At 49.7% G+C, this 573388-nt stretch overlaps 5 protein-coding genes, 4 long non-coding RNA genes, 1 other non-coding gene and 1 pseudogene across 27 annotated transcripts; 6 read left to right on the top strand and 5 right to left on the bottom strand.

Annotated features, from left to right (window-relative positions):
* Positions 1-13276: 13276 nt before the first annotated feature.
* Positions 13277-99777, bottom strand: Rxra (retinoid X receptor alpha). Of its 5 annotated transcripts, XM_076928335.1 has the most exons (11): positions 98466-98552; positions 97901-97996; positions 39961-40226; positions 36179-36329; positions 35453-35632; positions 27968-28137; positions 24184-24313; positions 21852-21984; positions 19918-20009; positions 18306-18411; positions 13277-16617 (listed from the first exon to the last, which is right to left on the bottom strand). In XM_076928335.1, exons 1-11 carry the CDS (start codon positions 98491-98493, stop codon positions 16470-16472), a joined length of 1500 nt encoding a protein of 499 aa, XP_076784450.1. In that variant the 5' UTR covers positions 98494-98552; the 3' UTR covers positions 13277-16469. The 5 variants fall into 5 exon arrangements, with proteins under 5 accessions (XP_076784450.1, XP_076784451.1, XP_076784453.1 ...); XM_076928336.1 differs by lacking the exons at positions 97901-97996; positions 98466-98552 and adding an exon at positions 99651-99777; XM_076928338.1 differs by lacking the exons at positions 97901-97996; positions 98466-98552 and adding an exon at positions 99574-99698.
* Positions 51968-68726, bottom strand: LOC143441243 (uncharacterized). 2 transcript variants are annotated; one of them, XR_013108458.1, is made up of 3 exons: positions 57882-68726; positions 57051-57108; positions 51968-55892 (listed from the first exon to the last, which is right to left on the bottom strand). It is a non-coding gene; the product is annotated as an uncharacterized LOC143441243 (long non-coding RNA). The 2 variants fall into 2 exon arrangements; XR_013108459.1 differs by having other exon boundaries at positions 57051-57104.
* Positions 99778-189279: 89502 nt separating the features above from the next.
* Positions 189280-215704, bottom strand: LOC143441129 (uncharacterized). 2 transcript variants are annotated; one of them, XR_013108348.1, is made up of 3 exons: positions 215584-215704; positions 207105-207272; positions 189280-189591 (listed from the first exon to the last, which is right to left on the bottom strand). It is a non-coding gene; the product is annotated as an uncharacterized LOC143441129 (long non-coding RNA). The 2 variants fall into 2 exon arrangements; XR_013108347.1 differs by lacking the exon at positions 215584-215704 and adding an exon at positions 207390-207479.
* An 18499-nt stretch (positions 215705-234203) lies between these two features.
* Positions 234204-234329, top strand: LOC117704829 (U6atac minor spliceosomal RNA). The gene has a single exon (XR_004606347.1). It is a non-coding gene; the product is annotated as a U6atac minor spliceosomal RNA (small nuclear RNA).
* A 3471-nt stretch (positions 234330-237800) lies between these two features.
* Wdr5 (WD repeat domain 5) lies at positions 237801-256757 on the bottom strand. 2 transcript variants are annotated; one of them, XM_034495736.2, is made up of 14 exons: positions 256624-256757; positions 253235-253319; positions 252550-252658; positions 252190-252263; positions 251599-251688; positions 251354-251443; positions 251099-251182; positions 248168-248223; positions 244435-244481; positions 242064-242139; positions 241368-241401; positions 240978-241052; positions 240549-240636; positions 237801-239585 (listed from the first exon to the last, which is right to left on the bottom strand). In XM_034495736.2, the coding sequence occupies exons 2-14, from the start codon at positions 253313-253315 to the stop codon at positions 239485-239487; spliced, it is 1005 nt and encodes a 334-aa protein (XP_034351627.1). In that variant the 5' UTR covers positions 253316-253319; positions 256624-256757; the 3' UTR covers positions 237801-239484. The 2 variants fall into 2 exon arrangements, with proteins under 2 accessions (XP_034351627.1, XP_034351626.1); XM_034495735.2 differs by having other exon boundaries at positions 253235-253402; positions 256624-256753.
* A 240-nt stretch (positions 256758-256997) lies between these two features.
* Positions 256998-265653, top strand: LOC143441242 (uncharacterized). The gene is made up of 2 exons (XR_013108457.1): positions 256998-258118; positions 259238-265653. It is a non-coding gene; the product is annotated as an uncharacterized LOC143441242 (long non-coding RNA).
* Positions 265654-268493: 2840 nt separating this feature from the next.
* Positions 268494-321328, top strand: Brd3 (bromodomain containing 3). Of its 6 annotated transcripts, none has more exons than XM_076928332.1 (13): positions 268494-268679; positions 304226-304533; positions 305416-305553; positions 306262-306409; positions 307293-307507; positions 309228-309599; positions 312047-312175; positions 314657-314848; positions 315694-315744; positions 316091-316332; positions 318789-319081; positions 319731-319856; positions 320538-321328. In XM_076928332.1, exons 2-13 carry the CDS (start codon positions 304321-304323, stop codon positions 320651-320653), a joined length of 2235 nt encoding a protein of 744 aa, XP_076784447.1. In that variant the 5' UTR covers positions 268494-268679; positions 304226-304320; the 3' UTR covers positions 320654-321328. The 6 variants fall into 6 exon arrangements, with proteins under 6 accessions (XP_076784447.1, XP_076784449.1, XP_034352779.1 ...); XM_034496888.2 differs by lacking the exon at positions 268494-268679 and adding an exon at positions 293044-293284; XM_034496890.2 differs by lacking the exon at positions 268494-268679 and adding an exon at positions 293350-293729.
* A 3528-nt stretch (positions 321329-324856) lies between these two features.
* Positions 324857-326594, bottom strand: Brd3os (BRD3 opposite strand). The gene has a single exon (XM_034496893.2). It carries the CDS (start codon positions 325691-325693, stop codon positions 325439-325441), a length of 255 nt encoding a protein of 84 aa, XP_034352784.1. The 5' UTR covers positions 325694-326594; the 3' UTR covers positions 324857-325438.
* A 1671-nt stretch (positions 326595-328265) lies between these two features.
* LOC143441241 (uncharacterized) lies at positions 328266-336378 on the top strand. The gene is made up of 2 exons (XR_013108456.1): positions 328266-330091; positions 336103-336378. It is a non-coding gene; the product is annotated as an uncharacterized LOC143441241 (long non-coding RNA).
* A 6402-nt stretch (positions 336379-342780) lies between these two features.
* Vav2 (vav guanine nucleotide exchange factor 2) lies at positions 342781-511416 on the top strand. Of its 5 annotated transcripts, XM_076928331.1 has the most exons (29): positions 342781-343554; positions 382800-382916; positions 434961-435019; positions 453093-453161; positions 471485-471587; positions 474057-474155; positions 476223-476291; positions 477736-477836; positions 481170-481269; positions 482009-482104; positions 482514-482582; positions 485348-485434; positions 487495-487580; positions 488203-488335; positions 489121-489135; positions 490419-490528; positions 491895-491996; positions 492337-492425; positions 495106-495122; positions 495667-495688; positions 496466-496593; positions 498167-498241; positions 499511-499563; positions 501374-501490; positions 503407-503494; positions 504572-504695; positions 505354-505440; positions 506211-506365; positions 509317-511416. In XM_076928331.1, exons 1-29 carry the CDS (start codon positions 343351-343353, stop codon positions 509362-509364), a joined length of 2622 nt encoding a protein of 873 aa, XP_076784446.1. In that variant the 5' UTR covers positions 342781-343350; the 3' UTR covers positions 509365-511416. The 5 variants fall into 5 exon arrangements, with proteins under 5 accessions (XP_076784446.1, XP_034351691.1, XP_034351688.1 ...); XM_034495800.2 differs by lacking the exon at positions 489121-489135 and having other exon boundaries at positions 342782-343554; XM_034495797.2 differs by lacking the exon at positions 505354-505440 and having other exon boundaries at positions 342784-343554.
* A 12500-nt stretch (positions 511417-523916) lies between these two features.
* Positions 523917-531751, top strand: LOC117704221 (uncharacterized; annotated as a pseudogene). Its single transcript, XR_013108342.1, has 5 exons — positions 523917-524243; positions 524971-525130; positions 526060-526191; positions 526880-527066; positions 529649-531751. The product of XR_013108342.1 is annotated as an uncharacterized LOC117704221 (transcript).
* Positions 531752-573388: the final 41637 nt, after the last annotated feature.

The following is a 573388-nucleotide window of genomic DNA, read 5'->3' as shown; positions in this document are numbered from 1 at the left end:
GCTTGGGATGTAATTCATGTTCTGTGTCACCAAACCATGGAGAGTTTCATATTTTCCCACTGACGTCAGCGGCGTGGTCTGAAGCCGCTGCAAAAGCCTGGGCAGCATAATTGCAGCTGTCTCCGCAAAGCGAAGTCAGATGGTTTTTCCGACCTCCAGCCCCCGCTCCTCCCCCAGGCCTCTCTCCTTTTTATTATGTTCCTTGGGCCCCATCCAGATGTTCCCTGCAACAACAACCCTCCAAAAATTTACAAAAAGGGAGCGAGAGCGAGCAGCTTCCTGCCAGCTAGGGTGGAAGCGGCGACGTGGCAGTGTGGGGGCAGCCACGTCTGCAGGCCTGGCGGGCGGGGGAGCGGCCACATTCAAAGAATCAGGCACATCACACACCCTTTAAAGTCCATGTCTTCTTCACCCCATGCCTTGGGTCCTGGGGACATGGCTGAGGGGCCTTGGGGTTCACACTGCCTCTGGCTCAGATGGGGAGGCCTTAGCCAGGTTGTGGCTGAGCAGAGACCAAGGCACTGTGGTCCAGACCATGTACAGACTGACCTGGCATCATGCCAACTGCACATGTAGCTAGGGTCTCCATGCTGTGAAGGCTGTGGTTAGTGCTTAATTAAGATCAGTCTTCATCTGAGCTGGCACTGGGATCACCTCACCTGGATGAGAGCATCTGGAGATGAACACATCCCTGGCCAGGTAGATACTAGAGCAGAAGAGAGAAAGAGTGGACTCTACATCTTTAGGGGACAATCACCGGAGCCTCCAAGGCAAGCAAGGGCCACACAGGGCCACACAGGAACATGCAAGGGCAGGCGTTCCTTACAGAAGAGGTATGCCCAAAGCTCAGGGCTGGATCTGGAACTACTAAGCCACAGGCACTTTGGGAGAGCTGTCCACAGGGTCACACACTGTATTCCACCATTCCTGGGTGCCAGTGAAGCCTTTCTGGAAATAGTGGCCAGGCGCTACTGCCCCACAAAACAATAAGCCCCAGTGCTATCTTACGAGATGCTGGTCCTACCCAGTACATCCTGCCCTGCAGTGCTGACCCAAGTAGGCAGAGTAGAGAGAGGGAGCTGAGGCCAGCAAGGGGTCGGCAAGCTATGAAAGGGGTTAGCAAAGTAATACAAGGCCTATGAACCCCAGGCTATGACAGAATGACCCATGGCACCTCCCTGTCTCCTGCTTTCCAAATCAGTCACTGGAATGCTAGCCCTGAAGCTTAGGGACTCCAAGACCACCTCAGACCCAGGGCTATATTGAGGGCTTTGGAGCACCCAGCAATTCCCATAATGCTTGGGGCTTGCTTAGGAACAGGTTGTATGCAAGCACCAGCAGAGAGGACAACTTAGAGCTCAGGAGAGACCAGGCCTACAGTCACAGGTTCCCATACAGAGGAAACGTGCTGCCCACACTGATTCCTGTGTGTGAGTGAGCCAGGTCAGCCTATGCAGCCTCCATGTTGGGAGTGAGCTGCACTAACATGCCTGAGCACTGTATAGAAAATTGCCGTCTTGGCTCTGCTGAGATCAAGTGACCTAGCATGGCTCAAGGCCCCACCATAAATCACACTGTCAGCAAGGACCACTGAGGTGACCCGAGACCATCAGCAAACACAGACACTGTCAGGCCAGACTCTCCAAGTGGGTTGAGGTCAGAGGTCACCTACCAGGAGTTGGGTCAGAGCCATGCCTTTGGGAACTGTGCAGGGTGTGGCCAAACCAAGCCTGCCAAGTTAACCCTTGACTAGATAGTGTCCATAACCCCAGGGCAAGGTGGGAAGAGAGGCCATCGCACCTCATCTCCTGTGAGCCCTGTGGAGCAGCAGGAGAGTCAGATGGGAAAGCTAGAAGGAAATTCACAGTGCTATAGGAAGAAGTCAGGGTTGTCATGACAGAGGCTATGACATGTCCAGGGCCCAAGACCACCTATGACAGAACCTAGATCCAACTGGTCTCCCGCTCCTCCTACCCCCAGAAGTTTCTGGAGCAGGGAGCAGCTTCCAGAAACCAAGACTGGCATGGCTGTAATAGGTGTGGCCCCTCTTGAGAAAGACTGCAATTTCTTTCTTTCACTTAAGAAGGTCTTATACCTGAATATTAGTGTTGCCATATCTGTGGAGTCCCATGTGTTCCCTCCTGGGACCCTCAGGTAGGTGGGGATGGGCCATCTCAGCCCTGCAAGGAGCAGGCAGTGTTCCTCCCAGCTAAGGGAGCCCTATTATAAAGAAGGTACAGACACTTTCTTGCTTCCTGCTGGGAACCCAGGCCCACAAGAAGAGTGCATTGAACCAGCAGCAAGAGGGATTTCAGTTAGACCTGGAGAAGATTGTCAGAGCAGAAGCCTGCTTACAGATGGGTTCCAGGAATTCCCTCTGTGTCTGAACCGCATGGAAGAAGTTTCTGGAAGCTTCCCAGGCATATGAAAACAGCCTTGATGATCTCAGAAAATCCTTAGGAAACAGAAGCTGGACCCAGTTAGAGGAGCCACAGCTCCCTCCAAAGTGCAGAAAGGACTGGACCTGCTCTAACCACAGTGGCACCACCTGCAGGAGAAAGAATGAGTTTCTGTTCCACCCAGATGGCAGGGCACCGACAGAGGCAGCAAAGGCAGACCAGTGGGTCTCCCAGCAGCAGCCAGGAGAGGTGCTTGAACAGGGTCTCCTGGCTCCACATCATACAGTAGGGGCATAGAGCTCGGCTGTGGCAGAAGACTGCACGTCATGGTTTCTTCACAGCGCCTGGTGGGAGGGCCACTGAACATACCTGATGTCCCCCAACTGTTGGAAGACTGTCTGGAGACATAACCAGAAATGACATTGAAGGGTTTTTTTTTTTTTTTTTCACTGTTTTGTCCTTGAAGAACTCCTATTCATCCCTCAGTGCTGATTCAATTGCCACATCAACTGGGAAGACTTACCTTGCCCACTGGGATGGTCACTTCACTATAGTGGCCCACTCAAGTCTGTACCTGCAGCCAGGATGCAGCCTGGGAGAACACCCCAGACCCTAATCAGACAACAGAGTGGGTCTGGAGAGCTTGAACTATGTCAGGACCCAAGGGAGATGTGTTGGCGTGGTGAGGTAGGTAGACACCAGGTCTTGAGGGCTGCGTACCAACATTCAAGTTAAAAATGGCTTATTTAGGGCTCATATTGAATTCATGTGGAAATAGAAACCGTTCCACACACTGGGTTAAATAAAATATGAAATTCATTTCACCTGGTTTTAATGTGGCTAGCAGGAAGTTATCAATTTTCAGTTGCATATTTGGTTCATGTGAGTTTTCTGCTGCACAAAAGCTCTGCATTTCCCTGGAGTCACGCACATGATCTGGCCGCACGCCTCCAACGGCATTTTCTGATAAGTGGATGGGAGGATGAGCAGATGGAGGATGGGTCAGTGGAAGCATGGGTGGACAGGTAGATGGATGGAGGCTGGGTGGATATGTGAATGGGTGGGCGGGTCAATGGAATACCAACAGGAGGATAGCTAGATGGACAGATGGGTAGGTTGGTGAGATGGGTGAGTAGACAGATGGACAGATGGGGGACTTAAAGGATAAGTGGAGGGACATATATGTGGGTGGTAGATGAATAGATACAGATGCATGGATGGATGGAGGATGGATGGATGGATGTGTGGATGGATGGATGGATGGATGGATGGATGGATGGATGGATGGATGAATAGATGGATGCATGGATGGATGGATGCATGGATGCATGGATGGATGATGAATGGATGGATGGATGGATGGATGGATGATGGATGTGTGGGTGGATGGATGGATGCATGGATGAATGGATGGATGATGGATGGATGGATGATGGATGGATGTGTGGATGGATGGATAGATGGATGGATGGATGATTGATGGATGATGGATGGATGGATGGATGGACAGATGGGTGGATGAATGGGTGGATGATGGATGGATGGATGGATGATTGATGGATGATGGATGGATGGATGGATAGATGGGTGGATGGATGGATGATGGATGAATGGATGTGTGGATGGATGGATGGATGGATGGATGAATGAATGATGGATGCATGGATGTATGTATGTATGGATGGATGGATGAATGGATGGATGATGGATGGATGGATGGTGGATGGATGCATGGATGTATGGATGATGGATGGATGTGTTGATGGATGGATGGACAGATAGATGGATGTGTGGATGGATGGATGATGGATGTGTGGATGGATGGATGGATGGATGGATAGATGGATGGATGTGTGGATGGATGGATGGATGGATGTGTGGATGGATGGATGGATGGATGGATGGATGCATGGATGGATGCATGGATGGATGGATGGATGGATGCATGGATGGATGCATGGATGGATGGATGCATGGATGCATGGATGGATGATGAATGGATGGATGGATGATGGATGTGTGGATGGATGGATAGATGTGTGGATGAATGGATGGATGATGGATGGATGGATGATGGATGAATGGATGTGTGGATGGATGGATGTGTGGGTGGATGGATGGATGGATGAATGAATGATGGATGCATGTATGTATGTATGAATGGATGAATGGATGGATGATGGATGGATGATGGATGGATGGATGGTGGATGGATGCATGGATGCATGGATGATGGATGGATGCATGGATGGATGGATGGTGGATGGATGCATGGATGCATGGATGATGGATGGATGATGGATGGATGCATGGATGCATGGATGCATGGATGCATGGATGTGCGGATGGATGCATGGATGTGTGGATGGATGCATGGATGTGTGGATGGATGCATGGATGTGTGGATGGATGCATGGATGTGTGGATGGATGCATGGATGTGTGGATGGATGCATGGATGCATGGATGTGCGGATGGATGCATGGATGTGTGGATGGATGTGTGGATGGATGTGTGGATGGATGCATGGATGTGTGGATGGATGCATGGATGGATGGATGGATGGATGGATGAGTAGATGAGTAGATGGATGGACAGACTGGTGGACAGACAAATGGACAGATAGACAGCTGTTGAGTAGATTCATGGGCGGGTGGGTGGGCAGGTAGAGTTATGCATGGATACATAGCTGGGTAAACAGATGAATATGCGGAGAATCAGTGCCTGAAGACAAATGTCTCCCATTGCCTGAGGCCCTGGCTAACTGCTGCACAGTTCTGCTCTAGCCCAGCACAGACAGCTAGTCAAGCCCACAGAACCATAAGCTCCCTTCTCTGAGTCTGCACTCAACTAAGTCATCTGACTGTCCCCACTGGGGCCCTGGGGGCCTGGGACAGCAAGGGGCTGTCAATGTTTTCGAGCACACTTCCAACGGTGCTGAAGGACTGGTGTTCTAGGACACAGGGATGGAGGTCTGCTGATGCCTTCCTGCTGATGCTCAGCACCTGCACACCCTCAAGGAACAAGCAGGGGCTCTGCTATCCTCCAAGGCCGTTTCCAGGCAGGACCTTGGCCTCTGGGGCAGCATAGGTGAACTCAGCTGGGGCTTCAAAGCGGGAGGGTCTAGGAAATGGTTGCTAGGAGACCCGGGGGCCGGGGGCGGTATTGACCTGCACTTAGTGAGGTCATGCTGCCCTCTGGTGGTGGATATGGGTGCTGCCAGGTGATACATGGGTACCTCATGTACCCAGCCTGGTTCACAGGTACTACAGATACTCAATTCACAAGGGACTCTCTGGGACAGAAACAAAATAAAACAAGGTTGTGGTGAGTCTAGGGAGCATTCTGCCCCTAGTGACATCAAGGGGAAAAAATCTGGTTACAGGAATATAAAGAGTTTGTGAAGTCCCTCTTCCATTCAAAATGATTTCGATGCAACAATCCACAGAAGTCTCCCCTTTAAAGCAGTCTTCAGTCCAGTTTGAAGTGAGAGACAACATAGCCTGCTGTCAGCTCCAAGATTTGCACCCCAGCTTGACAGACTGTTAAACTTCTGCAGACGGAAAAGCCAGCCTCTGCCAGGAAAAGGGCAGACAGGGAGTGGGGGAGTTTCTAGAGTTTTCCAGGGGGGCTGATACCTGATCCCACCAACAGGAAGTGGCCACCAGAGCCAGGGTGGTGGCAGAGTCAGACCTGAAGCCTGGAATGCTTAGGCACTACTGATGGCTACGCTCCCGGCTGGACTCAGCCCTTCACAGGCAGCTGATGGTTGTTCTTCTATTGGCTGTCAGACACGCCCTCCACAGTTCTCATGCTGCAGCAGAGTAAGTCATCTGGCATTCATCTCCCGTGCCTAGGGCAGGGTCTCTGATCTTCCTTCCCAGCATGGTGGCCACTGCTGCCGGCTGGAGCAGTCAGCAGCTCAGAGTAGCCCCTGCCCCACAGTGCATTTGTCCATTGCTTGTTATTGTGCCACATCTTCCTTTGCTGTTTAGAATGGCATGTGAGTGGAATTCCAAGCTCACCTGGTTTGCATTTATTGTCAGATTCCTGAACTTTCCCACTGACTTGTCCCCACTCTGGCAAGTCACAGGCCTCCATGACAGCGTAGCCTTCAAACCTCTGAGAAGTCTCCGCCTGCTCACCCCAGGACCCTTTAGCCCCAGAGAGCCAACTTGCCCTCCATCCCCACACTGTGCTGTTCTGCTCGGAAGTCCAGTGTGTCCACACTGTGGATACCTCTAGCCCATTGCCACAGCGTGTTGATTCTTGACACCCTTAGATTTGTAATAGTTTTCTGTGTGCTAATCACGCACACAGAAAGCAGAGTTGTCAGGTGATGGGACAGCCCCCTGGTCACCTGCAAGGCAGCAGTCACTTTATAAAGCAGCTGCGTACCTGAGCACACCTGAGCAAGGGAGTCGTTTAGAAGTGGGGAGCAGAGAAGAGAACGGAGAGGAGGCATGAGCTATCCCAGGAGATGCTCTCTGCTCTGACCATACCACAGGATGCAAGCTTGCTCTGTTCTCTTCCTCCCCGTCTTCTGTCCACAGGCTGCTCCTGAGGAAATACACAGGCAGATTTCTCTAGAACTCACCATGTAGACAAGCTGGCTTCAGACCCACAGAGATCTGCCTGCCTCTGCCTCCAGAGTGCTGGGATTAAATGTGTGTGCCACCACACTTGGCTGTAACCTGTTATTATATAGGATTAATATATGCTAATAAAACATTAAACAAAAACACACCTGGCCTAGTTCCCGGAGGCTCCAACAGGGCCTGCATCAGGTGTTGCATAATGATCACACCCCATAATACATTTGTAAACCTTAAAATGGTTTTAGGTTTGCTGGAGACTTGCTGTCAACAGAGATTCCGCACGTTCCTAGTGTCTTCCTCCCTCCCTTCCTTCCTCCCTCTGTCTCCTCCCTTCATTCCTCCCACCTCTCCTCCTCCTGCCTCAGTCTCTCCCCGTGTCTCATCTTTATCACATTCCTTAACTGAGGTAGTATTGATAGTTTTGTGATTATGTCACTGTGTCACATTTACTCACCATATTTCCGTGGGTTTCTCAGGACGTCTCTTTTGATGACGTAAGGTGTCTGGAGTGCCCCCTGGTGGTTCGTCCATTTCTGCCAAGCCTCTGTATCCTGGAAGTACACTGCTGCCTTTCTGGTTCTACCGGGGCCTGTGCAGAGGGAGCCTTGGGCTGATTTTTTTTTTTTTTATTAAAGAAAGGCTCTTGGTATGTATAGCTCAGCCAGGCCTCAAAATTGAGACACAATGCTCCTGCTTTGGCCTCCTGAGTGAAGAACTTATGGGAGTATTCCACCATACCCAGTTTGTAGTAGGACCGCTTCAGACTTCTGGGACTCAGTAATAGACTTACATGAGCCTTTGAATGGAATGTTTTGGCTTTTCTATATCAAGCATAGCCCTAAAAGCTCAGGTGTTAAAGGTGTGGTCCTCAGATAGTGACACTTTCAAGGGGTGAGTGGAGACTGAAGCCACTAACTCTGTGATTGGATTAACCCACTAGATGGGAGCTGGTGGCTGGCTGTAGTACACAGGGGACCTGAATTGAAGGGTATGGCTTGCCCTGGACCCTCCCACTCTCCCCCTCGGCTTCCCAGTTGCCATGAGATATGCAGCTCTGCCTCACAGCAAGTTCTGCCCACCCGCCCCTCCCCCTGTGATAAGCCAAAAACAGCACAATGCTTGGACCGTGATTGGAAATGTCAAAGAGTGATTGATGATTAATCTTTCCTACTTGTTTCCCCTGTACTGGTCAAGTAAAAAAGGCTAATATCCATCGAGGTGATGGTGGATGTGCTGCTGTCACAGTGTGGCCCTGGGTGACAGTGTCACTTTTCTCTCCCTTGCACACCAGGCTCCTCTGGGGATGTCACCATGCAGGCCTCATACTCCCGCACAAACGGAAGCTTCCACTCCATATCTGCTGAGGGAGGCAAAGTTTGTTTGGAATTTCCCTTCCTCTTCCCCGCCCTTTGTGTTTATTTATTCAACCATTTATTTACACGAGCACAGCCTTGTGGATTTCAAACTTCCAGCTACAATCCAATTACTGCATTACCCTGCATAGCCCCCTGACCTCCGCTGGTTCACCCTCCCCTGCTGCCAAGCCACCAGGCAGCTGTCTTGCCTTTAGAGACGCTCTACTCCTATGACACAGGCTAACCATGTCCTCCACCTCCACCTTCATGGGAGCCTTGTCTCATGATGCCAGAAGGTGCTGACAAGTGCCCACTGACCCTGGATAGCCCAGAATAACTTTACTGATCTACGAAAGACTCCTGGCTTTCATCAACTCTGTCTTCCTCTCGGTAGAGCCCCAAGCACACTCAAAGAAGGGGTCTCCTTGATATTTCCATAATGTGAACCATTTGGGATGTTGCCGTGTGTCCAGGCTGCCCCCGACACCACCCATTTATTGCTGCGCATCATTGAATAGCACAGGGCCGGGGGGGGCGGGGGGCAGTCATCAAAGGATATCTTGGTTTCTTCTACCTTGAAGTTATTAGGGGAAAGGTGTTATCAGTGTTCCCTGGCAAGGTTTGGGGTAGATGTAAGTTTTCAAACCTGCAGTGTGCATGCCATGGATGGTGATTGTTGGGCCATCTTCAGCTTTTCAAAACCTGTTTGCCAAAGGCTGCCCTCAGGCCTGCTTCCAGTGGGACTATCGGAAGCCTCTGGCAGCAGCAGCCTCTCTTCTTTCTGAATCTTCAAGTGCATCTTGGGAATTTAGAGTGTGTAAGACACACACAGACACAGATACACAGACACACACACCAGGCCTGCAGCAACAGGAAGTTGGCTTCTGCAGCTGTGCTCCTTGCCCATCCTGAGGCCTCCTGCCCTCCTTCCCTCCATCTCCCTGTTTGACTCTAAGCAGATCCAGACTTGGGCTGCAGGCCCTGAGTGTGTGGCTCCATCCCCACAGCTGTGAAGTCCTTCAAGGCAGGCCTGGGCCTGCTTTCGTCCAGAGCACTGGCCTGGGAGCAGAGGCTTGACAGCTGACCCAGAGTAGTGACCCATTCTCCTGGACAATTTCTAGCCTGAGCTCTTGGCTAACTACCCTTGTGAGGTTGTTACCCTACTCTTTGGCAAAGGATCCTTGTGTGTTGCCCTCCTGAGCCTACAGAACACAATAACTATGGCAGGTCTGACACCACCCACAGATATGAGTCTGAAGCCAGGGAAATAACATTGTCTGCTTCCATGAGCTGGACTTGAGACCCAGGCCTGACTTCCTGACCCTCTCACCAGGGCATAGGGTACCACTGCCCCCAAGACAAGCTGGACCACACACTGACAGCTCTTGACAACAGGAAGACAGAAGGTGATACTCCAGCCAGCTGCTCCAGAGGACAGAATTCCCTCATCTTTCAGCATCTAGGACACTGGAGCTGGTTTCTTTCTCGGTGTGGGTTTCAGGGCATCAGTCACATCACACACACACACACACACACACACACACACACACACACACACACAGTGACAGGGACAGGAGGAAAGCAACCTAGAGTCTTAGGGATTCCTATCCTGGAGGAATAAAAGCTTGCTCAGGATGGAGCCTAAGCCTAGGAAATGTCCAGACAGAGAGACAATAGATGGGTAGATGGAAAGATGGATGGGCAGATGTACAGATGGTTGAGTAAATATATGGAAGAGTAGAAGAATAGATTGGTAGACAGTGAGTGAGCAGTTGGATAAACAGAAAGATAGATGGGTGGGGTGGCAGGAAGATTGCATAAATGAATGAAAGGAGAAAGACAGGAAAGGAGAGAGGAGGAAAGGGGGCGAGAGATAAAAGGAGGGACAGAAGTGAGGCACAGGGGAGGGGAAGAAGGAAGGGAGGGAAGGAAGGAGGGAGGGAGAGGAAGAGGGGGAAGGGGAGGGAGAGGGGAAGAGAGGGAAGAAAAATGGAGAGAGGGAATGAAGAGGAGAGGAGGGGGAGGAAAGGGGGAGGGAGAAATAAAAGGAAAAACAGAAGGGAGAGGGGAACAAGGGGAGAGAAAGAAAAGAGAGGGCGAGAAAAGAAAGGGAAGAAAGGAGAGAGGGAGGGAAGGAGAGAAGGGGAGGGAAAAGGGAGGGAGAGATAAAAGGAAGGATAGAAAGGAGGGGGAGAAGAGGGAGGGAGGGGAGAGAGGGAGAGGAAGGGAGCAATCAAGTTTCCTCACAGTCTCAAGCTTTCCCCCCTATTTGACCTCCTCAGGTAGGATCTCCAAGATTCACTGTTCCTCTTTGAGGGTGCCATGGTGCCTCATCTTCCTGACCCTTCTTCGAGTAGGCAAGGGAAATAGTGCCTTTTCCTGGGACCTGGGCCTTCAGCCCAGTCTTCTTCAAGGTGGGTCTCAAGGCTGGTATCTGAATCCACTTGCAGAAGAGCAAGTGGCACCTGAAGAATGTCTCCCAAGTGACTGGGACTCTTGTTACCAGGACCCTGGACGTGGGGATCTGTCCTTGTCAAAGATGGGGAAATAGACCCAAGGTTTGCCCCTCCTGCCAATCTAGCAGTGGTGATATGAACCTAGCCTTGCACATTCCCCCGGGTCCTGGTGAACAGATGCTACAATCCTGCCGAGCCCTGCTCTTGTCAGCATGGTGAACTGTTTGCCTTAGGACTAATCACAGGGGACAGAGCACACTGCAGAGCACAAGGCCCTGGAGGGAATCTCCAGCAGGGGGCAGTGCCACCTTACATTTGGGAACTGATTATGCTGCAGTCAATCCTAGGCCACCCAGGATATCTTCCATGGCCTCAGGCTTCTAATATGTATTGGCACAGCAATTCAGGAAGCCTCTACAAGGACTGGCAAGCTGGGCCTTCATTTTCCACCCCTCAGAGTGTCTCCTGCCATTTCTCTGGACCTTTGCATCAGCTGACCATTTCTTCACTCTCTGAGTCAGCCAGGATGCACTCCCCTCTGAATTGCCACCTCCCTTGACTACCTCAATGCTCTGACCCCTCCTTGCCCAACTTTTCTGACATATCTTGTATGGCACTGCTGTCCTCAGGCCTAGAGACAAGGCTAGCCCCATTTGCTCCAAGATGTGCCCACTACTACCACCATCATACACACTCATTTTACCACTATTGCTTGCTGAGTGGCAGGTCTGTTCTTTCCTGTCCCTTAGCTCCTGGTACTGGGCATAAGACCAGAGAAAGAAAATGGGGGCTTGGTGATATTCCACCAAGCTGTGTCTCCAGACCGGAGGCCTTACCCCCACCCTGGCTTCTCAGGTTACACAGGCCTAGAGGCTGGCTCAGCCTGCCACTGACTGATTCTGCTGCTGATAAACTTATCAAGCCCAGCATCTCTGGTCCAGAGGGACTGCCCTGAGCAGGCATTGCCATGGCAACCAGAGGCAGCAAGGAGGCCTTAGACCAGGTTGCCAAGTGATTCCAGCAGGCAGCCTGGGTCTGCTAAGTTGGTAGAGCATTCTGCAGTACTATGTCCCTGGCGGTGGTCAGTCTCATGTACCTGAGCTAGGAGACCCGAGCTAGGGCCAGCCCTGCCCCACCCAGACTTGCCTGCCACCATCCCTTCTCACCCCATTACCCATGGGTCACTAAAACCCAACACCAAGAACCCTAAGAACTGCCCTTTCTGCAGTTGTTCTCCAGTTGGTCACTTTGCTCTCTGTGAAACCTCTCACAGGGTCCGTTGTCCTTTCAGACTTCTGTAGAGGGGTTAGGGCCAATAGAGGACCAACCCAGCTTCTGATGCATGGTGAGGTCAGTACAGAGAGGATACAGAAGCCTAGATAAGTCACCACTCCTCTCAGAGGTGACCCTCTTTCCAGACCAGGCCAGCATGACCCTTGGGCATGAAGAAGTTTAATGACAGAGGGCCAGATGGGCTGGCAGAGGGCTGCACTCCCCCAGAGGCATCAGGTAGGCAGCTCAGTGATTCAGAGACCCTCCAGGTCCCCTACCTCCAGACTGCCAAAGATCCACATTGAACCTGAGGGATGGCACTGGCTCTAGCCAGGGGAAGACATGGCTCAGGACAAAGTCCCTCTTGGTAAAGAGAAGAAATTGCATCTTGCAAAGTCTCACTAACCAGGGACCTAGGGAAGGCTACTTCAGGAGACAGCAGCTTCTTGTTTTGGGGTTTCTTCCTTTTGTGAGCCCGAGGATGCGGGAATGGCAGTAGAAAGGTCCTGATTCCCAACAGTCTGGGCCCAGCTTCTCATTGCCCTCTGAAGCCAAGGGGGCAATATATAGGGTACTGCAGTGATTGCAGTTACATGTGTATGGAAGTGCGCTGTGTTGGAACGCTCCTACACAGGGATCTCAAGGAGCCCAGCGCTGCAGGCTGCTGGTCACAGCTACAAATGTCCAACATCACAAGGCCCTTCAGGTCCCACTGCTCCCAGCCTCAGACTGGTACCCAGTGTCTCCCAGGAGTGAACCCATCAGCACAGAGGGGCATGAGATGACAGGGCAGTGCCACCAAACTTGGGGTCAGATGCAGCCTAACCTGCAGACAGCACAGAGACAAAGGGCATTTATCACAGGAGATGGCACAGATGGGGCATAGTTAACCTGTAATTAATCGGGCAGTTAGATGACATCACGTATCTGGGCCCCTCCGTGTGAACCTCCTGCCCACTCTAGCTAGCACTGAAGTAGAAGCTGGGTGCAGGAAAGCCAGGGCTGGGCAGGTAGTAACACATGGACTGGGGATGGCTTTGTACAGGCCTCAAAGGGGCCCCAGAGGAGAGCGTCACAGCAGAGCAGACATGGAAGAGACGACCCTCACTGAGGAAGCTGGGACAACCACAGGACCTCCCATTCCCAACACCCCATAAGTCTGCAACTCCCCAGACAGGACTCCCCAGACAGGACAGATGAGAACTGAGTGGAGATATATTTTGAAACGCTCGTATTTGTCTCTCCTCTCACTTTTTGTTTCTTTTCTACAATCCTGAGACTGCTGTTCATCAACCCCCCGGCGTCACAATGTCCCAGAGAGCAGTTACACAGGGAAGTCAGTTCACAGTCAGAGGAGCTGCAGAGGCCGGCAGGCAGGCACCGAGGACAGAGCAAGGTTGTTCAAATCACCAAGAAGGGGAAGGAAACCCTGCCCGTTGTGGCCCTCCCTCCCACCAAAGGAAGTGTCTGTCTGTGCTGTTCTCACGAGCTTCAGCCTCCTGGTAAGGGCCTCCTCTGCCTTCTCGGTGGCGTCAGGGTGTCCCAACGCTTCTTGACACTCAAAGCAGAAACAAAACAGGTCCCCCGCCATGCCATCCAGTTTACATGAGGGATAAAATTACATTTGTACAAAAATAGATTCATTTACCCTTCCCGGTGCGTTAAACATTCCTCTATCTACTCCCTGCGGACGCGGCATCCTCCCCCACGGTGGCCGCACATCCCAGCTAAGGCATGGCTAGAGATCGGGGCACTCTAGCCCTGAAGCATCTGAAAATAGATGCATCCCCTGCCTCCAGAGAGTTGCCAGAGCCCGGCTTCCCCACAGGGGGACCTCGGGTCCTTGCTCACAAGAAGCAACTGTACAGGAAAATGGGAAAGTCTTGATTAAAAGGAACACAAAACATCAGCAACTGTGCTGCACAACTCCGGTCGCTGGTGGGCAGCCTCTGCAGTCTCTGTAAAGCACGTCCATGTTCACACCACACACCTGCGTGCATGGGGACCAGGTCACCCGCCCCAGTTCTAAGGTAGGGACAGCAGATGACTAGCCATTGGTTGCCTGCTTTGGCCGGGTATCCTGGGATGCCAGGGGAGGGGGCTCGAGGTCTCTTGGCACTGTCACCAAGTCACCCAGTATCCTTGGGGATGCTGTAGTTTGGGAAACTGAGGGCATGGGACCAAATTCCCCCAGTGACTGTGGTTTCAAGGTGACATGGGCTGGCAGCTGCCACAGGCCCTGTGGTCATCTTCACTTCTCTGTCACAGGAGCCCCAAATGAATCTCCAAGCAGGGTGGTGACACGGATGAGGAATATGGCCCAGAAGCTGCAGTGTGGAAGTCACGTGACCATTGGTAGCAGCTGTCATCCAACCAGGCTGAAGTGGGGATGGGCACAAGGTGGCTAATGAGCTGATGTTAGTGCTATCTTTAGAAAATTAAAGATTGTTTCACCAAAATAACAATAGTAATTACAATCACCTTAATTGAGCCAGATTGGTAACATGACTGACGGTCTGGTTAAATGAAGCCCCAATTTTCTCCTTAGTTCCACCACATCCACACCACCGCTGCAAACAAACAGCACTGCCTCCAATGGCAGCAACAGTGAGGCTAAAGGAGCGGAAAGCTCACCAGGGACTCTATAGTGACAAGCAGTGGCAGGTAAGGCTATGTGGGCCAGTGGGCTTGCAGTCAAAGCCTGACAGCCAGCCAAGGCCAGGCATGACTCGGCCCCAGGACTTTCTCTGCTGGAACGGCTGAGCATCCTCAGTGGCTCAGAGGGCAGAGCACAGTGTAGAGCAGGGCTGACATGAGCAGTGGAGAGAAGGTCTGCAGAAGGCACGGTGCTGGGGATGGACTGGGGAATCCGCTCCTCTGCCTGCTGCTACCAGCCCCAAAGGCTGTACAGATTTTCTAGGAAAGCCTGGTCCTGGGATCTGTGATGTCTCCCACAGACGTCCCCCATGCCACTACATGGAGAGAAGGGGTACAGGGAAGATGTTTCTGGAACCTGTTATAGGTGCCTCTGCTGGCAATGGTTTGAGATTTTGAAAGGTGAAAACTCAATGTGTCCTTCCCCACAGAGCCCAGGAAACTGGCTCCTCCCAGCCACCACTTCTAGGTCCAATCCCTTAGATGTTCTCTTTCATGAGGGCCCTCCCCTCCCGGCCCACAGACCAATGGGAGACCAGCTGTTGGGAAGGCAGTATGGACATGCCCACTAAGGCACCTACTCCTGACAAACCTGGGCCCCTGCAGTCTGAGACTAGATCATGAAGACTGGCACCCAAGGCGGCCCCACAGTGCAAACAAGGCTCGTCAACTGGAGAGGCACATGGGACAAGGCTGGCTGAAGCCCGAGTCTGCAGCCTGCCATCTTAGCAGGTGTGACAGAACCCTTGGGTAAGATTCTGAACAAACACTGCCCACAGACACCATCATACCAGAGGGAGTCCCAGAAAGTCCCTGTCAGGATTCTAACTGAAGTAGCCAGTCCAAGAAAGGGCCCATGCTAGAGTCCCACACAGAGCCTGCTGAGTCAGCCACACCAGGACAGTCACCTGCCATGTCTGCACAGTTCATCTCCAGGTCCCTCAGACCCCCTTTCCAGAAACCAGACAACAGCCCTCCTCTCTTCCCTGAGCCTCAGGATAGCCAGTGTCCCACAGGGCCACTGAGCCAGGGCAGCCCTCCAGGATGATCCATGGTGCCACCTTGCAGACCAGAAGGGAAGAACTGTGGCGGCAAAGCCAGGCTACTATAGTCGGCTAACCCTGGGTTGGTGACACATGACAGGGGACATGACAGAGGACCTCCAGCCCACGTGGCCTTGAGGTGGTCCCAAAATTCTGCTCCTCGGAGTGATATCTCAGGGTATCTTTGAAAACAGGCTTTCCGGGTTAGCTATGACCCAGGAGGATACAACCTGTCCCACCTGCTCCCTCTTGACCCCAGGTGGATTCCCATCCTAACTGGGTACCAGGACTCTGAACAGGTAAAGATGGAGCATTCCAAAGAGAGGTGCCACGTGGGCATGTCGAAAACCAGCGACAGCAAACAGCAACCAGAACAAGCCCTTCTCCCAGCTCTGGCAGCTCCAGGGGCTGAAGACCCCACAAAGTACCCCAAGGCTCTCAGGGCGACAGCAGCATAGCCTTAGAGCCTGATGTAGGGCAGGGGGCTGGCTAGGTGTCACACCAGCTCGGCCGCGGCCCTGGGCCAAAGGCAAGCATTAATAAGAATGCGACGATGGTGATGCATCTTTTGGGACCATAGGGACACTGCACCCCAAAGATCCACACGGGCCATCAGAAAGGGCAGGGACAGGGCTGGAGCTGAGCAGCTGTGTCCAGGCAGGGCGCGGGACTGGCACATGGGAGGCAGGGGCCTAGGTGGCTTGATGTGGGGCCTCCAGCATCTCCATGAGGAAGGTGTCGATGGGCGTGTCCCCGATGAGCTTGAAGAAGAACAGGTGCTCCAGGCACTTGAGCCCGATGGAACGCAGTGCAGGCAGGCGGAGCAGCAGCTTGGCAAACCTGCAGGACGGCAGACAGTAAGGACAGGCCAGGGAGTGCTCCCTGCTGCACTTGGTGACCTGTAGCTTCCCTGGGGACCAGCCGAGCCCAGTGCCTGAGACCCGAATCTGGTCTGCAGAGAAAGTTGCCTAAGCTGATCCTTTGGGAAGAAGTGGGAAACTAGAGAAAGGAGGCTCCTTGGAGACAAAGAGCATAAGGGCAGGGGTGGGGTGGGGTGGGGTGGGGGTGTGGCAGGGTGAGGTGCATCAAGATCCATGAAGCCCTGAAATGAAAGGAAGAGCCAATGGTAAGACTACTATTGGCCAGGACAGGCCCAACAGGGTTTGGGAGACCAGTTACAAGTGTGGGCTTGCTCCACGGCAATGGAGAGACATGACAGAAATGTCAGCAGGTAAGAGCATGAACGTGTTTTTGTGCATTGGAGGCCTCTGCAAGAGCAGCTGTCCTTCTGGAGGCCATGGGGCATGTCTTAGGAAGAGGCAACAGAAAGATCTGTGGGCAGCCTCACTGGTAGTGACACACATGGTACTCAGGGTGACTGACAAGCCACAGGGTGGAGACCCTCCAGGGAGGTGGAGCCAGCAGTGACTGGGGGATTCTGTGCTTCAGCAGGATCACCTCCCTGGGGAGGACAGGGGAGGCCTTTGGGTTCCTCTAACCCTGGAGTATCTCCTGGGCGAAAGACTGGCAGGCATGGGAAAGGAGTCTAAGAACTCAGGGAAGATGGACAGAAAAGAGAAGACAGTGTGGTATGGGGACAGGACCTGGGGTCCCACATGTGACCTCTGTATCTACTTGGGGCCTCCCTATATACTGGAGGGGGCTCTGGGCCTCATTAATTATTAACCATGCCTTTCATTTCAGGGAGGAAGCCCTGTGGCTGGCTGCCCCACAGTCCCAGTTTAAAGGCACAAGCGTAGCTTGGAGGCTGGAGAGGCGCCAGAGAACAGGCTGTTTTCTGCTGAGCTGGCGAGATGGGCTAAGGCAGGAAGCCAGGAAAAACAAGCCGCTGCCACCCTCCTGTCCTCCTCCGGGAAGTTTCACTTTAAACCAAACCAGATGAGGGCTAAACAGCAGTGTGGACAGTTAACCGTGTGTGTGCCAGCAGCAAGATGGGTTAGTGTGCCCATCTGCCCAGTCTCCCACTACCTGTCTCACACCTAGTCTGCAGACTGAGAGACTGCAAGGAGAAGAAGCAGAACTGAATCTTTGGAATGCACCATTTCTCCTGGACACCTACTGTGTGCTTAACAGTAGACCATGCACCCAGAACTGTGGACCTGAACATGACTAGGTGTCAGTCTTCCTTAGGCTAGCACACAGAATGTGTTCTCCAGCCTCAGTCACCTACTATGCACAACTGTAAGGCGCCTACATTGTGCTGGCATGTTAAGCGTCCAGGACTCTTAACAGGTGAAGAACAGAAGGCTTCATACTCGTGAATAGCAAGGACCTACTGTGCACTAGGAAATGGATCAATTCTCTCAACCAGGTAGAGGGGAAAGTGGGCTATCCTCAGAACTCATAAGCCCAAGGGCTGCCTAGCTCCTGCTCGAAGCCTACAAAGCATCCCATGCTGGTCTTGGGGAGGACACCATTGTTTGATGATATACAACGGGCTTTGGAGACGTGTAGCTGAGCCCAAGGGTGGAGGCAGGGGGCTGTTCGAGGATGGAGATGGAGCTCACCTGCCCGGCTGCTCGGGGTACTTGTGTTTGCAGTATGCCTCTAGTGATGCGTACACCTTCTCCCTCAGCGCCTCCACCTCAGCAGGGTTTGAGAGCCCCTTAGAATCTGTAGAGAAAAACAGCCTCAGGTCAGAGCCCCCAGACTATCTCCTACCCACGTGCTTGAGTCCCCAGACTGTCTCCTACCCACATGCAAGCACGGCAGAGAGTGTACATGCTACACAACTAGATACGGCTGCCCTGCAGACCCTTAGCTCCCAGACCAGGAGGACGGGGCTCTAGAGGCAAAGATGCCTCCACTCAGCCACTTGAAAGTCAAGTGACCTTGAACCAGTATCTTGTCGTTCAAGAACTTAGTTTCCCCATCTTTCTCCAGGTGGCCATGAGGGATAACCAATCCTTTCACTGCTCTTGGGCCCCGGACCCAATGACAGGGGACAGCTATAAGGCCTTCCCTGAGGCTCTCCCCACACCATGAGCCCAGGAGGCCCCTCCTCAGAGCCTAAACACTGGCTGCAATACAGGCTGCAGAAAAGCCACAAATACAGTCGCCAACACCATCAGGGCAGTGTGCCAGCAAGAATGCTGGGGGTACCTTAGGGTCTGGGGGCTCCTTAGAATACATAAAACACCTTCAACTGACCTAGTCCCTGACAGTTCCTCCCTATCCCTCATAGCCCCAGGCCCAGGCCTCCCTGGTTTGCCATGCCTCCAGCCAGACCACTCAGACCTAACCTGGAGAACTATCAGGCTGACTCAGGAATTACAGCCTGGTGAGCTATTTGGGGTGGAAGCCTATGTCCCTGTCCCCCCATATCTTCTACTCACCAGGGGCAGGGCTGGTAAACCCCATCGGCCAATCTTCCAACCCACATTCAACCCCTTCCCGAGCAGACAAGGATGAGCTTTCAAATACAGAAGCCCATGCATACCCTGCTGAAGCAAGTGCCCCAGCCTCAGTAGCTTCCTATGACCTAGTCAGAGCACCCACTAGCCCAGGGGCCATCCCCTGAATCCCTGAATTTCTTCCCAGCAAGAATCCCACCCTCTCAGCTGTGTGCTCCCATCACTGTGTGGACTGGCCACCAGTGGCATCTGCCACCAACCCAGTGCTGTGAGCACAGTCCTGGGCCACTCCTCACACTATAGCCTCCCATGCACAAAAGACCTTGTCTCAGCCTTTGTGACAACTACAGCTTGGAGGCCCTGAACACCTCAGCTCCAGAGCCACCAAAGGGACTTGCTGTCCTCAAGAGGTTACTTTGCCCTGATCCCAAACACCCTTGAAGCCAAGGTTTGAGACATGTTAGCTACCCTTGGGACACCTAACAAGACAGACCTTCCACCAACCCCATTCTGGGAGCTCACTGTAACAGAAGACCACTGTAGACAGTAGAACCCACAAGGCTCAGCTGGAGAGCACTGATGTCAAGTGCACACTCTGGTTGCATAGAGTGCCACTTGAGCCTCTCCACTGAATCTCCAGACAAGTGGAGGCAGGAGATTAGTGTCTGTTGTGATGGGGACACTGGGCCCCGAAAGTCAAAGCATGAGGCAGAGCAGATGGGAAGACTCGTGTGCCCTTGACCATGTGGAGGCAGGAGAGCCGTACCAGGATTGAACAGGACGATGGCTCGCAGGCAGCCCAGCTCCGTCTTGTCCATCTGCATGTCACGCATCTTAGACACCAGCTCTGTTAGTACCCTGAAGGAAAAAGCAGGTACCACGTTAAGACATGTTCTTACCAGGGCCCCATCAAGGAAGATCCACTGACTCGTGAAGCGCAGGGTAGACCAAGAATAGCTGGATGCACTGGGCCTGGTTAGGCCCATAGGAAGAAAGCATCCCATGAGCTCACAGTCCTGTGGAGGACGGGGTCCTCCACTCCCCAGCACAGTCTGGGAATCTGAGCCCAGAGGAAAAACCCCAAGATTGATTAGCCAAGGAGAGCTGAGACAAGATGTCCTGCTGTATGGCTAGTCAAGGCCGCCCTGAACACATAGCTGTTTCCTTTAGCTCCAGGTTAGACTTTCCCTGAGACAAAGCCTCTTGGTGGGAGTCACTTTTCATCAGCAGATATCACATAGCTTCCTCAGCAAGATAGGGACACCTCCAAAGGACCTTCAAGTGTCCTTAGCCCACTCAACATGTACAGAGTCTGAAAGAATCCTAGGCTCCACTCCCGTGTGTCAGTCACCCGAACCACAGCCTCTCTGACTTCAGCAGCAAGGAGCCCTGCCACCAAGGGTCAGACTTAACCGTCCACTCACTTTGACAGTGAGGATAAGCTAGGACCTCTCCAACCAGCGCTTGGCATCTCCAGAAGAGATAAGCATAAAGCTACCTCACTACCAAATCAGACCCCATAAGGCTAAGCCCCAAAACCTTCCCCGTGGAGCGGCCCCATATGTTAGCTTGTCAAAGTTTTGCACCACAGAGCTTGGCAGTAAGCTGAGACTAGCATTTATCTGCTTGTGTGCTCCAACTGGCCTTTCCCTGGGAAGAGCTCAGTCTGTGTACTGTCCTTGATATCCCAGAGTACTGGTGGGTGGTTCTGCTCACCTCCAATGTCAGGAGCTCAGGGACTCACCTGCTTCATGTCCCCCCACCCCACTTCTTCTTCGAGGCCTGCTCATCCCCACTCACCGCCCTATGCCCTACACCATCCCCAGCCGCCCAACTTCAGCTGGCAACAACTGACGTCCAAGTCCCCAGAACAATGAGGTCTGGCACAGGCCCTTAGCTTGTACACCAAGGCTGGGCATCCAGACAGAAGGGCAGGCAGTCACAGTCCCTCACCTGGTGGGCAAAAGAAAGGCAGGCACTACGGGGGCCAAGTGGCCTTTGCATGTGGCTGAACTCCAGGCAGCCAGCTCCATTGAGAATATTTCTAAAAAGCAGCTAAGGCACGTGTAGAGGTGCCTTCTAGACTCAGGTCCACTGGGGGCATGAGGAGCAGCAGATCAGAAACACCAGTCATTCAGTGATAGGTCAGGGCACAGGTTATTCTGGGACAATGACAGTGCTTATGGCTGAGATGTGCCAGATGTTAACACTCATAAAACCGTATCAGTGGCATAATCTGTTTTTGTTATACTTGGGGATACTCAGCTCACAAAGGAAGAGGGCTGTCTGTGGCCTCAACTCCCCTGACACTGGACTCCACAGACAGCAGTCCCCATACGTCTGGCCTGCATTTTTCACATTAATGTCTTTCCAACACAGAGGCTATGCCCAAGAAAGCAGGAAGAAACTAAGGGGCCTGTCTCCACCTGTCAAAGATAGTCTCCACCCTACACACCTATTCAAGATGGTCCACCTATTGAAAAGGACACTCACCCCACCTACCTGCTGAACACAATCCACACAGCCTACCAATCAAAGACAGTCCCCAATCCACATACCATCAAAGATGATGCCTCACTACTCATGTGTTGAAGATGGTACCCACTCTTCTCACCCGTTGAACATGGCATCCATTCTACCTACCTACCAAAGATGGGACCTATGCTGCCCATTTATCAAAGATGGTGCCACCCAGCCCACCTGTCAAAGATGGCGCCCACCCCGGCACTGTGAGCACTGTTCCGGTGCACGTGCAGGCCGGTGGCAAGGAGGATCCCGTCCTTCACAGCTATGGAGCGGTGCGAAAAGGAGGCGATCAGAAGCTCGTTCCAGCCTGGGGAGGGAGGAGGCATACGGTCACTCTGCTGTTTCTACGACCCCATCACTGTCCCTTCCCCTCACCCACAGCCAGATCTCCGGAAGCAGCATGTTCCAGATTCACGTCTTTCCACACTCAAGTCAGGGTTCCTAAAGTGGGACCCCAGTAAGTGTCCCTAGAGAAAGGCTCCTGAGCACCCAAGAAGTTCTTCCTTCTATCAAGTACACACTCTATCAATGTAGCAGCCTGGGAAGTTCTGCCCCAAGGACTCCCTCTAACACATGCAGGGCATGGAAGCTTCTTTCTGTATATGAAGAGGGCATGTACCTCAGAGTGGCTGGGAGACACTGCCCCCCAAGGATGTGCCCTGTGGTGACTATGAGATGGCTGCTGCCAGTCTGAATCATGCAGAATACCAGGAGAGGTGAGTGCTGAGAGGAAAGCCACATTGGAGCCACAGGCCCAGGGCCATGTGTCCCAGGCCCCAGCACCAACCAACCAGAGCTATTCCAGAAGCTTGGAAAAAAAGGGACCTTGAAGAGGAAGAGAAGAGAGGACTCTGAACAGACTGCTGGGGGCTCCTTGATGAGGTGGCACATGAACCTTCTAAACAGGTCTGGAAACTCCCTGTGTCCTGAGATCCCAGGCCTTGCGGTTCCCATATCATGGCTGCAAGCCTACTGACCCATTTTACAGAGGAAAGCAGCACTTGAGAGGTGGGGCCTGAGATGCTGCTTGCCACAGGGAGATCACCTCCAGAAATGTGACCTCGGGGATCCCACAAGGATATGTGGAGCCAGTTCTGCCTCATCTCATATCTAGGCACCTGAGCCCCTGTTGGGAGCCGCATGAGCATTCGCCATTCCAAGATGGTGCGGGCATCCTGTCCTCCCACTAGTAAACAACTGACTGCACAGGTGCAAAAGGCAAAAAGCGCGTCAAAGTCACTGCCCATCCTGGGGCGTATTATGGGTAATGAGTGAACAGCCAATCAGAAGTGAACACATCACTCTAGGGTGTATATAAGCAGTGCCTTTTCCAGTCTTTCCGTCTTTTCCACTTCTGCTTATACAAGAAGTAAAGCCTCGCTGTAGTAACCACCCGAACACTGCCTCACGTGTCTTTTTCACGGGCGAAGGGGACACGGAGGGGCCCAGAACAAGCCCCACACTGAGCAGGCCATCTGAGGCTCCACCCTAGGGCTGTCCCTTCCACATGAGTTGGCATGCCTCAGTGGCAAGGGCTCACTGAAACACCTGCATTGAACAGTTGGTTCAAGGCTAGAAGGCCAGATGGCTTTGCTGTTCTCATAGCCATGGCAGTAAAGACCCGGACAGTGGTAATCCTCCTGGACAGAATGCTTCCCATGCCTCAGACAAGTTCTGTGTTCACAAAGTGGGTCACACGCCTCAGCCCAATGGGTACAAGCCTACCTAGTCAGAGGCAAACATGGAAGGAGCCATCTTGTTCATCTCGGCAACCCATGTCTACCAAGAGGTCTTTCAAAGGGAAGGCAGGGAGGTCAGGGCCCGTGTGAGCCTCACCTCAACTAAGTAGCTTTCAAAATACTCCATGATGTACAGAGATCCATTTCTGCTTATGTTATCGCTGGGGTGGGCTGAGGCTGAGGCTGAGGCTGAGAGCTCTTGGTACAAGCAGAAAACTGAAGCAAGTCAGGGTGCCCAGGCCCCTCAAGACAGCGTGGTCTCCGGGGCCCTTCACTGGAGTGGGGCAGTGTCGTTTGTCACCACAGCTCAGCAGCGAGCAAGAGCTACAGATGCCATTCTCAATTCTCTCCCCAAGTTGGAGAGCTAAGGCTCCCAATCTTAGCACCCCTACTGGTGACTTGGTAGAATCTGAGCAACAGTCACCAAGCCCCAGTGCCCAGTTAATAAATAAGGATCAGGCAGCCTGCAGACCTAGCCCCATCCCAAGTTCCAAGGCTACACTCCTCCCCAACAGTCCCCTTGGCTATGAGACATGCTGCTACATTCCAGACACTCGTACCAAGAAGACCTCTGCTCAGAAAAAGACCTGAAGTTTCCAAGGTAACGTGGCTGCAGAGGTCACACAGACCTGGCGGGCAGCCTGAGAAGACCCTTTACTGACTTTCTTGGCTGGAAGGGGAAAGTAGCTCTAGAGAGCAGGAGGGGCAGGAGCCCACCGTACCACCAGCAGCCTCCCACTCCAGCCTCACTTGCCCGGGCTACTCACCTGCCCGTAGCAGGATGACCTGGTCGTCCAGGGGCAGCTCAGAGAAATGTGGGATCCTCTTGGCCCACTCCACAAGAGTGAAGAGCTGCTTGTCTGCTGCTTGACAGATGTTGGTAACAGGGTCATTTGGCTGGAGTAGAGAAGGACACTGATCAAGCCTTATACTGACAGAACAACCCTGACAGAACAACCTCACCCTACACAAAACACCCATGGGGTGGAGTCGCAGAAGCTGCATCCCAAACCCTGGCATCTGAGACCTGGCACAGTGATAGGCTCTGAAGAAGAGATCTACCATAGACCAGGGAAGGAGGGAATGACCCTGGCTTATTGGAGCTGGACTAGTATCATGGCAGGGGTCATCAGAAGAAGCAGGAGGCTCGAAGTCAGAAGAGATGTTATTGAGAAAAGCAGATTAGAGGACATGGCTGACCTGAAGCTGGCAGAAGTCAAGTCAGGGGGCTGGGAAACCTCCAAATGCAGGAAAGGCAGAAGAGAAGAGTCAGCACTGCCAACCCCCTGACTGGGGCCCACCAAGACAGATTAGGGTCACACAGCTCAGTAGCTGAAGAAAACAGAATCTGTATCGTGGAAGCCACTGGCAATGTGTGGAACAGACCATCAGGTCTTCTCTGCCTGAGAGGCAGGTACTGGGGGAAGAGAAAGGGGGGCCCATTTAACAGGCAGGCGAGGGAGCTGAGGTAGGGACAGACCCCATCTCTAAAGATAGCAGTAGACTACCCAGGAGAGAAGTCCTATCAAACGTGCAAGTACAAGCTTGGGGCTGGTCCTTCCTTGGTCCGGATTCCAAGTCACAGGTAGAGGTGATGTCACTAGAAACCTTCCAGAAAGTTCTGCCCAGAAGAGGAACACTTAGTCCTTGTCATAGGTGAGGAGACTCAGGTGGGCCTTATAGTAGGCTGGGAAGCCCATCCCGGTTCCTGGCAGGTGGGCCAGGGTCATGGCCCTCTGGTCTCAGGGTGTGGTGGGTAAGAGTACCCAAGAACAGGATACAGGACTCCTGGTTTTGAAAACAGACATGGCCGAGCATCTATCAGATAAGGAGAGAATGACCGGCTTTAGGGGCTTCAGCTGATAGAAACTATCTGCTCAGCAGTGACGTTCAGTCTAAACACCCAGCCCTGTGTGCGATGCCTATGAAGTGCTCGGTGAAAGGCACTGACAAATCAGCCTCACACCACTGGCCTGGCAGGACTGGCTGAAGGGGAAGCCCAGGGCCACAAGGACAGGTGATGCCAGCACATGATCCTCAGGACAGAGTCCACAGGAAGGGGTGACATCTCTCAGCTACAGGACCCTCAGCAAACCTAAGAGGCCAGCAGAGGCCCAGCACAACAGGTACTAGGGATTGACTCTGCTTAGCATGAAGGCTGTCCTCAGCCTGCTCTGGCTCTCAGTCACAAGGGGTTGCTCCATGGATGTCTTCCTTGCCTGCCATCTGCCAGGGAGCAGCCCCAAGACAGGAGACAGCAGCGAGGGCCATAAGGCAGCTGAGAGAATGCACGTAAGACAATAAGCCTCACAGCCAGGCTCTGTGATCTCAGCCTCACCCGCCCGAAACAGCCTCCCCCACCCCACCCCACCCCCGGCCACCCTCTTAAATCCACTGCCACAATGCTACTATGGTTGAGAAAAAGAGCTCAGAGTTATTCCCAGGCTGACTGTGACCTCTGTGACCACATGCACAGTGACATCTTCCAGGGCTGGACACAAGGCCTGAGCAGAGGGCCAGAGAAGGAAGGAAGGAGGGCCACACAGGTGTGAGGCCCAAGCCCAGCAGGCACTCACTGGAGGGCCGTCTGGAAGGGCGGGGCTGAGCATGCTCTGGCCCTGCCCTGTTCCATCCACTGTGTAGCTCCACTCCTCTCAGCAGACTCCACAGCAGACATTTAATAAACTACTGCCTGCCAGCTAGGCGTGGTCACAAGACCACCCAGGCAGGGCGCAGAGGAGCCAGCAGCCCATCTATGAGGCTAGGTGCTGCTGCCTATCCAGCCTCCTTAGCCTGCATATGAGGAAGACCACCAGGTCCACGTATGAAGCAGGTCAAAGCAGTCACAGGACACTGGGAGGACACTGACCTTCTACTGTGTAGCTCTGAAGACCTGAACCCTCATGGAAGAGCAGCAAAGGCCATGTCTGAGGCCATTCCCAACAATGGCCATACTTGACAAAGGAAAACCCCAGTCACCCTTCACACCCCAGCCAACCACCCTCAGATCCTATTCCACAAAGCAGAGTCCTGGTGCTGCTCTCCTCTCCCTTCCAGAACTGGAACAGGGAACAGACTCCAACCAGAGCACTGGGCAGGCTCGAGTAGGTAAGGTTTTTTGTGGGTCTCCCTCCATTGGGAGGTGTCGTAACACAGCCAGGATTGGGTCCACCAAGGAAGACTACCTGCAAGATATGCACTGTCCCCAGTAAGGCAGCTCTGGGATTAGACACAAGAATGCTGGGCAACTGGGTTGGAAGTACAAGGGGAAATCTCCACTCGATTACAGAGAAGAAGAGACATGTCTGAGCCCCTGGGTCAGGGTAAGCTTGCTGACCACACATAGTTCAGCTACCCTACTGACTCCTGGGATAGCTCACTATACCTCTGCCCTGTGCCTGGAGCTGAAAGAAAAGAATGGGTACTCCATGTCCACCACAGCCATAGGCTGAGACTAGGGCACTAAGATGCAAGAGAAGACCAGTGTAAGTCTGGGTCAGAGGGAGAAGCTGATAGGGCTTTCCTTGAGGTCTACCTGGACTGCATGTCCAACGGTTAATAGCAGGACTCTAGTCCCAGATCTGAGGCCCATACAGAGGTCCAGATGAGATAAAAACGTCAAGAAAAAGCACATATGGGGCAGACATAGCTGGACCATGAGCTTGAGACAACATGAGGCCTGTGGGTTCATGCAAGGCCCTGTTCTTGGATTTGCACAAGAAATATCCCAATCTGGGACATGGCTGTAGCCTTGCCACTGAGGCCTTGGGCAAGTGGAGTATCCCACCCGAACAGTCCACAATAGCCAATGGCCCCTGAAGCAGGAGCAGGGCAGGGAGGACTTGGGGGGAGAGTTCAGGTGAAAGTCCAGGAACAGGCATGGAAGCCAGAAAGATTTGAAACTAAGACCCTGCAACAGTTAGGAAGAGAGCCACTAGTGGGAACTGTGGCCCTTCTGGTTTTGTCTGGAGGCTACAGCAGCTATAGGTGGCAGGTAGTACAGGAAGACGGGAAGGTGGCTGTTTAGGCGTTCTTATAGGTGGCCAGTTTGAGGGTGACCAGCTGAAGAGCCGAGACACTATTGCTTCAACAGTAATCATACAGCTGCCATCTATAAGTCCCTCCCTGTTGGCTTCTCCACCTTCTCAGAGCAGTGGGAGGCTCCAGAAAGTCACCCTGTGACCACACACTGGTGAGAGAGCCAGCCTGGAGCCAGCAGCTGCTGCAGAGAGCTCTGCCCAGGCTCAGCTCCTCATAGCTTCTCTGAAGGATTCCCTGCACTGAGCTCAAGCCTCACCATGCATGAAAGCCAAGACCCCACAATGACAGTTGGGCCTGGCCCTGAGCCTGCTGAGTAGCTGGATGAGACAGACGAGCAAGACCAGCAGGAAGACTGGTATATCCCCCACTCACAGGGTCACCCTGCTGGACAGAGGTCCCACTGGTGGGGACAAAAGGCCACAGCAGCCAAAGGGCTTGGGTTTGTTAGCTGTTCAAGCAGGAGGGTAAGTACAGGGGGAAACTGAGGCAAGTGAGCATCTTGACACTCACTGAGCTGGGGTTCAGCCCCATGTTTGCCTCCACGTATGTCTCAGTCTTGGGCTCAACAGCGAGCTCCGCTTCCAGAATCTTCTCCACAGGCATGTCCTCGTTGGCGCTGCTGGTGGACTCCACCTCATTCTCATTCCGGTCCTTGCCTCGCTGCCGCTCCTCCTGCACAGCTGTAAACAGGAGACAGTCACCTGGGCTGGCCAGCCCTACAATTCCTAGGGTGTCCCCCACAGGCTCAGGGCCAGGCAGGGCTGGCTCCAAGCCAGTGCATCCACAACCCTGGAGTCCTCTCCAGGGCCAGCTAAGGGAGGCAGTCTGAGGCCAGCCTAATCCCTGCCACTGGGTGGCTGTATACCCTGAGTACACTCAGTTAATAATTTAAACACACCAGAGCCCATCTGGGGTCAAGGCAGATGGCCTTTCCTGGAGCTGATGAGTCACAGGAATACTAACATGGGTTTTCAAGACATTGGTGGTCTGAGGATGTGGGGAAACCCAAGAAGGCTTCCTGGAAGAAGTAGGAACGGGCCTGAGGGAGGGAGTAAAGTGAGGAGACTAATTCAATGGAAGAAACAACTTATAAAAATGCCCAGGAGAATGCAGGACCTGCTCCTGATCAGGAACAGGGGTGGTGACTGTGATAAACAGGTGACCAATGAGGTGATAAGCTAGAGCAAGGAACCATCACAGTCAGACACACACTGGGCAAGTGTGAAGGCACCCACTGGCCCATGCTCTCAATGGTTGCCTCTGCCAAAGAAGCATCCCCGCCTCACACACCCATAGCTCGCCCCCCTTCCTTCATGATGCCACAGACCTTGGGACTGCCCGCCCTGCTTCACACCCCTGTGAGCAGCCTGGCTCTCGGAGATGCTGAGGGGCAGCACGGAAGGAAAAGCTAGTGGGCTGGGCAAACTGACTCCCAGGCTGTGCCGCCTACAGCACCCCTGGAAAGCAGATCCAGCGGGGAAAGCCTCAGGTGGGAGCGACAGGGCCTGCTTTTTCCTCCTGCTCACCTCTGACAGCTCCTGTGAACCTGTTCTACTCTGTCCCTGCCCCGTTCAGACGTCAACAGGCCCCTCCCTCCATTCTGGGTTCCTGCAGCAGGCTAGGTGGAGACCCGGATGGCCTCTTCAGACCAGTGCCTCAGGAGGATGCTTTTCCAAGGGCCCAAGGGTGTGGCCCAAGGGCTTTTCCTGGTGCTGCTATCTCAGGACCTTGGTCAGAGCTCTCCTAACCCTTGAGTTCCCTAGGAGCCGAGCACAGCTCAGCAGCATCAGGATCTCAAGGGCAGGGCAGCACCAGCCTCCTCCTCTACAACCAGACCCACCTCCTGGCCCACAGCCTCTTAAATGGCTTACAAAGTAAGTTAACACAAGAGCCAACAGGAGGGCTGAAGGAGGAGGGCAGCCACCTCCCAAGGAGCAGCCTCCTCTCTGTTCCTAGGCTCCCACTGTGAGGCTCAGCCCAGTGGTTCCCTTCTTGGCGCAGCTCTGTGACCGGTCTCAGTGATTTTTTTAATCTTCTGGCTATTGCTCTTTGCTGGGCTCACCAACACCATTCAGTTGATGTTCTCCTATGTGGGGGCTAAGCTCCCCAAAACTCAATGGCCGGGTTGTAGCAGAGACTTCTACCTGTGAACAAGCCAAGGATGGGAGGCTGGTCTGATACCTGCAGAACACCAGCTGGGCTGAGGAGCTGAGCAGAGGCTGGTGCTTTGCAAGCTCCGCTCTTTTGGAAAATCTGACAGCAGATTGGGGCTGGTGTAGAGCTGAATGCCATGGGCAGATGGTGCCCAGTCTACGGGGGCTGCAAAAGGCTGCCAGGCTCCATCCCTCCCCAGCTGGGCTTCTACAGGCCCTCTATGTGGCTGCCAGCGCATCTGGGTTAGGGTCACTCTACAAGTCACTGAGGGCTCTGGCACAGGGCATGGAGACTCAGCTCCAATCCTAAGCGGCCCCACTGAGAGGCATCTGAACAGACCTAATTGTAGCCAGAGACAGGCAGCCCTCCACCTCCACCCCATCCCAAAGCCAGATGACAGAACTCTTCAGCCTCAGGCTAGGACAATGTCAACTCAACAGCCTCACCTTCCCAGACAGGAGAAACAGACTCAGAGAGCCTAGTGCCACAGCAAACGGCAGGCTCTGCAGCGAGAGGTATACCTTGAGCAGCTGCCATATTTTGGGCAACTCCTTCAGCATCTCTGTACCCCACTTCCTGTAAGATGTCAATGCAGAGCCTGCCCTCCAGGGGACCCTGAAGGAAGCACCTGAGCGGGCTGGGCCCCATCCTGCTGGCCCAGTTTCACTCCCCAGTAAGGGACTTCCTTGCTCTCAGAGATAGCCCTGGGATATGGGAAGCCCAGAAGGAGGCAGCCCAGTGAACAGGCCAAACAGGCCCTCAGCAGCCAGCTATCCCCGAGAGCACGGGGGCAGGCCGGTTGGGCGGGCGGGCGGGCGGGTGAGGGGCTCCTCACACCTGCCTCCTATGCGGGGGCAGCTGAGAATTAATTAGCAAATGTTTTGTGAAGCACTTTGAAACCTCCAAAGGCCCTAGCAGCTCAGGGCGGCATCGTTATAAATATTATCGTTTTATTTATAGACAGCGGAGGGGGCAGAGGGAGTGGGGGATTTATGTTTTGCCAGCTCAATCACCTTTTAGACACACTCATGTTTGACTTATGCTCCACTGGCGCCGGGAAGCCTCGGGCGGGAGGCGTCTGTAAATACAGAGCCTCGTTATCCTTCCAAGCCCGCGCAGGCCTTGCGGGGGAGGTGGCTGCCTCAGAGACTGAGGTTCCCTTAGCCTGCTGGTGGTGCCTGAAGCCTGAAGCCTGTGGTTCAGCCCTCCCAAGATCCAGATGCAGGCTGAGCGGAGACGACCCTCCTCCAGCACACCTGGCTCCCCACTTAGGACACACAGTCAAAGTGGAATGTTGGAGGGATTGCTCAGTCACTGGGCCCAAGCAGAACTGAGGGCCCTGAACAGGATGTTGAGGTAAACGGGTATCCCAGATCCTAATGCTTCCCAGGTTTGGGGCTCTGCCAGAAGCCGTGGCCTTCCTCTGCCCCTTAAAAGCCCAGAGCTGGGCCATGAAATAGAAAGAACCAGGTTTTACCAACATATGCTGCTGGCCATACTGTCCCTTCTTAATACCCAGGCAGTGTCGGACCAGAGCGAGTGGTTTCTTCCCAAGGTCCCAAGCTCAGGGTATGGTATTCCCTCCCTCAAGAACAAGTCTGGGACAAGTTGAAAGAAGAGTGGAGATACAGTCAGACGTCCATGCATACATGCACAAACACAGATACAGCACAAAAATACACTGTGGCCACCATGCTCCAACCTCACTACCAGCTGGGCTTGAGCTGTCTTCTGCTTGGTTCCACCAACAAGCTTCAGGGGACCTTACTGAAGCCCCATGTTCAGATGGAGACACTGGGCCCAGAGAGGTAAAGCCATGAGCCTAGAGAAACAACTAAAGCAGGGCCATTTCCCTACAGCAGAAATGGTGGGCTCACCCTTGTCTGTATACATGTGTGCGCGTGCGCGCGCATACACACACACACACATACATACATACACACACACACACACACACACACAAGAAACTGCCATTTCCGCACCCAAGTGCTCCCGAGCCAGAGGACAGGGTGCAGGAAGCTAAGAGAGTCAGGAAGGAAATGCAAAGAGGCCTCAGGGGAAGGGAGCTGAGGACGGGGTGGGTAGTGTGCAGCCTCTCCAGCCTGCAGATCATCACACCTGCAGGCCCCCAGCCCTACCACCACCTGCCCCAGCCAACAGGCCCAGGCTCAGCCTGAGAAGGGCACTGCCTACCCCTAGCTGGGGAATGCTGCCAAACAAGTCCCCGTGGCTGCTTGCACACGCAGGCCCTTGCTATTGCCCAACATAGATGCTATCAGCTTGCAGTATCCTTCATCAACCTGAAGACAGGAGCCTTTCCCAGGGCAGGGCCACCCCACAGAAACACACAGCCTTGCCGTGGTCAAGTCCCTCCTCACAATGCCTCTACACCAGCCCCCCATCTTTAGTGATCAAGCTTGAAACTGAAGCCTGGAAGACACATCATTAGATTCAAGCTCCGTGGCTTAATGACTGCCACAGCCTGGGCTGGGTACTTGGGGGCTGAGCTAACACGGGAGCTGATTGTGCATGTCCTGCACTCTCTGGGCCAAGGGCCCTGGGTTGGCAACTGGCCTCGCAGCTTCTCCAAAGGCTGTCAGACTATCCAGCTCATACAGCCAACAGTCCCACCCGCTACTCACAGAACTCTCCTTCTAGTGGTTAGCCCAGGAGAGCAGGAGGAATTGAATATAAATTCATTCTGCGGACTAGTCCAGATCTCAGGGGTGGGGCAGGGGCAGTGTCCAATACCTAAATGCAGGCAGAAGTGGGGACCAACCCTTGGGAATCTTCTCAGGTCCCTGCAGGGTGGGCTCCCCAGGCTGCTCTAGGGCCAACCATCTCAAGAGTGGGGCTGTGAACTATGGCCGCAGGTGCTGGGAAATATGACAGGTCTCGGGTAGCACGAAAATCTCCCTTCCCCCAGTCAAGGACCAGCCACGGAATGGCAGTGCCCATCAGGCCTGACATTTTATAGCTGCCCCACAAATACCTGGGCAGCCCAAGGGGCCAAGTTGCATGGCTTTTGTGTCTAGGGCAAGACAGTGCTTCACAGGGCTTATACTAAATACTCATAAACCTAGCTGGAACAAAGAGGCATGGGGTGGGGGTGGGTGCATCTCTCCAGGGGGATGGGTAAAGCATTTCTCAGGCGTCACAAACACGGTGTGGCCCAAGGAACAGTGCAGGCTGCAGTGGAGTCCTCTTCTCTGTACCCCACTTCCACTTCTGTGTAGGGTGGCACAAGCATGGGGGGGGGGCAAGCATTTTATGTACAAGGACTGGACAGGGGGTGTTCAGTGTCCCACCCACAGGAAGTACATATAGTAAAACCTAGATGATGTCAGCCTCCCTACCTCAAGATCAAACTGTTCCATTGGGATTAGGGGACATCATGTTCGATACCCATACCTCTGGAAGCCCAGGCAGCTGAAGTGTGAACACCAGCACCCAAGGGCAACCACAGCAGCAATGGAAGAAGGGGTCATAAGCTAGAGAGTCCCTCTCTGGGGTCAGAACTCTAGTGTCCACCACATGCCAGGTCTGCTGGTCGCCTTGGCTTTCATGGACACGACTCCCCTCAGCAGTACCTCGTCTGTCCATGCTCAGGCGTCAGCCTGGACACACAGCTCTACACAGAGTCATGCTCACCACCCAAGTCTGGGTCAGGTACCAGCTCCCAAGCTCATGATGACCCAAGCCAGGGTCGACCTGCTTATATGGTGGTCACTTTTGGGGGACAGGAGCTCATACCCAGAGATCATTAACAGTGCCCCTCACTAGGAGCAATAGCACCAAGACAGGGTGGTGCTCAGCTCCTGAGAGGCTCACACAGCCTGACTTCCACCTTCTGGCCAGACACACACCTGGCCATGGCCCACCCCAGGTCCACCACTCAAGCACCTGTCCTCCAGAGGGTGTGCTGTATTGACTACTCCCAGTAAGTGCTACCTTGAGGGCATGTCCCCAAGGACACACAGTGTACCCCCTCCATTGGTAGAGCACTTCCTCCCTCTGCCTTCTCACTACAGAAAAAAGTGGGGCCAGAAGCTGGGGTCTAGCTCAGTTAGACAGCTGTGTTAAGACTTGGCCCCTAAAACCCATGGAAACTTCTCAGCATAGTCGAGGTCAGATGTAAAATAACTCTACACTCTGAACATGTGCTCAGTCAAGGTACCCTGGCTGGAACCTGGAACATTTCTCTCTCTCTCTCTCTCTCTCTCTCTCTCTCTCTCTCTCTCTCTCTCTCTCACACACACACACACACACACACACACACACTCACACACACACACACACACACACACACACACACACACACACACACACACACACACTCACACACACACACACACACACACTTGCAGCTCCACAGCAGAACCTGGAACATTTCTTTCTCTCTCTCTCTCTCTCACACACACACACACACACACACACACACACACACACACACACACACACTTGCAGCTCCACAGCATACAGTTCTGTAAGTGCTGCCCCACCACCAGCACTGGGAATAAGGACCAGACTGCTGGAAGCCCCTGCTGACCTCACAGGATTCTTCCTGTGGAAGAATCCCACAGGAGTGTAGGGTTTTTCATGTACAAGAAGACCAGAATGTACCAAAAGAAGGGGTCACTGTGAAGAGAAAGCAACTCCAGCACTAGCCCTACTCAGGACGGTCCTGGACAGGCGCAATTGAAGAGCTGGTGGGAAAATGGAAGGACATGCAGGAGGCATTGGTCCCTATGCACAACCCAGACAGAGGAAGCTGGAGAAGCAGTGCTGGAGACAGAGTGGTAGAGACTGCCTCAGAAAGTGAGTGCCCAGCCCTGTGAGTCCTAGGTCTAAGACTGATGAAGGAACCCTACCCAGGCACCCAGACAGACAGACAGACAGACAGACAGATATACATACACACACCCATACAGACATATATACACACACCAAACCAGAGAACTAGTGTCCCACATGCAGGGCCAGGAGGACACAGTATAGCTCAGGAGGATTAGCTATACAGTGTGACAACTGGGACCTCTGGGGAGGTCCCTGGACTGTCACCTAGCCTCCCTACCTTTGACATATACACCTTGCTGATAAAACAGGCTCAGAATCCTGCTCCTTAGAGGATCTGCAGGCTGGTAGGTAACCCTACCTGGGATGAAACTGGAAGTGGCCTTGAGAAGAAGGGAAGCCCAGGATAACCCTCACATAAATTCAACAGGCTCTGAGAGATACTCTGGTGGTTTCCAGGGGCCCCTTCCCCCAACTCCAACCCAAATGTGGCTCATCCCATGGGCCTCCCTTCCCATCTCCTCCCTGGGCAGCCAGAGGCCATGCAGGCACTAAGCCTCTCTTCCCACCCTCCTTACCCCCACTTCCGCTCCCAGCCTCTTCTGCTGTGCCTCTGGTCCAGTGCTTGGTCTCCAGACCTCATCTCTCCCCAACACACGCTGGCTTACCTCAGCCATACCTCAAAAGTGGACTATTGGCTCAGTTCTTGTCCTAGGGGTCACGCTGCCAGTGGGACAGACCTGGTCTGTCTTGTCCATTCTAAAATCTCAAGACCTAGCCACATAGCAGGCATTCTGTGAAAATCTGGTTGGGGAAAGGGCCGGCACGAAGGCAAGCTATCCAGACAGCACAGGCCAGAGGCTCTCCTGAGCAGGAGGCACACAAAGAAACCTGACAGGCTATACCAGAGTCTGTCAAACTGCAAACTGCAGGCCTGGACTTTGTGTTCAAATCCCTCCACATGAAGATTGTTGAGGAAGGGGACAATGGAGGCCCCCTGGGTCTGATGAGAAGAGCATGCCAGGCAGGAGAATGTTCAAAGCCTACCTTCCCGCTTCATGCCCATGGCCAGGCACTTCTGGTAGCGGCAGTACTGACACCGGTTCCGCTGTCTCTTATCGATCAGGCAGTCCTTGTTGTCTCGGCAGGTATAGGTCAGGTCTTTGCGTACTGTCCTCTTGAAGAAGCCCTTGCAGCCCTCACAACTGTACACCCCATAGTGTTTGCCTGTAGGGTGGGGATAGAGGACGGGTGAACTTAATGACAAGGCCCTGGTCCATGTGTCATGCTGCAGGCCAGGGCTCTGCATCCAGGTTTTACAGTCCCTGTCTGGGTTCAGGCTGGACTCTGTCTGGTCCTCCCTGCTCATCGGAGAACAGATCTACCACACTCTACAGACTGGGGCTATGGGTCACCAGCCCTGAGGACCAGCGTCACCAACAGTGGTGGTCTTGTGAACTCTGTGCCTGAGATACTGTGCCCTGGAAGAGGTGGGTTCTGTTCTCGGCTCTCAGGCTTGACCCAGAGAGGAGGCCAGCCAACACTGCACCTCAGCCATCCATGCCTGCATTTTTCTCTTGGTAGGCCTCTAGACTACCCTTCCCATTCTAATGTCCACCTCATTTGAGGACAAAGCGAGACCCCTGGAGCTCCTAACCCACCCCTTATTCTATCAGGCACAGGGGGCTTAAACTGGGTTCTTGCTTCCCTACACCCAGCCCAGAGGAAAAAGGTAGAGAGACTTGGTGAGCTCTGCCCACCAGGTAGTCCTACCTGAGGAGCGGTCCCCACAGATAGCACAGATGTGCTTGGTAAAAGATGCCATATTTCCTGAGGGGTGGGCAGGAACCTTGAGGACGCCATTGAGGCCTAGTGGGGGCTTGATATCCTCACTGCTGTTCACGGGGTTCATGGGTGAGTTGAGCTGCAAGAGAATGAGTGGGGTAGGTTAGCCCTGGCAGGCTGGTGAGGGGCTCATGAGAGCTGGGTCTCCTACAAGGAAACACTCCCCTCTACAGAGCCTCACCCAGGTTAGAACAGCTAAGGGTCAGCAGGCCCACCTCTATGTCCAGCCCTCAGAGCACCCTCTCAGCAGACTCAGGTCGCTGCAGGGTGCCAAAGACCACATCTCAGGCCTCTCAGCACCATACAAGAGGCTCACTTACTCTCCACCACCCACCAAAGAACTACAGCTGTCATTTAGCACTTGCCATGGGCCCTGGACACATGAGAGCCAGGCACTCTGCACTCCCCCACCACCCAGGTGAGGACAAGAGGCCCAGGCTCAGGGCTGCCATCAGGCTGGGCTCCTCAGAGTTACACATATCCCCCACCACCCTGCATAACAGTGGTATCTGGGGGCAGGACAAGAGAGGAAAGCCAGTGGACACCCCAGACATCAAGCCGTAGGGCCCATGTGGCTATCTTGTCCTCGGCACACCCCTTGCCTCTCCCTGCCCGCTGGCCGCCAGGGGCAAGCGTGGGAAACTCACCCTGTCACCCAGGCAACAGCTGCAGCGTCGCAATGACACAGCAGTTTTGGTTCCGCAGCCTCCAGCCTAGCTCTGCAGTAAGCACAGGGCCCAGAGGCGCTTCCCTCTCAGCCTGCCTATCTGCCAGGGCGTCAGAGCCCAGCTGGGTAGTCCCCCCCACTTCTGAAAACCCCTGACAAAGGCAGAAAAAAAGCCAGCTGTACAGTCTGCACTGGCCTTGTATAGCCCCTGCTGCCCCCTGCAAGGGGAACCTTGCCTTCTTCCTCAGAGGCTCCTGCCCCATACCCCACCCCTTTCTCACAGGACAGGAAAAGAGCAGAGGCACCAGAAGCTTTCTATTAGGGGCCTGGCATGCAGAATGATTGTGCAGCCCTGGCTGGCCAGCACTGTGGGCAGACAGTAAGGTTCGGCAAGGATGCCTCAGCTGGCTAGCTTTAGGTAGGTTGCTGGGAAGCCTGCAGGCCCACATAGAGAACCCTGAGTGTGTCAGAGCCAGCTGTCAGGATGTGGAAGGCCTTGGTGGCAGGCAGGACATCTCACTTTAGAAGAGAGCAGTCCATGTGTTCACTGGTTAAAGGCCCTACGTGGGAATCCTGGGGCTGCAGGGAGACAGCCAGCTTTTGCTGGCAAGACTGCACGTCCCTCCACTCCACTCGCTGGATGGGAAGCCTAACCCTGCAAGTTTCTGGAGGTCTTAGCTCTGGGCAGAATAAAGAGCTCAGGGGCCCAGTGAAACCCTGATGTCAGGGCAGAGCAAAGGTTGGGACACCCCAGACATCAAGCTGTAGGGCCCACGTGGCTATACCGGCCTCAGCACACCCCTTGCCTCTTCCTGCCGGAACCCCCCTCTGGCCCTGGGATGTGCACACACACGCACGCACGCACGCACGCACGCACGCACAAGAGGTTCCTTGGAGTTCCACTAGTGGGCAACCCTGGAATCCCATGGCTTGAAGATACTTTTTTGCCCTTTCCAGATCTGAGCTGATGGACCAGGACAGTTTCTATTCTCCCCTTCCTCAATATCCCCCATGAACCACAGCCCCATCCTACTGGGACTTGTGTGCTCCATCTTTCAAGAGACCCAGGCCTGGGCAGACTTCTGCTGGAGCCCGAAGCCTCCCTGGGTGGGGGCCAGCCCATTTCCCCTTTCATATCCTTGGCATTTATTTCAGTTCTGCCTCATCACTACTGCACCTGGGTCCCCACCTACCTCTCAGGCTCCCCTCTTCCACTCCTACCTCATTCTGTCCTCTCAAGCCCAGGCTAGCCCTCAACTAGCTCCACTCGGATGAGATATCCAGAGCAGACCTGTTCTCGGGCTCTGCATGCTCCACAAAGCCTCGTTCCCCATCTGGCTGGCTACAGGCATCATAAAACACCCTGCTTACAAAGTCACTGTAGCTCCCACAGTTCGAGATCCTCCCCATACATCAGGAGGATCAGAGGAATCAGGGCCTTGCTCGCCCCACACTGAGGCAGTCAGGAGTGCTTCCCAGCTGTAAATCACCCAGGGAAGCCAGCATGGCCAGACAGTCAGGTTTGGGAAGTAGTGGGAAACATCCCCCTGGGGATAGAGAGTCCTAGTAGAGTCCCCAAAACAAATGAGACACGGAAGGCTTGGGCACTGGGTGTCCGTGGTCTCACAGAGCTATATCCAAACCCAGCAAGGAGCCTCACGGAGCTGAGAGCCAAGAGAAGGACACTACTGAAGCCAGGGAACTGTGGAGAGCAGTTCTTCGTCTACCCTCCATACTCACGGCTTCCAGAGCTAGCAAGGGTATAGAGAAGCTATGATAAAAAGAACATGGCCAAGCCAGGGGAGGTGGCTGCACACCGGCAGTCATGCCAGCAGCACCCCAGGCCTTCTGTCTGCTTCTGAAAAGCAGGTGGGGAATGGGGGACAGTGTAACAGACTGCTCATAAATTCTGCTCATAAACGGAAGCCTAGCTCTTCTGTGTTCAGGTGCTTGTGCTAGCATGTATGTACGCACACGCGCACACATACAAACTAGGGCAAAGGGGCTTAGATGGAATCGACCTAGAAAACCCAGCCAGATTGTCTGGAGGAGAAGCTTAAGAGGCTCAGAGCAGTCTCAACAGGCTACCTGGTGAGGTATGAGTGGTCTCCACACACCCCAGCACCAGGAAGGGGGCACAGGAGTGCCCAGGGCTCAGGGCACAAGACTTTGGAAATCTAAGGAACACATAAGTACTGTTGACCCTTTCTAGTTCTAGTGAGGTTCCAGTGAGGACGGTCCCAGGTGTGCCACTGGGAGGTGGCACAGCAAAGCTATTGGTGGGAGGAGAGAAATAGAACCCAACCTGAGAAGCTGGGAGCAGAAAGAGGATCCCTGACCTGTTTCAGAAAGGGTGAAAGAAACCCCAAGGAGCTGGCTCTCCAGATGCAGAGCTTCACGTACACTAAGGACAAAAATCCAGTTAGAAACTCACCAAGACCCTCAAGAAAATAGAAGCAGGGTGAGGCGCTATAAGGTGTCCAACAGGTGGGCCTTGGGAGGAAGAGGCTGAGCAAGACTCCTCAAGTGCCCACAGCAAGATGAGGGCCCTACCAGACCTACAGAAAAGGAAGTCACGCCTGCAGATAGCCACCATCCACAGAGCCACAGAAAGCCAGAGCCCATGCATAGGCTGCCACTAGGGGCCTCTGCAGAACCCAAGGACAGGCATCTGGGGCCAGGATGAGCTTCCCCTGACGGCCTAGGTACACTGAGTCCAGTGTCCTGGGAAGAGGAACCTATGAGCCCTGGAAGATGGTCCCAAGCTTAAGGAAGCAGGTACCCCAGAGTTCCACAGTCATGGGGACAGGCTCCAGGCTGAGTCAAGAAATTTCAACTGACAGAGCTATAGAAGGCAGTGCGGGTCAGCCAGAGTGGGGCTCAGCCCTACCACGACCAGCATGACTCTGAGGCTAGCTTTTGCTCTGTAGCCCACTCTCAGGAAGAAAAAGTAGAAATCTCAATTCTGACCTATTAGTTCATAGCCTACAGGTGAAGTTCCCACTTTCTGTCCCATGTCCCCAAAGTTCAGCCCAGCACTCACCTGGGGGCTACCAGTCCCGAAGCCCAATGTGGGTGTGGTGGGTACCGACATGGAGTGCGGGCCCATAGGGGAGCTGATGACAGAGAAGGGTGGACCCATGCCATTGATGGGAGAGCTCAGGGTGCTGATAGGCGAGTGCAGCTGCCCAGGGGAGCCCAGTGGAGAGCCGATTCCTGGACCCAGGGAGGGGTGCAGTGAGGGGGCAGCCATGGAGCCTCGGCCCGTTGGAGAGTTGAGGGATGAAGAGTTCACCTGGGTAGAGAAGTCTGCAAGACAAGAATCGGCAGGAAGGTCAGAGTATCCTCTAGGACCTGGGAACTGCCCACTCCCCTACTCATCAAGGCACAGGCAAACTTAGGGTGCTTAGGACTCCTCTGCCACACTCTAAAAGCCAGACCATCTTTGAGGACCCCAGGAGGTGCCACGGGTATCATCTTAGACTCTCTGGGGTTAGAGCCAGCACGGCAAGCTAAAGGCTCTAATGTCGGTGACCCTTCTCTCTGGACCACATGACCTGGACTTCTGGGTATCACAGCAGAGCAACTCAGACTGCAGGCCCTCACTCCATGCACTGGAGCCCATCTGACTCTGTGGGGCCTGGAAGGAGGAAGAGACCAGCGGAAAGGAAGGCACTGGCACTTCCCATGTAGGTGGGGAGCTTCCAGGTGACCTTGGTAGTGTGCCAAGCAGGAGACCGGCAACCCACCGAGCAAGCAGGGCTGGGACCTCCTCCCACATGCCAATCTTTCATGTAGGGTTTCAAACACGTGAAAAATCTCAATCAGGCCTCCCCAACTCCAGATACTGGGGAGGTCCCCAGGTGTCCAATCTAGTGCCCATGGGCCTGGCAGGCCATGGAGAAGACAGTGAGGAGCCTGCACAGGGCACAGGCACACACCATATTGGGAGTTACAGGCTCCTCCAAAGCTAGTGCTCTGAGAAAACCCCTTCTCCTTCCCTCCCCCTTTTCTTCTCAGTCTTGGCCTTTCCTGCCACCTGGCATGGTGCTTGCTCCTGGTGAGTGGAGAAAACTCCAGGCACATGAAATGAGTGACTGACCCGCCCTAGGTGGGGGCGCCCTGGGAAGACCTCGCTACTCTGAACCTAACTCATCCTGGCATGTGAGCAGAGCAGGGTGGTAAGCAGAGCAGATGCTGGAGGACACCACACCAGCCTTAAGACCACACTGGCACTGTGGCTATGCCTCAGAGCAGACTTGACTCTGGCCAAAGCTCATAAGCCCATTCTGACCCTGGTGGCCAGCACAGTACAGGGTGATCCAGTAGCTTCACCTGTGCCAATTCCAAGCCAGTAATGGTACAGCGGCCCTCACCAGGACTAGCCCTTCAAGAGAAACCTAACCAATTCCCATCCTCAAGACTCCTATGACTCCTCCCCACTTCCCCTCAGGAGGAGGATATAGTAAAGAGGACCCACTGTGACCAGGTCCACTATGGTGAGGCCAACTTGGCTTCTATGACTGCCCTGACTGGCAGAAGGGATCAATTCTGTCTGCAAATGAGCCTTACTTCACCTGCCAGAAACGCTTGCCATTCACAAAACTCAGAATAAACCAGCTTGTTGGAAAAAAAAAAAAAAGCCAATTTAAGAAATTCAGAACTAGCTGGGTGGTGTGGTACATGCCTTTAATCCAGAACTAGAGAGGCAGAGGCAGGAGGATCTCTGTGAGTTCAAAACCAGCCTAATTTACAAAGAGCAACCCTATCTCAAAACACAAAGGACAGGAGAGACGGCTCTGCGGTTAAGAACACACTGCCTGCCCTTCCACAGGATCAGGATTTGGTTCCCAGCACCCACGTGATGGCTCACAACTGTCTGTAACTCCAGTTCCAGAGGATCTGATACCTTCTTCTGTCCTCCATAGGGACTCTATGCACAGAGTACACTTACAAAACTTGCAGGTAAAACACCCAATACATAAGAAAAAAAAATTTAATACCAGAACCAAGTGGTGATGAGCACCCACTGGCCAAGACATCAACTATAAACAGCTCTATAGGCCATTAAACATCACATGGATCTGAGGAGAAGAGCCAGGGAGTGGAGGCTGTGTCTAAGAGGAACAAATACAAAGTCCAATTGCTTATATGAGCCCGGAATGTCTTTGTGCCTTTGACGTCAACTGAATTCTTGTGACCCAGTCAGAAGAGTCTCCACCTCCTACCTATGACAGAGGAAGGATCTGCGAAAAGTTCTGGATAAAGAACAGCCTAAAGGCAAACTTACTACATCTGCAGCTGCCCCAGGCCAGGCAACCACAACCGATTCCACACCACCGGGATCCTTGGGGGCCATTGGGCTGACCCATCACAGCCATGCCTCCCGTGTCCTGTCCTTCCCATCCCATGCTGTCCTGTCATTTGAAGTGTGCCACTGTGAGAGCCTGCGTAGCACCAGTCTAAGCCTTCACTGTATTCTGTAGCCCGGCTGAGGCACATTGTGCTGACTTTGAGCACCTTCTGCAGGCGTTCCAGAAGAAGGCAGGGTAATGCTATGGGTACCAAGAAGGGGCTGGGCTGGGCCCAGAGAAGGTCCACTCTTCTGGTCTTTGAGAACAAGATGAGGCATAACCAGAAGAGAAATCCCTCAGATTCCTCGGGCTCTTTGCACCCCCTGTTCATGGGACAACTTGGACACCAGAAGTGACACAGGGTCTAGGGCAGCTTGTCACATTAAGGGTGGCTCTCATTAGCTAGCTGTCCCCAAACACCAGGGGAAACTGTCGATGTTCACTGCATGAGAGTGTTTCTGCCCAAGGAGCCAAGGAGAAATCCTTGCAACCACAGGGAAAACCTGGGGTGGGATGTTCAGGCCACAACTTGGTCTGTGCAAAAAGCCACAAGCCAGAGCTGCTTTTCTGGCTCTGGGCTTTGCTATGGGAGAGGCAGGAGAAAGCTTCAGCAGGACAGAATGAAGGAAGGAGGTAGGGGTGCAGACTGTAAGGCTGCCAGCTACCTACCGGCTGTACCCCAAAACTCCTCTGGCCCTTCAAGACACCACCCATACCTGGCTAGAGTTGGAAACTGCTAAGGAGGAGAGCCAAACCAACGGAGGAGAAAAGAGGCCAAGGTGGCACAGGCAGAAACTTCAGGAAGAAAGGGAGACAGCAGGAACAAGAGCCAAGCCTCCAGTCTGGGAATGTGGCTGTCCCTGTGTGAAGGTGCCCCTAGATGCCCCTCCCCCAGCCCTCCACCCTGCCTGCAGCCTGGTGGTAGGCAGCCAAACGTCCTACAGTTGTTCCAAGCAGACTGTAAGTCCCTGGGGCTCCAACGTGGAGGGGCTGCCACCAGAGCAATGCCTACCTTGGCAGGTCCCCACAGCCCCAGGCCTCCACCCCAGGCTTTCCTGTTTACAGAGAATGTCCACTGTAGACACCTTCCCAGAGCCTGGGTGACAATGGACTGGGTGTGTTTTCTGGAACCTTTTGGAGGGAGAAACTTTCTAATCAGGAAGGGAATGAGCAAGAAATGCCTTTACATCCTTGCAAGGAAAGCCTCCTGGCTCATCCTGTATGTCTGCAAGCCATGTGCACGTGTGCCATGTATATGTGTGCGTGTGCTATGTGCATGCTCTGCTTCGCTGACACTTAGCTGTCACCACCCTGATAAGCCATGGTCCCCATAAGGCACAGTTTTGACAGCCACACTTTGGACTTGCAAGGGTGTCTCCACTGCTTAAGGAAAACCTGCATACCCCTCTCTATCAGGGCTTGTAGGATGGGGCCTAGGGCTGCAAAAGTGCCAGCATAGAGTACTCCCTTGGTACAAAACTGACCACACTGTGAATGCTTAGAGGTTTAAATAGCAAGCCAGCACAGAGCAGAGATGGACTGTCCCCAGCCCAGCACCCAGGGCTGTTCCCTAGACCTCAGAGGGTGGGTGACACTAATAAAACACCAAGATGCCAGGCACCAGTGAGGTCATATGCAAATAAGGAGCACCACCCCCACCAGTTCCTATGCTATACAGTGTCTGCAGAATGCCTGCCAGCAGCAGGACCCACAGCAGGAGGCCCAGGGAACCCCACCAACCCCCTTCCAGCCTCTGCCTGGCGGGAAGGATGCAGGAAATGCCAGCCCACTGCAGCTGGTGTGGGGAGAGCCTCACAGCCCATCCAAGGTAGCCGGGGGAACCCCAGCTCCTGTAGAGGGGAGCTCAACCATGCACAGCCCTTCGGCACAGCAGGATTTAAGCAGGCTGTGTGGCTGTGTGTCTGGGTGAACAGAAGTGGACCATGTAGCTGTTCCATCTAGAGCCTGGCAGGAAGCACATGGGAGATGGATGACCTAGGGCCACCAACGAGGGGCCTGAGGAGAGTACCTAGCATGCAGCCAGAGCCCACACAGTGAGCAGCACCAGGCTGACTGTCATGTTCTAAGCACAGTGCCCTGATCCTCGCTTGGGGACACCCCCCGGAACTGAAACTGTGCAGTGGGTAGCTCATGGGTCCTCAGAGCTTCCTGGGCTGCCCACCTCCAGCCTCCACCTTCCGGAAGTACTGCTTCTCCTGAAGCCCTGGGAGGGAGAAGTGGTGGCCCTGGAGAGCACCAATGGGAATGCGGCTGGAGGGAGCATGGTGCCAGGGCTTGAGGTAGGCCAAGGGTGGTCAGAGCAGGAGGGAAGAAGAAGGCAGGCCACAGGGACCCCTCAATATTGCTGAGTCTCAGTTTCCTTCTCTGTAAAATGGGCTGGGGCGTTTGTGCCAGCCCAGAAAACAGTCCCCAGTAGCCCTGTGTAGCCAACCCTACTACAAGCCTGACTTCCACTCTCTGAGGAGGGACTCCCCAGTGGTCACCTCCAGCTGTGAGCTGTCTCTTCTTTGAATATCAGCTTACTACTCTAGGGGCCGTCTGGGATCACCATGCCCTTCCCTCAAAAGCCCCACCCAATATCTCAGCCTCCTACCAGGAAGCCTCAAGGCCAGCTAGACCCCTCCTGAGTAGTCAGAGAAAGTGAGACTGATTCCAACCCAATTAGTACAGGCAGCCAACCACAAGGGACTCTCAAGCAGAGAGAACTGAACTGGTTAGAAACGAGCCAGTAAGTAATCTCATAGACCCAGACCCAGAAAGTCTGTCAGCACACAGAGACCAGAATGCAGCAGACCCTATCTCTGAGCTTGTGATGGCCCAGCCCACAAACCCTTAAGAGAAGCAGCAGGGAGAGGAAGACAAAGGCACAGTGAAGAAAAGTGGATTTCCTTCACCCCACCACCCATGGGTAACCACAGGAAGTGAACTTATGGTGGCAATCCCAGAAACCCATCTGGGCTTTATCCCTGCATGCCCCATGGAAAAGGGTTGACCAGTCCAAAGCTAACTTCCTGGCCCTGCCCCATCCAACCAACCTTTAGCATGGCAGAGATGCCACAGAGGCCCAGTGGGAGGGTCAGCCATGATCATCCCAAGAGATCAGCATTTGTCCCTGCAGCTAAGCACCAGGCCACTAGCAAAGAGGTAAGAATGAAGGGGGTTGGGGGGGCAGCACAGGAGGCTGATCTCAGAAAGAGATGGACGATTCCCTGACAGCCTGGGGCATGCAGTGAGGTCCACAGAGCTGGACCAGTCTGTAGTGTTGGCTACACTGCTCCTACAAGAGCCACTTCAACCCCGCAGGTCATCTGACCCAGGGGGCTCAGAGACTCTGAATGTCAAATCCACCCTTATGGTCAGTAGCCATAAAGGCACTCCGTCTTAGGAGCTGTCACCCACTGAGCTATCCTCCTTGATCTCACTTCCCACCCTCCTAGACCAGGAGGCCTTGATGGTGGAGGCTGCAGTCTCCCCAGTGAACTAGCTCAGGGTAGTGAGGAGGTCTGAGGTGAAGGTGAGGGGGCTCAGGGGTAACATTCAAGGCCTCTGATCACTGAGGGAGGATGATATCAAGTGCAGAGGACTGGCTGTGTAGCCTGTCATCAGGAACAGATGCAAGGACAAAAGGGTCTACAAGCCAGATCTGCAGGGGAACCATCAAGAGCCTCTATAAGGACCATCCCGTGACCTTCTCTGAACCTGAAACAGGGTATACAAACCCAAAGCCACACTGTCCTGGCCAAACTCTTAACTCCCAATGGTACCACAGAGATGGGATCACCAAGGGTGTAAGCATGGGAACAACACCCACTGTAAAGCTCACAATAGGAGGATGTCTGTGAGGGCCTCAAGAAGCACCAATGACTGCCACCTCGGGATCATCACCGTCATCAAAATTACCATCCCCACCATTAATGTAATCAACACTATCACCATCAACATCAATATTACAATCAGCATAATCCATCATCACCAATCATCTTCAACATCATCAATATGGTCACCACCATCATCACCACCATCATCAGAATCAGCATCACCACCGCCACCATAGCAATATCATCACGCTCTCCATCAGCATCAGCACCGTCACCACCATCACCTGAAGAACACCCTGCTCTACTCCACTGTGCAGATGGGGGCTGGAGTCCGGAGAAGCTGGTGAGCTCTGCAGGTGGCAAGGAGACGGTACTTTGGGCTCTCTTGATCGTACTCGGCGAGTCTGGGGCTGTCCAGGGAGGGGCAGGAGGGACAGGAAACAGTCCCTCGTCTAGCAGCTCCCTCCCATACAGCCATGAATGGTACTATGGCTGGGCCCGGTGGTGACAGGTGTGGCTAGAATCAAACCACAGTAAGAGAAGCAGGAGGCACAGCCAGGACAAAGGAGGTGCAGAGGAGGCCTCGTGCCCAGCCTGCGTCCGTGCCAGGCAGCATTCAGGTAAGAGTTGAGCAGTAAAGATACCGGCATATTCAGGTGTGAAGGCCAACCTGCTGACAGGTGGCTACTCACCATGCCAACCCTTCCTGAAGCTTACAGTCCACTCAGGCTGCTACACAAGGCCTCCCACCTCAACCCTGATACTTGACAGTATCATTACTCTCTGGACCAACCATAGTGGTCACCGTTTGGGACATCTAATTGCTGAGGTGCTCATGACCCAGGGCATTTCTGCCCAAACCACCAGGCCATCTCCATTCCCAAACTCTTCATGCTTTGAGATGCACCTGTATGCCATCCATGGATATATCTGTATCTATCTAGAGGGCACACTCTGGCCAGGAGTGATTTCCAGCTGGACGTCCTCTGGCTGTATGGCACATTTCCTTTGCTTGAATACAACTAGGGGGCAGCAGAGAGAAGTCTCCCAGCTGCTCACAGCCTCAGACTGGAACTTGGATCCTCTCAGACAGCCCTGAAGCATCTAACTGTACTCAAAAGCACCTTCTTCCTCTACTGCAGGTATGGCTCCAGGGCAGCAGTTGGTGGCTTCATTGCCCCAGCCATTGCTGAAAGTCAGGAGAGCAAGAGGAACAGGTACCACTCAACTCCAGGACTCTAGAAAGTCCTGTGAATTGGCTTCCAACCCCAAACAAGAGGCCCACGCACGGCCAGCCATTCCCTGGGCACAGCAGGCAGTCTATCCCAGCCTCCTGCCCTGTAGCCTGAGAGGGGCTGCCAGGGGCAGGGGCAGGAGCAGGCAAAGGGTGGGAGTCACACCCACTCATCCTAGGCTGCCTGAATGGGAGAAAAGCCACAGAGGGACATTACCAGAGGGACATGGCCACTGAGGAGCAGCCATGTGATGCCCTCCCCACTCTGTACCAGGCGAGACACTGATAACAGGAATCACTTCACACTCACACAGGGCAGGTGACTGTCAACACCTCAGAAAAAGACTGCAGAGTGATTAGACACATTTGGCGACAGTCGCTGCAGCTTGGATACCCATCCTGTGTCCTCTCTAAGCTGACATAGTACCATGTGGGCCAGCAGAAACACCACAGAACCTGAAGCAAGGCCTCAACTCTGAGAGAACAGGGACTTCCTGAGCCCAGAGGAGCTGCCAGGCAGCCTATGCTCAGTTTGCTGACAACCCTGTCTCTACCACTGCTCAGCCTTACAGAAACCACCCTAAGCTTGGGCCCTGAAAATTCCAGTCATGATGTCCCAGGCTTGGGGATAGGGGTGACCATCCCATCCTGGAAGCCTGGAAGGATGCTTACCTATCTAAGGCCAGGCAGGACATCTTTCTGGACACTTGAAGCCTCCCTTTCCAGGCTGTCCCCTTGAACTTTCTGCCTGTCCCCAACACTCTATGGTGCCTGGTCAGAGTTTGGAGGAGAGTAAGTAGGCGGGAGAGGAGGAGGGGGGACTTCAAGAAAAACCCCAATGGCAGTGGGGTGAGGGGCCCTGAGGCTACAGACTCTCGAATACAGTTTCTATTTAACAGGAAGAGAAATGATTGTTTCAATTTGAGCGGTGTTGCTCCTGGTGGCTCAGAGGTCCCACCACCCACCTGCCCGCAACTCTGTCGTGGAACCCACGGACCCCAGCAGGGCTTCCTGTTCTCCCTCACAATCCTCATCTTCATCTGCATTCCTGACTGGTTTTAAATCACACTTGGAGGGGATCTGGACCATACCCACCCAGGGCTCACCCACCTACCATGAAGTGAAGTGGCTTCATGGGGCATGGACACTGGGGTCTCTGGAACAGTCAGGACAGAGGGATACTCTCAGGCAGAGAGTGCCCCTGTGGGGACATCCCCAAATCCTCCCACGCCTGCTGAGCATCGATATTTTCCACACATGATGTGGTGTGGTAGATGGCGTTCAGAGCCACATGATAGAAACAGGGCTGAGCCTGGAAGGTGGAACATCTGTTGGCACCAGGGTTGGAAATCAAGCTCTTCCCAACCCCCACAGCCTCTGCAGAAGCCCCAGACCCAGCATGTGCACCTTCCCCTCAGCAGGGGCTCACCCATGCCCTTGTGACTCCTCACACCATGCCAGGACATTTATCTTCCCCTTGACAGGGGCTTGCCCATGCCCTCATGACTGGCCAGAGCATACAATGCAAGTACCCAACAAATACAGGGCCTGGCTGCCAGAGCCTCTTGCCAGTGGGACAGGATTTCATCTGTGAGCATGGGAATGGGACTTCCACAGCCCAGGTACCCTCACTGTCCCTACCTCCACAAGGACAGAGTCTGCACTGCAGACCATGGAAACCAACAGCTCACTATGTTCATCATAGGCTAACAGGGCCGTCTGCATGTGAGGTATGTGAACAGATACATGCCACTTACAGCCTGAGGCCCCAGGCTAAGCCCCAGAAACCTCCCTAGCCTCAGAGAACCTCATGTCTGGCTCAGCTAGGGCCTATAATGCCCATAAGGCTGAACCCCATCAAGAATGTCACCCAGTGTATGTCTGCACACAGGCTGCATGGCCAGGCTCTAGGTTTTCTCCTCATCCTCCAATGGAGACATTGCTGCCTAGGTGACAATAGCAAGTATGGGGACAGGATCTCCCACCTGGTTATCACTCACAACCTCCCTAAAGCTGAGAAAAGAGACCTTCCCAGCCTCCCACTCCAACCCTGCCCACTGCAACTCAGGGCTGCAGCAGCACGGGATGGACAGGAGACAGGCAGCAATGTGTGCTGCAGCCCAAGCCCCAGAACCTGAGAGGGGTGTGCAGTCAGCTACCAGCAGAGAAGGGCCTCAGGGACAGGGGAGAGAATAAGTGACAAGCTGCAGGAAAGCCTCTCAGCAGACTCTGGGGGCCAAAACCTCCATCCAGATGGCACTTAGATTAGCTTTCTACCCGTCTATACAGGTGAGAGGCAGCAACGGGCAAACACAGATCCAGCCCTAGCCAGGCTAAGCACACCTCCACTGCCTTTCCTTCCGCTGGTTACTAGGCAGGAGGTGACTGTCTACTCTGCTGCCACCAGAGCCACCCATGGTGCTCCACAAACCCCTAACACTAAAGCCTTGGTCCCTCTGAGAAAGGGGGCCTGAACCCACCTCATCTTCTCTGATGGCCCTGCCTAACCTCCTTCCTGGTGTGCTCCCCAAGGAACCCTTACGGTGACTGAGGCCAATGCCAGTGTCAGGGGAGGGGTACTAGAAAAAATGGCATTTCCATGGTGAAACATGGATACCATGCAATGAGAACCCAGAGGGAAAGGGAGGGGAACAGGCTGGACCATCCTTAATAGAGCCAGCCAGGGTACTGGCATGACACTCTCAAGGATGCGGCCATGCCAAGACAAATGGATGAGCAAGTGTCTCTCGGGGCTAAGCTCAATAGGAAAACCTAGTTTGTGGAATGGCAAGAGAGGTCCCAGCCACAACCCAGGAGCCAGAAGGCCAGGCTGGAAGCACCACCAGGCCCTACCTTGGGCAGAATAGGGAATTCCACTTTGGCACCTGACAGGAAGGAAAGGGGTCCTTTCTAGGCTTCTAAGACTAGACTTCTTAGACTTCTTAGACTGCCTTCTAAGGCTTCAAGCCCATTCATCCCCCAAACCCACATGGTCTGGAGCTCCACTCTGTCTGAGAAGATCACAGCCCACTCACCCCTAGGAAGCCCTCAGCATCATCTGGTGAGTGTGACAAAAGACAATAAGGTATACTCTTACTATGTCAGAGGTGAGAAGCTGGATCCTCTCACCTACCCAGAAGCACGAGAACAATGCAAATGAGTCAGAAATGCCAGACTCTGAGTGATTGCACACACTAGGCTTAATTAAGATACCTGGGCTCAGAGCCTATTGACTTCCCTGCATACACCACGTTAATGTGCCACATTGATCTTCCTAGAACAGCTGGGAAGAGGTAAGAACAAGCCAGAAAGACACACAAGGGCGGAGACAGCTCAGCAGTTAACATGCTTACTGCTCTATAGAGGACTCGGGTTTGGTTCCCAGCACTCACACAGGTGCCTCACACATGCCTATGACTTTAGCTTCAGGGGATCCCGTGCCTTCTTCTGGCCTCTGTGGGTACCTGCATGCTCATAATAACCCAGGTTTGGTTCCCACCACCCACATAGTGAGAAAACCATCTACAAATCCAGTTCCAGAGGAACTATCGGCCTCTTCTGGCTGCAGGCACTGGGCGTGTGCATAGTTATATACACTCAGGCAAAAACACTCATACACATAAAATTCAAAGAAGTCTTTTTTTTAAAGGCAGCAGGAAGTGATAAGAAAAAAAAAAAACAAAACACTAAAACTCAAATGTCCAGCAGGCCAGGGCACTCGGTGGAGGAATCCCAGGCTCTGGGCTCAACTCTGTATGCAGCCCACAGCATGTTGCTTAGCTCTCTCAGCTACACACTGCAAAGCACAAAGGAGATTCTGCAAAGGCCCAGAAAGACAACATGGTCCAGTGTGAACACTGGGGCCCATATCTGAGCCTCCCAGTGGCTCTGGAAAATTAACTTCCCCTCTCTGAGCCTCAGTTTCCCCTCAAATGTGGGCAGAAGAGTATGTCTTCAAGATATCTATAAAGACATGTGACCACAAAGTATGCCCCATGGCACACTATACAAATGATGTCATTGCTTATAGAGGAAAGAGCCAAAGCCAGTCAACCTGCCACCAAGACAGTAGCTATAGAGACTGAGGGCAGCCACTCTGCCCCTCAGAGCATCAAAAGGCTCCATTTCCACCAACTCAAGTGGCCACAGGTAGCCAGGCCAGCCATGTCTCACTCACAGCATCAGGCAGGCCAGAGCTCCAGTGCCCCCTCAAAGGTGTATCAACACCAGGCTCAGCAAGAGAGGCCTCATCCTCCACACCCCTCCAGCTAGACCAAACCCCAAGGTTCAGCCGTCCTTGGTGTCCGCACCTGTAAGAATGAGAATAAGCCAGACCCAGGAGAGAGAGGTCCTGCCTAGAGCCCCAAGATAAAAAGCAATCACCCAATAGCCTAAAGCCTGGACCTTTTTCCTAAAACCTTCCTGGCCCTGATACCCAAGTGAGGCCCAGATATGTGGGCACTCTTGGGGCAGGCCTGTGTGTTCACTGCAGGCTGAGCTGTGCGGGCTGGATTGGCCCAGCCAAAACAGGCTGCAGGTATATGCCATAAAAAGGTCTCCTGAACTCTCTTTCCCTGTGGTCCCCAGGCCCTCTCCCCCCACCCCAAACTCCTACACCCCGCAGCACAATCCCCTATACCACAACAAACCCTACCCTCACCTGCCAGCCACCTGTGGTCCCCTGCCCGCCAGGCCAGGCCCCCTCCTGAGAGAGAGGCAAGAAGGCGCAGCCTCATGGTGAGGGCAGATGAGAGGTCCCACCATGGCGGGGACCCCATCAGTCCCCAGCCTGCCAGCTCGGGGTCCCACAGCCTCAGGCGATACAGCTTGGTCAGTGAGCAGGAGCTTAGGAGGGAAAGGCAGCAAGCTGGGCGAGCTTCTGGAGGCAGCTGGGCTCTCAGGAACAAGTGTCGTTGGCACTGGCCCTATAGCCCAGTTCCCCTTTCCCAGGACCCGCCCGGCCCTCCACCCTCAGCCAGACACCTGTGACCACAGGCAGCTCCCAATGGCCGAAACCAAGGGCTTCTTAGAAGAAGACTGGGAACCAGCCTTGTTTCCTCAAACTAAAACAGACAGTGCTTGGTACAAACAGAACCCCACCTGATCAGGGCCCAGACACACTGACCCAAGTTCAAATGTACTGCCACCTCCAGCTAGATACCTGACTAGAAGCAGATCAGGTTACCTGGCTGGACCTGCTCCCCATCTGCATGCTGGTGAGACAACAGAACCCAGTGCCAGCTGGCACTCAAGTATGCTTCATGATCTGACAGTGTGCCTATCACCATCCTGGCCTGGGCCCTGGGGAGACCTCCTTGCCTATATCCTCACACAGCAAGCAGCACACTCAACAGCAAGCCAGGCAATCAAGTCCTAGGAAAGTCCTTCAGAGCAGAGACAAGGCTAGGCCTGGAAGCCTGGAAATGCCAGTGCAGGGAACTGGCGTGAGAAGCAGCACGGCCAACAGCAGGGAAGAACAGGCCTGAACAGCCATGTCTATGGAAGTACCATGAGGGTGCTTCAAGAACGTGGCAGGAAAGAGGCTTTTGTACCCCAATTCCCTTCTATCTATACAAGGGCTCATTCTTCAGGGTACAGGCTCCTTCTGTGGCCTTCCAGTCAAGGGCCAAACCCAGGCCCAGTGATGGGGGCTAAGCATGGGGACACAGCACACGGTCTTCCACCCGACCCCTAAAACAAGTCTAAGACTCAATAGGCTGTCACACTGGGCTTCTCCTGTTGTCAGGGGCAGCTCTGAGTAACAAGCACTTGTTGCCGGCACATACACTGTCCCCACCACAGCATCACTGGGAACAGGGAGACTACGAAGAAGTCATCAAGGCTGGAGGGGTGCCAGAAGTCATTCATGGCACACTGAGCTACATACATGCATCTGAAACTATTCTGATGGGGATCTGGGGCCGGAGGAGGGGCTAGCCAGGGACAGAAGGTGAGAACTGGCCAGGCCTGAACATATAAGAACCCCAGGAGAGTTCTCTTCTTCCTGGTCTGATGGCCAGCAGCAGTCCTGCCCTTGCCCATCCCCCAACACCCCCAACTAACCACTAAGACATCCCTCTCCTCTGGTCCCAGACCCAGCTACCTAGATCAGGAGCCCTATGCACACCAACTCAGGATGAGGCGGGAGACCATGAGAGACAGCCCCAGGGTTTGCACTTTGCAATACAGGGTTCCTGGGATCCTGGCTCTAAGTCAGAAAAAACACAGCATATTTTTGTGCTTTTATTTGGCTTGGGTTTTGTGTTCTTTTCATAATGACACAACATCCAGACAGATCCCAAGCTACTGCCCTTTTGTACGCTAGCCAGGACCACTTCTTCTATCTGCTTTGGAGGCTCCAGACCCTGTAAATTTAGTTCAGACAGGATTATACCCAGATCTGCCTACAGCCAACAGCCCAGGCAGTCCTGAATGGAGAGACTACCATAGCCTGTCTGATTCTTATCCTTCCCTGATCAAGGCTTTATCACAAGAGGTGAGCCATGCCACCATGGCGATGCCTGGTGGACAGTTATGACCCCCAAATCCACCTGCCTTGGGTCTGGTCTGTAAACAAGGCCTGTACCCCACCAAACCTCAGAAAGCTGAGTCTTGCCGTCTTAGCAGCCATGGATGGACATGCTCAGTGTCATCCTTTCTGCTTGTCCAGGGCTCAACCTTGGCCCCATAGGAAGTGGAATCCAGAACTGCAGGGCCACCTCTCAAAGCTAGCAGACTTGCTTTCAGCCTCAGTATGGTTCCTTGCTAAGCTCTGAACACATCTAAACCAGACTCCACACAGCCACACTCATTGTCTTCTGCACTGACAGAACTCATTGAGAAAGCAGAGACCATGCAGATGACTAGTCAGTCATAAGACGCCCACCGTTCACTCACTGAGGGTCCTCTTGTGAGGCATGGGCCTTACTACAGACCATCTGAGTGTGTCGAGTGCTGGAGAAGTCTCTAACAGGAATAGCTGCTAAGATGTGTTCTCACCTCTCTGACGAGCATAGCCATGTCTGTGTAGATCATACATGGCCTAAGACCTAACCAGTGCCTACACTCATGACATAGCCAGGGAGCCCAGCCCTACCAGGCCTCTTAGTCGGGGTCTTATCTGTCAGGTGCTGCCTGGGCCAAGCCCAGCCGTAGGTTCTCTGACACTGAGCAGAGTAGTACTGGAGTAGACCTGTGATCGCTATGACCACTCTGAGGAGGCAGAACAGTAGGACCAGTTCTTCTGCAGTCAGTTCTAACACGGTAACAGAACATCACACAGGTGGCTTTGGGTCAGCCATGGTGGTGTTCACACCAAGAGAACTAAAATGCACTGAAATGAGCACCTATCACCACCCAGGTAGGCCGCTACACACTGACGAACATAACACATCCCTCACAAGGGCGTAAATGTGTGACCTAAAGATCCTGTCTCTTACCCCTCAAGCAGAACCACACTGTTCCAGGGAAGTATGGGGGCCAACCTGAGCTCACCCTTGCCTCTCATTCTCTTCCTTTCAGTCCAAAAATTCAATCCCTTCCCCGGCTTCACTCCTCTGTGCCCAGTCAGGGCAAACACCCCCACCCAGACCTCAACTTCCGTCCTACACAGACAGCCAGGCTGAGAACAGTGGGCAGAGTGGTAGGAGGGATAGGAGACAGACCTAGCTCCTGTAGGCTAAATTTAGCCACGATGATGTGGTCATTGTCTTTCTTCCTCCACCTGACATACTGATAGATCTTCAGCACAGAGACCAAAGACTATCATAAGGCCTAGCCAGCCAACTAGTCTGGGCCTCAGGGAAGAGAGGAAAGGAAGACCTTGAGAGCACTAAGTACTACATCTGACATCAGACACCTTCTCTGGCTTCCCGGTAGACTTACCTCTTTCTGAACAGCACCTACCCAAGGGAGAGGTAGAGTCAATGTCCCTGTGGGCCCCACATACAGACGGCCACATGACCATCAGCCATCAGGGCCTATCTGGTTCTGCCTGCTTGATCCTGCATGGTCATTCTCTCTGGGTTTTACCTCCTCCAGGAAGCCCTCCCTGCTCCTCTTAGAAGACCCAGCTAGCCTTGAGATTAAAGACCATTTGGCAAACTGGACCCAGTTATCAGTGGCCACCAAAGTCTAGCACCATGAACACTGCCCCCAAAGAAGGCTCCTTACTTCCTGTGACCACAGAGCCCTGTCCAACCACATCTCAAACAGGCTCCTACCTGGCTCCATCAAGTAGCTACAGACAAGCCTTGGCCTGTCAGCCTGAGCCTCTCAGCTACAGCCAACCCTGCCACCCCCACTCCGGGATCCAAGTGACTCACAGGGCCAGTACAACACCTCCGACCCACACCGCAGGTATCCATGGAACACTCACCTGCCCAGGCTTGCTGCCGGTAGGCAGCAGTAGTGCCAAAGCCAAGCTTGGTCCACTGAGAGGCAAGACAGGAGATAGGAACCAGGGAATCCTGAACTCTACCAGGCCATCCAGTCACACAGACAGAGAGGGGCTTCAGAAAAGGATTCCTGAAGGTCATGCTCAAGTAGGCTGGAGGCGAGGGAGATAACACAACACAGACTACAGACTACACACAACACGACACTACACACCCATGGACAGACCAACAGAGGTGTAGTCCTGACTCTGAAACTGAACAGCCTATGAGAGCCGCAGACTGTAGTCCTGACTCTGAAACTGAACAGCCTATGAGAGCTGCAGACCTTCTTGTCCCCAGAGGAGATGGCCCTGAGGTCAGATGGAGTCTTCTCTGTATGCCTGTGGGCCTAGAGAAACCTCCAACCTAGATCAAGGGGGATGCCGCGCCTCCCCTGTGAGAGTCCTGCAAGGTTTGAGCCTGAGGAAGCTCGTACTGATTCCCACACTAAGGCAAGGCTGGTCTGAAGTCTAGCACAGGCCACAGGGAGGGAGAGCCCAGCGAGAATTCCTGGGTTTGACCAGTCAGGGCCTGATGTCCTTCCCTGAGAAACCAAGATGTCCTCTATATCTCCCAGGATTAAGGGAGGCTAGGGATACAGTGAGCCCTGCAACTGCCAGGAGCTATACAAGTAGCATCTGTAACCCAGAATCAGACACTGGCTCAGACCAACTCACTATCCTGTGTGGGCTCCCAACCTACAGGGCACAGACAGAGACCCCATAGATGGCAGAGTGCAACACACCCTCTCACAGTACCTCACAGTACCTCAGCTCTGGTCTGAGTACCCACTGAGCAACCTGCTTCCTCTCACACTGGTCACTGCCTGCAGTCCCATTTACCCTCCAATACCATGCTAAGGCGACTGTACTTTTGCCCAGAGCCATAAGTACAATTAAGGGGGTGGGCTCAGGTTTCTGCAACTCTGGGAATCTCCAGGAGATGGGACAGACTCCTGAGATGTGGGAGCAACTCTCACCCAATACCTATGAAGGAGCATAGGATGGGATCTGTAGGAGAAATCAAAGGGAAGGGGTCCGATGGGACCTAACCAAGCAAAGACAAGCAGGCCCAACAGGGGACAACATGACATCAGTCCTACTCTGCAGAGGTGTGGCCAAGGTGGAAGGGCCCTGGGGCTGGGCTGAGGAATCTGGATGGAAGCCACAGAACTAAGCCAGCAGGCAGGTGACCTGGCTGAATTGCATCTGCTAACCAGTGGACAGATGCAGAAGAGACAAATGAAGACAAACGAGAGACTCTGTCCTCACCTGGACACAAAGCAGGGCCTCTCCCTGGCCAGGACGTGGGTAGAACAGGACAATCTGACTTGAGGAAACAAAACAAAGTTACAGCCAGGATCCCTCCAGGCAGAAGGCCACAGCCAGGCTGGGAAAACTCTGGAGGCAGGGTGTAAGATGGCATCTTGGAGCCTGTGGCTTGTGGACACTTAATTATCAAATGTTGCATACAGTCGACGTCCCCTCTCTGTGCCCAGCCATCTACCGGACTTGGTGGCCTACCATCTGAAACCAACTATAATATTAAGGGCTGTTCCTGTGGTTCTTGTTACAAGACTGATCCACAGGGACAGTGAACCCGCTCCTTGGAAATGGGGGCCAAGGCCTGTGCTCTGGGCACATTGGAGTTTAGCTCTTAATAAGCTAGCAAGCACTTATGTCTCTAAAACCCACAGGGCCACAGGCCCAGGCCACTTCTCCCTGTTCCACTTCTGAACACAGGAAGTGTGGGTGGAGAATCCTGGAGCAGAGTCCTGCACATATCACACCACAGCTGTCTGGGCTTCCAGATGCTGGTCTCATGGGAAAGGATGTGCCACTCTCCCTGAGGTGACAAGTCCTCAGTGCTCCCTGGAATGGCCAGACACCCCAAGGGCTCAGGGCCTCACAAGCTCTCCTTCCTGGCCTGGCCTGGAACCAGTCTTCCTGCTGGGCTTGCTTCTAATCCCATCAAAGTCATTGAAAACCTGCTGCCCGCCCTCAGCCCCACCCTGGCCTGTGCAGCCACCTCTCCCGAGGGTAGCAGCTTACATAGGTCTAGCCTGCACCAATGCCAAGCTGCACACCAGGACTTCAGCCTACCTGGATGCCCAGGGCCACTTCCAGCTCAACTCAAACCAGCACCAGCCCCTTCTCCCATACAGAAGGCTCTCCACTGGAGAATCTCACAAAGCGAAGTACATCTGTGAAATACTCTGACACTTCACTGATAACCTCTGCCTTGCTCCGTCTGGGAGGGCAGGACAGGCTCTCGGGTGGAAGGACGGTCCAACCAATGGCAACATAGGGGCAAAGGTGGAGAGTCAGGCATGGATAGAGTTTCTGGATTCTCCTCACTCTCTAAAATCCAACAGTGTGTTGCCCAGGTCACAAAGACTTGCTGTTCAGTTTTCAGCAGCTAAGATCCTGGTCCTAGATCTAGAATTGGTGGTACCCACTGTATAGGACTTCATCAATGGGCACAGGAACATCCTGCCCAAGGGGTGTGACCTGTCGCCTCCAGGAAACACTGGTAGCAACTGGTAGTCATCATAGCATTGGTCCGGACGACTCATTGTCAACCGCGGCTGCACAGACCAGCAACTGGGCACATTCATACAAGAAACAAAGCAAGAATGAAGTTACATCTTGAACTTCAGCAGCTTCCCTTCCAGTCACAACGGGACTAAAACCCTACTGCAAGGAAGGATCCTAACGTCAGTGTGGGGAAGGGGGTACTGTGGGGGTTGATGGAGGAATTAGAGGAGCCTCTGGCAGCCTCACTGGGGAAAACTTCAAGCTGTGTAGGAAAGGTGTGTGCATCTCACAAGAACCAGGTGGTTCCTCCCATCAGGCTCCTTCTGGGCACAAATCAGCCGCAGACTTGCTCGACACCTTGCAGCCCCATCCACACTCACTTCACCCAGGACACCCCCTCAGATTCCACCTCTTGCTTCACCATGCACCAGACACGTGCTGCCCCAGTACCGCCTACTCTGATAAGTACCACTTATCAGGAGGGATGACAGGACTATCGGGGGATGGTGCTGTGAGATGTGGGGAAGGCACCCAGCTTAGCTGGTTCAACACAGCTGCCCTCAGTACTGCCCAGAGTTCCCTGAAGCAGAAGGTAAGGACTAACGAAGCCAAGGCTCACCCTGGTTACCTATCTCTGAAGCAAGGACACTGGAGCTCTGTCTCCCTGAAGGTGCCAACATCTGAGCCTCCTCCGGAGGCTGAGTAACCATCTGGAGTCTCTGCACCCCTGTAGCAGCCTTGAGGCCAGCCTAGGTAGGAGTCAGTCATAGCAGCAGAGAGCATGCCTGCACAGAGGGCATGGGGCCGGGACAAAGGAAGGCTGGATGACACACTGCACAGCCCTCCTCCTGGCCTGCCCACTTGGCCAGCTGCCCAGAGAAGTAAATGATGTTTCCTTCTCCAGACCCTGTGTTCACCTGGGCCACACCAGACTAGTTTTTTCAGATCCTACACTCCTCACTAGACTCAGCTACAAGGAGCCAGGAAGAAGCCCAACTCCTGGTATCCACAGGTGGACATGCCCAACACACACCTTCTACCTGTAGATAGTAACCAGAAAAGACTGTTGCCCACACACCATGATTATCCAGTACGCTCCATACACAACAGCTGACAACTGGGACCTCTCCGGCTCTCTCAAACCTCCAGCAAACCTGACTTCTTTTTGCAGGAAAGATGAAGAGACTCAGAAGTTAAGTGCAACCTGTCCAAGGCCATTCTGCTGGCCAGAGGTTAGCTGGTCAGGAGCCAAGGCTACCTAAGCACACAAGGCAAGGGGATCAGAGGGGGTGATAAGAAGGGAGGGGGGAGTAGGGACAGAACTGTAGAAGGGAGGGGGAGAGGAACCAGAGGTATACAGGAAAAGGGAGAGGTACTACAGGGGATGGAAGAAGGACAAAGGGAAGGGACAAGCAGCTGTGGAAAGGGCCCAGGCAGAGGAAATATAACCACGTCTGGACATCAGGGACACAGCAGAGCTAAGCCAGGAGCACTGGCAGGCCCTGCCCCCAGGGGAATGAATGAAAAATATAAAATACACTGGCCTCCTAGGGACCCAGAGCTTCTAGAAGCCCAACAAAGCAGGGGCATTGGGTGGGCAGCTATGTAGATACAGGACCCCCCAAATCAGAGGGTACCCATGTGGGACCCTCTGGGACCCCCTTCTTACTCTGTACCCAATACTGGTGGGTGCTGCCTCCCACAGAAGCTCCCAGCACTACTAGAAGCCGCACTGAGTTCCTCTAGTGTTCTAGCCCTGAGTATACCAGGCAAGCCACTGTCCACAGGCAGAGCCAAAGCCACCAAGTAGCTCTGCCCTGGGGCTGGCGGAAGAGGGCACATGGCGGGTCTGTTTCCCTCTGGCTTCTATGACAGTCCCAGGGTGGCTGGAGCTTGTTTTATTTTTCTGAACACAAACATCTGACACATACTCTTACTGGGGGAACCCTGGCTATCCTCAATCATTCTGAAGCTCCCCGGTCCCACAGACCTAGGATAGTGTCCCACCCACAGGGCCTACCCTAGGCATGCAAGCCTTACCCACCCCCAGTCTGGTTCAGCCCTAGGTCTAAAGCTGGGCCCATCACCATGGGATGAACTAACCATCCTCTGGACCAAGATCTGCCTAGAGCCAGCCTTCTTCAGTGTCATGCTCTCCCAACTGTGGGTCTGGAGCAAAGTTTCCCCAGGGGCAAGTCAACAGTGACCACCACACAGCAAGATAAATCCACCTCTGTATACACACAAACACAGAGCTCTGGTCATGTCATCAGGCCTGATTCAGAGAAGCTGCCAAATAGACATCTGTTGAAGGATGGGATACAAGTGAGGCACACTGGTCAGTGCCAGCTGCAGACCCATCAGAAGCTTAGGAGCCAGGCAAGCATATTCTAAAGTCCCAACTAAGGCCCCGACTGTAAGGCTGTGTGACCCGACACAGGCTGACCAAACAAATCCTCTGGGACTGATTTCCTCTTCTGCAGAGAGCTGCAGGCTAAGGAAGTGGCCTGACTGCAGTGTCTCTCTCCTCTGCCCCCATTTGCTGAGCTTCAGAGGCAGCTGCTCCGGCGCCATCCCCTCTGGACCTGCTCCGAAGGCTGAACGTGTGAGGCCAAAGGAAGCGAGGTGCACATCGCCAGACAGCAAGACTTTCTTCAGGCTCATGCTTAGGAGGACAGAACCCCTAGGGCCTGCCCACTCACAGGAGGGTAGCCTGCCAGTTACTTGCTCTCTGGTCAGTCGGGGGCCAGAGTCACTCTCTTGCAGACAGCCTGGAGCCACATTGGGGAAGTGGACTTGTGGCCACTACAAAGCTGGCTTTGCTGAATCTATCACACAAGTGCTGAGAACCAACTGGTAACCTACTTTTATCAAGGCACCTACCATCAGCAAGTCTAGGCTCAAGTTCTAACTGGGACAAGCACAGCTAACTAGAGTTGTGGGCATCTGACTCAACTCTCTGATCCCCAGAAACAGTATCACCAGGAATGTGCGCTCCACACAGATAGGCACTAGAGAGGACTTGGTACTAGGACATCTTCATCCTCAACTGCCCTGCCAGGAAGAAACAGAATGGCAAGACTGGCCCTGTCAGTGACTCCCATCCAGTTAGAGAGACAACCTTGTCTAGAGCCCCAACCCATCTAGGAGGGTGGTGGCCAGAAGCAGACAACAGAAAGGGCTTCCTGACAGAAGCATGGTTTATCTCCCTCCAGCTATAGTCCAGCAGGCTCCCACGTTCCCAAGCACAGCTGGCAGAGTGGGCAGGACAAACCTGCACTCGTGTCACTATGAAAAGCCACCCCAGCACAGTCCTAGGGCCAGCAGACAGATGTTAGGGGTCCCAGCAACAGGACACAGAAGGCCTCAGTCCAAGGCCAGAAAGTGATGTCACCTCTCTGGACTGTCATTCTCACTGGATGGGTGGCCAGAAAAGACCAGTATCACGGCTACAAGAGGTATGCACAGCTGACATACCACAGCACAAGGCTCAGATCCCAAACAGTATGTAATACATACAATAGGTTGTAACCCTGGAACTAACTGAGAAAGCTCTGTGATCACTGCTCTGCCCAGCTGTCACATCTGCCAACCGAACCACATGTACCCTCCTTCCCAGTGTTGAGCATCAAAAATTCCACTTTCCAGAAAGCAAGCCTCAGACTTCCGTCTACTGTAGCCCTGGTGATCCAGCTGCCATGCCCAGGCCCCTTGCCCTCTCAGAGCATCTGCTTCCTCATCTGCAGGGCCCCTCCCGACTGATGAGCACAGGGCAGGCACCACAGCTTGGGAAGGTTCAACCATGAGATTCCTAGAACCAAGGTTACACACAAACACACACCTGATGAAGTCACTGGGTCACACTGTGCCAGGTGGGAGGATGGTCTCGAGCCTTCCTGTACCCCACCCCTTCGCTCACAGAGCCAGAGAACAGTCAGTCCTCAACCCTGGCCAGATCAAATAAAAGCCATAGGCCTGGGGCCACAGAGCCCACCAGGGCAGGGCTAGCATCTGCCAAGGGTGTGTGAACCACCCCCAAATTAATGAGTAGACCTTCATGCCCCAGCCCATGGACATCTGGTCATCTGGTCACAGGGCTATGTGTACACTGGGATGGCCATAGGGCCTCCATGAGCTACTTTCTCTCTAAACATAGCACAGGAACCTCCTGTGAGGTGGGAAGACTTTCCAGGTCAAGGGCCTGCAACATAGTGATCAATGAGTTTTTCAGCCTGCCTGGCCCTGGCCACAGGATAGAGGAACACCACTGGGTGCTGCCAGAGACTCCTACATCCCACAACCTCCAGCATCCATTAACACAGAAGGGGGTCCACATGGCCAGTCCAGGCTTCCCTTAGGAGGGCACACACTGCTGAGTCTCTTGTCTCTTTGCCCTCACCTCTCCAGCCAGGCCACACGAGCACCATGCTCCTAAGACGCCCCCTCGTTCTGCCATCCACTTGCACAGGCTGCTGTGTGTGGGCACAGGCTCAAAGGTCTGATATCAAACCCCACCACTCTGCTTTTCCTCAGTTTCCTCCCTCCATAAAACTGAGCTGTTATTAGGATTTCTTGAGTTTGGAGTATTGTCACCCTGCCCTGATATCACAACCTTGACTGGCGTCTTCACCTCAGCAGTTGGGGAAGTGTGGCCTCTCCTCTCAGGAGAAAAATGAGGCCTGGGCACCCCATGGGGAAGACACAGACCAGGCCTGGCACCAGGCACCTGAAACCAGTCCTGTGACTGGCTGGCAGGATATTGGGAAACTCACAAGAACTTATTTCAACATCTTGGCCACGTCAGAGATGGGTTTCAACATGCACAGCACCCAGGAAGGACGGTGGCCATCTAGGCCTGTTTGCCTGCCCAACACGCAGGGACGACTGTGCTCCCTATGACTGTCCAGCAAAGGGACAGGCAGAGACATGAGAGGGCCATCTCCTACGGACAAAGCTGCACTCCCCTGCCCCCAGCACCCAGCTACAGGCCCCAGGCTCTCTGTCCTGCCCTATGCCTCAGATGCCCTATCCAGAAATGGGAACGAGATCCTGCAATCTGCCAAGGGTGAGGCTTCAGAAGATTACAATCTAGAAAGAACAACCCTTGTGGCCCCCAGCTTGAACACCCAGAGTACTCAATACCAAAGCCAGAGAGATCCTTCCCTATACATGCAGCAACTCTGGGCAGCCGGGAGGTCTTAGCTAAATTTTAAACAAAGTCACGGACCCCTGAAGACAGCAGGAGCCACTCAAGATCATCACATGAGTCCACATTACTACCCCATCAGACAACAAGGGAAACCGAGGCCCAGTGAGTTGGATGAACTTTTCCCAGGACACAAACCCGAGAGGAGCTGAGCCTGACATCAGAAGGAGGGAAGACTTTTAATGGGTTGGGAGTAGATGAGTGGCATTGGACCCAAGTCTCTTGCTAAAGAACTCTATAGTCTTGAGGCCCCAAGAATAGGGGCAGGGCCCCACAAACAACTGACACCCTGTGATAGCCAACCTCATCCATTTTCAACTCCAGAACGGACATCCCAGCCTGAAAATCTGACAGGTTTCTAGCCTAGCCACATTCCGATAGCCTGAGTTAGAGGTGGTATCTCTCCTACTGCCAAAACCCCAACCCAGGTGGCAACAGCACTCTGTAATGGGGCACCCAGAGCCTCTGTATCCACATTGCCACCCACCCAGTCTCTGAGGTCCAAATGTAGCTATGTCTATGGCTCAGTGACAGCATACTACCGTCTCTGCTTGGCCCAGGCCCTGAACTACAATAGGTTCTACATGCAAGCACTTCTATACAGGTGTCCTCCATTCCAGCATCCAACAAACACTCGGATAATTCTTAAGAGGTAATGAGGTAATCAGCTACCTGAGGGCCTTTGCACAGCCAGGCTATAAATACCAATCTCGCACAAGGACATGACCAGCCTCCCATCACATGTGGATCTGGAAGCATGGCAGAGACCTGGGAAGCCTCACATCTTGCCCTATGGAAGTGAAGTGCCACCAATAGAGAGAGAGAGAGAGAAAGAAAGAAAGAGAGGGAGGGAGGGAGGGAGGGAGGGAGGGACCAGCATGTGAGAAGAGAGCTGGGGACATGAGGATCAGAAAAGGAGGTTCGATCTGGACCCTGAGGCCAGAAAAGACTTGGCTGGGACCAAGAGAGTAAAGAACTGCCAATTTTCTCCTAGCTGCATGAAGACAACAGTTCTCTGTAGGTAGAGAATCTGTCCCAACCTCATGATGCTCTCCTCACCCAATATGACCCCAAGTCACAGAGCCAGTTGGAGGTGGAGTAGGAAAACATTGAAGCATAAGCTACCCCTGCAGACTGTGGCTGCCACCCTACATACCCCTCTGGATTCCTCCAGAACCTCTTTCCATGGAGACCACACCCTGCTGTGTCCCAAGAAATCATGCAAGCAGGTGCTCTCTCCATGCTCTGGGCCTTGCTCAGGCACCCTAGGGATCCCCACAATGGGGAAAAATACAGCCTCATGTTTGCTTGGTACACAGAGTCCTGGGAGTTCACTGCTCTGCGATGGGATCTGGTCAAGTTCTCACAGGTGAGTACGCATCCTCACATCACGACAGATAAAGGACATTCCTAACGCTTTGCGCTAAGTCAAGTCCTGAACCAGCATGTTCCCACCCAGCTGTTCCTCTTATACTTCCAAACCATGGCACAGAAAGTAGGGGAACCAGAAAGCTTTGGGGTAGATGTTCTGAGAAGGGTAGGACTATGTCTCCTGGTCACTTGGCTAGGGAAGAACCAGCTGCCCCTGGACTGGCCTGGAACCCAGAGAGACCATAAAATCTAGGTCCTTGATGATGGAGGAGACAGAAGGTTCAGGGTCCTGGGAAACTGAACAGAATGCTAGGTACAAGAGGCTCCCACAAGCAGAGGACCAACATGCACACAGTTACATGCTCACTTGCAACGTACATTTTGCATATATACACTCACACACACACACACAAACACACACACTCTCTCACATGCTCACATGCAAGACATATGTCATCTTGTGTACACACACTCTCACTCACATAAAACCACATGCCTGGTTTCTCAGAAAGAGCAAGGCAGAAGCATGGCTTCACCATGGTCCTGGAAGAGGACTACAGGCCCAGATAGCTGGCACTCCTCAAGGAAACCTGGTGGTAGCCACCAAGGAACCATTCATAGGGGATCAGGCAGACCTAACTTTCCTCACTGCAAGGCTGCTTCACAGGGAGAAGGGGGCGCATAACAGAGAATGCATAGCTAATGGGCCCCTCTGGAAACCTCATCCCATCAGAATTCATCTCAGGGGTAGCTAAGGAAAGTCCAGGGCCCCTTTGCAGGCAGCCCAAGCCAGCAGGCTTGGCTGTGCAGGCAGACTCCTTCAGACAGGAGCCTGTGCTTATCAGCTCTGTCTCCAGCAAAGCAGTAAGCACAGGCACACCCCTAGAGCTTTGGGAGCTGGCTTGGTGAGCATGATCTACAAGATCAGCAAACAGTTAGTCAAGCCAGCTTTAAGTACCAAAGGACCCCCGAGGGACTGCCAACAGCTCCTCCCTCCACGGGAAAACTAAAAACCTAAAGGTCTTGGGCACCTCTTGCCCAAAGGTGCTTGGCTGGTGACCTCTGAATTACCATCCACACAGCCTCCTATCTCCCAGTGTCTGCCATGTGGGACTCTGGTGGTCCCCTTCAACCACCTCAGCAGATGGAAAAGGAGGGGGTTCTGTGGGCAGCCTGTGAGGCCCTTCCTACCCCATACTGCCTTTACAGGACTAGCTCTGGAAACAGGAAGCCATCCAAAGGGATGGCTTCTGCAGCCCCATCCAGAGGAGCCCCAGAGCTTCCTCTGCCCCACCCCTCTGTACCCTGCCATGCTGGCCCTGCTAGCTGCTCACATGGGGCACAGCCCAAGGGGTGGCTTCTAGTGGTACTGAGCAAGGATGAGGGGGATTGGCCATGACAGGACCACTCTACAGCTAATACCCTATGTAACTCATTCCAGATGGGTTGGGGCAGGAGCAACAAGCACCCTTCTGAGGAAGCTTGGAAGAGCCAATCACATGCCATTCCTGAACCCATGCCAAGGCCCGACAGACCTCAGGGCAGGGGGCGTGGCAGCAAGCAGCAGCAATGGAGAACGTATCCCTCCCCCTCTTCTCCTCAGCAATACTATCTCCAGACACTACCTTTGGGCCCACAGCACACAAGCCTGGAGGGGCCCTGAAGCCTGTCTTCAGGAACTGTGATTCCCTAGGTCCGTGTTGCAGCACTGAGCTGGCCTCAGAGATGCTGATCAAATGCTGACCCTGACCCCCAAGAAGAGAGGGATGGGAGTGGTTGGCAGATTAACACCTATCCTCCCACACAGTTCTGAAACACAAGCACAGAGGGTCATGCCCTCTGAACCCTGACCCCTGACAGAACACCCAGTGGGCTGCCTTGCCTCTTGGGTTTGCACTTCAGCCTGCTCCTTCACCACAGCCTACCTTGGACAGTATACAGTAATCATCTCCAGCTTCAGTATCCTCACGTGGAATCCTCTTCCTGTATAGTGACCACTAAGCCAAGGCCAGAGCCAGGGTAGAGGCCAGGCCTAGCCTGGCCAGCAGGACTCTCCTCCTCCACCACCAAGATTGAGGGCCTATGCTGTTTGTTTCAACCTATAGCTGTTATTATACAGTGGGCCTGCCCTAGGTTGGAGTGAGCCACTAGGTCTGTTCCAAACCTCCAACAGGAAGGGATCCAGAGACTGCAGGAAATAGGGCCAAGCAGTCAAAGGAGCGCCCCAGTGAGGCCTCAGTTTCTGTAGCTGCAAAGGCACGGATGCTGTGCTTCAAGGGATTGCTCTGACATGCAGTAAGGTAGTCGACCAAGAAGGGGCTGCTGACATTACCTCACCAAAGACGCTAGCCAGGCCCTGCCTGAAGTCTGTCTCCTAGGCTTATCTGTCCCATCCTACAACAGAGCTCCCGTCAGGTGCCAGCATCCATGCTCCACAGAGCCCGCCATTCATCAGCATATACCAGCCATGGTCTTAGCCCTCTTCTGTATAGTCCACACACTAAGCCCTCGACTACTTGACTAAACAGTGAGCTACTTTAATTGTTCTAGCTATGTAGAGGAAAGACCAGCATCACTATAACTATAGAAGAATGGACAGAACAGAAAAACCCCACATGGATGTATGGTAAGCTCCTAGCCCTCATACCTTCAACAGCTTCCTTTTCCTTCTTGTTCCCTTTTCCAGTTTGATGCTCATAGGTGAGGATCTAAAAGCCCTAAAACTAAGAGAAGGAGCCCCAGGTTTTCATGAGTAGGCCCACAGGGCATTCACCAACCTAAGTGGTCTTCAGGGCTCCAAGCCTCAAAGCTGTGTAGGAAATCTTCTGGTCAGTGCTACCTGAAAACACAGCTCCTGGATGCTTGGGGGTGGGGTGGGCAGCTGCTGAAATTGGACCAGACACAGCAAACTCTGCACTTGGTGCCTAGTACATCATAGGGATGAGGGCACATGGTCATCCTTACCACCACCATGATCCCAGACTTCCACCATAGGCACTAGTGGGGGGCCCACTGAAGGACAGACTGGATAGACACCCAGTCACTAACTGGCCCACAGGAAGAGCTCAGGGTCTTGTGAGGCCAAGGAGGGCTGATACTCAGAGAAGAACCAGGCAGGGGTGAAAGGTGATTACCTAAACGGACACCTCTCCTGCAAAGGGAAGTCCTTCAGTAGGGAATGCACCTCAGAAGCCCTAAGCAGTCCTGTGGCCCACCAGTCTGGAAGGGAACAGAGAGTAACCTTTCCTGCTACTTACTGGCCCATGACCAGTACTCAGGTCACTCCCATTCCTAGGGTCGCAGTGGTCCCAGCAAGGTCCCCATCCTGCAGTGAAAGCAGTGACCGACAGAGTGCTCACCTCCATATCGCCAACCCCCTGTAGGTTAAGCCTACAGCTCCAGACTTGCCCCTAAGCCAGCCTGGAAGAGTAAGAAGGAAGACACCAGCTTTGCAGACCCTTCACATCCTCTAATGGACAGAGACAAGGCCATGCAAACGACAGAGTGTAGAGCATGGGACGGAGCCAGGATGACTCCTCTGAGAGGGTGCTATGGAGGAACGTTTGTAAGGAGGGAGGCTGCCACAGGCTCGGATGTGAGGCCTCTGCCTAAAAACCTGCCCTGCATTCACAGCAGCTAGAAGCCAGCCAGGAGCCAGGCATGGCAGGTGGGAATGGGAGGTGGGTATACAGAAAGGGGCTCTGCTACACCAGCAAGCAGCCCAGATCGAGCCAGGTGGCAGTGCCAAGCCAGAGAATGAGTTAAGAAAAACAGAGAGCCAAAGCTCTGAAGGGGAGAAAGCAGCCCTGCCCTTGTTCTACAAAAAAAAAAAAAAAAAAAAAAAAGACACTGGGGACAGGTGGGAGGGACCCCTTACCAAGTAAGAAGAGAAAACCAAAGCACTCACTCTAGGGTACTATTCTGGAAACTTCTACCTGTGCCTGGTCACTTGGGCAGACAGAAAGCAGCCTTAGAATCCACATCCTGCTCCCAAATAAGGAATCCCTCTGATTTTAATCAGAACCATTAGGCACTTGTTCGGTAATTAGGAGACACAAATTACAGTGTAAAAAAGCTCATTACCAACAAATGATGGGCGACAGCCACACAGAGGAGGACGTTACAGGCCCTGACAAATCCCCCAGACTGGAAGCATCTGGTCTCCAGAACTACACTTGGGCGACTGCCCACAGCCTCCTGTGTCACCTGTATCTCCTGCCATTGCTCTTGCTGTCCTGTCCCTGCTAGTCAAGGCACTAGCCAGGCCACTGGAGAAAGAAGGTGTGAACTCAGTGGGGGGTGGGCAAGTCCTCAGCAGACATGGGAGGGGAGGACATGGTGCATGGGGCACTCAGCAGGTCAGCAGACTGGGGAGGGAATGGGGATGGGAAGCAGAAGGAGAATGACATCTCCAGGGTCCAGAGAGAGATGACTCAGCAGTTAAGAGCACTGGCTGCTATTCCAGACAACCCAGGTTCAATTCCCAGCATCCACATGACAGCTCACAGCCATCTGTGACTCTATTCCCAGGGAACTCAGTACCCCATTCTGCCCCCCATGAGCATAAAACTTTGACACATAAAAGTTAAATTTTTTGATAAAAAAATATCCAATCCAAGCATGGGGGCACACACCTGTAATCCCAGTATTCCACAGGCTAAGGCAGGAGGATTACTTTGAGTTCAAGGCCAATACAGGCTAAAGTGAGACCCTGTTTCAGAAAACAAAACAAGAATAAGAAAATGTCTCCAAGGGCTTGGAGTGTGGGCCCAGAGGTAGACCATTTGCTTAGAGTAAGCCAGGTCCTGTGTATGTTCCATCCCCATAATTGGGGGGGGGGGGGGGGGTGATAGGATTGTAAATTTCCTTCTGGGTCTCAGGCCTAGAATGGGGCCCAGAGAAAGTTCTAAAACCAATTAGTAATTAGTAATTGGTAATATAGCCACCAGTTTAACTGTGAGTCAGATGGTACCATAAAAAAAGGTCCAGTCTGATGGCAAGGCAGGGCTGATGAGGCTACAATCACAGGGTACTGCCCCTTGTGGACTTCCTTATTACCCAGGGACTCCCAGACCTAAGCTACAGGGGAAACAGGAGCCTACCAAGGGACTGGGACTCACCAGGACTCCCCCCACCTTCATTAGGCTTCCCAACCCTACTGGCAAGCCTGCTCCACAGCCCAGAATCTGCAGGCCTAGCCTGACTACAGCCTACAGCCACCCTCCAGTCCACAAGCAGCCTAGCCTTGGAGTGAGCTGTATCGTCCTCAAGGTTCCAGCCAAGACTCCTTCCTCTGGTCTCGGATCCTATATTCACCTCTCAACAGTGTACCCCATGGCAGGCTCACATCAAGGGCCTCAAAGTCTGCCTTCACAAAAACACCCTTGAACCGAGTACAGCCAGTGGCCCAGCAGGGACAGCAATAGGACTGGAACTAGATATAGAACCACATGGCCAGCACTGGCTGCCCACTATTCTCCCAACACCAGAGGCTCAGAAAAGGGATCTGGAACTTGAAGATGGAGCAGGCCTTGAAGAAACAGAATTTAAACCTAGGGCTCCACTGGAGCCAATGCTTGGGAGGGTTGGGGTGCAGGCTGTTGTTGGACAGGGCAGCCAGACCCTGCCTCTATGGCCCAATCTCCCAACATGCAGCAGTGTGCATCCTGTCACCTGCTCATGCCAGTGCCCCAAGACCCGAGCCCAGAGCACCAAACAACAGACAGCTCTAATGCCCCTCCAAGAGACTCTAGGTCTCCCAAGGCAAGGCAACCTGAAAGCCGAGACTCAGATTAGGGCTTAGGAACTCCTGGGACAATGTGCCCATGCCAAGGCTTCCACCCAGCTCCAGAACCTCCCAGTGACCCCTCCTGAAGTGGCCATGCCTTACCACATCCACCATGGCTACACAAGACAAGAGCAGGGGCCCAGACCACAGGAAGGTGGATCGGGGCATGAGCTTGCAGGACCAGCCCAGCCCTTCTGAGATGGGTAGCCCAAGACCTGATACGCCCACACTTGCCCTGGCCAGAGTACACACACGCCATTTTATTCTGGTCTCCAGGATCACACATCTTTGATGTCAACTGCAAGGCCTCTGTGATGCCAGGGCTTGTTTAATTTATTGAGTAAAGTTAAAGTACTCCAGACCCACTAATGGAGGCAGACAGGTATCTTCGTGGGGTCTCTGTAGCCCAGCATCTATAGCCAGCCTGGAGAGAAAATGCCACAGTCAATATCCCTTGAGAGGCTAGGAGCCTGGAGATCAGTTAAGTGGATAATTTGTGGGCTCTATTTCCCACTGGGGTTTAGCAACACAGGACTACGTGGACCTGTTAAGGGATAAAAACTGAAAAGCCAGGCATAGTGGTACATCCTTCCAATCCCACACTTGGGAGACAGAGGCAGAAGGATCAGGAGTTTAAAATCATCCTGTACTGTATAATATCCAACAGTAGTCTGGGCCACATGAGGCCTGTCAAAGAAAGGGGGGAAAAAAAAAGAAGAGAGGAGAAGGGAGGGGAGGGAGTGGAGGGGAGAGGAGAGAGGGAAGGAACAAAGGAGTGAGAGAGGGAGGAAAGGAGGGAGGGAGAGAAGGGAAGGGAGGAAAGGAAAGAAGGGCAGGCCAATACAGGAGGGGGAGGAGGCTCAGGCCCTCTACTGCTTCAAGGGCTTGTGACAGCCCAAACACCCAGTGCCCAGCTCACACACATCAGCCAGGACAGCCACTTTATGGTGACCTGAGCAGGTAATTGCTCCTGGCCATTCCCCAGCAGGTGACATGCCCAGTGGCAGTCCTCTCACTCCGGAGGAAGTGTCAAGTAGGAAAGCCATTAGGGCCCGTGACCTGGGCTGCCACACCCCAAAGAACTGTCTCCACCCAGAATTCAATCCCTGCCACTTCCCTGTGTTCTTGGGGACACTGGAGGTATACAGTTGTATGTCCTCAGCCCTGCACCCCTGACCTCAGACAGAACTCTGTACCTCCTTCCCCATGACTTTTCCCTCTGCCAGGGTCGGCCACAAAGTGCACCCTTGGTCTACTCCAAGGATGAGACAGGTTAGGCTGCTATGGGCAAGGGATAAAGAGGCCCTTGATGCACACAATTTTCTAAGAACACAGACTCTGCCCTAAGGGGCCCTTTCTGCCCTGAAGGGCCCACTTCTGCTGTACACTATTGTTCTGGAAGACTCTGGCTAACAGAATCTGACTCCTTTTTAGGGAGGACATGCCATTTCCTACCTCAGTGCTGACCTTCCTGGTCAGAACAGCACTGGCAGTCTACAGCCTAGGAGTCTACACTGACACAGCCCCACAGCCCACTTCTTTGGAGACACCACATTAAGGAGAGTCCTTGTGAACACGAAAAACTCTGTTAACACAATGAACACTTCTGACGTCCATGTGGAGCAGATGAGAAAACTGAGGTCCAGAAAGGGCCTGATGACCCAGCCTGATACTCCCAGCCCTGTACCCCAAAGCTCCCTTTCCCAGGATCCAGAGCCGCCCGAGGCTGCAGCCGCCTGCACATTGCGCAGTGAACTCTGGCCAGGTTTCTCCCTGGCTCTGGAATGGCTCTCACCATAGGCAGGTACCAAACCTGTCCAACCGCCCCAACACCCAGCGGCTATCTGCTCATCGAATTTCTCAACCACAGAGCAGGAGATTGCCACAGGCCTGCAGACAGCAGATAAGGAGCTGCAGGAGCTGGTGAGGGCAGGGGGCTGGGGGTGTGCTCGGGTGTGGCTGGCTCAGCTCTGCTTTGTTTCTACTCTGGCTGTGCTTTCATACTTCCCTGCCCACTCGGGGCCTCAAGCTTCCTGGGGGTTCCATGCTCTGGGCAGATGGGTGAGAAGGCCTCGAGGAGATAGCCTATCAGAGCCATCAAGGGTGGTGGCTAAGTAGGACCCCAAGCAGGCTGAGACTGGGCAGGGCTGCCCCTACCTGGGAAAACCACCCTTTCCCAACCTCAAGGCCCACAGGGCTGGCCAGAAATGAGGCCAGTCAGATTCTCAGCCTCCCCTGTACGACATGGCAAGCACACCATCAGCACCCACTAACCAAGACCATCACTGGGAAAGGCACAGCTCTGGCAAGTCATGGGCTCTCCCATACTCCAGTGTCAAGATGCAGTGATAGATGGTTCTAAATATGTTGGCCCAGAGGCCCACACAAATGCAGCCCCACTGCAGAACCTGGCTAGCAATCTGAATGACTCCCACCCGAGCCACAGACACAGTTCCATATGTCTAAGATGTGAGCCAGTGGCCTTTCTTACAAAACCTAACTGGGTGGTAACTCTCTGCTTCCTATCTCACTACTGAGAGATGCTTCAAGCAGTAAGAACATTTGTCCAAGACCTCTGAGCTTCCTGTGCCACCTAAGAGTCTGACTGTCTCCTCCCATGCAGGTGTCGGGGCTAGGATACCAAGGAGGTGGAGTCGGAGGAAGCAGGGCTCAGGCTTCCTGGTTTTCCAGGTCACCAGGGCAGGGAGGCTGGACTGACCCAGGTTCCCATAAGGACAGCCCTGCAGCACAGCCTTGTATTCTACAGAAAGGGTTGGGGTCCTGCCACCATCCAAGAGCAAGAGCTACCCCACCCTTGCCTGGGAGCAGCCCCCAGCCTCCTATAAGCCTCTGCTCCACTGGAAGGTGGTGCCAGGATGGTTTCCAAAGAACGCAGACTCCAGGGCAGGGTGAGACTAGCCTGGGAGGAGCTCAGCTGCGAGTTGCAAAATGAGGGGGGCGGGCTACCTGACTCTCCAGCCCTGCTAGACTAGGGACTACCTTGGGAAAGGACCTTTCCGCTCTCAGCAGGGTCCCACAGTTCCACAGCTTCACAGCCTTTAGGCCTCAGAAATCTTTGGGCAACCACAGTGTCATCCATTTGGTCCCTGCTGTCCCTGTATTCTGGACGTAGGCAAGCCTTCCCCTTCCCACTTCAGTTCTGCAAAGTGGAGCCCAAAGGAGAAAAAACTGAACACAAGCAGCAGCAAGGCCAGGCTGGGCAGTCTCCAAGTGAGCACCATGTGGCTGTAAGTCATTCACCTCCCAGCTCTCAAGAGGACACAGAGCAGGCCAGGAACCTGGGGCTGGGAGTGGCCAGGGATCTGCCCCATACCTCCCGACCTGCTATGAGTAACTGACAGAGAGGTAACTGGGACTCAGTTCTACTATGGGAGGCCAGCCAGTGGGTGAGTTCACACACAAAAAGGATGTTCCAAGATAGCTGTGGCCCATAGGGCAATACTGGCAGATCCAGTACAGACTCTATACACTTGGGCCTCAAAACACGGGCCCTCTCCTGTCTTCCAGCATAGCCTGCTCTAAGTACCCAGAGGGTGCCTGTGAGGTGCAGAGGGATGTTGGGCTCCTGCCTGCAGGGATACAGTGGTTGACCTCTGCTCGGAATCTCAAAGTCTTGTCTATAATCTCAGCCCTGGGAACTAGAGCAGAGCTCTTTGAATTCCAGAATTCCAAGGCAGGACCCTTAATGCCAACAGAGGTTTCTGGCAGCCTCTCAGCTCCTCTGGCCCCCACATCCACCTTGAGCTGGAAGCCAAGGGGTTCTCCATCCAGGAAAAAGCTACGAATACATGCCTGAGGACAGCTGTGATCTGAGGAGTGTGAGGGAAAATCTGACCCAGACTTGGGCCCATGAGCAGCAATGGAGTAAGGTGAGCTCAGAGCTGAGCTCAGCACAGGGATGCCCCTGACTGTACAGCAAGGGTACCAGAAAGGGAGGATGGCCTGGTGCCAGGCCCTGCCCCAATACTACTGCCCATATAGACTGGGTACCAGAAGTCCAAAGCACCTTAAATAATGCTGAAGATGGAGAGGGCAGGAAGAGCTACTTAGCCAGACAAGCCATGCCACGGCCCTCGGGGCATAGTCACCATCCACTCAACACCGATGGCCTGTGAAGAGGCATCAACAAGAACTATAAACGTGATGAAGAAAAAGGGCTGCCGTCCCTGAAGTGGAAGGTCCAGGAGGTCTGCCAAGAGAGACTGCGGCCTGGGCCCTGCCTGCACAGCTCTTCCACAGCAAACATCACCAGTGCCGCCCTGCACAGCCACTGCTGAACCCAGTGGACAGGCACCTGCACCTGGTCACAGGTCTCCACAGCAGCACCTCTCACACGCCCCAGCCCCAATCCACAGCATCCCCAGGACATTCTCCGTAACTGTTCCCAGGGAGACTTGTATAGGTGTTCTGAGCTGTCTCCTGGATCCCATGTAGATGTAGCCTCAGACCCAACAATGAATCACATCTCAAAGGCACCACTGGGCCCCCACCCCCACCCCAGATACCTAGTAACCCTATGCTGAAACATTTTGGTCCTCCTGTCCTGGACAAGAGTAAACAGTGCAAATGAGTCTCAATATCATCTTCCCTACCTCAAAAAAGGGATGTTCTAAGTGGTCCTGTTGTACACATGGACACAGGGGTACCAAGCACCTCTTAGAAGCAACCAAGGGTCTCGAGTGAGGAGCACTTACGAATGGGCCACACAAGGCATAACGGTGCAGCATACACAGCCATACACAGCCCAAGCCACCGTGGTCTCCTCTCTCTGCCTCACTTGCCCAAGGGGCTCCCACAATCAAAGCCATCTGAAATTCAAATTCTACTTTGGGAAGATTTCTGAGCAGGCCCCAGCATCCAGCATCACTTCACATCTATTTAAGAAGATAAACACACATCTTCCCCAGCCACGCTGCTCAATGCTATCTGTTCTCATAGAACTTAAATACTGTCTTCTTCTTTGGGCCAGAAACCCCAGCCACCCCTGCCAGTCATATGAGTACCCTGTGCCCCAACTCTCCAGACACACAAAAGATCTAAGCTGCTTATCCTTCACCTGTGCTCCAGGAACCAGAGCAAAGAAGAACCTAAACTGGCATCAATGGCCTGCCATTCTGAGCAGGCACCAGAAGGGCTGAGTGTCACCAAGGGGAAAGTAAGACTGAGGGTTGGGCCTCCCCTTGCCAAACATGGTGGAAGGAAGAGCCAAGGTCTACAAAACATTGCTGGCTGATTCAGCTCAGAGGGAGATGAGAGTCCTTCATGTCTTCAAAGGGAGCCAGGCTTCTGAGTTCCCAGTTGACCACACAGAAGTATGGGTACAAACAGGGCCAGCCGGCAGCCACAAAGCCAAAGACACATTGTCTGCTGTGGGGCCTAGCCCTCACACCCTCCTTCTCTGTCAGTCCTGGCAGCTGCTTACTGTATCACCAGGGAGGCTGACTCCAGAGTCAAGCCCACGTCCTGGGAGCTGCAGGATGCAGCCAGGGTGAGCCTGGCCCCGCCAAAGCAAAACAAGCATGGGCCAGCACTAAGCACAGGCAGCAGGAGGCCCAGACACTTCCCTGCACAGCCTGCTGCCTTGGCAAGTGGCCACTCTGCTTGCTGCTGGACAGGGGCTAGGCAACAAATACAAGGCAGTCCAGCCAGGTCCTGTGCCACCATCTGGGGGCCTGGAGGGGAGCCCCTGCTCACAGTGCCTTACAGGCACCCAGGGGCCCCAATGCAGCCCTTTCCCATTCTTATCCTTCAGATTCTAAAAAGCCACCTAGGGGCCAACACCTCTCTGGCCCCTCTGTCACCTCCTACACACCTTCCCAAAGGGTTTTCCACAGACCTATCAAATTTAAGCTCCTAAGAGCCAGAGTCAGCTTGCCCTCCCCATTGGACTTACTAATATCAGTCTCAACAGCATTCTTTCAGACAGACAGACAGACAGACAGACAGACACACACACACACACACACACAGTAGTGCAGCCTGCACTAGGCCACCGCCTCCATCCATCACCAGGGCTCTTCACCCACTCTGACAAAGCCCTGCTCCACGTCATCACTCCTCATTCTGATGTTTAAAATTTCATTCACGGCAACAGATTGGTTATTCCATCTCGGCCTTAATTAAAGAGGGCCCCAGAACGACATTTTAAACAGCAATGTCATTTTCTAATTGACACGGCTCCATTACCAAGAAAAATACGCAAACCCGCCTGAGACACAGTGCAAGCCCTTCCCCCACCCTCCCAGAGGAGAGAGGGACGGCATAGCTTCAATTTTTAATCTGCTGATGAAATATTCAGGGGCCACACAAGGATTGTATTTCCCTGAGGCATGGGATCACTGCCCTCTCCAGACTCCCCATATTGATGAGATACCAAGTTAGGGTGATGGGGTCAGGTGGTCTGGAAGATGGGGAGCCCACACGGGCAGCAGCTGAAAACTGGCCTGCTCAGCTGCCACAACATACTTGTCTCCCACCCCATGCTACTGTCCCACTGTTAGCTCAGGTCTTTCTGTGCTCCCCAACAATGTCTGCTCTGTGCAAGTAGAAGACTTCAGCCCAGAGGGACTACATGCCCAGTGACACCCACCAGGTCTCCAAGCCCATCTTGATACCAATCTGAGCTTCATATGTTAAGTCCTACCTACAGCAACCAGGCTCCTAGCATGCTAATTTCCCAAGAAAAGTGCTGAGAGCCCAGGGCCTGGCCCACTAGTGCCAATACCACTCCATAGCTGGTCACTTACACCTCAAAGCTACATATTTGCACAAAGCCCTGCAAGGTGGCCTTTATAGGAAATGACCCTGAGACAGTGAAGAGAAAATCCCATCAGATACATATAGATAACATGCGGGTCCTGTCAGTGCCAGCCAAGCCAAGCCCATCCAAGCCTGGCTGGACGCTGGCTCCGACAGCCACCAGAGCCAAAGTGAGGAGAGGGCCACAACACTCACCAGGACAGGGACAGGCCCCAGCTCAACCCCTCAGCCTCTCCATTGCATCTCTTCATGCCAGGCACGGCTAGAAAAGCAGAGCCCACTCCCATCTGCTCCCACTTCTGCCTCTCAACCAAGAAAATGTCCTGATGGGACAGTTCTAGACCACACAGCCAGACTGCTCCCAGAAAAGGTAGTTACCTGGCCAGGGGGCTCCACTCAGCAGATGCCTTCACCCACCCCCATGATGGTTTACTAGTGTGCTCAGGTGGAGGAGCACACAGGATGCACCCCATCCTTCATGTGGCACCGGCTGGACCACTAGGTCCACTCAGGAAAAAACACTAGCAGAAACCACAGGAAGAACTCTGGCAGTCCCCACAGGACATAGCTACCAAAACACCACCAGGGTTGCTGTTGTCTGAGGTGTCAGACTCTAGGCTACCACCTTCAAATAGTCATTCTCCCCTTACAGAAGGGGAAACTGAGGCTCAAGGTGTTCAAAGGGTTGCCAATAGACACTGCTGAGGAGTTGGGGACAGGGAGTGAAGCCAATGCTGTAGGAGATGCATCACTGTGTAGCAGCAGCCCAAGGGCTCCCTGAGGCCGGATCTTCCATCCTCTGTGGTTTCCACACCCAGTGTAGAGTGGGGGCTGATGTTACCCAGCTGCCCAGCCAGCTCCAGACAGGCTGGTTAATCAAACACTCTCTAAAAGATGCAGCCTAATGCTGCTGGCCCAATGCGCCTGCCCAGCCATCTGGTAGACCAGCTTCCTCTGACCCTGGAGCTGATCAAGCTCTGAGCACAAGCCATGAGTAAGGGGTCCAGGGAAGGGAGAACAGGACAGGATGGGGACAGGAGCCATCAGGCCAAAAGGACAGGGAAGGACTGAAGGTACATTGAGTAGCCCTTATTGTCCACACCACTTCTACCCTAGAGTGGCCTCTATCCACTCTGCCCACCTCCCCAGCCAGCCAGGCTCTGTCCCTCCTCTGTTAAGCCTCCCAGAGGGACATCACATTGCAGACTCAGCACCAGAGAATTGAGACATAGAGCTACACTTCTAAGGAAAGGGAGCATGCACATCTCCAGGCAAGTTGGCAGGCATTCATAGGGCCCAGTCCAACGCTAGACATCACCTGCACAGGGGAACCACCAGTGGGAAATCACAACACCAAGGAAGCCCTGCCCCCAACCCCAAGATGATGGGCCCAAATCCACATGCAATTTCTGTACTAGCACTAGCAAGCATCTGGAGCCATCAACCTTGCCTGGCACCCTTGCAGAAACTAAGGTTTGCAACCAAAGATATGAGCCACTCAATTCCACAGAAAGGGGCGGTCAGCCTTGCCAGAAAAGCTAACGAGGATCACCAGCTGGGTCCTCTTCTTTCCCAACCTCCAGCCAGACTTCCCAACACCCAGTATCTCCCTGTCTATTTCCTCCAGGTATCTTTGGATGCCAGTTTTTCTTCTACCAACCCCTGCCAAGCCTTCCCAAAGCTATCCAAGGCTAGACCATTAACAACATGCAATGTCATGATAATGGCAAGGGCAGCTAAGGCATTGGGAGGCAGTGGTTCTAGGTCAGCTGGGAAACTGCTGTCTGCATGGCCAGCCAGATCTGCCCCAGGGAGAGGTTCCAGTGGGTGAGTGAAACAGGGGGACCCACGTCCCTTCCTGGGAAATTGAAAGATGCCCTGCTGGCCAATATCATCAGCAAGAACCAGCCTTCTCTACAACTAAGTGGCATCTGCTCCTTCCAGAGTTTCACAAAGAACTACAGCCCCTCCTCACATACTGTACGGCGAGGGTCCCGTGGAAGCCTACTGACTACGGGCTGGGAAAGGCTCCAGGGCCGGAGAGGCTGCAGGTTTAAGCTGTGCACTGAAACTCAGCTGTCCTTGGGACTATGACTTGGCCCAACAGCCCCAGTCTCAGCATCTAGCACATTAGGCAAGGACACCTAGTGGCATCCAACAGAAAGGTAAGCAGATGTAGCCGATTAAATCAGGCAGGAGCCAGAAAGCCACCTCAGTGGACAGTGAAGTGGCCACTTGGGTTCAGCTGAACACAGCTAAAACCTCACTTGTGTGTCACCCACTCATCTTCTCAGAGATCAGACCAACGTAAGAATGATGTCCTCAAATTGATAGCTGACACAAGTGGCCAATGTCAGTCTCCAGGGACCTTTCTAGGCAATTGTCCTGTGTTTGCTTAGAGTCAGCACCTAGCCACTTATCCAAGACTTATCATACTACAACAGCAGTGCCCACTTTAATCCCCTAGTTAGGTCATCAAAATGTCCCACCTGACCACAGACACCCAAGTTCCACCTCCTAGGAGGCCTTCACGTCTCCCTAAAACCTGTCAAAATGCACTGCTCTCCTGCCCAGAGCAGCCATGCTCCAACCCATACCCTTGACAATCTATGTTCCCACAAATGCACCATCATGGAGCCTCAACTGTGTGGCCATGTCAAGTCTACACTCCAAGCCTACAACCCCACACATCACTGCATTCCACCAGCCCCCAAAGACATAGCTGCCCCAGCCTCTGGGCTCACTCCCGCCATTGGGCTTGTTCTCAGCAGGACCCACCAGACTCTACAAACAGAACCCATTTGGCACCCTGTGACACCAAACCTGGCTCTACTGCCTATAAGCCTCTCATTGTCTGTTCTTTACCCCCAGAACCAGTGAGTCCCACCTCAGGGTCTTTGCACACACTACCTCTCAAGCTGGAAGGCACTTACTTCCTCTCCATCCCCACACACCTACTCCTTCTCACTCTATACTCTCTGCTCAAATGTCACCCTGAGGAAGGTCTTCCCTGGCTCCAGTGGCCAGTAACCTGTCTACGTACCAGGACCTGATCATCCTCAGTGCAGGCTCTAAGGCATCCTAGATTACCCATGAAACTCCAAAGGGTGAGGGATAGGTGACACAGAGGGTGGTCTGTCCCACCAGGCCACTCAGAGCTCCTCTGCAGCCCTCCTTGACAGATGCCCAGATTCCCATCTGCCCATCCGGCCAGGGAGGTGGAAGGAGGAATGTGTCTATCCCTCAGTGTCCAGCCTCCTGGACAGCAGGAAGTACGACCCACTGGGAGCGCAAAGACAAAGGCAGGCTGACCACTGAGCGCCCGCAATCCATCTTGGTCAACACTGTGGCTGTGCGGCCGTCCACCCAGTGATTTACATTTTTATTAAATCATACAGGGAAATTAGAGACGTTATTACTTGCCTAGGCTCCTTAACCCTTCCTCTGCCCATTCCCACTACTGCTGATGCTGGGGAAGATGCAGACTATAAATCCTCAAGAATCCACCTGGCAGCTCCATAATGGCTGAGTGTGCCCTCACTTGAGGCGATGAGCATAGCGTATGCCACACACCTCCTCCAGCTGCCCCTCTAGCCACTAGGCCAATCAGGCAAACAGGAAGGGTCAGGCAGAAGGGTCTTATCTAGGCCTACTGCCCCCTCTGCTGCCCTTACTCAGCTTCCCCGGGCTCCTGAGGCCTCCTCAGGAGAACCCTTCTCAGGAAGGTTCCACAAGCACCTGAGGATGAACACTGCCTACTACTGAGCCAACACCAGGGAGAGAGGCCAGGCAGCTTCCAGGTCAGTGGACCCAACCCACCAAACTCCATGGCCTTGTCCAGTTCCAGGCAGGCACAGAGCTAGACCCAAAGTGCAGGCAGCCAGTCAGATACATCACTGTCAGTCACCAAGGGGACATAAACCCTGTACAGCTGGGGTTTCAGTTACTGGCCACATCCCAGCTCAGGACCACTGAAGAACTGTCCCCCTAAGTCACTGCAATGTTTCTGGAGACCCATCTACTGGAGATGTCAGACTATGCCAGCATCTGCCAGCTGAGGACACTAAGGCCTCACTAAAGTCACAGCCACTGGGCACACCCACTCCACTGTCTTCTCAACCACCACTGGTCTAGAGCTCACCAGGAAGCAGTTCCAGAACAAGCCATCAGGCAGCTACCCAGGCAAGGCCTCAGAGATCCAACCCCATTTTTCTAGGCACCTCTGTCCTGCTGAAATGTAGCCACAAGGCAGACTCCTAGGTGGCACAGACCACAGTGGGAGTGTCATTTCCTCTGCCTCCAACTCCACATCCACTGTCTCTTGCAGTCAGGGCCCATACCAGCCCTTAGCCTAACACTGAGTCCCTAAAAACACAGGAGTCATGAGGAGGGTTGGAGGAACTTAACCCAGTAGGGCTGCTTGGTGGAGGCGGTGCACAAGTAATGCCTATGTCTTGTGCATTCCCACACAAGTAACACATCTGTCAGAAACAGAGAGGTTGGAGGGCACCAAAGAGAGCAGCAGAGTCTGGCAGGCATCCACAGAGACCCAGGAGGAGTCTAAAACCTAGGATTTAGCCCTACCCTGTTCTTCTAGGAACTGAGGACTCCACACCCACCTTCATAAGAGGAATCTCAGCTGTGGGAGGGTGCCTGGGTTGGGGTTAGACAAGAAACCTCCGGTTTCCCCCACCCTGTGGCTGCTGAGTCAGGCACATGGGGCGGACCCCAATCACAGCCCCTTCCGGTGGGTGGCGAGTATTGAGGCAGGAAACTGAACCCAAGAGAAAGCATGAGGCTTAGCTGGTACCAGTCCACACAGGCTGTAGAAACGAGCTACCCTCCCCCTATAAGCTCAGGATAGACACCCTCACACAGAAAGGGATAGGAAAAGAGAGGCCTGGAGAGGAGTATGGGAGTGGCTTTGTCCATATTTATGCTGCAGACTCCAGACAAGCTAGGTCCCCACTAACCCATATCTGATGAACTCATAAGGGCAAAGATGGGGTTCAGGCCACTCTATTCCCAAGATATTGAGTCTAAATCCCCAGGTATGAGAGCAAACAGCACCACGGTCAGGGAGGCCACCAACCAGGAGGAGGACATGAGCAAAGGCCCAGAGGTGGGAATGCACAGGACACAGGCATTTGGCTCAGCACCTACACCTAGCACAAAGTCAGTCCTATATCCTGCATGTCCTCCAGTGGTCAGGCATGGAGGCCAGAGAGCTTGAGGCAGCAGATCCATCTCGTCTGCTGAACATACTCCTCACTGCTGTCGGGGCGGAGGAAGCAGTCTTTCCCACAGTTACAAAAACACGTGCAGAGGAGGAACCAACCCAACGTTGAACACCCTGGCTGAAGGCGATAGTGAAGATGGGTCCCAAGGCATGGGGACCCTGCTGGATAAATGTGTCTCTCCAATGAGCCTGGGTCACTAGAAAGACCACTGGGGTTTGGACAATGACTTTACTCTCAAGTCCCTGTTGAAGCTACAACCAGTGAGTCTCCCCTCCTAGCCCTGGGAACCCCTGCACTCCAGGATGGTTTTAGAAGCAGCCATCCCAGATGCCCTCTCCAGAGAAACACTTCACCCCACAGCTCATTGCCCCCTCCAGTCCTATCCCAGGACTGACCCATGGGCAACTGCTCTCCTGCTGCCCCTGGGACAAAAACTCTACAGTTCTGAGAGGCCCTCAACCATCACTTCCTATTTCAGGCACAGAACCAAGAGATAAGCCCTACTTCAACAACTCCCAAAACCACTCTAGAAGTGAGAGCCCTGACCCCACACACAGAGATGAAAAAGCAAAGACTCAGAGAAGGAGATATGCTAGCCAGGTGCACGTGCTGTCCAAGGCACATATGCTGCCCAGGTTGGCTCCCCATGATCCCCAGGGTTAACACACCATCTAGGACATACGTGCTGCCTAGGGTAAATGCTGTGGCAGCCCCATGGCCCACTGATAACTTACACAGCTCTGAGGGAGGAGCACCCTCATCTCCATAGGCCAAATGCCTGAGCCCAGGGTATCCATGGGCAGCCACATGGAAATCTGTAAGCTGGCCTCTCCACGAAAGACTGCACACGCACATGCACACGCACACGCACGCACACACACACACACACACACACACACGCACACGCACACACGCTATGAGGTTCTGTTTCCTGGCCTCTAATCAAAGGAATACCTGAAAACCCCAGTGCCTGCTACTACCACCTGTACCAGTACCAAGCCTGCCCAAGCAGGAAGGACGAGGAGGGAAGCTGGAAAACATCTGTTCCTATTGGCCAAATGGGTGGCCTAGCGCAGAGACAGTAACTCCAGCTACCAGTACCCTGGCCACAAACTAAACAGCTTCAGGGCTCAGTGACACCTCTGTGAGCTTCCTCATTCCCCATCCCCCTCCCCCTCTGGTGAACAGGGCAACTCTCTCCACAGAACTCTTAAGAGGTGGAAAGGCTTAGCAGGCTAAATGGGGAGAACTTAGTGAACCCAGGTGTCCATGAAAACAGCCTTCCCTGGGCCTGAGAGTCAGGGGCCTCACTGCCCCTAGCCTGAGCACAGTTCAGGATCCCATATCTGGCAGTCACCAGCATAATCCTGGTTATGCTGACAGGTGAGAACCCCCACCCAGGATGAGCTTTGCAGGTCCCTAACAGCATAAACCATTGTGGATTGAGGCTGGGCCGGGGCCTGGGAAACAAAACCTACACAAGCCATAGTGCAGTGGAGTCCGACCCTCATCACACCCTCCTTAGCCAGGTCTCGGCTGCGCACACTGCCCGATACACAGTTTCCAAAGACTGTGCCCTACCCTGCCATGAGTATACACCTCCAGAAAGGACCAGAGAGGTGAGCAGAGAAACTTTGTCTGGCACTGAAGCACATGCCTGCCACCATCCACTGCCCAGAATATGAGAAGGGCAGGAGCCTCCCAACCCCAGCACCAGGTGTACTGTTGCCATGCCACACAAACATGCATTTGAGCTCCTATCCAGGGTTTGAGGCTTGGGCCAGGAAGCCGGGTGGAGATTGGAGGGTGGAGCCCATCTAACACAGAGTTTCTGAAAAGAGCCCACGAGGAAGTAAAAATAGGAAATAAAAATAAAATTGCTCTGACCAGCCCCAGTTGTTTGTGAAGGAAACAGGGTATCTCCTTGCCTAGCAAGGCAGGCTGGCTCCAGTACCTCCCAGATACAAGGTGTCTCCACCCCTGCTGACACCATGAGGCTAACCAGGTGCCGGGGACCCAACAGGAAGTGTTGAAAGGGGGAGTCCTGGGGTCCTGGATTCAAATTCTCACCAGTGGCAACTTCTCTGTGCCTCGGTGTGGCTTCAGGCAAGGGAGGGCAGAGTTAGTAAGCACTATAACCCACCATGCTGGAGCTTCCTATAACATCTCTTCTCTGTTCCCCATCTGTAAATATGCCTGCTTTGCCTAAAGTGGACAGTTGAGAGAAAGGCACCCGAGCACAGTCTTCCACTGACAGCCTAGCCCTGTCCCCCCACCCACACAGCCTGCCTGCAGCTCTCAGACCTAATTTCCTCACCACACAATGAGAGGAAGCCTTCCTTCCTACCCTTCCCTGCCGAGCCTGGCCAGCACTCACACCAGGCTCCTTTACACTAAAGTGTGCAACTGACCCTGGCTTTAGGTCCTACTAACTTCTTTCCCCCAGGGCACAGACCTCCTTTGGAGCTACAAAGTAGAGAAGGGCCATCTGACCTTAGCTGGTACATTTTCCTCTCCCCTACAGCATCAGGCACGGTCTGGCGATACTCAGAGACTGGCAGGGAGTGTCTAGGGTACCCAGGTGCTGAGGATGACTACTAATGACTATTATGGTCTAGGCCTGGGGCTAACAGAATTCAAAACAGGACAAGTCCCCATGCATGGACACAGGTGTGCACAGACACACAAGAACAATACATGAACCTCATGCATGAAGACATTTACATATAGATACACACACTCATGGCCATGCACACTCACATGTGGGCACTACACTACACACATGGACATGGGTATACACAGAGACACACTTATATAGGGTCACATACACAGGCAATACATGAACCTTATGCATAAGCACAGGTAGCATGACAAACACAGAGCCATGCATGCTCACACATGGCCAACAGATTGACCTTCATGTATGACAGGTATGCACATAGATACAAGCTTACATATGACCATGTACATTCCATATATAGGCAATATGCATAAACATGAGTGTGCTATATCTATGAGTGTGAGTACACTCATAGATATATAATAGACAAAGGCTCATGCACAGACATATGTACACATGCCATGAACTCTCACAGGTAAAATACAGAACACAGAGTACATGGACACATACATGGACACAGAGTATGCACAGACACAAGCTCACACACAGCCATGCACAGTTATATGTGGACAATACACAAACCCATATGCATGGACATATATATGAAGATATACATATATGTGGCTATGCACGCTTACATGTGGCTAATATACAGAACTTTATAGAAGAACACAAGAGTACATATAGATTCACATACGTAACCATGCACACTCACATATGGCTAGTATACAGAATTTCACATACAGACACATCATGTTCACTCACATATGGATGATGCACAGAACGCATTAATAGGCACAAGTACATACACAGACACACATGCATGGCCATATATACTCATATGTGGATGATACACAAAACCTCATATATGGACGTGAGTATCCATCAGACACACACACATAGACATGATACACAGACATGAAGCACAAAAAGACTCTCTCAGAACAGGACTCGGATGCACGCACAGAGGGTTGGACATGGACACAAGTACCATCTACACACAAAGAGTTCTGCACTCACACTTGCCTAGCACCCGGTCACACAAACAGCAGGAGGGTCCTGTGCTCACAGTAGTCTGGGCTCTAAAAGCCCAGGGGAAAGTCTGAGGTGGCCAGCACAGAGATAAGGCAAGAAGGCTAGAAGAGAGGACCACACACTGCAAACCAGGTCTAGGCTCTCTGCCAAGTGGGCTGCTGTCTGTAGACCCTACAAGCTGGCCAGGAGGCCGGTGAGGCTCAGGACCCCATGAACAAGATTACAAGTGGGGGCTGAGGACAAAGGAACAAAAGGACCTTCGCCCTTCTAGTTCCCCATGTGCCAACCCCACATACTGAATGTCAGCCCTGCTCGATACCCCGCAGCTGACAACCCAGATCCCTCAGTCCCCAGTTTCCCACACCAAGTGAGAAAGCCGCAGCAGAAGGAAAATGGGACAACAATCACAGTGTTGTTCTCAGAAAGGCAGCCAGGGAAACCTGGGGGTGGGGGGTAGAGGGGTGTCCGGGGAGAGGCCGTTTCAAGAATCCCGGTAGAACTTGAGCTCTGGGAGCGGAGAGGGGCCCCCGAAGACCGGCTCCCACACCACCTCACCTAGATGTCCCAGCAGGTGCAGGGTCCCCTAGGATCTCCACCATGCCAGGCTGGAATCATGGTCAAAGGTAAGGACTGCACAGCCCCCTCTGATAATGACATCACAGATTATCAGGCCTGTCCAGGGCCACATGGGCCCAATAGCCATCCTCTGCTCTGTCCCATGAATGACCATGTGTCCTGCTATCCAGCCCAGGAGACACAATAACTGTCCACAAGAAGATAAGTTCCCAAGCCATTGTGGGCAAATGAGACCATGACATCAGCAAGCCAAAACCAGCTTGCCAGCCACAGCTTCAAGAGCCAGATGCCCAAAGAGTACACACCAGCCACCATTGAGTTATCCAAGGGTGGCACAGTGACCTGTCCCATGACCCTATGAGATGTCAGCCTGGGTCAGAGGAACCAGACTGGACTCAAGTCTGATCCATGAGCCAGAGTGGTATTCATGTCCTGCAACCAGGTGGACAGAGGTTAGATCTGACACAAGAAGGTCCCGAAACACTACAAAAATTATCCCTTATAGACCACAACACATCAGTCACAGGGAGTCAGAATGAGCCAATCAGGTCAGATGTCTGGCTGTAGCTGAACCCCCAAACACCTGCCCAGAGAAGTCTTATAAATAACACTGCCAGGCCAGCCAGGGAAGCTGCCAGTGCCTACAGCTCTGCCTCCCAGACCAGAGTGGCATCATGGATACTCATGAGGCACAGAGCAGGACAACCCTCCCCACATGGGCCATCAGAGGAAGGAAGAACAGTTAAAGAGGACATCCTGAGTCACAAAGCTGTCTTTAGGACATATCATCACGTGCATGCCCCATCCGGGTCAGTCAAACTTCTCTTGCAGTCCAAAAACCACAGGCAGTGTTGTGAGGGAGAAGCAGCCAGAACCACAGGGGTCCAGTCACCCCTCAACACCATCACAAATCCAGAACCACGTCTCCTTTTACTCATGCCAGACCTGGGGGGGGGGGGGGCACCCTGCTAGAGATGGCTTAGCCTTGTGCTATACAGAGCCACCAAAACAAGAGTCCATGATGCCCAAAAGGCAGTAGAATTCTAGGATAGACAGGATAGGGTCTGCTCAAAATCTGACTCACAGGATCCTCGGGAGGGACCTTAGCCCTCCTCAGCCCTACCCCAGGCCTCCCCACTTCTTACCTAGTAAACCCCTCTCATTTGCTGCTACCTGCCTTGACAACTGCCCCTTGTATAGGAGCGGAGTCTTTACCACACGTCCCCTCCACAGGCTCTACCTAAGAGATTCAGAGCATTTGGATCCCAGTGCCCTCTGACCTACCCTCCAGCCCTCTGTCCTCAGCCACTCAGAACGGACTCCACACTCTCCCTGGCCAACGCTCCTACTCAAGTCTGTAACCACACAGCTTGCCACTGGTCTCTCTAAAGCTCCTCCTGAGCACATGGTCTCTTACTCTGCATCACTATATCCTGCTGGAATCCCAGGCTGCCATGTGCCTGCTCCTACATGTCTCCGGTAGTCTGTGTACCCCAGAATGGTCCTCTATGGCTGAGTACTAATGGCCCTTCCTAGCTCCCTAACCCCTTAAAAGATTGCCACTCAGCAGGCCAAGCTACAAGAAACCAGTCCATCTGAATTCTCCTTGGAATTGAAGGTCTGAAACTGACCCACTCGGGCCGTGGTCAGGAACACAACTGCTGGAGGCCAGAGCTAAGGGACACCCAGAAGTCTTACAGCTGACCGCCACAGGGGACGCTGTGCCAGACTTAGGAATGGCAACATCCAAATACTCTGCCCCAGAAGCCAGGGAAGACACCACACTAATTCTGGGGTAGGGGCTCTGCAGAGGGCATTAACTCATTCTATAATGCCCTGCAGTATTTGTGGCACACGACACTGGGGATTCTGCAGCAAACAGCCCTGGAGCCACCTGCCCTGAAGGACGGTACATGCAGAGCCAGCATACCCAGAAAGACTCGGGTAGTGGGTCCTGAGAAAAGGGCCCACTTCTGCCGTAAACTGCCATAGATCCTGGAGGACACTACAAGCATGTACTCCCACCTCTGCCAAAACTGGGTGTCCATCCTTCCTGCCAAGGAAACCAACTGAGGAAGAGACTTACACACCCTGATTCAGAAAGTACATGCAGCCGAGAGCAAGGGATAGGAGCCCCTAAGAAGCCACTGGGCCTGGAGACCACCATCACCCAGCCTTTCTAGGCCAGGTCCCCAACCTCAAGTGGTAGCATGCCCAGAAATCATGCCCAGGGAGCCCAAGAGGAAAGGAAGCTCTGCTCCTGGTATGATGACTAAGTCCCCACTTCTCAACCCTTCTCAACCTTGATCCTGGGCAGAAAGTCCAGGGCAGGATGGGTGGGAGTGGCTCTGCCACCTCCCCTGGACTCTGGTCTCAATCAGAGCTGTCCTCCAACCGGCAAGGAGGAACAGGGCCAATACTTCTTATAGTCTTCTGGGCAGATGACACCAAAAATGCCCATGGGAACAGAAATGGGGATGGACCAGAGATGTGGAGATGGGCTGGCTGTAGGGGCAACCCTACTGTCCCTTCCAGAATAGGCCTGAGTTCCAAAGCTAGCACCCTCCAGTGGGCAATGACCTGTAGTGGGCCAGAAGGGACATAGTCCATACCCAGGAAGTCTTGAGAACCAGGAGAGGAGACGGTCATCAGGGGAACAGCTCAGAGGGACTTGCAACCACCACATCTCCACCAGGCTCCACCTCAGCACCACATAGAGTTAATCATTCCTACATGAGCCAAACACATCCTACATGAGCCAAACACACACAAACACACACACACACACACACACACACACACACACACAGTCTCCACAGCACATACACCCGTGACCCAGCTAGCAAGAGGCAGGCCAGAGAAGCCTGGATAGGCAGATGGATCCTTCTGGAGCCCTTGAGGGAAGACCTATGCTCATGCCCACCTGGGCAACTCATCACCAGACCCTCAGCTGGAGGGGGGGGGGGACATAACTCCCTGGAAAAGGCCTGCTTTAATTCATAGCTTGCCTAGCAGACTTGTGAATTGTAATTCAAAACCTAACTGCAACACCTCCATCAAGTGCCCCGATCTCCCAAGCACCATATAGGTGAAGCAACTGAAGAAGGCCAAGGAGATGATTTTGCCAGTGGTGGCCCACATTGTACTAGACTAAGAGATAGCACTCGCTCACCACACAGGGTAGTCTAGTCACCAGTAAATATTAAACATGAAGAAGCTGGGTGAGAGAGAAGAGGATGGGAGGTACCTGGTGGGTCAGGAGAGGCTACAGAGCCACCTGCCCCCAAGTGTAGGGGGCACTTACTGCAGTGAATGTGGAGCAATCAGTGGAGAGGTCAGAGCCTAAAGACAGAGCTGGTCCCAACTCAGACAGACAAGGGGGTGAACTGCTCATCTCTAGGGCTCATGCCCCTTCCCTTCACCTCCTCTTTCTTAAGAGACACAGTATCTGCAATGCATGCTCAACCTCAAAGTGTCTTCTCTAATGTCTCCAGTTGAAATCCAGAGCCACGTCCAGCCCCATCACCAATGACTAACTAAGTGTCCATGGCTTCCTAGGCCTTGGGGACATCTCAGTCTGATTCCTGTCCTCCTCAGCTAAGAGAGGAAACACAGTAACTCCTAAGGACCTGGACACCAGCTGTAGTATGTGACTGAATGTCTACCAATCCAGAACAAAGCCAAGGTGCCACAGCACAGGGCAAAGACAGAGGCCTCCAACTGCCAAGAGTCCTAGGGAGGCCCAGGCCCAGAGGGGGAAAAGGAGCTGCTTAGGAACCCATAGACAGCTGGGCAGAGAGTGCCTTGGCAAGGCAGAATCAGGAGTTGGGGGAGCCACCCAAACCAAGAGCAGTTCCAACACCTCTAAAAAGGCCATTCTGTATAGCTACACACCAAGAGGGTATGCAACAGACACCAGGAGTCTGACGGAAAAACGCTCTACCGAGGCCCCTGAAGGAGACCTTCCGTGCGGGGCTCCACCTCGTTTCTCACCTCATGGCCCACCCACAGGGATACTGAGCTGAAGGAATGGCTTATGTTTTTGCTGACACATGCTGCATGGTGCCCAGTGCTGTCTGGGGAGCACCTGTCTGGTGAAGCATCTGGACACCAGGCCTTGACTTTCCAAAGAATGAGGTTCCATGGCCCTGCCAGCCCCTCTCCAGAGCTCTGGACATCTTCTAGCCCCAGCAAAGCCAGAGGCCAATTCCATTCGTTCAAGCTGGGTAACACATGTTTGGCCCTGCCCTTGGAACGTCTCGGAAAGAGATACAGAATCGAAGCTGGCCTCTCAGAAGCCACACGGGCTAAGCAGGTCGTTCAGCCAAAGGCCTGGATCCCATCCCACAGCCCCTGGAGGGGGCAGGACAACAGGCAGAGAAGCAACTGGTTGGAAGACAAAACTGAAACCCAGACGGATGCTACCCTTTGCAAGACCTAAGGCAAAAACATAGAGGACAGTCCGTAGCCAGTGTGGGAAGCCAGCTAGCCGGCAGACAATGGCAAGGGTGGCCACCAAGCCCCTGAGGCGTAGAGCTTCACTTCAGAGGGCCTAGACAAATGAAGCACCTTCTGGGCCTGTAAGCAGCTACTCCAGCCACCTGGACTGTCACCGCCTGACCTCTGCCCGGGGCCAGCACGGACACTTAAGCTAAATTGGTCAATTATGGGATACTTAGATCCCTCACGGGGCTTCCTAACCTCCCTGCACTCTGGGCTGCAGCACCAGGAAGCCAGTTGAATCAGTAACCTCATTATAGCCAGCGCACACCCAGTGGCTTTGAACTCCGCAGGGCTTATCCACAGGCACTGCAGGATTTACACACACACATACATACACACACACACACACAAAGAGAGAGAGACAGAGACAGAGAGAGACAGACAGACACAGGACCTAGCCTAAACCCACCCTACCATGTTCCCCTCCCCTCCCCTCCCGCTCAGGATGCTATAGCCTCTGCTGACAGCCATCAGCACCAGCCCTGGGTTCCAGGATGCTGTCTGAGAAAGTTGTGTCTAGCCAATGGGCCAGCAGAGGTCCAGGGAAGCTAGGGTACAGTCTCGTCTCCATGGAAGATAAGACACTGAACCTATGCCCCCTGAGTCCCTAGCCCATCTGAGAGAACTTGCCTCTGGAATAGGGTATCATAAAGGACAGATTTGAACTTGGGCAAAGAAGACCCTTAGCTACACACATCTAGAGCCTCAGTACTGACTCCTCCCCCAAGGGATCCCAGAGTCCCAGTGCCAAGCCCAGAAGCCTTCTCTTCACCCTCAGGGGCTCGACTCTGATCCCACAGACAAGGCTCCATCAAGGCCAACCTGGTCCCTAGCACCATCCAATCCACTGGGCCTGTCTGTCCTCCCAGACCAGGACATAAATTTGTGACCACTAAACTGTTCCCTCACCTTTCTGGGAGACATCACAAGCCTGAGGCATGTATCAGCCAGGGTGTTAAGGGACTTTCCCAAGAAAAGGCTCAAAGGCACGAGTGCAAGACAGAGTCAACTGCAAGGAACAGGAAGAAAGCAATCCCCTCCTCCACAGCAGCGCCCCTAACCAAGAAAGGAGGAGACTCTACAGACCAGTCCAGGACAGCCTAGAACTCCAGGGTCTGTGGGAGCCGCCTCCCCAGCCTAAATACTGTGAGGATGGGCCCAACCAGGGCCTCCATAGCCAGCAGAAGACACTTCCTCCTTAGCCCCATGCACTGCCTCTAACCTACCTCTGTATACTCAGGGGACCTGAGACAGCTCCACCTAGCACTCTCATCGTCCAGGCCTGCCTCATGGCCTCTGGTCTGGCTATGTTTGTAACGCACACCCCCTCCTCTGGCAACTTTGCCATGGGCTGAAGGACAAGGTGGCTGTGCCAAGCAGTTGCACCCTAATTACATGGGGATGGAGGCCACCAGCAGGCCTGGAGTCCCCTTAGGAAGAACTTAGTTAGCACAATGCTGCTAGATTCCCAAAGGCCATGCCACAGTGCACTTGTGTGCATGCATACACATGTAACATGTTCTGGACAGGGACGGCAGATATAACCAAGTCTGTGCCCTGCCCTGGGATTATGTGGGGCTGCCTTCCTCTGGTCCCCTGCCACAGGCCCCTAAGGATCTTACTACAGACAGCTTGGTCCTGGCAGGGTGAGGCAGAGTAGCCAAGCCAATGGGTCTTCTGGGAGAAAATACCACTTGCTGTCCCCACTCCCAACCTTCTATAGCCCAGTGGAGCCTTATAACGTTTCCCAGCATCCCCAAAAGCTCTCAGCTTGACAATCAAGAAGTCTCCACTCTCCAGTGACTTTTGAAGAAGGAGGGCAAACCTCCCAGGGTCAAGAGTCCAGAGCCTTCACAGTGAGACCTCACATCTTCCAGTCAAAAGACAAAATAGCCACTAAGCTTAGGAATGGACGCAGCTCAGGGCTCCTGGGGAACTGGACTGGGCATGGACCCCACTCTTATAAGCAGCTTCTTGAGGTGCTGACAGAACAGGACCTGAGCAAGTTCAAGAACAAGTTTTGGCCCAGCTGAAGATCAGGGCTGGGCCTGTCTGGGAAATCAATTTGCAGAGCAGAGAACCACACAGAGACACGATACTGAAGTGCCAAGGCAAACAGACCCTACCACAGGGTTTCCCATCACTAATCAAGACTGCCCTGGGTCAGCCATAAGGTCCTGAATTAAGTGCCAGTTACACAGCAGGCACCCAGTGGATCCGTATCAGCACCCTCTCCAAGTGGGCAGATCCTGAATCGGTAGGTAGAGATGGAAAAGAACAGTGGTTGTGAGAAGCAGCCAGCCTCACAGATCCACGTGAAGTTTAGGAGGCCCTGGGAGGGCCACAGCACTGGCCTGCTGCCTCACGGTGGGGTGGAAGGCAGCACCAGGTAAGCGTTGGGGGTGTTTGTGTCTGTGCACACCCAGGCCGCTCCCCACACATCCTGGGCCAATTTTATTCAGCCGCTTTCTGCTCCGTTTCACGCTCATTCAGCTGCTGAGCTAGACAATCGCTTTGTAACTCTAGGGTGCAATTTCCCTGTCTGTGAGGCGCTGGGGCACGACTGCTCAGAACATCTCGCACCAGGCTCTGGTGGGTGTGCTCACACGAAGTCCTTCGCTCCACCAGACTCACTGAGCCTTGGGGAGAGTCGTGCAGCAGCTGGGGTCTGTCCGGGGAGCCTAGCAGAGAAGGGGAAACCTGGGCAGGGACACCCAGCCAACGGGTTGCAGCTGTGTTGTCTTGATGCCCAGTCTTCACCTCCGTTCCATACCCAATGGCATAGGGGATTTTCAGGATGGTTTTGGCTCAACACTGGTTACCCACCCCTATCCTGAGGCAGAGGCCCAGAAAGGACCTGGATACAGGCCTCACCTTGGGAAAGAGAAAATCACACCCCACAAAAAGAACTCTATGAATTCCCAACCAGCCTAGGACAAAACAGGCTGCATGTTCAACCGCCTTTAAAAACAACGAATAATTAAAATAATAAGTAAAAAAATCTGTCCATTTTACAGATGCAGATGGCAGATATCAATTGTCCAGCTGCATCTGTCCTTCAGAGTCCTCTGTGACTGTGAGGGAGAATATGACCATGGAAATGAGTCTGAATTAAAAAAAAAAAACAAAAAAACAGAGAAGGAACAATATACCTTATAACCAGGACATGCTGCAGACCCATGGGCAAGGGGACAGTCCATCTCCCCCCACCCTTCCCCAGCATGGAAACAGCCTATTTAAAAAAAAAGAAAAGAAAAGAACAACAACACTGGGTCTGATGAGGTGGGTAAAGTACTTGCTATCAAGGACTGAGTTCAATCCCTGAATTGTACGTGATGATGAAAAGAAAGAAGCAACTCCCAAAAGTTGTCCCCTAGCCTCCATACAAATGCTGTGGCACATGTGCCTGCACGCACACAAAACGTAATTTGTTTTTAAATAGCACTGGGACAAAGGTTTCGGAGGTGATCCCCCAAACGGACACACTCCCAGCCACAATCCAGATACCTATACTCTTGAGAACTGGGGCTCCTGCTTCATCCCTGGCCCGCCTGATAGTAGTTCCCATGAAAATCCAGCAGCCAATCTAATACCTCAAGGCCCTGCCCAGCCCACAAGCTTTAGGCCTAAGGTGCAGGGAAGGAAGGCAGGTCTTGGCTCGTCCTGGCCCTAGGCCATCTGCAAGGTTCCAGGCCTATGTCTTAAGACAGCTGAGCCAGGTCTACCATTCCCTGCAAAGCCATGCCTCACTCACCATGGAGACCTGGCCTGAATATGCACATAGCAAGACCCCATTCCCTGGAAATAGGAAGCTCCAGGCAGCCTCACCCAGTGCTGGGCCCAAGATTCTCTCATACCACCTTCTATGCAATTTGAGTCTGTCCACACATGGGATAAAAGAGTTCCTTTGGTATGCGTGGTCAGCTCTTGAGAAACACAGGCCTGAGAGCTCTACATTGTCCAGATTGACAACCCCTCTGGAACACTCCCTTTCCAAGGAGAAGGCAGAAGGATGGGGTAAGGGTCCCCACTCTTACACTCAACCTCCAGAACAGTTGCGGCATGGGCAGTACAAAAAGCCACTAGCAAGGAAATCAGAGGGGCCTCCCTGAGGAGGTACACCTAGCCCCAGACCTGAAGGACATGCACAGCCGGAAGAGCTGCCCCGGCCCTAGCAGACCTGGGAGCCAGCACACAGCAGCTGCCCCATGTGATCAGGCTGCAGGATCGACTCTGTACCCCACACACCCCACAGACTCTGAGCAGTGCAGACCTCGGCTGTATATAGAGCTCCCCACCCTCAGTGATTCCTTCCTGTGGGCCTAGCTCTCTGCCACATCTGAGACAAATGCTTGTGCCCAACACAATAGTCAGTGGCAGCCAGGAGAAGAATACAAGCAGGCAAGGCCACCACCACAGTCAGACCACCATCAGGGGGTCGCTTTTTCTCACCCTAACACTTCCTCAGTCAACAACAGAGTCTCCTCCAGAGTTTCCCAAAAGAAATGCCCAAATCAGTAGGCAGCCGGGGGCCTAAACATGAACTGCCTAGTCAGGCCCAAGCTGGACTCCAAGCCCAGCCTCCTGAGAGTCATGTGACCCTGTTATTTCGGGACTCCCGGAATGTGCTCTATTTTGGGTCACAAGGGCTCAGATGTTACTAAAAGCCCCCTTGGGCAGGCCCCAAGCTCACCAGGTCCCCAAGTACCACACAAGAGGGTGGTTAGAGGTCTAGAGCCCTACTTCTGGAAACCTGTTACCCTCACAAGCAAATGGGCCACTAACAGCTGAGAGGGTCAGTGCAGGCTTGAGACCTTTGGACTTTGCAGGCTCAGCCCTCCAGTCCCACCATCCAGGCTGAAGCCAGCCCTTACCCCAAGTCCCCAACTAGCATGGAGGAAGACCAGCCCTGGGCAGCAGGGCCAGGAAACAGGGGCTGCCTGAGGCAAATTCCCCAACCTCCCTTTCTTCCCAGATCCATCCAGTACAGATCAGCTCAACTGACAGAAGCGTGGAGGCTACCAAACCCACACAGTGCATACTGAAAAAAAGCCCTCAGGCCTGGACCCCCAAAGCCAAAAGGTAGTGAAAAAGGGATAGTCAAACTTTCCTAGAAACTTCAAGTGGGGACCCTGGATGAGGCAGATTCTCTGACACTCAGCCCCCAGGAGGGATTAGGCTGTGTTGACAAAAGGGCTTAAGCAAGTAGCCGCTTAAATGGACCTTCAACTGCACTGGACTTCAGAGCTGGTCACAAGCTTAGCAAAAAATAAAACGTAATCAGAGCCCAGGACTCAGCCCTCAGCCCTGGGGCATAGGCTGCCTGGGAAGCCACAAGCTGGTCTTGAGATCCATCACTCTGTGAAGCCAAGACATCAGCTCAGAGACATGACTCCTCTTCATGGAGACTCCAGCCCAGCCACCCTGCAACCCTGTTCCCAGTTCAGTATTCCTCAACTTTGAGAATGGGTTCTATCTCTCCTGTGGTGTTGTTCCCACCTCAAGACAAGACCTAGCCAAAGTATTACTAGGCCCAAGCCGTGTCCCAGGCCAGACTGAGCAAAGCACTCCTGTGTGCACGTGAAGGCTTTGGTGGAGGAGAAAGATATGTCTCAGGAGCCCCCCCACAACCCCACACCAGGCCCCATAGCAACAAGCCACAGTAACAAAGCTTTCTTATCAGCCGATTTTGGCAGGGGGTTCCAATGCCAAATCCACCATTTGTAGCTTCTACATGAGGCCGTTCCCAGTCAGTTTCTCAACTGTAACATGGGCAGGAGTTTACAGCCTGGGAGCTAGACCCCCCAGCTCAGGTGTGCCTCCATGCCTCTATCACTACTCATAAGGATGTAGAGTCTGAAGCTTTGACAGACTTGTAACACTACCCCAGTCACTCAGCAGCAGACCTGTCTGTGAGAAAGCTGGGGGTTAAGGAGGTGCCACCTCCCCAAATCATCAAAAGTCCTGGGAGCCATGCTGAGTTTTGATCACCCTTCCGGGTAGCCAAAATGCACTCCAAATCTCATATGGGGTGGGCAGGCAAAGAGGCAATGACCATCGTGGAGCTTCGTCCATAATCAGCTGTCCTGATTTCCATTCAGCACAAATTCTTCACCAGCCTGACAGCCTGGCTGCTGTCCTCACCACCAAATTAATATCTTTCCCGGAGCTCATTTATAAAGTCTCCCTACCCTGCTTTTTCCCTCTGGCTCCCAAAACCCCAGGGAGAGCAATGGGGGGGGGGGGGGGGGCTCTGACCCTGCTTGGTTCTACTCCTGGAGTTGGCAGACTGTTTGGGGCTGGGTGCTGCTGGCGGGAGGGTTGCAGGACAAGAAAACGATCCTTCTGCCGATGGGTTGTGTCCCCCTAAATACAGAGAAGAACAACTAGGGGTGCCAGACCGCAGGGCCCCAGTTTTGGGTTTAATGCTCCTGATCAGAGATTCCCCTGAGTGACCGTGCCCACCTATGTTTGGTCTGCTGTCGGGGAACGGCAAGATCACAGACTCCGTCCTGGGCAAAGAGACAGCCAGGGGCCAGCGGCCTTCTCCAAGCGGCAGCCCTACGAGCCGGGAAGAGCAGTGGCCTCCTGGAACCCAGCGCGTCGTCCCCATCCCAATGCCAGGGAGGCCCGGAGCCCTCCAGCGAGCGCAGAAGTTGCTCCTCCGGCGTGGCCGGGTTCCCGGGCAGCTGGGGCCAGGCGCCCCGGGGGTCCGCGGAAGCGCTATGCGCAGCGTGAGGGACCCTCTCCACGTCCCGAGCGAACCTGCGCTCGCGCCAGCCCCGCCGCCCACTCCCGCTTCTCGGCAAGTCAGAGGCCCGGCGTCCTCGCCCTCTCCCGCCGCGCGCCCGGGCCCGGGAAAAGTTGCCCTGTGCCCACTCGCCTCCCAGGGCCCGGCGCGCTAACTCTCGGTACCGCCACGGCGCAGGGCCAATGGGCCCGGCCGGACCCCCGCGCGCGCTGCGCACGCGCCCCCGCCCCGCCGGCCCCGGCCCCCTCCCTCGCCCGCGCCGCTGCGGCCGGCACTCACCGAGCGGCAGGAAATGTTTGGTGTCCATGTCTGCGACTAACTCATGCCCAGCCGGCGGCGGAGCAGCGGGGCGGCAGCGCGGCGGCCCCCGGCGCGGCCCGCCCGGGGCCCGGGCGGCGGGGAGCCGGCGGCGGCGGCGGCGGCGGCGGCGCGCGGAGGCCGCGGCGCGGCGAGTTGTTGCAAAAGTCGCCCAACAATGTAAACTACTTGTGCCTGCGCGCGCCCCGCGCGCGCACACGCCGCCCGCGCCTCCGCCGCGCGCCCGCGACCCGCTCCGGCCCGGCCTGCAGCGGGGGGAGCGGCGGGGGGCCCGCGACGGGCGCGGACTCGGCGCAGCGCCGCCGCCGCCGCCACTCGCCCCGCCCGCAACCGGTGCGCGCCCCGCCCGCCGCCGCCGCCGCCGCCGCTGCCGCTGCCACCGCCACCCCGCGCTCGCAGCCTGGCCCCGAGTTGTGAGCGCCCTGCAAACTTGCAAGTTTGCGTCTGCCAAGGGTTCCCGGGAGCCGTGGGGCGGCGGCGCGGGAGGAGGGTGGGGCGGCGGGGCGAAGCAGCCTTCCCTCCCAGGCTGCCCCAAAACCCGGCGGCCCGCGGTGGTGGAGGAGGAGGAGAGCCGGGCCGGGAGGAGAGCCCCGCGGCCGGGCCATTGTCTGCGCGGACACACAAAGAGGCCGGCCGTGGCCGCGCGAGGACCCTGGTCCTGCAGGGCTCCCTGCAGGAGAGCCCAGGCCCTGCGCACCCCGGTGGACACACGGGGAAACTGAGGCCGAGGAGGGGCGGTGAGCCTGAGGCAATCAGCTGGACAGGGAGATGCTGCCCTTTGGACGCCCCAATCCCCTCCCACCTAACACGCGAGAGGCCCATAGAGGACCCTGGTGTCTGACCGCAGGCCAGACAGGCAGAGGGGAGTTGGGGGGTGCTGCTCGGGGTACTGTGTACCCACGTTAACCCGACGGCTCCCACCCTTCTCCGAGGCGCAGGGCTCGAGAGGCGCTGCTACTCGCTTCGGACATCGTCCGTGGCCCCAGGCTATTTTTATACTTTGGGCAGCTCTCTGCCCTGACTTAAATTCATGATTTGTTTGTTTAAAAACGAAAGGAAGCACTCCTACCCAGGGAGAGCCTGGGCCTCCTCCGCAACCCGCCCGCCGACTTGGGCAGCTGGAATTCGGATTTGGGTGTGAGCTACCTGAGCAGAGCCAAGCCAGCCTCCCTAAGCGCAATGTTCCCCCTGTGCCAAGCCAGGCAACCGGCAGTCCCGCCTCTCTCCACTCCCAGCTGGTGTCTGCCAGACCAAAAATCCAGCGTGGAGGCCCTGGCAGAGGGTATACCAAAGTCCACATGCTGCACAGAGTGGGTACTGCCCAAAGAGAGCACCTCCCCTCAAGACAAAAAAGAAAAGCCCTGCGTGGGTGCACTGCCGCCACCCTCCAGGGCTGCACTTTTTCTCAGTAAAGAGAAACAGTTGTGGGACTGTCTTAAAGACGCTTCTTAGCAGCATCCCAAAAAACAGACCTGTCTCGGAGGAAGGCCGTCTCTGGTCCTCCTATGGCGTCTGGGAAACAAAATGGGGGTGCTAATGCCCTCCCTGGGTTGTACTACAAACCAGGCCCCTTTTCTAGAGCTGCCCCATCACCTGAGCAGCTTCCTAAGTGTGGCACACAACTTGGGGTGCCTCTGGTAGTGCCTGCATCAGACAGCACAGCTCCATTGGACCCACTGGCCAGGGAGGAAAGCCCCCAGATTTCTTCCTTGACAGGGCCATTTTGAGAATCCTCTGGCAGGCAGTGAGTGGGTAAGAACTAACTCCCTGTGTCAACAGCAAGGCCAGAAAGCAGGTAGTATGAGCCTTACCTTAGGGAGGTGTTATCACAGTAGAGCTAAGACCTGTTCTTCAAACTCCTGGGCCACCCTCGCCAGGACCACATGTGGTGGCCACCAATAAAGTACCACCTTTCTACCCTGGCCAGTGAAATCTGTGGGCTGCAGACAGCCAGCCCACACTAAGTTTCAGAACAGAAAGGATGAGGAAAGGTCTGTGGGGGTGGATTAGAGAAACATCAGTGATCCCTGTTCTCCAGTATTGTGGGCCATGCACTCTATCAACAAACACCAGCAGAATCTAATGAAGACTTGACCCTGGGTTCTCACAGAGGGTGTGGTCAAGACGGGCAGGGCAAGGGCGCACCCCAGTTCTGTCTCCCAACTATTTAGTGGCCGAGCCAGGCCACTCTGCTCTTGCCCTCAGTTCTCTGAACTGTAAAGTGCAGACAATCCCATCCTCCGTGCTGGGTCATTGAAATGACTAACCAGGCAATATAGAGATTGTTTGGCCAGGAGGAGGCTTGCTAGGCGGTAGCTATTTTGTCACAAGATAGGGAAGACTCTGAGGCAAGAGTGGCTACACTATGGGTGCAGAAGCCACAGTTCAGGGTAGAGCAACGCAAGCCGGCCAAAGCACCAACAACAGGGACAGGAGGGAAGGCCCAGCCAGCCAGGGACTCTGGTGACTTCCTCATGGCTGGTCCTTAAGCTGTGCCATGAAGAAAGGGCATGCTTGTCCCTTTGAGTCAGGATGACACACCCAGGTGGAAAGGCTGGCATGGCAGTGGCCTGGAGGTGGGAAGAAGCAGTAAGCCAGCCTGGCCATCACCAAAGCTGGCAATGGCATGTGAGGTTACCTCAGACGGTGGACAGCCTGATTTGCTGGTACTCTGCACCCTCCCCATCAAAGCCCCACCCCCACCTTACCGCTTGCTGTGGAAAGCTGTAAGTGCTGGGAGACAGAGAGGCCTAGGCAGGCAGGTTTCCATGTGGGGACTTTAGTTGGGGACAAAGACAGTGGCAGTTTCCAGAGGTAGTGCCTGCTTCTAAGAAGCCTGTCCTCTGCAGGATGTAAGTGGGCAGTGGCAAACACAACAGTCCAGACCCTGCTAATCCAGATCAGTCTCCCATTCAGCTTCAGCAGCCAGAGACTGAGCATCTCTGAGCCTTGTCCCTAATACAGGACAGGATCACAGGTACCCAGGAAAGGGCAGGTAGTGTGCTGAAGGGGGCCCTACCTCAAGCCCCCAGTTTGGGGATGGAAACATGACTGGGCTGCTTGTTATTTCCGCAGACACTATATTTGATCTTCCCTCATTTTGTGCTCTCTGCTGTAAGTGAACTACACAAAACTGCCCGCAGCAGGGGCTGTCCCAGAGCAGTCAGGCCCAAGCTGACCATGGGAAAACCACCTGGCCTTTGTACCATGTGCTCAAGCAGCCAAAACCTCTATGCTGATACCCTCTGCTCAGGCCCACAGTGTGAGAGCCGTTTGTTTTGTTTGGGTTTACTTTTTCTTTTGTTGTTTTCTTTTTTTAACTCCCTGAAGGACACTTTTTAAGGTACTTTGGCCCCTTTCTCATACCGCCCCGCTCAGCCTTGTAAACAGCATAAGGATCACCTAGTGAATGAGGTTTTTAAAGGCCAGTGTTGCTAGGCACCCTGAGGCTACATCAGACAGATAGCTGGGACCCAGCTCATCCTAGAACTCAAGAGGGTGTGGTCTGTCCCCATTCCATTCTCAGTGGAATATTCTTGATCAGGAAGTTGAGATCCTGCCGGGCAGTGGTGGCGCACGCCTTTAATCCAGCACTTGGGAGGCAGAGGCAGGCGGATTTCTGAGTTCAAGGCCAGCCTGGTCTACAGAGTGAGTTCCAGGACAGTCAGGGCTACACAGAGAAACCCTGTCTCAAAAAAACAAACAAACAAAAAAAAAACAAAACAAAACAAAAAAAAAAACCAAAAAACAAAAAGGAAGTTGAGATCCTGAAGGTAGCCAGGATGGAGCTGGAGTACTAAGCCCTCCACAGGGTAAACTGGAGCATCTGCCAGCCTCCTTCTGAACTCCTGTACCCTAACCCTTGGTCACCTTCCCTGTTTCTCAGCTTGGAGTGACAGTGAGCCAAGCTAGATGATGGTAGACAAAGGTCAGAGAGGCAAGGTTACATGGAGTTGTGACTAGCACAAGTGTCCAGACTCATCCCCCTCGCCATGCCTGTCTCTCTAGAGGATAAGGGAGAAGGAACACTGTTTGGCCCGTTGGACTCCCAAAGGACAGTGGTACCTCTGGGTCGGGGCCTTGGGGAGGGGGGATGTTTGAAGTCCTAGAGGGATCCTTGTGTCTAGCATCAGTGGTAGGGAAGCAGAGGGAGAGACAGATAAGGAAGGCTTACAGTCAGGACCTCATGGAGAGGGACCAGGATCAGTGGGGAAGGGACAGCTCTGAGCAAACCCTGTGAGTCACAGGAGCCTCCAGAAAATCCAAACCCAAGGCCAAGTTAAGCAGCTCCAGGGGTGCTGAGGAAGAATGGAGGTAAAAGAGCAAATCAGATGAAGAGGCTGCTTGTATCTCCAGATGCAGGTCTGCAGCCCACTTCTTCAGTGCCATCTCAGTAGAGTAAGACCCTCCTCCCTAGCCCATTAGTAGAGCATTGACTGAGGCGGAGGCAGATGGAGCCCAGCACCGTGGGTACTAGCCAGTGGTCAGGTCTCCCACAAAGTCCCCCAGAAGACTGCCAGCCTCACACACCTACATCCAGGGAGACACAGCACCTGCCTTCCCACCAGGTGTGGGTCAGACAGACAGGGCAGGAGATGGTAGGTAAAACTGGAGACCAGAGAGAAAGGACAGCTAACAGAATTGGAAAGCAGGGCCGTGGGAGAGGTACCAGGAGCAGGAGGCGCCCAAACCACTAATTCTACTGTTGCCCTTCGACAAAGGGCCTCTGTGAACTTGGTTCTCTTCCTCTGGAAGACAGGACAGCATCAGTGGATCACAGAGGACATTTTAGCTGGAAATGAGATGATGACCGTGGGCAGTGGATGAACACATCCCAGGAGCTTAGAAGACCCCGAGAGACTCTCAGCCTGGGACAGGGTCCCAGCCTCACCTGTGTGTAGGCAGCACACTCTCCGCACTGCCTGCACCCTGCCCCTCGCCACACGTAGCCCATCAAGCGAGGAGATAATGTGTTTTATCGGGGCATTTATTATCGACAATTGCTCCATAAATTTCCTGTTCACATACATATACATATGAACTAGATAAATATTCAGAGAAAGCCTCCCTACCCAATCCCCTGATGTCACCCACTTGCCCCCATAAAGATAACGGGAAATGATTCATAATATTTATTTGACAGACATGATATGAACTGTAATAGTCTGTTGGGATTAAAAATATCCGTCTGTCTCTGTCATCCACCAATGTGGTTTAAATATTATGTATGTGGCCACTGCGGCAGCAGGAGAGGCAAGCGGTTATTGATAGCTCCATAAAGAGGCGTCACTTTTGCATTGAAGAATGGGTGAAGTAACCCTGGAGTTTGCTGGGTGCTCCTCCTCCGGGCTTGCAGCAGGAGAAACTGTACTTAGTGTGGCTCTCCCTTGCCGGGCCCTCCAGACAACGAATGAGGCAAAGACACACCCCAGCACACATCATCCAGCCAGAGCTGGCTCACATGGCCCAGGAGAGGAGTCCTGGCCAGGCTCCAGGCTGCAGCTCAGCTTGGGGAGGTTGCCATCCCCTCTGGAGGTCTGGGACCAGCTGCCGGCCTTGGGAATAAAGACACCCAAAGGCCCACACTTTACCTCGTACTGGTCAGGTTGTTGCCAACCTCTGCCGGCACAGAGCAAGCTGTACTCCTGCCCCCACACAGCTTCCCCTGCTTTATCCCCTTTTCCAGTTCCCTTTGCCCTGGGGATGAAGTCCAGTCTCCTAGCAAAACTCACCAGGCCTGCCCTCTCCCTCCCTCCCTGAGTCAGCTTCCTCCTGCACACCAGCCCTACCCACAGCCACCCCTCCTCGGGTTAGCTGAAGAAGGATGGCTACCCCACACCTAGGCTACACTGACCACTCCACACGTTTTACCTGAAGGTCCATGTGGCACTGACAACAGTCTGCGGGGCCCTGCCCATTTGCCTGCATCTGTACACACACACACACACACACACACACAGAGAGAGAGAGAGAGAGAGAGAGAGAGAGAGAGAGAGAGAGAGAGAGAGAGAGAGAGAGAGAGAAATAGAGGCTTCTTTTCCATGTCCCTACCGGACAACATCCCAGCACTCAGAAGGTTCATGGAGGGACACAGGGGCATTGTTTTGAAGGGGCCTGGGGCAGGCATTTACAATTCCTATTTATATCACAGCCCTCCTCCACTTAGACCCCAACCCCCAAAAAAAGACTTTCCACCCTAGAACCTCATTTTATCAGTACAGTAGTGCACACCCCCACCCACCCACCTACACACACACACACACACACACACACACACACACACACACACCCTGCCTCAAGATCTAGGTCCCTCTGAGACAAAGGCTCATTTACCCGTGAGAACTTTAGGGGTTTGCTTTGGAGAGCAGCCAATGGTCTGCAACTGAGACAGTTTCTGAGAGGGGATGGTTTTACCCCCATCCTACCTCACCCTGGGCCCCCAGTCCAGCCCCCCATCTTGAGTTCCAGAAGACAAGACAGCCACAATCCCTGGAGGAGCCCAGTTCCTAAGCTGATGAATTACTAGCTCATGGTGACAATTGGCCTTTGTTTATCCCTCTAATAAGGGTCTGCTTCCCCCAAAAGAGCCTCTTCTGAACTGAGACACATGGAGGGGCTGTCCTGGAAATGAGGTCACCCAGAGGAACCTAGACAGATGCCTGCAACCAGTAGGCCTGAGGGCTTAGCCTCAGGCCTTACAGCCACCCTGAAACAAGGGAAACCATGACGCCTCTATACCCTAAGAGGCCTGCACCGCCCACAGCATCACCAGGAAGCTGAAGGTCAGCATTGGTCTTAAGCCAAATGTGTTGCCCTTTGTTACATCCTACTTGGTTGGGTCTGATCACCTAGGGTACCTCGACTCCTACTTTGAAGCAGTCACATGGAAGGAGGGCTTCCCATGAGGTCCCTATACTCAACAAATACTCAAAACCTGAAGGTTTCTGTTGTCCTAAACTGGGGCTTCCCTTGGACAGGACACCTGTAGGCTTCAGGAACTCTTCTTCTTCCTCCACAGTCTGTCAGAACCCTGCCTCCCAGGGTGATGGAAACGCAGAAAGGGAAAAGCAGGATATAGGAAGGAAACCACCTTGGATCTGCAGGCTGTGCAGGGGCTCAGAAACTAACCCTTTTTATGAATGTCCTTAGTATGGAAAGCAGGAATTAGGTAGAAAGGTCACACTCTGGTTGAAGCTGCCTGGAGAGCTCAGACCTTGGCTAGTATATGCTCATCTCTGAGCCATCTGATAGACACCCTGGTTGTAACAGATCTAGACAGAATCCTAACATACCAGCTTCTTGTCCTATGGCTGTAACGTCCAGAAGTCTACGGGCATTCAAGAAGGGAAGCCACAGCTCCAGTTGTGTCTTCCACAACAGCAGAAAGAGCCCAGCTCTGCCTGTTCTGCACATCCTGACAGTCAGCTCTCTTTGCCCAGCCGTGCACTGTTGTTTGGGAGTTTGTAATTATTGAAGGCTGTTTAGCTTTTGAGACAGTATGGATACTGAGGTTTGTTGTCATTGTTGTTGGTGTTGCTGTTTTCCAAGTGTCCGTGTCACTGTTCTATTGCTGTGAAGAGACACCATGGCCAAAGACAGCATTCAATTGGGGAATTGCATACAGCTTCAGACAGTTAGTTTATTATTATCATGTAGGAGGCATGGCAGGAACTTGGTGGCTCTCATGGCACTGGAGCAGTAGCTAAGAGTTCCATCCTGATCTGAAGGCAGAGAGTGAGAGATGGAGGGAGAGGGAGAGGACATACTTCATACTTCCACATCTACTCCGACAAAGCCACGCCTCCTAATCCTTCTCAAATTGTACCACTCCCTAGTGACTAAGCATTTAAATATATGAGCCAATAGGGACCACTCTTATTCAAACCACCACAGCAAGTAAATCACGTGCTAGATCCAAACACAGTGGAGAAAATCAGAATCCCAGCTTTATGGGGCTCAGGGTCAGACCTATCTGAGCATGTACCCCTCTTCTCCTGGCCAGTCAGGTTTCAGGCATCAGTGCCCATCTCGGAAAGGACTGACCATGTAGCACTCTTCCCACCGAATGACATAATGTCTCTGAACCTGTCCTAAGCAATATGTTCCACACATGGTATGGGCAGCAGGGTCCTGACCAGGATGGGGAAATTTTTATATGGTTCAAGGGCTGGCAGTTTCCTGAAAGGAAACCTTTGCTGGAGCTGGGCCACATCTAAATTACATGTCTGGAAGCTTCAGGATCACTCTAGTGATGATACTCTTGCTCCAAACTTCAAGGCACCATGGCAGCAAGGGACAATGCAGGTCCATGTGAGCTGAGTCTATCCAAGGATGTAGCCTTTCAGGGCAGTGCCAGGGGGCCTCTCCATAGCTTGTTTGACCGCTGATCTCAACATTTAAGAAGTGCTGTACTTGAAAAGCCAAGGGGGACCCAAGTGCCTCCTTGCAGGTCTGGGGAACCACTGAGAGATGCTGAATGACTAGGAAAAGCTCAGGCTCCTGCTGTTGGGTAGCCAGAAGGACAATTGCAGAAAGGTAAACTCTGCTTTGCCACACAGGTTCACAGCTCAGCTGAGAAATGGGTGGGAACACCTGAGACAGCTGGCTGTCTATTGCTGCCCCTGTGATCAGCAGCGCAGAGGATCTGGCCAGCCACAGGGTGCCCGGTTTCCTCACATGAGCCTCTGCTAGAATTCCTGCACTGTAGCGCAAGGGAGAGTGACAGGTATATTAGATGCATAGATAGTGGGATCCCCAATTCCCAGTGCACATGGCGAAGTCTGGAAAGAAATGCACCCACCCGGCTCACAGAGAGCCTGAGCTTGCACAGCCTCCTTTGCGCTTTTTTTCATCTTCCTTCCCCAACGGATTTTATTACTTTCATATTCAGATATAGTCTTAGCCACCACCCCCAAGTCCAGTATGAGATACAGCAGGACAGCACCCTACCCCACTTTAGCTGTGTTGCCCTTGCCCATGTCACCCATGTAACATCCAGAAGCAATGTTCGATCACACACACACACACAAACACACAAACACACACACACACATGACCTGTTCCTCTCTTGAAAAGCACCCCCAGCCCTGAACAGTCCTCCCCAGGAGTCAGCTCCCCTCCATCAGGAGCCCATAGAAACCAGTGTCTTCCTCATATGATAAGAAAGTGTTCCTCCTTTCCTCTCTGCACCTCGAGGAGATTTATCTGATCTGCCTACCCTGTCACTGGGCCAGGCAAGATTAATAATGCACTTAATTTCACAAGCACAGAAGGTTGCATCTAAATGGCCAAAATATTTGGACCACAGCATGACAAGTGAGCTCATTTCAGTGGTTTTAAAAGCTGACGCAGACATGGCTTGGCTTGGTTCATAGTTGTCTCGTGCCAGCGCAAGTGAATAGCTGGCACCTCCAGGACTAGAGCACCCTGGACCCCAGCACTCCAGACTCCAGCAGTGCAACCCTCAATACAAGCATACCAGACCCAAAGACTCCATACTCTAACACCTCAAATCTGAGTAACCTAGACTTTAGTACCCCCAAGCTAGCACTTTAACCCCAACATGTTGGTCCCAAGAACTCCAGATACCAGCACCTCTTACCACAGTACCCTAGACCTTAAAACTCCCAATCCCACAATCCTAGACTCAGGCAGTATGAACCCCAGTACTTCAGATGTCAGCCCCCTAGACTCAGTACTCCCAAGCCCAGCACTCCACAAACACTTCCCAGGAGACTGGAGAGTCAAGGGTGCATGCAACAAGGAATGGCCACTGTATGACATACCCCAGCTGACACACTGGTATTGGACACATGTTCTGTGGGCCAAGTCCTGTCAAGGAGAGATAAGGAACCCAAAGCACAAAGAGATGAGGGGAAAGTAACACTCAAGGAGAACTCCAGGCCCTCCTAATCAAGAAAGACTTAAGACATCCCACAAGCTCCCGGGCCCTTGGAGATCTGTTCGTTCTCACCCTCCAACTTTAAACATAGAGACTGAGGCCCAAAGGATAAGAGTCTCCCGAGGCTGTCCAGGGAGTAGGCCCTGGCCCCGTACAGCCCCACTGAGCCCAGCTGCCACCCCTCCCCTGGGCCGCCCTGTCTTGTTGCTGCCTCCAGGAAGTCTTGGAGCTGCTTTGTCTGAAGCCACTGGATGTGTGCCCTCTAGAGACAAAGCACTAACAGGATTTGTGGCTTTGCCATTTCTGTGATTATCCTTCTGAGGCTGAGGAGGAATTAGCACTGACCCCAGCCCTGTGCTACTCATGGGCATTTTTCTGTCTCAGTGAGGCTTCCTCCAGACTAGGCTGCACACCCAGCATAAGCTAAGGCTCTAGCTGTTTGTCAGCTCCCTGGTGAGCTCCAGCCCTCTGTCCCATTACCAGAGTCCAGTCTGGCAAGGACAGAGAGAGCTGGGCTTTCCTGATGCTCTGTGGTTAAATCCCAAATCCTGTGGCTGCAAGACCAAGGCACCATCTTGGGGCTCAGACCCTTCCATCCATCATACAGCAGATTACAGAGCCTTTTGTGAAGGTTGTCAAGCCCCTGGAGAGGCAGTCTCAGAGAGGGTCAAAGGTTCTGGGGAGTGTGGAGAGCCCTTTGGGCACACTCCCAGATAGGGGGTACTTCAGAGAATAACTGAGTCTAACAGCTCATATAAATGAACTTCTTATGGACAACACTGGCTTTTCTTAGTCTCCTTATAAAATATACCCACAGTGTTATAACTGTCCTCTGGACTCATCTGGGGATTCTGAAAAGTCTGAGGCAGGTGTCTAGGTTGTCACTATTTCAAGGGCTTTCTGGTTGGCCCCAGTTGATTCCTATGGCTGGATCCCCACCCCAGGAAAGATCGACACTCATAGTAGTGAGGGGCTTGTGGCTCAGCCTGTGAGGACCAATGAGCCAGGATTCTGCCACCTCTTGCCTGAATGTCCTGAAGCATAACCTCAATTTCCTCTCTGGTGAGGTAGACTTAATAATAGACAAGATACATAGCACAGTGTCTATTATGAGCAAATAATATATAGTTTGGGTAATATTTTATTTTGTTTCTGCAGTGCCTGGCATTGAACCTAGTGTTTCATGCTTGCTGGGCAAACCTCTACTGATGAGCTGAATCCCCAAACACAAACAGTTTTACTTTAAAAAAGAATATAGAGCCAGGCAATGGTGGCGCACGCCTTTAATCCCTGCACTTGGGAGGCAGAGGCAGGCAGATTTCTGAGTTTGAGGCCAGCCTGGTCTACAGAGTGAGTTCCAGGACAGCCTGGGCTACACAGAGAAACCCTGTCCCCCCAAAAAAAAAAACAACCAACCAACCAAACAAACAAACCCAATATAGAGTCTGACTGAGAGAAGGAAAGGAAACACTCTGAAACGTGGAAAGTGGCGACACACCCCATCCTGATGGGTGGCCTCCCTGGCCCCCAGCTTTAGGGTCTTATAAGTAAGTAATGCCCCTTTGATAGAAGAGGGGACGGCTGTGTCCCCTCCCCAGCTGGGACCTCCAGCTGGAGCAAGAGGCTATATCTACATCCATATCAGTCAGAATATGATGCAGATAACCGGAAAGAGCCATCCAGGGTACTGAGAAAGGCCACACCTCTCCCAGCAGGGAGGCCTGTGCTGTGTTGGCCTCTGAGCTCCAAGCCTGGGCAAGAGTCACAGTGCCTCTCCATTCTTTCTGTTCTCTATCCAGTTGGGGCAATAAAGTCTATGTAGAGGCTGGAGTAGGAAGAAAGCAGCAGCATGTGTGGTTCCTGCTGGATTATGGTTATCAGGCCTCAACCCAGAGCAGAGGCAAGATAAAGGCTGTGCACAGAATGAGATAGTGGCACCCAGACAGCAGCTTACATCTGAGGAAGCCAACGTCTCTAAAGAACACAGGCTGACACGTGATGGGTTGGATCAGAGGCCTGCAGCATTGGCATAGGAGTTCAGCAGGATGGAGCTAGTGGCACAGAGAGTGGCTAGACATGGCTTCTGGCTATAGTTCAGGGACGTAGCTTCCTAAGAGGAGAAAGATATGGGGTCTGAGATGGAATGGGGTGTGTTGTACCAGTGTGGGATCCTCGTAATTCCTGTTCCTTCTACAACCACCAGCACTGCAAGAATCCATCCAACCAGGGGCCTACTTCTGACCTAGTGCTTTGAAATTAAAATCACCCACATGATCCTGAAATCCAGACTGCCCTCTCCAGCTATCGGGATAAAGTTGTGATACCAAATGACAATGTTGAAGATGTGTCCAAAGCTGTGCTTCGAGGACAGCATGAACATTTCAAAGCTCATAACAGAGAAGTCCTAAAACCAATAACCTAAGGTTCATTTTAGTAAAAGTTTATTTTTAATTCTTGTGTGTGCATCCATGCACACAGTGCACAAGTGTGTGAGATCTTGGAGATCCGAAGAGGGCATCAGATGCCTCTAAAGTGGAATGACAGGCACTTGTGAGCCATGCATCAGTTACAGGATCCAAACTCTGGTCCTCCAGCAAAGCAGCAAATGCTCTTAGATATCTCTCTGGCCCCACTAAAGCTAATCTTGAGATAATTTTTTAAAAGGATAAACTAAAATAAACCCAAAGTAAGAAAAGGGAAGCTTTGAAATAGTCAAGATCTGAGCAAAAGTCAAGGCAACAGGGGCAGGTCACAGAAAAATGGAAAGGTAAAACATTCTTTGAAAACATCAACAGAACTGACAACCCTCAGACTAACCAACAGAAAAGGACTGAGCCCAGAAGCATACAGAGCCAAGGATGAGAGCATCATTGCAGACTAGAAACATACTGTGAAAATCCCAGGGAGGATTAAATTCTCAGCCCCGGTACTGGCGAGAACACACAGTGGTTAACAGCATGCTCTGATCTTGCAGAGGACCTGAGTTCTGATCCCAGCACCAGCGTCAGGTGGCTCACAGACACTGAAACCCCAGCACTTAGAGATCCAATGCCTTCTTCTGGATTCTGGGCACCTACACTCACCTGCACACATCCCTTCACACATATACACATAATTTTAAAAAGAAAACTTTAAGAAAACAACCCTTCAACATTGACATATGGCAATCAGGCCATGGCTCAGTGAAAGAGAACATTTACTACTCAGGTCTAATGACTTAAGTTCGATCCCTGGAGCACACACACACACACACACACACACACACACACACAGAGAGAGAGAGAGAGAGAGAGAGAGAGAGAGAGAGAGAGAGAGAGAGAGAGTAAAGGAGAGAATCAATGCCGTGAAGTTGTCCTCTGGCCTTTCCATGGCACTTGCCTCTGTGAACATACATTATACATACACATGGAAACACTAAATTAATTTTTAATATGTAACAATGCTTGAAGAAGAACGTGCTTCTTGAACAGTACAACATGCTAAAATGAACACGTTGTAAAGGAGCCAAAATCCAATCAGCCCTATAACTATTAGAGACCAAATTCATCATGAAACTCCCCAACGGATGACCCAAACCTCAGTGGCTTCACTGGTAAACTGATCAGTCATTCGAGTTTTTCACCAAAGCTTTAAGAAGAAATATTTTCAAAAAGTTTCGCAAAATCTTTACTGGAATAACAAATCAAACAGTGTGTAACAAGAGGAATGCCACACAACCAAAGGAGATTGTCACAGGGAGACAGTGACATTTGGAAAACAATCAGTAGACCTCGATGTATCAACAAACTGAGGCAGAGCCGGGCGGTGGTGGTGCACGCCTTTAATCCCAGCACTTGGGAGGCAGAGGCAGGTGGATTTCTGAGTTCGAGGCCAGCCTGGTCTACAGAGTGAGTTCCAGGACAGCCAGGGCTACACAGAAACCCTGTCTCAAAAAAACAAAACAAAACAAAAAAAGAAAACCTGATGATGATGATGATGATGATGATGATGATGATGATGATGATGATGATGATGAGATAACAACAAAAACAATAATCTATTAGATGTGGTGGCACCAGCCTATAATCCCAGCACTCGGGACAGAAGCAGATAGATCTCTATGAGTTCGAGGCCAGCTTGGTCTACATAATAAGACCCTATTTCAAAAAAAGAAAAGTTACTAAGGAAGGGGAAAGGGCTGTGTGGTGTTTTGAGTATGCCTAGCCCAGGGAGTAGTACTATTTGGAGATGTGAATGTCGGCTTTAAGACCCTCATCCTAACTGCCTAGAAGTAAATCACCTCATAGCAGCCATCAGATGAAGATGTAGAATCCTCAACTGCACCTGCCCTATGCCTGCCTGGATGCACCATGCTCCCACGTTAATAATGATGGTGAACTGAACCTCTGAATCTGTTAAGCCAGCCCAATTAAATGTTGTCCTTTATAAGACTTGACTTGGTCATAATGTCTGGTTACAGCAGTAAAACCCTAAGACAGAAGTTAGTACCAGTGACTGGGATATTGCTGTGATAGGCCTGATCGTGCTTTTGTTTGGAAGAATGTGGATTTGGGGACTTTGGATTTGGAAAGCCAGGGAATGCTTTAAGTGGGGCTTAATGGTCCATCCTGGTAGGAATAAGGAAGATTTGTTGCTGAGGGTGATTTGAACTGTGGAATCCTAGTTCTAGAGGTTTCAGAGGAGAAGAATTTCAGCACGCGGCCAAGAGACAGTTCTTGTGGTATTTTGATGAAGAATGTGATTGCTTTTTGCCATTGTTCAAAGAATCTGCCTGAGGCTAAGGTGGAAAGACTCAGAGTAACTGCATTGACAAAGGAAGTCTCAGAGACGCCCATCATAGACTTTGTTCTCTGGTTTAGTCTCATGAAGAGCATTTTAAACAAGCATAGCAAGCTGAGAAAGGGAAAATATAAAATATGTGGTTTGAGTATTAAAGGGACACCAGGAAGTGAAATGGAGCTGAATCCTGTGTTCAAGGATATTAAATTGAATTAAGGGAGTAGTGACCTTGGGGCAAAATCTCACCCAGGTAAGTTTAGGTCCAGGCGTTGTAGTATAAGCCTTTAATCCCAAGAGGTAAAGACAAGCAGATCTCTGAGTTCAAGGACAGCCTAGAGCAGAGCAAGTTCTAGGTGAAGAAAAACTTAAATCCAGGTTTGATGGCCCACACCTTTAATCCCAGTCTTTAGGAGACAGGCATGCAGATCTCTGGTTCAAAGTCAGTCTACGGAGCAAGTTCCAGGACAGTGAAGGAGTTGGAAAGCAGAAAGCTGTCGATAATGTAATAGAACAAGGGGTCATGCTCCAGCCCCAGCAAGCAGCAGAACTCGGCAGCTTTGGCCATGTGGCTCTGGGTTTAGAGTCCAGAATAGAAGGGACTACTGGGACAACTGATACTGGTTAGCTGAAGCTAAGAAATTAGTGGTGATTAAGAAGAGACCAGCATCACTGAGGTGAAATCTTCTGGGGAGTGTTTTCTGAGAGCACAAAGAAGCTGTGTCCCAGAGATAGACAATGTTGTACCTCGTGCTGCAGCTGTACTTGGTAATGTGTAAGAGTCACCCAGGTGGTTCTGGTTTTGAAGGCATGAAGGGGTCATGAAGAACAGCTGGAGCTTGGCACTATGAGAGGCCATGGAAGGCCATTGGTGAAGGTGCAGCCTCAGTTGCAGTTGATGGCCCAGGACTGAAGGGGTCACACAAAGGAGCTGAGGCTTGGCACCATAAAGAGAGCCTATGAGAGACTATTGGTGAAGCCTAGTTGCAGCGGAAGACCCCAGTGTATTGGAGATGCCAGTACCATGGGATGATCACCAAGGACAGCAGCAGCAGTGGAGTGGACCAACCTGAGCTTAGAGTGCTACAGAGGGCAGAGCTGGAGAAGTGATGCCAGCCCTTTGGAGGAGCCCAGAAGAGCACGTGTGGATCCCAGACATTGAAACAAGAAGTTGTAACATTGAAGTTGCCTTGGAGACCCCAAGATGTTTTAAATGCCAGAACCTTGGGTTATCTGCTGAGGAAAGCTGCTAACAGGGAGTGGAACCAGCCCAGGAGAAAGAAGTTTGTTGCAGTCAACAAAGATGAAAAAAAGAATTGGAGACCTGAAGACCATGTTGGGATTAAGTATCAATCCCAACATCGGACACAGAGGTTAATTTGAACCACATTACAGAGAACTAAATGGGAAATTGACATTAAGAAGCCTCTAAAAAGAAGTAGATGAGGTCTTTGCAAACTTACGGTAGGGACTAGAACACAAAATCATGAACTCTTTTTAAAAAATAAACTGGACTTCATCAAAAGTAAAAGCCTTTGATCCCAGCACTCAGGGGACAGAGGCAGGCAGATCTCAGTGACTTACAGGACAGCCTGGTCTACAAAGAGAGCTCCAGGACAGCCAGGGCTATACACATAGAAATCCTGTCTCCAAAAACAAAACAAACAAAAATGTAGAAACCTTCATTCTGCAAAGCATGTCATTCAAAAAAGAAAATTCAAGACATATTGATAGAAAAGATATGCAAGTTATAGATCATAAAAATGTGTGTGCATATATGTATGTGTGTGCACCTGTGCACATGGGTGTGCATGTGTGTGAACATGTGCACAAGAGTGTGTGTGCATGTACATAGTGTGTGTGTAATATATAAAAAGACTTTGAATTCAATAGCAGAAGAAAAACCAATATATTAAGAAATGAGTGACTCACAGGCACATGAACCCACAGTCATGCACATGCACACATACATATTTTAAAAGTATAATAATCTTTTAAAAAGTGGGCAAGAGGGCACTAGAGAAACAGCTTAGTCATTAAAAGCACTGGCTGCTCTTCCTGAGAGAACCTGGGTTTAACTCCCAGCATCCACATGGAGACTCACAGTGTCTATAATGTCAGTTTCAGAGGCTCCAACACTCTCCTTTTGCCTCTCTGGGCACTTTGTGCATACAATGTACACACGTACATGCAGGCAAAGACTCTTACACATAAAATAAGAAAAATAAATCTTTAAAAATTTTAAAATTCAACAATGGTTTAAGAAAAACCTTTCTAAAGAAATGAGCAATATACTTAAATATACATCTCACAAAAGAATATGCACAAAAAGCCCAAACAAAATTACACCATCAGACTCGGCAGCTAAAGTTTCAAGAACTTTTCCTACCAGTGGCCAAGATGTAGAGCAAACAGAACTCTTTGGCCTTTGCAATGTGAATATAAAATAGGACAAATTCTCTGGGAGAGAAAATAGTATTCTTTTTAAAAGTTAAGTGTAAATAAAATATAGAAACATGGACCAACCACTCATCCTTAGAACATATACTCACCAAAAGACACATACGGAATGTTCTGCAGCCCTCTGCAGCACACATGGGCTCTCCTACCTGTGTCATTCAAACAAGAAAGCAGAGAAACTCGGAGGTAGTCATCGAGGTAGGAGGCCCTGGAGAGCCAATCCTGCTTCCGACACATATTAGCTGCATAACATCACACCAACAGCTCCATCTCCATGAGTGGCAGGCTCCCTGTGGGAGTAAGGGGTGTCGGCAACTGCCAACAGTGCAGGTCCTTATGTTCACGGTGTACATCCAAGGCAATACGGGCCCTGTGTGTGTCCATGGTGAACATAACCTAGTGTGGGTATGCACTCATGTACCTGCCCTTAGTGTGGTGTTAATTTGGGGGTACCATTAGCATCCACAGGGAGTGAAAACATGGCCAGTGGTGAGCAGACAGACATAGGGATGGGATAATTCCAAGTCACACCTACAAGGGTAAATATGTGTATCAGACCTCAAACCTCATAGGATATAGTGACTGCAGAAAGAACTGTCAGATGGAACATCTGAGGTAGACATCAGATACCCAGAGCTTAGCATAGTAGGAGTCCCCTGGCAGTGAAGGAGGATGTGTCAGAGCCACTTAGGGACTACGGTTATAGATGAGTTGATAAAGTGCTTGCCTAGCCAGCATTTACTCTTGAGTTCAGTTCCCAACACCACCTAAACCTGGTGTGGTGTGGTGGCCTGAGCCTGTAATCCCAGCAGTCTGGAGGTGGATGTGGGAGGATGATGTGGAGGATGTCAAGATCATCCTCTGCTACATAGTGAGTTCAAGGCTGACCTCTATAAAGCCCTGTCTCAAAAACAAAAAAAAGAAAAAGAGAAGTACTTAGGATCCCAGGCCTGGTGTCTGCATGACCCTCGATGTCCCCTAAGCCCTGGCTCCATATTGTACCCCATAGTATCTGAAGCCCTTAACGCAAGTGATACCCCATAGGTATAGAAATGATGGTCCTAACCTTGCTGAACACAGTAAGCAAAGAGCTTTCCCGTAGTCCTCATACCCACACGTTAGTATTTTACTGCATTCTCCCTCTAAGCCCCCAAATAAAATGTAAGGCTCTATTGCACTGGGTGTGTCCAATCAGAAAAGACTTTGAGCTTTACCCTGTTGGAAGGTGGTGTCCTCTGCAGGGGAGGAGCCTGTTTCGAGAAAAACGCGTTTCTCTAAGGAAGAGCTTTCAGAAAGGTGTCCCTCATCCTTATCTAAAGCTTACTAGATTTTTACACTACAGCCCCATGACATGGCAAAAGAACAGTCTTGGGGTTCCTACAGACCTCAGGTCAAATTCTATCCCTAGCATTGTGACTTCAGTCCCTGAAGCTCAAAGACCCCAAGTTCTCATTTGTGTCAAGAGAGTAAGTCCCTGCCCCCAGATGAGTTCTAAGGCTCTGAGAGCACAGGATGCCAAGGCAGAGCTGACACCCTTCCCTCTTGGCTAGTACAAAAGGAAGCAACACTGCTCCCCTACCCACTTAGGGCAGTTTTTGGTAACAAGCCAGAACCCCCAAGGGCTCCTTATCCTCAAGAACCAGCAGAGCAAAACTCTAGTCAGCATTCGGGCCCCGGAACTGTGTGGCACAGGGTGGCACACCTAGTCTGCTGCTATGAATCATAGGACCCCTACATTTAGGGGCTCACAAAGACAGTCTATTTTATTCCAAGATTGTGTGGGTCAAGAGTCCACAAGGTCCAGCTAGCAAGTCCTGATATGGTGTTCTGGATGCATGTTCACAGGGATTCAGATGGCAGCCAGCTCTATCTGACTCTGGCTTTCCCTCACAGAATGATCAGATGGCTCAGCTCAGTGGGTGCTGTCACCTGACACAGCCTTCTCAGTATCTTCTCAGGGAAAGTGGACTTGTGAGGTCTCAGCTCAGGACTCACCGAATGTCTTTAAAGGCCTAGGTGGGGAGCCTCAAGGCTTCCTCTTACCTAGCCTTGGAAGTCAGGAGGCATCATTTCCATTGTAGCTTATCAGCTCAGCAAGCTGCAGAGCCATCCAGAGTTAATGGGAAAGGTTAGACCCCAGCTCTAGCAGCGGAGCGATGTCTGTGGAAGAGCTCTGTACAAGGCTGTTTCCTTTGTTGGCTGTAGAGTGAACCAAAAGAAATGGCATTTTAGCTTATTACCATCAAAACGTCCTTTTCTTCAGCATCATCCCTACCACCCTTAGCGCCATCAACATCATTATCATATTACCATCCACACCTAAGCAGTATCTTCACCACCATCAACAATATCCCCGGCACCATCATCACGATCGATGGTGTCAGCACCATCAGCACCAGCACCATCAACAGCATCCACACTGTCTGTATCAACACTATCAGCATCCTCACCACTATCAAAAGCACTATGACACTACCATCCACATCTCATCAGCTCCAGCAATTACCATGAACACTTTCAGCAGCAGCCTGACCATCAACATCACTATCTACTCCTGAGCACTACCAACAATCACCGTCAGTTCCAGCAGCAACAGTAGTGGCATCACCATCATAACCTTCATCATTGTTGTCATCACCAATAGTACTACCATGATCATCAACATCATCATATCATCATCACCACCACCACCAACAACAACAACACCATCAGCATCAATAACAATAATACTACCACCACCACCACAAACACAGCCATCAATCATCCTTACCATTCTTGCCACCATCAGCCGCAACATCCCATCACTATTGTGGTGACTATTCTCCTTGTGCAATATCAGCCTGTCTTGTGTACTCTGGAATCATGAAAATACAAGCACGACGTTGCTGTATTTCATACCCACATGCTTCCCCACCTACAAGAAGTTCCTGGATGTAGGTTGGCCTACCCTGCCCCTCCTCAAGACCTCTTTCTTCATGCACCTGCACCTCTGGTCTCCTCAGAGTCTCCCACTATGGTTAGTTTATCATAGGCACAAGGTCTTTATCTCCAAACAATAATGGGAAGAACCAGGGCACAGAGAAGGGCAGGCTGGAGTTTCTGGAGGCCCAGCCTCTCGCTCTCAGTGTCCTCTCTACTAAGCAGCTGACAGAGCTTGTGAGGTGGAAGGCAAGGGGATACAGAGCAGACATTGCTGGTGCACTCCACACTAATCATGTTAATTGGATAATTGCCACTTCATGGTGTCTGGTATTAACACAACCTTGAACTTGGATTTCTTTCAAAAGCTTTTGTCTAGACCTCCAGAGCAGGCAGCTCTGTCTGGTAAAAAAGAGCCTCCTGGTCCCCCAAGCCAAGGACCCCAAGGTCTCCTTTCCCAGCTGGGAGGCACATGGTAGAGGAGAAAGGCTAATGGCCATCCGAGGTCACCAAGTGCCCCGTGGATGCGGTGACACAAGGAGCTGGGTGACTACCCGTTGCCTCAGGCTCTGACAAGTAAATCACCCCAAAGAGACCAGTGTGATTTCACTTCTCTTCTATCTGCAGGAGTGGGGGGTGGGCGGGGAATCAATGTTTGCTAAATGAAAAGGAAAAAGATCGGCAGGAGGAAAATACATTTTCAACTCTTAATAGGATATCATCGGCAGTGATGAGTGGAAGCAGAGTGGCAAGGCCTGATTGGCTGGGAGGGGAGGTGGTGGTGACAAGAGTAAGGGAAAGGACATGATCTCATGGGCTGGGGGACAATAAGAAGAAAGCATGGGCTGAAGTCAGCAGACACTGGAGTGCCTCGCTGGAGTGCCCAACACCTCTAAGCAGGTCCCAAATGACTGTTCCCACTGGATAGAAAGGGGACCAGGGGGCATCCATGAAAGAGTATAGAGAGAAAGCAGTAAAGACAGAAGCTCTTGGAGGAAGAAGGGCACATGACTCCAGGCTGGGGACCCCTGTGGCAAGAAGCTTGCATCTTCTTGTGCTCTCAGGACATTTCCAAGAATGCCCTAGCTGAATGATGTTGGGGGATGGTACTCTCCCTTCCTTGGGTGACCAAAGTGGAGCTCCTCCTAGCCTGGGTAAGTCATGGCTGATGGGTGTTTAATTCAACTTCTAATCTCTTTTTCCTTCCAGGAAAGATCCTGACTTTAGGGGTCAGGGTTGTGGGTCTGGGGTTTGACAAGGAAAGGGGGTCAATTCTGGACTACGTAGCCAGAAGAGGCCTCCTGAGGAAGGAGGCATCACGAGTTGGCCAAGGGAAAAGAAGGGGAAGTTGCCATCGGGGAGTCATAGACCTGAAGGCTGGGGGCAGAAAGCATCTAGGAAGATAGAATAAATAGGGCTTCCTTCAGACTCCTTCTGAGAGATAAGCAGGAACTGAGGGGTTCTGCGTGGACTTGACTGAGACCTGATAGCTGGCTTTCTCAACACATGGCAGCCCTACCTGTGCACACGCCTGCCTTCACCTCCTCACCAAATCTCTCTAAAGCCCTTGTTCTCACCTACATGCTCTAACCGTCTGGGTTACAATCACAGGACTTTATCTTACCATTGTTGTCCCTGGCATCTGAATACTCCGCTCCTCCTTGTTGACCTTATTGTGAGTGTGAGAATGTGTGTGTGTGTGTGTGTGTGTGTGTGTGTGTGTGTGTGTGTGTGCTTTCGAGCACGCGCTAAGATATGCACATCTACATATGTGTACACGTACATGAGGAACTCAACCTCAGGTGTCAATCCTTACTCACCATCCACTTTAGTTTTTGAGACAGGGTCCCTAACTGGCACCTGGGATTTGTACATTGGGGCTGACTGGTTGGGCAGCAAACTCCATCCCAGCACGGGGAGCTACAGACGTGCACCAACATGCTGGGCCTCTAGCTTGGGTCCTTGTGCTTGCATGGGAAGCTCTCTTCTTACTGAGCCTTCCCCTCAGCCTGTTGACCTCACCTTGATTTCTCCATCTTGATTCAACTTCTGTTTCCTTCCAGGAAAGGTTCTGACTTTCAGTGCTCAGCAATCAGCATCTGTTGGGGACTGGAAAGAGTTCCACTGTCTCCTTAGTCAGCTGTCACTCTGCTCAGAGGAGTTCAGGCCCTTAGAGGTGATGTCTCTCCTTGACCTGGTGTAGATAGCCCCTACAGAGACAGACCTCGAGAGAACAGCAGGTGGAGGATGAGCCTTGAGGAAGCACCTGACACAATTTGAGGGGAAGATCTGACCCTGGTGCCATGAAGGGCTTGTCCAGGCTCAGAGTAACCCTAAGCAGACAACAGATGCCCAAGTATCTCGAGCCTGTTCCTGTCTTTCCCACCAAAAGCTATAAAGTGTTGTGCATGGGCATGCTAGGGACTGTCAGCATGCTATTCCTTAAAAGAGGGACAACCAACCACAGTGCTTACAGAGAGGAGCTGGATAAATCAACTCTTTGAACATGCTTTGCTGGCTTCTCCTGATGTTGGATGGCAGGGAGCTTTCAGTTCCACCCTCAGGACCAGTCTCTGAAGAGTCTGGGCCCTAAGAAGATAGGAGAGAGATTCTCCAGGAGGCAGGGACATGTGCAGTGGTCAGCATTGTCGTTATAACTGTGGTGCTACCCACCTTGGAGCACCTTCAGCACAGCTCGTGTGAGCCATGTGCGGGGACGTTTCTGCCATCAGCATTCAGGCTTGTCAGGCTTCTGGCCTACTAAGCAGACAGTATTAGGCAGCTTTAAAAAAAAAAAAAAAAAAACCAAACATTGCCTCTGGTGCGGGGACGCTCCTGAGTTCAGTGCAGCATGGGTAATCATGGGGTATTACCGTCAATCTTTCCCAAAGTTCTAGCAACTGCAGTGTTAAGGCTTTGAAGATGCAGCACACATCAGCTCTGAAAGTCTGGCTTTCAGTGTCCACATCAAGAGTTCCTGCCTGGGTTAACTGCAGACCCCAGGTAGTCCCTGTTATGTTTACAACTAGAATGTTCCCCCAAAGACTCAAGTGTTGAAAGCTTAGTTCTGAGTTCAGCAGTGTTCAGGGGTGACTGGATGCTCTGACTTTATCTGTAGATGGGTTCCTAACTGAACAGACCAATGGGAGACAGGAGGAGGAGGGGCCTAGTTGGAAGAAGTGGGTCTCGAGACATGTGCCTTTGAAGGATGGGAATATGGCTTTCTCTTTTTCAGTGTTTGCTCCAGAGAACATGGGGTGCCATGGTACAAGGACACTGGAGCCCCCATGGGGAAGTGATGATCTAGAGGAGCAGAGGCCCACAGCCCATTCCAGCCACTTAGCCATGTGAGTGAGCCCTAGAAAGAGGGTCTTCCATCTGTCAAGCCATGGAGGCCCAGATGACGTGTCCAGTCCCACTGCTCCCAGACTCTTGACCCACAGAAACTCGGAAACGATGACGAGTCACTGCTGTTTGGAGCCACTCTGACAAAAGGAATCATTTCTACACCAGCTAGCTGCATAGATAGCTGCCATAAGATATAACCACAAAGTTTGAGACCAAGGGTCAAAGTCCAGATTCTGGGTATTAGGGTGAACCCATTTGAAGCACCCAGCTCAGCACTGCCCTGGAAGCTTCTATGATACAACACCCCAGAATAAAGTCAATCGAGGGTGAGACGTTTACAACTCTCCACAGGAGCTGAGACAGTCAAGCCTCCATAGTGAAGATCCATGCTTGAGAGAATGAATTTAGTCCCAGGAGACCTGCCCCACCCCAATGAGAAGTTATTAGTTCCTACTGAGGCAGAACTCCAATGATTGCTTGAGCCCACTTCCTGATGGTCCCACACCTCTTAAAAGCCTTACAGTACTGACCACACTTCCAACATACAAGTCTTTGGGTGGTAAACACCCAAACCATGCCCCCTTCCTTCACATTTTTGTTGTGTTCAAGCCCTGGGATTGCATGATGTTACACCGTGTGAGTGGTCATTGGTTTACCCTGTCTCCATCCAAATGCTAATCTCATCCAGAAATGATGAGCCCCCGAGCCCCCGAGCCCCCGAGCCTCAGGCTGGCTGCTTCTCTGTTCCTGCTGGGTAAATGGACAATCTTTAGTCCAGCTGAACAGACATGTAAAAATGGTAATGGAATCCCACTTAACACATTTTAAAGAAATGGAGATATAACATGGGGGTGTGCAGGAGAGAGAGAGAGAGAGAGAGAGAGAGAGAGAGAGAGAGAGAGAGAGAGAATGAGAATGAATGAGAAATCATCATTCAAAGTGCAACTCAGGGCAGGGGTGTCCAGAATATTCACAGAATTACACACCCATGCCCACTACCTAGTTCAAGAACAGTTTCACCATGCCCAAAAGAAGAAAAGAAGTCCCCACATCTGGTCACCACTCCCATTCCACCTTGCCTCTGGGTCTATTACTCTACACTATGGACTCACTTGTTCTGAACACTTTCTAATAACAGGGTGACATTCTGTGCAGGCTTGAGCTGTATGTCCCTTTAATGGCTAAACACTACCCTCCAGGCCACATGTCGGCCGTCGGTTATTGTGACTAGAGGTATCCCACCCACAGGGTTACAGAAGCTGCAAAACCACAGTCCAGGCAAGACACTATGGACCTAAATTTATATTTTGATCAAGTTTAACCTGGGAGCTGTGCCCAGGAGGGGAGGGGAGCCCTTTGGAAGTTTAAAAGCACTTGTTTTATTGAATAAAAGACAGGATGGGCTAAGAGGCCTGAGCCTGTTTCTTCATGGTAAATCCCCCTGTTAGCCTGGGATGGAGTGACACCAAGAGGTCAGAGGTCAGGAAAGGCCCATGTCAAGACAAAGCTTCTCTTGACCTTAGCACTTGACCCAGTCACTGAGCCCCTGAGCCCCACAGCCCCAGGGACCAGGCTGGGTGCTTCCCTGCTCCTACCCAACAGAAGAGGCTCAGGGCTGTGATTCAGGCTCCTCACTCTCCTTATGGGCCAGCAGACATGGCTGCTTCACTTGAAGCTGCTGCTGGGGTGTGCGCAGTGACACTGGGGAGCTTCACTTTTGTGTCTTCAACACAGATGCAAATTAAAGGCCCACAAGGAATCTGGTGTAGACAAGCAAGTATGGGGTGCTAAGGGTTGCACATGCTAGATAAGCTTCCTACCACTGAGCTGTGGCCGAGGTCCCACGTAATATGTGATCAGGGAGGAAGACCAAAACCTCACTGAGTGTGTTCTGCCTGAGTAGGGGTTGGGCAGGTGCCTTCTCTGTGCCCCACCACCACACACACACACACACACACACACACACACACACACACACACACACAGAGGACTGGCTTCTCCAGACACGAATGGCCTTCTCCTGATGAAATAGGAGGAAACAGGAAACAGAGGGTCTTGGAATAACTGGGGTTATTCCCAGGTCCTAGGCAAGGAGTCCCCAGGAAACAAGCCAACAGGCACCCTGCCTTGGGGCCCTCATCCACTCGGTTCTGCAGAACACAGAGGAGCTCCAAGGCTGGGCTGTGTAGAGGCACGGCCTTTCCCATCCCAGCTCAGGCCATCTATCTTGGTCTGCTTCCATTAAAATACATAATAAAAGGAAGAAAAGGCTGGGCCAGAGGGTGAAGGGGAGAAAAATGATGTGGATGCTGGGCTTTTGTTTGTCCCTCCCCCTACCCAAGACCTCGTGCAGGGAAGGAAGGAGGAGAGAAGGGGCCCTAGGCGGCTGCAATCTGGGCAGGGAGGTGGAGCTCTGGACTGACCCTGTGGGGAGGAGAAGCTCCCACAGCATCTGCCTGGGCCTGCCCCATCCCCAGCAGCCTCAAACACCCAGCTGCCTGGATCCCCAGATGAGGCCGTGCTCCATCCCTCCACAAAAGCAGCTGCGCAGCCTCAAGCCAGCTGCTCTGCAGACCTGGGGCAAAGCCACAGGCTCTGATGGCCTCTGTGGGGCACAAAAACTATACACTGCTTTGATAAAAATGGCTCTGTAAATGTTTCTGCCCCAGGAGCTACATTCCAGCTCCCATACAAGGTCCTGAAGAGCCTATGGGTGACATCCTCAAACCTGCACGTCCTGCCACAAGACTTTAGGGGTTGGGGGTCTAGTTGGTGGAAATAGTTTACTAAGGGCAAGCCTTTGAAGGCTTGATACAGCTCACTTCCCATCTACTGTGAAGTGAGCTTGCTACAGGCCCCACCCACTAAACCACCATATCATATTATGCCTTTCATGCCTTGGTGGATGACATCTCTGAAAACAAAACAAAGCATTTCTCCTTTCAGTTCTTCAGCCAGGGAGAACAAAAGGAACAAACACAGCCCTCAGAGAAGAGGCGGTACAGCCCTCGCTGCCCAGGAGATACAGCACATGGCCTGTGGGAAAGCCAAGCCCCTGGGCAGACCGAGCTCTCCTTCAGCCCATGCCTGAAACAAACATCACCTCTCGGCCCCTCAAAACTATTGCTGCATTTTCAAGTGATCTGTCCAAGTCCTAAACCTAAGATCCCAGACTGACAATTACCAAGCAGTGGGATTATTATTGTAGGCTTAACTGGTTAAGATGAGGTGATATTGGTTAAGATGAATGGACTCAGACTGGAGAGATTGCTCAGCGGATAAAGTACTTGTCATGTAAGCATGAACACTGGAGTTCAGAGTTCAAATACCCAGCACCCATTAAAAGCCAGCTGGATATGATGTCTGCCTATAATTCCCAGCACAGGGACAGACAGGAGATGCCTAGAGTAAGCTGGCAGACTAGAATAACAGAATCGGTAAGCCCCAGGTTCAGCAAGAGACTCTGCCTCAATAAATAAACTGGTGAGTGATTGACACCCGATGTTGACTTCGGGCCTCCACACACATGTACACACATGAACCCACACATATATACCACACACACACATACACCTTAAAAAATTGAGTGGACTCCCAGTCCAGGGTTACCAGTATCCTTATAAGAAGATAGAGTGTGAGGAGAGAGAGGGAGAAGGAGAACACGCCCACACAGAATTAGAGACTGGAGTGAGGCAACTGTAAACCAAGTGACTCCAAGGTTTGTCGATCCTACCAGAAGCTGGGACAATCAGGAAGAACCCTGTGGTGCATGGCTTCTCACCTTCTGGTTTCTGGAACTGGGAGATGGAATGATTCTGCTATTTTGTTGTTGGTTATGTGTCTCTGTGTGCGCATGTATGTTCAGGGGTGTGTGTGTGTGTGTGTGTGTGAGAGAGAGAGAGAGAGAGAGAGAGAGAGAGAGAGAGAGAGAGGCACAGTGCAGTGGTTTAAATGAGAAAGGTCCCTCTAGGCTCATATGTTTAAATGCTTAGTCACTAGGGAGTGGAAGTGTTTGAGAAGGATTAGGAGGCGTGGCCTTGCTGGAGGCAGGTGGGCTTTGAGCTTATGAAAGCAGTGGTGGTGCACACCTTTAATTCTAGCACTTGAGAGGCAGGAATAGGTCTCTGAGTTTGAGGCCAACCTGGTCTACAGAGTGAGTTCCAGGACAGCCAGAGCTACACAAAGAAACCCTATTTCAAAAAATAAGACAAAACAAAAAAGTGTACATCAGGCCCGGTGTCTCTCTGTTTGCTGCCTGTGGGTCAGGATGTAAGGCTCTTAGTTACTGGTACAGTACCATGCCTATGTGCTTCCCACCATGATGGCTATGAACTGACCCTCTGAAACTGTAAGCAAGCCCTAATTAAACGTTTTCCTTTATAAGAGTTGCCTTGGCCTGGTTCTCAGCACTAGTACAGTGACTAAGACATCCAGTGTAGGTGAGTGCACAAGGCCAGAGGACAGCCTCAGATGTCCTCGGAGACAGTCTGTGTGAGCTGTCATTCACACAGAATGACAGGTTGAGGATCAGTGGAAGAGTAAGCACCTCTGTGATCCACTGGAGCTTATAAAGAATATGCAAATTGGTTCTCCCACTTATGGAGCTGGCTAGCCTTTGTGTAGTCAGAAGACTCTGGGCTGGTGGCTAGGCAGGTACATAAGGCCTTCCATCTGCCTCTTCTCCAGGAAAAGCCAATATTCTACCTGCTGATCCAAGACCATAGGCTTCAAACAGTCTTACCTCTGGATAGGACCAGCTGGAGAGCATGGGGAGGAGACAAAGCCCAGGTACAAGACTTGCAATGACGAGCCCTCCTTGACTAACACAACCATCTGATCAGCACTATGTCCAGGTTTTGGCCCTCCCTCTCTGAAGATGCAACCCCATGATTTTGAGACCAAGGTTTGCTACGGCATAAAGACCACAGTGACAAGCTACTTTGCCTCCTAAGATACCAACAAAGCCCCTTCTCCACTCTGTTGGCTGCATCTCCAAACTGTTGTCTCTGACTTGGGGTTGACATGGTTTGGCTGGCACACCAAAGCCTGCCAAGCTGACCGTCTCACCCCTGGGTGACACACCTACCTGGGAAGGTCAGGTCCTCAGGGATCAGGTGTCCATGAAAACTATCCTGGAGAATCATCTAGAAGTTCCATGTTGAGCAGGGTAGGTTTCCTGAGGTTGACTGGAGTTTGTTATTAATACCACGTATCAAATAAAACCCCATCTCACCCACCTCACCTCTTAGAGGTCAGGGCTTTCTGTGGAGCCTGCTTGTCTACTCAGCTCATTCCCACCACAAGCTCGCAGGAGTGAGCTCGGGCTGTGGAGAGAGAGAAAACGAGACAACCCAACCACTTTTGCAGAGTCCACCAGGAGACAGCCCTGCCCCCCTTTATGTTTGTAATGGTGTCACAATCCTGGGACCTGGTTTGGGAAGAAGTTTTCAGGGTGGTTAGACTATCAGTATAGGGATATAAGTGCCAGGACTTACCTGTCACCTGAGCCCATCAGCTCAGGTGAGACCTGAAATACACAGCAGTCACCAGGACACCATAAGACACATGGCTGCATCAGCACACTTCCAGCTCCCAGCCCACATAACTGACAGGGGTGCCATCGGAAGGAGTCACCTACACCCATGTCCTTAGCACCAGCTAACCTGGGAACCGGCTCACCAGACAGGGAAAAACCAAGGAAGCTGAGCTTCCACTGGATCCTGGAGCAGATGTGGCCTCAGCCTCTGTCAGAAATAAGATGAGACTAACAAGCCCAAGAGACTAGTGAGAACAGAACAGGTTTTAACATATGCTTTTGAAGAGTGGGACACCGGCATGGAGAAAAGGCAGGAATCTCAAGTGTTCTTAAGACATACTTATATCATATGTATATATGTTTTTCTGTGCATAGGTATGTTTAGTACATGTGTGGCAGGCGCCTTTGGAGGTCTGTTCTCCTGGAACTGGAATTACGGAGAGTTTCAGCTACCATGTGGGTGCTATGCAAAAGCAACAAGTGCTCTTAACCACTGAGCCATCTCTTTAATTCAAGACAGTGGTTTTTAAATTCCCCCACATCTTCAGAAATCCCTGTTCTTTCTTCCCACAGGCCTGGATTTGTCACCTTCCCAAATTCCCGGTCTCTTTATCCTAGGACACAGTCTTATCTAATGAATAATTTGGGCCTTGAGACGGCTGCCTTTTTCTGGTCATGGGCTCAGTCACACGGCATACTGCCTGTACCTTTCTAACTCTCAAGAGTTCTGAGACAAACAGGGGCCAGCTGCCGGCTGGGAGAGAGGAACATCCTCTGGCTTCTCTGTAACTTGGGCACACTTTAAGCACACCTCACACGGGAAAATGGACCACCATGATCTGCTTCTTACAGCTTCTGCCAGGAATAGTACCCATAACCACATCCAGGCCCCAGGGCAGCATGCAGACACCATCAAGAAGAGACCTTTCTTGGGCTGGGCCGACACTGCTGGTAAAATACTGCTACACAAGCATGAAACCCTGGATTCAGATCCTCAGTGCCACATAGAAGCCAGGCATGGCAATATGCCTGGAATCCCAGAGCTGGGGGCCAAGATAGGTGGTCCTTTGGGGCTTATTGGCCAGCCTGTCTAGCTGATCAGTGAGCTCTAGGTTCAGTGAGAAACCCTGTCTCAAAAAATAAGGTAGAGGTTGAGGAAGGCAATCATTATCAAACTCTGCCCCAACCTACACATGTACATGTATGTTGGTATGTGTATACACACACATATGCCACACATAGACAAGAGAAAGAAAAAAGCCCCTCCACTCCCCTGCATCATCACCAAGTTAAAAAGAATGCTTCCTCTATCCCCTCCCAGATTCCACCAAGAACCAGCCCTCTGGTGCTTGCCTGTCCCCTCCCTGGCTTGCCTGTGTTCTACTGTCTCCCAGCTGCACAACTCCCCAGGGCTTGCTAGAGTGCCAACTCCTTTGCTCGTTTGAAATGGAAATTCCCCTCCTCTTATGCTTATTGTCACTCATATTTTTCTCTCTAGAAGCAGGATGTGGACTTGATGGCAGTTCACAGTGGCTGGGCGCAGAGGAACTCACACAGCTGTTTCCACTTGGGTTGGGGGCGGCACAGAGTATGGGCTTCGGTCTGAGCTTATGAATCCTGAGTGGAGACTGGAGACGAGCCAGCAAGCAGAGCCCAGGTCAGGGCTCCCTGTCAGACAGTTGTACAAAGTCGGGCCGAAAGGGCCTCTGCCCCTTCCAGTGGCCTCAGAGACCACTGGGCTCCCTGTTCCTTTGTCCTGTGCACCCCATGCCCTGGAGTGAGCACCCTGTGTTCAGGGTCTACAGAACTCTGGCCCAAGAGTGCCCCAGCCCTCTAATTCCAAGTTGACTATATCTGCTCCAGAATCAGCACTGACCAGTGCTCACAGGGCTGGTGGCAACAGGGCTTGGGTTCTCAGGGATGAAAAAGGCCTGGAGTCACATGGCTTTGAATGACTTCCCTAGCCTGCTCTCTATTTGGCTGTGTCACCTCTTGGGCTAGATGAAATGGTCCTTCCCAAGAGCCTTCATACTCCCAGAAGGACAAAGCTGCCTTGTGTAGATGTGGCAGGAGTAAATCAAGTAGGCAATAGCATCCCGTTGGAGCCACAAGCCCTGAGTCCAACTCCAGGATCTCTACAGGATCATTTAGCCACAAAGAAGCTCAGGCCACCAGCAAACCTTCTCAGGACAGAGCAGGTATCACTCACAGAGACATCTAGAAGTCAGTAGACACATGATATGTGTGCATTAGGGCCCACATGTGGACAGGCCTTGCACACACAGCCCTGCATACAGGCATGAGCCTACAAGCACAATATACAAACATGCACTCCCAGCAGATCACAGTTGCTCACAAACATGCTCAAACATGTATGTGTAAGCATGCAGACCATGTAGTCGAATGCGCAACCATTTCCTAGGAAAACTGAGGAACTCCAACCTGCAAAGAGAAAGCTCACACAAGCAAATGCACATTTGTGCACAAGGCCTGGGGTGCCCAGACAGCAGGTTAAGCATTCTTTCTTCATGAGTGAGGGTGGGTCCTGAGGATGAGTCTACATAATGGCTCTGTAGACTATATGAAATCTACTACAGTGGGAGTTGACCTCATGAATCTACAGAGACTGGGAGATGGAACAAAAGGCTGAAAAAAAAAAAGTGGACCCACTCTCTCTGCCTGCCTGCTGGAGCTGGGATACGGTCCATTCCTGTCACTGGAACAGCATCGGCTCTCCTGAGTCTAGCATCTGCAGCTTCAACTCAGCTGAACTTCAGACTCCCCTGGAAGCCAGAGAAAATCCCGAGACTCAGGAGCTCCATTGTCCTGTGAGCCAGGACATATATAAAGTTCTATTGGCCCTGTCTCCCTTGAGAACCCTGGCCAAGATGCTACCCCAAAAAACAGCTTACAAGCCATGTCATATAGCAACCAGCCATACAGCATACAGGCTCTAATATATATAATATATATAAGATATATATATATATAATATATATATATATATATATAATATATATATATTATATATATATATATAATATATATATATATATAATATATATATATAATATATATATATAGATATATATATATATAATATATATAATATATATATATATATATATAATATATATAAGGGGGGGGGGCTCTGCCCACAACTTTCCCCTCCAACTCCACCTCAGCAAGCATGTGCCTCACTCAGCCTTCTTCCTGGCTTTCAGATGGAAAGATAGAAGTTCACTCTCCTAGCAGTAAAGGGTGGACATGGGCTCCCTGTCCAGTCCATCTTCCCATTCTCCCAGCCTATGCCACACATGCAAATCCTCTGACCTAGGGAGCCTGGAACGTCCTAAGGCCTAAGTATGCAGGCACAGGACTCAGAGTGCACCTCAAGACCTGTGCCAACTCAGTCCGTGGGGGAAGGCTGTAACAAGGCCAGTGTGCTCACAAACCCTTGCATGAACACTACATATGCTCACTTTGTGGCTGAATCATAGTTTTGCCCCACCCCCACATAACTGTCCAACTTCTGCCTGGCATGGGTAAGAGAGGAGGCCCTTCCTTGTCCCCAAAGCAATGACATCATCTTCTCTCCTCCCATTAGCTGAGCTGCTGGGTCACCCTAGCCCCCTGTTATGATTTAGCAACCACTGACCAGTCTATGAAACCACAGTCATCCTGCCAGGGCTGCAGGGTGGCCCCCAATACAGTCCGCTAAACATGCACCTGTGGCCACTCCCCAGTCTTTGAGAGTAGGTGAAGAGGATGCCCAAGCAGACCCCATTGTAGATCCTGAGTCTTTATCCAGAACCAGGCAGCCCCTATGTCAAAGCCCCTCTAAGCACCACAGTGTCTCCCAGAGTGAAGGACCCAAGTAGAACAGACCAATGCCAACAAAGGCCCAGCAAAAGTCAGGAGAGCCCCTGGACCTGACATAACCTGGAACTGTGAGGGTCACACCGCTCACCAAGGACCCAGGCCATTCTCACTGAAGCATTTATGGTTCATACATGGGAGAATAGGAAGCGAGCACCCCTTCACCCATTGTAGAGACACACCAGAATGTTAGATAGTGGAAGGGGACCAAATAAGGCCATTTTAAGCCAGGTAGTGGTGGCGCATGCCTTTAATTCCAGCACTCAGGAGGCAAAGGCAGGTAGATCCCTTAGTTGGAGGCGAGCCTCGTCTACAAAGAGAGTTCCAGGACAGCCAGGGCTACACAGAGAAACCCTGTCTCTGAAACACACACACACACACACACACACACACACAGAGAGAGAGAGAGAGAGAGAGAGAGAGAGAGAGAGAGAGAGAGAGACTAGAAATAAGTCAGTGGTTAAAAGTGCTGCCGCTCTTCCAGAGGCCCAGGGAATCTGATGCCCTCTTCCAGCTCTCACATGGGACACAGACACACAGGCAAAATACCACACCTACAAAATAAAACAAATACATTTTTTTTTTCAAGAAGAAAAGAGAGAGAGAGAGAGAGAGATGATTGTTAGACCTTTGTTCTCTGACAGGTCTGCTGTGCTGGAGGTGGGGAGGGTGTGCTGGAGTCGCTCACCCCACTTCCTGGTCTGCTGTACTCCACAGACCAACACAAAAAGGCCTTCTAGGTTCCAAACCCCTCTGAACCTGACACTGATGCCCCATGGCTGGCCATGCCAGGAAGTACACAGCTAGGGGAAAGAGAAGTTCCGTCTCTGGGAGTCCTGCCAAAGCAGTCTGCTGCTCTTGAGTTTCCTCCTGGGCCTGGACAGACCCATGTGACGGCTGCCCGGTCTGAAGATTCCATCCCCCTGTGGAGAGGCAGGCCCCTTTGTACCTCCACCTGGCAGAAGGGGAGGGCACAGCTTGGGTCCTGCTCTGGGCAGAGGCAGAAGAGGTCTCTGCTTTATAAATCCCCTGGGGTGGACTCCCCCATCCCGTCTGCCTAAGCCCAGCCTATCTCTGGCAGCCAGGGCCTCAATCCCAGGTGTGAGACTGTCACCAAGATAAAAGAGACGTAATTAAATTCCAATCAGCTGAGTGATTTGTTATCATAATGTAATATTTCCCTCCAGCCCCTGACTCCCACAGATCAGTCTCCGTCAGGCCTTGCAGGTGGGGGGTCCCTGCCTGTTACCCTGGGCCCAGCTGCTGGAGGAGCCCCCAGAGGGGGTGTCCACCCGCTCACTTCTCCCGGCCACACATATCCCTCCCCCAGTAGCAAGCCCTGAAGGTGATAATGAAGTCATTTTTCTGAGGAATAGTCACCTGGAAGACAGCCTTATCTGGCTAATCGAGCTGGGAAGGCAGGCCGAAGGGAGGTTCAGAGAGAAGGGAAAGGAGGCCTGCTTTCCCCGGGGACATAGTGGGCAAGACAGGTGAGGTCAGATGGCTTGATCCACTGCCAGCTGGCCCTGCGGCCACATGGGGTGACTAAGGCGGGAGCTTCAGAAGTGGCCCTGCCTGATGTAGCTGTGGGCAGGGATACTGCCCCAAGAAAAGACCAAATAGAAATGGGGGTGAAATGCTGTCTTTGGGACCATGATAACTTGCCGAACCACCATAGAAAGTCTCACGGGAGCACGTGGCTCCTGAAAGCATTCACTCGTGGATGCCCAGAAGGACCCTTGAGGAATACGCGCCTGCTAGGGTCCTTTATAGGTGTCAAGATTGATCCAGACCACATTTTCTTTGTATTTGTGTCTCACATACACAGAACTATGGGGCCACTGGACACCACAGGGCACAAATGCAAGGGACTCGGTAGTTTCTCAGCATGGAGACCCCTGCAGAGAGCTGGAGGGTGAGCTCCCCCATCATCCACATTCTCACTGATCTAGCACTTTGGTTTCCTCATGCCTGCCTAGATGGTTGGGGTCAGAGGTCATGGTATACTCTTTGCAAGCCTAGGCTACTGGGTCACCTCCCTGGGTCCTCAGTTTTCTCATCTATGAAATGACTGTCATCATCATAGGTTATCTGAGGACAGAGGCCCTGATGTGTCTGGTCTAGAGTCGGCACATCTCAGCACTCACTGATGGTGAACAGCAGCAGTGGGAAGGAAGGATCTGGAAGAGGCAGGGGTGGGAACGGGTAGCTTGTTTACACCTTTCGGCCTCTGTGGCTTCCACATTTGCTAAAACGGGTCTGTTGACTTTCAGGGGTGGGAGGCGCAGGCTGCGTGTGGCCACCTTGGCAGGCAAGAAGGGTGAGTGGGCAGCCACGAGGCAGTTGGCCCAGGCTCCCCTGTAGGCAAGTCTACTCAGGGCCTTGCACTCACACATGGAAGGAGGAGCTGATGGCAGAGGACAGCAAACCTGAGCCCATCCTGGACTGAACAAACGGTGCAGGATGGCCAGTTCCACCTCAAGCTTCCCTCTCAGAGTCAAACTGTCTCTACATGGAGGAGCACACGGATGAAGAGCCTGTGACTCCCCCAAACTCCAGGAAGGAAGGAAGGAGATCCCAAGAGGTGTGAGAAGTTTCTGAAATCACACAACTTTGAGGTCCAAGAGCTGAGACTCAGACACATTGTACCAGCCAGAGGGGTCTCTCATAATTAGGGGGCTTCTGTCTGGGCCAGGTCAAACCTCAGCACAAGTTGTCCAGCTGGTGCTGGTGCTGGGTTGTAGATTTTGGGGGCCAAGTCACTTCTGAGGAAAAAGAGGAAAAGATTCATATTTGAAGTCATGAAAGGGCACAGAAGGAACTTTTCCTCACCCCCACATCTTTTTTTTTTTTTTTTTTGAGACCCTAGGCTGGCCTCAAATTCACTATATAGCCAAGGGTTAGCTATATAGCCTTGAATTGATCCTCTTGTCCTGGATGGCAAGCATACACTGCCATAGCTGGTTTATTTGGTGCTGGGAATGAATCCAAAGCTTCCTGCATGCTTCTGAGTTGCATTCCCAGGCACAATGGAATCTCAGGATGGTAAGGCTTCCCCAAGGTGTAACTGAGACCCAACCACTAGACAGACAGCTGCCCAGAGGACTGGGCTGTGACATGCCTACTTTGGAACATATCTGAGAACCAATGAGGCTGTGACATCAGATAGGGACACCCACTACAGGTAGAAAGGCTTCTGAACTAGTACCTCTGTGGCCAGACCACCTCTCCAGGAGCTTCGTGCCTGTGAAGGGCAGAAAACGACCACCCAGCAAGCCATCCAGACCAGAGCACCCAGAGCTGTGCCTCTAGACCCCATGCTGGTAAAAAGTCAGCTGCAGGCCTGTGCGGGCCACTAGAAGAACCCAGGCATATTTGAGGGCTGCTGATACATATAACCCCAGTGTGAGACCCAGGTGTGATGGGCCTCAAAACAAGCCTAGAGAAACCTGGGTCTCCAATAATAACAGCTAGTATAATGCTGTAGTGCAGTTGACACACGCTACCTGCAATCTATTGCTCTTGGCTTACTGAGAGAGTTGGGAACCGGCCTCAGTGGTATCATGGCCCTGGTTGATTAATCGTGTCTGCACAAGTACAAGAAAGGGCTTGACAGTCAGAGAACTGTCTTGTGACTATCTCCCAACATTGCTTCTCCCTACCTGCATGGGTGTGGGCCCAAAGCATCTCTCCTTTCCCATTAGAAGTATCTATGTCTCTCTCTGAGGCTTCTGTGACATAGCCTGTCACTCCTAAGTCAGCCATATATCTGTTGGCCTACTTCTGCATCTGGCCATCCGTCTGTTCCTTTATCTGGCTTGGTCATTCAACAAGCTCTAGGAATGGTCTATTGGGTAAAGGTGCTAGATGGTGACAGTGGCCTCCAGGTGTGGCCTGCCCTTGAGGATACTCCGATCCTTGGCTGCAAACATGATTCTAGAGCTGGTGGAATAGACTGGATCCACAGAATGTCCCAGATAACCAGATGGCTTGGCTCTATGAGGACCCTGAGCCCTGGGTAGGAGCTTCAGTGGGGAGAGGTCTTCTTCCTTCCAGGGAGGAACATCAAGGAGACAGACTTACACATGAGATACATAGGAACAGTATGTGTGCAGATGGGCCCAGGCGATAGTCTTGGTATAGAACCCTGACCTCCAATCAGCCTGGCCTAAGTTCACCTCCTTCTTCCATCCCAGGACCACTGCTAAATATCTCTAGGCTTCATCTTCCTCATCTTAGAAATGGGGTATCATCCTTGCCTCGTGGAAGCAAAGAGGCACAGAGTGGGACACAGGCAGTAGAAGTTAGAGTCCCTGGCTTGGACAGTCTCATCATAGCAAAGACTAAAGCTGATACCTGGGTTGCTGCCAGCACTTCCCAAGACTTGTCCTGCTAACTCCTGTCTATAAATGAACGAGTCAGGAAAGGGCCCAAAGCCTCACAAGAGGGAAGGGACAAGCTGGAGAGAGGGAAGAAGCAGCTTGCTCCAAGATGCTTATAAAATCCCAGTTCATGCTGTGAAGAACTGGAAAGCACCCAGCCTCCCAACAATAGTGTGTGGGGTGTGGGGAGCCAGTGGTCACAGAGGCAACTGCAGGGACCCTGCGGGCACAAAGTGTTTGGCAGAATCTGCATCTGGGTGGGTGTTGGTAGGATGGATGGAGAAAGTGTAGGCCCACTATAGAGGGTTCTGGAGAGTACACCCGGGATGATGGTTTGGATCCCCGTGCCCTTGGCTGCAGTTCTGCAGGAGACCCTAAGACTTGCCACCTGCCCTACTCACAGTCTAGGGAAGAAACTTGGGTATCTGGTGGTTGAAGACCAACTCCAGCCTGTCATTACCAAAAGTGTTATCCCTCTGCCTTCCCCTTGCTGTGCCTCAGTTTTCTCCACTCCAAATTCAATGTCTGTGATTTCTCATAGCCTGGGGATAGGAGTATGGTTCCTGAGTATTCAGAAAGAATCAGCCACTGCTTCTTTGGATAGGACTTTCCAGAAGAGAGGGATTCTGTGGACCCGGATAAATTCAGCGCTGCTCTCCCCCACATCTCTACAGTGACATTCACTTGAGACTGAGATCTGCAGACACATTCCCCAGATGGGACCTGGATCAGCAGAGGACAGTGAATGAGAGGGAGGGGGTCTACACTTCCCCAGCCCCAGCAATGGTCAGAGCCTAGACCTAGGCATCATAGGACCTGGCTGGCTGTGTGGGGGCTCCCCCAGCAGAGGCACAAGTCAGTGAGCAGAGACAGGAGCTAAAGATGCAGACAGGGCTGGGACCACAGCAGTCATGTGGCCAGGGTGGAGAATAGCAGGGGTCTCTGCCCCAGCCTCACCACTGGGGCAGCCTTGGCCCTGGAGGAGCAGGCATGTGGAGGAACAGGAGCTTTGAGGAACCAAAGGAAAGCCTCCAGTGGCAGGAGAGGGGGGTCCTTAGCTCCTAGGGAGTCCAGGCGAGAGCTATGCATTTGGAATATAGACCTACATGGGGCTCAGCCGCTTTGTGGATCTTTCCTGGATCCTTCAAGGAATACCCAGATATGGCCAAGATACAGCCCTTTACAAAGGCTTTTCTTGTTACCATCTTATTTAGCTCATAGCTGTCACTATTATTTCGATTGTTATGTGTGATTTACTTAGTGTGTGCGCATGTGTGCACATGTGTAAGTGTGTGCGCAAGCATGCACGCATGTGTGTGCTCTGGCCTGCAAGAAGAGCTTAGAGGACAAGTTCTGGGAGTCAGTTCTCTCTTCCCACCGTGTAGATCCAGGAGACGGAACTCAGGCGGCCAGACTTAGCAGCAGGCACCTTTACCTGCTGAGACATCTCTCCAAACCTACCACCACCATTTTATAAATTAAGAATGCTGCCTCGGTGAATTCTCATACACGATGGCAGATTCAGAATTCAAACGCAGTCTCAGACTGACCTGCATTCTCTTTCATTAAACCATTTTGCTCCTGCCTTCCAATAGGGAAGGGCCACTGCCCTCTCTGTGTCTCTGTGCCTGCCGTCCTGCACAGGGACAGGACATCACACCCACAATCTCTGTGTCCTGCTATGGGGGGGGGGGGTGGGGGGCACAGCTGCCCTGTCTCTCCCTCTCTCCTCTGGCCTGGTGGCTGGACCTGGGGCGGCTCCTCGGGAAGCCACAGGGGAGCTGAGCGCGTACCAGCTATTTTCTCGGATGAGTTATAATTTTCCTTCATTTCCCCTTCAAAACACGCTAATTAAACGGACATTGTTGAAACAGCCGATTGAGATTCAAAAGCGCGTTCCTTTTCTAAAGCATGTCCTTTCCTAAAAAACATCCTCATTTCTGGGAGGCGATTGCATGCATTGTGTGAGCTGGGCAGGGACACACACGTGCACATACACGTGCACTTGTGTGCGCTTATACACACGCTCATGCTGTCTCTCTCTTTCTCTCTCCCTCTCTGTCTCTTTGTCTCTGTCTGTCTCTGTCTCTGTCTGTCTGTCTGTCTCTCTCTCTCTCTCTCTCTCTCTCTCTCTCTCTCTCTCTCTCTCTCTCTCATACACACACACACACACACACAGGAGCACATTCAAGCCTGACGCAGGTGCACTCAGACTCACCCCACATCCTGGGCCTTTTTTTATGTTTATTGATGTTGCTGGAGTATATGTGCCCCTCCCTCCTCCTCTTTCAACGCTTTATAGTAGGATGGCCTCAAATTGGCAGTCCTCCTGACTCATGGCTAGTGCTTCTAGAATGGTCTGCCTGTCTTTCTTTCTTCCTTCCCTTCCTCTCCCCTCCCTTCTTCCCTCCTTCTTTTCTTCTTATCTTTCTCCCTTCCCACCCTCGCCCACCATCATCCCCATCTGTCTCTAGGAGTCCTTGTATATTGTAAGCCTAGGGAACAGACAGGACTGCCCTCCACCAGTGGTCTCTCCAGTCGCTCCAATCATAAGCCTTCTCCTCTCAACTGCTGAAGACTTACTTGGTGGCCTCTTGTCCTTTCTTGGGGCTGGACTGGCAGGTGGTCCAGGAAGAGCCAGGCCAGCCTGATCCTTTAGCTCATCAGCAGCATGAGCAACAAGGCTGGTAGAGTTGACGTGACAACCCAGGGGCCATCGGAGGCTCTGTAATCTGGATCAACCTTGGTCAGAAGCCCCTCCTACCTCCAAGCCAAAGGTCATCCAGCTGAGTTCCCACGCCTCTGGAGATGGGCATCTCACTTCCATTGAGTCAGTGGGTGGTGGAGCTCCTCATTTGACCTGAGCAGGGCCTGGTGGTTCTACTTCTGCCTCCACAGGGCAGATCCTCAGCAAACCCAAGCAGAGCTGAGAGCACAGGTCTTAATTACCTGCTGGATTTGTATGTGGCTTATAGCCTACCAGACCTCACAGACAACTGTCCAGTTCCCAACCCTGGATGCTCAAGGGGCAAGAGCTGAAGAGCTGCAAGCCTGCTTTGGTGGCCCTGCCTAACCCACCTCCCTGCAGTCAAGTTAACAGCAGGGGGTGCTACACGGGCCAGTCTTGTAGCTCCTGTATCCCTGAGTCTGAGCAGTCACTCAGGGGTCTTTGCCAACACTCCAGGTCCTGTGGTGGGGTGGGAGAAGGTGAGGCAGGGAAAGGAAAAGATGCTGAGAGACAGAGTGAGAGGGACTGGGAGACAGAGAGTCAGACATTGCCCTCCTTAGCACCACTTAGCCCAACTGTTTAGAGATCAGAGGTGGCTAGGCTCAGGGGAAGCCATAAATCTCAATTAGCCATCAGCCCCACTTTGCTGGCCTCCCTGAGTCAACAGACAGAATTTCATTGGTTGGGCCCAGACTCCCAGAGGGCACACTGATAAAAAGCCACTTCTTCTAGTCCTGAAGCCCAGTTCCCCTGCTCCCCCCACCCCCACCCCCACACACACACTACCTGGGGTCAGGTTTCTAAGAGAGGCAGGGCCTGTGTGGAGCAACAAGGCACAACCCAAGAGGGCCTTCTGAGCCCAGGGGAAGGTCAACATCATGGCTGAGGACCCGCAAGTCACTCTGTGGCCCTTTTGCCCATGACCTGACACTCTGAGAGAGCCTGTATAGGTTCCCACCCTGCTGAGAGTCCCCTCCTTCCCTGAGAGTTCTCTGGAGAGCCCCTTGAGCCCTGTTCTGCTGCCGAGAACAATAGAGAGAAAATGTAGCCAAGGTAGATTGAGCACAGGGCTGAATTAGAGGAACCACACTCCACCACAAAGACCTCACTGTGGAAGTAGATGATGCTCACCCACCATCATCCCATCCCCCATCCCCCATGCAGTAAGTAGGAGCCACACACTGCACTTGGCCAAGTGTTCCTGCTTGTCCCTTGGGGACTCTGGGTCCAAATAGCCTTCGCCCTCCTTAACTCTCTGGTCTCCCCTGAAGTCCAACCAGCATAAAGGAAGGTCTTAGCAACTCCAGAGCAACTGGAGGCTTTTCCCAGGGAGGGTGGGGACTTCTATGCTCTCTCCAGCCTCTGTGCCCATTGAAGGATGACACTCTCAGTATCTCTACCCATTGCTTTGGTTTCCCCCAGCAGTGGCTGGAAGGACCTTTATAGCCCCTGAGCCCTCTCTTCCATATGCTGAGACCTGGTATCTCCTCTTCCGAGGAGCCTTTCCTAGCTGCCTTTCCCTTCAGCCGCCTTATACCCAGCTTCTTCTAAATCCCCTGGGGCCCATGCTATCCACTTCCTGCTGCCATGCAAGTTTCTGGGTCTCACTAGCCCAAGGCCCATCCCCTTCTGTCCAGCTGTTCACAGTGCCAGATACAAGCATCGCTTAGTGGTGAATCGGCTGGCAAAGGTGTGCACTCCATACCAAGGTTCCGGGGCAGCTGTCTGGGATGCGTTGTTGAGCGTTATCCTGATATATAGCCCAGTTGAGCAGGAAGCGCACAGAACCGGAGACCAGTAGTGTGCTTTTCCCACCTGTGGCCCCCACTCTGAAGGCATCAGCTCATTTGCATAAAACCACTCCAGTAACAAGTGGTTTAAAACAGGCTTGACACAGGTGGGCTTGTCGTATGCCTTTGTTCAGAGCTGTGTGTGGCGGTATGCAATCCAGAGAGACACAACCCTGCGGAGGTCTGCTTATGGTAGACAAGGCATAGCAGGATAAGCTCGGAACCTCAAGCTAAGTCCCATGCTTGATTCCCCTTCCTGCAGGCCAGGAGTCCAGGTATGGCTTGGCTGGGTCTTGCTTCTGTGTCTCCCATTACCCACAGGGTGGCTGAAGGCAGTGTGGTTAGCTACATCCTCAGCAGGAGACTCCCGTAGGGAGGAAACCTTCCGAGCTCCCTCAGGTAGGTAGGGAATCCTCTTCCTTATGATTGCAGAATTGATGGATGCTTGCTTCTTCAAAGTCCATGGGAAAGAGAATGAAGGGAAAGAAGGGGGTGGACAAGAAGGAAGTTGTGGGGAAGATGGGGGGAAGAAGGAAAGGGTGGGGAAGGGGAGACGAGGAGAAGAAAGAGAGGAAGAATGGGGAGGAGGTGAGGAAGTCTGCCACTGTTGAATATCTGATTCCTAGACTCTTTCCAAATGCTTACCTGATTGGCAGTGGCAGTGCACACCTTTAATCCTAGTACCCGGGACACTGAGACAAGCAGGTCTCCAAGTTTGAGACTAACCTGGTCTACAGAAGCAGGACAGCCATGGCTACAAAGAGAAACCCTGTCTCGACAAAAAGAAAAAAAAAGCTTGCCTGATTACAGGCTCACCTGCAATCTTCTTTTTGCTAATTTAAATTCAGTGCGTTAGAAAGAAACTTTATCTGTTAATCACAGATAAACCACCCTGGAAGAGAGATTCTATCCCGGAGGTCTGGTTTGTATACCCCCTGGTGTGGGAACAGTGTTTATGAATTTTTTTTTTCAATTCATTTCTTTTATGATAAAGATAGGGGCCTGAGAGTCTCATGTGGCTGTCCCCGATGACCTTCCAGTTTGGTTATCCTTCCCAACTCACCCTTCCCAGTCCCAGGAAGAGTCTTTGGATTCCTTCCATACCTGACACCCTTTTCTGCCCCAGGGCCTTTGCACAAATTGTTCTTGCCTTTTGGAACACACCCTCAGCCTCACCTTCTCTTCTTTCAGGACTCAGCTTGAAAGCCACTCTTCTGGTGATGACAGGCCTGGAAGACCAGGTGAGGGCTGTCCCCACCCGCTGCTATGGCTCCAGGCACCCCATCTTTGTGTGCACATATTCCTTTCTCCTAGAGAGCTTTCACACCAGCCCGTACAGGCTGTGTGATCTCTGTCTAGAGGGAATTTTCTATCCATCACCTCTGTAAAGTTCTGTGGCTGCTACACAGAGGGCAGGATTCTAAAGACACAGTCCACTCCATCCCCAAGAGGTAGACATCTGTGAGAAGCCAGACAGCCTCTCTAAACACACAGGGGTGAGTGGATGGGACACAGGGCCTCTAAACAGCTATCACTGAGCCAGCCTACGCTGAGAGCGCCACACAGTGTGATTTAGTGGGGTATGGGCAAAGCAAAGATGCCTTGGCATGACAGCCTCAGCCGTGGGCAGAAGGCCCACAAGGAGGGGCCGCTGAGTCACACTGAAGCAAAGATGTCTTGTCACCTTGTGCTGGGAAGTAGCTGCCTCCCAACCTGAGCATCTAGGTGAGAACCCAGCCCAGCCAACACCCCTGAGGCCACCTGATGGAACACCTGCGGAACCAGAGACTTCCAGGACTGAAGCGCTATCATTGTTTTGTTTATTTTTGTTTTCTTTATAGAGACAAGGTCTTACTCTGTAGCCTAAACTGGCCTGGAACTATGTAACCCAGGCTGGCCTCCAATTCACAGCCTCCTGCCTTTGCTTTTCAAAAGGAAGGATTACAGGTATGAGCCACCACACCCGGTGATGTGTTCTCTTAAGTCTCTGAATGTGTGGGAACTTGCAACCCAGCCCCACCCCCTCAACTCACCCTCACCCTGAGCTGGAATCCAATTCAGCTGAGTTAGGAATTTCCTCTTCACAAATAAGAAGTCAAGCTCAGAGACGTTGGTAAGCTGCCTATAGTCACACAGCCAGTAAGTACACGTGCCATATCCTCAGTAAGCGCTGATCTACCGTGCAGGTCACGCAGCATAAAAACTAATCTAAGAGCAAATAAGTTAACTTTATTATTTATTTATTTATTTATTTGGTTTTTTGAGACAGGGTTTCTCTGTATAGCCTTTGGCTGTCCTGGAACTCACTCGGTAGACCAGGCTGGCCTCGAACTCAGAAATCCACCTGCCTCTGCCTCCCAAGTGCTGGGATTAAAGGCATGCGCCACCACCGCCCGGCTTAACTTTATTTTTTAAAAAGCACACCTTTCATCCCTGTAGAGGCAGGCAGATCTCGATGACTTTGAGATTAGTCTGGCCTGCATATCTAGTTCAAGGCTAACCAAAGCTACCCAGTGAGATCCTAACTCAAAACAAACAAACAACAAAGATGGAGGTCGTGGGGTTTGAATAGGTTTGGCTCTCGTAGATTCATGTGTGTAAATGAATCCCTTGGCCACAGAAAGTGGCACTATTAGGACGTGTGGCCTTGTTGGAGGAAGTGCGTCACTGTGTAGGGCTTTGAGGCCCCCTGTGCTTAGGCTCCACCCAGTATGGAAGATTGCCTCCTTCCAGCTGCCTTTGGATCAAGATTTGGAACGCTCAGCTCCTTCTCCAGCACCATGTCTACCTGCACGCTGCCGTGCTTCCCTCCAGGATGATAATGCACTGAACCCCTGAAACTGCAAGCCAGCCCCGATCAAAGGTTCACCTTTAGAAGAGCTGCCTCGGTCGTGTTGACCCTTCACGGCAATGAGGATGCTTAGTGGGTACAGTCTTTTCACCTAGTGAGATAGTTCAGTCTCCAGGACCCACATGATGAAGGAGAGAACCAATTCCTGCAAGTTGTTTGACCTCCACACATGCACTATACCATATGTGCATACACACACAATAAATACATGTATATGTGGAGGCCTGTGGGACCTGATGTCTCAGGCTAGGGTACAGCAGGGCTGAGGCTGTGGCTGTGGCTGGCCCACGGGCCTCCTTCTGTCCCTGCAGACCTAAGCAAACTGTGCTGACTCAGGCCACCCCTCGAGTCCTGGATCTGAGGCCGGACCACGCTCAGGGGTCACATGGGATCACCAAGGTCTCAGCTCTACACAGCCTCAGTTCTAGAGGTGCTGTTCCTACCTGACTGCAATGAAGAGCCCCACAGCGCAGAGCCACCAACCTCCTTTACTTCCTGTCCTGCTTACCCACTGCCTCATTAGATCCTGATCCAAAACTCTGTCCCTACTGCTGTCTGGAGGGCAGAGTCACCAAGAGGCTAGCTGCCATCTTTGGTCATTCTCCACTTCTGTTATTAGACCAGGACCAGGGTGCCTCAAAGTTCCCTAAGCAGGACATCAACACTGACATCTGGCTAGACATCTGGAGCACCGTAAGAAACACTATTAGGGAATGACAAGGTGGCTCAGTGGATACAAGTGTCTCCTACCAAGCCTGACCATCTGAGTTAAATCCATCCCAGAGGTCCATGCGGTGAAGGGAGAGAACTGACTCTTACTTTCTGCTCATGCCCACATATATAAGCATACACATAGACACGAGGCACCCCACAACCTGCCCAGGGAGACTGTGCATGTGGGTCCCAGCTGTCTTCCTATGGGCCATACCACAGGGCAGGGAAGCCTTGGCATTTGTCTAGCCTGATGTCAGTTGGAGAGCCTAAAAGATATCTGCCCCCAGAGAAATGGCCACCAAGGGAGAGGAAGGTCCTGAAGCAAAGGACGGGATGTCCTGTAAGATTGACAGGGTGGCTCACATCTGGGAAGAACCACATGCCAGGCCTCCACGCAGTGCCTGCTACCCAGGCTTGGTGTACTCCTTCCTGGGCTGCAGGCTGCACTCCTGGTGGTCCGGACTCTCCACTTCTGGAAGTCTGCCTTCTTTAGGCCTCCAAAGTTCTACCAACAAAAACATAGATGCCTAAGTATGGAAGGCAGGCACACCAGAGAACTGCTCCCTCTAGCCTGGAGCCTGAGGGATGACTCAGGCTAGTTCTCTCTCATTCTCTCTCTCTCTCTCTCTCTCTCTCTCTCTCTCTCTCTCTCTCTCCTCTCTTTCTCCATCTTGTGTGTGTATGTTTGTGTATGTATGTGTGTATGTGTGTATGCGTGTCTTTCTCATGTGTTTGTGTGTGTGTCTGTATGTCTGCCTTTTGTATATGTCTATATGTGTATCTATGTATGTGTTTGTATGTGTCATCTGCGTGTGTGTGTGTTTCTATCTCTCATGTGTGTATATGTGTGCGTATACATATATGTATTTATGTGCATGAATACATATATGTGTATGTGTGTTATGTGTCTCTGTGTGTGTGTTTCATGTATGTGTCTGTATATCTAGTGTATATGTTTGTGTGTGTGCATGTGTGTATGTGTGTACATGTGTGCATGTGTGCGTCTCTCACATGTTTATATGTGTGTTTGTGTGTGTCTGTGTGTATGTGTCTGTGTGTATGTGTGTCTCTCTCATGTGTATGTGCATGTGTGTATGTATGTGTATGTACATGTATGTGTGCATGTGTGTATGTGGTATATGCATGTATATGTGTGTGTGTGTGTGTGTTTGTGTCTGGTGTGTGTGTATGTATGTGTGTTTCTCTTGTGTATGTGTATATGTATATGTTCATGCATACATGTGTGTACATGTGTGTATCTCTCATATGTGTGTATGTGCATGGGTACATGTGTGTACACACGCATGCTTGTGCATATGTATGTATATGTGAAAATGCATTTGTGAATATGTACGCATGTGTATGTATTTTTCCAGAACTCCTTAGAAAGGATTCTTAGAGCACCTCCAGGTCCTCCTGCATACTTGGTTTCAAAAACTGCACTCTGAGAAACTGTTACTCTTTGCAGTGAGGAGGACCTGTGGATCACAGTATCATGACCCCACCACCACCACCAGAGACTTGACCTCTGTGTAAGGTGATATGATATTTGTTCTAGATCAAATAGGACATTTCCTCCCTCAGAGAGACCCAGTGGCTCCTACTAAATGTCAGATCTAAGCTAAACTTATGAATTCACCCAGCTGCTCCCCCTGTCATCCATCATCTCTCTACCACCCAACCTCCCTCCCTCTGAACCATCCTTCCATGCATCCCTCCACCCACCTATCCATCTACCTACCCATCCAGCAAGTCATTTGTTATCTATCCATCTAACCCACTAGCCACTCACACACTTATCCATCTACCCATCCATCCTTCCATAGTCCATCCATGATCTCCCATCAACCCTTTCACTCATCTACCCATCTGCTCACCATTACCCACACACCCATCCATGTACCTATCCACCTGTCATCCATCCACCCATCCATCCACCTGTCCCCCTGTATTCTGTCCATCCATCCATCCATCCACCCATCCTCCATCCATCTATCCAGGTATTACCTAGTCACCCATCCACTTAACTCTCTGTCTCCCATCACCCCTTCAGGATTCACTCAGCACCTATCACACCTTGGCTAGTCTCAGAGTTCACAAACTCATCCACTGGTTACTGCACTTTGAGGACAGACATGAATACAAAGAAAAACATATGAAACATGTCTAGGCACATCTGTTGGGGTGCCCTGGATATGCACTGCTATGGTATCATCTCATCTGGGGATTCTTGTTGAGCCTTCCCAGCCTTCCCTGGGTCTAAGTTTTCTATGCTTAGGGAACATATGAGGTGATGGCAAGGCCTCTTTTCAGGGTTGCTGCCAGGGCCCTCCTAGGTCTCCAGCTATTTCTCTTGCCTGTGTAGATCTACTATGAGGCCTGGTACCTGCTTGTGGATGATTACTAGGCCTCATGCTGTCCTGAGACCACCAGGTCCTTACACATGGATGAGTGGTGCTCTTGGGAGAGGAGGCTTCCCACTCTGCCTCCAGGACTTAGAAGCTTTGGAAAGTCTCATCCAATCCTGTTCAACAGCCAAGGATACTTGAGAGTTTCTTCAAGACTAGTCCATTCCTGGACCTGTTGGAGCTTCTGGTTCCTTTCCTTTCTATGATAGTCACTTAGAAAGCCTATGTGCTAGAGAAGCCTTAGCCAAGGCTGAGGGCCACAGCCTTGACCATCAGCCCTGGCACAGGAGAACACATTTCCCAGCACATACTGCTTAATGTTTAACCTCCTGTGGGGCTTCCAACTGCTAATGACATGACATTAACTCTGCACAAATAAGACGGTTCAGAGGAGCCAACCCCAGTCCACAGGGCATAGGCCAAACACAATCTCCTCTGGCCTTCGAATTCCTCAAGCCAGGGCTGGGAACAGGGGTCTTAGTTTTACCATGTCATACTGTAGGGGTCTCTGGATGCAGTGGGAGTCTCAGGGCCTGCAGTGGAGGGCCTCAGGGGTTTCAGTGGAAGTCTCGGGGGACTTGGTGGGGGGTTTCAGGGAGATGCAGTGGGGAGGACTCAAGGGGATGCATTGGGGACCTCAGGCGGCCTCAAGGGGTTGCAGTGAACGTTTCAAGGAAACACAGTAGGGGGAGGACTCAGGGGCTGCAGTGGGAATCTCGGGAGATGCAGTAAGAATCTCAAGGGATGAAGTGGGAGCCTCAGGCAGATGTAGTGGGGACCTCAGGGGACATAGTGGAAATATCAGAGAGTTCTCTGTTCTCTTGGGGACTCTTAGGGGATACAATGAAGGTCTCAGGAGCAGCTTTCTCTCCGACTGTTGCTTCTAGTCTCTCACAAAGCTGCCTCTACCTCCACCTCTGCTGAAGTCAGCCAGAGGTGGGCCATGGCTAGTTTTCCTGTCTTTCCTGCCCTCTGGTGTGCCTAGGGAATAAACCATAACTGTCTCTCTTAGGCTGAACAAGGATTCAGTGCTGAGGTAATACCTGGAAACACATTGCTGGTGTAGGGAAAGGCTGGGAAAGGAAAAGAACCAGCGCTCTCCCGAGAGTGGGCTTCTGCTACAGCAGGGATAACACACTATCCTACATTGTCCCAGGAGCAGGGCAGGTCACCCTGAGGAGGGTTATCCCTGAGGCATTAGCTGCCCAGCCAATGAACTGCAGAAAGCCAAGGGGTACAGACAAGGCTTGGAGTGTCCTGAACCTCAAAGGAGCAGCATGAGACAGACTCCCCTCACCTCTAGAAGCTTCTTCCAGGTGTCTGTGGGTCTCCTGTTCCCAGCACTGTTAACACTCCCTCAGGGGAAGACTTCAGACCTCACCAGATCCAGAACTCATTCCAAATCTTGGTCCAGCTCAGCAGCTAATTCATCCCCTAGATAGCTCAAGGAGCAGAAAGATGGGGTACAAGAGCAAGAGCCCTTCAATTACCTCAGGCCCAGAGAGTCCCCTTTGAACTGCACCTTGGCCCAGTTTCTGTCTACATTTGCAGATGAAGGCAGTCGGGGGAACTAAGTGTGTGAAGAGTCGCAGGAAGGAGTAAGTTTGGGGCTGGACACCAAGCCTCGTGGGTATTTACAGTTTCTGTCCGGTGTGTGGTAGCAATCCCCTGTCAGCAGGAAGCCCCTCTCCTCTGTTCTCTTTAAGCAAGAGAACGACCTGGCTCACTGAGTTTGAGCAAACCATGCCCACTTGCCAGGATAGGGCTCTACCCCCAGCAGCTGTCTCGAATGTTAGTTAACCCACGCCAGCTCTTGAAGTCCTTTTAGATTCAAAGACCAACAGGGCTTGTTCTGAGGGACTTAGACTCCAGAGCTGCTGCTGGGAACTAAAACCTTAACCCCACACTTCCACAAAAAGTATTCTCAGAGTGGACAGCCTGCCCCACTCCCACCCCCACCCCCACCCCCACCCCCACCTCCAGTCCACAGAATTCCAGGAACCAAGTGTCAGGCCTCCAGCTACTTTGATGGTTGGGGCCTGGATGTGGCAGGGGGAGGCAGGTAAACATTTGGGGATAGTAAATAAACCCACAGGGCAGGTAAGGTGAGAGTCCCTTCACCTTTGGCCACCATTAGAGAAGTCTTATATTCTCTCTCTCTCTCTCTCTCTCTCTCTCTATCTATCTATCTATCTATCTATCTCTCCCTCCTCTGTCTGTTTGCTTAGGTAGGGACAGATGACAGCAGAGTAAACAAGGACCCAGTGGGTAGCTAGCCAAGGGGACACAGGCAAGGGACAGCCTTAGCAGAAGCCAAGCTGGGTTCCAGATCAGAATGGATCAACAGCAAACACTGAGCTGGCTGTGCCCAGAACCAAGGAGTTAACACTTATGCCCAGGCTAGCCCCAGACACTACAGTCCCCAGCGTTTATATCACAGATGTAACACGAGACAGAAAGACACTACCATGTGGCACCTCATGGCGCCAGTCAGAAGCACAGTCAGGGCCCAGCTTTAAGCCTCCTGTCCTCTGAGTCCTCAAAATGTGTTCAGGGGGCCCAAGATACGGGGTCCTAGAAAGCAGGGTTTCCTGCTGTCCTCTGTACCCCACCCACCTATTTTAGCCACACAGTTCAGGGTACAAGTTGTGTTTGTATGTAGGGTTCAGATCCACAGCCTATTGACTGTGAATTTTCTCCCTACCAAGCTTCCAGAATTTTCTGAGGAAGTGAGACCCAGGGCTGGCCCTCTGGTCATCATAGTGCATGAATGTCAGAGTAGGGAGACACAGGGCTCACAGACAACTCACTCACAGGACATGGCTATGGCTCGCAGTAGAAAGTATAAAGGCAAGTCTGTCCAAGACAGTCCTGGCGTCCCCCAGCAGTGAGCAGCAGCCCCCCCACAGTCCTCCCCATGGCCAGTGTGAGCCATGGTGTGTGAGGGGGGAAGACAGGAACAACCCAAGTCTGCCTGCCTGTCAGATGGTGTCTCCAACAGGATCAGAGCTGTCACCCCACATCTGTAGCCCACCTGCCAACTAAGCTGGGCATAGCTACTCACTGTCTCTTCTCTGCACTGCACCAGTCCTGCTCCCTGCCCGGCAGGAGCTCTGCTTTCTTAGCTAGGTTAAGAACCTGCCTGGGGACACATCCCAGCTCTGGTTCATCCTGAGTCCCCACCCTGCAGCACCCAAGTGAGGCTGTGGCCTCCACCTTTACCCCCATGATTTCTGGAGAACGTCAGAGGGAACAACCACACACATCCTCTGATGCATGAATTTATGTGACAGTGGTAGTCAGGGCACGTGATGCCTGGATTAGTAGGTCGGCCTGAGGATGTTATGGAAAGCAAGGTCCCACCCCTCAGAGCCTGCTTTGTGGGTGAACTCCAGACAGGATTCCCTGTCAAAAAAATATGCCTTTGCTTAGCCAGCTCTGTACTCGGCCAACTGCCTTGTAAACACAAGGCTGAACTTTAGCTGAGGACCTGCAAAGGAAACACACCCCCAACAGAAGACGCTCTTCTGTTTGTAAACAAAAATATAACAAATTAATTTGGGACGTTGACACCAGAAAAGTTAGTCCTCCTGAGGGTCCTGAGCTCTCCCATTTTGGGGCAAACTCCACAAAACCCGTGTTGTTCTCTTCCGTTCTTTTGTTGTTGTTTTTGTTTTTTTGTTTTTGGAGACAGGGTTTCTCTTTATAGCCCTGGCTGTCCTGAAACTCACTCTGTAGACCAGGCTGGCCTCGAACTCAGAAATCTGCCTGCCTCTGTCTCCCAAGTGCTGGGATTAAAGGCGTGCGCCACCACTGCCAGGCATTCTCTCCTTTCTTAAGTGATCATAATGATTAGTGGTCATTGTCAACCTGACAAAATCTGGAATCTCATGTGTTACCCATTTCTGGGAATGCCTGTAAGGGATCATCTTGATTGGGATAATTGAGGTGGGAAGATTACAGTAGCACCACTTCCTGGCTGGAGGACCTGTCCACCATGGGCGGCACCACTCCCTGGCTAGAGGATCTTTCCACCTGGGCAGCACCACTCCCTGGCTAGAGGATCTTTCCACCTGGGCAGCACCACTCCCTGGCTGGAGGACCTGTCCACCATGGGCGGCACCACTCCCTGGCTGGAGGACCTGTCCACCATGGGCGGCACCACTCCCTGGCTGGAGGACCTGTCCACCATGGGCGGCACCACTCCCTGGCTGGAGGACCTGTCCACCATGGGCGGCACCACTCCCTGGCTGGAGGACCTGTCCACCATGGGCGGCACCACTCCCTGGCTGGGATCCTAGACTGTGTAAGTGGAGAAAGGGAGCTGAGCAGCCACCTGCATTCATCTCTTTCTGCTTCCAGATTGTGGATGTGATGTGACCAGCTGCTTCAGGTGCTACCCTGAATTCCTCACTGTGATGGAATGTATCCTAGAACTATGGTTCAGGATAAGCCCTCCCTCCCTTAAATTGTTTTTTGTCAGAGTTTCATCACAGCAATGGGCAAAGAAATTAAGACAGTGACCAATGACAGACATCAACTCTGAAAACAACTGAGAAGGTCCGTCTCTGTTCCCCTCTGTCTACAGTAGTCCTTAACTTTTTCTTCCAGGTCCACGCTTCAGTTCTGTTTGGATATGCTTTTGGTTTTTGTTTTGAGACAAAGTCTGACTATGTAGCTCTGACGCTTTGGAACACACTATTCAGTATGGCCTTCAGTTTACACAGGTCTGCCTTTCCTCTATCTTCCTAGTTCTGGAATAAAGGAGTGCCTCGCTAAGTCAGGCTTTGATGTGTGTATTTTTTCAAACTGCCAGATATATCCAGGTGTCTAACTTTGTACCCATGCCTGTAACATTGCATAAGTGTTTCCAACTGGAAAGTCTGGTGTAGTAATGCATACCTCAAACCTAGTACTCAGGATATAAAGACAGGCGGATCTCTGTTAATTTGAGGCCAGCCTGATCTATATAATGATTTCCAGGCCAGCCAGAGCTATTCTCTAAGACCCAGTCTCAACAACAATTCTTACCTTGCCCCACCCCTACCCCTAGGCTTCTTCGTGGTGTTGAAGACAGAGCACAGGGCCTTAAGCTTGCTAACCAAGCACTTTACCACTTCACTGCCCTCCAGACCCCCCAACTTATCCTTAAAATGTTCTCTGGGAAAACACCTCGCCCTTCAATAAACCTTGTTCAGCTTTCTCTAGGCCCCTTGGGGTCTAAAGCATGGCTTTGGGTGCACAGTGAGCTGGGGAGCTGTGGGAGGCAGACAGGTCTTCAGGGCTCCCGGCTTAGTCTCCTAAATGCCTAGCCTGGGGAAAGCCCTGGCAATCTCTCCCCCACATCCTTCTGCCGTATTATACACCTGAAAAATTCCAATAAACCATTACTTGGGGGAAGACCCCTCCTCCCCCCCACCAGTGGAAAGATTTGCTACCCAGGCATCCTCTTTCTGCCTCTGGGCTCCTGTCCCCACAGATTCTGACAAAGCCCAGGCAACCCCCAACAGAGAGAGCCCTCCAAATCCTAGGCCAGACACAGAGTGTTGGGCAGAACCAGATGCCCACTTCCTGTAGGACAGCCAATCTCTGCTCAGTCCCTGTCCCTGCCCTGGTAGTTGCCCACATTTCCCCCTGGCCAAAGCCAACACTTTTAGACCTTGCTGGCCCAAGGGCATCACACCCTCCCTTCCAGGTACCTACGCTTGGGAGGCTGAGATTGCAAACCCAGAGCTATGGCTGATGCCAACACCCATGCGGGCATGACCTCTGCCATCTGTGAATCTAGGTGGGAAACCAGACCTTGGAATTCAAATAAATAGATAAACAAACTAATAAACAAGCTCACCCAAACAGGAGGAGAAAGCTGTGCAGGCACTTAGCCAGGTGAAACACCCAGTGTCTCTGCATGCCAGGTTGCAGGGTACAGCCCCTGCCCCCACTGCCCGCCAGTCTCAGAAACACTCCCTACCCAGCAACACAGAGCAATGTAGCAGGGTCATCAGTATTAATATTAGTTATTGCTATTGATTTCAGCTTTAGGAAATTGATTTTCAGTCCAGACTCTTTTCTCAGGCTCTCTTCAGAAGACACATGGACACGGTCCCTCTAGATTCTAGAGGCTAGAAGCTGCCTGTACACAGGCAGGGCCGCCACACTCACCCCAAGGGAAGTGTGGACCAGAGCATCACAAAAGGATGGCCGTTGCAGAACAAACCTCTCTGGCCCAGGTCAAGCCCCGTGCAGATCTCGGTCCACGGCAGTCCTCAGCAGCCTCCCTCCATCCCAGCGTGGGACAGACAGCTGGGCCCTGAAGGACAGGCCTCACCCTGACTTTCAGACCTCCCACACTTGGCCTTACCTCTCCTGAATGTCCCTGTGTCCCCACCTTCTTCCAAAGGCCTAGATTCAGTACAGCCCAGCCCTGGTCTCTGAGCCTCCCCACCGACAGCTCAGTCAATAAAGAGCTCACTGGCAATCACAAGAGCCAGAATTTGATCTTTAGAACTCACGTTTTTTAAAAAGCCAAGCGCGACAGTGAGCATCTATAATCCCAGTGGCAGGGAGGCAGAGACAGGAGGATTCACAGAGCTCACTGGCCACCAAGCCTAACCTAATCTAAAAACCCTAGCCCCGTGACAGACCTTGTCTCAGAAAACAAGGTAGTAGTGGTAGTGGTAGAAAGATGGCTCAGTGAGTGAAGGTGCTTGCTGCAGAACCTGAGGACCTGGTTTCAATTCCTGGGACCCACATGGTGGAAGCATAAACACACACACACACACACACACACACACAAATTGAATTTTTTAAAAAGTAGACAGCATCTGAAGAACAACACCCCAGGTTGTCCTCTGGCTTCCTCACATATTTATACACACGAACAGACACATATACACACGGTGAATACACACAGTTACCTCCCTATTCCAATCCCACCTTCCTGGATTCTACTTAATGAACCTGTCCAGCATTGGCCTCAGAGTAACAGAAAAGAATAAGGAGATGAAGAAGGAGGAGGAGGAGAAAGAGAAGAAGAAGAAGAAGAAGAAGAGGAAGAGGAAGAGGAAGAGGAAGAGGAAGAGGAAGAAGAAGAAGAAGAAGAAGAAGAAGAAGAAGAAGAAGAAGAAGAAGAAGAAGAAGAAGAAGAAGAAGAAGAAGAAGAAGAAGAAGAAGTTGTTGTTGTTCAGCCGCTCCAGCTTGGTCCTTCAGCCTTCTGAGTATCCTGCCGCATGCTTGCCGCCCTGATACAGTAAGGAACGGATGAACGTGCCCCTGCCTCCTGCAGATAAGGACAGTGAGTCCCCTGTTGCCTCCACTGCCCTAGACCCACTGGAAACCCCTGTACATCTGACAAAGCAAAGGGTTCAGGAGCTGAGGGTACCAACGGGCTGTAAAATGGGTCTTTCTAGAGTCACATCCTCGAGCCCCCCCTTAAAAGTGACATCAGACCAAATTACTTTAAATATCGTTTTAGCCAATTACACCCTACAAATTAATTGCTCACAGCATGCAGGAGGCAATGTAAGGGGGTGGCTAGGAGACTGCAAAGAAGTAATTACACACAGCAGAAGAGGTGGGGTTTACTCTTAAATTATAATTAAAGTTAGAGAAACTCCTTCCACCCAATGCACAAACATAATCCCCGTCAACTTCCCTAAGCGCTGCATTCTCATTGATGTGTTATTTGCCATGGAAGACTTGAAGCTGGGGCCCACAGCCTCACTGACTGTGACACAGCAGACATGGGAAGGACCCACAAGGACCCTGACAGCCGTCATCAACCCACTCTGTGGCTATTAAACCCGAAGACCCAGAATCTACGAGGAGAGACTGACAGAGAAGTGAAGAACAGTGGGCGTCCAAAACCCATAGTCAGAGGTCCCTGGGATAGGAAGCTAGAGTGAGAAACAGAACATCCCAGTGCAATGCTGGGGCTAATGGAGACTCCCTCCATCTCCCCAGCAGGTGACACTCTGGGCTGGGTGGCTCTGCAGGTGGTGTCCAGCCACTTGTGTCCCCCAGGAACTAGAATCTTCTACTTTAATTGCTCAGCTTATTTAAAAAGAAAGGATGCCAGGGAGCAGGGAAATGGCTCAGTGGTTAGGAGTACTTGTTGCTCTTGCTGTTCAATTCCCAGTCACCTACACAGAGGCTCACATCCATCTGTAACACAAGGGAATACAGTGCCCTCTTCCAACCCCATAGACACCAGGCATACACATGGTGTACATACATACATACATACATACATACATACATAGAAAACATTCATGCATATTAAAAAAAACTGAAACAAGACATTTAAATTCATTAATTAAGGAGAAGAGTAACTGAAGAAGGTGCTAAGGGTCCACTCCTGGCTCAGACATACACTAATGACTCTACAATGACAATCAGGGAGAGGCAAGAAGGGGTCACCTGCCCCCTGCTCCTTTCCTCAGAGATGCCTTTTACTCTCTCCCCCAAAGAGGTGGATTCTACAATAGTCTGTGAGATGGAAAGCTGAGCGAGCATCAGCTTCAGACCCTCCAACTGGACCGGGGCGCTGCTCACCAGCCCTCACCCCGAAGCCCAGCAACTCAGCCAGCCTTCCCCCACCCAGGTCAGTAGACAGAGCGAGTCCGAGGGCCAGCCTCTTCCATCAGCTGTCCACTTAGATGAGATTGGGTCTAAGGAGAGATATGCAGGGTTAGCACACGTGTGCTTGCTTGGGTGGCACTGACCGTCAGCCCACCGGGGTGAGGCAAACCCACCTGGTCACCCACAACAGTGGTCTGAGGGCCTTAGGCAGCTGCTTTCAGTTCCACATTTGTTCCACTGCAGCTAAGGAGACACTAAGGTGTCTCTGTCTCCTCTAGCAGCTTTAGGCCACAGCAATTCTGTCGTGTCTGTGTATTACTGGGCAATAGGAGAGCAGACCTCTGGGAACATGCATTTCCAACTTTATAAATAACACTAACCAGTTTTCCAAGGTGGCCAATCAGTCTTAGTGCACTCAGCATCCAAGCAGTGAGGCTGCCCTGTATCCTCAGGATGCTAAAAGCTGCCAAAGTCTGAAGCCTTCCCAGAGGAGTGGCGACGTGCCCCTGGGGCCCAAGTGGCAATGCCTTCACAGCGCCCTTGGCAGAGCAAATATGCCTATACTTACGTTAAAATCTCATTTGTAAAGTCCCCAGGTGAGGTGTCTGTTTGTTTCCTGTTGGTTACTTGTTACCAGTTTGCAGGTGGCCCTATACAGAGATGATCTTGGCAGATGTCCAGACAACAAAGACACCTCTAGGACTTCATCTCTCCTGACACCTCTTGTGCTGGGACAAGTGTTCCAACAGAGCTGACAAGTGTGACACAGATTCTCCACAATCCTACCTAGAATGCTCATGCTTCATGCATGGCCTTTCAACGCTGCCCAGGGACCATCCTCCTTCCTAGCTGGGCTCCTTTTCTAGCCTAGCGCCCTCCATTGGCCCAATCAACTTTCTGCCCGCCTCACACTGGGAGCTTTGAGTCTTTGAGTCGCTATGTACTTCCCTGGCTGTGGTTACTGCTTTGCCTTGTGGTGATCATCAGCTTGACAGGGTTTGGACTCATGTAAGAGTCACACACCTCTGGGCGTGTCTTTAGGGTGTTTCTAGAGAGCTTTAAGAGAGGAGGAAATTTTACCCTGGATTTCAGTGACACCATTCAATGGTCTGGAATCCCGAAATGAGTAAGGAAAAAACCAGCGGAGCCCCAGCTACAATGTATCCAACTGCATCCCACTGTGGCCACTGTGACCTACCACTGTGGTGAACTGAACTCTCAAACCTTGGGCCAAAATAAACTATTCCTCCTTATGTTGCTTTTGCTGGGTATTCGGTCCCAACAACAAGGAAAATAATACCACAGCTGACATCCCAGTGGGACAAGCACACAGCAAGAGATACCACGGACCACCTGGTATTAAAGCTAGTCTTTTTTACCCATCAGTGTGCCACTAGCCACTGGATGCCTTTGGATGAGGGCTCCTCCCAGCATGGCCACTTGGGCTGATGCTCAATGGGGCACTTGTGCTGTCCCCTGAAGTACATGCTCCCCTGTGGAGACCTGGTGCCTGGACCACAGAGCCGGGAGCTGTGAAGAATAAGATACAAATGTTCATTTCCTCCTCGGCTTCTGGGCTGAGGGCAGTGCCTACGGAGCACAGCAGTTCCTAATACTGTCCTAGGAAAGATGGCCCAGCTTTAAGCAGAGTTGCCATAGAATCATCAGCTGGGCCTCCTCCACAGGGCTGTCCTTTGCAAAGCCTGAAGCTTCTGGCCATGCACGTGAAATGACCATGACAGTGTCTTTGTTACAGGGTTAGCTTTTTTCTAGTTTCTTAAGGTAAGAAGTTAGATGATTGCTGTGTGTGTGTGTGCGTGTGTGCGTGTGTGCGTGTGTGCGTGTGTGCAGATAGGTGTGCCCACACACACACATGCAGAGGCCAGATACAAACATAACCTGTTCTGCTCTGTTACTCTCCACCCCATTCCCTTGAGACAGGGTCTCTCACTGAACCTGGAGCCAGGCTGGTAGCCAGCAAGCCCCAGCGATCCTCCTGTCTCCACACCCCACCTCATAGCACTAGGGTTACAGGAGTGTGCAGTCTCTACTGGCTTTTTACATGAGGGCTGAAGATTTGAACTTAGGTCCACATGGTTGCACAGCAAGCCTTTTTACCCACAAGGCTGGCCACCAGCTCCATCCTTCCTTCTCGGGGCTGAATGTGCATCCAATCACTGCCTTTTCTGCATCCCTTAATGTCTGGACGTCCTGCCATCATTTCCATTCTCCTCAAAGCATTTTCTTCTTCCCCATTGGTTGCTTGAGAGAGCTTTTCATTTCTGCAGATCAGTGAGTTTTCCAAATTCCCTAGGGCTATTAGCTTCTAAGCCAGCCACAGATATGTATATCCCATTATGATCAGAGAATGGACCAGTACAATTGTAGTCTTTTTGAAAGTATTGGGACATGGTCTACACCCTAACTTCTGTCTGTTCGGACACTATGCCAAGTACTGGAAAAGAATTCCAGACGGGCAGTGGTGGCGCACGCCTTTAATCCCAGCACTTGGGAGGCAGAGGCAGAGGCAGGTGGATTTCTGAGTTCGAGGCCAGCCTGGTCTACAGAGTGAGTTCCAGGACAGCCAGGACTACACAGAGAAACCCTGTCTCGAAACAAACAAACAAACAAACAAAAAGAATTCCAAGTACTGTGCACTTGCAGATGCAGCCATGTGCTAGTTAGTTTGTTGACTTGATACAAGATGGAGTCATCTGGGAAGGGAAGACCTCAACTGAGAAAACACCCCATCAGAATGACCTGTGGGAAAGTCTGTGGGCATCTTCTTAATGGTTGCTGTAGGAAAACCCACCCCACTGTGCACTGTGCCGCTCCTGCGCAGGTGCTCCTGGGTGCTCTAAGAAAGCAGGCTGAGCAGGCCAGCAAGCAGCCTCCTCTATGGTCTCTGATTCAGTTCCTATCCTGGTTTCCCTACTGATGGACTGTGTCAAGGAAGAATAAGCCAAAGAAACCCTTTTAGTTGCTTCCTTGGGCTTTTGGGCAGTGTTTTATCACAGCAATAGAGAGCAAACTAGAGCAGACCTCTGCTGGGCAGGCTGGATTGTGGGAATTATTTCCCTGTCAGGTTTCTTTTTCAGTTGTGGCACTTGTCCCATTATTGAAAATTGACATCTTAAGTTTCCCCTCCTCTAATTGCATTATCTCTTTCTTCTCTGTTTTTGCCTTATTATTTTAGGACTCCGTTATCAGGTGCATACATGTTTATGATAGCTATTCTGGGATCAATCCTCTTATTATTCCATATTTCCTTTCCTTGTCTATAATTACAACTTTTCTACTAAACACTATTTTAACTGATTTAATATTGTCACACTGTCTCTCTGTTGAATGTTTGCATTAACTATCCTTTAAAAAAAATTATGTATTTATTTGCACATTTGAGTGCCTGGGTATATGGATGTGGATCACAGGCATGCAGGAATCCGAGATCTGTCAGAGGCCCTGGAACTTGAATTACAGTTGGTTGTGAACCAACAGATGACTGCTAGCAACAAACCTAGCTCCTTTCCCGGAGCAGAGAGTCCTCTTAACCACGGACCCACCCCTCCCGTCCAAGAAATATCTGTCCTTTCCCCCATTTTGTTGTCAGGTAGTCTTCAGACTTGCTAGGTAGCCCAGGTTTGCCTGAAATGTGTGTTCCTCTTTCTCAGACTCCCAAATGCTGGGATTACAAGGATGCACCACCACAGCTGACAGAAATATATTTTTTCTTCTGTCACCTTCAACCTATTGGAGCGTGTGGCTGTAAATGAGTCGGTCTTATAGTCAGTGTATAGTTATGTTATGTCGTTTCCATTAGTCTTCTAGCGTCTGCCTTTTAATTGAAGGTTTGATCTGTTCACACTAATATAGTTACTCATTTTAAAAAGACAAACATCTATCACATTTTTAACATTTGTTTTCTGTAACTTTTGTTCCTCAGATCCTTCATGGCTGCACATTTTGCACAAGTAGGTACATTTAGTGAACTATTTGAGTTTCAGTGTAATTTCTCTTATCATATGTATTTTAGTTCTTTTCTTGTGGTGCTTTAGGGGTTACATTTTATATTTTGTAAACAATCTAATTGCAAATAACACTGACCTAATTTAAGTAGTATTCCCAGCCTCTGCAGGTATACCTTCCAACTTCTACCCTGCTCCTGCCTCCCAAATCACACTTTTATAAGCTGGAACCCCATCAACCTGGACTTGTAACTTGAACTTTATGGAAATGTCTTTTAAATAAGACGCACCAGAGAGAGAGAGAGAGAGAGAGAGAGAGAGAGAGAGAGAGAGAGAGAGACTAAAAAGGTATCTGTGCTGTATAGTGACTGTTCCCAGAGTTCTTTATCTACACACTGGAGCTGAGTTTCTGCCTCAGGTATTTACTTTCTAAAATATTTGTTTTCAGGGCAGGTCTGGTAACAAAAAATGTTTTCTTTTTTTTGTTTGTTTGTTTGTTTGTTTTGTTTTGTTTTGTTTTGTTTTTTCGAGACAGGGTTTCTCTGTGTAGCCTTGGCTGTCCTGGAACTCACTCTGTAGACCAGGCTGGTCTCGAACTCAGAAATCCGCCTGCCTCTGCCTCCCAAGTGCTGGGATTAAAGGCGTGCGCCACCACTGCCCGACCAGAAAATGTTTTCTTGATGGTGTGTGTGTGAGGGGGGAGGGGAAGGGAGAGGGAGAGGGAGAGAGGGAGAGAAAGAGAGAGGGAGAGAGGAAGAGAGGGAGAGAGGGAGGGAAGGAGGGAGGGAAGGAGGGAGAGAGAGAGAGAGAGACAGAGAGAGAGAGAGAGAGAGAGAGAGAGAGAGAGAGAGAGAGAGAACAGATGCATGTGGGTGTCTGGAGACTGAAGGAGAAAGATGGTGTCCTGCCTTCTTACTCTCTTATCTTCTGAGTCAGGTTTCACATTGACTTGAGCTAGATAGACCAGCAAGCCCCAGGGGACCTGGTGTCTCCTTCTCCACCACAGAACTGAGTTTCTAGGCACACTCAACTTCTCAGTGGATTCTGGGGGTGAACACAAGCTCTCTTACCTGCTGATCCCTCTATCCAACCCCTGTTTCTTTGCTTATCTAAGAAAATCTTTAACTTTTCATTTTTGTTTTGCTTTGTGTTTTGTTGCTGTGCTTTGTTTGTTTGCTGTTGGAAACTGGGTCTTACAATGTAGTCTAAGCTGGCCTAGCACTCACAAAGATCCACCACCACAACTGACCTTACATTCTGCATTTTTGAAGTACAGCTTTTGTTAGATACCAAGGTCTTGTTGGGCAGGCTTTGCCTTCAGCCTTTGATGATGTCAGCCACCCTGCTTCTACCACTGTTGACTGTTCTGAGGGTCCCTTGCATACGACTTACTGCTTCTCTCATCATTTAAAATAAATTTTTTTTTAAGCTAGAGAAATGTCTCAGTGGGATCCAAGTCTGGTTCCTAGCAGCCAGATAGGGCAGCTCACAGACAGACAGACAGACAGACACACACACACACACACACACACACACACACACACACACAGGAACACACAAGCAAATTCATTTTTGTTGCATTTTATATTGGGAGGTGGGCATATGCCACTGCACATCTGGGAACAAGCTATAGAGAACAAGCTATATATTCCCTCCTCCTACCCTGCAGACCCCGGGGCTTTAACTCAAGCTGCGAGGCCAACGACCAGCGCCTCACCCACTGAGCTATCTGCCAGCATCTCTCACACCGATTTCAAGACCTTTAGTTTTTCAGACAGGGTTTTTCTGCGTAGCCCTGGCTGTCCTGGAACTCACTCTGTAGACCAGGCTGGCCTCTAACTCAGAGATCTTTCTGTCTCGGCCTCTAGAGTGCTGCGATTAAAGGCGTGCGCCACCACAGCCTGGCCACTCTCAAGTTTCTTTGCTGTGGGGGCTAAAGAGATGGCTCAGCAGTTGAGAGTGGTTACTGTTTTATCAGAGGAACAGAGTTTAAGTCACAGAACCCACACAGGGCATAACTCCAAGGGACCAATGCTCATTTCTGGCTTCCCTGGGCAGCTGCTCACACATGTTCACACATGCTCACACATGTTCACACACACACCATAATGATTTTAAGTATGTCCTTTGTCTTTAGCTTGCTGATTTTGAGCACAGTGCGTCTCACTTGGGTCTGTTTGATACTTGGTCCCCATCCTCTGGTGACAGCAGTAGCCCTCCAATTCCTAGTCCTTACACTTGAACTTCTACCCAAACTCTAAAATACATAAGCAATTGTACCCATCATGGGTGTCTCTTCTAACAGTATGTGGTACCCATACATATGCGCAGGCAAAATACACATAAAATTAAAATAATAATAAAGAAACCATATTCTTAGAGTTGGGGAGATGGCTTAGAAAACCCAGCACCCAGCCGGGCAGTGGTGGCACATGCCTTTAATCCCAGCACTTGGGAGGCAGAGGCAGATGGATTTCTGAGTTCGAGGCCAGCCTGGTCTACAGAGTGAGTTCCAGGACAGCCAAGGCTAACAGAGAAACCCTGTCTCGAAAAACCAAAAAAAAAAAAAAAAAAAGAAAGAAAAGAAAAGAAAAGAAAAAGAAAAAGAAAAAGAAAACCCACACCCAAGAGACAGAGGTAGGGCGATCTCTGTAAGCTCAAGGCTATCCTTGTCTAAGTAGCACATCCAGACCAGCCAGGGCTAAATAGTAAAAGAAAATATTGAGCTTCTTGCCCACCCTTTCACTGTATCTTCCCTCATGACTGCAGCCCTTGCTGGCCATCGTGTTAATCCCTGGACTCCATCCCTCTCTGCACATCCCACCGGAGCTGCTGTGCAATAGCCCGTGGGGCTCCTCCCCGCGCTCGCTAAAATCTCCTCTAGCCGGCTATTCAGATCAGATCTCCATTTCAGTGTCCACACTTATCAACTCTCAACTTCCTACTTGTAGATTCCAGGCGTCTCCTGGAACTCTCTGCTAAGATGCGGATTCCCCAGCGTGGCTACTTTGCAGGTTTGTGTGGGAACTCCCACGGCAAGGCTGGTGGGTCTGTTTGCTGCTTCCCTTGGTCCTGGCCTTCCCCTTGCAATACTTTTTGAGGTTATAGCTGGACCTGTTTCCTGGTAAATCCCCTCAGGCATTCCAGCACAGAGCACAGCACAGAGCACAGTGAGTCCTAAACTATGATGGGGGGAGGGGGGGATGCTGCATTGTGCGACCTCAGGTAAAACAGTAGCTGTCTTAGGCTGGCCTAGCTTCCTGTTCAAGAGCAATGTTCACCTTCTTTGTCAGGATTTTTCATGTTCCCTTTGGACTACCCCAATAGATCTAAAACTCAGTTTTAACCTGTGTTAGTTACTCTCCTTGTTGCTTCAACAAAATACCTGAACGAAGCAAGTTAAAGAAGGAAGGAAGGTTTTACCCTGGCTCACAGTTCAAGGGGATCCAGTTACAGTAACCCATCAAGGCTCTGCCGAAGCCCATTAAGAAATGCTTTTGGATGTTCAGTTTATATCACTGAGAGACCTGCTCTTTTCTGAAGGGAAACAGAGGAGCAGTGGATAGGGAAAGGGGGGAGGTGGGAGGAGTGAAGGAAGGGGGCCTGTATTGTACGGGAGAAGAATAAATTTTAAATCTTTCAAAAAAGAAGAAAAGAAATGCTTTTGGTCAAGAGACTATTGTGGAGACCTAACATTCCAACTACCCAAAATAAAAGACTCAATCCAGTCGTGCTGGTCACTGCCTAGCAGAGAGTCATCCCACAGACAGTCAGAGTCACCTGACACCATGCAGAAGGGATGAGAAGGATAATGATCCTTTGACGAGGTAATGTGTGTTTCCTTAGAAGGTCCCCTGCTCTACAGTTGCTTCAGAACCACCATGGACACATGGTATCAGCAGTCAGAAGGCAGAGAATGCACAGGAAGTGAAGCCAGACTAGCAAACTTCAAGGCCCAACCCCAGTGACTCACTTTTTCCCGGAGGCTTCACCTCTTAAGATTCTATCTTTCCAAACAGCACCACTAACCAGGAACCAATGTCCAAACATACAACTGTGGGTGACTAGGGCGTGAGTGGTAGAATGAGATGTGGGGGGAGGGAGTGGAGGGGTTCGGAATGGGGGGGGTGAGAGTGGGGAGTGAGGGGTCAAGGTTGGTGGTGTGGGGGTGGGAAATAGGGAGACTGTGGGGGTGTGTTGGGGGATGTGGTGGGGGTAGGGGGTGGGAGTGGGGGTCAGGAGGTAGGGTGTGAAGGGTAAGGAGAGTGGGGGTATAGTGGTGGGTGTGGTGGGGGTAGGGGATGGGGATGGGGGATTGGAGATCTGGTGGGGGTGCGAATGGGGGTTCATGGGGTGAGGATGGGGATAAGGGGTGGGGGACAGGGTGGAAATGGGAGGATGTCATATTCAAACTGTGACACAGCCTCATGAAATTCATCCCAGGTGACATCTTGTTTGCTTGTTTGTTACAGAACTATATAGTTTCAGCTGTCTTGGAACTCGTAGATACCCCCCTGCCTCTGCATCCCAAGTGATAGAATTAAAGGCCTGAACCACCACATCTAGCCAGGTGACATCTTTCAGAACTCTATCTCTGGCTTGGATTGGTAGCTTCACATCTTGGGTCTGAAAGCTCCACATCACCACTGGGAGCGATGGTCACTGGCTGGTGTCATGTTACAGTTTATCTAGCATATCTTCTATTTTAGACTAGTATTTTTAATAACTTTTTTGAGATGGAGTTTCTCTGTGTAGCCCTGGTTGTCCTGGAACTTGCTCTGTAGATAGACCTCAGAACTCAGAGATCCACCTGCCAAGATTAAAGGTGTGTGTCACCACTGACTAATAAGTTTTTAAATTTTTGGGTTTTTTTTTTATATGTATAAGTGTTTGCCTGAATGTATCTCTATGTACCACATAAATATCTGGTGTACACAGAGGCCAGAAGAAGATGTCCAGTCCTCTGATTGGACACAGATTGATAGAGACAGTTGTGAGTTGTCATGTGGATGCTGGGAACCAAACCCACATTCTCTGCAAGCACAGCAGAAGCTCTCACCATTGACTCATCTCTCCAGATCCTGTTTTACTCTTAGGTTATGTGTATGGATGTGTGTGTGTGCGTGGGTGTGCGCATACAAGTACACTTCATTCAGAGTCCAGAAGAGGATGCTAGACACTGTGGAGTTGGAGTACAGGAGGCTGTGAACCAAATGGTGTAGGTGCTAAGGACCAGGCTCTGGTCCTCTGCAGGAGTAGTATGCACTTTTAACAGCTGAGCGTCTCTGCAGGCCCCACCCACACGTACTCTAAGTAAATCTCAGTCACACACAGTACCAAGACAGATGGGCACAGCGTGGCCACCAGGCTGTGCTGTTTAGGAAATGGCAACATGAAATCGAGTCTGTGCATGTTCCTGATTTGTGGCTATTTGAGTCCTCACTCCACCAATGCAGGGGAGTGGCTGTGTTCATCTGCCTATTTTTGCAGGAAGATCTGTGGCTTTCATTGGATCCTCAAAGAGGTCTATGACCAAAACAAACAGATTCTCCAGGCTAGAGGAGGCATGAGCACTAGGCTAAAATCTCAGGCCCCTCGCTAATCAAAGTGTGACTTAACTTTGATGTCGACCTCTATCGTAAGAGGGCTCGGTGGCGGAGCATGCCTGCATGGTCTCATATTTGTCTGTGCCCTTTTCCCACTCTGCTTGGATATCACGGGGTCCCCACTTCAGGTCCTGGATACATTCTGCCAGCACAAGGCCCTGGCCAGGGTGGAAGGTGGAGAGACTGAGGAAGCAGGTCTCGACCTAGCTTCCTGCTGTGATCTAGCTCCAGCAGATGGCTTTTATTCCCAGGGCACAGCAATACCACAAGCCCCTTGCCTGTGCCTCTCCTCACACTTAGGCACACACCAGGAAGACAAAGATGCCCTTCTTGGTTGCAAGCTTCCTCTAGAAGACAGAACTTCCAGGAAACAAGAGCCATGGCACTTTTGAGAATCAAGGGGAAGTGTCTTCATGGGATCCTCAGGGGCCCTCTCTCCTCCACTACCCTGGGCCAATGCAGACCTTTGTCTTCCTATGAGGGGCCCTTTCTGATTACAGAGGACAAGTGTGAAAGGAAGACCCAAACTGTGCCTGGGCACCTGTGCTAGTTCACTTTTATAACCCGATGATAAAACACACACGAGGCAACTGGAGGGTGGGAGGGTTTATTGTGACTCCATCATAGTGGGTGGGGTATAGCAGCAGAAGCCAGAAGCTGCCTGCTCTGCTTACATCTGGGCTTATCAGGAGGCAGGAGATGAATTGTGGCTCTTAGCTGGCTTTTGTAAGGATGCAATGTTAGAACCCAGCTACTCCGGCCACAATACGTGCAGCAGCCTTTCTCCTTTCACACCCAGAGACACCCTAGCCCACTGACTTCCTCAGGGTCTCTCACCTGGGAAGTGAGTTTACACCAAAAGGGTTATTGGTGGCCACCCATCCCGCTCCTCACCCCCTTGCCTGAGAATCTGGGAGCCAGGCTGCAGGCCTGGAAACCTCGCCATCCTCAGAGAGGTGGAAGAAGACCCTCTACTTCTGCCCCATGCCTCTGATTCCTCTCCTTGGAGCCCCCACCATTCTTTCTGTCCCCATTGCTGGGGCCTGACTCCTTGGAGCCCCCACCATGTTGCTGCCCCTGAGTCTGTCTGTCTGTGACATTGAGAACTCTTTAGAAATCTCCTTAGTCTCCAGGGGTCCTACTCAGAGCCCTTCTTGAAGTCCCAGTGCCACACCAAACCTTTCAGCTCTCTTCTTTTCCTTATGGCTTGTTTTTAGCTTTATTATGTGTCTTTGTATGTGTAAGCTCATGGGACCCTGGAGTGGAAGTTAGACAGAGCTGTGAGTCAACACATGGAGCTGGAAGCCGAACTGTGCTCCTCTAGGAGGGCAAGAAGCTCTCTTTACCTTTGCGCCATCTCAGCCTCCTAGATTTCTCCTTTTCCCACTTCCTTCATCCCAGGATTCCAGCGGCTGGGAAGGTCTCGCCCACACTTGGGGACAGCCTTCCCTTTTCAGCTAATCCAGTCTGGAAATGCTCACAGGTGTGTGCCCAGGTGTTCTCTCCCCTGAGTGTTTTCAATCCGATCTAGCTGATGATGAAACTTAATCATCACATCCTAGAAACCTCTTTCTACTCATAAACGTAATATCATTAAATTGTTTAAGATTATATCAAAATACAAAAAATACTACGGACAGATCCTCTTTTCCCAACGGCCTCCATCCAGAGTTGTGGTTCTCAACCTTCTTAGTGCTGGGTCCTTTAGTACAGTTCCTCATGTCGCGGTGACCCCCAACCATAGAATTGTTTCTGTTGCTCCTTCGTAACTGTAATTTTGCCGCTGATGTGAATTATAATGTGAATGTCTGATGTACGGGGTTTCTGGTGGGGCTGCAGCCCACAGGTTGGAAACCACTGATCCAGTCATTCTTGTGGCTCATCTGTCCCACTGACCCATCGGTGTGGTCAGGAGCTGAAGCCTGCACTAGATTCAGATGACACTGCTCTTCACAAGTGTCATTTCCCACCTTGGCACAGTTCGCTCTCCGATCCTGTGGGCTCCCCTTGGCTGGGGAGTTTCTCAGGCTTCCCATTGACAACGTTGACCATTTTTGAGCCAGATATTTGTAGAACTTTCTCAGTTGGGCTTCATTTGGCATGTCTCTGGCTAACCCAGAGTGATGGGCTCTTAGGAAGAGGACCAAAGAGGTGACACCTCCCTCTTGTCCCATCACATCAGGAGAGCACATCACTGTGCTGACCAGGGCCTTTCTAGGTAAGCGCCTCCTCTCCTCTCCAGAGAAGCCCAAAACCTGGGCATTTCCGAACCACCAACTCAGTTTATGCCAAGCACACAGTGAGTACCTAAACCATTTTTCTCCACATGGTATGACATAGATAACCTCTCTGAAGAGGGCACTGTGGGAATCAGACCCTGCTGCTTTGCCTCATTCAGTGACCACATTCTCCTGAGGAATTCCCTCCCTCTGCCCACTGACTCCTGGTTCTGCCCACCCTGAGGGAGCACACGGGAACCTGAGCTAATCCCCACCAATGACTTAACCCCCAAAGGAACCTTTGCAGCCTCGCCAAGCATCTGCTTCCAAACAGCACAGGAAAAAGCCACAGATACTTAAACAGACAGTGCTGTTGTGTTAAACCAGGCATATCCCAAAGCAAAAACAGGGTAACTGGGAGGAGTCCCCGTGAGGATCCAATAATGATGATGTCTCTGAAGCCAGAGATTTCAAAGCAGACCAATGATTCATTGCCTCAATGAACATTTGCAAGTGAAGATGTGTGGACAGAGGGATATCCTGGGGAACACACTGTGACATTGCACAGGTTCCATGATGAGATATTTTTCTGTGCTTTATTTGTGTGTGTGTGCGTGTGTGTGTGTGTGTGAGAGAGAGAGAGAGAGTGTGTGTGTGTGTGAGAGAGAGAGAGAGAGAGAGAGAGAGAGAGAGAGAGAGTGTGTGTTTTATTTTGAGGGAGTGGGAAAGTTGAAGGCCAAAGAACAGATACAAGGGGCAGGGAGATGAGAGGGACCGGAAGACATGATGTTAAACTCACAAAGAATCAATAAAAAGTTAAAAACAAGTAGACAGGGAGACAGACATGTCCATGGGGAAAGTTGCTGAGGCTCCAGGGCTCCACAAGCATGAATGGCTATACACCCCAATATAGGAAGGGACATTTAATTACTTTAGGTGATAGACAGTAGCCTGCCCCATGAAGGGGCCAGCTCTACACACAGGGTCTATTTTCTCTCCATTTTGTTTTAAGGCAACAGTTCTCAAACTGTGGGCCATGACCCCCTTGGAGGCCGCAAACAACTCTGTCACAGGAGTTGCATATCCAATATTTGCATTATGACTTATAACAGCAGCAAAATTACAGTTATGAAGTAGCCACATGGCTAGGGGTCTCCACAACATGAGGAACTGTATTAAAGGGTTCCAGCATTAGGGAGTTAGGAATCTCTGCTTTAGGGAAGGAAGTGAGAGAAGACATTGCTTAGGGCCCACGGCTGGGAAAGGACAGGGTTCTTCCTGTTCTGGTCCCTCTGATTCTCCTCTACCTCCAGGCTGTCTGCAAAGAAGAGAGCCAGAAGTGTCAGCATAGCTTTGACTACATACCTGAGGGTCAAAGCCATGGCAGACTGGCCTGCAAGTCCTGGAAGAGAGAGAACAGCCCAACACGCACCGATCCAGAGAAGGCTGAACCCCTCCCCGGGGGGCTATCTCATCAGGCCTGCCAAAAGCAGCTCTGCTGGCTGTGTGTCCCCAGCAATAGCTTTATTTAGCCAGTTCCCCCTAATCTGAGACAAGCAGAAGCAGAAGCCAGAGTGGGACTCCTGCTTACCATCTTAGAAATGGGTACAGCAGAAGTGCCTTGGTGTGAGTGCCCACCTCCTTCCAGTCTCGAGTTCAGGAGACCCTGGGGTGAATATAGTGGGAAAACTAAGGTCTGGGACGTTTCCTTGGCTTCTCCTGGCTTGGTGTTTGGCTTCCTGCCTTTTGGAAAGACTCAAGAGGCCCTTCAAGCCTGGAATGGTAGCCCATCATTGAGTTCTGTGATCAATTAGAAAGATACTGAAGAAGGCCGAGGATGTGTCTCAGTTGGGAGGGTGCTTGCCCAACATGCAAAAAGCCTAGGTTCTACCTCCAGTACCACATACATTGGATATAGTGATACAGGCCTGTAATCCCAGCACTTGGGATGTGGACCGAAGTCCCAGGGCATCCTTAGCTACATAGTGATAAGTCAGCCTGCAATCCCTGAGACTGTCTCAGAGAAGGAAGGGAAGAAAAGGGAAGGAAAGGGAAGAGAAAAGAAAGGGGAAGAAAGGGAGAAGGGAGGAGAAGGGAGGAGAGGGTAGGAGAAGGGAGGGGAGGGGAGGGGAGGAGAAGGGAGGGGAGGGGAGGAGAAGGGAGGGGAGGGGAGGGGAGAGGAGGGGAGGGGAGGGGAGAGGAGGGGAGGGGAGGAACACTTTCTGCTGCCATCTCTCATGGGTGTGAAAATTCAGGAGAAATGTGCTGAGGAAAAGGAACATAGGCGCCAACTCCAGTTCCCAGTCAGAGCTCTGAAGGGACTCCCCAGGCCCTGAGTATGTTCTGGACATCTGACAGCCTCTGGGCAAAGCCACAGCCAGGAACTGTGCAGCCAAGTTGGCCGAAGGTGCTGGAAAGTGACTCAGCCCCAGAGCCTGAGCCCTCTCCTGTGTCTGCTGGGGTATCAGATCTTGCCTCTGTCCTGCCTCCCTGGTCCTGCCTTACCTGCCTATCCAATGGCCACAATAACCTCATTACCCAAGGTCTAAAAATGAAACCAACCTCAAGGTTAGGAAACATTAAACTATTCAAAAGGTCACAAGGATCCCCTGTCCTTGACGGCCTCAACCCAATCACTACACACCCCAACTCCCCCATCACAGGGACCTGGTGCCTCAGAGGATAAATAAGCTGGAAGGTATCTCTGTTGGCACCAACAAGATGCCCCTAGACCTCCTGGCACCTATTCTCACATCTATTGCACCCCTGGTAGAGCCCAAGCCAGCTAGAAAGCTAACAGCCTTCTTTAGGCAGGCCAAGATGGCCGCCCAGTTATAGACTAGGATCACTGGTCCCACTACACTTCTTTACAAATTTTATGGGGGGATTCCAGAGCTTCAGAGAAGTGCCGTGTGTGTGTGTGTGTGTGTGTGTGTGAGAGAGAGAGAGAGAGAGAGAGAGAGAGAGAGAGAGAGAGAGAGAGATCTTAATTTTATTCATTTCTATTGCTGTGGTAAAATACCCTGTCAAACGCAACTTAAGGGAGAAAGGGTTTGCTTTAGCACACAATTCCAGATTACAGTCCATCACAGCAGAGAAGGCGCAGCCTCAGGAGCTTGAAAGAACTGGTCACATTACATCCAGAATGATCAAGAGCAGCAAACCATGAAATCCTGCATTCTCTAAGGAATGTTGCCACCCATGGTAGGCAGATCTTCCAACCTCAGTTAATTTAATTGAGATAATCCCCAACAGAAGCAACAGGTCAATCTGATCTGAAAAAATTTCCCTCACTGAGACTCACGTCCCAGTCGATTCTAGAGTATGTCAAGTTGACAGAACTCCCTTGGGGAAAGAGTACTTCCAGCGCCCTAGTCAAGTCTGGGTTCTGGATCTTGCTCTATGATGGAGCTTTAGCCAAGTGCTTGAAGGGGGCTTTCAGAAAGCAGGCAGGGGCAGCATGATGCTGGGGCGACCTGGGCTGTCAGCCAGGGTATGCAGATAAAGGAAAGAACAGTGCTTGCACTGTTTCCTTGGGGGAACTTAGGCAGCCCCTGACTCCAGCCCAAGCCTAGACACAAAAGAGGGTGGTGGAGCAATGAGACGAGGGCCCCAGAGAGGAAAGTTACAACTCAGGAGTGGGGAGCCAAGGCTGCCAGGGAGCACCCCACCCACAGTACTGCCATAGGAACGGAAACAAACAGGCCTGAAAAGGCCATTGAACAGGCCCTGCGTAATCCCCAGACACTGGAAAGATGGGCATCCCGTCCTGGCCACAGCACAGTCACAGTGCCAGGCATGACGACCAGCCCCAAGGGTTCTATGACCACAGACTTGCTAAGGCGCAGAGGCACAACAGAGGGGCAAATGCTGGGTTCCAAGCCTGTGCCTAGAGAAGGGAAGGCCACCTCTCTATAGATGGAACTGGGGGATTCTGGGCCACAACAGATGAGCTGCACCGTGTAGGGAAGGCAGAGTGGGCTAAGCAGGAAGAAAACAGGAGCGTGGGAGCAGGGCAGGCATAGAGCTGAGCATTACAGGGCTCAGGGTGTTGGTAACCAAGGTTTACCCGCAGCAAGTACGCCAGGGAAGAGGAATGAGGAGGGTGCCTGCAAAACATAGGAGCATCGAATTCCCCAGAGGTGTGGGGAGGGGAGGGGAGTAAGACGGGCCATTGCCTGTCCTCTGATGCTATAAGGTCATAGGGGGAGGCACTAGAAGAGGCAGAGCCAGGGGTGAGTAATCCAAGGAAGCTGAGAAGGGCAGGTTAGGTGTATGGGTTCTGTGAGGGAGTCAGTGTCTTTCTGCTGTCTCCTAGACCATCCTCCAGGTAGCCAGCACCTTGCCCTGTGGCCCTTGAGCGCTCTCAGGGCAAGCCAGACCTGGAAAGTCTATGAACAGCACCTTGTCTTGGTTGAAACCTCATTCCTCACAGGGCCAGTAGAACAGACTGGAATGCCCCTCCGTTCTCCCGTTTTCTCCAGGCTCTACAAGAAACTCGCTTCCTAAATCTGTACCTTGGCCTCTACTCAGGGCCTTGTGTCCTAGGAAGGCACCTGGACAGCTGTAGAAAGAGGCTTGGGTCAGGTGGCAACAAGAGGGCATCTGAGCAGTGCAGGAGTGAAGATCGTTGCGGGAGGAGTGGTCTGTATGAGCCAGCACTGTCCCATAAGCCCCACCCCACACAATCCCTACCCACTTCCTGTGCAAGCTCTTGTCCCTCCCAGGCTGCCAGGAGCCCAGCCTCTTCCCTTGGGGAAACAGAGGCAGACCCTGTCCTCTCGGGTGCACTTTGTATGTCCATCTCTCTCTCCCTCCTGTGGACAGAGAGACAGTCACTGGTTCCTCTATCCATAAATAAGAACCATAATGACAATTGTCAGTGGTGTCCTAGTATGCACATGTGACAGTCACCCTGGGAGCCTCTGTTTCCATTCTCATGGTACAAGAAAGAGGCCATCAGTGTAAGTTCACAAAGCTTGTAGCTGATCTGTGTCCACACTGTGCTGCGTCTATGGCCATGGCCAGATCAGCAGCCATCAGCAACAGGGCAGAAAAGGAGGGTATAGGTTGGTCCCCAAAGACACTCATGCCAGAATTACACCATAAAGTCAAATTTGCCTTTTTTTTTTTTGGAGGTAGGGTCTCCTGAAGCCCAGGCTGATCTCAAATTTGCTGTGTAACCAGGGGTGACGTTGAACTTAGTCTCATGTTCCTACCTCCCAAGAGCTGGGATTACAAACATGTTCCACCATTTGGTTTTATGTGGACATGGACATGAAACCCCAGGGTCTGGTATATATGGGGTAAGCACTCCTACCACATCCCCAGCTTCTACCACGAAGAGTGAGCATGGAAGGCTCCAAGAGGTTCAGGCATTGACCTGTTCTCAGGCTGGACAGGCAAGGTAGGGAGGCCAGAGAGAGCTGGTCCCTGCTGAAGGGCAGTGTGAGGCCAGGGAATGAGATAGAGCCTGGCAGGGTCATGTAAACCTACAGTAGCCCAGCTACAGCTAAGGAAGCAGAAGGGGGGTCTTGGATTGTCCAGAGCTTTTCTAGCCTGTAGGGGACCTGAGAGCTGTAACTGTCCTAAGAGGAGCCACGGGACCATGGGATAAAAGGAAGGCATAATGATGCTCTCTGTATGTAACCAGAGGGCAGATGATATGGGGGCCAAGACCAGCTTGGCCAGATGAATGACTCAGAACATCAGAGCTGAAAGTGCTAGAGAGAAGGGGGGGCAAGAAACACAGCTTTTTTGTGGTCCTGAGCCGCTGGATGGGAAGAGAAGGGTCTCTAGTCCCTAAGCCCATGGCCTGTATATCTATATGACATAAGGGGGCCACAAGGCTGGGGGCTTCAAGCAGGGCACACCAGGGCACACGCTATTCAACTGCCAGTGTGGACTGCAGTGTTATAGGCATGTAGGCATGGATTAGAGTTCAGAGGGCACCTCCAGAGCCTCCACTGTGATTTCCGGGGTCTTTTGTCCCAGAACAAAGAATTGGACTGGGCATGTGTGGATGGTGGCAGAAACAGAGACAGCTCATTACAAAGAGAATGACGTTCTCTGAGTGAAAGGGAGTGAAGAGCTGGGAGGAAACTCTAAGGCTCAAAAGCCCCAGGCCGCAAGAGCCCTGATCCTCCTTGGGTCATTTCAGCACCCATCTCTTCCAGCATTTGGAGAGTGCAGGCTCTTCTGGAGCATGCTCTGTCCATTACATGCAGCCCTCGTGAGGGGTTTCCTGTGATTTAGCCCACTGGCTTTTTCTATGTTTTGTCAGTCTTGATGATTCTGGAGCCTCCCTTTCAACTCACTGGGGCCTTCTGAGTGAGGTGGACGTGACCTCCCTGTTCCCACGTTTGGCCACAGGCCAGTCTGGTGTCTAGACCTAGCATCCAAGTAGAAACTGAGCAGAAGGATGTTAGAACACCAGCACCCACCAACTGCTTTGCATTCCTGTCAGAGGACCAAGTCTGCCTACAACCTGGTCAGGCCAGTCTGGCCTGTGGAGAGACTGTGGCAGTGGGTGAGGAGTTGAGGAAGGCTTTTAGATCAGGTAGTCCCCATTCTCAAGTGAGGCACCAAAGCACCTCCCACAGCCATGGATGTGAGGAACCCAGTCACCACCCCAATCCCAACAGACTTGGAAGAAGGGGTCCAACCAGTCTTCCCTAACTACATAACTTGTGACCCCACACTCTCTCCCCTGCCTTCTCAGAAGGGGACAGAGACTTAGAAGCACCTCCACAACCTGGAAGCAGGGCTGGGTAGGACCCAGGGGTCTATAATGAAGCAAGATCCTCCCCTTCCCAGTGACTGAGCAACCCAGACCCCCTGAAGTGCTGCTGGGTTGCCGGACTCTGGTACTGGTTCCACAGCCCCTGAGCAGTCCCTGCTCGCCTTTAGAGTGTGCATCTTGGGGGGATGGGTATTCAGGGTTCCCATAGTCCCCAGCAAAGCTGCAAGGACAGCTTCCATCTGCTCAAACATCCAGGTCCAAGCCCCTAAGATCATCCACAGCACAGCCCTGGGCTCTGAGGTTTCAGGGAGCTTAGCATCATCTGCCTCTGATCTGTCGCAGCCTCTAACCCTCGCTCTGCCACTGTGCTGCCCCACAGCCTTCTTCTCAGAACTGCAGGTCCTCAGCGGTCCCCTCACACGGATGCTTTAGGCAAGACTTTTAGCAGAAGCCTCAGTTGCATTTTCCCCTGCCCCTGCTAGCCTGGGTTCAAGGACCCTCTCTCACACAGCATAAAAGAGTTCTCTCACGAGGAAGAATCTCTCTTTGGTTACTTTTCCTTTACTATCCTGGGTACCAGGCTACTCATTACTACCAGGCACGTAGACAATGTGCATGTTTCCCTACTCGACCTTGACCTCTGGGGTTGGCTTTGCTTTTCCATCTTCCTTCTGTGTGCCTGGCATACTCCAAGCTCAGAGGAGTGGGGTGGTTCCACCCTTTGCTTATTTCATGTCCCGGGTCAGAGGCTGAGGCCATGAGCTAGGCAGGTGGCAGGCTAGGGAAAACTGAGAGTAGAGGGAAAAGAAAAGGTTGGGGACACTCATATTAGGCTGGCCACAGAGGGCACTGAAGATCCAAGAACAGTGCCTAAAATGGCTCAAACCTGGAGGAGCTGCTGGGCAGAGGGTGACCTCAGGAAGAGGTCAGAAACAAGGCAAAGACCACCGCCCAAAAATGCCAGCCAAAGGGAACTTCTAGGAGCACTCTGACTCTACTGAGTGGCTGGCCTTCCCAGCAAATCCAGAGCCCTGGACCTGGGCCGAAGTGCCAGGATGGCATGGCCAGAATACCACAGTATCTTCTATGATACTCTGTTTACCACCAACCCAAGGGGCTACAGGGTAGAACTGGCATACCTCCCTGGCACAGTCTATACCTCACATGAACTCTAACCTCTGACACTGTAATGATTCCCTTTATGGCCAGCGATTCCCTTTATAGCCCACTCTCATGAACATCTTCCAGGCGAGTTCCCAGGCTCTGGTCCTTTAATGCTTCATCTTACAAGGGACCTAGTGTGAGGAGCCAAGAGCCATTGGGATGGCAAGGGATGGCCAGATGGCCTCTGTCCAAGCCCCACTGTCTTTTTCTGAGGTGTGCCCAGCTGGCCCTTTAAGAGGCCAGGGGCACTATTGGCAAATGCACAGCTGGCCCAGTACTAGGCTGGGCACGTTTCTGCTCCTCATGGAAGGCCTATCTGGAGAGGAGACAAAATGTTCTTACACAGCTTGGTAAACAAGCCTGAAGTATTTTGAAAGCTGCCTATACAAAGGACTGGGCTGGAAATGCAAGAGTTGCAAAAGGAGACACTGGGCTGCAAGAGGGGGCTGTGCTGCAACGAAAGTGCCCTGGGCATATGTGTGTGCGGGCGCCAGACAGCTATGGCCTGTGTTGGAGAGGGGTGTGTATACAGTGGTGGGCTCTGCCTGGGTGGACCAAAGGGTGTGGGCACACCTGTGTGTAATTGTGCCATCTGCCCATGTAAGAGAAGGTGTGTATGTGTGTGTGTACATCAGCTGGCAAGGAAGTATGCGTACAGTTACCCTTGTGTGCGTACATACAATAAGTGAAAGCCTATGGCTGTATGTGAGTGCAGGCATGGTCATGCAAACATGAGCCTATAAACAAGAGTACAGCTCCACTCAGCTCTCCCTGGAATCTAGCTGTCTGAGTCAGGATCACTATTGCTGTGATGAAATACCATGACCAAAGCAACTTGGGGAGAAAGGGTTTATTTAGCTTACACGTCCACAAACGTTTTACCACTGGAGGACATCAGGACAGGAACTCAAGCAGGGCAGGAACCTGGAGGCAGGAGCTGACGCAGAGGCCGTGGAGGGGTGCTGCTTACTGGCTTGCTCTTCGGGGCTTGCTCAACCTGCTTTCTTATAGAAACCAGGACCACCAGTCCAAAGATGGCACCACCCGCAATGGCTGGGTCCTCACCCATCAATCACCAATTAAGAAAATCCCTTAAAGCTGTTATCTTATGAAGGCATGTTCTCAATTGAGGTTCCCTCCTCTCAGAAGACTCCAGCTTGGGTCAGGACGACATAAGACTAATCAGAGCACAGGCTAAGGTTGTCCTTGGCCCGAGCTCCAGGGCCCCTAGCCTAGGGTGGGAAGGGTGCCAGGAACCCTGCTCCCCTGACAGCTAATTAGAGTCAGGAGCACAATGACCTGGTGACTGAAGACAAGGAGTCTGAAGAGCCATGAAGCCAAAGAAGCCAGGTGAGCATCCCTCAGGGGCAAGTGCTTGTCACAGGGCCAGACTCAGCTCATCTGGGACCAATCTCAGTTGTAATGATGGTGCCAAGGGCTTTGGCACCCCACTTGGGGACTTGCCCTGAGCTAGCATATACCAGAGGCTGGCCTTAGCTACAAAGATCCACCCCCACACCAGCTCAGCCACCTGGACCATGTCAACCCCACAGCATGCCCTCCAAAGCTGCCTTGCTATGTGAAATGGGCAGACAGCCGTGTGCAGTTGGACTAGAGCCAGGCAAGGTGCCTGGCACTAGGAACCAATCCTCATGGCCCACCTCTGTGTCAGTGACAAGAGCTGTCCTCAGCTCGTCCTCTGCCTGTACCCATCCTGCAGGGGAAGCAAGGTTTTCTCTGAGTCCTCTTACATGGAGTCTGCAGTCACCACTGGGGCTCCTCTAGGCAACCACTTAAGGATATGGCTAGGCACTGGGGACATCAATGCAGGGCAGCCTCTGCCCTAGGACAGGCCAAAAGCAGCACCTCCTAGTGTGCCAGGCAGGGAGAGAGACACAGTAGAAGGAGCACAGGGAGGCATAGAACCAATCTAGAGAGGTTGTAAAGACAGGGACGGTTCTGTGGAGCGGAAGTGTAGCAAAGGTCTGAGAGAAGGAGGCTGCTGCCATCAAAGCAAGACTAGAACGGGACTGAGTCCACAGTAGTTACTCAGCCAATGCTTGTCCAGTAGGTGGCTGAACTCTATGAGACAGCACCCTAACACAGAGGGGACAGAAAATTATCAGAGCCCTGCCAGTCTGGTGCCAGCCTGACCTGAGCTCGGCCCCACCTGGCCTTGGCAGAGACAAGGTTGGTAGGTGGGTGTTCACAGTGGCCTATGCTTTCTTATGCAGCATGGATGCTTCTCAGAGCCAGGGGTAGACTCTGTCCTTAGAGTGGCTGGAGAGAGCCTGGTGGATGGAACAGCTGAGTTCCTGGTCCCCTGCCCAGTCCATTGGGGGCAGTCTTGGGAGGTACATCCACCTACTGGCTACTGCAGGAGACAGCACAGCCAGGAGAACCATTTGAGAAATGCATATCAGTAGAACTTGCAGCGGAGCCAGCCAGCCACTGGCAGGGCAGCCAGGGTGTCCACCCCTTTAGCTCCTACAGTGAGAATAGGGGTGGGGTCTCCTGACAGAGCTGATCCTTTGGCTATCTGTGAGCCAAAACCACTCAAATCACGTAAGCTGGGTGAATCCTCTCCTGAAGTATCCCAAGGGAGGGAGCAAGATAGGGATTGAGCAGCCCCTCCCCATTAGCAAAGCACGGTAAGGCAGCCATTAGAGAGTAGGGATGACATGTCTTGAGTTGCCCCCAAAATCCTCAGCCAGACAGACACACGGTAAGGACTTGTCTTGATGCCCTATGCTGGCCCTGGTCCTGTAAAGCCTGCTTAAGCCTGATTCCTTTCCCAGGAAAGCAGAGAAGCCCCAAGACCAGTGGGAGGAAGGGAAAGGCACAGGAGGCCACTGTGCCATCTGAGGCCAGGTCCATGGCCATCCTTCCATGGTCTGGGTGCTCAGCGTCTGTGTTGGGACCCTTATAGAAGCACCACCTTATCAGAGGAGGTCAGATGGAAGAGCTCAAGGTCACATTATCACAGGAAGAAAGCCCGTGTAAAAAGGCGGGAGAGAGACTCGGCTACCAAACCCTCTAGGTCCTAGGAGGATGAAAGGACAGGGACAGGAGTCTAGCCTGGAGGAATCAAGGCAGGGGGTGGAGCAGGATGACAGAAACTGCTTCCAAAGGCAGGCCCTCCCTCCCAGGAGGCCAGAGTTGTGAAAGTCAGTGAAGCTGGCATTGGACCGGAGGAAGTAGAGAGAAGGCAGCTGGGTCTGCCTCCAGTTCCTTCTGCCTCAAGTCCAGGCCCAGGATGCAAGGGTAGAGAATGGGGGTGGGTCTGTCTGGAGAAGTCTGGCTTAGTCTTTCAGCAACGCAGCGGAAACCACGTCCTATCCCTGCTCTCCAATGGTCCACATATGGGGGATCTTCTGTCTAGCCAAACCAGAAAAACTGGAATGCCCCCCACCGGATTAGGCTAGGGTTTCCCAGAGACCCCAGGGACACAGCAGCAGTAAAGGCTCATTTAGGAAATGGACCATTTCATGTGGTCAAGAAGATGGGATCTCTGACCTGGGTGGAGACTTAATGTTCTGGATTGATCTAGCTAAGGAACCACCTTAGCAAGTCAGTCTCCCCTTAAGCCATGCTGCAGAGCTAAGCAAAATAATTATCCCTTTAACGAGAGACTGTACTTTGCCTTCTCACCCTGGAGCATGGTGGCTTACAGGATGACAGCCCTGCAGCTTCATAAGGCTATCCACTTTTTTGAACTGCTCAGAAAAAAAAATTAATATTTCCTTCTAAAATTTCTTTGTTGGAAGCATGACTCGTCTTTAGGTGTCCTCAGTCTTTTCCTAAGGTTCCCTGCTCCCTGCCATGAGGAGTTCTCTGAGTCCATTCTTGAATTCCTTTATTAAAGAGACTAAGAACGCCAAGAAGGAACCCCAATTTTCATAATACCCCTGGAGAAGTCCCTGTTCCCTGTTACATAGTGAACTGGATCTGTAGAGTAGGAAAGACCCAGACACGGGGACCTGTTGCAAGGCAGTACTCAGAGACACACACACCCCAGGGAGCTATGGAGAGAAGGAGAAGATGGAGGCCACAAAGGGGGAGGTGCTAGTGACCAGAACAGAAGTGCCCAGGGATTCCCAGGCTACAAAAGCATAAGGCCTAGAAGGGACCCAGGTATGGAAGAGAGACCACAGCTGTCCAGAAGAGCTCTGCTGTTCTGGGCCAGGGCCACACCCTGATCCTAAGCATCATGTTCTGTGGGTTAGGCAAACTCCCGGTCTGCCTCACAAGATCACCATGAGAACATACATGGGCAGTCATCCTAAAGGAACCCCATGTTTCTCCAACTAACCAGCATCCCTTCTAAGACCCAGGCATGTGAGGGTAGCAGTACCTCTGCTCCCTAGTTTGCAGGCATAGGCTGGCTGCCCCAAGGCTGCATGAGGTTCTACCCACAGCCCAGTCCTGGCTTATTCACCTTTCCAGAGAGAACTGCACTGAGCAAGCTTTGGGGGCAGTGGGCACTAGCCAAGTTGAGAGGTCCCTCAGAAAAGATAGGTAGAACTTAGCTTCCAATATTTCCCACAGGACCCTCTGAGGTTCAATACCCTATGAACCTATCGCTCAGGATCTCTGGAAGGTTCTTGAACTCCCATCATCCAGAAATGGAGATTCTGAGGCTGCCTTCATCATCCACCCTGCACCCAACCCAGCGTGGCTCCCAAAACTGAGATTCCACCTCCTCCTCTTCCTCCTCTTCCTCCTCTTCCTCCTCTTCCTCCTCTTCCTCTTCCTCCTCCTCTTCCTCTTCCTCCTCTTCCTCCTCTCTTCCTCCTCTTCCTCCTCCTCTTCCTCCTCCTCCTCTTCCTCCTCCTCCTCTTCCTCCTCCTCCTCTTCCTCCTCCTCCTCTTCCTCCTCCTCCTCCTCTTCCTCCTCCTCCTCTTCCTCCTCTTCCTCCTCTTCCTCCTCTTCCTCTTTCTCCTCTTCCTCCTCTTCCTCTTCCTCTTCCTCCTCTTCCTCTTTCTCCTCTTCCTCCTCTTCCTCTACCTCCTCTTCCTCCTCTTCTTCCTCCTCCTCTTCCTCCTCTTCCTCCACTTCCTCCTCTTCCTCCTCTTCCTCTACCTCCTCTTCCTCTACCTCCTCTTCCTCTTCCTCCTCTTCCTCCTCTTCCTCCTCTTCTTCCTCTTCTTCTTCTTCTTCCTCTTCTTTTCTCCTCACCCACTTTCCCAGGGATCCCAGTATGCAGTCATCATACACATAAAAAGTTCATCTTCCTCTCTGCCCCCCTGCATCCCATATACCAGAAGGCCTAGGTGATTTGTCTCTAGCCTTGCACCTCTATTTAAATGGAGCTTTGAGGCAGCTCTTGCAGCCACAGGTGTGATGTTTCAGAGTGTAGACACATGCACACCATTGAGAGGGGACTGAGCTAAACTCAGCCCCCAAATTTATTTCCTAAATCAGTGTTCCAATTTCCTTTCTGTTAGTGTCACAAATACTTCGGCCAAAAGCAGCTTAGGGGAGGAAAGCGTTTATTTAAACGTACAGGTTATGCCTGTCATTGAGGGAAGCAGGGTAGGTTCCTGAAGCAGAAACCATGAAGAAAAGCTCCTAACTGGGTCACTCACGAACCCTTGTTCAGCTAGATTTCTTATAGAGGCCCTCCTGTCTAGAAATAGTGGTGCCTACAGCAGGCCTGGCCCTCCTGCATCAATTCACAGTCAAGACAATCTCCCCCCTACTTCCCCCACCCCCCGAAAACAAGCTCACAGGCCAATCCTTCATTTGAGACACCTTTCCCTGGTAGATCTGGGCTATGTCAAATTGACAGCCCCCCCCCCCCTTCTCAATAGTACATGGGTGACCTAGAGACAGGGCTGGGGTAGGAGCCAGTGATCTAGAATGAAGGCCAGACCCTCCTCTTTCTAAAGGCTGGGGTTGAGAAAGGGCCACCAACACCCTGAAGTGTCCTTTGGTTATCCAACCCTGGGGCAAAGAGGGGCCTGGGGGTGGATCACACAGCCTATAGCCAGGCAGACAGTCACACAGACTAACTGGCGTCTGACACACCAGTCCTCACACAGCAGGATGACACCCCAAGTGCCCCTCAAATCCAAACTGACCCGTCCCTGTAGGCACTGGGCAGCCTGGAGCCACACACTCAGGGGGGACAGTGTCCAGTGTGCTGTGGAAGCCAGCCAGGAGGACATACACGCTCCAGGACTTTGGGAGATTAAAGCCAGCCACATAAACATGACCAGGAAGTGTCCCCACTGCAGTTCTCCCGGCAGACAGCGTTCCCACAGGAATTGCCCAATGGTTCTGTTGCAATGGTTTTAAATTCCGGCGCCAGCCCTGCAGATACATGGTTGTCAGACCCAGGCCTCCCAGTCCCTGCCACCCCGGCTGCCTCAGCTACAAGCCAGAGCGCCTTGGGTTTAGGGGACAGGATGATTATGGAGCAGAGGCTGACAGCAGGGAGATTTATACTTGGGATTGGCTCCAATCTGGATCTGTCATCATTCCAGAGGAGTACTAGGGTGTCACTGGTCCGTCTCAAGGAAGGCAAAAGGTCCCAAATCTGTACCCACCTAGATGACTATGGGGGCCTGGCTACTCTTCGAGCGCAGGCTCCTGTGGGCAGTTGGACTCCTCAGTTCCTTTACATAAAAGCTGGTCCTAGGACAGGAGGGTCTGAACCTCTGCTCCAGGCCCAACTGGCTATCCTGGCCTCTCTCTTTGCTTTCTCCTCCCCCAGAAGACAAAAGCAGCCCCAGCCACTCCCTGTCATTGCCACCTCTCCCCACTGGTGGTCTTCTGTGATGTTCTCCCATCACACACTTCTTGGAACACAAACTACCCAGGACCTTAGCACACCTATGTCCTGGATCCCGCCTAGAAATGGGTCCTGTCACCCATTTCACAGGTGAGAAAACTTGGGTGAGATGCAGAGACCCAGCCAGGACCACACCCCAAGCCTCAGATGTGTTCCTAGTCATGTAAATCCTCCTTGGTCTGGACAAGAGCCAGACTATGCCCCCATGTCCCCCACTGTCCTGCAGGGTACCATCTCCTACCTCAGACCTGCTCTGACCTTCTCAGCCTAATCGTCCAGCTCCAGCCCCAGGGCCTTAAGTGTAGCCATAGTGGCTTGGACTTCCCCAGCCACTTCAGAAAGCTGGGACTCTAAATATGTCAGGAACCACCCTCTACAGGGGGTCTGCCACTCCTAAGAGCCCCTGTTGGACCATTCTCTGCTGAGTGTCCCACCTTAGGATGGCTTGACCCTATGCCTCAGAATGCCAACTCAGAACACTTCAAGTCGGCCAAGCACCTGCCTGGCCCAGATGGCACAGGGCAGCCCAGTCTGGATGGCCAGGCTCTTCTTAAACCTGCGCCTTGTCTGTGAACGTCAAAGACAATTTCACCCATCTCCAAAGGCAGCCAACCTCAGCTACAGAGAAGAGCACAACTACCTCCAGCTCAGGGTCTCCTTGGCCCACCTCTCAGAGCCAGCCCTGACTTTACCACACATATTCCACCTTCCTTTGGCCCTCAGGGCATGTGGACCTCTTGCCATGGTGCTGGTGGGCAGTGCTGGCCTGGGCTCCACACTCACCTCACTGCCCTGGAGCCACGATTGGAAGCAGAAGCCTTTACAAGGTTCAGAGGTGAGGCACTGTTCAGCCACAGTCAAACTCAAGGCTATGCGGAGACAGTGCCTTCTCATCGGCCACCAAAGCAGGTTCAAGGTTTCACTCCCGGGACCCGTTGGAGTGGAATGTGAACCTTCTCCCATGGAACCTGCTTTTCTTTCTGGGTGATCACAGACAGTCAGGTTTATATGTTAGAGGAGGTTTAGGAGTATTTAATAGCTCATAAAATTTTATTGTCCCAGCTAAAACCAGTGATAACTGACCTGCGAAGTGGCTGTCCCCTCCCCCAACACCCTACCCCATTTATTGAAGAGTGAACATTTTCTCTGCAGAGGAGGGGTGTCCTGGCCCTTCCCCCACTCCCTCATGTACATGCTTCTTTCCACTCCCAAGCATACATGCAGCACTGCCTTGCACCCTAACTGTGGACCCAGCTGCCTCCAAGCTCCATCATGGGATCCACTAGAATCTAGTGGGTGCTATATACGTCAAGATTGGATCATTTATATGGCACCTACTGTGTACCACATTGGAGCCACAAAGAATGAGGACACATGCCAGGCCAGGTATTTTTAATTTAATGTTTTATTAGCATGCATTCATTATACATAATACTGAGTTTCAGCCAGATGTGATAGCACACGCCTCTAATCCCAGCACTCAGGAATCAGACGCAGGCGGACTTCTGTAAGTTGAAGGCCAGTCTGGTCAACACAGGGAGTTCTGGGACAGCCAGGGCTATGTAGTAAGACATTGTCTCAACTAATAGCCACCAAAACAGGGGGTGGTAATATAGCATTTCATATTTTAAAATATATCCATGGGTCTGGAGAGATGGCTCAGCAGTTAAGAGTCTGCTCTTCCAGAGGACCCAAGTTCAATACCCACATAGCAGCTCACAACTGCCCGTCTCTAACTCCTGTTCTAGGGAATCTGACACCCTCACCCAGACATGCATGCATTCAAATCACCAATGCACGTAAAATAAAAATAAATAATTCTTAAAGGTTGCTGCTGCCTGTATAGTTTTTAAAATTTTATTTTTCTGTGTATCAGCATTTTGCCTGCATATATGCATGTATACCACATGTGTGCCTGGTACCCAGGGAGTCAGGAGAGGGCTGGAACTGGAGTTAAGGATAGCTGTGCATCAGTATGTGGATGCAAAAGCAGTAAGTACTCTTACCCATTGAGCCTCGACGCCCGCCCGCCAGCTCCATAACTTTTTCATACATGTACATAATGTGGTTTTGTTTGTACTTTAAAAAAAAAACAAAAAAAAAAAAACAAGCCGGGCAGTGGTGGCGCACACCTTTAATCCCAGCACTTGGGAGGCAGAGGCAGGCGGATTTCTGAGTTCGAGGCCAGCCTGGTCTACAGAGTGAATTCCAGGACAGCCAGGGCTAGTGAGTAGTGGCTCACACTTTTGACCCCAGCACTGGGGAGGCAGAGGCAAGCAGATCTCTGTGAGTTCAGTCTCAGACTGGGCATATACCATCACACCTGGCTTAAGCCCAGTATCTTCAAGGAGCTGGTACACAAGGCTGTGCCCAGCAAATGGTCCTCTAAAGACTTCTAGAAGAAAAGGAACAGGTTCTGGGGCCTCAGGGACAGACAGGATTGGTTTACTGTGAAACCATCACCAGCATGCTACCTGGCCTTAGAAAGCCTCCATTCCTTCAACCTTCAAACAGAAACCACATCAATACATGTATTTGTGGAGTCAGTGTGTGGATAAATGAGTAGAACATCCATCAATAGATGACAGACAGTGTAGTCCCACACACTGGAATATTACTCAGCCACAAAAAAATACTGTGGTGGTTTGAATAAAAATGACACCCATAGGTTCATAGATTTGAGTACTTGGTCACCAGAGAGTTACACTATTTGAAAGGATTAGTGGGTGTGGCCTTGTGGAGGAAGCGTGTCACTGGAGGTGGGCTCTGAAGTTGAAACCCAGGCCATGCCCAACAGCACTCTCTCTTCCTGCTGCCTGCTGTTCCAGATGTAGAACTCTCAGCTCCTTCTGTGGTACTGTGTCCACCTGTGATGGACTCTGAAACTTTAAGCAAGACCCAGTTAAATGCTTTCTTTTATTAGAGTTGCTGTGGTCATGCTGTCTCTTCACAGCCATAGAACACTGACTAAGACAAATCAGGGGTGACACACTAACATCTACCGCAGTGTGGGTAAACCTTCAAAATATGGTGCTTAGTGGTAGGAGCCAGACTCAAGAGGCCACTTAGTAAGTGGTTCCATTTGCATAAAAAACAAAACAAATAAGAATAAATAAATAAATAAAACAGAATAAGCCAGTCCACACAGACGGTGGGGTAGAGGGGCTCCAGGCACTGAGAGAAGACACAAGACACACAGGCATGACTGGATATGTGAGTAAGGCTTTCTTTCCCTCTCCCCCCTCTCCCCTCCCCCCCCTCATTTATATTGTTCTTGTTTTTCCTCTTGTTCCTTTATTGACAGGGTATCTTGTAGCCAGGCTAGCCTCAGACTTCCTATATAACTGAGGATGACCTCTTATGCTCTCCCTACCTCTCTCTCCCTCTGGAGTGCTGGGATTACAGTCACATGTTCAACTGATGTGATAATGGGGATGGGACCCATGGCTTTGTGCATGCTAGGAAGCACTCTGCCAAGCGAGCCATGCCTCTGCCCCAGGTGTAACTTCCTTTCCAGAGTGTTGAAAATGCACTAGAACTAGACAGAGGTGTTGGGCACACCACCCTGTGCACCTACTGTGCGCTGCTAAATACCATTGAACCACACACATGGAGACAGATCATTTTGCATGGCACAGAAAGTACATTCGGACAAACATGATCCAGGAGAAGCACCCAGCAGAGCCTGGTCCTTGTACCCTTCATGATGGCCAGGCACAATTAGATTTGAACTTAAGGCTCCAGAGTAAGTGAGTACAGCAGGTATGTGTGCTATAGGGTGGCAGCTTGGTACTCCGGGCAGTGGCTAGTGGATCTTCCCTCCTAGGTCAAGCTATGGTCAGCTTGAAGTTCAAGCTTTGGGGTATGCTGGCTGTGGGTACCAGAAGGTGACTTCTCCAACCCATGGTCTCGGGGTATAGATTAGGGAAACACACTTCCCTCCAGCCACTGTCCTGCCTTTCCTAGATACGCCTTGATTTCTAATTCCTCATCCCCACCTAGACAGAGGGAACTTGGGGCATATTGCTACCTTTTCAAAGGAAAGGTCTACACAGCCAGCAGCCACCACAAAGGTGACTGCCACACATGAGTTTGGTCCCTAGCTTTCTTTCTCAGTATTTCTCGTGCCCACTCCCAAGTTCCTGCTGACCAGCCATGTGCTGGCCTAGACTCTTGTTTGTTTGTTTGTTTGTTTTTTGAGACAGGGTTTCTCTGAGTAAGTTCCCTGCCTGTCCTGGAACTTACTCTGTAGACCAAGCTGGCCTCGAACTCAGAAATCCGCCTGCCTCTGCCTCCCAAGTGCTGGGACTAAAGGCGTGCACCACCACTGCCCAGCTTTGTATTCTTTTTTTTTTTTTTTTTTTTTTTTGATTTGTTTATTTAATGTATGTGAGTACACTGTAGCTGTCTTTGAACACACCAGAAGAGGGCATTGGATCCCATTACAGATGGTTGTGAGCCACCATGTGGTTGCTGGGAATTGAACTCAGGACCTCTGGAAGAACAGTCAGTGCTCTTAACCACTGAGCCATCTCTCCAGCTCTCTGTTTTGTATTTTAATGGATCTGTTTCTTGGTCCTTGGCAACACTGAAATGCCTGTGTACAGCAAGGGGCCAGCATTCCTGGGAACAAGTCAGGTCATGGACTCCTCATGTGTTTGACGAAGGTCAGGTGCTGGATAATGGCTACCTCACTGCTCAGGACCGTGGGAGCCACACTCCAGCTCCTGGCAGCCAGCTCTAAGCCACAGCTCAAACTGTGAAGCTGGGGTTGGTTTCATGCTGCCTGTCATTTCAGAAGCCAACGAGCAGAGACAGGTTAACTCTTAAACTGCTGTGTATTCAGAGAGAAGACAGCAAGATGGCTGAGCAGGTAAGAGTTTGTGGCCAAGCTTGACCACCTGAGTTCAGTGCATGAAACTCATACATGAGGAGAGAACCAACTTTCACAAGCTGACTTCTGATCACCATACAAGCACGTGCTGACAGATGCAGGTCCGCACAATCAAGAAGAAAAAGTTTTTTAAAAAAATCTGTCTTCCATCTTATCTTCAGTCAGCAGGCAAGGAGTTATGGGAGCGATCGTCACTGCAGCACTCACCCCAGCCCCGTGGATGAGGTGGTCAGCCACATTTCTACAACCCTGTGATGGCTTTGCCTCTCTCATCCCCTGCAGTCCGACTGTGGTTATCCAGGCTCAGGTACAGGTGATGCTTATTTGATGTTACTTTGTCTGGTTGGTTGGTTGGTTGTTGGTTGTTTTGTCTTACTGTTTATTTTAAGGCAGGGTCAGTCTCACTATGTAGCTCAGGCTGGCCTTCAACTCAGCCATGTAGACCAGGCTGGCCTCAAACTTACAGAGCTAGCTGGTCTCTGCTTCCCCAGTGCTGGGATTAAGGGCCTGTGCTGATACCAACCTTGGACTCCTCCAGGGTGTGTGGACTGGAAGGATTAACTCAGGACAAACTAACCATTACTTGCGTGTATGTACTAAACTGGGAATCAACTCCTTCATCCAAAAGAGAATGTAGGCGTGCCTTTAGAATATAGAATGTGACAGTGAGCCTATCCATCCCTCTGTCCCGGCCCAAGAGGTGCTGCCCTTGTGGAAACTCTAGAGACTGCAGAGCTATGCTTGTCCCTCACTATCCTCCTCAGTGCCACGAACTGCCCTCAGTAGGGTCCCCAGACCTCTTTCCTCAAAGCCCTTAGTAGCATTTAAGTGCTGAATTCTTTGATTTTTTTTTTTTTCTCTTTTTGTCTCTCCCCACCAGAGCTCTGTTCCAGGCCCCAACTTCTTGCTGCCTGCTGAGTCCCTGTGCCAAGTGTCTGTGGATGGTGCCCAGATGTTGCTTCGTAAACACACTTATGCTCAGGCCTGAGTGTGAGTCTCAGTCCTGTTCTTGAGTCGCCCATACCCTGCAGGCTAACTCAAGTCCTCCACACCTCCTCCCACCCTCACTACTCACCCACTAGAAAGCGAGGCCTAGGACACCCCACCCTGGGCCCTCTTGGGAGAGGTTCCAGTGTTGCACAAGTGCTTTGTAGGCTCCAAAAATAATCCAATTTCAGAAGAGGAGAAGGAAGAATAAGAGGGAGGAGAGAGAGGAAGTGACTGAATGCTTTCCTCAAGACAGCCATTTCATACTTATTTCTCTGTTTTATGTTCTAAGAGATCCCCAAAATAAAAGGTCTATTATTTTCTGCTTCATAGATATTACAGTTACAGCATGCCATAGCTAGGTGTGGAATGCATCAGATGTGTGGAGAACTCTGCAAGGCAGGCTCCTTCTCCCAGCAGCTGGGCTTTGGCCGAGGTCTCCTGCCATGCTGTTCTGGCCGCAGAGCCACAAGCGCCACTCTCCTCTGCCCTGATCTCTTGTTGCGCCCTTCCAACCCTCTTCCATCATGGTTAGGCACCACTCGACTTTTCATTTCCAAGTCTGGTTACCGCAGATGCAGAGTGAAAAATGATCCAATAACCCAGGAAATCTGAGCATCTTGGAGCAAAACACAATAACCACGGCTCCGGCTGCCAGTTTCAGCCAGATAGATTAGGCAAGCATCAGTGGCCCTGGGTGACTAGGAAAGGACACTGGAAGGGTCACCCTGTTGGGGAGACAGAGGGAGTCAGTAACCAACTGGAGTAAGTGCCGGAGACTGGGCTGCAGTCACCCCTCCAATCCTGGAAAGGACTGAGATGGGCCATGAATCTGTTCTGCCTCCTGGCCTGGGGTCTTGGGGGTCTGTGAAGCCAGGGAACCATAAGGACTGGCACAAGGAGCAGAGATAGATAGATAGATAGATAGATAGATAGATAGATAGATAGATAGACAGACACTTACAGGTTGTAGTCATGTTGAACTAGCTAGTGCAACAATAGAACTGTTGTTCTTTCTACTAATAGAAAGTCCAAGAGTTCAGCAGTTGTTCGGTTCATGAAGCTGAATAATGTCTCTCCTCGTCTTCAGCATACACCTGCATCCTGAAGTAGGCTCTAATACCAGTGAAGGAATGGATTTGCCAGCCAGATTAGGCAGGCAAAGAGCAAAAGCTTCCCCTTTCCATGTCCTTACATAGGCAAGGGCTGCCCAGATTGAAGGTACATCATCCTATCTTGAAAGATCTGAATTAAAGGTGGGTCTACCCACTTTGAATGATTTAATTTTAAAAAAAAATCCCTCACAGGTGTACCCAGCCTCTTGAGTTTCAGTTAATTCCAGATGTGGACAAGTTGACAACCAAGAATAGCCACCACACAGAGACTTCAGAGAGGCACTACCCAGCCCACAGAATCTGCGCAGGCATCTAGCTTGTGTTCATTTTAACTTAACTTTGCTTTTAAAAAGGATCACATTCAAATAACTCAAATATCATCTCTTGATTGTACACCCTTTGGGATCTGGGACATCTTGACTGAGCCAGGAGTCTTCCAAAGATGTGCCCCACCCTGCCCATTCCCCATGCCCATCTTCCAAGCACATGGCTAGCCATAAGCTTTATAAGCTTTACCCTATGGCCTACCAGGCTCACGCAGGTGGGGTTTTTTTTGTTTTGGTTTGGTTTGGTTTGGTTTGGTTTTGGTTTTCCGAGACAGGGTTTCTCTGTGCAGCCCTGGCTGTCCTAGAACCCATTCTGTAGACCAGGCTGGCCTCGAACTCAGAAATCCGCCTGCCTCTGCCTCCCAAGTGCTGGGATTAAAGGCGTGTGCCACCACTGTCCGGCCGAATTCTTCCCCCCCCCCCCCCCGCAGGTGGTTTCACTTCAGGTTCTGTTTGTCCTCTAGCGTGTGAGTTATTACCTATCTGAAAGAAATACCAGATAGTTCTACCCTAAGTGACTTCACTCCAGGGGAACATTTTGGGAATCAGAAAAGGCAGTTCTGCATGTTTCCTAATGACTGACAGCCCTGTAGATAGTGGCACCCAGCCCCACCCAAGTTTCAGGTGACTGGTGAGATGATCTGGTTATCTGAACTAGAACTCCACCAAACGACCAGGCTTCTTTTTATTTATTTTTTAATATTTATTTTTTATCTTTTAACTATGTGTGCGTGTCTTTGTTGTGGGTATGTGCACATGAGTGCAGTGTCCTTGAAGACCACAAGAGGGAGTATGATCTCATGGAATAGGAATTATAGGCAGTTATGAACCACTCAGCAAGGATCCTGGAACAGAATTCAGGGCCTCTGCAAGAGCAGCAAGTGCCTTTAAGCACTGGATCATCTCTCCAGCACTCCATATTCTTCAAGCTTCAGCTCCATCCACCATCAGAAGATTATAGAGAATCAATGGTCTGGACACACTCACAAGGTCCTGGGCTCCTGCAGGACACAGGTAAAGCATTTGCATGTTGAGACCCATATGAGTTTATCACCAGAGAACCCCTTTAATTCCTCCTTCCTGTTACAGTCAATATGTTGTACTGAGTTGTTTTCTTCAGAGTCTTGTGAGCTTCGAGGGTGGTCCACAGTTCCCATCCCAGACACTGAGGGAGCACTCAGCCTGGAGGCAAGAACCTCAGCTCAACCAGAAAGACTCCCTGATCATCACGGGGTCACAAAAGTCCAGTACCAGGCTATATCCAGAATACGTGTATGCCTGACCCAGGTGACCTGGGTGAGCTGGGTCAAGTGCCATGGTCAAAAGCCTCTAACAGGATATGACCAAGCCTGACTGGGTTGGTTGTAGAGATGAGATGTGCCTCAGTTTCCTCATCAGGACATCAAGAACTTTGACTTGGAGAGCCCAGGGGCCCATCTCCCTCAGGGAAAATATTGCAATTAAAGGCAGCCAATCTAACTTAAGTGGTAGGATGACACCTTGAAGACTTGGTCTATTTTAGAGTCATAGCAAGGCAAGGGATCTGGGAAAAGATAGAGAGCTACTCAAACACACACACATATACACACACACATATACACACACATACACACACACACACATATACACACACACACATATACACCCACACACATATACACACACATACACACATACACACATGTACACACATGTACACACACATACACACATGTACACACACATACACACACATACACATACACACATGTACACATACACACACATACACACATACATACACACATACATACACACATACATACACACATACACACATACACATACACACATACACACATACACACATGTACACACACATACACACACCTACACACATGTACACATACACACACATACATATACACACATACACACATACATACACACATACACATATACACACATGTACACATACACACATACACACACATGTACACACACACACCTACACACATGTACACATACACACACATATACACACACATACATACACACACACATACACACACATACACACACACATATATATACCCACATACACACATACACACATGTACACACACATACACATGTACACACACATACATACATGTACACACATACACACACATACACACATGTACATACACACACATATACACATGTACACACACATACACACACATACACACATGTACACACATACACACACATACACACATGTACATACACACACATATACACATGTACACACACATACACACATATACACATACATACACACATACACACATATACACATACACACACATATACACACATACACACATACACACACAAACATACACACATACACACATATACACACATACACACATACACACACACACATACACACATACACACATATACACACATACACACATACACACACATACACACACACATACACACACATACACACATGTACACATACACACACATACACACATACACACACATACACACACATATACACACACATACACACACATACACATACACATACACATACACATACACATACACACATACACACACATACACACACATACACACATACACACATGTACACATACACACACATATACACACATACACACATACACACACATATACACACACATGTACACATACACATATAAACACACATATACACACACATACACACACCAAAAAACAATCTCACTTCACACATGAACACAGACGACTTTCAGTAGCAAGAGAACGGGTATGTGGGTGCCACGCCTGCCTCCCAGCTTTCCTGAGGACTCCAGCACAACTGTAGTAGGACCTGGGACCCTATCCCTGGGGATCCTGGCTTCATCAGCCTTCTCCTTTGAACCTCGTGAGAAAAAAAGCCTGGGCAGGAGAGATGGCTCAGCAGTTAAGGCTGTTCTTAACCAAAAGGCCCTGGGTTCAATTCCCAACACCCTCATGGGAGCTCACAACTCTTTGTAATTCCAGTTCTAGGGGATCTGACAGCCCTCACACAGACATACATGCAGGCAGAATACCAGTGTACATAAATTTTTAAATAAATAATTTTTTCCTTTTATTAAAGTATTTTTTATTGGATATTTTATTTACATTTCAGACGTAATCTCCTTCCCCCCCCCACCCAGGAACCCACTATCCCATCCCCCCTCTTCCTGCTTCTTTGAGGATATGCCCCCACCCACCCTCCCACTCTCACCTCCCCACCCACGATTTCCCCACACTGGGGCATCCAGCCTTCACTGGACCAAGGACTTCCTCACCCACCTATGCCTGACACTGTCGTCTTCCCGTACATATACAGCTGGAGCAATGGGTCTCACCCTATGTGCTCCCAGGCTGGTGTTTTAGGCCCTGGGAGCTCTGGTTGGTTGGTATTGTTGCTCTCCTCGTGGGGCCGCAAACCCTTTCAGCTCCTTCAGTCTTCTCTCTAACTCCTCCATCGGGAACCTCGTGATTAGCTCAATGGTTAGCTGTGAGCTTTCGCCTCTGTATATTTCAGGCTCTGGCAGACCTCTAAGGAGACAGCTATAGCAGGCTCCTGTCAGCATGCACTTCCTGGCATCCACATCAGCGTCTACCTTTGGTGACTGCACAAGAGATGGATACCCAGGTGGAGCAGCCTCTGGACGGCCCCTCCTTCAGTTTCTGTCCCACGCTTTGTCTCCATATTTGCTCCCATGAGTATTTTGTTACCCCTTCTAAGAAGGGCCAAAGCACCCACACTTTGGTCTTCCTTGTTCATGAGCTTCATGTGGTAAATAAATAATTTTTTAAAAGAAATGAAGGAAAGAAGTCAGGCTGCTTGGCTCTGCAGTTCCAGTTCCAGCCCAAGCCGGTGTCCCCCACCACCATTCTCTCGTGGGTTTAATCCTGGTGTTAGTTTATTTACAGTGTAGTAGAAATCACAAGGGCACAGGAGGTGAGGGCAGTGCATCCCTAACAGAGTCCTGCCTCCCAGCTGGAATAGAAAGCCAACCCCTACAGGCTGCTTTCCCAAGCCAGAGAAAACTGGAAGGTGGCCCAGGTTAGTGAGGACCCCATGGTGCACATTGGTAGCCAAACATTTGGAAGGAGTCCCTACCCCAAGGACCCTGCCCTGGGCTTCAGGACCAGTAATAAATCCAGGCCTAGCAAAGGGCAAAGAAACACAGGGACAGTTGGCCTGAGGTCCCATTCTGGTTTATGGCAGTATCTCAGCCAGTGATCACCTGATTGTAATCTGTGCCCATTGCCCAAGTAGTCCTGTGGCATTGTCCCAGGCAGAAGTTGTCCCTAGCCATGTACAGTTCAGCGTTTGTAAACATACACTCCAGATAAGCACACTCATGGGTCCACCCCTATCGCCTCTGACGCCAGCACCTCACCCCATGAGCACTGTCTACCGAATCTCTACTTCAGCGCTGTGGTCCTGAGTATGACCACAGCCACTTCCAATTCAGTACCAGGAAGCTAGGGACTACAGTTCCCTTCTGCTGTTTGCTGAGGACTCTGTCCAGGGACGGGCCACAGCCTGTCTCTTCCTCCCCTAGTAGAGACATTTGCATTTTTGCCATTTTTGTTGAGATAGATCTTAATAAAAGGTTTCCCAGCACAGAGCCAGCGTCATGGCCTCCACATCCCTTGCAAATGGGCCATGTGTGACATGCAGACAAAAACTTCTAAGGAGTAAGGATCAGAAATCCAGAATGGCCAACTCACTCTTTTCCCTGGGCTATCTCACCCCAGCTCCCACCCTTGGCAGGTGGGAGGGGGGCTCACCATCCGGCTCAGCATCAGTCAGTATCCCAGGACCAAGGCTTTTCATAAACCCAAATGATGGGTGACAGAGGTCCGCTGCCTTGAGAATCCCTGAGGGTAGCTATTACCCCCAGCCCCAAGCTCGCATAACTCCTCACCCACCCATCAGCTAGAGCCCTTCCAGCCAGCCAGACTGATGGGCAATGGCTGGTGCTCCTGGCCAGCCAGCAGCTGAACTAAGCCTGAACTCTTACGGGGCAAGGGTGAAGCACAGGGAGACATCCCGCCAGCCATTTCTCAGCCAATGGTCTCAGCTGGTGCCTCCCTTTTGTTCCCAAGGGAGAGGATGGGTGGACTCAGAAGGTGGCCGAGTAGGGGAACAGCCAGCTTGCTGCCACAGCATCTCCACTGCCCGCCGGCAAGGAGATCACTCAAGCCCTGATACGATCACCTCAGGACAGGCGGAAATTGGAGTGTCCAGGGTGCTTGATCGAGGCAGCTAGCGAGCTGAGGCTGCAGGGACATTAGAGGCTGGTGTAATGGCCTCATTCTGCTCCCCTTGCAGCTCTGTGACCTTGGGTAACTCTGAGACTGCATGCTGCCTTGATGAAAAATCAGGAGTCTGGAAAACGGCCCTGGTGGAAGAGGGTAGGGCCGGCTGCTGAGGGTACGGGGAGCCCTGCATTCCCCTTTCCATCAACACTGGCTGCGGACCATTTGCCCCACCACAAGCCTCTTGCAGCAGGGCCTGGTGACCCCTGAAGACACACTCCCGGCTCCAAACGCTAATGAGAGGAGGAGGAAGACCTCAGAGAGGGCATTAGAGGAAAGGAGACCTGGGTAACAACTAAGGGAAAGAAGACTCACGGGAAGAACAAAACAATGCCCTGTCCAGAGCTATGTTGAGCACAGAGTAGGTGGCTGCATCCCTGGATAACAGGCCAGCTTGGGTACTCCTTCATGGGCCTCAGTTTCCCATCCTGGTCTCCTCCAGTAGGAACCAAGGACATCAATAGAACTTGTACTTTGTGGTATTCCTCCTCAGAGGGGCTGTTGTTTGGCCCGTTTGAGGCCTGTCTGCAGAGGGCTGGTCGGAAAGGTCCATGGCTATATAGAAGTCTCTTCCTGGCCCTGGCCAGCTCTTTCTTAAGGCTCTTTCTACAAGTAGCCTTGAATACCACCTCTCTAGCTTCCAGATTCACAAGCACCCTGTCAAGATTTTGTCCAGTTGTGTGTGATGGTACACACCTGTGACCATCACCTGCCAAGGGGCTGGGGTAGCTGGATAGCTAGGGGTGGGACAGGAGGTTCAAAACTCTAGTTCAAAACCAGGGCTGTCTCAAGAAAAGAAAAACAAAGGAAGGAAGGGAGGGAGGGAGGGAGGGAGGGAGGAAAACAAGTAATCCTATGCTCTTGCATATGCTCCTCTGTCTAATCAAGCAAAGACTCTTCCCCGAACTTCCCTTTTCTTTTCACTTCCCCTTTGCCAATCACATCAGATGTGAGATCAAGCTCCCACGAGTGGGAGAAGCACAGACATCACCTATATCAGGGCTAAAAGACTAGAGCCATGTTGGCCTACATGTTTTGCCAGCCCAGTCTGGGTTCTAGCTTGTAGAGGGTGGTACTACACACAGTACTAGCTCACCCTTTGTAAAAAGAATCTTCTTGAAAAGATGCTTTTCTGTTGTTTCTGTGTGGTCCCATGTGGGACACTGATATTATCTGATATTATCTCTAACACGAGCACCCCTCAAAATCTTCAGTGGATGGAGAAGAGGTCCAGCCATCAAAACCAAAGTCAAGGGCAAGTGCAACTCTCTGGGGGGGGGGGGGCCGGGGGGAGGAGGGTGTCCCAGGCTCCCATCCCTTCTGGGGCCTGGCTGGAAGGCTGGATGGGTTTCTATGGCCTGGTGAAAGACCTACCACACAGACCTTCCTTACACACAAGAAAGGTCAGCAGCCTTAAGCTAACCTTGTCCTTGAACCAGGCACCCATCCATCTCTGCCCTACCACAAACTGCCAGGCTCAAGTTAGGTGCATACCACTGGACAGGACCAGGGCAAGGCCTCCTCATGCCTCACCCCCCCACACACACACAGTACCCACCCACACAGGATCAATGCTAACACAAAACCTTGGGATGGGGAGGTGAGCTCTGGGGATCTCTGCAGACCTACCTCCACTCAGTACCTACACAAGCTTCCTTGGATAAGGCCTCTCCCTGGAGATTTCCTCCCCCTACCCCCCAGTAGAGATGTCCTCCTGAGTGGCTGGTGCTCGCTTCCTACAAGAAATCACCTCTAATGGCTGGCCACTGCTTTGTCCTCGGCTCCCTCCTCCTTGCCTTTCCTGGAGCTCTTCACCACACACTGGGACTGTCACCACGCCCACTTTCCATATCAGATCACAGAGGCACAGAGAAATGTATAACTTTCCCAAAGGTGCACAGCTACCAGTAAACAGAGCTCAGATGCGAACCAGAATGCAGACATTACAGAATCCAGGTCACATCCTAAGTTTCCTAGGACTCCCTTTAGAGCGCTACGAAAAGTTCCCTTCTTCCACTGGGGATACTGAGATGGGGGGGTGGTGTTCCAAGAACCTTCCTTGCTTCACTACTCTTTGAGCCTCACATCCATCCAGAGACCTCAAACAGCTTGATATGGCCCCCACTTGTTCAACCTCCACCTCCAAGAAGGCAGCCTGAGCCACTGTCTTTGGTTCCCTCTAGTCTCTCATGCCCAGCACACAGCGCCACAGACTGACTGCAGTTTAGAATGCCCCTGTTAGATCCCTTCTGAAGTCACAGCAAGACCACCTACCTACATTGGAGAAGCGACTTGGTGCACACAGTTTAATGGGGCCTGGAGGAGAGGAGCTGGGGAGACAAGGCATTGGTGTGAGCCACTGGCTCTGCTCTCCACTTGGGTTCCATCAGTCTGCCACACAGTTACAGATTAGAAGAGCAGGATTCTCCAGGGTAATTCCTTGGGGCAAAGTCATGTTTGAGCACAGGCAAAACTGAGTGTAAATGTAGGTCTTGACTGCCCTTCCTTGGCCTCAGTATACAAAGAGCAGATGTTTAGCAAACAGCCCAAAGGCGTTTAGATTGTTCCCACTGCCCAGAGATCGAGTCCTCCACCAACCTATGAGGAGCCTTCTCGCTCACTACTACCGAGGGTAGCTTGAAGCCCACTGGGGTTTTTAATAGCCCCACACTAGTGAGTGTCTCAGGGAGAGTTGAAAAATGGGTCTTGGATGTTGGTGTTTCTCTCCACTAAGTGAATCGGCTCTGAATGTTGACAGCATCATTGGGTTGTGCTGGGTCCCAAATGAATCAGCCTGCATGCTTCTCGACACTGGGAACCCACAACCACCACAGAAGCAACTATCACTATTACAGGATGAGGTATCACAGCCTCCCTGGGAAGACCTGAAGCACATCAGGGCTGAGGTCTTCAGGAGACAAAGGAAAGCCAAGCTTTTGTATTGGTTAGGGCAGTGGTCCCTAGGCACTAGCCAGCCCCCATCCCAAACCCAACCTACCAAACAGCTCACAGGTAGGAAGCCAAGGAGAGCTGAGCAAGGGAGAATGGATCTATATGAGGCAGCAGTTCCCCACTGTGTGCAGATCCTTCCCAGTCCAGGCCTAGAGGACAGGGACAGGAACCTTGTCTCTGGTCCACTTCCTGCTTTCTGTGTGCCCAGGTGAGGAGCGGACCCAGAGGCCGATTCTGTGAATGACCAGCTCTAGAGTCATGTCATCTCTCTGAGTCTCAGCATCTTGTCTCTGCAGTACCTGCCTGAAGTGGAAATTTAGGTTGTTTTTTTTTTTTTTAAAGTCAGTTGTGTCGAATGGTGTTTGTTGGGTCAGACACATGAAGGAATTATTTTCTGAATCAGACATAGGTGAGAGGATGTTTTGTTAAGACAGACTTGTGAAGGAATGTTTCACTGAATGGGACACAGGTGAAAGGATGTTTTTTTGTTTGTTTGTTTGTTTTGTTTTGTTTTTTTTAAGCAAACACATGAAGGGACACATGATGTTAAGAAGGACCCAACAGACGGTAGACAGTGCTGGCTGGTACTGGTACATCTTCATAGCTGGCTTTGCAACGCTTCATTGGTCTCACATCCTAGTCTTTGCTGGTCTGCACTTTGTTGAGAAAGGCACAGTAGAGAACTTCTCCTGGTGTCCCTGCTGGTCCTGGTCACGCCCACTGACTCATGCCCATGCAACTGAGGCCTGGCTGTCTCTGCTGGGTCATGCCACCGCTGCTGATTCGTGTTTGCTGTCCTCACACTACTGAACTAGACTGCTAGTATATAATCTGACAACACAGATTGAAGAAAAAAAAACTATTTTCAATACAATAAAAAACTATTTTCAATACTACAAAAAACTATTTCTAAACAGGTCCACTTCCCCCATATCCTAATAACCTTTCTTTTCCACTACCTCTGGTGGGTGGTGGGCTAGAAAGGAGTTAAAGCATTTAAGAACCATTATTAAAAATAGGTTTTGAAAAACTCAAAGCCTACACCTGCCTTTGCCGAAGAGCATGCCATGACTTTTGTAAGGAGAGACAGGCAGAGCAATAGGCCCAGGGCTGGCCAGCCAACATGTGCCACAACTATGCCCACTTAGGGCCTCAACCTTCACCAGCTATCTGCTTCTTCTCTCCAAGTCCCAGCTTACCACCTCTGGACACTGAACATGGAGCGCTCTTCCTGAACATGTTGTGTAAAGGGCTTTGTGTATGGTGTATGTATGTGCACGTGCACACATGTAGAGACCAAAGCAGGACACCAGATGTCTCAGTTAGGGTTTCCATTGCTGTGAAGAGACACCATGACCAAGGCAACTCTTATAAAGAACTACATTTAATTAGAGCTGGCTTACAGTGTCAGAAGTTCAGTCCATTATTACCCTGGGGGGGAAGCATGGCAGCATCCATACAGGCATGGCGCTGGATAAGGAACTGAGAGTTCTACATCCTGATCTGACTACAGCCGAGAGAGACTGTCTTGTGGACAACTAGGAGGATGGGCTCAAAGCCCACTCCCAAAGTGACGCACTTCCTCCAACAAGGCCACACCCGCTAGTAGTGCCGCTCCCTGGGTCAAGCATATTCAAACCACCACACTAGACATCATCTCTGTTGCTTCCTGCCTTATTGCCTTGAGTCAGGGTCTCTCGCTGAACTGGAAGTTCTCCTCTGTTAGGCTGACTGGTCACCAGGCTCTCAGGACCTTCCTATCTCCTCCTCAGCACCAGGGTTATAAGCATGCACAACCATGCCCAGCTTCTTACGTGACTGCCAGAAATTCAAGCGCAGCTCCTTATGCTCACAGAGCAAGCCCTCTTTACCACTGAGCCGTTTTCCCAACCCCAGTAGACAGTAGAACTTTTCAGGTGTTGTTTTTGTTGTTGTTTGTGGTTTTGGGGTTTTGTTTTGTTTTTTTTTTTCCAGAATCTCCTGTAGCCCAGGCTAGCCTCAAATTCAATATGTATTCAAAGCTGACTTGAACTCCTCCCACCTCCATCTCTTAGGAGCTGGTATGTGCTGCCATGCCTGGTTAGCATTCTAGAACTTTCCAGCTTTCTTTCTGTCTCCCAACCTGAATTTCAATGTCTCCCTTGGCCCTGGAGGCCTGCTAAGAACCATGTCCAGCAAGTTGTTATCATTCAACCATCCGGGCCTCAAAGACCTTGCTCTGTCAGTCCCAAGCAGCACCCAGCATAGCACACTGTAAGTCAGCCTCCATGGGCTATGGCCTAGTTGGCCACACACTGGCTATATGGTTGGGTTGGCTTGTGGCAGAAAGGAGGAGCATCCAGATTACAGAATAGACCTGCAACCCTTCAACAAATAGCAAAACTTGGCTCAGATGGGCTGGGCAGGGACCCCTAGCTGGCTAGAAGCAAAAACATGTATGTCAGGGGGGCCGGGCTGAGCAGCACTGGCAGGGGCTGCAAATCTGGGAGCTGAGACCGGGAGGATCTTTGCCCTGCTTACAGCCAGCATGTGCCAAGTTCTCCCTGCCAGAGCATTTCCCAAGCAGGTCTGGGAGCAGATTGGCACCATTCAGGCTTCACGCAAGGGAGAGGAAGTAAAGAGGAGAGTCAGCTTTCTCAGGCTTTGCTCTTAACCCCTTCAGAGCATTTCAGCCCCGTGGATGGAAACGAAAAGACTCAGAAACTGGGACTCAGTTTCCAATCCCAGCAGGTATTCTAGATCTGGCCAAAGGGAGAGCCGGCAGATTGTCACCACACACAGCCATGGGAAATCTGAAGCCAGGCAAGCCTATGCAGGTCCTTGTCCAGTATGGGACCTAGTATCTCCAGAGTTCCTGCCAGGGCCTCACGAGCCCCCATCCCCTGGCTGAGTGCAGTTGGTAAGGAGGCCTTTAGCTGATTTCCCATTGTTGTCCTTCTGGTGCATGAACGTCATGTCTGGTGAGATCCTGGCAGCACTAATGGGAGTTGACTATGAGCCTATATGTATACGGGGTGTGCAGCTCATGTAAGCCCCATGGCCCCCTCCATGCTCTCTGGCCAGCTCAGAACAGTGCTAGGACTGATGGGAACTTGGACCCACCAAGGCGGTGGGGCCAGAGGACTCTCTTTGCCAGAGGTACCCATGAGTCTTCTGCCTTGGAGTCAGTGGTGGCTGTTATCTGAGGCTCACTATAGTGTATACACACATACACAGTACACACACGTATACACACACATGTACACACACATACATACACACTTACACACACATACACAGTATACACACATATACACACTCACACACGTATACATGTACACACATACCCATACACATACATACACACACGTACACACATATATACTCACACATGTACACAGTACACACATGTACACACACTCATACACACACATACACACACTCCATGCCAGGGTATCCCTGCCCCTTGTGTCTTGTCCCCACTTTGCACTTTAACTCATCAGGCCCTTGGTCAAAATGTGAAGATATAACCCTAACCCGAGGTGCACAGTTGCTAGGCATTCCCAAGAGGCTAAGGCAGGAAGATTGCTTGAGCCCAGGAGTTGGATATCAACCTAGACAACTAAGGTTCTCTCCTGGGAAGGGGAGAGCAGGAAGGAGGAGGGGGGAGGAAAGGGAAGGGAAGGGAAGGGAAGGGAAGGGAAGGGAAGGGAAGGGAAGGGAAGGGAAGGGAAGGGAAGGGAAGGGAAGGGAAGGGAAGGGAAGAGAAGGGAAGAGAAGCTAGCATTTCGTGGTGGCGCACCTGCCTGCAGAGAGCTGGAGCCTGGTCTGCACCCCAAGCACTGCAGAAACAACCAGATAAAAGTGTAAACCTTATATGACCCTTATAACAAAGATCCCTGGGTCTGTGCAAGGCAAGTACATCATTCAGAGGGAGACAGGGCTTCTATCATCCCCAAAACCATATCCTCCTCAAAGCTTACCCCCTACAGGCCACTCTCTGAGGGACCTTGGGAACTCTCTACTCCCCCATCCCAAGCCTGCAGCCTTGGACCAGCCCCAGCCTGTAGTGAGAATTTTGGTTTCTTTAAAAACCTAATTATCTCATGTGGTTGTGTTTTCATTTTAATCCCAGGTGTGGGATGTGGGCCTGCTTCAGATTGTCCACAACGGCTAACTATGATTTGTCTTATGCTGTAGGAGGGGTGTGATTTCTGCCAGCTGCAGACAGTTTATGTTTGGAATTCTGGAGACTCCTGAGAGGGTATAAATGTGGTCAGCTCCAGGAGGCTCTGTGATGGTTGCTGCTGGCTCCTGCCGTTGCATTGGGTGCTTTTGCTATTGCTGGCTTGCTGCATTGCTGCATTGCTGCATTGCTGCATTGCTGATTGGAAATATCCTGACTACAAAGATTGGACTTGCCCCCAAGGAACTCAACTCCATAAGCAGCAGGAAGTAGTCTAAAGAGACCTCTGCCCCTTTCCCGTCCAACCTTCTTTCTCTCCTACCTAGTGTTGGTGGTTAGATGAGATTAGTGTGGAATGTGAGTGGAGAAGGGTGGTAGGAAAAGGAACCCAGTAAAGTAGCACAAAAAAAAAAGTGACCCGCCCCAGCCCCACATGGAGCCGACCATGGAGCCCACCTCAGCATCCTCACTGAAGCACACACTGACCATCCTCAACTTCCATGCTGGACTCTCAGCCTGAAGTCATAGTGCTCTTTTCCCTAAAGGGCATCCCAAATCAGGAAATTCCAGAGCCCCTCAGCCAGCCCTGTGGTGACTCTCACTGCCAGCTATGCCCCACAAATCTTCTTCATAGTGGGCAGCATCACACGTCTCAAAACAAACGCCAGTTCCTCGCATGCCTGTGTTTTTTCCTCTCTGGTTCCCTGGTGACCCTACACCAAGGAAAGAGTAGCACAGAGTTACACATGGCCTTGGGCTCTTGAAAAGAGAGAGCCATTGTCCCACTTTGACCTGAGGACAGTGTTGAGGAGATGTCCTAAAACCATCTGAGCGTCTACCTGTCACCAGCTCTACTGTGTGTTACTAAGCTGACAACCCCATGTTGAACTCAGACAAGGAGCTGGAACTTTCTACTTCTTCCGTGGGCTCCAAGGTAGTAATGGAACTCAGCAAACTGATAAGCAGAGGCCTCGGTTTCTGACATAAGAGACACGTCACACAGCAAATCAAGCTAGGAGTGGATGGAGCTGGGGGAGGCCAGACCCTGAGGATGGACACCAGAGCTGGCAGTCCAGAGAGTCAGAGAGTGAGTTGGTGGCGGGCTAGTGAACATCTGCAGAGGCTTCAGGGAGGGCTGAATGCAAAGGCTGTGGTGTAGGAATGAGCTGTATGGTCTGACAGATCGAACCCCAGAGAGGAGTTATTACAAGAGGATTACCCAGGATGGTGTCACAGGACTAGCAGGGCTGGGAAGAGAGTGATGGGGCCAGCTAAAGAAGGGACAGATGAGAGTCAACAAAAGACGATCATCCAGGCAACCTCTGGCCTCCCGACCTCCTTTCCTCTCTGCTCTAGCCTTTGATTGCCTCCCATAACATGATGCTCAGGACCACTCCTTGTGCTTTGCTTTAACACCTCATCCCTGACATCTCAGGTGAAGCCGGAGTCGGGTCCTGGTGATGCAGGACAGGGGACTTCCCTCAGCTCAGGCTATGTAGCTTCTCTGCAAGTGGCCCGTTCATTGGCAGGAAGAGGGTGGGCTTCTCTGACCAAGCTTTCAGAGCCTTGTCTACCTAGGCACACACCTTCCCGTGAGCACACATCAGTATGGAGCGCCCATCACACTCCTAGTGCGTCACACAGGTATTCCTAAACCTTTCCTCCTTGGCCCTCAGAGGCCGCCAGCCATTTATACCCATCACTCAGGGGAAAATAATGTCATTTCTGTTATACTAACCCTCTCCACAGAAGTGCTGTAACCATGCAGAGATGACATTGCAGGCAGCTCAACTTGTGTGAGTGATGTAATCTTGGGGTGTTGCCTAGCAACCCCAACAACGTTTGGGAGACTCTGATTCTTGAGTGGGGTAAAGTCACATTTACACGGCTCAGTTAATCAGCTTCCTGGCAACTCCGCCAAGATGATCTCATTTTATTCATGATCATTTTATGTGAAACGCGCTTTTAGCTCTAAGAGAACACAAAGATTTAATTCAACACCCGCTATTGCTCTATGTTTCCAGGGTGTCGTTAACACGGCGTCCATGCAGATAACCATGGCAACACATGGGTAATTAGTGTATATGACGGGAGGTATTAATACAGAGCCGGCAGGCTCCCAATCAGCCCGATTACCACGTGTCATTACTGCAGTAATTACCTGCACTAACACGCAAATTGAACTAAATGGTCAATTGAAGTAAAGTGAATGGCTTTTTATTCTAGTCCCTAAATAATGTGTCTGCTTGGCTGAGTAGCTCAAGGTAAATAAAACTCTTAAATTAATGGCCTCACCACCACCTCTCCCTGGGTGGGAGAACTAGACTCTGAGGGTCCCCAAGGGTCCTCACAGTTTTAGCAGAAGGTGATATGCCCCTCCCCCAGGCTCTGTGCCACCAACCCAGGAGAAGAGAACTGCCTCCGCTGTCCACGCAGAGCTCTGGTCCTCATTAACTATCATAAGCTATCCTGCAAGGGTATCTCAGTCACCCCCAGGGGAGGGCATGGAACTTTCCAGAATGAGGGTGGAGGGCAAATGCCAATGGCCTTCCTCCCAGGGATGTTTCCTTGCTCCCCTCGGGTAGGTGGGGCAGAAGTGAATCTCTGGCTTCCTGTTACAGGATGTTGGGGGGGGAAGGGTCAAAGGTCAGCCCGCCTTTATTAACAGAGCGTTTCTGAAATTCCATAAACTTAGAAGATCTTCAAACAGGAAGTCACACTGGACCTCTCAGAGAAGCACGCACATTCCAAGTCTGAACGCTGATCCCTTCAGAGGAGACAGAGAAGAGGGGGTGGGGATGTCAGCCTGGGCCCTGGTGGGGAGACAATGAAGTCAATCTTGTCCCTCTTGAGATGCCGCAGTGGTGTCTGAATATGGCAGTTTTAACGCAAAGCATGGAATCCTATGATCTACTTCAATGGGCCTGTCCCTGAGGCCACCTTCTGGGCTGGCCTCTAGGCCTGGGCTAAAGGACACCTTGAAGGCAAAAACAGGGTACAGGCCTCCCTGAGGGACCCTGCTTAAGCTGGAACAGGGAGGATAAGGGCAGATATGGAATAGAAGAGAGCAGGAGGAATGAGGTCTCTGTCAGGGGAGAGCAGCAAGCAGGTTGCTCATGAGTCTAAGATGACAGGAAATCCAGCCACATGGAGTGCACAGACTCCAACCCAGCCCTGTTTTTTCCCAGGGTTGCAGTATGGCCGTCCTGTAGGGGTAGGTGCTGTTTCTCTACAAAACATAGTAAGACCCTCAGCTCTTAGGCTGGAAGCCCATCTGCTACAACTGAGGTGACAGAGGACAGGAAGTGAAAGTCACTCCATTGCAAAGTGGATCTCCTGCCAATAAACAATCCTCACCTCATGGTCCCAATACAAGGCATGGTACACACACCCCCTAAGGATTATGGGGTACTGGCATCAGTACCATCCTTCCTACAGGCTCCAGGTTAAGGGCAGGTGAGGCTGGACCTAGAACATACCCTACAATCAGTGGGGCCTGTGACCAGATACACAGCACAGGCTTATGAAAGAAGAGAACAGAAAGCCAGGAGCTCTGGTTCTGCCTGTGATATCTGGGGACAGGCAGTCTGAATGGGTAGCCATGTAGAGGCAAACAAAGACTGACACCACCTTTGAGCAAGAGGCCTTCTGCCCATGGGACACAGTCTGCTCTGCACCAGGACCAGAGCTCTGCAGAACACAGCGGCTGCTGGCACTAAATGAGGGGCCCAGGACCTGGGCTGGTGCTATTGAGTATGAAACATTCCCCCACAGGCTAATGTGTTGAACTCTTGGTCCCTAGCTGGTGGCACTGTTTTGGCAGATTTGAGACTTCGGGAAGTGGGGCCTCTCTGGAGAAAGTGGGTCACTAGGGTATCCTGTCTCTGGCCCCTCCCTGTCTCTCTGCTTTCTGGCTGTGGTGAGCTAAACAGCTCTGCTTCACGTGTTCCCACTACCGCTGTGCCCTGCCCAACAGCATGGGACCAAGTGACTACGGACCAAATTCCCTCCAAACTGTCAGTCCAAATAAACCCTCCTTCCTTTGGTTGCTTCTAGCAGGAGTTTAGGTCACATGACCTGAAAGCCAATTAAGAACAGTCAGGAAACACCAAACTAGCCAGGGCAGGACAAATAGAGCAGGGGGAGCCAGCTCTAACTTTTCCAGATCAGAAACAGCAGGAGGGATTCTACTACTGGAGCAGAAATGCCAGGAGCTGGCGAGATGGCTCACTCGGTGAGGCATCTGCCACATAAGCATGCAGACTGAGTTTGGATCCCAGCATCCATGCAAAAGCTAGGAATGCTAGTGTGTGTGTGTGTGTGTGTGTGTGTGTGTGTGTGTGTGTAGCTCCAGTGCTGGGGCTAGAGACAGGCTGTTCCCTGCAGCTCACTGAGCAGCCAGCCTAGCCAAAGTGATGAGCTCTTAGTAAGTAAGGTGGATAGGGCTGGAGAGAGCTCAGTAGTTAAGGACACTGGCTACTCTGTTACAGAGGACCCTGGTTCATGGTGGCTCACCACCACCTTAACTCTAGTTCCAGGGGATCTAACACTATCTTCTGGTCTCTGTGAGCTCCTGCACATGCATGGCGGGCACACACATACACATAAAATCTTTAAAAATAAATCTTTTTTTTTTTTTTAAATAAAATAAGGGGAGCTACAGAGATGGCTCAGTATTTAGGAGCACTGGCTGCTCTTCCATAGGACTCAAGTTCAATTCCCAGCACCCACGTGGCAGGACACAACTGTTTGTGACTCCAGTTCCAGGGGATCTGACACCCTCTTCTGACCTCCTAAGACACTGACCATATGTGATACACACACACACATATATATGTATGTATATACATATATGCATGTATATGTGTACACACAGACACATATATATGCAAGTAGAACACAGAAAACAAAAAAGAGAGAGAAGAGAGTGCCTCCGTAACCCAGGACCCGAGGGCCACATCACTCCCCTGTAAACTCTACTCTTGCCCTGACTTTTCCAGAAGACAGAGCAGACATACTCTTTGTTTGTTTTGTGACATGATTTTAAAATTAAACTACAAATAAACGAGAAAGCTAAGGCTAGGAGGTAAGCAAGAGGCCAACAGCTCAATCGTTAAAGATGGCCAGGAACAGAGCAGAAGGCAGGGACTTTGTACCCCAGGGACTTTGTGTTTCTAGCCCTAGAAAAAGAGAATCTCACACACACGCATATGTGCAGCCAAAGATGAGAGCGGAATTCAGCAGGAGGAGGAGCTGTATACCAGAGAAACATATCTCCTTATTATCAGAGAGCAGTGTAAGCAGTGTAGGGAAGGAGCAGGAACCTATTTCAAAGGCACTGTGGCACATACCTTTGATTTCAGCACTCAGGAGGCAGGAGCAGGTAGATCTCTGTAAGTTCAAGGCCAGCCTGTTCTACACGCCCAGGACATCAAGGGCTACATAGTGAGACCCTGTTGTTGTTGTTGTTGTGTTGTTAAGTAAGATCTGGAGGGTAGGGAAGAGGGCTGAGAAATGCAGTCTTCTGACTAGGAACTCACTACAGCTCTGGTTATCTAGACCAGATCTTCAAAGAGACAAAGCCAAAAAGATCTGTCAACGTTCTAACAGGCGGCGCTGACTGGACTAAGTAGGAAAGAAAGACAAAGCAAAATAAGGAGAGGAAATGTCAAGGGAGTCCAGTTGTTTTGGAGTGAGGGGACTCAGGGTGGGAATAATTAATAACCACTGTTTACGCATAAAAAAAAAAAAAAAAACCCTCAGAGCTGGGAGATTGCTAAATAGTTAAGAACACTTGCTAGGCTCGGTCTTCATGTGGGAGCCGGGGCTATCCCAAAAGCTGTTGCCTGTATGTGGGATATGTTCTAGCTGGGCTGCCTTGTCTGGCCTCAGTGGGAGAGGATATACCTAGCCCTGCAGAGACTTGATGTGCCAGGGTGGGGGAATACCTAGCATCCCCCAACCCCCGCACCCAGAGGAGAAGGGGAGGGAGTGACCTGGAGGGGGCAGTGAGCAGGATGTAAAGTGAATTAAAAGAAGATTTCTTACCATGCTTTCAGAAGGCCTGGCTTTTGTTCTCAGCGCCTCAGGGCAGCTAACAACCATGTCCAGCTCCAGTTCCGCTTCTGGCTTCGCAGGCACTGGGCACTCGTGAGGTCCACTTAACATACACGCAGGCAAAACACGGATGCACACAAGTACATACTTTTTTAAATCCTTAAAGAATAAATAAAAGATATTCTATTTTAAAAGAAAGAAATTGGGAGAGGCAGTCTTTAATGGGGGGTGTTGAAAGTTTCCTTTTTAAGCCCAGAAGCGAGGTGAGTGTTTTACCTCCGACATATCTATCTCTTCAGCTTTGGAGGTGCAGCTGTGGCCAGTGTAATATGATAAGAAAAACAAATAAAAGATGGGAAGACTCCCAGAAAGGCAGGAACAAAGCTGTCGTTTTTTCACAGGTGACAAGATTGTACGCATAGATCTGAAGTGACGTACTGCGCAGTCATCAGCCCTTTTCACACCATCCCACCTCGTGTGGCATTAGGACCCCACCCAGCCTTCCTAGTTCTGAACATCTCTTAGCTACCAAAGGCCCAAAGAGAGAAACCTTCCACCTCTGTGGCTGTGTCCACTGGCCCACGGAAATGGTGGCGACAAGATAGAAAGCTTTCAATGTCCATCTGTGACCATGGGCTAGTCACCTGCACACCTTAACCAAGGTCACCCAGCCAGAAAGTTCCTGGGAGACGGTGAATGTGCAGGCCTCGTGTGCCTGGCTAACTCTCAGAGGCACATAGAGCTCAGGGCTGCTTGATAAAGGGTGAAGTGAAATGGGGGGGGGGTTGTTGGGGGGCAGAGGTGGGTGTGAGCTGTGGTTCTGGGCATAGCTCAGAACCACCACCCTGCATGCTCCCTACCCAGTTCCTTCTCATCTAGAACAAAGGTGGGGTTTGTGCTACTAAATCAAGATGCAAGGATGCTTTTAAGGAGAAATGTCAAGTCCTGATCCCCAACTTCATTCTATCACCTGCTGTGGACAGGCTGCCTCTGTCCTTTTGCTCCTCAGGGCTGGCTCCTATGCTGAGCTCACCCCAGGAGTCCCTGCTCCTCCTGACGCAAGGGAGGGAAGTATGGGCAGAATGCAAACATGGGGGGCTTAGGGCTCGCAGTGACCATGGACAGACAGACAGTCACTGCACTCAGCCTCTATGCAGGTGCGTTGCTTTTACCAAGCTGGGATGTTTGTCTTTCTCACAAATCTCCATGTGCTTCAGGTACCACCCCAGGGCCCTGGCTTCAGGAAGTAGCGGGCAAATCCCCAGTCCTTTCTACCCCCACACCAAGCTCCTTGTCCACTACTCTCTGGCCTCTCTTCTTGGTGCATCTGGGACAGGCCTTGTGCTGCCTCTTATTGTCTCCAAAATGCAAAATTACTGCTGGCATGTGTCATTGTACCAAATTAGCCACACTTAACTCAAGTGCCTGCCATCGGCAGCTACGGCGAGCCTGGGTGCCTGGGCGCACCTGAGCCACGGCACAGGTTGACTCAGTCCAAGCCACGTGAAATCCCAGGCAGCAGCACCCAGCCCTGGCCCTGCCCTGGCCCATCCACCTGAGCCCCAAGCCCTGCAATGTCTCATGGGGACAGTAGTGCAGATTAAAGGGTTCTAAAGGCATCTGCAGGGCGCTGGGACCTCCACCTCTAGCCTTTAAATGCCAAGTAACCTGGTATCCTAAAGAAAAACAGAATCCAAAGGAAGTGGTAGGCAAGTACCTAAACCCTCTCTTTGTCTAATGAGAGTGGTACTTCGAAGAGGAGCGACAGAAAGAGCCTTCCCTAGGGAGGGGCTGTGCTGGCCTCTGTGGCTCACTTCCTCAGACACTTGCTCCTGGTGACATGCTAAAGGGAAGGACAAGGGGACTCTCTCCAGGTGTGCCCAGAAAAGAAAAGCAGCAGCCTCATTCCTGCCTTGGCCATGAGGGCAATACCTTTGCCTCTCTGCAGCCTACCTGCATCCTGCCTCTAGGGCATCCAGGATCAGGCCTCTCTGGCTCCCCACCCATAGAGCCCCCACAATCTTTCCAAAGTCTATCTGACCAGAACACTCTCTGCTTCCCATCCTCCCAGGAACCTTTGGGTCTCTGTACTGGAGTCTATACTCTCTCCATCAGCAGGGCTACCTCCCCTGGAAGCATGTCTGGATGTCTGTGCTAGGTGGCACCTCTGTGTACCTCATCAGTTCTGCTAGGCCTCCCCCATTCAGTCACAGCTTTGTGGGTGTTCTCATTTCTTTGTCCCCTTGGCTCAGTACATGGCTGGTCAGTGAGGGTATTACAATGCTCCCCGTCCCCCACATTCCCTGTTCTGCGACAGCTGAACTACACAGCCCTGCTGAAGAGCCCAGGGATGTGGAGGCATCTAGAACATAGGACACATGCTGGGGAGGGAGCCAGGGTTTAGCCACATGCTCTGAAGAGTACTCTATGGAGAGGCACCCCTCCAGCTATATGCCAGGCCCTACATCTAGAAGAAAGGCAGGACCCTGACTACAAGCTCAGAAGTCATAAACCTGCTGGGCATGCCTAGCACCCAGCATACACTAAGTCCTTAGAAGTACTTGCTAAGGACCACATCCTGAGGGACTGGAGCCAGCTTTGGAAAGGATACTAGAGAAGCCCTGTGGGCTTCACCAAGACTCGGATGTAGGGTCATAAAGGGAGGATGTTGCAAGCGTCAAGGAGAGGCCCTGTAGCTTGACTTTGAGGGTACTGGGAGCAATGGAAGGTTTGAGGCATGGGAGGTAAGGGTCAGGCCAGACAGCTTCTGCAAACCCATATCCCACCATGTATCCATCCTCAACTCAGGAGCACCCTCACCTGGACAGTCCAGGTCCAGTTGTACTGACAGGTGGCTCTGATCCCAGACATTCCAGGAACTGGGTAAGACCACATCACATTTAGAACCAGCCTGTCCCTCAGGACCCAGCTCCACACGGGCTGCCCAACGTGAGTCAACAAAAGGACCCAGGATTCTGTCTAGAGCTGAGCTGGTAACAAAGATGATGATACTTTACTGTTGCCTTGGCCCAGGTCCAAGGTTAGTCCCTTGGAGTCTCCTGGCCTCTTTCCAGCTGGGGGTATAAGATAAAATGTATAAAGCTTGGAACTCGCTAGAACTGTGGGTTCTTCCTCCTCCTGGAGTCACCCATCCCAAGTGTGCCAGCACCTCAACTGTAAATCTCAGTTTCCTGTTGTGACAGGTATGTCATCAATCAGGTCCAAACAAATGCTGAACCTAGAGAGACCTGGGCTTTTACTGCAGAGACAAAACAGCCGCAGAGCCACACTGCCTGCCTTTCAGCCACAAGCACCAGCAGGGGGCAGCCATGTATTCACAGACTTGACAGGAACTCCCTGCCCAAGCTGGTTCCTCAGTGTCTCAGGCCAAGGTGGCTACCATGAGGAATTTAAGGTGCTAGAATTTTATTACTGACACCAGCCTCATCTATTTCTTTTTCGTTGCTTGGGAGACTTCTCAGCTATCAACAGTTCACATATCCTAGGCTGGGGCCTCCCGGTGAGGATTACTGTTACCTGTCAGCTTGTCTGGAATCTAGAATCACCAGGGTGATGGTCTCTGGGCCTGTGGGGGAATTATCTTGAATTACCTTGAATTACATTAATTGATATGGGAAGACTCATAGTAATTGTAGGTGGCACCATTCCCTAGACAGGGGTCCTGAGAAAGGGCACCAAGCTGCGGCATGTCTGGTACACACACACACACACACACACACACACACACACACACACCATGAACTGTACCTTGAACTGTGATCTGCAATAAACCCTTTCTCCCTTAAGTTGCTTCTGTCAGAGGATTTTAATATAGTGACAGGAAAAGAATTTTAAGAGGGTCCCCATGGATTAGGTAAGAAGTTTAGGGATATGAAGGCATCTGGCCTCGGGATAAGGAGACAGGGAGTCCTCAGGGACACATCTTAGAGCCACAAAGGCAAGCAGGGCAGGGTGTGATGTCAGAGAAAGCCTGACTCTGTTCTCAGGACCATGATTAGTCCCTGTGCCTCTACTTTGACATCAAACTATCCTGCTCCATTCCTCCTGGGCCCTGGGCCCATCAGGTGCCTGATCTGAGCCTTCTTGATCATACCTTGCTTTGTGCTGGAGAGGAAGAGAAGGGGACAAAGCAAAGGAGCCTCATGCAGCCTCAGGGCCAGAAGCCAAGCTACCCTGCAGCTGCTGCAGGACCAGTAGTGACACCTGCCCCTCTGCTGACACCCTCCAGACAGCCAGAGAAAATAAAGAACCAATTAGCACACATCTTCCAGAGATCCTGCTACAGATCAGCTGCGCTACAGTTCTGACTTTGCACAGCCCCTGGCTCTCCTCCACCTCTCTGTCCATCTGTCAGTCTTGGTGGGGACGTAGGGGGTGGAGAGACTGTACATATGCTTCCCTCCCTTCCTCAGCCCTCCCTCTCCCCGCCGCCCATCTAACGGCACCAGCTGAGAGGGCAGCCACAGTTCCTCCGAGTCACAAATCTTCCATGTTATTCCCGCTCCTTTATTTACACCGGGCGCACAGTAGCAATTCAATCTGAAAAAGCACCATGTTTTCAGAGGCGTGCAGCCCGAGAAATTGATGTTTGTGTTAATCAATCTTGTAGGAGCCTGCGGGGCTCAGAGAGGTGCCTCTTGAAAGATTTCCTCTATTGATTGATTGGAGCCCAAGTAGGGAGGGATGGGGAGAAATCAACACTCTCAGAGCCTGAGCTGGGGAGTGGAGTCAGAGTGCCCCAGGAGCTCTGCAGCACCCTAGGAGCCCCACAGTTTCTCCTCATCCAAAGTTTGGGCAGGCTGGGTGATGGGATTCTTGGCTCTAAGGTCTCTGTGTCACCTGTTTTCCATCTACGAGGCCTGAGGACATTCATCCCTTGTGTCATAATCCTCCCACTACCCCCCCTCAGGGGGCATCTATAGCCTCCAGAGGTTTTAGGGCTCAGTCCTGAAATAACCCTACAGCTGGGGCAGGTGGAGATTGGGCTGTGGACAGAACAGACATGGGGCCTCGGTTGGGCCCCTTCACCATGGAAAGTCCCTGGGCTCTCATGCAAGTGGGGGTGGCACACAGGCAGTGAAGTCAGCTGGTCAGCATGTACTAGCAGCAAACCCAAAGACCTACCCCTTTGTGGCTGGAGGCCTGGGCTGGGCTTAGGAGTTTCTAATGACTCCTGCCTGGGTCCTGGAAGGAGCAAGAGGACAAGAGAACAAGAGAGAAGTGACTGTGACCCACAGAAGGGACAGACCATGCACCCGTGGCAAATACTCTGCATTACAGGGGGCAGGGAGTGAGCTATGAGTGACCACAGAATGTAACAGTGCTCTATGATGCTCCCTGACTTATGAGGGGGGCACACTGTGCTCTCTAGGCCCATGTTAGGGAGAGGAATCCTGAGCTTCCATAGGTGGGCACTCAGCTACAGGACAGATCTAGGGCCAGCCTGTTTGTTTCCAAGGACTGGGTTGGTTCCCCCGGAACAAGCCTTGTCACCAAACAGGTGAACTAACTTTAGAGTGCATAGGAAACGGTCTGGATGGTTCTCAGACAGACAGCTGAACATTACATCTTGCAGGGGCCCAGAACCAGCTCCAGAGCTTACAAGCAGATCTGACTCCCTTGTTAGAGCATTTGCTCCATACACATCCCAACCCCAGGGACACTGTGACAATGTTCCATACACACCGTGACCCCAGGGACACTGACAATTACAGCACACAAATGAAGCCCTTTTCTACCATATCCTGGTCAGCACTGACTAAACACCTACTATGTTCCAGGGACTGAGTTCTCGGTAGCCAATATAATGTAGGAAACAAGGGCCATGTCCCAGGAGTAATGTCCTATCTCACAGGGCAAAAAGACCAGAAGGGCCGTGAATCCTCAGTGAGGAGCTATGTCCACAAAAGAAACACTATTGTCAGGACTCTGTCCCCAGAGTCTGGTAGCAGCCCTAGAACAGCTTTGTTTGCCTGTGAGGCTCTCCCAGCAGGAGAGGCTCTGACGGGATGATCTTGAGCCGTCAGCTCCAGTCTGTCTTGCTTCTCCACCTGAAATGCTGAGGCAAAAGATCACTTGGGCTTCAGGGGTTTGAGAGCAGCCTGGGCACAGACCCAGCTCAAAAACAAAAATCTACAGAGGTGACCCAGGGTCTTATTCCCTTGGATATCCGTGGGCTGCGTAAGCCAGTCCCTCACTCACACTGACTGCGGCCCCTCCTGATGGCCCTCATATGCCTCTGGGCCAAGCACTCAGCAAAGGCACTCTGCCAAATCACCAGACACAAGAGGAAATAGATTCTTAGGAATGATCAAAGGCTACAACGAGCCTACTAATTGGGTGACTTTTGCCCCACTTTCTCACACGCACACGCACACTGTCATATCTTGTTGATTTTCCAACAAACAAACACAATTTCTGATTCTGCAACAGAATGTTCTGTTTAGGTCCACAGGAGCCAAAAGGGTGACCCTGAACCATCCACCACAGGACGCAGTTCCAGGAAGAGTTCACTAGTCCCGGCAGAAGCCCCAAAACACAGAGCAGTCTCAAAGGGCAGCTGTACTCACGGCTGCGCAACAACTGTGCTTGCCCAGGTTTCTGCCTCCGATCAAGGCTACACAAAACACAACCACCAGGCAAGAAAGAAGGCTTGACTGTATATCTATTGAATATTGACATGTGGAGCTAGAAAGATGGTTGAGTGGTTAGCAGTGAGGGCTGCTCATACAGGTCATGAGAGAACACGTCTTTAACCTAGCACTGCAAAGGCAGAGGCAAGGTTCTGGGACAGGCTTGTCTACATAGTGAGTTTCAAGATAGCCAGGGCCACACAACATAGTGACACTTTATCTGGAAAAAAAAAAAAAAAAAGTGAGGACTGTTCTTGTTGAGGACCCAAGTTCAATTCCCAGACCCCACATGAGGCAGCTTCAATACTGGCTCTAACTCCAGGGTATCTAGTATCTAGTATCTAGTATCTAGTATCTAGTATCTAGTATCTAGTATATAGTATATAGTATATAGTATATAGTATATAGTATATAGTTTAGTCACCTATATTCAGGGCACATACAAGCACAGCATACACATAATTGAAAATAAATCTTTTAAAAACAAGCTTGACGTGTGGGGCTTGGAGGGTAGCTAAGAGAACTTGTTGTTCTTGCAGAGGACCTAGGTTCAATTCCCAGCACCCACACAGTGGCTCACAACCATCTGTAACTTCAGGAGCTTCACTGCTTCTCTAGGTACCTGGCACGCACATGGTTCACATACATACATACATACATACATACATACATACATACAGGCAAAATGCTCAAACACATAAAATACAATAAATCCTTTTTATTTTAATAATGGGGTGCTGGAGAGAGAGAGAGTTCAGCAGTAAAGACTAAGTACTACTCTTCCAGAGGACTCAAGGTTGGTTTCTATCACCCATGTCCGGCAGCAGGCAGCCGACAACTACCAGCAACTCCCGCTCTGGGGGATTCAATACACTTTTCTGGCCCCTAGGGGCACCTGCATGCACGTGTACATGCACACGAACACAGAATTTAAAAAATAATGAATCTTAAGATGTAAAATAAAATATTTAAAGTTGTCTCGGGCTAGAAACATAGCTCCATTGTAAAAGCGCCTGCTTTGCAAGCCTGAGATCTATGATTGATCCCCAGCTCCCACATAAAGAACTGGGCAGGATGGTGCACACTGCAATCCCTGGGGAGGGTGCTAGGGAGAGAAGGTCCTTGGAGCTTAGTGGCCAGCAAGCCTGGTCCAATGAGTGAGCCCCAGGCCCAAGTCAGAGACCCTGTCTCAGAGATCAAGGTAGGCAACTGCTGCAGAATGACACCTGAGACTGACTCCTGGCCTTCCCACGCACACACATGTACACACTGCTGCAGAGTGACACCTGAGACTGACTCCTGGCCTTCTCACGCACACACATGTACACACATGTACACACTGCTGCAGAGTGACCCTGAGACTGACTCCTGGCCTTCCCACGCACACACATGTACACACTGCTGCAGAATGACACCTGAGACTGACTCCTGGCCTTCCCACGCACACACATGTACACAATGCTGCAGAATGACACCTGAGACTGACTCCTGGCCTTCTCACGCACACACATGTACACATATGTACACACTGCTGCAGAGTGACCCTGAGACTGACTCCTGGCCTTCCCACGCACACACATGTACACACTGCTGCAGAATGACACCTGAGACTGACTCCTGGCCTTCCCACGCACACACATGTACACAAATGTGCCTACACTTACAGATACACACATAAAAATATTGACATGGAAAACAAAAAAATATAAATCAAGAAACTAAGCCAACAAAGGAAAGGCATACCAGGGGAAAGATTTAAAAAAAAGAAAAAGAAAGGCTTTCACTAGAGACAACTAAAAGAGATTTTATTGACATACCCAGAATTCCAACAAACACAGACAGGAGGAGCCTCTGCTGCCCAAGGGGAAGCTGCTCACAGGCATGGCCAACTGCAATGTGTTCCAAATAGTTAATGTCTCAAAGGGCAAAATTAAAAAAAAAAAAAAAAATGGAAGGACAAAGCAGGAGGCTGATGTAGGAGAATGACGGAGAGTTTGAGACCAGCCTGGGTAACACAGGAAAAACAAAAGCATGTTAAAGAGGCAGGTACTTTTTTATACCTGCCCAGCTGGCTGTGCCTTTCGTGCGTCTATAAAAGATGGAAGGAATGTTATCAAGTGGTATGTCTGTGGGTCTAAAGAAGGGAGAGGGCAGCTGTCACTGCTGCTCTTACCAAACACTTGACGAGAAGCAGTTTAAGGAAGGAAAGGTATATTCAGGCTGGAGCGTCGGGGCATCCCGTGCATCGCTGTGGTGAGGACATGGGGGCAGGAGGCTGCTTGCTCATGTTTTAGAGCAGGAAGCACAGAAAGGACATGCTAGCACATGGTGTCGTTGGTTGGTTGTTTTTCTCCCTTTTTTTTCAGTCTGGGACTCTAGCCCCATGGGATGGTGCTAGCCACATTTCTCTCTAGAAACACCCTCACAGTTACATCCAGAGGTATGTCTCCTAGGGGATCCTAAATTCTATCAGGTTGACAATGAAGATTAACCATCACAAGTTCATCCCTTGTCAAACTGACACTCAAATGTAACACTTGATAATACCAATCCAACCTTGGTTCCCCATCCAACACATCTTCAGTCCAACTTCAGAAGTCTCTATAGTCTTTGAACTGCTCAAGTGCAGTTTCTTCTGAGACTTGAGAAACTCTCAGAACTCAAATGAAAAATAAAATAATTGTTTAATTTTGTAATTTTATGAATGTTTTGTGTGCATGTATGTCTGCACACCTCACACGTCTGGTGCCCATGGAGGCCAGAAAAGGCACCATATTTTCTGGAACTGGAGTCAGAGCATACAGAGGTTGTGAGCCACCATGTCAGTGCTGGGAATCGGGCCCAGGTCCTCTGCAAGGCCAGCCAGTGCTCTAACCACTGAGCAATCTCTGCAGCCCCGCTTATTTCTTGTTATCTTACGGGTATGAATGTTTTACCTTCATGTATGTACGTGTGCTGTGTAAATGCCTGGTGTCCATGGAGGTCAGAAGAGGGTATCAGATTCTCTAGAACAGATGGTTGTGAGCCACCATATAGCACCATGTAGGTGCTAGGAATTCAACTTTGTCCTCTGCAGAAGCGCCAAGTACTCTACAACCCTAAATTAAAATTTTGAAAAACAAAATTTACAAAGTTTTTTACTTTTTGTTCTTTTCTTTTCTTTTTTAAAGGCATGAAGGAGCCGGGTGGTGGTGGCGCACGCCTTTAATCCCAGCACTTGGGAGGCAGAGGCAGGCGGATTTCTGAGTTCGAGGCCAGCCTGGTCTACCAAGTGAGTTCCAGGACAGCCAAAGGCTAAACCAAAAAAAAAAAAAAAAGCATGAAGGAAACATTTCTGATTCCAAAGAGGAAGAATGGAAAATAACAAGAAAAAAAAAAAAAAAAAAAAAAAAAAAAAAAAAAAAAAAAAAGATCAAAGATAGACCAAAACTCAGAGGGACAGCAAGTATCAAGTCCTGTGCTCTCCAGCATCTGAGACTAGTGGTGGCCCCACCCAGACTCCAACGGCTTTGACTAACCCCACGCCTCCAACTCTATCACCTGAAGCACATTTAGCCTCTCCTAGGTCACCTGTGCCTGATGCTTTCCTCAGTGGATACTCCATTGTCCGGCAATGTCCAGCATCCTGGGGTCTCTACTGCAACTGATACTCACCTTCAAGCCCCACACAGTGGTCCTCAGCCTCCTTGTAGGGACTCTGACCCTGCTTCGCAGTAACTTTCTGGAACTTTGTAAACACTTGGATTTTGCAAAACTGCCACCTCCAGGAGGATTTGAGTCATCCTTAGGCTGCTCTGACCCTAAGGCCACAGCAGTGTGTCCTGGGAGCTGAACTTAGGAAAACCGTCCCTAGGTGGTTGGGTTTTTGGTGGGGGAGAGGGGGAGGGAGGGGGAGGGGCTGGGGTGGGTGTTGCTAAGCAGCTTCCACCTTCCTAGCCCAGTGTGAGCTCTCTACACTACAGAGGAGGCCTGAGTCCAGGCTCTCCCAGTAGATCCTAAGTAGTGGCTTTGCCTCTTTAAGATGTTGTGTGTCAAAAAGCGGTTCCCCTGGTGCTCGGCTGCAGGAAGAGTTGGGAGAGCAAGCTGTCATATGCTTCCCCGCCTGAGGCATAGCTCTGGGCTGAGAAAGTTAGACCATTTCAACCTCCCTAGAAACCAATGTACAGTGGGCCTACAAAGAGTCCCTAGCCTGGAAATGGTGCTTTGTCCTCCGCACCTTCATTCCAAGTGCTAGCTCCTTGTGGGATAGCCCAGAAGTTCATGGGCAGCCCCCGTGCAAGCCCGGCTAGGTCTCCATCTGTTACCTTGGTTCCCAACTGCTACCACCCCTGCTCCAGTTGTGGTCCTGATGGTCCTTGGATCCTACATTTGCCAAGAGATCCCTGCAGTGCCTACTGGAGGACAATGGACAGAGAAATAGCCAGCCATGGGATGGCTGAGAGATCAGCCCAGAGGGCATCCTGGAAAGGGAGAGAACCAAGTTAGACATTCTAGCATGGAAAGAGGGGCAGGGTCCAGGATGGCTGTGCAGGGCTGGTGGCCTACCAGGCTAGGTACCTCAAAGCTCCACTTGGGTCAATGGGCAACTTACATATGAAACATGGAATGAACCCAGGTTACTCAGCCCAACAGTCATGTACTGTCACAGTTGTACTCTTCGAGGCTTCCTCCCAGACTGGAAAAGGCAAGTATCGCCTGCATTTCCCACACAGGGCCTGGTCACAGAGAACTAACACTGGGTCCTGACTTGTGGGAAGAAGCTGCTTCACCTGGAAGGCAGAGCCTATAGGAAGGGACGTAGAATTGTAGCTACATCACTGACTGCACCCCACTTTACAGAGGACACATGTGAAAATGGAGGTGTAGAGAGTAGTGGGCCGAATGTTGCCCCCCTCAAAGACATCCCTTGAAACTTATGGCTGCCCTTGTTTGGGAAAAGGGACTTTACAAATGTAAGACAGGATCATCAAAAGAGATGAGTAGATTGAAGGCCTTAAATCACTGACACGTGCCATTATAGGAGACACACAACACACAGGGAAGCAAGAAGAGGCCTTTTGAGATGGCAAAGGAAACTCACTGACATATTCTCAACCCCAGGAGTATCTGGGAGACAGGAGGGACCATCCCACTAGGAGCCTTGGGAAGGGTCAGTACTACCATACACACACCCCATCCCCCATGCCTTGCTATTGAACTCTGACCTCCAGAACAGGGAGATTTGTTTTGAACCACCCAGTTTCAGTTCGTGGAACTTCAGTGATGCAGTTTCAGGCTACTCAGAAACCCTTATCTGGTCCAAGTAAAACATGGACCCAGCCTGGACGTGGTGTCCTGAACATGGGCCTGGGCCCCGAGCTCCAGATTCCACTGTCTGGAGCTCACGGCTCAGGGAAGCTTAGGTGGGCAGAGCCGTGCCCACTTTGCCTTCACTTCAGGTTTCTGAGCACCAGTGTTCAGCTGTGGCTGGTGACAGTAGGTGTACTAGAACCTCGTGCAGCCTGTAGCACATACAGTCAGTCTGGTTGACTTTTCCCCTGTGGCTAAATGAGTGTGGTGCTGGCAGGGGGCAGACAAAAAAGCAGACCCTGGTTCACCAGAAATAGCAGAGGCTACCAGGAACCGCAGGACAATGTCAGTTGTCGCAGCCCGAGCAAAATGTTGAGGCCCGGGCTGCCCCAAGTTTGGGCAGCCTAAAATGTTGAGGCCTTCTCTACTCCACACTTGGTGGCCACTGTATCCCGGCCCAAGCTGCCACTCTGGTCCACGGGTTGGGTTCAGCGAGAGAGTGAGGACAGACTCGAAGAATGGAGACCAGACAGAGTGTGATTCAATCCAGTTTATTCTTCAGTCTCTCTTCCTAGTCCAAGTCCCAAGTCTTGAGTTCCTAGTTCCTAGTTGTACTCCCTGAAGTGTCTGATTCTCTCCGTCTGCCTCTGCCTTTTATATGTCTCACTTCTAAGCCATGCCTTTTGGTCACACCTTTAATCATGCCCTTAGGTCTTGTCTCTAAATCTGATCTCTAAGTCACACTCTTAAATTACACACCTTTAATTTCACACACCTTTAATCTCACACACCCAAGGAAAATCCTGGGTATCTAAACCAAGATTATCAGAGTGTGCTCAGCTGTTGTAGGCTATTGTAATCAAGTCTCATGTCAGGGTATATGGCTCAAGATGGCTGCAAAGTTGCTTTCTGCTAAAAGTCGGCCCCCAACAGTCAGTGTCCCCAGGTCAGGATCGGGGTACTCGGAAGAACCCAAAAAGAACAGGCTGGCTGAGGATACCTTTTGGAGATCTTCAGCAGAGCAGTGCATGTGCCTCTACATCAGTGATTCTCAACCTGTGGGTTGTGACCCGTTTGAGGGTCAAACCACCATTTCACAGGATCTTAGAGTCACCTAAGACCAACAGAAAACACAGATATTTACATAATAATTCATAACAGTAGCAAAATTAGTTATGAAGTAGAAATGAAAGTAATTTTATGGTTGGGGGTCACCACAACATGAGGAGCTGGTATGAAGGGTCACAGTATTAAAAGCTTGAGAACCACTGCTCTAGATGGATGCTAGAGAGTTGATCCCTGCCCTGGATCTCAGCCTTCTACCTCTCCAGGCCAGCTGGGCCTCCAGACTGAGAAGAAAGTTGTCTCCTTGTCTATCCCCAGCCAATAGCCACCGATTCCACAAAAACAACTGAATGAGAGAAACAGAGCAAGCACCCTCATCCAGGTTGCCTCTGGGTTCTGCAAACAGCACAGGACACCACACTTCAGGGTAACCCAAGAAGGTTCTGGAACAACCTGGAAAGCAGATGACTTTATCTGAGTCATGCCTGGTCTCAAGGGCCTGGGGCTCTGTCCCTTCCTCCTTCAGGCTCTTAGGACTCTCCCAGGGAGCTGGTAGTAGGTTATTTATATATTGGAGGAAGAACAGCTCCAGCTTGGACCATGCAGAACTTCCGGTCCTTCAGCCAAGGGACCAGAGCAGGATGGAAGCACTCCAGAGGCGGATGGGTCAGGCACGAAAGGTCTCTGGACCAACACCAACCCTGGGAATACTGTGTCCCCTCATTTGCCTGCACGTCCAGGGGTCCGGGGGTCAGTGGTTGTTTTATTAATAGAGGGCCCCAAGGAGAAGGCTCACGCCACTGGATGGTCATTCACCTCTCTGTATAAGCAGAAAAGCATTCAGGACAGGCTAAACTAGAAGCACAAGGGCATCCCCCAGAGGGAGACAGCCTTAGCCACTCATAGGGGCATCTCCCAGAGAGAGCTTGGCCTCAGTCATCCTCTACTGTGAGAAATAAAAAACTAATTTGTCAGATCTCTGGCTCCAGCAGACAGCAGCTACTTTAAAAATGACATCAGCCTCATTGAGACACAGAAAAAGCAACCCATAGTCCGAGCAATAGCCTATCTGAAAGACACTGGTATAGTCAGAGGTGTCCACCTGAGCCAGTAGTAGACACCAAAAATCTCTAGCCTAGCCCTTTGTCCCCTGCAGGGACTCAGCTGAGCCTTCAAAGCCACTGACTGGTTGGTTGTATCTTTCCAGGGCCATTCACAAAAACAAAACAAAACAAAAAACCCAGATGATCATGTTTACAGAAATACAAACTATGTCCCTCAGAGAATCTGGTGACTGGATTGGTGACTCCTCAGCTCACATTTCCATCTGGTTGGCATGAAGAAACCTACAGGGCATTTGTTATTTTCCTTGTTGCTATATGACAAAACCCCTAACAAAAGCAACTTAAAGAAGTAACCATTGCGGGGGCTCACAGTCATCAGACTGGAGAAGGTGTGGCTACAGGGCCTTGAAGCGACTAGTCACATGGTGTCCCTGCTGAGGAAGCAGAGAACCAAACGCCAGAGCTCAGCCCACTGTCTCCTTATTCAGGCTAGAACCCCAGCCCATGAGGTGGTGCTGACCAGTTTCAGGGTGGGTCTTCCTACCTGGATAAGCACAATCTAGAAAATTCCTCGAGTACATGCCTGGACGTTTGTCTAGTAAGTGACACTGGACCTGTCAACTTGACAGTCAACATTAATCACCACACGTGGGAATCACATATATGCACAATACATATGCAATGGGAGGTGATTGGTCCACCACAGCCCTTACTGGAGACCCAAAGCATAACTACATACCAAACCACAAGCCCAGGGCATTCCACAGCATCCCAGAGTCCTCTGGGGCTGTAGACTCCAGTTCAGTACGTGAATGTCAGCCAAGGTGCTAGAACAGGATCAAAACACTCCAAAATTGGCCGGTGTCACCTCCCCACCACCCTGTGAGCCTTCCAACTTTTAGTTTTTCCATCTGGAAATAGGACAGCCATAGCTGGGCCTCCTGAGCCTGCCCCAGAGCCAAGCCTGAGGCCCACATTATGTACTTCTCTGATCAGTCCCTTTGGGAAAAAAGAACTGAATGAAGCCCAGTCTTGGTGGGCAACTTGTCCAAGCCAAAGAGAAGTGGGAGTTAACTAGAGCAACCCTGTCCAAGGCCTGAGGCTCAGAGGTGGGGAGCAAAAACACCTTCGCTCGGGAACCAGGACCAGTTTGGCTCTTCCAGAGCCTCTGCACCCTAAGTGGTGCAAGCCCGCCTCCACGTGGAGACTGGTGGAATTTCCTCCAGATCAAGAGTAGAAATTGCATCTGAGATCTGGGAAACTCAGACTCCCAAAAGTATGGAGGTAAATGCTGGACAAGGCTGAAACAGCTTTCTTGCCTGAATGATGCTGACCCAATCTATATCTCGCATCCAATGCACCATTAAACGTGGCATAACTGCAGAGGAATCAAACTGGATAGGTTGGATTTGTTGGTTAATAATGCTAAGCAGATTCGAGACTCCATTTTGTAGAGTAGTTAGAGAAGCTCAGTTTAGCTGGTTGGCTAAAACATGGACCACAAGGTGAGCGGCACAAAACTAAAATCTACAACTGTTTCGGGGTCACAGAGGAAAGTGTCGACCCTCAGAGAGACTGAAACGTTACACTAGATTATTCCCGCGTGTTTGCTCATCTATGTGGGGGTGGTTGAGAACACTGCTCTTAGCATGACTGTGAGAAGCCATTTTTCCAGGGATCCCCAGCATCAGTGAGAAACACTGTGGTCTTGCCCCATATGTCAAGAACTACAAGTGTGAACCACAGCCATGCTGGGGCCCATAGCTGCAATGAGGGTAATTGTACATGGTCAATAACAATGTAACATGAGACCCAGTGGCAGAGGAATCTTGAGTTCCAGGCCAACCTGGTCCAGGATGGTCAGGGCTATACAAAGAAACCTCATCTCAGAAAACAAACAAACAAACAAACAAACAAACACGATATTACATGGGCTTGGTGATCATAAGGACACCGGAATCAAAGAGTAGAAAAATGAGCTAACTCTGGGAGAGTTGGGATGCTGACCAGCTGACAGAGGTATCCTCAGAGGGGAGACAGACAGACAGTCTACACTGTTACTGATTTTATGAGTAAAAGCTTTGAACTTAAGTGAACAGAGTCTAACTTGAACTGGCAAAGCAGAGTCTTGTAGCTTCTCAACTAATTGAACCAGCCTATAAACCAATAGGTCTCGCTTGCACTAATGTCTTAAATTCCTTTCACACTTTGCTTTTTGAGACAGGGTTCTCTGTGTAGCCCTGGCTGGCTTGGAACTTGTTCTTTAAACCAGGCTGGACTTGAGCTCACAGATCCGCCTGCCTCTGCCTCCCAAGTGCTGAGATTAAAGGTGTGCGCCACCACCACTCACACCTATTTTTTTTTAAAACAAATCTTCTTTAATGTTTTTTATGGGCTGGAGAGATGACTCTGTGGTTAAGAGCACTGGTTGCTCTTCCAGAGGGCCTGAGTTCAATTGCTACCAACCACATAGCAGCTCATAACCATCTGTATGGAATCTGATTCCCTCTTCTGGTGTGCATGAAAGCAAAATAATCATATACATAAAATAAATCATATACATAAAATAAATTTATAATATATATAAATATATTAATATATATATATATAAATTTATTTTATGTATATGATTATTTACATATATTTTATATATTTTACAACAGGCAGTTGTGACACACCAAACACCTTTAATCCCAGCACTTGGGAGGCAGAGGCAGGCAGATCTCTGAGTTCGAGGCCAGCCTGGTCTACAGAACAAGTGCCAGGACAGCCAGGACTACACAGAGAAACCCTGTCTCTAAATAAATAAATATTAAATTTATTTGTGGGGGGCGAGGAATGCTGTGACTTGCATTCATGTGAAAGTCGGATGACAACCTGTGAGAGTCAGTTCTCTCTTTACAACATGCTGGGCTCAGGGATCCAGCTCAGGCCATGGAGCTCAGAGGTGACATCCCTTACCCACTGAGCCATCTTTTTGTTTGTTTGTTTGTTTGTTTGTTTTTCGAGACAGGGTTTCTCTGTGTAGTCCTGGCTGTCCTGGAACTCACTCTGTAGACCAGGCTGGCCTCGAACTCAGAAATCCGCCTGCCTCTGCCTCCCAAGTGCTGGGATTAAAGGCGTGCACCACCACCGCCCGGCCCCACTGAGCCATCTTGCTGGATGTGATGGTTTGAATGAAAATGTCCCCATAGGCTCACAGATGAAAAAAAAAAAAAAAAGAAAGGAAGGAAGAAAGAAAGAAAAGAAGGAAAAAAGAAAGAAAGAAAGAAAGAAAGAAAGAAAGAAAGAAAGAAAGAAAAAGGGAAGACACGACCACTCCTAGGCATGGAGGAAGAAAAGGTTTACTGTAGACAACAGGAAGCAGGAACATCTGAGAGTCCAGAGTAGACTTTGACTGTACTGTGAACCCCAAGGTTGTGCTATTTACTGAAAAAAAACACAAACAAACAAACAAAACCTTACTTTTAGTTGTGGTGTGGCTCAGCCCTTAGCATACAGCTCTAATTCCTCTAGCTAGAATACAGACACACCCTTATTACTCACCTTTAATCCCAAACAATGAAGATTAAGTGAGTTTGTAGAAAGAAGTACCCATACTTGAAAGTGATGTCTAGGGTTGGAGAGATGGCTCAGCAGTTAAGAGCACTGACTGTTCTTCCAGAGGTCCTGAGTTCAGTTCCTGCAACCAACTGTAATGGGATCCAATGCCTTCTGTTGTGTCTGAAGACAGCTACAGTGTACTCATATACACAAAACAAATACATAAGTCTCTTAAAAATTTTTAGCCAGGCGGTGGTGGTGCACGCCTTTAATCCCAGCACTTGGGAGGCAGAGGCAGATGGATTTCTGAGTTTGAGGCCAGCCTGGTTTACAGAGTGAGTTCCAGAGAACAGAGTACAGAGAAACCCTGTCTCGAAAAAAAAAAAAAATTAAAAAGTGATGTCTAATTGAGTGGCAGACAAAGTGATAAACCAAAGAAAGATTTGACCCAACTCTCATGAGAAGAGAGAAAAAAGGAAGCTACTTAAGGGGCAGTGAAAAAGGAGGAGGCAGCCGGGCAGTGGTGGCGCACGCCTTTAATCCCAGCACTTGGGAGGCAGAGGCAGGTGGATTTCTGAGTTCTAGGCCAGCCTGGTCTACAGAGTGAGTTCCAGGACAGCCAGGGCTACACAGGGAAACCCTGTCTCGAAAAACCAAAAAAACGAAAAGAAAAAAAGAAAAGAAAAAGGAGGAGGCAGTTTTATTAGAGACTTTTACAGACACAGGTGAAGAGAGAACAAGCCAGAGAATGAGAAGGAACCAGATGATTAGAACAAATTGCCAGAGTTACTTTGAAGCCAAGCAGAGCCAAAAGTCAGAGGCCAAGAGTAAGAAGCCAGATTGAATCGTTCAGCTTGAAGAGGAGTTTGAGCCAGAACAGCTAAATTGAACCAGCCAGCCAGAGTTCAGAGAGAACAAGAAAGGGTGAGCTTATTCAGCATCAAGTCTCAGAGGCTGAAAACATTCTAAGCCTACAGTAGATTGTATGCAGGCTAGAAGCTTCCAAGACTAGGCCAAGGTTAGCAGACTGAAGCACTAAGCCTCAGAGACAACGATTAAATAGTGGAGAACAAAAGATACGTTTACAGGACATGACCAGTCTGAGCTGAGCCAGGAGGCGGGGTGGGGGGTGGAGGAGCAGAAGAACCAGGTGCAACAGCCAAGAGGGCAAAAGTACAAAAGGGGCAGGTAACTAAAATGGCTGGGTTATACAGGGAATAACAGTCCAGCCCTTTGGGTTGGTGGAGAATTTGGGGGTAGGGGGTGGGGTATGCCAGACAGGAGGACCCAGCAACAGGTAGGGACTGAGGGATACTGGAAGAATCTGGTGGCCAGGTTCACTTTGATATGTTAAAAAAGCATCTCAGACATTTGTTCTAGGGTTTGAGACTTATACAATAGGAAGTGGCACTATTTGAAAAGATTAGGAGGTGTGGCCTTGTTGGAGGAAGTGGTTGTGGGATTTGAGGTTTCAAAAGTCCAAGCCAGGCCCAGTGGCTTTCTTTCTCTTTCTGCTGTCTCCATATCCAGACATACAACTCTCAACTACTCCAGTACTGTGTCTGCCTGCATGCTTCCATGCTTCCCACCATGATAATAATGGACTAAACCGAAACTGTAAGCAAGCCCCAATTAAATGCTTTTCTTTATAGGCACACACCTTTAATCCTAACACATAGGAGGCTGAGGCAGATAAATCTGTTAGTTCAAGGTCAAGCCGGTCTACAGAGTGAGTTCCGGGAAAGCCAGGGATACACAGTGAAAAAAAAGAAATTGCTGTGGTCATGGTGTCTTTTTACAGCAATAGAACAGTGAGTAAGACAGTAGTACCAAGGAGAATATTGCTGTGACAGGCCTGACCATGCTTCTTGTTGGCAGAGTGTGAACTCTGAGGCTTTGGATTAGGGAAGCAATTGAATGCTTTAAGTGGGGCTTAATGGGTCATATTGCATATTATGATGGCCTGGCTCAAGAGGAGAAGAATATTATTTAATGGCCTAGAGACAGTTCTTGTGGTATTTTGACAAAGAGTGTGGCTGCTTTTCGCCCTTGTCCTAAAACTCTGGATGAAGCTAAACTGAAGAGTTCCAGATTAATGCTGTTGTTGTGAGAATAAATTGTAAAAATGAAATTTTAGATCTCAACATGAAAGATTCTTAGGTTCAGAGTTTCAATTAACACTCAAGTGTTAGCTGCCCCTGGGGTGTATCCCCGGGGACTTGAACTAACATCTCAAAAGAACAAAGGACCCAAGATAGAGGCAATAAAACACCTGGATAAACAGTCACTTAAAAGAATTCTCCCGGATATACAGATGTAAATTTGGGAGTGAGATACAGATGTAAATAAGGACAGAGACTGGGAAGGAACCAAGCTTGAGAACGGATGGATGTTAAAATCAGCCTTTGTAGTTACTGATTAAGAGGTAAAACTGCCTTTATGAGCCTTGTGAATATTAACATATAAACGACCTCAACTCTGATTCAAGACACTCTTTTGTCTACATACAAGAGAGTCCTGGTGCACCAGTATCAATAAACCTCATGTTATTACAACAAGTCCTGCCTGTGGGTTCTCTGTGGGAGCACGTCCCTTGATTTTAGATACTTTAGTCCAACATTGTCAGAGGAGATTTCAAGACAGCCTAGTACTGACCGGGTGGTGTGACTATTAGAATCACTTATGCAGATCTATAATGAAAAGGAGTAATCTGGATGAAGAGAAATACAAATTGTCCCCTGGGAGGAGAACTGAAGTACCGGAAGGTGTAATGGAGCTAAATCCTGTGCCCAAGGAGATAAAACATTTAAAGAAAAGTCTGAGGCTAAATGGAATAAAGGGAGTGGTGACCTCAGGGCAGGACCCCACCCAGCTAAGCTTCCAGTTTGTGAAAAGGAACTAAAGGACTGCTTAAACAATGGGGGAAACCCTTGAAAACAGAAAGCTGTTGCAGATGTAACTGAAGGAGGGGCCATGTTCCAGCCACAGGAAGCTGTAGAACTTGGCAGCTTCAGTCTCATGGTTCTGGCTTTAGAGTCGATAATACAAGAAAAGCGGTGGTGGTGGCGCATGCCTTTAACCCCAGCACTTGGGAGGCAGAGGCAGGCGGATTTCTGAATTCGAGGCCAGCCTGGTCTACAGAGTGAGTTCCAGGACAGCCAGGCTTACACAGAGAAACCCTGTATCTAAAAACATGAAAAAAACAAAAAACAAAAAAACAACAACAAAAAAAAAAAAAAAAACAAGAAAGAAGTTGTGGAATCTCCCTCTATTGCTAAGAAAAGTGACTGAGGCAAGGTATGTGTAAGGGGTGTCCTGCATAGAGGCCCAGAGAGCCCTGGATTTTTGTTGGAGATACAAGATTTGTGGGATACCTGCCAAGGAGAGCTACAGACTGTGTGTGGAACCAAGTCAAGTGGAAGAAGTGTGTTGTAGTCAACATAATGACAGGAGTTGGAGATCTGAAGAGCACTTTGACATCAGACATGAAGATGCAGAGTTTGGAGTTTGCCCTGTTGGTTTTCAGTCTTGCTTTGGTCCAGTATTTCCTCACTATGCCCCCTTTCCTCTGTTTTGAAATGGTCATGTATATTCTGTGGCATAGTATGCTGGCAATATGTAATCTGTTTTTTATTTTGATTTTACAGGGAGTCACAGTTAAGAGATTTCCTTGAGTCTCACTTTGGACTATGAAGCAGCCTTGAGACTAAATGATTAGAGGGCCTTTTAGACTGAATGTAGTTCTTCACATTATGATATGGCTACACGCCTGTGGAGGCCAGGGGAGTGGATGTGATAGTTGGCACCTTGCAGGCTTACAGATTTTAATGCACGGTCTTCAGGGAGTGGATCAAGAGGTGTGGCCTTCTTGGAGCAAGTGTGTCACTCAGGAGTGGGCTTTGAGGTTACAAGCCAGGGCTATAACTTTAATTTTTTCAAATTCTATTTTCAAAGATGGTTCTTAAACACTTTACCCTCCCTTGTAGCCCACCACCCACCAGAGGTAGTGGAAAAGAAAACAAACGGGGAAAGTGGACCTGTTTAGAAAGGTTCTTTGGAGCAACTCCCATCTGTGTTGTCTGGAAATCAGCAGTTCAGTTCACAGGTTAGCAGCGGCAGCTCAATCCACTCACAAACACTTCACAGATGCACCAGCAGTCCAGTTTGGTAGAGTCAGGTTAGCAACAGTGATGACAGGACCTAGCAGAGACAGCCAGGCCTCAGCCTCAGCTTGAGTCAGCAGGAGGGACCAACAGGGACACCAGAAGTTCTCAGCTGTGTCTCTTCAGAGAAATGAAGATCAGTGAAGACTCAAGCCCCACAAGTGTTACACAGCTAGGAGAACCAGCACGCCAAGCTCTGTCTCTATAACTCCATGGAATCCTATTTATACCCTCCAAATACCACTCCTCCATGTGCCTTGCATCAGCACGTGTCTTGCCTTGGCACCAGTCCATAGAAGCAGTAAGAAACTGCAGCAAACCACCAAAACTTTTATGGTGTGTTTTCTTTTACAAGTCCCAACAAATGCAACTCAACTATACAATGTAAGGCAGACCAACATACGTGTTGTCAGCACATAATCCTTCATCACGTGTCCTTACACGTGTTTGCTTTAGCAGAACATCCTCTCTCCTGTATCTTCTTCAGAGAAATGTTCCTTCAAGTGTTTGCCCCAGCAAAACACCATCCTACTGACTTTCCAAAGAACCCTTAAGTTTCCACTTCACAGGCCAATATCTTTTTTTTCCTGCTTCTGGTGGATCTGGATGTAGAACTCTCAGCTACTTCTCCAGAACCATGTCTTCCTGATGTGCTGCCATGCTTCTTGCTATGATGATAATGAACTAACCCTCTGAGAATGTAAGCCAACCCCATTTACATGTTTTCTATGATAAGAGTTGCCATGGTCACACAGTCTCTTGCTTCACTGTAAGAGAGCACTGACAATGAAGACCCCCCATACTCGGGAGACCCTTCCTCAAGCCTCCGGAAATCGCGACCACCCAAAAATCACAAGAAACCATACCTGGATGCAATCAGCAGAGGTTTATTAGGGGAGGAGCCGGCGGTCAAAAACGACAAGCTCTTTAGCTCCAAGAGCAGGGTTTTTGGCCCTGTGTGGTGGGTTAAAGGGTCTTTTATAGCATGGGGTGGGGGGAGGAAGGCATTTTCGCGCGCTTACACATGATTGGTTGTTTTACAAATTTTGAACATAGCACTGGGAAGACCAAGGGAGGGGTAACCAAGAACAGTGGAACATTTCAGAGAATCTAGCCCAAATGATCTAGAGTCATGTGAGATCACTCTGCACACTTATTCTTCTCAAAAATGTGGTTTTTACCATGCTATTGTGTCCTATCCTGCCATTTCAGATTACTATCTTTACTTTTTCCGGCTATAGGGCTATGGCCCCACCTAGGTGGTAGCATCTTTATCTGTAGTCAGGAATGCCTTCCTGCCTTGGGCGAGGCTTGGGGAATGTAATCCAGCAAGTGTCCTTCACCTGGAATGTGAAGGCCTGAAATCTTATTTTCAGTTCTGAGTTCTGTAAGGCCAAAAATCTACACATATTTCATAAAATGGCCTTTATAATTTTTCACTCTACAACTACACAGGTGGTTCCCACCTGAGACATTCTTCCACAGAAGAGGATGTAATGGAAATTACACATCTGGTGAAGAAATGCTGATTTTTTAAGCCTCTCAGAGGCTCATAAGCACGGACTTTGGCTTCTTGTCATTTGTTTCCCTTGAGAACTTCAGTTTAACAGAACCCTTACCATATTTGCTTTATTTAAAAAAAAGAAATTGCCAGGCAGTGGTGGCACACGCCTTTAATCCCAGCACTTGGGAGGCAGAGGCAGGTGGATTTCTGAGTTCAAGGCCAGCCTGGTCTACAGAGTGAGTTCCAGAGCAGCCAGGACTACACAGAGAAACCCTGTCTTGAAAAACAAAACAAAACAAAACAAAAAATCATGTGTGGCGCATGTATGTTTGCCTATGCATGTATATGTGCTGCCCAGTGGCTGACACTGAAGGCCGCCCTCAACCACGCTATACTTTCATTTCTTGAGACAGGCTCTCTCAGTGGACCTGGAGCTCACTACTTCAAGGTATCTTGCCAATGAGCTACAATGAACCTGTGTCCACTAGCAGCTCGTCACACTGTCTCCAGCACAGGGTTACAGACATGGGCCACAAGACCTAGTTTTTATGTGGGTGCTAAGGCTCCAAACTTGCGTCTTACACCTGCACAGCACTTTACCCACTGAGCTTTTGAGTTACCCTATTGGCCCCCTTTTTCTGTTGTTCTTTTTCTCATCTGCTCTCGATTGCTTTAGCACTTCACAACTCAACTTGTATGCTCACTGCGGTCACTGAGGTCCACAAGAGTCTCTTCTACCCGGTAAAGACCATGGTCATCAGGGCTCAGTAACGTTCTGAATTCACATCCTTCACAACACACCAGATGCAGACCCACTTTCCTTACTGTTTCCTCCATCAAGTTCTTCCCAAGAGCTCCAAGTTTTGGATCCCAGGAGGGGCTCTTCAGCACAGATATAATTGCATTCTCTTTCCTTCATGCCCCTGCACAAGCTGGACTTAGGTAGTGTCCTAATTTCATGTCTGTTGCTGTGATAAAATGCCCTGACCAGAATATATATATACCAATTACGAAGACTGGCTGCTCAGCAAAAGACTGGTTCAATAACCAGCATCCACATGGCAGCTCACAAGCACTGTAACTCCAGTTACACGTTCCTCTTCTGGTCTCTGCATGTACATCCCATACATACAAGCAAGCAAAATTCTCATAAACATATAATTTAAAAAAAAATAGTAAAATTAAAAAATAAAGGACATTCCCGTAAATGTGATTCTTGGGAAAACAGGTTAATTTTACTGAAATATGTCTTGTGAAATGTTTGGGACATACACTTAAAAATAATTCACTGTTTTATCTGGCATTGTAGTTTAGCTGTGTGTGTGTTCTATCTAGCAACTGGTTAGTGAAGTGACCTGAACGTTTTTGGCTTCTAGAACTTTCTCTATGTAGATCATGACGTACTTAGGAGCATTTAAGGACAGCCAACAGTTCAGAAGTGATTGTTCTACTTGTTTATCTTCATGCTCTAGACTCTAGGCACATGGGAAAAAGCCGCTCTACCTGTAGCCCAGCCAAGCTGCTGGCCTCAGCAAGTTCTCACTGTTTCTTAATCCCTGGAGTATCAGTAAGATTTGGCCTGGCATGGTTCATGGCAAGGACCTCAGTGAGGGAAGCCTATGCTGACCAGACATACTCAGTGAACACCTTGAGCCTTCCTGTGAGCAGGTGCCAGTGTGGTAGCTCAAGGCCCAGAGGCACCAGCAAAGCATCCTCAATTAATGAATGCAACAAAGAGCCTCCCTGTTTCCCACAGGTTCTGCAGGTTGTCCATGAAAGAACTGTGTCCTAGTAGGCTCTCTCAGCACGGTCCAGACCCTAAGACACTCCTCTAGTTGCCTTTCCTTACCCTGAGTCACTACAGCTTTATCTCTAAATGTGACAGTGACCCCCACCTGCACCAAATGCAAACCTAGGCAATTACGGTAGGAACCACAGAGGACCAGCGAGAGGATTCAGTGGGTAAAGGCATCCAGAGAATGGTGTGATGGTCTGAGTTTGATCCCAGGGACCCGCATGATAGAAGTGACTCTAAAAAGTTGTCAGGGGACAACATACCTTTGTTTTGTTTTTAAAGCTTAAGAGATCTGCTCTGGGGTTCCTATGGAAGCTGCTGCCCCCTCCTCCCACTTTTTGCGATGAACTTGTCAATCCACAAAAAGGATGTGGCCGTGCTGGTCCCAAACCAAAACTGCCAATTCATTCTCCCAGCTCCAGGCAACACAATGCCCTGCAAATTACCCAAGATACACAAAGTGTTACTCCCAACCCTGGGTACAGCTCCCACCTCCAGGATGCTGACCCAGACCCTGGCCCATGCTCTCTCATACGACCTGCGGGGTAACCTGTTCTTTCTTTCCATCTGCGAGCAATTTTCCATCTGCAGCCAACAAGCTTGTCCTAAAACTTCGAAGTAGAAAAACCTGACTCAATAATGCTAGCCTGTGGGATGTGGTGCCACAGGCCTTTAACCCAGCACTGAGAATGCACAGGCAAGCAGGTATCTGAGTCCAAAGCAAGTTCAAGTTACTATGGTCTACATAGCAACTTCCAGAACAATCAAGTATATATATATGTGTGTGTGTGTGTGTGTGTGTGTGTGTGTGTATACATATATATATATTTGATTATATATATATATATATATATATATATATATATATACTTGATTATGTATAGTTCTACAGACCTTCTCTACATAACTAATGCTAGTTTCCCAGATGTGCTATGCATGCCCACCCTATCCACAATACCTAGCTGAACAACCCTGGCACCACTTTGATGTTTGTTTGTTTGTTTGCTTGTTTCTAAGACACATCTCCTTCACCTAGACTGGGCTGGCCTTAGGACTCAATTTCCCTGCCTGCCTGCATTTCCCAGGTACTGAGAGTACAGGTATGCACCACATGCATGCAGGCATGCACCACATGCATGCCTGTAACCACATGCATGCCCAGCTAACTGTAAAACACAAGCAGCACGAAAAATACAAAGTAAACACAGCCGATACACACAGCTCCTTCACTGTTTGTTTGCGTATGTGCACATGTGTGCACTAGACCATGCATTTGTAAAAATGTGCATGACACTTGTGGAGGTGTGAGCATCCCTGTGCTTGTTTAGACACGTGTGCACTCTTAACACACCGTGGTTTTACCAAGGGAGCTGGTACCACCAGGCTGTTCTGGCTTGATGTCTTCAATAAAATGGACTTAACCGAAAATTCCCCGATATAGGTACAAAAGCTGGGATAGCCACCATGGTGTAGAAGCCATTCACTTCCTCGAATCCAGAGCGCCAGCTGACGTGTAGCCAGCCGTCGTCGCTGCGCATGCGAGGATAATGGTAGCGGGAGCCGAGGAGCATGCGCAGACTCCGTACACAGCTTTCCCCGCAACTTAAGCGCTTACAACCCGTCGCCCGGAAATCCATGTAGGATTAACAGACGCTCATCCTCTGAGTCGTCACCGCCCACTTCCACTTCCCGCCGTCCGCAAGCGTGTCCCGGTTGGATGTGCGCCCACCCTGTTTTGTTTCCGGGGAATCTGTTTTGCTCAAGAACGTTCACAACTTCCGGTGTTCCTTTCGGCCTGTGATTGGCTGGTTTTATGAATTAATTAAAGCATGGCACGGTTAAAATCGAATAAACCGTTTTTACTCTTAAATGACAGCGCTTAAATTATGAAACAACCAAATAAAATATAGTACTTTTCAGCAACATCTTTTGTGGCTAGTAAACAATATTCACCATTATCTAAAGAGGTTTCAGTTTTGGGGCTTTAAATATGTCGTGGGAGGCACAGTAAGCTGTGTTGTATGAAAGGAGAGAAGGTTAGCACTCCCCTTGACAAGGATGGAAGAGGCCCTTGGGCCTAACAACACACATACGGTTAAGGCATTGCCACCTACTTCGTGGCATCTAACCACTGTTTTTTTGTTTTTCCTGGAAGCTCAAGGATGCAATCTTGTACACATTTCTTGCTCGAGATTTCTATTCTGATCACTATCTCCAGCCCTCTTAACCAGTGTTAAGACAGATTTGGGACAGATGTAGATTACTTCAGTTTCATTCTGAGGCTCGGAGGGCTGTATGGTAAATAGCTCAACTTCCCACCTAATAAAAGCTATTTTCTCATCAACTCCATATATTGGGGTTTTCCTGACAGAATCGGGATTAATTAAGAATTAATGCTTAAACAGCAAATAGACCCTGAACACGACTCCAGACAAACAGGTAGCTGTGCCTGGGAGCTCATATGGGCTCTCCTAAAGCAGCTTGTACCAGGAGTTGGCATCCACACAGGTTTCCTTAAATTGACTGTGGCACCTAATCTGTGTCTTTAGTAGCAGAAACCCATGCAGTAGGTACATGTATGTGTGTACTGTGATGTGTTAAAGGATAGCCATTTGTGTGCATGTGCGTGTACACAAACACGTGTGCTGTATACGGCCTGTACTCATGTAAACAAGAGTACACATATGGTGTGGGCACACAACACAAAATTCTAAAAAGCATTAAGACAAAGAAAAACGAAAATCACATGCTTGCTTTAATCTCAAAAGCAGAATTGAGAAAGACCTGTGACATTTGAAGCAGGTAACAGGGATGGGGGAGGGGCTGTGCAACACACTGCTCTTTCCACATCTTATTTCTGCTAGGCAGGGTCAAATACAGTACAGGCTGAACTCACACTCCGCATCCTCCTGCCTTCTCCCAAATTCTGGGATTATGGGCATGACACACCACACCCAATGGGTAAATTTGCTTTAGTTGGGAGTGGGGAGTGAGGAAAGGTAAAAAAAACAGTATTTATCAAGATAAACACTACCACTGAACTACCTGCAGTCCTGTCTTTTTAAATAACAGTCTTATCAGAGCTGGAGAGATGGCTCAGCTATTAAGAGCACTGGCTGCTCTTCCAGAGATTTTGAATTCAACTCCCAGCAACCACATGGTGGCTTGCAACATCTGTAATGGGATCTGATGACCTCTTCTGGTGTGTCTGAAGATAATATGTACTAGTGTATTCACATACAGAGAGAGAGAGAGAGAGAAGAGAAGAGAGAGAGAGGAGAGAGGAGAGAGGAGAGAGGAGAGAGGAGAGAGGAGAGAGGAGAGAGGAGAGAGGAGAGAGGAGAGAGGAGAGAGGAGAGAGGAGAGAGGAGAGAGGAGAGAGGAGAGGAGAGGAGAGAGGAGAGAGGAGAGAAGAGAGACGAGAGGCTGTTTTCAGACTGGGTCTCAGCTAGTCTTGAACTCTCAATATCTACCAAATCTTTAAAAAATTCTGACTCAGTGACTGAGGCAGCTATATTTGTCCTTTGCTTGCATTTAAGAAATATACTTCAAAGCTAGGATTAAAGGCGTGTGCCACCACTGCCAGGCCTCTTCAAAGCATTTCTTAAGATGCTAGCTATGGAATGTCATCTCTGCATGCCTTACTTCGAAATTAACATAAATATGCAAACTTTGAGGTTATTTTAAAACACCCCCCCCCCAAAGAAAAACACCAAGGAGTTTCAAAGCTGATACACCCTAGGGGTGAATTGGCCCACTCACAAAGATGCCAGCACAGCAGCCCTGTTCAGAGGAGCCCATCATACCTGCTAGGGGTAGAACTGACAGGCAGACAAGTAGAAAGTCACTTGGCTGGAACCAAGGCTAGAAACACAGCTCTTCACCAAACGAAAGGTGAAAATCTTTAAGGCATTGGGCCATGGAGCAACATTCTCTTGTGGGGAGGAGGGAGGCTCATGAACTCCAAAAAGAAACTAGTTCCAATTAGCTGAAAGCTACAGGATTCATAAGACTCCTCCCTAAAATTGCGCAATTGCTAGGGAGAGGCCAGGAGAGATGGCTCAAGGTTCAAGAGCACTAGGGCTCTTCCAGAACCCATAAGGCCACTCACATCCATCTAGAATTCCTGTCGCAAAGGATCAGACACCCTCTCCTGGCCTCTGCAGCCAACAGACACACATATGGGAATCATACAAACACAAAGCACTAGCATATATAAAGCAAATATTTTGGCTTGTCTAACAACTGGCTCTCCCGGAACTAGCTCTTTAGACGAAGCTGGCCCTGAACTGATATCCATGGGTCCCACACCTGGGATTAAATGTGTGCTACCACCATGTGACATGTTTTTAAAATGTGAAGCAGAGACTCTCACTAGTGCCTCCCAGTACCTCTAGGTGGCTTGGGGAGCTCCAGGGCTGTCACTCAGGCTGGGTAGGCTTGTTTATGATACTATCATCAAGTTGGATTTGAATAGAATTGTTACTTTGGTCAGACCTTAGTTCTCTAGTCTTAGTAAGTAGACTTTGGTTCATATCTGCACAGAAAAGGCCATAGCCTGTGCACACAGGGCGCCCAGCAGAAATCCATATAAAGCCTTCAGTTAGGGCAGCACTGCACGCTTGTGCTCAGTTGGAAAGGCACTTACTCTAAGGCACAGGACCCATGGCAGTGCACTCCAGAGATCTACACTAAGTCCTTCATCACAGGTAAATTAAGCAGATTCGGGAGCAGACAAGGCAGCTGAGTGGATAATGCGTTTCACACAGACATGAGCAGCAGTGTGGATACCAGCACTTGTGTAAATGCAGGGCAGGAGCAGCAGCCTGCCCGCCCTCCTAGCACTTACAGACTAGCACGGCTCCCAGATGTTGCCTGGCTAGATTAGCCAGATTGGAAAGCTTTGGGTTCAAGTAAAAGAGCTACTGAGGTGAAGCTGCAAAGCATCTACACACTCATGAACCACCACACATACATACGTACATTACCAAAAAGAAACGTAAATGGGGGGGGGGGGGGGTTTGCACCTGGAGAGATGGCTCAGCAGTTAAGAGCACTGACAGCTCTCCAGAGGTCCTGAGTTCAATTCCCAGCAACCACATGGTGGCTCATAGCCATCTGTAATGGGGTCTGATGAACTCTTCTAACAGCTAGTGTACTCACATGCATTTAAAAAAAAAAAAAAAAAAAAGGCTGTTTATCAGACTGGGTCTCATTACATAGCCCAGGCTGGTCTCGAACTCTCGATATCTAGTGTTGGGATTATAGGCATGCATGCATCACTTTGACTGACTGAAAACTTATTAAAAGAAAAAATTTCCCCCTTTGGTTATTTGAAACACGGTTTGTGTAATCCTGGCACTAGCTCTGCAGACAGGGCTGGTCTTGAACTTAAGACTCTGCCTCTGCCTCCTGCGTGCTGGAACTAAAGGTGTGTTCCTCCACTGCCTGCTCTGCTGAAGAAATTCTTATTAAGTGCCTGTCAGCAATGTGGCTTAACCCTGGTGAACTGGGTCCTATCCCAGGACCCACAAGGTAGGAGGTGGGAATGAATGTGAGGTTGTCCACACAAAATGAATCCTTTAAAAAAAAGAACTTATATGGAACAAAATTACAAGACATGAAAATCTTTATTTTTTAAAAAGAGAATGTATTTTTACATAAATCTACAACAGAGTTCAACTGTAGAAAAAATAAACTATACTTGGGGATACTGTGCTCAACATGGCAAGCAAGCGCCCTCCCTCAGGAGGGGGCTGCACACCAGGCCACAGCTGGAAGGACCTCAACACCCCTCCAGGAACCCCAGCAACATGCCCACAACATTGACCAGAACCCTGGCACATCTATCCAACAGACGCTAGGGGCCCCAGAACCTTGTCAGTGTGACAAGCCACCCTCTTTCTTTAACAACGGCTTCTTCGATGTGACAGCTCATGTGCACATCACCTCCCTCAGGAAAGGACAATGTATGTGGGTTCCTTTTCCAACACCTTTGGATTCTTATTGTGCCATGATGGAGTGGAGGAGGGGCTATCAGGCCCACAGCTGGGGACAGGCCACAGCAAAGGCAGAGTAGAGCAGCTACTGACCAGGGTGACCTAGCTTCAATACATTATCAGTGTTGGCCTCATAAGCTGCTGCAACCAAAGCAAACCCAGAATGTCCTTTCCGCCCGTGCCTGTCCCCAGCAGCCTCACCCACCCACCTGGACTCAGAACCTCTGCACTCTGCTCCATGCTAGGCCACCCTGGGTTTGCCAGCAGCAGTTGTGAAGATGCTGTGGTGCGGCTCTGAGCTTGGCCATCACTTCTTTCCAGTCCTAGTCACCTGAGGATCCATTTGGGGAAGGGGCTAAGAGAGGTTTGGTGGGTTTAGAGGCCAAGGCAGGAGGCTGTACCTGCTGGGGCAAGCACCAAATTGAACTCCTCCGTCCTGCACAGGTGACCCTGAGCCTCACACAGAATAAAGAGGTCCAGAACCTCACTACATGGTGCCTTTCCTTCCACTCTCTCAACTGAGGTTCTTCCTCTGGCAACACATAGTACCCACAGCAGCCACTGGGAAGAAGGCACAGCAAGGATCCATCCTCCCAGAGACCTTTCCAACTCCTGCCAGGAGGGAGGAGCTTTCTAAAAGCCAGGTGTGGAAGAGCTCTGGTCAGAACTCAGGGCCACACCCAGCCCATACCCACCTTTTATTACAGTGTTTGTAGCTTACTGATACCAGTGAGACAAGGAGACACTGCAACCACTGAGGTCAGTGTTGACCTATGAACTCCAAAAAAAAAAAAAAAAAAAAACAAAAACAAAAAAACAAAAAAAACAAAGGGACCTGACACGGATACAACTTAGAACCTTTCTGTGTTTCCAGAGTCATGGAAGCACAGCGGGTACTAGTAGAAGCAGGGAACTTGAACAAGCAGGCCAGGGCTGGAGGCAGGGAATGGGAGGAGGGCTGTAGGTTCTGTTCCAGTGTGTACACTGGCCAATACAATACCAAAAACAACAAGTACAGAGAAAAACAACCCATGAGGAGTTGAACTCACTCCTGTAATAAAAAATTAAAACTTTGTTGCCTCTGAGCACAGAACAGACCAGGGACTTCCTCAGGCAGAGACAGAATTGGCAAGAAATATCACAGTGGCTATCAAGACTCGGTAGTGTGCACTCCCCTGACCCGACATTTTCAGAGAGTAGGTGCACCAGGCCTGTCAACCCAGCCTGGTCCCATGCCTCTGGCCCACGTGTTTCTTGCCAGTCCGGGTGGCATCCTGAAGTCTCCCGTGGAGTCACTCAGCAGTCACTCTTCCACAGCTTGATGGTCTTGTCATTCTCTAACGCTGCCGAGGCAATGATGTTCTCTGTCGGGTGACAAGCCGTGGAAATCACAACATCTGGAAGCAGAGTTACAGGGTGCTTGCTACTGCAGGGTAAACAGCAGCAACACAGGCCCCACTGCCCTCGGGAGCACAGGGAATGCCACGGGACTTAGGGGGAGTGCTCAGAATGCCAGGAATAGTAACAAGCACCTTAGCCTTGCTCCGTTGGGCACAAAACACTTGGTGAGGACCCCAGGAGGGTTCTCATTCCTGTCTACATGGCCTCCTTACTGGTCTCAGGGCTGACTACACCCACTTGCCTACTAGTCATGAGGTTGTTCTACCTGAACAAGAGGTAACCATACACCTGGGCAAGGATACTGGCATTAATGAGATGGCATGTGAGGTCCATTAACTCTGCCTGCTCCCTGGTGCTCAGGTTCAACAGCAAGTATGACCAAGCCACTCCCAGCTGAAGACAACTGCTCTTACAGAAAAAGAGCCCTCCGCTCCTTAGGGCTGCAAAGGAGTACATGATATCCCTGCCCCTGACCCCTCAGAAAGTGGACAGGCAAGAACTAGAATGAGGTTAACTCCACAGCTGGACTCACTGAAGGCTGAGCTTTGCCCGGGAGATGGAAAACCAGCATCCCTGAAAGAGGCTGAGCCTCCAGGAAATGTGGGCTAGACAATCTCCATATTCACAGAGTCCTAGCGCTAGCAGCTGGCGGGGCCCCAGATATCGATGCCTAGTTTCTCCAGTGAGGAAAACAAGCTATACTCCCAGGAGGCTTGAGTCTAACTTAAGATCCAAAAGCCAACCAGGCCCAGGACCCTAGATAAGAGCCCTTGATACTGCTTCCAAGGCTGATCATACGACTTCTCAGGCCTGCAGGGCTAGGATGGCAAGGAGAACAGAGTAGCGACACCTGCTTGTGTGTCCTTAAACCCCAGAGACAAGCAAGCACCTCAGGGAACTGAGGGGCTCCCCTGGGTAGCTCCACCCACCTGTGTGGCCCACCTGCAATGACTGCCCACCTGTGTGACCCTGCAACTTCTGCACAATCTCCTTGGTCTGCAGATTCCATATATATACTAGGTTATCTTCAGAACCAGACACGATCCACTGCAGCAGCAGGCAGGCAGCAAGGACAGGCAAGAAAGACACCAGGTTATATGCTGAGTAGGTAGGACAGGCAAGCTGGCTGGCATCACTCTAATACCTATTCCCCCAATTTGGGGACATGCTAAATACCTCCCATGCCACCCTCAGTCAGTGGATCTATCCAGTCACCACCTGCTCTTACATCTTCAACCATATCCAAGTGCAAGATACCACAGCTCCATCCAAAACAGCAAGTGTGGTGTTCCATAGGCTTAGGGATGCTTCATAGAGACATAAAGCCTCCTGGGATGGGTGCCATTTCAGAGAGCCAGCAGGGGAACAGCAGCTCAGTGGAAACTCACCTTGCCTCCTGTCACAGAGAAGTTGGCAAATATGCAGTACTTCTCATTCTTGTGGCCAGTGTATGTCTTCAGACACTGAAAGGGTGGGTATACATTGTTAGCACCTGTGGTTGGCTTTCATTCCAGAGGATTCCAAATTCTGAGTACACATACATCTGACCACTACATGAACATATTCTGAAAATATTCTAGACAAACACAATGCCCAGACTGTGACCTGCAGACTAGTCATTCATAAAACATGTTGTTAAAGGGAGATGTACCATACTTGCTCATCAAAAGAAGATGGCTGAGTCTCTCCTGCTGCAACTCATGGGTCAGCCACACCACCCTCAATCTGTTACCTGGGGCTGGCATGCAGGCTAGACCAGCCACATGCCTGAAGCTCACCTTCCCCTTGCTGTAGTCCCAGAGCTTCAGTGTGCTGAAAGACAGAGAGTGGGAGTGAGGGGCAGGCCATCTTTGACATGCCACCATATCCCAACAATCATGAGTGTCGGGACAGAGGATCCTCTAGTTCACCCAGCCACTCCATGACACACAAAAGCAAACACAAGGACCCTAGTACTTGTAGCTCAGAGACAGGCTGAAGAAACAGATTGCTGGCTGTCTTCCCAAAACTAGTGGTTAGCCAGAAGCAGAATTTGGAAAACCATGTTGGCTCCAAAAACACCCAGTACAGATGCCACAGGAAGAAACTCATGCAGACCTTGGGGGAGGAGTGCGAGGCTAACCATGATAATGCCAATCAGGCGGCTCAAGGGCTGACTGGGCAAGATTCCTTGGAGACTTGTACAGTGAGCACCTAAGAGGGGGTAATCATGCATGGCAGTGAGATTCTGCCACATGAAGATGCTCAGAGATTGGGAACTGGCAGGAACAGGCTAGGCCTCATCCTTCTCATGTTAAAGATAACTAGAGTGGACAGTCCTCTCTTGAGCCCCTCAGTCCACAACCAGGAACAAGCTCTAATGCAGATGTAAAAGCTCAACTGGACAACTGGGAGAAGAAACAACACAACCGACAGGAGAGGAATTCCGCCAATGAAGGCTGTGAGCTCAATTCTCAGGGAACCAAAGCACTCACTTGTCCAAAGTTGCAGCCAGGATGTATTTGCCATTTGGAGAGAACTTCACGAAAGACACTGGAGGATTGTCATCATCTACAGAGAAGAAAAAAAAAGCTGACCCTTGGCAGAATCAAGATGCAAGTCAGCTCCCAGTTACCCATGTCGACTGTGTGAAGCCCCTGTCACCATCACTCTTGAAGGACACCAGAGAGCTTTGACATCCCATCACCTTCCCTGGACACTCATGTTCTGAGTCTTCACCCAGTGCCCTGCCAGTACAGGCCTCCACCACACATAAAGGAGGCCCAAAGCTCTCCAGCAACGCTGAACAACTGATCCCCTGAGGAAAGCTGCCTGACCTAGGGTGGTCTTATAAAACACCCTCCCCTTCTTCAGTCAAGCAAGCTCTCCTTTCTTGATGGCTGTGCAACCTAAAGAGCAGGTTGCTGACTTTAGCCTCCGCATTTGGCAAGCAGGGTACTGCTGAGGAGCCAGGCCTCCAACAAGCTGCCCACATAAAAGCTGCTTTTGAGGGCATAGGAATGTCATATCCTTCTGCACAATGGACCCCTGAGGGCTCTGCCCCTCGCCTGGGATAGGAGATTGTGTCCTGAGGTGAGCCTGCCTGGCCAGCCAAGGAAGCATACCAGGCCTTAAAGTGTGCATACAAAAGGCTGGTGTATCCTGACACACACATTACCACAGGGGGTTTGCAGGGGGCTCCGTTTCTTGTGACTGGTCACAAACACTGAAAGGGACATAAGAGAGTAAGGCCAGCTAGGCCACATAAAATCAGCTGACATGGAGCAATACCTGTACACCTTCCCAGGCCATCTCTGAAACAGAGGCCTGCAGAAATCACTGACCTGTGCCACACCTTTAATCCCACCCAGCATTCTGGGGCGAGGAGGTGAATTGAAGCAGATCTCAAGAGTTTGAGGCCAGCGTGGTCTACAGAGTACCAGACAGACAGGAATATAAAGAAAAACTGTCTCAACAGTCCCCCATCCCCTGCAAAAGAATGTCTAAACCTGAAGATATGAGAGAAGAGAAATAGACCTTGAGCCAAATAGGCCTGTCTACCTCATCTAAGCCTTAACTGCCCAATACCTGCACAAATCCAAAACCTGGCCACTCACCTGGCTGCCTACCACAGATCAGTTTAGCCAACAATAGATATAAAACAAAGCATCTACAAGTTTCAAACCCCAGGGCTGTGGAGATGGCTGGCTCATGCACTCACTGCACAGACTCCTAAAAGCTTTCTCTGTCCTCCACACGTGTGTTGCGGCACAGGCAGAAACATACACAAGAGACTGCTCTGAAAAATCAGTAAGCCCCAAGAGTGGACACAAGCAAGAAAAGCTTAAAAGCCATTATTCCAGGGTGACTGTGTCCCCAAACTTATGAAGACTATATCCACAGCTGCACGTGGCTTTTTTGGAGAGAACATCACACAGGTGATGGTTGAAGGGGTGAGGGGTGAGCATGTCATTAAGAGTTGGGCACAGAGGGGTTGGGGATTTAGCTCAGTGGTAGAGCGCTTGCCTAGCAAGTGCAAGGCCCTAGGTTTGGTCCTCAGCTCTGGAAGAAAAAAAAAAAAAGAGTTGGGCACAGAGAAACACAAGGGTGTACATGCCATCTGTAGGCCAGAGTGACATCAGAAGTCACCATACCCACACCATGATGCTGGCCCTAAACTCCAATAGAGAATGAGCTCCTGGTTTCTCTGCTAACTCAGGTATTCTATCCTAGCAACCTGGCAGGCCAGAATAGCTACACTAGTTTCCCTAATAGTCTAAAGAGGTAGCAACTTACCACAAAGGCCTATCTACCCCCAAAAGCCAAACTGGTAAAGAAGCAGGTCCTGCCAACTCTTACATTGCTCACCTAAAGCTCTGAACTCCAGCTTGACAGTAACACCCTCCCCACACCCCATCAGCCCACTCACCCGTGCTCTCAGACCTGTCCTGGCTCCAACACCCTGCCCACCTTGCAGTACACCCTAGTAGTGAACATGTATCCCCAACTCTAGGAAAGAAGGGATCACTGGCAGGCTGAGGCAAATAAACACAGATAGAGGCTGTAGGGCCCCAAAGAGCTATGGACACTACAGGCCAGGCCCTGTACCATTCTTCCAAGTAAGGTAATCAGGCTCTCCTCCAATGTAAAATATGGCAAGGACCAACTCCACATGAGCATGAGAGACGCGGGACAAGTTCCATGGGTCGCATTATTAGTCAGGAAGTAAATTACCATGAGTCTTGTAGAGTAAGGGGACCCAGGACAGAAAGAAAAGATGACTTTCTGAAAACAAATACTCTAGAAGGACCAGCAGGACATGGCAGCCACCCACTTCCACAACCCCCTACCAGATAGAACACTCACCAATGAGCGTCTTCAGACATTGGCCAGAGGCAGTGTCCCAGATTCGGCTGTCAGAAGGTAACATATGAGAAAGTCAATTGCTGGTGATTGCTGTCACCTATCCCACTGCGTTCTAGGAGGGCATTTCTCCCAATTGCCATAGTACTGCACTGCAAACTCCACCCACAGCTTTAACAATTACTCTGTCTCTAAAGACTGAGTGAGAACAACATGTGCACAGATGGGTGGACTTCACCTGAAGACACCTGTCCTCCACCTAGGATTACAGAGACCCTGTCTCTAAAGATAAAAGCCAGGGCTGGAGAGATGGCTCAGCAGTTAAGAGCACTGGCAGCTTTACCAGAGGTCCTGAGTTCAATTCCCAGCAACCACATGGTGGCTCAGAACCATCTGTAAAGGAATCCAACTCCCTCTTCTGGTGTGTCTAAAGAGTGTACTCACATACATAAAACTTAAAAGAAAGATAAAGCTGGATGGTAAGGTGCACCACTTTAATCCCAGCACTTAAAAGACAGAAACAGCTGGGCGGTGGTGGCACACGCCTTTAATCCCAGCACTTGGGACGAAGAGGCAGGCGGATTTCTAAGTTAGAGGCCAGCCTGGTCTACAGAGTGAGTTCCAGGACAGCCAGGACTACACAGAAAAACCCTGTCTCAAAAAACCAAAAAACAAAAGACAGAAACAAACAAATTCAAGGCCAGTCTGGTCTACAGAGGAAGTTCAAGGACAGCAAGGGGACACAGAGAATCCCTGTGTATGTGGGTTTTGGGGTGGGTGGGGGCAGCATAGCAAACAGCAACAAAAAAGCTCAGCAGTAAGTACTGGCCACATCTTTAATCCTAGCATCAGGAGGCAGATTGCTGTAAATATGAGGCCGGCCCTGGTCTACAAAGTGAGTTTCAGGACAGAGCTATGTTACACAGAGAAACCATCTCAAACAAACAAACAAACAAACGGATGCCTGTCCGCTCTATACATTTAAGAGCCACCAACTGCCAGTATGTTGTTAGGAGGGCAAAACTGTTACAAAATGAAGATATCCATTTACTGGCTATCCCTGTAGGTTTATAAGGGAGCATGTTCAGAAACTACCACCCTGAGGACATGTCAGGCTTTGACATGGTTCCAGCTACATGGTCTGTGATTTTTGCTGGCCACCCACACCCTTCTTCAGCAGTCGGAAGCAGGGACAGTAGCTCTTTGCTGTGTTTCTTCCCAAGCTGACCTCCCATGCCGTCACTATAACTGCAGCCTTCCCCAGGCCAGGCCCTGTACCATTCTTCCAAGTAAGGTAATCAGGCTCTCCTCCAAACAACCACATGACCCCAACCCCAGCCTCTCCACATCTCCTTCTTCCCCAGAGCTTCCACTCTTGGGACTAGCTGGTCTGATCCTTTCTCGCTCTCTGCTCAGTCCTCTTAGCACAAGCCCACTGACTCATTTATGCAGGCTCTATTTTACTTTTGATCCTCCTGCCTCAGCCTTAACTGTGTAAACGACCAGCAGAAGCTGCTGGGACTGGAATCCTGCGGGTTTTTTGTGGGTTTTTTTGTTTGTTTGTTTGGTTGGTTGGTTGGTTGGTTTGGCTTGGTTTTGGTTTTTTGAGACAGGGTTTCTCTGTGTAGCCCAGGCTGTCCTGGAACTGACTCTGTAGACCAGGCTGGCTTCAAACTCAGAAATCTGCCTGCCTCTGCCTCCTAAGTGCTGGGATTAAAGGTGTGCGCCACCACCGCCTGGCAATCCTGTAGGTTTTTAAAATTCACTTTTGTACAATATGCAAAATACTAAGGAACTGAAATCCCAAGTGCATTCTCCACACAGGCTCAGTGGCTGACAGTGACCTAACTCCATCGTGAACTCTGCAGGCTGTGTGCTCAGACAGTCTTGTTTTCCATGGCTCCTGCCCTCTCCTATCATAGCATATCCCTAGCACTTTACCATTACGAGATATTTCCTCATCCTAAATCCAGGTAAAAAGAGCAGCCACCATGAACCCTGGCAAATATGTAACCCTTCATGCTGGACAGCAGGTCCTGAGGGTCCAGAGAGGCTGGGCAGTCAAGCCTCAGAAGCTGTTCTGGCCGGTCGCTTACTGGCTGTTCTTATGCTCACCTTTACTTCCTAAGTGACAAGTGGGGATGGCAAGAATTGGATGCAGCAAGGGAAAAAGGACCACATAGACAACTTTTTAGGTTTTGTTCCTTTTAAATTTGTTCTTAGGTGTGAGTGCCTACGTTTGAATTTCAGAGCTACAAAATGTGACTATCACTGATTTGATGTTAAGATTCCAGGACCCCAAGAGTATTCTATTCATTACTTCCTGTATCTTCAGGTTGGCCTGCCTCCAGCAAACATCTTCAGGGTCCACTTAGGAAGAGGGGACAAATGCAGTGTCCTGCTACAGTCTTCCAGTCCTCTGTGAACTCAGGGCACCCACCCCTCTACTGCTCATCTTGCTCATCTTTGGTCTTAATTTTTAGCTCTTCCTTCTCAAAGCATGCCTTACATAACTGTTTTCTGTTTCTTTCCAGTCCACCATTTTTCTGTCTTCCTTTCGAGTGTACTTCTATCTGGGGTCTCTTGGGCCGCTCTGCCTAGGGACAATGAAAGCACACTAACACATCGGGCTAGCCCAACTGAAATAAGCTTTAATGGACAAAAAGTTTGTGCCACCCCCAAGAAGAGAAAGAAAATGTTTAGCTCCTATCACTCAGTGCTCTCTGTATGTGGCCAGGAAATAAATGTTGCCAATTGGCTAAGTGCCAGCCCAGTCAGACCCTGTGCAGTCAGATGGCAGAACTCCAGCTGAGCAATTCCAACAAGGTTCAGCTGCACCTGCAGCAGCACAGAAATAAATGTAATTCAAGTCACCTTCTCTTTGTTATGTCTAGGTTTTCCTTTTTGCCTTTTGGTCACAGTGCTGCCTGGGGCCTAGAAGTTTCTAGTTCCTTTGGTTTGCTCTAGGCCATTCTTCTCTGTTCTGACTTTCAAATAAATTCTGAGGATTTTGCTGCAGATATCACTTACCTGCCCTGCTCAAACACTTCATTTTAGGTATATTTTAATAGCACCCAAGCAAAGTCTTTTTAACCTCAAGTCAGGGCCCTGAGTAAGGGTATTCAGCCAGTCCATCAACCCTGCCACACACCAACACTGTGCTTCACTCACCTACTACATTACTTACCTTGCTTTACGCCCTTTATCAACACAGAACATCAACACACACTCAGTTATGAGGTCTCCAAGCTCAGAGTGCAAGTAGCACTGTACTCCCAGGCCTGCCTCTTGTGACCTACACTCTCCCTTGTCTTCTACCCAGCAGTCACATCTACAACCATCCACTGCTAAAAGCTCTGCAGAGGCCACGCCTCTGGCTTCTTCTCTCTTCCACACGAGATCTGGTGGGTGGACCTGCCCAGGATTCACGGGATCTGTGGACAGCACCACTGCACTTACCACAAAGGCTCAGCCCTTTAACTCACTTTCTACAACTTGGAAAGGGTACACTTGGGCATGTAAGCAGCTCACTGCTCTCACTCTGCCCTGGGTGGCCTCACCTATCATCCACCATTTCTACCAGCTCCTTCTTAGCTTTTCATCCCCAAAACTCTGTACCAGGTCTATCAATAACCCGCAACCAGTGGAGCACAGGTTTCTGGAAGATGAGGCACACGTCCCCTCTTTTTGCTGCACCACAGAGCTGGAACAGCACATGAAAAAGACTATCACTTACCAGAGGCCATCATAGCTACTGGAAACGATCAATGACCCATCACGGTTGAAATGAACCTACAAATCAGAGCAGGAAGAAAAGCTGATTTCTAACCAGTAGTGTCTCTGGATCCCGAGGGCATCCTGCCCACAGTGCTCACCACGATTCTCTTTGAGCGCCTGACAACCTAAAAAGCTAATACAATTTGGGGAGTGGGGGACACCTTCTCTTTCTCACCAGCAAAAAGCAAGAGCTCAAAGTCAGGAGAGACACACAGTTTTCTAGAATGGTTCACAGGTGCTCTGTGCTCACTCATCAGCCTGAGTGACAGCAATGAGACCCAGGCCACCATAAACTGTGTCTCAGAAGAGATGCTCAGGCCACTATCCAAATTTCACTGCGATTCCCTGGAGCCCTTCAGGTAACTCCAGGCCCTCAAAACTTACTATTTTCAGTGCTGTCTTACTTTTTGGGGGGAAAGGATAATGTAGTTATGGTTACTTCTGAATCTACTATGCAGCTATAGCTTCTAACTCCTAATCTTCCTGCCTCTGCAGAAGTACTGGAGTTATAAGCATGTAATACCAGGCCTGTGTTTTATACAATAATGAAGATGGAATTCAAGGACTGGTGCATGCTGGGCAAGCACTCTACCTATGCCAGATACTGGGTCACATTCCAACCCTGCTGAAATCTTAGTGCCAGGAACTGAGTCTACCTACCACATTTCTATAACTCTGACTCCCAACTTTGTGGCCCAAGATACACTTTTACAAATGAACTCTCAATGCATGGTATGGTGACAACCTTGAGAAATGTTCCAGCTTTAGCTTCTTGGGCTCACAGGCATGTAAGAAACTTACAAGCAGCCTTCAGGTTCCAGGGACTCTGCCATCATAGACCTGATGGGTCAGCCTGGTTTCTAAAGCACTGGAGTGAGCAGTCACTTTCTCCTGTTGACAAGTGTATGCCTGATCCTGAACAGCCACTCAGCCACAACTGTCAGTCACTTAGAGCTCCTTTTAGGTCAAGGCAATACAACTATCCACATTTATGTTTTTAATGTACAAAACAAATTCTTACTAAGACATAATAGGGTAAGGGGGTCAACGTGGGCACCTGACTTTTCCATGCAGCCAAAGTGCAGGTAGCACCTTGGCGAAACAAGCAAGCAAGCCCACAGGGTACTCAGACCCATCCTGGACTAGTTAATAGGACTCTGTTGGGGATGAGGCACAGTAAACAGTTTAAGGGGACATTGATACAATGACAACTCAAAGGCCAAGGCTATAGCTAGGGAGAGAGTATATGAAGGGGCTTCAATTAAGGCTGGGCATTAATTTTGAGGCATTAGGTCATCAACTTGACACAAACCTACACATATTTGCAAGAGAAAATCTTTTTTTTTTTTTTTTGGTTTTTCGAGACAGGGTTTCTCTGTGTAGCCCTGGCTGTCCTGGAGCTCACTCTGTAGACCAGGCTAGCCTCGAACTCAGAAATCCGCCTGTGTCTGCCTCCCAAGTGCTGGGATTAAAGGCGTGCACCACCATTGCTTGGCTGCAAGAGGAAATCTTAATTGAGAACATGTCTCTGTTAAGACTGGACTGTAGCAATCTGCAAGGTGTTTCCTTGATTCATGAATGATACATAGCTTCAACTGTTAGTGATACCACCTTTAGGCAGGTGGTCCCAGAATGTATAAAAAATTAAGATGACCAAGGCACGAATAAGACAGTAAACAATGTTCCTCCAGGGCTTCTGTTCCAGCTCCTGTCTCCAGGTTCTTGTCCTAATTTCCTTCAATGATGTAACTGTGGTGTGAAAGTATAAAATGAAAAATCTTAAAAAAAAAAAAATCTGTTGGGCAGGAGTGGGGCACACCTGTAGTTCCAGCACTCAGGAGTCAGAGTGTGGTGGTTTGAATGAAAATAGGACCCATAGGCCCATAGGGAGTGGCACTATTAGGAGGTATGATCTTGCTGAAGAAGCGTGTCTGGGAGGGGTGACTCTGAGGTTTCAGAAGCTCCAGCCAGGCCCTGTGTCACTCTCTTCCTGCTGCTGCTGATCTGGATGTAGAATTCTCAGCTCCTTCTCCAGCATCATGTCTGCCACCATGGCATCATGTTTCCACCATGATGATAATGGACTAAACCACTCAATTAAATGTTTTCCTTTATAAGAGTTCCTGTAGTTATGGTGTCTCTTCACAACAATAAAAACTCAAGACACAGAGGCAGACAGAGCTCTATGAGTTCAAATCGAGACTGGTCTACACACTGAGTTCTAGGACAGCCAATCTTTTTCTTCTTGTACTGTCTAGTTTTATGTCCCCTTGGGTTCTATAAGCCAGTAAGCAGCACTCACTTTTTTCTGAGACAAGGTTTCTCTGTGTAGTAGCCCAGGTTGTCCTAGAGCTTACCCTGTAGATCAGACCTCCCCTGCCTCTCTTATCAGTCTTGCTTCCAGGTTTCAGCCCTGCTTGAGTTCCTGTTCTGACTTCCTTCAGTGATAAGACTACAACATGGAAATGTAAGGAAAATAAACCCTTTCTCTCTAACTTGTTTTTGGTCTTGGTGCTTCATCATAGCCATAATAACAAACTTAAGACACTCCAAGTTGCTTCTGGTCACTGTAATCTATCAGAAAAATACAAGCCCTAGGATCCCAACACACTCATAAAAGCTAATCTACACAAAATTCTCATGGCTCCCTATTCTCCCAGACAGTCACCCCCATTCTGAAAAAAGCCCATTCCTTTTGAAATCTCCCTTGAAAATCCTGTCATCTACCTCCCAGCCCACAAAATGTCCCATGGTGCTCCCCACTACACCCACCCACAATAGCACACAGGGCCAAGAGATATTTTGGCCTCCGGTCATTCGGCTGCTACATGTGAACAAATCAAGTTAACCCATCTAGAGGAACTTAGCTGAGCATGTTAGGAGGACTTACGGCTGAGACTGGGTCGGAATGAGCAGGCAGAGTCTTGAGGCACTTCCCTGTCTTCACGTCCCATATCCTCACACTTTCATCAAACTAAAGGTGAGACAGGACATTAAAGTGACTCTACAGGAACAGGAGCAGCAACAGTGTGATCTCTGAGACCCAGAACCTGTCCCCACCTAGAAGCCAAACTGCCCACCCCAACCAAGCACAAAAATATGACACTATAAACATCAACCCTAGAGGAGAAACCCAGGCACTTACAGACCCTGAGACGATGAGGTTGGACTGGGGGTTGAAGTTGCAGCAGAAGACGTAGTTACTGTGGCCCTTTAGGGTCTTCAGACACTTTCCCTAGAGCACACATAGCACACCAAAGCCTGTGACTTCCAGGGCCTAGATCCCCAGATACAAGCTTCTACACATCTCAAGACCTACCGGAGACCAGCCATCCACACAGCCAACTCATCTCAACTATGGGCACTCCCTGGAAGACCAGTGTCACTTACGGAACTCACGTCCCAAATCTTCAAAGTTTTATCATCAGAGGCAGACACAAGGAGGTTAGAATCTGATGACCAAGCTACATCAGATATTCCCTTGGGAAGGAAAAAACAGCTGGTTACCACCTTGTGGGACAAGTCCAAACGACCAGTAAAAGATCAGCCCTACCAATTTATACACCACGCTGTCAGGAAATCTGGCCAGTGTTAGCACCACAAAACACCTGGCCCAGAACAAAAGGCCACTACATTCAGTTCTGCCAAACTTCTTAGACTCACTCACCTGTGGAGGCTCAAAGTGCTTGTGCTTGCACTAAAAATACGAGGAGACCAGGTGTGATAGTGCAAGCCCGATGCTTCAGCAGGAAGACTGCAGTTGCAGACCAACCTGGACTACTTACTTAGTAAGACCCTGTAGCCACTAGACTCAAAAACAACCCTGACAGGCCACTCAGTGAACACCTTTAATCCCTGCAGTAGAGTTGGAAGCAAAGGCAGCCAGAGCTCCAAGTTGAAGGCCAGCTTGAGTAAGTCCCAGGACAGACAGGGCACCCAGCCACCCTGCTCAACACCTAGTCCACTTCATAGGAAACCTACCAGTTTGTGACCAGATATAGTTTTCTCGAACTTTCCATCATATGCTCCCCAAATTTTAATGAGTTTATCAGCAGCTAAAAGGAATGAAAGAGAGCTGGGGTCAGAGAAGGCTGTGGCTGTGCATTCCCCTAAAGTAAGGCCTGGGTTGCTCAATGTGTGGACACACAGAGGTACACCCCTCACTGCAGAGGGGCAATAGCATATGAACAGGCAATTACTTCAGTTCCATACAAGCACGCTGAATGCTAACCACCCAGAGACCACTAACAAGTAACACAGTGAATGCAGTCTCCTCATCCTCCCTCCTCCAACAAAGCTCAGACTGCCTCTCCACCAGCCAAAGCACTGAAGCATACTCACATGAACTTGCCAGCCACTCCCCATTGGGGCTGAACTTCACAGAGGACACAGCTTTTGTGTGGCCAGCCAGGGTGAACTTCAGGGCATAGTTTGGCTTAACAGGTGTGGGCTGTGGGAAAAAGTACAGATTAGCCAGAAGCAACTACCACCACCCAAACAACTCACTTGATGGCCCAAAGTGTAATCAAGCACTAGCTGGTTCCAAACCCATACACAAGAACTTACTACAACCTCATCTAATGCCACCCTTCAAACTGTCAGAGTGAGCCTATCACTTCTCTTCAAAGCCCGTATTTTCCCTCGAGTCCCCACCTTACTTAGCACACCAAGAATTTGCATTTTTTTTTTTTTTTGGTATGGTGGTGCATGTATTTAATCCCAGCACATGGAAGGGAGAGGGAGGCAGAGACAGGTAAATCTATATAAGTTCAATACTAGCCTGGTCTACATGTTGAGTTCCTCGCCAATCAGGACTATAGGGAGACCCTGCCTCAAAACAAACTACTTTTTGATACCCCACCCCCACCCTCACCTTAGCTCTGGGATCCCGGATGTGGCACCTAGCTGCTCTGTGTAACCACTGCTGTGTGATCAGAAACTCACTGGGCAGAGAAGCCTAATGAAATAGCATCCCTGAGAAGCATCTCTCCAGCCTGTCTACCGCAGTGGTCCCGGTGGGCCATACCTTGCTCTGTGTGGCTGATGAGGAAGGAGTGGGCTGTGCTCTTGCAGCCTCTGTCTCTGGCTTCTTCTCCTCTGTGGCCATGGCTCTGAAGCCCACAGGGCAGGACACCGTCAAGGGGGAGTCACAATGGAAGAGGCTGTCAGCTAAACAGTACTCTATAGTATGGGCCTATAAACAAATCCTCTCTTTAACAAAGCTTGTTGGAGAAATGGTTCAGTAGTTAGGCTCACCAAATGCTGTTCCACAAGACCTAAGCTTGATTCCCACTTGTGGGCTTACAACTATTTTTGAGTCCAGCTCAGAGGATCTGCCATCCTCTTCTGGCCTCTGTAGGGACTGCATGCACATGGTACACAAACTTATATGTAGAGGGAGAAAACCAAAGTAAAATAAAATTTGCCTGGTGTGGTGGCGCAGGCCTTTAATTCCAGCACTTTGGAGGCAGAGGCAGGTGGATCTGTAAGTCTGAAGCCATTCTGGTCTACAGAGTGAATTCCAGAACAGCCAGGGCTACACAGAGAAACTCTGTCTCAAAACAACAAAAAGGTTCTTGGGACTGAGATGTAGCAACTCATGGAAGAGTATTCACCTAACATGCATAAGACACCCCCTCAATAAAAAACAATGATTCTGGGGCTGGAGAGATGGCTCTACCAGAGGTCCTGAGTTCAATTCCCAGTAAGCACATCTGTAATGGGATCTGATGCCCTCTTCTGGTGTCTGAAGACAGCTAGCTATCCTGTACTCACAAACGTAAAATAAATAAATCTTTAAAAAATAAAAAGACTCCCAAGAAAAAGGATCAAAAGGAGAAAAACACCACCACATTGAACCCTGCAACAAATAAACTGCCCCAACCAAGCTGGGGATAAGTGTTACACCCTCTCAAGGCTGAGTGTGATGGCCTGCTCTTGACTCCTCTATGAGACCTGACCTTCAACGCTTCCCACTGCAGGATACAGATGTGCTGAAGAATGTGAGCTTTGTTCCAAAGCATCCTCGACACAGTCTTTAAAAGGCCTTTTAACACAAACAACAGGCCAAGTGACAGGAGGTAGACCTTCTGTGCACAAGTTTGGGAACTTACCCAAATTTTAAAATACACCCAAAGAATTTGACAAAACACAGTGGCCTCCACCTCAGCAGCCTGTAACCCACAGGCTGCAAAATACCTTCTACAATGCTAAGAGCTCACAGAGCTCAAGGACTCAGTGCACGGAGTACTATAAAAAGAGCTGTAAGAGTAAAGCAGAGTGGCCACTGCCCCCGTATGAAACCTCAGGAGGAGCAGCATGAAGAACAGCAGCGAAACTGCAAACCAGATGAAGCTGCAAAGCTGAGGGAAAGTAGTTATTCCAGTCAGCTGGACAGACTCATCCCAAACACCCGTGCAACTGCTATAGTTTACTGCAGTTTACAGTAGGTCTCAGCACCTGAATGCAGCGCAGAAACACACCACGTGACTGGGAAATGAGTACTCCTCTAACGGAGAGTCATTCAACCATCACTGCTCATGGATTCCTCAGCCATCAATGTAAGAACAATCATGATGTAAAGTATACCTTTGAGATGAAACTGAAACCCCACACAGACCTCACGTAAGTCTATGATGAGAGGACACAATAGAGAACAATGTTGCCGGGCAGTGGTGGCGCACGCCTTTAATCCCAGCACTTGGGAGGCAGAGGCAGGTGGATTTCTGAGTTTGAGGCCAGCCTAGTCTACAGAGTGAGTTCCAGGACAGCCAGGGCTACAGAGAGAAACCCTGTCTCACAAACAAACAAACAAGAGAGAGAGAGAGAACAATGTCTCAAAGTCTTCAATCCTAGAGGATGAACAGTAACATCACCCACCACACAGGGCACAGGTGCAACCAAGCTGTTTTACCTGCAGCCAGCTCCATCAAGGTCAAATCCTGCTGTAGCTCAAGCCCAGGGGCAAGGATGGACTAGGGTAGGTCCCACAGGTCTCTCCACAAAACAAATCCCTTGTGCCCAAGAAATACCAGCTGCTTAGTGCTTTTAGCTTTTTGGAGACAGGGTCTTGCTATATGCACCAGTATTTAAAAACCTGTCTCAACCTTAGTATGGTTGGTGTAACAGGCTTAACTCAACTACCAGGCCTGACCTGGAGCTTATTCTTCATGCAACTATTGCCATGAGTTCCCATAGTGACCACTTTTGTGGACCATACAGGTAGCAAGAGGAGCCAAGAAGACTTAAGTAACGAAAAGGGCTAGGAAGTCGCCTTCAAGGACTATCTCATCTCCCTACTCCAGAGAAACAGAAGGCCAACGGGGTAAAGCAGATCCCTTGGGTGGGAAGTCTCTAGGAACTAAGCAGCTTCCTTTAGTATATAAAAAGACTCACCAAGATGCGGGGAGGATGACCTTGCAAACAAGCACACCAACACCCAACCCTTTATAAACTAGGTCTTTCTGGAAGCCAAATATTAACATATGAAGACACTGGTTGTAGCACCAGCACTAAGGTAAGGACGCAGAGCTCTAATGGAGGGGGCGGAGTTCAAGGCCCCAAAGAACCAACCAAAAAACAGGACAAAAAAGGGAAAAGAAAGAACATCAACATTAGCCAGTCATTCACAGTATAAATGTGAAGCCAGCACCAACCTAAAACCGTCTCAAAGGAAACCACCACTTTCCAATTCCACTGGGTAGGTGGTGTTTTAAGGTCACAGGAAAGCAGGACTTGGGTAGGCCAGCTCTGGGAGGGAGGTGTGTTACGCAGGATCCTCAGCAGGTGGTTTGGAGCTGGCCTCCACTGCCCACAAAGGAGGCAGTTAACTGGCAGCCATAGCCGCAGGTTTACACTAGAGTCTGACCATGGAAGGCCAGCAGCCATCAGTCTCCCTCCAATCAAATGCAGATTCCTGGTTAGCACCCTAGACACTGAGTACACAAGTACGGGAAGTCAGAATGGTTCGGTCACTCAGGTGAGTGCAGTAGGTAACCTAACAAAGAGCTCCAACCCATCCACTCTGGGCTCCTGGATACGTAGGTCCTAGTAGCCTTGGCTTCACACCGGTTGTGCTGGCATCACGAGAGGTGCCAAGTGGCCAAAAAACCCTGCGAGATGCTTGCTGGCTGGGTGTCCCCGATGGGAGACAGTGAACGTCCCAAGGACGCTAGCCTGAGGTGTGAGCCTCGAGGAGCTCGCAGGACTAAGGGTCTAGGGCCGTAGGAGGGGCTACAGTGGAAGTAGCAGGCCGTGGCGGCCAAAAGGGGCGGCGAGGCCGGGGCGCGGCCGCAAATGCGGCGCCGGGCCCGGCCCGAAGGCCACGAAACACGTGCGGCGCTGTGGATCCCGGAGCCCGAAGGCCCACGTGGCCGCCGCCCGTCTCGTGCCCGCAGGACCGGGTCACTCGCTTACCTGCCGGGGCCGCGGCGGCGGGGCCGGGCGCTCTGGCGTCGCGTCGACTAGCCGTGCGCGCGAGAGCAGACGAGCTGGTGGACCAGGCGGCAGCGGCGCCGGAGGCGGGAGGGATTGCGCGTGCGTGAGGGGCGGGGCAACGGGCGGCGACGAGGGTCAGAAAAAGTAGAGGAGGCGGAGCGCCTTAAAGGGCCCACCTGTGTTTCTACCTTCCTATTTGACTGCTGCTGGTATCCAGTAACTGCAGACCGTAGCTCTCTGTAGTTAAAGATAGGTGAGCAAGTACTTATGTGTCTCTCCTGTTATTCCAGGCTGTGTCGCCAAGCTGATAGTTACAGCTTGCCTGTCCTGACCTGTGCCTACGCTGGACTCTCGGGAACCCTCTTAGTGCCACCGGTGGACGTCCACGAAGTCCGGAAGTCCGGAGCTCCTGCGGCTTCCCCAGCTTACCGTAGGGCGGGGGCTTCCTGCCGCTGCAAGCCACAGCTCACATTGAACATACTTGCCTCTCCTCTAAGCTGGGCCACAAGGAGTCTATTCTGTGCACCCCACACACTCAGAAAAAGGTCTTAGGAACTATCGCTGCAGGGAGAGCTCTGCAGTAGTGTTCAGGGAAGGCAAGAAAGAAGGGAGCCTGCATGCTGACAAGAGAGGAGCTAACCTACTTAGAAGACAAACAAGAATGTAGACAGGAAAGGCAAGTGCCTAACACAGAGGCTCCAAGTCCTCCAGCTATGCGTGTATCTGGAACCAAGCAGTTGTTGTCCCTCAGTGTAGGTGTCCACAGCTCGCACTCCAGGTATCCACTACAATCTAGCTACCGTATGGCTCTGAAGCTCCATTTTGAAGGCTCTATCTCATTTTCACAAGACAGCCCCTGGCAGGCTAACTAGCCTGCAGTTAGCAAAGTATTCACAGCCCTCTCTCCTATGGGTCACCTCTACTCCTGTCACTAATGGGGGAAATACCCAGAGAGAAGGACACAGGGACATAAGGAGAACCTGGAGCCAGGTCTGCACCTCTCACTTCACAGTCTAACTCACATGGTCTTAGACTCTCTTGAAGGTGGCCATGGCCTGTGCAGCCTCATCTCCCAGTCTGGGGATATCAGACATAGCATGGGGAACCTGTACAAAGGGACTGAGCATTTGAAGCTTGAGAATGTTTACTGTGTGGTTGCCAGAGCTACAAGAGTGCAAGAAGGGCCAGGCAGTGGTGGCGCACGCCTTTAGTCCCAGCACTTGGGAGGCAGAGGCAGGCAGATTTCTGAGTTTAAGGCCAGCCTGGTCTACAGAGTGAGTTCCAGGACAGCTAGGGCTACACAGAGAAACCCTGTCTTGAAAAACCGAAAAAAGAAAAAAGAAAGAAAGAAAGAGTGCAAGAAGACTGGCAATTGCCCTGGACTCTCCTTCTACAGGCACAGAAACAGCTCACTTAGATCTGTGTGTCTAACAGGCCTATGCTAAGAGCCCTGGATGGAACGGAACATGGGATGGTAAGAATAACATCTCCGTATCTGCCTAGCTAACCGGACTGGAAACCAAACCTAATTCTGAACTTCCCTCTGCCACCTCTCAGATAACATTCAAACCCCGCCACCTCCATCCTCATCCTGGCTCTACCTAAAATGTGGCCTTTTCCAAATTCCAGCCAAAGGAATTGCTGAAAATCCAGGTAGAGTGTATACATAGCATGCAAGAAACTCTGGGTTCAATGCCCAACACTCATTAACCAAGTGCGGCAGCACAAGCATTAGGGAGTTAGAGGCAGAAGCATCAGAAGTTCAAAACCAGCCTGGAAGGCTCAAAGGATGAGGGGTCCTGCCCCAGAACCCCCAGATTTCCAACTTTTACTCATATTGGATCTTTAGTGAGAATTTTGATTTCTTTAAAAACCCAGTTGTTTTATGTGAATATGTTTTTGTTTTAATCCCAGGTATGGGATATAGGTTAGAAGTGTGAGAGACATAGAAACCTGATAAAATAGCTAAGCAAACGTGACATCATGGCTCTGGAACTCCTCTTCTCACAGGCGACAGCTTAAGTGGGAAAATTCACCGTTGGTACCACAGCATAAACCCTGAAACCAAGTGACACAGAAGGAGAGAACCATTTGACAAAGCAATTCCTCTAGCCAGGCATCTCAGCACTGGGGGGCCAGAGGCAGGCAGAACTCTGTAAGTTGGAGGTCTGCCTAGTCTACATGGAGAGTTCTAGAACAGCCAAGATTACGTAAAGAGACCCCGTCTCAAAAAAAAAAAAAAAAAAAAAAAAAAAAAAAAAAAAAAAAACCCATTAAAAAAGAAATGAAAGTACCCTGTGCTAAGCTGGGGAGATAACCTAGCTGGTAGAATGCTAGTGTAGTATCCACAACACCCTGTGTTCAAGTCCCAGCATCACATAAAGTGGGAGTAGTGTCCATACCTGGCTCCCAGACCTCAGGGAGGTGGAGACAGGCAGATAAGTCGCTCAAGGTCATCCTTGACGACACAGAGAGTTCTGGACTGTGGTGGTTTGAATAAAAATGACCCCTACAAGTTCATAGGGAGTGGCACTAGTAGGTTTGGCTCTGTTGGAGAAAGTATGTCACTTAGGAAGTGGGCCTTACGTTTCAGATGCTCAAGCCAGGCTCAGAGTGGCTCAAAGTCACAGGAGGACCTGTTGCCTAAGGATCAAGATGCAGAACTCTCAGCTCTTTTGCCAGCATTAAGTTAGCCTGCACGCTGCGGTGCTTCTGCCATGATGATGATGGACTAAACCTCTGACACTGTAAGTCAGCCCCAGTTGAATTTTTCCTTTATAAGAGTTGCTGTGATCATGGTGTCTCTTCAGAGCAATAAAACCCAAACTAAGACGAGGATCAATCTGGGATACATGAGACCTTGCCTCCATCATCATCACCACCATCAGCATCAGTATCTCTGCTCTGCTGAGTAAGAATGGGGACCACAGAATAGGGAACGTTAGGGAATGGTGGTTCGAACTAAGTTTTGACCAGGGATGAACTGGTTAAATGCTTCAGGGTGCAATTTTTTTTTCGAGATTTATTTATGTATTATTTCTATGTACTTATGTGTGTACCTCCATGGGTTTATATGCATCTCATGTATGCAAGAGCCACGGGATCAGAAGAGGATGATGGATCCCCTGGAACTGGAGTTACATGTTGTTTTCCAACCTGAAATGTGGGTGCTGGGAATTGAACCAGTTCTTTTATAAGAGCAGCATGTGTTCCTTACTGCTAGTCCCTCTCCTTAGTCCCCTAGCAATTCTAGAAAGTTCTCTCCACTCCCACTCAAAGCTCTCCTATCAGCCAAGCATCTTCCTGTTTTCCCAGTTCTGTCCACCAGGCTGTCACCCTTGGAAAACTTGCAGCAGCCAATACCCACTTGGGTTTGCTATCTGGATCCTCAGACACAGGAGAGTTACAGCTGTGGCTTCACAGCTGCCAGCTCCTGCTGCCCAGCAGGATCTTCTTTTATTATAGTTCCTGGCACAGTGTTCCCTGGGCCTGCTGAAGTAGATCGGAATCCTTACACAGCAGCCTTGGCTGTTGGCAAGAAGAAACTGGAGGGGTGACATCTATTAAATACTGAATAGAATTTAATTTATCAGTACTGAGTTAATCTTTTCTAAAAATTGTAATCATGTTTATTTATTTTGTTGGGAAAGGGGGACTCGAATGCCATATGTGTGTGGAAGTCAGAGGACCTACCCTGTGGTCCCGGGAATGGAGCTTGTTGGGAGCCGCGTGAGCATGACAGCATTCGCCATTCCAAGATGGCACGGGCATCCTGTCCTCCCACTAGTAAACAACTGACTGTGCAGGTGCAAAAGGCAAAAAGCGCGTCAAAGTCACTGCCCATCCCGGGGCGTATTATGGGTAATGAGTGAACAGCCAATCAGAAGTGAACACGTCACTCTAGGGTGTATATAAGCAGTGCTTTTTCCGGGCTTTGGGTCTTTCCACTTCTGCTTATACAAGAATAAATCCTCGCTGTGGTAACCACCCGAACACTGCCTCATGTGACTCTTCCGCGGGTGAAGGGGACACGGAGGGGCGCGGAACAGTCTGGCACCGAAAACCCGGGAATTTCAAGGTGCAGCAGAGACCCCCCAAGTTTGGGGGCAGATTAAAAGACTACAGGAATGAGGTACGTCTCTGAGAGATATGCCTGGGGTGGAAGCCTTCGTTGCGAGCGGACTTTCACTCACCGCCGCCGCTCCACTACCTAGCCTCTTGCTTGCGTTGCTTTTGCTTTCAGCTATTAGTGCAAGTCAAGAGGTTTCAGGAGAGGGCCACCCTAGCATACCAGAAACAGAGCGTGTTAGCCAGCATCAGGCCAAGGAGCCTGGAGATCAGGCCAAAGAGCCTGGAGATCAGGCCAAAGAGCCTGGAGAAAGAAAAGAGTACTCAAAAGAAACAAGGGCTACTGCAGAGCCTAATAAGGTTAAGGACCCTCCACCGGCTGGTGGAGAGAGAGTGGAGGACAAAAGGACCCCCCCCCCCCTTTATGGCAGAATCTTTGGGGAATCAGAGCAAGCAATGCCAGTGATAGAACAGATGATCTTTGAAAATGCCACAGCTGAATGCCGTGCAGCCATTGTCCCTCGTAGGAACAAGAGGATACAAGACTGGCTGAGAGCCTGTTGCAGCCCGGGGAGGGGAGCTGTTTGTGTTTATTCCACAGGTGAAGACAATCCAATTTGGGTCCCTATGCAGCTGGTGCAGATTGTGAAGAATGAAGCTAGATTGCAAGATGACGGCTCTGATTCTCCTGATACTGATGTTCGATTTGGGGATAAGTATACCGCTATGGGCCATAGTTAGATCTTGGCCTGTTCCCATGCCAGTACATTCAAATTCTGCAGCGCTGCCATTGTTTACAGCTATTGAGTGTTACTTGGTTGCCCTGTCCTCACGGTGCACCCGCCAGCAGCATGAGTTATATAATGCTACAAGTTTTCCATTAAATTTTACACTTTGTTTTGTGGCAGCAAAACTTTATAGCATAAAGGTAATCTACTTGGTGTTGATTTTAGAGAAAATACATTGCTTACATCGTTAAAGATTGGTTTTGTTTCTCAAAAATATGGTTATACTCTAATATTACAAAAGAGGCTTAAAAACATAGTTAAACTGCCAATATTCCATTGGCTACAGTTGGTAGTTCAACCGAGAGTTTGAAAATTTCTGATTTGCCTATGTTTATAGAGAAAAGATACAACACGTGTCTTTTAAAGTTTACAGTTTAAATTTAAGGTTTAAAGTTAAAGTTAAAGTCAAAATCGCACAGTTCAGACCTAGCCAAGCCTCAGAGAACAGGCTGGAGGGAGGTTAAGCGCATTTACATTTGAATTAAGACAATGCAGACTGAGCTGCAGAAGCCCAGGTGCTAAGCATCCCTTTTGTTCTGGGTCTTCAAGACCAGGTCCTAGAAATGTGTTTACCAGAATTCGTCTTTTGTCTTCATTGTTTCTTGTGAGAAGAGGGATAAATCTAAGACCCAAAGACTTTACAACAGTCTGTGGGCTAAAAGTTATGATTATGCTGGAGACATTAAAATTATGCCTACTTCCCTCCATGAGTATAACTGTACCTGCTGATAAAATATTGTTCAAATTGTTTTAATTCCTTTATATTCAAAGTTGTTAAAAATGAGATGCTTTGGATTCCTCTAATATATGTAACAATTATTAGAGAATAAGGTTGGCTTTTATCTGATATATTCATTGGACTAAAAAAGATTGTTTTTTTTTTTTTTTTGTTTTTGTTTTTTTTGGTTTTTCGAGACTGGGTTTCTCTGTGTAGCCCTGGCTGTCCTGGAACTCACTCTGTAGACCAGGCTGGCCTCGAACTCAGAAATCCACCTGCCTCTGCCTCCCAAGTGCTGGGATTAAAGGCGTGCGCCACCACTGCCCGGCACAAAAGATTGGTTATTAAATTAATCCAAAATAAAGTTCAAATTTAAGATTTATACAGCCTAACTTGCCTACTCCAGCTGCCATTTCAGTAAATGCTTATAGAATTATTATAGATATAAAAGATGTTTTTATACCATCCCTTTACATTTCTGGTAAAGGTAAGAGGTTTACAGTTAGTAAATTTATTCATAATTTTTAAGAGCCCATGAAGTGATATTTGTTAGAAATAATTGCTTCAGAAAATGGTTAATTGTTTTACATTTTATATATATAAATATTGTTGCTTTAATACAAAAAATTTAGAGGTTAAATCTTTTAGTGTATAATATTCATTGTGTGATACTTTATTAGTGGATTCTCTAAAGAAGTTTTTTTCGCAAGCCTTTGCTCCAATATAACGAGCTTTAAAAAAAATTTTTAGAGTACTTGTTGCTCCAGAAAAGATTCAAAGACACTGTCTTTCAATATTTGAGACCTCAGTTATATCCTAATCAGATTGTGACACAGAAAATTCTAATAAAAATAGATAGTTGGGGCTAGAGAGATGGCTCAGCCGTTAAAGGCTAGACTTAATTTAAATATAAAAGCTGAACTCCCAGCAACCACATGGTGGCTCACAACCATTTGTGGTGGGGATCTAACGCCATCTTCTGGCTTGTGAGTGTACATGCAAAAAGAAATGGTTTACTTTTAATCTTGATTTGCTCTTAGTGATTTTTAAAAGTTGTTTAGAGATATTAATTGGCTAAAACCTCATCTTAAGCTTACCATAGGAGGATTTGAACCTCTATTTGATATTTTCAAAGGGATGCAAGTCCTAATTCCCCTTGACAATTAACTAATAAAAGATAGAGATAGCTTTGCTGAAAATAAAGTAAGCTGTTAGTTATCAACAGATAAATTATATAGACTATAATAAATTGTTGGCTGTTTGTGTTATTACTACTCATATGTCCACAACAGCCCTTTGACAAAAGAAACCATTAATATGGATTTGTCTTTCTTCATTTACAAATAAAGTTTATATGATAAAATCCTAAAAACATTTTAGATAAAAGGTTTATTCTTTATTCCACATAACAATTAAATTGGTTATTGAATTATTAAATTTGGCCTATTACATGACAAACATTTTAGACAAATTTGATAGTCATATGTTACAGTTTTTCTCTATACATGCTTTTATATTTCCTAAAATTTACTATGCATGCAGACCATAGAAAAGATGTTTGCTATATTTACTATATTTACAGATGCCTCATCTATTGAGAAGACAGTATATGTAATTAAATCATATGTGTATTTTCTTGAGTTTACCCTGCTTCAACACAATTAAATTATGTGTTGTAGCCACTGTTTAGAATGTTAAAAAAGGGTGTATTTGCCTTTGTCTTGTTGAATGGTATATTTCATGAAGTACAAAATGTTTCAGCTATACAATCTAATATCTCTAGCCATTTGAATAACATTAAAATTAATAAGGTGTTTAGGAATGCATCTGCACAACCGGTGTCAGTGTGTGTGGAACCTTATTTTTCTTTATGTTATCCAACTTTCAGAATAATTCTGATATCTTGGATTGTAAGAATGTTACATGCTTTTTAGCACAATGCTGGAATGGATCACTAGACCTAGCCTTGGTTGTGCACGTGCCTACCTTTGTGCCCATCCCAGTAGAAGCCGATCCTGAAACTTTCCCTACTACATCATTATTGAGACATAAAAGAGACTTTGGCATTACTGCAGCCATTATCACTGCTATTACCATCTCTGCAGCTACAGCTGTGACAGCCGGCACAGGCATGGTTAATAAAGTTACAGCAGCCACTGTTGTTAATCAAAACTCAGAAAAGACCTCTGAGGCTTTGACCATTCTACAGAAAGTGGATGCATACCTGGCATCAGACATTCTGTTGGTCAATCAGAGAGTTGATTTGCTCCAAGCCCATGTGGAGCAGCTCACGGATGTGGTTCAAATGAGCTGCGTGTCAGCAACCCCACAGGTAGGTATTACACCTCTGAGATTTATGAATGATACATTTATTCAAAGCCATAATCTTTCTGCTTATTTAAAAGGGAATTGGACTAGGGAGCTGGACCAGATGCAGCAGCAATTGTAGATCCGGATTTTGAGCCTTGATGGAGCACGAGTGGACCCTGTTACCCCTGGCGATTTTACTTCTTGGCTTACCTCTGCCTTTTCCTTCTTTCTTAAAGGGTGGGGATAGGCCTGTTTGGTGCAGCCCTATGTTGTGGATTAGTGTTCATGTTATGGTTGGTCTGTAAGCTCAGAGCCCAACAAAAACGTGATAAGGTCGTTATCGCCCAAGCACTCGTAGCCTTGAGCAAGCATCTCCCCCTGAAATTTGGCTATCTAGGCTAAGAAAGTAGCTGATGACTGAGACCCTCAGTCGATGCACCCCAAGGGTTCAGCCCATTGCACTGGGTCGATGAGAGGTCTAAGTCTAGCCAGCCCTTGCCTAAATAACTGTGGTACCAGAATATCTAGAGGTGTTTGCGAGTGGGTACTCGACAGGGAATGTTCCACGAGTGTGGATAGATTTCCCCGAAAGTATGCCTGATTGCACAAAGGTTTGATGCCAAGAAACCTCCCCTGGTGGCGCCCCAGGGTGGAGGCTCCCTTTCCCCGCCAAAAGGCATCGAGATGGGTATGGGAAGTACTCCTCATTGCACGATTACGAGAGAAGAAACCCATTACAATATCTCATTTTGCACAGGGGATCAGGCCTCTGCTTTCCCTCACTGAGTTGGTGCCGTGCTTGATAGGCAATAGGCTGTTCCATTTTGAATATATAGATAGGGGGAGATGTTGGGAGCCGCAGTGAGCGTGACAGCATTCGCCATTACAAGATGGCGCGGGCATCCTGTCCTCCCACTAGTAAACAACTGACTGCGCAGGTGCAAAAGGCAAAAAGCGCGCCAAAGTCACTGCCCATCCCGGGGCGTATTATGGGTAATGAGTGAACAGCCAATCAGAAGTGAACACGTCACTCTAGGGTGTATATAAGCAGTGCCTTTTCCGGGCTTTCCGTCTTTCTGCTTCTGCTTATACAAGAATAAAGCCTCGTTGTAGTAACCACCAGAACACTGCCTCACATGTCTCTTCCGCGGGCGAAGGGGACACGGAGGGGCGAGGAACAGGAACTCAGGTCTTTGGATTGACAGCAAGCACCTTTACCCACTGAACCATCTTTTTATGTTGTTCTGTTTTACAAGACAGGGTTTCTCTGTGTGTCCCTGGCTGTCCTAGAACTTGCTTTGCAGACCAGGCTAGCCTTGAACTCACTGAGATTTGCCTGCCTCTGCCTCCAACAGAGTGCTAGAATTCAAGGCCTATGCTGCTATCATGCCTGGTGTGACTGTTAATTTGACTGTCAATTTGACTGGACTGAGGACTACCTGGGAGAGAAGTAAGGCACATTCTGGCTTGTTTCTGTGAGGGCATTTCCAGAATAAATTAAATAAGGTGAGGAAGACCTACTGTGAATGTGGGGGTACCTAGGCATAGGACAAGAGCCCGATGGAATGAAAGCTTCCTCTGCTTCCTGGTTGCCACGAGATGAGTAATCTCGGCCAAGGCTCCTGCCACCATGGTACTATGTCTCCCAAAGGGCCGAGAAACAAGATAGGTGACAAATCTCTCCCCTGTCTATTGTTCCTCTCAGGTCTTCATGGCCACCAAAAGGTATGACTAGCACAGTTTGCTACATTTATTATCTCTTGCATGTTCATAAAAAGCCACAGGTGATGCATGTGTTTTTATTATCCCCTTTTACAATGAGGAAAATGGCATGGAGAGGATGAAAAGCTCCCTGAAGCCCAACAGCTTGGGCTGAAGTCTGGACTCGCTGAGGACAGAGTATGCACTCCTAACTTCTAGAGCACGTGGTAACACTTGGCAGTGCCTGTCAGATGGATGGGTGGGCAAGTAGATGAATGGGTTTCTTTTTTTTTTTTTTTTTTAATCTATTTATTTTTTTTATATATGTGAGTACATTGTACTTCTCTACAGACACACCAGAAGAGGGCATCAGATCTCATTACAGATGGTTGTGAGCCACCATGTGGTTGCTGGGAATTGAACTCAGGACCTCTGGAAGAGCAGTCAAGTGCTCTTAACCACTGAACCATCTCTCCAGCCCAGATGAATGGGTTTCTAGATAGATGGTAGGCACCTAGATAATGTGTGGATTGGGTCATTCTCTATATAGATGGGTGAGAAGATAGATGGATGGATATTTCAGACATGATTATGTCAATGGGTAGGTAGCTGGACAGATGGGCAGATATGTGTCTAGATGAAAAGATAGGTGGATGAATGGGAGCCCAGATGGAAGGATGGGTAGATGGATAAGTGGTTATCTGGACAGACAGAGGAATAATATATGGGTGCATATAGGTAGGTGAGTGGACGGATGCAGAGTGCACCAGGTCCTTGTACTCATAAATAAACACTCAGGAAACCAGGGGTGTTAAATATGCAGGGGTGCTTTATTGTGCACCTGGAATTGGAATGATTGTTCCCAGAAACTTTTTTCCAAATTGTGTTGTTTCAATATGCTTACAATAAACTGCCTGGCATCAAACTTCTGAAGTTTGATCCAGACAAAGTTGAGCTGAACCAACCAAGTTCATTCCCACCTCAAGGTTTATAATTTAAGGTTTATTTGCATGCAATCACACTCTGCAGGTGAGTGGGAAGGAAACAGGTGGATAGGTGGATGAATAAGTGATGAGAAAGTGTTTGTCCCTTGCTACTGTCAATGGGTGGGAGAGCTGACCCCAATCTGGTCTTAAGAGCAGAAGAGAACTGGCCCCACCCCTCACCTGCTTCAGCACTTTGGAAAGCAGGCCTTGACTCTTGTCTCCTGTGGTAGTGCACACAAGGGAGGACAGATGACTTCTTCCCTTCCCTTGTCCCTCAACACCTATGCAGGTGGAAGAGCTGGGGTCATGAGACTGGGAGAACTGGCCATGTGCTCACCAGCTGCAACACTCATGAGAGCAGGCCTTGCAGCTTGCCTGGGCAGCAGTAGAGCTGGCCCTGGTTGGGGCTTGCTGGTGAGCCAGCCCCTAGAGTGTGAGAGTGGGAGACCTGACCAGCTCAGATACCTCTGCAAGGTCCAAGTCCAGGGCTTTGAGTTGCCCCACCCCAACATCTACCCCATCAGTGATCTCCTTGAGACAGGGCAACAACAGGATATCGAGAGGAGTCCTAGTGAGGTTCCAGTATTGACAGAGTAGCCGAAACCAGAGGCCTCTTACTAGACCAACAAGTGTTTGCAATGAACATATGCAAGCAAAGAAGTGTGGACGAAAGTGTATATGTGACACACTAAAGCTTAGACAATGAGCCGGGCGGTGGTGGCGCACGCCTTTAATCCCAGCACTTGGGAGGCAGAGGCAGGTGGATTTCTGAGTTCGAGGCCAGCCTGGTCTACAGAGTGAGTTTCAGGACAGCCAGTGCTATAGTTCTCAAAAAAACAAAACAAAACAAAAAAAGCTTGGACAACAAGTGAGGGTTTTGTTTTCCCTGTTGAGGGGTAAGTTTTGAGAGTGGAGAGTAGGTACAAGCGGAGGGGGAGATGAGTGGGCATGCTGTGAATGAAATTCACAAAGAACCAATAGAACGTAAAAAGGAAAGTGTTTGGCTTTTCTAGGAAGAGAACATCCCAAGAGAACAGGCATAGAGCTAGGGAGTCTAGTTATGGCAGAGCTGAAATTAAAACCCATCACCTGCTACAGGACTTAACATTTTAGGGAATCCTCAATCTGTTGCCTAGTTTAGACTATTTCCTTAGCAACAGTAAACCATCCAACTCAAAGAGGATGTGTTATACAAAGGCTGAGGAGCAGCCTGTGCTGGGAATTCTGTGGCCTTCAACAGGGGCAGAGGAACCTCTGGCCCTTTAACTGAGCCCAGAGCTCTGGGGCAGGGTAGATTCCGAAGGATGGCAGTTAAAGAGGGCGGGTCTGGAAACCAAGGGACCCTAGGGCCCAGGGGTTCCAGGAGCTGCCCCTGCCCCCAGATTCCCTAACTGGACAGCAGGCTCCACTCATTCCAGTGCCCCAGCCCTTGACAGAAGAACCTGATGTTGAATGCCAGCCCAGGTAGGCAAAGACTGGTGTTTGTTTTGTGTGTGTGTGTGTGTGTGTGTGTGTGTGTGTGTGTGTGTGTGTGTGAATTCTTTCCCCGGCAACTCTCTGGGGGCAGCTAGCGTGTTTGTACGATTTGCACATCTTGGACCTCTTTCCTGTCCTTAGCACCTTCCTGCCGCCATGTCTTTCTGTTCCCTGTGCACTGTGTACCCAGAGCCAGCGGTTCTGCCCTGCTGTTGGTTGAGGACTCGGATAACAAGTGACAGGGACAGAGACAGAGCTCCATGTTGTCACTTGCAGTTCCCTGAGGAATGTCCCTGAAGTTTTTAGGGAACTCCAATTAGAGAAAAAGCTAGATCCTTGGCTTCAACATCGAAAAGGATTTCAGAACAGGCCAGTGTGAAGCAGAGTCGGGATTCATTGAAGATATTTTAAAATAACCTTTTAAGCAGAAGGGTTAAGAAAAAGGATCTTAGAAAGTAAGAAGGACACACCTAAGAGCTGTGTGGGCTTCCATTAAAGCCATACTTTATTGTCTCTGCAATGCTTATATATAAAGAATTTAGGAGAGGGTCTAGGAAATTAATTATCTTCCAAGAGCCACTAAGAACTAAAGGAGACTACAAGGTGGTTCCTGGAGGGCACCTAACAGGATTACAGTTGATGAATTTTAAAAAACAAGCAGGAAACAAGCAAAATTCCAGATCAGGAGCTAAGAGATGGCTCAGAGGTTAAGAGCATATACCACCTTGTAGAGGACACAAGTCGTACCCATCCATGTCAGGGGTCATAAATGTGTAAGTCCAGCTTCTGGCTGTATTTATCCAGTGCTTCTAGCTTTAATCGGCGCTTTCATTCATGTGCACATACACACAGAAACACATGTACACATGATTAAAACAATAAAGCTATATCTTCAGCCAGGGATGACAGTACACATCCTTAACCCTAGCACTCTGGAATCATAAGCAGATGGATGTCTATGAGTTTGAGAAAAGCTTGGTATACATAGTGACTTCTTGGCCAGCCAGAGCTATTCAGTGAGACCCTGTCTCAAAAATAAATAAATAAAAATGGACAAGTGTGTACTGAGACAGAGACAGAGACAGAGGAAGGCAGATTGGATCTCTGAGTTTGAGGCCACCCTGATTTACAGAATAAGTTCCAGAATAGCCAGAGCTGCACAGAGAAATCCTGTGTCAACACCCACTCCCCCAAAAAACAATACTTTAAGATATATTTTTAAAAATCTCACAGATAGATAGATAGATAGATAGATAGATAGATAGAGGTATAGATAGATAGATAGAGGTATAGATATAATATAAATATACATTTCTGTAGGTTACAGGGAATGCAGAAAAGTAGGGTATTTCCATTACAAAATCAACACTCTTGCTTGAGATTCCCAAAAACTGCTTAGGGAAAGAAATGGCGGTTCTGCCTAATGGCATGCTGCTGTTAGTTGTGGATATTACTGATTTCTGATTACTGATTTTTGGTTCCCTGCTGGCCACGGGGTTCAACTGGTTTCCCAGGTGAGGGGCTCTCTCCCTTCCTACATCCCATAATTTCCCATCTTTCTATCCTGCTTCCCCCCCCCCTCCCCCCAGAGAGGCACAGAGCCTCTTTGGATTCCTTCTTTCTGGCAGCCAGTCCTTCCTTATGCAGCCTGTCGTTTTTCAGATAAAGTTTCTCTGTAGCCCTGGCTGTCCTCGAACTCACTCTGTTGACCAAGCTGGCCTCCAGCTCAGAGATCCGCCTGCCTCTGCCTCCCTAGTCCTGGGATTAAAGGTGTGTGCCGCCCCCGTTCAACACTTCCCTGTACTTCTAGAATGGCCACTGGCTCAGCACCCACCTAGCTTGAAAGAGTCCCTGTCCCAGGAAAACAGACTGCCTCTCCTCATGGCACCACCATTCCTGAAGTATCAAGGTCCATCTGCTCATCACCCAGGTACCTGCTGAGGGAAGATAAAAGCGCTCAACAACACAACCGTGGAATGTCTGCTTGCACTGCGTGCTGGGTTGAGGCCCTAAACTGTTCTCTTTCCAACAAACTGCAGGGCAAAGTTCCTGGTATGGGACTCTCCTTGCCTCCAGGTGGTGCTGGGAGTTCAGACACAGCACCGGATGTGTCTCAAGACCATCTGGCCCTAGACCAGGCGGGGCTAGATTGTGGAGGAGGAATCTCAGGAATGTGGCCCTGCTTGCAAAAGTCAGGCCGCACCTAACTCAGTCTCAGTGGCTCTTCCCACCTGGGTTCAGGTTGAGCTTCCTAGACTAGAAAGGGCCTGACAAAGAAAGGCAGATGTGAAGATGTGACAGCCTTGAGGTGCTCAAAGGCCATGAGGCCTAGGGGATGTTTTCTTTCTTTCTTTCTTTCTTTCTTTCTTTCTTTCTTTCTTTCTTTCTTTCTTTCTTCCTTCCTTCCTCCCTCCCTCCCTCCCTCCCTCCCTCCCTTCCTTCCTTCCTTCCTTCCTTCCTTTCTTTTTTCTTTTTTGAGACAGAGTTTCTCTGTCCAGCCTTTGCTGTCCTGGAACTGGCTCTGTAGACCAGATTGGCCTCCAACTCAGAGATCCTCCTGCCTCCCAAATTAAAGACTGTGTCGCCACCACCATGGGGCTATTTTAACTATTAATATTATCTTTATTACTATTGTTCTGTTTTGTTTGAGACAGGGTCTCACATGTAATCCTAACTAGCCTAGAACTACATAGACTAGGTTGGCCTAGGATTAACAGGGATCTTCCTGCCTCTGCCTTTGTAGTGCCAGGATTAAAGGCATGGGCCACCATCTCCACCTGCCCAGTGCTGGGGTTGCATATGGATGTCACAGTGCCTGGCTTTTATAAGGACACCCAGCATACAAACTCAAGCTAGCACAAGCAGGTACTTCACTCACTGAGCTGTCTCCCCAGCACACAAGACCATCTTTTGTGAAATATGAATTTGGCAGGCACTGATCTGTCTATGCTTACCCGTTCTGTCAATCATGTCAGGGTATGTTCCTCTAGCCATGTTTCTTTCTGAGCACCTAGTGTTTACTATTTATTTTACTGAGCACCTACTTTCACTCACAGGAGAACTTTAATCTCAGCCAACTTTCTGCTGTGTGCAGATGATAAAAATGAGGCTCAGAGAGAGTGAGCAAGCAATGGCGAGCTAGGGCTTGACCCTGCTCTTCCGGCCTCCTTAGCCAGAAGCACACCAGCTCTGGTGGGGCAGGGGTCAGATGCCATTCTCTGACTACTGTTCCCACAGCAGTGACTACCATCTCAGGCTGCCCTCATAAAAGGCCTTTCTTTTCCAGCCCCACTTCCTCTGCTCTTGCTGCTTCTTGGGTACTCTTGGAAACTGCAGGGTTCCACTCTTTGGAATTATGCAGCAATACGGTTTGCCCTGCCAATCAGAGGTATATCAGAGGGGAGGGATTAGCTGTGTTTGGAGTGTGCTGGCTGAGTCCCCCAACCCCCTACATGCACAGTAGGAAACCAGAGAACTGAAACAAGGGATATAGACCAGGCTGTAGATATATAGTGCTTGCCTTCCTGGGTTTCCCACAGGCTCGAAGAGAATCCCCAGGGAGGAGCAAGCAGCCTAAAATAGAAACACTGCCACAGGAAGTGCACACAGGGCCAGAGGCCCAGACCAGTGCTGGACTCTGGGGCCTAGCACTGTAAGCAAACTCTCTCTATACCTTCTTCTCATCCTCTGAGGTTACAACACACACAACAGCTTAGGCTGAAACAAATATGGGAATATGAGTGGCTCAGTCTGTGTCTCACTGGTAGCTGAGGCCAGGCATTTGGGTGCAGCACCAGAAGTGGGACAGCCCCCCACCAACACCTAGACCAGTGGCCAGCACCCCATTGCCAACGGAACACATCTGTTGTAGAAATAGTTTATCTTTCAATCTGGGACTTCCTCCCAGCCTGTGACCATTCAGTTCCTGGATAAAAGACATAAAAAAATATATTTATAATAAGTCTAATCAGCACCAGAGCGGGGCAGATTCTACCCTCTATGCTATTATAATCTGTTTCCCCATCTATAACCCCAGGCTATGCTCAGTCATGCTCCATCTGTGCAGCTCTTACCTCCGTTGGGCCAGCCCTCGTGGCCATGATTTCATGATTCATCTACCACATGGCAGCTTCCTCCTCTCTCTGCCTTCTACTCCCTCCCTCATGGCTCTCCAAGCTAAGCCCTGCCTGTTTCAGTTCTGCCCTGATATAGGCTATAGGCATTTTTTTTTTTTTTTTTTTTTACCCAGACAGGGTTTCTCTGTGTAGTCATGGCTGTCCTGGAACTCTGGAACTCACTCTGTAGACCAGGCTGGCCTCCAATTTAGAAATCTGCCTGGGCTATAGGCATTTTTACCCACCAATCAGAGATAACTTAGGGGGTGTGGTCACTTAGGTCTACATGCAGATTCTCTCATCCTGAGGGGCAACCAGGCCTGGGGGGGGGGCAGTATTTAGCATGATAATACATAGCAAAAGACCAAACCTAAACACACAACTTCTTGGTGAAGGACAAGAAGGCCAGCCCAAAGTCAGGGCACTGGAGATGTGATACCTTAGGTAGCAAGGTATTGGTTTGTGCCTGAGTTTCCAGACCTGTGTTTAACTGTTGAAGACCAGGATACACAGAGAGTTTCATTGTTCAACTAATAGAAACTGTGTTGCCATGTGTTGTGTGACAAGACTTTTTCTAGGGAGACACCACACACATGTCTATTCACCCAAGATATAGAATTTAAGACAGATCAAAGTATGGATACCACAGAAGTCTAACTAATAAACCAATGAGTTTTATCGGGGTGACTTAGGGCTTACTTACAGGAGCAGAAAGACTCAAAGACAGCTTGCATCACCAAGACCCCATGGAACACACTGAGCAGCCTATAGGCATCTCAACAATCTGAAGAGTGCCCTTTCCAAGTATATCAGTTGGTCTAAACCTCTTCCAGGCTGCTAGTTTCTGCATCTTCTAGGAAACTAGTCTGTTCTCAAAGTCTTCTTTGTAGCTTGGCCTGTCTGAAAGTCAGTCTTTATTGCTTACTCTAGGAGAGAAGGACCTAGTGAATCTTGTTCGTTTCAGGGACTTCCTGAAGCTATTTTGAGTTTACCCTCCTTCTTGAGGTTTCCTGTAGGACAATCTAGGACACCATGGATTAAGGAAGTACTTGCCTAGCTTGCACTTCCTCCCCAGCACCATGTAAACCAGGATAACATAAAGAGACATTGTCTTAAAAACAACTATAAAAACACTGATATGCCTACATATCAGGAAACATTTTTCACACACACACACACACACACACACACACACACTAATTTTTTTTCTTAAATTTCTTAAATGCAGGGTTAGAGGCATAGCATGGTTGTTCAAAGCACTTACCTAGCACATACAGGGGCCTGAAATTTAAGTTACAGAAAATAAATTGAAGTTGAATTGTGTGGTGGTTTGAAAGAAAATGTGTCCCACAGGCTAATAGGAAGTGGCTCTGGGCCTTGTTAGAGTAGATGTGGTTTTCTTGGAGGAAGTGTGTCATTGTGGGGGTGGGGTTTGACGTCTCAATTGCTCAAGCCAGGCCTAGTATGGCTTTTTCTTCCCACTGCCTGGTCATTTGGATGTAGAACTCTCAGTTCTTCTCCAGCACCATGTCCACCTGTGGGCTGCCATGCTTCCCACCATGATGATGGATTAGCCTCTGAAATTGTAAGCCAGCCCCAATTAAGCAGCTTATAAGAGTGGACATGGCTGGCCTCAGACTCACAGAGATCTGCCTGCCTCTGTTTCCTAGGGACTAAAGGTATGTGCTGCCACCTCCTGGCAGAGTAAATCTCAAACCAGCCTAGTTACCAACTGTCCTGTTGTCAGTATTTACTCGTATGCAGATCTATGATGAAATGTAGCAAGCTGAGCAAGGAAATACAAAATGTACAGATTGAAGAGAAAAGGGTACCAGGAAGTGAATTGGAGTCAAATTCCAAGTTCAAGGAGACAAACAGATTGAAGAGAAGCCTGATTTTAAGTGGAGGGAAGGGAGTGGTGACTGAAGACCCCCAAACTCGGGAGACCCTTCCTCAAGTCTCAGGAAATCATGACCACCCAAAAATCACAAGAAACCATACCTGGATGCAATCAGCAGAGGTTTATTGGGGAGTTGGCTAGCCAAGGTCAAAACTGCTCGTCCACACAGGAACAGAATTTTGACAAAGGCCAGCAAGCTGAGGGTGTTTTTTTTATAGCACCAGGTGGGGAAAGGAAGGAATTTTCGTGGGTTACACATGATTGGTTGTTTTACAAATTTTGAACATCAGCAGGCTGTAACACTGGGAAAACCTCAAGGGGACGGGGTAACCAAGAACAGTGGAAAGTTAGCTAGTTCTTGGAACCACCCAGATGACTTGCATCTTTCTCTGTGGTCAGGAATGTGTCTTCTTGCTTTGGGACTTCCCCACCCTGAGGCTTGAGGAATGTTGCTCTTTCCTGAATGTATCCCGGGGCAGTAGCAGTAAAGGCCTGAAATCTTACATCCAGTTCCGCGTTCTAGAACCTGCACTCTTTCTGCTCAGGTCTAAGGGCAAAGAAAAAGCCTGCATCTATTTCACAAAATGGTCTTTATAATTTTTCACTCTACAGTGACCTCCTGGAAAGACCTCACACAGCTAAGCTTCAATTTTGTGAAAAGGAACTAAAGAAAAGTTTAGGGTTGCGGGCAGTGGTGGCGCACGCCTTTAATCCCAGCACTTGGGAGGCAGAGGCAGGTGGATTTCTGAGTTCGAGGCCAGCCTGGTCTACAGAGTGAGTTCCAGGACAGCCAAGGCTATACAGAGAAACCCTGTCTAAAAAAAAAAAAAAAAAAAAAAAGTTTAGGGTTGGGTGTGCTAGTGCATACCTTTAATCCCAGCACTGCAGAGGCAGAGGGGCAGAGGAGAGGAAGAGAGGCAAAGAGGGTAGAGGAGAGGCAGAGAGAACAGAGAGAGAGGGGGGGAAGGAGAGAGGGAGAGATGGGGAGAGAGGGAGGGGGAGAGAGGGAGAGGGAGAGAGGGGAGGGGGAGGGGAGGAGAGGGGGAGAGGGAAGAGGGGAGAGGGAGAGGGAAGAGGGAGAGGGAGAAGAGGGAGGAGAGAGAGAAAGGCAGAGGGGGAGAGAGGGGGAGGGAGGAGAGGGGGAGAGAGGGGGAGGAGAGAGGGAGAGGGAGAGGGAGGGAGAGGTAGAGGGGGGAGGGGGGAGAGGAAAAGGGAAGAGGGAAAGGGGAGAGGGGAGAGGGAGGAGAGGGAAGGAGAGAGAGAGAGAGAGAGAGAGAGAGAGAGAGAGAGAGAGAGAGAGAGAGGCAGAGGAGAGGCAGAGGATCTCTGAGTTTGAGACCAGTGTGGTCTACAGAGGGAATTCCAGGACAGCCAAGCTTTAGGAAGTGAATGAGACCATTGAAAACAGAAAGCTATGAAGACACCGTTGAAGGAGGGGCCATAGTTCCAGCCCATCAAGCAGCAGAACTTGGCAGCTTCGCCATGTGGTTCTGGTGTTCGCATCAAGGAGAGAAGGAAGGGGTTATGAAATCTCTCCCCACAACTAAAGGAACCACTAAAGGTGTGTGGCCGGAGTGTCCCTGCAGGGCCTAGACAGGCAGGTCATTGTGTGAAGCTATGAAGGTGAAGCCTGGATTGCCTTCGAGACCCCAATCTTGGAGATGCCAGAGTCATGGGATGCTTGCTGATGAAAGCTGCTACCAGGGAGTGGAACCAGCCCAAAAGAAAGAAGTGTGTCATAGCCAACAAAGCTGAGAGTTGGAGATCTGAAGAGCACTTTGACATCAGACATGGAGCTGCAGAGGTTGGAGTTTGCTGGGTTTTGGTCTTGCTTTGGTCCAGTATTCCCTCACTAGGCTCCTCTTCCTCCCTTTTGGAATGGTAATGTATATCCTGTGCCATTGCACATTGAACGTATGTGATCTGTTTTTTTCATTTTGATTTTATAGGGGATTACAGTTAAGAGATTGTCATGAGTCTCAGAAGAGACTTTGAACTTTAGACTTTTAAATGAGTTTGAGATTGCTGTAGACTATGATGACTTTTGAAATTGGCGTAAATGCATTTCTACATTATAATATGGCTGCAAGCCTAGAGGGGCTTGGGAGTGGAATGAGGCTTTTAAAAAATGGTTCCCATAGACTCATAGGGAGTGGCACTATTAGGAGGTTTGGCCTCGTTGGAGGAAGTAGGGCTTTGTTGGACAGACCTGTGTCACTGTGGGTGGGCTTTGAGGTTTCAAATTTGCAAGCCACGCCTAGTGTGATGTTCTTTTCCTGCTGCCCGACCCTCCAGTGTAAAACTCTCAACTCCTTCAGCACTAAGTCTGTCTGCCCACACCATGCTTCCCACCATGATGATAATAGACTAAACCTCTGAAACTGTAAACCATCGGGCGCTGGTGGCACACAATCCCAGCACTTGGGAGGCAGAGGCAGGTGGATTTCTGAGTTCGAGGCCAGCCTGGTCTACAGAGTGAGTTCCAGGACAGCCAGGACTACACAGAGAAACCCTGTCTCGAAAAAAAAAAAAAAACAAAAAAAAAAAAAACAACCAAAAAAAAAAAAAAAAAAAAAAAAAGAGTTGCTGTGACCATGGTGTCTCTTTACAGCAATACAAACCCTTAGACAAATTGGGATCATACAGTTCTGAGTCTTAGAGACCAGTAGATGTGTGTCACTACCAGGTGGACTGTGAAGGCCCAAGAAGGGGAAGTGGAAAGGTGGAAAGGGTGGGGGCCATCCGCATTTGCCCCTCCTTCTCCTTAACCCTGGAAGTCACTAACAACATGTTCTCCAGCCCAACCTGTGACATATGAAGGCAGTTGTTTGGTCTGCAAACTTAGGGAATTGGGTGCTGTTGCTGTCTGGTCAAGCTCTTGACTTTCACCCTGGCAGTCACGTGCTCCAAGCTTGTTTTTCCTTGCTGGGGAGGATTCAGCCTGGTTGCTGTAACATGACTTGTTTATTCTCAGTGAAAGACTTGTGGGTCTTACTATTACTGTTTGTGTGGCCTGTGGCTTGTTTCCAGTTGCAGCAGCTCGCGATCAGAGCCGTACTGCTCACCTCTGCATGGAAGGCTCTTATGCAGATTTAAAACCACAGGGTTGGAGTGGCTGAGTCTTGGGGAAGGGTTTAATTGTTTAAGAATCTGCAAAGCTGACAGGCAGTGGTGGCGCACGCCTTTGATCCTAGCACTTGGGAGGCAGAGGCAGGCAGATTTCTGAGTTTGAAGCCAGCCTGGTCTACAGAGTTCCAGGACAGCCAGGGCTACACAGAAAAACCTGTCTCGAAAAACCAAAAAAAGAAACAATACCCCCCCCCCAAAAAAAATCCAAAACCAAGAATGTGCAAAGCTGTTTTGTCACTTCACTGCAACTACACGTGAGCATCCTCCAGCACTTTGGAGGGGCAGGGTTATGGGCAGTGGGGTTTCCCATGACTTGTGTCTCCCTACCTCCATTTCCATTTCCCATTTTATGTATGTGGTGTGTGCATGTATCTGGGAACATGTTTCAGTGTGTGGGGGCACACATGTGGAGGCCATAGATTAATGTCAGAAGTCTTCTGAACCACACTTCCTACCTTATTCGAGGAGGGAGGGTCTCTCAATCAAACCCAGAGCTCACTGATAAGGCTAGTCCTCAGCTTGTTCTCAGGATCTTCTGTCTCCACTTTTCAATGGCTGCAATTACCAGCAAGCCTGCAGGCCCACTTGGTTTTTACATGGGTTTTGGGGATCTGAACTCTCATTTCTCTTGCCTGCATGGCAATAGAATTACTAATTCTCTAATTACTGAGTTATCTCCCTAGCCCCAACTTTTTACTTTTGTTTCATTTTGAAACAGGTTCCTGGAACTTGCTAACTTGCTATATAGACCAGTCTAGCATCAGATTCAGAGATCTGCCTGCTCTGCCTCTCAAACGTGGGGAACAAATTTAGGACCTTAGGCATGTCATCACACCCAGCCCAACATTTTCTTATTATAAACTTCACACAAAATTTATCACCATTTTAGCTGTGTGTGTGTGTGTGTGTGTGTGTGTGTGTGTGTGTGTGTGTGTGTGTCAGAGTTTCTCTGTGTAGCCCTGGCTGTCTGGAACTTGATATATAGACCAGGCTGACCTCAAACTCAGACCAGATTACCTCTGCCTATCAAGTGGAATTAAAGGCATTTTTAAAAAAAGATAGGCACTTATGCATTCCAACTCACCTGAAACTCCTGTAGCTGAGGATGCCCCTGAGTCTCTGATTTCCACACAGTTTATATTATAAGGTGCTGGGATGGAACCCAGGACTTTGTGCATGCCAGACACTCTTTACCAACTAAGTCACACCCCTACCTCCATTTTAGCTACCTTGAAGTGTATCCTTAACATCAGCCCAGCTTACCTCCAGAATGTTTCCAAACTGAAGGTCTGGCCCAAGAAGCACGGCTTCCTCTTCTCCACTCTTCTATGAATCACCCTAAGGGCAAACCTGCCTTTGTGAATTGGCCAAGACCAGGTACTTCATGTAAACGGCACTCATAGGAAGAGTTCTTTGTGTTAGGCTTATTCCATAGTTTAATGTCTTTCAGGTTCATCCCAGTATCAGAACTGTACAATTCTTTCTCTTTTTAGGCTTCTCTAAGCTAGAGGTTCTGCCTCTTTGTGTGTGTGTGGCCAGCTGTTGCTGCTCTGTGGTGAATCATGGTGCTAACACAGGTTTCCAAGTATGTGCTTGAGCTGTACCTCTTGTTCTTTGGGGGCATCTCATGGTGGCTTTGGTTTTGTTTTTCGCCTAGCTGATAGTCTGCTTATTGCCAGCTGCATATCTCCTTTGCCTATATTTTTTAAATGTAAATACAGTTAAAAACAAAACAGCATTTTGCTGTGCTGGGAGTCGCACCCAGAGGCCTCACGCGTGCTGGACAAAGGCTCTGAGGCTGAGCTATGTCATAGCCTTTCCAGCTTTCCTTTTGTTTGTTTGGTTGCTTGTGCAAGACTTGTTATATTGTCCCCTGGACAAGCCCTGGCTCAAGTGAATCCGGTACTTCAGTTTCCCAGATAGTGAAACAACAAAATTACCTTGGGGTGGAGGGTGGTTGGTGTGCACACCTTTAATCCCAGAATTTAGGAGGCAGAGGCAGGAGATCTTTGGTTTCGAGGCCATCCTGGTCTACAAAGTTCCAGGATAGCCAGGACGACACAGAAAAACCCTTTCTCCAAAAACTAATATACATATATTGGGATCTGGAGAGATGGCTCAGTGGTTTAGAGCACTTGTTACAGAGGACCACAGTTCACTTACCAGCACCCATATGGTGGCTCACAACCATCTGTAACTACAGGTTCTGGGGATCAGACACCAGACACCAGATCCCCAGACACTTTGAGGACACATACATCTATACAGGCAAAACACTCATACACATAACATTTTAAATAGATACAGTGGACCTGAAGAACAGTTCAGCAGGTAAGTGTGCTTGCTAACAAGCCCAATGACCAGCATTTGATTCCTGAGACCCATGTTCCATTATGGAAGGAGAAAAGAAATTGCTGCAAGTTGTCCTTTGACTTTCCCTTAGTGTACACACACACACCACACTTATGCACTCATGCATACACACACACGCATGTACACACATATACACACATGCACACATAATACGTATAAATAAATAAATATATAAATATAAAAATTGCTGAGCATGTAGGGTGTGCCTGTAATCTAAAAATTTAGAGTGCTGAGGCAGGATGGTTGCCAAAAGTTTACAGTCAGCCTGGGCTCCAGGTCAAGACCTATCTCACAAAGCAGTTGTACCAGAGAGATAGATAGCTTCAGTGGTAAGAAAGCTTGCTACTAAAGTCAACAACCTAAATTCAATCCCTAAGACCCACCCTCAAAGTGGAAGGTGAGAATGGATTCCCACAAGTTGTTCTCTCACCTCCACAAGTATGATGTGGCATGAGAAGTAAATGTAATTTTTAAACTTTGAAACAAAGAAGGCTGTGTGTGGCAGTATGTGCCAGTATTTTAGCACTTGGGAGGTGCTTTAGATAGGACAGTCAAGAGTTCAAACCAGCTTCCATTGCATATCCAGTTCAAGACCAGTCTGGGGCTACCCAAGGCCCAGTCTTGGGGAAAGAGCAGAATATATATATTTACATATGCAAGCAATACATACTAATGACTAGTGAGATGGAGGGTTAATCTTGAGTGCCAATGTGATTAGAAGAGGAGCCACAGATGGCTCAGTAGATAAAATACTTGTTCTACAAGAGTGAAGATCAGAGTTCAAATCCCTAGCCCCCATATAAATGCTGAGTCGCCAGTAATCTGGGTTCAGAGGACAGAGTCTGTGGGACAAACTGGCTAACTAGACTGGCTAGGTCTGGGTTACCAGTTCCAGGTTCAGTGAGATACTCTGCTCTAAAAATTAGCTGGGTGGTGCTGGTGAATGTCTTTAATCCCAGCGCTCAGAAGGCAAAGACAGGTGGGTCTCTCTGAGTTTTGAGGCCAGCGTGGTCTACAGAGTAAGTTCCAGAAGAAACCTTGTCTCCAAAAACCAGAAAGAAAAGGGAAAAGAAATTAAGGCAGAGCTCGGTGTGGTGGTGAACAGAAGCAAGTGGATCTTTGAGTTCCAGAGCAGCCTGGTCCAGTAGTGAGTTCCAGGCCAGCCAGGGCTGTGCTGTAAGGCCCTGTCTAAAGAGAAGGAAAAGAGTGACAGTGGAAGATACTCCATGCCAAATTCTGGCCTGTAGGAGCAGCAGGATGGATATACATGCACTACACGCATGCATGCATGCACGCGCGCGCGCGCGCGCGCACACACACACACACACACACACACACACACACACACACACGCGCGCTCCTGAGTATCTGTGAGAGCAGCACCATGCCATGCCTGGGAACTCAGAATAAAAGGAGTAAAGAGAGGGAACCTGAAAGTACAGAGTGCAGATGTCCTCTCTCTCCTGAACTTCTGAGCCTCTGTCCTCAGTCCTAGTGCTGAGGTGACAGGTGCACACCCCATACCCAACCTACAGCCCATGATTGGTTGATTGGTTGATCGGTTGATGATTGATTGATTCATTGATTTGTTGGTTTTTGAGACAAGGTTTCTCTGTGTATCCCTGGCTGTCCTGGAATTCACTCTGTAGACCAGGCTGGCCTCAAAATGCTGGGACTAAAGGTGTGGGCCAACACCGCCTGCCCACTAGTGCCCATTTAAAAAAAGAAAAGGTGTCTGTGAGTTGGGAAGAGGGTGATCCTCTGGAGCTGGAGTTACAAGTGGTTTCAACCACCCAATCCAGTCCTCTGAAAGAGCAACAAGTGCTCTTAGCCACTGGGCATCTCTCTTGCCCGGCTGTTCATTCTTATAGCTCTGGAAAAAAGTCTACTCAGGTTCTTTGCTCATTCTTTAATCTCTCTGTGTGTGTTTCTTTTAAAATCTTCCTTTCTTTGTTTCTTTTTCTTTCTTTGCAAGTGAATTGTAGAAGTGTCTTTTACACTGGGATATTAATCTCTTAGTGATTGTAAATACCTTCTTCCACTCAGCTGGTTTGTCAGTCTGTGGCTTCTTTTGTCCAGCTGAAGCTTCTCAGGCTGATGTAGCCTCCTTGTATATTTTGATTCCGAACGTGAGCTTTCAGGTCAGGTAACAGCAAACACCACTAAGGCCAATGTCATGTAGCTCTTCCGGTTTTCAGAGGTTTTAGTCTCAGGTTTTAGATTTTTGTCTTTGCTCATTTGTGTATCCATATCATGTGTGGAATCAAGGGAGACACAAATTCTATCCATCGCATTCAGAATTTCCCAGCATCCTCTTTGAGGGGCCATATTGGAAATGAAGTGACAGTATGTGGTTTTATCTCTGAACAAGCCCTTCTGTTCTGATGGTCAATGTGCATCTTTGCTTTTAATACTATATAGTTAAATGATATAATTTGAAAGCAGATCCTAGAAACACAAGGAAATACGCCCTTGAGGTTTTAAGGTTGGCATAAAATATGCAAATCAATCCATCTGCCTCTTGAACAGAACACAAGATTGAGTTGTATATCCAGGACATGTATAAAAGCATTTGACAAGGACCAACATCTTGTATTTGTGTGTGCATGTACCAATTTGTACATGCGAGTGCAGTACCCACAGAGGCTAGAAGAGGCATCAGTCAGTTCCCCCTAGAACTGAAGTTACAGGCAGTTGTGAACCACTGGGAACTAAACTTGGGTCCTCTGGAAGAGCAGTATGTGCTCTTAACTGATGAGCCATCTCTCAACACTCCCAACTCTGCCCAACATTCTTTCTTGATAAACAGTCCCATAATCAGGAGTGTAAGTAAATTCCCTCAGCACAACAGAGTGACTAATGTGGAGGAAACACAAAGGTTGGTTATTTTGTTCCCTAAAATCAGGAACAAGGAGATCCTGTCTCAAAAATAAAATCAGGAACAAAGTACTTCTATCTAATATAGTGCCAGAAAGTACTAACTAACCATCAGAGAAAAGAACACAGAAAAGAAAGAAACTTAAAGTGGGTATAGCAGTGTAAGCCTTGGATCCTAGTGCTTGGGAGGCAGAGACAGGTGAATCTCTGTGAGTTCTGGGCTACATAGTGAGTTCTGGGACAGCCAAGGCTGCATGTTTGAGACCTTGTCTCAAAAAAGAGAGTGGAGGGGAGAAGAAAAGAAAAAGAAGAAGAGGAGGAAGAGGAGGAGGAGCAGGAAGAAGAAAGGAGGAGGAGGAAGAAAGGAAGAGGAAAAGAAGAAGGAAGGAAAGAAGGAAAGAAGGAAAGAAGGAAAGAAAAAGAAAGAAAGAAAGAAAGAAAGAGCGAGCGAGCAGGCTCCAAACTGTTAGGAAGACATAAAATCCCCTCTGCTGTTGATAAGATGATAACTAAAGCAGAGGACAGAACAGGCAGGATGAGAATGGAGGCTCAGGGAGGAAGGACAGCCAGGTGTGATGCAGGTTCAGTACCTCCACACCTGCACTCTGGTCAAGGATCTCAGGAAGTTAGCATTTCAAATGCCTATCAGTCTTATCTGTCACATGTACACACACAAGCACACATATATACACACACACAGAGAGAGAGAGAGAGAGAGAGAGAGAGAGAGAGAGAGAGAGAGAGAGAGTGTCTTAACTGTCTCAACCCCCAAATTATCTCAGAGAAGCTTCAACTAGGCATCATTTCTCCACCTATGAAAATGCAGACTCTCTGGGTTTTAAGGAACTTGAGCAACAGTGGTTTCCACACCAGCAGAGGTGTTCCTGGACCTCAGGGTTAGACTGCATAGTTCAACAGGGCTGCCAGTGATTATGCCTCCAAAAGCCACACTCATGTACCTAGCTCAAGGCTGACTTCAGCTACTTTTCATACTTCACTTCCAGCCTGGCCCACTGAGTCTGACAGTTGGCCACACCTGTGTCAAGGACTTGGGGATGACAGACAGACACAGGGCAGGCCATAGAGCCTGCAGCTGCCCTTGGAGTTGAGCCTAGTGGGCAACACATGTCAGAACCCCATACCTGTGAGTGCAGGTATCTGCAGTGGGTGAGCTTTGGGAAGGTGGGGTGCGTGCAAACTGCAGGCTGGTGAGCAAGTTAAGCTTTCATGGATGACAATATAGGAGAAACAAGGAGTGACTTGTTTGGCTTATGGTTTAACTGTGGTGGCTTAGTCCTGTCACACTGAGCCTAAGATGAGACAGACACAACATGGTGGGAGAATGAGGCAGACCAGAGAGAGAGGAAGAGCCTAGAAGAACAATTCTCCCTCCTGCCCCAGGCAACATACTTCCTTCAACTAGGCCTTACCACCATTGATCCAAAGTGCCTCCCAGTAGTAGCCCATCATTTCCCATAATACAAATCCAGACGTCAACTTGATATCTAGAACCTCTGAGGGGACACCTTTAGGCATGTCTGTGAGGGAGTTTCTAAACTGGGTTAGCTGAGGAGGGAAGACCCACACTGAGTGTGTGTGGGACCAGTCCACAGACTGAATAAAGACAAGAACAGGAGCACAGAGGCCCGGCTCATCTCTCTGCTTCCTGACTGTGGATGTAGTGTGTACAGCCAGCCGCCTCAGGTCTCATCCCTGGACCCCACATGCTGCACGGAGAGAACCAAGTCCCACAGATTGTCCTTTGACCTCCACATGTGCGCTGTAAGATCCTCGTGGGAATGTACAACAGAGGAAAAATTAACTTAAAAAGTGTGTGTGTCCGTGTCCCCTGGTCTTTTGCTGTTGAATTATTTTTTTATTTTTAATTTTGTTTCTTCCAGACAAGATTTCTCCGTGTAGCCCTGGCTATGCTGGAACTCACACTAAGTAGACCAGGCTGACCTTAAACTAGGACATCTGCCTGCTTCAGTCTCCTGAATGCTGGGATTAAAGGTGTGTGCCATCATTCCCTGGAGTGATGTTGAAATTTTTTTATTCATAGTTTGGGCACTGTACATATATTTATTTTATTTCAGAAAAGTGTTTTTTTAGAAAAGGACACAACAAAATACAGAGCCCCCTGCAACAGTTATTTGATCTTTCTTTTTCAATTTTTTTCAAGACAGGTCTCACTGATTGTCCTGGAACTCACTATATAGTCCAGATTGGCCTCAAACTCATAGAGGACCACCTGCCTCTGCTTCCTGAGTGCAGAGAATAAACGTGTGCATCACGACACTCAGCGATTTTTTTAAAGATTACTTTTCTATGAGTGTTTGCTACATATATGTTAAGGGTACTATAATGCATGCCAATGCCCACAGAAGCCAGGAGAGGGAGGACTCTGCATCCCTTGGAGCCACCATGTGGGTGTTGAAACCAAACTCAGGTCCTCTACAATAGCAGCCAGTGCTCTTAACCAGTGAGCCATCGCTCCAGTCCCAACTCTTTTCTTCTTCAGTGAAAGAACGGGTGTGCCTGTGGTAGAGGGATGTCCTGAGCATCCCCCATGGCAGTTTTTGGAAACAGAGCAGCAAAACAGAACTATATGATTCCCCATCAGAGAATTCTAGCAATTTCTCTTTTACCTGTTTTGTGGGGTGTCACAGCTGCCTTTCATGGGAAAGGGGTTTATTACAAACTGTTCTGCTCCAGTGAAGACCTCAGGACAGTTTTGAGTTCATCTGTCTAGCTGCAGAGCTCAGGGACAGAATGAGGTCCACAGAGACAGAATCCCACTTCACAACAGAATCCCTCACATGAGGACAAGGTGCCTGGATGAAAAGAAGCTCATAATGTTAAGGTTGCCCACTAGTCGTGATAGTCCCATGATAGGCAGGAGGCTTGTCACCTCTGTGGCTGATAACATTCCTCTAGAATACAGATAGAGCCACTAGTACGGTTGGGTTGACACCTACTGACATGTTTGGGTCACTGGAGGCTGACACTTAACATAGTCCTGGTCACTAAGACTAAGAACACTGCAGCTGCAGGCCCAGATGGGAAGTTGCTCCCCTGATCCTGCTCTCTCAATCACTCGCACAGCACACCAGCCCTTTGGTCAACTCTGCATCTTCCAAGTGTTTTAAGGGTTTCCTACTTTGGGATTGGGGATTTAGCTCAGTGACAGAATGTTTGCCTAGTAAGCTGAAGGTTCAAGGCTCTGGGTTCCATCCTTAGCTCCAGAGGAAAAAATAACAAAGATTTTACATAAATTTCAGCATGCTTACATTGGTTCTGGCCACCTAGTGATATTCCTTTGTTTGTTTGTTTGTTTGTTTGTTTTTGAGACAGTTTCTTTTTGTGTAACCCTGGCTGTCCCTGAAACTTGTTCTGCAGACCAAGGCCTGCATGAACTCAGATCCTTTTGCCTCTGCCTCCTCCCAAGTGCTGGGATCAAAAGCATGCCATACATCTGCCCAGCTGAAATCCTGTCTCAAAAAAAAGAGACAAAAACAAGTACAAAAAAAACCAAAACAACAACAAAAAAAAAACCAAAACAAATACCACACACACACACACTAACACAAAACCAACCCACAACACAAAGGGTTGGAGAGATGGCTCAGTGGTTAAGAGAGAGCACTGGCTGCTTTTCCAGAGGATCTGGGTTTAATTTCCAGCACCCCCATGTTGGCTAACAAGGAATCCAATGCTCTCTTCTGACCTCATTCACGGGAACTAGGTACACATGTGGTGCACAGACAAGTACACAAGCAAAATGCTCGTTGGCAGCTGGCCTGGGTTTGGTGGCACACACCTTTAATTCCAGTGCTGGGGAGGCAGAGGCAGGCAGATCCCTGAGTTTGATCCCAGCCTGGTCTACAGAGAGAATTTCAAAAGAGCCAGGGATACACAAAGAAACCCTGTCCAGAAAACAAACAAACAAACAAACAAACAATACATAAAACAAAAAGCAAAAACCCATGCTCACAGAGGTAGATCTCACTAGAACCTGGAGATTCTACCCTCCAATGTCCAACAGAGAGCGTCTTGCTAACTTGGAATCCCTTTTCCACATCAGGCCTCTACCTGATTCCAAAGCACAGCCCCATGCTTTCACCTTTGAATCTGGGGTCCTCAAAATGAGTGTGCAAAGTCCATCAACACAACCTGGCTGAGGTCAGATGATGCAACAAGCTGCCCTGACTGAGAGCTTCATTCATTTACAGAAAGCAAAACAAAACCCTCCCTTTACGAGTTCTTTTTTGTGCTGGGTGGTTGAAGGCAGAGGTAGATAGATCTCCTGAGGTCAAACAGCTAGAACCACACAGAGAAATCTTGTCTTGAAAAACCAAAAAGAAAAAAAAAAAAAAAAAAAAAAAGGAAAGAAAGAAAGAAAGAAAAAGATTTACTTTTTTGAGGTTGGGAATGAGGCCAACAGGATCTACAGAGTGAGTTCCAGGACAGCCAGGGCTACAGAGAAACCCTGTCTGAAAAAAACCAAAACAAAGCAAACAGACAAACAACAAAACCTCCAGCCTTTTCTGAAACAAGTTCCAGTGGTCCTCAGAGCCTGACTGCTCCTGGTACCTGCAACCTAAAGCATGAAAAAAAAAAATCTTGCCCAGGTCAAAGGTGGCTACCTCCTCCTCTTCTCATCAGAGGGGCTGCTGCTCTATCTCAGTGAGCTCCCAGAGTGGCTGGCTCATTGGCAGTGTCTGCATGATCCATCCCCCTTTTCTGCCTTTGTGGCTTATCTTGTAAAAGCAGTTCCCTCTAAAAGGGCAGCTCCTGCATCCTCAGTAGACCTGTGCCTCCTTGCCCAAGGCCTCACGGGATGAATTGGTTTCTGTTCTCTTCTTCCTTCCTCACCCTGTACTCACTGGGAACGACAGGTCAATCTGGAATCTCCGTGGCAGGGCTTAATGATCTTGCTCTCAGATTGTTTAACATTTCTCCTATATTCTTGAATACACTTGAGGCAGTAGATACCGTTGTGGCTAGAGAGGAGCCCAAAGGGTGCTTCCTGGAGTTGGCACAGACCACTTCCACTCAGCTGAGTTGCCTCATAAAAAAAGCAAGCTCTTTAGTGTAAGACTTCAGGTGCTGGGCTGGACACTATAATTTTATCATTTGCATGATTTGTAAATCCTTTGTTTTTGATAATTTCCTCCTTTCCTATTTTATGGCTTTTAAATTTATTTTCTAATTATGTTTACGTGTGCCTGTATGTGGACATGTACATGTGAATTCAGGTGCACATACAGGTCAGAGGCATTGGATCCCCTTGTAGCTAGTGTCACATGCGGTTTGCTGGGCTGGTGCCTGACAAGTACTAGGAATGGAACCCTGCTTCTCTGCAGCCTGCCAGCCTGTGGCCTGTTTTCCTTCCCTCCGTCTCTTCTTGCTTGCTTGCTTTTCCAGTGTCTCCCTATGTAGACCAGGCTGGCCTGGAGTTCACAGACTTCCACCTTCCTTTCCCTCCTGAATGCTGGGATTAACGGCATATGCCACAAAACTTGGCTGACTGAGGAATCAGATCTTTAAAGATCCCACCTTCCAATGTACTTACATCTGATGTATTAAGGGCTAAGACAGGAATTTTGGGGTTCACAGTAACTTGATTATTTAGGTTTTATTTCTTTCATTCCTTGACTATGGAATGTGGCATTGGTTACATTTAATATGTTGAACCATCTGTCATTCTTGGGTAAGTCCCATTGGGTCACCTCTGTGATCCTGTTAATATGTTAGTGGATGGGGTTCATCTTTAGTTGAAAATCTATTTTTTTCTCATCTTTTGTGTGGTACTGGAGATTGAATCCTGGCAATATGTACATATGTCTGTCTGTCTCCCCCCTCTTTCTCCTCTTCCCCCTCTCCAAGACAGACAGTGTTTCTCTGTGTAACAACCCTGGTTGTCTAAACTTATTCAGCACTTCCCTGAGTTCTTTCTTTTTTTAGTATGGAAAATTTAGGGCATGAGAAGAAGAGTTGAGGAGGGAGTAGAGACAGAAAAAGCAGGGTGGGGCTGGCCAGGGACACTTGGAGGGGAGAGGGGGATGGTGAGAGAAGGGACAGAAAGGCTAAGAGAGTAAGAGCCCTTGAATTCTTTCCTCTCTTCCCTGTAGGCAGTGAACATGTGTGGTGTGCTGTCATTGGCCCTAGAGCCTCGACACACTAGGCACGTGTTCTACCCCAGAGCTGGCCCGTTGCCAACCCTCCTTTTCAGTTTTCATTTCTATTTATTTTTATTTTATGAGTATGTGTGTTTTGTTTGCATGTATGTCTGTGCATCTTGCATACCCACAGAGGCCAGAAGAGGACATGAGATAGTTGTGAGCTGCCATGTGGTTCCTGAGACGCAGACCCAGGTTCCCTGGAAGAGCTACAGTGCTTTTAACCACCGAGTCATCTCTCCAGCTTCCTTTTGTTTGTTTGTTTTTATATAGGGTTTCTCTCCTGTATCCCTGGCTGTCCTGGAACTTACTGTATACCAGGCTGGCCTCCAACTCAGAGATCCTCCTGCCTCTGCCTCCTGAGTGCCAACACTACCCGGCTCTTTTTATTTTTTTGAGACAAAGTCTCACTAGGTCATGCAGTTTGGCCTTGAACTCTGCAATCCTCCTGCCTCAGCTTTCCAGGTGGGAGGATGACAGGGTCATACTATGGGCTGAGCTGAGCTTGATTCTGTGTTTTTAAAGGAAGGACCTTTGGAATTGGGTTTGTATGGATGGCTTTCTATTTTGGGTGCAGGAAAGGGGATACAGCTCTGTTCCCAGCTCCCTTCCAGCCCCATTCCCTTGGGGCTCCCTTTTATGAAAGAACCACTTGTTTCCTCCTGGTGACAGTTTATCTCAAGGTCAGACTGCAAGTGGATTTTGCAGATGAAATGGGCACTCACTCCCACCAGGGCTCAGGCTGCCAATGCCACCTCACTGTCCCATTTGCTTCTACTGTTACATAGGCACAGTGATCACCACCTTGGGAAACTGGTCCAATGGGGCCTGCAGAGAAGGCTCAGCAGTTAAGAAAGCTTAATGCTCTTGAAGAGGATTGAGTTTGGGTTTCTAGCACCCACATGCTGGCTCACAACCATCTGTAACTTCAGTTCCAGGGGATCAGCTGCTCTCCTCCGGGTTCTCTGGCACCAGACATGCGTATGGTGTGCATATACACAAGCAGGCAAAACACCCCACACAGGCCGGCCTTGAACTCAGATGCACCTGTCTCTGCCTCCAAGTTCTGGCATCAAAGGCGTGCACTACCACGCCTGACCAGAAAATCAATGTTAAAAATGAAAAACAAAACCAAAACGGCTCTAAGATTCACATAGTGCCTGGCATACCTCAAGTTCCCAGGAACGACCAAACTGTTAGGAGCTCTCAGCTCCTCTCCAGATACTGTAATGTAATGCAGGCTGACTGAAGTAGGGGCAGAAGCTAGAGCTTGGCTCTGAAGCCCTGTGGGACTTACCGAGTATGGCAAGAGCTGGGTGGATAAGGTATGCAGGTGGAGGCTAGGATACAGAAATGAAATTAATTCTTCCAACAGCTAAGAGTACCTGCTAGGTGTCATGAGGTGTTGAAGGCCTTAGAGGTACAAAAGAGGAGGACAGACCAAGGCCACAGGGATGCGACAAGGAGGTAGAAAGATGGGAGGCGGGGAGAAGGCAGGCAAAGGCCGGATGAGCCTCAGGCCTTCCTTGCCCCACCTAAACCCTCCAGAAGCTGGAAAGTCAGGGCTTATTTTTATACTCTTGACTGAGCAGGAAACATGCCAGTGAGATTAGGTGGTCTCACTTAAGGCTCAATTTTGTTGGTGGGGACAGCCAGGGAACTCAGAATCTCTCCCCATGCTTATGGGACTCCAGGAAATAGCACCAGCACTGGCTCTGGGAATGGCCAGCTCAGGGCTCTGAAACTCAGAGGAGCTCTTTTCCATTTTCACACAGCTTAATCTCTTACAGACCCAGATGGGCCCAGGAGAGGTGCTTGCTTAAGGCCTTCAGGACACTCGGACATGAGGGTAGAGCTGTGAGAAGGGGATACTAGGCCTTGGAGACGCCCCGATGCTTGTGAACTCCTAGGGGCATCTCAGTGAGAGGTCAGAAGCCAGCATGGACATGGCAGGCAGCCTCAAGAAGACTGGCACATGACCCATTGTCCTACAAGACCAAGCCTGATTGCAGATCTTTTGGGGGTGGGGCTTGCTAGAATCTTTAAAATTTATTTCAAAGACTTACTTCATGTTATGTGGGTGTTTTACTTTTACCCGTGTTTATGTAAGAATGCCGTGTACATACCTGGTATCATGGACTTCAGAAGAGGGTTTTAGACACCAGGGAACCGGAAACTAACATGTAGGTACTGGGAATCGAACCCAGGTCCTCTGCAAGAGCAATAGGTTCTCTTAAGGTCACTGCCACCTCTTCTGCCCCAAGGAGGTTTTTAAACTGGTGAGTCACTAGTTGAGAGGTACCTTAGGCAGTCAAGGAACTTGTGTCTAAGCCTGGTGATCCCAGTTCAATCTCCAGGTCTCGTGTGGTAGAAGAGTGCCAGCTCTCACAAATTGTTCTCTAATTTCCATATGCATCTACGGGCGCGAGCACACACACACACACACACAGTTTTTTGTTTTAAAAAGTTAAGTGGCCAGTCCTTTGTCCTAGTAGCCAGAGTGCTCAGTGTGTCCAGAAAGGTGAGACCCAGAGGGCAGGAATGAAAATAGAGCCTCCAAGTTGATTGCAGTTCTGCAAGGACCCAGTCATGGCTTCGGTCTGGGGAGCCTGGGGTCAAGAATCTAAGGACTCTAACTCTCTTAGAGCCTCCCAGGTCACACTCTCCTACCCTGTATTCAGTCTGCAACTAAAAAGCAGGGCTTTCTTGCAGTGGCCACCTTTCCCCAGGCTGTAAGGAGCACTCATGTTGTAGGCCAAAGAGGCAACAAGGGAAGACTGGAGAGGTTCCAGCTTGTCCTCAAATCTCTTTCTAAGGACCCTGGACTTCGAGGTTGGGACCTCTTGCATATGAGCTCTGAAACCTTGGATAAGTCACTTTGCCTTCTTGAGTCTGTTTTGTCTCCAGGGACAGAACATATTCGCTGTGTGTGTGTGTGTGTGTGTGTGTGTGTGTGTGTGTGTGTGGTATTTAATACCATAACCACCTGTGCATTTCCTGCATGCAGTAAAGTGCCTGCTCAACCAGAAATAAACTCAGTGACACCAGGGTTTTGGAATGGGTCCAGCTCACACCAGGAATTGGAACCCTGCATTGGCAGGTTCAGCGGGCACTGATGGAAAAACTTGTTTTGTTTGTGATGTTTTTGTTGGGGTCTAACACACACCCACTTTAAGTTACAGCTGGATAAAAACTGACTAACGTAGGCACCGTTGTAATTTTCACCGAACAAACGAGACTTATCTCGTTCCTGTCTTTTCATAGGCACATGGGGACACACTGAGGCCCCGGGGAGGGAAAGTCGGCTGACACAGCCTGGAGCATCCCTTACTGGTGTCTAGTTCCCAGGTCTTCAACCCGCCCCTGGGCGTCGGGGCGGGATTGATCGCGGCTCCTCCCTGGCAAGGACCGCCCTGCGCGCGCCCTCGCCAGGCTAATTAGGCACGCGGTTTGTTTACAAACACGGGCTCAGGACTGGTGCGCGCCGGTCTGCTTGTGCGCGTTTCGGAGTTTGAGGGAGGCCTCGGGGTGCCCGGGGAGTGACCCCAGGGTGCTAACTGCGTCCCCGCCTTTCCCAAGCTTTCCTGGGCTTCTGGAAATCCGTCCACCAGTCTATTCCCTGCGTGTGGCTGAGAACCCTGGAGTGAAGGCACGCGGGCGGGCCGGGGTTCCAGCGTCGCCTCGGGTCCTGGCGGGCAACCTCCCAGCCCCGCCTCCACGCGCCCCTAGGCCGGGCCCGCTGGCGGCCAGGTCGGCGGGGCGGGCGGCCGGGGGCGCGCGGGGCGGGGCACGGCGTGGCGCCGGCGGGGCCGGGACATGTAGTCCGTGCGCCTCGGCCTCCCCTGGGCGGCCCTGGTGCGAGCCCGGGCGCGGACTACGACTCCCGCCAGGCGCCGCGGCGTAGCGCATGAGCCCTGTACGGCTCCGGCGCGTCTATTATGCTGCCGGGGCCGGCGAGCCAAAGAGGAGCCGGCCGCGCGGGCCGGGAGGAGACGGCGCTGGAGCCGCCTAGGCCAAGTACGTCTTTTTCTTGCTTCCTTGTACACTCGGGGCGGCGGCGGCGGCGGGGCGGGCGGCGGCGGCGGGCCTGGCTGAGAGAACGCGGCCGGGAGCGCATGGTGCAGGCCTCTCGCGCGTCTTGAAGCCCGGAGCCCCGGGCCGCCGCCTTTGTGCGCGACCGCGATGCAACAAAGCGCGGCGGCCGCCTGCCCCGGTTCGCGGCGACTGCGCGGGCTCCGCTGCCCTCCGCCTTGCGCTCTGCTCCCGCGGCTTGCCGGTCGCCTCGGGCTGGACTGAGAGGCGTCGCCTTGGTCGGAGCGCCCAGCCTGGACTTGGCACAGCCCGCGCTCTGCGCGCCAGCCCTCCCTCACGGAAGGGATTTTTTTTTTTTTTTTCCTTTCCCCTTTTCCTCTGCCCGCCATCTTCCGAAGGGGACTGCCCGGAGGACGCGCGGCGCGGGAAGGTGCGCGCGTTGTGCCCTGGGTCGCTCCGGCTCCACTTAGGGTGGATCGTCGCAGGGCAGGCCAGGCTGGGCCTGGACACTGCACGAGCCTTGCAAGTGGGGCAGCGGCGGCGTGGCTTGGGGGGCGGCGGCTGCCTTTGCAGAGTTATGGCCCAGGAGACGACTTTGCGCGCTCGCGAGTTACTGGATTATTGCAGCCAGGCCAGGAGGAAACCCAGTTGGCATTTTGAAATCAGCTTGAACGAGTACTTAATCCGGGCGAGGTCTAGTCGGATTGAGGTGGGAGGGGTGGGTTGCACATCTTTTTCTTATTTCGTTTACAACACGCAAACTAGTTGGGTGAGGAATGCGCACCCCAAAGCCTCATATGTAAGGTTCTTGAGGATTGCCGGTGAAAAATCCTGGCGGCTTGGGGAAGTTCTCTCCACCAGTTGCTGCGACGGGGGCAGGGCTGACGAGGAAGCCACAAACAGCCTTCTTGCTCTGGGGGGTAAGGAGCGGGAAGGGGGCTCACTGGGAGCCGGGTGGGGGTCTTTTGTGAGTTCATACTTTAGGCTCAATCCTAAGGTTCTCCCCTTTACAATTTTCATCGAGAGCTTTCTGCCTGAAATAAGTGTATAGCTGGTATTTTCCTCTGTACTTTAAGCTTAACTGTAGAAGTTTGTGTCTCTGAGGTCATTCATGTGTTCTTCAGTGGCTACCATGGGGTTGGCTGCATTAGGAGAAATGAATGAAGGAATTGCAAGGGCTGAGCCCCTTTCCCCCCACCCCATCTCCCCTGGAAAAGCTGGTTGTCTCCCCCCCCCCCCTTTTGTTTTGCACACTTGCATTATGTGTGGGGTTGTGGGGGGAGGAGGTGTCCCCGAAGAGAGCTGACATCTCTGTTGCTGCTTGAAGTCAGTTTCTCACCAGCTTTCCACCGTCCAGGAAAGGAAGGACTTCTGCAAGGATCAAGCCCCAAGCCCCGGTGACCTTTTTGGATGGCCCTGAGTGTGGCCTCTCATCCGCAAATAAAGGCCTGTTTGCTGTTTGTTCTGTCTGAGGCCTTGATGTGCACTGTTGGCTATAGATCAGGAGAGGTGAGGTACAAGCTTGACAGTTCAGAATGTAGGGATAATTTCTTTCTGACCTTGCTTATAAACTCTGGGTCCACTGCTTAAGCAGACATCAGGAATCTGTGGAGATCCAGTCCTAGCCCTACATCTGGGGAATCCAGGAGAGAGGCGCTTTTGCAGGGTGATGACAGGGAGGTGTGCCAGTTCATTCATTTCTCTACCTATACATTTACTTAATTTTATTTTACTTTTAGGAGGTGCCAGGTTTATTTTCACAAAGAGTAACTTTTTTTTTTTCTCACAGTGCAGTATCCTGTTTTGGAAATGAGCTTTGAATAGGGGATGGAGCTTGTAAAGGCGCCCTCCCTCCCTCCCTTAGACGGTAGAAGGTGAAAATGGGGGAGTGCTGAAAGGGAAGCCACGGCCTGGCTGACTTCTGCCCTGGCTCTTGTAAACCTGGAGCTGTGCCCCCAGGGGCTTTCAGGGTTACCTTGTCTACTTCCTGGTTTGCTGTGGCAGAGCCTGCCCAGGGGGAGGGTGGCGAAAGGCCACAAGTGGAGCCTTGCTACCCACTGTTCAAATAAGTGTGGAGTACCCAGATCTCACCTCAAAAGGAAGAGCCACAGGGAACTATTGGGTGGGGAAACAGGGTCCAGTGGAGCCCTCTCCATGCTGCAGAAGGTAATGTGAAGTTAAGAATAGTTCTCCCTCCCGTGGAACAGCCTTGAAGCTTATGGGGTCCTCACAGAGCTCTCCCAGTACCTGGAGGCTGCTGTTTGCAGTCCGTTGTGATATGTGGTGCCCTCTCCGTTTATTTGTGGTCACTGCTGCCCTGTGTGTGTTGGTGGGTTCTTTGCAGGGGAAAGTGTCCCATTCTGAGTGCTCACAAGTTGGTAGTCTCTTTCTTTGTAGGCTTCTTGGTTGAAGTAGATCTGAGTCCATGTTGTGTATGTGGTTCTGGAAGTTCAGTACTGTTGACTCTGATCTCTTAGTGTCTCCTTGAACTGGAGATATGTTTTGGGGAAGCCCCCCACCCCTCCCTCTGCCCTGCATCAGGCCCAGAACCCCACAGAGGCTGTCAGATCCGAACAAGATGTTGAGGACTGGAGGAGGAGGGCTTCCAGCTGCTCAGAAGTGTCACATGGATGCCGAGATGTCCAAGGGTCCCTAGTCAACAACCAGTGACATTGGAAGTTGGGCTTCCTGACCCATGTCTGGGCATTTCCAGAAGTCATACCCAGACACTGTGTGTGACCTATAGAGGAGGCTCCTGGTGGGACCTGGAGTCAGAGGTGGAGGGGACATTTGGGTCATAGGCATTAAAACACAGGTCTTAAGTGTGGGATGACCTCAGCTTCTTATGCACATTGTGTGAGTTATGCTTGTATAATTCTACCTGTGGTAATCTGCTTGGGTGCAGTTGCAGTAGTTGCTGCCATTGGGCTTTACTGTGTCTCTGGTGTGCCTGTAGCATATGGCAGGAAAGAAAAGGAGTCGACTGGGTAACGTCAACTCAGGGAGGTAACGTCCTCCCCTGGGCGGCGCAGCCTGACAGACTAAGGGTAAGGTGGGTTACTACTTGGCTCCCAGTACCCACTAAATAGAGCTCTGGAGAGCTGACCCAGGTTACTGGAGCAGGGCAGATGCAGAGCACTGGACTCAGGAAGCAGGTGCCCTTGTGGTGCTTAGCATTCTTAGCCCTGCCCCAGTCTGGTTTTAGTCGGTGTGGAGCCTGTCTTTAGTGGTCTGAAGACAGGGCAGGGTGGTACCCCTGAGCTCCTGGCCCTCTGACCACCCGATTCTGTTTCTTGTCCTTGTGGTCTCCCAGGCCATCACGTTTCTCAGCTTTCCCGTGTGGTCTAATGGAACGGGTTCCTCAGGCCTCCAGGTTGGATGAGGGAGGCACTTGGATAGACACTTGAGTGATGGCTGATTGAGGTGGTGGCCTTCTCTTGCTCTTGGCTGACTGACACCTGCTGGGTGGGTGGTAGATGGGAAGAGGTGATAGTTGAGCTTCTGGGTTGTGAGTAGTTGTGTTGGGAACCTGAGTTGACCCACCTTTAAATCAGGCCTTGATACTGCCTTTTGTCATGCAGCCCGAGACCAGAGAGTGTTTCTTCTGTGCTGTGCCAGGTGGGCCTGCTGCCCAACTGTGTGCTGCAAAATGTTCTGATGTTCATGTAGTTACTCTCAGGCTCCCTGGGCCCCCTGCAAAGGTACTGGGACTCACTGTAAGTACAAGGTGCATGATCCACCTTCCCTCTGCAGGTTAAATGTCCTTAGAAGAGTTTAGGGTGGCTATGTTGTGGTGTTTCAGAGGCCATTCTGGAGGCTACAGTCTCTAGACGAAGAGAAGCTTAGTTTCCTTGCATGGACTGCTGGGTTATGAAGCACCAAGAGCCTAAGAGCCTGGGGCCATGGTGACAGTTGGAAGTCAGAGGTGTGGTGACTGGTGACAGCTGCAGCCACTGTGCCTTGTGTGCCTTTCCATAGGACAGCCATGAGTTCAACAGAGCTGACCCTTCCTGGGGTGGGGCGTGTTCTATCAGAGCTGAGTCTCCAGCCAGACAGGGCCAGGCAGCTGTTAGAAGCAGGTGTGATATGACCAGGGTGAACATGGGGTGCTGCTAGGGCTCCCTAGCAGTGAAGGACAGGCAGTGCCATTCAGGGGAGTCCCCAGTAGACAGGGAGGCCCCAGGCCACGTCCTTCTCCAGGCCTCCAGCGATGAGCAGTTGCCTCTGTCTGTCACAGAAGCTGGCCCAGCCCTAACAGATCTGTTTCCCCAGGCTGGGAGGGCCAGCACTAGGGTGACCCTTCCCAGGACACTCAGCTGGTAGGTATGCCAGGGTGAAGGCAGCGGTCTGTGGCATTGTCAAGAGTTCTGTGGGGACAGTGGTGAATCTAGGTAGATGGTTCTGTTGGGCCCTGGCTCTCTGTTGTCCACATCTGAGTGGCTCCTTGCCTACCTTAGAGGTGGAGTTCATGAGATGCCCACCAGTGTATTGGGAATGCCGGCAAGAACCTGGGCCTAAACTTGGTCTACGAGGATTCCAGGGACTCAGAAACCCAAGGTAAATATAGGGTCCTCTAGAGTTATGGTGACTCCAGGGGAATGAGAAGACTAGGCATGGAGATATGGTGAGCTTAAAACTGAGCTCTTGCTTATTACAAAAAAAACAAAAAACAAAACAAAACAAAAAAAACCAGCCTCTTTTTGTTGGTAGGGATGGTGACTAACTATGCAGAGCCCTAGCTGTCTTGGAATTTGCTATGTAGTCCAGGCTGGTCTCAAACTCAAAGAAATCCTCCTGCCTCTGCCTCTGCCTCCGCCTCTGCCTCCCGAGTGAGAAAGCCTCTTTAAGGCATCTTGAGGCTGGAGCAGTATGTGGCCAGCTAAGACACTATACTTTTGAGTCCCCTATTGAGATGTGGGCATACCCTGCATTGCTTTCTCTTCTATTCTGATGACCCATGCAAGCCACCTCAACCCCTCCATTATCTGTGTCTGTGCTGCCTCCTCCCTAAACATGCCCTGGGGCCATGTTTTGCAGATCTCAGATGTCCCCCGGCTGGAAGTTCTTGAGCTTGACCCCTGCCTCTCCACAACTTAGGCCTTCTGGAGTCTCTGGGAGCTGGACTAGCCCTGTTCCTTCCTGACTCCCACACACATGGCTAGGGCAGCCTTTCCTTCTCTATGAGATGATAACCCTTGCAGCTTGCCTTGAAGCTCAGAGTAGAGGCTTCTTCCCTGGGTCCCAAGAAAGGCTTCCTGGGCTAGATATTCTTCCAAAATCTGGCAACTGTCCAGTGGCTGGTCTGACCAGGGTTAGCATAGAGAAAGGTACTGTGTGCTTGGGTGAGTAGCTGTGGAGCTGACCTTTGCCAAACTTGAAGGCTGGGTTGTAGTAGGTGCTGGCCCTCGTGTCCCTTCTGTCTAGTAGTGCTTGTTTGGCACAAGGAAAGGGGGAGACCTGAGCCCCACAGCTTGTAGGTTGACAAGAGAAGGCTCTGAAGTTGCATTGAACTTACTGGATGTTTTCCATGGTGATAAAATTTCAGGTTCTTCCTACCCACTCTGTTTGTCGAGGGCCCCTGAGCCTTGGCCTCTCACCTTTGGTGACTTGTCCTTTGGACTGAAAGGCTGGATTGCTGCTTAGGCCTGGGGAGGGGGGAGGTGGCCTGCCTGAAGCCATGCAGTGAGGCTGGGAAATCTGCAGGATTAAGGCCTTCCTTTTCCTGTTCCTCTGTCCTGAATGGGTTTGTAGGGAGAGTGAGTAGGGACTTTATAGGTCTTTGTTGTGTTCCCTTGGTGTGGAGAGGAGGCTGTCATCAGTGTAGGGCATAAGTTGGCCCTACACTCTCTGGGTGGATCCCTGCAGCATTCAGGTCCTTCTCCATAATCTCAATAGAGACTCGCTCCAGGTTTTCTCTGGTGTTTGTGGGGCCTCTGTGGTTTGTCTGAGTTTCCACACTGGGTGGTTTCACATCCTCTTGAGGCTAATACCACCTCAGATGGACTTTCACACATACTTGCCTGAGGTCTTGCCCATGGTGGGAGTCTTGTGCTGTCCTGGAAACCCAAATGAAGGGATTCCAGGGCTCTATAGAGAAGTCAGATTCTGCTGAGTGGTGGACCTGGGGAAGTGGACCTCAGTGAGGGCCTAACCCTTGTTTTGCCCATGAGATAGAGGCTCTATTTCTGTCATGCCTGCCTGAAGCAGTTGCTGTATTAGTGACACTTTGTAGCTTCTGAAGGCCAGTCCTTAGAGGGCTTGCAGCTTCTATGTCTTGGCTTTGTCAACATCAGCAGCAGACAGGAGGGTGGGTTACTGCAGTGAAGAGCTGACTGGCATTCATTGGCTGTCAGTGGGGCGGTCAATGCCATGCCCCACTGGCTAGCTCCTTTATTGTGCGAGGCTCTGCCATCCTATGTGTACACGTCTTTGGACTGGCATCTAGAAGGCTGGTTTCTGGATCCATGGGCACCAAATGTGTAAGACCATCTATCTGCACCTCAACCAAACAGCAACCCCAAAGGCAGCCCAGAGCCTCTCTTGCCTTTTCTGGAGGCAGGTGGGGCTCAGGGGAGATTTTGTGGGTTAGAAATGTGTGAAGCCCTGAAGTCTCTTTGGTATCTTTCTTTAGCCCTTACCCTAGCTAGCCTACTTGAGGCCATTGGTCCCTGCCTCAGCTTTTTGAAGGATGTGGTCCTCAGGTCTTACTGTTGCTGGTGAGGAAGGAGGAGACTGTATCTGTACAGATTTGTAGGTTGGGGAAGTCTGATTTGTCCAGACCTCCATTTGTCTTCTGCTTCTCCCATTATGCCATCAGACTTTAGACACTTCATTCATGGAATGTGCAGTGCAAGTCCCCTAAAAGATAAGGCGTATGTGCCTCTCCAGTAAGGGCTTTCAGCAAACACTTCCAAGGCACATGCTCAGTCCTATAGGCATCAATCCTGAGTGGCACACCTTAACCCAAGCCTGGTTCCTGAATTGAAGCCTGTTGAAATGGAGGGGCCTAAGTGAGGGGATCCAGGGTTCTGTAGGGAAGTCAGCCCTGGGTACCACAACCTTCCTCCTGCAAGATCACTATCCTTATTCAAAGGCTCTTAGCAGTAGGCCCTTGGCCTTTTGACCTTCCCCAGCCACTGAGGGTGATGTTGGATTGGGTGTTCCCTTAGGCCTGGGGCTGGGGATCTGCCTAAGAGGGACTCTCATCCCTATAGTGTTGTGTCCACTGGTTTGGCAGTCAAAACATGGGATCCAACAGGAGGTGGATCTTAGAATCAGCCAGCCTGGGCTACATAGTGAGTTCCAGATCAGCATGAGCTGTAGAGTGAGACTATCTTGAGCCAGAACAAAAAAGGAAGGGAGGGACGCCTCTGACCTACAGGCTTGTGAGCATTGCAGAGGTATGTCCATCAGTGAGCTATAAGGCCCCAGACATGGTCTGCCTGCTGACATTTCTGGTTGCCATGACTCCCCTCCCTGCCAGCCTTAGAGACTGGGCTTTTAGGGTTCTACTGCAGCTCCTCCTCCTTGTATTGATGGGAGTCTGCATATTTGAGTACTCTGGCGTGTCTCTGACTGTGCCTGCAGGAGGCCCTGATGGTCTGTCTCTGCTGTACTTTCTGGAAGCCTCACTTTCTTTCCAAGCCTTCACCCTGATAGGCAGCTTGGGCCCACCATGGGTCAGAAGGCTGTTTCTTTTCTGGGTGGTGGCCTTTACTCACACCTTTAATCCCAGCATTTGGTAGACAGAGGCCAACCTCACTTACAGAGCCACATCTAGGACAGCCAGGGCTACACAGAGAAGCCATGTCTCAAAAAACATACAGAGAGGGGGTGGGGAGGGAGGAGGGGGGAGAGATCTTGAGTAAGCAAGCCGCTTCTCCCATGGGAGATGGCTTTCAAGGAAGTTCATGACTCTCCTTTCTTCTCCAGTTCTGGTGTCTGGTTCACTCAGCACTGCTGTATGATTGGTTGAGGGTTACTAGGCATTGATGGGGAAAGGTCAGGCCAAGCTTACAGTGGTCCCCGCTGCCCAGGCATGACTGAGTATGCTTTGAAGTGGAGTGTGTGGACGTCTGACTTAGTCCCTAGGGATGGTAGTATGCTAGAGAGCTTAGGTGCTTAATGGTTGGGATCCTACCTCTTAGCCCCTGTCTCTGGTGGTCCTGGGAACTAGGCAGCTGGGCTCTCCCACCTTCACTAACACGCACCCTGGTGTCACCCTGCTTGTCTCCATCCCAGGCATCGGGACATTTTCAGGAGGTGGGTTCCAGGACCTGGTATGGGCAGGACTGTGATCATCTGCCTTCCTCAGTGGAGGCCTTTCTGCAACCTCAGACCCCTTCACCCTTTTCAGTGTTATGGGTCCCCCAGGTCAGATTCAGTCTCATGTCCTAGCTCCCCAGACCCACAGTAGCAGGACCAGCCTTTGTTCCTAGGAATCTCATAAACTGTATGAGAGCATCAGCTTCCACTCCTACACCAGCTTATGCTGCCTGAGCCCTGAGTGCTTAACTCCAGGCTGACAGCCCCATGGGAGCTAAGGGACACACCATGAAGCTTTCAGGTAGCAAGGATGAATTCCAGCATCCACCCTGCACCCTCATACTGTTGAGGTTTCAGTAAGATCCAAGGAGTCCTTGAGAGCACGAGTCTAATGAAGGCCAATGGGGCTACAGCAGCTACACATTCCAGGGCCCTGTCACCTAAGGCTCTGCTGGTTAGTGTGGAGTTAGGAGGGTTTTGAACTTACAGGTGATTTGATCCAATATTTTAACAGGGTTACTTCCTTTGTGTAGGGCGGGACTGTCTGATGATGTCTGTCCCTCTACACTTCATTGAGAAGTATGGAGGGAGAGACTGACATCCTGGTGGGTAGACAGCCCAGGCTTATGCCTTGGTAGCCTTTGGTCTACAGGGGAGGACACAGCTTCATGGCTGTTGGCACAGGTTGGAGGAGCTGCTTGTCTTCTGAGGCTGCTTGCCCCAGGGCCTGTGTCTGCCAGGCGTGCAGATGCTAGGGCCTGTGAAATGGCATACTGTGGGTGCCCAGGATACTGGAGAGCCTCAGTGCTAACACAGCTGGCACCCCAGATGCTCAGAAGCACTTCCTAGATGCAGGGTGGGCAGTAAGAGTGGCTTGGCTGCTGACACATGTCTGATGTACCCTGAGCTGCAGTGGAGTGAGTGGAACCTGCTGAGAGTAGATGGCACCAAATGTTTAGCAGCTAGCCTTCTCCAAAAGAGCTTCAGATTGCAGCATTTACAGTCTTTGTGGTGAGACTCTAGGGGTCCCTCGAGTGCTCTGAGAACCACTGGTCCTAGAGTAGACTGGACACCTCACCTCTGGGTGTCCCTTTGAACTGATGCAGTGTGATAAAAAGAAGCACCATGTTCACAGATAGGCGGCACAAGGCCCCAAATGCAGTGTGGAGCCCGTGCTAGGCCTTTACCAGTGGAAGTGGGTCCATAGTGCACACACAAGGCTGCCCAGGGAGATAACTAGGTAACTATCTCCTAGGGAGATAACTGCTAAGCCCTTGTAACTGTCCTAGGGACAGACCGTACTAAGGACATCAAAGGAATGAAGACAGGATAGGCAGATACAGAAAAAATAGCTGGAAGTCAGGTGGGCTGGGTTCTTTGAAGGAGAAGCTGTAGCGCCCTGGAAGCACCCGGAAGGTCAGCGTATTGTTGTATACAGCTGAACAGGCAGATGGGGTTATTGCATACAGCTCAACGGGGAGGCAGGGTTTATGGTGTATGGCTGGGTCAAGGAGACAGGTTTAGTTGCTGTAAGAGAGTGACTTTCGATCTCTCTAAGTTGCTGCACACATGGACCAGAAGAAGGCTTTGCTACTCCTTTCTGAGTTTCACCCCGGGGAGTGGGTAGGGCTTTACCCTTCCTCCAGAGTCTTAGCCTGTGCTCGTGCCTGTGTCAACAGCACACATTTACTCAGGACGTCTACTTCTTCCCACAGACTGCAAGGGGTTTGAGTGTTGGAATAACACCGTATGGTCCTGCATAGGTCTCTCCTGTCTGGCATGGCCTGCTGTGCCCCTTACAGGGTGTCTTTGCCATAAAGTGCACCATAGTCCTCATGCTACCTCTACTTTATTTTACAGCACCCTCATTGTAGAGTTTGTGCCGCGTGGTGTTTCCACATTGGTGCTGTGCAGCAGAGACACTATGCAGTGGAGGTGCAATGGGAGAGTTCTAGTGGGGGCTCTGTGGAGCAGAGACACCCTGCATGCTGCCAGTATTGCACGCTGCCCTTGCTTTTCTGATGATCCTGGCTTTTCAGGGCTTTGCAGAGCTGTCACGGACAGCTCTGTATGTGGCCAACATTTCTGACATCTAGGCTAGGTGAGTGTGAAGTGGCAGAATGTATTGTGTTCAGGGACCGAACACACAGGTGGAATACAGAAGAGGACTGCAGGTTGGGGTCACCCTGTTTCACCATTCTGATTGGATGAGGGACAGGCATGTCACAGGCAGCCATCACAGACCACAGCTGGTTCTCCTGGTTATGTTAGAACCATGCCATGGCCTGCTCAGGGCCCTAACTCTTTGTTCTATGTTTAAGTCTGCAAACTTCATGGGTTGCTCATCTCTCAGCTAAGCTGTTAGATACATGTTGTTTTCTGAGCCTGAATTGTTCAAAACATTGCCACAGCCAAGTAGTTGAGGGTCTGGTAGAATTGAGCCAGTCCCAGTCACTCAGGCCGGCTGGGACCTTCCTATTCTCCCCACCCCCTTTTCTGGGAGCTGGTGTCTCATGTTTGCTTTTTTCCCAGGTAGAAGAGCCTTGGCTAGGATGGCTCTGAGGAATGCCACAGCTACAGATCAAGGTGGTAGGGAAGGCTGTGTCCTTGCTTCGGTGGAGGCTCCTGGAGTGATAGCTTCTCTGCTTTCTTCTTCTGCAGGTGCCTGATTGGGCCCAGAAATGGGATGCCAAGCCTCCACGAGGAGCGCTTCTTTGAGCTGCTGCTGTGACAGCAAGTGACTAAGCTGCCAGAGGATGTCCACTACTACAGCGGCTGCCCCCACGGGGATCCCGGCAGTCCCGGGCCCTGTGAACCCTCCCCCACCTGAGGTCTCCAACCCCAGCAAGCCTGGCCGAAAGACTAACCAACTGCAGTACATGCAGAATGTAGTGGTGAAGACACTCTGGAAACATCAGTTCGCCTGGCCTTTCTACCAGCCTGTGGATGCAATCAAGCTGAACCTGCCTGTGAGTGGCCCTTAGCCTACTCCTGGAAATCCCGCCCAAAGGTGGTGTCTGAGATACAGCAGGTGCTACCGGTGCCTCAGAAGCCAGCGGTCTGGCAAGGTGGTTGCCCCTGGTACAGGAAATGGGGAGAATCTATGGGCCTCCGTGGTGAAAGAACACAGGGAAGAGGCCAGAGCCGCAGTTCTCAGCCTGTGAGAAAAAGCCTCAACCCTTTTTGGGGGCGAATGACCCTTTTACACAGGTCACCAGAAAACACAGAAATTCACACTACGGTTCATAATAGTAGCAAAATTTTAGCTATGAGATAGCAAGGAAAATAATTTTATGGTTGAGAATCACCACAATATGAGGCATTGTATCAAAGGCTCCCAGCGTTAGGAAGATTGAGAACCACTGGACTGGAGGATGTTGGGGCCTGGGGCAGAGGGCCACTCAAGTCTTTATGCGCTAGGGTCTCTGCCTCTGGCCACTTGTCATGCTTACCTCCGGTCATATGCCAGGTGTTCAGGTGTCTTCTGGATGATGGTTCCTTCAGGGAACGCTCTGATTTATCTGGGTACTAGTGGACGTGCCTGAGCGGTCATGAGAAGCCCGGCAGAGGCGCTCTGTACCTTTGCTTCTGTGCACACCTTGGCCCCTGGTGTCTGTAGGGTTAGAATCGGAGGGAGTTTGGCTCTCTCTGCATGGGCACCAGCTCAGGTTCCGCCCCAGCTAGAGATACCTATGGGAGGGACAGGTTTGCCAAGAGTCTCCTCAGACCACATGGCCCACCTGCTCTCAGGCCCCTGGGACCCAGCTGACATGGGAGGACTTTTCTGTTCTTGGGAAGTGTGAGAATAACATTGGCTGTATGAGTAACACTTCTGAACATCTCTTTCCTAGGATTATCATAAAATAATAAAAAACCCAATGGACATGGGGACTATCAAGAAGAGACTAGAAAATAATTATTATTGGAGTGCCAGTGAGTGTATGCAGGACTTCAACACCATGTTTACAAACTGTTATATTTATAATAAGGTGAGACACAAGACACGGGGCCCCAAAGCTGCTTGAGGGAGCAGTCTCAGCACTGGGAGGCTCAGGTCCATGGCATGACTGTGGTGCCTTGTGAGCCCAGGCCCTCTGCCACGGTTCTTGGGCTCACAGCAGGCAAACCCTGGCATTCTTGTGCTCTGTGAGTTCTGTGCCATTTTAATGGTCTGCTGGGGGGGTCAGTGAAAACTGGACAGCTTTCCAAGGACACTGACATGGCCTACAGGCTCTGTCCTGGGGCCTCGGCCCCCAATCTTAGAAAGCCTAAAGGTGTGTAAGTAGGGACCTACCCTGCCATCAAGAGGAGAGGCAGTCAAGTAGGCTGTGGCCTGCGGGCAGCCACCCAAGCTGTTACACAGAGCACTGTGACTTGGGAATGCTGCAGAGTGGTCAGTGTTGGAATGGATGGCTAAAGTCACAGGGGACCCCACCTGGGGATCTGGTCTTCTAGCTTTGTGAATACAGGAAAGGTCTTAGTGCTGAGCCGTGGAAGCTTCTTTTCTCTACTGGGTGAAGGCTAGTTTTATACTTTGCATTTTTCAGAGATTTTCCACATTGAAAAATAAATCTTGTCTTCCCTCTAGGACAAGTTTCTTAACAAAATTTAGTGCTTTCTTGAACTACAACCCACAGTGGGTTTTTGCAAGTGCACACCTCCTTTCCCAGCAAGTGACCTGGGTTCTCTGTCTTCAGCCCACAGATGACATAGTGCTAATGGCCCAGGCCTTAGAGAAAATCTTTCTGCAGAAAGTGGCCCAGATGCCTCAGGAGGAAGTTGAACTATTGCCCCCTGCTCCAAAGGGCAAAGGCCGGAAGCCAGCTGCAGGAGCCCAGAATGCAGGTAAAAGGAGGCAGGCAGGCAGGTAGGGAGGGTGCACAGGCATTCCCTGCTGAGGCTGTAAGTGGAGGGGATTGCTGTGACTCCCTTGGTCCAAGTTTTGTCCGGTGCCTGCCAGGTTCCTGCCACGTAGGATAGGTGTGATGAGCTTGGCAGGCAGTGGGTCCTAGTGGTATTAGAGAGGTGGCCTGCCTGGGCCAGAGAGGACATTTCTGTAGCTGCTGTCACATGTCTGTCTGTCCCCCCACATTTTACCCCTGTTTTTATTGATCTTAGCATTGGCTTGGCTTGGCTTGCTACCTGGTTTAGAGGAGTTGCTCTCTCGGCTGGAGAGTTGAAGTGATCATTATCCAGAGTGCCGGGCAAACGTGGGGGTCCAACCATGTCTGAGAATGGGTATTGATTAAAGATGTGTCAGATAGAATGACTGACTGGATGCCGGGCGGTGGTGGCGCACGCCTTTAATCCCAGCACTTGGGAGGCAGAGGCAGTCGGATTTCTGAGTTCGAGGCCAGCCTGGTCTACAGAGTGAGTTCCAGGACAGCCAGGGCTACACAGAGAAACCCTGTCTCGAAAAAAAAACCAAGGAAAAAAAAAGAATGACTGACAGGGCAGGGTGTGGCTGAAACAGAGCTAGGTGTGAGGAGGGCTTAGTCCTAGGTTGTTAGTTAGGTAGCTATCTGTGGACCCAGAACTGGCTCACTCGTTGAACATTGTTCTTGCAGCAGGGCCAAGCCCCACCCCAAGGATAGACAGAGAGACTCTTCTAGCTAGGAGGTCTTGGTCCATCCCAGAAGGCCCTAGAGCTATGGCTGGATGGCCTGATCTTAGATGCTTCTGGAAATACAGAGCCTACTGAATTGAGCTCCCTGTCCTTGCCTTGAAGGTACACAACAAGTGGCAACTGTATCTTCGGTCTCCCCAGCAGCCCCCTTCCAGAACATACCCCCCACTGTATCCCAGACACCTGTCATTGCCGCCACCCCTGTACCAACCATCACTGCAAACGTCACGTCAGTTCCAGTCCCCCCACCCGCCGCACCGCCTCCTCCTGCAACACCCATCGTCCCTGTGGTCCCTCCCACACCGCCTGTAGTCAAGGTGAGCTTCCCTGAGGCCTGCATGGCTATCTGGTGAGGGAGTCATTTGGGGGTCCAAGCCCCCTAAAGTTTCTGAAGCAGGGGCAGCTTTGGGGCAGGTGGGAGCTTTGCTGCCTTTCCAGGTACAGCTATTTGGAAAGATTTTCTGCACAGACAAGAAGACCGAGGCTCAGGGGTGGAGGTCACATGGCTGGTGCTGGCCGAGCTGGACTTGAACCCCAGCTTCCTTGGCCTGCTTGCCCTGGTCTTTACAAGGGAAGGTGGAGAAGGTGTGGGGGCAATAGTGAGAGCAAGATGGGTCAGATCATCTCTGGTCATCTCTGGGAGAGTGATGGTCAGTGACACCAGCCTGGATTTGTAGGGGCCTGCACAGCTGTCCCTTGTTTGCTGGGAGTTTTCACCGTCCTGTTCTGGCCAGGCCCTACTTGGGCATAGTTGGAGTGGGGGCTCTCTGTGAGGCATGGGGTTGGCAAGGCCTCTTGAGTCTCCAGCTTTGAGTAGGGCCCATAACAGGCACTCATGTGTGTTATCTTCTTCAATTTGATCCTCACAGCGACCCTCTGGGGCAGGCAGTAGTCCCCCCCTCTTACAGATGAGGAAACGGGCGCTCGGGGGTTAAATGGCTCTCCCAAGGTAAAATGCCACCTCCGTTGCCTTCCCTCCCCCTGTGGCCTTCACTGCCTGCACTTCCCGGTGGCGCCTGGCCAGGCTGTTTGCCACAGCGAGTCTGCCCTTCCACCCCAGGTCCTTTGCGGCTCGTGCTTGGTGCTTGCCATCCTGTAGGTGTCCATCAAATGTTTTTGGATGGCCAGCTTGTTCCCCTGTCAGCCTGAGGGTGGCAGCTTGGCTGGGGAAGTAACTAGGGGCCTGTTCACGGCAGGCCCAGTTGCTGTCATCTGGCCTGTGAGTTTGTGGCCAAGCAACTGAGAGGAACCCACTGAGCAGGTCTCAGTATATACCGAGTCCTGGTCCTAATTCAGTGGTGATACCTATTGGTTGGGCTCTTCAGGCTGTGGCAGAGACTCCTCACCCCCTCAGGTCCCTTGGCGGAGACTATATGTGTATCTGCTATGAGCAGTCAATTCCATGTGCACCTGTGGAAGGTTGTGACACCACCTGGGCCCTCTGCACTGCCCGTGCCTTCCAGATAGAGTCCTGGTCTGTCCATGCCTACAGCCCTTGGAGTCTCTTGGCTTCTAACTGCTGTGGCTGCTTCATGTCTCCTGGTCAGGCTGCCCCTACCCATCTAGCCTGGAATGCTTCTCCTGCCTCCCCTCCTTCTGCTCGATTTGTGTCTGTCCTTGAAGCACCTGCTCAGGGCCTGGTCTGGCACTTTCTTCTTGGTCTTTAAAGCAGGGAGTCCCTGTCTCTGGCACCAGCCTGTGGTGCTTCTTAGATGTTGGGTGAATTCCCTGTAGCACCTCATGCTGCTCAGGTCAGTGGCACGCTCACCCACCTGGATGGCTGAATCCTCAGGGCTGACAGGGAGAGTCCGAGCCTCACCATGGCCAGCTGTGTGACCTTGGGCTCTGGGCCTGGCCCCTCTGAGCCTCGGTGTCTTCTGTACTGTGGGGACAGCTGAGAAGGAAACAAGACCCTGCATGTGGTCGCTAGCTTGACACCTGGCAGGCAGTCTGCACTCCAGAGGTGTGGCAGCCATGTGGCACATCTCCTTGTGCACATCCTTGTTGCTGGAGTTCACTGGTACTTTGTTGTCACAGAAAAAGGGCGTGAAGCGGAAAGCAGACACAACCACACCCACGACGTCAGCCATCACTGCCAGTCGGAGTGAGTCTCCCCCACCACTTTCAGAGCCCAAGCAAGCCAAGGTAGTGGCCCGAAGGGAGAGCGGGGGCCGCCCTATCAAACCTCCTAAGAAGGACCTGGAAGATGGCGAGGTCCCACAGCACGCGGGTAAAAAGGGAAAATTGTCTGAGCACTTGCGGCACTGTGACAGCATCCTCCGGGAGATGCTGTCCAAGAAGCACGCTGCCTACGCGTGGCCCTTCTACAAGCCAGTGGACGCTGAGGCACTGGAGCTGCATGACTACCATGACATCATCAAGCACCCTATGGACCTCAGCACAGTCAAAGTAAGTGGGGTGACATGCAGGGCAGGGTGGTGCGCATGGCCAAGGTCAGTAGGCTCTCTATGACCCTGGTGGCCCTACTTGGCTGAGCTGCACTCTGTGACTTCCTTCCGGTCCTGTTCTGCTGGTGCCTCTTGCTCCTTGAGAGCTGGGCCTGCCCACACTGTGACCTGCAGGGACCAGGACCTGTTAGTCTCTGAGTCTGCACCTCCATTGTCATTTATTCTGATGGAACATAGATCACTGGTTTGGTTCTTTCTATCCCCCAGTTCTGTATCACCAGAAGGTGGTCTTAATGGTGTCTGCTTTGGAGGCTAAAGCAGAGGCAGGTAGATCTAAGTTTGAGACTCACAGCCTGGTATGCAAAACAAGTTCCAGGACGTTCAGGGATACAGAGATATCTCAAACCCCTGATGTGTGGGAACATCACAGCAGACATAGGGAGTCTGGTGTCCAGCAGGGTGGCCATCTTTGACGTTGACCTTCACCCAGACTGAGGGAACTATATATAGATAGATGGACAAAGAGCTGAGGTCACAAGCTCAGCTGTGCCATTCCCACGCCAGCATTCCCTGGTTTTAGTGGTGTCCAGGCAAGTCAGGGCCTGGTGGGTATGAAGGTGGACTTGAGTTTTTGTGAGAAGATCCTGGAGATGATGATAGAGCCAGAGCTGGGCTTGGCCCTTCCTAGAAGGAAGCTCTCTGTGTGCTCACTCCCAAGATAGCCCCTCTCCAGTTGAGGCAGCCGGATAGTTGCTTGTTTCATCCAGGCATCCTTTCAAAGGCAGTGCCTTCAGCTGTTGCATCTCATCGTGCCTGAAGCAGAATCTCTTAGTTGAAGCTTTTTGTCCTAGATAGTAGTGAGTATCAGGAACAGGTAGGCCTGGCCACCTAAAAAAGTGTTTATGTCTGTGCTCATTTGAGTAAAAAAATGAAGTAAGCAGCTGGGCCTGCCTGTCTAGCGGAGCTGGAGTGAAGACAAGGGTCCCGGGAACCATGTTGTCCCACAGCTGCCGGAGGCCTTGGTTTACTCTGCCTGGCCACTGCTGTGCGGTTGTGTGGAGTTCTGGAACTTTGCTGGGACTTGCAGTATTTTGGCTGCACTGGGAAAGGATAATTCCTTTGGTTGCCCTGTCTAAGATGAGGCAGCTTTGTGTGTTCAGTTCGCTGGGAAGTCACCATGTGCTTTGTTCGGGCTTACAGAGAGGCTGTGTGCTTACCCAGGTGACAAGTGCGTGGGTGAAACTGACTGGCACAGCCTGTGAAAAGACTTAAGCAGAAGAGTCCGAGACTACAGACTGAAAGACTTAAATGCTGTGCAGTAAAGGAGCAAGCACTGAGTGTGTTACGGGTTTCATTTTTGTTTTAGATTTGTGTGTATGTGCACCATGTACATGTCTGGTACCCATCAAGGTTAGAAGGTGTTTTGAACGCCCTGGAACTGGAGTTAAGAGAAGCTGTAAGCGACCGTGTGGGTGATGGGAACTGAGCTCTGCTCCTCTGCAAGAGCAACACTTGCCCTTAAGCACTTAACCATCTCTCTAGCACCCAGTACAGTATAGATTTTAATGATAAAGCCTAAGGGGGAAATTGTCCTGGAACATTTTAGACCAGCTTCAGGAATTGTTCTTGCATGTATCACACCAGCTCCAGGAGGCAGCCATCTGCTGAGACATGCGTGTCTTTGGGCACAAAGGCCAGGCCTGTTATGAGATCCCTCCATTCTGTAGGAACTCATATCCAGTCAGGAGTTGGGGTCAGCCCCTAGATCTCTGACTCTTCTGCTCTCCACACAAGACAGGAACCCCACACCCTCATAAGCAGCTTAAAGTATGCCAATCCAGTCCCCACCAGTCTGCCCTGCCCAGCTTTGTTTGTCTGTGTGACCTTGCCCAACATGCCTCTGCTGGGACTGCTTGGGCTAGGCTTCAGTGGAGTTTGAGGTGCTTTGCTCCAGGGTGGTTTCTGTGATTGTCAGCATTGGCTCCACAGACCTGTACTGCCCTGTCCTCCACCCCTGCACAAACTCAGAGCTGCCTCTGGGCCCAAGATGTAAAAAGCAGGTTGGTAATAGCTCCTAGATTGCTCTCAGGAAAAGCAGTGTCTTCTGTAAACTGAGTGGGCTTCCCAAGATTGGGATTGAAATTTCCTTAAAGCTCCCAACACCAGAACCTTATGCGATACATGCCACATGGAACCGAAAACTCTAAATGAGGATGAGGCTGGTGTGGGCCTTATCTCCCAGTCTTTCTTCCATTCTGTGGCTCTGTCCTTGAAGCCCAGATGTTTCTTGTTGAACCTCTTATCCCTTTCCTGAGGGCTCCTTCCTTTAAGGACCCCAAGCTAATTGCCAGATGCTCTGACTGGCATTTGGCTTGGTTGCCATGGGATGTTCTGAGGATCTAAATCTATCCCCTACATGGTCTGCTCACACCTTGTTGCTTGTTACAGAGGAAGATGGATAGCCGCGAGTACCCAGATGCACAGGGCTTCGCTGCGGATATCCGGTTAATGTTCTCAAATTGTTATAAGTACAACCCTCCAGACCATGAAGTGGTGGCCATGGCCAGGAAGCTCCAGGTAACCCAGGGCTGGGTGTAAGTGTGACTGACAGCTGCATTATGCTGTGGGTATTGAGGCCCTTGGATATAGTCTGGGCACATGGGGCAGTGATGCAAAGTCTCCAAAGCATCCCCAGCAGGCAGGCCTCTGAGGACCCTCACTCCCACAGCCCATTTTACCTGTGTGGCGGTGAGATCCTGCTAATCGTAGAGTAGATTCCAGGATACGTAAGTAGACTGGCCTCTGATTCTGCAAGCTGTAGGCTGTGATGGGAAGGTAGGAAGCAGGTAGTGGCTTCTATGGCTGCAGAGGCCCATGCCTAGCTGTCCTATAGAGTATCACTGCCTATCCACTTGGGGTTGGTGTACCTTAGTGGGGCTGGTGGGTGTGTCTGCTCTACTGTGGTGTTAGAGCAGGGCTGGGTCGGTTCACAGTCAACAACAGTGACTCTGTTAGAGAAAAATCACAGACTGTCTTAAGGAGAGACCAGAGTCTTCTGCATAGCCTTCAGTGCAAGTGTGAGCAAGTCACATAGTCTCACCCAGGGTGTGTGAATACTTGTGTGTGTGTGGTGTACTGCCAAGGACAAGGTGCTGCATAGAACACCAGGATTCCTCTGCTCCTGATGATTGCTTATTTATTTGAAGGAAGTTATCAAAAGACTTTCCTTTTGGTGACAAAGGTAAAGATTATGAAGTTTTTCAGCACCTGAACATTTTTATTTTGGTTTTTGTAATTTTTTTTTTTTTTTTGTGGGGTTTTTTTTTTTTTTTTTTTTTTTTTTTTTTTATGTTATGTTGCTGTTTTTAACTGAATCTGAGGGGCTGGGAAGTTGGCTTAAGTGGTTAAGAGCACTTGTTACTCTTGCATAGGACCTGAATTTGGTTCCCAGCACCTGCATGGTGACTTACAACCATCTATAACTCCAGTTCCAGGGGATCTGACGCTCTTCTGGCCTCTGTGAGCAGTGCATATGCATGTATGTGGTTCATATACATACGTGCAGGCAAAACACACATAAAATATAAATTTTAAAAAGACTTTAAAATAGATTCTGGTTCTGTAACTTAGGCTGGTCTTGAATTCGCAGCTTTCTCAGCTTCCTGAGTTTTGTATTACAAACTTCAACTACACCTGACTTGGGGACCCAGAATGTTCTGTGAACATTTCTTAGTTCCCTAACAGCCATCTTGGGTTATGAGGGTTGGTGGGCAAACCTTTTTTCCCACTTGTGGGTCCTCCTAATGTTTCTCACCTCCCTTTGAAAGTGGACCTCTGGGAGGGAAAGTGGGCCTCTGTGAGGGAATGTGGGCCTTGTGAGGCATAAGGTCTCTTCAGTGCTGGCTGTGCCCTGCTCCTTCTGGACAGGCCCTGCTGGGAAACCAGGCACAGTAGTTATGAAGGTCCTCTTACGTGCAGAAGTAATTGTAGATGTCCTGTCTACTTGATCTCTGTGGACTCCAAAGGCATTGTCATACAATCTCAAAGGACACTGTGCTGCTAAAAGCCAGGCTGTCAGCCAGGCAGTGGTGTACGCCTTGACGGAAGCAGAGGCAGGTCGATCTCTGAGTTCAAGGCCAGCCTGGTCTATGGAGTGAGTTCCAGGAAATGGTAGAGCTTTTGAGAAATGCTGTCTCAAAAAACAAAACAAAACGAAGGCCAGCTGTCCTGCAGAAGGTGACTGGTGGCCATCCAGCCATGGAGGGTAGAGGAGCTTTGTTATTGGTGCTGTTCAGTAGTCACCACTGTTAATTTTATGGGCTGTGCTCTGGGGATTGGAGTAGCCTCCTACACCTCTGACTTGTTAGTTCAGGATCTAAGGTTTGGGCGGAGTCTAAGGGCACACTCAGAGTAGGCACTTTCAGAAGCTGTGCTCCAGCATGATGGGTGTGCTTGTGTGCACATGCTCACACATGTCTGGGTAGGTCCAGTATATGAGGCAGGCAATGGGAAGACCTCCTTATTTTCCACATGGCCCTCTCATACATTTTCAAAAGCCTCAGGATAGAGTGTTCTTCATCAAGGTTTTCCAAGGGCTTGGTCCTGCAGCAGCTGCAAGGGACTTTCTAAATTTGGCTCTGCTAGAATGCAGCTTTGCCCATTTTGGCACTCTGGTGTGAGGTGTGTTACTGCAGTAAAAGCCCAGGGAGGGGATCAGGTGATCCTGTGCCTGGGGTCCCTGCTGGTCCTTAGGGCTGAAGGAAAGGCACTGTTGTTTACAGACAGCATTCCTGAGGAGCTTGGGCACCGAGGGCTGCAGGGCTGGTTTGCCTCCTGTAGAAGACTTGCAGGTTTAGTCAAAGGGAGCTGTGTGCCACCCCTTAGAAAGCCAGATCTGTACTTGGCCGGCCTCTTTCCCCCGCTAGGCCCGCACTGGGGAATCAATCGCTTGTCCCTTTGCAGAGCACTCAGGCCTGAGCGGTGTAGTGCTGCTGGGCGGCATCTTAGGTACTAGGGGGGCCACCTTGCAGGTTTTGAGATGTCCCTCTTTTTCCCCAGGATGTGTTTGAGATGAGGTTTGCCAAGATGCCCGATGAGCCCATGGAGGCGCCCTCGCTGCCGGCTCCCACAGCCCCCATCGTGAGCAAAGGGGCTGAGAGCAGCCGCAGTAGTGAGGAGAGCTCTTCAGATTCAGGCAGCTCAGACTCAGAAGAGGAGCGAGCCACTCGGCTGGCCGAGCTGCAGGAGCAGGTGAGGATAACCATCTCTGCTGCTTCCCACCAAGCCTAGCTGCCTGAGCTGGCCCCTTGCCAGCTGTCCCTTTTCCCTTCCTTGACTTGCTGCAGCCCTTGTCTGTGCTGTTGGAGCAGTCTCTGGAGTTGCTCAGACCCTTTCTGGGTCTGAGGAGGCTGGAGCCTGACACCCAAGAGCACACAGGTGGCCGATAGCACTTGTATGCCTGAGTCATTCTTGGGTCCCTGGGGGTGGGGCTCTCCAGAAAGGCCTGGGAGTCATACACAGGCCACGATAATGCCTTTTAAGTAGCAGCTACAGTGGGTGTGCTCCAGGTTCCAAGAACCCCTCGGAGCCTGGTTCAGATCTGTGCCTCTCATGCCTACCTCTATCTACCTCAGTCTCCCTGCTGTGCAGAATGAGGAGACCTGATTGTTCTGAGGAACAGTCTGACTATATGAACTACTTTCCCAGGTGTGGCAGCCAGCCCTGCAAAGTCAGAGCACAGCCACCGAGATAGTAGTGTGTGTGAGCAGGTGGCTCCAGGGGAGACAGGGCCAGGAGAATAGTGTTCCCAGATGGAGCTGCATGTCAGATTCTGTGATGATGAGGTCATGGAGCAGGGAATTGGCCACGAGGTGTGTGGCCTTAGGGCTGATGAGTCCTTCCCACTGCATGGTACCTTCCCCTGTTGCTATGTAGCGTTTCCTGAGGTACCCAGGAGCCACACAGGCCACCTGCTTACCTGTACATGCTGGGTTGCGGCCCCTCCCCAAGACATGAGTGCAGCACTCTGTCTTGCCGGCTGCTGGTCGGGCCCCAGGAGGATGAGCCGCTGTCATTGTCTCGCTTTGATCCCGCAGACTGGCTGCGGAGCCTTCCAGGATCAGCTGTTGAATGTCTCCTCTGTGCAGGTGCTTACACTAGTCCTCTCATCTGAAAGATAAGCATTAACGATGAAAGTATTAGCTGCTATTACAAGTTCTTCCTGTGTCACCTGCCCCAAGCCCAGCCTCTGAGCAGCCACCCTGGGAGGTGGGTCCCTGTCCCCATAGGTGAGGGAACAGGTTCAGAAGGTGACGTGACTCACCAGCAGGCACAGAGAGGGGCAGAGTGGGCTGGGAAGTGCTTCCCTGCATCTCTCTGGCTTCCAGAGGCAGAGTGGGGCCCAGATGCCCCTGGCTTATCCCACGTAGTTGAGGCAGCCACATGGGTACAGACCTTCCCAGAGTACCCGCTTAGTTGCTTGCTCTTTTCTAGCTGAAGGCCGTGCATGAACAGCTGGCTGCCTTGTCTCAGGCTCCAGTGAACAAACCAAAGAAGAAGAAGGAGAAGAAGGAAAAGGAGAAGAAGAAGAAAGACAAGGACAAAGACAAAGAGAAGGAGAAGCACAAGGCCAAGTCTGAGGAGGAGAAGAAGGCCAAGGCAGCTCCGGCAGCCAAACAGGCGCAGCAGAAGAAGGCTCCCAGCAAGAAGGCCAATAGCACAAGCACAGCCAGCAGGTGGGTGTCACCTGCCGGGTCCTCAGAAGGAGTGCCAGACCTGGGACACGGAGCGTTGTCCGTGGAAACATAGGAACTGGAGTAGGGCTTCAGGGTGACTGAGGGCCTGTGAAGTCTTCTGGGAAGGCCACCCTCACCTGTCTGGCTCACTCTGGTGCTGGACGTTAAAGCATTTGCGCTATTGGAGGAGCCATCTGTTGCTTTATGTGTCGGGGACCTTTTCCTGATGTGGACCAAGGGGCTTCACGGTGGAGCCAGGCATTCTAATTTCTGGCACACCTGTTAAAGAGCAGAAGAGGCTTCTCTGTAGCTGGGTGGCAGCAGCAGCTGCTGCTGTCAGCAAGTGAGCAGGTAGGCAGTAGAAGCTGGGCACAGAGCCTCAGGTGAGCCTCGAAGACTTGCTTCTTTGGGTGGAATTGATGGTCCTGGGGAAACTGGGAGAGGACACATGTAGATTGCCAGTGCCCTGCTTTGGTAAGGCATCCTCAGAGGAAGATCACGTCTGTCCATTGTGGAGGACAAGTTCTTGGGCAGCGGTCATGGAAGCAAGGACACTGCCTTGGAATGGTGCCACAGGGGTTGGCAGCAGTGGGGCTGATGGCTGGGAGGGCTGCTTGGGAACGGACTGGGAAGGAACGGTGTGTGCGGCCCTGGGACCGTGCGGGGTGCAGGGTCTCTGTCCCACATTCCTTTGCCTCTCTTTGCTCTCCTTAGAAAGGATGTAGAAATCAGTTTTTCCCATAGACTGTTTTTGTCTGGATTTGGAATCTATGAAATGGTGCGATATAATATTTCAGAGTAATTAGGGACAGTTTTTAGGAAGACTTTGATTTTCTTCTGTTTCCTGACGTTTGAGTATGTTGGGGGACTCCTGCACTCGACACTCGGGGGGCCTGGCTTTAATGCATGCGTCCGTCTGAGGACTGAGGTGTCGTCATGGGCAGTTGACATGCGGCTGAGGCTCTGTGTCAGTATCCAGTCTCCTCCAGATAACAGTCCTTGAAGGGAAATCTTCCCTGTTGTTGCTTTTAAATCTGTTTTGTTTTGTTTTGTTTTATTTTGTTTGGGACAGGGTCTCTATCCTGGAGCTCACTGCATAGACCAGGCTGTCCTCAAACACAGAGATCTACCTGTCTCCCTCCTGGGTGCTGGGATCAAAGGTGTGCACCACCATACCTGACTTGCTTTTACAGTTTTTAAAAAAAGAAGTATTTATTTTTATTTTATATGTTGCCTGCATGCATGACTGTGTACCATGTATTTGCATTCTCTCAGAAGCCAACAAAAGATATCAGATCCCTGGAACTGGAGTTGGAGGTAGTTGTGAGCTGCTCTGTGGGTGCTGAGATCCAGACTTCTGTAAGAACAGAGCTCTTGGTCCCTTTTAAACTCTTTAAAAAATTACTTGCAGTGCTGGGTATGGTGCCACACGTTGTTAATTCAAGCACTCAGGAGTCAGAGATGATCTCTGTGAGGTCAAGGCCAGCCTGGTCTACATAGTGCATTTCAGGCCAGCCAGGGCTATGTATTGAGAACCTGGCTCAATAAATAATCAGAAAATCACATGTATTTGTGTGTCTGTGTCTGTACACACCACAGTGTACATGTGGAGGTCAGAGGAGGTTCTCCCATTGAAGTGTGTATATACAGGGATTGAACTAGGATTTATAGGCCTTCATCCACCAAGCTGTCTCACCAACCCCGTAGCCTTCTTTGTGAAAGTATAATGTAGCCGTGTCTAGCTTTCTCCACCATCTCAGAGACAGGGTATTTACTACCATCTTGCCTGTTGAGTTTGCATGGTGTGTTTTACTAGCTTAGTGACTTTATCACTGAAGGTCTTGCTTCTCATGTGACTGTCTCTTCCTTTCATTGCTCCCTCCGCTGCTCCCACTCAGTGTAATAACTGACACACTTGGGCCCCATTGACCATGTCATCACTCCGTCCCTGGTTTTATTTTTATTTTTATTTATTTATTTTTGTTTTGTTTGTTTGTTTGTTTGTTTTGGTTTTTCGAGACAGGGTTTCTCTGTATAGCCCTGGCTGTCCTGGAACTCACTCTGTAGACCAGGCTGGCCTCGAACTCAGAAATCCGCCTGCCTCTGCCTCCCAAGTGCTGGGATTAAAGGCGTGCACCACCACTGCCCATCCTGTCCCTGGTTTTAAATAGTATGAATGTAGAGATCTGGTTTTGACCTGTTAGGTTTGAGAGGTGGTAGGTAGTTCCTGACTGAACCCTGGGCCAGGAAGCAGCTCTTCTGACCCTGAGGTAGGCTCTTGCCTGTCTCTGGCAGGCAAACTAGACATCCTCAGACAGTTTGCCCAGCTCTTGTCCCTGAGGAACCTTGGGTAACCTCTAGGGAAGAAAATAGTCTTTAGTGAAGGAGGAATGGGCTAGGTGGTGGGACATATATAACTGAGACTCAACACCATGTGGCTCTGTCTTCTGCCTCAGACAGCTCAAGAAGGGCGGCAAGCAGGCTTCTGCATCCTACGACTCAGAGGAAGAGGAGGAGGGCCTGCCCATGAGCTATGATGAAAAGCGGCAACTCAGCCTAGACATCAACCGGCTGCCTGGTGAGAAGCTGGGACGTGTGGTGCACATCATTCAGTCTCGGGAGCCCTCGCTTCGGGACTCCAACCCAGATGAGATCGAGATTGACTTTGAGACCCTGAAGCCAACCACGCTGCGGGAACTGGAGAGATACGTCAAGTCTTGTTTACAGAAAAAGCAGAGGAAACCGTTATGTAAGTTGTCTGGGAGAGCATGGTGCTGGTATCCCATTCCCTTCATTGATCACGTACAGAATCTCCACGGGATGAACCCTGACCCTAGCTAAAGTGCATCCTGAATTTGATGATTTGAACAGACAGGACCAGTCACTGCCTGGGTCTGCAGGTGCTAGAAGCTGGGAGGAAGAGAAGCCCCAAGGCAGCCCCTCACTATCTAGGCTCATGCCAACCTACGTGTGGCTGTGGAAATGTTTGGTTCTTGATCACTCCGGAACAGAGTTGAGGGTGATGTTGATACAGGGGCCAGGGAGTGAGCATGACAGTCTCTGTGGCTCAGCAGGAAAGAGTAGCTGTGCTGAGGGAGGGCTGAGATAGGGTCTGTACCTGTCCCATGGGAACAGATGACAGGTCACAGCCCAGGTGCTGGACTCCAGCGAGGAGGAGATATGAGGATATATGGCGAGGACTCAGTAAATGTGGTGTGGTGGTGGTGATTACAGGTCACCCTGCCATTTCCTGTTCCTCCAGCTCCGTATCAGAGATACCCTGACCCTGCAGCAAAGCTGGTGATGCCTGCACTAAGGTGTGGGACTGGGACTTTCTGACCACCTGGTTGGATGCTGGCTTTGGGTAAGGAATGTCTGACTGCTTACTTACTCCACAGCAACAAGCGGGAAGAAGCAGGCGGCCAAATCGAAAGAGGAGCTGGCTCAGGAGAAGAAAAAGGAGCTGGAGAAGCGGCTACAGGATGTCAGCGGACAGCTGAACAGCAAGAAACCCACCAAGAAAGGTAACCATTGAGGTCTTTCATGTGGGCAGGAGAACAGGGTCAACCTCCTAACACTGTGTGTGAGTGAGAGAGAGAGTGTGTGTGTGTGTGTGTGTGTGTGTGTGTGTGTGTGTGTGTGTGTGAGAGAGAGAGAGAGAGAGAGAGAGAGAGAGAGAGAGAGAGAGAGAGAGAGAGAGCGCTACCCCTGCTGCCTCTTTACTCGTAAACATTGGTCACCAGCGTGTAGAAGTGGTGTGTTTCCTTTTCCCTTTACCTTCAGAGATGCTCTAGAACAGCAGGATGTGTAGGCAGTGGTCAGAGTCTGAGACCAGTGGTCAGTTGGGATCCTACCTAGACAAGTGTCTTAGTGCAACCACGTGGCCACTAGATGCTATTTTAAGGGCATTCTTCAAATATTTATATGACTTGTGACAATGTGGCAGCATGCACACTTTTTTTTTTTAAGGTTTATTTATTTTATGTAAATGAGCACGCTGTAGCTGTCTTCAGACACAGCAGAAGAGGGCATCGGATCCCATTACAGATGGTTGTGAGCCACCCTGTGGTTGCTGGGAAATGAACTCAGGTCCTCTGGATGAGCAGTCGGTGCTCTTAACCGCTGAGCCATCTCTAGCCCAGCATGCACACTTTTGATGATACACTGCTCAGCGAGGGTCTCTCCCACTCCTGTGTTCCTTGCAGAGAAGTCCGGCTCAGCTCCCTCAGGAGGCCCATCAAGGCTCAGCAGTAGCAGCTCCTCAGAGTCTGCCAGCAGCAGTTCCAGTGGATCGAGCTCCGACAGCAGTGACTCAGAGTGAACTGGGACTGGAACAGAGCTGGACAAATGGACGTGGCGCACGCCAACTGCAGTGTCCCCTCCTATGGTTAATATACTTTCGTTCCATGGTGTGCAGGTTTTCTTTTACTTCAGTGTTATGATCTCTTCCAGCTATGCTCCGGTAGGGCGGAGAGCCTCACACGTTCACCAGACCCCACGAGAGGGCCGAGCTCTGCGGGGAAATGCCTTTGCAGCTTGGTTTAGTTGTGTGGAGACTGCGCCTGGGATGCTGACCTGGTGGAATAGACAAGGCAGGCTGGAGGCGTGGCTGGACCTGCCCTGTCCCTTAGGCCCAGCCTCTCCTCAGTAACTTGAAGGAAGTTTTTCAAGGGTATTTCTCTGGAATGGGTTCTGTGTTTCAAAGTTGTTAGAACACTAACCAGCAGGTTACTTCTCTCCACAGGGGCTGAAGACAAATGTGTCAGCCCATGGGAACCAGCCCAGGCCCTAGTGGTGGGTCCTGGTAGCTGCAGACCAGAGCCTCACGCCTCTGGGTTGGGTGTGGAGGAAAAGGGGGTGCTGAGTTCTCTGGTCCTTTGGCTGTGTGTACAGCGTGCAGATTTCGGGACACCGAAACTTTTACCTCAACTTAAGGGAATAAAAACAAACAAAAAAAGATTAAAAAAAAAAAAAAAACCAACACTTTTTGTAAGTTCATCCATTTTCTACAGAATTCCAGCCCAGCGTCCCCACTCTGCTAGTGCCGCCCAGCCGCCGCCCTTGACACTCTGAACCACCTCCTCAGCTTTATGTATATATAAATACTTTATTTATTAACATCATTGGTCATTTTTTAAAAAATGAAAAAGGAAAAAAAGAGAAAAAAAAACCATAAATAAGTGCATTGAGAGAAACATTGAGGAAGCAGGCCTCTGGTAACAAGGAGACTAGTCCGTGGTGGTGTGCCCTGGTGCTGGTGCTCGTCACAGCTGGCTTCTCTGGGCTCATTGGCATTTTTTGTTTTTTTGTCTTTTAAATGAAATTTGGGGACTTAGACACCCTTCAGCTGCAGCACATCTTCATCTTAACGTTATCTGTTTAATTTTTCTTACTAATTTCTGGTCTTTTAAAAGACATCAACGGAGGGAACCTCGGTTCTTCAACACGAGCTTTGTATGTAAGCTGAGAGAAAAGTGATGTATATCAGGCCAAGGTCTTGACATTTAATTTTCTATTGTAAAAAGTAATAATATACAGAGTTTAACAGAAAGTCCTGTTCAGTTTGTTGTTTTTGAGGCCGCTGAATGGTTTTGGAATGCAGGGTCAGCCTGGATTAGTTCTGAGCATGTGGCCTCAGTCAGGAGTGCACAGGCCAGCCTCCCAGGCCTGGAAGCACCCACCACTGCAGTCTGCAGAGGCTCTCCTTGAGCTGTCTACTTTTGACACGGGTCCCTGTTCAAGAATTTCCAGTTAGCTCAGAAGACTGGTTCTCCTGACCCCCACCTGAGAGCACCAAGTACAGAGCCTTGTATTGTATGGTTTTCCTTAGGTTGGGGCTGGTTCCTGCAGCTTCTTCCATTGCTTCTAGGCAGAGCCAAGGACTCAGCCTTACCATCCCTACATGGGACATATTTAAATTTCTAAAGTCGATCCCACCAGCCCTCGATGTGGACAGGCAGTGGGTGTCAAGCTCGGGAAGTGGCTGGCTGGCTGGCTGGCATGTCTAGACGCCTGGTGAGTTATCAGCCAGTTAAACTTGTAAGCCAGTTTTGTTTATAATAAAGATATAAGTGGATTTTAAGGTTCCATTTTTTAAAAGTTACCCTTGTTTTTCAAAGGTATTTTTTAAACAGATCTTTAATAGAATATTTAAGCTGTGACTGTAAGAAATAAGAGTAAACTGACAGGCCTTCATGTGAGGTCTCAGTGGTGGCCTACCCTGACAGCTTAGCCAGCAGGCTTAGGCAAGACACAGTGCCTGGGCATGTGTACAGTGAGTGCCCCTGTGAGCCGTTAGGCAAACAGAGTCTGGCCCTGGGGTCATGTCCCCGTAGCAGGGCGGTGGTACAGAGCTGGGCATGGGGTGGAGAGTCTGGCATTCCTGTGGCTGTGGTCCCTACTGATCAGCCTTGGTCATTGGTGCTTTTAACTTTTTTTTTTTTTTTTTTTTTTTCTCTTTCTGTCCAGACTTAAATTGTTTTGTCTTCAGAGTTTTGGAGGACCCCAGTCCCCACAATGCCAGGCTGCAGGGTAACTGTCATTCCCTTCTAGTGAGTTACAGGGACTTAAACTGTCCTATATGGAGGTGGAGGGCAGCTGTCTACAGGCTTTCTTAAGGGTCACATGCAGGGCTGGGGCGGGTGGGCACTTGGCAGTCTTTGGGGTTCAGACCTCCACAGGCTGGTTAGCTCAGTTTGCTTACAGACTGGAGACATTTTCTTGTATGGTTTTCTGGGTTTTGTCTTTCTGCAGCTGTCATGTCTTTATAGTCACCTGGGAAATGCAAGCCCACTGTTAAAGCTTTGTCCTGTTCATCACTGTCCCTGCTCCTGGCATAACACTTCCAGAAGCTTTCCTTTTTTATATATATATCTATATATATATATATATTTAAAACGTTTCTTTTCTGTATGATGTGCATGCAAGTTTACCGTAACTTTTCTTAAACTTTTTAGTGCCGTTTCTAGTATATTCCTGTAAATGTCAGTTACTGAAAATGAGTCCATTGTAAGTAGTTTAGCTTGTTTTTGCAATGCCGGCCTCAACACCACAGAGTAAAAAACAGTAGGAAGTACTCTGGTGTCTCTGGTAATCATGAACCTTTCTCCTAGGGTGTTTGTTTTGTTTTCATAATAAAAAGAAAGGGAAAAAAGATTGTGTCTTTGTGGTGCTCTTTGCTTGTGGTGCCTCTTGGTAAGAAAGGGCACATGGCAAGGTCCTTACACTTCACCTCTTGCAGCTCAGGGAGAACTGAATTCTTTAAGGCCTATACCACACAGTAAGGGTGGTGCCCTCTCACAGAACACAGAGCGCCCATGGTGCTGGGGTACGGGGAGTCCTTTGCAATCCTCATTTATACTGCCTGCTGTCCAAGTGAGGTCAAGCCTCTCCTCAGGTTGTTTCACTATGTCCATTTCACCTGCCCCTCGATGCAGTACAGGTCTCCAAGTGTAGCGGGCCCAGTGGAAATGCGAGTTAGAACATATAGAGAGCCCTATACTACTCACTAAGAGTGAGCTGTGGAGTGAGTGGCTTAGACACAGCGAAGAAGGAATTCTGAGAAGTTTCAGGTGGCCACCACCATTAGTATCAGTCCTGGAGAGCAGGTTCATGTTGGGCCCGAGAGGATGTCTGTCCTGTCCAGAGTGGGTCAGGCTACTTTGGTACTCTTGCTGACACTTAACTTCTCAGACTAGTGTCTTCTAGCACTGGCCTGGCCTAAGTACAGATGGCATCTTCTTGTTGTGTAAGCAGCTAAGTGGCTTCCCAGTGTCCTACATGGAGTATGATGCCTGTGTGCTACCCATATCTGCTAGCCGCCTGAAGACAGCTGTCCCACAAGTGCTTACACTCCTAACAGTCTGTGATCTGTGTTCCAAGTCAATGTGCTTTGTTGGATGCAGATGGCCTTGGGTTAGGGTGATATGTAAGCAGGTGGTAGGAACTCCAGATATGGGCAGTTTGCTTGCAGGACTTCAGTTGAACTGAAAGGCTTTACAGAAAGTAATGAACTTGGAACAATTTCCAAGTGTTAGGCTCCCAGGTCAGACCAACCAGCCCATAGTGTATAGTGAGTTTCCTCTACATTTACAGGGATATACTACAAAAGTCCAATCCATGCCCTGATTTCAGCAGAGATTGAGCCAAAGGACCTAGGCTCCCCAGGAGTCTGCAGCTAGTCAGGGTGGATGAAGTGATGAGGAGTGCACAGTGTCCTGATAGTTCTAGCACAGATGTGCACATCTGCAAAGAGATGCACAGCACAGTGAACACAGCCATGGGTGAGACTTGTCTTTTGCATCCATCACGAGCCAGGTAGCACCTGCCAGTTAAATGCCTGGTGAGGAGTGGACAGAGCCAGGTTGGGGGGGGGGGGGGGCTGGTGCCTCTGGATCAGTAACAGCATACAGTGTAGAGTGAGGAGACATGCAAACCCTCTGATGGTGGCTCTTAGCAATCTCATCTCCATTACTGTTACTTTAGAAAGCCAGGTAAGGTTTTACACAAGAAAAAAGAGAAAGGGAAGGGTCTTAAGATGTTTATTTAGAAAGCTTGGGTTTGCATTTGCATAGCCACGGGGTGGACTGTGCTAGCCTTTGCAACCTGGTAGAAGAGAGGCTCCAGTGCTTCACCATTAGAATCCGCTCCCCCTCCCCCATCACTTTGGGCCACATTTTGCTTAAGGACACGCCTATATATGAGACCACATCTGGTGGCCAGTGTGGATGCTACCTTGATGCAGTAACATACAGAGCAATTGGTCACTAAAACTCTTGGTTCTGGAATGTCACTACCAGCACTGGCGGCCTTTCACATGTCACTGCAGTGAACTGACAGATTTGGGACCCTGCAAGAAGAGACTCTTCTCCTTACCCTGGACTTGACCCATTCTATAACAGGCAGCAGCTCATAGGAGCAGGTTGGGGGGTGGGGGGATGTGTCTCTTGCTTCCCTTTTGTTTGGAAGCATTTCCTGGGCCTGAGCAGTGAGGGGAACATCAAGGGGCCCAGTGTGCCACTAATAAAGCGTTGGATGACATTCTTGGGTGTTGGGCTTTTATACCACAGCTTGATCTTCATGGCCATCATGGGTCTTCTCCCTGGAATTACATGATCGAGCAAAACTTAGACTGGCCCGTGTCCCTAGAGACCCCAAGCTGGTTCTTGTCTCGGACTAAGATGGCCTCATTTCCGTACTGGGAGTACCACATGCTGCGGCTTCTGCTCAGGTATGTACTGGGTGGTACAAACTCCAACTTCTGCTGCTGCTGTTGCCAAATGAGCAAGGATGTGTCCCTGTACCGAAGGCGGGCATAGGATTCTGACAGGGCCTTCTCTGCCAGCGGGACTCGCCCACTCATCCCACAGGTCCAGGGTCCTGCACACCTGGCTTCCCTCCTAGGCCAGGAACAGCTGGCTGCTTTGCTTTAGTTGCCCAACAATCTTGATAGATGTTGGGTTTGGGAGTCCTTGTTCAACTTAATAGTGAAAGTAGGTAACTCAGACCTTCCGTAAGAAAGATCCTTAGGAAGGCAGGAGACTCCAAGACACATCTCTGACCATTCAGAAGCCATGGGAGAGCCATTCCAGACAGAAAGTGCTATAGTGTTGACAGTGACGCCACACCACTCCTGGGAAGCCTGTCAGGTGTCCACTGCCTCCGCAATACTGCTGAGCTCAAAGAGATGAATCCAAGGTTCCTGCAGCAGGGGATGACCTGCCCACACCACTCAAAACACAGTGGGAATGTGGACTAAGCGTTGGTTCAGGTCCTTTCTTCCATCTAGTCTTCCACTCTTAACCAAGGGTGACATTGCCAAGGGAAGAAACTGTCGGGAGGGGAGACAGACAGGGACAGGCCCAGTATGGGCCTCACCACCAAGGAGCAGCCTCTATGGGTCAGAGAGCTCAGCGAGACTACTCACGGATGCAGCTAGCTGAGCTGAGTGGAAGGATGAGGCGGTTGGACAATCTCAGGTCCCTTAATAATCCATGGATGCTTGGTGGTCCCAGGGTCTCCTCTCTGCTGGTGAGAGAAACCTTCCTCAGCTATGGATCAGAGAGGAGGAAGAATGCGAGTCCCTCGCCCCTGCGCCCGTCAAAGTCACCGCTTGCCCGGATGCTCCAGCGAAGCTGACTTTGTCATCGGCGCTCGCGGACACGCGTGGGCCTGCTGACGCAAGGGATCCAGGTCCCGGGTAGAGCCAGGAGGCCGCGGCTACGTCTCCATGGCAGCGTCGCAGGCGTGGCGAGCCGAGCGCCGAGGACCCGCCTGCGGACGGACCCATCGATCATTCTGTGGGGCGGAGCCAAAGACCCGGAGGGAGAGGCGGAGCGGCCAGAGAGCGGTGAGGAAGGAAAGGGGAGAGACTGAGAGGGAGGAGGAGCTGGGAGAGAGGAGGAACTCAAGGGAGCGGACAGAAGAGGGAGAGGAGGAGAACGAGAGAAAAGGGAGAGGAGAGGAGCTGGAAGAGAGGAGGAGCCGGAGAAAGTGGCAAGAGAGGTCGGGAGGAGCAAGAACCAGGATAAGGAAAGAGTGGAGAGAGCAGGATCCCGAGAAAATAGGGAGTGTGTAGTGGGGGAAGAATCTAGGAGATGGAGAGGCTCTGGAGTGGGGAGCATGAGAGGAATGGAGGAGCTGGGAAGGAGCGGGAGAAGAAAGAGCTAGGGAGGAGAAGATGAGGATTGAGAGGAGGAGCCTTGAACAGGCGGAGGAAGAAGAGGCGTTTAGGGGGAGCAAAGGGGTATTGCAGGAGTCGGTAGAGGGGATGGTAAAGACAAAGGGAGAAGCCAGGATAGATAAAGGAGCCTAGGGAAGACGCACAGGTCTCAGGCTTGGGTGAGAAGAGCTTGGGGGCAGGTGTGAGGAGGAGCCTGGAGGGTGAGGAGCGGCTAGGAGGCCTCCTGGAGGAGATGCTGAAGAGGGAGTAGGAGTTAGCATTAAGGCACCTTCCCAATTTTCTATCCTGACAGGGTTCCTGAGGCTTTTATGTTTGGGTTAGGGCTTTTGTGGTCTCGAGTTTGACTCCACGGCCTTGGGCATGTTAGGCAAGTGCTCTAAGGCGAACCTTTATCCTCAGTCCTTATTATTCTCTTTGCGCGGTTTCCTTGTCAGACCTATTGCTGTTACTATTGACATCCCATTCAGATGATGAGCACGCTTGTTTTCAATTTATTTAATGTGGCGTGGGATGCATCATTTCAAAAGTAGCCGTGAAACTCCGCCATTCCACATACTGTTCATTTGAATTGTCCTAAAGCCCCAGGAAAATTCAGCATACACTCCAATTAGACCCGACCAAACACTTTGATGCCCTGTCCATTGTTTTTCTTCATAAGGTTTTATTTTCACAGTTTAGTCCGATGCCAGTTAAGAATATTGATATCAGGGGATGGTGGAGAGGGAGCAGCGTGTGATGGTGGTGGTCGGAACTTATGAGGGAGAGGCAGGCAGATCTCTGAGTTTGAGGCCAGCTTAGTCTAGGCAGTGAATGTCAGGTCAACCAAGGCTACATACATATTGAGACCTTGTCTCAAAGAAATAAGACAGAGAAAAGAAAAAAGAATATTGACACCATGGATATCGCCAAAACAGAATCAACTTGCAGAATACCATTTTGTTGTTGTTGTTTTGTTTTTCAAGATAGGGTTTCTTGGTGTAACAGCCCTGACTGTCCTGGACTCACTTTGTTTGTTGATCAGGCTGTCCTTGAGTTCACAGAGATCTGCCTGCCTCCTGCCTCCTGCCTCCTGAGTGCTGGGATTAAAGGCATGTACCACCATTTCCCTGCTTGGAATACCAATTCTTTTTTCTTTTCTTTTTTTCTTTTTTTTTTTTTTCTTTTCTTTTTTTTTTTTTTTTTTTTTTTTTTTTTTTTTTTGGTTTTTCGAGACAGGGTTTCTCTGTGTAGCCCTGGCTGTCCTGGAACTCACTCTGTAGACCAGGCTGGCCTCGAACTCAGAAATCTGCCTGCTTCTGCCTCCCAAGTGCTGGAATTAAAGGCGTGCGCCACCACTGCCCAGCGAATACCAATTCTTTACATGGGCATTTATCTGTCTGCCTGTCTGTCCGTCTTTCTAGTTATTTGTGTGTGCATATGTGTGGTCATGTATATGCCGTTGGTACACATGTGAAGATTAGACACATGTGAAGATTAGAGTTCAGCTTGAAGGATCAAACTTAGGTTGTCAGTATTGGTGGCACATTCCTTTACTTACCGACCCATGTCACTTACTGAGCCTTGTCCCCGGCCTCCATTTTGTTCATTTGTGTGTGTGTGTGTGGGGGGGCAAGGATGGCACGTGTGCATATGGAAGATGCGGAAGTCAGAAAACAGTGTGCAGGAGTTCATTTCTTCTACCATGTGAGTTCTAGAGATCAAGCTCAGATAGGCTTGGCTGTACGCACCTGTACCTGCAGAACCATCCCCGCAGTCCCTGCACCTTACTTTTTGAAACAACGTCTTCCACTGAACTTACAGCATACCAATTTGGCAAAACAAGTTAGTCAGAGATATTCCTGTCCCTACCTCCTCAGTAATGGATGCATGCCATCATGCCAGGCTTTATTATGGGTCCTTGAACTGACCCAGGTCCTTATGTTTGTGTAGCAAGTCCATTACTGATGGGACCATTTCCCTAGTGCCCCAGCGTCCCTCCTTCACAATGCTTCACTGTGTAGCCCAGGTAGCCCATGTCCTCCTTGAGTTCTTTGAGGAGTTCCAGACAGTTTTTCTTTTCTTCTTCCTCCTCCTCTTTTTCTACCTCCTCCTCCTCCTCCTTCTTTTTTGCCTTGTTTGAGACAGGGTTTCTCTGTATAGTTCTGGCTGTTCTGGACCCATTCTGTAGACCAGACTGGCCTTGAACTTACAGAGATCCACCTGCCTCTGCCTTCCAAGTGCTGAGATTAAAGGTGAGTGTGCCAACATATCTGGCTCTTCTTGAGTTTTTTGTTTTGTTTTGTTTGTTTTTTAAAAGAGTTATATATTTCATGTATGTGAGTTCACTGTAGCTGTCTTCAGACACATCAGAAGAAAGTATCGGATTCCATTAAAGATGGTTGTGAGCCACCATGTGGTTGCTGGGAATTGAACTCAGAACCTCTGGAAGAGCAGTCAGTGCTCTTAACCATTGAGCAGTCCCTCCAGTCCCTCTTCTTGAGTACTTAATGATTTTCCTGCCTTAGCCTCTAGGGTGGTGAGATTACAGGTACAAGTAACCATCTGTTGGGAGCCTACTTCTAGCAGAAAGCGGCTATCAGCTTTGCAGCCATCTCGAGCCATATAACCTGACAAGAGACTTGTTTTTCAACAGCCTACAACAGCTGAAGCACACTCTGATAAACATCTTGTTTATCCCACATACCTTGTTTTGCTGTTTAGTGATCCCAGCTGCATGGTGCACGTGGTAAAGTGTCTTCAGCTGTGTTCTCCTGCATGTGCTTATAAATACCCAGGATTTCCTTGCAGGAGGAGACAATAAATGAGAAACGGGACTTGGTCACGCACTCTGGCTTGTCTCCATTCTTTTCGTCTCTTCCTCTCCATTCCCACTCTCTCTCTTGCTAGACCCTGACCCGAGGACCAGAGCAGCAGCTCGGGCAAGACTTTTTGGCCCCCAAGCATTGAGCAGAGAGGTCCGGGACATTTTGGCGCTCAACGAAAGGGAGTTAAAAACGAGAGACACAGTGAGGGACATTACCGGAAGAAGGATCAACTGAAAATTCAGAAGGTGACCACGAATCTGCTGTGTTGAGAAAGGTAAGTTGTGATAATGAAAATGGGTCAAGAAACAAGTCAGCCTGAACTCAACTCTCTGTTTTGGTTTTGTTGTTTGCTGCTCACGTGTGTTAATTGTCTGCTTTTGTTTCGTTGTTTGAATGCTGCCTTTCATGCTCAAAATAAAAAGAAAGGTATACATCCAAAATTAGAATCCAAAATAAGACCAAAGGTTGATGACAATTTGTCAGAGCCAGATTGTGCTGACCTAGAGGAAGAGGCAGCCGAACATTCTGACCCTGAATGGCCCTCTTCTCGAAGGCCCCCTCCCTGTGTGCCTCCACCTCCAAATGCTCCCACTATGGAGATGGTGGTTGTAGATCCCAGAAAGGAGTTACAGGACAAAATTTCTATTCTTAAACAACTAATAGAGTTAGAAAAAGAGTATCAGGACTTAATTAATCAGCTACAAAAATTAAAGACGGGAAAAAGGTCTCGAGAGGGTAAGGAAAATCCCCCGACTCCTTGCGTTCCTCAACCCAGAGTCCAAAGGCAGTCCCTATCCTCTAGCTTTAGAGATAGAGGAGGGAGAGGCTGAGGCTTTCCCTGTATCAGAGACCAGAGATGCTCAAGGGGTTGCTTGAAGACATCACACAGGGTTTAAATTTCAAATTATTAAAGAATTAAAAAAAATGCACTATCACAATACGGTGCCACTGCTCCCTTTACTCTTGCAATTTTACAGTCTGCTGCAGAAGAGAGGCTGACTCCTAGTGATTGAAATACCTTAGAGCAGTTCTTAGCGGTGGAGACCATCTTATTTGGAAATCAGAGTATCATGAGAATTGTAAAGAAACAGCTAGGAGAAACATTCAGGCAGGCAATGGTTGGTCCTTTGATGCCTTAGTAGGAGAAGGGCAATTTGCTTCTAGTGATAACCAGATGCAATATGACCCAGGTTTATATGCTCAAATTCAAAATGCAGCCATGAAGGCTTGGTGTAAACTCCTGGCAAAGGGAGACCCTGGTGCATCTTTGACAGCAGTCAGACAAGGGCCTGATGAACGATCTGATTTTGTTCATTGATTAATGACAACAGGGAGGATTTTTGGTAATGCAGAGGCAGGTGTAGATTATGTGAAACAATTTGCGTATGAAAATGCTAATCCTGCCTGCCAAGTGGCCATTAGACCCTACAAAGAAAAAGACACAGCTTACAGGGTATATCAGACTCTGTTCTGATATAGGTCCCTCCTACCAACAGAGCTTAGCTATGGTGGCTGCCATGCAAGGACAATCAGTAAGAGACTTTTTGGCAACTAGAGACAAAAAGGCCTGTTTTAAATGTGGCAAGCCTAGACACTTTGCAAGAGATTGCAAGGTAGAAAATGAGTTAACCCACAGATAGCCCAGAAAACAGCCTGGACTCTGCTCACTTTGCAAACGTGCAAGGCTTGGGGCTAGTGAATGTAGGTCCAAAAGAGATGCACAAAGAAACACCCTTTTCCATAACCTGATTTCTGAAGGCAGGCCATGGCAGGTAAGCTGGCTCCTCCTGGCTCTACATGTTGGGTGCTTGCAGAAGCTTTTCCTAAATCCCTAACCCTAAATCCCTGACCCTTGGTGCTGCCAGTTCCAGTGTGTGTCCAAGCTTAGATCTCCAGCTGCCTAATGATGAGTCTGGTCACTAACTGTCTTCCTGACTGGATCATGTTCTGTAGTACACTCTTTACTCATGGTAGCTGCTCTGTGGCTTCCTGTGGGGGTGTGGCCCTGTGGGGGTGTGGCAGTAAAGCTCCATATACATCTGAACTGATGGAACTCTATTTCTTCTCTCTTCTGGAAGTGAGCTGTTGGAACTTCTGTTGTAGCTGGCAACTGGGGATATAGCTCAGTCGATAGGGTGTCTGTCTGCATTCACACAGCCCAGGTTAGAACACCTAGCACTTCAGAAAATTGCATGTGGTGGTGCAGTGTGTATCTCCTACACTCTGGAGGAAGGAACAGAAAAGTCAGAAGATGTTTTAAGTTCATAGTGAGTTTGAGACCAGCCTGCAAAATACATAAGACTCTGTCTTTAAAAAAAAAAAAAAAAAAAAAAAAAAATATATATATATATATATATATATATATATATATATATATATATATATATATATATTGTGGACAAGGTCACTCTTGCTGCCAGAGTTTTGGGAATAAGCTGTCTGCAGTGTTTCCTAGCTACTAGTGACTGCCCTCTGTTTGACCATCCTTAGCTTGTGGATGAGTCACTCCATCTCTGTCTCTGTCTCAGCAATGGCATGGCTATTCCCCTCCTTTCTTTTCTGTCTTGTGTTATTAAGTCTCTAAGGATACAACACTAGATTGAGAGGCCATGAAAATAATGTAAAATTACCTCATTGACAAGACCACCTCCCTTAATCAAAACCCAAACCCATTTTGGGCCTCAGGGGTTTCATGTATACATGTCTTGGGGGGTCGGGGGGGCACACCATTTACCCTGCTACAAAGCCTAACACAGAAATTGGTGTAGAAAAAAAGTATAAGAAGTTAGGATGTTAGGATTGATTGTCTGGCCAAGCTATGGCTAAAAGCCATGGATATTGCTGGTCTTAGGGGACAGGTCAAAGAGCAGCCTTAACTAAACACTGACCAATCAGATTGTTCCTTCTAGTCACTCAGGTAGTGGGGCTCAATGGCAGCTTCTGGGGAACGCAGATGGTGAGAAATAAAAAAGTATGGAATTCATTCATTCATTCATTCAGTTACTCATTCAGTTATTTATTTGCTTAGACAAGGTCTCCATGTATATATCACTGCCTGACCTGAAACTCACTATGTAATCTAAGCAGGTCTTGGATTTATAATTCTCCTGTCTCAGCTTCTTGAGCAGATGGAATTATAGGCTTGCACCAGTGTTTTGTGTACACATGGCACATGCTGACCTATAACCCTTAGCCCTAAGTAATATTTTGTATTCGACTTTTGAAATTTTAATGTACGCATACAATATTTTTTTGATCGTATCAGACCCCTACTAACTCCCTCCAACTCTTCCTTAGGACCTACACTTTTGGTTTCATGTCTTATTATTATTATTAGTTGTTTGTTTGTTTGTTTGTTCTGAGACAAGGTCTCACTAAGTAGCCCTGGCTGGCCTGGGAACTCCTTATGTAGATCAAGCTGGCTTCACAGAGACCCTCCTGCCTCTCTCTCCCAAATTATGGGAGTGCACCACCATGCCAGTTATTGTTACTGTTACTAGCACATTGAGTCTAATTAATGCTGACCATGCACATGTGGGGTTACCCACTGGGGCACAAACAGCCTACCCAGAGCCGACATCCCCAAGGAAAAGTTCTCTTTCAGAAGCCATCAGCTGCCAGTAGCCTTTTCATTAGGAGTGGAACCTTGGGAGTCCTGAGCTCACCATGCTGGAATTTTGACTGGTTTGATCTTGTGCAGGTCTGTTGCAGACCACAGCTGCTGTCTCACGGAAGACAACGTCCCACGTCCTCTTCCAGCCCTTATGTTCCTTTGCCCACTCTTCTGTGTGTGCTGTTCCCTGACCCTTGGCTGAGGGAGGTTGATGTTGATGGTCCCTGTGTGGCTGAGCTCTCACAGTCCCAGTGCTGTCTGCCAGCCTGAGGCTGCCTCTGGGTGGCTCTTACCTCACTGTGCCAGGTTCTATCAGGGAGAAATTGCCGTTGTTTGTCCCTGTTTTTTTTAACGTATTTATTTATTTATTATATGTGTATGGGTGTTTTGCCTGCATGTATGTGTCAGACTGTCACATGCATGCCTGGTGTCCTCAGAAAAAGGTGTTGGATCCCCTGGGACTGGAGCTATAGATGGTTGTGAACCATCATGTAGGTCCCATCATGGGAATCTGACTGGAGTCCTCTGGAAGAGCAGCCAGTTTTCTTAACTGATTAACCATCTTTCCACCTCTATCCCCAACCTGTGGTTTTACTGGATCAGGGATCAGGATGTCTGCATTCCACTAGGTGCCCAGCCTCAGCTGTAGGAGAAGCAGGGCTGGAGAACTCACAATCTATGGAGTGAGGGGGACCCTGCAGGCTGTCACTTCTGGGAAGCAAACTGTGAAGAGGCCAGAATGAAAATTCAGTTCAGATTGACTTCATCAACCTGGATCGACTTGGGGAGTCTGATACCAGGCAGCTCATTGTCAGTGTATTTAAAACACTACAATTTGGGGGAAGGTTTCCCGATATAATCCAATCTCTGACAGGCAAGGGAGCATAATTACATGGAAACTCAACTCAGGGTACATGCCATTTCCCCCAAGAAGATGGGTTCTAGAGATAGGCTACCTATACTAGCTTGAGGGCCTAAGGAAGGGTCTGGGATGGTCTTGGTCATACAGAGAACATAGAGGTCATTTGGACTGTTAGCCACCTTGGGTCCTGGTTGTGGGAGCCTGGGGGAGCCTCTGGCTATACAGATAATGTAAGGGTCATTTAGATTACTAGCCAGCCTCAGGTCCTAGTTGTAGGAGCCTGGTATGGCCTGGCTCAACAGATAATGCAGGTCACCAGGCTGTTAATTGCCTCCTTTTTGGATGGAAAGACAATGTTGTGTGATGAATAGTCCTGGCCTCTCTGGAGATCTGTGGGAACAAGGACTTTCCATGCTGTGATCCCAACAGCAGAGCCCTTAGTACTCAATATTTTCTGTCTTCCAAATCCCTGCTGAATCACTCACTGCCTCCCTCCTGTGAGACCAGCTCCTGAAACAGTCATTCATCAGCACTGTCCTGATGTTACCCTTCCATTCCGCATCTGAAGTACTACAAGCTGTCACTGCATCCCAGTACATAGTTACATCGTCCCTCTGCTGCTGGGAAAGTGGTAAAAATGTCTGCCTCCTTCTCAGACCCCTAGGACCCCACCTACCTTCTTGCCTCCAGCTGGATGAAGGCCCGGGCCCCTAATAGGACACATAGGGTGGAGAATGATGACTTGCCCAAGGGCTTAGAGGGGTGGGGAAGCCCTAGTCATGGCTTGGCCCACCTACTAGTGACCCCAAGCTTAAGCTCGGGAGGCTAAACCTTACGGGTCTTTTTAAAGGGTTCCATGTCTTAGAAGGCCACCCTTTGGGGCCTCTTCTGTTCTAACTCAGTTCTTTTTTTCTATTTCTTTTTCTTTCCTTCCTCCCTCCCTCATCCTTTCTTTCTTTTCTTTTGAGACTGAATCTGCCTATGTAGCCCTGGCTGTCCTGGAACTCACTCTGTGGACTAGGCTGGCTTTGAACTCACAGAGATCACCTGCCTCTGCCTCTGAAGTGCTAGGATTAAAGGAAGGTGTGAGCCACCATGCCTGGCTTTGGTTCTTATCGTACAGGGATCTGGGATCACACTCACCAGAGCTCTGCCCCTGGCCCAGCAGAAGCTATAGTCAGACCCTTCTCCATTTCCAGACAGAAGCCAAGGAACTTATACCAGCCCTAGCTGCCTCCCTCTGTAGAACCAGCTGAGCTTGTGCCCTGGGAAAATCACCCAGCAGTGGGGACTTCTGCCAGGCTTGGGGGAAGTTATCCTGTTAACATCAGATGGCAGTGAGAGAGCCAGGCAAAGAGGAGATATCTGCAGGCTGAGTTCTGCTCTGACCATGCAGGAGGCAAAAGGCCATCTCTCAAACATCTCTCCAAGTCTGTGTGTGTGTTTTACTGTAAAATATTTTGTCGGTGGGTGGGTGGGTGGGTGCTGTGATAAAACATCATGACAAAAATCAACTTGGTTGGGAAGGTTTACTTCAGCCTTCAGCTTCGAGGTTACATCTCATCACTGAGGGAACTCAGGACAGGACCTGGAGGCAAGAACTAAAGCAGAGGCCATGGAGGAACTTGGGTAGTAAGCCAAGTTGCTTGCTCCTCATAGCTTGCTCAGCCTGCTTTGTTTCTTTCTTGTTCCTTCCCTCCCCTCTCTTCTCCTCCCCTCCCTTCTCCTCCTCTCCCCTGGTCTGTCTGTCCTCTTCTCTTCTCTTCTCCTCTCTTCTCTTCTCTTCTCTTCTCTTTTCTTTCTGAGACAGGGTGTGATGGTTTGTATATGCTTGGCCCAGGGAGTGGCACTATTAGAAGGTGTGGCCTTGTTGGAGTAGATGTGTCACTGTGGGTGTGTACTTTAAGACCCTACTCCTAGCTGCCTGGAAGCCAGTATTCTGCTAGCAGCCTTTGGATGAAGATGTAGAACTCTCAGCTCCTCTTATACCATGCCTGCCTGGACGCTGCCATGTTCCCAGCTTGATGATAATGGACTGAACTTCTGAACCTATAAGCCAGCCCCAATTAAAAAGTTGTCTTTGTAAGACTTGCCTTGGTCATGGTGTCTGTTTGCAGCAGTAAAACCCTAACTAAGACACAAGGTTTTTCTGTGTAGTCCATCCTGAATGTCCTGGAGCTTTTGGTGGACCAGGCTGGCCTCAAACTTATGTAGATCTGTCTGCTTACCAAGTGCTGGTATTACAAGCATGTGCATCCATTTCTGATTGCCTGCTTTCTTATATAATTTAGAACTACCTGACAAGGGCAGCGTTTCCCCCTTATAGGCTGGCCCTGCAGGCATCAACCATTAATCAAAAAATTGCCCTCGCTGGTTGGTGGTAGCACACGCCTTTAATCCCAGCACTTGGGAGGCAGAGGCAGGCAGATTTCTGAGTTCGAGGCCAGCCTGGTCTACAGAGTGAGTTCCAGGACAGCCAGGACCACACAGAGAAACCCTGTCTCGAAAAACAAAAACAAAAACAAAAACAAAAACAAAAACAAAAAAAAAAAAAAAAAAAAAAAAAAAGCCCCCATAGGTTTATACACAGGCTAATCTGGTGGGGAAATAAATCTTCTCAACTGAGGCTTCCTTTTTTCAGATATCTACCATGTGTTAAGCCAACACAACAGAAAGGAAACCTGACTAGGGCAGTGGGTGGTGGGGGCGGTTGAGTGAGAGGATGGATGGATGGGTGGGATGGTGGCTGGAGAGGTGGTGATGGATAAACCAGTGTGTGGATGCATAACAAGTACGTGGATGTGGTCTGGGTAGTGGGTGGGTGAGCAGACAAGATAGGAAGTGAATGAGTGGGTGGGTGGGCAAGTGAGTAGAGTCACGAACTCATGCCAGGCATGGTGCTGGGTGCTGGGAGAACACCAACACCACAGCGACTCCACTTAAGGCACAAAGGAAAGGAAGGGTCTTTTCTGGCCTGGTGACTGCTTGGGTTTGAGGAGACAGACATTTCCCAGACTCCAGTCAACTCTCTTTCTGTTCAGTTTAATTAATTTAGAAACTGATACTAAATTCTATTTTTGGCAAACTTCTAAGTGTATTTGAAACAGCTTGAGCATGAAAATCTTTTTCAACTGTGAGTTTCATGAAACCTAAATTTATTTAATATCAAACGCTTCTCAGGGGAATGTGGGTTCAGATGGAAATGTGCTGCATGTGCAAGACACACCCAGTGTTTTGAAGAACAGAGAAGGAGGTAAAGTCTTTTTAGTAAGTCTTGATGCTGATTAGATATCAGGATGACAATGTTTCAGACATGCTGGATTAATCTGTGTCTCAGGAAGGCCTCACAATGAATTGCTTACTGGTCAGCCATAGAAAGGGACAAAGAACCTCCTGAGTGAAGAACATGAGTCACAGAAACAAACCTCAGCCATATTCAGGGTGAAAGAAAAAAAAAAAAAAAAAAAACAGGCACAAAAGGCCACAAGTCACCACTGATTCTAATTGTATGAAGTGATTCAAAGCAGATTCAAAGGTAGCTGCCAGAGGTGCTAGAGAGATGGCTCAGTGCTTAAGAGTACTGGCTGCTCTTTCAAAGGACTTGGGTCCAAATCCCACCACCCACATAGCAGCTCACAACACTCTGGAGCTCCAATTACAGGGCATCTGGAACCTTCAAACATACACGCAGGTAGAATACCAATGCACATTAACAACAACAACAACAACAATCTCTTTTTGACAAAAGGGAGGTTGCCGGACCAGTAGGTGGGTAGAGGGTGGGGGCTCTATTTAAGGAATACAAAGTCTCTTCCTGGGTGACAAATACTGGTTGGGAAGGTGTTGGAGCAGGTGGGGTTGGCACATTCCTTTGGTTGTGCTGACTTCAAGGTGACATAGCTGGAGGAGAATGGAAGGACCCAGGACCTGAGGCCCGCCTCTGGTTTGAAGGGAGGTTTGGGGCTCTGATGAGGTGGGATGAAGTACAGTCAGGTTTTTCCATGGCTGTGTTCTTCACACTGTGTCAACTTCTTTTTACCAAGAGCCAACGTTTCCAGCAGTCAGTGTGTGGTCAGCTGAGCCTGTCTGGGAACATGCTTAGTGCCTGCCTGTTATTCACATGCCTGCTATTATTCACATGCAGACAAATGGATTCTGACTGGACCCGCTCTGTTTATGTAGTATCCAGGTGGCTTGTGGCTTTGTGATAAGGAAAACAGAACCACCCTACCTCAGTCTCAAGTGGGGAGCTGATCAGTGACCTGGTCCCATTGCTCTCTTAAGACTGTGCTCACCTGGCCCAAAACACAGTGTCTTCTCAGAAGCCTCTAAAGCCTCAAGACAGGCCTCAGGGAAAACTGTCCTCGGGTTTTGCACAGTCATTGGCAGGTGCCCAAGCTGTGGCTGTGTCACAGCAAGATGTCAGAGACCTCAGTGCAGGGGTCAGTCTCTAGACTGTGGCCTTTGGCTTAAATTTGAAGTTGAAGCAACTAGCAGTGAAAAGTCTACATTTTGTCTTTTCAAAGGAAAAGCGAGAGAGTCCACACCCATCATCCAGCAAGGCTTGCTTAGTCTCTAGGGCGGGCCAGATGGTCTTTTCTTACACCTATAATTTCCTGGGAAATTGTGACAGCTGAATTTGCCCGATGGAACTCCAAATGGAATTTGCAAAATGTGTGTTCATGTGGGCTGGATGTGAGACTAAATCCCTCACCCGGCGAAAACACTCACTTTCCCTTCTCTGGAAACAAAGTCAGGGCTCAGCTAGTTGGTGGGATGTGTGGCCAGATGCAGGTATAAGTGGATGGACAGGAGAGGGGCAGGTAGTGGTGGACAGGTGGGAGGCTGGCCTGAGCCATGCGAGAGGATGGACTGAGGAACATGGGAGGGCTGACTAGGGAATGAAGGGCTACGAAGATCAGAGGCTAAGTGGACAGAGGGCCAGGTAGATGGGTTGAGGGACCAGAAAAAGATGTAAAAAGAGGTTCAGGGCTGGTGAGGAAGTGAACGGAAGGTCAGTGGTAGAGAAAAGGCCAAAGGTGGTGTTTCTTTGGATGAGAAGCCTTGCTTCTCCATCCCTGTTGGGGAGAGCCCTTCAATGATGGCCTTTTTGATGAAAAGCAGAGAACATGCAGTATGTCTGGGTGTTTGATGGGGACGCATGAATGAATAATCACAATGTCTGGTCTGGCCGGGGAGATGCTCAGTTTCCTGGACATTCCAGTGTCTGGCGAAGCTTCTGCAGAGGCAGGTGTTACCAAAAGCACTGTGTGCTTAGAGGCACTTGTAATCTGGTCAGAGACCAGTCCTGGCATTGCCCGGTGAGCAGTGCCTCACTGTGGGAGGTAGTCGGGAGGGACACTGCAGAAGTCCAGAAGGGCAGAGACATGGCGACTTCCATGATTTCTCTTGTGTTGACCTAAGTCTTATGGTCAGCCTAGAATAAATGCAAACAGCTCTGCTGGGAGCACTGGGGAAAATGGACTCCATGTTGAGATCCTGGTTCAAATTCATCTTCTGCTAACCAGAGTCTTGGCCATGTCCCTTTCTGGTGGAAGAATTCTGGTCAGAGAAACTGCAAGTGCAAAACCCTAGTAGCAGTGCAGAAGATGCAGCCAGGGAAAGGAGCTGTGCCATAGGGGGTTTGCTTGGCAGAGATTCTGCCATTTGTTTTCTTTTTTAATGTTCTTTAAGACAGTGGTTCTTGGGGGCTGGAGAGATGGCTCAATGGTTAAGAGCACTTGCTGCTCTTCCAAAGGTCATGAGTTCAATTCCCAGCAACCACATGGTGGCTCACAACCATCTGTAATGGGGTCTGATGCCCTCTTCTGGTGTTTCAAGGACAGTGTGCTTATATACATTAAATAAATAAATAAATAAATCTTAAAAAAAAAAAAAAGACAGTGGTTCTCAACCTTCTTAATGTTGTGACTCTTTAATACAATCTCATGTCATGGTGACCTCCAACCATAACATTATTTTTCATTGCAATTATGTTATGTAACATCACAACTAATTTTTGTTACTGTTTTGAATTGTGGTGTGTAAATATCTGTGTTTTTGGATGGTCTTAGGCAACCAAGGGGTTCAGACCCACAGGTTGAGAATCAACTGCTGTAAGGGCTAGAGGTGGAGTCTGGGGCCCCATGCCTGTCAGATAGCACTCCTTTAAAGAGCTCCAGGCCTAAGGATTGTGCTCAGGAAGCTGAGACCACAAAGGGCTTGTTTTAGGGTGCCAGAGTGATAGGGTTGCATCTAGATTTGGCTTAGTCCTCGCTGGCTGTGGAGGGCAGTCTGAAAGGCAAGGTAGAAGCAGGCTGTTGAGGAACCCAAGGGGAAGAACATGGACCATGGTGGGGGCAGAGCTGGGGGTGCTCAGAATCTGAGTGTGTGTGTGTGTGTGTGTCTCAAACTTCCTGGCAAACTAGAAGTGGGGAGTTGACACCAGAGTACATAAAAGAATGTGCTGTAGTTGACCAGTTCATGACTGGGTATAGAGATGCTGAGTTCCTTCTGGGCCAGGCCTTGCTGCTCCGGGCCTTCCTCTCCGCAGCCATCCTTTCCTGTTAGCCCCTATTCTGTAAAAGCAGACTCTTCAAGGACTGTCAGCGCCCAGTAGACTCGCTGCCCCTTTCCATGTGCATCCTTCCTTGCACAGTTACTTAGTCAGTGGCCCACTTTCCACATCCTGGGCATGAGGCTGGGTTCACCTCAGAGCTAGTCACTGGTACTCAGCACAAGTGGCTTTCACTGGAGCTCATATCCAAAGTGGGAAGGTACTCTCGTCTCTTGGACACTTCCAGAAGGCAATTCTGGCCAACAGCTGTGGGCTGAGAGAATGGGTGAGATGGGATATTGAGGAGAAGCATCCATCTTACCAGCCCTCAGCATGTTTGTTTTGAGCTCATGCACTCTGACCTACACATGTACAACAGACATCTGGATACTTTCCATCCAGCTTTCCTTCATTCATCCCTATGGTTTCCCTGCAGAGCCTCCCAAGGTCTCTACCAAGCACACAGGATGATATCCCCACTAGCCAGATAAGGAATTGGGCACTAGAGAGTTCCGCCGTGCCAGGAGGCCTGGATCTTCTGACAACTGACATACTAACTCCAAACTCTGCAGTACAGCCCCTCAAAGACAGACCCCTCTTTTGGAATAGCTCGGCTGTCAGCTGATGCCATTTTCTCCATGACCACCAGGGGGCAGCAGATGAACGCTTGATCGGATGACAAAATTAGCCTGTCCCAGACCTGGTCTTGGTGAGTTTCTGATGAGGCAGGACGGCTGAGGGCTGAGAGGACAGAGACCTCTTTTCTGTGAGGGAGATCTCTGGGTACCTACACCAAGGCAAGAACGCAGCATTAGCAGGATGCTTTGCTTTCAGCTTTGCAATATCCTTTCTTTCCTTCTTTCTCTTTTCATCCCTATGAACAGAGTGTTGAATGACTTGCGGTCTGCCTGTAGGCATGTGCTTTGGATGATTTAACCCCCTCTCTGCAGGAGGACCTTCCCCTGAAACTATTCAGAGGTGAAGCTGCAGGAGCTCACCTGTCATCCAGCCTGGCTCCACCTGGCCTCTTCTCATCTCTAGGATCAGGTTTCATGCTTCCTCCTTAGGTGGGGAAGGGGTGAGCAGACTTCCTGCAGAGAGGCCTTTCTGGGAGGAACTCCCCTGGGTGCAGGGGAGAGACTGTGTGCTGAGGTGGGTCCTGTCATCATTCCCTGGACCAGGTAAACTGGGAGAGGCAGGGGCTGACACAATGCTGCCTAGTCCACAAAAGCTGGTCACTCTTCTTACTTCCAGCTCCCTTTCATGACACTAGTTTCAGAGAAGGCTTGGCTTTGTGGAGTTCCCTTTACCAACGACCTACAGCTCCTATAGACAGTCCAGAGCAAATTAATTTCAATTGCAAAATCAGTTACTTATGCTTTTGAAGTTCCTCCCACTGTCACAATGTGCTCAGGACACAACACTGTCTATCCCTCCAGAACTCCCATTAGAAAATCAAGGGGGCTGCTTGTGACCATAAGTGAAGCATTATTCTCTCTCTCCGTTATCTTGGAGACGGAGTATCTTGCGGACCCTGGACAGAGGACTGGAAGTGAACTCTGGAAGACCTGAGCCCATTAATCAGATTGATGTGGCCATAGGGGCGTTGGGTGTGTGGGTCAACCCGGTTCGGGTTCCGGGGTCTATCTTTGCCGAAAGACCCTGCAAGGGCACCCAGCGTTACAGCGGTCACCTTCTAGTCTCTTCTGGGATGCGGCGGCCTCATCGCTCGGCAAGAAAGACCTCCAGCCTCCACGTGCACCTAAGGGAAAGTGGAGGGCGGGGAGCCTGCGCAGGAGCACCGCCTTCTTCAACTTTCGCTGGCCGCCCAGGGGCAGGAAGTGGGAGGACGGGTTGGGGGCGGTGCTTGGGTCGCTGGGGGAGGTGCCGGGTGAAGGTGCCAGCTCCGCCCCCGGCCCCGCCCGGCCGTGGCCGCGCCCCCTGCACCCCCCAGCGCCTTGGAGCCGCGGAGCTTCTGAGTCCCAGTGCCCCGCGAGTATCGTAGAGCCCGCGGGCCGGGCGAACAAAGCCCCGGTGGAGAGAGCAGCTCAGGCGCCGGACGCAGGGAGCGAGCGACCCGCTGCGCCTTTGTCTCGGGTGGGGCAGGAGCGGCGGCCGGAGCGGGACGCCCGGAGCGCAGAATGCGGTGCCCAGAGGGGCGGATCGAGGAGCGCTGCGGCGGCAGGAGGCGTGGAGCCCGGGCCGGAGCTGGAGCGGACTTGTGTGTGTGAAGGGAGGACCCGGCACGCTGCCCCGCGGGCGCCTGGTGGCCGCACGTGGGCGGGAGCAGCGGCCCGCTAGTAGCCGAGGAGGAGGAGGAAGAGGAGGGCCGAGCGGCCGCACAGCGGGAGACCCGGGGCCGCCTGCTCGAAGCCCCGCCCCGGTGGCCGAGCCCCGCGCGGGCGGGCGGGATGCCTCGCGGTCACCGCACTTTGGCCAGAGTGCTGCCCTGAGCCAGCTGGCCCATCGGCCGCGGCGGCGAGCGCAGGCGCCGCGGGCGCCATGGAGCAGTGGCGGCAATGCGGCCGCTGGCTCATCGACTGCAAGGTCCTGCCGCCCAACCACCGCGTCGTGTGGCCCTCGGCGGTGGTCTTCGACCTGGCGCAGGCGCTGCGCGACGGCGTCCTTCTATGCCAGCTGCTGCACAACCTCTCCCCTGGCTCCATCGACCTTAAGGACATCAACTTCCGGCCGCAGATGTCCCAGGTGAGGGTCCCGGCACTGCAGGAGGAGCTCGGGTGTGCGACCTGAGGGGCGCATTGACTGGAGCGAGGGCCGTGGGAGGCCCAGGTTCCCTGGCCGGAGAGGCTGGCTCAGGGGTCAGTGCAGAGCAGGGCACGTCCCGGTCTCCGCTTTCCGCTCTAGAGAGCGGCCGTCCCCGAAGGCGCGAAGTTGGCTAAAGTCCCCCAAGCCTAGGGCGCGCCACCATCGCCGCGGGGACCGTTTGTGTGTACGGCTGCCCCGCGAGGGCCCTTCTGGTGGAGGGCGACTCCAGCCTCGGTGCGGCACCCAGCACTGCAGTCTCGCACCCAGGCCCGGGTCCCTCAGTGTCCTTTCCAACCCGGTGCGTGCCACGCCGGGGGCCGCGTCCCCGGGCTGCGCGCTAGGCGGCCGGAGCCCATGGAGGATGAGCTGGAGCCGGTGGAGGAGGAGATGGAGTCGTGGCTACGTTGACCCGCAGCTCGGTGGAGGGGCCGGGCCGGGCGGGATGCTCTGGCCGAAGGAAGGGGAGGGCCGGGCGCCGCCCCCTCTCCGGCCTGCGCCTCCTTCCAGACCCCAGCCTGGGATCAGCTGCCTCGTGGGCCTTCCTAGAGGGCCTCTGAGATGGTATTCCCTTCGCCTCCTCACCGCCCCCTTTTCGGTCGTTGCTCCAGTGAGGCCTTTGTGGAGGGAGGCACTCGTGTGGCTGCAGGGCAGGGCAGGGCAGGGCAGGAAAATGTCTGCTCTGCTGGCTGAAGCTGCTTTTCTTGGCCCCTTGAAGGGAACTTGGCTGAGAGTTAAGCAAATTCAAGGCGTGTGGCCCGCCCTTTGGGGGTCCTGGATCCCCCCCGCCCAATCGCTCTTTAAAGGGATCTGGGAGGCGGAGAGAAGAGTTAGGCAGCTCTGGTTCAGCCGGGTACTGTCCAGGTGCGACCCGCCCACTTCGAGAAACTCCTAGTGGACGCCGGGAATTCTCTTCTAGGACTGTGGGAAACGCGGTGATTCTTTGAGAGTCACTAATCCTAATATTCTGGCGGGTTTCACCCCTCCCCCCAAAGCCTCTGCCCTTTGGCTGTGTCTGCCTTTCCACAGAGATGAGGCCATGCCCGTTTGACAAAGGAGAGCCCCTGGAGGGAAAGAGAGGGGGTTGTCCTCCTACTTGATAGCAATATCCCAGCAGCCCAGAGAGAGCCTTCAGGGTCTTTCTTGCAGCTGGAGTCCTGCAAGATCTGAGTGACAGGGTGCCCAAGTGGCACGCTTAAATGGTTGCTGTAGGGAGGACTTTCACAGATCTGGAAGTGTGATCCTCCTCCCGAAGTTGGGCCAGGAAGTCTGTAGTTCTTAACCCCTTTCGTGGCTAGAGAACGTGTGTTCTACACACTCCTACACATAGCTGGGGCTTCACTCCCTATCTCCCTATGGGCTTCCACGGAACTGGAGGCTAAGATGGCTGGCTTCTGGCAGATTCTGTTGCTGGGCCTGGAGGCTTGAGCCTGACCTAGGATTAGGGGTGGGGTGGGGTTGGGTTATGAGGGTGAAGCGGGTTGGCAGGGATATTGTGGTTTGGTCTGGATGGGATAAAGGGCGCTGGCTTGGGTAGGCTTCAGGATTCAGTCCCCGGGACCTGGAAACTTCTAGGTTTTACCAGCCGGAGATTACTAACACCTGCGCGGAAGGTCTATGTTCTCCCCTTGCTTGTCATCTTGTGTAAGCTGGTCTGTCCCATGGTCTTTACAAAGCAGGTGCTTGCTGAGCCTTATGGCCCCATGTGTATTCATAAGGAAAGAAGCAACGGTTGTTACCAGAGCTGGCTGTGCAGGGTCTGGGGAGAGTCTTCTTTTTTTCTCTAGGTGCTTGCTCTATGCCACAGGAAACTCACATTTCTAATATAGGGGAAGGGGGGGGGGGGAAGGTGGTATCACCTTGTTTTGTGGTGACTGGAACACAGAAGGAATCACAACTGCTCTTGGCTAGGAACAGTTGGTGGAGTGGTGACCACCTCTGATCTGTAGACTGTTAAAGTTCCACAGATGTGCCCTGGTTGTGGCCCAGGTCATCCAGGCAGTAAGTGGCTTAAACAAGCTTGTGTATGGACATCTTTCTAAAAAAAAAAAAAAAAAAGGTGAATTCAGAGGACTTGCCCCAGCTGCCCTGCAGTTTTGCTTACTTTGAGCTTTCCCTGGGACCTGCGTGGGGGCTTTCTGTGGTGTTAGTGGGAACATGCCTGGTTTCCCTGGACCTCTAAATCCTTTATGGGGAGTCAGCTGGGCCATTTGGCACAGAATGAGAGACTGTTTTCTTTCTCCCTGTTTGTCATGTGTCAGAACATGTCCAGCTCACTGGCCTCTGGTGTCCCCTGATCCTTGAAGGCCACATGGCTTCCTGGTAAACTTTCAGGACTCAGAAGTCCCCTCCCATTTTGAGTTATCTCAGCTGGGCTATTGGTTCTAGGGGAGCATAATGGAAAAAAAATTTTTTTGAAACAGGGTCTGACTGTAACCCTGACTGGATAGACCATGCTGACCTGGAATTCTCAGAGACCTGCCTGTCTCTACCTCTCAAGTGCTGAGATTAAAAGAGTGCACCGCTATACCAGGCATGGCAGTACAGATTTATTAGGCATCTGTTGGGTACTGATGGTCATGGAGAGATACTGGCTGTCTGCTTTGTTGCACCCTCTTGAATGGACAGGATAGGATGTACCTTGTACTCCAATGCCTGGAAGCTGCTTTGGGTTTAATTAAGCTGATTAGGTGTACTTACTAATTACTGATCCTAAGAAGGGACCTATGGTGTTGAAGTGGCTACAGTCAAAGAGTTCACAAGGGCACTGTGCCAGCTGACAGTCTACATGTTTGCTCTGGAGAGGCCTCTTAAGGAGGGGTCACGTTCACTTGGCTCTGTCATGCTCATAGCACTCTGGTGGCCTTCTCATTTTAGGACACCAGTGGTCTGTCTGCTGCAGTGACGTATCATAGATCTCTTAATACCTGGATCACAAGGCTTTGCCTTCATGGGACCTCCATGTTTCCCCTCTCCCCTGAACTTTTGGCCTGGTACTTTTTGTCTCCTCCCCGTGGTTTTTCCTCTTGTGCCCATAACATGCTAACTTACCAACCACCTTCCAGCCTGGTTCTTTGTCAGCTGGCTTGGGGCCTCTTCCTTCTCTAGGAAGCTTCCTCTGATTGCTCCCCTGTGCTGAGACTCGTTTTGGGTTGACACTGCTCAAGTATGCATCTCCAGTGCTGCACTTTTGAGTACTTTTCTCGTGAACACCACTTGCTGCCTGCTTGCCTGGGCTCAGGCCCTGGGGGATTTAGATCATTCATCCAAACCAAGGGTGGTTGTGGGTTCTTAAGGATGTGAGCCTCTCCAGGCAGGAAGGAGTACATTCTCTCTGGTTCCCTTCATCTTGGCTTCCCGTGCAGAGCAATGTTCTTTCCTTTTACATTTGTTCAAGGAATCATTCCTTTGCCTGGGTCCATGTCACAGGCTGGGGAGGACCAAGAGGGGAGGGGAGCACTCTGGCCAAGGCTGAGAGTCAAGACATGGGATTTGGGAAGCAGAGAAAGCAAAGCTGATTCTCAGGGAAGCCAGGCAGTTTTAAAAAGACTTATTTGTGATCGTGTGTGTGTGTGTGTGTGTGTGTGTGTGTGTGTGTGTGTGTGTGAGAACAGGAGTACAAATACCCTGCAGTTCAGAACAGAGTATTCAATCCCTTGGAGATGGGGTTACAGCCAGTTGTGAGCTGCCTGATGTGGGTGCTGGGAGCCAAACTTGGGTCCTCTGGAAAAACAGACAATGTTGCTTAACCAGGGAGCCGTCTTTCCTGCCTCGAGCCAGGCAGTTTTACAATGTGAGAATGGTTCTGACTCATGACCAAGTTGTATACACTTTCTTGTGGACCTTTGAGCGGTAGCAGGGACTTGGTACTCCATGCTCTTGATGCCCAGTGCATTTCCTACAAACAAATGTGCATTTTGTCACCACTGCATCAAGACACTCAGGTGTCCTAGTTAAGTGTCCTTTCCAGCAAAAGTGACCTGGGATCTTCATCTGCTCCTCTCTGTCCAAGGCCTCTCCTCAACAGTCACATTCTCTGCTCTTCATGCCCAAGGTCCAGGCTCCTTGGCTCCTTGGCTGATGGCTCAGGATTAGACTCAGGCTGTGCCCCTGCGGTGGGATGTGGCATCCTGCTATGCTACCCTTTCCTCTGGATCAGAGCAGGTGGCTTGAGGCTCAGCGTTGAGTGTCTACTGGAGATGTTGAGTTTAAACTCCTTGGTTATTGGGGAGCCTAGGTTTCAGGGAGGTGCTTTGAGACAAGGTAAATACTGATTTCTTGTTTCCCTCCCCTTCCCTCTCCTCTCCCCCTTCCTCCTCTTTCCACTTCTTTCCACTTCTTTCTGTCTTCCCACCCAGCATGGGTTATGTTTCCTGTTTTATTCTAATCTGCTATAACCATTATTTACCTCGGTGCTCACATTGTCTTGGGCGACAGTGGGAACTGGTCCAGGTTGGCGTCTGCATATCTCTGGCACCCTCCCAGTCATTCTGGGAGCATCGCTGACTCGCTGGCACAAGATGTTCTGGGCTCATCTGTGTGTTCCTTTGTCCTAGTTCAGGAGCTGGCCCCTGCTTCAGTGGATGTAGTTCCTTGGTAGGAGAGGGGTATGTTGAGGCCAAGATGGGGAGGGGTGTGCTCAGGACTCATGGAAGCTCTTAGTGCTTACCTGGGGAAATGCATGTGAAAGCGTGTATATATATATGTGTGTCTGGACACATCTTTGTGTGCACACAATGTGTGCTTATTTGTGGTCTGTGTATGTGAACGCAGCCAATGCTGAGTTAGTTATATCTTGATTTCCACTGGACTGGATCTCTCCTATGTTAAGTTCTATGGTTAAGGGCTCTTGCTGCTTTTATGGTTGACCTGAGGTTGAATTCCAGCACCCATACTAGGTGACTCACAAAGGCTTAGTATGATAGCTCCAGGGGATCCTTCACCCTTTACTGGCTCTGCAGGTAGTTGCATTCATGAACATGCACTCACAGATGATAATAATAATAAAAAATCTTTAGATTTATGTATTTTTTGGTAGTCATAACAAAAACTAACAAATGTGTAACATTAATTAAAAAAAAATTTCCGAACTCTGTCCTTTTCTTTTGGAGACACAGTCTCACTATGTAGTCCTGGCTGTTCTGGAACTCACTTTGCAGACCAGGCTGGTCTTGAGCTCAGAGTTCCACCTGCCTCTGTCTCCTGAGTGCTGGGATAAAAGATGTGCACCACTGCTCTTGGGAAAAAGTTTATTTATTATTATTGTGTGTGTATTATGTGCCTGAAGGCATGAGTACCACGGTATGTGTGCTGAGACAGCTTTGTGGGGTGGCTCCCTCCTTCCACCTTTACATGTAGGCAGGGATCGAACTCAGGGCACCAGCCTTGTATCGTGAGCACTTTTACCCCTTGAGCCATCTTGCTTACTCTATAACACTCATTTTAATGATGCATTTTACTTAGCGTGTGGTGTTAGCAGAACAGCTCTGGAAGGGTGAAAGCCAGATCTTTGGGGGTATAGGAGTTCTGTCTTGCCACGGATAAAGCACAGATGTGTATGTATAGAACTCAGTTTCATGCGGGGAGGGTGAGGTGTGTAGGGGTGTCTGAAAGACTCCTTGAGGCACTAGTGGTGGGAACATAGCAGGGGAATGTGATTCTGGGGCTGGAGTTTCTGCATGGCCGTGTTTGTGATGCTCGGGTGGCTGCAGTGTCAGGGACTTGCTGAGAGAGGTGCAGGACTTCTGGCAGCATTGTCCCTAGGCCTGGTCTGATGTCCGTGCAATGGACCACTGGAGCAGCAAGCAGCATCTGCTGAAGGGTGGACACTCTCAGCACTGGTGTGAATTGTTGTGTGGTGTGTGTTGGTTAAAAACCAAACCAAACCAAACCAAACCTGGCTTGCTTGTTAGTCAGGGTGCTGCTGAGAGGAAGGCCACGTTGAAGGCCTTTGTGAAGAGCAGTCTGTCCCGCTTTGGGCCCTGGGGTTGTATGTTCAGTTGGTTGGGAATGGGGAGCTGTTGGGCTCTTACTTGTTGGGGCCCTGAAAAGGAAAGTGTTCCCTTTGACCGTGGTCTTTAGTTGAGTTCTTTCTTGCTTTGAGGATTAGGTAACCCAAGGTGTCCCTTATCTTCTCAGAAGCCATGGTGTCTCCAGAGGGCTGTTGGGAATATGATCTCTCTTGTTAAAAAAAAAAAAATGCTTACTTTTTATTTCTGTGTGTATTTGTGTATCTATGTGTGCGTATGCACATGTGTGCAGATGCCCTTGGAGGCCAGAAGAGGGCGCCTGATCTTCTAGAGCTAGAACAGGCTGGCCTGGGTCAGTGAGCAGCAAGCAGCAGCAATGGTCTTAACCATGGGGCCATCTCTTTGGTGTTTGTTTTGTTTCGAGACAGGGAGCCCCGTCTGTCCTGGAACTCACTCTGTAGACCCAGCGGACGTTAAATTCGAGAGATCTGCCTGCCTCTGCCTCCCAGTGCTGGGATTAAAGCATGTGCGTTCCCTTCCTCCCTCCCCCACAGCCATTTCTCTAACCTCCCTGACCCCTCTTTTGAGGACACTCATGATAAAGCATTTGTCACCTGATCTATACCTTTTGTCTCTGTATCCAGGAAATGTATGTTGGTTCCAGACAGCAAATTCAGAACATAGACAGTGAAGACTGGTGGGTTGCGCAGGTGGTGTCTGATGTGTCAGGACCCTGTGTTAAGTGGATGAAGGACATAGTCTCCTCAGTCCTGTCCCCCGTCACCCTGCATCAGGCCTTATTTCTCAGATTCCTTGAAAACACCTTTTCCCCACATGCCAGCCTGGCCATTCAGCTTTCTTGTGGAGTAAGGTAATCAGTGTTTGCTATTAAGAGTTAACTTCAGAATATGTTAGGCATCATGGGCCAGACGGCCTCTGTTCTAGCACCCACTCCTAACTCTGCCTCATAGCAGGAAGTGTAGCTTTAGCTGTTTTCTTGAACCAAGAGCTTCAGTACAATGTGTTTATCAAGTTAGAATTCTGTGTTTCATAATGGGGCTTATTCCAACCATTAAAATACAACCTTTCTTGGGAACTGAGGTTGTAGCTTGGTGGCATTTGCCAGGCCCTGGGCTCCATCCCCAGCACCACATCACACACACACACACACACACACACACACACACACACACACACACGGTTTGTAGAGTGTACAAAGCAGGCTATATAGACAGACATGGTAGAAGGAGCCCAGCCTAGCCGCACAGGCTTGACATCCCAGTTCCTTGAAATGGTGAGGCAGAAGAACCACACCTTCAAAGCCGGCCTGGAAACTTATTGAGGCTCTGTCTTAAGATAGAATATAGGGGCTAGAACTCTAGCTTAGCAGTAGAGGACTTGACTAATACACACAGAGCCCTAGGGCAGGTCCTGGGGGGAAATAGCAGCTGTGGGTCATACAAAACTAAAGGGTGAGGTTTAGAAGATCAGCATCTGCTGAACTCTCCCTCAGCCATCTCCTTTCTCCCTGGCTCCTGCGCCTCCTCCATCAGATTGCCTTGTAGGTAAGTCTGTAGGAGATATATATATATATATATATATATATTTTTTTTTTTTTATTAATGATTGCTGTGGGATGGGCCCAGTTGGCCCACTGTGGACAGTGCCATCGCAGGGCAGGTGGTTCTGAGGTGTCTAAGAAAGCAGGCTAAGCAAGCCAACAGGAGCATCTCAGCTTTGTTTTCAGTTCCTGCCTTGGCTTCCACTGAGGAGGGACTATGTATGATGTGCGAGCCCAATAAACCCTTGGCTTCCCAAGTTGCTTTTCGTTGAGGTGTTTTATCTCAGCAGTGAAACCTAACTAAGATACTTTCCTTGTAGCTTTTTGCACCCAGCCAGTCCTCCAGCCTTGCGCTGAAGCTCACCTGGTGGGAGGCGCCCTGTCTTTCTGTCTGGCACCTGGTGCTCTGACTCAGCCTCTGGCTGCCTCCTGTGGCTTCCTACTTCCTGGTCATTGCCCTGCAGTTTGCTCCTTAGCCTCTCCCTCCCCCTGCTGCTCCAATTGCTTCCCCAGGCTCTGAACTTTGAGAAGGGCTCTTGGTCCCCCTCCCCCAATACTGGTTCGTCCCTGTCTGCTCTTTGCCAAAAGCCCTAGACAAGCTTGTCTAACAGGAAGTGCTGGACAAGAGCAAACTGCTGACCTGTTTTTCTCATGCTTCCTTGATGACTTCGGTCACTTAGGGCCCTCAGTCAAGTGTCCTATATGTGGAAGCCAGGGTCGTGAGGGTCCTTTGAACTTAGTTTCCTTACCTGAAATAGGATGACAGTCCCTGTCGCTCCACACTTCTGTACCGGGGCTCATAGGAGGATTTTGAGGAGCTGTATGCCGGGAGCGTGCTTGGCTGCTGCACAGGACACTGCATTCCCTGCCCACCCGCTTGCTGCCTACTCCTGTGGTATCCAGATCTGTGCTGCATGGGGCATCCGTCTTCCTCTCCTGTCCCCTGGCCCTTGACAGATCAGGCCCTGTTAGTCATTCCCACTGGCCTGAGGAGGAGGCTTCTCTGGTCTCTGTCCCTGGGTGAACTGAGTGTCCAACAATTAGAAGTCTGAGAAGACTGAAAGGGACCTCTGCCCTCTCTGTTGCTTCTTGGGCAAGGCCTTCCAGCCTGTAGAGGCAGAAGATGGACACACACCACCTTTGCTGTTAGTGTGTTTCAGAGTTGTACCTGGGGACTGAACCCTGGTCTTCTGGAAGAGCAGCCAGTGTTCTTAACCTGGTAAGCCATCTCTCTAACCCTCTAGATAGCATTTATTTCTTGACCATCCAGGCACTGAGCTGGGTGACTCTGGCCTTATTAATGCATAAGAGGAGGGAGAGGTGAGGGATCAGCTGAGGTCCTACAGCTGTGTTGGGGCCCAGACTTCTCACCAGCCAGGGCTGGCCTTTAGCAGGGTGTTTAGGCTGGTGGGAAATGGGATGCCAGGAGCCAGTAACTGAATCTGAAGGCAGCCTTAATGATGGCCTAGCCGGCTCTGTTGTGGCTACATGGTTTCTAGCCTATCCTTCACCTGTTTCCAGATGATGGGGAGGGGACTCCACCTTATTTGCAAAGCATCTGCCACTGGTTATTGTGTCACAGAGATAGCTCTGTGTGTTGACCTGATAACTAGAGAAGCAAGCTGGCAGGAGCCTGCCGCTGACACTTACCCATAGGACCTTCAGGCTGGTTTCTTGGCCAGGTGATGGTGGTCCCCTTGCTTTCCTGTGTTTCTTGGAAAGTTCTTGTTTCCAGATATTTCAATAGCTGCACCAGCAAACAGGCAGCTTAAGTAAGATTCAGATGTGGCCTGCTGGAGAGGGTGGTCTCAGGGCCAATTGACCTTACTGCCGTCACTGGGCTCCTGTCTGTCACGAATAGCCGTGGCTCCTGCCTTAGAGTTTTTGCACATGAAAGTCTCCTATGCACTCCTCCCACCTGTTAACATTTTTTTTTGTGTGGAGTGTGGCTGGTCCACATCCACTCCTTTCCCCATGGCAGGAATCCTAGACCCCACTCACTCATACAGAGATGACCTTATGCAGACCACTGGGGACCCACTGGCTCCATCCTGGTCCTGGCTTTAGGTGCTTGGGCAGGGAGGGTGTGATTGCACACATGTCTCTGGGTGAATACCATCAGAGCCCTGGACCCTCTTAGCCCAAGTCTGAATTGTACCTTTACCATCTCTTGCAGATCTTATGTCTTCTTGGCTCTTGGTCTTGGGCCTTGCTTTCTCAAGGGACTTTTAAAGAGCCACAGAATAGGATTCGGTTGAGGACTGATTGAGGTAGCAGAGGGAAGTCAAAGCTCAGGAGGACAGTGCTTGACCTTTGAGAAGGGCTCTGTGGATGGGGTAACCTTACACCCCTTGCAGAGTTGGAGCTGAGATTCCTTCCATGCAGCTGCTAATAGATCCAATAGAACAGAGACAACTCAGGACCCTTTGTTTGGCTCTAGTACACCCCCCCCCCACCCCAGCAAGGCTGAGCTCACCCTCAGCCTGTGATTTCCCTTGGGTACCTAGGGTCCCTCTGACTGCATAGTATCCTGCAGTTGTCGCTGTCTTTGGCTCCAAAAGATAAGCAAGAATAGCAGTCTTCACAGTGGTGAGGAGGTGACAGGTCTGTGCCCAGGGTTGCTTGACCTGGGGCCAGACCTGACTGAGATTTCCTGCAGTCTGCCAGTGGCAGTTTCACAAGGACAGGGTCAAACAGTGATCTGTGGTCTGTGTGTGTTTGCCATGCTTTATAGAGTTTGTATAAAGATTAAAAGAGTTTTTATAGGGCCCGCATCTGCCCCGGAGCCAACTCAAACCTGAAGCCATAAATGCCTCTCCTGGCTGCTTTTCTGTACTTTTGATTGGGGCGGGCACAATCGGTCCCCTTTTCTTCCACTATGTCTTTAGCCGTGGCATTTCCAGGATCACAGAGCTTGCTCTGAGTCCCCTCACCCCTTTGCATCTGTGCAGGGTGGGCCAGTTGCTTGTGTATCTTCTTTCATTAGATGACCTTTCAAAATGTTGCTGCATTTGGGGTTGTGTATTAATTACATCAAGCCCTTTAGTGGGTGCATCGAGAGGGTTCTGAGGTGGGGGTTGGGAGTGGTCTCCCAGGACCAGAATCCTGCACTCTTGGGGTGTTACGGCTGTCTTTTTTATCCTGTGTCTCTCCAGCCCTCTCTTCATAGGTCATCTCCCTTTGAGAAGCAGTGAGGTTTTTCAGATTGTCACCGTTGTCTACGTGCTGGAGCATGCAGACAGGCACATGCAGGTGGTGTGGGCCTCTGCTCACTGTGACATTGGATTCCTTTGTTGGCTAAGGAAAAGAGATGCATGGTGTTGGGCCACCTCTGGAATCCTATTACTTTGGCTTAGGCGCCCCCCTTTTTGATCCCAGAGCCTATTCCTGCAGATACCAGCACCCCATGGTCTGAGGCTCATGTTGCTGCCTTGTTTTCTACCCTCAGTGAGATGCGGAGGTTTGTGGTCATGTTAGAGCATGGGCCCTCTCTCTTAACTGTGTAAGATGTCTATCAGCTCAAGACCGTTGCATCATGTCCTCTGGTGAAAAGGACAGCTGGGCACGTGTAGCCTACTGCATGACCTGTGTCCCCCACCCCCACCCTGTTGTGGTGGGTGGAAGGCTCTGGTCCCTTATGTTCATTCAGCCCTGTTCTGAGACCCGCCCTCCTCCTTTCCCCACGTCCCTTCCACTCCTTCCCTCTGCTCCTTTCTCCCTATTGATGTCCCTCCCTCTCTGGTCCTTATTGTGGTTATTTAGCAGTGGGGACAGGAGGGGCCACAGTTGCTTGGGTGAAAGAGAAGACCCCTTTTGGATCTGGCTTCTTTGCACCCATAGGTGATACATCGCCTACACGCTGGCCCAGGGCGCCTGTCTCCACCCTGAAATGTCTTGCTATTGCTTGTTTTCACCCCAGAGCATAACAGGAAGCCTGTCTGAGACAGGCCAGCCATGGAGACTGGCAGGTTGCTGTGTCTCTCCAAGCCTCAGTTTACTCCTTGCCTCAATGGCAGGGTGGTTCACCCCACTGTCACCCTTTTTAATCAATTAATTAATTAATTTTGCTCTATCTGTTTATTTGAGACAGTCTCCTGCAGCCCCACCTGATCTTTAACTCACTATATTGCTGAGGATGGCCTTGAACTCCTGATCCTTCTGCCTCTACTTCCCAAGTATTGGGATTACTTGCATATGCCACATTGCCTGGCCCTTCTTGCCTTTCCTTGGGCCTTCCTTATGGTCTGGCCCCTTCTCCCGTTGGGTCTGCACCTCTGCTGAGGGGGTGGGGTTGTGGAGCTGCCTGGGGATTCCATAAGATTCCCTCTCTCAAACTCCAGGAGACAGTGTTCCCTTAATGCTGGTCTCTTGTATTTATCCTCAGCTTGTCGCCTGCTACACGATGCTCCCCCTTCTCCCCCAGCTGTCAGGAACAGAGAGAGGTGCCCTCTTCCCATCTTGAGGAGCCAGAGCCAGAGCCAGACTCCGCATGAGTGATGGAGGTTATCCCAGTGGCTGCAGTTCTGTGGCCCTGTGCTTCAGGCTTGTGAAAAGGGATCCTCTTGTCTCCCACGTGCTTCCTAGGTGGGTAGGAGGACTCCGTGAATGGCGCATGAAGTTGCTTGCCTTTCCTCAGAGCTGCTGTCTGGTGTGTGTAATTACTCTTGTGGTGAGCCGCCCTGCCCTGCCAGAGACTCTTCAGCTCTGTGCTTCGTGCTCTGGTTGACAAGTCCCCTCTTCAGCTGCTCCTAGAGGTGGGGCACGTTCTTGTGGGAGTGAGGCAGCGCCTCTCCAGCTGCAGCCGTCTGGGGCAAGCTCTGGCAGTGGCTGCTTTTAATAATGACGTGGCTCTTTGGGTTAATCTAAGTGTTTCCAAGATTAGTTGATGATGTCATATTCTTGTACCCCACCCTGGAGCCCAGACTTGTTCTGGCGTTTTTGGGAATGTGAGCATTTGAGATGTGGTGCAGAATTGGATGGCAAGGCTGGCTTGCTTCTGGACTGTGTATTTAGCAGGTGCTAAGAATGCATTGTAAGGAGTGGGTGGGGCTATGTGTGTTTGCACATCCTTGCATGTGCGTGTGTGTGTGTGTGTGTGTGTGTGTGTGTGTATACACACACACCTTACTCATAAATGCACACTAAGGCTTGGCTGCTCTGTGCAGCGGGCTTCCTAAGAGTGAGGTTCTGGAGATGAGGTGTGGGTGCTGGGTGGGACTGAGTCACTGAGAACTCTGTGTTCTGCAGGCCAGTGTGATCCTGCTCCCAGGCCCAGTGCCTGTCTGGGTCTTGAGGCTGGAAAGAGTCATTCATGGCCCCCTAGTTGTTTTTTTGGGGGATGGCGGTTGTCTGCTCAGGACCCTGTGAACCTCACTTTGCTCACCAAGCTGTCTACCCTATTGATGCTACTGGATGAGGAGCTGGCCTTTCTGTGGCGATGCCAGCCACTGCCTTTGTTGAAAGTTAGGTGCCCAGGTGGCACAGACAGCCATGAATGGACCTCTCAATGAATGGGTTCTGAGAATGAGGGAAGGGAGGCGGGGGAGGAAGGGGGGGGGGACCATGACAGTGGTTCAGCTTGTTTCTTTCTTTTATTCTCCAAGATCTGAAGGCTTTTGTTTTGTTTTATACTTTCTTACTTCAGATGGGTAATTTTTACTATTGCCCAAATATCATGAGCATCATATGGGCCAAATGATAACATCCTGATTATTTGATTTTGACAAAGCCTGATACAGATGCAGGTGACAAAGTGCACCATCTTTAAGGCACATGAAGCCTCAGAGAAGCCATGGACAAAATGTCTGCTAAGAGAATGCAAAACAGGAAGACTGACATAGAGTTCATGATGTAACATTTTTGGGTTAAATATGAAGATAAATAATAAATTTTACAATGTTTAAAGCCCATCAGAATCTGGATACCTTTATACAATACTTTCATATAATTTTTCCTTTTTGAGGGAATTTAACACCTTTTTAGAAGCTAGAAAAAAAATGAGACACCTACCCACACTATAGGTTATTATTGTATAAATCAGTTTCTGGGACTTAATTCAGAAATGTCTAACGCACTCAAACACCAGAGGAAGTCAACTAAACTGTCATCATCTACCAAAGAATGAAGAAAAACTGTCTTTTGACCTTAAGTTCTCGGTAAGATAGAATGAACCAGCCCTTTACCACTCAGCACATTCTAAAATACCACCTTCCTTTAGTCATTTGCAAAACTGTATAAGAATACATCAGCCATTTCTTTTTGTTTTTTTTTTTGTTTTGTTTTGTTGTTTTTTTTTGTTTTTTGTTTTTTTTTTTTTTTTGTTTTTCGAGACAGAGTTTCTCTGTATAGCCCTGGCTGTCCTGGAACTCACTCTGTAGACCAGGCTGGCCTCGAACTCAGAAATCCACCTGCCTCTGCCTCCCAAGTGCTGGGATTAAAGGCGTGCGCCACCACCGCCCAGCCCGTCAGCCATTTCTTAATCCATCTCCCTGGTTCATTCTTTCCCTTTCTCTCCCACCTGGCAGTTAGCTCTGTATGGCTCCTGGTCCCTATGAATGAACTGTGATTATCCCAGGATGCATGAGAAGCTGTCACCCTGGTCAGGCTGACAGTCAGAGCCACAGTCTCCCCTAGCAGATTGGCCCTCAGTCTGCCTACAGCTTAGTCTTCTGGTTCTTGGAGTATAGGCTGGTTTCCTGGGTTTCTTCCTTATGGGCGGGCAGCTGGGTAGACCAGCCAGCCAGGATAGCATCTCATGATGGAAGGCACAGCCCAGGGGCTAGCCTTTGTAGAGTCCTTGGGCCAGGGAGATGCCTGCTGTGCTGGCTTCCCTGGGCAGTTCTGGGGATTGCCAGGATGGGTCTATTAGTCACTGAATCGTCCTGAGGTGGATCCAGTACAGGATGTTCTCTTCTCTGCCTCAGAGAAGGCTCATTGGAGTTTTCATGTTTGAAAAGCTTTGGGAACTGAGGCTGAGCCGGGAGAACCTGTCTGAGTTCACTGTCAGAAGAATGCAGGGCTGAAAATTGGCTTCATACACACCCTGAAGGCTCGGTGCGTGGAGCTCTGGGGGAGGAGGCTTTTCTGCCTCTCAAGACAAGGGATTTGTATCCTTTGTTGCCATCCATAATTCATGTGTTGGCACGCCCTCCCCCCCCAACTCATGTGCATAATAAAACTTTTTTTTCCTCTTAAAAAAAGGAAGATAGAATGTCTACACACCACTCCCTCCCTCCTCTTCATGCAAATAAACCCTGGGAGAAATTGGCCTGTCATCTCCTTGGGTGTATTTTGTGGTAATTTAGCTGCTTAAATGAAACATCTGTTAGCCAGCAAGACCCAGGGAGAGCTGGGCTCTAGATTACATCGAAGAGCTTCCCTGCTCATTTGTGTTTACTGTTCCCCGGGAGTGGCTTACAGGCAGTGGGGTGGGGGTGGAGCTGACACCCAGAGGCCAGGGTGCAGGAGTGGGGGTGGGGAGAGCTAGCTAGAACATTGCACTGGCCCCTTGGGTCCCTGAGGACAAGGGGTCCACTTCCTCTCTGCGGCTGGGTTAGAGATGGTGTTGGGCTGTGATTGGGACTCTGGGAAGAAGCTGCTCGTGTCTCTGCAGCTTCATGTGGGCCTAAGAGACCCTTACACTCAGGCAGAATTTTCTCCTGGGGGGCTGGGTGTCCCTTGGTGTCCTGAGGTATGAGGACGATGAGCTTAGACTTGGCCCCACTGTGGACCTGGCCCTGTGTGCTTGTGGACAAGGTTTCTACCTACCTCAGGTCTTAGCTGGTATGTCTATAGGAAGGGGCCTCTAATGAGACTAGGTAAGCTTCTCCCCGTCTCCCCTGTGTGTACCCCAGTCTCTGGCTCCTGGTAAGTACTCTGTGTGCTTGGTTGTTTCCCATCCCCAGCTTTGGGACCTGCCTCATTATATAATGGCTTTTTGTGTGTGTGTGTGTGTGTGTGTGTGTGTGTGTGTGTGTGTGTGTGACAGGCAGTGATTTTCACAAGTACCCTGCTGTGTGGTATAATGGGGGGAGTGGTGCACGTCTCTGTTGGGCACAGGTGGACCCTTGATGCCAATTTGAGGAGGGTGAGAGGTCATCTTTCTTTCAAGGGTCCTGTAGGTTCTGGGGCAGAACAAGGAAACACTGGTATGACCTCTCAAGTCAAGAATAGTTGGGAGGAGGCCCAGGACTCTTGGAGCTGGGGCTGCTGAGTCCAGGCTGCAGACCACCCTGTATTTAGGGGAGACGACAAGAATTCAAGCCACTGCCTTGAAGGATCCACGGCAGTGAGTGGATGCTCATGTGGGCGGTTTCATCTTTGGGAGGGTCATGAGAAGAGATGGAAAGAATGTGTTATGTTCTGATTTGGTTCTAGAAAGTTCTTTTGGGGGGTTGGCCATTATGGTAAGAGACAGCTGTGGGTGTGTGATAGGTGGGCAGTGGGCATAAGCAGGGGCCGTGCGGAACAGGCTATGAGGGAATTTGTAAGGGCTGGTGGGCTTGGCATCAACTGGACAAGGACGATAAAGAGGGTTTCTGTGTGGGGCCTGGACAGTGCCACGAATGCTAGACTGGGTTTTGTTCTTGGATAAAATTCTACAGCTGGTTGAGGGGACAGGGAAGGTCCAAGGTCTCCCAGGGGCTGTTTGTGTGTGTATGCAGAGGCCAAAGGTCAATAGTGAGTGTGTCTCTGTCACTCTCCTCAACTTTGTTTTAGTTAACCCACAGAGCCACAGAGAGCTGGACCCACTTTTTTTTTTTTTTTTTTTTTTTTTTTTGGATACAGGTTTTCTTGGGCTGGTGAGATAGCTCATTGGGTGCAGGTATCTAATGACTTGAATTCTATTCCTGGTACCCACATGGTGGAAGGAGAGAACCTACTCCCACAGATTGTCATCTGACTTTCACCCATGCACCCCAACTCATATGTGCCAGTGTACATACACACAATACATTTTTAAAAATGGGGGAAAATAGCCGGGCGGTGGTGGCGCACGCCTTTAATCCCAGCACTTGGGAGGCAGAGGCAGGCGGATTTCTGAGTTTGAGGCCAGCCTGGTCTACAGAGTGAGTTCCAGGACAGCCAGGGCTATACAGAGAAACCAGGTTTGAACTGTGGGTTCCTGTAGGCACGAAGTAGGCCTTGGGCTCCAACTCCCTGGGGAAGGGCTAGTTGCCAGCATGTCGGTTCATTGAGGGTGACGAGGTGGCCTTTGAGGAGTCCAGCCAAGCAGACTGAACACTCAGAAGAGCATATGTGTTGTTTTTTTAAAAGTGAGTGTTGATTATGAACAGAGGTTTTTCTTTAAAAAGGACATTGCCTTAAATTGATTTTTAGAGTCTCTTTTATTGCTATTGATCCAGCAAAGCTTCAGTCAGAAAACAAGCTCACAGCGGCTCTGCGAGACTTACTTGGTAACCTCGTTGATGTCAAGGAGAGAAGCATTTGCTAAGACTTGGGTGACCATACCTGGTCATGAGCCCAAGGCTGGCCACATGGGCTTTGCCATGATTCCTGGGCCCCTGTCCTGCTGTGGTGGACCTGGGGCTAGCCTGGACTGGAGGATAGCATAAGTGTTGTTATCTGACACTCAGAGTGTCAGGAATAAAGAAGAAGAAAGGAGCACTTCTCCCTGTAGACATCTCCCTCCGTATCTGGACCACAGGCTCTGTAACGGCGTAGTCCATAGCTAGAGGCAGTAGGTGCCTATCCTGTGTGTCTCCAGGTGGTGTGGATGATACCTCTCCAGGACATTGGTGACCCTGGGGGATATGAGCACCTCGAGGATTCTGCTGGAAAATTTCAAGCCTTGTATCTTCTTGGCTCTCTAGCAGCAGGGGCCATGGGTGTCTGTCATATGCCTTTAGTGAGCCTGAGCTCAGGGTTACGATGGCTGTGTCCACCTGAGTATGTATACCCTGCCCTCCTGCTCGCCGATTCTCCCACTCTCCACCCCCCTGCTGTAGCAGTCCATACTCAATAGGCTGCTAACTGCTGAGATCCAGGCTGCGGGATGAGTATCTGACTCTTCTTTTTGGAAAACGTTTTGGTACTGGGTCTCAGAGAAGAATCACCACCTCCGACTCTCTCCATCCCGGGTGTCCCACCAGGTCTAAGAGGAGTCCCTGAACATGTATGGTGTAGTGACATTACTTATCACCCAGAGTCTGACCCCTCAGCCTAGCCATCTTCTTTGTACTGTGTGAAATGTGTGACAGCTGCTGTTTGCCTGTTAGTCCCTTGTCATCCCTCTTGCTAGAGTTAGCTCAAAATTCGAGTGACAGGTAAAGCCATGCATGATAGCGTTTGTTTCAGACCAAAATGGTTGGATAAATCAAATCCTAGATCTCTTGACAAGGTTACAGTCGAAAGAAGGCTTCCTACAAATACCAGCCAAGGAAGGACAGGAAGAGACTGGTGAACAAGGGCGGGAAGAGGGGGAGCCAGGAGATGCTAAGAGAAACAGAAGGGCTACATTTAGTAACATTGAGGAAAATGGGAAGTTGAAACAAACAAAACATGCAACTAGGGTCTCTTGAAAGCCATTGAAGGTGTGAATAGAACAGGTTGAGCTGAGGGCAATGGGTTTTGGCCTCAGGTGCTCAACTAAGGAGCAGAGCTGGCATTCAGAACTCAAGGCCGCATGCTCCAGCTCTGTAGCCCCACACCAACCTGGAGCTCCCAAGTCTGCTTCTTCTCAAGCTCTGTCTGCCCTTGTTGGGGACTGAGGGAGGGTGATCGGTCCCTTCCTTGTCCTCTTTGTGTTACTGCTCCCAGCTGTATGACGGAGGTTTTGCTGTCAGGGGTGTTTATTTAGGGTGGAGATGGAGGCTGTGGTGAGCTGTTGACACATGCCTTTATCTTTGGGATGGGACTTCTAAGAGTTTATTTGGTGAGGCCGGTGATGGATGACCATTTAAGAGAGGGTGTCCCCAGAGCCTGGTTGGGAGAGATGATGCTGATTTTGGTGTAGGTCCTCATGGGCATCCTCAGGGCAAGTGGACTTCCCGGTTAGGATGGGAGCAGGTGTCTGGGCGCCTGAGGACAGCAGTACTTCTGAGCTGACGAATACTGGGTCATGCCTGGATAGTTTCTAGTGCATCTGCAAAGACCCATCCCTAGTTAAAGGTTCCTGTGAGGTTCTAGGAATCAAAGATGTGAACATAGTTGTTTTCATCTGTTTGTCACAGTCCCTGTCTTTTGTCTGGACACGATGTATTGTTAGAGCTGCTTAGGACCATGAGGTAGGAAGGGACTGTGAGAGAGAAGCCTGGGGTGTCTGAGGATGGAGAGGCAGAAGTGGAGCAGGAATGTAGATGGGTGAGCTTGCTGAGCCCCTGTTCTGGATCTGTGCCTCCAAGCAGCTTCCTGGTGTGATGGGAGTCTGCGTCTCCCTTCCTGGGGACAGCATCGGCAGACACCCTTGTCCTCTTGGTTATAATGTTTTGGTCCTCTGTCCTCTCAGAGGATGACCCGCTGTTGTTGGGTTTGCGTCTCTAGCTACCCTGGTTGCTGTGGGGCTGTGGGGGGGAGTGAGCATGCTCCGTTTCTCTGCACCTCTGAGTCGCTCTGCTGCTCTCTCACTTCCCTTGGCTGCCCTATCCCCTGCCCCCCCAAATAACAGCTGGGATGGGGCAGGGTGGGGTGGAGAGCCCAGGTTGCCATTCTCTCTGAAGGCAGATCAAGAGATTCTCTTCATGCATGCCACAAAGTGGGAGGGACATGATGGAGCTTTACTGGCCTAGTGAGTGAAGGATGAGTGGAGCAGGGAAAGAGTCGAGGAATTGGGCTCAGTGTCCTGCAGGCTCAACGGGATGCTCTCAGATAATGGTGATCTCGGAATGTGGCCGGGAAGGCACCCTTGATGAGGGGATAGTATGGGGTCCTTGGCTATCTATACATGATGAGGGGCTTGGCTTTCTCTGTTTCTTGCTTTGCTTACAAGGTGAATTTGCTAGGGACTTGGAATTTGGGGCCTTTAGCCCAGCACGGGAATGCCTTTGATGGAAGGAAGCCCCTCCCACTATGTGATGTACACCTTTATTGAGTCCAAATGTTACTTACCATCATACACCTGACGAGAGGTGAAACTGTGGGAACAATCTGAGTGCCCATTTGTGGGGGAGACTGGAGGAGGCATGTTGGGCCCAGGCCAGGGTAACTACACCCATCTCCATGGTGAGCTAGGGACTTTGAGGCACCTGAGAGGCGGTGCTGGACCCAATATCTATGTCACTCAGAGTACCAGCTTGGACAAGACACAGCAGCAGCAGCTAGGCAGGGTGCCAAGGTCATCAGCAGCCTGCCTTCCCTTTGTCTAGGAGAGGTTATTTCTATAGTGGGAGAAAAATGAAAACAAAAAACAAAACCAAAAAACCAGTCTTACCCCAGGCTTCTTCCTTCCCTGTTCATGTGAGACAGACCCTTGCTTAGCACAGGAACCACCATGAAGTGGAAGCCTGGATCACTGTGTCCCCACTTGGTTAGATGGCAGTAGCTGTTCCAGCCCAGAACATGCTAGCAAGTAAACATGGATGAGAAACCAATGTTCCTAGATGCTTTGGCAAGAACTATGGTTGGCTGTGGGACCCAGGCGGGCAGCTAGGAGGCTACAGTCAGTATACCCTGCCCTTCTCATGACCCAGGACTGAAATGCCAGCTCTGGGGCAGCTTTCCTACCCTGTCCTCTATGCCTGGGTAGCCTCTCACATGCTGGGTTCTTTTGGGTGGGGCCTGAGGGTGAGTCTACAGCTGTGAGCATTCCTGACCTTGGCTGCCCCACCTGTTGTCCTGGCATCTGTGGAGCTCAACCCCCTCTCCTGCCTGGGGGAGGGGATGGAGATGGGGCACTGAGGGGCCTAGAGCCAGTGGGACTGGAATTTCTAGAAAGTTCAGCTTTTCACTGATCATCCGGGTTTCATGGGCCTTTGAGAAAGGGAACCTCAGAGACTGACCTCACTGGACACACCTCCTCCCACCCCCAGCCCTGAGAAGAGCTATAGTCCTAAGAGCTAAGAAGCCATACCTGCTTGGGAAAAACCAGAAACAAAAGAAGAAGCCATGAACCCAGTGTGGCCTGAGTCTAAGTTCCTGAAAGATAAGGGGAATTCCTCAGGCTGTGGGGGTGGGGGGCAGTGCAGAGCTGTGTCTTTGTCCTCTCTCCAGACAGAAGAGTTTTTCCATTGACCTGAGAGGAGGCTTCAGGATCTAGAGAGCTGAGGGCAATGGGCAGAGCAGGGCCCTACGGGAGGGTGGATGGTGTGAGGGGACCTGGAAGGTCACTGAGGGCCTGGGTCAGAGAGCTGGAGAAAAGACCCCTCATAACTTCTGAGGAAACCTTTCTGACTCCCTCAAATTCCCCCTCCCCTCAACTCAGGAAACTACAGAGCTATTTGGTTGGGGTGACTAAGGCTCTTTGAGGGGCAGGGACTTGCCCAGGGCCACCTGGGAAGCCATGTTAGCAGAGTTCTGTTCTGTGCCATCTGCCCCAGTGGCTTCTGGTCCTCATCTTCAGAGTGAAACTAGTTATGAGGAGAACAGATGAGGGTGACATGCCTCTCATCTGAGCGTTCTCAGGGTACATTTCACTAGAACAGTGGTTGCCACTGATGGCTGACCCCTCTGCTTGTGTGGGAATGGAATGACCTGGGATGGATCACTGGTTTTTTCATCATGTAACTGAGGTCTGGAGATGTCAGAGGCAAAGTCTTTGGTGGACCCTGTAAGCTGATAAAGTTGGTAGTGACTCTCTGGGACTTCAATAAGAGACTGATAAAAGACTAGAACCCCAAGGAGTCAGCTCAGCAAGCTGCTGGGATGCCCATAGTTGGCATCATCCTGCAGAGCAGAGGCTGCCCCCTCCCCTGCCCAGTTAAGCTTGTGTTCACGGTACACAAAGAGTAAAATGAAAACGGATTGCATTTAAGAAACAGGAAAAACACGTTCACATCTCGTCTTTCACCTCTTTGTAGTCCAGACTTATTTTCCTGGATTCTTTTAAAATTTTTTCGTTAGATATTTTTATCAGTCATAACAGAGACACATACATACCCATTCATACATGTGCACAGGCAGACCTACTGCGTGCTTACTAGGTGTGCACACACCCACCTTGCCCACAGACACATGTACTACAAACACATCCCATACCATCATTTGGGTGTGCTCACTAAGCAGTGTCACCCACGCGAGTGGTTTCCCTATGAACTGAGGGGTGTGCCGAATGGTTGAGAAAGAGGAGGCTTGCACTACCCCTGGTAATACATAGAGTTGTCCCATGTGGGACACTTGCCTGCTTTTGCGGGAGAGGATTATTGCAGCTGCCTCTCGTTGTCGGCTCCTCCCACATCAATCATTAATTAAGAAAATGCCCCCTAGACGTGTTCACAGGCCATCTGATGGAGCCATTTTCTCCATCCAGATGCCCTGTTCCCAGATGACTCTAGCCTGTTTCAAGTTGACAAAAACTGACCAGCATACAGAGGGTAGGATAGGTGGGTTTGGACCTGAGATCTGTGTGCAGTCTGGAGTCATGGTCCTTGAGGGCGGGAGTTCTAGGAAGGGGTGATGGGGAAGATTTAAAGAAGAGTCTCTGCCTGGAAGCTGGTTAGGTGTGTTCCACTCTGTCTCTGAGGGATGCGTACCACACTGGCTCTGGGGTATCTGCAGCAGAAACGGTGTCTAGTAGGGGGAGTGAGAGACTGGACTTAGGTGTTGAGAGAGACATTTAAAATGGTGTTTTCTTGGGCCAACTATCTAAGAGGTGGTGGCTTTGCTTACCTCTGCTGCCATGTTCCACGGCCAGAGGCCACATGCACATGCACCACAGCTAAAAATGGCCAGCCAGAAACACTTACCCTGCCACCCACGAGATGCCACAGTGGGAGATGGCTCTGCCAATCTTCCATGCTGTCTCCACAAGGCTGAGCTGAGCCCAGACCATCCACGCGGTACCTGGTAGAAATGAGACTCTAATGCTTAATGCTTAACCAAAGGCTTTATATGTTTGGTAATGCTCAATAAACGAGATGCTCACACAATTAGAGGTGTTTCCCAATTAACTAACCTAGATATAAGTTGTTACCCAGGTACATGTGTGGTCATCCATATGGCGCTTACATCTCTCCTCTTCCTGTTCCTCCTCCTCCTCTTTCTTTACTCCTCCTCTTCCTGTCCTTACTCCTCCCATCTTAGCTCCTCCCAACTTGCAGGGAAAATTTCTCACTAAAGCAGGGGACTTGGGGACTTTGTTACTTAGAGTCCAAGGTGGATTCTATCCTAGGCCCTCATGTGGCTGTCCCAGGCTCTGGGGCCTCATCCAGAGCAGTCAGGTGGGGACTTGTGAGCAGAGTGAATGAATGGTAGAGAGGGGCAGAAGTTGCTGAAACCAAGATTTTTGTTTGTTATTGTTTAGATTGGAATTGTCCTCTGAATGCCCATGTGAAAAGGCTTGGTGGCCACTGCTGGGCTTTGGGGGACATGAGGGACTCTGAAGACTCCAATATCAGGGGACCATAATTCCTGGGTAGATGGTAATCTGTTTTAGGGCTTTACTACTGTGAACAGACATCATGACCAAGGCAACTCTTACAAAGGACAACATTTAGTTAGGGCTGGCTTACAGGTTCAGAGGGTCAGTCCATTGTCATCAAGGTGGGAAACATGGTGACATCCAAGCAGGCATGGTGCAGGAGCTGAGAGTTTTACATCTTCATCTGAAGGCTGCTAGCCGAATGACTTCCAGGCAGCTAGGATGAGGGTCTTATAATCCACGCCCACAGTGACACACCTACTTCAACAAGGCCACACCCCCTTATAGTGCCACTTCCTGGGCCAAGCATCACATTCCACTCCCTGGCCCCCACAGGCTTTTTCAAACACATGAGTCTATGGGGGCCATACCTAGCCATAGCATAGTAAAAAGCACATTTACTCCAACTTCCAAAGGCCCCATAGTCTACAGCAGTCTCAACAATATTAAAAGTTCAAAGTTCAAAGTCTCTTCTGAGACTCATTCAATCACTTAACTGTATTCCCAAAGCAAGACAGGAAACCAGCTGGGCAAACTCCAAACTCTGCATCTCCATGGCTGAAATCAAAAGCAGTCTTCAGATCTCATACTCATTTTTCATCTTTGTTGACTGCAACAAACTTCTTTCTCCTGGGCTGGTTCCACTCCCTCCCTGTTAGCTGCTTTCCTATAGCTTTGGCATCTCGAACATCTTGGGGTCTTGTTACAGCTTCTTTTTTTTCAATGTCTAGCATTCAAACATGATCTTCTGGGCTCCTCCTAAGGGTTGGTGTCACTTCTCCAGCTCTGCCCTCTGTAGCACTCTAAGCTCAGGTTGGTCCACTCCACTGCTGCTGCTGTTCTTGGTGATCATCCCATGGTAGTGGCATCTCCAATACACTGGGGTCTTCTGCTGCAACTAGGCTCCAGCAATAGCCTCTCATAGGCCCTCTTCATGGTGCCAAGCCTCAGCTCCTTTACATGACCCCTTCAGTCCTGGGCCGTAAACTACAACTGAGGCTGCACCTTCACCAATGGCCTTCCATGGTCTCTCACAGTGCCAAGCTTCAGCTGCTCTCCCTGACCCTTTCATGCCTTCAAAACCAGTACCACCTGGGTGACTCTTACACATTACCAAGTACTGCTGCAACACAAAGTACAACCTTGGCTATCTCTGGGACACAGCTTCTTTATATTCTCAGAAAACACTTCCCAGAAGATTTCACCTCAGTGATGCTGGTCTCTTCTTAATCACCACTAATTTCTTAGCTCCAGCTAAGTAGCATCAGTTTTTTCAGAAGTCCCTTTTATTCTGGACTCTAAAGCTAGAACCACGTGGCCAAAGCTTCTGAATTCTGCTGCTTGCTGGGGCTGGAACATGGCCCCTTGTTCTATTACATTACCAGCTTTCTGTTTTCCAACTCCTTCACTGCCTAAGCTTGGCTGTCCTGGAATTTGCTCCATAGACTGACTTTAAACTCAGAGATGGGCATACCTGTCTCCTAAGCACTGGGATTAAAGCTGTGGTCCACCAAGCCTGGATTTAAGTTTTTCTTCACCTAGAACTTGCTCTGTTCTAGGCTGGCTTTGAACTCAGAGATCTGCTTGTCTTTGCCTCTTGGGATTAAAGGCTTATACTATCATACCTGGACCTAAATTTAGCTGGGTGGGATCTTGCCCCAGGGTCACTACTCTCTTAATTCAATTTAAAATCCTAGAACACAGGATTCAGCTCCATTTCACTTCCTGGTGTCCCTTTAATACTCAAACCACATATTTTATATTTTCCCTTTCTCAGCTTGCTATGATTGTTTAAAATGCTCTTCATGAGACTTAAACAGAGAACAAAGTCTGTGATGAGCATTTCTGAGACTTTCTTTGTCAGTGCAATTAATCTGAGTCTCTTCACTTTAGCTTCAGGCAGACTCTTCAGACTAGGGCCAAAAGCAGCCACAGTACTTCAGAAAGTCTCTAGGCCACATACTTAACTTCTCTTTCACTGAACCCCTTGGGCCAGGCTGCACAGTTCAAATCACTCACAGCAACAAAGTCTTCCATATTCCTACCAGGATGGCTCACTGGTCCCCACTTAAAGCATCCCATGGCTTTCCAAATCCGAAGTCTCCGAATCCACACTCTTCCAAACAAAGACACGGTCAGGCCCATCACAGCAACGCCCCAGTCCCTGGTACCAACTTCTGACTTAGGGTTTTACTGCTGTGAACAGACATCGTGACCGAGGCAACTCTTAAAAGGACATTTAATTGGGGCTGGCTTATAGGCTCAGAGGTTCAGTCCATTAATCTTCAAGGTAGGAAGTAGGGCAACATCGAGACAGGCCTGGTGCAGGAGAAGCTGAGGGTTCTACATGTTCATCTGAAGGCAGCTAGGATGAGGGCCTTAAAGCCCAGGCCCACAGTGACACACCTACTCCAACAAGGTGACACCTCCTAATAGTGTCACTCCCTGGGCCAAACATAGACAAACCATCACATAATCTTTTTTTTTTTTTTAAGTGTATGTGACTACACTGTCATGTAACAGAAGAGGGCATCAGATTCCATTACAGATAGTTGTGAACCACAATGTGGTTGCTGGAAATTGAACTTGGGACCTCTGAGCAGACAGTGCTTGCCACCTTTCCAACCACCTCTCCAGTCCCTGGATTGTAATCTTAAAGCTTTACTGGGAGGTGGAGCCTGGTGGGGAAGTCTGTTCTCACCAAAACAACAAAAAACTCTCCCAGCTGCCTTGATGGAGCAGCCTTCTGAAGCCATGAGCCAAAATAAAGCTTTTAAGTGGATTTTCTTAGATATTTGTCACAGAAACAGATACGTGTTCCTACATTCAGTCACTCGGGGATGTTCGGCGAGAGCCTGCTGTGTTGAGCCTGTGGAGTGTGAGGTTAAAGGACTCCCTTGGTCCAGCTGCCCAGGGAATGCCCTCAGAATGAACTGCTGCCAAAGACAATCAAGCTTGCCCGAAAGGGAGACTTCCCCAGGTCCACTTCCCCCATATCCTAATAACTTTTCCCTTCCACTATCTCTGCTGGGTGGTGGACCAGAGGAGAGGTTGAAACCTTATTAAAAGTAGGTTGCAAAACAATCTATGCCTAAGCATCCCTCCCTAATGGGATGGCATCAGGAAGTGGGAATTGCTTAGATTTAGGCAATGGCATTGGACAAGGCTTTCATGGTGATGGGCCTGTGCCCTGTAAGGGTTTCCTTCACACCTCTGCAGGCCTTCCATGTGGGCCCAGGGAGGAGGGAGCAGGTCAGCTTGGGAACTCCTGCTAGAATCTGCCTGCACATGTGCCTCTGTGTGTTCTTGGGCCTCTGTAGCTCCCCTAGCTGTACCTCCATGCCCCTAGTTTAGGGGGCTCACTGTAGCTGTGTGAGCTCAGGCACCTGATTTCCTGAAGCAACTGCACTGCTTGTACCTGCAGAGGGTGGTGAAACCTCTGGGTTTTGGGTCCTGCCTGGAAGATCTTGCCTTAGCATTCCTAGTGTGGCTTAGTGTGTCAGTTGGCTTTCTGTCACTGTGACAAATCATTGAGATGTCTGTCAATCTAAAAAGAAGGTTTTTTTTCTCCTACTGTGCAGGTTTCAGTCCATTGATAATCAGCCCTGTTATTTTCCTGGTGTTGGTTTGTCCTGCCGTGTGCATGCTAGAACTAACTTCTCAAGACCAGGGTACAAGGCAGCAATAACAAAGGGACAGGAGGAGTTTGGGAGGCTGTCCTCACAATGCCTTGTGCTCATAGGTGGTGACTAGGCTTTCTACGAGATCCCACCTCTTTTTTTACATTAAAAAAATTACGTGTGAGCCTTTTGTCTGTCTGTGTATATGTATGTTTGTGTACCATGTGCATGTCTGGTACCCATGGAGGCCAGAAAAGTGTTGGATCCCGTGGAGCTGGGTTTACAGATGCTTATGGGCCACCATGTGTGGAGAACTGAACCAGATCCTCTGCAAGAGCCGTCAGTGCTCTTAACCTCTGAGCCATCTCTCCAGCCCTAGGCCTCACTTCCTGTAGCTTCTGACACCAGTTAGCATCAAGCAGGAGTGTCCGGACTTGACACCTGGGCCTTTGGGCAACATTCTAAATCCAAACTGTAAAGCGGGAAGTGACTCACCTGAGGACTGTTAACAGCCTCTGGGCAGGTGAGGACACAGGTGTTGAGCAGTGATGTGACAGGTGTGTGTTCAGACTAACGTCCAGATCCTGGTGGTGCGCCTGGAGAGCAGGTAAGGATGCTAGATTATCTTTGAGCTCCAGAAGATAATCCAGTCCCTGGGTCTGTTTCCCAGTAACTGGTATCTCTAGGGGACTGTGGACAGATTTCTAGTGTACATCCAGCATCCTGAGCAGGGACTGTAAGTGAAGTCACTCAAAGCCTGTCCTCAGTATTCCCAAGGGTCGGCTGTCGCCCCCTTACTCCCAGAGATTGTGTACTCACAGTGTATCCAAGAATGTTGACATTTTGTCACGCATACGGCTGGTCTGAGCCCTTTGCAGAGAGGCCTGCTCCCATCCTGCCACCTCATAGCTTAGGGCTGTTGGCTCCTGGCTTTAGATCATGGAAGAATGTTTGATTTGGTTCTCCTGCTTGGGAACTCCCTGATACTACTCTTAGGATTTTCCTACCACATTTTCAGCTCAGCAGGAAGGGGTAACGGCAAGACTCATTTGCGCAGATGGGAAAGTGATAATCTGACGTGTGCCAACCATTAAGGGATGCATTTGGCTTCGCTGTCAGCTCGCAGTGGGGAAAGAGCAGTGGATAGTGTTCGGCCCGGTCTGTGTGGAATTGGATTGTCCAAATTGCACAGGAGAAGGGGTGCTTGGAGGAGAGAGCTGTTTTTCCCAGAGTGACCTTGGAGGCCGATCTCCAGAGGGGAGGAAGAGATGGAGGAGATGAAGAGGCAGAGCCTAGGCAATTTCACGGGCAGCTTGTTAATGGTCTGGCTGCTGGATTGCAGCAGAGGAGGGGATGAAGGGAGGTGAGAGAGTTAGTGAGGACATGGCGAGGCAGCATTTGGGCTAATCTCTCAGTCTTGTCTGCCCTGGATTGCTGGGCAGCAGAGAGTTGGATTTGAACCCTCGGGCGGCATTCTGAGCGGCTTAAGGAAGATGGTTATACAAGGAGATACTAGAAAAGCAATTTCCTGCTAGCTTTATAGAAAACCTTTGCTTTGAAAACCCTGACCTTGAAGTTTCGATACTGTGGGCCACTCTTATCCCTGAGGCTCAGACAGGCCATTAGCCACATAGAGGGCGGGAGGGGAGGGCGGCTGGGCAGAGAGCCGATTATTCTCTTGCCACCACCTCTGCTGGATTCAGGCTACATCTTCTGAGGTTAGGTTGCAATGGATGTCAATTAAGTGTCTGTGGATTGATAGGGTCTCAGAACTGAGTACAGTCTCCTGCCTGCTCACCTGTTCTTTCCATGTCTAGCTGAGTGCTTTCCTGGGTCACTCTGTTCCCAGGTATGGATAAAGGAGTACTTCTAAGGTTGGGACAAGCTCCCCTTAGCTCTGGGTGAGTGGACCACCTGCTTAGTTTCTTCTGTAAAAAGCTCTGGATGCAGATGGACCCATAAGGCTGTGGTGACAGAATCTGGTTTCTTAGGTTCCACCCCTGCTGACAATAGCTTGGGGGCTCCTGTAGTACTCAGCTCAGGGAATCTAAAGGAGAGACTTTGTCAGTGCGATGCCTGTGCCTGTGCCAGGGGCTGGGTCGCCTGTAGGGTCTGCTGGGACCAAGGGCTACAAACAGGCTTCATTCCTGTCCTTTTTTTGGGAGGCCCTGGGATTTGAGGGCTGGGTTAGGGTTTGGGGTTTTGGCTTGGATCAAAGACTTGTCAATTTCATGTTGCAAGGCTTAGCTAGCCTTCTGCTCAGTGTGACACAATACCAGGCACAATTTAATGGAGAAGGATTTTTTTTTTTTTTTAAGCTCTCAGAGTTTCAGTCTGTAACTGTGAGAAGAGGGTTGTAGCATTGAGTGTGTAGTTTACCCCATAGCCAGCAGGAAGGAGGAGAGGGAGAAAGAATGAATACCATGTGCTGACGGGTTTCTCTTTGACTTGTATTCCATCCCAAATCTAGCCTGTAGGTTGCCTCTGCCTACATTTGGGGTGTGTGTCTCCCCCTCACTTAATCCTTTCTGGAAGCACCTTCCAGACAAGCCTTAAAACTCTGCTGGTGCTTCTGAATCTAGTCAAGTTCTAATTACGCGGGCTCAGTACCCTCTGCATTCTTCAGAGTCCTCTCTGAGTCTTTGGTGAGCCTCTTGCTATTTCACAGCACCCTGTGCACAGTGCCAAGCAGGCAGCCCAGGCGCCCACACCTATGTGGAAGATGGGGGTAGGAGAGCCAGAGGAGAGTGGGCCCAGTTTCACTCTGGGAACCGATTGAAAGGGAAAAGGTCAGGAAGTTGGGACGGAAGGCATGGTATGAGTTCCAGAGTGTGTGAGTGTCACTGCCTGCAGCATCCACGGCCTCTTACGAAGGAGTGGCAGGCCAGTGAAGCCTCAGGAGGGTGGTCAGTGCCCAGACACTTTGGGGGGAAGAACAGTGTCTCGAGCAGGGCCTGGAAGCATTGATTGTACAGGGTTAGCTTGGAGGGCTCACTTGTTTTGAAACATTTTGGTTTCTTTTCTGGGTCATCTGGATTATTACTCCCAAAGTATGAGGGAGGTATGCAGACTCAGCCTTTGGGGGAACCATTGTCCTGTGCTCACGTGAGTCTTCACCAGAGATTTTGGTGTTTTTCTGGGAATCGAGCACACCCTGGCTTGTCCTGCCCCCTGCTCCCTGTGCTCTGAGCACCCCCACCCCCACCCCCAGGGCTTTTTGTTTCTGCATCAGGTCAAGGGTACATTTGAGGGAAGGAGCTCAGCAGTGTTACGATTGGCCTGGCAAAATGCCTGACCTGGCCTGGTGATCATCTGGTGCTGTTTGTTGTTGGAGAAGGTAGAAACGCCACCTGGCATTTAAGTGCTGATTCCGAATGACACTGCAGCCTGGGGACCTTGGGAAATGGTAAAGGAGATATACATTTTAGCTTGTCCATTCTGCTGCCCTGTTGGAGAAGCCAGCTATCTCTGGTGTTCTGCCTGCTCCTGGTGGGTGGACTCCCTCCACTGAGGACAAGCAGATTCTAATAGGGATAATGGTAGCAAGGCCTATCCCTGGCAGACCTGGGGTGCAACGATAATATTGCTTCCTCTCAGTTCTCATAGGGTCCTTCAGCCTTCCAGCCCTGTATGGGAGAAACTTGGCCATCCCCTGCCTGGAGGCACTGGGCTCATCCCCAGCTGCTGGCACTCATCTGGATGTGTGTGTGCAGCTGAGGAAGCATACAGGAAGTATTCATGTTAAATCATCCAGACATAATCAAATCCCTATGCTCCTCAGATCACCCCCTCCCCGTCTTCTCCAGGGTGTTCTCACTGACAGCAATGGATGGGTTGGCTGGAACTCTTCCCAGGAAGCCTGACATCACACCAGCTCAACTATCTCACCACCCGGGTCTGGTGGTGTCACGATGGTCCAGGACACAGCCTGGGAAGTCTCAAGGTGCTGTGGGTGACCATAGGATGGTGTTGGGCAGCCCTGTTCCAGTTAGTCCCAGCCTGTTGGCTTCAGCTTCTCATCTGAGGTCAAAGTGCAGAGGCTGTGTGTGTGTGTGTGATAAATAAGGCAGGTGTCATGGCTAGTCCCCAACTCTACCTACCTAGCTGTTTTTAGCAGGGCTGTTTCCAGAATCAGGTTATTCCTGTAGTAGCAGTAGCAACAGCTCTGTCTGTCTGTCTGTCTACTCCTCTGATGCTAGGGTAGCTATATTCCCCTTTGTTGGGAAGATGCAAGGCTGTCGTGCCTGTAGTTGGAGGACATGGGCAGGTGCTTTGTGGACTTCCATCCATTTGTTTACCAGCTCCTGAGCCCCTGCAGTGGGCTGGGCATTACCCAGGGTATTTGGGCCATAGAGAAAGCAAGTGGCCTTGGTGTGTGCCCTGGGGACTGTCTGGCTAGCTTGTCACCCAGATCACCTGTTTATCTACTCCAGGAGCCCCAAATTTGATTCATTCCAGCAAACTAACCTATTAAATAGTAATGATGCCACTTTAAATGGCTTTGGGATGGGCCTGGCATAAATAAAGCAAGACATTAATTCCTTTTCCCATTTTTTATTGATCAAAGTCATCCCTAGCTGCCAGTTAGCTCTGACTGACGGGACCCAAAGCTCCAGGGAGGCACAGTATCATGCCAGCCAGAAGCAGGGACACTGGAAGCAGACCTGTCTTAGCTCCTCTTGTTGGAATATTTTGTAAGGACTACCAGCGGTCACTGGTAGTCTTCCAAGCCTTTCTGCAGAGCAGGGTACCTGCCTATGGAGATCCCCATTTCTCAGAGCCTTTAAGGCTTTGAAAGAGTGCTGTTCTGTGTGTGGGGAACTGTTGTGCTTTCCCTCCTGGGTGTGGCTTTCCCATTCCTCCAGGGCCTATGACAGTGAGTCTGGTCTCTGGCAGACCCTTGAGCGCACAGAGGAAACATGGGGGGTCAGCTTTAGGGGGGACTGCTTTTGAGCAGAGACCTTGAGTGTGTTGTCCCCAGAGTCTCTGGCTAGCTGACGTCTTCCTCGATGCCCTTCGTGGCTGTTCTTTGGAGGCAAGAGTTGATTAGAATCTGGTACAGGTGCCAGGCTCACCATCACTAGGGTGGTGGTGGGTGGCAAGGAAGGTTCCTGGTGCATGCCAGGTGTGGCCTAGCTTTACGTACAGCTCTCAAAGCCCCTGATAACATACCACGGCCAACAGGACCCTTCTGTACCTCCTCAGAAGGTATCCTGTGTCAACGGTTGCTTATCCTGAACGAAGTGGTCCAATACTGTGGATAGGACAGAATTTGTGTACATTTTACAGATTGGAAAACTGAGTCATGAGGAAGACAAGTGGCTATCAAGTGGGAGCAGGCTTTCCACCACACTGGTTAGTCTAGTCATCACCACCAGGCATACCTGCTATATAGGTCTATGCCAGAATGTGGCTGAATCTGAGGGGCTTGGGAAAGGTGGGACCAGGAGATAAAAGTGGGAGGTGAGAGCTCTGTTGGTGATGGTTCCCAGATGAGGAGGTGAAGAGGTAGAGGAGTGAGTCCCCACCTCCTCAGCCAGTCGGCAACCCTGGAGCTTAGCTGGCCTGGGTTCAGATCTCAAGTCCCTTCCCGTTCTCATGTCTAAAGTTTCTGCATTTGCAAATGGGTTTGAAAATGGAAGCCCCCTTGTCAGGATGGATTGCAGGTGTGTGACGGCCACAGGGCTCTGACTGCGAATGGCGTACACCTGCTAGTTGGTTACTGTATGCAAAATGCTTTAAAGAATCTCACCGTACTTCCAACATTGGGTCTGGGTCAGTATAGAGATGTAGGGCAATGGCTGGGCTTTTACTCTTAGTGCCTCCATGGTCCCTGCTGTAGACAGGATTTTCCTGAAAGGACTGACTTCTTTAAAGACATCTTGTTGTCCTTCTGTCCTGAAACCTGCACAGGATTGCTTAACAGTACTAACAATCTGGCTTTGGAGATCAAATGTCTCAGATCTGCCCCCCAGCTGTGTGGAATCCTGGCTTGTGAGCTCAGACAGGCCAGGAGGGGGACTTGGAACCTGGGTTTCTTTATCGCTGTATTGACTTGGGACTGACTGCTATGGGCAGCTCAGTGGGGCTCTGGCGTAGTGCCTTGGAGTTCTGGAAAACCCTGTACAGTGGAGTCTTTGTGGGTGTTATGAGTCAGCCATGGATACTCCCAGAGATCAGACTTGGAAGGGCCTGGAGCTCTGGGCTGAACCTTTTCAGAGATGTGGGGCTCCAGCGCCAGGCCAGGAGCCGGGTCTGTGGTAGAGAGAGGGTAGTCCTGGGCACCTTGCTATTCTTTCATGGACTCCTAGGGCAGGTGGGCTGACCGGCAAAAATGTCATGGAGACCAGCCCTCCTGGGAAGCACAGAGCTACCTCATCCTTAGTGAGGCAAGACTATGCTGCTGCTGTGGCTTCGAGCCCTGGCCCTGGGCTGCCCATGACCAGACTGCTCGAGCTGGTTGGTGTGTGGGACAGAGGGATGGTCTGCGCACCAGGGTCCAGATCTTACAGGTGTGTGATGGCAAGAGTGCAGAAACCTGATGTCTTTACTGCTGTGAACAGACACTATGACCTGCGGGGAACGAATGGCTTGTGGGTTCATTCTGTTGGCTGAGTTGTGAGTCCCCACCTACCTGTCTTTTGTTCTTCGCAGGTGCCGCAGGGGGAGGGAGCACAGGGCTCTCGAGTGGGGATCCCCGGGCCAGGAGGCAGCCGGGGACCGACTGGCCTCAATTCTGTGCCTCCCAGATGCCATTGGAAAGCTGAAGCAGAATGGAGACAAGGAGTGTACGGGGCTGGCCCGCAGCTGAGAGAAATGTGGGGAGTTGGGGGGAGAGCTCTGGTGATACTCTGTGGAAAAGGGATTCTTTGGAAACTTGCTTGGCTTGGAACAGCTCAGCTAGCTTGCTTGAAGATGCAGACCTCCGTTGTGGAACACGAAGGCAGGTCCCAAAATTACACGTGAAAGTCTGTGAGTTTCCAAAGCTTTATTTTTATGGTGGGATGTAGATGATTTGGCGGTACCCCCCCCCCCCCCCCAGGGTGGGCCTTTGGTTAAATACTGCTTGTAAGGAGGAGGGTCTGGGAAGGAATACTTAATTGGCTACGCCCTCTGGCCTTTAGGTAACTCATTAATATGGAAATTTCTCTAGGGCCTGAGACCTGTAGTCATGCCCTCTACCTGTGTTGGGTGATGCAGACTTCTCTTAGGGAGGGGCTGTATTGCCCTACGTGACTGAAAATCGTGGGTCAATGGTGTGTCAGGAGCCTGGGGTCTGGGGCTGTGGCCAAACAACTGCCCCATTGAGGTTCAAGGCCTATGCCACACCAGAAACCAAGTTGACCTTTCATGGCCCCACAATGACCAAGGCAAGTCTTATAAAGGACAACTTTTAATTGGGGCTGGCTCACAGGTTCAGAGGTTCAATTTAGTATCATCAAGACAGGAACATGGCAGCATCCAGGCAGGCACGGCACAGGAGGAGCTGAGAGTTCTACATCTTCATCTGAAGGCAGCTAGGATGAGGGTGTTAGAGCCCACACCTACAGTGACACACCACTTCAACAAGGCCATACCTCTAAATAGTGCCACTCCTTTGGCCAAGCATATATAAACCATGACACCTGAGATGGCCCTTTGTCCCCAGTGGTCAGTACTGACCTCCCCATCTCCCCAATGTTCAAACTGCACATTCCAGGCTGAGGACCAGTGTTCTGACTTACTTCTGTCACTGTGGCAGAAGACCTGGACAAGAGCAGGCTAGGGAGAAAAAGTTGACTTCTCACTGTCTCCGTTGTGGGAAGTCAGGGCAACAGGGACTTGAGGCAGCTACTTCTGTCAAGCTCAGTTAAGAGCAGAGAGAAATTAATGCTTACCTTACTTCTTAGCTTTCTCCGTTCTTAGAGTCCAAGTCCCCAGACCAGTGGCTGGCACCCACAGTGGGTTGGCTCTACCTTATCTAACTAACTTAATCAAGATAGTTTCTCACAGATAAGTCCTTAGGTTAACTTGATCTAAACCAGTGATTCCCAACCTCCCTGGTGCTAACCCTTTAATATAGTTCCTCGTTTTGTTGCTCCTTCATAACTGCAGTTTTTGCTGTTGTTATGAACAGTAATGTAAATATCTATGTTTTCTGATGCTCTTAGGCCAGCCCCTGTGAAACGGTCGTTTGACTCTCTAATGGGAGTCAAATTTGAGAACCGCTGATCTAGACAATCCCTTTGGAGCTGGAGACTCCCTTCCCAGGTGATTTTCCGAGTGTGTCAAGGTAGCAGTTGAAACTAAGCATGACTTTAGCTAACTGTGTGGCCTTAGGGTGAACTAGCTCTTCTGGTCTGGTTCTATTTTATGTCCATATCTCAGTGCTGAACAAAGAACTTTCATGTAGAATGTGCTTTGCAGGGCAGGCCTGACTGCCATTCTGGCTGTGTTCAGAAGCCCTACAAAGGTGATGGTCTCCACAGCCTTTTGGCTGCTTCTCCCAATGGGTCTGTCTCTCCTTTAGACTGGGGAGAGCTGTTTTCCCATGGCCAGGTGGTTTCAAAGCCCCATGGAGAAGTGGCTGTTCTGAGACCACTTGGGCTGGAACTGAAAACTCCCCTCCTTGCTGCTAGGCCTCCTGGCAGCTCACATGTGTGCTCCCTCCCCCAATCCTTGCCATAGCTGAATGACAGATGACAGGGAACAGCACCCAGGCTTCTTGTCCTGCTGAGCCTGGGGAGGTGTGTGGGTACCCGGGCTTAGAGACTGTCCTGTTGCCAGTGTGATTTCAGCCTGATTAGGTTCTCTAGGAGTCGCTGCTAATGTTTCCAGCTCAGTCTACTCTGGGACTCACCACCACCAAGGCCACACTAAGCAGGGTTGTTTGACCAAGAAGTGGAACCCAGGGAGGGTCAAGAACAATAGGAGGTTGTTGGGGCCCAAGCTCGAGTCCCTGTTCGGGCGCCAAAATAATGTTGGGGTCCACACTAGCCCCACGTTGGGGTGGCCAAAATAAATGTTGCAGCCCAGGCAAAATGTTGAGGCCTGGGCCGACCCACGTTTGGGCGGCCACTGTATCCCGGCCCAAGCTGCTGCTCCGGTCTGCGGGTCGAGGTTCAGCAAGAGCGAGGGTGAGGGCAGGCTCAAAGAATGGAGACCAGACAGGGTGTGATTCAATCCCGTTTATTCTTCAGTCTCTCTTTGTCTAAGTGTCTCCTGTCTGATTCTCCCTCTATAGTCTGTCTTCTGGTTCTGTCTTCTATAGTCTGTCTTCTGATCTGTTCTGTCTCTGCCTTTTATATGTCTCACTTCTAAGCCACGCCTCTAAGTTACACCTATAATCATGCCCTTAGGTCTTGTCTCTAACTCTGATCTCTACACTTCTAAGTCATACTCTTAAGTCACACACCTTTAATCTCACGCACCTTTAATCTCAAGGTATCTAAACCAAGATTATCAGAGTGTGCTCAGCTGTTGTAGCTATTGTAATCCAAGTCTCATGTCAGGGTATATGGCTCAAGATGGCTGCAAAGCTGATAGCTGCTTTCTGCTAAAAGTCGGCCCCCAACAGGAGGTGCTGCCTGTGCCCTCTAGTGTTTCAAACAAACACAGTGGCTGCTGCTTGCTGTCCCTTTGGCAGCCCTATCACTCATGTGGACACTCACCAGAATCCCTCTGAGCTTGAGTGTTACATCAGGATACCTTGAGGCCTCTGGCTGTCCTATGAAGGCCCCAAAGGATAAGCCAGATGAGTAAGAAAATGTTGCGTACCCCTGATGCAATAAGGATGGGCCTGCAACCAGGTTCTGTTGTGTGCTTGCACCTCACTCGCCTATATTCCTTCACGATTGCGGCTGCCTCAGGCCTCTCTCTTTTTCTCTTACCCACAACCTCAGAACTGTCTAGAATCTGAGCCAGTCTCTGCAGTATAGGAGTGAGTGGCCTCAACTGGCAGGGTTGCGCCCTCCTGGTGTCAGGAAGTCCTGGAAGAAGGGATCTGAGATGCACCAACAGTGCCTGCTGCCCGGCCTCCATGGGAAACCCCGCCTCCATAGGCAACCCCGCCCCATGGGAAGGGGAGAGTCTGACAACTGCCATGGGCTTGTGGGCTTGCCCTTCCCAGCTAGGTATTCCACCAACCTCTACCCCTTTGGGCCTCGGTTTCCCTAATTGTATCACATGAGAGAGGGAATTAAGTGTGTTGTTGGTAGGAATGGACAACTGGTGACCCTGTGCCCCCCAGGAACCCTTTCATCTCAAGTGCCCTCTATTCAGAAGCAGATAATGGATGGGCTCGTTTGTGGCCCTTGATGCTATCAGCTTCTGTGCCAAAGTCCTTAGTCTATTTACTGCCTTGGTTTTCTTCTGTGTAAGTAAGATAAGATCGCCCACAGGACTATGGCAGTGAATAAGGACACAGAGTGAGTAGATTATGGGATGCTCTGCGTGAAAGGCGGCAAGCTGCTGTGCGAGTTGCTTCCTGGAAGATACTCATTTCAGCGTCCAGGACCTTTGTCCCTGTTCATGAAGCCAGCTTCTGCCCGTGTGGCTGTTTTCCAGGGGCGGGGCTCTTGAAGGTTAGGCTGCCCAAGTGGTCACTGGTGGGAGTGGTGGTGGGGTGGGTGCGGGCTGGGGCTGGGCCACGGGACAAGGGACACTAGACTGTGCTGCACCCTGAAAAGAAGCCTGGCCTCACTGACCATGATTATGGTCAGGACCTGTGTAATTAACTCCAAAATGGGAGGCCAGGGAGGAATTAAAATAAATGCTTAGTGGAAATGGAGAGGAGCCATGGGCAGAAATAGTTGAGCTAGGCTGGAAGCTCAGTGCTCCACAGGGCAGGAGAGGCAGGGGTGGCACCGGGGGCTCTAGGGTGAAGAGCCTCCCCCTTGCCCCAGTTTCCAGGCTGATAGCTGTGAGTGCACTGTTGTTTTCTGCCTAAGTGTACGTGTCTGCTGATTTGTGGCTTATAGTTGCAGAAGTGTGTCCTCTTGCTGGTGGAGGTCAGAGACTGACTGTGATGGTGTTCTGAGGGAGGCTGAGCCCCAAGCCTCTCTTCAGCTGCTGCTGGCTGCTGGGGATGCAGTGGCCTCCATCACATGGCCTTCTGCCTGTGGGTCACACTGTCTCCACGTCTGTCTTTTTGAGTCTTTTAATTGAGATATGTAAACCTGTATCTTCCTGATCATTTCCTCTTATTCCATCTTTCTTTGTTTTGAGACAAGGTCTTGCTAGGTAGCCCAGGCTAGCCTGGAACACATTGTCCTCCTGCCACAGCCTCCTAGGTGCAGGAGTAGGCCACTATATCTAGTCTACCTTCCCATTCCAAGCATCCAGCTTGGTGCTTTAAGCATTTATGGTATAGCAATGTGTGTGCGTGACCCATCCACCACCAGGGTGGCTTTTTCCCAGGCTGTTACCACTCACACAAACTCTTCTCCCCTAAATGCTTTCTGTGCTGAATCTAGACCCTTGGACCTTCACAGGAAGCGTACTCTTCAGAACCGTCAGGTTATAGAAGATAGAGATGAGGAGCACATTGTACCCATGTGGTCCCTATCAGTGGTTCTCAGCCATGCATGGCTTAAGTTAACATTGAAGTGCTTGTTGGGTACATGTGTCTAGTGACACAGACTGTACGAGAGAGAGTATATAAAGGACACTCCAGTTCTAGTTTAGTGGAAACTAAAGGGAAGTGACTGCAATATTCCATGCGATCCTGGGTTGGGCTCTCAGCCAGACTTCTTCCCCCTCCCCTTCCCTCCCAACCAGATTTCTCCCCTTCCCTACCTCTCCCCGTCTCCCCTCCCCTCCCCTCCCTTTTACACCCTTCCCTTTTTGTTTATCATAAAGTCCATTCTGGTTGTCTTTTATGTAATGTAATGTGCAGATTGGGTGGCATCTGTGCTAATTTCTGACTTGACTGTGCTGTGAACATGTACAATGATGTCATTGTTCCAGGAAATGCATGCTCAGGTGTTTAGGGATAAAGCATGCGGTGTACACAGTTCATTCTAAATGTTGTTTGGAGGAAATGAGAGTGATATGGAGACAGACAGACAGGCGCACACATGTGCATGAGTTTATATGAGCATGTGCTCATACATGTACAGACACACACACAGACGGAGAGACACTGAGAGACAGAGAGGGAGACGGAGAGATGAGGTGCTCTGTCTGAGCCAGTGTGTTTCTTTGCTGCCGTGACTGTCAGCATTGGATGCACAGGATATACCAGGGCAGGGTGTGTGTTAGCTGGCTTTGATCTAGTGTCCCACCCTCGGACCAACGTAAATGGAACATCCTGCACCCTGGGAGAGGCCAGAGGCTGCAGTGGCTCTACACTCCAGCCCACCTCCTCAGCCTGCGTAGGAATGTCTTCTGCTCAACTGCCTAACCCCTCTGCATGGGCTCACCAAGGCAGGAGCTTGTGGCAGACATGACTGATGTTTTCTGTGATGATGTCCTCTTACTAATATCTCTCTCTCTCTCTCTCTCTCTCTCTCTCTCTCTCTCTCTAGTTCCTGTGTCTGAAGAATATTCGCACCTTCCTCAAAGTCTGCCACGACAAATTTGGACTAAGGAACAGTGAGCTGTTTGACCCCTTCGACCTCTTTGATGTCCGAGACTTTGGGAAGGTGAGTGGGCTCTTGGTGTGGGCTTGACACACACTTGCACAGGCTGGCCATTCGCCAACTCTGTGTCACAGATGGGAACATGTTGAAGCCAGGTTTGTGTGGCAGGGTGGATGGAGCAGGAGGGTGGACCCTCCTTCTTAGTCAAGGGGAACCACCCAAGCCTAAATGTAGGTGATGCCACAAACATTGAGTGTGGGAGACACCCCCTAGTGAGGGAGAGGAACCAGAGGGCAGGCAGATGCAGATGCAAAGACCCAAGAGGCTGAGACTCACTGGTGGCTTCCTGGTGAGCATGGGTATAGAGGAACAGGGTTAGGTACCACCAGAAATATTGATAACTCATTTTTTGTTTGCTCCCCGCACCCTGTGTTTTTCTGTGTAACAGCCCAGGTTGGTCCTGAACTCACAGAAATCTGCCTGCTTCTGCTTCCTATAATACAGTCTCATGTAGCTCAGGTTAGCCTTGAACTTTGTATGTAGCTGAGGGTGACCTTGAATTTTTGATCTTCTAGCCCTCATCTGGGTGCTGGGGGTTACAATGTATATTACCATTGGTTTTGCAGTGGTAGGGATCTAACTCAGGGCTTCATTCATGTTAGCTGAAGCCCCCTGTTGATTCGTTGTAGGTGGGATCATGAGTGCAGACCTTAGCTTGTCTCCTAAAGCTCCCATGCTGCCCGCCCTTCCCTCACAGCCTGGCGTAGCCTCTGAGCTAGCTGCTTCAGCCTGCTGCTGACAGGAGGCAGAGACAGGCACAGCCTGACTTCCCCGAGGACCATCCTCAGACTGCGTATTTGAGGAAACGGCCCACGAGTCCAGGATGTGAACAGGAGAGCAAACTTTTCAAATATAAATGCTGAGCAGTGTGTTCCTCAAGGGGCTCCTCTGCGAAGCTCAGGACTGGGCTTCTGCTCGCATCTGTCCCTGTGAGTTGCCTTTGAGAGTCTGTTTCTATGTGGGACCAGTTTTTAGAGGTTTCTTTTGGCTATAAAAGCATACAGAGGCTTCTTCAGCTCTGACTTGCAGAGAGACCAGGCCTTTAGCTGTTAGCAGAACTTGGTACCGTGCAAGTGATATTGTAGGTTTGTCAGGCATGAGGGATGCAAGAGTGAAGGGGGTCATGAAGGCTTGCACTAAGGTTCCAGAAATATGCCAAGGCCAAGTAATGTGGAGTAAGGTCTCTGTGATGCCCAGAGGTCCTGGCAGGTGCAGGGAGGTTCATGCAATATCATGTACGTACAGAGTTGTGCTTCCTTCTGTTTGGGTGGTGCCTTGGTGGTATCCTGGTCTGCGAGTGGCTTCTCAGTCTGATAGGTCTGTTTGGGATTTTTTCCTGGTTTTATTCCTGGAAGTAGTTGAGATGAGTTTGTACAGCATTCTGGGTAGGAGGAGCTGATGGCCTAGATTCTGGAGAGTGCTGAAACACACGCACACACCCATTCATGCATGCACCAGGCATTGATTAACTGAATAGCGAATGAGACTTGAAAACTGGAACACACACACACACACACACACACACACACACACACACACACACACATCCCAGGAATAACCATATAGAGAAAAAGATGGGAAAACTCTAACCAAACCCACACTTTGTTCAGCAGTTCAACCCTGGAGTGCTCAGTGAATAATATCATGTAATTTCATTTTGATTTTAATTTGCTGTGGTGGAATGCATAATTTAAGGCACATAAATCTGGATTAAGCTTCCATCACTCGATCGGCCCACTGTGTGGTCAGACTGTTTATAAAGAAGGGTCCCTTGTCATTGTCAGCAGTTTTGATGAGGCAGCTCTGCCCCCGCAGTGAGTACACTGTGCCTGCTGCATGTGTGGGCTTCACCAGGGCCTTTTTAGTCACCTTGGCCTCTGGTCTTGTCTCCCTGGCATAGTCCCAGCATATGCTTATGGGAAATGGGAGTGGGTGCTGGACTTGGACCTTGAATCATAGGATGGGGTGTTGGGGCTGGAGGTGGTCCTACTGTGGAGACTCTGTAGCCTTGCTGAGGGGTAGGGTCCAGCCTCATGCTCTGCCTTACAGGAGCTCCTAGGACCACTAATCCTCTGCCTGTTGCTGCTTCAGACCCTTTCCATTCTTGAGGGTGGGCTGGGGGGACCAGGTTTTTCTGCACCCCTGCTGTGTGAATGGACACCTAACCCAGTGCCTCTAGACAGACAGACACACACACACACACACACACACACACACACACACTCACACACACACAGAGAGAGAGAGAGAGAGAGAGAGAGAGAGAGAGAGAGAGAGAGAGAGAGAGAGAGGATGGGAGTGGAGGTGCCCAGGCTGGCAGGCCATTGCAGTGTCCCCTTATGCTGAGTTGATCCTATTAGCATTGTCACTGACTACCAGTGATGGTAGGAACCAACCCAGAATGTCACAGGGAGGTGCCAGCCTCTCCCTGGGTCCGTCTTTCAGTTATTTTGTTTGCAGACACAGCATTTGTATCCTTGGAGGATAAAGCCTGGTAACTAAGCTGGAACTCTGGAACCCAGCAGGCTGGGTGTGTCTTTGCTCTGTCAGCAGAAGGCTACCACCTTGCAGATTCTCCAGGCCCCATTTGCAGATAGTGGCAGTGGGGGTGGGGGTGGGGCTTTGCTCTAAAAGTCTGTCCAGAAGGGTGTGCATCTAATACCTGCTCCACCCCTGCAGCTGTCTGTAGCCCCGAGGCTGTGGCTCACCATCTGAGCTGGCCATGGAGGCAGCCTATGTGGTTTTCATGTTCAGTGCTGATGCTATATACTGTGTGCTGGGTGCTCATTCTGTGAGTGAGGTTGACCGGGTCTCCACTTGTCAGTCCTTGTGGCTCAACTCGGTATCAGGCTCACTCATCAGCTTCGCTGAGTTGGACAAGTTCCCGTGCATAGCCCTCCTCCTTCCCTCTTATAGGGACAACCTGTGGTTAGTACAAGGCTAGACCTGGGACTGGAGGAGGTTTAAGTGCTGGGGCTGTGTATCAACATGGGAGCAGTCTGTATGTTAACGAGCATCTGGGTGCCCAAGCTAGGTACTGTCAGAGGTGGGGCTGGCTGGTTGTGTTTCCTCAAAGATCCTCACTCTGGTCATGATGGCTTCACTCCATCCCCTTTATGCTGGAGCTGAGCCAGGCAGGTGCAGTGGAGGCTGGGAGGCCCACCACCCCCCTGGTTCTGTTCTGTTTTCCTGGCTTGGAGTACCTGGGGAGGGAGGTTCTCTGAGACTGTAGAGCAGTGGTTTTCAACCTTTCTGATGCTGCAACCCTTTCACAGTTCCTCATGTTGTGGTGATCCCAGCCATAAAACTGTCTTTGAAGTAGGAACTTCATAATTGGAATCTTGCTACTGTTATGAATTGCAATGTAAATATTTTTGGAGATGGACATTTGCCAAAGGGGTTGAGACCTACTGCCCTACAGGGCTGGGGAAACCTTGATCCTGTGAAGACTACCTGATGTCTTCTGAATCTGTTTTTGCTGGCCTTCTCTCCTTCGGGTTCTGTGGGAGTCAGGCTCACCATGGTGAGAGAGAGCAGAGTTTTTAGCTCACCTAGGTGAGACCTGACTCTTGATAGTCTTTGAACCTTTGGGAAGGAAGATCAGGGCTGGCTCTCCTGGCATTACTTGAAGAACTTAGCAAGGAAATGAATCCTTAGCATCTTGTCATTTTTAGTGTTAAGCATTTTCTTCCTGCGCTTGGTTCTTCACCCTTTTGGTTCCAGCAAGAACAGGGATCCAGAAGTTAGTTCCGGAAGTGGCTCTTTGGCTGCCGTCCCTGGTGTTTTTCCTAAGAGTTACATTAAAATTAATAGGTTTTAGTTCAGATAAGTTCTGTCTGGGAGATTGTCAGGAGTGGTTGTGCTGCACAGAACACAGAAGCCAGGCTCTGGCTGCTGGGCTTTGGCCTCGCAGCAAGGTGTCCAGTTGTGGAGGCCCAGGGTGGGAGGGACTGTGGCCACCCCATGGCTTCTTCCTGGGAGTTTGGAACCTAAAACCCCTTTGGAAGTGTGGTGGGGACCCTGGAGAGGATTCTGTTTTCTTTCCTCTGAGATTTCAGCTCCTAGAAATGACAGACATCAGGATAGTAGTTGCCTCTGCCTTGTGATGTGTGCACTGCCTCTCTGTCAGTCCTCTGTGCTGTATGTCTTTGTTCTCTCATGTTGTGGAACAGGAAGTTGAGGCTCCCAGAGAGTGGCCAGCTTCCTGCTCAGGGTCAGTGGCTGTTTTTGGATTCCCATTCCTTTCAACATGGCTCTGGGAGGTCTAGGTCTACTGCCTTCTGAGCTATGATGTTTCCCTAAGCCTCACTTCCAGGTGTGTGCAGAGACTGCTGTGCCCTCTTCTCCTGTGTGGAGGAGGCCCATTGACAGGCCTGCATCGTGGAGAGCTGTGGGCAGTGCTGGAGCAGGGAACAGGGAGGTCTGACATTGCTGAGGATATTAACCTGCCTTTTAGGGTGAGGTGAAGGTCACAGAGTTTCAAAAGGTAAAGTGTATCCTTCGAAGGGTCAGAAAACAGGAAGCATGGAAGAAGGCAGGAGGGAGAGACAGAGAAGGGGAGGATTGTAGGGTAGTCTCTGTTAGGTCTCAAACTCAAATGGACAAGTGGCTAACTGGGGTACTACTTAACATATCAAAGCAGACCCTGGCCACCAGTCTCTTCCTACTCGCAAGCTGCTGTTACAGCATCCTCCTGATCGCGTACTCTGCCCGTACTCTGCCCGCTTGCACCATACTGTAACCCTCTTCGGCTTCAGCGCTACCTGTCTTCTTCCAGCTTCTCTTTTCTATATAACTCAGTCATTTTGTCTACATGTCTTCTTGGTTCCCAGGTGCTCTTTGTGCTCCCTTCCTCTCCTCCTCACCCCCAGAGTCCAGGTTAGTCTGGTCCTCTCCCAGATGTGCTCTCCCTCATAACCATACCTGTGAACAGCCAACCTGCTTCATCCAGTGCCGAAACCCAGGAAGTGGCACATATGAGTCCCTTTCCCAGAGACTTGGCCTCTCAGAACCAAGCTGCTGCGCCGACTCTCCTAAGGTACTGTGTGGGTTATTTGTTTCTGCTGCTTCTTGTCACCCGCCAAATTTGACTCCAAATTCTAGAGCCCATCTCTTCAGCAGCCTCCTCATGTACTCTATGTCTCTCTGGCTCCTGCAGCCCGCCACACCTCCTGGGCACAAGCATTTCTCTCCACCCTCCTGGGGTGCCCGTCTGGCCATCTCTCTGGCCTGCTGTGCCCACGTGGGCATCTCTACTAAAGACACTATACCAACCCTTTCCCCACTTCCTCTCCTCGTCGATCTCTTTAGCAGCTCTCTTTTCTCCTCCTCTACCAGATAAGAGTCACCCCAGAGCTGCCCGATTTGTCTGCTATTACAACAGAAGCCATGCCAATGTGCCAGACACTCCTTTGACACGACTGGGCTCCTATCACATGTTAAGAGACACCTCTCTCCTGTGAGTGGGACAGTTCTCTTGGGCAAGTCGTAGTCTCAGGGGACGCCCTGGGTTGAAGTTCTTGTCACCATGACACTTAGCTCCTCTGCTCCCTTTGTTCTCAGCTCCTTCCCAGAACTTCCTCACTTCCCACAGGAGCTGTGGTCCCAGCTTTGCTAAGCCCTTCTGTCTTTTAGTTTCTTTCTTGAAGTCTGGCAGCTTCCTTGCATCCTCTTGTGACAGCTGACAGGGAGCCCCTTAGCTCCTACACATCACTGAAAAGTGCGACACACACACACACACACACACACACACCGGTTTCTCTGTGTAGTCCTGGTTATCCTGTAGATCAGGCTGGCCTGGAAGTGAGTGCTGGCATAGTGCACCACCACTACCTGGCTTTTTCTCTTTTTCCTTTCTTTCCCTTCCCCTTTCCCCTTTTCCCCTTTTCCCCTTTCCCCTTTCCCCTTTCCCCTTTCCCCTTTTCCCCTTTTCCCCTTTTCCCCTTTTCCCCTTTTCCCCTTTCCCCTTTCTCCTTTCCCCTTTTCCCTTTCCCCTTTCCCCTTTTCCCCTTTCCCCTTTTCCCCTTTTCCCCTTTTCCCCTTTTCCCTTTCCCCTTTTCCCCTTTCCCCTTTTCCCCTTTTCCCCTTTTCCCCTTTTCCCCTTTTCCCCTTTTCCCCTTTTCCCCTTTTCCCCTTTCCCCTTTCCCCTTTCCCCTTTCCCCTTTTCCCCTTTCCCCTTTTCCCCTTTTCCCCTTTTCCCCTTTTCCCCTTTCCCCCCTTCCCCTTTTCCCCTTTTCCCCTTCTTTTCCCCTTTTCCCTTTCCCTTTTTTCCCTTTTTTCCCTTTTTCCCTTTTTTCCCTTTTCCCTTTCCTTTCCTCCTCCCTCCCTCCCTCCCTCCCTCCCTCCCTCCCTCCCTCCCTCCCTCCCTCCCTCCCTCCCTCCTGAATAGGCCTTACGTGCTTTCCCTGGGCCTGCTGTGTTCTCTCTCCTCTTAGCTGTATGCTGCCTTCTTTGCCTCTGTCAGACCCTGGCTCTAGTAAACGAGTCTTGCCCTGATGGCACACTTGACAGCTTGGCTTCTATGCCTGCTTTCTGTCTTCCTGGCAGTGTCCACAGACCAGTGTCCTATGTATTCACTTACACTGTCCAAGTCCTGGTGGGGGTGAGTTCCTGTCAGGAAACGGCACACCAAAAGCTTCTGTGTGTTGATATGACAAAGTCCTGAGCCTTGGTGTGGGAGAGTCTAAGAGTCATGGACCCTGACTGGACCAGGAGGGCTGACTTAGTAGGGACAGGAGGCCTGTTGTTCCCTGGGAGGAGCTTTGGTTTCCAGGGTGATGTTCTAGGCTACTCATGCCTGTCTCAGCTGGGGTCTCACCTGGGAACCTGCAGCCCCTCCAGATGGTACTGTTGACACGAGCCTGGTCTCAGACAGTGAGCTACTGGGGTGGGTCACACGTGGTATGCTCCTAATCACTGCTGCCCTTGACTCAGTAGAAATGTCACTGTACTTCCTACTTCTGCAGCAGTTGACCTGGCCCTTAGCAAGGCCTGAGCATGGACTGATGGGCCGCTAGATGGTTCTGGCACTGCTTCCCACAGGCCTAGTCTTCACTCAGCAGCCTCCGAGTCCTCTCACTTCCATGGAAGTCATGACTGGTCTCTGTCACCAGTACCTTATACTCAGTTCTTTCCACCCAGGAGCTCCTGCATCCCACAGGAACCTCGAGGAATAGAATAGGGTAGTGAGGAGGTCAGGGAGGGGTGTGGAAGCCAGAAGGTGGTTTGAGGGCTGTGAGGCAAGGGCCAGTATGGAACCCGGCTAGCTGCTTGGGTAGTAATAGTTATATGCCTGTGTCTCAGGGGAAAGCACTGACAGTGGATCTGGGTGGGCAGTACACAAGATAATGCCTGTGGCTTTGCTGATGGCAGCCACATAGTCTCGACACTTCTCCCTAGCCCTGGCTTTTCAGCTTCTCCCAGTGAGGCAGGAAGTAGGGGACAGAGCCCTGCCAAATCCCTTTGACCCTATCATCCTGGTGTGGCCATTTGTTTAAAGGAAGGGAGAGTTCTGAAGATGCTCAAATAAGAGTTTGAAACCGTAGATACCACACAGCCAAGATGCCACCTCCAGGTTGCGTCTGGAAGGGTGCAGTCTGGTCACTAGTTGAGTCACTGATGGGCAGGGCTCACCTGTCCATGTCCTGCTATGCTTGTCAGGAGCTTTCAGGGACTCTCTCTCTCTCTCTCTGTCCCGCTGTTCCTCCAGCACCTTATAGGCCCATGCTTAATTTCCTGGCCCTCTTCCTTCTGATTAAGATTCACTACTCCACGTGGCACTTTCTACAGAGTTCTACAGTGCAGCAAGCTCTGCACCTGTAGCTGACGCAGGAGGAAGCCAGATTGCCTCTCCAGATGTTTTCTTCCCCTGAAATTGCTGTGGCCCCTTGCATTGACCTATCCCCTCCTCCAGACATCTGCTACCTTTTGTCCTCTGAATTTGACACAGGATGGGGGGGGGGGGGGGAGGGACGTGTGTTTTGGTGTTTCCGGCAGCCAGGTAAAGTGAGTCAGCTGAGAATTTATGAACAGAGGGTCCTGATGTAGACCCCAGATGTCACTTGGCTTGATATGGGCTGCCTCCCTTGTTGTTTAAGTGTCCCCATCTTTGAAATGGTTCTAAGGATCTTGGTCCCCTGAAAACTGCTGGGGGGAAGAGACCAGATGAGACAACTACATATCTTCCTGTGGTGTGTCCTTTAAGTGGCAAGTCTTGGGAACCACAATGTACCAGTTTGTTGTACCAGTGTTGACTAAGTGGGTAGGCTGTAGCCCATGGCAGTGGGCAGGGCTGTATCCCATGACCTGTCCAACTGCCTGGAGGCTTTACCTCTGATGTCATGTCATACACTGCCACTTTGCCCTAGTTACTGTTAGGTGTCTGGAGGGATAATTTTGGCATCTGCGTATGGATGGATTTCCAGCTTTGTCTGGTCAGAGATGAAAGCAGCCATATCCATGAGTATTGGTCAGAGACCCCTGATCTCCACACTCAGGCTTCAAGCCTCCTTGTGGCTCCACGTTTCTCCCTTATATTTGTCCAGGAAGTTTGCTGAGTGAGTCTTATGCTCTCCCGAGACATTCTGCTGCTGGCTTCTGGCTCTCACCAGCCCCTGCTGTACCAAGTTCATTTGCACGCCTTGGCTTAATGCTGTCTGGGAGGTACTCGGGCCTTTTTGCAGCATCCATTTCGTACTAATTACTTATTAAAATGCAGCTGCCATGGATCGGAGCAGCCTCAGGGCTCCCGGCAGAGCCCTGGCAGGGGCCGCTTGGCAATGACTTTTCTCCACACCTCTGCTAATGGGTGTCACTTGAGGCGCTTGTGAGCCCACCCTTTCAGGGGAACTTGAAAATCAGACATGCTGAGTGTGCATATGTAGAAACACATATGTGCACACCACACACACACACACACACACACACACACACACACACACACACACACAATCTATCTCTGGCTTTTAACTGCCAATGAGAGCATTGTATCTGTCATGTTCCTGAGGATGGAACCTAGGCCTTGTGTATCCTGGGCAGGCAGTCTGTTCCTCACTGCACCCAGCTCTGAGGCTCCCAGGTGAAGTTGCTTATTTCTTGCAGGCTGGGAAGGAGGGGAGGTGGGGGATGCTTCTATTCAGTAGCACTAGCTTTGTAAAGAGCTATGTGTGGGTCCACTGGGCTTCCTGGGAAATGGCACGGTTTGAGGCTGAAAGTTAGAGTCTGAGAGGAGCCCAAGCTTCTGCTTTGGAGGTCATGGTGATGAGTTGGACGCTGGTACCCCTGGGGGTTATGACTCGGCATCTGAGGAGTGCTGAGGGCAGTAAGCCAGAGGGATGGAAAGCTTGTGGGCCCCCAAGATGGTAAGGCAAATGTGCAGTGGTATGCTGGAGTGCAGGCTTGTGGCACAGGAAGCTTCCTGTGGACTGGGCTTCATGGATGCATCCTTCCTCCATGGAGTGGGATTGGGCAAGGACGCCTGCTGAACTGGGGAAACTTGGATGGCCTACTGCCTTCTCCTAGGCCTTTGGGTGCTCTTGTCTGTCAAGGGAACAGCCTGGCTGATAACACTGAATCCTGGAACACTCAGTCGTGTCTGAGGCTCCACTATTGGTGAGTGATATCTGTCCCAGCTCAAGGTGAGACATGGGGCCCAGTGCCTTTTGTCCCTTCTTGTAGACCAGATGGTCTCATACCGGTGTTTGTTTGTAGGGTGAGTCCTCAGGCAAGCTCTTGTGGTTAAGGCACAACCCCTTTGGTAAGAGCAGGCCCATGCTGGAGAGATGGCTCAGTGGTTAAGAGTACCCAAGTGCTCTTCCAGGTTTAGTTCTCAGTACCCATGTGGCAGCTCACAACTGTTTGTAGTTCCAGAGATCCGACACCTTCACACAGCCACACAGGCAGGCAAAACACCAATGAAAATGAAACAAAAATACATAAATTAAAAAAAAATGATGGTGAGGTGTGCCTTTGTTTTCAGCACTTGGGAGGGAGGCAGAATGTGACTTTGAGGCCAACCTGGTCTACAGAGCTAGTCTCAGGACAGGCTACACAAAAAAAGCCTGTCTTGAAAGACTTGAAAGAATAAAAAGCAGGCTCGTATGCTAGAAGAGTCTGTAGCACCTCTGGTGTCTATGAAGTTAAGCTGAGACAACCCAGGCTTTGGGAACTGGCAGAGTTTGGTGCTCAGGACTAGTGGGTGGGTTTCCTGGTCTTCCTGGTTGGGGGTGGGGTAGGGATTGCATGGAGGATGGGCCTTTTTGTTGTTCTTTGCTCAGCCTGTGCCTAGGGTTCGAAACCTCAACCATTGGAAAGGCATGTCTGGGACCACTGTGTGGCCATGGGCCTTGGCAGCATAACAGTGGCCCAGGTGGCTGAGGTGTCTTTAGGATTTCTGGGTTTGGTGGGTGGGATGGGAAGCTCAGGAGCTGCATGTGCAAGGAAAGTGCATACGGGCCCAGTGGGTGCTCAGCTCAGCTTAATGTGGGATTAGGTGGGGTTGGAGTTTGACAAAGACTGGGCTTTGTTTTGAGATTTTTAGGAGGGCAACCCTGTTCTGCAAAGCTACAGGCCAGGGTACTAGGATCAGTAAGAACACTTCAGAAAGCATGCATGAGGCCCTGCACTGTGCCAGGGTTCTGGGAGAATGCTCTACCTGTGAATTCCCTCCTTGCTCACTTGGGATTTGGCTCTGAGGAAATAGGAGCCCACACTCTAGGAAGCAACCAGGGACAGACACTCCAGGCGTGCTGTGATCGCTGCGTGTCACTGTGTGTATGCTCATTACTGCTTCCTTTGTACCACAGTCTCTGGTGCAGTGTGCAGGGCCATCCTTCCTGTGAGCATCCATTAAGGATGTCTCTGTAGTTTCTTGCTTTGGTGTCTTTCTACTTTGCTGGTCCCCATTTGAGATGAGGAGCCTAGCTTTCCTTCACTCATCCCCATGGTATAAGGCCTTTTCTTTTTGTTTTTTGTCCACAGTTAATTAAGCTTTAATTGGCTAATTGTTTTTCCCCAGTGCCCCAAGCATTAATTGTGTCTGGTGAAGCCTGACAGTTTGATGTTTGCAGCAGAAAAAGCTGAATGAGACAAGGAAGGAGAACAGAAAAGGTAGCAGGGTGCAAGCCGCTGCCTGTAATGGTGTCATTTCTGCCCACCTCGACTGACCTTTCTCAGGGTGCGTTGCTGACGTCTGTAGGAGTCTGTCACAAGCTTGTGGCCAGCTCACGGCAGCCTCAGCTGTTAGGGCAGGCCTTCTGGGAGGAGAAACATCTCTGGACTCACAAGGTGTGTGCTGTGAGCCTGGAGCAGAGATCCCTGTGGTGCTGAGGAACACTGTGTCTGACCTCTGGATGTGGGGCACTGGGTCTGACTGCCTGCAGCTGGGGTAATGTGGAACACTGTGTCTGATTGTCTGCAGTTGGAGTGGGTTTGAAACCATGTCGATCCCCTGCAGCTGGGGTGACATGGGGAGCTATGCTTATCTCCTGCAGCTGGGGTGATGTGGAGTCCTGTGCTGATCCCCTGTAGTTAGGCTGATATGGGGCACTTAATCCCTGTTGACGAGAAGTATGAGAACTCTGGGCCCCTCTGCTCTTTTGCAGTTTCTCAGTTTTTCTCTTCTCAGATATATCTATTTTTTGTCAAGTTGACAAAAACCAACCAGCACTGTCTGCCTTGACAGAGCACACACTACACTGTTAGCTGGCCCATTGTGTCCTTGTGACTGTTTTGCAGATTAGGCTTGGCAAGAGCCTGGCAAGGTCTGTGGGTCAGCTTGGACAACTTGTGCTTATCCAGACCTGTGGCTTAGTCAGGGAGGGGGCTTAGCGGGAGAGCCGTGGGCACTTGTGGGGATGTGCTAGGCAGAGAATACGAAAGGATGGAGGTCTGCTCAAAAGACACTGCTGAGTGTCTGACAACAGGGCTGCTGCTTGGAGGAGGGTAATGGTTGGTGTGACTCGGCGGGTGTATTAGCATGGCTGAACTGGGCGATTCACTCATGGGAAATCTCTAGGCAGGGAGGTTGGGGCCACCCTCATGTTGGATGCAAGGATTAGAGCTGTTCTTAGCCATGGCTGGTCTGTAACTACTTGGCCTCTTTCCTAGCCATGGCAGCCCGCCAGAGTCATCTCTGGAAGGTGTGCCAGGCCAATGGCTTTAGTGACATCCTCCTGTAGTTCACTGATGCCACTGCACCTGTGAGACTGTCTTGAGATGTGCGGGTTCCCATGTCTCCTTAGAGGTGTGGGTGGTTTTAGGGTGTTCCCTCTTAGTTCCCTACCTGATCCCACAGACTGAGGCTGTCGGGCCTCTCAGTGTTATCCCACAATAAGAAGGGCCTGAGCTCTGGGATGGAGTCTGGCTACAGCCCTCAGGTGTTTGGTGAGACTTACTTGTGAAAATATGTGGCCTGGGACCTGTACTTGTAACCTGGAGGCAGATCTGAAGAACCATCCATCCATTCATCCATCCATCCCTGATGGAATCCTCCAGGGAGGATGAGAAGTAAGGAGACAGCCGTCCCAGGCTCTTGCTGTTTCAGACCCCAGCGCTTGCCTGTCTAGGTCTTTTCATGTCCATAGGGTTGAGGGCACAGGTTTGGTAGGCCTGTTGGGTTGAATCTCAGCTTTGTCCCCTCCAGGGATCCTTTTAAAAGCCTCTCCTTCTCCTCTTGGGGCTGTACATTTCCAAGGATTACACATATTAAGGGAATGACATTATTAAATAATTAGTTTTCTCACTTTTTAATTAATCAGAGGCTAATTATAAGCTTTATCTATAATTAGAGTTTCTGACCCCCCACTTGACAGCTTTGTCTCACACAGAGGGCCCTTGAGGCTATCCAGGAAGGGTGGGCACAAGTTCGATTTCAGGAGAGGTGTGATTAGAATATGTGGAGCCCCTGGAACTGTCAGGGTCCCTAGTGTTAGTGCTTTTCACTGGGGAAGATACAACTCTTTTTTGTTTTGTTTTGTTTTTTTGGTTTTTTTTGAGACAGGGTTTCTCTGTATAGCCCTGGCTGTCCTGGAACTCACTCTGTAGACCAGGCTGGCCTCAAACTCAGAAATCCGCCTGCCTCTGCCTCCCAAGTGCTGGGATTAAAGGCGTGCGCCACCACCGCCCGGCAAGACACAGCTCTTAACAGAGACACCTGTGTAGCTGGTGCTTGTTTGTGTCGTCGACTGCAGAGGGAGTGGCAACCATTGGGCTGCAGTACTGAGCTGCATGGTAAGGTTGGGGGACATCTAGAAGGTTAAGAGGGTAGGTGTCTGCATAAACCTTCCGAATTGGCTAGCTGGGGTGGAAAGGGCCCTGGGTACCTCTCTGGTGACCAGGTTTCTTGTGACATCATTGTCTCCAGAGCCTGGTGCTCAGGCAGCCCAGTGCTACCTCTTGAGAAGATGGCTGGCTGCTCCAGTCTGTGGTGGGATGTAGGTGGCATAGTGGCTGGTAAGACAGCTCTAAGGGGTCTGCCAGCCAGTGCTTGGTGGTGGGAAGCCAGGGCTAATTGGTGGCCTGCTGTGGGTTGGAGGTTGAGCCAGCTCTTTATACTGGTCTGTGCCTTGAGGTTTGCCCTCAGGTAGCCCTAGCTGGGGTGATGAAGCAAGGCCCTGCCCATCTTGTACTAGCAGATCTCTGCATGGCCTCCCTGCTGTTTCTTCCTTGTGAAGCAGTAGGAGTCAGCTTGGCTCAACCTGGCTTGAGTACCTACCGGTTTCTGCTCTGCTTGGGGTTAGGGCTGAATAGACCTTTGGCCTGCTGACCTAGGGTTTGTCAAGAGAGGTGTTGGCACGCTTGGGCTGGGCAGGGACAGTGAAATGCTGGCCTGGTTTCTGCAGTGTGAGGCTGCAGGATTGATGGTCTCTGAGTAAAGGGCTAGCTGGCAGGTGGGAGAGGCCACCTTTGCCCACCCTGGGATGCCATAGTGTTTGTCTGTCTGAATTTCTTTGCTTTCGCGAAGCACACCCTGTACTTCTGACTCTTACACTGATTCCAGCTCTCATTCCTCACTGATCGAAGACTGAAGTATTTTAGCTGGTGACAAAAATGTCCAAAGGTTCTTTCTCCCTCCCAACACAGGCGGGATGTTAGAGAAAAGTCCTAGTACCGGTGCCTTCCCTCACTAAGCTTATAGCTTTTGGTTAATGGTTTAGAAAGACAGGGAATTGGCAGGTGCCCTGACCACTGGGGACAGCCAGGCCCAATGTGCCTGGGTTTCTGGAGCCCTTCTTCTTGTGCAGCCAGTGCTGGGTGGGGACAGACCCGGCAAATCCCACAAAGCCAGTAGCTCTTGATGTGATTCCTAAGCCAGCTAGACCTGGTGAGGATGAGGTCCAGAATCAACCCGTTACTCCTCCTTTAGTGCCTGTCTTATGACAGTGTTCTAAAAGTGAGGTTTGGGGTGGTTCTGGTGTTGGGCCTGTGGAAGACACCAGAACAGCACACAGGCAGTGCTTGACCCATTAGTGAACAAGCAGGAAAACAGCCGTGTGGCTGAAAGAGTGGGTCCCGGGGAGGCTGTGGACTGACTGGACTCATGATTCAGGCTGGCCTGGAGAGAGGGGGAGAAAGTGAAGTGACTGGAAGGTACAGTGGTCACCCCATCCTCTGGGGACTGTGGCTTCCAGAGCCTGAGAACAGGATTTAAAGTTGGCTTCTGTGTGTGTTAAATATGGAACTTTGGACATTAATTTGCTGGGGAAAACTTCACTGTCCTGTCTCCTTCCTGATTTAGTATTTTTTTTATTCATCTGTGTGTCCTGCATCCATACAGATGCCTAGGAAGCCAGAGAGAGTGGCAGGTTCCCCAGAGCTGGAGTTACAGGCGGTTGTGAGCTGTCTGATGTGGGTGCTGGGAACCAAACCCAGGTCCTCTCCAAGAGCAGCAAGTGCTCTTAACTGCTGAGCCATTTCTCCCAACTCTCTGCCTATGTCTGAAGTAGGGGTTTACATAGCTCAGGCTGGCCTGAGATTTGCTAAGAACCCAGACTGTTCTCGAACTCATAGACCCCTGCTTCAGCCTCCCAAATGTTGGGATTGGGATGATGTTCTGTGCAGCCTGGTTTCCCAGCCTGGTTTCTTGTCTCTAGAACGGCAGTAACAGGGATGCTGGCACTGGTGAGCACATGGAAGACCGCTGCTGTCCCCAGGGTAGGGGGGGCTCAGGAATTTGTGTCACTCTGGTGTCAGCTCTCATTTGCATGTGTGGGAAGGTTAGCACTGCATTCTGTGAAGACTCTGACCTGGGCTCTAGAATGTTCCTGGTGGTTGGTATGAGCTGGAGTGGCAACTGGGCATGTTCTAAAGGAGCTCTTGAGGCCTGCCCCTGTTCTGTGCTCTCTGCCTGCCCCTGTTCTGTGCTCTCTGTTCTTTTCTCCTCCAGCTGGGACTCTGCTTTGCCTCTGAATAAGAAATTCCAATGGCCAAGGACAATTCCCCTTTGGTGTCTTAGTGGCCTCCATATTAATTTGTTGGGAGGAAACCACCCCCTTTGAAGGTCTTTCAAGTGGAAAAGGAGAGATATCCTAATACTGTGAACCAGGCATTGGGAGAGAGCAGGTTAGGTCATGTTTACTGTTGTTGAGTCCTCACTGTTTTGGAAATGGAATTGGTGAAGCGGGGAAATGAGAGATTGCTGATGCCCTCAAGGGAAGTTGGGAGGGAGAGTAGTATACACGGAGACCAGAGGCTAGCCTAGAGCTCAGGCTGGCCACTGCAGGTCTCTACTTTGCCTAACTGGCCTTGGGAGCAGTGGATGGTTGCCGATGGTATCCTGCATGTTCATAGGGTTGTATGCATTCCTTCCCTATCCTGGCTTCCTCTGTAACCAGATGCCCTGCTAGGGCAGATTTCTCCTCTCCTGAGCCAAGTTTTTGTTGTTGTTGTTTTTTTTTAATAAACAAATTGGAAGGGATATTTACAGGAGGGGACTCAGAAAAAGGCACAGAGAGCCTTGCACAGTGCCAGCCTGGACTGAGTCTGCAGGCTCAGATGTGGCCTCTTACAGCTCTGTGGGTACATTGAGAGGGACAAGTATGTTGTTTTCAAGTTGCTAAACGGTTCTTTGGATATTGTGTCTTTGTAACTTAAAACTGATAAAGCTTCATCTTTGTAAATAGCAAAAGCCTTTCTAGCAGAAGCAAAACAAAACAGTACTGTTTTCCTCCTGTGGGCTCCCAGCTCTCAGGTAGATGATAAGAAACACTCAGTTCCACAGTCTACCTTGGAGAGCCGTGCCTTGCACTTGAGTTAGCCTCTGTTGGAACAAGTGATTGATTGCTTAAGCATTTCTCAGGCCCTGCAAGGGTTCTTCTGGGACAGGACATCACCTGGGAGACCGGGAAGGTGTGCCAGCTCAAGTTTCTTTTTATGAAGTTAATAAAGTCACTGTGGCCTTCCCTCCCTAGTGACTTCATCCAATTCCTGGTCTCCTTTTTAAAGTCCCAGTGGCAAACACTGTTAATATTGGAATCTGACAACTGAGCATTGGAACATCTAACCACAGCCTTTAACATCTGAGACTCGGATCAGAGCCTCCTACTCAAAAGGCCACTGGCCAAGTGACCCTGCCTTGCCTGGTCCTCAGCCTCTGTCCACTGCTGCACACTCTGGCACAGCTTGGCTGGTCTCGTGGCTCCACCTTAGGGCTTTTGCTCTACTTAGACTGTTCTTTGCCCAGAGGCCTGCAGTGCTCCTCTGGTTTCTCTTTCAGGTTCCCCTGGCTGTCTACCCTTTGAGAGGGCTCTCTTCTCCCCCGTCCACTGTTGGAGCGTGGTCCTCAATGCTTGTGATACTAGTTGTTCTAAGGTTGTTTCACTCATTGATTGCTGCTCCACTCACATGATGCTGTCCCTGTAAGCAAGGGCTTTCCTCATTTACTCACGTCTCTGACAGACAGATCAATGGCTAGCATGGCCCCTTAGGTGTGCAGATGAAAGGAGAGAGGAAAGGAAGGAACAGTGAGGCAGGCTCTACAGGGAAGGTTCTAGAAGCTGTTAAAGGCATGCTTTCTTTCCTTCCTCAAACTGTAGCCAGGGGACAGGTTCTTTCTGGAACAAAGCTGCTATTTACTGGTCACACTCTGGGCTCAGCAAACATATCTGAGGATTACACAGTGCCTGCCTTCATAATCCTGATCCTAATATGTGCCCTAGGGAGATGATGTGGAACTCTGCTCATTGTATCCCAGGGAGGTGACAGGCTATGGCTCTTACAAGTACAATAGAGAGATGACATGGGGCCCTGGCCCTCATGGGACTCAGGCAGGTGGTGTAGAACTCTGGTGCTCAAAGTTCCCCCAGGGAGAAGGCAAGGAGAGGAAGTGGTAAGGATGTGGGAGTCCGTGTGTGCTCCAGGGAGATGATGTGAGGTCCTGTTCTCACAGATGTGCCAGGGAGGTGATGTAAGTAATGCTGTTCACCTGTGCTGCAGGGAGGTGATGTGGGGCTCTGGTGCTCTGTGTGCCTCCGGGAGATGATGTGGGAACCTGCCCTCACATGTGCCCGAGGGAAGTGATGTGGGTACCACTGTTCACTTGTGCCCTAGGGAGGTAACACAGGCTCTGGTGGAAGTATACTAGGTGACTTTTGACTGGCTTTTCTTCCTGGACTGGGAATCTAGAGGAACCTACTGGCATGTCCAATAATGTGTGAATGTCTTCATGGGGACCCTAGGGGATGTGTCCCCCCCCCCCCCCCCCCCAGTTTACTCAGAGTTCTGGTTTATCTAGCTCAGAGTTGGGTGTTATCTGGTGTCCCAGCTCCACAGGAGTAGTGCTGAGACCAAACCATTTGTAGGACTATACTGGTCTGGTATCCTTGTTGTAACTGATGGGACAGACTGGAAGGTGACCTCAAGGCCACCAAGGCTGTTCTGGTACCCAGTTTTTGCTGGTGTATTTGCCAACATCGTCTTGGGTCCTGGGCCTGATTCCAGTGGATGCTGGAGGTATCTTCTAGATGTGTCTGGACCTTGTACCAGGGGCCACAGTATGTTGAGGATTCTCTAGCTGTAATGTCCTTGGGTATATTCCGGTATTGCTTTAAGGGAAGTGTGTGTCATCCATGTTCATAGGATCAGATCCAATGACAGCATCTCCTGCCCCTGTCTGAGGAGGCTGCTTGCAGATGTCTACCTCTGGGCATACAACATGCCTCATACTTCAGCCAGTCTCTATAAAGCCCGAGGCCTGGTAATGCCAGAATGCTCCTGTAGACTGGTCCCGGAGAACGGGTTGTTGTGTTCTAATGAATGGAAGCTCTGTGATCACTTTAGGGAACTTAGATTTGAGAAGGACCAGCTTATACTTCCACTGTAGAAGTAGAAAGGGAGAGCAGGACCTGGCCCTGGTACCCAGCAGCCGTTCTGCAGTTGGCCTGAAGGGGATGCCTCTCTGACGTCCATTTCTTTCTGCCCCTCCCTGCTAAGTTATAGACACTGAAGAGGAGATTCTGCACACACATGTCATTTTTTTGTTCCCAACTGAACAGGTCTTGGGGTATTGTCAAAGCCTGAGTTTACTCTTCCCAGGCTGTATACATGGCTGCAGTTCTAGGCCTTGCTTCTGGAGTGTTAGAAATGAGAAGCCTAGGAGTGCTGGGTTGCAGAATGGATGGTGCCTTTCATCCTAGCCATCTTCTGTGTTCTCCAGATTCTAGGCATCACTTGAGGTGACATGACCATGGGTACTTGACTCAGCCCTGATGTTGGCCTGTCTTATCTTCTTTAGCATGAGATTGATATTCTGATGGGGCACCTAATGCCTTGCTGCTGTGCCTCAGGCTGTTCTGGGACCTGAGCCCACTGACTGTGTGCTCCACTCCTCTTTGTCTTTCTGCTGTGTTACAGACCTTACTGTAGCATGTAGCTTATGCAAGTTCACCCACTCACCTAGGTAGAACCCCAAGTTCTCTGGAACTGGGAAGTTTGGGGCTCTGGGCTGCCTTAGTTAGAGCTTGGAGAATGTTCTGTGCAGAGCCAGGGAGGGGACCCCCGTGGTGATGAATAGTTCTCCCTGCTTTTATGGATCTGTTTCTTGTTTGTTTTTGAGATGGGCCTTTTTGTGTAGCTCAGGCTAGACTTTGAATCCTCCATCCTGTGCCACCATCCTGTGTTATGTAGTTGTTTATGGATGTGCTTCTAAACCCTGCACCGTTAGCATTGAAGGTGAGAGGAGTCAGGAAGCTGCTGGGGCAGGGAGAAGGGGCCTCTGGACGCTCAGATCCTTGATAGGAAAACCGAGCTCCAGGTCTTGTGGGCATCACTGAGGTCTTAAGGCCCAAGAGCAGCATTGTTATGTTCTGTGTGTGAGGTGTTACACTGGACATAAAGTGTTCTGAAACAGAGACCCAGCCTCAAATCCTGAAATCCCAAAGCCCAAATGCTTAAAATCACAATTCCCTCAAGGCCACAGAATGGGGGCTACATACACTGGGTAGAAAGCTGGAGTCTGAGGAAGTCACATGTCACAAGGATGAAAGCCAGTGTAAAGTTGTGGTGTGTCTGCCTTGGCACCCCTTGCCTCAGATGGAACCCTGGAACTTCTGATGAACTGACTGTCTGCTGAGGGAACAGTGGCATTAATTATCTTCTGCCTAGAAGATGAAGAGAGTCACATGCAGGGAGGTCAGGGACACGGGGATACAGCAGTTCAGTCCTGGGTGTCATTTCTGTCAAGTCATCTTGAGTGCCAGATGTGTGGCTTTCTGTCCCCAGACTCACAGACAGTAGGCAGTTTGAGCAGGAAGTGCCTGTCAGTGTGGATGGGGTCATGGGAGAATTTCGGAGACAGCCTTCCAGAAACTAGCCAGGCCTGGGGGGAGGGGAGCTCAGCAGGTTCCTGTCAGGCAGAAGCAGGTCTGCAGCCCTTATAGACCCTGCAGAGTTCTTCCCTGAGACAGCTCTGTCTTGGGTGCATCTCTTTGCCTTTTAGGTTTTTTCTTCATGTGTGTATGTGGTGTGATTGTGGTTGCCTGCACATGCATGTGGAGGTCTGAGGTAGAATTTACCAGATGGTTAGTTTCACTAACCAGCTTGATCTAGAGATCCCATCTCTGCCATTCGAGGCTAGGATTGCAGGCTGGCCAACCAGCTGGCATTTGCGTAGTTTCCAGGGATCTGAACTTTAGTCCTCATGTTTGCCAGGCAAATGCTTCACCCCAAGCTATCTTTCTAGTCTCCGGGCTTTTTTTATTTATAGTGCACATGCGTGTGTATTCATTGTGTATTCATGTGCAAGTATAGTGTGTGTGTGTGTGTGTGTGGTGGAGGCCAGAGGAGTGTGTGTGTGTGTGTGTGTGGTGGAGGCCAGAGGAGTGTGTGTGTGTGTGTGTGTGGTGGAGGCCAGAGGACAACCACAGGTATCTACCTCCTTTGAGACAGGTTCTCATTGTCTCTGAGCTCACTCATTCAGCTAGTCTGGCAGGCTGGCCATTGAGGCTTAGGGATCTTCCCGCCTACCCTATGCTGGAATCATAAGTATATTCTAATATACTTAACATTTTCCCCAGGGGTTCCAGGGATCGATGTCAGATCCTTGTGCTTGCAAGGCAAGCACTTCGCTGATTTTCAGTTCCTTTCTCACTGTTTTAAAGTGTCAGCATTATCTTTTCCCATTTTCTGTGCTAAGTATTTTGTCTGTATTCACAATGCTGATTCGTGGTTTGCAGGAGGCTTTCAGAGCTTTTCTGGCTTTGAGACACTTTCTTTTTTGAGATTGGGCCTGACTATGTAGCCCTGGCTGACCTGGAGCTTGCCATATAGATCAGGCTGGCCTCTAACTTAACAGAGATTCACTTGCCTTTTTGTATGTGTGGGCAGACAGTGACGCCTCCTTTCTGTACCTCTGCTTTGGAGGAGGTAAAAGTCTCTGCACTTTGCCAGGCTTTGATGGCCCTCTAAGGAAAAGTAGGTTGTCTGTTACAGTGTGTCAGTGGCTGAGGTTTTATTGTGTGGTGTTCTGCTCAAATCCCATTCAGGGGCTGGAAGGAGTTCAGTGGTTAAGAGCACTTGCTGCTCTTGCAGAGAACTCCGTTTAACTGCCAGTACCCGCATGATAGCTCAAACCCATCTGTACCTCCAGGTCCCCTTAACCCCTCTTTTGGGGGCTAGAGAGCTGGTTTGGTACTTAAGAACTTTTTCTTCTCTTCCAGAGAACTCAAGTTCAGTTCCTAGTACCCAAGTTGGGTGGCTCACAAGAGCCTATAATTCCAGCTTCAGGAGATCTCTGGGCTTTGCAGCCACTCAGAGACATGTGGCATATTTCACACACATACATAGCCATAAATAAACATGAAAATCAGTCTTGATGGAGAGATGATGACCCAGTGATTAAGGGTGTGTACTGTTTTTTGGTTTGGTTCCCAGTCTTGAAGTTGGGTGGCTCACAATCACTTATAATTCTGGTTCCAGGGGGATTTGATGTTCTCTTTTAGACTGTGTAGACACCTGTACTCACGTGTGCATGTACCCACACACAGACATATACATATATGTATATGTGTATGTACCCACACACAGACATATACATATACACATAGTTAAAAATAAATCTCACGTGTGCATGTACCCACACACAGACATATACATATATGTATATGTGTATGTACCCACACACAGACATATACATGTACACATAGGTAAAAATAAATCTCACGTGTGTATGTACCCACACACAGACATATACATGTACACATAGGTAAAAATAAATCTCACGTGTGCATGTACCCACACACAGACATATACATATACACATAGGTAAAAATAAATCTTACAAAAGACAAGTGAATACTTAACAGACAAGTGTGGTAGTGAATACCTTTAATCCCAGCCTTGAAAGGGCTGAAGCAAGAGGATCTCTGTTAGTTCAGGGCCAACCTGGTCTACATAGTGAGATTCTCTCTTAAAACAAAACAAAACAAAACATACAAAACCCTGGAGATGGTGGAAATCAGATCTGTTTGTCACTTGTCAATGGCTTAGCTGGACAGGTGACTGTGGTTCCATATTCCTTCCTCCTGACATTCTCTCTGCAGTGGCCTGGAGACATACAGACACACAGCCTCATTCCTGACTGTCCCTTCTGTGTCCCTTCTGTAGTGACAGGAGCACTAGCACTTACGGACTCGCTCTTTCCCACATTCTGTGCTCACAGAGGCTCTTGTCACACTCGCTGGGGCCTGCTACTTGCCTCTGTTTTCTAGCTGTGTGATTTTGGGCAGATGACTCAATAAACGTTGGCCCTGCATGGAACGTGCTGTCTGTGCAGGTCTTGTGAGAAAGCCCCATCCCAGGGCTCGGTGAGTCTTGTTTCTTCATGTGGCTCCTCACCTAACTTTTAGATGACGTCACTGTTGTAACGAATCTGTCAAAACCCATGGGGTTAGTTAACTTCCTCTTATACTGCCGGTCTGGGGCCGGTCTCATCAGGGAACAGGTGCCTCCTGTCTTTTGTTCCCCTCCTCACTGATTCCCCAGAAGCATGGTTAAAAATGCAAGAGCCTTAACCATCACCCCTTCATTGTAGGAGAAGAGTAGGTAGGTTGGCAGGAGGGAAGCAGAGGTTCATCCAATGTCTTCCTTCCTCTTTATTGGCCAGGTAAGGGTCACCTGGCTTCTCACAGCCTGAGAGTGATGCTGTGCAGCTCTAAGGATGGAGGTGAGCGTGGAGGAGAGAGGCCACCAGCCCTGTCCCTGCCTTTCCCAGCTGACTTTAGGGCAGGAGCCTCGGGGAAGCTGGGGAAGCTTACAAGTTGTTTCTGTTAGCATGCTCAGGGCATTTAGAGTTGGTATATATTTGACACCTCAGAGTTATGGTAGTGGAGTGGGCTGGGTGCATCCTCTGCCCTGTACACCTGTGAGTGCTTGTCTTTTGCTTAGCTTACCATGGGCAGCCGGAAAGAAGGCAGTGCAGGTGTAGCTTGGGCAGTGGGCAGTATGCCCTCTGACCTTACTAGCCTTCAGGGATCTTGGCTCTGAGCCAGATGATACACTGCTGCTCAGGTGCACTGAGGTCCCACATTACGGTAGTGCTTATGTATAGACACTACTGTTCGTCATTGTGGCTACAAGCTGATACCGGCTCACAGTCAACAGGAAGACCTGGACTCAGGCTCAGGACCAGCCCTGTGAGCAATCCCACAACTCAAGTGACAGATGAGGCCTGAATGCCCAGTGTTCTGCTCTGGTGTGCATTCACAGGGGCCAGTTTGTCAAGTGGGCCCAGTACAAGCTTGACAAATCCCTTCTCTGCATGGTAAATGTTATTTGCGGTCAGATGTTGTAGTCTTGACTCGGAAAGCAAATTTCTTCTGAGCTGGCCTGTCATGCTGTCCACACGGCCTCCCCGTCACTCCTTCCCTACCTGGCAGGCTCTAGGAGCTGGCTGTGCATTAGAAACCAAATGTCGGGCTGGAGAGATGGCTCAGCAGTTAAGAGCACTGACTGCTCTTGCAGAGGACCTGAGTTCAATTCCCAGCAACCACATGGTGGCTCAGAACCATTTGTAATGGGATTCCATGTCCTCCTCTGTTGTGTCTGAGGACAGCTACAGTGTACTCATATAAATAAATAAACAAACCTTTAAAAAAATAAAAAAAAGTATTAAAAAAAAAAAAAAAAGAAACCAAATGTCTCTTCAACCCAGTTAAGCATCAACTGCAGACCAAAGGAAAGATTCCACTGAAGTTGAATTTGGGGAGTCAGTGAGTTTATTGTGCTTACTTAGAGAGCATAGGTAAGGCTACTTACAAAACCGCAAAGCAGCTCTATCAGAAAGCTTTAAGCCAGCATGGATGCTGGCTTCCTTTCAGCTACATAGATGGAGCTCTCTCTCCAGCTAACCTTCTAGCCTCTACATGTTCTTTCTATAGCATCTACTGAGACCACACGAGGCATGGCAGAAACACAAGCAGCTGGGAGGGAGATGCAAGGGGTGGGGTGAAGTCTCAGGTGACGGGTTGACGACCCTCCCCAACTGCTCATAGAGGGACTGTCAGCATCGCCACTGAGGGTGACTTATGGGTGTTTACAGCTGCCCTGATGAAGATGGTAATAGGTTATTATGTTCTGAGGGCAGCACAGGTGTTATATCAGTGAAAGCAACCCATGACCAGACTATGGTAATCAAAGGATGCATATGCAGCCAGGGAAGATATAAACCCATATCGTGGACCAGAGGCTCTTGGTGCTCTGTCTAGCCATACTTGGCTTCCTGGTGACTGATGGGAAAAGATAAAGACAAGTTGGGACAGAACTTTGTACATCCCAGACACCCCCTGCCCTTGTCCCCAGTTGGTAGGTCGATCAGTCTATGCTCTCTGAGGAATGTTCTGTTTTCTGCCATCCCTCATCGAAGGTGGTAATGTAGAATAAGAATCCCCTGACCACAGTTGCTACCGTCTGCATCAGCATGCGTGAAAGTGTCCATCATCACTGGGCCCACAGACTGCTGATATTCAATCCTCCTGGAATGAGGGACCCCCGCCTGAGGTTCCAGCTTCTCCTCCTAGCCATTTGACATAGTTCTGCCTTGGCTGCACATGGCCTAGAGGGTGGGAGGTGCTAGAGTGTGCAGGCTGGAGGAGGTTTGTGGAAGGGCCTCCATTCTGGTTTGCTTTGGGGAAGCCATTATTCAGGCTAGGTGAAGACTTTCCAGTGTTGAGTTTTTTGGGGTTCACCCATGCATCATGAGGTTCCATTGGGTTCTGTTTGATGGAATCTTACTTTGCGTTGTCATTAGGACCTTGTAAAGAAGGGGATGAATGTGTTTACAACTTCTCTGAGAAGAAATACTTGCAAAAGGTGCGCTGCCACATAGCAGAGCCCTTTCAGGAAGTTTCCTTGTGTGTGACTACCAGGCTCCAGAAGCTGTGGGGTGGGAATGGGTCAGTCCTCCAAGTCTTTGGATATCTGAGTCCCAGCATTTGGGTAGACTATATCTATCACATGTACCCTATGAGGGGAGAGGGCCTGTGTGCTGTGGGCACCCAGAGCAGAGGCTGCATCCTGTCTTCAGGAAGCAGGTGTTAGGGACCAAGGACTATGCAGTGTATATGTCCTCCAATGTCAGATGATGCTTTGAGGGGCTAGGACTGGATGGGTGGACATTGTGAGTCTGGGAGGATCCAAGGAAGGGGGTGTGAAGTTCATGAGCTCTCCCTGGCCAAGCAGTGAGTGGTCTGGAACTCCCACTAGGCAAGGGCAGGATGTATGCTTGCTTTGCCCGAGAACTTCAACTTGGGGTGACTCAGGGCTGAGCCTTCTATGTTAGGGGTTGTTTCCCTGATACAGTTATGCTTTATGGCTCCCTTCCTCCCTGTCCACCTCCTGGACTCTAAGCTCTCCCCAAGCTGGTGTGGGCCATGTCCCCCAGACCCGATGTGCCAGCTGGAGCGGCCGCTGCTGCTGCCCGATGACTGCTGTGCTCTTTGTTTCTTTCATTCTGGCTGTTCCCAGACTCATGAGCCTTGGCGTTTATTTACAAAGCCATTGTGTCAACTGAGTGGAGAGCAAAGTGATTTATAGGGACTGTGCTGGGGTCTGGGAAATGCCAGCCTTCCCTCTGGGGTCTGTAAATTAGTTTTGATTCTGGCAAGGCCTTTCCCGACCCCTAAATCAGCTCAGAGGAGCTCTCCAATGTGGGCGTGCCTGGTGTGAGCCACTGCACCTGCTGGGTGGATGCTTCTCCCCAGGCCACGGAGGACAGCAGGCAAGGCTGCAGTATGTTCAGCCCTTCATAGCAGCAATGGGTGCTGGTGAGGTGACTGACATTTAGGGCCAGGGTATACAGTACATCTTCTGTTGCCGCAGGGAAAGGCTGGTGCCCTCAGGGGGACAGGGTTGGGATTGGTGAAAGCTGGCTGGATTAAAGATTTTATGTATGTGAGTACACTAGCTGTCTTAAGACACATCAGAAGAGGGCATCGGATCCCATTACAGATGGTTGTGAGCCACCATGTGGTTGCTGGGAATTGAACTCAGGACCTTTGGAAGAGCAGTCAGTGCTCTTAACCGCTGAGCCATCTCTCCAGCCTGGGATTTGCTTTTTTAAAGAGTTAAAATGTTTTCTTGTGTGTGTGTGTGCATAGTGTGTACACCCCAAGAGACTAGAAGAGTGCACTAGACCCCTTAGAGTTGGAGTTATAGGCAGTTATGAGGGCCTGTGGGTGCCGGGAACCCGAGTCCTCTGTAAGAACGGTACAAGATCTTAACCACTGAGCCTCCCAGCCCTTGGATTAGCTTTTCTGCACTGGATGAATATATCTGGAGAGCTTAGCCTTGTTGTGCCAGGTGGTCACTGGGCAGGTGTCTCTTCCCACTGATTCTGTTGGGTGTGGGAGAGTAGGTCTTTCATTCTCATTCCTGGCAGGACAGACTGAGTGATTTACATATGTTTGTGACATCAGGCTGGGACATCTAAAGCTATGGCAGGCAGCCTGTCCTCTGCCTCTGGTTACCTGTGGTGGATGGCGTTGACTGGCAGATGTGGGAGGGAGAGGTGGAAAAGGGCTGGACTCCCTGAGAATGGCATTCATCGTGTGTGTGGCATCATGGTTGCCCTGCAGATTAGATCTCTACCCCAGGGGCTTGGGGTCATGTTCAAAGCTCAGGAGAGCAGTCAGATTTGATCGCTGTGAGTAGAGGTAGAACCAAGTGGCCCTGTCTGTTTATGAATGCTCTTGAGGCCCCACCGCAGCTCCCGAGGTCTGCCTGCTGCGATGGGGTCTGTGGTGTAGAGATGGATGAAGTGTTCTAGGCACTGATCTCAGCAGGGGCTCAGTGGCTGAAGTTGCAAATGGCAGCTGTCTCAGGGCCCCATCGACATCTGACTTGTGTCCTTGGAACACTGACTATTTTAGCAGGGTTTATACCCTGTAGGATCCAGGCACAGTTAAGCTGAGGCAGAAACAGCATTCTGTTAAGAGTAGAGATTTCTAGAAGCCTCTACCCCTTAGTACTTGAGGTTTTTGTTGTTGTTGCTTTTGTTTTTGTGTTGTTGTTGTTGTTTTTCTTCAGATAGAGTTTCTCTGTGTAATGCTAGTTGTCCTGGAACTCTGTAGATCAGGCTGGCCTTGAACTCAGAGATCTCTCTGCTTCTGTTTCCAAAATACTGGGGCTAGTACTTGGCTTTTAGGAGATATGCGTCTTAGGCTTCTTGTGTTTTTTTCCCTGTGGTGGACTCTGCAGCTTCACTAACAAGGGCCCAGAGTGAAGGACTCTGTGAAAGATGGGGCCTAGGCCACAGACCTGGTATCCTATGGCCCTGAGGTCTTGAACCCTTTATAGCTGCCTGACTCAAGGAAGGTGAGGGAACCTGTCTGTACCCTTGTCTGGAAGTGGCAGTGACCACATTCCCCTGCATGAAGCTCTGTGACAATTTATGCTGGCCACAGGGATTGGGACTGTGTTTGGCCTATACCTGGGGTTTTCTTATTGGCACCACAACCAAAGCCAGGCCTCAGCAGTCCTTGGGGAGATGAACAGGGCAGGCAGGTGGCCTGGAAGCCAGGACCTGACAACCCCAAATCTTGGGCAGGTAGCTCTGTGGAGCGCATGGTCATTGCTTTTCTGCCCTAGTATCTGCTGCTTGAGGTGTGGGCACGAATCGAATTCTGTGGGAGTCAATGGGGAGTGATTCTAGGTGTTTCCTGCTTTGAATTTCATAGGTCCCCCGGAGGACATGGACCTGGAAAATTGAGACATTGATTGTTGCTTTTATTGCTGTAGGAGATGCAACAAGATTTAGAGAAGAAAGATTTGCAATTGTTCTTGGGCTTTTTATGCTTCTAAAGTATCTAGAGAAAGCAACTCCCCCTCTGTTCTCTCAGGGTTGCTCTCAAGGATCGAAGCTGTTTGCAGCAATGCCTTGATGGAGTGCGGCCCCTCACAGGTCAGCACCATGTTTAGTCTTTGTAAATCAAGGTACAGAATAGGCCCTGTGGTGAGCACCCCACACTGCCTGATTCTCTCAGATAAAGAGGTTTTCGGTTTCTGGGTTGATGTGATTTTATGAGTTCTTAGAGATAGGCCTGGTTGTCAAATGTTTGCCAGAGAGTAGGCTTGTTAATTTATTGAGAAACACATTATAGGAATGGCATGGTGCTATAAAGTCACTATTTTCATTTACGGCACATAAAATGTTTCCTGGCTCTTTCTGCCACCTTCATGCTTAGGGTCATTTATCCCTTTGAAGGATATGTTTAGGGCTGTCCCTAAACTATTTGGGGATTTATCCATCTGAGAGCTTCCTTTTTAGGGGTGTCTAAAGGTGTTTAGAGGTTAGACCCTGAGGGGCAATACAGCTTATGCTCACTGTCTTAATTTTTCTTTTCAAAAGCAGGTTCCCCTAAGTGACCTGTGTTCACTGAACCCTGCTCCAGCTAAGCTGCCTTGGATGTGGTTGAGAGACTATGGAAAAGCCTAGTGTGCAAGGCCCCATCTTTATTAAGGGTGGGTGTTAGTGGGCCAAGGCTTCTGTGGTTCACAGGGTGTGGCCAATTGTGTGTCACAAGTTGGTCACTTTTGCATCTGTCTTTGAAGGCCAAGTGCCCAGCTTTGGCTATGATATAGCATCCTGGGGCCCTGGCAGATCTGGTTGTTCCCTCCTGGAGTGTTGGAAGAACTGGCCAGGACAAGATGCCTTGGTCTTAAACAGAGGAGGGGTGGAGATGAGCGGCAGAGCCAGTGTCATGTATGAGGCTCTGGACCGTTGGTTCATTTTTGACCCCAGAGTACTGGCTAACAGCAGGTGAGGTTTCTGATTGGGACAAAGAACTGCAAACCAGGCTTCTCTGAGCTGCTCGTCCTGACTGGCCTCTCCTGGGGCCTTAGAGAATGGCTGCTCCTGGTCTCTTTCCAGCCGTGGGTCTGGAGCACCGCTGCTTCCTCCTCCTCTTCTTCCTGAAGCTCTAATCCATAAGGACTCCTGTCCTTCAGAGGTACATGTCAAGCCCACAAGTGATTAATCTTCCCATATGTCCTTTGTATGATGTAGGGATAGAGACCCTGTGGGCATCGAGGGCAACCATCCCTGGTCCCCATTGGCCGACTGACACCCATCGGCCGGCTGATACCCATCGGCCAGGCCGACAAGGCTGTGGGGATAGAACATGGATAACAGAGCAACTTCAGGAGGCATCTCAGCCTTGCTTGCTTGCCTGCCTCTCTGGGCCCAACCTGTTGAGCAACCTTGGGAAACCCAGTGCTGTCTAGCCTGTGTGCTTACAGGTATCAGCCTGTGCTTTTCACTTATGCATCCTTTGCACCCAGTTCTCTTCCTCCCTTTCTCCTCTGCCCTGCAGCATTCCTTATTCACCCTCTATTTCCCATCTGCCCCCTGTTGTGGCCTGAGCTGCCCCACGTTGGGTGCCAGAAATGTTGAGAGCCGCCCTAGCCCATGTTTGGGGGCCAAAATGTCTTGGACCGCTCTGTCAATGTTGAAACCTGCACTGCCAAAAGCCTTGGGGGCTAAACTGTTAGAGCCAGCACTGCCCCAAGCTGCTCCACTCCACGGGTCAGGGTTCAGCAAAAGAGAGAGTGAGGACGGACTCGAAGAATGGAGACCAGAGTGTGATTCAATCCCATTTATTCTTCAGTCTCTCTTCCTAGTCCAAGTCCCAAGTCTTGAGTTTCTAGTCCCTAGTTTCTAGTCCCTAGTGCCTCCAAGTTCAAAGTTACTTCTTCCAAGTGCTAAGTGCCTAATGTCTAATGCCTAATTCTCTGTTCTTTCTCCAAGTGCCAAGTTCCTAATAACTAATAATTCTTCTTCCTCAGTGCCTAATTCCTACTGATTTCTTCTGTCTGCCTCTCACCTTTTATATGTCTCACTTCTAAGCCACACCTTTAAGTCAGGCCCTTAAGTCATGCCCTTAGGTCTTGTCTCTAAATCTGATCTCTAAGTCACGCCCTTAAGTCAAACACCTTTAAGTCTCACACACTCAAGGGAAGATCCTGGATATCTAAAACAAGATGTTATCGGAGTGTGCTCAGCTGTTGTAGGCTATTGTAATCAAGTCTTTTGTCAGGGTATATGGCTCAAGATGGCTGCAAGGATGATAGCCGCCTTCTGTTGGCTCCCCACAGGCCCCCCCCCACCTTCTCCATCTCATTCCACTGTGCTCCCACCTCCATCCCCTGTCCTCGTTCTATTCCTCATCCTCCCCCCAGCCACCTCTACCACCTTTTAACCCTATCTTCCATGCCCTTTCATCCTGCCTGCACCATGGCCGCCTCCTCAGCCTCAGACTGCCGTGTGCTGTAGACACACCAGGCTGGTGTGACCCACCTGCCTGGCCCACCGGCTGTACCAGGCCTGTGCCAGTCCCTCGAGGGCATCCTTATTCTTCCCTGGCACTGCAGCCTCCTGATTTATACTGGACACTGTTGATAAGCACCTCTCAAGGATGATAACCCGTGGGGCATCCCAGGCCTTTGGGCCATGCATTACTCATGGGAAACACTCATCCTCCAACTCAACCTGGAATTCTGCATGGAGGCAACGAGCCCCAGGCCTTGTAATAATAGTAATAGTCACTGCTTAATGTAGCTGCTGCTTGGAGAACCAGTTATGTCTAACAGGACATGGAAGGAAGGGAGAACTAATGAGATTGTCAGGCAAGTTGTGATGCCCCAGGGACAGCCGGAGATTCTGTGACATGCCCAGTGTTTGCAGAGGCAGGTGCTGGCTGGCCTTATTTGTACATTCAGATTACAGAGGCTGTGAGAGTCCCAGCCAGGGCTAACTTTGCCCTCCCTCCTCATAGGAAGCCAGTCTGCCTTTCCAAGACTCACGTGGTGTCAGCCTGCAGCTGGGACCTGCTCAGGGTACCTCTGTAGAAGGGAAGTAACCTCCACATTAGGTCTTGCCCAGAGGGCTGGCTGCTGTGACACTCTCTCTCTCTCTCTCTCTCTCTCTCTCTCTCTCTCTCTCTCTCTCTCTCTCTCTCTGTGTGTGTGTGTGTGTGTCGCGCGCCACTGTTGTTTTCTAATATCCTGGACAAGGAACTCAAGCCAAGCGACATGAAGTGGGGCCCCGCAGCATTCCTCGAACGCCTCACAGTCACCTTTGTGGGCTTCTGTGTGATCTTCCAGGAGGCATGGCCTTCCGAATCGAGAGCAGATGGTCGCAGTAGGCTGAGAGCTCATGGAGCTCAGGGCCCGGCTCCCCTCTCTTGCTCTTGTCCTGCCTTAGATTCCTTGCTGAGTTTGATACTTCTGGTCCCTCAGATCCAGCTCCAGTGTAATCCCTGTGTACTGTGTGTAAAGAGTGTCTCGTGGATGGTGCAGGCTACTGCAGCTCAGTGTCCTCTCTTAGAATGATCCGTGACTCTGAGGCCCTACGTCTTTAATTAGGTGATATGCCACCTCTGTTATTGTGGAGGGGAAAATTAGATCATGTGTGAGTGCTGTTAATATTGTCCTTATTCCCACCCTTGGGTTTGAGGGCTGAACGTCAAGTATCTTGAAGCCAGCCTGGGGATGTCCCTTTCACAGAAAATCACTTTCTCAGGTGCCAACTGAGGCAAAACCAGCTGTTACATAGCTCCGACACAATGAGACCCAGATGTACCTCACCCGTAATAAGGCTGTGGCATGCTTTATTACAACTCGGGGTAAAGGTTGTCCCTGAACAGGAGCCACAGCTGAGATGGGCTTGTCTTCTGGGCAGTGGTTTCTATGGAAACTGCTTAGGGTAACTGGAGCCTGTGTATAGGGAGATGGGTTGAAGTACTGACCGGGTCCTGGTAGGAAGAGGGGTCCTAGGACTTTGTTTTACTGGAGCTGGCACTTTGGGGTCGGTGTTCTAGTGCAATAGTTTATGGTGTGTGTATAGGGGAGGCATATGGGTGTGTGTGTTTTGGGGAAGATATGTGGGGAGTGTGTGTGATACATGGTGTGTGGGGGCGTGTGTGCATGCTCTGATGCACATGTGGAGATCAGAGGACAGCCCCTGATCTACCGTTTGAGACAGTCCTTTTGCTGATGTATAAGCCAGGGGAGCTGGTCTGTGAGATTCTGGATTGTCTCCTGTCTCTGCCCTCCATTTCTCACAGGTGCTCTGGGATCATGGATGCTTGCTTGAGCCACTGCATTAAAAAAAAAAAAAAAAAAAAAGTGTGGATATTTTATCTGCATGCCTGTCTGTGCACCATGTATGTGCAGAGGCCAGAAGAGAGCATCCCAGATCCCCCGAGACTAGAGTTGCAGACAGTTGTGAGCTGTCTTGTGGGTGCTGGATCCTCTAGAAGAACAGCCAGTGCTTTTAATGACCGAGTCATCCCTCCAGCTCAGATGTCTGGCCTTTAGCATGATTCTGAGGGCCAGACTCAGGGTATTAGACGTATGAGAACTGACATTTAATGGTTAGTCACGAGCCATCTTTCCCAGCCCCAGCAGCTTTTTTTTTTTTTTTTTTAAATGGCAGAGTACACAATTGATAAATGCACTGTCTCAGCGTTTCTGAGCATGAACTTCAGTAGCATCTGTGTGGCCATTATTTCCTCCTCTTTTTCTCTTTGCATGTGAGGTATGTGTACACGTGTGTGAGCACGTTTGCATGTATGTATGCATGTGTGCATTTGTGTATCTGCATTGTAGCTATGTGGACACCGGGAGTCGATGGTCTCTCGTCTCTCCTGCTCATAATACACTGTGGCAGGGGCTCTCACTTGAACTCAGTTTGCAGGTGTGGGGTTGTTTGGCTGACCAGCTTCCCTATTCGGTGCTCGATCACAGAAGGCCGCCACGTCCATCTCACATCTATATAGGTCCTAGGGATCTGAAGGCCGGTGCTCACAGGCACACAGCACATGTTTTACCAGCTGAGCCACCCCTCCCCCATACTTGCAGTTCTTGTCTTTAAAATTAAACTGTCCCCAAGAGACACTCCTCTCCTCCTCTCCCAGCCCCTGACATCTGCTCTCCTACTTTGACTTGTAGGCACCTTGTGTGAGTGGAGTCACACATGCTTTTTGTTCTTCTGTGTCTGGCTTATTTCAGTGAGCACAGTTGGCTTCTGTAAGAGCTGGTGTCATTCTTCTATCGTGTGGGGAGGATGACAGGCACACACAGCAAGGCTGCTCTGCATTTACCCCACAGGCTGTAGTTGGCTGACCTTGCCTAGTACCTCCCTTTGCACGCCAGATGTAGAGTCCAGGCCTCTTGTCTGTTTCTGCTTTCTGGGGTTCCGACAGATGTCCTGTCTCTCAGGTGTGGACCATGACTGTTAAAAGGGTTTAGCCACTTGGGCTGCACACCTGTGCTGCCTGTGTTCAGGGCAAACCTGAGAACAGAGCTAGCACTCTTCTGGCACGAGCTGTGCCTGCTCTGGGTATCCCCTCTAGGGCTGGCTTCCAGTCCCCTTCCTTGTCTGTCATACTAGTGGGCTGTATGACACTAGGCCCTGCATGGATGGCTGATGCTCACTGGCTGGACCTACTCTCAGCTTCCATTGCTCATGGAGGGTCCTTGGGGATGCCCTCATAGTAGGGAAGTGATTCTCTAAGAGCTTTCCCTTCTGTTCCCTCTTGCATTAGGAGGCTTATCCTGGACCAGTATAGAGCTGGAGTCCTTGGGGCTGAGAAGATGGGGGCCTACTGGGGAGAGAAGAGAGGAAACATTGCCACACCCTGCCCCCACCATATGTAGCCATTGGCAGTTGTGTGCCCTCTTGGCCTCTGTTCTCTCCTAGTTCATTTGGTTTTATCCACTCCCCAAGTCAGTGAAGATCTAAGGCTGTGTCTCTGGGGACCTTCTGGCACCCCTCGGAGTGTGAGTGGGTTAGGTCTGTAGTGTTGGGGGAGGAAGATCCAAGTGGTCCTGCGGACAGTTGGTGTTTCATAGGTAGGTGCTGGGGCAGGGGATTCTAGGTGTAGAGCTTTTGCAGGCTCAGATATCCTCATTTCAGGAATCCTGGCCTCCTCTGGGCTCCTCCCAGGAAACTGTGAGTGGGTGGACTTGGACCGGTGAGGCTGCGCCTTCCATTCACCCAGGAGGCCCTTGGCCCGCATTCGCTCACTTGGTACCCCATCTAGCTCTCAGTTCCTCATGCTTCTGGCCGAGCATCCTCGAGGTACCCAGATGGGGACAAAGGGTGTGCCCACTGATTGGCCCTCACTACCACCCTGCCTCATCTACCAGTGCTTGAGCCCAGGAGCCATTCTCAGATCGAGCTCTCATCTCCTGTTGCATCTGCTGTCAGTAGCTGGGAAATCTGTTGTCAGGATGCTACAGCGGGAGAGCGTATATATGTTTGATAAATGTTTGGGACAGCCTGGTTGAACTGCAGAACTGCCTGCTCTCAGATGATGGCTAAACTCCAGGTGTGAAGGAACTGGGTGCCGGCCCGATCAGTAGCAGTGCTCAGTCATGGATGGGCTCTTTAGGGGCTGTTCTGGAAGTGGCTGTTTCCCGTACTGTATGTACAGCACGTTAGGATGAGCAGTGGCTGTTGGGTGCTCTGAGGAGTAGGACCCTGCATCCTGCTCACTTTCTCAGGCTGGACTTATGTCATCAGAGGGAGATTTAGGATTTACACTCCCTAGACACAGGCACAGGCACAGGCACAGGCATGTCTGACATTGGTCTGGCAGAGGGGGAGTAGTGTGTGATGCTTTACGTTCTCTCCCTTTCCCTAGCTCAGACTGTGGTCACAAGGTGACCCCTCATCTTTTCCAGGATAGAGTTTTCTCTTTACTTTCCCCACTTTCTTTTTCTTTGTCTTCTTCATCGTCATCATCTGATTCTTTATCTTTGTCTTCTTCCTTTTCCTCTTCCTCTTTTCTTCTCCCTCCTCCTCTCCTTCCTCCTTTTCATCTTCTTCTCCTCATTTTCCTCCTCCCTTTTCCCTTCCTCCTCCTCCTCCTCCTCCTCTTCTTTTTCTTCTTCCTCTTCCTCCTCCTCCTCCTCTTCTTCATCTTCCTCCTCCTCCTCCTCTTCTTCATCTTCCTCCTCCTCCTCCTCCTTCCCGTCCTCTTATACAGGGTCTCATGTATTTCAGACTGGCCTTGAACTGGGTATGCAGCCAAGAGTGACTGAGTGACAGAGAGAGTTTATGATCCACCTCCCAAGTGCTGGGATTAGAGGTGCGGCCCTCATGCCCTATTTTATGGTGTTTTGGTATTAAAGAGGGCTTTATGCATGTCAGTGAGCATCCTACCAACTGAGCCACGTTTCCAGATGCAGGACAGAGGTTTTGCGGTCTTTCGAATGCTTCTAGGCTGTGGTGGACAGGGTGCTGTATGAAACCCAGCCTGTCATGTGCTGTCCTCATGTTTCCTGGCCGTGATTATGACCTGGTTAGGATTAGGGATGCCCTCGGGGCTTTCCTGGCTTCAGGGCCCAGGTGACCCACCTCCTCTCTAGCTCCTGTCTCCATCCTCATTGGCTCTTACACAGACCAAGATTCTAGGCTCCAAGCTAGTACTCAGACTAGGTGGTCTCCCATCTTCATCTTATAGGTGAACATGGAGCCAAATGAGCAGCTTGGCTTGATACAAATTCTAACTGAGGTATAATTTGTAACCTGCCTAGCCTCTAGCATGGGGGTCTGCAAGGACTGGTATAAATTTTCCATAGTGAGCTTAGTATTTAGGGGCAGCAGTTGGGTAGCTGCCCCGTGGAGGACACCTGAGGTGTCTCTTGTTCTTTCTGCCTATGGAGTGGGTGTGTACTCTGTGGCATGTGTGTGAGGAATTCTTGAACTGTGTAAGCCGCTGCCCCTCTGTTGGGCTGTGGTTGGCCACTAACTTAGACAGCTCATTTCAGGGTTCTTATGGCTGCTTGGAGAAGTTCAGAGGACACTAATGTAGTGTTTGAGGCTTTGCCCCTGGAGGAGGGCTACTCGGGAAACTTGTCTGTGTCTTGAACCGTGAACACAGTGTGTGGCATGTGTTCAAGCCTTGTGACAAGCAATTAGCTACATCAGTATGCAGTAGCCACAGGGCAGAGTGGTCACTGGGCCTCTTACCCTTCTGGGGTTACTGTGCTCTATAAGATGCACCCGACTGTGCCAGACTGCTCATCAATGTGACAGGGATGCCAAGCTACCTAGACCGTGAAGTGGCAGATGGGAGTGTGCTGGCGCTGCCCAATTCCAGCTGGACACAGCCATGCAGAAGGCTGCCCTGAGCAGAATCTCGTGGCTGGAAAGCCTCAGGGCGCTCTGGTGTTAGCACATGAAGGCACTGGTTCAGAAGCCATTAACAGAATTTGATGCACATAGACTTTGTTCTGTGGTCCTCTGGAGACAAACCTTTGGGAAAGCTCAAAGGCTTCAGAAGTTGTTATCATGGTGGTCACAGGAAGAGCCTGTGGGTCTTAAGTGGACCCTTTGAAATGTGGACACAGGGAGATTGGTGTGGGGTCCCTTGGAAGTTCCTGGCTGGTACATGACAAGGTGTGGGTGTCAGCTTGGACTCTCTAGTGCATTGGCTTGCCCATCACACCTGTCTCTCTGGGCACTGCAATTTGTCAGACCAGCTCCTCTCAGCCTCTCATATCAGGAGTGGCTGAGGCTTTTGTAGGTCTGAGAGAATAAGCTGACTACTCTAAATGCTTTAGATAGAAAGTGACAGGTGATTTTTTTTTTTTTTTTGTTTATTTAAAAAAAACGTGCGTGTGTGTGTGCGTGTGCATGTGTGTGTTTGCTCAAGAGTTCAGAAGAGGGCACTGGGTCTCTTGGAGCTAGAGTTATAGACAATTGTGAGCAGCCCAGCGTGGGTGCTAGGAACAGAACTTATTATCACAGCCATCTAGGTTGTGAGCTACCATGCGGATTCTGAGATCTGAATCTGTGTCTTCTGGAAGAGCAGTGAGTGCTCTCAACCACTAAGCCATCTTTCTAGTCTCTATAGGTATTATTATTATTATTATTATTTATTATATTTTTTGAGAAAGTTTCTTTGTAGCTCTGGCTGTCCTGGAACTCACTCTGTAGACCAGGCTGGCCTCAAACTCAGAGATTTACCTGCCTCTCACTCCTGGGTGCTGTAATGAAAGGATAGAGGCCACCACTGCCATTTCTGTAGCTTTAATTTTTTTCAAAGCCTACTTTTAACGATGGTTCTTTAAACACTTTAACCTCCCTTGTAGCCCACCACCCACCAGAGGTAGTGAAATAGAAAGGACACCGGGGGTGGGGGGTTGGGGGGGTGGGGGGGGGCGGGGAGCCGACCTGTTTAGAAATGGTTCTTTGTAGCAACTCCCATCTGTGTTGTCAGGAAGTCAGCAGTTCAGTCCACAGGACAGCAGCGGCAGCTCGATCCACTCGCAAACACTCTCGGATACACGAGCAGTCCAGTTCAGTAGTGTCGGGATAACAGCAGCAGTGGCATGGCCTAGCAGGAACAGCCAGGCCTCAGTCAGATTGAGTCAGCAGGAGAAGTTCTCTGCCATGCGTCTCTCAGCGAAGTGAAGATCGGCAAAAATGGGAGACCACGAAGCATTTAACTCTACAAGCAAGCCCGTCCTCATCCGTTGAGTCCTGTTTATACTCCCTCCAAAGATCACATGTCCTCCACGTTTGCTTCAGCATGTGTGTCTGTCGCAGCTGACATCAGGATGAGTCCACAGGCACAGCAAGAAGCTGCAGCACATCACCAGAAGTTTTTTGGTGCGATTGTCTCAATGGAGTCCTGACAAATGGAGCTCAACTACATACTATAAGGCGGACTGATACGTGCATGTCGCCAGTGAAAAGACTCCTTCATCACGTGTCCTTTTACGTGGTGCTTGCTTTAGCAGAGAACATCCTTTCACCTGTGTTTGCATCAGCGAAATGTTTCTTCATGTGTCTGCTTTAGCAAAACACCATCTGACACAGCTGACTTTCCAAAGAACCCTTAAGTCTCCAAGTCTCTGTAGAATTTTTTAAAACATTTTTATTGATTATTTGGGACTCTCACATCATGTACTGTGATCACATTCGGCTCCCGGTCTCTCCCATGACTTCCCCTTCCCCCACCTCCAAACAAAGGAAAAAAAAACAAACAAACAAAACTTACCATAAGTCCATTTTGTGTTGTCCACACACTCACTAGAACATGGTCACACTCCCAGAGTCCACCCCCAAGGGAAGCTGTGTTCTCTACCTGTACCGCCTCCAGAAGCCATCATCTGTGGAGAACATCTTTATCACAAACATTTCAAGTTCTCTAGGCTGTTACTTTGGTGGGGGTGGGTGGAGGCAGGAGTTATCACAGGAGCCTTTTATGTTCCTCTTTCTCAACTGTGCGTCTCCAGTCATCGATGACACTACAAGAGTAGCTTCCTCTTTGGGACTCTCACATCATGCACCGTGATTTCCTTCACCTCCCAGCCCCTCCCATGACCTCTCCTTCCCCAACAAAAGAAGAAAGGAAAAAGAAAACCTTCATAGTCAATGGGAGCACAGATCCTGGGCTTCTACAGGGTATCTGGCAACAGCATGGGCTGTGACCATCCACTTGATCTCTGGCATCATCAAGTGCCAAGGACCTCTGTCTGGTCTTCAATGGTAATATGGCCCTTGGACATCAACATGGTCCTCTGCCAAAGCACAGGCCACTGACCAGCATGGCCTCCAGGAGAAGGACCATTCTTCATCTAGATCATCGTTTTGTTGTTCAGAGCCAAAGCGATTGTGTGACTGGGCAGCTTTTTTTAAGGCCCGAGTCCACACAAGCTCCAGGCTGTTGCACAGCATCCTGGAGACACTACTGGGTAATGACCTGCTCCTCTCTCAGCTGCAGCCTTCTCTCAGCCTGTCACAGCTGTCAAGTCTCCAGCTCTGCTGTGCATGTGCTGCTCTGATCCCATCTTTCCTGCTTCTCCATCACATATTTGTTCATTGTAGTGGCACTGGCTTTGTCAAGTATGTGTGCACATGACTGTGCATATGGCTGAGAGGTCGCATGACTGGTTGTCTCCATTGGCTTTGGAGCAGGTGGTCTGAATGGTCAGTTGCCTGTGAGCCTCGGGTGAGAGATGTGCTTAAACCTCAGTGGAACTGAGTCTGGGGTCTTCTGGTTAGGTGGGCATATAGCACCAGCCCCAGCCGACTGCCAGTCCTCTGAGATGGGAGATCATTGCCCAGGGTTGCCGTGTGTTTCTGGGGGACCCCTCTGCTGAACCCTGTCTGCTCCTGTCCACCAGCTGGACAGGCATTTTAGGAAGGAGAGGGTCGCTACTGTTACTCATTGTTCCAGTATGTTCCTATAAATGTTTATGTGTCTGCACAGCCGGTGGTCACCTGCCTTCCCATTGTTGCCCACAGGCCCCCCTGCAGTCTCTGTGAGCACGTGTTTCTCCATAGAGCCTACTGGCTATAGGTTTGGGTGGAGTCACATTTATCAATCACCAGGGCTGCCTGTAAACCTGGGGGGGTGGGGGAGTTAGGCGAGCAGATGATGGTGTCTATCTGGGTAAAGAGGAGATGAGCATCCAAGCATCCCACAGTAAGTAGGGAAGGCTCCCCACAGAGTGCTGCTAGGGTTGGTTCTGCAGTGGGGACTGGGAGGTCACCCTGAAAAGGAAGTCATTCTATGCCTGACACCGAGAGCCAGGGCCATTCTGGAACGAGTTCTGGGCAGATAAACTTTGTCTATTTTGGTTCAGTGACCTTCAGAGCCCTCGGAGTCCTGCCTTGAAGGCTGGTGGCCCTCAGCTGTGAGTGCTTAGGCCCTTGCTCAGTATAGCTTCCTGGACAGAGTAAGTTGTTTGTCTGGCCTGGAGGGTGATCCTCAGCCTTGGTGACCCTCACCTTAAAGCTAATGTCCTCTGGAAGCCAACATAAACCACTACAGTCACGGTGCCACAGAAAACAAGAACCTGGGCCAGGGTGTAGCTCAGTGGCACATGAGTGCCTACCATGCATGAGGCCTGGTGGTTCATCCCCAGCACTGAGGGAAAAAGAATTTATTCTGGCAAGAGTTCTAAAATGGGGTGTGGAGGACCTCACTCCTTCCTGAAGCTTTAAGGAGACGTTCTAGCTGCGGAAGGTTCTACCAGACCAGCCTTGGCCTTTCCCTCCTTATGGCTGTGTTCTCATGCTTCTGTTCTTTAAAATAAATAAACCAGGTACGGGGGCTAGAGAAATGGCTCAGTGTTAGAGCACTGACTACTCTTCTAGAGGAATTCACAGCACCCAGCTGTCTGTTCACAGTGGTCTGTAATTCCAGTTCCCTGGGATCTGATGCTCTCTTCTAGCCTCTGCAGGCACAGCACACACATGGTGCATAGACATACATGCAGGCAAAATACCCATGCATGTAAAATAAATAAAATTCGAAAAAGTTTGTATATGAGTGTTTTGTCTGCATGGATGTCTGTTCACCATGTGCGTGTCCAAGGATACCAGAAGAGGGTGTTGGATCTTGTGTGATTGTTAATACTAGGTCTCCAGTTGATGGTGTATAAAATCACCTAGGAGACAAACCTTCAGGCATGTCCCTCAGGTATTCTCTCTAGAGAGAATACCTGGTCTACCAGGCTAAGGGAGGCAAGCCTGATATGAGTGGTACCTTCCATGGACTGGGGTCCATGGGGTGAATGAAAAGGAGAAAGTGAGCTGAGCACCGCCATTAAACTATCCCTCCCTGACTCCTGACTGCAGCCCCAAGTTCCTGCCACTGGGACTTCCCTTCACCATGTTGGATTGTGTCCTAAAACCACGAGCCAAAGTAAATACTTCCTAAATTTGCTTTTCTTACAGCAATAACTAATGCATCATGCAGAGGAATGAGTGTGTTTGTGAGCTAGTGTCAGCATGTGTATGCAGGGTGTGAGCTCATATTCCTGGGTGTGGCTGTGTGTGAATTGTCTGTATGTCTTGGTGAGTGTCTGCACGAGCTTTGTGCGAGTGTGTATGTGTGTGAGAGCAGGTTTATGTGTGATTAAAGCATTTGAGTGTGCATGCTTTTAGGAGTATGGAGTGGGAGGTCTTGGACAGGCAGTGGTGGCCCAGCTGTGGCTGTGAGGTGTACATGAGGATCTCCTTGTCCCCGAGGCAACCAGACCTTGGGGTATTTAGCGTTACAATATATAGCAACAGATCAATCCTCAACACATCAGTTTGTTTGTTTGTTTGTTGGTTTCTTTCTTTCTTTCTTCTTCTTCTTTTTTTTTTTTTTTTTTTTTTTTCGAGACAGGGTTTCTCTGTGTAGCCCTGGCTATCCTGGAACTCACTCTGTAGACCAGGCTGGCCTCAAACTCAGAAATCCACCTGCCTCTGCCTCCCAAGTGCTGGGATTAAAGGCGTGCGCCACCACCGCCCAGCTTTTTAAAAAGATTTATTTATTTATTTATTTACTTATTTATTCACCATTGCTCTCTTCAGACACACCAGAAGAGGGCATCAGACCCCATTGCAGATAGATGTGAGCCAGCTGGGAATTGAACTCAGGACCTCTGGAAGAGCAGTCAGTGCTCTTAACCACTGAGCCATCTCTCCAGCCCCCAACACTCCAGTTTCCGTTGTGAACTTTGTCCCTCCCTGCAGGGGTCGGTCTGTGATGGGATGTGGAACCTCATCACTGTTGGTCTTGGATCATATCATGAGAAGGATGTAATGGGATATCTTCAGCTGGGCTTGAGTGCTGTCCAGTGTGACTGTACTATCTGTGCTCCCTCCTGGCTAACTAGCTGAGCAGAGGGTACTGCATCCTGGTGCCCATGCAGGGTACTAGGTGGGGGTAGAGAATAATTGGGAATGAGTGAGCTGGCATTCACAGATGGTGGGTGTGATAGTCATGACCTGGTGGATGGGGGATGGGCTTCCCATCTTTCATTGGGCTGCAGATGCTGGCCCGGCGAACTGGGCTGTTTTGGAGACTCTGCTGTTCGTCAGCCACTGTCTTCATCCTCACATCCAGATGGACAGCTGGCCTTTCTGGTCAACAAGGAGTAAAGGTGGGGTCCTGTTGTCAGAGAGCTGTGTAGGGCTTGCCTTGACTCCTTCCTTCTCGGCAGGAATCCCTGAGCCTCAGTGGCACCTTTGTAAATGAAAGCACCACAGAACTGCCTCCTTGGGGTTTGAGGGACTAAAGGAAGTCCTCCTGGCAAGAAATCTGCAGGAGGCTGGGAAAGTATCCGTCATGTTGAACATAGATGATGCCAGCAGACAGGAGCCTTGGGCTGCAGGCGGAACCTCTGTCCTAGACTGGGTTCTGCCTGGAAATTGCTGGGTGGCCTCTTGGTTGTTGTCATCTCCAGAGATGGTTTTAGGTTTCCTGTCTGTTAACTGAAGGGTGTGGACCAGATGGTGGCCAAGCTCCTTCCTCTGAGGATTTTGTTGCACTATTCTGGTAGGGATTGCTGCAACCCAACCCTGTCTGGTACTGTTTCAGATACAATATTCAAAGAGCTTTGCAAATCTGGTCAGTGCTCTCGTGAACCCTGTGGTTGTTCTGTCTAGGAGCTTTCCAGGTGGGCAATTTCTTTATTGTATATCACATATCTGATAGCAATGGCTGCTGGGAGCACTAAAAAGGGTGTTCTATGTAAGTAGCCCCAATTTTCGTAGGAATGAGCACCAGGATCGATTAGTGTTGCCTGCCCGGGCATAGGTGGGCATCAGGGAGGTAGTGCAGTATAGGTGGCATGATCTGTTATGTCTAGTATAACAGATAGGGACGTATTCAGTGAGATGTGCAGTCAATCAGTGGCAGGACCTGAGCCCAGGCCTTACATTTTTTCTAGTTTATATTTCTCAAACAGTTTTATTCACAATCTGAGATTAATTAAAATAGTTTCTATAATGTGTTTGGCAAATAGTCGGTACTTAATGAGTATTAATATAGTTATGCATCTTTCATCTGCTTCCATCTGAGCCACTGTCTCTGTCCAACAGAGGCCTTTGGAAACCTCTCCATTCGAAATAGTTGTCCAGAAAGGGACATGCGCTCAGACAGTGCCTAGCTTCTTCCTGTCATCCAGGAGGGCAGATGGGTCCCTCCTCCCAAGTTTCCTTTTTCTTGGTTCCTAAGATGAATGCTGTGATTGTCTCCAAAGTCTCCTAGTCAGACTTTTTGCCCTGGTGCACATCTCAGTTTCCTTCATAGGCCCCTGTCCTCATCCACTTTAAGACCCATCCCTCTCACATAGTGTCCTGACTGGTCGATTGCAGAGGGACAGGAAAGATGTGACGTAGTGACATCTGTGACCACCAGCTTGCCCACTTCCCATCAGAGAGGAGGGAAAGTCATACTCTGTGCCCCAACCCAGTACAGCTCATGGAAACACAGGAGGTTGGTATGCAGGAGCTATGAACACAAGGAGGAAGGCAGGGTTGTTCTTCAGGCCCAGCCCTCTGCCATTTCTTGCCGTGATTGGCTGGGTATGAAGGTCTAAGCCATGTTTGACCAGCTCGCCACCCAGATCCCACTGGTGCGGTCACCGTCTCTGTCATCCTAATGTCCTTTAGTTCTAACACCTCTGGAGTGGCTCATCCTTGCCTCTGGTCTTTCTGAGCTATGCACAAGGTGTGGTCAAGAAGACCTTCCCGGCTGGATCCACAGCTTTCTGTTTCTCATTAGGAGCGGGATAGGCGTTAGGAGGGCAACATGATTCCTCCCACACTGTAGCCAGCTGAATCTGTCCAGGTGAGGCCCATTTTCCATTTCAGGGGAGACGTCTGTATCTGCCCTTAGGCTCCTGCATGGTTAGGACCTGGGCTTTGAGCCACAGCCAAGCTCAGGCGCCACAGCCAAGAGGTCTAGTTAAAGTCACGTTGTTTTTCTGGGTTCTGCTGTTCTCAGTGCAGAATAGGGCAGTCACTCCTAGGGTGTGTGTGTAAAGACAGATGCAGTTAGAAGTCCTGAAGGCTGGGCTAGCTAACAGGCCAAGGTGGCACTCGAAATGTCATCCTTTCTTCTTCCTTCATCAGGAAGGCTTGGCAGAGGGATCCTGAGTCCCCTCCCCTTCTATCCATCCATCCATCCATCCATCCATCCATCCATCCATCCATCCATCTTCTCAACCATTCTCCATTCATTTATGAATCCACGTATCCATCCATGAATCCAAACATCTGTGAATCTGTCCGTCTATCCATCCATCATCTATCTACCCACCCAGCCCTTCTAAGGACGGCCAGGCATTCCTGTGATATACTCCACTCTGTAGTTGCTGTCCCTCACTTGTCATTGGTTAGTGGTACTGTGCATTCTGCCGCTCAGCTGCTCTGTGGCCGTGGACTGCCTTATCCTGTCTTGCCCAACCTGCTGAATCCCTTCAAGCAACACCAGCGTTGGGCATAATGACACTCCAACAAAATGCTGGGGATGAGAAATGGCTGTGTCTGTTTGCTTTTGTTTTCCAGCCTCCTCCGGCTGAAGCTTGAGTACAGAGCTCTGATTATACATGTTTCATAATTAATCACTTCTTGTTGGCGATTGTCATTCCAAAGACAGCACCGCCAAGTTTGTCCTGACCTTGCTTTTGATATTTAGAAAAAGGGGAAAACAGGATGGGTATGCAGGCTGGACTTGGAAGGCAATTGATGGTGATTTGTCCCTGAATATGCAGCAGTATGGGCTGCAGATTTCCATAGCAGATAGGTGAGTTTCCGGGGCAACATATTCAAATGAGCTTCATAATCGTGCCATTTGGCTCTTCCCACGAGTGCATGCAGAGGAGTGCTGGTGGCTGATAAGGAGAGTTTGCTGCTTGGCCTCAGTCTGAACAGTTCCTGCTTATTGATCCTTAATGACAGCAGAATTGAAGACAGGAAACTCCTCTGATCACACAGCCTGTCCAAGCAAGTGGGGCTTGCAGATGGCATATTTCCCAGCCCTTGTACACTGTCTCCGGCCTGGGCTCAGAGGAGCCAGAATCTCTGGCAGGGTCAGCTCCTGCACCCTTCTGAGGGCAGCAGCTTTTGCTGGGGCAGTGGAGTTCTGTTGTTCTGATTGCTTCTGCCTGGTTGGATGGATTGTTCTTACTGGAGGAGTTGCTAGCTGAGAGTCACAGTTGGAGTTGTAGTGGGAGATTGGGGTGCTGTGTAGATATGTCGACTCTGGCTGGCGTTGGTTCTATCTATCCAGACAGATAGTTCTGGACTATGGCAGCTTCCATAGGAGATGTCTGGACATCACAGAGGGTTGTGGGTGGGCAAACATGGCAGAGGGGATGTGACTGTTCCACACAGACCTGCAGGGATCCAGGCCAGTGGTGAGTAGTGGCCCTACTACTTTTAACATAAGGCTTTTGAGGTCACACTGGGTGAGAGCAGGTGGATCTGCTGAAGGTGGAGATCGAGATCTCTCTCTCTCTCTCTCTCTCTCTCTCCAAGACAGGGTTTCTCTGTGTAGCCCTGGCTGTCCTGGAACTCACTCTGTAGACCAGGCTGGCCTCGAACTCAGAAATCCACCTGCCTCTGCCTCCCAAGTGCTGGGATTAAAGGAAGGTGGATCTCTTAATGTCTACTTCTGTCCACTGAAGTAGACCTCAGTGACCATGTGCAAGGCTGGGGAGTGTTCAGCTAAGACCAGGAAAGGTTTTGGTATCAGCAGCTGGTCCTTGTGGGCTTGTGAGGTCCAGCCATAGACGCACAAGCTGGGACTGCATGGTTCAGTGCAGACTGACCTGGGGCACTGTCCCTTTCTTCCTAGTTCTTATCATCTGGACGCAGTAAGCTAAGTCTGCTGTAAAGCATGGAGTTGCCATCAAAATCATGAAGGAGGGACTGTGTCATGTTCAGCAGGCATGATGCTTAGTGTTGTCAGCTTGGTAGAATGTGGAATCACCAAGGAAACAAGCCTCCTGGGACACTTGTGAGGGATTATTTAGCCTATGGGCATTGTATATGAGGAATTGTCGTGATTAGGTTAACTGACCCATTTTTACTGACGTTCTCAGGTCCTGGACTGTATAATTGACAAAGTGAACTAAACTGGCATTCATGGTCTCTGCTTTCTGACTGCGATGCAACTGGCTGCCTCTTGCCTCTGCTGCCTTGACTTCTCTGACATGATGGATTGTACTCTTGAGCTGTCAGCCAGAATAATCCTTTTCTCCCTTAAGTTGCTTTTGTCAAGGCATTTTCTCACAATAGAAGAGAAACTAAGACAATGGAACTTCTTTTGCCAATCCTTTCTAGCTCATCCATCCATCCATCCATCCATCCATCCATCCCCTACCTGCTCATCTATCAATAACCTCTCCACCAATCTATCCATGCAATCTACCCACTACTCACTCATCCACCCATTCATCCATCTACCCATATATCCAGTGACCTATCCATCCACCCACCCACTCATCTACCAATTTATCTGTTCATTTATTCATCTATCCCTTCACTCACTCAACTACTGCATGCATCAGTCAGTCCATCTATCTGTCCATGTATCTACCCACTATTCACTCATCAATCTCTCTATCCATCACTTACCGATTCATCTATTCTTTTATCTACTAATCCACTCATTTATCAACCATCCATTTTCCACCCACCACCTGCTCACCCATCCACCATCCCTACATCTCTATCCACTACTGTCTGTCTGTCCATCTGTCCGTCCATCCATTCATCCATCCATCCATCCACCCACCCATCTATCCATCCACTCATCTTTCTGTCCGTCCGTCCGTCCATCCATCCATCCACTTACCCCATGCATCCATCAGTCCATGTCTCTATCCTTCTATTTGCTATTCACTCTTCTGTCCATCTCTCTACCCATCATTCATCTACCCATTTATCTTTTCACCTCCTCATTTATTTACTCTCTCATCCATCACTCATGCATCTGTCTACTACCTACTATCTACCTACTCATCCATTGATCCATTTGCCCAATCATTCATCCACCCTCCCATCTTTTCTCTATTACCCATTTATTCATACTAACATTCACCCATCTACCTATCTGTCCATATATCAATCTACTTATCCAACTGCCCATCCAGCCACTAACCCACCGATCTATCCATCAACCCATCCATCCATGGGCCCATCTACTTACATTCACATTTGACTTTTACACTTGGAACATAAAGATAAAGGGCATGGCTTTACATGCTAGCTCATTTCAAACTAGTTTAATCTCTTTTTAGAGTATGTTTTATTTCTTAAGAGTGAGCCCTGGCCCTTGGGTTTGCAGGCTTGAACTCTGGAATGGTGATAGGTGTGGCATGGTGCGTTTGAGTGGTCTTGTGTGTCTACCTGTGGCTTGCATATGCCTTGGGTTTAAACAATGTGTTTAGGGAAGTTTGTGTACAGCTTACATCTATATGGTATAGGATGTGGGTTGTGGGTAGATGCTGACTGGTTTCTTTAAGGTCAGTCAAGACTCCTCTCCAATGCTAGTGGCTGCTGACATGTTGTTTGGTGTCTGCCAGCTCTTTCAATGAGCATGCACTTAACTTTATTTTTCAATGTGTATGAGTGTTGCCTTCATGTGTATCTATGAACCATGTTTATTTAGTGCCTATGCATGCTGGAAGAGAGTCCTGGGAGTGGAGTTACAGACTTTTGTAAGTTGTAAAAAGAGTCAGATCTGGCCTTCCTCCCAGCCCCATGCTCTCATAAATAAGTCTCAGACTCAAAATATATACAATAGCTGGACCATAGAAAATAATTACAAATAACTGGGCCATAGAGCTAGACTCTACTCTGACTAGAAAATACCTAAAGATAACCCATTTGTTTTAACTTATTCTGCCAGTGGCTGGTTACTTGTGCTCAGGTACCATGCATCTGTCTCATATCTGTCACATATTCCCAGGTGAATCTCCCACCTAGCTCTATCGCAGGATTCTTCCTCCTCCCAGATGTTTCACCTCTGGTTTCCTGCATAACCCATAGGCTTTTTAATTGGCAGGTGATGCATCTGTATAACACACAAGCTCTCTGTAGTAAGGTGCCATGTAGGTGCTGGGGAACCAAGCCTGGGTCCTCTGGAAGAGCAGTGGCGTTCTTAACTGCTGAGCTTTGTCCTCAGCCCTGACTTGCACACCTGGTCCTGTCCGCTCTATGTTTGGGAAGCCGTTACTTTCACGTGCAGTGTGTATTTTTGAGCATGTTCTGCCCAGTGGTCCCTCCTGCAGAGTCATATTTCTGATTGTGAATGCATTCTGTTCGTTTCCGTGGACTCCTTGGGCTATATATAATTAAGATGCTGCCAGATTTCCCAGCACTTGCAAACTGCTGCAGGAGTTGCCTCTGGGCCTAGATCACTGTACAAACAAGGGAGAAACGCAGTCATCTTTAGAGAAGACTCTCAAGTTTTAGAGCCCCTTTGGAACCAGGATTTAGGTCAGGCTCCCCTACTGACTGTCCTGATTCACCCTCACTGCATTTTTCCGGCTGTTCAAGCAGTTGTACAAAATGTCTCAGACCAGACTCTTTTTGTGTATGTTGTCCCTTTGGGACGGTACTGGGAGGTGATAGCTACCTTTCTAAAATGTTCTCAGGGTATAGTCTCAGATTTGGAGCCAGTGTTCAGGCCCACATAGCACCCAGAATCCCCATAGGCATTTGCCATGAGTTCTGTGGGGGAGAAAATGGGGACCTGGCTTCAGGGCCAGGGTCCTGCAGTGCTCACCAGGGCGATTACACCCCATTTCTGATGCATCTCTTCCTTCCAACTGAGTTGATGTGGCAAAAGCCCTCTGGCAGGACCCTATACCTTCCAGAACTGGAATGTGCAGACGGGGGACACGGGCTGGAGTAGGGACAGTTCTGTCACTTCTGGGCAGAAGGGTAATGCTGTCCTTGGAGTCAGCCGCCTGCCTGTCTGTCACTTTAGCCTGGGCAGGATTCTAAACCTAAAACTCGAAGTCTGGTTGCTGATGTAGGTTGCTCGGGGCTCATAGGACAGATGTCACTGTTGCGCGGCAGTTGGGGGAAAGCAGGCTTGCTGAGACCTCCTTGGCAGGTAGCTTTCCCGTTGACCCAAGTCTGCCTCAAGACCCCCTTCTCTCCTCAGGTCCTTCCTTGACATGCTGCTTTGCTGTCCAGCTGGAGTGTACTGAGCTCCTTTTGTGTGTTCCCTGTCTCTGCAGTGCCCCCAGAGTTGGACAATATGGATGTGTGGTCTCTGACTCTTTCTCTGGCTTTGACCCAGTTTGTAGTGTTACCAGTGCTGATTCTCTAGAGAAGGGCCACTTAGGATCTTCACAGTAAATGTGGATTCCTGGACCCTAAACATTGTGGAGCAGGGTGGGGTGGGGTGGGGTCTGCCTCCTGTCATGTATGTGGGCTGGCAGGCTGCTAGAGGCTGGGCATTTGGAGTTAGAGCACCTGTGGGTAGGGTAGAGCCAAGATTTACATCCATGACCCAGACCCCGACAGGGTCACCCATCCTCTAGGCTGCTCAGTGCACTCCTTCCTTCGGTGCTCACTGTGCCTGTTTGCGTGTGAGACCCTGGTGGCTATCAAGGATGTCAGGGAGCTGGCGGTGCAGTTGTTTCTGCAGTTCTCTTGGGGCTTGACTGCTCCTTCCTGATCCCTGTAGTCCCCCAGCATAACGCTAGCTCGGCTTGGGTTCTGACGAAGCTGGGTAAGTGATAGCACTGAGGATGGAGCTGGGTGTCTGAGGAGAGAGGGGAGAAGCGGGGCTGCCCCCATTTATTATCAGGGGCGCAGCTGGGAGGTGGAAATGAAAGTTGGGAAAATGTCATCGTTTGACATTTCCGTGTTCAGAAGTCCCCAGGGGCCCTGGCAGGGAGGCTTTTGATGGTCAGCCGAGAGTGTTAGCCCTGGGGACACCTGGCTATTTATCCTCAGAGTGAGAGGCCGCATCCAGAAGTACTGTGGGAGCTGGGGACACTGATTTGCTTGTCTTCCCCTTGAAGAGCTGGTTCTACTCTTATCTTTACCAGGCTTCACATGGAGTCTCCAGCCCTGATCTACCTACCCCATGCTTCTCTCAGGGTTCTATATATGCCTCTGAAGGCCCTGCTTGGGGTCACTAGAGTCAGTCTCCTCCCTGCACAGGCACCAGATGGAAGGCACATAACATGTTAGATGGAGGGAAGGGCACCCCAGCAGAGTTGGTCATGTTTGTGCCATTGAAGGGGCTGCCTGCTCTGCCTGCCGCGGTGACTCTGAACTGAGTCCTCTACAGACTGCTAAGCTTTCGTCTTGTAGCAAGGTATGTGTGCCCAGGACCGGGTGTAGGCCAGCTGCTGGATTGATACTATCCCCTGGGGCTACAGACAGATACACAGATGAGGAAGACCTACATCTACCTGTTGGCAGTTCTGGTCTCCACCTGTGGAAATGAGACCTTGGCTGTGTGTCTGGTTTGGTGAACAGGTTATGGCTTCTGTGCTGTGAAAACTGATGGCTGATGCCATCTTTGGACTCCACTAAGTTTCCGTGCCTGCATTGGCTCATGGGAAAGCATATATCAATTGATTATCAATTAACAATGTCTGCCTCAGGAGGCGTAGGAGAAGGGCAGCTACTGTAGACCCTGCATTCAAGGCTTGCATTTCTAGAATTCTGTTGAGTATCTATGAGGACATAATATTACCTTAATTTTTATTTCCCCGAAATATTTAAAGCCCTTAAAAGCCCAAAATAACAACAAAGGCCATTTTGGTTGTTATTTGTGAAAGGCCCCTTGTAGAGCAGGCTGCTGGGAGCCATGACTGGGCCAGCTGCGTATCAAGGCCTTTGAGACTTGTCTGAGCAAACACAGAGGACCCCAGTTATTCTCCGCCATAACTTCCCTGAGTCTTAGCCCCCGAAATATAGACACTGACAGGAGACCCAGACACACACTCCGCTGTGAACTGAGTCCACCACCCATTGGGCATACAAAAAACCTCTGCTGTGCCGTTTTCCCTTTGAAAATTGCTTCTGAGTACAGAAAAGCCTAAAGGAACTGCAGGGAGTGTGTTCGTGCCGAGGGCTTTGGGTAAATGAGGGCGTTTCTCTTTTCCTTACCAAGTATGCACAGTGAGATAGAAGGTGAGGCCTGGAATCCTATGGGAAACTGAGCTCAGTTCCCCAGAACACCCAGGCTCTGGCTTGCCCTAGTGTCTATAGAGTGAGCAGCGGCTTACAAACCAATTTTCCTGTGTTTCTTCCCTCACACATGCAGGCATATGAGCAAATACATACAATATACATAGCTGTGCTCATGTGAACCTTCTGACACGTGTGTGGCACTCTGGTTTCAGCTTGTGCATGGTGCCCGGCACTGGGCATACTTTGTATCCGCTCATCCCGTTGCTTAATTGTATGTTACATTCTATATTCCTGGGCCAGCCATCCCCTTAGTTTCTTCATGTTGACCGTGAACCTCCCTGCCCCTGCCTGCTTTCTCTGAGTTATGAAGCTCTGTGGAATGGTTGAGGTTAGGGGACGGGGCCCTTTCTGTCTGGAAGCTCCTGGTTTATTAGGACTGGACCAGGTTGTTGGAGCTGAGAAATGCCCACTGCTGCTTGCCCTGTGTTTCCAAGCTTGTGTTTTGAGGAGTCTGTCAGCTTGGGGAGACATTACAAAGGTCCATGTGGGTCTGTACCTGGGTCTCCTTTGCCTTTGGCGTCCTGATAGAGAGCTGGGGGCTGTTGAGATGTCTGACTTGGAGCTGGGGCTTGCAGCGAGCCCTACACATGAATGTTTGTGTCTGTGGCACTGGAGCTGTGGTGTGAGTGGACCTCTCTGGGCCTCCATTTCTCTGTCTCTGAGATGGGTTAGTACTTATTGTGGACACGGGCTGCTGTTAGTCATATAGACCCTTTTAGAATAGTAGCACTGGATGAGCCCCTTGTAGGCAGGACCTCAGTTAAGACAGAACCCACAGGAACCCTGTTGAAACATTTCTTCCACCTGCTAAAGAAAACAGTTTGGGGTGGTTCATAGCAGGCTAGGAGGTTGTGGGGGAAGCACAGCCGCATAAGAGGAAATCCATTCCTCCTGGAGGCACCCTACCATGAGCACAGCAGCCCTCAGTAAATGTTAATGTGCTCAAATAATAGATTTCATGCAATAAACACTGCACAGGTGCTGAGCCTGAAAAGCTCTGTCTTTCTCCCGTGGTGTGCTTAGTTAACAGTTTCCACAATCGCAGAACCCTTTGTGCAGTTTGTGATGACAGCACTCTTTCTTGTCTCCCCCAGGTCATCTCTGCAGTGTCCCGTCTGTCCCAGCACAGCATCGCACAGAGCAAAGGGATCAGGTGAGTGACACTGACAGGTCATAGAGACGCCCCTGGCTGTGGATCTGAATCAGGAGCTTTCGCACTGCACTCTGGCTGTGTATCGGCAGCAGCCAGGGTTGTGTAGGAGAGGGTTCACACTGGGGAAATCTTGCAAGCATGTTATGATGGCTGCAAAATAGCTTTCGATTTAGGTAATAAGATCAGCAAATTAATCCTAGCACAGATCATTGCGTGCTCGAATGCACCGCCCCAGCTCTGGACCCGGGGCCTGGTTTGAGTGCTGGAGCTGGTGTGAGTTCACAGGCTAGGGCGGTACACTCCCCTGCCCATAGGCCTTAGGGCTCCCATAAGGCTTTCAGAGGACCCAGCCCCCATAGATTGCCTCACTCTGATCTCATGGACAGGATGCTCCTGTGGCCTCTGATCTCTCTCTCTGATTCATGAATGGGTTGCAGCAGAGAGAGTTGGGTGGCCCAGGTGGGACCCAATCATTGAAGATTTTGACCTCTGATGTACAGATCAGAAAGATGGGTTTCATCTCACCTGGGGGTTGGGGTGCACAAGAGCTGTTCTGAGGGTATCTATCCCTAGGATACAGGCCAGTGGCAGGGGTGACAAGAAGGGTCTCTCCTGACAGCTGAGCATTTGGGTCACACATGGGTACTAGAGACATCCTGAGGCTGCTCGTGTTACCTTGGTGTACTCTGCTTTGCCTGCAGGGCAACATGCTAGGTCTTGGGGGAGCGTAGGGTCCCTTGGTGGTAGCTGTTGGCTCACTTACAGAGAGTCATAGAGCAGGTGCCATGTCAGTGTATCCATGAGAGATTCATTGCATGAGTTCTTGAGGGACTTGAGGTTTTTGAATCAAAGTCTTTCTTTTTGTTAGCCAGAAGGCAGGCTGTTTTAAAATATTTTCAAACAGAACATGAAACAGAAAAGGATGTTTGCAACACTTAAAGGGTTATAATGACCAATGGCTAAGAGCTGATGTGATGGCATATATTTCACCTGAAGCTGAAGTATGTCTTAACAGTTAAGGCCAGCCTGGGCTACATCAAGGCTAGCCTGGGCTACATTGTGAGACCTCTATGAAAAAAAAAAGCAACAACTAAAACAAACTTAAAGCAAAAGAAAGAAAGAAAGAAAGAAAGAACAAAAGAAAGAGAGAAAGAAAGAAAGGAAGAAGGAAAGAATAATATAGTATGTTCTGTCCCCACAGCACACTGGGCTTGACAGAGCAGCAGCCCCTGTACTGCCTGGCTGTAAGTTACCACTGTAGTCCGTAGGTTCCACCTAAAGATGTCCAGTTAAGACAATGTTATTTCTAGACACAAAGGTTTGGGCCTTTTGTTTTGGGGACTTGATGTTGTGAGTTCTTTGCCACGCTGGCCTTTCACTGCTGGTCCTCCTCACAGCTGAGCCTCCCACCTGGTGTGACACGCTCTGCACTGTGCATTCCCAGACAACAAAGACATTCTTTCAGCAGAATTCCACCAACATACTTGCCCTGCATAGAACCCTAAGTGTGTCCCCTTCCCCGTCTCATTATAGTACCCCCAAACTGGAGGGAGGCCAGCTGCTGTGGCCTGCTGTCAGCCAAATGTGATTTGGTGACAGTCTGGGGGATGCCTGGGTGCGATCCAGCTGCCATTCCCTACCCTGTGAGGCTGAGGTACCTCATGGACAGTGTGAATGGCTTTTTCCTGGAGCTTTGCATTTGACCACGAGACCCTGGTGGTGGCTTATAGAATAGCTAAGACTCAGCTCCATGTCTGTCCAGGTTGTCCCCTCCCTGGTTAATGTGGGAGTATCTCTCTGCTTCCATGATTGACCAGAGGCCTCACAGGATACAGGAAAGTTTGAGTCCACAGACACAGTTTGCTACAGTGAAGGAGCCATGTTAGCGGATGAGGAAGAGGGCATGTGAGAGCTTCTTCCATACTGATCTATGACTCAGAGCCCCACCTTAAGCCCAGGCCTGGCGGCCACCAAGGGCCTGCCTGAGGACTTAAGCACACTGGGGCTGACAGGTGGAGCTTGCAGGAGCTATGTCTTCTTTTGGAGTGTGATTTTGTGCCACTGAGTATACAGAATCATCCTCTTACTGAATAGAGCATGAGGAGGTGCTGGGGAAATGACTGAGAAGGGTCTGCAAGGTGGCTCAGGGGTAAAAGCACTTGTTACCAAGCTTGAGGACCTGAGTTCGATCCCAGGACCCACATGTGGAAGGACAGAACAGACTCCTGCAAGGTGTCCTCTGATCTTCCAGTGTGTGCCATGACACCCCCCTCCCAAATACGTTTTTCCCTGGGGAGGATCCCCTTGAATGATGATGGGTGGTACGTTCACCAACCTTGGCCCTCCCATGGCCTCCCTGTCAACATCGCATCCTCACACTAGACTCTAGTCCCTTTCTAGTCTTTCCAGTGCTGGATCATTCTAGAGAAAATGGTGTCTGTGCCCTGCCCCTTCGTAAAGGACCCTGCTGAGCCAGCGGAGAGTGACTGGGTTGAGATTGTCATGGAGACCTGGAGTTTCTGAGGACCCCACAGCACTTTCCCAGACCCCATCCCCTCTGAAATAGCTTCCTGGTGTTAGTAGTTAGTAATTAGTAGTTAGTAATTAGTAATTAGCAGGAGTAATTTAGCCAAACACTTTCCTGTTTGAAATCTCACACACCAATCCCACTGCCCCAGGACTTCCCCTGGATTCCTGGTGACTGGATGGAAGCCTGGCATGCTGTTTAAAAAGAATCCTTTTCACAACCCTTGCTCTTTGTATAGTAGCTGATTTTTCTGTAAAAAGCTTCAATTTTATATTTCTCATAGGCAATGAATTAGGGACTTAATCTGAGTCTTACCCCGCTTAGTAGAGAATCAGACACAGGGGTGGAGGAGGAAGAAGGGCAAAGTGTCCCAGGAGTGTGGACTTGGAGGAGACTTGGTTCTGGCCAGAACCCACTAGAAGCCGAGGGGATGTCCTGATGAGGTCAGAATGGCTAGGAGAAAGGACATGTTTAAGGGTGAAAGTGTCTGTAGGTCAAGGGCGAGGGTGGATGTGTGGGGAAGGATGCTCCCACACTCTAGGTTACGATGCTGATGAAGATGTGTCTGATGCTTGTGTCTTAAACCCTCGTTGCTCTGCTCTGAGTGGTGCAAAGCCCCTGGTGCACAGTGATACCAACAGGCTATGATCCATGAAGGCTGAATGGTGCCCCCAACCCAAGATGCACCGTCCTCCTAATCTTTGGATACACACTTTTAGGTGTGACAGGGAAATAGGTGAGACTTTTGCAGGTATAATGAATTTTGTGATCAGAGGGATCCAGGGAGGCCAGGTTCGGAGGAGAGTCAGGATTGCTGGTAGGTACAGAGATTGGGATGGTGCTGAGTCTGGCCTGGAAGACAATCAGAGCTCACAGCCAGAAAGTCAAGGAAGCCTCCCGACAGGACACAATCATGCTCCCAGGTAGCCTGTTTTGAATTGTGGTCTCCTGAGCCATAAAGTGGTAAACTTGTGTTCTTTTATGCCTCCCACCCAATCTGGGGTGACGTGTGGCTGCAGTCAGGACTTGGAGAAGACCACCTTTGTGAGGTCCTTAGGGTCTCATGGGGTGCACTGACTTCTCTCTTAGAAGACTGTTCCTTGGAGCAGACCCAGCTCCCAGTTCTGGAGTGCTGTTCCAGACCAGTCCCACCACAATGCCACTTCTTTTAAGTGTTGAGATAAAACTCATACATCATAAAATGACTCCCCCTCCCCGCCCCTCACCCCAAATTCAGGGTCTTACGTAGCATAGGCTGGCCTTGAACTCACTGTTCTAGTTGAAGATGACTTCGAATTTGTGATCTCCTGCCTCTGCTTTTCTGATGCTGGGATTACCGGTGCGTGCTATCTCACCTGAGTAATATGATCATTTAAAGGTGCAGTTTCTCAGTACAGCATTCATTCACAGCATTGTGCAGCTATAGACTTGTGCTAGTTCCAAATGATTTTAATTCCCTGGAAGGCAGTGTTTGTCTAGGAAACAGATACCCGCAGCCCCTCTGGAGCCTGCTTTCATGGTTACTCGGGTGGTGAGTAAGGTCAGAGTGTCCCCAATGTTTTTTTTAAGCTTTATTTTGTGTATATGGTTGTTTTACTGTGTGTATGTATTATGTGCCGTTTCTGTGCCTGAGGAGGAATTATGGATTGTGAACCTCTGTGTGGCTCCTGGGTGCCGAACCTGGATTTTCTTCAAGAACGACATGTGCTCTTAACTGCTGAGCCATCTCTCTAGTTCCTCGTTCTTACAAACTCAAAACCAAAAACCACCCCAAACCCAAAATACTTGTATTTGTTTTTATGCGTCTGCCGTGTACTGTATGTGTGCAGTGCCCATGGAAGCCAGAAGAGGGCGTCACATCTCCTGGAACTGCAGTTACAGTGAGCTACCTGATGTGGGTGCTAGGAACTGAACCCAGGCCCTTTGTAAGAGTGACAGTGCTTTTAATTGCCAAGCTCTCTCTAGTCTGGTTTCTTCTCCTCAAGCCTCCCATCCAAACAGACCATAGTCTACTGGTCACTTACCATTGGATAGGCTTCTTGGCTGTTTCTACTTCCTAACTGTTAGAACAGGGCTGCTGTCATGGCACTGTCTGGTGGGTAGGTCAGGCAGAGGTCATGGCTGGGATCAGACTGTGGTTTGGGTGGGAGAACAGAATGTTCCTGGTCCTGGGGGCTGTACCAGCAGTTCTTCAATATGAAGCAGATTCTCAGCATATCAGACAGACACACCCGAATCTAAATCTAAGAACAACAGAACATTTGGAATGAAAACTAATGCCTGGTGAGTCACTGGCTGCTTTAGAGAACCAGATCTTTCATCTCTTGGGGGGTGGTGGGAGCTCCTGATACCTTGTAGCTCCTGGGCCACAGGGCCTTTGAGATGTGGTCCCCACAGGGAGAGCTGGTGCCCTTAACAGGTCCAGGTCATAGGCAGATATCAGCCAGCCTCTCACTTCTGTTTCCTTCTGTCTGTCCCAACAAGGTTGCCTCCAATACTGGGAGGTCTCCCATCAGGGTCCACACCCTTGCTGGGCACCTCACATCTCCAGGTGATGAGGACTGTGTCTTGACCTAGTTTTGGGACATTTGAATCATCTCATTAGAAACAAAAATGAATCATCTCAGAGCACAAAGAAACGCACAGACAAAGGGCAAGTATCTTAGCAAGGAAATTCTGTTTTTCAAAGGTGGTTTGCCTGGAACACAAACTGGGGTAGCAACACACTGAGGCCAACATGGCTCTTGCCTTTTATCCCTGGCATAGGTTGTGACTGTGTCTTATCCTATTGTAGGGTGCTTGACCTTATAGTCTGATGCGATCGGCTCATCTGCACAGAGTGGGAAGAGAAGTTCAGGAAATGGGAATTCTTGTTGGGGTGATGACTTTTGATGTAAAAACAGAAACAAAAAACAAGGGCAACTGCTTTTAATAGAATAAACAAACAAATAACCCTATTTTAAAAAATCTGAAAGCTTCTGGATGCCCCTAGAGTAAGACCTCTCAGTCAGAGGGTTTGGGTGGGCTTTGGGGAACTTGCACTGTGTGCTCTCCAGAGCATTGTCTTCTGGGTAGGGCCACTATCTGTCAGCATCTCAGCATGACTCCAAGTGTCTGTGCTTCTGTGATCCCAGTCTTTAACCCAGCCCTTCTCCTGGCCGGTCCAGCTGGCTCCTGGAGTGTCGTCTCCCCCCCACCCCCTTGAAATGTCCCTGCTTTCTTGTTGGCATCGATCCAGTGGGTGACACCCCATTTCCCAGCTGGTGCTGCCTGACTAATTCCAGGTAATTGGACTGTCTGAGAGAGGAGATTTGGATGGGAAGTGGCAATTCCCATCACTCAGCTGCTCGTCCTGCCAGGAGGTGGTTTTAATTGTCCCACCTGGTGACTTCCCGCATCCTGACCACCTGGCCCCGGTGAGCCTGCTGTCAGGGCTGAGCTGGACTGTGTGGCCAGCTTAATTGAAAGAGAGTCTTTCCTCTTCGCAGGACCTTAGCAGTGGATTTCCCGTGAGTGATTAGGGTGAGGATCCCCTTAACAGGGAGGGAGAGATAGAAGAGACATCTCTAATCGCCGTGTGTCTAGTTTGGGGTCCAGAACACACGGAAGCCCTCTCTGATTGAGTCAGCAACCTGCTTCGGCACTGATGAGTAACAGTGGGGCAAACAGCAGCCAGGGGCCACGGGCCTGCCTGCCTGGCTTGCTTTTCTTCCTGAGGCCTTTCTGCCAGCACATCTGTCTGTAGGGAAGGGCAGCAGGCTTCTGGAATGTTCTGATAGAGAGGGGGAATGGTGTTTCTCATGGTAAGAGTAGCATCTGGGGAAAGGTACTTGGTGGTCCTGACTGGGCAGTGCTTGAGTCGGGGCAGAAGAGGAAGGAAGGGGGGAGGGGCTTCTCTTGGCTTTAGGATCCTGGAGTGGTTGTGGCCACCAGGGCTGGTGACAGCGGTCCCTGGTGTGGAGGTGCTTCAGTACAGTGAAGGGCACAGAGAATGTGGTTTGAGAACATGTCTACTCGCCTTGATCTGGATGTCCCCAGACCGAAAGAGCTGCCATAGTTAGGCGGGACTCAGAAGAAGGAGAAGGGATAACTTAGGGTGGTGTCAGCAGAGGCTGGCAGGGCAGACTGTCCTCAGCCTTGAGGGATGGCTTTCTATCTAGTAAAGCATGTCACATCTGGCCATGGGACAAAGCCATGCATCCAGTTTCTCTACTGTGGGTGGGGACAGTTTTACACCAACCTCTGTCTGTTCTGGGCCAAGGATCCTAGTGACCCATACTCAGGAAGGAGTAGATTATAGAATAGAGGGAAGACCTTTTGTGTGTAGCCACAGAGCAGTGTCCTCTGCTGCCCTAAAGTGATGGCCTATTTCACTGGACAGTAGGATAGAGCCCCACCATCCCCACGAAGGAGCCATTTTTATTATCCAGGACCCACGCCACCCTCGCCTGGATGTCTGAGTGGCTGATAGTTAGACTTATGCCCCTGCTAGCAGCCATCTGTAAGTGGGGTGGGGTGACCTCAGCATCCTGCATATTTGGGATTTTATAAGAAGTAAGCTGTCTTCCTGATATGTAGCTGACAGAGAAACTGGATTGTACTGGTGCCTCCTTGCTGAACAAGGTGTCTTGTCCCTGTTCTGCATCTCACTGGTGGTTGGTCAAGCCTGGTATTTGTAGGTCTGACTGAACTGCTCAGTCTCTGGTAGTCATCCTACTCTGACAGTCACTGAGTGATAGCTGGCCGGGCAGAATTGCCCTCAGGAAGCTGACCAGGGCAGCTGGCTTTTCCCTGGGATTCTGTGCACTTCTTAGTCTGTTTTCTACATTGTCTCCAACCATCTTAACTGAGCTCAGGGACAGAAAGTGATTGGTTAGTGAAGCCTGCCATGCTCTGAGGAGACAGGCCTTAGTTTATCTAGATCACATCAGAACCCCAAGGGACAGGTCCTTTGGCCTAGGCAGCTTGCCAAGGCCAAGGCCACTGGGCTGACCCTTCATTTCCCAGCACCAAGTTGGCAGGATGTTGGGGGATGGAGGAGAGCCTCCAGCTGCTGTGTCACTCCATTACCCCTGGCAGCTGGGGGGGGGGGTCTTGCCTGAGGTTACATGGGGACTTGATACTTACAATATCCTTCCCCCAGCTCCCTAAGCAGGTCCTGTCTATATGGCCAGCTTCCCTGCGATTGTGAAGGTAGCCAGTTGTGTAGAACATTATAGGGAGTGTGGCAGATTCAAGCCCTGTGGATTCATTCTTGTTCCTTCTCTGGCAGTCATGACTGAACTGGGCAAAGGTGTTCTACTCATGTGGAGTGTCTACAACTCTGTGTCTTGGCTCATGTGATTCATGGGGTTGTTCTAGAAACCAGAGCATGAGAAAGGAACAGGCCCCATAGGGACGGGGGTCATCACAGGAAGGCTTATAGCAGCTGTGGAGAGGTGGAAGGGGACATGTTCTTTTTCAAAAGCTTCTGTACGCTTCATGATCAGAATTAACCTGTGGGACACCCATGAAGCTTGGGGCAGTCTGAGGCTGTGAGGCACCATGGGGACTTGCAGAGTCTAGCGGAAGCCAAGAGTCTGAGCCCTATGGGCAAGGCCCCTAGGCAGACCCTGCGGGTGAGACCCATCGCTTCTGGTCCCTGAACTGTCACTCAGCAGAATCGTCGTGTCCACTGAGCACCTCACGTTGCTCAACTCAGAGCAGACTTCCCAGGCCTGGGCCAGGAGGCCTTGAGGGGAGCCTTCTGGTCCTCAGCAGAACTTTGATGGTTCAAACTTTGTCCTGGGTTGTAGCCGCCCGCGGCCACGAAGCAACTGTGTTTACCTGAAAGGGGGCTGGGAATGAAAGGGGACAGAGGGCGAGAAGAGATGAAGCCAAGACAAAGTTCTCTGATCAAGGCTCAAAGCTTTAATGTTCAGCTCTCAATTTAAAGGGGAAGGCCCGACCCAAAACCCCTCCAGGTTTCAGCTGTAGATGGGTGGGAGAATCCATAACCCGTTGTTGGTCACACCGGAGATGTCTCAAGGCAAGCCCAGGGGCAGTTCTGCTTCTGTGTTCTGTGCAGCTAAGGTGGGTAACTCCACCTAGATCCTATCACTTGGTCTGTTGTGGTAAGCAAAGTCTCTCAGGCTTGCTCAAGGCTGGGGGAAGGGCACACTAGGTAGGGACCATGCCACAATGGGGGTTGGCTGCTGGGGCCTGAGCTTGGAGGCTGGAAAAGTACAGTTGGCCAAGTTCTGGCGCCTCCCTAAGGCCTGTATAGGAGGGCCTGGTCCCTGGAGGATTCATCCTAAGTGTTCATTTAGGCTAGCTGCCTGTGGGGTTTTGCCCAGTTGGGAAGTATGTAGCATGGAGTTCTGTGCTGGTTAGTTTTAACTGTGAACTTGGTGCAAACTATAATTGCTTGGGAAGAATGAGTCTATTGAGGTTCCAGCTACATCAGATTGGTTTGTGAAAATGTCCATGAGGAATCATCTTGATTTTTAATCGATGTAGGAAGATGCAGCCCACTGTGGGTGGACCCATTCCCTGGGCTCTAAACCATTTAAGAGTGAGGAAAGCTAGCTGAGCATAAGCAGCAAACAAGCAACATGGTTGCCATGGTTACCTTGTTTCCCTCTGCTATGCTCCTTGGCTATGGATATGATGCTGCTTGCATGTCTACCACGATTTCCCGTTGTTAGCCTGATCGACTCTTTCCTCCCCTAACTTGCTTTGACTGGTGGGAGTGGGGGCCTGGGGGATGGATGCCCTGTGTATCCATCCACTGGCCTCTTCTTACCAAACCTCTGCCTGCTAGAGGCTCTGAATTCAGTGTACTAGATGCTGAGAAGCAACATTCCTTGGTTATCAGCAGAGGCTCCTCCCTGAGCTTCCCCAGACAGGGCAGGGCAGAGCACAGCCCTAACTGTTTCTGTGGGGCTCTAGATGCAGGCCATGAGGGCCCCGTGGGACTTGGGAGTCAGTCGGAGTCTGGCCCCAGGAGGCTCTGAGTCTGCTGCACTCTCCTTCCCTTATCCCTACCACTGCTGGGCCTTGGCAGAGATCAGAGACCACTGTCAGGGCTGTGGGAGTGGCCTTGCCTTATTGTCCCCATTTCCAAGTCTCATTAAAGGTGGCTCTCATATGTCCAGCCTGGCTTCCATTGAAGAGCCCGTTGGTCCTAGCCCAACCTATGATGACTGAACTCCTGTATCACCAGACTCTGTCCCCACTAGGCAGGGTCTTTATGTTCCTTCTGCCCAGGCTGCCACTGGGGTTGTTCTACTTAGAGCAGGATCCAGGTGCCCTTGTTCACCATTGCCTCCCTTGCTGTTTGTGTGGAAGTGGATGGTTTGCCCCATTTATCAGATGAGGTCACTGAGGCTGGAAACTTAGACCCCAATCCTGTAAGTCTGAGTCTAGTATCTCTGAACTCAAAATGAGAGCATGCCTTCTGCTGTAGACACTCAGGCTTACCCAGGCCAAAGCTGTTCTCTTCACTGCTCTCTGTTGGTGGAATGGCACTGGTCTGCTCCTTTGACGGGAGAACTGGGGGTGTGGTGTGGAGTAAGGCATACGACTCACCCTACTGTCTGGACTGGGCGGGATGGCGGCCGAGGAGATGGATCATGACCGTCTTGAGCTTGTTTTGACAGTTGGTGCTGTTTAGCAGAGAGCTGTTTTTAATAAGACAGATACCAGGGCTTTCAAGGCCTTCCCACCAGTTATGATGTGGCTACCCAGGTGCCTGTTTGAATAATTAAGCAGTTGTCCTCCCCCAGGCTTTTGGTGTGCCTTTCAACTCTGCATGGCTGCCTTCTTCCTGGCAAATGGTGCCAAAGGGGCCTATGGCTCAAGTCATGCCCCTGTGTGCTGTCTCTGGGCGTTGTCACCCATGCTGGCCTCTGTGCTTGCCTAGCTCAGTCCCTCATGTCTGGGGAGGGAAGAGCTGACCCCGGGGGTGGTTAGTGCCAGTTCCTTCTTCCTTCATATGATCTGAGAAAATTTCAGGGTTCAATATGGAGGCCTGGCCAAGGCCCACAAGTCATGTTGTCTACAACATGTGGACCTAGGTGACCAGGCTGTACCCATTCCAGCACTGAAAGTGTTACCTTCCAGGACCCTGCACAGAAGGACTGTCCCCTCTCCATACAGGATAGATACATGGAGGCACATGTGAGTGTGGCTGTCACACTTGCAGGACTCAGCCCAGTCTTGCCCCGTCTCACCTATTGTGCAGACAGACCATGGAGGACCAGGCCACCCATGGGTGAGGTTACACACAGTGATTTGGCGAGATGCATACAGTCTGAAGATCTTTACACACTCTCCCTAAACCAGCACTAAAAAAACAAAGCGAGGTATGTTGTCTTGAGCCAGGTCACATTCACCTGAAATGTCCACAGAACCTGCAGAACACGTTTTGGGTCCCACTTTGTGAGATGATCTGATGAGCCAAGTTGTATCAAAGCTAGATGTTGATCTGAGGCTCTAGTGCCTTCTGGGGCCACATTTGTTTCTAGGCTACATTTTTTTCTTCAAGTCTGTCATGGGAAAAACCAGCAGGGTCCAGAAGCACGTGGAGGTCGAGGCCTCTGAGGACTTGTGAGGGGACCTGGGTGGTCCTGCAGGCGGCTTAAGGAGACGGCTCTGAGTGCTTACAGGGGATCTACAAATGCAAGGCCTGAGGCCTGAGACTCAGTAGGGTGAACTGGTCAGAAGCAGGGAAAGGACCCATAGCACCACATAAAGGATGCACAGAGCGGGTGTTGCGATACTTGAGTGAGAGACTTTCCTGGTTTATTTCAATGTAAACAGTTGTGCTGCCTGCGTTTTGCAGTGTGGCTCAGATGAGCAGAGCCAGGAAACTAAGATCTCTTACTTTCAGGGGCTTAGCTCTTGGCTCCTTCCTTCAGATCTCACCACCTCCCTGAAATGAAGCAGGTGGAGGCAGTGGGCTGTGGCCTCTACCCAGTGAGTGAGTGGTGGAGTCAAAGACAGCAGCTTGGCTCCGGCTAAGGCTGTTTGCAGATACCAGTTTGGAAAGCTGCACACTTGCCTACCTTACAGAGGTGAGCGGAGTTACCCTGCTCTGGGGTGGAGGAATGCTTGGGTAGGGAAGGTTCTGTCCAGTGGAATCAACCACAGTTATATTCCCAGGTTGTGGAAGGAGGGCAGCTGATTCTGGGGTCCTTTCTCTGGCTACTTTAACAACCAAGCTGCAGATGCAGATTGTGTATCTGAACTCGGTGGAGGCACTTACTTGGTGGAGATCACTGTTCAGAGATGGGCACAGAAATCCTGGGGCCGAAATCACTAAGCCCCAGCTGCTCCTGGGACTGTGACAAGTGGCCAGTGGCCAGCTTGAATAAGTGTCCCCTGCATACCTTGGAAGGTGAGTGGGGTAGGAGAGGAAGGAGGGGGGGTTGGAGATGTTGGAAGCAGGTTGGGCTTGGATGCCCCTTTAGTTGTCTGTTTTCAAGTCTCAGTCCTTTGGCTGGAGATACCTTTGTTCTGTGGGATGTGTCTCCTGGGATAGCTGGATCCTTAGATACAGGGTGGGGTTGGGGTGGGCTGGTGCTGAGGAGGGCTGAGCAGGAATTAGATGCTGCTCAGGAGCTCAGGCTGCTGCTGGGCCTGAGATGCTGTGGTTTTCTTCCTGTGGGGAGATCCGCTTAATTCCCATGCTGATGCAGGGGAAACTTGGCTTCCCAGAAGTGGGCATGAGGAAGTGAGTGTTCAGGAATGTTCTGATACGGAGGGAGGACCTCGCCCTCATGGAGGAATCTGGCTCTCTCTTTCTCTGCCTGTCTAGGTCAGGATGTGTTTAGTGTACCACACTCGAGTGGCTTTTTTGTTTGTTTGTTTTAGATTTATTCATTTTTTATTAATATGGATGTGCCTGGTGTCTTCAGAGGCCAGATGGGGGGGGGGGGAGCAGACCCCTTGAAACTGAAATTACACATGTCTAGCCATCTCTGAATCTAGTCAGTCACTTTCTTGCCCACTCATCTGGGTCTGTCCAGTTCTATCATCCATACACCCATCCACCTGTTCACCCACTTATCCCACCACCTTCCACCCATACATCTGTGCCATTGTAGTTAACCATTTTGCTCTCAGATATGGGCCTGGGTAGAGAGGATGTGAGTGGTCAGATCTTCACGTATAAGGTATGCTTTGCCCTGATTCGAGGGATGCTGGCACAGAGGTGTATATAAGGTGTGTGGACCTCAGGCAGAGAGTAGAGCTGAGCAAAGGCTGAAGTAGAGCCAGTGTGGGGACTGCAGCAGCGGGCACTAGTGGGTGGTGCTGACACAGCTTCCCACACAGGCTGGTTCTAAACTTTATGCGGCCCTGGTGGGCCTCCTCACTGTCTGTCCCACCCAGGCAAGTCACCTGTCTTTGTGGCAAAAATTAGTTGGCTTGGTATCTCTGTTCTCCAGGGCTTTGCAGCCCCAGCTAGTGATGCTCCAGTAAAAATAGTAAATGTTTATGGGCAGCGGTATAAGTCTCCTGCCTTTAGCGGGTCTGTTTTAGCTGTTGGGTAGGGCAGGTGGTGGAAATGACAGGAGGGGAGAGACAGGCACTGAAAGAGACTCCAAAAAATTGTGGAAAGGAGTTTAGGGCAACCATGTCCACAAGATTGTTAAAAATAACCATCAGGGATTGAAACAGGAAGTTGATGCCTAGCGCCAGCTCTGTGCTTCCCGCTCCTCTCTCTCCAGCCTCCTCCTCCTTGATTTGTAAATGTGGATATCAGATGCCGGTTTTAAGGGCTCCCAGTGCTTGCGGTTGCGTCCCTCGTACATCACTGCATAGACCAGGCTAGCTGGGCTGCTTCCCGTGGGATTACAGATGTGTATCACCAACCTCAACACATGTGAAACACATATAAATGGAGACCCAGTTATTTCTCTGCCAGCCTGGAGGTGTAGACTTAAGGGTCAGAAGTGCTTGTTCTCCTGACCCTTAAGTCCCCAGGGTTAGCACAAACTCCCCCCCTCCCCCCCACCTGTGTTAAGAGTTTGCCTGAGGCCGTGTCCTGTAGTACTTTCTGTTGCAGAAATTATTTAACCTGAATCCTGGGGTTCCTACCCCACCTTGGACGCTTTAGTTCCCAGATAAAACACACATAGACTTTATATTCGCAATAAGTTTTAAACAGCACAAGAGCTGGGCGGATGCCTACTTTCCATGCTGTTAGAATCTACTTTCCTATTGATAACCCTGAATTATTACTTAGTATTTACTATGTTTTATCTGGCTGCTCTTAACTCCAGTTGGTCAACCCTCAGTGCTTGCGAGCTCACCTAACCCACGGGGCATCTCCTTCTCCTGCACCTTCCTTTTCCTAGTGTTTCAACCCCAACCCCGAGCCCAGGGAACCTAAACCCCACCTGTGCCTCTTCGGCCCAGCTATTGGATGTTGGCATCTTTATTTACCAATCAGAATAACTTGGGGGCGGGACTCTCTCATCTCTGGGGCCCAATATTAGTATCAGAATGCAAGCAGCATTCAACAGCTTTGCACGGCTGCTCTGCCTGAAGCACCGGAAGCTGCATCCCAGCACCTCCCGCGTGCCGTTTTGTACAGATCATGCTCTGCAGGACTTAAAGGGGCTTTAAATGTTTCATTTATATTATATATGAGGGAAACTTTTATTTTATCATAAATAAGAGTTTGTAGTACTTGTCCAACTTTGGTCACTGTGACCAGATACCCAAGAGAAACAACTGTGGGGAGGAAGGATCAACTCATGGTTTTCCAAATTTCAGCCTATCGTGGTGAAAGAGGGCTTGGTGGAGCAGAGAGAGACAGAGACAGAGGCGCAGGGAGAGACATGTAGAGATACAGAGAGAATACGCCTATGTTGCAGGTTCCCTTCTTTCTCCCACTATTACTCCATCTGTCCCCCAGACTACACAACAGTGCCACCCACATTCAGACACACCCCGTGTTGGCTTCCCTTTCTCCTAGGTGACTCTAATACATTTGGTCGAGTTAAGACCCAGAATTAACTGTGGCGATGCTTTTTTCATACTATAGAAGGAACATCATCCTTACTGGAAAAGGTGCACTAATGATGCATTACAGGCTATTCCACAAGCATGTACTCTTACGATATATTTTGTATCCGTTAAAGATAAATATTTTACCAGGCACAGTGGTGCACACCTTTAGTCCCAGCACTTGGGAGGCAGAGGCAGGCAGAGCCCTTTGCCCCCAAAGTAAGTATTTAAAAATAAAAAGGTTTAAAATGTAGGCAGAGCAGCTTGGCTGACACAACAGTTAATCTGAGTGCTGGTGGCTGCCATGATGGGGGCTGGGGGTGGTGGAGCTGTGGTGGAGGCTGGTGTGGAGGTGCCCCCCTTCGCTGCTGAATCATCTAACACTGAAAATGTCAGCTGTCCCTAGGCAAGGAGGGGATCCCAGCCAGTGAGGGTATCCAAGGCCAGTCCCCAGCTGGGCCTCGTGTTTGTAGCTGATTCCTGCTGGAGCATGCACCTGCAGCTTGGGGAGACGCTTGACTTAATTAAAGGGGCATCATTGTCTCCTTCTGGAGATGAGTGGATTTGGCCTGTGGCTTTAGAAGGCACTGGCTGCCTTCTCTTGCCTTTGATCTGCCTCTGGCCTGGCCTCCGCCAAGGCCTTTTGGATTCTCCAGGGCAGTGGCCTATGCCTGACTCCTACAGGGTAGTCTGAGCCCTCCTTCCAGGTCTCCCCTGCTGTGGGGGTGGGGGGCAGCAGGTGGAAAGTGGCATCTTTGTTTCTGCTACTTATAGAAAAAAACACTGTAGGCTGGCCCAATGTTAAATTGATGTAAAGCTGATTAATGAGAGAAACTATTTTATCATTTTTTTCCCCTTTGAACAAAACCATTTTAGTTTTGGACACGTGCACAAGTATCTCAATAAGGGGCTGATGGTCAAAGCATGTGTAATCATCCTGAGCTTTAAGAAGTAAACAGGGTAGGTGGGTGGGTCTGGAGAGGACAGGGAGGAGTGTCTAGAGACTAAGCCACTGTTACTCTCCTGAAGGAGTCCTCAGGTGGCAAGAGTGGCCTTTCTTCAAAGCAGCCTTTTCCCTCCCTCATTCATCCACATTCTCTTTCCCAGCAATTGTTACTACTTATTCATTAAAATTGCTAACCATCATCATTATTGTTACTATTACTGTTGTTACTGTTGCTGTCATATGTGTATCTATCAAGGGACAACTTGCAGGAGGTGGCTCTCTTGTCACCATTTGGGCTCTGGGATTGAAGTCAGATCATCAGGCGTGGTGGCAAATTCACTTACTTGCTGAATCCTCTCTCTCTCTCCAGCCTGTTAGTGCTTATGAGATGTAAATCTTACCTTTCAGAAGCTTCCTGCCAATGACTTTTGTTTTGTTTTGTTTTGTTTACTTCCTGGGCCTTGTATGCTTCCTTAACTTCCTTTTCTTTGTAGGAAGGATTGTTTCCATTCATAGGAAAGTTACCCACAGTCTGTTCAACCTCTGCCAATTGGAAGAGATAAAGGACATTCTGCACAGAGTTCTGGCCTCACCCTCGCCTCTTGGAGTTCATCTCTGTGACTGGCATGCGTCCTGGGCCATAGACCCTGCAGGGGACGTGCAGTGGGCACTTGCATGGCCCAAAGTTTCTGAAGCTCCATGGACATACTCCATGTGCCCATACCTGCTCTGTCTTTCCTATCAATAGATGTGCTCCCCAGGGGCTCACTCCAGTCTTTTGTGCCCTGAGATGGGTCTTGGGGACACAGAGTTAGCAGAGATGCCAGGCATAACCCACTCGTAGACTAGTGAGATTTTCATTGGGGGGAAAAGGAATAAAACATCTCAAGTTGAGATAAGTAAAGGATTCCCAGCCAGCTGTGTCTCATGGGGATGTGAAAAGCTTTCAGAAGCCTGGCTGCCGGAGATGGGATGGGATGGGAGAGGGGGGTGACACAGGATGAGTCCCACAGGATGAGTCCCTTTCCCTGAATTCCATACTTCACACTCTGAGCTGCACCCCAGTCCCCTGCTTTGGCTGTCAACACTGTTTTCCCCGGTGCTCTGTCCCCAGCAATTCCTCACTGGCGTTGGTCTGCTTAGTTTTACTGAAGGAATGTGGAGATACTGGAACAGCTGGTGTCCCATGGGCCTGGGGGGACACGGTGGGTGACAGCTCCTCTTCTTCTGGTGCCTGAAGCTACAGGGGCTGCAGACCCACAAGCAAGCAGACGTGGTCTGCATCAGGTGGAAGACTGAGGTGGGTTCTGGGAGGAGGGTGACCGGGATGTTGGTGTAAGGTATGTTCCAGGATAGAGTAGCTCTTCCTCTCGCAGGTGCTGGTGCCAAGAGAGATGAGACCAGACCATGTCTTAACCACAAGCTCTAGCTGCTTGGAGTATAATCTCTCAATCTCTCTCTCTCTCTCTCTCTCTCTCTCTCTCTCTCTCTCTCTCTCTCTCTCTCTCTCTCTGTGTGTGTGTGTGTACCAGAGGACTATAAAGTGCTGGTTACCTGGGAGAAAGAGGAGGAATCACAGAGTTGCTTACCTGCTCCAGGACTTGGGTTTGGGGAAGAAAAAGTCAGTATGAGGAGAGCAGAGGAGCTCACATTTCAGACAGAAACCAGAATGAGTGTGCCAGCTGAGCTAGCCATCAGACTGTGGAGGAAGAAGAGGAGAAAGAGGAGGGGGAGGAGGAAGAGAAGGAAGAGGAGGGGGAAGAAGATGGGGAGAGAGGGGGGAGGGGGAGGAGGAGGAGGAGGAGGGGAGGCAGCGGTGGTGGCTGGGAGCATCTACTGCATCTGACCGAATGGAGCCCATTTGTCACTCTTCCTGAGTGCAGTTTTGCTTGGTGGGGGACACCAAAGAGGAGCTGGTGTGGTGGTAGCTGTAAGATGAAGGCCCTCCCCACCCCACCCCCGGCAGTGGCTGTGGACACATACTGACAAGGTGAAGGCCAGCTTAGGGGCTGGCAACTAGGGCAGCTGCTGCTGTGAGGTGGTGAGCTAGCTGTGGTGACACACGCTGTAGGGATCCTCCAGACAGCCCCTGTTTCCAAGACACCACACCCTTGTGCATGGGCAGCCGTGATGAGCTGGAGCTCTTCAGGACTTTCCCTGTTCTTACTGGGTCCCATGGGTGATAGTTGTTGTCGTTATAGGCTCTGCAGAGCAGTAGGTACTGAGCAGCCATCTAGTCTAACCTAGGAGACTGGCCACTTGTCTACTCTGTAGCTCAAGACATCCTGGGATGCTCACATACTTTTTCTGTAACTCTCCAGGGTATGAGTGCTGTGTCAGTGTTGTGACTGGGCCGGTGTGTGTGTGTGTGTGTGTGTGTGTGTGTGTGTGTGTGTGTGTGTGTTGGGTATTGAGGCTTGGAGACCTAGGTAAGAGCTGGCTTACCCATGGCCCAGGGGCTGCTCCTGAGCCCACCAACCTAGATGGCTAACAAACTCAGCTGCTCTGCATGGTCAAGTGGGGCCTAGAGTAAATTACGGGCAGTCGCCATGGTGGCCTGGATGTCGAGATCTGCAGTCCTCATTTTTACCCTTTCTTTCTAGGCCTTTTCCATCGGAGGAGACAGCGGAAAATGATGATGATGTCTACCGGAGCCTGGAGGAGCTGGCTGAGTAAGTATAGGAAGGATGGTGTGTAGCATGGGGAGGGGCCCCAGGTCATCCGTGAAGGCAGAGCCAGCCTTGACTGTCCTTTCTGTGATGTCCCTGCCAGAAGCTGGGGTTTCTGCATGGCTGAGTTACAGGCATCCTGCCTACTAGGCACCCTCTGCCTTCTAGGAGGCTGCCCAGCTGCCTGGTAGTTGCCTTGGTGTCTGCTGGTCATTGGTGGCCTTTCTCTTGGAGTGTTTCCTCTGTGGAGCTTGTGGGAGTGGCACTGGGCAGGCAGCCCAGGTGAGGTGTCCTTGTGTTCCTCTTCCCTGGCCTTTGAGTACCACACTGGGTAGGCTTTAAGCAGTGGGGCTTGTGGCTCAGATGGACTTAGAGCTTCCTGCTTAGACCATCTCTAGCAGGAGAGAGAGTGGGTTCTTTATCTCTTAATGGCCCCATGTAGTTTAATTCCTCTGAGGATTTTTTTCTCTACCACATACAGGCCAGGCTGGGTCATTTCCCCAAAGGGTTGATAGGGCTTTTGGCCTAACTCTTAAGCCCGCTGTGGTCAGTTGAGTGGGATCCATGTGGCTGGTGAGGGATTACCCAGCTTGCTGCCAGTGAAAGGAGATAGTTCACCCTGAGCCCAAAAGTGGGAAGGAGAGAGGGGCTAGTAAGCTGATTCTGACAGGGAGGGAAGCAGGCTAAGAGGAGCTGGGCCTGCCCAGGACCTGGTTTGTTATTGTTAGGCCCTAACCTGTGTGTCTGCTCTTCTCCCAAGCCTGGGCCTCCTTTGTGCTTCCCAATAGATTGCTGTCTTCATTTTTACCACATATATTGCTTTGTTCTGAGATAAATGTGGTCCTTCTGAGGACACTATGGCCATTCCCCCAACCCCCTTCCCCATTGTCTCTGCACTAACTCAGAAAGAAATCAAATGTGCTAGAGTTAGCGTGTTCTGAGCACCTGCTGTTTAAGGGCCCATACTGGGATTTGCTGGATTCACGTCCCTGCCCCCATCTGGGGTGTCTCCAGAGATGGAGCCACTGTGTTTGCAAGGCCTGTTAGATGTTTCTAACCTTGTGACATTGTTATGACATAGTCATATACAAAGGTAATGCTCAAAGAGGCTCCCCCCCCCCCCATGACAATGTCTGAAACAAGTTTATAGTTTGTGTTGGGTGGCATTCATGGCTGTTCTGAGCCCCATGCCTGGAACTCATCCACAGCTTAGCTTGTCTGTCCTGAGCTGGCAGCCCTGTCTTGCAGGTCTGTGAGAGCTGGAGAGTCCTCACCTGTAGGCAGAGGGAATTGGGCAGGAAGCCCAGAGTCCCTTCAGACATGTGGTTGAATCCTGCTGAGATACGAGTTCCGAGGGAAAGGGTTTCTCGAAAGTCATCCAAAGCCTTGAGTCCTTTGCCTGCCGTGCTAGACACCGCTATGACTTTGACCCATCTCTAGAGTTGGACAGGGACTTGAGGTACTCAGGTGCAGGCAGCTTACCATAGGGGTACAGGATGAGGGCTGGGCATTCAGGCTGGTGCCCTAACCTGTACTCCAAGTTGGGTGGCCCCATGGTGGCTGGGGACCTCTGGGCTGGTGCTGACAACAGTTCTGATGTGCCTCCCGAGTCTTCATCTGTATTTTCGGGCAGTGTCCCTCAGATCGGCCCTGGGGACTGGGATTTGGAAGGACCCTGTAGGTCTTGTGCTTCCAGAGCCAGGTATGAAATAGCCTGATGCCCTCCATGTTTTTCCAGACTGCTGTCTTGGAGGAGGCCTGTGTAGCATGGTGCATTTCAGTTTCAAGGACTCACATGTGATAAGCCTGCCTGGAACCTGGGCACCCACCTCCCTCTTTCTCAGACCCCTCTGGTCTCTATCCAAACCAAACTGGAACTGCTCCCATGGGAATGCAAGTCGGAGAACATGTAGCCTTGCCCAGCCAAAAGCTGCTCTTCAGAGACCTTCATGCTCAGCCCCTTAATCCTTAACCCTGCAGTTACTGCAAACCTGAACCGGAAATTACAGGCAAAGAGGGTGCGTCTGAGTCTTTAACTTGCAGTTTGGACCCAAGTGGCTCAAGTTGATTAAATCTTCTATGCTTTTCCCCTCCTTCCCTCTCCTTTCCTTGGAAGGCAGGTTACCTGGTACCCATCTCTGTGGAAATGGTAGTGATGTTTGCCCATTGCATAAACAGCCTGCCTGAGGAGGGCATGAGGCAGCAGCTGTGTGTGTGTGTGTGTGTGTGTGTGTGTGTGTGTGTGTGTGTGTGGCGGGGGGTAGGGCGCACATTTCAGAGTATAAGGGACAGAATCCGTAATGGTGATCATGTTGATGTCTATAGGACCCTTCCAGCCACCCTGACCCAAACACTGCAGCTTGTGGTCATGGTGATGGGGGTGTTAAGCACTGGCTTCTTGATGTGACTGACTCCTTGGAGTTCCATGTATGGTATGTTGAGGGACCATTGTCTGCAGTGACTCAGCCATGCTGATTAGCTCAGTTGCTGCCTGGATACTGAACCTGAAAGATAGAAAAATCATAAGTTGATCCCCTGAACCCTACTTTTAAAGCAAAGACATAAAAACCTGTAAGTCAAACACTGTGTTGCCTCAGTCCCAGGAAATTAGCTGACCATTTGAACAGATGGCCCTAACTAAACAAATCTTAAGATTCATGGTGTCAGGATGCTATGGGCCCGAGATTAGCTTGGCCGGGCTTTGAACTAACAGCCCTGAGACAGTTGGTGCCAGGATGCTAAAAGTTTGAGATAAGCCTGACCCCCTTGAACTGGAGCTCATGATATATAGTGTGAAACTACTTCGAAATAGCCAATTATAAAGTGACACACCATGCATCTTAGGAATTTGAGATCAAATGTATCCATGACCTAGTGACCTGTTCTCCCTCCTTCCCCCTTCCCTAACTCCACTCTCAGCCTTCCCTCTTCCCTAACTCCACCCCCACCTGGTTTGTAGATGCCCCCTTAAAAGCTGTAAACTTCTTTTGTTCGGCTGCTGAATTCCGCTGCCCCTGCGCGGGCTTGAAGGAAAGACAGCCCTGGCTAGCCAGTAAACCTCTTGCAATTTGCATCAAGTTGTGTTTCTCGTGAGTGATTTGGGGTGCGTCTGCAGTTCTCCACGGATTGGTGAGGTCCTTTTCATTTGGGTTTTACAAACCTTGTACGTCTTGTCTAGCCAGGACCAGGCCTTTCAATATGAAAGTGAGGTGTGTAGAAGGACAAAAGGAATTTTGGGACAAGGTGGATGGGTCACAAGGGACAGGTACAAGCTACCTCTGTGTCTCTGGCTGAGGGCTCCTGGATCTCCATGTTGCATCTCCCCACACTCAGAAAGGCCTTCCTGTGAGAGCTGCCTAGAACTTTTAAACCCCACAGCATATAGACTGCCATGACTAGAGCCACCTTCCAACCTACCTGAGGATGGTCCTGGTTGTCTGCTGGGCCCATTCACTCCTGGAGCTGTGGGCTAAGCCTTAGCACAGTCATTTCCTGCCCATGTGGTCTTGGCAGGCTGCTTGCTTTGATGTGCCTTGATTTCCTTCCCTGTAAAACATGACATTAGTATGTGCTGGGAGGGTCTGTTGGGAAAATAGACAGCTGCACCCGATGGTGTGAGTGAACCACAGGGTGCTCGCAGCTACCATGAGCACCTGGGGGCTCCTATCTGATCTGCCCCATTGAACAAGAGCACCCCTCTTCCCGATTTTTGAATGTGGCAGTGCCGTGCGGAGGAAATCAAACATACATTGCATATGTGACTGCTGGATTTTAGTAGCTACACCAAAAACATAAGAAGAAACAGGTGAAATTAATCTGAAGAATGTGCTTTATTTGAACCGATTGACCCAAAATATTGCCAGAGCAATGTTATCTGCAGAATAACAGCTGACAACAAGTAATTGAGTTTTCTATCACAGTCAGTCGGTCCCCTGGCTGGGCATATGCTGTGTGATCAGTCCACATCCATTTGTCACATAACAGCCGTGTATAAACCTGAGCCACTGAACTGGGCGTTAGGGGTCATAGTCTCAAACGTCCTTCCAGGACTTGAGCAGAACCCCACCGGATAAGGCTCCCTTCTGAGGCGAGCACTCAAAGTTCCCTCTTCAGATTGTCAAGTAATTGTGTGATCAAGCAGTCAGAGCAGCTGGTTGAAACAATGCGCACAAAACATAGCCACTTAAAAATGCCATTATTAAGCAAAATAAATCCAAAAGGAGAGGCCTGCTTTTCAATTGCTCTAAAAATTGGCACCCGGATTTGCATAATGGCTTGCCTCTGGAAGTGTCTGATCCCACTCCTGAGCCTGGTTTTCACCCCCACCCCCATCTACAGGACTGGTGGCTGCTTTATACAGAGATCTGATAGCACAGGGGCAATGAGGTGAGGTGTAGCAGCCAGGGCCTGGGGTCACAGGTGACATGGCTGGAGCATTCCCAGAGTCCAGGAAAGAAAAGGTGTGCACCACCCATCTTGGGCTGGATAACTCTTCTGCTGTGCTCTGTGTTACCGCCTCAGGTTGCTTAGTCCCTCCAAGGGCCTCAGTTTCTTCATCTCCATACTGAAACATGCACAGATGTCCCTTTGAGGTCACAGACTCCACAGTCTGTCATGGCAGAGCCTGCTTTGTGCTGGCTCTGACATCATTGTCCTCTGAGGTGAATTAGTTTGCAGCCTTAAACAAATGGGCTCATGCCAAGCCAGGGACTGTAATTTATCTTTAAGTATATAGCTGCATGTTTTATTGCATTATAAAACAACTTTGCATCTTTTGGTCCTTCCTGTCAGCCTGGATGGGTAATTCTTAAAGTATATAAATGAAGGTGGTTTGAAGCCCTTCTGTGCCTTGGGTGGAGTTGAGGCAGCAGGGTTGGCAGTGATCTGGGAGGTTGACCATGTTTCTCCCAAAGCCCCAAGCCTTGGCTACTCTGCAGTGTTCTTTAACAGGAGAGAACATGGACCATATCCCTGCATGGGGCCCTCATTTGAGTGGAAGCCCATCTCCACCCTAGCCCTCTTTTGTGGTCCTCCCTCTCTCTCTCATGGTCCTCCCTCTGTTCAATACTGTTAGAGACAGTTTAGAGTTTTCAAGTTCAGTGCTGCTCATGAGGCCTGTGTGTGCAGACACCACGCTCAGAGCCTGGGATTAGTTGGGTGTGTTTAGGATGTTTTATGTTCACCTGAGTAGCTTCTTTCCCAGAGGGGTTAGCTTTAAAGCTGACTTCACAAAAAAGGCCCAGTGGGAAGGAGGGATGAAGAGCCAGGCATAGTGGGGCATCCCTGTAATGCTATTACTTTGGAAGCTGAGATGGGAGGATCAGGAGTTCAAGGTTACTCTGAGTCACACGAGACTCTCTCACACAACAGAATGTTTTCAGGCTCCTTTAGAAAACACCCCTGTTCACACACCCCTAGGAAAAGCTTTAGACCAACCTATTACAATCTGAGAAAGGTTGAAAGTTAGACCTCCTCCCATAGAGGTGAGGATGGCTCCCTCCTGCCTCAGATCAAGTTCAGCAACCCGTTGGCTGGGTGGGTGTACAGCAAGCCTCGGGCTAGAGGACAGGGTAAGAGGCTCTTATAGGCAGGCCTTAGCCCTGGGCTCACATTGTGAAGCTACAGTCCCGTCCTACATACAGTCTTGTTGCCTAAGGCTGGGACGCTGGGCTTCTTGCATGGGTGACAGCCAGAGATCAGAAGGCCTTTTCCTTTTCTTGATTAAGCTACTTCAGCTGGACCTCCAGCATTGCCCGTGTGGGATTGGTGGAACAGAATCATGAAACCAGTGTTCATTGACAGCGTTTCTGCAGGCGATTCCTGGCCGTGTCATAAGGAGCCCGGGTGGGCTTTACATCTGGAAGCAGACAGGGCTCTGAGAGGTTGAAGGCCCCTGCTCAGGGTCTATGTCTATGAAGGGCAGAGCTGAGGTGGGGCTCCATGCCTGAGTAATTACCCGGACATCCCAAGTGCTGCCTGGCAGAGTCTGCCTTGGTGCTGGTGGGGGGGGGGTCAGCACCCGTGCAGACCTGAGACCTGCACCCTGCCCCTGAACCCTGAGGCCTGGAGGACAGAGGCTTTCTTTCCACAGGAGGTATTGCTGGTGTGTCTCGGACTGTTAATTTGTTGTTGTTTTCGATGGAGTCACATCTTGTACTCACTTTGTAGCCCAGGCTGTCCTAGAACTTGCTGCAGTCTTCCTACCCCAGTCTCCCAAGGTCTTAAATCACAGGTGTGTGCCACTGTGCCTGGATTTTTTTTTTCTTTTAATGTGTTTATTAGCATATATTAATTATATATAATAATGATTCTTACTGTGACTTTTTCATCCTTATGATGGATTTTGATCATATTCACCCCTCCCCGACTCCTGGTGACCCCTCTTCTCCCCACAACCACCCCACATCGACTGTCATGTCTGTCTGTCTGTATATATATGTGTATGTGTGTGCATTCAGCACACACACATACCACAGTGTATGTGTGGAGGTCAGAGGGCAATCTCACGTGTCAGTCTTCACCTTCAACAGGGCTTTATTCTTTTTCTGCTGCTTTCGTTGGGCACACTGGCCCATGAGCTTCCAGGGGTTCTCCTGTCTGCTCTGCGATTACAGCTATGCTTGCTGCCATGTCCAGCCTTTACATGGCTTCTGGGGAGTTGGATGCAGATCGTCCTAACGCCCACGTAGCAGGTGCTTTCTCCCAGCCTCCTTCCCAGCCCTCTTTTTTTGGTGACCCATTGAGTTTCATGAGAGTTGTTGCTTACAGGAACCCGGACACTTTACTTGTGGCTACACAAACCAAAGAAAGTGTCTTCCCACAAATAACAAGTGTCTATTGGGATGCTTTCTGTGTGCCAGGTCAGCTTCTGCTGAGTCTGGGGAGAATCTGGGTCTAATTTATACCTACCTTAGGAAATTAGGGCTGGTTGTTCTGACCCTGTGGTGACCTGTGAGTATAGGTTTGACCAGCTGCCCAATTCCAGTGCCTGTGAAGAGGGCTATAGTTAGGTTGGGAACTTGGAAATGTTTCCCTATTTCATTCTGACCTGAGAGTAACCTGGTCTCCCAGTTCCCCTCATTGAGAGCGTTAGTACAGGAGGAATGCCTGGGCCTCAGCTGTCACTTCAGCTGCCTCCTAGGTCCCAGCACCACAGGATCTCTGTGCCAGAGGAAGGAAGGTTCCTTCCTGATGCCTGTGGGGAGGCTCCCGGTTACCTCTCCTGTTCTAACTAACTGTTCAGATGTTTGCAGGAGCAGACAAGGCTCAGGATCTTACAGGATCAAGCCAGCCACGGCCTTTCTTTCCTGGCGGAGGCAGCCAGAATGGGATGTTAGGGCCAGTGTGGATAATGCGGCCATTTTCCAGCTGGGGGCAGAGAGCTTTGTCCTATCTAATGGGGCCTTACAAATCCGATGGTGTCTTTTAGAAATGCTGAGAGATAAAGACTTGGCCTTCCTGATGTCACCCCTCTTGTGTTTGGCACAGATATATACAGCTGGAGCCATGCATCTCTCCCTATGTGCTCCCAGGCTGGTGGCTTAGACCCTGGGAGCTCTGGTTGGTTGGTATTGTTGCTCTCCTCATGGGGCCGCAAACCTTTCAGCTCCTTCAGTCTTCTCTCTAAATCCTCCATTGGGAACCCCTTGATCAGATCAATGGTTAGCTGTGAGCATCGGCCTCTGAATGTGTCATACTCTGGCAGACCTCTAAGGAGACAGCTATATCAGGCTCCTGTCAGCATGCACTTCCTGACATCCACATCAGCATCTACCTTTGGTGACTACACATGGGATGGATACCCAGGTGGAATGGTCTCCAGACGACCCCTTCTTCAGTTTCTGTCCTATACTTTGTCTCCATATTTGCTCCCTTGAGTATTTTGTTACTCCTTCTAAGAAGGACCAAAGCACCCACATTTTGGTTTTCCTTCTTCATCAGCTTCATGTGGTCTGTGAGTTGTATCTTGGGTATTGTGAGCTTCTGGGCTAATAACCAGTTATCAGTGAGTGAATACCATGTGTGTTCTTTTGTGATTGGGTTACCTCACTCAGGATGATATTTTCTAGTTCCATCCATTTACCTAAGAATTTCATGAAGTCATTGTTTTTAGTAGCTGAGTAGTACTCCATTGTGTAAATGTACCACATTTTCTGTATCCATTCCTCTGTTGAAGGACATCTGGGTTCTTTCCAGCTCCTGGCTATTATAAATAAGCCTGCTATGAACATAGTGGAGCATGTTCCTTATTATATGTTGGAGCATGTTCTGGGTATATACCCAGGAGTGGTATAGCTGGGTCCTCAGGTAATGCTATATCCAATTTTCTGAGGAACCACCAGATTGATTTCCAGAGTGGGTGCACCATCTTGCAACCCCACCAACAATGGAGGAGTGTTCCTCTTTCTCCACATCCTTGCCAGCATCTGCTGTCACCTGAGTTTTTGATCTTAGCCATTCTGACTGATGTGAGGTAGAATCTCAGGGTTGTTTTGATTTGCATTTCCCTGATGACTAAGGATGCTGAACATTTCTTTAGGTGCTTCTCAGCCATTCGAGTTTGCTCAGTTGAGAATTCTTTGTTTAGCTCTGTACCCCATTTTTAATAGGGTTATTTGGTTGTCTGAAGTCTAACTTCTTGAGTTCTTTGTATGTATTGGATTTCTACATCCCTGTCCTGGTAGAGCGAGTTCCCTACAGGTCATTTATAAGGAACACAGCAGGCAGATTGCTTGACCTGAGCAATGGAGTGATAGATGGAAGAGCCAGGACCAGTGAGATGGCTCAGCAGGTAAAGGCGCTTGCTGCCAAGCCTGACGACCTGAGTTCAGTTCCCAGGGCTTACAAGGCAGAAGGAAAGAACTGACTTCTTCACATTGTCCTGTGGTCTTCACACATGTACCCTGGCACTCGTACCCACCCATAGAGGGGGTGGGCAGAACACGAGGTGGTAGTGGACACTCAGAATGTGAATGTGCAGTCCTTGTGTGAAGGATCTATTCATGGTGCCCACATTGCTCCTTCAGAGTTCCACGCCACCTCAGCCTCAACCACACGGCTCTGCCCTCCATTTTGCAGTTGGTTAATAGAGCTTCAGGAGGGGAAGTGCTTTGCTGGAGGCCACACAGCCCACACCATGTGACAAAGGAGGAACTGAAATGCTGGGCCATCTGTCTGGGGCCTAGGATGTCCCTGTGGGACTAGCCTCGTGACCCAGTGCTGCCTTGTCTGTCAGTCTGTCTGTATGTGTCCATCTATGGATATTTTTAGGTTCTTCTGCTTAGAAGGAATTCCCAGAAAAGAGGCAATTGCTGCATGTATGCGTGCATGCGTGCGTGCGTGCATGTGTGTGTACATATGTATGTATGTATGTTGAGGGGGGCAGAGCCCCAGCAGACTTGAAGCCAGGTGGGTCTGGTCAGATGATTCCCTGCTCCTTCCTGCAGTCAGAGTGATTTCTCCCACAGAGAGCGATTAAAAGCGTCTAGGTGTCTTGTCTGTATGTATGTCCCCACACGCAGATCATCCAGTCCACAGCAACCACTCTTTGCCACCGGTGACCTGGTATGAACTATATTCTAGTGTCGCCTGAGGTCACAAAAATGTCCCCTTTTGGTTTCCTAGTAACAAGTTTATGGTGGCTTGTCACAGGCTTGCCTGCCAACCTCATGCTTGGAGCTGGGCTCAAATTGTGTGCCAAGCCTGTCAGCTTGATGTTTATGTCCCCAGTAAACACCCAGTGCCCAAGGCAGAGGGCAGTTGCTCATTTCTTCCTGTTGTGCAGAGTGGGGGAGCTGGGCAGCTGCCTCGTTGAAAAGCAGGATACCAGAATCAGCTACCAAGTGGGCTAGTGAGTGAGGCTGTGGACCAAAGAACCTCGGGTGGAGGGAGGACCCTTTGGGCCCTTTCTGGAAGAGCTCAGGCCGGTGTAAGAGGAGTCATTGTTGGGATGCAGCATCTGTCAGTGCAGCCAACTTCAGGAAGCTGCAGGAGGGAGAGGGTAGAGCAGAAGGGGCTGGGACAGGTAAGGGGCCTTCACACCACGTGGCCCAGCTGTGTCTGATTGTCACAGTCCCACCACTGTATGGAGTGGTCCGTCCACACACATGCATTCTCATGGCAGTTGGACCAAGAGGGGATTTCTGTAATCTGAGAGGCCTGTGCTTCCGTGGCCTAGCCTTTGTGCTCGTTTTTTTGCTGTTTAATCTGGTGTCATAAGGCACGTAGCATGTGAAAGGCCATGGGTTCTGTCCGGACTTTCTCTCTGTTGTGAATGCCTAGTAGCTCACAAGTACATTAACCTTGGCTGCATTCCTTGGGCGACAGTTTTTTTTTTTTTTTTTTTTTTTTCCTTTTGAAAGATGTTCTGTCAGTGGCCTTGGGTTCTCCCATTAGGTCAGGTTGGTTGGCCAGCAAGTCCCAGACACTACGTTTCTCCACTTCCCCAGACCCGAGACCACAAGCACTATTCCCCCCCCCCCCAAAAAAAAAGTAGATGCTTGGGATGCCATCATACAGTCTGCGCTTGTTACCTTGCCAAGTGACACAGAAGTAACTCCCTTTTCATCTAAGCATTGTCCCCTGCCATTCTCCTACCTTGAAGCCATCTCTATCCTGAGGATCATCAAGGATTTGGGTGCAGAGCTGATCTTAGGTGAACATAGGTCAACCCAAAAGGATCTGATTGTTGCTTGTTTGTGTTGATCGCTGAGATCATCATATGGTTTTTACTTTATCATGTTTGATTTTACTTTTAGTTTTATTTTCATTTTAAAAGAGCTTTGATGTCCTCTTCATTTTTCCCTCTCCGGTACTTTGGAGCGTGCATGTGTGAAACTTCAGTTCTGTGGTTTTATAATTGCTAGTAACATGCATGAAGTTGTGCATTGACCTGAATTAATTAAATAATGGGCAGAGACTGCACTGTCTAAGTGCAGATGGCATCGGTGTGGAGAGTCTGCTCAGGGGTACCCTCATGGCTCTGTGTGTCAGTCCAGGATACAGACAGGAATCAGATTGGCTGCTTCTGGGTAGGAGGCTTTACAGAGAAGGGAGGGAGATAGAGAAAGGGAGAGAATGAGAGAGAATGAATGTGGGGTCTGCAACTTTGAGGCTCTGCACTTAGGTTAAGGCACTAGAACAGTTTCTCTCTCTCTCTCTCTCTCTCTCTCTCGCTCTCGCTCTCGCTCTCTCTCGCTCTCTCTCACACACTCACACACCCTTTCTGCTTCTGGCTGATCATGTTTGACCTGAGGATGTTTAAGATAGATGGTGGGAAGTGGTGTGTGAAACACAATCCTGCCAGGATGGATGTTCCTGGTCACTGTTGATTTGGGGAAAAGCAAGATCAGAACACAACAGTAAATAATGTGTTGGGTGATTATTCTGGGGGTGTTCCCAAATCTCAGTACTGTGTGATGTTGGGATATCTGCTGGGGACTATTCCCAGTTTCTCAGTACCATGCTGAGGTTTCTGCTGTAGGGTGTTCCCAGATTCCCAGTACCATGTGATGTAGTGGTGTCTGCTGGGGATGTTACCAGTATCTTAGTCCTGTGTGAATGGTGTTTCCAGCTTCCCAGCCCTGTGGTCTTGTTTGTTCTGTGACCAGAGAGGGACAAATCTTAGTCTCCCCTGTCCTACTTGATGATTCCCTCAGAGGCTTTTCTGGAGGTGCCCATTGGAGGAAGGCCACTCCAGTCACTGTATTGTCTGTCACACATAATGGTACCGTCTAAGCCTCCATTTATGCTGGTGCATGTAGGAGTTGCTTGATATCTAAGAAGGCCTGGCTCTCTGCAATGAGAGAATGGTAGGGTCAGACTAACATTCCTCCAGCTGATAAAATCCAACATTTGGAAAAAATACATAAAAATGTACCCTGAGGCACTGGACAGCAGCCAGAAGCTGAAAGTGGAGGGAATACCCTCATTAGCATCTATCAGTGAGAGACTGTCTAGATCAGGTTGGTCCCTGGGCACATCTATGAGGGATTATGTTCATTGAGATGGGAAAACCCAGTCCACAGTGGGTGGCTCCATTCCCCAGCAGAGGATCGTGGGCTCTCTAAGAGTGGAGAAAGTGGGCTGAGCGCCAGCAGGTTATCGCTCTAGCAGGCGTTCGTGATTCTTTGTCTCTGCGCTCTGATGTGATCTGCATGTGGTGTGATTGGCTGCTTCCAGTTCCTGCAGCCTGACTTCTCTGCAAACACAGACTGTATCCTGGAACTAGGCGCCAAATAAACCCCTTCTTTCTTAAATAGTTTGCCAGAGTATTTTGACACCAGCAGTAGAATCAAAACTGAGACAGAAATTGGTACTGATAAGTAGGCTGTTGCCGTGGTGGTCTGATCATGTGGCTTTCGGGCCTTTACAACTGCTTTGTGGGAGGAGCATGAAGACTTTGAAACTTTGGGCTAGGAAAACTATTGAATGCTGAGAGGAAGGAGTCTTAGTGAGCAGAAGCCCCCAAGTCTACTAACTGCACCCACACTTGACTCTTCATACATCTGTGTAGCAAGGGGCCTGTGAGTTTCAGCAAACTGTGGAGGCAGCTGGAAGCTGAATTCTTGTGGCGGTGTCATTTCTTCTCTCTGCAGGGTAGGGTTTGAGTCCAGCTGGGGTCATTCTAAGAATATGACGTCAGGAGAAGTTGCAGAATCCAGAGTCTCCATGCACATCAGTCATAATGTCTAGTATTCTATTAACAAAATTAGGTCTCATGGTCTGCGGTGCAGTTTCAGAGGACACTGTGTAGAGAATAAGAATGGAACTCGGGTTGTCAGGTAAAGGTGGCAAAAGAAGACAGCTTAGACTCCATCACAAAACCGAGTGCCATGGGGGACAGAGCCGAGAGTTCTGGAAGGGACCCACAGTTATAGGGTGACATGGAGTTTTGTCCAAGACGTTTAAGAAGCCAAACAGAAAGAAAAAAGACTCAGGCAGATGACTCTAGAATACACAGATATTTCTGTGGGATATTATATACAGAACCAGTTCATTCGAATGGATCCAACACCTCAACAAAAGCACTGAAGCAAGATGTCAGGAGTGCCCTGTGAGTTAGAGGAAAGCAAATATTTCTTAGGTAAGATACAGGATTTTTCCTATAGGATTGTGAATAGTATTGGGATGGCATAGAAGGAAAATCTGAGAGAAATTGGGCTTTGTTCAATTAAGCATAGATGCTTAGCAAGGGCCTAGAGAGGTAGCCCAGAGGTTAAGAACATTTGTTGCTCTTGAAGATGACCTGAGTCATGTTCCCCAGTTCACCTGTAATGGCTCACAACCACCTGTAACTCTAGTTCTTAGAGGATCTGATGCCTTGTTCTGGCCTCTGAGGGCACCAAGCACACATGTGGCACACAGACACACAGGCAAAATAACAGTATATATGAAAGAAATAAAAAAAAATCAGGACATATTAAAAAAAATAAAGCAAAAACTAGCCAATCTAGAGATGGGGTGAGAGGTTGGTTGTCACCAAACATATGCCGAAGTTTTTATTTACAATATATAAAAAGAGCTTAAAACTCAACAAGAAGAACTTCCAGGATTTAGAAATCAGAAGTTTTGAATGTACCTTCCATAGTGGAAGATCAATACACGGCTGGTAGTCAGTAGGGAAATGCAAAATCAATGCTTGTCCGATTCAGCGGCTGAAGTGCAAAGCATGGCTACAGCAGCAGCTAGAGATGTGGGCACTGGAGCTTGCCCACACTTCTGGGAGGGATGTGGATGCTGCAGCCATGGGGAAGAGCATTGGGCAAACACTTATGAAGACAAACCTTTCCTTTCCTACACCCAGCAGCTCCAGCAGGTGGCTTTCAAAAGAAGTGGAAGTGCTCTTGCTTGCTCCCCCCCCCCCCCCCCCCGGGGTGGTGGTGGTGGGGATGCTTACATAGCAGTTTGTTCACTATAACCAACACCACTGTGTGTGATCACATGTGTGCATGTGGAGACAAGGAAAACTTTGGGCATTTTTCCTTAGCTGCCATCCATTTTTTTTTTAAAGAAAAATATTTTTAAGATGTTTCTTTTTATCTGTATGTGTTTTGCCTGCATGTATTTATGTATACCACACATATGCAGAGTCCACGGAGGCCGGAGGAAGGAATGAATACCCTAGGATAGATGTTACGGATTATTATGAGCTGCCATGTGGTTGCTGGGAATTGAACCCAGGTCCTCTGCAAAAGCAGTCAGTGCTTCCACCACTGAGCCATCATCTCTCCACCCCCAGATTTATTCTGTTTTTAAGTATGTGTGGGTTGGTGTCATATGCAGTCTGAGAGCAGGTTTCCATAGAGTTCAGAAGAAAGCTAGAGTCACAGGAGGTTGTGAGCCTCCTGATGTGGGTTCTGGGAACTGAACTTGGGTCCTCTGCAAGAGCAGTTTGTGGTGTTCATCTCTGAGCCCATCTCTCTAGCTCCCCTGTGTGTCTCCCATGGCCTGGAGACACACATTTACCAGGTTGGCTAGGCTGGCTGGCTAGGAAGCTGCAGGGGTCCATTTCTCTGTGCCTCCCTGGTGTTGGCATTACACTGTGTTATACTTGTAAGTGGCCCCGTGCCCACAGAAAAGGAGATTGGGTCACATCCTACTACTCACTCAGTATTACACAGGATGCAAGTCCTCATGGTCTCGGAGTGAGATGCTGAGGCCAAGAAGCCAGATACCAAAGGAAAGGGCTGTTGGTGCCGTTGACTTTGCAATGGGGAAGGCGGTCTCTGGAGGATCAGCCAGGAGGGAGGCTGAGGGTGGGGATGGAGAAAGGGGGTTGGTGGGTCTGTGGTAAGGTGGAATGGGTGGCGATTGGAGTTGGACAGTCCCTTTGTCAGAGTGAGTTGGCCAAGGTGCATTGTTAGGTTTATAAATCTTCCTTACCAAAAACACTATGAAAATACCATCTTCCTTGGTTTAGGCCAGTGGGCGTGTGTAGCTGGTATGGAGATTCAGCTAGGAGTGAGGGTACTGAAAGCTTTCCTATTGAGGGGCCACCTTTGCCAGAGCCCACAAGCTCATGGGAGATTTGACACTGTCATTCAACAAGCCTCATCTGACTAGGAACTGCTGGGTCTGCCTCACAAACCCCACTGCTGTGTTGGGCTGCAATTGGGCTGATCCCTTCTGCCCAGGGTTAGCATCTGCCACCTGCTCTTTGTACATTTGTCCACCTGTCAGAAACTTCAGAGTCCAGTATCATGGAGTATGTGGACATGAATGCACATTTCACTGTGAATCAGGGCAGAGGTCACGGTAGAACTGTGGCTTTCCAGCCATCCCACCTTCAACTGAGTTAGGAGCCAGGCCCTTGATAGAGCAAACAGTCATACCTCAAGAGCTGGTTCCAGGAGGTCCGAGGTAGGGTCTGTGTACAGGTCTTTATTGGCAATGAACCCAGCTGGGTGGGGCCCGTGTCCTGGAATTGTCTTGGATGTCCTTACAAGGTGGGGTGAGAGAGGAGGGGGTCCGCTTCTGTCTGGTTTCCAGCCTGAAGACCCCCATTCAGGCTCATCTTTCACCCATTTGACCCCCTTCACTGGGTTGTAGAACATGTAACCATTAAAGCTCCCTGCCCATCACTTCCTTCCCCGGCCCGTTGGAGCGAAGCCGGTGTCTGTCTCTAGTCAGGGAGGTATCTCATCTGTCCCAAGCAGTCTGCTTCCGAAGCCTGGAAGCATCTGTTTCCCTCAGTTCCACGTGGTGGGAATTCTAGACAGCCGCTGTGCCTCCAGGCTCGCTCTATTGCACTGCAGAAGTTTGCCAAACTAGTATCTGCCAGAAAGGACCTTGAAGCCCTCACCTGACCCAGGAGTCTGGAGAGTAGAGTGGCAGGGCTGTACCCTTTGGCACAGAGCCCAGAGAGGCCGGGGAAATGATTTATCTTATCTCTGGTGACAGTTTCCAAGAGACAGCCAGTCAGACCTGCCTAGGGTAGGTCAGTTGGAAAGATCACAGGATGTTCTCTCTGATTGTAAGCCCTGCGTGGCAGGAGGCTGTATATACCCCAGTGTCTGTCTCCAGTTATGATGCCCCAGTACAGGCAGGGAGAAGAGTCAGGAGGACTTGAAGCTGAGGCCACTGGTGTGTCTGTGTGTCTGTGTGTGTGTGTGTCTGTGTGTGTGTGTGTGTAAGCAAGCACAGGTGTATGTATTATTTAATGTGCAAAACGGCCACCTCTAAGGATTTTATGGATCTAAAGAGATCTAGTGGCTTTTAAAAACTTAAGTTGGTGGGTCAGTGAGATGGCTCAGAGGGTAAATGCCTGTATGCAAGCTTGGCACTTCAGTTAGAGTCCAATTAAACACGGAAAGAGATAGTGGAGTTTACAACATGATCTGACTGTCACATGCCCTCTATGCACAATAATAAAGAGAGCTTAAGCCGAGTATGGTGGCACATTCCCCTCATACTCAGGAGACTAGTGGGGCAGGAAGAATGTCATGAGATTTAGGCTAGCCTGGGCTCCAATGTAAGTTCTAAGCCAGCTTGGGCTACAGAGTTAAGACTGTCTTGAAACAAAAAGAAATTGGCGTGGGTAGAAGGCTTCAGAGTAGAAGGGCAGTTCTCTGTGTAACTGTTGTAGTTGCTTGTCATGTGTTAGCTTTGTTCTCTGACCAACAGTTGTGGGATGCCCAGAGTACCACCTCTCCTACCTTGGTTCTCAGCCTGTATAGGGCTCCCATCAGGTTCTCTGAACCCTGGGGCATGGCTGACTTCTGAGGCAGTGGGTGTGGAATGGCAGTCGGACTTCGTGAGGAGACATGAAGCATTGGGGGGAGGGTTCAGAGTGAAGGAGGAGGTTGCTGAAGTGTGGGGCAGCCTCACCATCAGCTCTAAGGTGGGGGGAAGGGTGTTCTGAGGACTGCAGTAGCTCCAGGTGTACTTGGGACCCCCTGGACACATTAGGCAGGCATCTGAAGAACAGTCGCTCAGGAAGTGCCTGTGGAGGTTTGAATCATGAATGTCTCTTGTAGTCTTAGGCATTTAAATACTTGGTTCCCAGTTGCTGGCAGTGTTTGGGAGGTATGGCCCTGCTGGAGGAAGTATGACAGTCACCGGAAGCAGAAGCAGAAGCAGGCTTTGAAAGAGAGTGCACTCTCTCTGCTTCCTGCTGTGGTTAAGATGTCAACACTGTGCTCACAGTCTGGAAGGAGAGAGAGAGAGAGAGAGAGAGAGAGAGAGAGAGAGAGAGAGAGAGAGAGAGAGAGAGAGATAGATTCTGGTACTCAGTTCATTTCCTCCTTTATCGTCAGTCCAGGGTCCGAGCCCACAGGATGGTGCGCCCACATTCAAGGTGGGTCTTCCCACCTCAGTTAATATAATTTAGAGACTCCCTCAGACATGCTCAGAGGTTTGCCTCTGAGATGATTGTCTTAGTCATTTTCTATTGCTGTGAAGAGACACCATGGCCAATGTAATTTATAAAAGAAAGCATCGAATGGGGGCTTGATGCCCGTTTCAGAGGGTGAGTCCATGGCTGTCAGTGAGGAGCATGGCAGCCAGCATGGTGCTGGAGAAGCAGCTAAGATTTACATCTTATCTACAAGTTGGAGGCGGAGGTGGGGGGAGAGAACCTGAAAAACTGACTGGGTTTTGAAACCTTAAGGTCCACCTCCAGTAACACACCTCTAAGAAGGCCACACCCCAATCCTTCCCAAAACAGTTCCACCAACTAGTGACGGGACCAAGCATTCAAATAAGCTTACTGGATCTGTTCTCATTCGGAGCACAACAGTGGTGGTGGGCTCCTGCCGAGTGGACAGTCAGTATTGATTAATGGTCGTGGGTAGCTTGGAGGAATTCTGAACAGACTCAAAACTCCTGAGTGTTAAACTGGTCTTTGCTTTCCTGAGTGCTGACTCGAGAAGGTCACCATGTGTTCTGTGTTTCCATTCCTCCATTCTGCATGGTGTCTACAGTGTGTGAGGCTGCCCTATGTGGGTCCTATACCCTTAACCTTCATGATGGGGCCACGAGAAAGATGGAGCAATTGGGGCTCCTGGGCATGGGCTGAGACAGGAGCTTTGTTCTGGGGTAGGAGCTGGGCATTTCTGCGAATCAGCCACAGAGGACCCCAGTGAAGGAAGGTGTGTCTCACTGGTGTGTCTCCAGCATTTACTCCAGGCTTGGGGCATCGCTGGGGAAAGGAGAACTTTCAAAGATCCCCATGGCAGCCTCTGCCTGGGCTGATTCAAACCCACAGAGGAACTCCACTGTGTAGATGGGAAGCCTGAGCCAAGGTGGGAGACATGGGATTGTTCTGCAGCCTCCTAGTCCAGGAGGCTAGACCTTCCTTCCTTGCTCACCCACCTCTCCCTGTGCAGCGAGCATGACCTGGGCGAGGATATCTACGACTGTGTCCCGTGTGAAGATGAAGGAGATGACATTTATGAAGACATCATTAAGGTGGAGGTGCAGCAGCCCATGGTGAGCACTGCCCCCCTCCCCCCCTCCCCCTGTGCTACAGGCAGGTGAGCATTACCATGGGAGTTGCCTGAGTACAGACCCAGGTCTTTCTGAACTGCCCCCCACTCCCGGGGTATGTGTGTGTGTGTGGCTCCCCTGCAGTGTCCTCGCAGTTTTGTTAAGATACTGTGAGGGGCCCTATGACTGTTGGGCTTCTCCAGCAGAGTGGTTACACATTTTTCTTAGAAGGTTCATAGTTGTGCCTATCTAGAGAGCTTTAAAATAGTAACTCTGTATTCAGTCTAACACAGTGCTACTAAGCAGGCAGGCATTGTTGTAACTCTTTGTGTGCAGAATGAGGAGGCCGGTGTGGGCTCAGCCGGCCAGCTGTACGCCTTTTATGTTGAAGGGTATTTATTTTCATGCAGCCTTGGCTAATGAGCTCATGGACCATGGTTTGTGCCAGCTCTGGCTTATTGCCAACAGCTGTTCTACGGAAGGTGGGGGTCCACCTGGAGAGGCAGGCCACAGCTCCCACAGATCCCCCCAACTCCCTCAAGGTGGGCACCTTGCCACTTGTCAGTTGCGGAGGCTTTTGGCGCATGTGTATTCCTGAAGAAGTGGGAAATTTATCAGAAGCCAATATTTCTGTCTCTCCCATCTGTGTGGGAGCCTCCGGCTGGTGACAGAGAAACAAAAAGCTGAGAGAAGAATCCTAAGGAGCCTGGAGAGCCTTTCCTAGGCTGCTTGGTATCCTGCTGTGTCCCTGGCTTGGGAAGAGAGATGGAAGGCCAACTGGGGTATTGCAGCTCCTCGTACCACTCCTGAGAATACCATGCACATTTGTCCCTGAGCGGCTTTTCCCCTGCATCATGCTCAGGGCTTCAGAGCAGGTGGGAGAGGCAGTCAACCCTACTCCCCAGCCTTGCAGAAAGTCTGATCAGAGCTTCCCCAGAGCTGGCCCTATCAGGTTGATTAAGGCCTCTCTGGGGGTAAATATTGGTATGCAGGCACGATGGATTGTGGGCATATTTGAGGTGACCAAGTTGTCTGTCATGCTCTCTTGAGACTCCTGCAGCTCTCCCAGGAGCCTGTCACTGTCCCTGGTCCTGAAGAACCCCAGACCAGGAACATGTTCTAAAGGACAGCCAAAGTTCTAACATCCAGCACTGGTGTTGGATCTCCTGAGTTGTCTAGTCCATCCACAGAGGGGATGTAGACTTCTTGCTGTGAGGGATCTCTGAGGTACAACAAAGGGTTTTCCCACTTCTCATCACATCCAGAGCTAGCCGTCTAAGAGTGAGGTAATTGGAACCCACTTATATGTAGTGAGGTAAAGGCAGGCTCTGCTTTCAGAGCCCAGGCATGGGAGAATCTGCAAGAAGACTCTGGACCTTATGCTGTGTTCTGACCCTTCCATGGCAGGCTCTGGGAAGGGCTGTGACATGGCTGTTGGGGCCGGGACTGACAGTAGGGTGGGCTGTTGGTGGTGACCCTTACTTCCCAAGCATGGCTTGAGGACAGTAGACACTGCTGACTGGTTCAATCTTGTTTGCTCCTCCATGCATTCAGATCAGATACATGCAGGTAAGTTGCAGGTAAGACACGCTAGGTGGGCTCCTGCCGGCTGTCTTTCCACCCGTTGGGAAGGTGTCAGAGGCCATAGAGAAAGTTAAGGACCATGTTCTCGGTGAGATACGGGGTCAGGCAGATCCACCCCATGGGCCTCACTGAGTCCTTGCTCCATGTTGCAAAGTGCTCAAGAGCACTGTGGTACGAGCATCAGGGGCTCTTAGGACCAACAGGAGGGTAGCTGGGTAGACATCTGTCCAGTATTGGCTCTTGGGACAGACCCAGCTCTCTGAGCTGAGAGAACCAAAAGAAAGCAGCCCTAAAGCTCATGAGCCTGCTCACTCCACCCATGCAGGCCTTCTCCCATCCTCCCAGTCAGTGTGGTCGGGCAGTGTGCTTGCTCCTGCTCTAGAGGGATGTCCCCAGGTGGCCCACTGGTGAGCTGTTATCTCAGGCCTTCTGGTTGGAGGCTGGTGCCTCCTCTGGGAAGTCTGGCCTTTGGGGCATTTGGTGTTTGGAAGCCAGAACGGGTCAGCTGTGGACCTCCAAGGAGTTAGCCAATGCCAGCTGCTAGACAGGGCTGACCCACTCAAACAAGTGTCATGAGCATACCTCAGCTGTATGTGGTAGAATCCTGTCCTGAGGCTTTTGTCCCAGTCTGGTGAGGACTCAGGGTTCTGAGTCAGGAGTGAGTACCCAGGAGTCTGGAAGCCTCATGCCTTCCAGTCCTCTCCTGTCCATGTGCCTCAGTTTCTTCAACCACAGATAATGGGAGGGGCTCTGGCCTCACTGTATACTGAATAATCCTTGTGACCACACTGGAAAGGTGTCATCCTGTTGTGTGGTACAGGTGGCCGGCAGCGGGTACCTGGGTGGCCAGGTTGTGGGATCCTGGCTCACGTGCCATGTCTCCTCTAGAAAATGGGCATGACCGAGGATGACAAGAGAAGCTGCTGCTTGTTAGAGATTCAGGAGACTGAGGCCAAGTACTACCGCACCCTGGAGGACATCGAGAAGGTGAGACCCAATTCTGCAAGCCTAAGGTAGATGGTCTTAGCGTCCATTCCAGGGCTGGCGCTCTCTCTCTCTCTCTCTCTCTCTCTCTCTCTCTCTCTCTCTCTCTCTCTCTCTCTCTCTCTCTCTCTCTCTCTCTCTCTCTCTCGCTGTGAGAAGACACCCTGAGCAAAGGAGCTTAGGGAAGAGAGGAATTCATTTTATCCTAACTTGGAGATTACAGTCAGCAGAGGGAATCATTTGCAGGACCTCAAGCAGAAACCATGGAGAAAAGCTGTTTGCTGGCCTACACAGGTTCATGCTTAGCTAGCTTTCTTAAACAGCCCAGGACCACCTGGCCAGGGGCCGGTGCTACTCATAGTGGGCTGGGTCCTCCTGCTTCAGTGAGTGCCCACAGGGCAGTCTGAACTGGGCACTCCCTCCAGTAAAACTCCCTATCATGACTCTAGACCAGCAGGTTTCAACCTGTGAATCTCGGTCCCTTTGGGGATCTCAATTCAGATATCCTGCATCATAACAGATCATAATTTACATTATGATTCATAGCAGTAGCAAAATTACAATTATGAAGAAGCACTGGAATGATTTTATGGTAGGGGTCACTACAACATGAGGAACTGTTTTAAAGGTCATAGCTTTAGGCAGGCTGAGAACCACTGTAAGTTGACACAGCACACTGGGGTAGCAGCCCCTCCACCTTGCCATAATATTCCCACACAAAGGTGTGTCTCCCCTCCCTTCTGTGGAAAGCCTCCCAGCCCCTCCTGTGTTTCTTCTCAGTGTTTCCTTGTAAACCAGCCATGACTGTAGCTCTGCTTTTGAGCATGTGAGGGCAGACCTTGAGCTAAGGTCCCCAAGCCTCCGCTTCCCCGTGGGGCAAACTGGTGCCTTTGTTGGTAGCCAGGAATGTAGGCTGGATGAGAAGGGTCATGTGACTAGATGCCATCCAAGGTCCTGAGTACCGCCAGTGGCCTGTATCCATCCGCCTAGCCCCCCCCCCCCACCACACAGTAGGCCTGTATCCATCCGCCTAGCCCCCCCCCCATCACACAGTAGGCCTGTATCCATCCGCCTAGCCCCACCACCACACACTAGGCCTGTATCCATCCGCCTAGCCCCCACCACCACACAGTAGGCCTGCATCCATCCGCCTAGCCCCCACCACCACACAGTAGGCCTGTATCCATCTGCCTAGCCCCCACCACCACACAGTAGGCCTGTATCCATCCGCCTAGCCCCCACCACCACACAGTAGGCCTGCATCCATCCGCCTAGCCCCCACCACCACACAGTAGCCTGCATCCATCCGCCTAGGCCCCCCCTCCCCCCACCACACAGTAGGCCTTGCTCTTGAATCTTCCTGATGCATCTGTGTCCTTGTGTAAAGAACAATACCACTGTCAGCTAAAATCCTCTCGGCTGTTCTCTGGTGTGGAGTTTGCCCCAGTGTCTTAATTATGGTTTCCATTGCTATAAATAGAAACCATAACCAAGGCAAGTCTTATAAAGGACAACATTTAATTGGGGCTGGCTTACAGGTTCAGAGGTTCAGTGCATTATCATCAAGGCAGGAACATGGCAGCATCCAGGCAGGCATGGTGCAGGAGGAGCTGAGAGTTTTACATCTTTATCCAAAGGCAGACAGGAGATGACTGGCTTCCAGGCAGCTAGCATGAGGGTTTTAAAGCCTAATCCCACAGTGACACACCTACTCCAACAAGGCTACACCTCTAAATAGTACCACTCCCTGGGCCAAGCACATTCAAACCACCACACCCAGTGTGGCCAGAATGGTGGGTGGGGAGCCTCCAGCCATAGTCCTGGTGTACACTGCCACTTGACCCAGGCTAACCTTATTATGGCCTCCACAGAGCTGTGCTGTGGGCATGGGTTCTGGTCCTGGTCCCAGCCTTCCTTGCCTGCTATGCTATTCCATATTTGTGTAGTTACACATTGCCCTCTGCATGTGCTGTCCAGTGAGCACTGACCACCTCCCTGTGCAGGGAAACTTTGGCTTTGACTGGAAAGTGCCCTACATACTGAGAGGCAGCATAAACTTCTTCCTTCCAGAACTACATGGGTCCCTTGCGGCTGGTGCTAAGCCCGGCAGACATGGCTGCTGTCTTCATCAACCTGGAGGTAAGCTTTCTGGCATGTTCCTGCCAGGTATGCAGCTGTCTCCTAAGATGATATCCCTGGGGATCTGTAGAACTACATCCTGCTAGTGCCTTGGCTGGCTTATAGTTGACAGATGGGAGGATAGCTTCCCACACTGGAGACTGTCCTTCAAGAGGCAGTAGAGGTGGTATCTAGTGTGGCCCGAGAGTTTTCCTGTGACTTGCTATGGAAGTTGTCAGCTGTGCACAGACTCAGACAGCTCTGGAGTGGACTCGGGACCCACAGAACTATTAGCAAGGCTTGTGTTAACATAGAGGGAAGTGCACCCCGCACCTGCTCTGCTCTACAGGTGTCTGACCACTCGTGTGCACCAGATGACCGTGTGTGAAGGTTAGCCTGTGGAGGCAGCTGTTTTACAACTCCAGATGTCACATATGAATGAACGCCCCTCAGAGCATGCTGCTTGCTTCTGGCTCCTTAACACCTCCCATCAGCTCAAAGACTGAGGTTGGGGTGGGGGTGGGGGTGGGGTCTTACTCTCCCACACAGGGCTGACCAGTGTTCCTTTTACTGTCTGGGCCTCAACCAGTACAACCGGCTTGGGATAGGAAAGAATCTGGGAGGCGTAGAGGGGGTGGGCAGTGCGCTGAGCGCTGCTGTGTGTCTGGGGTGAAACTTGAGGAAGCTTACTTCCTCCAGGCCAAAGTGACACGGTGAGGGCGTCACTTCTTGCAGCAGTTGAGAGCTGAGTGCTGCAGGAGGCTCCATTCTTCTGAGTAGCACCACAAGGTTGCTGGCTGAGACTAGCTGCACTGCTTTTCTCCATCTTCCGGCTTCAAGCCTGTCCTGAGGCAGCTGCCACGTGTCCCTAGGGGCTGATTTGGGTCTGGCCCGCTCTCTCCATTGCATGACCATAGTGTGCTTCGGCTTCTCCATGTGCTGGGCATTGTAACAAGGGTGTGCAACCTGTGGTTGGGAGGCAGGGAGCATATGGCCCAAGATGGCTTTGAATGCAGCCCAACACCAAGTCTCAAATTTACTTAAAATATAAGATTTGGTTTGCAGTTTTATATTTTTGTAATTGTGTGATTCTTGAGTGCCAACTGTTGACGGCACTGGGCTATAATGCCAAAAAGTTAGTCAAGTGGTAGTGTCACATACCTTTAATCCCAGTATTTGGAAGGCAGAGGCAGGCAGATCTTAGAGTTCGAGGCCAGCCTCAACTCAGACCAGACTCTGGTCTCCAGAGTGAGTTCCAGGACAGCCAGGACTATACAGAGAAACCCTGCCTCAAAAACAAAACAAAACAAAAAAACAAAAAAGCTAGATACACCTGCTAGAAGCTTCCGGCTGAGCGATATTAGCCTTTATAGGCTTAGGTGAGTGCCCTGCAGCACCTCTTGGGTGTGTTGGCCAGCGGGGCCTGCCTATGCCTGGCTGTGCACTGACCCTGCTTTCCCTGTAGGACCTCATCAAGGTGCACCACAGCTTTCTGCGAGCCATCGATGTCTCTATGATGGCTGGTGGCAGTACCCTGGCCAAGGTTTTCCTGGAGTTTAAGGAAAGGTGAGTGACAGCTGGCTGGACCAGAACCTCAGCTGTCTCCAAGTTTTGAGAGACCTTGTGTACCTGGAAACCAGCCCGGGCAGGATGACAGAGGTAGGGCAGTTTCCCGAGGTTCAGCCTCTCATTCTCGGGACTGAGGCCACCCTTGTTCCATCCTTGTTCCTCCCTGTAACCAGGACCACTACCCACTGCTTCCCGCAGCTTGGGAAGCTAAGAACCTCCAAGCCTCACTTCCATATCCATAGTAGGGATTTGTGGGGTCCCTGCAACCCTGTCTGCCTCTCTGGCTTATTGGAATCATGGTGGCTAATGTTTGTAGTCACTAGGACTAAAACCCAAGGAAACATTACAGCTTAAGTTACTTGTCATGTTCTGATTCATCCTTGACGCTCTGCAGGCCAAATAGATTAGGGGATCACAGACAGTTTGGGAAGATGTGCCTACTCTTTGGTGTGATCAGAACTTGGTGTCCAGAATTACAGCAGCCATACCTCTGTGCATGTGCCCTAGTTTTAGCTGTGTTCTGTAGCCGTGTCCTGTAGCCGTGTCCTGTAGCTCCACAGCAGGGATTGGAGGGAGGCTGAAGCTGATACAGAGCAGAGGTGGAGGCCCATGTGCTCTTTCTTCACAAGAGAAACCCACAGCTTCCAGGGCCAGAGCCCCAAAGCTTGGAAGTGCATCCTCTCTGAGGATGGGTCATTTGTTGTGTGCCCTGTCATTGCCCCCACCCCACCCTCAGTCTCATTAAGAGCAGTAGCCAGATGGAGGTGTATACCAAGGAGGGCTTATTTTCAGGACGAACTGGTATAGTTTGAGATGCATGAGGTTAAGTTTGTGCCTTTGTAACCTTATTTTCAAGTTGTGGGTGTTTTTTTTTTTTTTTTTTTTTTTTTTTTTTTTTTTTCTTATTTTTAATTACGTGTTTGTGTTGGGGTATGTGTACAAGACTGCAGGTGCCCATGGAGGCCAGAAAAGGGCATCAGCCTTCTGGAGCTGGAGTTATAAGTGGTTGTAAGCCGCCCAACATGGGTGCCAGGAACCTAACATAGTCTTCTGCAAGAGGTGGTTTTATTCTTAACCTCTGAGCTATCTCTTCGGGCCCAATGTTTTTCTTAATAGTACAAAATGTTGGTGGTTAAGATGGAGGCCCGTTACCTCTTACTTCTATAGCCGACTTCCTGCAACACTCTCAAAATGAATCATTCGTTTAGTTTTGAGAATAGTAAAACACGTCTATAGTCTATGCTTTGAAGCAATCTGTGCATGGACAAAAGGGTTAGGGGAGAGTGCAGGAAAGTCCCTGGTTGCTGCACCAAAGGCTTCAAGTATCAGAAGTTGCACGGTGTTCCTGAACCTGATGTAGGCAAGGGGGCGGGTGGAACACCTAGAGGAGATAGCACAGAATCATCCTGCACGATATCTGGACTCCATGTGCTGAGCAAGCACACAGCCTCAGAGCTACATCCACCCCCCCACCCCACCCCCCACCCCCCAACTCCTTAATTTCTTGCTTGTGCTGGCATTGTAGCTGTGTGCCTGTCAGGATAGGCAGGGCCAAAGGTCCTTTGGGGTCCCATGGATGAACAAGGAGCCCCTCTAGAGCCACACTTGTCAAGCTAGGAATGCATGGTGCCAGGGCTCCTACCTGCTGCCTTTTTCCTCTGCACCTAGGCTGGAGCTTGGGAAGGGGTTGAGTGTCATTTGGTCCCAAAGCCTAGGTGTATTAGTTACTTTTTATTGCTCTGATAAAACATCATGAATGTGACAACTTAGAAAAGCGTTTAATTGAGCTCTGGCTCCCAGAGAGTTAGAGTCCATGATGTCTCTGCATCTGCAGGGAAAGATACTGGGCCTGGCTTTAAGTTTTGGAACTTCAAAGCCCACCCCGGTGACACATTTCCTCTAACAAGGCCACGCCCTCCTGATCCTTCTTAAGTAATACCACTTCTTGATGACTAAGCATTCACATGTATGGTTCTTATTCAAACCACTGCAGTGGTGGAACAAAGGCATAGAGGCAGAAACAGTTCAGAGCTCACACCTAAATCTTCAAGCAGGAAGCAGAGCGAACACTAGGAAACAAAACCCACCCCATCCCAGGAACTACAGCAAGTGCTCCCCCCACCACGTGCGGCTTCCAGAGCAGCTCCTGTAGAAACTCTAGCCAACTGCCTCAGCCCTGCGTGTGCTGCCTAAGAGGAGTAAGAGTCCCAGTGGACAGAGTCCGCTGCAAGGTTGTTAGAGTCAGGCTGAGGAGGAGCCAGAGGGTCCTTCTCATGGACTCCCTGATACATATTGGGGTGGGGTAAGGTGGGGCTGGGACAGTAAGGATAAGCTGAGCCTCCCAGTAAGCTCCTTGCCAGGCTGACACTCGTCAGCTGCTATGGCAGACACTTCACTGGGGCTTCAGTAGCCTTGCATGGCCACTTGGAGAATGGACCCTTCACACTGTCATTGAGAGAGCAGTAGTCTAATGAGGCATGGCTGCCATCATGCTTGTCCTTGATAATAGTGTCCCGTGGCACTGTCTCCTCTTATAGGGGCTCACGTGTGTTCAGGGAAATCTAGGGAGAGAGTTACAGGCTAGCTGCCGTCTTGTCCTAAGAGTGCAGGTGTTCTGGTTTGAAGGGATGTCATCCCCTGGGGACAGCACATGGAACCAGGTGATGACCAAGAGGACAGGGTATAATACCAAATGAAATTCTGAATGGCAAAAGAGAAAAGGTGACCCGTGGGCTATGGTGAGGAGGGGAAGAGGGGAAAACTCAGTAGGGCTGGCTAGGGCAGCTGGGACCCTTTTGCTTCTGGTTGGGCACAGGCCTTGCATATCTCTGGATGTGGTCACTGACACCCCTGAAGAAGCACCAGAGGCTACCCCTAGTTTGTGTGGCTCATGAATAGTCCCCATGCTAGGTCTGCAGGCAAGTAGAGATCCCATTAGGACCTCCTCTCGGTTCCAGGCATTTCTCTCCAAAACAGAGGTAGAGCCACGGGCCATGACTTGAAGTAGCCCATGGGAAGTGGCCTCCTTGGCTAGGGGAATTGGGTAACCCTCCTTTGCTAATGTTTTGGGAGCCCTCCTCCCAACTCGGTCGCGTAAATGATGGGAAAGCAGAAGGCGGGCTGGAGGAGTAGAGCCATTTGGGCAGTGACCCTGAGGCTCTCCAGCCTGCCTGAGAAGGAGTCAGGATACTGTAGCTGCATGCATCTTAGAGGTGCATGGATGTTCGCATCGCCTGTGCACTGTGGCGTAGCTCATAGCCGCGGTAAATGCCTTCCTTGACTAGTGCCCATGTGGTTGGCGCTGTGTACAAGTTGCTGTCCCCTCCTTAGGCTCCTGATCTATGGAGAGTACTGCAGCCACATGGAACACGCTCAGACCACACTGAACCAGCTCCTCGCCAGCCGAGAGGACTTCAGGCAGAAAGTGGAGGTAACAAGGCATCCTGATACCTTGGGCATAGCTGGCTGGCCAAGGCCCAGGGACACCAACTTCCCTCAGCACCCCTTCTTGGTTTTGTGGCTACTCCCCCATTTTGCTGGGCGATTTCCAGAATATATGTCCCAAACTAGAACACAGCCAGTCTCAGAGGCTGTGGAGGCCTCAACAAGTCCATCTCAGTGACTGACACTTGACCCTAGCCTCTGCTAAGGAGGTGCATGATACCCTGGGCCTCTTTTCCTTGTCTAGGTTTGCCTACCTGTCAGCTTGTTTGTCCCTTTAGCGCCTTCCTTGCCCTTGCTCACTCCCAGGTCCAGGAGCGCCCCTATCCTGTGTAGTTAGGAAAGCTCTGGATTCAGAGCTCCGGCTTCAGCACTGGCAGCATCTGGTGTTTGTCTCTCCTGTCCATGCTCCCCAGGGGATCCTGGCTGACCTCACAGCCTCCCCACTTGGCTTCTTAGGGAGCAGATAGGGATCCATGGGCCATGTTCTGCAAAGCCTGGCTCCAGCAGGCACTGTTGCACAATGGGATGCCTCCGATTCCAGGGTCCCATCATGTTTCAGGATGTGAGGGGTGGTATATCTTGCTCACATGGTGACACCGACCTCATGCATACTCTAGAAGATAGAGAATCCAGGGCTGTGGTCTCTTTCTCTATGTGGCTGGCAGTTGGGGAGGGGGGTTCTCCCAGGGAGAGGACCCTTTATCTACTTGCTTCTCTCTCACCAGGAGTGCACACTCAAGGTCCAGGACGGCAAGTTCAAGCTGCAAGATCTGCTGGTGGTACCCATGCAGCGGGTGCTGAAGTACCACCTGTTGCTCAAGGTGAGGTTGTCAGCCTGCTCACCGTGCCCTCTGTCACTGGGCTCTGATGGCATGGGCTTGTGCCCACAGGCAGGGTAGCATACAGGCTGATAAATGGGCTCACATTCAGTACACACCATGAAGGGGTATCATGGCAACTGGAAGGAAAATTATGAATAGAATGAATGAACAACATTAGGAAAGTGGGAAGAGACAGGAAAGCACCCTTGGACCAGGGAGAGGAGAGCAGCTGTGTTCAATTGCTTCATCTCTGTGCTTCCTTGCAAAGGTGTCTACTCTGTAAGGGATCTCCATGTCTGTTGGAGTTGGGCGGATGGACGTGTGCCTGGGATGGTGGGTGGTTTTGTCCTGAGGGTCTTGCTGTGTGCACTGGGTAGGGCTCATCCTGGGTCCCCGCTTATTCCCGTAGGAGCTCCTGAGCCATTCTGCAGACCGGCCAGAAAGACAACAGCTCAAAGAAGCACTGGAAGCCATGCAGGTAAGCAAACGAGGCAGAGCAGAGGAGTCCCCAGACCGGTGTGCATACGTTCCTGGATCCAAACTGAGCTCCTTGGCAATGCGGACCATTTGCCCAGGGTAACACAGATTGGGCGCTGGGGATGGGGTCAGACTTACATGATGGTAGAAGGAGCTGCAGGCTAGGCTGCTTTCACCATGTGTTCAAAGTCCCCAATTTCACTTGCCAGCAATTGCCCTGTCCCCACAGTTTCCAAGTGTTTGCTGGGGCCATCAGTGGTTTTCGGGTGCCAGCTCTATCCTGCAGTACCTCTTTCCTCCTGGGTGTCTGCTGCTGAAGGTCTGTCCCATGCCATGCCCTATCACTCGCTTGAAGAGTCCTTTTTACACGACATGCTGGCTTTGAAGAGCCCTGTTCAGCCATTCCATATAGCCTTGTGTATAACCGTCCACTGCCCCCGGAAGCTCAGCACATACCTGTCCTGCTCAGAAACCTTTGTGGCTTCCGCTGCTCTCTGAATCCAGCTAGGGACATTGACGACACGTGATTCTAGAGAAGCATGGCCTCCCTCAGGTTCCTGGGCATGCTCTCTTCTTTCTCACCCCAAGGTGTGCTCAGGCCATGTCCTCTTTCTCATTAATCTGCCTGCATCCCACTCATCCTGTCTCTGCCATGAACTTGACACTGTCTAAGAAAGTCACCTTCCAGACTTAGCCCAGGGACTGTCAGGTTCCCCCACAGCCATACCTGTGCCTCCCACGGACGCCTGTGTCTTAGACAGGGTGAAATGCCTGACACAGGCTGGGTCCCTTTGGCATTACAGTGTTATAGAAGCAGTGAGTTGCAGCCTTGACTTCAGCCTGCCCCTGAGGAGCACGCTTCTGGTCCATGGACTTCTCCTTTTCCCAAGACACCTCATTTGAAGAGGGAGGAGCTGCAATCTGACTCCCACATAGGCTCAGGGGGAAGACGCTGGCTCTCAAAGCTGCCTGCAGCTCTCTGTGAGCAGGCTTCATGCAGATTGGAAAGTTGACACCAGTTTTAGGTGTACTTAAACGTGGGTGCCATGGCTGACACGGGGGACCAGTTTTGGGTATGCTTAAACGTGGGTGCTGTGGCTGGCACGGGGACCTCTGGCTGGCTTCCCTGGGGACCCGAGGTCACTGCAGCAGAGGATCACATCTTCCCACCACAGACACAGTTGAGTGTCAGTCAGCTACTCCTGGAGCATGTGATTCATAGCTACAGATGGACCCTGAGCCCCAACCTGGCCAGTAGGTGGCTTCTGGTCCCTTTGAGGCAAAGTGCCCTGAGGATAGTAGCTCCTGACATCCCACAGAGGGTTTGTGACTTGTCTGTGTCCTTGTCGCTGGGAGTCAGCTCACCAAACTTCACAGTTTGGAAGGTATTCTGGTTTGCTTTCTGTTACTGTGATAAATACCACGCTCAAAAGCAATGTTGGTGGTGGGGGGGGGTATTTTAGGTTACATTCCCAGGTCACAGTCTGTCATGAAGGGAAATCGGGAAGAATTCAAGGCAGAAACCATGGAAAGAAGGCTGCTCACTGACTCAGTTTCTGGAGTGCTTAGCCAGCTCTCTTCCATAGCCCACCTGCGTAGGAATAGTGCCCTGTGCAGCGGGCCATTTTCTGTCTTCTCCATCATCTGTCAAGACAGTCTCTCAGACATGGCCACACAAGACAGTGTGATCAATGTAGTTCTTCCACTGAAGAGCCCTCTATGAAAACCAACTAATACGGGAATCTAAAAGCCCGTAATGTCCCCAGTGCAAAGCAGCTAATCATTGATCCAGCCATCGTCTGAGCTGTCACGGTTCCAACAGGGTTGCAGTACACACTCCAATGCAAGGCGATGTTCTCTGTTCGTCGGCCGCTTTGCCTCCAGAGCCGTGCTTTCTGTCTCTGTGGGACTCCTGCCAGGTGTGCACAGGGACACACATGCTCAGATCTGTGCCTGCCGTTGATTTCTAACAAAACCCACCCTTTACAAAACTGTGACATTTGGTAGGGAGCTGCCAGTTGCAAGGTTTGTGAGGTGGTCCTTGAAGTGACCTCAGAAACAAGAGAGGCTACGGGGGAGATAGGAACTGGCTCCCGGATGTGGGTCTGGCTTCTGTGTGTTGGGGATTTCCTCTCCTGTTCTGTTTTCTGGGCAGGATCCCTGCTGCTCTGTCCCAGCCACCACTGGGCATTTCAAACTTTCTGAAGCAAAGTGAGCATTGCCCCCTGGTGACCACCTAGAGGATTGCAGTATCATGTAGGGACCTCTTTCCCTCAAGCCACTTACAGAATACCCAGGCTCTGCGGGGAAGGTGGGATTGGGGCTTCCGGAGACTAGAAAGGTCTAGATGATGGCTGTGTGTGGCCTGATGTGGCTTAGCCAGGCTGGGCTGCATCTCCATTCTGATACAGAAGGCCTGCTGAGTGAGGGAAGCCTGGATTTGGGGACTTCCAGCACCCTCTTCAGAACAGTGTACACTCTGGGTTCAAATGTTGTGTTCTTCATCTTATTCCTCCTGGTTACCTGTGTGTGGTATTTCTTACTCCTATAGCCCAGAGTTTGAGCAGCCCCAGGCAAGATGGCGGAACGGTGTAAAGTGAGCAGCTGGGCGAGGAAGGGGCTGGGAGTTCACCCCGTGTGACTGGCTGTGTGACCCTGTCTTGATTCCCAGGAGTTCACCCCGTGTGACTGGCTGTGTGACCCTGTCTTGATTCCCAGGAGTTCACCCCGTGTGACTGGCCGCACTGACTCTGTCTTGATTTCCAGGACTTGGCCATGTACATCAATGAAGTGAAACGGGATAAGGAGACCTTGAAGAAGATTAGTGAGTTCCAGTGCTCCATAGAAAACCTGGTAAGCAGATGGCCCTTCCCCTATGTATACTGTAGTGGCTGCCTGTGAAGCCTGCCGTGGTGGGGCATGGCAGGCCGAGCCTCAGAGCTGGGGTAGTATCAGCCCTCACCCACTCCAACCTCCTTGTGTGAATTATGCCCTGAGGTCATCCATGAGCAGGGCTGAGGACATGGATGTTCTATTTACAACCCAGTTCTTTCTCTCCCTTCCCAGCCTCTACCCCAGGCTGTGGTGGCCAGAGGCAGGATGCTTTGCTTGGTCTGTGGCCTTCCTGTTTCCTGTCAGTCTCCCTGTACTCGGGATGGGCAGTGGACAGGGTTTGGTTTGTGGAGGGGGCAAAAGTCATCTCAACCTGAGAGCTGACCCGCAGCCTCCCCTTGTCTAGAAAGCAGGCTGGGAACTCTGTCAGGCAGGGTTGGCCTTTTCTCTAGCATACTCTGGGGAGAAGAGATGAACTGTTTCTGGACTCGAGCCCTGCTTGGCCCCATGTTGGGTCTTGTGTTGTGGTGTTCTGCATTAGGAGAACTTAAGCCTTCACTTATCCCCGCCCATCAGACCCCAAGTGATGACTGCACCTCCAAATGTTGTCTGTTGCCCAGAGTCACTTTGACAGAGAACAGTTCCTCAAACATCTCCTCTTCCTTGTGATTTTCACTCTCGAGAGCTTGCTGAGGTAGAAGCCTGAAAGCCTGATATCTAGACTGGCATAGCCATCTTCAACTACAGAGGCACCCTTGCAGACCTGGCTGTTGTCAGGAGACTCCAGGCCATGTCGTCAGCCTGAGGGCGAGAGAAACTGCCGAGCAGTGTTCCGATGAGTGCTCTGCCTACATGTACCTTGCATGCCAGAAGAGGGCATCAGACCCAGTATAGATGGTTGTGAGCTGGGAGTCAGACTCAGAACCTCTTAACTGCTGAGCCATCTCTCCAGCCCATTCTTGTGTCTCTGTAAGCATGGATGTGACCTGAAGCGTGAGCATTTGTGAGGTCCAGGCCACTTGCCAATCAACCCTGCTTTCTGATCACTGCACAGTAACGCGCTGCTTTTGAACACAGGGGAGTTTGCTTTGGTGTTGAGAGGCAGGTTTGCTCTGTAAATGACAAGAAACCGGATGTGGGTGTGGCTTAGTTGGCCGAGTGCTTGCCTTGTGTGCACTGGGCCCTGAGTAAACTGTAATCAGCAGGGGAGTGGGGGAAGGAAGGCAGAGGCAGAAGGATCAGCATTAACTTTGGTCACACAGTGACTTCCAGGCCAGTCTGGGATACTACAGGTCCTATCTCAAAAAGACCATGGATCTCAGTGTTTCTGGTATATGACTGCCATGTGGCATGCAGTCTTGGTGCCCTCTCTGGGTGAAGTCACCTGGAGTTATATGTCCTGTGTAACGGGGACAGAGAGGCACAGTGGAGTCCCCGAGCAGACGTGAACCCTGCTCTGTGTAAGGCCAAGTCCAGCCTGTGCCATACCTGGGAGCTTTCACAAAGTACAGGCCTCCAGGCCTATGTGATCACCCCCAAGGCATAGCCACTCCCCCTGGAACCAGCCTTCTGCCTTCTGAATAGACTTGTTCCTTGAAATCTACACAAAGGACGGTGGGAAGGCAGATCTCTGTATTAAACCGAACAGAGAGGCACAGTCCAAACAAAACCGGAAATGGGAACTTCATAGACTGATGGTAGCAAGGCTGTGGGCATAGGTTGCTCCTGTGGAGGATGAGCCCCAGGCTGGACCCTGCCTGTGGCTGCCTCTCCGTCTAATAGTGCTACTTGATTTCTTTATCTGCTCTCTTAGGGCTGGACCTCTGGCTTTTCCTACAGCTCAGGGTTTCACACAAGGGCTGCCTGTGAGCATGGCCAGGCCATCAATTGCCCTTTGTTCCCAGGGCTCAAGGGAGTCCCCATTGTGGCCCCCTGAGAGGGGACATGCTTGGCTCTGGTTCTTCATGGCCTTGGGCCACCCAGTCACACTTTCCTAGACCGCACCTGGTCTTGCCATCCTGCCCTGGCACGCCCACTTGTCTCCCTGTCCGCCCTCGGGCTAACGGCCATTGCCTTTCCAGCAAGTGAAGCTGGAGGAATTTGGGAGGCCGAAGATTGACGGGGAGCTGAAAGTCCGGTCCATAGTCAACCACACCAAGCAAGACAGGTGAGGGTTGGCACCCCATCCCCCTTTGGTCTGGGGACCCCACTCACAGGAGGCTCGAGACAAACCCTCCTGTGGGAAGGACAACAGCAAGGCAAGCTTTCTTCTCCACATGATCCTCCAAGTGTCTGTCATGTCAGCAATACCCCCATAAAAGGTGCTGCCCTGCCTGTGGTGGCCCTGAGCTGACCTGGGAGACAGTGGGACCTGGAGGGGTCTGGCCTCCAGGGAGCTCCTGGCTAAGTGCAGAGATAGGAAGGTAGAGGAGTCAGGACAAGTCAGCCGTCTCGGGTTCTGGGGGCCCAAAGGAGAGAATTGCCAGTGGCCTTGATAGTGCTCCAAGGGAGATAAAGATGGAAGGCTGAGGACCTGCATGGAGGTGGCATTGAGGACGGCTTTATGGGAACAGTGACTTCCTGACTAAGAGTCATTGTGCCCTGTGGACCTGGCAGAAAGGAAGGCCTCACCTTTGGAGAGAGGGCAACCTGTACAGGCAACCTTGGCCCTCTTGGTCTGACACACTGACTGTGGTCTCAGGGACAGCTGTCTGGAGTCAGGCAGGGAGGGATACAGGCTCTTCACCCAGAGCATGGCCATCCTGACACTCGGTACACTATGTGGCCAGGTACCTGTTCCTGTTCGACAAGGTGGTCATCGTGTGTAAGAGGAAGGGCTACAGCTATGAGCTGAAGGAGGTCATTGAGCTGCTCTTCCACAAGATGACTGATGACCCTATGCACAACAAGGACATCAAGAAGGTAGGTCCTGGGCTGGCTCTAACCCAGGGCCAGCACATCAGTGTCAGTGGGGGCTGGGCCTGCTGGCCTCCCTTTGTCACTGTGACTGGCAGGTAGTTCCCATGGTGGGTCGTAGGCACCCTTAGGACTCCAGCTTCCTGAAGCAGAGACGAGGTCTTACTTAGGACACTAGTAAGAGTCTAGTTCCCAACCTTAACTTTTTAGTCTCAATGGACCTGACTCCAGTTCCTCACTATCTGTTGTAACAAGCAGGCCTTCCTGCTTCATTCTTGCTCTGTGTGGTTTGCTGGGGGCTGGCTTGTGGCTTGTCAGGCTCTGAAATCCAGTGGACCAGGACTGCAGGAAAAGGGGTTGTGGGTTCAAGGGGGTGGGGCTGTAGCTGTAGGGGTTGGGACTACGGTTACTGAGGCCATGGCTGTGACTGTGAGGGGATAGGAAACAGTCTTGCTTTTTTGAGGCTTCTGAGTACAGCACCTTGTGTGTGTGTAGCCCTGTGCTGGGTTGGGGACAAGAGCCAGCCGCTAAAGGCTCTGACCTTCTGCAAGTCCACGTATAGGACACACGGGCTCCTCCTAACCCTGGTGTCTGAAGCAAGGGACAGTGACCAAGGCCAATTTTCAAGCTCCAGAGCTTCTTCTGAAGCACTGGGGAGAACACCTAGAGTGCTTGACAGATTGTGTTCTTACCATCCTGGGCTGTTAGCCTGCCCAGGCTGCAGTGTATCCAGGGCCTGGCCAAGCCTCTTAATGACCTGTCTCCCTTTCATTTCCTCCTCATGCTTCTAGTCTCATGGGAAGATGGTAAGCCCCTGGTGCTCGCCCTCCCCCAGTGCTGCCCCATGCTGGCCTTCCCAAACTTGTGGGTCTGGGGCTCTCTGGGCCTGAGTAGATCAGGCTCATGGCCCTCCCCTCCTTCTCTACATCTTAGTCAAGAAAGTGACACATACTTGTGGCAAAAGACTTGATTTGCAGGTGTGACCTGGAAGCCAGCTCTCCTTCCTGGGAGGTAAAGATCAGGGGTCACTGAGCAGTGGCAGGCCAGGCTTTATGGTCTCCACCCCGCCCGATCCTCCTTTCTCCTCTCCTTCCCCCTCCCCATGTTCCTCCCTCTCCCTTCCTCATCCCTGCACTGCTAACAGACTAGGCTACAGTTTACCCGGCACCCTTTGGAAGCCCCTTTCTCAAGCCTAGATAATTGGCCAGGCCAGTGGGCCTTTGCTTTTCCTGTTGTTTTAAACTCAGTATTTGTTTTTTAACCCAGGAAGTGAAAGTGAGTGGGCGGGGCTATGGAAGGCTCTTGGGCTGGTTCCTGGGTACCACTCTTGAGGAGTCTCAGGGACAGCAGGGATTTGGGTTGAAGTGCCTGGTGAAGGAAGAAGGGTGGGATATCCTGATAAGAGGGTGGGCCCTGAGCCTGGGCTGCCACACCTACACATACACACATACACACATAGCAGGCCCCTACATACATAAAAGTGCACACAGCAGGTTCTCTGCATACATGCACACATGCATGGGCACAGCAGGAGCCCCACGTGCATCACATGTGAACCTAGCAGGATCTCTGCATGCATACATGTGCACACAGTGCTGTCTATACACCTGTACATACGGGTCCATGTGAGAGCATATCCATGCATGATGTCTACGTATGTGAAAGGGGCTATGGACATCCAGACATAGACTTGGGTGCACACACACGGACACTTCTATATCCAGGAACAGAAACAAGTAGCCGTGCACATGTGCACACTTAAGCACAGTACAGCCACACATGTTACACAGGAAAGCACACATATACTTTGACACATGCTCCTAAACACCGTCACACATGAGAGCACCCTGGCCTGCTCAGGCAAGAGCACAGTACACTCACAGTCTCTGATGTGGGAGGACACACATACAGGTATGCAACCAGGCAAGTGTGTATGTGCCTATACACAAAAGAGTGTGTTACACAAGGCACACACATCCACATACCGTGCTAGTGAACTTGTGTACACCTGGTAGTGTCCAAAACCATGCCAACTGCCCCTGTCTCCTACAAAGACGTGCCGGCTTCCAGCATGCCTCTGTCCCCACAGTGGTCCTATGGCTTCTACTTGATTCACCTCCAAGGAAAGCAGGGCTTTCAGTTCTTCTGCAAGACGGAAGACATGAAGCGGAAGTGGATGGAGCAGTTTGAGATGGCCATGTGAGTTCTGGGCAGGAGCTCAGGCCTGTTGGCTCTGGCTTCCTGACCTTCTCAGGATCGTGGTGGGAGGTGGTTGTGATGCTCAGTGTGGGACAGACTTCTTCCCCACAGGACACCAGCCAACTCAGCAGACCATAGCTGTCTGTCTCCCACATGGCCCAGGCGGCATCAGGTGTCCCGCTGGATGGGCTGAACCTCATGCTTGACAGCTAGGTTGTGACTTGGCTTGAAAGTCTCAGAACAGTATCCCATGTAGTTGAGGGGTCACCCCAACACATAGAACAGAAAAAGCAGATGGGGGCTGAGGGGGTCGGGGTGTGCTACTGACCCTACAGGCAGCTGGGCTTGTGAATTTCTGAGGAGCACTTCTTGAGACTTCCCACATGGTGAGATTCAGGAACAAAGAACAAGGCTGGTTCACCAGGTCATGGGAGCGGGATCAGGCTACACCAGGCTTATGAGACTGGGGGAACTAGGCTGTGAGAGTCCTGGGGCTCACTGCCCCTCAGCTTCTGTGGGTTGCATCCCCTTGTGCTGTGAGCAGTTTCAGGTATTCGTCGAAGTTGAAGATGCCTGTGTGCACCCTCCTCACATACATCTCTCTGTCCTTGCTTCTGCCCATCCATCTGTTGTGCCTTCTCAGGTCTGATGGTGGGGAAATGAATGTAGCCTCGAGGTTGTGCCTCCGAGACCCAGGCTCATTGTGAGCTAGCAATTCCCATCTGTGCAGAGTTTACTTACACTGTAAAGTAGAAACCTTTCTGTAATTGCCCTGCCATGGGGCAAGATCATCACTGACTGCCTGAAACTAAAGTAGCATCAAACCTTATTATGTGCACGAAATTTCTTCAGCATGCAGACCTGTGGCAGGGTGCAATGTGTAAGTATAACTGAGAACTGGTTGCTAGATAATTATACAGTGGATTTTAATTACTTGCCAATCACTACTCTTGCACAGGGGCCAGTGGTTAGTACAATCCAAGTCACTGGAAAGCAAGTACTGTGTTTGTGACAGTTGACTTGATACCAGCTGGCCTCTGAATGACTACTACCTTGTATACAGTGGCAGAGGATGACCCATTGGGTTATAGGTAAACTATAGGCAAGGAGGGACAACATTCACATACTAAGCTTGACACTCCTGGGCCATTTTAATAAGCTGCCTTACCTGGCAGGCACTCAGGCCAGAGTGATGCAGGCCTGAGCCCCTCCTTCACCCTCCGTCTTAACTCCCTGCCAGTCTTTGGGAGAGCCAGGCTGGAACGGAGGCTCCTGGTGTATGTAGCCAGAGTCCCTGTGTAGTCGTTGCTGTATTTGTGGTTTAGGGAGTGCCTGGCCATGGATCGCCTGTTCTCTCCTTCCCCAGGTCGAACATCAAGCCAGACAAAGCCAATGCCAACCATCATAGCTTCCAGATGTACACGTTTGACAAGACCACCAACTGCAAAGCCTGCAAGATGTTCCTCAGGTAGACGTCTTCTGCCTGTCCAACCCTGGGCTCCAGGATGCACGGTGTAGCTGTCCTATGACACCATGGCAACCTGACCACCCACCTTAGTGCCATGATGTCTCAAAGAACCAGGAGGATAACTATGGGGGTCAGCAGGCATGGTTGTTGGAGTGCCGGGTCCAGCAGAGGGTTTACCCTTGCTGGGGACCATGGAATGAGGGGACAGGCCAAGGTGGTCAGGGAAGAGCAGATGTTTTGGGGGCATGGATGCTCCAGGATAGACCAGTGGCTATTGTGATGACTGGCTGAGCGTCCAGGGAGCTGCGCCCCACCTCACCTCCCACCCTCCCCCACACAGGGGTACCTTCTACCAGGGATACCTGTGTACCAGATGTGGCGTCGGGGCACACAAGGAGTGTTTGGAGGTGATACCCCCCTGCAAGATGAGTGAGTACTCACAGTGCATAGGTTTGGGCCTGGTGCTCCTGGTTGTGGGGACCACTTGCTCATGTCTACCGAGCAAGTGGTCACATGAGAGTCACATGAGAGGAATTGAGGCCAAGACAGGAAGATAGTTGACTAGAAGGGATTATCAACAGCTATAGCTGGGAGGGCTCCTCTTCAAATCTCTTGTGATTTCCCCTCCATCTCCTACATCTCTGCCCCATATTGGAAGTAAGTTCATGGTTCCCTTGACACACACCCTGGGCACAGGATGTTCTCAGCAGGAATGTGGGCTTCCTATTGTAACTGGCTCCGCTCCTGGTTCTGGCTCTCTGAGGCTTCAGCAGAGCGAGGGGCTGAAGCCTCGCTGGTGCCAGCTTAGATCAGGAACTAGATCCAAGAAGATCTACAAGTGTGTGACTTGGGAGTGCATTTGGATTATAAGTGGTTCCATCTCACGGTGACTAGGCCTGAGCGGCGGGTTCAAGTGGGGAACAGGCAAGCACTGGCTTTTTGTTGTATTTTTTTCTGTGATGCTGGAGCAAAACCTGCCTCAGGTCTAGGCTATGCTAGGAGAGTTCTCTGCCAGCCCCAAACTTCCTCTGAAGGGCAGGTGCGGGGTGTTGACAGCATGTCCCAGGAACAGCTCTGCATAGGTAGTGGCGGCCACTGAGTGCCAGGCTCCAGTCTCTGTGTTTCAAACGGGAGGTCCTCGTCCTTACCACCACTGGGGATGTACTGCACTGACATAGGAACCACCACTCAGAGGAGGCCAGCTTGCTCTGAGTCCCAGGGCTGAGCAGTGACTGGAATTTCTTCTAGCAGGACATCTTTGCACCAGCCCTCTGTGTAGTACGGATCGGTCCTCCTGTGCTTGACAAAGTCCTGGGATCATTGTCTTGTTATTGTGCATACATCCTGCCACCTTGTTCTCTCTATTCCAGTAGATGCCAGTCAGCTCCAGATCAGCCCCAGAAATTTGAGTCTTGACAGTGGCATTGACTTGGTTAATGTCGCCCTCTTGTGGCCATGAGCCCCTTATGCAAGGCAACAGCCATAGTTGCTTCCTACTTTGTGTGATTCTAAAAGTTAGCAAACTTAATTATTTAAAAAAAAAAAAAAAAAAGAATAAAACAAGACAGGAAGTAACAAAGACGATAGGACCTGGGGTGGTGGTGCACACCTTTGATCCTAGCACTCAGAAGGCAGAGGCACAGGTTTCTATGAGTTTAAAGCCAACCAAGGTTATAAATCGAGAGTCTTGTCTCAACAAAAGAGCAGAAACGTGGTCAATGAACTTGTTTAGAAATAAAAGCATGGCGCGCGTGTAGCTCAGTCGGTAGAGCGCCTTCAGGGTGTGGAGGCAGGAGGATCGGGGTCAAAAACATCCTTGGTTATAGAGTGAGTGTGAGGCTAACCTGGGCTAAGTGAGACCTGTCTTAAGATGAACAAACAAAGCCTTAGAAATAACTGAAGGCAATGTTTTGTTATATTTTAGGTTTTCTTTTTTTTTTTCTTTTTTTAAAAGAAAATACATTTTCAGAGTTACATCCTCCCCCATCTTAATAATTAGATACTTATTACCTGTAGAAGAAGTTAGAAGAAGTTTGAAATGTAGAGAAGGAAGAGGAGGGGGGAGGGGTGATTCATAGTTCCTTTAGGCATCAACAGGCACGTTGGGCATTTCCTTCTTATATCAGTGAGGTCCTTACCAGCACCATCTGTGTCATGAGAACCCCTGGCTGGCTCTAGAAATTATCCCAGGAGGTTGTGACACACACACACACACACACACACACACACACACACACACCCCGTCCCCATGTAATCCATGGTTCCCTCTGTCCTCTGCTAGGGGGTGCTGTTGCCCTCTGATCTGCTCCAGGGCTAAGCTTTGGCCAGTTTTCCTGTGAACTGTGGCAATACCACAACTGAAGCATATGGACTGTGTGGCCCCCAAGGGAGCCCAGATGCCCTAGGGAAATACCAACCTCTCCTGAGAGCCCTTCCAGGGACCCTTCCTAGGCAGGGCAAAAGCTGTGTCTCCATCCTGTGGGATTGCTACCCACTATCATGTGCCAAAGAGTCTGTAAACAACTCAGATGTTCCCAGAGCAGTTTCCGGTCACAATAGTCGGGGTTATTGAGGTTCCCTGAGGTCCTCTCAGTCACACACTGTAGCTGTAATGGCCCTTGTTTTGAGGTCAAATGACTCTACTAATGACTGACATGTCTTCCCTCCTACATGACAGCTGAGTGACTAGTGTCCTCATGTGGGAAGGTCTTGGAGGAAGATGGCAAAGGGGACCTGTATACCCACCTCTGTGTCACCTACCTGGTGGCAGGTATCACCAACAAAGTGTGGAAATTGTCCTGTGAGCCCCAGGCACCATCAGGTGACCCTGGCAGTTGCCACCATTCAGAGATGGCCCAGGTAGAAAAGCCCAGGCTATCTCATGGATGACTTCTAGTCTGTGAGTTCTCTATGGCTCCTTAGATCTAGAAGTCAGGATATGCTGTCAAGGTAACTTTCATAGGTATGAGGCTGGGTCTGTGTGTCTGTGATCAGCCTCTGAAGGGAGCCCCTTGCAGTTCAGCCAGTCCCTCCAGTCATGAAGTGCACACTGTGGAGGTCACTTGCTGTCAAGGGTTCCACTCTGACCCCTGATCTGCTTCTTTCACAGGCTCGCCTGCAGACGTGGTGAGTGCTCCCAACTCTTCCTATTGCTTGGGACTCCGCCAGCATAGAAACATGTCTCTGTGCATGCTCCCCTGGTGGCTTGATAGCTGGTGTGTGTCCTAGCAGGTCACTCACTCCCTAGTGCTCGCCGGCTGCAGCTGCACCTCTAGTGGTACAGCATACCCGTGGGCACAGGTCACTGAAATCATTACCGTGCCTCCTGAAAGCTGTCATTCCAGCCCTGTTATCCAGCCTTGAATGGATGCTCACTGGGCCCCACAAGGGCACAGAGATGCCTCTACCATACAGCACTTAGTTGTGTTGTCCACGGCATGTCCAGAACTGAGGCTGGGGGATGGTCTGGGAGGTTTCCTTGGGGAGATGGGGATTAGGGTGGTACAGTGGTGTTGAGGAGCCCAGAGTAGTGGGTACGTTGGATGTGGAGAGGGAAATAGTGTTGCAGGTATCTGCTGGAGGCATGGCCTGACACCTGTGTCACAGGGCGGTGCTGATGTGGGGCCCAGAAGTGGAACAACTTCCCTAACATCTGTCCTTGTTCTCACAGGATGCTCCTGGAGCAGGACCAGGTGAGTGTGCTGGACGCAGCCACTTCCGCAGTCTATATCCACTCTACAGGCTGGGTCTGCACGTGGTGGTGGCTGCTCAGCACAGCCATCGGTTGCCCTCGCCTTTCTGGCCTCCTCCCAGGGCTGACTTAGAGCTTTCAGAGAGTCAGGGGCTTCCATCCACAGCTCTGAGAGGCGCCAAGCTAAGTAAAAAAGCCTGCATGATCAGGAACCCAGGGGTTATTACCATTTTTTTTTTTCTGTGCCCCTGGGTGCTGCCCAGGCATTCACCATTCTGGTGAAACCTGCGCTTCCTCAGAGGAAACTCAAATGCCACCAAGATCTTACCACCATTGGGCTGTAGTGACCTGGACCAGGCCTGGCAAGACAGTTCAGTGACCTCTTTGAACATTTGGGGTGAGCCTGGGGCACAGTGGGGCCCCTTCCGAGGATATCCTAGATCCTTGGATACTCAGGCTCACCTGTCATCCATTCTGTGGCACCTCATCTCTCTAACATGGTGGGGGCCCTCCCTAGCTCCACACTGCAGATCCAGTGTCTGGGAGAGACATAAAATTCCATCTAAAAATAAGTAGCTGTCACTGGAATGTTCTGGCATCTGTTTTAATTCAGTAGATGTAGGAGCCATATGGGAAGGATACAGAAAGGGTGACATAGGCCCTTGTGTCTCTGTGTTGGGGAACAGTTTCGAGAGTTCCCTAGACCAGGAAGGGTTGGTGATGGGGGGAGCCGTCAGCAAGGATGAAGTCACCTGTGAGCCATTTTCTTCTGTTCTAGGTCCCAAGATGGTTGCTGTGCAGAATTACCATGGTAACCCAGCCCCTCCTGGGAAGCCTGTGTTGACCTTCCAGACAGGGGATGTGATTGAGCTGCTCCGGGGTGACCCCGATTCTCCTTGGTGGGAGGTAAGTCCTGGGTCCTGGAGTTGGGGTACGACCTTACTCCTCTTCCTGTGCATCCCCCAAGGCCAAGGCAGGGAGGTTGGGGTGATGCTGTAGAGTGATAGGGGGAGGCTGCTCTGCCACCTCCATTCTGCACATGAATTCTGCTATATCTTCATGGAGTTGATTGTCACATAAGTGGGGTACAGCATCCTTCCACTGAGACCCTTGTTTGTTCTGACCTCCTGCCTCGGCATACCCCACAGGCCCTCACCAGATTCTGTCCCATCATGCCCTGCCTGTCTTCAGTGTCCCCATTCTGGTCAGCAGCTCCTCACAGTGTTAAGGACTGGCTCCGGGGCCCTGTTTGGGAGGGAGACAAACCCAGGCTCCATCATGTTCTTGTGGGATAGTTTGCAGTTCTGAGCTGGAGTGTATTAAACCTGTAGCACCTCTTTGTTGAGCCCCAGCCCCTAAGGAACCCTGACACTCCATGGGTAGCTTTGAGTACAGAGTTAGGATAAAGGTTGGTGATATTTGTAGTGTCTTGTTCTCTCAAGGACATCATCAGTAATTGAGTCCAGACTACTGAGCCAGATGTATATATAACATGAGAGCCAAAGGGTACGTGTCTTAGTTAGTCTTTACTGCTGTGAACAGACACTATGACCAAGGCAACTCTTATAAGGATGATATTGAATTGGGGCTGGCTTACAGGTTCAGAGGTTCAATCCATTATCATCAAGGTGGGAACATGGTGGAATCCAGGCAGGCATGGTGCAGGAGGAGCTGAGGGTTCTAAATCTTCATTTGCAGGCTGCTAGGAGAAGACTGGCTTCCAGGCAACTAGAATAAGAGTCTTATTATAATCCACACTCACAGTGACACACCACTCCAACAAGGCCACACCTCCCAATAGTGCCCCTCCCTGGGCCGAGCATATACAAACCCCCACAGTACCGAAAGATGCTCTGTGTCCTGGGTGTTACAGTTCACTACTGTCCTGTGATGGAACACACTGACAGAAAGCAACCCAGTGGAAGAAGGTTTATTTGGTCACAGGTCCAGGTTACAGTCCATCCTTGTAGGGAAGTCAGGCAGGGACCTGAGGCAGCTGGTCACATCACATCCACGGTCAAGAGCAGAGGAAAAGATTGCATGCTTAGTGCCCAGTTCATCTTCCTCACTCACACACAGAGCAGAACCCAAACCCAGGGAGTCATACTGCATACTCAGGCTGGGTCTTCTCACCTCAGTTAAGATCCAGAGGCAGGGCGGCCTGGTGTACACAGTCCCTCACTGTGACTCTCTCCTCAGATGATTCTAGGTTGTGTCAAATTGACAAAACAATCACACCAGGTCTTCATCCTCCTTACAACCTCTCTGGGTGTCGCCTGTTTCTTAGGTAGACTTACAGAGATACATGGCTGTTGTTTTGAGCCTTGGTGTTACTTATCTGTAAAGTGGGGATGCCCTTGTCTCTGCTCCAAGTGGTGGAGAGGTCAACTAAGGTCACAGCAGAGAGTGCCATTCATGTCAGGCCTGGGATTTGTAAGCTGTAGGCACCATCATGGCTCCTCGTTGCTTATTCCTCCAGGGGCGGCTGGTTCAAACCCGGAAGTCAGGGTATTTTCCCAGCTCGTCTGTGAAGCCCTGCCCAGTGGATGGAAGGGTGAGTCTTTTCCCTGATGCTTCTAGATCACAGGGTCCAAGATGCAGAGAGCTAGGGCCAGCATGTCAGGTTGTCCTTGCTAGGTGGCCACAGTGAGCTGCACCCGGGGCAGAGCCTAGGGTCGGACAGAGGTGCTGTTGTCTGTTGAAGGTTTGGGAACTGAGGATGAACAGCTTGTGAGTGTCTCAGTCAGTGCTCTATTGCTGCAAAGAGACACCGTGACCAAGGAGACGTATGTATTTAATTGGGGTGTGCTTATAGTTTCAGAGGGTTTGTTATCATCATGGTGGAGCATGTTGGGAGCATAGCAATATACATGGCTTTAGAGCAGTAGCTGAGAGCTACGTCCTGATCTGCAGGCAGCAGACCGAAACACTGGGCATGCTAATGGCCTTTTTGAAACCACCCCTAGTGTGACACACATCTTCTGACAAGGCCACACCCCCTAAGCCTTCTTGTCCTTCTCAAATGGCTCTACTCCCTGGAGACTAAGCATTCAAATCTATGAGACTGTGGGATCTATTCTTCTTGAACCACCACAGTGGGCATCGTTCGCTCAGTGGAAACTAATGTAGAGCCCCTGCCATTCTCTGTGGCTAACACACTCTGTACATCCTCTCAGGCCGTCAGAGCCCAGGGAGGAGGAAGCTTCCCAGATACATGGCCTGAAGCTAGAAATTGCCTTGTTTGGAGCAAAGGCTAGGTGTCATCTTCCCTCTGAGTCTGTCTTGGCTCTGGTGTCAAAGGCAGCCCAGGGTTGTCCTGGAGTAAACTTGACTCCTGTCCTCCCAAGGACAGCTAAAAGTAAAAGTGACTTCTCCCTGAAAGTGAGGGAACACGAGCAGTCCCTGATCACCCACCTGGGCATGTGCGGCTTGAAGGAACATTTTAAATGCTCAGAGCTCTCTGGACAGACCTGGGGAACCCATAGCCAAGGGGGTCAGGGAGGGCATAGTACATTCTGAGTGTGGCCACCTCATACCCACTGTTAGGCATTTCCTGTGGCCTCTAGCCTTTCCCTTTCAGGAATTGGTAGTTCCTCATTCATTCATACCTTCAGTCATTCGTTCCATCAACCCTCCTGAACATCCGCTCAGAGGAAGTCCTGGTAGTGCCCCTAGGATGTCATAGTTCAGGGGTGCTGGGCTAAGTTGCATGAAGTACTGGCCCCATATAGACTGCTGGTTCCAGGATTGGGTTTCTGATGAGCTCCTCTCTCTCTCTGTTGTTCCCCCTGGGGACATTAATATACCTGTGTTCTCTTCCCAGCCGCCTACTGGCCGTCCACCATCCCGGGAGATCGATTACACTGCCTACCCATGGTAAGTGGATTGTGGGCTGCAATACTGGGCATTTGGTGGCCTCTGTGTCCTAGGGTATGGCCCTTTAAGTCCATGAGCTGGCCTTGGGCAGGGGAGAATTGAGCCCCACCTTGGCTATTTCTCTGTCTCTAAAACAGATCATCAGCAGGCTCCAGTATGTATGGTAATGAGTCCTTTTCTATGCAGTCCTCACTGAGCTTCCATCATGAAGCTATAGAAAGTGATGTATTTAGGGTCTAGTTTGTCATCGTGCCTTTGGTGAGAAGAGGCCATTGGGTACATGGAAGGATGAAGGTGGGTGTTTTGGGTACGGTCACAGATCACAAGTCTTGGGCTGATTCTGTTGATTCTGTCCCATATGGGCCCAGTACCTAGAAGAACTTGTCCTCAAAGTCGCTTTGCCCTACATGGGCAGCGTACATACTTCTGAACCAGATGGGCTCATTCCCCAGTTCGGGCCAGTATCCCTAACCTCACATGTGGCATTTGCGGATTCCCAAGTCCTTGACCCTCTTAGCACCTCAGCGTCTGTCCCTTGCATCTGTCTAGGCTCACTGGGCCTGCTGCATGCATGCCTACCCTGCCTGCTCTGACCTGTAGATGGTACATGGCTGCTGACACAGAGATTACGTGGTTCTCACTTGATGGAGTGGAAAGGTTTCTTCTGGTTCACAGTTCTGGGCACAGAGTATTACAGGGCGTATGAGGCAGCTCTTCACAGTGCACCCCAATCAGGAAGCAGAGAGATGAACTAATGCTGGCTCAGCTTGCTTTTTCTCTTTGTTCAGTCTGAGGGCCCAGCTCATGGGACGGTGCCCAACCACATGTGGGCTGGGACTTTCCGCCTCTGTTAGCTTAATCATGGTAATCGGATTCTCAGACATCCAGAGATTTGTTCCCATGGTGATTCAGGTTGACAGCCAAGATTATCCGCCACACAGTTATTTTTAAATTATCTTTTCTCCTTTGACAACTCCAGACATGTATATAGTGAATTTTAGTCACTGTGCCCCCCACCCCCACCCCGTGACTCTCCATCTCCCCAACTTCTCCCCAGCTGTTTCTTCTTAGCTTTGTGTCTTTTATGTGTATGATCATGAGTTTAGTTAGGTTTGCCTGTAGAGCATTGGGGAGGGAGGTTGCTTTTTGTTGTTGTTTTTAGAGTATGGGCAACCTACTGGTAGCTACCACTTCAGAAACTGACATGCGCCACCTCCCACCCACCCCCCACCCCCCGCCACCAAGAAATTTAATGTACTAACCCTAGATCTACCCTAATTGTGCATACTGGAGACTAAGCTCATGGTGTCTCGCCAGGAATGTGGGTGTTGCTTTGCTGAGGGACCAGTCTCCCCCTCCCTCATTATCTACTCGTTTGTTTCTTTTGTGGTGGGAAAAGCCTGATTTTCCAAGTTCTCATTCAACACAGGTGCTGACCTCCTCCAAGTACCTCTCCTAAAATGCCCCCATCATCTCTTCATCTCAAATAGTGCAAAGAATTTAGAAAATGGCGGTCTGGTAGAAGTTTGTGATTCGAACAGTTCCCCCACCTGGCTGTGGCAGTCTTATCTCCCCCCATGACATCTTTACCAGATACCCTTGTATGCTGCTTAACTTGAGGTGCTGGTCCCAACTTTGTGCCCTGCATATCAGGACATGGCCACACACCTCTGCCCCCCATCAGTCAGTCACCTGTCTACTCACCTCAGAGGTTCAGACAAGGAGCAAAGCCCGAGACAGGTGACACACACACATACCAAGGGCACTACTCCGTCAGCGTTGTGTCTCAGCTCTGGTTTCCTGACCCCAGGTTTGCTGGCAACATGGAACGGCAGCAGACAGACAATCTGCTCAAGTCTCATGCCAGTGGGACCTACCTCATCAGAGAGCGTCCAGCAGAGGCCGAACGGTTTGCCATCAGTATCAAGTGAGCACACCCCAGGCGCATGAGCGTTCCTCTTGAGCCTGCTACTGAGGGGATGGGGTGGGTCTTCTCTCTGGTGCCCAGGCTAGAAAATCTCAGACAAGATGGAACAGAGGACACAGGCTAACCATCAGGTTTCCTCGCGAGAGCTGGGTGCAGCTTGCAAGTTCAGGGCTCCATGGCCACATCATGCAGTTTAGGGCTCGGTTGTGCATTTTCAGAGACAGGTGGGCTGGTGGGACACAGGGAAGTGCCATCAGGAATGTACTGGCAGCCAGTCCAGTGAGTCTTAGGCAGGATGTATCCTTCGTGCTGCTTTGTGGCATCTGGGGACCCTCAGAGACCTTCAGCAGTGGCCATGGTAGCCCTGTAGCTTGGGCTACACGTCCTTGGTCTGGGCATTTTTCCTCAGATAAAAAATAAACAAGGCCTGGCAGTTTGTTTTTCTCAGCCTAGGACACCCATGGGCACAAGTCTTAGACCTGTTACTAGCTGTTTAATTTGCTATGATTGAGTGGTGTTCTGAGAGTCCTGAGCAGGGCGCCTGTGTGTGGGAAAGGTCATCTTTGGTCTTCTGGGAATTGGGTTGAGGCAAGCCATAGTGAGACAGCCTGGACATTCTTGCTACAATGACAGAAACTGAGAAGGATGCCAGTGGGTGCAGGAATGCTTCACGGCCCCTTGGGCAGGTGCGCACTAGGCTGTGCAGGGCAGCCCTAGGACCTGAACACAACACTTTCCCCTCTTCCTTTGGGTATGTTTCTTCTACTTCTGCGCTGGGTTGGGGTTCAAAGCTTGCCTCTGCCAAGCATCCTGGGCCACACAGTCTAGCCCAGGCAGGTACACACACCTGGTCCATGCATCTGACATTGAGGAAGACTTCTGTGGAAGAAGACCACTGCAGCATCTTAGGCCAGGGCCCTGCTTTACAAGACTGCTGTCAGGGGACTACCAAGGGGGAGAGGGGTGGAGACAAGAATCTGTGGAGCTAGAAGAGGCCCCCGGGTCTCCCCACTTCAGGAAGGTTACACTGCCAGGAGTCATCACTTTCCCAGAAGTCCTATGATGTTCAGGGTCTAAAGAAATTCATAGCCTATATCCAGCCCCACACAATGATGTGGCAGCTGTCCCACCCACCTACTAGGAGTGTCCATAGTGCCTTGTGTCTGCCCAGCCTTTAGGTCACCACAGTGGCAATTCTACTGGGCTGGCTCATAGCACATGTTAAAGCCACGTGAACACAGGTAGGTGCCTACAGTGACCCTGTGGGGTGACGCTTGATTACTCGTTAGTTAGGTGTTTTCTTTAGCCAGTTTCAGGGTATTGAACCAACCTTGCATTCATAGGGTGTCTCCCCACCCCTCAGCACTGTTCAGTCCTTGTTACGTGTTTGGGTCATGTGCAGACATATTTAGGGAGATAGGTTCTCTTGCTTCACTGACTGGGTTCCTATGCCCACAGGCATCAGGACACTGGCTTGAGATCTCTGTCTGCATGACATGTCGAACCTTGGTATTGCCTCACGTGGGCTGGGCTGTCATTTGGGGGAGCCTTCTAAGGCTTTCTAGGTTGGGGACACTTGAACTAAAGATGATGATAGTAGGTGAGGGCAGGGCAGCTGGCCCCGGGACCTGGTCTACTTGTGCTCTGTGCTTTTGGAGCCACCTAGAGGGGGCTAGGGGCTGAGGCCGGAGTTGGCAGTGGGGACTCTGGATATGACTTAAAGCAGGCAGGGAGAGCTATGGGAGACTTGTTCAAATGGAGTAGGCTAAGGGCTGGAGAAGTGGCTGGCCAGGAAGGGCCGCAGAGGCATTATAGAGGTTTAGGTCTGGATCTTTGCTGAAGCAGATCTGGAATAAGCCTGGGGTTATGTGCTTGCACAGCAAGAGCTGGGCTGTCTGTCTGTCTTATCTATCCAGGTTCAATGATGAGGTGAAACATATCAAGGTGGTGGAGAAAGACAGCTGGATCCATATCACGGAAGCCAAGAAGTTTGAGAGCCTGCTGGTATGTGTGCCTGTGACTCTCACTACCTGGCCACAGAGGCCCAAGGGCTCTCCACTTTTCAGCCACTCTGCCCCCTGATGATCCGTTTTCTTTGCCTAGGGAGGATCAATTCTTCCCAGTGTGGGGCAAAATCTAGAGAAACTTGATAGGATGCCTGGGACAGTTGGAGTCACGTTATATCGGAGTTGGGTCACTGAAAACTTTACCTCGCTCACGTGATAGAGCAGAAACCAAGGCTTTCACCTCGGACGTGAGACTACAGGCTACCTCAGGCCGAGTCTCTCCCCACGTCCTTGGGGTCAGCCCCACCAGAATGCCATTAAAGGCATACTATTCCTTAAAGTGTCACTAAAAGGTTTGGTTTTGACCTCCACAGCCCCTTTTGGTACTAGCACGGAGCCCAGGGCCTTACACATACTAGGCAGTTGCCCTAGCACTGTGCCCAACCTCAACCCCAACCCTTTTTCTTTGTTTTTGGAGACAGACACGATGTAGCTCTGGCGATGTAGCTCTGGCAGGTCTAGAACTGTGGAGTTCTCTCAGCGTGCCTCTGCCTCCTGGTTGCTGGGATTATGTACCTGGCCCCGTATTTCTTTCAGTCACAAACGTCACTCCCCTGGCAGGGGACATTGGAGATTTCCTTTTCCCTCTGTGACCCACAGGAAAACACAGGCAAAGAGAAAGTGCCTGAAATCCCCTTCGCAGCTCAGGGCCAACAGACACCATCCGGGGAGGCTGTAGGTGCCTCCTGGGGCAGCCAGGCTGTGGTTCATTGCTCTTCAGTCCTCTCCCTGGCACTAGCCTCGTGGCATTCTGCCCTGCAGGTGTGCCACCCTCCAGCGTGGACGGCACTGTAGTCAGCAGGTTGTTCTTCAACCTTGGCATTCTTTCCAGAGCATTCTTTGAGAAATATTTGGGAGCCCTGCACCTGAGGGAGAAGTTTTTGAGGCACTGGCCATCCTAGCTGGGCTGGGCTGGAGTGAGATTGAGGGGGGTCTCAGAGAAGTCCGTGCCTTGAACCCAGGAGGTGGGAGGGCTCCCGAGTCTCCCTCGGTGGTGAGTGTGTGCCCCCTGCAGGAGCTGGTGGAGTACTACCAGTGCCACTCACTCAAGGAAAGCTTCAAGCAGTTGGACACTACTCTCAAGTTCCCCTACAAGTCTCGGGAGCGAGCCACCAGCAGGGCCTCAAGCCGGTCTCCAGGTAATGCCTGTGTCTGTGAGTCTACTCAGGCCACATCCAGGGCCAAGATCTCCCTGTCCACCTGGGTCAAGAGTCGTTGCCCGACCCCTGAGTGTGGGCCAGGCCCTCCACATCTGTCAGTGGCCCAGACTCACGCCCCTTCTCATTCCATGTAAGATGGGTCCACACTGCTACTCGGGCTCTTAGTGCCTGTGCTTGGAGCTGACAGTAGTGAGAAGCAGTCGGGCTGAGAACAGATCCCTCCGTAGGTGCCCTGGGTGGGGCCTTGGCTGTTCAAGACACCTATCTGCCTTTAGGGGGGATTTCAAAGCTTGTGACAAGGTGCAGCCTGGACCTTGAGGCAGAGATAGGCCCAGAGCATTTGTCTTCTAGCTTAGGGCTCTTTCCCCTGAGTCACCCATGTCTCCAGTCAGCAGGGACCCGCAGAGCTATGGGGCCTTCCTCTCCCCACCCCAGACAGAGCAGACCAGCAAAGGGTTGCCAGTCTATGACAGTTGACCCCAAAGTCCTTTCAAGACATAGGTGTAGAGCAAGCAGTGGCCTAGCTGTGCCTGTAGCAGGCCCCGCCTTCCCCAGTATCCTCCCAAGGTAGAGCCTGGCATCCCCCTTAGCTCCTTGGCTCCTGCTCTGGCTTATACTCTCTCTTGCCTCTTTGCAGCTTCCTGTGCTTCCTACAACTTTTCTTTTCTCAGTCCTCAGGGCCTCAGCTTTGCCCCCCAGGGCCCCTCTGCTCCCTTCTGGTCAGGTACCTCTACTGTTCAGGGCCCAGCCTGGTGGGTCCCCCTGGCTGCGCAGCCTGGTGCTGGGGGGATGGGGGGTGGCTGGGAATTGGGCCGAGGCTGCAGCCCATGAGGACGCATTAGGCAGGGCTCTTCCCTGGTCACACTGGTAGACACTTCCCTGCCTCATCAGCTGCCATCCATCATGGCCTCTGAGAGCTTTGCCTCTGGTTTGGGAGATGTGGACAGGAGGGGCAGAGATGGTGACTACTCTGCAGCCAGGAGAGCTGCCACAGGAACAGGGATGGGTGTGGAGGAGAGGGTTTCAGTCAGCCCTGGTCCAACATGCTTTCTACTGCCAGAGCCAAAGCCCTTCTGTGCAAGGCTGTGTGTCCCCTCACTACCATTGTCACCTGTACCCAGGACTCCTGGGTTCTGGGCTGAACCAGTTCACTGGGTTTCCGATCTAATTTGGGGATCTGGATGGTGATGGTCAAGGCATGGGTGCCTGCTCTGTTTACCAGTGGCATGCTCATTGCTTGTGAGAGCAGCCAGCATTGGCGGTGCTAGTTCAACCCCCTCTAAGTGCATGCATAATGTGTCTTATGCCCAGACACAGGTGGGAATGGCCCTCAGCCGGAGGCCAGTGTCCCTCCAGAGACCATCCCTAGCTGTGGCCACAAAGCCCTCCCTACTGTAGATACCAGGGAAGGGACCCACCTCAGTCTGAGGGCCTCTAGCTCTGGCTGAGTAGCTCCTACAGCTGTTTGATGCCTCACCCTGTCTGCCTCAATAGTGTTCACACCGCGGGTCATCGGCACGGCTGTGGCCAGGTACAATTTTGCCGCACGAGACATGCGGGAGCTGTCACTGCGGGAAGGTGATGTGGTGAAGATTTACAGCCGAATCGGTGGGGACCAGGGCTGGTGGAAAGGCGAGACGAATGGGCGGGTGAGTAGCTTGGCTGGCTTGAAGGCTTTGTGCAGAGGCCCGGGGCTGGCCTTACTGAGAGGTCAAGGAGGTTTCCCTTTGACTCTGACACAGTCAGACTCAGCTATGCTTAGACATGACCTAGGCACACTGTCTGGGATTCCCTGGTGTCATGGGTGGGGATGAGGATGAGTGTCCAGTTGTTCACTGTGATCCTAGCTACACTGGTCAGGTCTAAATCCAGGCCCCACAGACCCTTCTCCTCTGCCTTTGTGGACACTCAGGAACAGGTTTTATATACAGTCATCTGGTCACTTGCAGGTAGGGAAGCCATCAGGTCCTACCTACCCCACCCCTTCCTCCTGTTTATGGTGACTACCATGTGGCTCCCTCAGACTCTTTCTCCCAGAGGTTCTGCCAAGGGCCTCCTCTATCCCAGAACTTACATAGATCCACTGGCTTTGACCCATGTCTCTGAGCAACTTTTTTGGAAGGCAGAGAGTTCCAGGTGCCACCACTGGACAAACTGGATTTTTGTGGGGCTACAGATGCCCACAGGCAGGTGCATTTGTCTGCAGAGGGCCAGACAGCCTTGGCTCCCCTACTGAGCATTCTATAGCTGGTAGCAGGAACCATTTTGTTCCCACTCTCCTTGGTGTCTGTGTTACATGCCCCAAAGGTGTTCATTTATACCCAGCTGCCCTTCAAAAGAGTGAAGGCTACTAAGTCCTAGCAGCAACTTTGAGAACTGGACGCTAGCCCTGAAGTGGGCCAGTGCAGGTGGAAGCAGCTGGGACTGGAATTCAGTTACTTGCTTGGTCCCTCACCAGGTCCAGGCAATTCCATAGCACAGTCTGAAAACGACTACTTTGAGCTTTTGTGAGTAGCTCTTTATGATATAAATGCCTTTTTCTCTCTGGCTGCTTTACTGCTAAGTCTGTCTGCTGACAGAGGTGACAGCATCTTCCTTTGAGTAGGTACTTTGCTACCATCCTTCTTCCCTCCCCTACTAAACCCCTACTTTCCCGTTACTGTTGACCTCTTTCCCTGCACTTAAACTGGGTTTCCTATAACCAGTTGGAATTTTTACTGTAATGTGACAGTTGACTCTAATGTGGCAGTCTTTGCCTTTTAGTAGGCATTTGTAGACCATTTATATTTAGTATACATTTTGTTTTGACTGTTGGTCAATTCCTCTCCTCTCCTCTCCTTTCTGGGTAACTTTTAGGTTAATCAATATTTTTTCTATCTACTTCACTTCCCCTTCTCATGATTGATTTGTTAGTTATATATTCTTTTATCGTGTATGTTATTTCTGGTGGTTACAGATGTACTTTGAGTATTCAGAGTCCCTTTAGGGAGTATTTTTACTACTGAGACAATGTGAGGACCACACAGCCTTGAATTATAAATTATTTTCCTCCCAGTTTTTGTGTGGGTGTTGTCATTATCATCTATATTTTTTAACATTTGAGAGTAATTGCCCACATGACCTCTCTTTACTCCTTAATATTTCCTGGAGCCAATGCTATTGCCCCTTGACATAATAAAGTTATCTGCAGTATATTTTCAAATTTCATCAAATTTTGTCAATTATGTTTCTTCTAGCTGCTGTTTACTGGATGCATGGACTGCTGGCCATGACCAGCATCTTAAATGAAGTGTTCCTCAGTTTCTGTCATATGATTTGTAACATTTCTTGAAGAGGAGGCACAGATTTTTAACCCATTGTTAGGTTTGATGTTGTTTTCACATTTAGACAGAGACTGTACCTTTATGTTGTTATACACAGGAGGATGTCATTCATCAGTGTGACCGCATCTGTTCCATTTCATTCTGTTGCTGTGATAAACCACTCTGACCAAAAGTGACTGAGAGGAGGAAGCAGTCAATTTTATCTTACAGGTCTAGGTCATAGTCATCACTGATGGAAGTTGGGGCAGGTACCATGGAGGAATGCTGCATGCTGGTCTCTCAGGATCATATACAGCTAGCTTTCTTGTATCACCTGCGTAGGAGATAGTGCTGTCCATACCAGGCTGGACCCTCCCCCATCAGTTAACAGTGAAGACAAGTCTCACAGACCTGTCAGTCTGATCTGGGCGATCCCTTAATTAAGGCTTCTCCTCTCAGATGCTATCCCGGAAGGCATGTGATTGGGGAACCAGTTCCAGGTTCTAACTGTTTGTTTTACTAACTTTGGGCTTGGTTAAGGGCTATCAGCCAGGTCTCTCTTCCCTGTTTCCACCTGCATTCTCTCCATTGACCTGTGGTTAGTCCTGTTCTCTGTCTAACCTGATTCTTTTAAGTCATTGCATCTTTTGGCTCTCAGGTTTCTTTCCCTCCTTCCTTTTCTTTCTCCTTCACTTCTTTTGTTGTTGTTGTTTGTCTGTTTTGTTTGGGTTTTTGTTGTTGTTTATCTATTTCTTTTATTGGTTAGTTTTATTTTAATTTTGAAGAGAAGGTTTCATCAAGATGGCCTGCTTGGCCTTGAACTCTCAGGGTGATCTCCTGCTTCAGTCCTGAATGCTGGGGTCATGGACAATGTATCACAATATCCAGCTTCCAGCCTTGGACTTCTGTTTGATTTCTGACTCCTGTTCTCTGGAAGAAATGTTTAGCTTCTTCTCAGTTTTCTGAAACATGCAGGGTAGCTCTTTCTGTGCCTGACCTAGGACTCCTTTCTGCTGTCTGTGTTTGCTCTTGGTTTTCGCCAGTGTTGTGGCTGAGGCCAGGTTGTGTGTCAGGAGACATGGGAAGGTGTGATTTCCTCAGCAGGATCTGACGCTTTCTCAGTGGCAGATCATAAGCTAGATTCCTCAGCCTCTCTTTGAGGCTTGGTGGGACCCGGTTGAGATCTGGTATTTGGGAGGGGTCTCAGCTCTTAAGCCCTTCCTGGCCCTGCCCTGACCCATGCCCCCTTGCTGTGTGTACACACATGCAGACACAACTGTCCCTGCCATCTTTTTCAGATCGGTTGGTTTCCTTCAACGTACGTGGAAGAAGAAGGCGTCCAGTGAGGGTGAGACCTGGACAGGACCCACGGATGCTTTTGGGAGCCTCCCGACCTCTGAAGTCCGCCTCTGGCTTCTCTACAGCTCTGGGACTACCTGAAACGCCTGCAGCTATTATGGCCCATAGGGATGGGGAGGGTGTCCCACTGTCACCTGCCCTAGGAGGCCTGTCCCTGGGTACATTCCTTGTACATAGAGGAAATCTGTGCTGGCCACACCCAGAGCACCAAGGAGAAGCAGCTCAGGCAATATGGTCAAGCATGTGTGGTTGACAGCAGAACTCAGAAGCCACTGCCTGCCTCTGTGGTTTAGATGGTTGTTCAGGAGTCTAGAACTCAACTCATGGTGTGCCAGGGAGGGCTGGGAACAGCAGTGGGTCCCTTCCCAGGCCCATCTGCTGCCCCATACTGATCTGCCTGTCTTTTCTGCTGCTCTCTAGAGTGTGTTAGGTCTCGGGAGGTAGGCAGGACCAGAGCCGAGCTGTTCTGTAGCACACACTAGGCCTAGCTGGGAGAGAGAGAGAGCTTACACAGGGACCACTGGATCATGCTAGCTCTGGAGCTTTCCCTGGCCGCCTCCCGTCCTGACACATCAGGGTCCTGCTGAGTGCTAACTGGGCAGGCCCCTCCCTTATGAGGGGCCTTTGGGAAAGATGACATTGCTGACCCACCCCCGGCCCACCTAGTCAGTGGTACTGTTCTTTGCTTGTTGAAGCCCCTTTCCTGAGCCAGGAAACAGGTTTTCTCTGCCCTGCTGCCATGGGACACATCTGTGCACCCCAAAGGGCAGGGTAGAATACCAGGTTTCCATCCCCCCTGCCTCTTTTCTCTCCAGGAGGCACTCTTGGGTCTTCTGCATTCCAAACTACGGTCACTAGGAGTCCGCTGGCCTTTGCACTAGATGTTGGTTATGGCCCTTGACAGGTCTCTCCACAAGGATTCCTGCAGCCCACACACTGGGCCTATGGCTGGCTCAAATTAAGTGCTCTTGGGGTGTCTCTGCCCTTTCACTTCTCCTGGTGCTTCCTGCCCTTTGACCTCTGGCTTGCTTGGCCAGCCTCTCATTTCTTCCTGTGAGTTCTGTGTGAAGACACACAGACTCTCGGCTCTTTCTCCTTTCATCCAGCTGCCCATTTCTGAGTGAGGAGGGAGCCAAGGCTAGGGTCACTGTCCCCACTGGAGTGGGACAGTGCACTACCTTCCTCCTGGGGACACTTGCAGCCTGGTGTCCACATACAACATGCTGGGATGTTAGGGGAGGCAGGGAGGGATCAGGAGATGGGGAGCGGCAGGAAGTGAGACACCTTGGAAAGCCCCAGCTGTGAGAAACTGGGAGCAAAGGGTTTGCCTTGGAAAGGTCAGGGCACGGCCCACTTTGCACAGCTCCCTGACCCAGCCTGCCCGGTGCAAGTGCAGACAGTGGGGAGGGCTCTGCAGGCCCCTTCGCATGAACCATGTGAATGCCCTCATGACACCCTGTGCTTTCGGTTTGGTTTTGTTTGTTTGTTTTTCTGTTGTTGTAGTTGGTTTCTTTTGTTTTGTTTTTTGGGTTTTTTTTTTTTTTTTTTGGTCCTGTTATGTTTTGTTTTGCCTGTTCATATTTTAGGGGGGGGGGAAGTTGTAATTATTTCATCTAAGTCTCCCATTATATATCTGTGAATAAGAGATTCTATAATAGCAAGAGGATGTATATTTTAGCTTGTCATGATGCGTCATGATAACGAAGGACACTGAAAAAGAGAATACTCTAGAGCCTCGTTCTTGTGAATGTTTTGTGTCTGTTTTGACATGTGTGCTTGGTTTGGGTTTGTTTTTGAGCTGCACTGAGCAGGGTGCTGGGCAGGCTGGGACATGGGCACCTCTGCAGGAGACTAGACACCGTCTAAGGTCTGGGGGCCTAAGATCAGCTGTGAACATTTGCAGCACAGTGCATGCAAGTCAGGGATGTGGGGGTCCCACAGCCAGCAGCACCCCCTGATGGAACAACTGTACATTGCCAATGGGTTTTCTCCACAAGACTACGGTTTTTACTACAAATAAACCTATGTTCTATTCTGCAGCAGTGGTTAACCTTCTGTGCCTGGGAGGGAGCAGCCGGCACCCTAAGTTCACTAGGGTTTGTCTTACCCCAAGCCTGGCTGCCAGGTGGTCACCTCTGCCTGGCTAACACAGCATCCAGCAGAGTCTACCAGGCAGCCTTATGGCAAGAGCCACCGTCTTCAGAGATTAAACAAACAAATAAGCAAGAAACCCAGCACTTTCTCCTCTAGGATGAGTCCTGTGTCATTCGATGAAAAAAACCTAAATCATAAAGTATTGGTGGTCCTTACCACCCACCCTACAGAAAAAGCAGCCCATGCCTCAGGATCGAAGGCTTCCCTCCCAGTCTCCTGTCCTTAGCCCGCACTGCCCTCTTCACGGTTACCTTGTCTTCCAGCACGGCTCCGGAGGTTCCTGATGGTATAACTAGAATGGAGCAGAGCACCCCATCAGCTCTGTAGCCAGGGCCTTGTTGCAGGGCTACCCCTGGCGACAATTATGCTTGGAAGTAAGGTAGAGTAAGGTAGGCACACGTCCACTTGTAAAATGGGGTCCTGTTACCAAGGAGGTGGAGCAAGGGCACACCTGGGTCCCTGTGAATGCCATATGAGCCCGGGAGTTACGTGGCTAGTGTGGAGTCATGTTACAAATGTGGCTGTATACTATGTGCCCAGACCAGAGACAGGTGAAGATTATGCCCATCCATCTTTATCCAGTTCACTCACACGGTATGGTGGTCACCCTGTGAATGCTCACACCCTCGTCCTGACATGCCTCCCCAACGTTTGGGTGTTTGCACACGCTCTCACTGGCCTGTGATACCTTCGGCCACTGAAGTCTCCTGTAGAATTTGTAACCAGAAGCAACTAGGAAATAGATGGCAGAGGGGACGTGGGGCCTCAGTCATTCACCAGGCAGCTCCTGCTGATTATGTCCAGGTCTTGCTACCCTCGCCTTTTCTGGGTCCTTTCTGCCTTGGTGTCCTAAGTTACCACCATGTGGGCAGCAGGTGGAGGAAGTGCCTCCTTGCACCCAGCAGCCCTTTCTGGGATATTCCTGGGTCCTAGGATGTCTCTCTTGGCCACAGTGCAAGGTTCTGGTTCCCGGTGAGCGCTGCAGCTTCCTCTCCTCGGGTGCTCTTCATCACCTGGACTGTGAGGGGAATGTAAGCCTGAAGTGAGGGGACAGAAGCTCATCTGTGGTCCCAGGCCTCAAGGTCAAGGCCAACAGGTGGTTTTTCTGAATATTCTCTTCTTGACATGGGAGCCTCTCACTGTGGCCTCCAGTGGCCTTTTCCTTGGCACACATGTTCCCTCTTGTGGGGAGCAGAACTTAAGATGGTGCCTGGCTGGGTGCCAGATGCCCCTGGCGTGTTGGTTCACCATTTTAGGAAGCCTGGGTGGCACGTAGGCTAGGATTTACTGCGCATGCATTTTGCTTGTTCATCATTATGCAAGATCGGGTCATGTGACATATGTGCTCAGCACCAATCGAGAATGACCATGTGGCAGGTTCTGATTGGAGAGGACACAGATTTAAGGGCTGGGAGCTGGGGCTTGCAGTAATTCAAGGTTCCTGAATAAACCCTGTTGGGAAGGAGATCCCGTGTCCGTTGTCTTCTGTCTGCTGGTCAGTTTGGGAAGCAACAAGTGGTGGCCCATATGGGGAACTTCAGAACCCATTACAGGCAGGGCACCTAGCTGGTAAAGTTCCCAGGTAAGTGGGATGAGGGAAAGTTCTCGGTTCAGAGACTATAAAGTTCCCGGTTTTGGGACAAGTTACTATAAAGTTCCCGGTTTTGGGACAAGTTTAGCAGGAAAGGTTCTCGGAAGAGATAATAAAGTTCCTGAGGATCAGGACAAGTTGCACTAAGCACCATGGGGAATTTCACCTCCTCAATTTCACTCAGGCACTCCGAGGATTGTTAAAAGTGAAGGGTAGTGAGGCTTTAGAGCAGCTATCCCAAAAATCAGAGGTGAGGTATGATTTGGAGAGTGAGAAAAGTTCGGAGGATGAATTAGAAAGCCTGGCCGAGAGCTTGAGTAAATCGAAACTAAAAGTCCAGCCTAGTGCTCCAGAACTACCTTAGCTGCCTCCATATACCCCATTGTCATCGGGACAGAGTTTCAATCTGGAGGTGTGGAGAGAGTTGAGGGCCAAAAGTGATTCAGGAGTACGCTGTTTTCCAGTATTTCGAGATGCCCAAGGGAATCGTTACCATGAGCCCCTAGATTGGAAGATTATTCAAAGGCTGGCCGAAGGGGTGCGGGCATATGGAACCAGTGCAGCCTATGTGGTGGCTCAGCTGGAATCTCTGCATAGCTATGCCATGACCCCCAGTGATTGGCAGAATCTTGCACGGGCCTGCTTAACACCTGGCCAATATTTAGATTGGAAAGCCCATTTCATAGAATATTCAGCTGAATATGTGGCTCAAAATCAGGCAGCCAGACAGCAACAATGGGAATAGGACATGCTTTTAGGGCAGGGTAGATGGGCTGACCATCAAACTATGTATCCTTTACAAGTCTATGAACAGATCAATAAAATGGGAACATGGGCATGGAAGTCGCTTCCGAATAGGGGAGCGGTTTCGGGCAATCTCACTAAGATCACTCAGGGGTTAATGGAACCTTTTGCAGACTTTGTGGCTAGAATAGTAGAAGCAGGAGGAAAGATTTTTGGAGATCCCGATACAGCTATGCCACTTTTAAAATAATTGATTTTTGAGCAGTGTACAAAAGAATGTAGGCAAGCCATAAATCCATATAAGAGCACAGGCCTTGACGTGTGGATGAAAATTTGTAGGGAAATAGGGGGACCTTTATCTAATGCAGGACTAGCCGCTGTGGTGATGCAAATAGCTCGTGGTACAGGTGCAGCAAATAATGCTTGTTTTAAGTGCGGGCAACCAGGACACCTGAAGCGTCAATGCCCGCAGCTGCAGGGTAATCGGGGTTGAACCCCAGGTTTATGCCTGAAGTGCAAAAACGGAAATCATTGGGCTAATGAGTGCAGATCAGTGAGGAACAAAAATGGACAAACTTTACATTCTGGACAAAGAGGAGCATGTCCAAAAAATGGGATGCAGGACCCCCTATCTCAGGGCCCTCAAATATATGGGGCAGTAGCAGAGTGGCCCAGTCTGAGACCGCCAATGCAGTGGGACCACCCTGGAGGGCTACAAAGGGGAGTGCAGGACTCGACCTCTTCCACCACCAGACTCATATTAATGCCCCAAATGGGTCCACAGCTAATAGAGACTGATTTTAAAGGACCTTTACCTGTTGATACAGTGGGGCTGGTGTTAGGGAGAAGCTCGGTTACTATGCAAGGACTTATGGTTCATCCTGGGGTTATTGACTCTGATTATACTGGGATAGTTAAAGTTACGGTGTCCTCTCCCCGAGGTATCTCTGCAATTTCCCCAGGAGATTGATTAGCTCAGCTTTTGTGCCTTCCCAGTTGTCATGGTCAGTTTCCTGCAAAAGATGCTCAGCGAGGAGATAGGGGTTTTGGGTCCACAGGGACCTCAGTTGTATTTTGCTCCTTGGACCTTGATACTAGACCGTTATTGTCTTTAGCAGTAGAAGGAAAAAATATTTCTGGGCTATTGGATACGGGTGCTGATTGCAGCATTATTAGCATGAAAGATTGGCCAAAAGGATGGCCCAGACAAAAGTCAGTGCAATTACTTAGGGGCTTAGGATATGCCCAGGAACCGGAAATGAACTCTCGTCTTCTAAAGTGGAGGGATAGTGAAGGTCATGAAGGGACCTTTCAGCCTTATGATCTGGAGGTTCCTATCTCCCTTTGGGGCAGAGACCTTATGAAGGAAATGGGTTATGTTCTCACAAATGAAAAAGATTACAGTCCACAAACACATAAGATGATGTCCGATATGGGGTATATATCCCTGGGAAAGGACTTGGGAAAAAACTGCAGGGCAAGAGTCTACCTGTGTCCACTGCTCCAAAGAACGATAAAGCGGGAGTGGTTTTTTTTATAGGGGCCACTGTGGAAGCAATTCCCATATCATGGAAGTCTGAGGAACCGGTGTGGGTTCCCCAGTGGCCTCTTCCCTCAGAAAAATTGCAAGCAGTGCATTCTTTAGTCCAGGAGCAATTAGAATTGGGACATTTACAACTGTCTACATCCCCCTGGAATACTCCAATTTTTGTTATTAAGAAAAAAATCGGGAAAATGGAGATTGCTTCATGATCTAAGAGAAATTAATAAACAAATTGGTGATCATGGGTCCAGTACAGAGAGGCCTTCTGTTACCTTCTACTTTACCCAAGAATTGGCCTGTAATTGTGTTAGATATTAAAGATTGTTTCTTTTCTATTTCCCTGCATGAGAAGGATACTGTGAGATTTACCTTTACTGTTCCTTCCTTGAATCATGCTGAGCCAGATCAGAGATATGAGTGGGTTGTTTTACCACAGGGCATGGCCAATAGTCCTACTATGTGTCAGTTGTATGTTGATGCAGCATTAAAAGAGGTTAGAAAGACACTTTTAAAAGTGAAAATATGTCATTTTATGGATGATCTTACTGCCACCCAAACTGATCAATTATTGGAGAATGCCTATCATGCCATTGTATTTGCCCTTAGAGAAAAACATTTGATAATTGCCCCTCAAAAAGTGCAAAAAGATGTAGTTGTTAATTACTTGGGGACTAAAATATTTCTTGAAAGTGTTACTCCTCAGAAGTTACAAATTCATACAGATACCCTGCACACCTTGAATGATTTTCAAAAATTATTAGGAGGTATTCAATGGTTGAGGCCTTACTTACATTTATCTAATAAACAGTTACAACCATTGTATGATATTCTTCCTGGAAATCCTGATTTGAATTCCTCCCGACAATTGACAGATGAAGCTAGAAAAGCTTTGATGCTAGTGGAGGATGGTATGCAAAAGGCAGCTTTGGGACACAGAGATGAAACACAAGGGGTGTCGCTATGCATATTACCTACTGAGAGACAACCAACAGGGGTGCTTTGGCAGGGAGCTCCCTTATTATGGATACATCCTAAAATATCTCCTGCTAAGACACTTTCCCATTATCCCACAGTGGTAGCTCAACTTGCCCTGCAAGGACTTCAACAAAGATTTCAGTATTTTGGATGTCAACCAGAGAAAATAATAATACCCTATATAGCAGAACAATTTGAAATATTATCAGCCACCATAGATGATTGGGCTATCTTAAGATTTTTTTTTTTTGGTGGTATCATTGATAATCATTTACCTAAAGATCCTATTTTACAATTGGTTACTATACATCCTGTAATTTTTCCTAAAATAACCAGACAGCATCCATTGAATGATTGTCCTCTTATTTTTACTGATGGTTCTAAATCAGGGTGTGGAGCATATTTGGTGTATGGATCAGGTCCTGTAGTGATTAAATTTTCCCCCGCTTCTCCACAAGTTATAGAACTTAAAATTGTAATTAAAGTTTTTGAACAGTTTAATAGACCTTTTAATTTGTTGTCAGATAGTCAATATGTGGTAAATATTTTAAAATGTTTGGAAGTTGAAGGAAAAATAAAGCTTAAATCTACCATTGGATTGTTATTAGTAGAATTGCAAAAATTAATATGGAATCGTACCTCTCCCTTTTTTGTGCAGCATATTCAAGCCCATACTGGGTTGCCAGGTCCCTTGGCAGAGGGCAATGATATTGTAGATAAAGCTTCCAAGGCATTGGAAGGTTTTGTGATGGGTGCTGCTCTTGAAATGATGAGAGAGGTTCATAAATGGTTTCATGTTAATTCCAGAACCTTAGCATCGTGCTTTAAATTATCTCGTGCAGATGCAAGAGAAATTGTGAAAACGTGTCAAGTTTGTGTACCTTTTTTGCCACAAGTGTCCTTGGGAGTAAATCCTTGAGGCCTTCGTCCATTACATCTGTGGCAGATGGATGTCACCCATTTTTCTGATTTTGGACGACTGAAATATATTCATGTTTACATTGATACTGTATCAGGTATTATTTATGCCTCTGTCCATACTGGAGAAAAGGCACGCCATGTCATAGCTCACTGCTTTGAAGCTTGGGCTGCATGGGGCCAGCCGCGATGCTTAAAAACAGATAATGGTCCCGCATATACTTCCAATTCTTTTTCCAGTTTTTGTCAAATGATGGGGATCCATATAACACATGGATTACCCTACAATTCTCAAGGACAAGGCATCATAGAACGAGCCCATTGTACTTTAAAAGAATGTCTTGTTAAACAAAAAGGGGGGATAGCCCATGGGTGCTCCCCCCCCCCCCCGAGAGAGACTGGCCATTGCTTTATTTACTCTTAATTTTTTGAATTTGGATAAGTAAGGGCATGCAGCGGCTGATCGCCATGTTGTGTCAGAGGTACCTTATAAAGGTCATGTAATGTGGAAGGACATTATAACTGAAAAATGGTATGGACCAGACCCAGTATTGATGTGGGTGAGAGGTTCTGTTTGTGTATTTCATCAGGATCATCAACAACTGATTTGGGTCCCTGAACACCTGACCAGAAGAGTGCAAGAACCTTCAGATAAAGAAGATGATGGGAGCGGTGTGTCTGCTGCTGCTCCTGATTGAAGGACAGGATCTTCGTTGGGGAATCTTATCAGTATTCCCTAAATCTTTGGTATTCTGGGTTGTGTGTGACCACGGTCAAGTTTGAGAATGTTAGCTATGCAGCATAATTGTCAAGAAATCTTTCTCAGTATCTTACAGGGAATTGGTCCAGGGCGATGGATGATCTTCTTCAAAAGTTGCATCAGTCTGTTGTTACCATCAATGCTAATCGAGTGGATGTGTTCTTCACATCGGGCATGGCTGATTGGATTCTATGGACAGTTTTTCATCTGAGGGAATGGGCAGGCTTGGGAGCCTTGGCTCTGTGTCTTCTACTTATCAGTTGCCTAGCATTCTGGTGTCTGTGTCGCATGAGAGTTAGACATGCCCATGATCAAGCCCTGATGGTACAGGCATTTGCAGCAGTAGAGCTGGGACAGTCGCCACAAGTATGATTGGAAAAGATTGATATGGATATATGGTTTGATGAGAAGGACCCTTGCCCAGCAGTTTTGAGGAGGGCTCTGTGTACCAGTATCACAGGGTGTCAGGTGGCACTGCAAGGGATGTCCTTGAATTATATCAAGGTAGATTCCCTGAAGGATATGCCTGATTGCATGGAGGTTGACACCAAAATCCTTCCCCCATGAAAAGGCGTCGGGACGGGTATGATTAGTAAACCTACTGCACAATGACAGAGGTCAGAAAATCATTACAGTGTCCCACACTTGTCATCCTGATGGGGAGCAGGCCTCTACCCCCCGTTAGAAAATGGTAATGAGTACCCTATCCTCTTTTTGTCTGAGGTCGGTGAGACTTCTCATCAAATCAATATAAAAAGGGGGAGATGTGGGGAGCGGAACTCAAGATGGTGCCTGGCTGGGTGCCAGACGCCCCTGGCGTGCTGGTTCACCATTTCAGGAAGCTTGGGTGGCACGTAGGCTAGGATTTACTGCGCATGCATTTTGCTTGTTCATCGTTATGCAAGATTGGGTCATGTGACGTATGTGCTCAGCACCAATCGAGAATGACCACATGGCAGGTTCTGATCGGAGAGGACACAGATTTAAGGGCTGGGAGCTGGGGCTTTTGCTGGCTTTTGCGGTAATTCAAGGTTCCTGAATAAACCGTGTTGGGAAGGAGATCCCATGTCCGTTGTCTTCTGTCTGCTGGTCAGTTTGGGAAGCAACACCCTCTTTCTCACATGAGGACCCTAGGATTGGATGAGGAGTCGCCAAGGATCCTTGCTAACTTTGCCTCTTACTAGACCCTTGATTCTGACTCTCTGGAAACACAGAGGTGCCCTGGATGCTGAGCTCATGAGCTTCAGCTGCCCAGTTCATCGCCAGCCCTATCCACATCACAGCTGTTGAGTGTGTAGGTCTTCTGGTTACCTCTAGGAGAAAAAGCAGGCATGACCTCGTGGCTAGCCTACTTGTTACACTGCTTCTAAATAAGAAGCGTGGCTCCTGAAGTCAGAACACTGAATTCTGATGTAGCATGAGGAGCCAGCAGCTGACCTCAGTCTGCACGCTCCATGTCTGCTTTAATGTACTTCTTCCACATAGAGACCCCGGATACAAGTACTCAGTATCCAGTAAGAGGTAATGTCCTCCATTCAATCTTTGTCCTTCCAGACTTTTGTGGTTTCTCACTGAAAGAGATTACCCCAAACCAAAGATAGAAGTTACTGGAGACTTTTATTTAGGTACAGGTGCGTAAAGATGACATGCTAGTTTTCTTAGGTTACCAGGCATCCATTCAGTACTCTTGTGGGTTCAAGATTATGCCTTAGAATCACAGATTGTCAGGTTTGGAGGAGATCTGTCACCTCTCATGCCGAATAACCATGCAGATTAGGCATGAAGTGCCTAATGATGAAATGCGGAATTGAGAAGATTCTCTTGGGGGCAGAAGTGGAGGAAGGAATCACCATTTCAAGTCAGCTGACCAGTGTTGGGATGAAGCTTCAAACTATCCTGCCTGGATAGAGCCTGAAGCCGAGGTCACATGCCTCTAGTGGAGGGCATGCCTGTGCAAAGCTAGGAAGGGGGGGCGAGCGATGGTTGATGTTGATCTTTAACCACAGTAGATTTCAGAGCGTATTTAGGAAGTATTCCTTCAAGTGGATGCTTCATTCTTGAGAAGTTCCCCTGGAACAGATCTGATTTCTGAGACTAACAGTGAGTCAGAAACTTTATGTGTGAAGAAAACAATCCCCTGCCTCCCCAACCTGGTGCTGTCAAACCATGGCTTTTAAGCAGCAGCCTGAGAAGGATTGAGGGAAGGGTTTCAATTACTTATTGTTGTTGGTCAACTCTTTCTAAGCTTATGCTGACACAGAGGGGACATCTGTAAACACACAGGAAATCAATCACTGTCATGTGATAGGGGTCTTCTTGTCCATCTGTCCATTCTGTGGAAGGAGCCTGGGGCTTACTTACTTGTAGGTCCTCAGCACAGTGCTTGACTCTTGGTGAATGCTACCAGCCAGGCAGATTAACCTGGCTCCCACTACTGCCATTTGTGTAGGTGAAAAACTGCTTGACATCTACCTTTCATTGACTAAACCTTCCTGAGTATGCAGTGTGGACTGAGGCCTTTTTTTTTTCTCTTTCAGATAGACATCCCTAGTCTTGAAAGCATTCTGTAAGCCATTCTCAAGGACCAACCTTGTAGCAGCCAAACTGACTACTGAGTCTCATTTGCCCTTTGCCTTGTAGCTGTTGTCGCAGATGAATGAAGTTACAGGCCTGGAATGTAACTCAGGTGAGTGTTCAGTGTCCAGTGTACGGGAATACCATGGCTGGGGGGAAGACGGGAGGCGTGGATGGTTCATGGAGCACCCTCATAGAGGCAGAGAGAGTGGGATGGGATAGGGGGGTTGCTAAGGGGAGGCCTAGAAATAGAAAACATTTGAAATGCAAACAAAACATATCCATTTAAAAAAAAAATTTAAAAATAAACCAGATTCACTCCAGACCGACCTTCAACATCTATGGCCTCTTTCATGTTTCACCCAATGGCTTATTATTCATTTTCTTATTGGGCTGCAACTATGATCTTGGTAAGCATCTGGTCTCTCTGATTCTCAGTCAGTTCTCTATTGTTACACACTTTTTGCACAACCTCCATCCCCTGGGCCCTATTCATACCCTCAAATCCCTCTAAATTTTGGGACTTCTAATATTTGGGGAAACTGAGTGACAAAAATCAATGTATGTTGAACACTTCCTGATGTCCAGTGCATAGAGATCTATGGGTTTATAGATCTGATAAGCCTCTGGGAGGTACTTTTGGAAAGCAACAGTATGGTCTTAGGTCCCCCTTGTAACCTCACTTAACATTGCCAGCTCTGTGGGCTTCTATACTGCTGCTCTGAGAAGAGTTGGAAACTCCTGAAATAGAGGTCCAGCATCCCATTACCTTTGTCATTGTCAGGATACTAGTGGGAGTAGGTTTGATGGAAATATCCTCTCAGGAATATTCACAGAGTCAATGCTTCTTGTAGAGCATCTGAATGAAGTACCAAGTTCTAGGTTAGTTCTGCATGAACTTCCCAAGGCCAGTGAAGTGGAGCAAGAAGAAAGCCAAGCAGAAGGCACCCATTACCATCTCCCTCAGCACCTTTCCTCAGGACAGGGTAACTTGGTCTGGGAGAAAAAGGGAGGTCCTGAGAGAGCTGGCCCTCATCTGCTCAGAGAAGGGGCCAGGTGTATTGAAAAAATGTGGGTGACAGGGGTGTATTGAGCAGCATGTAAACTGAATAAGTAAAAATATATTCATACAGAAATTATATTACATTTTTTAACAGAATGGTAAAAATGTATTGCTCTACTAACTCTAGGGTGGATACACTGGCAAACACTTTAACATCTAGAGTGACTAGATGTTGTACATCAGGATACCTTTGTCATTTACATATACTATGTACATAGCAAAGATAAATAAAATGGAGGACCTGCAGCCCAATGGTCCATTGTTCCCCTCACATCCAAGTGACTCTGCTCACCTTTTCTAGAACTCTTGAGGCCTCTGTTCACCCAGGTCTCAGGGCTCATCCAAAATGCAGTCCTGAACCAGCTCTGGCCAAGTGTTCCTGGGTTCCTGGCAGATGTCTGCCTCAGGCTGCAGAGGCACTAAAGGGCCAGACATGGCCTTCAGAGAGCAGGCATTCTTTCAGCCATTCCAGGCCTTCTGCCATCCAAATGCAGACTTATACAGAGGCCTGTCATCTCTAAAACAATCTCTTAGGTAATCCAAAAATGGGATGCCATCCTATAGTCGTGTTGTGTTGGGTAGACCATACAAGTTTACTAACATCTCTATGACTGTTTTCCTGACTTGAAATTGAATTTTGGGATGGATCATCTGTGGAGTGGTTGCTAAGAAAGAAATCATTGACTAACATGAATAATACAGCCTTACATACATGGGTTTAACATTCTAGGTGCAGTGTAATTAGCTGTGGGAATTAAAAACAAAAACCAAACCAGACAACAGGAATACTAACCACAACAATTTTAAATAAAAACTGTTGAGTGCTGGGATGAAAGGCATGTATTAACAATGAACAGCTTTGTAGGTATTCATAATATAAAACAAACAGACATACACTCCTATTGCAGTTGTAGCAGTTGCAGCAGAGATTGCTGTGTGATATTGTGTGCTGCTTCCTTTCCCCAGATAGCTCAGGCCTCCAGTCCTGTACCAGGTGTGCTGGACATAAGAGTAGCTTAGTTGACCTGCCTGCTGCCATGGCATAATTCTGCAGCAACCCTTCTTTTGGTAAAAAGAAGTCTGAATCCAGTTGTCCCATTGTTGGGGCATCCAGGAACCTTCAGGGCAGGAAACAACCAAAACACCATCAGTGAAGGTTCAAAAGAGAAATCACATTGGGAAAACATGTGCCCTAATGGGAAGAAAAGGCCCTCAAACTTCTAATGCATCAACAATCTTCCCCTCTTCTGTTGAGCTTTGCATGGTGATACTGTGTGGCTGAAGGTGGTAGTCAAAGACACATGTCACCCCACAAAAGCCATACACAAGTTTCCACTTACATCTGTGAACTTACTTGGCATTATAGCACAGATTCAGCACATCCAAGATAAGAATGCAGAAGCCACAGATGACAATGCCAAAGGGACGCCCTCCTGAACTTATGGACCCATTGCAATTGAGGTTTAACCTGACCTCAGGCCATCCCACTCCCTGCTAGCCTCCTGATTCTTATGTTTGCTATGAGTACAGTGTTATGGTACAACCCCCAACATCCTCATGCCTGGACGTGGGAATTGAGGAAGACAGTTATTGGAGAAGTGACAGCTATGTGGTTACAATGTAGTAGTGCACCATCCAGGTTGACCTTTGCTCACTGATGGCCACTTATACAATTGTCTGTTTGTATTTGAGAAAGGAAGGATGTGCACGTTAATATTTTGAAGAAGGAAAAGTTTACAATTTTACATTTGCCCTGTAGTTGAGCCCCTATGTTCCAAAGAAATGGGAGCTTTCCTTGCAAAAGATAGGATTGTAAACCAGAGATTTTGTGAAACACATGCATGTGTATATGGAAACAATGCCCACTATGAAGGAATGGACATTAAGAAAATACTATCCATGTTTTATACAGTTAAAGGTATAGGAGAAAGATATTGGCCTCTGGGAAACAGGGAAAACCCGGGGAAGTGGCCTGTATTTCACATGAATTGGCTCAGGTGGTATATTTATTATTAAGAACAATTTCTCACATCCATGGTCTCTAGAGATTTGGGCGCTAAAATTTTTTTTACCCATGTCAGAGTTGGTTCTAACCAACTCTTTCCATCTGAAGCACTTCACTTGTCATGAAGCAGAGAGAAATCTTTAACTTTGGATGGAGAGGTTGCCAAAGGGTATTCCCTGGGTCATATGAGAGACTCCAGGAAAGGACACCCCAGAAATTGGACAATTTGGGGACAGCTAGTTAGCAGCTAGGTCATGGCAGTACCCAGTGACATCATCAGGAATGCCATCCTTGGACATTCTCTCATATCTAGGAAAGAAGTAGAATCTTCTGTGATGTCACCTGTGTTGTGGTGACAACAACTGCCTGTGGGGTATTTCTTCAGTGCCTTTTGGGTTCACAAACAGGCATGTTTTCCAGGCTGCTTAGGCTATTTTGGAAAGAGAATGGTGATCAAGGAGAGACCTCTCCGAGTAAGAAAGAAGCTGGCCTCCTGTCTTGTAAGAAAGGAAGACTGAAATCATTCTGGGGAAGGCACAGTGAGTCCTGGGTAGAGTTGGGGAACTTCCTGGAAGAAATAGGCTTGAGCTGGGCCTTACAGGAGTATGCCTTACAAGCTGGAGCCTTGGAATTTCTCAATGGCAGAACAAGAGTCAAGAATTTCTGATTATTAGTTTGACAGAGATCCAGGTACTGACAACCTGCAGCTACTTTTCTGGGAGCTATTTAATTTCATTTTGAGTGGCAAAGAATGTCAGGAAGAAGAACTATGAGATTAACAGTGTGTCTGTTCATGGTAGGAGTTGAAGCCCTCCATCCTCTGGATTACTACAGGTTAAAGGAGTCTCTGAGGACAAGAACAGAGAAGGATGTGACCCTGGTCATGTGTGGAGTCTCAGACACTTTGGGTTTCAACACACATGATTAGATCTTGATGGTGCTAAGCAATATGAACTCCAGGATTTACCTGCATCACATCTGATGTGAGCTGACAAAGATCCCTAAGTCGTTATGTCTGAGGCAGCTTATGGATTTCAGTGCATAATACTCTCTGTAATAGAGAGTGTGGCATATGTATGGTGACGGTGGTTGGGAAGAGGGATATAGCTGAGCAGAACAGCTCAAAGATTGCTTTTCTGTTCCTTCTGGGATTCACTGTGTCTCTAGCTTTTCCTCTCCCTCACCATTCTTTTTGAAACTCAGAATTGTCTCTGCTGCCCCTGGGCCATCCACTCTGCCAATTCATTTGTGTTTATCTATGTCCAGGCTCTGCTATGCAAACATCATCCCAGAATTCCAGCATCAGTAACCAGAAAGAGATGACGAAATTGGAAGAACTGAAATTGAAGATCAAGAAGATGAGCTTTGAGGAGGAAGAAATTAGTCAAATGCTGAACCTGTACAATTATCATGATTTGAACTACAGGTAGTAATTATGCTCACTCCCCTTTTCACTGTATTGTGCCCTCTCTCTTAACCCAAGATTTCCTCTCATCAAAGGAGTGTGTCACCTCTAATCATGCATGTTAGAAAGCCCTGACAGGTGTTGAGTAGTAGGATACTTGACCTTACAGTGCTTGGAGTTTGATTGGTTCTGTACACAGCTGGAAGGACTTGGTCAGACTTGCTGCCTCTCAGTGTGTGAATGAAATGCCTGCAGATCACCACTGCTTTCCTCTGAGTTTGGTTCTTATACTCTGAGATTATGACACCTCCCTGGATTTAGCTGGCATTCTAATTGTGTTTGTCGGTGGGTTGGTGTGTATGTGTGTGAATGTAGTTGTGTGTGTGCTGTTCAGGATCTGCGGCTCTGGGAGCTTTGTTGGGGTTTGAGGATTTGTCTGATGCACAATTTGCAGGTCAGGATAGTGTTGTGTCCATAGACAACCAAATTGTTCAACTGGGTACTTTGCTCCTTGTGTTTGCACTGGTGTCACATAGGAATCTCCTGGGGGAGGAAGTGTTATTAAGCCTCTCCCTGGAAATACTATTCTTGTCCTGAGAATTCATGTAACAATAGCAACCAAGGATTGAGAGGCCTGCCTTAAAAATAAAAAAGTCATCAGAGATATCTGTTGGGCCCAAGCTTGTGGCGGAGACTAGGAGAAACTTCTCACAGAACTAGTGTATTCCTTCAGGCTCACACGAGATGCTCTTGGAGATCTGCTCCCTCCATTTGGTCCCCTGGCTCTGCTGTCCTGTGCCAAGGATTATAAGTTTAAGGAGCACCAATAGGCCCCATGTCCAAAGAGCAAGGATGTGGCATATATTATTGGCTGAGGTAGTCCAGGATACAGCCATTCTGCACATGACCCTTACAGAAATATTTGCTCTGTATGCCATGCCCTAACACAGGATGAACATCGAATTCAATATCATTAAAAGAAACCACGAAAAGACCATTATGAATATCCAGAAAATGATGGAGTCAGTAATTGATGCCATGGAGAAATACAAGGAGCTCATTGAAGAAAACCATTCCTTCAGGTGAGTGACTGACACAGCTGAGACCTCAGCACTGGGCAGGGAATGCTTCTGTCCTTCTAGGACTTTGAACAAAAGTAAGGGCTCTGGTTCTATACTCTTTCTTAACAGGAACCCTGCCTTGAGCCAAGAGTCATGGATCTGTACCTCTTGCACTCAGGTGTCCTAATTCTGAAGAGTGTATAAGTGTATAAGTTTGTAAGACCTTTCAGTCTTTATTCTTCCAAATTCAGGATCTTCTACATAGAAAACATTTCCATCTCGATGGGAATATCAAGCAACACTGAACCTCTAGGGCTCTGACAAGAGATTTAAAGATCTGGGATCCATGACAAAAATGGAAAGAGTGTATTCCTGTTGGGTCTTCTCTCCTCTCTCAGAGGGGAATTGCCCTCTATCTGCTGATGGTTTTCTAGTACCAGGGACATATAAGCACCCATGAGGAACATTTCATCTTCCCTGATGGACATAAACCCTCCTGTTGTCAGGCCTTACAGAAGTACTTTCAGTCTGGTGGAATGTGGCTGGTCTCTGGATTAGACCTGCCTCTCATTGGCGCTGATATGTATACTGGAGTCTCTAGTCTGAGGCTGTCTAGGGACCAGGACATTTGCAGGGATGATGGTACTGGGAGGAGTGACAGGAAATGAAAGCTGGCTGGGAATCACCATTTTGTTTGTTTGTGGTTCAGCACCAGGCACTGCCAACTCCTTAGAGAATGTTCTCAACTGAAAGACAATGTCAGGATATTGCTGCAGAGAGAGAACAGAAATCTGCTGGTGGAGCAGAGTGAACCACAAGTGTCCTATGGAGAAGATAAGAGTTTCTGTGAGGAGGCCAACAAGAACATCTATGTCCCAAGTGCCAAGCATCAGCAGGTAGGATGAGTCATCAGAGGCAGAGTGTCCTCATGTGTAACCAGAAACATGGATAAACCAGTGTCACTCACTTGAATCATCTGCTTCGCATAGCCTAAATTACCTTTTCTTCAAACACGACAGATTCCTCATTGTTTTCTGCTCACTTATAATTTTTGGTGTTTCTCCCCCTCCCCCTCTCCCTCCCCCTCCCCCTCCCCCTCCCCCTCTCCCTCCCCCTCCCTTTCTGCCTCTCCGCCTCACCCTCCCCGTCCCCCTCCCCCGTCTCTCTCTCTCTCTCTCTCTCTCTCTCTCTCTCTCTCTCTCTCTCTCTCTCTCTGTGTGTGTGTGGTGTGTTTGTGTTGTGTAGTGTAGTGTGAATGCTTGTGCATCTATGTTTTATTTGGACCAGCTATGGATGAGTGTGTTTGTACTAGTATTTTGTGTTTGTTTAATGCAAGGTGATTTTGCACGTGGTTTTTTTGTATGGGTGTTTGTATATACAACAGTGTGTGTGTGTGTTGTTAATATGTGTGTGTCTCTCTCTATTTCTGTGTGTGTGTCTGTTCAGACATACACCCGTGTGTGTTTCTAGATGCCAAGTTTAATGAGAAAAGCAATCTGAGATTTCAGTTTGCTTCCACTAAATATCCAACACAACAGTCCAATTATTCTGCATCAGAACCTAGCTCCCAAGAGAAACAGAACACAAAAAACTCTTTTAAAGTCAGATTTTCAAATGATTAGGGGCAAACTATTGATTTTCATTGAAGTCCTTTGGAGCAAATCAAAGGAATATGGTGCATGGAGGTAAGGGGAAGGTTACTGTATAAAATCCATGTGTTTATGTCCCTTTTCTGTTCTTGGTGAATTTTCAAGGCCCACTGGAATGTCAGGTGGCTCACTGTGACTTCTTAGCATTCCAGGTTGCTTTCCTCATTGTCTGCTACCATTTACTTTCCAGCTACCTCTACTCAGTAAAAGTTTGCCTTCAAGTTTGTCTTGGATTTTATTCCTTGAGACATTGAGTTGCTTGGAGCTGAATCTGCATCCAGCAGAAGTCCCAGAGCTGTGGTGCAAGAACAGGGCTCCTTCAGGAGCCCCTTGAAGGTCATGATACACTAAAGCACTCAACCAATGTTATTTGTGTAGCATTCTGCAACTGCTGTTATTCAAAATCGCTTTCTCTGAGTTAAAATAAGTCTCAACTTCAGACAGGTCTGGTAGTATAAAATTTGGTAGGTCTGTGAGAAGCCTTGTTCAGAAAGTGGAAATGAAGTCCCATTTACTCAGTGATTTAAGAACAAGCAGTAAAAGTATACAGAGCAACTAGGGCACATCAGGGTTGTAGTGGTCTGCAGAGCAGCCCTGAAGGAGAAACTATCCAGATGTCCATCAGGTAAAGAGTGAAAATGTACCATTTGGTGCAGTCCTTCCATGGACTATTGCTCAGTGTGAGATAATCCAAACAAGCATTTGGCATTTCAACTAGTCAGCCTTATCTTGCTCAAAATATCCCTGAAACAGTCAAATTTTGGGGAGAAATTTGAACATTTCTATCCTAGTTATGGGGATTTCTTATTATTCTGGGCTCATAGCTTTGGACACCAAGTCAGTCAGGCTGTGGTAAAGGGAGCTCCTATTGGAAGAAGTCTGGAACAGTAAACAGGAAAAAGAAGCTAGTCTACCACCAACATGTGATCCTTAGCTGGGAAACAAGCCTACTCTACACAGCCTTTGGAACTTGCTAAGCCAGATTAGATCATAGGCCAAGAAGCCTGATTCCAAGTTAGGTTTAAGGGAGGAAAGCATATCACTGACTGCACTGTCCATATGCTATGCCAGGATATAACTATCCCATTCAAGATTTGATCGTTTTATACCTGGAAATATACTGGTAGATTTTTTTTATTAGCAACAACTGGGAAACTAAACTGGTTACTGCAATATACCATGCTCATATTGTGTGAACACAAATATTTTGTGTGTTTGAGAGTGTGCCCTACAAAACCCATAGACATTACAGGTGTATGTTCTGTTTCTTCATGACCATCACCTTATACTTCAGTGTCTAGCCTTGGGACTAATTTTCTTTAACACACTCTTGCTGATTATAGGACCAGGGCAGTGCCCATGGATTTCATGGGAAATGGTTTCTCTGGGCATTTCCAGATGAAGGGATTGACAAGTGGAACACAGGCAGGTTCCTGCACTGGAGAAATAATCAAAGCCTTCACTTCAATTCTTGGCAGGTTCCTTATAAGACATCTACATGGTCTTCTACGTAGCTCTCATCTCTCTTGAACTGAGATTCAGACATTGCTACAATATTATTATTACTCAATATAATATACCGAGACTATTGGAGAAACATAATGTTTTTTTTTTTTAAACTCCAGTACAGTGTGTAGTTCACAGTTCAGTTTCTAGCAGTTTTTAAATGCTGAGAAAACAATCCAAGCCCAGGTGCTCTATGATACTTGGAGGTCAGGGAATGGCCTCAGCTGATGGGCCATGCTGGATTGTCCAGCTGAATAGAACTGGTGTTGGAGGGAGAGCTGAACTGACAAATCCTTACCAAGCCTTTGGCCCTTCTTCCATAGATCTGAAATGCTGCAGCAAAAACTCAAACATGGCACAGACCAGGACAAGATCTCCCACCTAGAGAACTGCTGTGTGAGGTGCACTGAGTGTGTGAAGCAAATTCACCACTGTGGCATCTCATCCCTAATCACCATGGGAATCATGGGCTGCAGTTTCTTCTTTACATTGCTTTCCTTGGTGTGAATAGGCCTTAATTTCATCTAGCCACTAGCCCAGCAAGAGTGCACATTTGGAGGAAGACAAGTGCTGAGGCACATCAAGAACTGCTGGGCATCCAGGAAGAGTCTGAGAGTGTACATTTTTTCTTGCCCTGATGAAAATGATCAAGAATAACTTAAACAAACTTGCAGACTTTGAGCCAAAAACTGTAACATGTCTTATGCTCAGTCTTGGGATGACATATCCTTCAAACACAGACTCCAAAAAAGAAGACCAGCTTACATTTCTCTTGAAAAGATTATTTCCATCAGTAACTGCTTTCCTACTATGTTGCCAAGGCCAGCCACAGGCTGTAAGTCTGTGCTGCAAAATGAGCAGCCAAAGAATGCTGCTTCCCACAGTTCTGGAGTTTAGATTTCTGTTTGAGTTTTTCTAACTTTGGTTATTTGGTTATCCTTGTTTTCATTTGTAATTTGTTATTGATTTGTTGTTGTTTTATTCTTGTAACTGATTTGATGTTTTGATAGGGCTATACACTGTACATACTGACTGTCCAGTTTCAGTTACTTTTGAGTAAATTGAATGTAGTCTTATGAATGAAAAAGTGATCTCTAACTCTTCACTCATAAGAACCTTCCTTATTCAGGTGTGGTGTCACCTAGTTGAAATTCCACAGCTATCGGACAGAGATGGATGTCTAAATTCTCACGGTGCTTGGGCTTCTTAATTAAGTCCTGATCTGGCCCATCCAGGTCAGTGAACAGGGTCTAGCAAGAGAGAGAGTAGTGATGGAAGGACAAGAGGCGAGAAGAATGAAGACAAGACAGAAAGTCTGATCAAGTCCCATTTAGCAAAAGGAAATTTTGGGTATTTATATGCTTTACCACATGCCTTGCAGCCATGGACAAGCAGGGGAACATAGCTGAAGGTGCTTTACCACATGTGCCTTGCAGCTGTGGGCACTAAACAGCAAAACAAGATATGTGAGCAAAACAAGATGTGTATCAGAGTGTGCTCAGCTATTGTAGGCTGTTTGCAAAACCAGTCTCTTGTGTTGGTATATGGCTCAGATGGCTGCAAAGAGGGCAGCCACTTTCTGCTAGCAGTTGGCTCCCAACAACTTCCCAGCCAGACTGAGATACAAAGTTGGGTTGGAAGCCCACTCCTAGCAGAAAGCAGCTATCCTCTTTGCAGCCATCTTGGGCCATATATATGTAGGTTGATCCTTGTCCACCCTGAATAAAGACTTGTTTTTCTAGGCTGATATTTTTGCAAGCAGCCCACAACCACTGAGCACACTCTGAGAATCATGTTGTTTTCTGTAGGAAGCCGCTGTTAACGGTGATATAATCTTCCATTTCAAGATGGTGCTGGCCGCGTGTCTTCCCAATTGTAAACAATTATCTGAGCAGCTGCAAAGGCAGGAAGCGCGCCAGAGTCACTGCCAATCCCGAGGCATAATATTGGGTGGTGAGCGAACAGCCAATCAGAAGTGAATATGCCACTCTAGGCTGTATTTAGGCTAGGCCCCTTCCGTGTCTCAGCCCTTCCGCTCCCTTCCACCCTTCCACGTCTTCTGCGCTTTCCATGTGTGTGTTACAGAAGTAAAAAGTCCTCGTTTTGCAGTAATTACCCGAATTGTTTTCTCGTCCACGGCGTGGGGCGACGCGGGAGGCATGCGTTATATCTGGTGCCGAAACCCGGGATCGAACCAGGGCTTATAAAATATGGTTCAAATTATTTTAATTCCTTTATATTCAAAGTTGTTAAAAACAAGATGCTTTAGATTCCTCTAATATATGTAACAATCGTTAGAGAATAAGATTGGCTTTTATCCGATATTTCTCATGGGACTAAAAAAGATTGGTTATTAAATTAATCCAAAATAAAGTTCAAATTTAAGATTTATACAACCTAACTTGTCTATTCCAGCTACCATTTTAATAAATGCTTATAGAATTTTATAGATATAAAAGATGTTTTTATATTATCCCTTTACATTTCTGGTAAAGGTGAAAGATTTACAGGTAATAAATTTATTCATAATTTTTAAGAGCCCATGAAGCAATATTTGTTAAAAATAATTGCTTCAGAAGATGGTTAATTGTTTTACATTTTATATATATAAATATTGTTGTTGCTTTAATACAAAAAAGTAAGAGGTTAAATCTTTTGGTGTGTATTATTCATTGTGTGATACTTTATTAGTGGATTTCTCCAAAAGAAATTTTTTCTGCAAGCTATTGCTTCAATATAACGAGCTTTAAAAATATTTTTAAGATACTTGTTACTTCAAAAAAGATTCAAAGATTTCAATATTTGATTTCAATATTTGAGACAGGTTGGGCTAGAGAAAAATGGCTCAGCTGTTAAAGGCTAATCTTTTAAAATATAAAAGCTGAACTCCCAGCAACCACATGGTAGCTCACAACCATTTGTGGTGGGGATCTAACGCCATCTTCTGGCTTGTGAGTGTACATGCAAAAGAAAATAGTTTACTTTTAATCTTGATTTACTCTTAGTGATTTTTAAAAGTTGTTAAGAGATATTATTCGGCTAAAACCTCATTTTAAGCTTACCATAAGAGGATTTAAACCTCTGTTTAATGTTTTCAAAGGGATGTAAGTCCAAAATTAAATCATATATATATTTTCTTGAGTTTAACCTGCTTCAACACAATTAAATTATGTGTTGTAGCCACTGTTTAAAATGTTAAAAAGGGTATATCTGCCTTTGTCTTATTGAATGGTATATTTCATGAAGTGCAAAATGTTTCGGCTACAAGATTTAATATCTCTAGCCATTTAGATAACATTAAAATTAATAAGGTGTTTAAGAATACATCTGCACAACCGGTGTTGGTATGTGTGGACCCTCCATTTTTCTTTATGTTATCCAACTTTCAGAATAATTCTGATATCTTAGATTGTAAGAATGTTACATGCTTTTAGCACAATGCTGGAATGGATCACTAGACCTAGCCTTGGTTGTGCATGTGCCTACCTTTGTGCCCATCTCAGTACATCGTTATGGAGACTTAAAAGAGACTTTGGTCAATCAGAGAGTTAATTTGCTCCAAGCCCATGTGGAGCAGCTCATGGATGTGGTTCAAATAAGCTGTGTGTCAGCGACCCCACATCCAGGTATTACACCTCTGAGATTTGTGAATGATACATTTATTTAAAGCCATGATCTTTCTGCTTATTTAAAAGGAAAGTGGAATGGGAAGTTGGACCAGGTACAACACCAATTGCAGATCTGGATTTCGAGTCTTGTTGGAACACGAGTGGAACCTGTTTCCCATGGAGATTTTACTTCTTGAATTTCTTCTGCTTTTTCTTTCTTTCTTTCTAAAAGGGAAGGTAGGCCTGTTTTGATACAGCCCTATGATGTGGATTCGTGTTCATAGATGGTTGGTTTGTAAGCTCAGAGCCCAGCAAAAACGTGACAAGGTAGCTAAAGCCTAAGCACTCGCAGCCTTAGAGCAAGCGTCTCTCCCTGAAATTTGACTACGTAGGCTGAGAAAGTAGCCGATTGACTGAGGCCCTCAGTCGTTGCACCCCAAGGGCTCAGCCCATTGCACTGGGACGATGAGAGGTCAAGTCCAGCCAGCCCTTGCCTAAATAATTGTGGTACCTAAATAATAGGTTGACAGCCCTTGCACTCCTGGGAGCTATACTCCATTGCACAGGGATGGGTATCAATTCCTCTTTACATCCCCTTAGCCCTTGCACCCAGAGGACTCGTTTCCATCGCACCTGGAAGGGTAAGGGAAAATCTTCGGGCTATAAGCTCTTGATCGCTTATTCCCCCAAGATGGAGTTTGCTTGATCGGGCTTGAGTTCGAATCTTAATTTGGTACTGAGTTTGATAGGCAAAAAGCTGTTTCATATTAATAATTTAAACAGGGGGAGATGTAGGAAGCCGCTGTTAACGGTGATATAATCTTCCATTTCAAGATGGCGCTGGCCGCGTGTCTTCCCAATTGTAAACAATTATCTGAGCAGCTGCAAAGGCAGGAAGCGCGCCAAAGTCACTGCCAATCCCGAGGCATAATATTGGGTGGTGAGCGAACAGCCAATCAGAAGTGAATATGTCACTCTAGGCTGTATTTAGGCTAGTCCCCTTCCGTGTCTCAGTCCTTCCGCTCCCTTCCGCCCTTCCACGTCTTCCGCGCTTTCCAAAGTCCTCGTTTTGCAGTAACTACCCGAATTGCGTCTCTCGTGTTTTCTCGTCCACGGGCGTGGGGTGACGCGGGAGGCGCACGTTATAGTTTTCCTCAGACATAGCCTGTACTTCTTGTTTAGTGTCCCCAGCTGCTAGGCACTAGTGGTTAAGTGTCTCCAGCTGCACTCCCCTGCTTGTGCTTATATACCCATAATTGTGTTTCAATAAAAGAGACTTGATCAGAAAACTGTCTTGTCTTCATTCTTTGTGTCTCTTGCCCCTGAATCCCCACTTTCTCCCTTGCAGACCCCATTGATTGACCCTCAGGGTGGGTCACCTGGCAGGCAATATGGGGCAGTGAGAACAAGAGGCTCCTTGAGGGACATTATTGAAAGAAGGGTCTTCGACAGGAAATTCAAAAGTGTAACAAAGGTGGTCTCTGCTGGAACCTGCTGCACTGACACTGGTAAGTCATAGTATGAGAATGGGGCAAGAAATAAGTCAGCATGACCTATATGTGGAACAGATGAGAAATGCTTTAAAGACCCAAGGAGTAAGGGTGAAATTCAGCATTTGTTGTCATTTTTTGATTTCATTAAAGCCTTATGTCCCCTATTTCCTCAAGAAAGAACCATTGATGAGAAAAGATGGCATAGAGTTGGAGATGCACTTAAAGAATTTTACAGCTCATTTGGGCCTGAGAAGGTCCCACTTACTGCCTTTTCATAATGGAACTTGATAAATGAAATGATCTCACAAAGTGTTTGTCGATAGTGGTGGTTGTTGAAGAGGGTGAAAAAAATTTATAAGACAGTGAAAAGAAAAAGAAAGGAATGAAAGGAAAGGTTGATTCTTCTAAGGAAAAAATAGATATAATTTCTCTATATAGTGATGATGATCAGGGAGGGACCTCTCCAAGGTCATCCAGTAGGCCCCAAAATTTGGATCAGACTTTAGAGACAGAGAATCCAAGCTGGAAGGAAGCCAAACCAAATAGAGTCCCTCAGCCCAAAGAGAGAAATGACTCAGACATTCAAAAGAAAAGATAAAACGAATATAGCCAAAATTAAAATCCAAAGAAGACCAAAGGATGATAACTATTTGTCTGAGTCAGAGTCATATAACTTGAACTCAGGTACTGAGTTACCTTCAACAGTGTTCTTATTCTTTCTGGCTGCTTTGGCTAGCCATGTCTTTTGTGCTTCCACATAAACTTTAAAATTGTTTTCTAATTTTGTGAAGAATGAAAATTGGCATTTCATTGATATTGCATTTTGTTTATAGATTACATTTCGTAGAATGACCATTTTTACAGAATTAATCTTACCAATCTCTGGTCATGGGATATCTTTCTATGTTCCAGTGTCGTCTTCAATTTCTTCAGTGCTTTATTATTCATTTCAGATGGCTTTTATGTCCTTGGTTAGGTTTACTCCAAAATATTCTCTTTCTTATGCTGCTGTGAATGAAATTGTTTCCTTAATTTTTTTCTCAGCATATAAATTATTGTTAAATATGCTGGCTAGTTTATGGTCAACTTGACATAAGCTAGAATCATTTGGGAAGATAGACCCTCAATTGTGAAAATGCCTCCATAAAAGTGGCCGACAGGCAACTTTATTAGACTGTTTCCTGAACAATTATCAATATGGATGAGTCCAGCCCACTGTGTGTGTTGCCAACCCTAGGCATTGTTCTGAGTTGTAAAAGAAAGTAGGCTTCATGAGGATTAAGCCAGTAAGCAATGCCTCTCCATAGCATCTGCTTCAGTTTCTGCTACTATGTTTCTGCCTATGTTTAGTGATTTCCAGGAAAATGAGTGTTGTTGCAGAAGCAGAACATAAACCTATCAAGTGCATCAAAACAACCACGTGATACAAAAACATGGTTTAAAGGTGAGCCTCAGAGCAAAGTGGTCACAACAGGTGGTCACAACAACATGTGGTTATAGTTATCTTTAGAAGAAACAAAGGTATTTTTGTCATTCTGGAACAGGTAGTAGACAGCCATTTGAGCTAAGGTTATTGATAAGGTATAGACCAATCATTGAGAAACGTATTTAATCATAAACAGCAATGAACATAATTTTTCTTTACTATAAATTTTTTCAAGCCAAAGATGGAGGCAGCCTGGTTTAATCAATATTATCAAAAAGGCTGTTTGTCTACTAGGAGACATTTGAAAGAGTGTGAATTCAGATAGAAGGAGAGGGAGAGAGGGTCATAGAAGAGTTGATTCAGAGGAAAACAATCAGAATGTATTTATAAAAAACATTTTCAATAAATGAAAACTAGAAAAAGGAAGGAAAAACTGGCTTTATTCATTCTTCATTCAATTTGAAATTTTGAGTGAAGCTAACTTCAAAAATAAAAGATGAATTAACATGACAGGAGAAATTCCAAGACTGCATGAAATGATCTGTATTGACCACATTTAATGAGGTTTACAGTGAGAATTAGAAGTAAAATGTAGAGCAAATAGATGTAGAAAAGTGTTTGAGAAAATGTAAGATTAAGACAAAGTGGTAATTATTAACGAAATGAGTGCAGTTAAGAAACCTAACAGCAAAACACTGAAGTTTGGAGTGGGGAGTAACGCACTGCAACCCCAACATTAAAATCAGAGGACAATTTGTAGGTGGTCTGCTCTTTCCTTCAACCATGTAGGAATAAGAGAAGGAGCCCTGGTTTGGAGAGTTGGCACAAAGGACTGTACTTGTTGAGACTGCAAACCACCTGATCACCTCAGACATGGAACTGAAGAAGCTCTGTGTCTATACTGAAGTTCTCTGTGTATGTCTGCCCATCATTCATAAAGAGGTGATTCCTTTTGCTCTTGGATTTGGCAACACCAATCTAGAGATGCACAGGATTACTTCCTCCACAATCTCAGAAGTCACAGGATTCAGGGAAGATTGACCAGAATCAGTTACTCATCTGAAGAAACATTTTCTAATATACTCTGTGATCTACTATGGTAAAAGCACACCATCTACCTGTAGGGGGCAGTTCTGATGTTAAGGTCCTGTTCTCAATTGTTTCTTGACCTCTCAGTAAACAAAGCCATGGGCTAATTGCTAGGCAGAAGGTACAGGTCCCTGGAGCAAAACTGATCCAAAGGAAGGGGTGCATGCTTTGGTGAAAGAAGAACAATGCAGCAATGTGAGGTATCAAAATAAAGTGGCCACTGATTCTACTCCTACAGGAAGGTGGTCAGGGGCATTTAGCAGGGGACGGATGTGACTGAAAGTTAAAATGTAGGGGAGGTGGGAGAGGTTGAGATAAGAAATTGATGACGACACCTTTTTCCAATATGGAGATAGTACAACCCCAAGAGGACAAGGAGAAAATGAACAACAGTGTGTGTGTGTGTGTGTGTGTGTGTGTGTGTGTCTGTCTGTCTGTCTGTCTGTCTGTCTGTCTGTCTTTCTGTGTTTTAGCCTCAGATTTAAGGGAAGCTAGGAGGGTCCTGGTAGCAGAGTCACTTCCCAGAGTAAAGGTAAAAGTAGAGCAAAGATACAGTCAACATCTACCATCCCTCTCTGTTGGGAGCCAACTTTTAGCAGAAAGTGGCTAGAAAGCAACTATCAGCTTTGCAGCCATCTTGAGCCATTACCCTGACATGAGACTTCATTTTCAACAGCCTACAACAGCTGATCACACTCTGATAAATATCTTGTTAATCCCACATATCTTGTTTTGCTGTTTACTACCCCAGCTGCAAGGCGCACATGCTATCCATGCCTGCGAGGTGCACAGTGCACGTGCTATCCATGCTATACAGGCATGTAAGGCCTGTATATCTACATATCCACACCTGCAAGGCATGTGGTATCCACGTGCCTACAAGGCACGTGACAAAGTGTATAAATACCCCTGACTTCCCTTCAGAGAGAGAGAGAGAGAGGAGAGACAATAAACGAGAGGGAGGCAAGAAGAGAGACAATGAGAGAGACAAAGAGAGACAATAAGAGACAATAAACCAGAGAGACTTGACTACACACCCTGTCTTGTCTCCATTTTTCATGTCTCGTCCCCTTTTTCCCCACTCTCTCTCTCCCTAGACCCACAGACTGAAGTAGCAGAGCAATCCTGGACATTTTGGCCCCCAAGCATGGAGCAGAGAGGGCTACAACACTTCTCCTTTGCTAGGTTTGAACAGCAATATTCACCCCACAGTCCTGTGTCCTCTGCTGAATGTTCCATTACCTTGGCCTTGTCTGAAGCTTAATCTAAACACTGTTTTGATGGTACTTGATCATGATTTATTTACCACTTCCAGCACTGAGAGAGTTCTCAATTCTGCAATTCATCTGATAAAGCCTAATCTGCACTGTCATGAAGGATGAGACATGAGAAATCTGCTCCATTCCTGACAATAAGAGATCCTGAGGTATGACCCCCTTTAATGCCCTACATGGAGGCCTCAAAGTTTAAACACTGAGCATGCTTGCCCCATGTATGTGACCCTACAGGTCTAAAGAAACTTCTCCCTTTTGTTGGGTGTGATCCAGTGCAACTAACACACCACACAAGGAAGGAGAAAAGTCCAAGCAGGGGCTGGGTAGATGGCTTATCCATTTGAGACTTTGTTTCTCAGAAGACCTAAAGAACAGTGATTAACAATCCTTGTCACTTCAGTTCCAGGTGGAATCCACTGACCTCCTCTGGCCTCAGGGGAATTGCATGCATGTAGTATACAGACACACAGCAGGAAAAACACCCATACATATAAAAGAAATAATGCAAAAACAGAAACAACACTCTAACCAAATTTTTAAAAGGCATCAAATACGTTTTCCAGGACGAGAGGACAAAAATCATCATCAGTACAACAATAACACCACCAAAATCAAAACAAAACACAGAAACAAACAAAACCCAACATCTCCCAATAGGTCTTGGAATTCATTATCTCTGCTGTGCAGTTATAAGTGATGCTACCTTTCAAGGAAACAAGAGGCATACAGCTCTGTGGTTACTGATTTCTTTGATACTCCCTTAGTGAATAATTTTATTTCTTGGGCTGTATTAGAGAAACACTCTTGTGTTTCTCCTCTGTTTGTTCATCATGAGCATCCATGGAGTAGTGCATTTTAACACAGTGAATTTATGACCACAAAGATACAGCATGGATAGAGTTTTTCATCACAAAGTTGGGATCCACAGAGTTTGACACACTATCCACATCAAAAGCACAATTCTCTGTGTAGCTGTGACTGGCTGGGAACGAATAATGAAGACTAAGCCACATTACACTTGAAGAGGTCCATTCCTACCTGATACTTCTAGTGTTACAAGACTGTGAACCACACATGAATACAGAAGGTTCTTAGGAGATAAAAATTAGAGATTGCCTTTTTATTTATAAGAATACATTGATTTTATTCAATATCAGCTTAAATTGGGGGAGTCAAAATATACAGTACACAGCCTTAGCAAAACAGAAAATCACAGTAACAAAAATTAATAACAAAACTTCAAACCAAAAGAAAGAAAACCATGTACTCAAGGCAATCAAAACTCTAACCAAAACCAAAACACAATTATTATGTTAAGCAGCATTCTCTTGTTATAGATTTTGTAGCACAGACCTATAGCCTGTTGCTGGCCTTGGAAATATAGTGCAAAGGCTGTCAGCGATGGTAATAATCTCAGGATGAATGTAGTTATGCCCCATTGGGGTTGGGGTTTTGTTGTTGGACAATTTCTTCCAAGGCAAAGCATGAGTCATGTTACAGACAATACCTCAAAGTCTTTAAAATTTGCTGATTGATCTTCATGAAATTATTGTTGATGACCCATGAGGACAAGCAAAAATTTACACTCTCAGGCTCCTCCTGGATGACCAGCAGATGTTGATGTCCCTCAGCACTTCTCTGAAGCCTTCCAAACATGCACTCTTGCTGGACCAGAGGCTAGGTAAAATAAAGGCCTTGAGACATATAGAAACCCCAAAAAGGAAGAACATGCAGTCCAAGATTGCCATGGTTATAGGGATGATATGCAATGGTGGTTCACTTGCTTTGCACACTCAGTGCTCCTGGTGAGGAGTTGTGTCTGAGGGAGATCTTGACCTGTTCTGGGCCCTGTTTGAGCTTCTGGTGTGTTGGGAGCCGACTTTTAGCAGAAAGCGGCTAGATCATCTTTGCAGCCATCTGGAACCATATACCCTGATAGAGACTTGTTTTTCAGCAGCCTACAACAGCTGAGCACACTCTGACAACCATCTTGTTTATCCCACATAGCTTGTTTTGCTGTTTAGTGACCCCAGCTGCATGGTGCACGTGGTAAAATGTCTTCACCTGTGTTCTCCTGCTTGTGCTTATAAATACCCAGGATTTTCTTGTAATAAAGAGAATAGGGGAAATAAAGGAGTAACCAGACTTGACTACACACCCTGGTTTGTCTCCATTCTTTGAATCTCTTGCCCCACCATCCCCACTCTATCTTTTGACCAGAGCACATAGCCCCAAAGCGTGGGGCAGTGCAGTTCTCAACACTGGTGGAGTATTTCAGACCTAGGGGAGGAAGAGACAAAGGCCTTGTGAGGGCCTGCCATGTCAGCTATCCAGCAAACACCAGGCTTATTCAGCAGGACAATCCAGTACGACCTTTGAGCTAAGGTTATTCCCTGTATCCCCAAAGGAGAAGTGCCACAGAGCACCTGGGCCTGGAAGTTTTTCTCAGATTTAATAAATGGCTTGAAAGTGAACTGTGAACTACACACTGTGCTTGAGTAAAAATAAAACACCACATTTCTTCAATAGTCCATATATATTATAGTGAAAACTAACTGTGTATCAATGTCTGAATGGAGCACTATACAGAGGCCTTCTCGATAGCATAGCCACTATTGAAGTGAAGGCTGCTATTATATCTGGAGTGCAGGAACCTGCCTGGGTTCCACTTGTGAACCCCTACATCTGCAAATCCCCAGAGAAACCATCTCCCAGGAAATCCATGCTCACTGAAGAGATACTATAATCAGCAAGAGTGTGCTGACTCTGCCTCCCCAGTGCTGAGATTACAAGCATGTGCTGTTGTGCTCATTTTTTTTTTAAATTTTAACTGAGTTTTGGGAATCAAACTCAGATCCTCATGCTTATGTAGATGGTAAGTCTTTACTGACTGTGTCATCTCCTCATCTCTGATTTTATATCTTTACCATGTAAATCCATTCTCATACTTAAATGCTGACGAAAATCCTTACTCATGTCTAGCTTTGTTTTACTATTTTTTGCAAGGTTGAAAAAAAAATACCACTTCCTGTTTCAAATGTATATAAAGCTGTTGAGTTAAAAGGAATACCAACTCCCTCCCAGGTTTAAAATCCTGTGTACATATCCAGATCTCCTCATCCTTCCTTCACAAACCACTCTGTCTACCTGATGTGCTTTCCCTACAAATGGAAAACATTGAACTATTGCATTCCACTTCATTTCAATCATCATTTCTAATGTCTTGTAACACACCAACATGTAAACTAATGTCTTTAAAAAAAATCAAAAGGTGCAATTCCCTATAAATTAGGCACAACAAACTCAGTTCTTAGTCTTTCAAAAGAACCAGATGAGCCAATTATTGAGTAATGCAGTCAGTCTTCCCCAGCAAGGCCATCTCATCAACTTACTAAAGTATTCTCAAGCTTACAGGTGACATTTTACAGATCAATATGACCACCAAGTATTAACAAATGTTACATAAAACTGAATTAGTGTTATGACTGCTTCAAAACTGTAGTTACTAAACACTGGAATGCAAGGTACAAATGGATTTTTATTTTTTATTAATGGCTTTTATAAAGTAAGATCTTCTAATAGCCTACCAAATCACTAACACACACAGTGACCAAATCACAAAATACATTTCTGAAAGTGAAGGAAGAATTAGAACCAAATATGCAGGTACAAAGTGTTACTAGAGTAATAAAGATTAGTGGAAAATCTAGATCTTGAGTTTCATGGTATTCATCATATAAGAATTAGGTGATTTAGGCTTGAACTCTTGAGGACTTTGTGCAATGAAAGGTTTTGCTGTATTTAATACAGTAACCAAGAGCTGCCTATAGCTAGTGAGCACTTGTGAAAAGTGAGTAGCACAACTAAGAGACTGTTTTCTCAATGTTAATCAACTTAAAGATTCCATGTGTAGCTAATGGAACATGTTGAACAGTAAAGTTACTCACATTATTTGAAATGCAAACTTATCAACCAGAGTTTTTCAAAGTATCATGCCCTATTATTCTATAAAATTATGCTGATACCAAATATACATAAAGCCAGCATTCAGCCCAAATAGAATATTCACTTTGGAAACGAGAATTAACATTAGCTAGAGTCAGAACTTAAGTTTTAATTGGTAGAAAATTATATAAAACATTAAGTTTTCTCCTATCGTTTTTGTTAACAAAACAAAGTGGCCAGTGGCCAATCTCTGAATGGTTTCCCAATCCATGCAAGTAACTTTCCCTTCAAATCTGTTCTGTATCTTGTAGGGAGCCGCGGTTAGCGGTGATAGCATCTGCCATTACAAGATGGCGCTGGCATCCTGTGCTCTCACAAGTAAACAACTAACTGCGCAGATGCAAGAGGCGAAAGCACACCAAACCACTGCCAATCCCGAGGTGTAACAAGGGGTGATGAGTGAACAGCCAATCAGAAGTGAACACGCCACTCTAGGGTACACATAGCAGTGCCTTTCCTGGGTTTGGGGTCTTTCCGCTTCTACTGATACAAGAATAAAGCCTCGCTGTGGTAACTACCCAAACACTGCCTCTTGTGTCTCTTTCGAGGGTGAAGGGGACACGGAAGAGGCCCGGAATATCTGGTGCCGAAACCCGGGATCTTCAAGGTGCTGCGGGAGACCCCCCCAAGATTCGGGGTGGGTTAAAAGACTACAGGATCGAGGTACGTCTCTGAGAGATATGTTTGGGGTGGAAGCCTTCGTTGCGAGCGGATTCTCACCCATTGCCACCGCTGCACTAGTTGGCCTCTTGTTTGTGTTGCTTTTGCTTTTAGCTTATTTGTGTTGTGGGGATCCAGCTCGCAGCACAGCTATTAGGGCAAGTCAAGAGGTTTCAGGAGAGGTCCACTCCAGGGTATCAGAAACAGAGCATGTTAGCCGGCAACAGACCAAGGAGCCTGGGGGAAAAGATCAGGCCAAAGAGCCTGGAAAGGAGAAGCAGGCAAAAAAGCCTGGGCAACAGAGACAGGCCAAGGAGCCTGGTCAAAGAAAAGAGTACTCAAAAGGAACAGGGGCCACTGCAGGGCCTGTTAAGGTTAAGGACCCTTCACAAGCTGGTGAAGAGAGAGTGGAGGTCAAAAGGACCCCCCTATATCCCATTAAGGAGCTTGCCTCCATAGACCTTGGCAGCTCCCAGGAGGAGAGCCTAGAGGAGGAGGCAGCCGCCTGTGCAAAGGATAGCCGTTCTGGGATAAGACTAAGAAAGACCTTGAGCCCCTCGGCCCCGCCCTTGCCTCCGGCCTATGCCCCGGGCAGCATCTCTAATTCATTTCTCAGGCCAGGAGATCAGAGACAGCTACAGCTTGCATTTCCGGTCTTTGAAGCGGCAGAAGGTGCTCGTGTTCATGCCCCAGTAGAGTATAGGCCGGTCAAAGAATTAGCTGAGGCAGTACACGCATATGGAATTGGGGCTAATTTTACCGTATCCCAAGTGGAGAGATTAAGTACAGCTGCTATGACGCCAGGAGACTGGCAGGACACAGTGAAGGCGGTACTTAACAATATGGGCCAATACCTAGAGTGGAAGGCCTTGTGGCACGAGGCACTACAAGCACAAGCCAGGATTAATGCAAACACTGAGGGACAGCAATTATGGACTTTTGACATGCTGGCTGGAGTTGGCATACACGTGAACGACCAGACCACTCACCCTTGGCAGGTCTACACACAGATAGCATCAGCTGCAATAAAGGCATGGAAGTCTCTCCCTAGGAAGGAAGGAAGGCAGTAACCTTTATTTGTCCAAGGTAGTTCAGATATCTAATGAGTCTTTTTCTGATTTTGTGGCCCGAATGACAGAGGCAGCGGGTAGGATTTTTGGTGAACCAGAGCAAGCAATGCCATTAATTGAACAGATGATCTTTGAAAATGCCACAGCTGAATGCCATGCAGCCATTGCTCCTCGGAGAGCCAAAGGGCTACAAGACTGGTTAAGAGTCTGTTGCGGCTTGGGAGGTCCCCTTACTAATGCTGGACTTGCAGCAGCTAACTTAGAAATGGCTGCAGTCCTCCTTAAGGGTCAGAATCATGGGAAATTCCCTTCAAAACATATGGCCCGATGCTTTGCCTGTGGGAAGGTGGGACATATGAAGAAAGAGTGCCCAAATAATCAAATACCATCAAAGCTGTGCACTAGGTGTGGAAAGGGCTATCATCTGGCTCGGGATTGCCACTCTGTTAGAGATATAAGAAGTCAGATCCTCCCTCCAAATCCCTCAGCCATTAAGGAAGGAAATTTTTCAAAAAACGGATATATGGGCCCAAGATCCCAGGGCCCCAAAAGATATGGGACACTGCTGAATACTCAGGGCACTCTTTTCGCTGCAGAGCCACAAGGGGTTCCGCAGGAGTGGACCTCCGTTCCACCTCCCGAGTCCTACTAATGCCACACATGGGGGTGCAGCCGATCCAGGTTGATTATAGAGGCCCCCTGCCAGGGGGAAGTGTCGGCCTTATTTTAGGCCGCTCCTCTCTTACTTTAAAAGGACTCGTGGTACACCCCGGTGTAATAGATCAGGATTATACCGGAGAACTTCAGGTTCTCTGTTCTAGCCCACAAGGCGTATTCTCCATCTCCCCTGGGGACAAGATTGCTCAATTGGTTGTCCTTCCAAGCTTACATGATTGTTTTCCATCCACCGAGAAGCTTAGAGGTGCTCACGGGCTTGGTTCCTCAGGAACTGACTTTGCTCATCTGGTGGTTGACCTTAAAACTAGACCCACCTTACAGTTAGCAATAGAGGGGAAGAACTTTACTGGAATTCTGGACTTGGGAGCAGATAAAAGTATTATTTCTTCTAACTGGTGGCCTAAGGCATGGCCGTATCCCTACAAGGATTGGGATATGAGGCCAGCCCCGCAGTCAGTTCTCTCTCGTTGACTTGGCAGGCACCAGAGGGTCAAACAGGAAGTTTTATACCTTATGTGCTTCCTCTCCCTGTCAATCTCTGGGGAAGAGACATCTTACAAGACCTAGGGCTAGTTCTGACTAGTGAGTACTCCCCACAAGCTATAAACATTAGGAAGAGCATGGGATTTAAAGAAGGGAAGGGTCTTGGCAGGAACGAAGAAGTAAGGTTAGATCCTGTCTCACAAGAATCAAACACAGGAAGACAAGGCCTGGGTTTTCCCTAGTTGCCATTGAGGGTTCTATGCCCATACCCTGGCTCACAGAGGAGGCCATGTGGGTTCCTCAGTGGTCCCTATCCTCTGAAAAATTGGAAGCTGCTACAAGACTAATTAAAGAACAAGTGCAGCTCGGTCATTTAGAACCTTCTACCTCTCCCTGGAATACACCCATAGTTGTCATTAAAAAGAAATCCGGAAAATGGAGACTTTTACATGATTTAAGAGCCGTCAATGCACAGATGCGACTATTTGGCTCTGTGCAACAAGGCTTGCCTTTATTCTCTGCCTTGCCTAAGCAGTGGAAAATCATAATTATAGATATTAAAGATTTTTTTCCTCAATTCCTTTGTGTTCACAAGATAGACCAAGATTTGCATTTACACTACCTGCTATTAATCATTTTGAACCTGATAAAAGATATCAGTGGAAAGTTCTGCCTCAGGGCATGGCCAACAGCCCCACTATATGTCAGCTGTATGTACAAATGGCCCTCGAGCCAATTAAGAAACAATTCCCCTCTCTGCTGCTGGCCCATTACACAGATGACATTATTATGTGTCATAAGGATTCAATTACTTTACAGACCTCATACCCCTTATTATTAAACACCTTAGAACAGTGGGGTCTGCATGTTGCTACTGAGAAAGTTCAATTTTCAGAAATTGGCTCCTTTTTAGGGACAGTTATCTATCCAGAAAAGATAATTCCTCAGAAATTGGAGATTTGTAGAGATCATTTACATACTTTGAATGATTTTCAGAAATTATTAGGTGATATAAATTGGTTAAGACCATTTTTAAAAATTCCCTTGGCCGAGCTGAAACCTTTATTTGATATTTTGGAAGGGGATGCTCATATTTCCTCACCGAGGGCCTTAATACCAGCTGCGAGCCATGTTCTACAAGCAGTAGAAAATGCTTTACAAGATGCCCAGTTGAAACACATAGATGAAACCGAAACCTTTGTTTTATGTGTTTTCAAAACTAGATACTTACCCACCGCTGTATTATGGCAAGAGGGGCCTTTGTTATGGATTCATCCCAATGTTTCTCCCGCAAAGATTATTGAAAGGTATCCAGATTCAGTCGCTCAGCTTGCCCTTCGTGGACTAAAAGCAGCCATTACCCATTTTGGAAGGGAGCCTAAGGTTTTGATAGTGCCTTATACTGCCCATCAAGTCCAAATATTAACGGCAACCTCTGATGTTTGGGCAGTGCTGGTTACTTCCTTCAATGGTCAAATAGATAATGATTATCCTAAGCATCCCATCTTACAATTTGCCTTAACTCAAGCTATCATATTTCCACATATTGTGTCTCAGGAGCCACTCCCAGATGGAATGGTAGTTTATACGGACGGGTCTAAAACAGGAGTGGGTACCTATGTGGTTAATGATAAGGTTACATCCAAACAATACCATGAAACCTCACCTCAAATTGTGGAATGCTTAGTGGTGTCAGAGGTTCTGGAAATCTTTCCAGGTCCCTTAAATATTGTTTCAGATTCCTTCTATGTGGTTAATGCAGTGAAAGCATTAGAAGTTGCTGGGTTAATTAAGACATCTAGCAGGCTTGTAGAAGTTTTTCAAAAGATTCAGCTTACCCTGGCTAAGCGAAGATTCCCTGTCTTTATAACTCATATTACGGCTCACTCAGGCTTACTGGGACCTATGTCCCGTGGAAATGACCTGGCAGATCGAGCCACAAAGTTGATTGCAATTGCCCTTTCTGTAGGAAGCCGCTGTTAACGGTGGTATAATCTGCCATCCCAAGATGGTGCTGGCCTCTTGTCTTCTCCAGAAGTAAACAATTAACTGCGCAGTTGCAAAAGGCAAAAGGCGCGCCAAAGTCACTGGCCAATCCCGGCGCGTAATATTGGGTGGTGAGCGAACAGCCAATCAGAAGTGAATACGTCACTCTAGGCTGTATTTAAGCTAGGCCCCTTCCGGATCTCATCCCTTCTGCGTCCTTCCGCATTTTCCACGTGTGTGTTTCAGAGTAAAGTCCTCGTTTTGCAGTAACTACCCGAATACTGTCTCTTGTGTTTTTCGTCCACGGGCGTGGGGTGACATGGGAGGCGCGCGTTAGATCTGGCGCCGAGAACCCGGGAATTTCAAGGTGTGGCGGAAGGCCCTGGAGACTCGAGGAGGGTTAAAAGACTGCAGGTTTTCGAGGTACACCTTTGGAAGATATGCCTGGGGTGGCGTTTGTGGCAAGCGGATTAAAACTCACCGCTGCTGCTCCACTAGCTAGCCTCTTGCTTGCATTGCATTTGTTTTTAACTTATGTGTGTTGTGAGAAAAGGGGCCACTCTAGCATACCAGAACCAGGGTGTGATTGCCGGCATCAGGCCAAGGGTTCTGGAGGTCAGGTCAGAGAACCTGAAGATATAGAGTACTCGAAAGGAACAAGGGCTACTGCAGAGTCCATTAAGCTTAAGGGGAGAGCTAGGCTCGGGCTGTGGGAACAGAGACGCTGTGGCGCCTGGGTCAGACCGGTTGCAGAAGTGTCTGTGCTCTGCTACTGGTGGCGGCTTGCAACAAGGCAGAGCCAGAACAAGGGAGCATGGCGCGAAAGGCAGACAGAGGAGAGAGATAGTCTGCCCTGGAAAGCGTGGCAGACACACGGGGAGTGCCCCGCGGGCTTAGAGCAGGCAATGCCAGTGATGGAACAGATGATTTTTGAGGATGCTGCGGCTGAATGCCGTGCAGTCATTGTCCCTCGCAAGAACAGGAGGCTACAAGGTTGGCTAAGGGCCTGTTGTGGCCCAGGGAGGGAGGCTGTTTGTGCTTATTCCATAGGTGAAAACAATTTAATTTGGGTCCCTGGCTCATGGCGGCGGCGGCAGTGGCAGCGCCGGCGGCTCTCGGCGGCTGGAGCCAGATCCTGTAGCCCGGGTGTGGGCCTGCGTCAGTTCGTCCCTCCTTCAGCCCCCTCTCGTCTTCCGGAGTGTGGCTGGCGCAGCCGCGATGGCAGAGCGAGGCCTGGAGCCATCGCCGGCCGCGGTGGCCATGCTGCCCCCCAAGGTGCGGGCGCAGCTGGTGGAGCTGGAGCTGGAGCTGTCTGAAGATCGTGAAGGAATGAAGCTAGGTTGCAAGATTACAGCTCTGAGTCTCCTGACACTGAAGTTCCATTTGGCGATAAGTATACTGCTGTGGGCCATGGTCAGATCTTGAACTGTTCTCTTGCCAGTATATTCAAATGCTGAAGTACTGCCTTTTGCTTACAGCTATTTGAGTGTTACTTACAAAAGAGGCTTTAAAACATAGTTAAACTGCCAATATTCCATTGGCTACAGTTGGTAGCTCAACCGAGAGTTTGAAAATTTTTGATTTGCCTATGTTTATAGAGAAAAGATACAACATGTGTCTTTTAAGGTTTACAGTTTAAATTTAAGGTCCTAAGCTAAAACCAAAACCACACAATTCGGCGTAGCCAAGCCTCAGAGCAGGCAGAGGGAGGTTAAGTGCATTTACATTTGAATTAAGACATGCAGACTGAGCGAACCGCTGGTGGCTCGGCCCTTAAGGCTCCTGCCCGCAGAGGGCGCACCATCTCTTGGTGCGAGGGTTCAAGTCCCTCTCTCCCGTTTCCCGCGTCTTGTGGGAAAAAAAAAAAAGGGTTGGAGAGATGGCTCAGTGGTTAAGAGCACCGACTGCGCTTCCAGAGGTCCTGAGTTCAATTCCTAGCAACCACATGATGGCTCACAACCATCTGAAATGGGATCAGATGCTCTCTTCTGGTGTGTTTGAAGATAGTGACAGTGTACTCATATGCATAAAATAAATAAATAAATTAAAAAAAAAAAGACATGCAGACTGAACTACAGAAGCCCAGGTGCAAAGCATTCCCTTTTGTTCTGAGTCTTCAGACCAGATCCTAAAAATGTGCTTACCGAGATTTCTGTGTTTCTTGTGAGAAGAGAGATAAATCTAAGACTCAAAGATTTTACAACAGTCTGTGGGCTAAAGGTTATGATTGTGCTGCAAAAATTAAAATTATGCCTGCTTCCCTCCATAAATATAGCTGTGCCTGCTGATAGAGTATGGTTCAGGTTGTTTTATTTCCTTTGTATTTGGAGTTGATGATGATGAGATGCTTTGGATTCCTCTAATATATGTAACAATTGTTAGAGAATAAGATTGGCTTTTATCCGATATATTCATTTGGACAAAAAAGATTGGTTATTAAATTAATCCAAAATAAAGTTCAAATTTAAGATTTATACAGCCTAACTTGTCTATTCCAGCTGCCATTTTAATAAATGCTCATAGAATTTTATAGATATAAAAAATGTTTTTATACCATCTCTTTACATTTCTGGTAAAGGTGAAAGGTTTACAGGTAGTAAATTTACTCATAATTTTTAAGAGCCCATGAAGCGATATTTGTTAGAAATAATTGCTTCAGAAAATGGTTAATTGCTTTACATTTTATATATAAATATTGTTGTTGCTTTAATACAAAAAAGGTAAGAGTTTAAATCTTTTGGTGTGTATTATTCATTGTGTGATACTTTATTAGTGGATTTCTCCAAAAGAAATTTTTTCTGCAAGCTATTGCTTCAATATAACAAGCTTTAAAAATTTTTTAGGGTACTTGTTACTTCAAAAAAGATTCAAAGACAGTGTCTTTCAATATTTGAGACAGGTTGGGGCTAGAAAAATGGCTCAGCCGTTAAAGGCTAGATTTTTAAAAAATAAAGGCTGAACTCCCAGCAACCACATGGTGGCTCGCAACCATTTGTGGTGGGGATCTAACGCCATCTTCTGGCTTGTGAGTGTACTTACAAAGGAAAATAATTTACTTTTAATCTTGATTTGCTCTTAGTGATTTTTAAAAGTTGTTAAGAGATATTATTTGGCTAAAACCTCATTTTAAGCTTACCATAGGAGGATTTAAACCTCTGTTTGATGTTTTCAAAGGGATGCAAGTCCTAAATTAAATCATATGTGTATTTTCTTGAATTTACCCTGCTTCAACACAATTAAATTATGTGTTGTAGCCACTGTTTAGAATGTTAAAAAAGGGTATATCTGCTTTTGTCTTGTTGAATGGTGTGTTTCATGAAGTGCAGAATGTTTCAGCTACAAGATTTAATATCTCTAGCCATTTGAATAACATTAAAATTAATAAGGTGTTTTAGGAATGCATCTGCACAACCGGTGTTGGTGTGTGTAGACCCTCCACTTTTCTTTATGTTATCCAACTTTCAGAATAATTCTGATATCTTAGATTGTAAGAATGTTACGTGCTTTTGGCACAATGCTGGAATGGATCACTAGACCTAGCCTTGGTTGTGCATGTGCCTACCTTTGTGCCCATCCCAGTACATCATTATGGAGACTTAAAAGAGACTTTGGTCAATCAGAGAGTTGATTGGCTCCAAGCCCATGTGAAGCAGCTCACGGATGTGGTTCAAATAAGCTGTGTGTCAGCAACCCCACATCTAGGTATTACACCTCTGAGATTTGTGAATGATACATTTATTTAAAGCCATGATCTTTCTGCTTATTTAAAAGGAAAGTGGAATGGGAAGTTGGACCAGGTACAACACCAATTGCAGATCCGGATTTCAAGCCTTGTTGGAACATGAGTGGAACCTGTTACCCCTGGAGATTTTACTTCTTGAATTTCTTCTGCCTTTTCTTTCTTTCTTTCTAAAAGAGGAAGGTAGGCCTGTTTTGATACAGCCCTATGATGTGGATTCGTGTTCATGGAGGGTTGGTCTGTAAGCTCAGAGCCCAGCAAAAACGTGACAAGGCCGCTTTAAGCCCAAGCACTCGCAGCCTTGGAACAAGCATCTCTCCCGGAAATTTGACTATCTAGGCTGAGAAAGTAGCCGATTGACTGAGACCCTCAGTCGATGCACCCCAAGGGTTCAGCCCATTGCACTGGGTTGATGAGAGGTCTAAGTCCAGCCAGCCCTTGCCTAAATAGCTGTGGTACCTGAATAGTAGGTTGACAGCCCTTGCACTCCTGGGAGCTATACTCCATTGCACAGGGACGGGTGTCAATTCCTCTTTACATCCCCTTAGCCCTTGCACCCAGAGGACTTGTTTCCATCGCACCTGGAAGGGTAAGGGAAAATCTTCGGGCTATAAGCTCTTGATCGCTTATTCCCCCAAGATGGAGTTTGCTTGATCGGGTTTGAGTTCGAATCTTGATTGATACTGCGTTTAATAGGCAAAAGGCTGTTTCATATTAATAATTTAAACAGGGAGAGATGTAGGATAATCTGCCATCCCAAGATGGCGCTGGCCTCGTGTCTTCTCCAGAAGTAAACAATTAACTGCGCAGTTGCAAAAGGCAAAAGGCGCGCCAAAGTCACTGGCCAATCCCGAGGCGTAATATTGGGTGGTGAGCGAACAGCCAATCAGAAGTGAATACGTCACTCTAGGCTGTATTTAAGCTAGGCCCCTTCCGGATCTCATCCCTTCTGCGTCCTTCCGCGTTTTCCACGTGTGTGTTTCAGAGTAAAGTCCTCGTTTTGCAGTAGCTACCCGAATACTGTCTCTCGTGTTTTTCGTCCACGGGCGTGGGGCGACATGGGAGGTGCGCATTAGACCTTTCGCCAAAATTAGATTTGGCTAAAGCCTTTCATAAAAGGTTTCATGTGACAGCTGAGACGCTACGATGTCGATTTAACATTACTAGAAAGGAGGCTAGAGATATCGTGACTCAATGCCAAAACTGCTGTCAATTCCTACCTGTTCCCCATACCAGAATTAACCCTCGGGGAATTAGGCCATTACAGATCTGGCAAATGGATGTTACTCACATCCCATCCTTTGGCAAATTACAATATTTGCATGTCTCCAGTGATACCTGTTCTGGAGTTATGTTCGCCTCTCCATTGACCAGAGAAAAGGCGGCCCATGTTATTCAACATTGTCTTGAGGCTTGGAGTGCCTGGGGAAAGCCTAAAATCCTTAAAACTGACAATGGACCAGCCTACACTTCTCAAATTTTTCAACAATTTTGTCGCCAAATGGAGGTGACACACCTGACGAGTCTTCCTTACAACCCTCAGGGACAGGGCATCATTGAGCATGCTCATCATACACTTAAAACTTATTTGATAAAACAAAAAGGAGAAGTTGAGGAAGCTCTGCCCACAGTGCCACGGGTTGCTGTTTCTCTGGCACTTTTTACTCTCAACTTTTTGAATTTGGACAGTCAGGGCAACACTGAGGCTGATCGCCATTGCCTGGAACCAACTAGGCCAAAAGAAATGATAAAATGGAAAGATGTTTTGACTGGTCAATGGAAAGGCCCGGATCCTATTTTAATAAGATCCAGGGGAGCGGTTTGTGTTTTTCCACAGGAAGAAGACAACCCATTTTGGCTGCCAGAGTGACTGACACAGCAACTCGCAGTTCCTGAAAATGATCCCCCGAAGGATTCATCTGCAGACGCTCTCAGTTCTCACTTGGACTCTCCTAAATTGGGTTCCTAGTACATATAGTGAATTTAGATGGCTATCCTATCTGCTTTTCCAAAACCTATGCTCTTGCCTTCTTAAAAGGCGCCACTTCTGCTAAACAGAATTTCTCCTATACCCTTAACTGTAATGCCTCACTCCAGTTTGTGTGTATCCTCCATTTCTTTTCATCTTATCCAACAACTCCTTTAATACTTCTACCTGTGTAACTTGTTTTATGTTCCAGTGCTGGTCTGCTCTTGTCTATAAGCAGGCCCTAATAGCCAGTATACCACTTGGATCCCTATTCCCGTTCAGACGTCTGGGACCTTGACCTTATTTTGACAGAAGAGAGATTTTGATATAACTGCAGCCCATTGTCACTGCTGTTGCCATCTCTGCAGCTGCAGCTGTGACAGCCGGCATGGCCTTGGCTGATCAGGTTACAACAGCTACTGTTGTTGATCAGATTTCAGAAAAGACCTCTGAAGCTTTGACCACTCTACAGAAAGTGGATGCATACTTGGCATCAGGCATCCTGTTGGTCAATCAGAGAGTTGATTTGCTCCAAGCCCATGTGGAGCAGCTCACGGATGTGGTTCAAATGAGCTGCGTGTCAGCAACCCCACATCTATGTATTACACCTCTGAGATTTGCCACTGCCAATCCCGAGGCATAACATGGGGTGATGAGTGAACAGCCAATCAGAAGTGAACACGCCACTCTAGGGTACATATAGCAGTGCCTTTCCTGGGCTTGGGGTCTTTCTGCTTCTACTGATACAAGAATAAAGCCTCGCTGTGGTAACTACCCGAACACTGCCTCTTGTGTCTCTTTTGAGTGCGAAGGGGACATGGAAGAGGCCCAGAATACTATCTCCTATTCAGAAAAACAATGGCAAAATAGGTACTCAGCATTAATAGGTTCCCACGATCTGTAAATTCCACACGTTAATGTCCTCTTTCCTTAAGAGAGACAAACAATGTGGAGCATCTGCATCTCCTGAATGTCTTATGATTCTTCTTCCCACCTTTTTAAAGGTAACAAGCGTTCATTCAGACAGAGTTGCGATTTCATTGGAATTATTTTTCTCTGCCCACAGTGTCAGTCTTTGGAGCACTTCAGGTGTTCTTTGACAAGCTCTTCCTAAATCAAGAAAACTAAACCAAGATGGTACAGAATATGGCAAGAGAAAACGAGTCTGGGATATGCATCATAACAACTGGTCCCCAGGAGAATCAACCCGGACTGGTGGGTTTGCTTTCTTCCATCACAACCTCTCTCAGCAGAGACATTGCGGTGGACCGTGACCCAGCCCACAAAGTGAACCCAAGAGCAAAGTCGTGACTCCGGTTCACGGCCACCGCCAGCCCCGCTTCTACTCCACACCCCAAAGCCATCTGTTAGGCCCGAGCCTCACCTGGCAGGAAAGAGGAGGCGCCTACCCGGCGGCAGCGGCCGGCCGCGATCCCAGGCCGCAAGTGGGTTTCTCGGAGCTGGGGCTGCACTGACAGGCGGACCGCCAGCATCGCTCCCTGCCTGGGACACCCTCTTCCCTCGCTGCCACCGCGCCAAACCGGCGCCTGGCGGGTAGGTGGCCAGCTTCGTTGAAGAGAGTGGGCAGGAGGCGGCGTTGTCTCCCGCGGCTGCCGCAAAGAGCCCCGCCTGTCCCGCCTCCTCCATCGAGGACTCCCGCCCTCTTTCCTCTATCCTTTCTCTCCCTCTCTCTCTCAGCCACCTTCCACACGCAGCCGCCACCTTTGCCGCTGCCTCACAGCCCCTTCCCGAAATACCCTGGCAGCCCCCGCCGCCCCAGGGCTCCAGCCCAGGCAGGCGGCATCCAGACTCTACTCGACAATAATACCACCACCGCCCGCCACGATTGGCGGCTGCGCCTGGGAGAGGCCGGAGGAAGCCGAGTGCCCACCGAGGGAGGGTCGGGACACAGGAAGTGGTGGCGCGCAGAGCGGGAGCAGGCGGGCCGGGCACGGAAGGTGGGGAGGGACAGAAACTGGGTACCGGGTAAAGGCCGGGGATGTCAAGTGGAGGTGGCTTGTACAAACTCAGGCCAGTCATGTGCGGAGAAGGCAGCCGGAGGCGGTGCTAGCAAGGGAGACTTCAGGGCGGATGCTGCTTTCATCAGAGTAGCAAGGGCTGCCGGGAACAGGATTTGCACGTGGAGCGAGAGTGAGAATGCCCCCGAGGCTTTGGGGGAGACTTAGTCGCTGGGGGACTGCTGACACGAGGGACTGAAGGGTATGGTCTTCATAGCCTGAACAGGTTGTGACCACTGAGCATTTGTCTCCAAAGCACCCCTTTCAATCTTGCATGTGTTTTTTTTCCCTTTCTTCTTTATCATCAAAAGGGGTTGCCTCCCACTCGAGAGAAATCAATTATTTCAAAAAGATGTGCAGGATTTCCAATGAATAGCATACTAGGATAGAGAAGAGGAATGACTCCCTTTCCCTGGCACATGCACCCATGCCAACCCACAGCTCAGAAAAGGCTTTTCTTTCTCAGGCAACTGCACACTGGTACCATTCCAGGCTTGTGTGGGAGCAGATTGTTGTTCTCCTGTGTCTGTCAGCCTGGGCGACTCCAGCCCCTGATTAATACAAGGTACACATGGTTAGAACACAAAGGAGAGCTATTGGGTTGGTTTGAAAAAGAAAAACAAACCTCATTTTTTTCCCTGCATTGGTGTGCGTGTTGGGACAGACTTTATTTAAAGAATTGATTTGAGCCTAATGGCCATCTAGAAAAATGGGGATCTGTGCCAGGACTGTCAGTTTATTATAATGCTGCTACTAAAACAACTCCTTAGCCCCATAAGAACAGAAAATATCAAGGTGCAAGATCAAATGCACTAAGAGCTTCTGATATCTCTTAACATAACTATGCCATAACTCTGCTGAAACAATCTCTTTTCTTAAAATTACACTTTTACCACGAATGGTATTTGCTACTTTAAAATGGAGGAATTGTTGTAACTGGTAGAAGAGACTTAAGAGACTTAACCAGAAAAAAATGATTTTTGCTTTGCATTTTCTTCAGTACCCAATTCTTTTCTGCATCAACTCTGGCCGATGAAATGAGGATTCTGTCATCCCATGTCTCTTTATCAGCACACTGAAGGTGAATGAGTTAGCAGTATGAAAGCCTTTGACTCTGAAACAAAGGTGTTGTGACAACATTACTACAATATTTTGTGATTATAACTGTCCATGTGCTACAGCCAATCGAGTCTTACCTTCCTCGAGGATGACAGATTTATTCCCTTCTATATGTATGCCTGTTTAACACTGGATGTTGACTCAGCAATTGAACAAACACCCATCCTCAGTACACTCTCCTCTGGGTTAAAGTTCTAGAATTTAAAAGCACAGTAGATACTTGATTAGGAACACAGCACAGACTGACTTTGGGAAGCATACAGGTGGTTTTGAAGGTATGGGTTAAGATAGTGTGTTGGGGGCCGATGTTTAGCAGAAAGAGGCTATCAGCTTTGCAGCCATCTTGAGCCATATACCCTGACATGAGATTTGGATTACAATAGCTACAACAGCTGAGCACACTCCGATAATCTTGGTTTAGATACCTTGAGATTAAAGGTGTGTGAGATTAAAGGTGTGTGAGATTAAAGGTGTGTGAGATTAAAGGTGTGTGACTTAAGAGTATGACTTAGAAGTATAGAGATCAGAGTTAGAGACAAGACCTAAGGGCATGATTAAAGGTGTAACTTAGAGGCGTGGCTTAGAAGTAAGACTATAGAAGACAGAACCAGACATCAGACTGAGATCAGAGAATCAGACACATCAGACATTAGGTAGAAGACACTTGGCTCCAGACAGAATCAGACACAGCAGACAGAGGAGACAGAGAAGGAGACACTTAGAGGAAGAGAAACTGAAGAATAAACGGGATTGAATCACACCCTGTCTGGTCTCCATTCTTCGAGTCTGCCCTCACCCTCACTCTTGCTGAACCCCGACCCGCAGACCAGAGCGGCAGCTTGGGGCGGGATACAGTGGCCGCCCAAACATGGGTTGGCCTGGGCCTCAACATTTTGCCTGGGCTGCAACATTATTTTGGCCGCCCCAATGTGGGGCTAGTGTGGACCCCAACAATAGTGGACCAAATATGTATCTCAGTGTATTAGGACTGAGCTGATGAAAATGTCTAGTGAAGAGTAATTGATGAAAGTATTTACAGCATTCCAGCTCTGCATTGAGAGGACATGATATGCTGCAAAGGTTCTTTCAGTCCTAGGTGGGCTCACCTTTCTCCATCTTGAACACTTTAACATCTTGTGTGTCTTACTGTTTATTACACAGAAAGGTTATGCTTAATATTACCCAGCCTACTCATATCACACAGTCAAGCAAGATAATAATATGAAAAACTGGGAATTCTTAAGGACTATTTGAATTCAATATTAGTATTTTAACAACTATATTTTCAGCCGGGCGGTGGTGGCGCACGCCTTTAATCCCAGCACTTAGGAGGCAGAGGCAGGCGGATTTCTGAGTTCGAGGCCAGCCTGGTCTACAGAGTGAGTTCCAGGACAGCCAGGGCTACACAGAGAAACCCTGTCTCGAAAAACAAACAAACAAACAAACAAACAAAAAAACCAACTATATTTTCATGGCTGTTTAGGTAGTGACAACTATTGATTCTGGAAAACTAGAAATAAAACTTCTATATAATTAAGCAATAAATTGGAATTATTTGTGTTCAAGTTTTATTAACATCAAAATATATGATTATTCCTGCATCTGTTAAAATTGCAAAGAGCTCAGCCAGGTGTGGCAGCATATGCCTTTTGTCCTAGCACTTGGGAGTAATAGGCAGGTGGATCTCTGTGAGGTTGAGGCCATCCTGATCAACATAGCAAGTTCCAGGCTACAGGAGGGTATATAGTGATACCCTGTCATAGATAGATAGATAGATAGATAGATAGATAGATAGATAGATAGATAGGCTGGCCAGGAGGTTACATAGTGATACCCTGAGATCGATAGATAAGATACAATAAATCTATATTCCTGAAAAGTACTACTTACATCATAGTAACCAATGGGACCAGGCTGGCCAGGAAGCTAATAGAGAGACCTAGTTATAAACTAAGATAAATCTATATTCCTGAAAAGTACTACTTAACATCATACACATACACATACACATACACATACCAAATGGGACCAAATACTAAAATTATGTCAATAAAATCTCTCCTCCCCTCTCTTTCTTCCTCCTCCTCCCCCTCCTCCTCTCCTCCTCCCCCTCTCCTCTCCCCCTCCCCCTTTCCTCTTCCTCCCCCTCTCCCTCTCCTTCCCTCTCCCCCTCCCCCTTCCCCTCTCCCTCCCCCTCTCCTCCTCTTCCTCTTTTCCTTCTCTTCCTTCTCCTCTTCCTCATCCTCTTCCTCCTTTTCCCTCTTCTTCCTCCTCTTCCTCCTCTCCCTCCCCCTCTTCTTCCTTCTCCTCTTTTTCTCCTCTTCCTCCTTGTTCCCCGCCCCTTTTCAAGTCCCCTTCGCCCGTGAAAAAGACACGTGAGGCAGTGTTCGGGTAGTTACTACAACGAGGCTTTATTCTTGTATCAGCAGAAGCGGAAAGACCCAAAGCCCGGGAAAAGCACTGCTATATGTACCCTAGAGTGGCGTGTTCACTTCTGATTGGCTGTTCACTCATCACCCCATATTACGCCCCAGGATGGGCAGTGACTTCGGCACGCTTTTGCCTTTTGCACCTGTGCAGTTAGTTGTTTACTTGTGGGATCACAGGATGCCCGCGCCATCTTGTAATGGCGAATGTTGTCACGCTCACTGAGGCTCCTAACATCTCCCCCTATCAATATTATTAAGATGGAACAGCCTATTGCCTATCAACTCAGTGAGGGAAAGCAGAGGCCTGATCCCCTGTGCAAAATGAGATATTGTAATGGGTTTCTTCTCTTGTCGTCGTGCAATGAGTAATACTTCCCATACCCATCTCCATGCCTTTTGATGGGGAAAGGGAGCCTCCGCCCTGGGGCGACACCAGGAGAGGAGGTTTTTGGCATCAAACCTTTGTGCAATCAGGCATACTTTCAGGAAATCTATCAACACTCATGGAACATTCCCTGCCGAGTACCCACTTGCAAACACCTTTAAATATTCAGGTACCACAGTTATTCAGGCAAGGGCTGGCTGGACTTAGACCTCTCATCGACCCAGTGCAATGGGCTGAACCCTTGGGGTGCATCGACTGAGGGTCTCAGTCATCAGATACTTTCTTAGCATAAATAGCCAAATTTCAGGGGGAGATCCTTGCTCCAAGGCTGCGAGTGCTTGGGCAATAGCGGCCTTGTCACGTTTTTGTTGGGCTCTGAGCTTACAGACCAACCATAACATGAACACTAATCCACAACATAGGGCTGCACCAAACAGGCCTATCCCCACCCTTTAAGAAAGAAAGAAAAGACAGAGGTAAGCCAAGAAGTAAAATCGCCAGGGGTAACAGGGTCCACTCGTGTTTCATCAAGGCTCAAGATCCGGATCTGCAATTGCTGCTGCACCTGGTCCAACTCCCCAGTCCAATTCCCTTGTAAATAAGCAGAAAGATTATGGCTTTGAATAAATGTATCATTCATAAATCTCAGAGGTGTATACATAGATGTGGGGTTGCTGACACGCAGCTCATTTGAACCACATCCGTGAGCTGCTCCACATGGGCTTGGAGCAAATCAACTCTCTGATTGACCAACAGGATGCCTGATGCCAAGTATGCATCCACTTTCTGTAGAGTGGTCAAAGCTTCAGAGGTCTTTTCTGAAATCTGATCAACAACAGTAGCTGTTGCAACCTGATCAGTCACGGCCATGCCGGCTGTCACAGCTGCAGCTGCAGAGATGGCAACAGCAGTGACAATGGGCTGCAGTTATATCAAAATCTCTCTTCTGTCGAAACAAGGTCAAGGTCCCAGATGTCTGAACGGGAATAGGGATCCAAGTGGTATACTGGCTATTAGGGCCTGCTTATAGACAAGAGCAGACCGGCACTGGGACATAAAGCAAGTTACATAGGTAGAAGTATTAAAGGAGTTGTTTGGATAGGATGAAAAGAAATGGAGGATACACACAAACTGGAGTGAGGCATTACAGTTAAGGGTATAGGAGAAATTCTGTTTAGCAGAAGCGGCACCTTTTAAGAAGGCAAGGGCATAGGTTTTGAAAAGCAGATAGGATAGCCATCTAAATTCACTATATATACTAGGAACCCGATTTAGGTGAGTCTACATGAGAACTGAGAGCGTCTGCAGATGAATCCTTCGGGGGGTCATTTTCAGGAACTGCGAGTTGCTGTGTCAGTCGCTCTGGCAGCCAAAATGGGTTGTCTGGGTTGTCTTCTTCCTGTGGAAAAACACAAACCGCTCCCCTGGATCTTATTAAAATAGGATCCGGGCCTTTCCATTGACCAGTCAAAACATCTTTCCATTTTATCATTTCTTTTGGCCTAGTTGGTTTCAGGCAATGGCGATCAGCCTCAGTGATGCCCTGACTGTCCAAATTCAAAAAGTTGAGAGTAAAGAGTGCCAGAGAAACAGCAACCCGTGGCACTGTGGGCAGAACTTCCTCAACTTCTCCTTTTTGTTTTATCAAATAAGTTTTAAATGTATGATGAGCACGCTCAATGATGCCCTGTCCCTGAGGGTTGTAAGGAAGACCCGTCAGGTGTGTCACCTCCATTTGGCAACAAAATTGTTGAAAAATTTGAGAAGTGTAGGCTGGTCCATTGTCAGTTTTAAGGATTTTAGGCTTTCCCCAGGCACTCCAAGCCTCAAGACAATGTTGAATAACATGGGCCGCCTTTTCTCTGGTCAATGGAGAGGCGAACATAACTCCAGAACAGGTATCACTGGAGACATGCAAATATTGTAATTTGCCAAAGGATGGGATGTGAGTAACATCCATTTGCCAGATCTGTAATGGCCAAATTCCCCGAGGGTTAATTCTGGTATGGGGAACAGGTAGGAATTGACAGCAGTTTTGGCATTGAGTCACGATATCTCTAGCCTCCTCTCTAGTAATGTTAAATCGACATCGTAGTGTCTCAGCTGTCACATGAAACCTTTTATGAAAGGCTTTGGCCAAATCCAATTTTGGCGAAAGGGCAATTGCAATCAACTTTGTGGCTTGATCTGCCAGATCATTTCCACGGGACATAGGTCCCGGTAAGCCTGAGTGAGCCGTAATATGAGTTATAAAGGCAGGGAATCTTCGCTTAGCCAGGGTAAGCTGAATCTTTTGAAAAACTTCTATAAGTCTGCTAGATGTCTTAATTAACCCAGCAACTTCTAATGCTTTCACTGCATTAACCACATAGAAGGAATCTGAAACAATATTTAAGGGACCTGGAAAGATTTCCAGAACCTCTGACACCACTAAGCATTCCACAATTTGAGGTGAGGTTTCATGGTATTGTTTGGATGTAACCTTATCATTAACCACATAGGTACCCACTCCTGTTTTAGACCCGTCCGTATAAACTACCATTCCCTCTGGGAGTGGCTCCTGAGACACAATATGTGGAAACATGATAGCTTGAGTTAAGGCAAATTGTAAGATGGGATGCTTAGGATAATGATTATCTATTTGACCATTGAAGGAAGTAACCAGCACTGCCCAAACATCAGAGGTCGCCATTAATATTTGGACTTGATGGGCAGTATAAGGCACCATCAAAACCTTAGGCTCTCTTCCAAAATGGGTAATGGCTGCTTTTAGTCCACGAAGGGCAAGTTGAGCAACTGCATCTGGATACCTTTCAATAATCTTTGCGGGAGAAGCATTGGGATGAATCCATAACAAAGGCCCCTCTTGCCATAACACAGCAGTTGGTTAAGTGTCTAGTTTTAAAAACACATAAGTCAAAGATTTTGGTTTCATCTATGCGTTTTAACTGGGCATCTTGTAAAGCATTTTCTACTACTTGCAGAGCATGGCTCGCAGCCGGTGTTAAGGCCCTCGGTGAGGAAATATGAGCATCCCCTTCCAAAATATCAAATAAAGGTTTCAGCTCGGCCAAGGGAATTTTTAAAAATGGTCTTAACCAATTTATATCACCTAATAATTTCTGAAAATCATTCAAAGTATGTAAATGGTCTCTACGAATCTCCAATTTCTGAGGAATTATCTTTTCTGGATAGATAACCATCCCTAAAAAGGAGCCAATTTCTGAAAATTGAACTTTTTCAGTAGCAACATGTAGACCCCACTGCATGTAAGTAAGTGAGTAAGTAACTAAGGGGACTTCCCAAGCCGCAACAGACTCTTAACCAGTCTTGTAACCCTCTGTTCCTACGAGGGGCAATGACTGTGCGGCATTCCGCTGTAGCATTTTCAAAGACCATTTGTTCTATCAATGGCATCACCTGTTCCGGGTCACCAAAAATCCTACCCGCTGCCTCGGTCATTCGGGCCACAAAATCAGAAAAAGACTCATTAGATGTCTGAACTACCTTGGACAAATAAAGGTTACTGCCTTCCTTCCTAGGGAGAGACTTCCATGCCTTTATTGCAGCTGATGCTATCTGTGCGTAGACCTGCCCGGGATGAGTGGTCTGGTCGTTCGCGTGTATGCCAACTCCAGACGGCATGTCAAAAGTCCATAATTGTTGTCCCTCAGTGTTTGCATTAATCCTGGCTTGTGCTTGCAGTGCCTCGTGCCACAAGGCCTTCCACTCTAGGTATTGGCCCATATTGTTAAGTACTGCCTTCACTGTGTCCTGCCAGTCTCCTGGCATCATAGCAGCTGTACTTAATCTCTCCACTTGGGATACGGTAAAATTAGCCCCAATTCCATATGTGTGTACTGCCTCAGCTAATTCTTTGACCTGCCTATACTCTACTGGGGCATGAACACGAGTGCCTTCTGCCACTTCAAAGACCGGAAATGCAAGCTGTAGCTGTCTCTGATCTCCTGGGCTGAGAAATGAATTAGAGGCGCTGCCCGAGGCATAGGCTGGAGGCAAGGACGGGCCCGAGGGATTCAAGGTCTTTCTTATTCTTATCCCAGAATGGCTACCATTTGCATAGGCGGCTGCTTCCTCCCCTAGGCTTTCTTCTTCAGAGCTGCTAAGGTCTATGGAGGCAGGCTCCTTAATGGGGTACAGGGTGGTCCCCTGAACTCCACTCTCTCTTCACCAGCCGGTGAAGGGTCCTTAACCTTAACAGACCCTGCAGTGGCCCCTGTTCCTTTTGAGTTCTCTTTTCTATGACCAGGCTCCTTGGCCTGCCTCTGTTGCCCAGGCTTTTTTGCCTGCTTCTCCTTTCCAGGCTCCTTGGCCTGATCTATTTCCCCAGGCTCCTTGGCCTGATGCCGGCTAACATGCTCTGTTTCTGATAGCGTGGAGTGGACCTCTCTTGAAACCTCTTGACTTGCCCTAATAGTTGTGCTGCGAGCTGGATCCTCACAACACAAATAAGCTAAAAGCGAAAGCAACGCAAGCAAGAGGCCAACTAGTGCATAAATCTGCTCGCAACCAAGGCTTCCACCCCAAACATATCTCTCAGAGACGTACCTCGATCCTGTAGTCTTTTAACCCGCCCTGAATCTCGGGGGGTCTCCCACGACACCTTGAAATTCCTGGGTTTCGGCACCAAATTTTTCCGTGCCCCTTTTTGAGTCCCCTTCGCCGCGAAAGAGACATGTGAGTCAGTGTTTGGGTAGTTACTACAACGAGGCTTTATTCTTGTATCAGCAGAAGCGGAAAGACCCAAAGCCCGGGAAAGGCACTGCTATATGTACCCTAGAGTGGCGTGTTCACTTCTGATTGGCTGTTCACTCATCACCCCATATTATGCCCCGGGGATGGACAGTGACTTTGGTGCGCTTTTGCCTTTTGCACCTGTGCAGTTAGTTGTTTACTTGTGGGAGCACAGGATGCCCGAGCCATCTTGTAATGGCGAATGCTGTCACGCTCACTGTAGCTCCTAACACCTCCTCCCTCTGTGTGTTTTATGAATGTGAACTTGTGTACATCCTTGCATCCTTGTAGTCTTCCTCCTCCTCCCACTGTGTGTGTTTTATGAATGTGAGTTTCTGTGCATCCTTGCATCCTTGTAGAGGCTGGACAGGATGCCTTCTTCAATCACTTTCCACCTGATTTTTTTTCAAACAATGTTTTTTCAAACACTGAACATGGAACTCCCTGTTGTGGCTAAACTGTCTGACTAGCAAGATCTGGAATCCAAACTTGGGTCCTCATGCTGTGCCATCTCCAAGTCTAACATAAGTCTCTTTTTTTCTGTATAACATTGACACTCCACAGCAGCCCTGTTCAGTCATTAGGTACTTTTTGGTCATAAAGAGTCAAGAGTCCTAAAAAGACTCAAATAAAGACTGACTATGTGGCTAAATCCATTTGCCCATACCTCAGCCATTCACCACTGAGAACTAATGACAGTCTCCATCAGAACTTGTGTCCAAAATAAAAAGCACAGATACAGTCACCAGGGAAGTTACTGTAAGCTAAACACCACACAAGATTTTATTTCCTAATCTACTACATGGTAGACATTAAGTACCTTCTTATATTCCTTAACTAGTGTAATTTTCATTAACACTTTCATATCGCTCCCTAAAAGAGCTAACTGTGCTCAGGGTTACCCACCTTACCACTGGCAAGACCTGATGCAGAATGCCCTTAAAAACCAAAAAAGGAAATTTTGTGGTAGGAAATAGACAACTATGGGTGTTCTTTTGAGCCAAATAATCCCTACTGCATGAAAATGATTTTTCTGAAGAATCAGAACTACCAGTAAGATGCAATAGACTGTCAAAGCAGCAAAGATGAGTTCAAGAGTCCCAGGAGATATGATGAGAGCTAAGTGATTATCTAAAGGAGTTTAGAAAGTGGAGAAAGTAGAGATTGACAGGAAGGCAATACACATAAAGATAATGCCTGAGGTTTTCAGACTTGAAGAACACCATGAATTAAAGGAAGAAATGGAGTTTCAATAGGAATAAACTTAAAAATGAAGCCTGTAGGTAATAGGTTAATTCTAGAAAACCAAAATGAATACAAAGATGTTAAACTTCACACTGAAGAAAGTTAGATGTACCTGAAAGGAATGTCAGTTCACTTGTCAGCAGATATATCAGCAACAATGGACATGATATAAAAGGTCTCTGAAATATTGAATAACTGAAAAACTAGTTTCTCTGTCTATAATCCTTCCGTTTGTTTGTTTGTTTGTTTGTTTGTTTTGTTATTTTGAGACAGGGTTTCCCTATGTAGCTGGCTAAACAGTCCTGGGACTCTAGACCAGGTAGGCCTTGAACTCAGAGATCTGCCTCCTGTGTGCTGGGGTTAAAGGTGTACACCACCACTGACACTATAGTTCGAGAAAAGGGGTAAATATGTTTTTAAATTCCAACTCACAGATGGTGTTTGAAAAAAATCCGAGGCTGTTGCTGTAGCTCAGTTGGCAGAGTGCTTGCTGGTATGCGTAAGTCCCTGGGATCCATTCCCAGCATTTGACACACTAGGTATGGTGGTAAATGTCTAAACTCCAATCCTTTAGGATGTGGAGACATGATTATCTTCAGTGGATCATTCTCAGGTACATATGGAGTCAGGGCTAGCCTAGGTTATAAGCTGTATCTCTAAAAAGAAGGAAGAAATCCTAAAGAATATAGTCTAGCAGGAAAAAAGAGGTTAAATTCTAAGAAAGAAATGAGATAAGGTTAGAGATGAAAGAATAAATTAATGAATTAGCAAATATCTTGGTCAATCTAAAGCTGTAGGGATAGATAGATAGACAGACAGATAGATAGATTTGATGTTTTAGAAATTGAAAACTAGATGCAATAAAACTAATAGCCCTTGTACAATACAATAGATTATACTAGGAGAGAGTTCAGAGTTAAAATGTTCTAGACTTATTCAGAATTGAAATATTCATTGACTTAGATTGGCAAGTTATCTATATTAAGCTCCTTATTTGGGGAGTAAGCTTCATGCAGGGGTTCTTTAGATGAGAACAGTTCAGGGTCTTTGGGAGAGCTACAAAGAACAAGGTTTAGCTTTTGAAAATAAAAGTCATAAACCACATGAAGGAACTGGCGTGTACACCATTGTTGACACCATCACTGGTGTGATACACTGCTACTGAATCCATCAAGCATCAAATACCTGGAGCTCAACTTTGCCTCATTGTCCTCTGCTCTCAACATCAGTGACGTTGAAACTTAACCTTTAATCCATCAAAATGGATGCTGTGTGCAAAGCTCGTTTACAGCCATCTTTCACATTTCCTTAGTCTATGTGGTCTGCAAAGCCTGTACGATAAGCCTAATGCCAGCTGCAAGAGAAGCAGGTGAACCATAGTGAAGAAGGACACACTGTATTCAGACCTTTTTCTAAATGAGTGTTGTAGCTGATCTTGACACAAAAAGATAGTTATGTGAGGTGATGGGTATGTTAGTTTTCTTCATTATATTTTATTATATGTGTGTCTCCAATATAATGTAATGTATAGTATTATTATATATTATGTTTTAGATTTTTAAAAATCAGCATTAAAACTTTTTATTGGGAATATCATCCAATATATACAAGTTATGTACAAGGCATGAAAATGGCAAACAGCACAGAATACGGCTGAGGTATGAGCTAAGAGGCATGCCATGTTTCAATAAATATAATCTAAAATTGTAAAGTAAGTAACCAGATAGATGAGTCATTTTCTTTTTTAGTAAAACCATATAAAATTTTTATTTCATGTGAGGTAGAGGGCAGTTTTGTGTGTCATGTAATGCAACCAACCACAGCAATTTTAATCATAAAACTATATGCATTGGCAAATTATCAATTGAATTAAGCTCAGTGTAGTTAATTTGCTTCAGTAGTTGCAGAAGGGACCATTCACTTACTGCCTTCACAGTTTAGAAACTGAGGAATAATTGAACTATTACACTGCTTTAAAATTCCCATAAGTTCTCCCGGCAGGACAGCTAATGGTGACTACATTTATCACAAACTCTAACAACTCCAAAGATGTCCTAGATTTAGCAATTATTCTAATGGGGTGTTTTCATGAGGATTACTTTAAATGTGCAGTGCTTTCTTTATTTTCAAGTGAGGTAACTTATATTGAAGAAAAAATCTTAAAAATTTCTTTTATACTAAACTAACTTTAAACACTAGTTTGTTTTCTTTGCTTAAATTTTAAAATGTTTTATATTTCATCAGTTTTTAATTCCAAAACAGTAGCACTATATAAGACATTTAATTATATTTCAAAACAAGCTTCAAATTGTATTACATATTTCAAAAGCCATTTAAGTGGGAAGATTAAAAAAATTGTCCTTTTAAATAAGATACAATACAAAATACCCATATATGGTTTTCTTCCAATAGTGGAAATGCTTAAGTATTTTACACTAAAAAACAAAACTTAAGCTCTGTTTAAATATCTCAGTTCCACAAGCATACTATATAATGCAGCAGTTCATATCACATATTGTTCATTGCTTCCATGAAACCATTAACAAGTAGATCCAAGTTCAGGAGCAGATGTATATAGCATGACCACAATTTGTCATCAGTTTGTAACATCCTTCCCTTAAGATAAATATGAAGAAAACCAAATATTTCCCTACTCAACATAACATGTTACACAGACCTTTCAGAAGTAGATGAAAACCCTTCAGGACTAGCTTTGCAGCTCTTGTTAGGGAAATACCTCAGGCACGTTTCCACTGGAGATGATATCAGAAGAGGACTGTAACTTACCACCTAGAGGAATTCACTCTGAATGGCCATTTCTGTGTCATCTGCCTGTTTCTATAACCAGAAGATGGCTGTTCCATGGGCCAATCAAAACAGATTTGTGTATTTTACATTGAAAAACAACACTTAGAACCACAAATATTTTGTGTGGTAGGGCTTTTTAAAATCCACATATTAAACGTAAAAGTATAATAATTTATATAAGCACAATAAGATATCTTGCAGATAGATAAGATAAAAGTTTAAACAGGAAGCTCATTCAGGTTTCGCTTACACTTCATATACATATGCTTAGCCTGATGATAATTTAATATAAATATAATGACTTACTGTCAGATGTGGTGGTACACGCTTTTAATCCCAGCACTTGAGAGGCAGAGACAAGTGGATCTCTGAGTTGGAGGTCTGCTATCCCTAGCAAGTTCCAAGTCAGCAAGGACTATATACCGAAAAGCTACTATAGAAATGTACAATTAGAATATATTTACTATGCCTTAAATTTCTGTGCAAACCCTCATGTGAGGTCCACTTGTGTTTCCATGAAGAGACTCCAGTTTTGCACTTTGGAGCATTTCAACACTTGTGAGTTTTCATATGATGGATGCTCAACCTATAGTCTCCTCCTGAATGATCCAAGATAGGGAACTGTAGAATTTTGATTGCTTTGAGTATATGGTTTCTTTGTTTTCTTTTGAAGTTTTGTTGTTTGTTTATTTTTTGTTATGTTATTAATTTGTTATTTTACTAATTTTATATACTATAATCTATATTGACTCCCCCACTTTAAGTTGGTATTGAATAAATTTAATTTATTTTCATGGATAAAAATGTAATCACTGATTTTTTCCTCATGAGACCTTCTGTATTCACATGTGTTTCACTGTCCTATAACACTGGAAGTATCAGGTAGGAATGGACATCTTCAAGTAGCATGTGGCTTAGGCTTCATTATTAGTTCCCAGCCAGTCACAGCTACACAGAAAATTGTGCTTTTGATATGGATAGTGTTTCAAAATCTGTGGATCCCAACTTCATGATGAAAAATGTATCCATGCTGTATCTTTGTTGTTATAAATTTAGCTATTTAAAAATATACTATTATGTGGATGATTAAGTTGAATAAAGTAGAAACACAAGTGTATTTCTCTACTATATCCCAAGAAATAAAAATATTCAATAAAGGAGTATAAAATAAATCAGTAAACATGGAGCTGTATGCCTCTTGTTTTCTTGAAATATAGCATCACTATGAATTCCCAACAGATATAATGAATTTCAAGACCCTTTTGGAGATGTTGGTTATTTTTTTTTTAGGTTTGATTTTTTATCCTTTTTAAAAATTGTTGTTCTAATGATAATGATGGTTTCTTTTTCTTTTTGCTCTTGGTCTGGACAATGTATTTGATGCTTTTATAAAAATTTGTTTTTTATAAAAAAATTTTGGAGGCATTGTTTCTGTTTTTGAGTTATTTCTTTTATACCTATGGGTGTTTTTCCTGCTGTAGGTTTTTGCACTACATGCTTGCAAGTCCCCAGAGGCCAGGCCAGAAGAGGTCAGTGGATTCCACCTGGAACTGAAGTGACAGAGGATTGTTAATCATTGCTCTTTAGGTCCTCTGAGAAAGAAATTCTCAAGTGGATAAGCCATCTGTCAAACCACTGCCTGGACTTTTGTCCTTCCTTGAGTGGTGTATTATCTGCACTGGATCACACCCAACCAAAGAGAAAAGATTCTTGAGACCTGTAGGGTCACATTCCTGGCGTAGGCATGCTCAGTGTTTAAACTTTGAGGCCTCCATGTAGGGTATTACAGTGGCTTCCTGATCATGCCTCTGGATATCTTATTGTTAGGGTTGGAGTTGACCTCTCATGTCTCTTCCTGCATGACAATGCAGATTGGGTTTATCAGATGAACTGCAGAATTGAGAACTCTCCTAAAGGTGGTAAATAAATCATGTTGAAGTACCATCAAAACACTGTTTAGAGTAAGCTTCATACAAACCCAGGGGATGGAGCCTGCAGCAGAGGACACAGGACTGTGGTGGTGAGTATTTCAGTTCAAGACTAGCAAGGGAGAGGGATGGTAGATGTTGCCAGTATATTTTTCATGTGGTCTGGAAATTTCATCTGCCATCTTTTAGTTTTGAATTTAGCTTTATTTATAATTTAAAATTGAAAGTAGAATGCAGACATATTTTTCTTTCTTTTTCTATGCTTTTTTACTGAAAATGTTTTTTTTTTAAATACAATACATTCAGATTATGTTTTCCTCTCCTGCAACTCTTTTAAGATCCTCTCTCCCACTCCTTCTATTGGAATTCACACATTTTCGAATCTCTCCTAGACAACAAATAGCCATTCAGATAATATTGATCAACCAGCCTGCCTCCATCTTAGGTTTGAAAACCATTTTATCGTGAAGGAAAATTATGTTCATTGCTGGTTAGGATTAAATATATCTCAAGGATTGGGCTATACTCAACCAATAACCTTAACACAAATGGTTCTGTACTAGCTGTTTCAGAATGGCAAAAATGCCTTTGTTTATCCTAAAGGTAATCACCAACACCTGTGTTGATGACCACCTGTTATGACCACTTTGTCATGATGCTCACCTTGCAACCATGTTTTGTCTCAGGTTGTTTTCATGATCCACTTGTTATGTTTAGGTTCTGCTTCTGTAACAGCACTCATTTGCCTGGAAGTCACTAGGAAGACTATGGTCTAAACATAGGCAGAAACATGGAGGCAGAAACTGAAATAGAACCCGTGGAGAAACATTGCTCACTGGCTTACTCCTTATGGAACTGACTTTCTTATAATATTCAGAACCAGGCCTTCAGTTGGCAACACCCACAGTGGGCTGGACCCACTCCTAACAATAATTAATGAGGAAATTGTCCAATAAAGTTGCATATAGGCCACTTTTATGGAGGCATTTTCTCAGCTGAGGGTCTCTCTTTTTCCGATTGTTTCTAGCTAATGTCAAGTTGATAATAAAGTAGCCAGCATATTTAACAATGATAAATATACCCTGAGAAAGAAATCAAGGAAACAATTGGATTCACAACAGCCTACAAAAGCAAATGATATTTTGGAGTAAACCTAACCAAGTACATAAAAGACATCTAAAGTCTAAAACACTGAAGAAATTGAAGATGACACTAGAGGGTAGAAAGATCTCACAGAACCACAGACTGGTAAGATTAATATTGTGAAAATGACCAAGCCTAATTGTCGCAGTGCATGTATATCCATGCCCTCACATTTGCCCAACATAGGAGATCATATAGCTAAATAGGCAGGGTAAACTTTCTTTTATCTTATAAGGTCATGTCCAGCACCACCTGGAATTCCTCCTTGTGCTAATGAGGCATCTTCAGCACACTGGTCCCAGCCAATGATATACACTCAACCTGAAAGCTTTTACTCACCCTCCAAAGGTTTAAATAGCCTTTGATCTCCCCTTAAATGCGCTGTCTCACTGAAGCTGCCCACCCTAGAGTCTGTTTTAACACTCTCAATGCAGCCTGTCATCTCTTTTGCTCTTGCCATCCACCTTGCTTCTCATCTCTAGATCCACTAATTACGATCAGTTGTAGGCTGATTAGGACACTATGGGTAGGTAGTCAGAAACTGAATAGCAGATGTTGTCTTTGGTTGCCTCCCAGGATCTGAAGGTAAGTCCCCATTGCTGAAGATACTACAGATTTTAACCTAAGACTTAAAGAATTCAAGCAAGTTCTGACCCAGAGCTTCCACTCTGAGTAGTTTTCACACTAGCAGAGGGTGAAATGCAAGCTGTAAAGACAGGAAAGCAGTCAATACTTCTACCTACAAAGCCAGTGAACCACAACATGGCAAGTTCTCTCCAAAGGTGTAAAAGTGGTACCTATATCTTGGTGATAACCAACAACTGTCTAATTGGACTCAAGGAGTGCTCAACAGGAGGGAAATGACAACTGTTAACCTAGCCAACTGTTTGTGAGTAGTCAGGACATGGGTCTTGGGGAACATGCTACTGCCGCTTTCCTAAACCAGCACAAATCCTAACTGTATTCTGAGTACTTATCCTTCTATCCACGGATAAGTAAAGCTCTCACCCTTTATTAAGGAAGCTTCTTATTGCAGCAGACAAAGACCATACTCATCAAAATGCAGGTAACCACTGACTGTAGGCTGCCCAGCACCATTTGATACATGTACAACACAATCCCTATACATTAGGCTGTGGGGCCATCTCAGAAGTGGGGGCGGAAAGGTTGTAAGAGTCTGAGGGCTAGAAAGTCTGCTGTGAGACTTTGTCTTCTTGATATCACAGGGAAGCCACATCCATGATATCTCAACAATATGGCTGCTCAAATGAGACCTGAACAATGATAACATCTGCTGACATGCCAACATGGATGGAGTAGTCTCACATGGCTCCAGGTCTAAATAAAAAGCTGTGGGCAATTAACAGCAGCTGAGAGACGTAGAATTTGTGTTCCCCAGGACAAGCCCTCTTACTGGTTGTCTATTACACAATAGACATCTCTAATAGAATAACAAAACATCAACAATACAACAATACATGGACTTATCAGGCTTCACTTTTATATTTATCTAGTGTGTATAACAAGAGTAATTTTGAAAAAGAGACTGTGTAGTTGATAGTGAGTAGGACACACAGGTGTAGTTGAAGTGAAGAGGAGGGAATGTTATAGATATATTTTCATTAAAAACACAATTAAGAAGGAGACAGGGAGAAAGCTAGAAAGTTAGCTGTGTGCTGGAATTCCATTTACCCCTTCTCCTAATTGGCTAAGAAATGAGCAAGCAGCTTTACATGCCTGCCATCACATCTTCCATACCATGATGACCCAATAGTGAACCAAAATAAGACTTGTCCTAACTTGCTTTTTGTCAGGAATTTGGTTTCAAAAAGGAAAATAGTGACTAAGGCACAGATCCATCTGACCCTTGTAAGACCCCATCTCGCATTGTTATGTCTCTAATTTGTCTGTCCTAGATAATATTCGAGTGCTGTGCATAGCCAAGGCAACTCTTGCGAAAGAAAGCATTTCATCGAGGGCTCATCATTACAGTTTCAGGAGTTTAGGACATTATCCTCTTGGTGGATAGTTTGTCAATATGCTGTCAGACACTGGAGCACTGGTAGAGAGCTACATTCTGAGCTGTAGGCATAGAGGCAGGTATAGAACTGGGCCTAGCATGAGCTTTTGAAACCTCAAAGTCCATCTTCTAGAAGGACACACCCCCTAATCCTTTTCAAACACTGCCACTCTCCAGTGACTAATCATTCAAGCATATGAGCCTATGGTGTCCATTCTTATTCAAACCACCATATAGTCTATTACTAAACAAGGTCACAGATTTAGGAGACTGAGGCTTCAACTCGGGAATCAATCAAATCAATCTATAAGGGGGGCCATAGTGTTTTCTAAGGGTACTTTTATAGGTTTGACCTTGGGATGAAGAGGAAGAGGAAGAACTGGATTTATCTGGGAAGAATAGATTGCTGTGTAGTGTGGGGAATTAGCATGATTGCTTCAGGCATTGGAGTTCTTTTCCCTTGAGGTGCAATCCTAATAATAATTTTTTAAAAAGCTCCCAGAAATCTTGTGTTTTTCAAAATATTAAAAGTTATTCACTGTGTTCTTCAGACCCAGTATCAAATGTCAGAGTAGGACAAATGTATCATAACTAATGAGAGGATAATTTCTCTGTTTAATGAGTTAATAAAAAGTACATACAGAAGCTAAGGTAAGATGAAGTACAATAAGGGTCATCAAAGATAAGTTGTGACCATATGTGTATTTTCATTAAGTGTTTGCCATAATGGCAA

Source organism: Arvicanthis niloticus, chromosome 2, assembly GCF_011762505.2.
Source record: "Arvicanthis niloticus isolate mArvNil1 chromosome 2, mArvNil1.pat.X, whole genome shotgun sequence".
Classification (NCBI taxonomy): domain Eukaryota; kingdom Metazoa; phylum Chordata; class Mammalia; order Rodentia; family Muridae; genus Arvicanthis; species Arvicanthis niloticus.
Note: the sequence above shows the minus strand (reverse complement) of the source record. Positions and strands in the feature narration are given on the sequence as shown.

What these genes read in the sequence shown, in the direction of transcription:
- Brd3os (XM_034496893.2), bottom strand. Translation starts at nt 325,693, where the DNA reads ATGAGTGGGCGAGTCCCGCTGGCAGAGAAGGCCCTGTCAGAATCCTAT.
- Wdr5 (XM_034495736.2), bottom strand. Translation starts at nt 253,315, where the DNA reads ATGGCCACAGAGGAGAAGAAGCCAGAGACAGAGGCTGCAAGAGCACAG. An exon ending in ATGTCTGAAGACGCTCATTG is followed by an intron (nt 242,140 to 244,434) that starts GTGAGTGTTCTA and finishes TCTTCTCTGTAG; the next exon opens with ATGATGACAATCCTCCAGTG. An exon ending in CTGGCTGCAACTTTGGACAA is followed by an intron (nt 241,402 to 242,063) that starts GTGAGTGCTTTG and finishes TCTGTCTTTCAG; the next exon opens with CACACTGAAGCTCTGGGACT.
- Vav2 (XM_076928331.1), top strand. Translation starts at nt 343,351, where the DNA reads ATGGAGCAGTGGCGGCAATGCGGCCGCTGGCTCATCGACTGCAAGGTC. An exon ending in AGTACCACCTGTTGCTCAAG is followed by an intron (nt 482,105 to 482,513) that starts GTGAGGTTGTCA and finishes TTATTCCCGTAG; the next exon opens with GAGCTCCTGAGCCATTCTGC. An exon ending in GGCCTCAAGCCGGTCTCCAG is followed by an intron (nt 504,696 to 505,353) that starts GTAATGCCTGTG and finishes GCCTCTTTGCAG; the next exon opens with CTTCCTGTGCTTCCTACAAC.
- Rxra (XM_076928335.1), bottom strand. Translation starts at nt 98,493, where the DNA reads ATGGACACCAAACATTTCCTGCCGCTCG. An exon ending in GGTCATCCTGCTACGGGCAG is followed by an intron (nt 21,985 to 24,183) that starts GTGAGTAGCCCG and finishes CTCCCTCCCCAG; the next exon opens with GCTGGAACGAGCTTCTGATC. An exon ending in GTGGGCGCCATCTTTGACAG is followed by an intron (nt 20,010 to 21,851) that starts GTGGGCTGGGTG and finishes TTTTTCCTTCAG; the next exon opens with GGTACTAACAGAGCTGGTGT.
- Brd3 (XM_076928332.1), top strand. Translation starts at nt 304,321, where the DNA reads ATGTCCACTACTACAGCGGCTGCCCCCACGGGGATCCCGGCAGTCCCG. An exon ending in ACTGTTATATTTATAATAAG is followed by an intron (nt 305,554 to 306,261) that starts GTGAGACACAAG and finishes CTCTGTCTTCAG; the next exon opens with CCCACAGATGACATAGTGCT. An exon ending in CCATGGCCAGGAAGCTCCAG is followed by an intron (nt 312,176 to 314,656) that starts GTAACCCAGGGC and finishes CTTTTTCCCCAG; the next exon opens with GATGTGTTTGAGATGAGGTT.